General features: G+C 51.1%; 129 protein-coding genes across 129 annotated transcripts; 65 read left to right on the forward strand and 64 right to left on the reverse strand.

Moving 5' to 3' along the window:
• Positions 1–1,473: 1,473 nt before the first annotated feature.
• On the reverse strand, positions 1,474–5,612 carry MIND_00773100 (uncharacterized protein; the record flags this gene model as incomplete). The annotated part of the gene is made up of 19 exons (XM_037364420.1): positions 5,565–5,612; positions 5,370–5,516; positions 5,257–5,318; positions 5,157–5,203; positions 5,060–5,104; positions 4,980–5,009; positions 4,835–4,923; positions 4,586–4,779; positions 4,209–4,531; positions 4,133–4,159; positions 4,021–4,084; positions 3,864–3,973; positions 3,666–3,815; positions 3,177–3,619; positions 3,035–3,125; positions 2,868–2,987; positions 2,354–2,817; positions 2,248–2,306; positions 1,474–2,197 (listed from the first exon to the last, which is right to left on the reverse strand). Exons 1-19 carry the CDS (start codon positions 5,592–5,594, stop codon positions 1,474–1,476), a joined length of 3,219 nt encoding a protein of 1,072 aa, XP_037220064.1. The 5' UTR covers positions 5,595–5,612.
• Positions 5,613–5,939: 327 nt separating this feature from the next.
• On the reverse strand, positions 5,940–8,117 carry MIND_00773200 (Nuclear protein; the record flags this gene model as incomplete). The annotated part of the gene is made up of 5 exons (XM_037364421.1): positions 5,940–6,363; positions 6,412–6,488; positions 6,541–7,119; positions 7,176–7,754; positions 7,806–8,117. The coding sequence occupies 5 exons, from the start codon at positions 8,115–8,117 to the stop codon at positions 5,940–5,942; spliced, it is 1,971 nt and encodes a 656-aa protein (XP_037220065.1).
• Positions 8,118–9,630: 1,513 nt separating this feature from the next.
• On the reverse strand, positions 9,631–10,584 carry MIND_00773300 (uncharacterized protein; the record flags this gene model as incomplete). The annotated part of the gene is made up of 2 exons (XM_037364422.1): positions 9,631–10,335; positions 10,396–10,584. 2 exons carry the CDS (start codon positions 10,582–10,584, stop codon positions 9,631–9,633), a joined length of 894 nt encoding a protein of 297 aa, XP_037220066.1.
• Positions 10,585–11,375: 791 nt separating this feature from the next.
• MIND_00773400 (L-rhamnonate dehydratase) lies at positions 11,376–12,807 on the forward strand (the record flags this gene model as incomplete). The annotated part of the gene is made up of 4 exons (XM_037364423.1): positions 11,376–11,491; positions 11,542–12,238; positions 12,289–12,495; positions 12,544–12,807. The coding sequence occupies 4 exons, from the start codon at positions 11,376–11,378 to the stop codon at positions 12,805–12,807; spliced, it is 1,284 nt and encodes a 427-aa protein (XP_037220067.1).
• Positions 12,808–12,872: 65 nt separating this feature from the next.
• On the reverse strand, positions 12,873–15,542 carry MIND_00773500 (uncharacterized protein; the record flags this gene model as incomplete). Its single annotated transcript, XM_037364424.1, has 11 exons — positions 12,873–13,021; positions 13,070–13,460; positions 13,511–13,713; positions 13,765–14,139; positions 14,195–14,329; positions 14,379–14,468; positions 14,522–14,692; positions 14,740–14,984; positions 15,034–15,194; positions 15,242–15,409; positions 15,453–15,542. 11 exons carry the CDS (start codon positions 15,540–15,542, stop codon positions 12,873–12,875), a joined length of 2,178 nt encoding a protein of 725 aa, XP_037220068.1.
• A 1,277-nt stretch (positions 15,543–16,819) lies between these two features.
• MIND_00773600 (B box-type domain-containing protein) lies at positions 16,820–18,971 on the forward strand (the record flags this gene model as incomplete). The annotated part of the gene is made up of 8 exons (XM_037364425.1): positions 16,820–16,958; positions 17,007–17,176; positions 17,225–17,454; positions 17,505–18,242; positions 18,290–18,461; positions 18,510–18,732; positions 18,783–18,893; positions 18,943–18,971. The coding sequence occupies 8 exons, from the start codon at positions 16,820–16,822 to the stop codon at positions 18,969–18,971; spliced, it is 1,812 nt and encodes a 603-aa protein (XP_037220069.1).
• Positions 18,972–19,062: 91 nt separating this feature from the next.
• On the reverse strand, positions 19,063–20,569 carry MIND_00773700 (Eukaryotic translation initiation factor 3 subunit M; the record flags this gene model as incomplete). The annotated part of the gene is made up of 6 exons (XM_037364426.1): positions 19,063–19,280; positions 19,329–19,478; positions 19,529–19,791; positions 19,836–20,054; positions 20,107–20,245; positions 20,293–20,569. 6 exons carry the CDS (start codon positions 20,567–20,569, stop codon positions 19,063–19,065), a joined length of 1,266 nt encoding a protein of 421 aa, XP_037220070.1.
• Positions 20,570–20,600: 31 nt separating this feature from the next.
• On the forward strand, positions 20,601–21,885 carry MIND_00773800 (uncharacterized protein; the record flags this gene model as incomplete). Its single annotated transcript, XM_037364427.1, has 7 exons — positions 20,601–20,786; positions 20,840–20,951; positions 20,998–21,036; positions 21,086–21,199; positions 21,245–21,400; positions 21,452–21,652; positions 21,701–21,885. 7 exons carry the CDS (start codon positions 20,601–20,603, stop codon positions 21,883–21,885), a joined length of 993 nt encoding a protein of 330 aa, XP_037220071.1.
• Positions 21,886–22,254: 369 nt separating this feature from the next.
• On the forward strand, positions 22,255–24,793 carry MIND_00773900 (Peptidase S53 domain-containing protein; the record flags this gene model as incomplete). The annotated part of the gene is made up of 14 exons (XM_037364428.1): positions 22,255–22,689; positions 22,737–23,031; positions 23,081–23,182; positions 23,238–23,387; positions 23,440–23,586; positions 23,635–23,682; positions 23,730–23,922; positions 23,969–24,052; positions 24,118–24,195; positions 24,250–24,259; positions 24,313–24,542; positions 24,591–24,612; positions 24,668–24,689; positions 24,738–24,793. The coding sequence occupies 14 exons, from the start codon at positions 22,255–22,257 to the stop codon at positions 24,791–24,793; spliced, it is 1,872 nt and encodes a 623-aa protein (XP_037220072.1).
• Positions 24,794–28,931: 4,138 nt separating this feature from the next.
• On the reverse strand, positions 28,932–32,566 carry MIND_00774000 (ATP-dependent DNA helicase; the record flags this gene model as incomplete). Its single annotated transcript, XM_037364429.1, has 9 exons — positions 28,932–29,313; positions 29,364–29,508; positions 29,563–29,746; positions 29,793–29,844; positions 29,889–30,079; positions 30,951–31,651; positions 31,699–31,748; positions 31,801–32,222; positions 32,267–32,566. 9 exons carry the CDS (start codon positions 32,564–32,566, stop codon positions 28,932–28,934), a joined length of 2,427 nt encoding a protein of 808 aa, XP_037220073.1.
• A 33,005-nt stretch (positions 32,567–65,571) lies between these two features.
• Positions 65,572–69,903, reverse strand: MIND_00774100 (ATP-dependent DNA helicase; the record flags this gene model as incomplete). Its single annotated transcript, XM_037364430.1, has 7 exons — positions 65,572–65,577; positions 65,627–66,433; positions 66,488–66,515; positions 66,727–67,480; positions 67,778–68,371; positions 68,421–68,453; positions 68,502–69,903. 7 exons carry the CDS (start codon positions 69,901–69,903, stop codon positions 65,572–65,574), a joined length of 3,624 nt encoding a protein of 1,207 aa, XP_037220074.1.
• A 15,991-nt stretch (positions 69,904–85,894) lies between these two features.
• On the reverse strand, positions 85,895–86,761 carry MIND_00774200 (uncharacterized protein; the record flags this gene model as incomplete). The annotated part of the gene is made up of 5 exons (XM_037364431.1): positions 85,895–86,155; positions 86,201–86,365; positions 86,430–86,519; positions 86,566–86,667; positions 86,726–86,761. 5 exons carry the CDS (start codon positions 86,759–86,761, stop codon positions 85,895–85,897), a joined length of 654 nt encoding a protein of 217 aa, XP_037220075.1.
• Positions 86,762–86,922: 161 nt separating this feature from the next.
• On the forward strand, positions 86,923–89,232 carry MIND_00774300 (uncharacterized protein; the record flags this gene model as incomplete). Its single annotated transcript, XM_037364432.1, has 6 exons — positions 86,923–86,969; positions 87,020–87,356; positions 87,406–88,617; positions 88,666–88,804; positions 88,860–89,169; positions 89,223–89,232. The coding sequence occupies 6 exons, from the start codon at positions 86,923–86,925 to the stop codon at positions 89,230–89,232; spliced, it is 2,055 nt and encodes a 684-aa protein (XP_037220076.1).
• A 468-nt stretch (positions 89,233–89,700) lies between these two features.
• On the forward strand, positions 89,701–91,174 carry MIND_00774400 (Di-copper centre-containing protein; the record flags this gene model as incomplete). Its single annotated transcript, XM_037364433.1, has 9 exons — positions 89,701–89,838; positions 89,887–90,007; positions 90,060–90,191; positions 90,236–90,558; positions 90,612–90,646; positions 90,699–90,769; positions 90,816–90,841; positions 90,893–91,030; positions 91,076–91,174. 9 exons carry the CDS (start codon positions 89,701–89,703, stop codon positions 91,172–91,174), a joined length of 1,083 nt encoding a protein of 360 aa, XP_037220077.1.
• A 93-nt stretch (positions 91,175–91,267) lies between these two features.
• Positions 91,268–93,170, reverse strand: MIND_00774500 (uncharacterized protein; the record flags this gene model as incomplete). The annotated part of the gene is made up of 6 exons (XM_037364434.1): positions 91,268–91,593; positions 91,641–92,033; positions 92,079–92,129; positions 92,186–92,467; positions 92,518–92,871; positions 92,921–93,170. The coding sequence occupies 6 exons, from the start codon at positions 93,168–93,170 to the stop codon at positions 91,268–91,270; spliced, it is 1,656 nt and encodes a 551-aa protein (XP_037220078.1).
• A 207-nt stretch (positions 93,171–93,377) lies between these two features.
• Positions 93,378–93,792, reverse strand: MIND_00774600 (uncharacterized protein; the record flags this gene model as incomplete). The annotated part of the gene is made up of 2 exons (XM_037364435.1): positions 93,467–93,792; positions 93,378–93,411 (listed from the first exon to the last, which is right to left on the reverse strand). The coding sequence occupies exons 1-2, from the start codon at positions 93,784–93,786 to the stop codon at positions 93,378–93,380; spliced, it is 354 nt and encodes a 117-aa protein (XP_037220079.1). The 5' UTR covers positions 93,787–93,792.
• A 1,205-nt stretch (positions 93,793–94,997) lies between these two features.
• On the forward strand, positions 94,998–95,476 carry MIND_00774700 (uncharacterized protein; the record flags this gene model as incomplete). Its single annotated transcript, XM_037364436.1, has 4 exons — positions 94,998–95,112; positions 95,172–95,222; positions 95,271–95,324; positions 95,376–95,476. Exons 1-4 carry the CDS (start codon positions 95,028–95,030, stop codon positions 95,474–95,476), a joined length of 291 nt encoding a protein of 96 aa, XP_037220080.1. The 5' UTR covers positions 94,998–95,027.
• A 157-nt stretch (positions 95,477–95,633) lies between these two features.
• MIND_00774800 (uncharacterized protein) lies at positions 95,634–96,387 on the forward strand (the record flags this gene model as incomplete). Its single annotated transcript, XM_037364437.1, has 5 exons — positions 95,634–95,735; positions 95,789–96,032; positions 96,082–96,133; positions 96,182–96,269; positions 96,319–96,387. The coding sequence occupies 5 exons, from the start codon at positions 95,634–95,636 to the stop codon at positions 96,385–96,387; spliced, it is 555 nt and encodes a 184-aa protein (XP_037220081.1).
• Positions 96,388–96,582: 195 nt separating this feature from the next.
• Positions 96,583–98,044, reverse strand: MIND_00774900 (uncharacterized protein; the record flags this gene model as incomplete). Its single annotated transcript, XM_037364438.1, has 4 exons — positions 97,590–98,044; positions 97,445–97,542; positions 97,066–97,396; positions 96,583–97,018 (listed from the first exon to the last, which is right to left on the reverse strand). Exons 1-4 carry the CDS (start codon positions 98,036–98,038, stop codon positions 96,583–96,585), a joined length of 1,314 nt encoding a protein of 437 aa, XP_037220082.1. The 5' UTR covers positions 98,039–98,044.
• A 46-nt stretch (positions 98,045–98,090) lies between these two features.
• MIND_00775000 (SAICAR synthetase) lies at positions 98,091–99,164 on the forward strand (the record flags this gene model as incomplete). The annotated part of the gene is made up of 4 exons (XM_037364439.1): positions 98,091–98,240; positions 98,288–98,501; positions 98,548–98,703; positions 98,749–99,164. The coding sequence occupies exons 1-4, from the start codon at positions 98,097–98,099 to the stop codon at positions 99,162–99,164; spliced, it is 930 nt and encodes a 309-aa protein (XP_037220083.1). The 5' UTR covers positions 98,091–98,096.
• A 186-nt stretch (positions 99,165–99,350) lies between these two features.
• Positions 99,351–101,058, forward strand: MIND_00775100 (uncharacterized protein; the record flags this gene model as incomplete). Its single annotated transcript, XM_037364440.1, has 7 exons — positions 99,351–99,768; positions 99,815–99,866; positions 99,917–100,004; positions 100,049–100,111; positions 100,390–100,505; positions 100,730–100,798; positions 100,854–101,058. The coding sequence occupies 7 exons, from the start codon at positions 99,351–99,353 to the stop codon at positions 101,056–101,058; spliced, it is 1,011 nt and encodes a 336-aa protein (XP_037220084.1).
• A 188-nt stretch (positions 101,059–101,246) lies between these two features.
• On the reverse strand, positions 101,247–102,859 carry MIND_00775200 (uncharacterized protein; the record flags this gene model as incomplete). The annotated part of the gene is made up of 6 exons (XM_037364441.1): positions 101,247–101,279; positions 101,329–101,896; positions 101,946–102,258; positions 102,308–102,432; positions 102,477–102,604; positions 102,653–102,859. 6 exons carry the CDS (start codon positions 102,857–102,859, stop codon positions 101,247–101,249), a joined length of 1,374 nt encoding a protein of 457 aa, XP_037220085.1.
• A 113-nt stretch (positions 102,860–102,972) lies between these two features.
• Positions 102,973–104,590, forward strand: MIND_00775300 (uncharacterized protein; the record flags this gene model as incomplete). Its single annotated transcript, XM_037364442.1, has 6 exons — positions 102,973–103,209; positions 103,259–103,386; positions 103,434–103,561; positions 103,607–103,922; positions 103,976–104,504; positions 104,561–104,590. The coding sequence occupies 6 exons, from the start codon at positions 102,973–102,975 to the stop codon at positions 104,588–104,590; spliced, it is 1,368 nt and encodes a 455-aa protein (XP_037220086.1).
• Positions 104,591–105,445: 855 nt separating this feature from the next.
• MIND_00775400 (Zn(2)-C6 fungal-type domain-containing protein) lies at positions 105,446–107,084 on the reverse strand (the record flags this gene model as incomplete). Its single annotated transcript, XM_037364443.1, has 6 exons — positions 105,446–105,498; positions 105,544–106,008; positions 106,059–106,209; positions 106,263–106,797; positions 106,844–106,970; positions 107,024–107,084. 6 exons carry the CDS (start codon positions 107,082–107,084, stop codon positions 105,446–105,448), a joined length of 1,392 nt encoding a protein of 463 aa, XP_037220087.1.
• Positions 107,085–107,946: 862 nt separating this feature from the next.
• Positions 107,947–109,539, forward strand: MIND_00775500 (uncharacterized protein; the record flags this gene model as incomplete). Its single annotated transcript, XM_037364444.1, has 11 exons — positions 107,947–108,043; positions 108,095–108,164; positions 108,213–108,278; positions 108,326–108,400; positions 108,445–108,506; positions 108,562–108,609; positions 108,656–108,811; positions 108,862–108,982; positions 109,034–109,083; positions 109,129–109,198; positions 109,251–109,539. 11 exons carry the CDS (start codon positions 107,947–107,949, stop codon positions 109,537–109,539), a joined length of 1,104 nt encoding a protein of 367 aa, XP_037220088.1.
• Positions 109,540–109,692: 153 nt separating this feature from the next.
• Positions 109,693–110,651, reverse strand: MIND_00775600 (MYND-type domain-containing protein; the record flags this gene model as incomplete). Its single annotated transcript, XM_037364445.1, has 4 exons — positions 110,251–110,651; positions 110,136–110,202; positions 109,794–110,091; positions 109,693–109,748 (listed from the first exon to the last, which is right to left on the reverse strand). Exons 1-4 carry the CDS (start codon positions 110,589–110,591, stop codon positions 109,693–109,695), a joined length of 762 nt encoding a protein of 253 aa, XP_037220089.1. The 5' UTR covers positions 110,592–110,651.
• Positions 110,652–110,675: 24 nt separating this feature from the next.
• On the forward strand, positions 110,676–113,254 carry MIND_00775700 (uncharacterized protein; the record flags this gene model as incomplete). The annotated part of the gene is made up of 3 exons (XM_037364446.1): positions 110,676–111,161; positions 111,218–112,333; positions 112,385–113,254. The coding sequence occupies exons 1-3, from the start codon at positions 110,697–110,699 to the stop codon at positions 113,252–113,254; spliced, it is 2,451 nt and encodes an 816-aa protein (XP_037220090.1). The 5' UTR covers positions 110,676–110,696.
• Positions 113,255–114,296: 1,042 nt separating this feature from the next.
• Positions 114,297–115,213, forward strand: MIND_00775800 (uncharacterized protein; the record flags this gene model as incomplete). The annotated part of the gene is made up of 4 exons (XM_037364447.1): positions 114,297–114,519; positions 114,571–114,696; positions 114,746–114,867; positions 114,920–115,213. 4 exons carry the CDS (start codon positions 114,297–114,299, stop codon positions 115,211–115,213), a joined length of 765 nt encoding a protein of 254 aa, XP_037220091.1.
• A 192-nt stretch (positions 115,214–115,405) lies between these two features.
• On the forward strand, positions 115,406–117,330 carry MIND_00775900 (uncharacterized protein; the record flags this gene model as incomplete). The annotated part of the gene is made up of 11 exons (XM_037364448.1): positions 115,406–115,668; positions 115,719–115,760; positions 115,803–115,944; positions 115,994–116,106; positions 116,156–116,312; positions 116,361–116,591; positions 116,637–116,803; positions 116,857–116,915; positions 116,964–117,016; positions 117,066–117,212; positions 117,259–117,330. The coding sequence occupies 11 exons, from the start codon at positions 115,406–115,408 to the stop codon at positions 117,328–117,330; spliced, it is 1,446 nt and encodes a 481-aa protein (XP_037220092.1).
• Positions 117,331–119,829: 2,499 nt separating this feature from the next.
• Positions 119,830–122,409, reverse strand: MIND_00776100 (uncharacterized protein; the record flags this gene model as incomplete). The annotated part of the gene is made up of 16 exons (XM_037364449.1): positions 119,830–119,937; positions 119,982–120,060; positions 120,107–120,177; positions 120,229–120,270; positions 120,314–120,464; positions 120,516–120,555; positions 120,599–120,791; positions 120,846–120,924; positions 120,967–121,294; positions 121,344–121,416; positions 121,463–121,498; positions 121,554–121,636; positions 121,681–121,795; positions 121,846–122,165; positions 122,225–122,258; positions 122,323–122,409. 16 exons carry the CDS (start codon positions 122,407–122,409, stop codon positions 119,830–119,832), a joined length of 1,839 nt encoding a protein of 612 aa, XP_037220093.1.
• Positions 122,410–123,213: 804 nt separating this feature from the next.
• Positions 123,214–123,882, reverse strand: MIND_00776200 (uncharacterized protein; the record flags this gene model as incomplete). The annotated part of the gene is made up of 1 exon (XM_037364450.1): positions 123,214–123,882. The coding sequence occupies exon 1, from the start codon at positions 123,751–123,753 to the stop codon at positions 123,214–123,216; it is 540 nt and encodes a 179-aa protein (XP_037220094.1). The 5' UTR covers positions 123,754–123,882.
• A 255-nt stretch (positions 123,883–124,137) lies between these two features.
• MIND_00776300 (SET domain-containing protein) lies at positions 124,138–126,529 on the forward strand (the record flags this gene model as incomplete). The annotated part of the gene is made up of 4 exons (XM_037364451.1): positions 124,138–124,275; positions 124,322–124,561; positions 124,609–125,644; positions 125,694–126,529. The coding sequence occupies 4 exons, from the start codon at positions 124,138–124,140 to the stop codon at positions 126,527–126,529; spliced, it is 2,250 nt and encodes a 749-aa protein (XP_037220095.1).
• A 1,203-nt stretch (positions 126,530–127,732) lies between these two features.
• Positions 127,733–132,768, forward strand: MIND_00776400 (uncharacterized protein; the record flags this gene model as incomplete). The annotated part of the gene is made up of 18 exons (XM_037364452.1): positions 127,733–128,423; positions 128,471–128,599; positions 128,644–128,703; positions 128,756–128,775; positions 128,824–128,896; positions 128,945–128,966; positions 129,020–129,165; positions 129,216–129,453; positions 129,501–129,752; positions 129,813–130,687; positions 130,736–130,797; positions 130,845–131,141; positions 131,191–131,711; positions 131,757–131,810; positions 131,867–131,952; positions 132,001–132,059; positions 132,107–132,332; positions 132,386–132,768. The coding sequence occupies 18 exons, from the start codon at positions 127,733–127,735 to the stop codon at positions 132,766–132,768; spliced, it is 4,194 nt and encodes a 1,397-aa protein (XP_037220096.1).
• Positions 132,769–132,982: 214 nt separating this feature from the next.
• On the forward strand, positions 132,983–134,061 carry MIND_00776500 (uncharacterized protein; the record flags this gene model as incomplete). Its single annotated transcript, XM_037364453.1, has 2 exons — positions 132,983–133,032; positions 133,089–134,061. The coding sequence occupies exons 1-2, from the start codon at positions 133,019–133,021 to the stop codon at positions 134,059–134,061; spliced, it is 987 nt and encodes a 328-aa protein (XP_037220097.1). The 5' UTR covers positions 132,983–133,018.
• Positions 134,062–134,393: 332 nt separating this feature from the next.
• On the forward strand, positions 134,394–136,597 carry MIND_00776600 (Alpha-galactosidase; the record flags this gene model as incomplete). Its single annotated transcript, XM_037364454.1, has 18 exons — positions 134,394–134,475; positions 134,525–134,539; positions 134,586–134,665; positions 134,712–134,790; positions 134,841–134,898; positions 134,946–135,161; positions 135,210–135,226; positions 135,273–135,311; positions 135,357–135,459; positions 135,505–135,588; positions 135,637–135,691; positions 135,740–135,823; positions 135,873–135,884; positions 135,930–136,043; positions 136,098–136,175; positions 136,221–136,307; positions 136,357–136,531; positions 136,590–136,597. 18 exons carry the CDS (start codon positions 134,394–134,396, stop codon positions 136,595–136,597), a joined length of 1,386 nt encoding a protein of 461 aa, XP_037220098.1.
• A 137-nt stretch (positions 136,598–136,734) lies between these two features.
• On the reverse strand, positions 136,735–138,495 carry MIND_00776700 (uncharacterized protein; the record flags this gene model as incomplete). The annotated part of the gene is made up of 5 exons (XM_037364455.1): positions 138,307–138,495; positions 138,166–138,260; positions 137,934–138,115; positions 137,399–137,885; positions 136,735–137,350 (listed from the first exon to the last, which is right to left on the reverse strand). Exons 1-5 carry the CDS (start codon positions 138,484–138,486, stop codon positions 136,735–136,737), a joined length of 1,560 nt encoding a protein of 519 aa, XP_037220099.1. The 5' UTR covers positions 138,487–138,495.
• Positions 138,496–139,044: 549 nt separating this feature from the next.
• Positions 139,045–141,011, forward strand: MIND_00776800 (F-box domain-containing protein; the record flags this gene model as incomplete). The annotated part of the gene is made up of 4 exons (XM_037364456.1): positions 139,045–139,367; positions 139,413–139,638; positions 139,691–140,431; positions 140,478–141,011. The coding sequence occupies 4 exons, from the start codon at positions 139,045–139,047 to the stop codon at positions 141,009–141,011; spliced, it is 1,824 nt and encodes a 607-aa protein (XP_037220100.1).
• A 348-nt stretch (positions 141,012–141,359) lies between these two features.
• Positions 141,360–143,440, forward strand: MIND_00776900 (SET domain-containing protein; the record flags this gene model as incomplete). The annotated part of the gene is made up of 8 exons (XM_037364457.1): positions 141,360–141,726; positions 141,786–141,901; positions 141,949–142,077; positions 142,117–142,216; positions 142,265–142,398; positions 142,443–142,538; positions 142,591–143,055; positions 143,099–143,440. The coding sequence occupies 8 exons, from the start codon at positions 141,360–141,362 to the stop codon at positions 143,438–143,440; spliced, it is 1,749 nt and encodes a 582-aa protein (XP_037220101.1).
• Positions 143,441–143,735: 295 nt separating this feature from the next.
• MIND_00777000 (uncharacterized protein) lies at positions 143,736–144,726 on the reverse strand (the record flags this gene model as incomplete). The annotated part of the gene is made up of 8 exons (XM_037364458.1): positions 143,736–143,827; positions 143,878–143,929; positions 143,979–144,004; positions 144,049–144,177; positions 144,226–144,235; positions 144,284–144,538; positions 144,594–144,658; positions 144,705–144,726. The coding sequence occupies 8 exons, from the start codon at positions 144,724–144,726 to the stop codon at positions 143,736–143,738; spliced, it is 651 nt and encodes a 216-aa protein (XP_037220102.1).
• Positions 144,727–144,856: 130 nt separating this feature from the next.
• Positions 144,857–146,609, reverse strand: MIND_00777100 (Cyclin-like protein; the record flags this gene model as incomplete). The annotated part of the gene is made up of 5 exons (XM_037364459.1): positions 144,857–145,690; positions 145,737–145,898; positions 145,964–145,972; positions 146,027–146,175; positions 146,546–146,609. 5 exons carry the CDS (start codon positions 146,607–146,609, stop codon positions 144,857–144,859), a joined length of 1,218 nt encoding a protein of 405 aa, XP_037220103.1.
• Positions 146,610–147,724: 1,115 nt separating this feature from the next.
• On the forward strand, positions 147,725–149,609 carry MIND_00777200 (Acetyl-CoA synthetase-like protein; the record flags this gene model as incomplete). Its single annotated transcript, XM_037364460.1, has 5 exons — positions 147,725–147,933; positions 147,985–148,419; positions 148,469–148,809; positions 148,896–149,229; positions 149,276–149,609. 5 exons carry the CDS (start codon positions 147,725–147,727, stop codon positions 149,607–149,609), a joined length of 1,653 nt encoding a protein of 550 aa, XP_037220104.1.
• A 418-nt stretch (positions 149,610–150,027) lies between these two features.
• MIND_00777300 (FA-desaturase domain-containing protein) lies at positions 150,028–151,579 on the forward strand (the record flags this gene model as incomplete). Its single annotated transcript, XM_037364461.1, has 6 exons — positions 150,028–150,101; positions 150,148–150,192; positions 150,241–150,419; positions 150,470–150,489; positions 150,535–150,590; positions 150,640–151,579. The coding sequence occupies 6 exons, from the start codon at positions 150,028–150,030 to the stop codon at positions 151,577–151,579; spliced, it is 1,314 nt and encodes a 437-aa protein (XP_037220105.1).
• Positions 151,580–151,622: 43 nt separating this feature from the next.
• On the reverse strand, positions 151,623–152,794 carry MIND_00777400 (BNR/Asp-box repeat protein; the record flags this gene model as incomplete). The annotated part of the gene is made up of 2 exons (XM_037364462.1): positions 151,623–152,282; positions 152,330–152,794. 2 exons carry the CDS (start codon positions 152,792–152,794, stop codon positions 151,623–151,625), a joined length of 1,125 nt encoding a protein of 374 aa, XP_037220106.1.
• Positions 152,795–153,293: 499 nt separating this feature from the next.
• MIND_00777500 (RRM domain-containing protein) lies at positions 153,294–154,645 on the reverse strand (the record flags this gene model as incomplete). The annotated part of the gene is made up of 5 exons (XM_037364463.1): positions 154,439–154,645; positions 154,129–154,385; positions 153,831–154,082; positions 153,627–153,778; positions 153,294–153,573 (listed from the first exon to the last, which is right to left on the reverse strand). Exons 1-5 carry the CDS (start codon positions 154,476–154,478, stop codon positions 153,294–153,296), a joined length of 981 nt encoding a protein of 326 aa, XP_037220107.1. The 5' UTR covers positions 154,479–154,645.
• Positions 154,646–154,773: 128 nt separating this feature from the next.
• Positions 154,774–156,471, reverse strand: MIND_00777600 (Mitochondrial distribution and morphology protein 34; the record flags this gene model as incomplete). The annotated part of the gene is made up of 2 exons (XM_037364464.1): positions 154,774–156,279; positions 156,325–156,471. The coding sequence occupies 2 exons, from the start codon at positions 156,469–156,471 to the stop codon at positions 154,774–154,776; spliced, it is 1,653 nt and encodes a 550-aa protein (XP_037220108.1).
• A 113-nt stretch (positions 156,472–156,584) lies between these two features.
• On the forward strand, positions 156,585–158,016 carry MIND_00777700 (NAD(P)-binding protein; the record flags this gene model as incomplete). The annotated part of the gene is made up of 9 exons (XM_037364465.1): positions 156,585–156,893; positions 156,941–156,970; positions 157,019–157,048; positions 157,085–157,149; positions 157,193–157,411; positions 157,458–157,542; positions 157,595–157,819; positions 157,871–157,929; positions 157,980–158,016. Exons 1-9 carry the CDS (start codon positions 156,597–156,599, stop codon positions 158,014–158,016), a joined length of 1,047 nt encoding a protein of 348 aa, XP_037220109.1. The 5' UTR covers positions 156,585–156,596.
• A 187-nt stretch (positions 158,017–158,203) lies between these two features.
• On the reverse strand, positions 158,204–159,301 carry MIND_00777800 (Protein ORM1; the record flags this gene model as incomplete). The annotated part of the gene is made up of 7 exons (XM_037364466.1): positions 159,100–159,301; positions 158,936–159,048; positions 158,732–158,886; positions 158,591–158,687; positions 158,410–158,537; positions 158,285–158,353; positions 158,204–158,234 (listed from the first exon to the last, which is right to left on the reverse strand). The coding sequence occupies exons 1-7, from the start codon at positions 159,278–159,280 to the stop codon at positions 158,204–158,206; spliced, it is 774 nt and encodes a 257-aa protein (XP_037220110.1). The 5' UTR covers positions 159,281–159,301.
• Positions 159,302–159,348: 47 nt separating this feature from the next.
• MIND_00777900 (uncharacterized protein) lies at positions 159,349–163,055 on the forward strand (the record flags this gene model as incomplete). The annotated part of the gene is made up of 7 exons (XM_037364467.1): positions 159,349–159,485; positions 159,533–159,692; positions 159,739–160,182; positions 160,232–160,312; positions 160,362–160,955; positions 161,011–162,976; positions 163,024–163,055. The coding sequence occupies 7 exons, from the start codon at positions 159,349–159,351 to the stop codon at positions 163,053–163,055; spliced, it is 3,414 nt and encodes a 1,137-aa protein (XP_037220111.1).
• Positions 163,056–163,449: 394 nt separating this feature from the next.
• MIND_00778000 (Cutinase) lies at positions 163,450–164,372 on the reverse strand (the record flags this gene model as incomplete). The annotated part of the gene is made up of 4 exons (XM_037364468.1): positions 163,450–163,566; positions 163,616–164,026; positions 164,054–164,198; positions 164,248–164,372. The coding sequence occupies 4 exons, from the start codon at positions 164,370–164,372 to the stop codon at positions 163,450–163,452; spliced, it is 798 nt and encodes a 265-aa protein (XP_037220112.1).
• Positions 164,373–164,863: 491 nt separating this feature from the next.
• Positions 164,864–165,929, reverse strand: MIND_00778100 (Carbohydrate esterase family 5 protein; the record flags this gene model as incomplete). Its single annotated transcript, XM_037364469.1, has 8 exons — positions 164,864–164,918; positions 164,965–164,993; positions 165,045–165,062; positions 165,116–165,184; positions 165,239–165,346; positions 165,397–165,426; positions 165,478–165,666; positions 165,711–165,929. The coding sequence occupies 8 exons, from the start codon at positions 165,927–165,929 to the stop codon at positions 164,864–164,866; spliced, it is 717 nt and encodes a 238-aa protein (XP_037220113.1).
• Positions 165,930–166,370: 441 nt separating this feature from the next.
• On the reverse strand, positions 166,371–167,160 carry MIND_00778200 (Carbonic anhydrase; the record flags this gene model as incomplete). The annotated part of the gene is made up of 5 exons (XM_037364470.1): positions 166,371–166,689; positions 166,741–166,806; positions 166,852–166,876; positions 166,939–167,077; positions 167,140–167,160. 5 exons carry the CDS (start codon positions 167,158–167,160, stop codon positions 166,371–166,373), a joined length of 570 nt encoding a protein of 189 aa, XP_037220114.1.
• A 513-nt stretch (positions 167,161–167,673) lies between these two features.
• On the reverse strand, positions 167,674–168,800 carry MIND_00778300 (ZnMc domain-containing protein; the record flags this gene model as incomplete). Its single annotated transcript, XM_037364471.1, has 4 exons — positions 167,674–167,928; positions 167,979–168,089; positions 168,139–168,689; positions 168,743–168,800. The coding sequence occupies 4 exons, from the start codon at positions 168,798–168,800 to the stop codon at positions 167,674–167,676; spliced, it is 975 nt and encodes a 324-aa protein (XP_037220115.1).
• Positions 168,801–169,841: 1,041 nt separating this feature from the next.
• Positions 169,842–172,870, forward strand: MIND_00778400 (uncharacterized protein; the record flags this gene model as incomplete). The annotated part of the gene is made up of 12 exons (XM_037364472.1): positions 169,842–169,953; positions 170,006–170,133; positions 170,182–170,333; positions 170,379–170,517; positions 170,570–170,878; positions 170,932–171,087; positions 171,136–171,292; positions 171,342–171,482; positions 171,530–171,903; positions 171,951–172,082; positions 172,136–172,546; positions 172,601–172,870. The coding sequence occupies 12 exons, from the start codon at positions 169,842–169,844 to the stop codon at positions 172,868–172,870; spliced, it is 2,481 nt and encodes an 826-aa protein (XP_037220116.1).
• Positions 172,871–174,144: 1,274 nt separating this feature from the next.
• MIND_00778500 (t-SNARE coiled-coil-like proteiny domain-containing protein) lies at positions 174,145–176,058 on the forward strand (the record flags this gene model as incomplete). Its single annotated transcript, XM_037364473.1, has 4 exons — positions 174,145–175,346; positions 175,575–175,710; positions 175,763–175,819; positions 175,867–176,058. 4 exons carry the CDS (start codon positions 174,145–174,147, stop codon positions 176,056–176,058), a joined length of 1,587 nt encoding a protein of 528 aa, XP_037220117.1.
• A 24-nt stretch (positions 176,059–176,082) lies between these two features.
• MIND_00778600 (ZnMc domain-containing protein) lies at positions 176,083–177,670 on the forward strand (the record flags this gene model as incomplete). The annotated part of the gene is made up of 9 exons (XM_037364474.1): positions 176,083–176,085; positions 176,134–176,204; positions 176,265–176,329; positions 176,377–176,394; positions 176,457–176,537; positions 176,585–177,005; positions 177,044–177,245; positions 177,293–177,403; positions 177,464–177,670. The coding sequence occupies 9 exons, from the start codon at positions 176,083–176,085 to the stop codon at positions 177,668–177,670; spliced, it is 1,179 nt and encodes a 392-aa protein (XP_037220118.1).
• A 1,342-nt stretch (positions 177,671–179,012) lies between these two features.
• On the forward strand, positions 179,013–180,212 carry MIND_00778700 (RRM domain-containing protein; the record flags this gene model as incomplete). Its single annotated transcript, XM_037364475.1, has 1 exon — positions 179,013–180,212. The coding sequence occupies one exon, from the start codon at positions 179,013–179,015 to the stop codon at positions 180,210–180,212; it is 1,200 nt and encodes a 399-aa protein (XP_037220119.1).
• Positions 180,213–180,335: 123 nt separating this feature from the next.
• On the forward strand, positions 180,336–184,020 carry MIND_00778800 (SMK-1 domain-containing protein; the record flags this gene model as incomplete). Its single annotated transcript, XM_037364476.1, has 10 exons — positions 180,336–180,659; positions 180,709–180,880; positions 180,928–181,238; positions 181,289–181,385; positions 181,435–182,432; positions 182,482–182,611; positions 182,664–182,837; positions 182,887–183,056; positions 183,113–183,276; positions 183,327–184,020. Exons 1-10 carry the CDS (start codon positions 180,393–180,395, stop codon positions 184,018–184,020), a joined length of 3,177 nt encoding a protein of 1,058 aa, XP_037220120.1. The 5' UTR covers positions 180,336–180,392.
• A 409-nt stretch (positions 184,021–184,429) lies between these two features.
• Positions 184,430–185,657, reverse strand: MIND_00778900 (ZnMc domain-containing protein; the record flags this gene model as incomplete). Its single annotated transcript, XM_037364477.1, has 4 exons — positions 184,430–184,636; positions 184,687–184,797; positions 184,848–185,506; positions 185,564–185,657. The coding sequence occupies 4 exons, from the start codon at positions 185,655–185,657 to the stop codon at positions 184,430–184,432; spliced, it is 1,071 nt and encodes a 356-aa protein (XP_037220121.1).
• A 320-nt stretch (positions 185,658–185,977) lies between these two features.
• MIND_00779000 (uncharacterized protein) lies at positions 185,978–188,521 on the forward strand (the record flags this gene model as incomplete). Its single annotated transcript, XM_037364478.1, has 5 exons — positions 185,978–186,312; positions 186,366–186,432; positions 186,490–186,746; positions 187,326–187,340; positions 187,402–188,521. The coding sequence occupies exons 1-5, from the start codon at positions 185,999–186,001 to the stop codon at positions 188,519–188,521; spliced, it is 1,773 nt and encodes a 590-aa protein (XP_037220122.1). The 5' UTR covers positions 185,978–185,998.
• A 53-nt stretch (positions 188,522–188,574) lies between these two features.
• Positions 188,575–190,143, reverse strand: MIND_00779100 (F-box domain-containing protein; the record flags this gene model as incomplete). The annotated part of the gene is made up of 1 exon (XM_037364479.1): positions 188,575–190,143. The coding sequence occupies one exon, from the start codon at positions 190,141–190,143 to the stop codon at positions 188,575–188,577; it is 1,569 nt and encodes a 522-aa protein (XP_037220123.1).
• A 143-nt stretch (positions 190,144–190,286) lies between these two features.
• On the forward strand, positions 190,287–193,041 carry MIND_00779200 (RRM domain-containing protein; the record flags this gene model as incomplete). Its single annotated transcript, XM_037364480.1, has 9 exons — positions 190,287–190,296; positions 190,507–190,669; positions 190,722–190,818; positions 190,875–191,024; positions 191,078–191,138; positions 191,185–191,313; positions 191,818–192,632; positions 192,683–192,793; positions 192,841–193,041. 9 exons carry the CDS (start codon positions 190,287–190,289, stop codon positions 193,039–193,041), a joined length of 1,737 nt encoding a protein of 578 aa, XP_037220124.1.
• A 378-nt stretch (positions 193,042–193,419) lies between these two features.
• MIND_00779300 (F-box domain-containing protein) lies at positions 193,420–195,393 on the forward strand (the record flags this gene model as incomplete). The annotated part of the gene is made up of 3 exons (XM_037364481.1): positions 193,420–193,655; positions 193,704–195,030; positions 195,076–195,393. The coding sequence occupies 3 exons, from the start codon at positions 193,420–193,422 to the stop codon at positions 195,391–195,393; spliced, it is 1,881 nt and encodes a 626-aa protein (XP_037220125.1).
• Positions 195,394–195,828: 435 nt separating this feature from the next.
• Positions 195,829–197,729, reverse strand: MIND_00779400 (Phospholipase/carboxylesterase; the record flags this gene model as incomplete). The annotated part of the gene is made up of 7 exons (XM_037364482.1): positions 195,829–196,011; positions 196,064–196,358; positions 196,411–196,499; positions 196,544–196,735; positions 196,778–196,856; positions 196,904–197,523; positions 197,571–197,729. 7 exons carry the CDS (start codon positions 197,727–197,729, stop codon positions 195,829–195,831), a joined length of 1,617 nt encoding a protein of 538 aa, XP_037220126.1.
• Positions 197,730–198,059: 330 nt separating this feature from the next.
• MIND_00779500 (SAM-dependent MTase TRM10-type domain-containing protein) lies at positions 198,060–199,215 on the forward strand (the record flags this gene model as incomplete). Its single annotated transcript, XM_037364483.1, has 4 exons — positions 198,060–198,695; positions 198,748–199,041; positions 199,087–199,095; positions 199,141–199,215. The coding sequence occupies exons 1-4, from the start codon at positions 198,075–198,077 to the stop codon at positions 199,213–199,215; spliced, it is 999 nt and encodes a 332-aa protein (XP_037220127.1). The 5' UTR covers positions 198,060–198,074.
• Positions 199,216–199,652: 437 nt separating this feature from the next.
• MIND_00779600 (uncharacterized protein) lies at positions 199,653–203,719 on the reverse strand (the record flags this gene model as incomplete). The annotated part of the gene is made up of 11 exons (XM_037364484.1): positions 199,653–200,102; positions 200,150–200,825; positions 200,874–201,503; positions 201,557–201,784; positions 201,842–202,190; positions 202,243–202,264; positions 202,315–202,881; positions 202,933–203,107; positions 203,154–203,171; positions 203,225–203,610; positions 203,666–203,719. The coding sequence occupies 11 exons, from the start codon at positions 203,717–203,719 to the stop codon at positions 199,653–199,655; spliced, it is 3,555 nt and encodes a 1,184-aa protein (XP_037220128.1).
• A 397-nt stretch (positions 203,720–204,116) lies between these two features.
• Positions 204,117–208,529, forward strand: MIND_00779700 (Structural maintenance of chromosomes protein; the record flags this gene model as incomplete). The annotated part of the gene is made up of 15 exons (XM_037364485.1): positions 204,117–204,487; positions 204,534–204,894; positions 204,942–205,347; positions 205,394–205,463; positions 205,512–205,689; positions 205,737–205,825; positions 205,873–206,009; positions 206,058–206,426; positions 206,474–206,712; positions 206,757–207,055; positions 207,108–207,393; positions 207,446–207,562; positions 207,615–208,070; positions 208,120–208,461; positions 208,512–208,529. The coding sequence occupies exons 1-15, from the start codon at positions 204,135–204,137 to the stop codon at positions 208,527–208,529; spliced, it is 3,720 nt and encodes a 1,239-aa protein (XP_037220129.1). The 5' UTR covers positions 204,117–204,134.
• Positions 208,530–209,495: 966 nt separating this feature from the next.
• Positions 209,496–212,192, forward strand: MIND_00779800 (RRM domain-containing protein; the record flags this gene model as incomplete). Its single annotated transcript, XM_037364486.1, has 3 exons — positions 209,496–209,900; positions 209,955–211,559; positions 211,605–212,192. 3 exons carry the CDS (start codon positions 209,496–209,498, stop codon positions 212,190–212,192), a joined length of 2,598 nt encoding a protein of 865 aa, XP_037220130.1.
• Positions 212,193–212,875: 683 nt separating this feature from the next.
• Positions 212,876–216,200, forward strand: MIND_00779900 (DUF917-domain-containing protein; the record flags this gene model as incomplete). The annotated part of the gene is made up of 9 exons (XM_037364487.1): positions 212,876–213,099; positions 213,147–213,511; positions 213,558–213,842; positions 213,889–214,003; positions 214,052–214,613; positions 214,660–215,105; positions 215,150–215,244; positions 215,294–215,457; positions 215,511–216,200. 9 exons carry the CDS (start codon positions 212,876–212,878, stop codon positions 216,198–216,200), a joined length of 2,946 nt encoding a protein of 981 aa, XP_037220131.1.
• Positions 216,201–216,300: 100 nt separating this feature from the next.
• Positions 216,301–216,696, reverse strand: MIND_00780000 (uncharacterized protein; the record flags this gene model as incomplete). Its single annotated transcript, XM_037364488.1, has 1 exon — positions 216,301–216,696. Exon 1 carries the CDS (start codon positions 216,673–216,675, stop codon positions 216,301–216,303), a length of 375 nt encoding a protein of 124 aa, XP_037220132.1. The 5' UTR covers positions 216,676–216,696.
• Positions 216,697–216,748: 52 nt separating this feature from the next.
• Positions 216,749–218,149, forward strand: MIND_00780100 (uncharacterized protein; the record flags this gene model as incomplete). Its single annotated transcript, XM_037364489.1, has 4 exons — positions 216,749–217,038; positions 217,088–217,251; positions 217,298–217,658; positions 217,708–218,149. The coding sequence occupies exons 1-4, from the start codon at positions 216,764–216,766 to the stop codon at positions 218,147–218,149; spliced, it is 1,242 nt and encodes a 413-aa protein (XP_037220133.1). The 5' UTR covers positions 216,749–216,763.
• Positions 218,150–218,623: 474 nt separating this feature from the next.
• Positions 218,624–220,763, reverse strand: MIND_00780200 (F-box domain-containing protein; the record flags this gene model as incomplete). The annotated part of the gene is made up of 3 exons (XM_037364490.1): positions 218,624–218,935; positions 218,983–220,474; positions 220,522–220,763. The coding sequence occupies 3 exons, from the start codon at positions 220,761–220,763 to the stop codon at positions 218,624–218,626; spliced, it is 2,046 nt and encodes a 681-aa protein (XP_037220134.1).
• Positions 220,764–221,073: 310 nt separating this feature from the next.
• On the reverse strand, positions 221,074–225,510 carry MIND_00780300 (uncharacterized protein; the record flags this gene model as incomplete). The annotated part of the gene is made up of 10 exons (XM_037364491.1): positions 221,074–221,391; positions 221,444–221,778; positions 221,823–221,869; positions 221,928–222,791; positions 222,840–223,075; positions 223,131–223,171; positions 223,485–223,734; positions 223,785–225,228; positions 225,276–225,397; positions 225,439–225,510. 10 exons carry the CDS (start codon positions 225,508–225,510, stop codon positions 221,074–221,076), a joined length of 3,729 nt encoding a protein of 1,242 aa, XP_037220135.1.
• Positions 225,511–225,912: 402 nt separating this feature from the next.
• Positions 225,913–227,916, reverse strand: MIND_00780400 (F-box domain-containing protein; the record flags this gene model as incomplete). Its single annotated transcript, XM_037364492.1, has 3 exons — positions 225,913–226,236; positions 226,287–227,613; positions 227,666–227,916. 3 exons carry the CDS (start codon positions 227,914–227,916, stop codon positions 225,913–225,915), a joined length of 1,902 nt encoding a protein of 633 aa, XP_037220136.1.
• A 1,973-nt stretch (positions 227,917–229,889) lies between these two features.
• MIND_00780500 (uncharacterized protein) lies at positions 229,890–230,785 on the reverse strand (the record flags this gene model as incomplete). The annotated part of the gene is made up of 5 exons (XM_037364493.1): positions 229,890–229,945; positions 230,000–230,066; positions 230,116–230,141; positions 230,201–230,525; positions 230,657–230,785. 5 exons carry the CDS (start codon positions 230,783–230,785, stop codon positions 229,890–229,892), a joined length of 603 nt encoding a protein of 200 aa, XP_037220137.1.
• Positions 230,786–231,796: 1,011 nt separating this feature from the next.
• Positions 231,797–232,946, forward strand: MIND_00780600 (uncharacterized protein; the record flags this gene model as incomplete). The annotated part of the gene is made up of 6 exons (XM_037364494.1): positions 231,797–231,966; positions 232,016–232,285; positions 232,331–232,499; positions 232,543–232,622; positions 232,678–232,867; positions 232,917–232,946. The coding sequence occupies 6 exons, from the start codon at positions 231,797–231,799 to the stop codon at positions 232,944–232,946; spliced, it is 909 nt and encodes a 302-aa protein (XP_037220138.1).
• Positions 232,947–233,016: 70 nt separating this feature from the next.
• MIND_00780700 (F-box domain-containing protein) lies at positions 233,017–235,151 on the reverse strand (the record flags this gene model as incomplete). Its single annotated transcript, XM_037364495.1, has 4 exons — positions 233,017–233,331; positions 233,385–233,441; positions 233,503–234,862; positions 234,910–235,151. The coding sequence occupies 4 exons, from the start codon at positions 235,149–235,151 to the stop codon at positions 233,017–233,019; spliced, it is 1,974 nt and encodes a 657-aa protein (XP_037220139.1).
• Positions 235,152–235,413: 262 nt separating this feature from the next.
• MIND_00780800 (uncharacterized protein) lies at positions 235,414–237,342 on the reverse strand (the record flags this gene model as incomplete). Its single annotated transcript, XM_037364496.1, has 3 exons — positions 235,414–235,731; positions 235,778–237,182; positions 237,227–237,342. 3 exons carry the CDS (start codon positions 237,340–237,342, stop codon positions 235,414–235,416), a joined length of 1,839 nt encoding a protein of 612 aa, XP_037220140.1.
• A 479-nt stretch (positions 237,343–237,821) lies between these two features.
• Positions 237,822–239,300, reverse strand: MIND_00780900 (F-box domain-containing protein; the record flags this gene model as incomplete). Its single annotated transcript, XM_037364497.1, has 1 exon — positions 237,822–239,300. The coding sequence occupies exon 1, from the start codon at positions 239,235–239,237 to the stop codon at positions 237,822–237,824; it is 1,416 nt and encodes a 471-aa protein (XP_037220141.1). The 5' UTR covers positions 239,238–239,300.
• Positions 239,301–239,415: 115 nt separating this feature from the next.
• Positions 239,416–241,425, reverse strand: MIND_00781000 (F-box domain-containing protein; the record flags this gene model as incomplete). Its single annotated transcript, XM_037364498.1, has 3 exons — positions 239,416–239,733; positions 239,779–241,132; positions 241,181–241,425. The coding sequence occupies 3 exons, from the start codon at positions 241,423–241,425 to the stop codon at positions 239,416–239,418; spliced, it is 1,917 nt and encodes a 638-aa protein (XP_037220142.1).
• Positions 241,426–244,928: 3,503 nt separating this feature from the next.
• On the forward strand, positions 244,929–246,095 carry MIND_00781100 (uncharacterized protein; the record flags this gene model as incomplete). Its single annotated transcript, XM_037364499.1, has 4 exons — positions 244,929–245,464; positions 245,517–245,685; positions 245,740–245,819; positions 245,867–246,095. 4 exons carry the CDS (start codon positions 244,929–244,931, stop codon positions 246,093–246,095), a joined length of 1,014 nt encoding a protein of 337 aa, XP_037220143.1.
• Positions 246,096–246,542: 447 nt separating this feature from the next.
• Positions 246,543–247,937, reverse strand: MIND_00781200 (F-box domain-containing protein; the record flags this gene model as incomplete). The annotated part of the gene is made up of 1 exon (XM_037364500.1): positions 246,543–247,937. The coding sequence occupies one exon, from the start codon at positions 247,935–247,937 to the stop codon at positions 246,543–246,545; it is 1,395 nt and encodes a 464-aa protein (XP_037220144.1).
• A 3,415-nt stretch (positions 247,938–251,352) lies between these two features.
• MIND_00781300 (uncharacterized protein) lies at positions 251,353–253,460 on the forward strand (the record flags this gene model as incomplete). The annotated part of the gene is made up of 12 exons (XM_037364501.1): positions 251,353–251,460; positions 251,517–251,882; positions 251,929–251,989; positions 252,036–252,048; positions 252,094–252,269; positions 252,320–252,470; positions 252,515–252,548; positions 252,594–252,635; positions 252,684–252,721; positions 252,766–252,956; positions 253,004–253,323; positions 253,374–253,460. The coding sequence occupies 12 exons, from the start codon at positions 251,353–251,355 to the stop codon at positions 253,458–253,460; spliced, it is 1,587 nt and encodes a 528-aa protein (XP_037220145.1).
• Positions 253,461–254,167: 707 nt separating this feature from the next.
• On the reverse strand, positions 254,168–256,331 carry MIND_00781400 (F-box domain-containing protein; the record flags this gene model as incomplete). The annotated part of the gene is made up of 3 exons (XM_037364502.1): positions 254,168–254,491; positions 254,543–255,911; positions 255,958–256,331. 3 exons carry the CDS (start codon positions 256,329–256,331, stop codon positions 254,168–254,170), a joined length of 2,067 nt encoding a protein of 688 aa, XP_037220146.1.
• Positions 256,332–259,996: 3,665 nt separating this feature from the next.
• Positions 259,997–261,108, forward strand: MIND_00781600 (uncharacterized protein; the record flags this gene model as incomplete). The annotated part of the gene is made up of 5 exons (XM_037364503.1): positions 259,997–260,166; positions 260,216–260,485; positions 260,531–260,699; positions 260,757–260,836; positions 260,883–261,108. The coding sequence occupies 5 exons, from the start codon at positions 259,997–259,999 to the stop codon at positions 261,106–261,108; spliced, it is 915 nt and encodes a 304-aa protein (XP_037220147.1).
• Positions 261,109–261,735: 627 nt separating this feature from the next.
• MIND_00781700 (uncharacterized protein) lies at positions 261,736–263,103 on the reverse strand (the record flags this gene model as incomplete). The annotated part of the gene is made up of 2 exons (XM_037364504.1): positions 261,736–262,807; positions 262,862–263,103. 2 exons carry the CDS (start codon positions 263,101–263,103, stop codon positions 261,736–261,738), a joined length of 1,314 nt encoding a protein of 437 aa, XP_037220148.1.
• Positions 263,104–263,450: 347 nt separating this feature from the next.
• Positions 263,451–265,224, forward strand: MIND_00781800 (uncharacterized protein; the record flags this gene model as incomplete). The annotated part of the gene is made up of 7 exons (XM_037364505.1): positions 263,451–263,758; positions 263,807–264,020; positions 264,066–264,645; positions 264,692–264,820; positions 264,871–264,948; positions 264,999–265,100; positions 265,151–265,224. 7 exons carry the CDS (start codon positions 263,451–263,453, stop codon positions 265,222–265,224), a joined length of 1,485 nt encoding a protein of 494 aa, XP_037220149.1.
• A 3,553-nt stretch (positions 265,225–268,777) lies between these two features.
• On the forward strand, positions 268,778–273,347 carry MIND_00781900 (uncharacterized protein; the record flags this gene model as incomplete). The annotated part of the gene is made up of 9 exons (XM_037364506.1): positions 268,778–269,019; positions 269,064–270,468; positions 270,515–270,919; positions 271,026–271,133; positions 271,175–271,296; positions 271,344–272,820; positions 272,874–272,946; positions 273,011–273,048; positions 273,102–273,347. 9 exons carry the CDS (start codon positions 268,778–268,780, stop codon positions 273,345–273,347), a joined length of 4,116 nt encoding a protein of 1,371 aa, XP_037220150.1.
• Positions 273,348–273,548: 201 nt separating this feature from the next.
• MIND_00782000 (uncharacterized protein) lies at positions 273,549–274,978 on the forward strand (the record flags this gene model as incomplete). The annotated part of the gene is made up of 5 exons (XM_037364507.1): positions 273,549–273,833; positions 274,075–274,107; positions 274,158–274,238; positions 274,709–274,859; positions 274,911–274,978. The coding sequence occupies 5 exons, from the start codon at positions 273,549–273,551 to the stop codon at positions 274,976–274,978; spliced, it is 618 nt and encodes a 205-aa protein (XP_037220151.1).
• A 939-nt stretch (positions 274,979–275,917) lies between these two features.
• On the reverse strand, positions 275,918–277,413 carry MIND_00782100 (uncharacterized protein; the record flags this gene model as incomplete). The annotated part of the gene is made up of 5 exons (XM_037364508.1): positions 275,918–275,997; positions 276,039–276,176; positions 276,226–276,769; positions 276,826–277,048; positions 277,094–277,413. 5 exons carry the CDS (start codon positions 277,411–277,413, stop codon positions 275,918–275,920), a joined length of 1,305 nt encoding a protein of 434 aa, XP_037220152.1.
• Positions 277,414–278,349: 936 nt separating this feature from the next.
• MIND_00782200 (uncharacterized protein) lies at positions 278,350–279,505 on the forward strand (the record flags this gene model as incomplete). Its single annotated transcript, XM_037364509.1, has 2 exons — positions 278,350–278,567; positions 278,620–279,505. 2 exons carry the CDS (start codon positions 278,350–278,352, stop codon positions 279,503–279,505), a joined length of 1,104 nt encoding a protein of 367 aa, XP_037220153.1.
• A 1,099-nt stretch (positions 279,506–280,604) lies between these two features.
• Positions 280,605–281,226, forward strand: MIND_00782300 (Cytochrome b5 heme-binding domain-containing protein; the record flags this gene model as incomplete). Its single annotated transcript, XM_037364510.1, has 5 exons — positions 280,605–280,695; positions 280,749–280,777; positions 280,837–280,982; positions 281,027–281,098; positions 281,148–281,226. 5 exons carry the CDS (start codon positions 280,605–280,607, stop codon positions 281,224–281,226), a joined length of 417 nt encoding a protein of 138 aa, XP_037220154.1.
• Positions 281,227–281,877: 651 nt separating this feature from the next.
• MIND_00782400 (Ribonuclease III) lies at positions 281,878–283,191 on the reverse strand (the record flags this gene model as incomplete). The annotated part of the gene is made up of 9 exons (XM_037364511.1): positions 283,049–283,191; positions 282,837–282,997; positions 282,761–282,795; positions 282,677–282,715; positions 282,589–282,632; positions 282,462–282,544; positions 282,405–282,418; positions 281,926–282,362; position 281,878 (listed from the first exon to the last, which is right to left on the reverse strand). Coding segments are annotated over exons 1-9 (831 nt in total). The 5' UTR covers positions 283,066–283,191.
• Positions 283,192–283,464: 273 nt separating this feature from the next.
• Positions 283,465–287,459, reverse strand: MIND_00782500 (uncharacterized protein; the record flags this gene model as incomplete). The annotated part of the gene is made up of 10 exons (XM_037364512.1): positions 283,465–284,500; positions 284,554–285,255; positions 285,305–285,538; positions 285,588–285,945; positions 285,991–286,012; positions 286,059–286,625; positions 286,673–286,847; positions 286,901–286,918; positions 286,974–287,359; positions 287,406–287,459. 10 exons carry the CDS (start codon positions 287,457–287,459, stop codon positions 283,465–283,467), a joined length of 3,552 nt encoding a protein of 1,183 aa, XP_037220156.1.
• Positions 287,460–288,103: 644 nt separating this feature from the next.
• On the reverse strand, positions 288,104–289,259 carry MIND_00782600 (uncharacterized protein; the record flags this gene model as incomplete). Its single annotated transcript, XM_037364513.1, has 3 exons — positions 288,104–288,989; positions 289,042–289,061; positions 289,128–289,259. The coding sequence occupies 3 exons, from the start codon at positions 289,257–289,259 to the stop codon at positions 288,104–288,106; spliced, it is 1,038 nt and encodes a 345-aa protein (XP_037220157.1).
• A 3,808-nt stretch (positions 289,260–293,067) lies between these two features.
• MIND_00782700 (uncharacterized protein) lies at positions 293,068–295,427 on the forward strand (the record flags this gene model as incomplete). Its single annotated transcript, XM_037364514.1, has 6 exons — positions 293,068–293,239; positions 293,269–293,590; positions 293,639–294,654; positions 295,084–295,115; positions 295,166–295,357; positions 295,401–295,427. The coding sequence occupies 6 exons, from the start codon at positions 293,068–293,070 to the stop codon at positions 295,425–295,427; spliced, it is 1,761 nt and encodes a 586-aa protein (XP_037220158.1).
• Positions 295,428–362,039: 66,612 nt separating this feature from the next.
• MIND_00782800 (uncharacterized protein) lies at positions 362,040–364,363 on the forward strand (the record flags this gene model as incomplete). Its single annotated transcript, XM_037364515.1, has 13 exons — positions 362,040–362,111; positions 362,166–362,523; positions 362,572–362,597; positions 362,660–362,753; positions 362,811–362,823; positions 362,877–363,082; positions 363,133–363,361; positions 363,412–363,454; positions 363,513–363,551; positions 363,599–363,636; positions 363,689–363,891; positions 363,949–364,226; positions 364,277–364,363. The coding sequence occupies 13 exons, from the start codon at positions 362,040–362,042 to the stop codon at positions 364,361–364,363; spliced, it is 1,686 nt and encodes a 561-aa protein (XP_037220159.1).
• Positions 364,364–364,477: 114 nt separating this feature from the next.
• On the reverse strand, positions 364,478–367,658 carry MIND_00782900 (uncharacterized protein; the record flags this gene model as incomplete). The annotated part of the gene is made up of 3 exons (XM_037364516.1): positions 365,950–366,245; positions 364,860–365,901; positions 364,478–364,813 (listed from the first exon to the last, which is right to left on the reverse strand). Exons 1-3 carry the CDS (start codon positions 366,228–366,230, stop codon positions 364,478–364,480), a joined length of 1,659 nt encoding a protein of 552 aa, XP_037220160.1. The 5' UTR covers positions 366,231–366,245.
• Positions 367,659–370,342: 2,684 nt separating this feature from the next.
• Positions 370,343–372,076, forward strand: MIND_00783000 (uncharacterized protein; the record flags this gene model as incomplete). The annotated part of the gene is made up of 7 exons (XM_037364517.1): positions 370,343–370,397; positions 370,463–370,471; positions 370,522–370,668; positions 370,725–370,859; positions 370,909–370,981; positions 371,026–371,499; positions 371,548–372,076. 7 exons carry the CDS (start codon positions 370,343–370,345, stop codon positions 372,074–372,076), a joined length of 1,422 nt encoding a protein of 473 aa, XP_037220161.1.
• A 2,279-nt stretch (positions 372,077–374,355) lies between these two features.
• On the reverse strand, positions 374,356–375,676 carry MIND_00783100 (uncharacterized protein; the record flags this gene model as incomplete). Its single annotated transcript, XM_037364518.1, has 7 exons — positions 374,356–374,418; positions 374,477–374,716; positions 374,761–374,820; positions 374,868–375,362; positions 375,415–375,459; positions 375,503–375,517; positions 375,569–375,676. 7 exons carry the CDS (start codon positions 375,674–375,676, stop codon positions 374,356–374,358), a joined length of 1,026 nt encoding a protein of 341 aa, XP_037220162.1.
• Positions 375,677–377,799: 2,123 nt separating this feature from the next.
• On the reverse strand, positions 377,800–379,229 carry MIND_00783200 (uncharacterized protein; the record flags this gene model as incomplete). The annotated part of the gene is made up of 8 exons (XM_037364519.1): positions 377,800–377,880; positions 377,932–378,180; positions 378,231–378,293; positions 378,347–378,436; positions 378,479–378,712; positions 378,764–378,847; positions 378,894–378,905; positions 378,954–379,229. 8 exons carry the CDS (start codon positions 379,227–379,229, stop codon positions 377,800–377,802), a joined length of 1,089 nt encoding a protein of 362 aa, XP_037220163.1.
• A 1,775-nt stretch (positions 379,230–381,004) lies between these two features.
• MIND_00783300 (uncharacterized protein) lies at positions 381,005–383,499 on the reverse strand (the record flags this gene model as incomplete). Its single annotated transcript, XM_037364520.1, has 12 exons — positions 381,005–381,049; positions 381,100–381,399; positions 381,447–381,506; positions 381,556–381,834; positions 381,888–381,932; positions 381,982–381,993; positions 382,049–382,441; positions 382,492–382,563; positions 382,613–382,978; positions 383,027–383,107; positions 383,154–383,165; positions 383,215–383,499. 12 exons carry the CDS (start codon positions 383,497–383,499, stop codon positions 381,005–381,007), a joined length of 1,950 nt encoding a protein of 649 aa, XP_037220164.1.
• A 3,050-nt stretch (positions 383,500–386,549) lies between these two features.
• Positions 386,550–387,886, reverse strand: MIND_00783400 (uncharacterized protein; the record flags this gene model as incomplete). The annotated part of the gene is made up of 8 exons (XM_037364521.1): positions 386,550–386,615; positions 386,666–386,830; positions 386,888–386,947; positions 386,998–387,027; positions 387,077–387,559; positions 387,607–387,657; positions 387,701–387,715; positions 387,773–387,886. The coding sequence occupies 8 exons, from the start codon at positions 387,884–387,886 to the stop codon at positions 386,550–386,552; spliced, it is 984 nt and encodes a 327-aa protein (XP_037220165.1).
• A 4,130-nt stretch (positions 387,887–392,016) lies between these two features.
• Positions 392,017–392,715, reverse strand: MIND_00783500 (uncharacterized protein; the record flags this gene model as incomplete). Its single annotated transcript, XM_037364522.1, has 1 exon — positions 392,017–392,715. The coding sequence occupies one exon, from the start codon at positions 392,713–392,715 to the stop codon at positions 392,017–392,019; it is 699 nt and encodes a 232-aa protein (XP_037220166.1).
• Positions 392,716–394,574: 1,859 nt separating this feature from the next.
• MIND_00783600 (uncharacterized protein) lies at positions 394,575–396,508 on the reverse strand (the record flags this gene model as incomplete). Its single annotated transcript, XM_037364523.1, has 12 exons — positions 394,575–394,612; positions 394,666–394,707; positions 394,759–394,800; positions 394,857–394,883; positions 394,934–394,990; positions 395,040–395,093; positions 395,142–395,183; positions 395,235–395,264; positions 395,310–395,342; positions 395,395–395,445; positions 395,497–395,532; positions 395,578–396,508. The coding sequence occupies 12 exons, from the start codon at positions 396,506–396,508 to the stop codon at positions 394,575–394,577; spliced, it is 1,383 nt and encodes a 460-aa protein (XP_037220167.1).
• Positions 396,509–397,712: 1,204 nt separating this feature from the next.
• Positions 397,713–398,721, forward strand: MIND_00783700 (Histidinol-phosphatase; the record flags this gene model as incomplete). Its single annotated transcript, XM_037364524.1, has 3 exons — positions 397,713–397,871; positions 397,914–398,441; positions 398,491–398,721. 3 exons carry the CDS (start codon positions 397,713–397,715, stop codon positions 398,719–398,721), a joined length of 918 nt encoding a protein of 305 aa, XP_037220168.1.
• Positions 398,722–401,599: 2,878 nt separating this feature from the next.
• MIND_00783800 (uncharacterized protein) lies at positions 401,600–402,496 on the forward strand (the record flags this gene model as incomplete). Its single annotated transcript, XM_037364525.1, has 6 exons — positions 401,600–401,860; positions 401,908–402,027; positions 402,076–402,192; positions 402,239–402,272; positions 402,316–402,375; positions 402,423–402,496. 6 exons carry the CDS (start codon positions 401,600–401,602, stop codon positions 402,494–402,496), a joined length of 666 nt encoding a protein of 221 aa, XP_037220169.1.
• A 307-nt stretch (positions 402,497–402,803) lies between these two features.
• MIND_00783900 (MFS domain-containing protein) lies at positions 402,804–403,940 on the reverse strand (the record flags this gene model as incomplete). The annotated part of the gene is made up of 3 exons (XM_037364526.1): positions 402,804–402,864; positions 402,908–403,117; positions 403,720–403,940. The coding sequence occupies 3 exons, from the start codon at positions 403,938–403,940 to the stop codon at positions 402,804–402,806; spliced, it is 492 nt and encodes a 163-aa protein (XP_037220170.1).
• Positions 403,941–410,346: 6,406 nt separating this feature from the next.
• Positions 410,347–411,073, forward strand: MIND_00784000 (uncharacterized protein; the record flags this gene model as incomplete). The annotated part of the gene is made up of 5 exons (XM_037364527.1): positions 410,347–410,436; positions 410,485–410,601; positions 410,648–410,681; positions 410,725–410,784; positions 410,832–411,073. 5 exons carry the CDS (start codon positions 410,347–410,349, stop codon positions 411,071–411,073), a joined length of 543 nt encoding a protein of 180 aa, XP_037220171.1.
• A 63-nt stretch (positions 411,074–411,136) lies between these two features.
• MIND_00784100 (MFS domain-containing protein) lies at positions 411,137–412,886 on the reverse strand (the record flags this gene model as incomplete). Its single annotated transcript, XM_037364528.1, has 4 exons — positions 411,137–411,275; positions 411,319–411,528; positions 412,136–412,712; positions 412,754–412,886. The coding sequence occupies 4 exons, from the start codon at positions 412,884–412,886 to the stop codon at positions 411,137–411,139; spliced, it is 1,059 nt and encodes a 352-aa protein (XP_037220172.1).
• Positions 412,887–418,428: 5,542 nt separating this feature from the next.
• On the forward strand, positions 418,429–419,493 carry MIND_00784200 (uncharacterized protein; the record flags this gene model as incomplete). The annotated part of the gene is made up of 6 exons (XM_037364529.1): positions 418,429–418,740; positions 418,776–418,856; positions 418,905–419,021; positions 419,068–419,101; positions 419,145–419,204; positions 419,252–419,493. The coding sequence occupies 6 exons, from the start codon at positions 418,429–418,431 to the stop codon at positions 419,491–419,493; spliced, it is 846 nt and encodes a 281-aa protein (XP_037220173.1).
• A 7,348-nt stretch (positions 419,494–426,841) lies between these two features.
• Positions 426,842–427,740, forward strand: MIND_00784300 (uncharacterized protein; the record flags this gene model as incomplete). The annotated part of the gene is made up of 6 exons (XM_037364530.1): positions 426,842–427,153; positions 427,191–427,271; positions 427,320–427,436; positions 427,483–427,516; positions 427,560–427,619; positions 427,667–427,740. The coding sequence occupies 6 exons, from the start codon at positions 426,842–426,844 to the stop codon at positions 427,738–427,740; spliced, it is 678 nt and encodes a 225-aa protein (XP_037220174.1).
• Positions 427,741–444,022: 16,282 nt separating this feature from the next.
• Positions 444,023–444,749, forward strand: MIND_00784400 (uncharacterized protein; the record flags this gene model as incomplete). Its single annotated transcript, XM_037364531.1, has 5 exons — positions 444,023–444,112; positions 444,161–444,277; positions 444,324–444,357; positions 444,401–444,460; positions 444,508–444,749. 5 exons carry the CDS (start codon positions 444,023–444,025, stop codon positions 444,747–444,749), a joined length of 543 nt encoding a protein of 180 aa, XP_037220175.1.
• Positions 444,750–444,889: 140 nt separating this feature from the next.
• Positions 444,890–450,188, reverse strand: MIND_00784500 (SAP domain-containing protein; the record flags this gene model as incomplete). The annotated part of the gene is made up of 31 exons (XM_037364532.1): positions 444,890–444,950; positions 444,994–445,182; positions 445,233–445,248; positions 445,299–445,372; positions 445,417–445,505; positions 445,552–445,595; positions 445,642–445,722; positions 445,775–445,801; positions 445,849–445,862; positions 445,921–446,209; positions 446,260–446,280; positions 446,328–446,447; positions 446,498–446,591; positions 446,642–446,648; positions 446,702–446,793; positions 446,834–446,977; positions 447,024–447,231; positions 447,651–447,691; positions 447,750–447,770; positions 447,833–448,003; positions 448,055–448,489; positions 448,536–448,565; positions 448,614–448,672; positions 448,721–448,775; positions 448,822–448,929; positions 448,976–449,078; positions 449,124–449,317; positions 449,364–449,447; positions 449,650–449,832; positions 449,880–450,077; positions 450,126–450,188. 31 exons carry the CDS (start codon positions 450,186–450,188, stop codon positions 444,890–444,892), a joined length of 3,315 nt encoding a protein of 1,104 aa, XP_037220176.1.
• Positions 450,189–450,290: 102 nt separating this feature from the next.
• On the forward strand, positions 450,291–451,512 carry MIND_00784600 (Serine/threonine-protein phosphatase 2A activator; the record flags this gene model as incomplete). Its single annotated transcript, XM_037364533.1, has 4 exons — positions 450,291–450,497; positions 450,548–450,673; positions 450,720–451,262; positions 451,312–451,512. The coding sequence occupies 4 exons, from the start codon at positions 450,291–450,293 to the stop codon at positions 451,510–451,512; spliced, it is 1,077 nt and encodes a 358-aa protein (XP_037220177.1).
• Positions 451,513–451,653: 141 nt separating this feature from the next.
• On the reverse strand, positions 451,654–453,132 carry MIND_00784700 (GP-PDE domain-containing protein; the record flags this gene model as incomplete). The annotated part of the gene is made up of 9 exons (XM_037364534.1): positions 451,654–451,856; positions 451,901–451,976; positions 452,026–452,101; positions 452,149–452,447; positions 452,499–452,641; positions 452,709–452,756; positions 452,815–452,893; positions 452,942–452,961; positions 453,012–453,132. The coding sequence occupies 9 exons, from the start codon at positions 453,130–453,132 to the stop codon at positions 451,654–451,656; spliced, it is 1,065 nt and encodes a 354-aa protein (XP_037220178.1).
• Positions 453,133–456,153: 3,021 nt separating this feature from the next.
• MIND_00784800 (uncharacterized protein) lies at positions 456,154–458,121 on the forward strand (the record flags this gene model as incomplete). The annotated part of the gene is made up of 11 exons (XM_037364535.1): positions 456,154–456,438; positions 456,488–456,499; positions 456,543–456,629; positions 456,681–456,822; positions 456,887–457,050; positions 457,107–457,178; positions 457,228–457,272; positions 457,324–457,539; positions 457,587–457,595; positions 457,644–457,688; positions 457,732–458,121. The coding sequence occupies 11 exons, from the start codon at positions 456,154–456,156 to the stop codon at positions 458,119–458,121; spliced, it is 1,467 nt and encodes a 488-aa protein (XP_037220179.1).
• A 21,121-nt stretch (positions 458,122–479,242) lies between these two features.
• On the forward strand, positions 479,243–481,228 carry MIND_00784900 (C2H2-type domain-containing protein; the record flags this gene model as incomplete). The annotated part of the gene is made up of 2 exons (XM_037364536.1): positions 479,243–480,527; positions 480,576–481,228. The coding sequence occupies exons 1-2, from the start codon at positions 479,252–479,254 to the stop codon at positions 481,226–481,228; spliced, it is 1,929 nt and encodes a 642-aa protein (XP_037220180.1). The 5' UTR covers positions 479,243–479,251.
• Positions 481,229–481,859: 631 nt separating this feature from the next.
• Positions 481,860–483,299, forward strand: MIND_00785000 (F-box domain-containing protein; the record flags this gene model as incomplete). The annotated part of the gene is made up of 1 exon (XM_037364537.1): positions 481,860–483,299. The coding sequence occupies one exon, from the start codon at positions 481,860–481,862 to the stop codon at positions 483,297–483,299; it is 1,440 nt and encodes a 479-aa protein (XP_037220181.1).
• A 1,195-nt stretch (positions 483,300–484,494) lies between these two features.
• MIND_00785100 (uncharacterized protein) lies at positions 484,495–485,051 on the reverse strand (the record flags this gene model as incomplete). The annotated part of the gene is made up of 5 exons (XM_037364538.1): positions 484,495–484,572; positions 484,625–484,750; positions 484,801–484,863; positions 484,911–484,964; positions 485,019–485,051. 5 exons carry the CDS (start codon positions 485,049–485,051, stop codon positions 484,495–484,497), a joined length of 354 nt encoding a protein of 117 aa, XP_037220182.1.
• A 202-nt stretch (positions 485,052–485,253) lies between these two features.
• MIND_00785200 (CCHC-type domain-containing protein) lies at positions 485,254–486,273 on the forward strand (the record flags this gene model as incomplete). The annotated part of the gene is made up of 1 exon (XM_037364539.1): positions 485,254–486,273. One exon carries the CDS (start codon positions 485,254–485,256, stop codon positions 486,271–486,273), a length of 1,020 nt encoding a protein of 339 aa, XP_037220183.1.
• Positions 486,274–486,534: 261 nt separating this feature from the next.
• Positions 486,535–487,601, reverse strand: MIND_00785300 (uncharacterized protein; the record flags this gene model as incomplete). The annotated part of the gene is made up of 5 exons (XM_037364540.1): positions 486,535–486,795; positions 486,846–487,097; positions 487,150–487,209; positions 487,256–487,267; positions 487,317–487,601. The coding sequence occupies 5 exons, from the start codon at positions 487,599–487,601 to the stop codon at positions 486,535–486,537; spliced, it is 870 nt and encodes a 289-aa protein (XP_037220184.1).
• A 5,785-nt stretch (positions 487,602–493,386) lies between these two features.
• On the forward strand, positions 493,387–495,340 carry MIND_00785400 (uncharacterized protein; the record flags this gene model as incomplete). The annotated part of the gene is made up of 4 exons (XM_037364541.1): positions 493,387–493,458; positions 493,508–493,785; positions 493,837–494,905; positions 494,957–495,340. 4 exons carry the CDS (start codon positions 493,387–493,389, stop codon positions 495,338–495,340), a joined length of 1,803 nt encoding a protein of 600 aa, XP_037220185.1.
• A 162-nt stretch (positions 495,341–495,502) lies between these two features.
• On the reverse strand, positions 495,503–498,652 carry MIND_00785500 (Peptidase S59 domain-containing protein; the record flags this gene model as incomplete). Its single annotated transcript, XM_037364542.1, has 6 exons — positions 495,503–496,992; positions 497,046–497,351; positions 497,399–497,819; positions 497,868–498,028; positions 498,086–498,358; positions 498,403–498,652. The coding sequence occupies 6 exons, from the start codon at positions 498,650–498,652 to the stop codon at positions 495,503–495,505; spliced, it is 2,901 nt and encodes a 966-aa protein (XP_037220186.1).
• Positions 498,653–498,805: 153 nt separating this feature from the next.
• On the forward strand, positions 498,806–502,674 carry MIND_00785600 (DNA-directed RNA polymerase subunit beta; the record flags this gene model as incomplete). Its single annotated transcript, XM_037364543.1, has 6 exons — positions 498,806–499,058; positions 499,111–499,196; positions 499,245–500,181; positions 500,231–501,063; positions 501,111–501,639; positions 501,686–502,674. 6 exons carry the CDS (start codon positions 498,806–498,808, stop codon positions 502,672–502,674), a joined length of 3,627 nt encoding a protein of 1,208 aa, XP_037220187.1.
• A 462-nt stretch (positions 502,675–503,136) lies between these two features.
• Positions 503,137–505,179, reverse strand: MIND_00785700 (uncharacterized protein; the record flags this gene model as incomplete). Its single annotated transcript, XM_037364544.1, has 4 exons — positions 505,099–505,179; positions 504,775–505,052; positions 503,659–504,724; positions 503,137–503,604 (listed from the first exon to the last, which is right to left on the reverse strand). The coding sequence occupies exons 1-4, from the start codon at positions 505,168–505,170 to the stop codon at positions 503,137–503,139; spliced, it is 1,884 nt and encodes a 627-aa protein (XP_037220188.1). The 5' UTR covers positions 505,171–505,179.
• An 818-nt stretch (positions 505,180–505,997) lies between these two features.
• Positions 505,998–507,956, reverse strand: MIND_00785800 (uncharacterized protein; the record flags this gene model as incomplete). The annotated part of the gene is made up of 4 exons (XM_037364545.1): positions 505,998–506,390; positions 506,442–507,507; positions 507,562–507,836; positions 507,885–507,956. 4 exons carry the CDS (start codon positions 507,954–507,956, stop codon positions 505,998–506,000), a joined length of 1,806 nt encoding a protein of 601 aa, XP_037220189.1.
• Positions 507,957–509,297: 1,341 nt separating this feature from the next.
• MIND_00785900 (uncharacterized protein) lies at positions 509,298–509,994 on the reverse strand (the record flags this gene model as incomplete). Its single annotated transcript, XM_037364546.1, has 5 exons — positions 509,298–509,605; positions 509,651–509,693; positions 509,753–509,843; positions 509,907–509,927; positions 509,981–509,994. The coding sequence occupies 5 exons, from the start codon at positions 509,992–509,994 to the stop codon at positions 509,298–509,300; spliced, it is 477 nt and encodes a 158-aa protein (XP_037220190.1).
• A 207-nt stretch (positions 509,995–510,201) lies between these two features.
• MIND_00786000 (uncharacterized protein) lies at positions 510,202–513,990 on the forward strand (the record flags this gene model as incomplete). The annotated part of the gene is made up of 10 exons (XM_037364547.1): positions 510,202–510,386; positions 510,433–510,541; positions 510,589–510,723; positions 510,776–510,841; positions 510,895–512,626; positions 512,680–512,700; positions 512,747–512,886; positions 512,935–513,040; positions 513,088–513,308; positions 513,358–513,990. The coding sequence occupies 10 exons, from the start codon at positions 510,202–510,204 to the stop codon at positions 513,988–513,990; spliced, it is 3,348 nt and encodes a 1,115-aa protein (XP_037220191.1).
• A 257-nt stretch (positions 513,991–514,247) lies between these two features.
• Positions 514,248–517,338, forward strand: MIND_00786100 (uncharacterized protein; the record flags this gene model as incomplete). Its single annotated transcript, XM_037364548.1, has 7 exons — positions 514,248–514,269; positions 514,318–514,634; positions 514,684–514,847; positions 514,901–515,040; positions 515,089–515,465; positions 515,515–515,607; positions 515,677–517,338. 7 exons carry the CDS (start codon positions 514,248–514,250, stop codon positions 517,336–517,338), a joined length of 2,775 nt encoding a protein of 924 aa, XP_037220192.1.
• Between the last annotated feature and the right edge of the window lie 24,718 nt (positions 517,339–542,056).

Consider the following 542,056-nt stretch of genomic DNA (forward strand, 5'->3'; position numbering starts at 1 on the left):
CTTTTGGCGCTGTCGATGCCGACGTTGTGGACGCGGTTGGCTATCGCGACGGAGGTCTACAAAACGACTGCCCAGATATCCGACGCAATCGATGGCGCTTTACACTGGATGGCCCTCGCCAAAGAATGCCCCGTCAGTCTTGAGCTGGACATGCCGGATGCGGTCGATCCTCTGATGTGGTTTATACCGCTCCTGCACCCTCAGGCATCGGGCCTGGTCGATCTGAGGCTGGACATGGGCATACGGGGCTTCGAGGCCCTGCAGGAGGGGAGGCCGGCTTTTTTGCAGCTGAAAAGTTTGGCCCTCATTCTCGAGCCAGTCGAGGAAGTCCTCCCCGCCGACGTGGCTGTCGAGTATTTCCTTGACACCCCACAGCTTACGTCCGTACTGCTCAAGAGGGTCCCTCTCTCGTTTGTGCGGCTCCGATATGAGCAAATAACGGAGCTGGCGCTGGTTTATGTGGCGATAGAGGAAGCAGCCGAGGCACTTCAACTTATGCCCAACCTGATCTCCCTGACGTTTGTCGGGCATACTTATGCCTTCGAGGTCTCCCCCACATCCACCTTCGACGTCATTCACGACAAATTGCGGTTTTTGTCAATCGAAGACGAGTTTGATCACACGGGACAAGCTCCGCTGTTCACGCTGCTTGACCTCATGGCCCTCCCTGTTCTCGAGAGTCTGGAAATCCGCATGTACTCTGGCTTGTGCGATGTCGAGAGCTATCTGCAACCATTCCTCCATCGTTCATCGCCCCCTCTCCGGACCCTCGTGATTCGCCCATGCGGACCCAAGCGATTAGTGGACTCCGTCGATTTTCCCATCTCAATCATAAAGCCACTCCCTCTCACCACGCTCCAAATCGGCAGTCCCCTGCGCAATTATGTCGATGCCCTCTTCAAAAGTTTGGTCACCGATCCCCAGTTTCTCCCCTTGCTCGAGAACATAGCATTCAGCGACTGTGATATGGAGATCTTGCTTCGCATCGTGCAAGTCTCCGTCGAAGGCGTGTGCTGTAGGAATGTGATGCCCAAATGCTCGTTGGTGCGGACTCTTCGAGTTACCTTTAACGAGCCATATGGCTTTGATGTCCAACTTCGCACACACTCCCTGCTGTCGTTGAGCCGACTTCTCCGAGACAAAGGCGCCACTCTGTTTGTTGGGACAAGTGCAGGGAAATCCTTGATCGGTGACTTTAACTAGATGGGGAGAGGGTGATGAAGATGAAGATGAAAATGAAAATGAAATTGAAGATGAAGAGCACATATGTTGATGAAGACGGTGGGACCCGCGGAAAGCGCCCGCAACCTTAGCGCCTTCGGGAGCTAAGAGGACGCTCCTTGTGCCGCCCGTTTCACCTCTGCATCCACCTCCTCGTTGCTCTCCACATCCCGGTGTCCGTAATAGTGCACAGGTAATTGCTACATGATTTTATAACTTAGGTTAGCTGTTATGCAATAATTCTCAGGTCCATCAGTCCATCTCCATCTGCGCCTCTTTCTGAACCTTCTCCCCTTGTCGAGCCTCGTCCGTCAATCGGAGTTGACCCAGAATTTCGTCCAGTTGTATAACGATGTTGGAGCGGATCACGGCTTGCTTGGAGTCGTAGTTCGCCTGCGTTTCCCATATAACCGAGATGTTGAGCTCGACCTTGCGGGCGAGTGAAGTCATGGCGCTTCTCAGTGTCGCCCCCACAGACGACGCGCAATCATCCAGTTGCTCCAGAATAGAGTCAGCGCTGTTGTTGAACACGATATCTTTAGACTGATGGATGAAGTCCTGCAACACTTTCGTCGCCCGCATAACCGAGCCTTTGCCTTTTTCCTGCTTCGCAGCCGCATATGCAGCAAGCATTCGGCCTTTCACAAACGGGGCAATAGAGCGAGATACGGTCTTTTGCTCATCGGTCAGAGTTGCTTTCACGCTTGCGAGAGTCTGGTTTAGGCTGACTCGCGCGGACTGTCGGCAGATCTCGCCCTGTGTCCGCACGTGCTGCTTCAGTCCTGACGGAGCAGACTCCTCGATGTCCAGGATGAGGGCCGAAATACAGTCCGAAATGTCTTTAAAGAAGGGCGCAAACACGTCGGCTTCGAATACCCCTTGCCAGGCTTGTGCGATGTAGCGAGTCAGTGGGTTCACAAGCTCAACATTCAAGTCGCGGTGGAATTCGCCATCGCGCCGAATGGTTGCAGAGTAGCTGGCCCAGGATTTAGGAGGCTCAAATCTGGATAAAGGGAACAGACTTACGAGCGATGGTGCATGGATTGCCTGAAGTTGTTCAACGTCGCACCTGAAGTATCCGCAGCCTACCCAGATTCAATGATAAGTGGCATTGACAGTGGGAAACTCTCACATTTGCGGCCCCCACGCGACATCTCTCTTCTAACCCATTCCTGAAATGATGCTTGAGGGCAGTAACACTTTCTTCGACGATCCTGGAGAATTGCTTAACGAGACGAGGAGTGATTCCAGAGCGAAGTTGGCGTTCATCAAGCACCGTTACAATGGGGTGGTCGATGCCGGGGATTTCGTTGTCGCTAGAGTTGTCATCTTCACTGAACTCCACTTCATCTTCGTCAAACACTTGGGATTTCCATTTTGCCCGGAAGGTATTACGATCAGTAGAAGTGACTCGACTTGAGTCATGAAGAAATGAACGCATGTCCTCAGCGAGGGCTCTCAGTTGGGACGAGCAACTCTGGGCAGCTGTTTCTCGTGGAGAGCGCGTTAACGCAGTCACCCATTTTTGGAGCGAAGGGATTCCCGTGTCTTCAACGTCGGTGAAGCATACTGCTTTGCCGTCTCCTCGCACTTGTCCTTTTGTATCGGGATCAATTGATGACCAGATACCGGGGAAATATATGTACCTGTGAGACGGGTATAGTCTCTTGCAGAGACACAAAAGACAGGAAGATCTACGGTAGCGTAAGCACTTTCCGAGACGCTGGGATCGAAGTTGTCTGGGTCCAGTTCTTCGGCGGCAGCATCTAAATAATCTGTAAAAAATGCCAATAAATAAGCTGAAAACTGATACCCTCGTATTCTCTGCACCCAGTACGGAAGTCGTCCTTGAGGGTGTTTGTCGAGTGTTCTGAGCGCTTCTTCGCGCAGTAGGCATCCTTTGTCTAACCGCAAATTGACGAGAGTTCAAGCGATGTAACAGGAGAGAAACTCACTCGTTGAGCGTCACGATCTTGTTCGGAGAGAGACGAGATTAGGCGAACGGTTTCCATGCGATTCCGCGATACTTCATTCAGGTTTGTTGTCACCAGAGAAATATTGTGTTCTGCTTCTTGTATAGCCGCTTCTAATGACTCTTCTGAGATGTCCTCCATTAATTCATCAGTCTCATCCTCATCTGCCGTGTCCTCCCCTTCCGCATTGCTTGACGGAAGGTCATCGTCAGATGTATACGAATCGGATCCAGACGATTCATCGTCGTCAGACATGTTACGACGACGTTTGGGTGGACCAGGTTTCTCTCCTCCTGTATTTTTCCGCTTCTTGACAAGGGATGGTAGTTTTGTAGTTTCGAACACTTGTCCTGACTGCAGTGCCCTCAAACGAGCTTGATATTCATGAGAGGCTGCACGTGATTTTTCGAGTTGTTGAGACAAATCTAGAATACGTGGGATTCTCATCCGACAAAGTCAGATTTTACAAACCTGCAAGGCGATTATCGGCTATTTTCTGGGCCCTTTCGGCCTGTGTTAACTGCATTTTGATGTCTTTGAGACGGTCTTCAATTCCCCTGAGCTCAGGTTCGTTACGCAGTTGCAGGGCTTTGATCACTTCCGAAGATGCAATGTCGTCGCCTAGAATTTGATCAACAAATTTAACGCAGGGTTCCTCCAAGAACAAACACTTTGTGGCGACAAAGGTGATGGTGTCGGCATTATACCCGCCGTCCATCTTGAGTTGAGTGCGGAAGGCCTCGCCCAATAAATCCCTGGCAACCTTGGAGTCCACGGCGCTGAGGTCATAATGAATAACGGTCCTCTCTGGTCGGGGCACGCCTACCGATGGATCGGGGACAATATCCACACACAATCGGCTTTCTTCAAATATTGACGCGCAATACTACCTAGAGGCAGCAATCAGAGGTTTTCTCGGTCAGAGTACTTGGACTCACTCCGCGCAGCGTTTGCATCCTCGGTCCCTAGAACGATATAACGGATTGTCAAATGACAGAAGGCAAGATCAAGTACCTGGTAAGTCGACCAGTACTGCACCAGTCGCGAGGACAGGTGAGGATGTTCTAACCTTGACCCCACGGATCAGAGGCCAAAGGGCGACGGGGTCGGATTGCTCTTCCACAACATCATTGGGCTTGGGTTCTTGGTCTCCCTTCTCGGGATCTTCACGGGCTGTCGCTCCCTCCATTTCCGTCACTCGATCTTTCTTCCTTTTGTCCTTCCTTTTCTTTTTCGGGGTGTCTTTTCCTCGCCGGTGATCATTCGCGTCGATGTACTTGTTGATTTCATGCCGAAACTTCTTGTAGTTGGGGGTAGAAATTTCCCTACTACTTCCACTATTTGAAGTGTTCAAACGATGCAAAAAAGGTGAGATACTGTCAGCCACATACAGAATTCCTTCTATTTCGATGTTGCTGGAGATAATCTGGTCTGGTGTCATCAGGATGAGTTGACTAGTGTCAATAGTCGGGTACACCGCATGGACCTTGAGCCACGCAACACCAGCATCGCTCTTGAGGTCGGTTGTCGGTTTGAGACTTCCATTGTCTTCAACAAGATCGCTCAAGAGAATCTCTAGCTCCGCCTTGAGAATTAGTATTATCAGTGAAAAAGTACTGGAGAATTCGTCAAATTCTCACCTTCCACTCGTCTCTCGACAGAAAGGATACATCGGCGTCGATAGTGGGTTTGGTATGGTATGCGATCTCGGTGACAACAGAAGTGCAGGCTATGGCGTAAAGTTAGTGGGAGGGAGAAGAATGAACTGGGCGTATAGGTATATACCTTGGATACCACTAGTCGGGACGATGTTGGCTGAGCCCCAGCAGTTGAGAGAGATTGGAAGCAGACTAAACAACACTCACCGTCGAGAATGGCGTTCAAAGTGGACGATTTCCCGACCCCGGTGCCTGCAGCCATCTATAAAGTGAACGTTGGAGTGTAACGACGCATCAGACGCACCCCCGCAGAAAGCAATAATCGTCCTGGTATCGCCGCTGGAACGCATCCTGTTAACGCATATCAACTCAACCAATCCAAAAGCAGAACAAGGACAGCGCACTTGGTCAGGTCCCGTCGCCATATAACTCTCCTGCGCGGTTCAAGCTCAAGAGTTTCAAGTGCCTGTGTCAGCAGTCAACATCGGATTTCCCAAAGCGACGGCAATATTCTTACCTCTTCTAGTGTCTTGTGTGCTGTCCTGGAGCAGTATTCCAACACGCCTTCAGGTGTATAGTCTTCCGGTGCTTCGTTGGACTTGGTACTATGCTCAATGTCAACAGACACCGGTTCCGCCTCCCGTTTGATTGGCCGCGGCTGGGACTGGTGTAGACGATGAGTGATATTTCAACATTACTGGCGCAATTTCACATTCTGCTTCGAAGGGGATTTCGAGGGCATAGAGCATTGATAAGCGGAGGTGTGACGCGTCACACTGTGACGCGACGCGCAAGCTCTATAATTGGCGACTATGACTCTGACCAGTCTGACGACATAGTGGTTCTTCCACCATGCTATATTTACCCTTGATTTGCCCTACTACAAAAGCAAGGATCCAGTGACATAGTTGCATCCAACCAAAAACTTGCTGACCACAACTCAAGTTACATTACGGCTGCTTACAATAGTGCTCCGCTCCATAGTCTACCATCTACCAGTGTTTGTGCATTAGCGACCAGCTGCTGTATGTAGAAATTAGTAAAAATATGGCGAGCATTATAGATATCAAAGCCGTTCGATCGTTTTTCACGCCTCTTCCTCCCCTTCAGCGTCATCTTCTGAGTCCTCCGGGTCGCTGTCGTCTTCCCGCTCAACCATGCCGACCTCGTACTCGCCACACACGTCCCATCTCGATCCTTCCGCTGACGCCGACACGTACTTGACAAATCGCATCACTCGCTCGTCTCGCAGCACAAGCAACAGGCGATTAAACCCAGGTTGGACGGTGAGCAACGTGCTGTCTTCTTCGTCGTCTGCCATCGACACGTCTCCCTCTGACCCCGCTTCACCATCCATCGACGTGTCGCCGTTTTCCTCGCCCGCGTCTTCAGAGTCTGGCACGTGACCATTTCCATTGGCGACCCCGTTTCCATTGGCCTTCGGTTTTTTGATGGTTCCCGACCGATATACGGCGGGATCGTCTTCCCTCATTGTGTGGGGCCATGTAACACTGCCAAAGACGTTAAAATAGCACCGAAAAAATTGAACCGAAACTTGCCTCCCAACCACCCCACTCTGCGGCCTGCCAACCCCTAGGCTTGGGCTCACTAGCATTCTTCCGCGAGCGCTTCTTCGCTGAATGCTCCTCCTCGTTTGATTTTTTGACATCCGGCGTCAAGCCCAATACCACGTCCAACCGCGCCTCTTTCTCTTCACTGGTTGCCAGAGTATAGTCCAAACCAGGCCTGAACCGTCGTGCCTCTACACAGTACCTCGTCGGTACCAGTCTTGAGACTGCGGCGAGCCATGCACGGAATGCGACCGAGCTAAACAGCTCGTCTTGAATTCCGCGAACGATTTCGTCGCAACCCGCTGCCGCTCGAGGCGTTACAGCTTGCGCTGATTCGTGCGGTCGGAGAATACAGTATCGCCATTTGTGTGGCGGGCCTTTGGTGTCCCATGCCCCAGTTGTCCCGCACGAATGAGCGGGCACTTTGCCCGCGCGATCGGGACCAAGACCATCAGCGGCATCCAACTCGCGTAATCTTGGTTCGAGTGCCGAGGCTAGTTCGTTTGAGAGGAATGAGTGGAGCTCGAGCGACGATTCTTCGACGAATCGCGAGGCGAGAGCTTTCATCGTGCGAGGCTGGAGGTATACGGGGTTGAGAAATTCGGATAAGAAAGTGGTATGCTTTTCAGAGAGGGTATCTTCTGGTGGGCCATCCAGCTCGGCTGGATACTGCTTGAACTCGGTGGAAGTCATGGCCTACATAGTGATCGGATTGAGCTCAGTCAGCTTGTATAAGAGAAGCAACAACATACGAGTTGCTCTCTTGAGCTTTTGACTTGGCTTTCCGACTCAGCTGCGACGTAGCCTTCTTCGCCCTCTTGTGCCGCATGAAACCATCCACTGATGCTCAGCCTCGCTCGCCCATCTTCACCCTCACCGCCGACAACAACCTCTTCCACTGAATGGAAACTCAGCCCCGGTTGCACTTCAAAGAAGATAAACTGGTTCCAGCTCGGCGGAATCGTCTTCAACGGGGTACAAGTAGGCTCTCGTTCTCCATCCGGACCCACAACAGTCGGGTAGAGTTCGAGGGCACCTCCCCAGTCCTTTTGCCAGTACTGGAAGTGTGGTAAGGGCATATAGAGAATATAGGAAACCCGTCGGGTGCCGATAACATCGTCGTGATTTAGAAGATGGCATCCACGGGTGTATGAATTGACGGACATGTCCTGTTTTGTGCCGGACAGTGGACCACAGCCAGTGACCGCACGAAGAAAGTCACGAAACTTTTGTGAGTACAGCGCATCGCGGAGGGCGAGGAGATTGGGGAGAAGGGATATTTGGGAGGATGTAAGATAGTTAAGCGAAGCAAGGTCGCCGGTTTGGTTGACCTAGATATCGGTTGAATGACGCAAAGTGGAGATTTGGGGGGAACCACACACTTTATAGATGTCCGTCTCTTTTTCGGTGAAGCTGAGCTCACTCAGACACTCGTCCTTGACCTTTTGTAATAGCTCGTCCTGGAACAGCTTTTCGACGACGGAATATTTGAATGGCTCGTTGGCCACATAGCCAGAATGGAGCTGGGCGATGTTACAGTGATCAAGGAGGCCTGAGGCGAAGAAGGGTGTGGGGTCTGCTGCCGACGTGCCATTCGTGGGTGAAGAGACATGGGAGGACTTGAGCTTCTTTATTAAGGACGAGCTCGTATCGGGGCGCTCCGTTGACGAATCCCTTCGGTGAGTGCGTGCCATTGGGAGGGAGTCTGGCCGTCGGAGGCAGAACAAGACGGCGGAGGGAAAATTTGGAAGATGGATTAGGATATAAAAGGATGGCTGGCCAGCAAGGTCTCGAGCGAAGGAAGCGGGTGCAAAAAGAATTTTATCATAGCCTGGCCCCACGCTCCAGATTAGTCACGATTCGTGACAAACAACTTTACATCTTGCGAGCGAAGTCGTCGCGCACCTGGGGACGTACAGAAGACGGCATCTGAAGCTACTTGAACGATTTATTGCCACTACCCTTTGACTTGCATTATCGAACGATAGGACAAACTTTCTCTCAACATCCTGATGCGGTCGACATGGCCTCGGTCTTGTCTCGAGTGCGAATGGACAAATCGGGGGAGACTTTCGGCCTATAAAAGAACAACGCGGCCGGTGCTTAAACTTTCGACACAAATTCCTTGCTTCAAGCCTAGATTCAGCTTCAATCACGGCCAGCCTTCCTCATGTTGCGCTTCTAGTTGTTGCAAACCTAGAAACGACATATAAACTCGCCTCTCCCTATGGTTTCAGGGACGACAAACCATGATACGCCACCAATAGCAAGTTCAGCTGTGTTCCTATTGGGATGCTCTCATTGGGCACAGTACTCGCGCGTGCAATAAAAATAAATCTTCCACGTTCTGTCCGATCCTGAGCCCTTCCTCTCATAATCAGGTCTAGATCGGTGTGCAGCCAATTGCAATGATGTTCTTCAACTCCGGAACTTCGCGACTGACAACAACTGATATCGTCTATTCAACGCCCACTTGACGCCCACAGTTACTTGGCAACCTTTATCTGATATCGTTCGGCAATTTAGATCAACGAAAATCTTCGAAATGAAGTGTCAATAACTTGTAAAAGTATTCGGAGTGTATTTTCGTGTCCACTGTGACTGTGAAATCTAAACCGCTTTTCAATCCCGGGTGATTGCTTCATGCATGTTTTGTGGAACGTCAGACACCATCCAAGTCTTATTCAAGTGCATGCACACTAAATTTAGAGTCAACTTGATCAAGCCTCAATGAATGTTCGAGCATAGATGGAAAAATAGAAAATATACCAACAAGTCGCCGACCGATTGCCCTGCTGCGGCGCCTGAGCACATAGTTGTTTCGAAGATGTTCATAACATGTCACGGCGGTAGATAGACTCGGCGCCTGGAACATTTACGCTGCTACCAACATACACCGAGCTTTGAAAGTGAACGCCGGTTGGTTAGTAGAGTGTCTAGAGTGCTCTGGGTAAGCATGAACCCCATTCAGATGACAGTATTTGTAGGGTGAAGGCGCCAATCAGCGTAGATTTGTTCGATCGGCGTAAGCCTTCTTGATTTCTAAGAGAGATTGCAAGGTTGTGCGAATCTGTGCAACGAGGCCGAGGGCCAGGTGGACCCGGAGAGGCTGTTGATCGAAGTCGTCCTGGCCGCTCTGGACGTACAGACATCCTCTTCCGTGTCGGTGCTCAAAGAACCTCTTCGTGTCTGAGAAGGGTAGCTAAATCAATACGACTCTTTTCGTGAACCGCGGAGCAATATTCCGCTGTGCTTCGCCACAAAGACGACCCCAAGAAGAACAAAAGTGATCGCTAGGACAGCGACGCATGTCCCCCAAACCGCCGCTGGCTGGCTGGCAATCGCGAGACACAGCGCGCCACATGTGAAGCAGAACAAGCCAGCGATAACAATGGCCGGGACTGCGGCGCTTGCAGCGAGCCCCAGGCTGGTCCTCCCCGCCGAGGCCATCAGAGCATCAGTCGCAACACGATAGTCTGCGAGCGAATAGGCGGCGGATATCTGGACCGAGTCGTCGAAAGTCTTCAGAATTCTCTCTATTATGCGCGCCGAGTCGAGGAGGGGCCCGCCCATAGTCATCCAGAGTTTTGGGTAGTGGATGGGAGCAAGTATGATCTTGTCGAGGAGATGAAAGTGGTGAAGCAAGGCGAGTTGGCGCGGGTTGTCGCGTTGTTCTTCCGGGGAGACGAGTCTTAAGGTGTCGCGCAGGCCATTGAGAGCTAGTTGGCGTTCTTTCAGCAGAGTCTGGGTGTGTTGCAATTGGATGAAGCCAACAAGCGCGCAGCTCCCACCGAGAACATCGAGGAACAAACCAGCAAACGCAAAGACGTTGGTCGTGATCTCAAGCTTCGTCGACGTCTGGGCCAGGGAGAAGCTTATGGACTGCGCCTGGACGCCGGCAAGGAAAATGGCCTAAACCGCGCTGAGGTCACTAAGATGCGACACCGGCTTGAAAAAGTTGTCTGAACGCACAATAACCGCCAAGGCGCTTAGAGGCTCCATTCTCTGTACGAGGCGCGCGGTATGCGCTGGTGCATTATGGGTCCTTGGTTTGCGCGCGACGTCGAAGAGCAGGGAGCCCATCTTATCCAATGATTGGACAACCAGGGAGTTCATTTCATCTTCAAGTTGTGGGGGATTGGCCATGGAATTCAAACGCATGGGACCTATTTCAGTGATTAAACTCAGTGACCAGGAGCCCTCAAAGCCTTAAGAGTGAATGTACGAAGCAGTCGATTGGCGGCTAAGCCACGTTTGGTCACGTGGGTCACGTCACAGTTCGGCTCACTTCACTCTGCGACTAGTCCTACATCTTACAGCAACGCCTCTGGCTATTGCCCCAGATGCCGGATTGCGTTATCTACTCGCGCAAAAACTGGCAGCACATCTCAGAATAGTTTGAAGGTGTTCTCGTCTTGCCACCTCCTTCCGAAGTTCTGGACGCTTCACTGTTTCCTGTCTTCAAGTTGACAGAGGCGCTATCGGATACCGCGTCGCAATACCGTCTTTCTTCCTCATCGGCTTGTCAATATCTATTAAGCCTTTGACAGTCGTTTAGGAGCAACACTCGGGAAACCTCACATCTTGCAACAGAAGTTTGAGGCCCGGGGTTAGAGAAAAAGAAGTCACAGGGTATTTCAACTTCCTTGTGATGCCTTTGCTTACCCTGACCTCAGGTGACTGGCCAGAATCTGCAGCGTCGGACAACCTCTGCGACGATTAGGCTTCAAGTTGGCCTTGAGAGATGTAGAGGATAGACTAGACGGACTGAGAGACCGCTGCAAGGAGTCTTCAAGAGGGGAATATCCTTCCCGTCGCTCCCGGCGACGGCGCCGAACCCAATGTTAACAGTGTCAGTTGCACATGATACCTTGGGAATGTGACGCATCACGCGGTCCGGATGGCCCGCAGCATATAAACCGCATCCTTCTCCGAGAGAAAACGACCCAACCATGAAAACATTCCCAACGATCAAGGCGGTTCGGACGTATGTTACGCAGGGAGTTGGCTCGGGCGGCGACTACCACAATGTAAAACGCGGGCATTGGTTGATTGACAATCCTATCAGGTCAGTCGTTATGTTGCCGCGCTCCTTTTCCCCTCCTGCAATGCGCGCAGTGTCCCGATGTCAAAGTATGAGGAATACCGGGCGTCACGCACTTCGTGGGGGATAAATGTCTTGGGCTCGTTTTGCGTGGAGATCGAAGCGACTGACGGGACAACCGGCTTCGCGACCGGCTTTGGCGGCCCCCCAGCTTGCTGGATTGTTCACCACCACCTCGAGCGATTTCTCATCGGAGCGGACCCACGTGCGCTCAACCGCCTCTCTGACCAGATGTTCCGCTCGACTATGTTCTACGGCCGCAAGGGCCTCCCCGTTGCCACTATCTCCGTCGTGGATCTCGCGTTATGGGACTTGATCGGCAAGATTCGTGGAGAGCCAGTCTATCAGATGATTGGCGGCAACATCAAGGAGGAGCTCGATTTCTACTGCACCGGCCCGAATCCTGTTGCGACCAAGCAGGCAGGCTTCTGGGGAGCCAAGGTCCCCCTACCTTATGGACCAGACGAAGGCGCGGAGGGTTTGCGAAAGAACGTTGCTTTCCTGACGAAGCACCGCGAGAGTGTCGGGCCGGACTTCCCGATTATGGTTGACTGCTGGATGAGTTTGACGGTGCAATACGCCATCGAACTTGCGACCGCGTGTCTCCCGCTCAACATCAACTGGTGGGAAGAAGTACTTCATCCAGACGATATTTCTGGTTACGCCATCATCAAACAGGCTTTGCCCCACATCAAATTCACGACTGGCGAGGCAAGGGCTATTTCATTATCTGGGGGAATTTGTCTTAGTTGTTCCTACAGCACGAATATACGAAATACGGGTTCCGAGAGCTGATTGCCCCACGAACAATCAGCATCCTCCAGCCCGACGTGATGTGGGCTGGCGGTCTGACCGAACTGCTCAAAATTTCTGCACAAGCCGCAGCATACGACATCCAAGTCGTCCCTCACGCCAGCGGTGCCTACAGCTACCATTTCGTCGTAACGCAAGCGAATTGCCCCTTCCAGGTCAGTCGTCCCCTATTCTTCCTCACCTGTTGTCAATCCGCGCCATAGGAATATCTCAACAACTCCCCCGACGGAACGTTCGGCCCAGACAACCGTGGAGCGCTCCCGCCAGTGTTTGGGACGCTCTTCGAGTCAGAGCCAACACCAGTTGGCGGAAAGCTGAAGATTTCGCAGCTTGACTCGGAACAGGGCGGGTTTGGCCTCGTCGTGTCTCAACAAGCACGCCAAAGTATTCTTGTCCCGGGTTTGCAATTGGTTATGCCAGATGTCGCGAAGCCGCTGGCTGCTGCTGGAGAGCAGAAAGAGGAGTAGAAGCAACTAGCAGCTTCTATGCATATATATATTGTCCGAAGAGACGATGGGGAATGGACAGTGGACTACTGTGAATGGAAAGCGGCTATTGTCGCTCGCAAATCTTCCAGTCCTTGGATTATATCGCTGAACGCAAAGTCTAGAGGTCGCAAATACGGCGAGAGGTTGTGTGAATGGCTCCAGGCAGTTTCCGACAGCGCCGCCATTCGATTACCTTCAGAAGACGTCAATAAAAGATCGTGGATAGGAGGATAAAGCACACCCGCTCGTTTCTCCGCAGCATCCGAACTAGCAAACCAGAGGAACAAACAAATTGAGTATTTGTAGGACCTGAATCGATTCGCGAGCTTGTAGTATCCCTTGAAGAGCGAGGTAACCACATTTTCGAGGTTCTTGACTTCTCTCTTCCTCTGGAATCGTCCCCACCACGAGTTGGGTTGATTCGCTGCAGGCATCTGCACACTCGAAAGGGTGTGCGATAGGTCCGGCACGACCTGAACACATCGCGTGCGCAGCCTGACGGCCTCGTTGGTAAGAATCCCACCCAGTGAATCCAGTTTTTTCGGGGCACGACTAGCGTAAACTGCTGAAGACACATCACCAAGGCACGACACGAGGGATGAAGCATTTTCTTCCAACGCAAAACTGGTAGCCTAAAAATGGTTATTCGGTCTGACAATGTCGAGCTAAGTTGGCCTCTCACTTCTGGAGGATCAGGGGGCACGTTCCGTGGCTGGTCGGATGACGGATCGTCCAATGCATCGAGGAGTTGGCTTAAAGCACCAGCATAATCGCCGAGTCCGACTTGGAGTGCCTCTAACCGTTCATCGACTTCGGACAACTTATTGTGAATGATCTGGGCCTCTTCCCTCGTGCTCACACCTTCATCGAAACCTGAGACCCGAGCTGAACGAGCTGTGGTCAGCACATGAATAATCGCTGAAAGCCGGGACGGACCAGCATTAGCAAGAGAATCCATCTCCTGACTGAGAGCATCCTGCACGTCTTCGTACTCAGCCCGCAGTGCCTTGAACTCCGTGTTGACCTTGACAAGACGCGTCATCTCCGCTTTCACGCACTCGCGCAATTCCAGTATGATTTCGTTTATGTCACCAGATTGGAGAAGTGCCTCACAGAAGGCAGCGTATTTATCATCGATAATATTGGCAGCTTGGAGAATGTCGCTCAGTTGTGTGAGGGCGAAACTGGTCGAGAGCCTCGAGATGAGCCGAACCAATTTGAGCCGCGGAGGTGACTGAGCCTGGAAGACGCGGTCCGTGCCCACTAAACTAGATATCTTTTCAAAAGAAGACACTAGGTTATGCACTTCGTCTAAAGTATTATAATATGGCTAAGCTGGATGCATATGATAATTGAAGAGCCGTACCAGAAACGCGTTTAGTAGGCGCAAAACGGATTTTACTTCCTAGCGTGCTCCATTTCTTGAACATTTCAAACATAGCCCGAACACCACGAGCACAGATCACATGAGCATCCTCGTCATCTCGGCATTCAATTGGAACTGAGATATTTAAGCATGAGAACTAGGCTGATGATGCTACTTTCCGCACCATTGTGTTTGAGGAGGAGTTGACTGATCTTGTGTTGGTGATTTGGCAGCTCTTGCTGCAATCGGTGCTCGACGGCACGTGGATTTCCTTCTATAAAAGATGCATTGTTATGTGCAAAAAAAGAGGATAGTCTAACGACAAACTTTCAAAGTCTTCCAAGATTGTTCGTAAGATCCCATTCACAAATGACTGGGTGGGAGACAGCTTGCAGGCGTCCTCCAAGTATCGAATAACTGGCGACCGCGCGAGAAGAGCAAAAAAATTGTCTTTTCGGGGAGTATGCTCGGTGTATGTTATGCTTCGTGCCTGCTTCACTGCATAGAAAATAAGAGTGAGAAGAAGGGTATGAGTTACTGCAGACCAGAGTATTGACCCATGTCGGACACATATATGCCACCCAAACTAGGAGCATCTAGAGTTCTTTGTAGGCTCTCGAGTCGGTTTTCAAGTATCGTTTGCTCATGAGGGATGGTAAGAATGTCCTCCAGGAACCGTGACTCAGATAATTGCGCCGTATTGTCCTTGATTGCATCTCGAAGTACGTCCATTCGCCGAGAAATTTCTGATTCAAGAAAGTAGTTTTGCTTTCGAGATGTGGGTACAACACTTGTTGGTGATGAGACGTAAAGAATCGTCAGTCAAGAAAGCAGCTAACCTGGAGTATCCTCCCAACTGCTTTGTGGACGATTCACCTGAAGACCTCGCCGAGGCTTCGATGAGTAGGGACCCAGCGGTGACTTCCGCGCTGAATGTCAATGATGGGTTCGAGTTGCTTGGCCCAAACGGGCTCAGCAGACTCGGTGCCAAGGTATCAGTCTGTTGGAGATGTCAAGGCAAGCTTCCAGACAATAATTGGTGCTCACGGGAAGGCAGAGATCATGAGGTAATTCCCAGGAGTTATAAATGGATGTGAGAGGTGCGTTTAGACTTGAAGAGAAGCCTGGTGCAACGGAGGGAGATTCCCAGGTTAAGTGAGAAACTTGGATCAAGTCAGACGGTCCGCCTATGTCCCAGTTTGGAATGCTGGAGTCCTAAGAGGATTAGGATGGATAAAGCAGATCATTTGCGACGCACTGGTGCTGCTGAAGTTGACGAGAAAATGTGAATCGGAATCCATGCCCAATCGTCATCGACCGTGACAGAGAGTGATTCGTGAATGTCCATGGTTCGGAATGCTTTTACAGGGAGTGGATGTGCTAAGGAAAGGAATGTGCGATGTGAGAAAGCAGTTAAGAAGAGCTATGTATCCATCTCACCAGCTGCAGGTACACAGCTTTCTTGCGACACAATGGAAATGCTGTTTCCACGTTGTGCTACTGACAATGATTGTGCTTTGGTTCAAGTGGAGCATAAAGTAAGCCTCCATGCTGGCAACAGCAAGGTTAGAGCCACGAAGCCACAAGATTGGCCCTTGACAAAATCGTAGACACGTGATCACCAGTATACAACATGAGTATGCTACATACATACATGAGCTCAGGTCAATTAAGTATACAGTCGGTCTATGAGAGCTAGTGTAAGCCGAGGTTAAATTTGGGTACACCGAAGGAGTACATAGGACATCACAAAGTTGTGGAAAACGCCGTCAAGGTTTCTGGCAGCCATATGAGGATCGCATTCTATGCTTGCTCTGAGGTTGGTAGCTGTCGCTGGTTTGACATCAGCGCATATTAGGCGACGTGGATAGGAAGGTTCAAACGAGCAAGTTGACGAGCCAGGAAGTGGTAAGGAATGACTGCATGTGGCACCTCATCAGTCAACTGGAACTCTTGGTTGAATGCTGGCTGGCTGAAAAAATGATAAGTTTTCAACGATAGCCTTCAACGTGTCGCATCCAGGGGTTCGCTCCCGGAGCAAGGCAAGGGTCAGTACAGTATTTTGTGAACGCGAACGACATCGTTGTTGCATTATGTGCCACCACCGTCAATACGGAAGCGAAGGAACTTTGAAAGTGTCGTAGACATCGAGACGCGTCCTGGCTACGCACAAAGGAGAGACGAGAAGCCTGGTTGAGCCTCAGGCTTCCTTGTGTTCCGATTCTTGACAATACTCCCGAGTTGCGTTTTGCCCTCTTTTCGTGTCCAGGATTTGATTGCGACGCGCCAACCCCGACGCATCGAAGACTTTGGTACACACAACGTGAGAATAGGCGTTTTCGATCGCACTGCTATGGACTTGATTCAACTAGCAGTGAATACTCAAGTTTATGGCAGCCTAGCACAACCCGACAAGTCCTCCATTGACAAGGCCTGATTGATAGGTTTGACCCAAACTTGAGCTATATTTTTGTTGCTTACGAACCTCTCTTACTCGAGTATTCAAACATGGAAGAAAGAAGAGCGAATACTTAGCTGGTGCGCGATCGCAATGACGAAAGTTAGACGGAGTTGACAAAGAACAGATGATGCCACGTGCTTGACGCGTCTCCTTCCAACTCCCTCATGGACGGAGGGCCTGTATTTTCCCTCGAAAACATTTTAAACGAGAACCATGCGCATTTAGAGCATCCGGGCGTCAATGGAGACGAGACAGAGCCATCACCTACACCCGTTAAGGCCGGAATGTGCATAGAGTGTGAAGGTATGCAGTGTTTTCTACGATTCTCCAGTACTGAAGGTACTTGATTAGACCAACCTGCCGAAGTATCCTGCGAGACCTGTGCCGACGTTTTTTGTGAAGTTTGCTATGCATCTCAACATCGAAAGGGCTCGAGACAAAAACATGTCATGAAACCGTTGTCTGTCCAAGAAAAAAAGAAAGTCAACGGCTCAGTGGCAGATACTCAAGAGCCTGAAGCAGTTCGTCTTGTAGTCTCATTCTCTGCCCTACATTACTTATGATTGTAGATGGAGGAGGAGGACGACGGAGATAATGAGTGGGAGCGTGTGGTCCCTATTACTTCCACCGAGGTTTTACTCTCTGCCCAACCTGCTGTCGGGACATCTGTGGGAGAGTGGTTCGTTCAACGAGCGGCCTTCATACCAATTCGGTTGACCCTTTCTGAACGAAAATTTCTTCGACTGTTGGAGGCCGCGTTGTCAGTGTCGGAATATACGGACAAGATCGATACCATTGGGTTCGTTCGTCAGTCTGGCACGAGGAAACTCGTCTCATGGTCGATGTCAGATTTGGGTACAGCAAGGCGAAGAGGATAGTCCATCAAATCCGAGAACTTTGCGCTATCATGTCTGGCCTTCTCTTGTCTGCAGACTACAAGCGCGGTCAAGAGCTTTTCACGGACCGTGACTTCAAAGCCAACGACGAGTTTTATCAAGATCTATTCGAGCTCGGAAGGCGATACAAAATCATGAACCCTCACACGATGCGTTCGACATATGGAAAGCTGATATACCTCTTGATGGACAGCCAAAGTCCAGAGGTCAAGGACATGCTCGGGTTCTCTTGCGTCCGGCCAATAAAAACAGTCCACTCTCTCTTGGAAGAGTGCAACGCGCTGGACCTCTTACGCGACGACCTTATCACCGTGGCCACCAAGGAAATTTATGCAGAGGGGCGAAGTAGGCGAGACGTCCAAAAGGATATCAAGTCCAAGGAGAAGGCAATTGAGACGCTCGCCACACGATATGTTCGTCAAGGCCTGAGCCGCGATGACATTCGACAGTGTTTGTACAGCATTGGCGACAACCACGCTTTCTTACGCACTAACCGTGACCCTTGCGAACGAATGATCGCATATCTAAAGCAATATTTCCACCCAACGGAAGCAAAAGACTCCAAAGTCAGTCTGGCAATTCGGAGTGGGAAGAATGGTGCTCGGTTGTCGCATGACCACAGCAAGCAATATGCCTATGTTATCCAGAGCCTGACGCTATGGCGGGAGATTTTGCATGATTTCTTCCATTTGTAAGTCACGACACGCGCAACTATTAGTCTTCTCACTAGTCAATTAGATGGAGTTTAGCTGAGAACGATCTACTATCGGAGAACGTGCCCTATCGACTAAGGGACACTGGCCAGGGCCTCAATCGAGTCCAGGCGTCGCCCAAGACTTCTCGGTTGATGCACCAAATCCTCAACAAGGCACAGCAAAGTGTCGGTCAGTGGATTGGCTCGAGTGTTATCGTGGGTGCCTTTACTCAACCTTGAGGCTGCGTCTGACTTTTTATGAAGCATATGGGCGACCACAACGTCCCTAATGCTCTTTTGTTCATAGACAAATATACCCAGATTTACCGCATCCTCCTGCCTATATGCAACACGCTGGGTCAAATTGACGATCTCGCCACCAAGCCTGCCATTCGTTCCTATATCGATGACGAATTTGGCGGGCCTGATAACCTTCGACGCGAAATCTTAGGGGACTTCTTCAGACACGGCTTCGATGGCTCTGGGGGTGGGTGCCACTTGCTTTCCTCGTTATTCACCAACTGAGGATCCTTCCAGCGGACAACTTCTTCGACGCGGGAAGCTGCATTGACGGCCGTCTCACCAGCGCGTGGAACTGGTGCTCAGCGCTCGAGAAGAAGCGTTATTTCCATGTTTTCTTGCTCACAGGTGCGGTTGCAAACCAACCTAGTGCAACTCGTGGGCTAATAGATGCTAGGCTTTGTGGGCTTCGATGGCGAGTGGTGACGCTAGAGATTTAGATCCGCACGAAGCATTAGACTGACATTGTCGCATTTTTCATCAAGGATTCTAGTAATTCGCTTTTGTACAACACAAATCAGGCGGTAGGAATGGGTGTTTGTGTTATAACAGGGGCTTGTTTGCGGGCCTGAGCCACAACATCCAACACTCCTGCAATCCCCGTTTTCCAAGCGAGGAGCCGTTTCTCCAGAGCCTCCCATTGGTCGCGCTCGAATGACCGAGACTTGGCACGTGTGATGTGTAGCGTTTGCGAGGTCTGGGAAAGCTTGCCCGAGAGTAGACCAGTGCGGATTACTGTAAACTCCCATTGAGCTTATCTGGCGAGGAAGAGCAGAGAATTACCGTCGATGACCCATCGTTCGACCTCGTTGGACGGAACCTGAATAGCTTCGGCGAGTTTGTTGTAGGGTAGATCTTGGCCTATATTTTGGAAACCAACTGAGGCGAGGGTGAGGAGCCGTATTTTGCGCTCGAGTTGCGGACCATCGAGTTCTTTGGAATAGTTAGTTGACAAATTCGTGAGGGAGGCAACAACAGTATACGGTGTTTTGAGATGGCGTCCGGATTTGTTGACTTCCACTCGTTGAACTGGACCAGTCCATCATTCAGGAATATTTGGAGGAGTGAGAAGACATCGTGACCCTTGAGGGCGACGACAGCGTCAATTTTGAAAAGCGGGTCAAAGTCGAAGACAAAGGGTAGGCGTAAGGCAGTTGCGATCAACTCTACGGCGGCGGATTCTGCTGTAGGAGAGCCAGGAGTGAGCGAGCGGACGTATGCTATCGAATACTCGTATGCTTTTGGTCTAGACGCGAATCGGCAAGGGAGGGCAAGTGGAAGCCAACGCACTTTTGACCCAACTTCTCATACGCGTCAGCCAAGGTTTTGAGGAAGACACTCTTTTGCTCCCCAGGCACATCCCACTCGCGCAGCCACTTTTCTACGTCGGTTCGGGTGAGTTGTAGCGCGTCTAATTCCTCATTGGCGATCGCTAGCTCTAGCAGTGTCGAATACACAGTGAGGCGCAGCGGAGACTTGCGCGGTAGGGCATTGAAGAGGTTAGAGAGCCTGTACAGTTGAGTCAAGAGTAGAGTAGAGTAGTTGGAAGGGTTGCACGCACAAACGGTACTTGAGTAAGCCCTGTTCTGAAGCGGAGAAGATTGCTATGAGAGCAGATACATGCAGTTTTGTTTCTGGCGAGTCGGGCGTATAGAGAGAGAGTAGATGGGCGTTGATTAGATTGAAGAAACCTTCGATCTCTGCAAGGAGGTGGGCAAACAGAATTCCATCATTCAAAAACACACACCTTTTTCTGAACCTTCGCCCAATGATTTGGTCTCGGCCAGAACCATGGAGAATACTTTTCTCCGTCGCTCTTCATCCTCATCGAGTGGCTTTGCGCCTTTGAGCGCGTCTTGGAATGGTCGGATGAAGATCACCCGTTCTTCTTCCTGCTTGTTTCTAACGAGATAGTTCACGAGCTCTTGGATCTGGACAGTATAAGTCAGATCCCACAAGTCATTGATTGAACATGCCTGCTCTTCGAAGGTACCTTCGCCGAATATCGCTATAGAGTCGGCCATAAGATTTTGTGTCACGCATTACGCGTGACACATGTTGCTTTCAACTGTTCGTCGAGCCGCCATCTCTTCATCGACCTCCCACACAATTGGAACATACCAAGTCTTCGACAGAAATGCGAAGCGCTTGCAGAAGGACCGGGCCGCCCTGCGTGAATCGAGTAGAACGGTCGATTACGTCCGCGACGAGGTAGCGGATCGCATGATGGAACGATTCATGGTTAGCCTACTATATTCCAAACGCGTTTCGCTCAGACTCTTCATTCCTGTCAGGACATTAAGCGAACGTTCAACACCGTTTTGGACCTGGGATCTGGCTCAGGCCATTTCACAAAATTGTTAGAGCTCGGCAAGACACAAAAGTCCATAATGGTTGACAACAGCAGTGAGCGAGCCAGCAGTCTTTGTTGTGTGAAAGTAAACTTCTCTAGAGAACTCCTTGTTCCGCGACCCCACGTCGGACTTCGAAGGTATGCCGCAACTGTGTGTCACGAAAAGTCGTTTGCGGACGTGACCCAGTCGAAGTCGAGCGCATCCATGGTGATGAAGAGAGGCTGTTGGAGATAATTAAGCCAAACTCGCAGGAGGCGATTGTTTCTTGTCTCAGCTTACACTGGGTCAATGACCTGCCAGGTTCGTCAATTCTCATTGATATTGACCATACTTAACATATTCTAGGGACTTTAATCCAGATTCGCGAAGCTCTTCAACCGGATGGCCTCTTTCTAGGAGCGATGTTTGGTGGGGACACGTTATTCGAACTCAGAACTTCGCTGCAATTAGCTGAGCAAGAACGAGAGGGGGGAATAGCACCACATGTTTCCCCGATGACCGGTATATGGGTCCCTCTTCTATCCTTTCTTCGTCAACTGATATGTGCCACAGAAACACGAGACATATCCAACCTCATGGGTCGTGCTGGCTTCTCCTTGTTAACTGTGGATGTGGACGAAGTAAAGGTGGCATATCCAAGCATGTGGGACTTGATGGACGATTTGGGTGCCATGGGCGAAGGGAATGCTATTCTGGGGCCACGTCGTGCCCTTCGTCGAGACACTATTGCAGCAGCGTCAGCTATCTATTCTGGTAAGTTCCTTGCCGTGCAACGTTCCGCAACTCAACTCGTACATTCAGCTCTCCATGGCCTCGATGACGGAACTGTCCCAGCAACGTTTCAAATTATTTACATGGCAAGTTCATTACTGGTTTGTCGAATAAACGAAATGAACATCCTTCAGATAGGATGGAAACCCGCCCCCAACCAACCACAACCTCTCCAGCGTGGCACTGGACAAGTTCCACTGGGAGATGTGTTATAACCTCGATGTTTTTTTTAGAAAACAACAATGCCTGTTATACAAGGCAGATCTCTTCTGCGCAAGAAGTACACCAATTACGCCATTCACCATGCCTCGGCAGTCGTCGACGCTTTAACGGAGCTTCCTCAAGTTACTTCGAAAGACAAAGCTGTGAAGCCGGCAGCTGTTGGAATACGAGAGCGGTTAAGCAAATGAGGAAGCTCTGGCATATCGTAAGCGGCTCGGAAAGTCCACCACGCCAGCGCCACCGCGATTAAGCCGCCTTATGAGAAGACTTCTGAGGCTGCCTCGGAAGTATCTCATAGGCTCTATAAAGCTGGACTTGCGGAAAAATGTCCATCTACGATCCTACGCTCCGTCTAGGGGGCCATGCGACGACTATTTTCTCTTCTCCGTTCCATTTTCTCCTTATCCGCTGTGCTTAGCGCTGCTGTGGCTCCAACAAACGATGATATTAATATTCAAGTCAAGGAAATGACTGCTGTACCCCGTGGATGGACGAGAAAAGCACGCGCCGCCGCCGACCTTCCCATTCGCTTGCGGATAGCCCTCGTTCAGCCTGATTTTGCTGGCTTGGAAGACGCTTTATATCAGATCAGCGATCCTGACCACATTCGCTACGGTGACCATTTGTCTAGGCACCAGGTCGAAGAGTACATCACTCCTTCCGCGGCCAGCTTGACTATGGTCGACGATTGGCTCGCCTCATTTGGGGTCAATATCTCCAACGCCGTCCGCTCTTCGGCCAAAGATTGGGTCAGTGTTATAATCCCTGTCAGGCTTGTTGAGCAGATGTTATCGACCGTACGTTTGTCAACCCTTCCGTGGCATTCTCGATAAATGTGTATCAGGAATACTATTCATGGGAACATACCAGTGCCACGACTTTGGTCCGTGCAACAAGCTACAGTCTCCCGACTTACCTTCATGACCACATCGAACTCATTCAACCGACCACCATATTCGCCTTGTCGCACAATCTACCCTCTATTATTGATCGCACCGGCCGCGACATTGTGGCGCCGCCACCGCCTGCATTGCCGAGTTGCAATGGGCCGCTGATTACCCTCAGCTGTATAATGCAGCTCTACGATGCTGCCTGGTATAAGCCCAGAGCGACAAGGAAGAATGGGATTGGTATCACTGGTATGCTATAGTACGCAAATGCTCGAATGGAGAATTGACTGCCTTTCAGGTTTCCTTGAACAGAATGCCAATCGACGGGATTTGGCGGCTTTTTATCGCGACCAACTGCCCGCAGCTGTCAATTCAACCTTCAAGACCGTGCTCGTGAATGGTACCTCCCTGCTGAAAGTCTGTGTTTCAAACTCTTTCTGACGCCTGCATCATAGGTGGTAAGAATAACCAATCGATCTCGGCCGCTGGGGAGGAAGCGAATCTCGATACCCAATTCGGTTTTGGTGTCGCTTATCCGACACCAGGAACGTTTTGGTCAACTGGGGGTCACCCACCCTTCTCCCCAGATACACATACGCCCGTCGGTTAATTGCCAGCCCCTCTATACCACATAATGGAGAGCTAACTGCTGCACAGACACTAATGAACCTTATCTTGATGTGGGCGAACACTGGTTTAACCTTCATTCAAATGATGTTCATCTGCAGTGGCTCGAGCATGTCCTAGGTTCCGATCATATTCCACCGACGATATCAACCTCTTATGCCGACGATGAACAGACGGGTAACACCAACTCTTGTATCTTACCTTCTTTGTCTCATCCTCATCTAGTGCCTTTTACTTATGCCAGCCGCGTTTGTAAAAAATTTGCTGAGCTTGGTGGGGCTGCCAACTTCGTGGGTCGATGAATCTTAAGAACAATCTAGGCTGTCGGGGTTCAACGCTTGTATTTGCTTCAGGCGACTTTGGCGTTGGAGACGGTGTTTCCGACCCAAACAGTCAAACTTGTTGGACGAACAATGGCAAGCCCAAGACCAGGCATGCTCCGTTGAACTGTTCTTTTTTTCTCTGTCTAAACACCCCCAGATTCATGCCGGCTTTCCCCGCATCGTGTCCATTGTGAGTCTCTTGTTGCAAGCTTACCGCCACGCTCACTAGTAAGTAGTGTGACTTCAGTGGGAGGCACTACAGATATCCCAGAAGTGGCGGCCAGCTTTAGTGGGGGAGGCTTCAGCGACTACTTCACAAGGTGGCTCTCCTCTCGATCATGATCGATTCTAGCTTAATCTATATATTAACGGTCCGATCCTCCAGGCCGCGATATCAAGACGAGGCGGTCAAAGGCTATCTCAAGCAGCTTCCTGAACGGACATACGAAGGCCTATTCAATCGGTTCGTTCATTTCGTGCTTCTTCTCGTTCACCAGTACTGAGGATCTACTCGTAGCGCGGGTCGCGTAAGAGGGGGCTCTTCTGTGTCGTCGTCTGGCCTGTTAATGCAGTTTTCCAGGGCATTCCAGATGTCTCTGCGCAGTCACGCAAGTTCAGGATTTACTTCCAAGACGAGCCTATCTCCATTGGGGGTACATCTGCTGCGACGCCAGTCTTTGCGGGCCTGGTTGCATTGCTAAATGACGCACGCCTTGCTGCTGGGCAGCCTTCGCTCGGCTTTCTTAATCCACTCCTGTACAAGCATCGAGGCCATGGCTTCACGGATGTGACCTCTGGTAATAATCCTGGGTGCGTGATTCGGTCTTACTCTTACAATGAGGTTGACAAGATGTGGAGCTGTGGAACTGCGGGGTTCAATGTAAGATATCATATTGTGGACTAATTTTGGTTGTCCGTTGATCGCGGTACTTTAGGCGACTGCAGGCTGGGATCCAGGTAAGTTGGAAATTTTACTTGCGCAACATAAGGCTAATTATCCTTTAGTTACTGGACTGGGGACACCGCAGTTTAGAGAACTATTGGGACTTTTTGTTAGTTAAAGGGATTGGTACTGGAACATAAGTATACGCGGAACAAATTAAGTACGCTCATAGTGTGGCGGTCACTGTAATGCACTACAGCTGTTTATAGAATGCTCGGAATCTCCCGTAGTCCGCTTGCGTGGTTCTCCAAAATGCTCTCGAAGAAACAAAAGCAAGGCGTGTCACTGTCTGTGACGAGGTGACAATCAACTGTGACAGTCACCTTGCTTCACCTTGCTTTGCAAGGTCCCACCCGGTCTAAATTCCCATAATTCCCATCAACGGGGATTTTCCAAATAAATGTCAACAAATGACGTCATCATATTCGCAGTCCTTTCCCTCGTCTCTAATGAAATACTGTATCTACTTTTTTGTCGTCTACAGACTTCCACCAATCCATGTTCATTTCCTCCGAACTGTACCTTGGAACCATCCAACAACATTCGCCCTTCTCTGTCAGCAGCATCACAACATCGGTGCCCACTCGCTCGCGCAACTCACGGTTCACCGCGTTGATGGGTCTACCTCCACTCGCTTCGAATAACCCTTCGTTGCCACACTCCTCCGCATCGGCCACTTCAATCACCACTCGGGTTGTGCGGTAGTCGTAAATCATCACGACTTCTCCGCCTTTCGCATCCATACAAACCCCCCTTCTCACCTCATCCGGTATCGTCGATAAGTCAAACTCAATACTCTTCCGTATCAAATTGCGCGTCCCCGCGTTTAAACCCATCTTTTTCGCGTCTGGCATATCTGAGCCGATTAAAGCAGTCCGAACTTGCAGGACTTACATTCTCGGTTTGTTGCTCTAGCACTGCACTCTTCCTTGTGCTGCTGCCAACCAGATTTCTGACAAGGTTTTCCGCAATAAAACGTTTCCTTGCAATTCCCGCATCGCTTCAGTTGTCCGTCTTCCGTGATGATTCCATACTGCCATTCGTTAATGCCCAATTCTTCGGTGTCTTCTGCGCTTTTCGCTTACCTTGGCACACATCTTGCGCCTGACCTGTTCTTCTGTTAGCTGGAATCTCACAGCCCGCCCCCCTATTTCATCCCAGAACTCCCCCCACTTGCACGTCGACTCCGTCTCCTTGAACGCTCTAAGCTCCGTGATCCCGCGGATTGACGCCATCCGGCCCAACAGTGCCTCGACCACCAACGGATCCCACATGGCCAGCCGAACGCCATTAAACAAAATCGCTTGAATCAATTGGAGCATAGCGTTCCGACCAGATAGTGGTGTACTGTCCAAGAGCATAGCCGCGCTCTCGATTACACCCTGTTGGATGGCTACCGCCCATGCTCGAGGTCCGACTCCGTATGCCATGCGATATACGAGTTTGAGCAATTCGGCCGGCACAAGCCTATTGTGACTTGCTTCCCGTTGATTCATCACCATTGCCAACACCCGGGTCGTTTCCTTAATTGCTCCCTCTCGCCACCAGGCCCGTCTCAGTTTGGTAGAATCCAACGCGTGATCGCAGGAGATCCAGAAATTGGCAGTCGCAACAACGAAAAAGGGCGATACGTCCTTCTTCCATGTGCTGCTTGCGGTCTCCAGTGTCGCCACTGTCATACGCGCTATATCCTTCGCGCTCGGTCCGCAACCTTCAACAACTTCCCCTACATCCATCTTGTTGTCCAGCATCGCTATCAGGTGGTATACGGTGCCGATGGCGACCTCTGACCACCGTTTCCCTCGGTTGTTTGGAAGGCAGCAACGAGACCACCCCGACAGCACCATTGTGAGACAACCTCTCGTGGCGACTACTTCTTTCTTCACTCTATCCACGACGGCGAAGTGGCCCACTGGCATAGCGGCTAGGCACACTATTGTCGCTTCAGTCACGTCTGTGCCCAGCACCACGGGCCCGCTTCTCTGTGACAGCATCTCCATCCAAGGGAATAACTTCGGCCAAAGCGTAGTCAGCCAAGCTTCCTCCGTCTTGATAATGTCCATGTATGCCAGTGCACAAAGAATCCACCAGGTTACTTCAGTGGTTTTGATGTAGTCCTCCGCACTGCGGGCTGCTATCGACAGTCGAGTTTCGTCCACTAAAGCGAGCGTCACTGGGAGCATCCGTGTCCACGACTCGTTACTATAGACCCTTTTGCCGTACAATGTCTGCCCGTCTATGGCAGACGATTCATTGTCCAGTGATCTGATCGCAGCAGCCTATGTGTGTAATTAGCAGTCGACCCGCTTACTTGATTATCTTACCCTCATCGGGTCGGACATGCCACGCAAACATCTTTGGATCGCCGGGTGCGGGTCGAGCTGGACATAAGCTTAGCAAGAACTACGGGCGTCACACCCCTGTTTGGATTCACTGGCTCCCCTATCTACATATTCCACAGCAGCTTTTACAGGGTCTTGCCTCCTCGCCTGCGTTCCCATCTCTGTTCGGTTTCGGCGTTCAGCCGCGCCAGTCGTGCATCCTCGATCCTCAACATTGCAGAAGGGTGAGTAGTAAACAGTGCCGTGTCGAATCCTCGCAGAATGCGGATGCTATCCCGCCCGCGACTGCGCGACAGTGCTACATAGGCGCTGAAGGGCGTCAACTTACCGCTCGGTGGGTTTTGGAGGTCGATGATCACGAATTCTAGTGTCTGTCCCTGCGACTTGTAGTCCGTGAATGCATAACCCGCAGTCATCGCGTATTGTCGCCGTCGGATCTTAATATCGAACGCGTCTGTAACCGCTGATGGTTTTGCCGTGAAAGTTCCCGTCGAGGGCACGATTGGTAGGACGCCTTCCTCCAGGTTCCGAAACTTTCCGAAAGAGCTGCTGTCTGGCTTAAATAGTACCACGGCCGGCGGGTATTTTAGCATAACCCGGCCGTCGGCGTCTTCAACGGATGGCATCGGCTCGCGCATGTCGAGCTTTACGTCGACAATCGTACCGCGGGTGCCGTTAGCGAGATCCGCCTCTGTGGCAATGTTGAACATAACCATTGCGCGCATGCCCACCACTATGTCCACCTGTTCCTCCAGTCGGCCTGTCTGCTTGTTGGACATGCCAGCGATGCACACGCGTTCTCGCATATTGGGGGGTCGATTGGCGACATAGGCATAATCCTCAGCCAACGACCGGTAAACCTTGCGTTTAGTCTCATTCGCGTGCCTCTCCACTGCCGCTTCATTCCACGCGACGCGTGCCCCGTGCCTAGGAGTCACCAATACAGCGCTGCGCCAAGGCTCCGTCTGCCATGAAATTGCGCCATTGCGTGGGTCGTCGACCATCAAGGACCTTACGACTTCTATGTCGCTGGCTGTACAACTCCCTGTCCGGAGACGTCGAAGTATATTCATCCAGACCGGGTCCCGCGTCCGCATCTGTTCAGTCAGGATGACGACCGTGTCGAACCGGCGGAATAGCTCCAGTCCAAATCCTCCGTCGGTATTGTCTTTGTGCGCTTCGCAATATAGTGCATGGCTTGCCGCATTGACCGGCGGGAACTGGTGCGGGTCACCCAGTAATATCACGTTCTTCCCGCCAAAGTCCTTGTCCACTGTAGTGTTCCCCGCTTGAGACTCTGTTTGCCACAGGATGTCCGACAACTTCAACAACGTTTTGGTCGTTAACATTGAGTATTCGTCTATGGTGACATATTTAGAAGGGAGGATATTTCGCCGTCGTTTCGCCATCGTCTTCTCCGTCGTACCTGCATTTTTTTTTTAACAGGCACGCCCGCCCAGTTGTGGATGGTTTGACCGCCTGACAAGCTAGCCGCTACGCCGGTTGTCGCCGTTTTCGCCAGCCATTCCGCTTTCTGGAAACTGTCGAATAGCTGTGACACGGCATTGATGAGGACAGTCTTTCCGGTACCACCTTCACCGCAGATGATCATTAGCAGTTGTTTGGGGTTTGCACCGCCCAATGTGAGAGACAGGTGGTCCGCTATAATGTCATAGGCCCGACGCTGCTCTCGGTTGAGTATCGCGACCACAGCATCCAGCGCCACCTGCTGCTGTGCTTCGTCTGGCACAATACGTTCCACGTCCGCTTCTTCGCCACGACCTCGCAGTACTGCCCCTCGGTCAACGTCTATCGCGAGGGGAAGTTCGACCTGGTTCTGGGTGTTGCGGGTCATCGCCGCTACTTCCCGGCCCCATTGCTCGAACATCTCGGTCTCACTCCTCGTCGCCACCGTTACTCCCTGGCGAGCAGCCGATGGCACCGTCGCCGTTTCTTGGAATATCCCGCGGTCTCGTGCGATGGTAAGTGCGCGTTGCCCATACAACACTTCTCGTATGGCATATCGGTTGGCACACGTGCCGTTTCCACGTCCGCCTCTGTGAAATTTAGGTTGGACATGCCTGCAGAGGCGATGTCCACCGCGCCAGTCCCGTCATGGTTGCCAGATCGACTCCTCAGCGCATCCTCTTGTTCGCGCCGGGCCTTGGCGCTGTCGCCGCACTCGTGATAGTACTGGAGGTTCTCGACAATTCTACGCTGTTCGCGTGTGGCGCCCGACATGAAGTCGGTTAGTGCTTGTTCTATTGAGTCGTGGGTTCCCTGCAAATCGCGCATACTACGCCAAGGCTTTAGCAGCGCAAGTATCTGCGCCCCATAATACGCTACGTTAGCGTCTCTGGCGCTGGGGATCCACTTGCCCATGAGATGTAGGACGTTCTCCGCTTGCTCTCCTCGGAAGACCCTGCAGCCAGTACGGTTAGAGGTAGCCAAATAAGCGACGCGACGATTAGGGACGTCGTCCTCGCCTTGACTGTTCTGATTCTCATTGAGTCCTATGAACCGCCTCCTCATGAAGATGTCTTACCCAAAGTGTCTTCCTCTTCATCTGGCGTTAGATCTGGCCCTCGCAGTTCCTCGCCGTGGTACGTGAGAGTGAAGTAGTCATACATATTCATCTCGTCCAACTCCCTCCCGCGGTCCGTGTAATCCTTGAGTTGGTCTTTGATTTCGAGCTTTCCATCCACGAACTGCACGCGTGCGGGCGGCTCCTGGGGTCACGTGGTTAGATCGGGACTTCCTGCGGATCACACTCACCGCTATAGGTTCGCCTTCCGCTAATTCATGATGCGGCGGGTCGTCCATCTGCCTGATGAGTGTTGGTTAATTGTCTGAGTCATAAGTCCAAATTACCTCGCCACGCTGATACCAGGGTACGACGTGCGGATGGCCCATGTTACTTCGTCCCAATAAACCACCGTAAATTGGTGAGAGATATAGCGATCCCCCCAATTCATCAGGTAGCTCACGACCTCCGGGCCACTAAGTTCGTGACGTCGACTGAGAGTGTTGGCGCAGCGTTGCAACAATAACTTGTTTTCGTCCTTGATTTTGAGTTGCCGCGCCCGACAGTTTCTGATGCAACTCGAGTCCCTTGGCCAGCAACGCCGACACGTTGAATGCTTGAATTTGCTTCTTCGCTATATAAAGGGTGATATAGAACGTGATGTCGCGCGTCTCGCCGCCGTTCGTGATGAGCTTCATGTCCTGATTGCATCGTCCTACTTGCAGCAGTGCAGGATTCCAACCGTTTAAGCGCCCATACGAGCGTTTTGGGCCCCAGTTTCCTCGCTCGTCGACCCAAGACTCAGGCGCCTCGGGCCATGGCGCTCGTCGTTTGCACACCATCACCCCCTTACGCTGCTTCAGACACGTCTTCAATGTGCACTTGCCATGTGTTTGTACCGCGCGCACGATTCTATGCTCGGCTTCGTCGCGTCGGCGAATGTATTCTGGCCGTCTCGGATCCTCGGGTCTCGAATAGGCTATGCCGAACTTGCGCGGCACCTCCATCATTCTGCTATCGTCCTGAGTTAAATGCGCTTTGATGGCAAAGTCGACAAAGTCTTTCACCCTCTTTCGGAACCGTTCCGTCGCGAGCGCTGCCTTCATCTGTTCGGCCGTTGGTGCCCCCGATAGCCAAAATAGCGCGTGAAGGTGTAGAGAACCCCTTGCTTGCGATTCAACAGTGGCGACATAGGCATTTACGACGCCGAGTACACCATCCCGCCGTTCAATGCCCCCTCTGGCCCGAATCTTGATACCAAACAACTCCTCGAGTATGACGTTAACCATAAAATGAAAGAATTCGGCTGATGCGAAGGGGTCCTCAGCGATATTGCGTTCTCGGATGTCTCGGCCAGGGCCGGCGGAGGCGACAAAGTTGTCCAAATCTATATCCTCTCCAGCCAATACCTGCGCGACCGGGTCGCCGATGTCAGATAGATTGAGGGTCGCCCAAATAGTAGGCGGGTTAAATCGGAGAGTTAAACCCCATATTTGTGCGCGGATAGCCACTCGACTCTCGTCCGTTCCGTCCACTTTGGCGCGGACAGATGTTAGTTGTTTGCGCAGCGACTTTATGACTGGGTTCGAGATCGGTTTGTTCTTGGCTTCTTCCTCACTCGCCTTCATGAGGTCCCCAGGAGTCATCAGTTGAAAGGCGAGTTTATGGACTGCGAATGAACTGCGCTTGACTTGCAGACATGCCGCGCGACATATTTGTCGTTTCTGGATAACGCCAAACGCTTGAAACATAAAGTATATGTCCTTCCTGAAGCGACCGTCATCATACTGAAGCGCCCATCGAATATGAGTCTCGTATGGTACTTTGGTCTCGCGATCGACTTCGACACCTCCGCGGCCATAGGGGAAAAGTGTCGGGAATGCTCCCAACAGATGATTGGGGTTTTCGGGTCCGCCGTCGATGGGATTCCCTTCTGCATCTTCGCGGCCATATTCGTTGACGTATCCATGACTTTTGCGGACAAGATAATCAGCGGGCCCAACGTGCCCGGCCACGTTTGCGGTTGCGTGCTGGAACAGCTCGATATCGGGGATCTCGTCTCCAGTTGTATCCAGGACGCTACTGTTCTGAAGCGGTATCACTTCTGGATCTAGGGCGACTTAACTTATCGTGGGTTGCTGGTGATCGAATGCTTACCGTAATCTTCTTCGTCGGTCGATTCCCCGTCCTCGACAATTGCTTGATGTCTCGGTACTGTGTCGCAATTGATATATGTACTGATGCGGTCTGCGAACGCACCTTCGCCCGTCGTTGGGTCCTCTCTCAAAAATCTCCCCCTCGTCCAGCCCCTCGAAGTCGTAGTCGCCCTCGACCTCGTGCTCAGGGGGCACGTAGTTCTGGTGCTCTCGCTGGACGGCATCGATGTTTTCAGAATAGCGAACGTTGGTTCTAATCTCGTCCGGTACGCCGCTTTCGGGTAATTGCTGAAGGGTTTCCGCGCTGATGGTGATATTTGCATACAGTGGGTTGTTTTCCTTCAACCATAGAAGGGCGTCATGTACGCGGAACCGGCTCACTTCTACTTGCTTGGGGAATACGCGGAGGGGCTGGTTCTTTCCTCCGACGAAGGTTATGCCGATAGTAGCCGCAAGTATCTCTGCGGGATGTGGCATTAGATTACCAGCCACCATCTCTGCTATTCTGTCGGTATTCAATTTGTACTAGAGCGCAGTTAGTTCCCACTACGGGACATGTATGTGCTTACAGAGGCCACATTTCCCCGTAGTCCCTGGTTCATGGCGTCAGCGCTGGAACTTTTGCCCATACTGCGCGCATATAGCTTGATGATATAGCACGCGGGAAAATGTAGCGATATGAGGAGCCGCTCGGCCAGGCTGAGGACTGCCAATTGGGTGGGCACTGCGCCGATCCACATATTATTGGCTAACGACAGTTGGGGTCGTTTTCCTTTGCGCAACTTCGCCATAGCACTTTTCGCAGATGGATTGGTCTTTTTCTGCCGGCGCGTGAAGCAGACTGCCCTCGTGGAGAACGTGTGCGGCATGAGGATGTGTAGGACACAGCATGTCTTTGTTGGGAATTTCTCGGATAGTCATGGCGCGCCGTTTCCCGTGCGAAAATGCGTCGAGCGCAGCTAATACACACCACCTTCCGCATTGAGGCGTTGTTGGTCCTGTCAATGACCCTATTACTCGTCAGCGATAGTACAGCTGCAAGGCAAGCGCCTACCGCGCGATACAGTCTTGGACGACTTCAGCTGTCGGTATGCGGAGAAAGTCGGGAGCCACCTCCCCAGGAAGGTCGTTGGTCATTTCCGGTGGTGCCCTATCTGCAGTCCTATCGGTCTGCGGGGTGTGGATTGTTGTGTTCGGCTTCTCCAGTTGCTGACGTTTTCTGGGCCGCTCATTGACGGGGGCCTCCGCCCGGCGCTTAGGAGCTGCTATTTGCCGCGCAGCGGCGATCATAGCCTCTTTGGCATCATCGCTGTGTTTCTCGAGGAACGCGATAAGGGTCGCCCTGTTACGCTGATTCCCTGCCGATATTGGCGCGACGATGTCTCGCACCATTGTAATAATTTGGGCTTTAGTGAGATGAGCGAGGTGGCCCTCCATGGCTAAGAGGAGTGTGGTCACTTCGTAACTCGATCGGATACCTTCACTACGGTTAACCACGATGTCCGCAATTGCCCTTTTTTCTATTCCGACGCCGCCCCCCCGCAATGTGCTGACGCCTGACTGTTCGCTGGATCCGGTGCACTGTCTCGCTGCCTTGAAGAGTTTTGGAACCGATTGGGTGGGCTCGGCGAGATATAACGAGACTTGTTTCAAGCCCTCCGGTACGAACTACAACTCAAATGCCTTCTGCCGCGCATCGGGTTCGTTGGCACCTGACGAGGCTGTATCCTTCGTATTGATGGGTGAATTGGTTAGCTCACCTGTGAGTCCTCTGGGGAGTTGAGAGATCCGGCTAATGTGCTGAAAAGGAGCTCGTTGGGCAGTGGTATACTATTCGACTGCGTAAACCAGACTGGTCGGCTCTGGGTTGGTCTAGGCACGCTTTCGATATCGTGTGGCGTAAACAAGTGGGCGCTCTACTCGACATTGCCCACTCAGTGGTGCAAGAAGATCGTGAGAGCGGTGTGGTTCGTTGCCCTCTTCGTGCCGAGCGATTTCTTACCGTGCTACAGGTCGCTGCCACTGCGGGCAATGGAGCATATTCTGCCCTGGAATATGTTGAGAATATTATGAATATTACAGGCTGTATTCATTCCATCTTCTAGGCTGGAATATGACAGGAATATCCGTGGAATATTCTCAATTTTCTCACCATCTGTCATATATATGACAGCCCGGAAAATGTTGGGCAGATCCATGGAATATTCTCAATATGCCTCATGTTTTCATTGAATATTCCGGCCTGGAATATATCACATGTTCCAGCCTGGAATATCGTAATCAGATTCTGGGACCATCATTGATTGGGATTCTGATTGGGATTCTATAATTAGCTACCATCCTGCATTTAACATTGCCAGGTACACTGAGAGCATGAACCCAATGCCTTGCCATTATATCATCTAACAAATACATATATCTTGTTACTAGTACAGACGCAATGCCAGTTAGATGGCCAAGAGGAGAGCAAGACAACTCCCCGCTAGTCGGGTGAGACAGTGAGGGGAGGGTGGTTGGTTACACACCTGGTACGCCTGTGCATTTCAAACAACCAAGCACCTGGCGTCTGAGCTCCATTGAGGGGAGTCATAACGGATGTCGGTGCTCGCAGGCGCAGCCACTGACCCGTTTCCCTCGAGAATTGGACAGCTTGTAGGACAAATGTGTTAGTGCTGTCTGTGCTAAAGGTTTCAGCGAGAATGAATAGAAAATGAGCCCGGCGCTCACCGATCGGAACACAGACAACGGCGAAGATGGCGGATGCAGCGGCCACAGCCGCCAAGACGTGCCAGAACTGCTAGTTATGTTCAGAGTTCTGCGCCCAATGCTGTCAACCGCCGCAAATGTATCAGCAACTGGAACACGCCTGCAAAGCCCCAGGCCATTGGTCGAAAACCCATTGCCTGGATTTGAACTATGGCACAAGAGAGCGCACACATGCCAGGCTGTAACAGCTAGAATCTCGATGTACTTGAACAAAAAGGCAGCTATAAGGTACGGATGCCACTCAAACCCGTGGCTCCGCCAGCAGGGAGTTTTGCGCAAAGTACTCATAGCTGTCGGCGTTTCCGGACGCTATACAACGGGTCAGCGGCGTGAACAGCGTTGCGACAACAACATATGCTGAGTCTGGAATCTGGATTGTTCCGGGCCAACCACCTAGACTCATCCCTGCCGACTGTGATGCAAATGGTCATGAGCTTGTACAGTTCACCTTTCGACACAAACGCCAGTCGTTGACAGCTGAGGTTTTGGTAAGGTGGATGCAGAATAAATAATGAGTAAATACATGTCGACTCTTCCGCACTTTAGCTGGCGAACATCGGGTAATTCTGGCCATGGTCAACAAGTGAAAGTGCTGGGATTGAGCCAACACTAACCTCGCGCAGCTTGTATCAGAGAGAGAGAGAGGTTTCCCAGTTTCGGGCTTGTTGTGGCCAACGCTTGGTGCTACAGAATATAAATCAGCAAAAGAGCTATGTTAGAGACTGGCAAACACGCACGCATAGTAGCCCCGACATCAATATGACTCCAGATACCAGCCGCAACCGCTTCGACAATGTGATATGGTGCCCAGGCGTCGTTGTGTCCGTCGTGTTAACACTTGCGTAGAGCAGTTTCGACAAGGGTTGTGAGCTTGAGGATGTTGTCCAGTGAAAGTTGTTGAAGGTTTGGCCTAGCCCAGTTATCGTCGACTCTTTTGTGTTGGTGCAGTATTTCCGACGGTCTTATATGTGCCTACTTTGACCGTTTAATAGCTTTATAGAGAATGGAAAAGAACGCACCTTGCGGCCACTATCTTCCCTTTCCCTCGGAATTGATTGACTCGACACGGGCAGTGGTCTTGGAGACGTTGGACATAAGGGAAGTGTCTGACTGCAACAGAGTAAGCAAGCAGGCGTAAACGTGGAGCAGGAAGACTTACCGCGTTCAGAGGACATTGTGGTCGAAAGACAAGTCACGATTCGTGTGACGGCACGCGATGATAATCTTGACTTTCTCCTCGCTTGTCCGCACTCTCAGCAAGGCGACAAGGGCTCCCGCGGCATTGAACACAGTGCCTTGTCCCACGAATATCTACGGCTATGAGTAACATCAGCCCCGCCTCTTGTGTGCTGGCCAACCCGAAGATTTGCACTGTGAGCAGATTTCAGCGGACCCATTTGCTTCCTTATGACCGTGCAGGTCTTCCGGAACGAATGACAACGCCAGTCTTTCCTCCAAGAAACTCAGTCCACACCGACCGACTCCCCGCCCGAGCGTTAATTCAACATGATCACCAACCACCCCACTTGTGCGGATTTGGGGGTCAATACGAATGCTTGAAACCTGAGGTGAGTTGTCGACAAATCTAAGTAGAGCTATATGCTTACATATCCAAAGACCAACGGCAACAACAACGACGACGACCTTTCGCAAAACTCGGCCCGCAAATGAGATAGGGGGACCAGCATGCCCATTTATCTTGGCAACGGCTCCCAACGCAGCTCCAGTTCCCCGAACAGCATCCGGCAAGCACTGACCGGCTTGCCTCATGAAAACCACGGCTCCAACACCAGCGTGTCTTCGTCTTCGTCCTTGCACGAGCAGTCAAACTGCCAAAGGACGGGCAGAAATTGAAGGGAGCGGGAGTCACGACTCACGGTGCAGCTCAAGAAGTCGCTGTTCTTCATCTTTTTGAAGGTGTCAAAGACAGCGGCGGGCCACTGGCAGGCCTGCGAGAAGGCCCCGAACCATGAATGCCAGTGCGGCGGGCAATCGTGGAACCGTCTGTGCGCGCCGAGATTTCATCTTCTGATCGTTGACATCGTAGTCCGCGGGCGGTTTCTGGTGCGCGAACGGAAGTAGACGCCTTAGAGAAGCGGTCTTCAAGTTGGCGATTTGAGGCCGGAAAGCAGCTGCACGCCGAGTCATAGCCAGCTATTGCTGTCCCGCGTACCAGTGCTTGCTAGTCAAGTCGATCTCGCGCGAGTTGGGCAGCGAGGGCGGTCGTCAAACCAGCCATTTGGCGGGTAGTTGGCAAGAACGAAGAGCAGAAGACGCCCGGCGTGGCATTTCCCACGGGCTCTGGCCGGCCGGTCCGAACACAGGACGCCAGCTTTGCACTGGCGGATACCTTTGCCACAACCCAGCAGGTGCATGAAAAAGGCCTTGAGCTGGTGGTTGGCGGAGGTGGTTGGTGGGGAGGTAGGACAACTCGAGCGAGGCGGACTAAAGGCGGATGACTGGAGGGGAGTTTCTGATGACCTGGGCCATTCCGAATTCGCAAGGCCGCCAATGGCCCGCCGGGCCGCGAATCGGCTATGGCCACCCAGAAAGCCTCAAAAAGACTCTGCTACCATCAGCTCTGCAATATGCCGCGTATGTAGCCATTGAAGCACGCGCCTCAGCTTCAAGTCATATGGTCTTCGTGATTTGTCAGAGTCTAACTGGAAGACTCTGACTAAGCGTGACCAAAAACTTGAAGCCGGTTTGACTCGACACTTTTGATTGCCTACACGCCAACCTACAGATCATCCAGTGGCAGGCAAGTGAGCTAACTGAGCTGTTTGCAGTTTATTGACACTGTCTAGTATCAACTCCGTCTTCGCGTCGAGTTTCCGGGTACTGTCGGGAACGATCCACTGCTCGGAATTGCTGGCTCCGGTCCGGTGGGCAGGCAGACTTATATGCAGACTCCTTCCTGTCCGTCGATTGGCAACACACAGGATGGCAAGATCTCGAATGGCGAATTTGTCCCGAAATCTAACCCCAAGCCACACGGCAGGAATAAGCCAACAAGCGAAACTGAAGGCCAGTAAGTTTGTACTTCATCTACAAGTTTGACAACAAGCTTACCTCGTCGTCAACAACTTTACTGAAACAAATCAGTATCCGAGCCTGTTGTTGGCGTTCGTGCTCCCCGTTGCAGCAAGCGTGTGAATACAAGTCTATCTAGATCTTCAGTTTGCGAGGTTGTTGTTCAGATGCTCCCGAAAAAGCCCGGTGTTGTCTCGGTATGAGCCATATCTGTCAAGCTCTTTAGATTACGGAGTCAAATGGCGAACAACTCACTCACTATCTACAATAATGTGATGTGCCCAACGGCGCATGCCTCGCGTTTGCAAACAACGGAGGCTGCCATAGGAAGAGATATGATGTTGCAAGCATGTGACGCTCAAGTCCAGGGCGTTACACACGCCTCCGGTAGCAAAATTCTGCAAAAAAGTGAGATTTAAAGCATAAAAAAGTGCCCCAGAAAGTACTTATGTAAGCGTAGTAATACAAGCAAATTCACCATCCTTTTGGCGCATTTGGGGGCTGTCTGCCACAGGAACTAAGCCAGAATTGCACCAGAATCAAGGCAGAGACTGACCTTCAAGTTGTTGGTTTGGTGGAAGGCTTCCAAGGCCTGTGAGGGAGGGCGGGTTTGTTGGGTGTATGCTCATGCTTGTGTTGTCTTGTTGAAAAAATTGGAGCCAGACTGTGTCAATAAAGTCGTAACACACCTGATGACAGCCAGCGACTATGAGCCCCCATCCCAATCTCTTGCCGTTGCTGTCAATTTTACACCCGCCTTTGAGTCTCGGGAAAGACACGGCCAACGCTGAGCCTGGCAAATGCAGCCTGCCACAGACACCTGGGACACACCAGGACAAGTGTTGTTGGGGAGCGGCAGCACTGGGGAGACAGTGGGGTCAGGAATGCGCAAACTCATGCTTTGAAGCAGTGCCAAATCGACCCCAAAATTGAGTACTGAGGCAATTGCGGTCGTGCTGAGGCATTGCCCGATATAACCAGACTGTCGGTCGTACTGTGGAAAAGCCCTCTACAACCAGCAAGAGCGGTCGTGCTGAGGCCAGTCCATATACAACCAGACTTGTCGGTCATGCTGGGGGAAAGCCCTCTACAACCAGCAAGGGAGCGGTCGTGCTGAGACATTGCCCGATATAACCAGACTGTCGGTCGTGCTGTGGAAAAGCCCTCTACAACCAGCAAGAGCGGTCGTGCTGAGGCCAGTCCATATACAACCAGACTGTCGGTCATGCTGGGGGAAAGCCCTCTACAACCAGCAAGGGGAGCGGTCGTGCTGAGACATTGCCCGATATAACCAGACTGTCGGTCGTGCTGTGGAAAAGCCCTCTACAACCAGCAAGAGCGGTCATGCTGAGGCCAGTCCATATACAACCAGACTGTCGGTCATGCTGGGGGAAAGCCCTCTACAACCAGCAAGGGAGCGGTCGTGCTGAGACATTGCCCGATATAACCAGACTGTCGGTCGTGCTGTGGAAAAGCCCTCTACAACCAGCAAGAGCGGTCATGCTGAGGCCAGTCCATATACAACCAGACTGTCGGTCATGCTTAGGCAAGCCCTCTACAACCAGCAAGAAAGCCACACAGACACTAGAGAGTATCAAATGAGCATTAGCTATGTAGATCATCTCACTCACAGTTTGTGTATTGTTCATGATCACTGCCAGTGAGATCTATATGATTCACACCAAGTCAGGTGTCTGAAGCCATGGTCTGGCAGGTGAAGACAGAGACTTGTGGCACTGATTCCAGAGCCGGAGGCCCTGCCAGACATGCAGGGCAGTGGGTCACGTGACAGGGCAGCAAAACACGTGACAATCAGCAGGAGGATGTGCGGCTGCTGTCGTCATCATCAGAATGCTTCTCCTTTGCCTTGCGTGTGCACCTACCTGGAGGCGGCTGAAAGCATGAGAACATCATAAGATAGGGCGGGTAGTGGGGGTAATACTGGGCAGGGAATGGGGCATGTTACGAGTACTGAAATGCTTATTAGCGACAAGCATTGATAAGAAATGATCAGATACCCATGTAGCCAGAAGGAGGAGTAAAGGCTACCAGGCCAGCAATGGCACCTGAACACAAGCTTACTGCAGACTATTTGAGCTCAAGAGCCACTGACACTGGTGTAAAGGTTGGTGATGATACCCAAGATTAGCCAGGAGCATAAGAACGCACCAAGCAGCACTCCATCCCATCTACTTGCCAAGATAGATGCTAATGGCGAGAGCAGCCAAACCAGAGCCTGGCTTGTTGTCTAGCTTGTCTCAAGGTCGAGGGTCGCTGAGGACTGCAGGTGTAGAAAGTGTGAGAGAAACACGGTGCTGTGACACAAAGACACGTGTCTTTGTGTCACATGTTCCTTGCGTCACACAGCAGACAAATCCAGGACACAAGGCAAATCAAGTGTGTGGACAAAATGCAGGAATCTATTTGAATATGGAGCTCAAGCACCAACTGCAACAGCCAGCTTCAATAAGAAAGAAGATGACTGCTGTGAAAATGGCCTGTCATGCTTAGTCAGAGTCTTCCAGTTAGACTCTGACAAATCAATAATCACATGACTCTAACTTGCAAAGTGCAAGCGGCGAGTTTGACTCTCTAAGCAATGCATTCAACACAGGTCCATAAATATGATGAGTAATCTATTATATTGGAACCTGCTACACAACAGGCTAAAATGTGAACTTTTCCCCAATGATTTCCTCTGTGATCTCCCACAGCTTTGCAGGACAGCCGTGCCCCTCCCAGCGACGTTTGCAGACTGGGAGACCCAAAGTCCGAGTCTTGATAGGAAGCTGAGGGGGAACACTTAAAGATGCTTGTTGTCCACTGGCACAGCATGCATATGATTGTCGAAAAGTGTTTTGGCCAAACGCGAACGCCGAACCTCAGTTTGGTCCGGTTAAGTTCGGGTTCGAAAGCCGGACCGAACCTGGCCATCACTATGGGGGCCAGTATGCAGCATTGGGAACTTCAGACAGTGGCGCAATGTTCTTTAAGTCCTCACCTGCGGACAAGCGGGAGGCGCCGGCAGCGACTTGAGTCGGAGCCAGCGAGGAGGAGGAGGACCTGGAGGAGTTGACGCGAGCGGTGGGGTGGGCGGAAATGGCGGGACGTGTGTGTTGGCGCTCTGATGCAAGCGAATTATGGCATGTGGTCTCCAGGCTCGAAGTTGTTCAGTTTAAAGCAACAAGAACTCTGTGGAAATGTCAGTGTTGCCCGAAAAACAAACACGAGACTGGTACCTAGATGACCGCGCTTGCGAGCGACTACTATCCCGCATCCATCTTGAATAACGGTGCTTGTCAACGCGTTGTTGTCCAGACTGTCCAGGTGTGTCAGTGCAAATAAAGGGAGTTGAATAGAAGAACTGACCGTGCAAGTACTAAGCTGCCGTCCACCAAACACGAATAGCCCAACAGCAAATACTCGAGAAAAGCATCAGTATCATGGTCAAGCGATAAAGGTAGAGTACAAACTTGAACAGTCATCTTACGCTCGCAAACGCAAGCTGTTCCGCGGGTGATGCAGGCCAAACTCTCATTTGAGACGAGCAGTACCCGCCAATAAGGGGTACGAACTGTAGCAGACTACTATTCAAACATGTCAGTGAAAACGGAGTCAACGACAAAGTACTTACCGCGCAACCGGGCCCGGTTAAGACACGCTTCAAGGTACCCGGAAGCAAGAGCACATATAGAGCAGACGCACTGGCAGAGGAATGGGTCAAAGGGCAGCGGTAGAGCGTGCTGATAGTTGATGCTTACTCGGACCGTGGCGGCCTGGACGTTGTTGACGAGTGCAGCTGGACGAGTAACAGCCCACAAACATATGGAGCCACCAGAAAGCAAGCCGCGGTGGTCAGTAGTTCGGCCCGGGTTAGCTTGTTCCTGCTTGTTGCTGGACGACAAGCCAGCCTTATTAGCGACCAGCTCGTGAACTGCGTCAGGGCGGGCGGGCTTGAAACCGTGTTGGCAGCTGGACGGAGAAGGTACAGCCTCAAGCAAGCACGTGCTCGTTGACAGCGGCCTTTTGCCGTCATCTCCCACCCGCCCTGGCTCTAAACAGCCCTCTGTCGCACTCTCAAACTCACAGCGAACTCTGCGCACTGCCGCGAACGGCAAGCACAAGAGCCGCAATCAGCATCTATCTAACTCGGCACCCTTCGGCCTCAGGCTGTTGCAACAAGTTGCAACTCTAGCGCCAACTCTCTCGTCAACACAACGTCAACACTGCCATGAACGCCCGCCAAATGAGCCGCCCTGCCGCCAGCTATGACCCAAGGCACCAAATCAACGGTGTCATCTCCCGCGTCAACGCCGCACGCTCCTGCTTTTGCTCGCCTTTTCCGCCAAAAGCACTGAATAACAAGGTCAGTTACTTCAAATAGCCGTCAACAACGCTTACCTTGACGGATAGAACTCCCTCCTTAACGACGCCTGCCCAACCACGCGCTCCAAATCGCTTGCGAAGGCCAAAAAATGTGCTTGTCCAAACCTCTGTTAGTGCCCTAACGCTATATCTGGCCGAAGAGGAGCTACGGGGGTCAGCGCTTCATAATACAAGTTTAAAACGACCAGAACACGTACTTTCGACCTCTAAGAAGGCATGTGCGCCTCAAACATCGGGGATTAGCTGGGAGATGGGAGAGCAACGGCAGAAGGGGAGCGACGGATATCAAAGCAGGCGGTGGGCTCGGCCCAGCCAGCCCGCTATCCCCAGCGATCACACTCCTCCCAAGCCACACCCAGTGATCAACAGTGAACCCGACCAGTCAATTATACGAGCGATCGGCGGCATGCATTCGGGACGCCATCCGCATTTTGTCAGACAAGTCAGCCTGAGGTTGGTCAAAACTATGCCGTTCCTGACTAACTCGAAGCTGACGTCTGGGACACAGCAAGATGTGCGGGACGAGGTCAAGCTTATTTCGGAGTGTGGCAGTGTTGGCTCTACGCGTTGCAAGACCATTGGACTGCTCATTGCGTCTATGACTTCCCTACCTTTACGCGGAAAGCTGGTCTTCAAGCTTTGAAAAGTTCGTGATGATTCCTTGAATATCATACTACTAAAACATGCTCATAGGCACTGACCAAGGCTACGGGGACAAAAACTCCGACCGGACAACTTTGTCTACCACTGGATGCTGGTAGCGCTACGGAATAGCATGACAGCAGAGCTCCGACCGTTTCAGGTAGCGTCGATTTGCTGGGTTCCGGCTGGCGGCCACTGGCACCTTGCGGGGCACTGCAGTGTAGATATCGCGGCTGTCTTGCTTGCGGCGGGGAGAGTGGGAGAAGGGCCGGGAAGACAGCGTGTCAGCGACACGTGCCAGGTCCGAACCGCACTGCCCGGAAAGCCAGAGGAGCACAGCATGTGCCCAGATCCTGCGGGCAGGAGGAACTTGAAGGAAAGAGGCACTCGTTGATCAGCAGCATGTCAGCTTTCTAGTAATATAGGATTTGGCCTATTTCTTCGCAGGGAGTTTACGACCGGTTAAAGGAACATTCGGGTCTGTAAAAGAGACAAGATAAAATTTATCTCTACACTCTATTTGTTGCTGAATTTGGCTGGAACCAACTAGAACAATACATAGTTATCCATGCTACCAGTATATAATGGTTACACTTTAAAAAAATTTGTATTCTTGGATTTTTCTGGCATTTATGGGTGATTGCCTTTTTTTGGAACACAGCCTGAGCGGCTGGTCTGAATACACCCAGGGACAACCGCTACTCCAGTCGTCTCTGGACCAAACCTCAGACCCAGGTGGCCAGAACTGTGCCCGTTAGTTTGCACACTAACATCAGCCCAGACACAATAATAGGCCCCATCACACAGTGCCACCAACCATCCTCTCGTAAGTCACATTTTGTGGATTTTGTGGCCATGAGAAGTGGTGCTGTTGAGTGGAGGATTGCGATGTCTGTCGTTTCAAAGTTAGAGTCATATGATTACAGATTTGTCAGAGTCTAACTGGAAGACTCTGACTAAGCGTGACCAAGAATGCGAAAAAAACAATCCAAGTCGTCCACTTGAGCTCGCCTACCTCCCCACCAACCTTCTCTGCCAACTGCCTCCGCCAACCACCAACCGGGTCAGTGTCAAGGTCATTGGTGCGTCACTATGGTATGTACTATGTGTTTTCTACGTCTGCCCAAGATATCACCAACCAACATGAAACAATGGTTGCTTGGAGTCAAAAAACCAGCAAACTTCTCTGCAAGGCTATCGTCTGGACTGAATCGCGTACCAAGATCATCGTGGCGCACTTTGGGAAGAAGTTGGCAGCAACCGGGATCAAGATTTTGCCTGGCGAATGGAAGAAAAAGGGCTTGATGCCATTCGCGAGATGTGGGCCGCTGCGGCTTCCGCTCGATCCTGATGCCATACTGACCAATGTTTCCAGTACTGGACTACCGCTCTCCGCATACTTCACGTTTTGAAGCAGCGCCAAAGCCAACATTTTGAGCTCTCCTCGCACTTTGGAGCTCGGAATGGGCAACAACGAGCACCTCCACAACCCTGAGCTGGATAGTAATTTGGCGCGGAGTTCCGTTGTTGTCACTGAAGAAGCCCGCTATCTTCATCTTCACCATCCACCCGTTCCCCGCCGCGTCGGTCGCTGTCACCAGTAATTGCCAGTGTTAGAAGCAATGGGTGGATGAAGCCCACGAGTTGTGGACAACAACGAGCGTTGGAGCTTATCTTTGGTGAGCTCCAACTCAAAATCTTCACACATCCGGCTTACCTCATTAGACCCAGTTTCACGCTTGTCGTGGTCTGTGCTGTTGGTGTAAGCAAGCTGAGGCTTCAACGCTATCCAAGCCGGACCTCTCGCTCGCGGGAATATGCGATGTGTTCTCGAAGATGTTGTAGCCAGCGTCAAGTCGGTGCTGCGGGTGTGTTGTCAGCGGCGGACGTTGTTGGTGGTCGTGTCCTTCCGCAACTCAATCTTCATGGTGTTCGCTCGCCCACAGACTACCAGAAAACTGCAAGGAATATCTGGTTGGGCATGTTCAGTGCAGTCAAAGGATGGATAGGCATGGGCACGGGCAAGCGCGATATTTGTGAGTCCATACTCAAACTCTCTATACTCCCCGGAAGCTGATGGTGGGTTCCGAAAGAAATCTTGCACGACTTTGATGGCTTGGTTAAGTCTGGAGAACTCCTTGTTGTCTTGGGCGCCCGGCCCGGGGAAGGTCTGTTTCCTGTGCTCCTGTTTACAGTTTCCTTCGTTATCTAATTCCATGTGAAGTGGTTGCTAGACATTCCTTCACTACTAGTATCGGCGCCCGGCCAGACACACGGTTTTACGGTCGACCCCGAGTCCGATATCCAGTACCAGAAAATTCCCAAGGAGGTATAATGCAGAAACCGACGTTCACTTCCCTCATTTGACTGTTGGCCAGACGCTCGCTGCCAAGGCTCGTGTCTCGTATCCCTCGGACTCGTATTGGAGGTGTTTCGCATGACACATATGCGCAACACGTTCGTGACCTTGTGATGGGCACATATGGACTCACTCAGACCATGGATACCAAAGTCAGTAATGACTTCGTCCAAGGTGTTAGTGGAGGCGAAAGAAGGCATGTCAGCATCTCTGAAACTACGCTTAGTGGTGATCACTGAATTGACTCTGGCGATAGGATCCCCACTGCAATGTTGGGGCAACAGGATGCGCGGTCTTGATAGTGCTACTACATTAGACTTCATTTGAACACCCCGCCTCTCCAAACAGTTAGTGGGCTCAACGATAATGGTCGCTATATATCAAGCATCACAAAATGCTTACGATGCGAACAAATTTGTTGTCTCGTTTCTTTCCGTTGACAAGGAATTTCGGCATTTCGACGAGGCCATTGTTTTATATGAAGGTCGACAAATCTACGTCGGTCCAACGAATAATGCCCGTCAATTCTGGGAATCAAGAGGCTTCGTTTCGGGCCGTGCACCTCGACAAACGATGGGCGATTTCTTAATCTCACTGACCAATCCCGCTGAGCGTCCCATTGCTCCTGGTTGGAAGAATCATGTCCCTCGTAGTCCAGACGAGTTCGCCAAGGTTTGGAGGGACAGTACCGAATATCAGACACTCTTCAAACATATCAAAGCCTACAACAATGAGTACAATGGTGATTCGCTCCAGAAGTTCAGGCAGTCCCGGAGACAGCAATAGCCACGTTCGATGTGAGTTATCATTGTTAGTTTTACCTCCATTTTATGTTGATGGTTGATATCAGTCGCGCGTCCTCCCCGTATGCCATGTCCGTTTGCTGTTATGGCTTGCGTTAGCCCTTTTATAGTGCAGCTATATCATGTTCGACAGTGAAGTGGCGTCTTTGCTTTCAGTCACGCTCAAAGGAATGCGGGAACAGGGGCTGTTCCGACATGCATCTGTGTCAACAGTGCTGCTTGAGAGGCAGTCGCATCTTCGTGCAGGCGAGGTTAATGGCTTTAGGGATGCCTTGTCGGTGGAGGCACTTGGCGACTTCCTTGCCCTGCTGCCTGTTTCGGCCACGCACACGTCCTATTGGAGGCTGCTTAAGGAATGCAACATCGACCAGTTGTGGTTCCCACCCAAACCTATGGGTTATCGGGCAGTATCAGTTATCTAGGCTATGGCTTATGTAAACTTTGACTGTAAATTGATTAGGTCAATATAGAAGAATGTTTGTACTTGTCCAAGTATGGAGAAATGAATTTAAATAGTAGTATATATAGAATCCTAATCAGAATCCTAATCAATGATAGTCACAGAATCTGGTCATAATATTCCAGGCTGGAACATGTGATATATTCCAGGCCGGAATATGGAATGAAAACATGAGGCATATTGAGAATATTCCACGGATCTGCCCAACATTTTCCGGGCTGTCATATACATGGCAGATGGTGAGAAAATTAAGAATATTCCACGGATATTCCTGTTATATTCCAGCCTAGAAAATGGAATGAATACACCCTGTAATATTCATAATATTCTCAACATATTCTAGGGCGGAATATGCTCCATTGCCCGCAGTGTGCTTCTGCAGACTGGTTGATTGGCAATGAAGTTATGCTGCACTTGAAAGACGATTGTCGGTATATGTGGCATTGTTCGCAGGATGTCTACGGATGGCTTCGGGGCCCTCGCTCGGCCAGGGCCTTCCCGTATGAACCTGGTATGACACTCGTCATAGAGTGTACTCTGCACACGTTTCTGTGGGATTATTACGCGGAACCTGACCGTGTGAGTTGTGTATGGTGACGGCGCGTGGGTAGATCTTACCGATCGTCTCAGGAATTCTTCGTGCGCCCTACTCTGGTTAAACCTGTCCGAGCAAATGTGGCTTCGACCGAGGATCGCTCCGCTTGCGGGCGGGGCGGAATCCACGTTGGGAATCGCGTGCTCTTCGAGGGCCTCGCAGACGCTGTCGGGGTAGATATCGTTATAATTCGTTGGGGCCGTCGTAGTCGTATTGATGATGACGTGGTTCAATCGACGTATTGTATGGCCACGTGGACGCATCCCACTCTTTACTCTGCGATATGCCTCAGACAGAACTACTACCTGTGTACTCGACTGACAACCGTGAGGTCGTCGATCGTCATGTGGATCGGATTGTCACGGCTGCTACAGCGCAGAATATCGATATGCTACCTGCGGCGCCGGCCCCTACACTTTACAAAGCGTTGCTGTTCACGGCGGGCGTCGATGAAATCTGCGAGGTTTGGGTTCCGTTGTTCCTCGACAGCGACACCGCGGAAACTACCTACGACCTTGACATCACCCACTGGATCTCACCTGGTTGTCGCCGAAACTCCTCATCCATCGACTTCGACAGTACCTCCGTGACCATTGCTCAGTGGAAAGGTTCCACCCTGCCTTACGCCGTATACGGTATTCTGCGCCCCTCAACCTTTGCGAAGATGGCCGGTAGACGACTCTATTCATAACTATAACGACACCGTGGCTGCTTTGGTCCCTTCTGTGGACAAGTGGAGGGGAAATATTCTCGTGGCTCGCGCGGCAACCGGCACCAATGGCATTGATGACATGTCAGAGGCCGACGTGCCCTTGGCTATCGAGTTGGTGAAATAGTGCGTGTCTTAACAATCAATTCGATCGTTGCTAATGCAGGCACAGCGCGGTCTCTGGTCCTGTGATCGGGCGCGACCGGACGATGCTGGTGGGTTTTTAAGGAACTGCATGTAGGGACGTAGTCGATAATAATATGCCCATCAACGCCTACGAACTCCTGCGCCTGGTCTACGCCTATTGCCTCTGGAGTGATGTCGCATCGTGGCTCGCGGTGGACCGTCGGTTGGGCTCCATGACGCGGCTATGGCTCAAACAGCGAGTGGAAGAGCATCTCAACCGTTTTTTTGCTTCGACGATCGACGATATTGGTACCTTGGATTCCGGCTATGCGGAATTCAGTCGGCTGGCATCTTTAACGGGTTCCGCACTCTATGGAAGCCTGCCCTTGTGGCTGGTGTCGCAGCCTCAGACACGGGACTCGGCGGTCCGGTTTTCAACCGCTCATGTGCTGGTGCCGGGGGCGTTCTCCGCGGGGTGGATGAAATGGTTGGTCCGCCAACTCGGTTATCGCGAATATGCGTACGACTCTCCTATGGCGCGATTGGAAGGCATCGCCTTGGGCTGTCGAATTTTGAAACGCCGTGTGAGTCAACGGCCGTGCGTACTGATCTCCCTAACGGCTCCACAGGGCAGAACTATCGTGTTGGTAGAGACCCTGTCTGTGTCCGTCTTGCCGGCCGTATTCGCTTCTCCCCTGACCTCGGACATGAATCTATTGGTCCCGGGAAGAATCCTATCTTTCTACCCTAAGTTGACCGCTGACGGGAGCGCGCTGCCCGGTTGGGCGTCTGCAGGCCGCCAAGAATGGTTTGATGACTCTGATTCGGATCGAATTTCCAGCCCCAACATACCGATTGTGGTCCTGAAAACAAATCGCGCTTTCACGCGCCGTTGTGGCGTTGAATGTCCTCGGCTTTGGCGGCATTTAAAAAGGGGTAAGGGAGTTGGGATCACAACGTTCGATCTGGAAGCCCCTGCTCTGTCTATCGGTATGGAGCGTAACATTCGTTGGCGGTTGGGAGGGGTGTGTCTCAATGGCCTTTGCAGATACTTCGGTACGGAGATCTTGACTTATATTACGAGTTACGTAGCAATGTCCCAACCTGCTTGAACGTCCGTCCCATTATGGAGTCCCTCGCGCTCGAGACCGTGAACCTCGTATTGTCTCACCTAGACGTCTTCGACATCATAGCTTACGCCCACGCTCAGCCAGGGTGTCGGGCTCAGTCGGCGTATACCATTGAAAGTCGATTGGCAGGCGCCCTGGACAGATTTGTACCGGCTGAGGTGCACGGTGATCTATGGTCTGCGCTTAACGCTTCTGCTGGCGGCGTCGTGGGTTCGGTGATTCCTTATGTGGCTTTCGCGCGCCCAGGTCGCCAGCCTGTCGATCTTAATCTACTAGCTGCCACCGGTCAAGCCGCAGCCGTCGTAGACGTTTTCGACAAGTTGAAGTATACTTCGAGGACTATTGCTTCTCATATCCCCATGGTACTGCCGCTCGAATGCGCCCGACGCAAGTGCCTTCCCGATTTCGGCGTACCCTGCACCCTCGCAGTGGTATAACAGCACGACCATCTTCTTCGCGCCCAATTGGCGTCGCATTACGTTGACGGTGACAAACGACGGTCATGTCTATCGTACGCTGCTGGGTAGCGAAACTACGGCTAGTATGTCAATCATCTCAAGCACCACGATGGTGTTCGTGTATCCCGAGCTCTGGAAGATGCATCGCGCGGTTTGGAAGGATGGCCGCATCGGCCATGGCAATCCCGACTACGACCGTGTAGCCACCAGGCAGAGTTTGCGCTTGCGGGGACTGCGGGTGCGAGGGCCACTACAGGAGAACGTAACAGTCCCTGGCGTTTCTCTGGTACGGTGTATCGGAGAGGCGCGCCGGTTTCGTCACGGACGCGGTATTGCAACCTTCACCTTCGGTCGGGCTATGACCAGTTTCGATCCAATTGCGAGGGACGCTGGGGACCGTTTCTCTGGCAGCGATTGTGGTCTATCGTGGGTCCTGGCTCTCTGCCTCAATGTCGATTGCCCTACGTTCAATTTCCCTTTGGCTTCATTCCGGCCCGAGGCGAATGACGCAGAGCTGCTCGGGCTTTCAGGATGCGGGCCGACTGGGAGGGACTCAATCCTGCGAATGCGAGCGGCGCAGGTGCGTCGAAGGGCCCCGGTTAGTTCCCTCTTCACCTTATGATCTCCACTTACGTTGTGCCATTGCAGCCCTTCAAGCGCTTATACTCAGCGTTGCTTTTCGCCGTCAACGCAACCGCTCCTCTGGAGGTCCCCGTGCCATTAGATGATCACGTGTTTCACGCGAACGACTTCCGTTCGTTGGACGATCTGCGCACTTCACTGTGGTTCACATATCGAGCGCGAGACTCGCACGACTTCTCTCTCTTTCAGCCGACGAGTTCTGTGTGCGGCGGAGTTGTCTTCGTTAACCCGTTAGTTCATCGGATTCCTTTGCCAGCCCAGAATACGTTCGAGGCTGTCGCCTTCTTTGAAACAGGAGATGGGACAGGGGAACCTAACTTGTTAATTCACGACGAGGAGTGCCCCTGCCAGGCGGACATTCGGGGTGATGTATTGATCCTATTGCGGCCCCTGGGATCGGTGGAGCCGTGCGATGTTTCGCTAGATATGGCTGAAACAGTTCGCTCGGCGGTGCATTTGTAAGTCCTTGTTCTGTGCCTGTGGTTTACACAATTTCCAACCTGATCTAGGTGGTGGTCGGCGAATCCGTTGTTCAAGGGAACAACCGATCATCCAACGACCCGATTGTAGCTCCTTTGTATCGCCCCTTGGTATTTTTGTACTTAAACACACTGGTAATGGCCAACTGCTTCATGGCTCCCCCGACTGTCGATAAGCTTACTCTTAACTCTGAATTCTATCTGGGCCCTCTCGAGGCTAAGGGGCCTCATGGATATAGGCGACGGTTTCTCCGCGTGGATGATGGGAGCGAGCAGATCGCGACCGTGATGGGTATTATTCAGGGTGTGGGCGCAATGGACGATGGTCGATTGGTACGCTTATCTCCGTGAAGATCCGGCTTACAAATACCGTCGCAGCGTATCGCGTTGGGTTGCCCTTCGGTTAGCCGGCCCTTGACTCGGGCTTTGTTTCTCTCCTGTGTGGATGCATTGGGTACGATCACTCATGTGGAGTCTGCGATCGAGAGGGTGGGTCTATGCAGTCCCGGTGGCTGTTATACTGAATCTGCCTAGCCCAGCGATAACACGGTGCACTGGAGTCAGCCACCTGGCGTGGGTTTCGACGGCAGTGTGTTCTTATGGATCAACGACGCCACAGTTCAGTCTATGTGCGATACCGGTGCCGATAACGTGGGCCGCGCCTCCTTCGGAGCTCGAGCGAGAGTTGATCACCACGTCACGCCCTTTGGAGATCCTCAAGGAAGGCGGGTTCTTGTCTTGCGATGTGAAAATGAGTCGCGACGAGATGCCCGCTTGGCAAACTACCGAAGGGCACATCATGTGGGGTTTGGTACGTATCCCGATCGACTTTGTGTGGGTCCTGACATCGTGATAGGAATGGTCTTTGACTGCAACTGCAGTCACACGGCTCTATTGCTACCAGCCGGTGGTTGCTTAGTTATGTGGACATAAGGGAGGTGGAGTATTTAAGTAGCGAGGACAAGTTTGTCGACCGTAGAGTTTGTTATCGTCCTCTACCTTCCATGCCTCTATCTCGTGCCGACTTGGCTGCCGTGGAGTGTTACTTGGGCTCGCCTTCGTGCCCGGATGCTGCCAAGTGGGACAGACGCGTTGGCGTTTGGACGTTAACGGTAAACAAACAAACTCTCACGTTCAGTGTCGTCGGCGTCGTGACTAACGCCTCGTACAATATGACGGGGGTGGGCAGTTATAGAGAGTCCCACGGGAGTCTCGACAAGGCGAAGTTCGGGATGCAAATTGAAGCTGCTAGTGGGTGTATGGTTCCGTCCGCTGGTGCTGATAACTGATATCGTATAGGTGGCACTGAGTTTGCGGCGGATTGGCCCACCTACATGTCGCTGGTCCAAAAGTTGCAGGCATTTCATTCCAAGAACCCTCGTCATTGGGTTACTTCGGACAACGGTGTTACCGCGATGCGCTTCACGCGGTTGGTTTTCGACAGCGAGAAATCTGACGCTGGAGGTGTGTCAGGTTCAACTCGGCGGCTGGGTTAAGATCACTGACACGGAGATAGAGGATCCTGCTGGCTGGTGGGTTCCGGATGAGTTTAGGGAGAGGTTCGATCGTCTGGCTGCCTTACGAGATCTCTCACCTCCGACCATTATGGATGAAGAAGGAGTCGTTCTAAGGGGCGGGGAACGCGATGCGGTCTTGCGCACTTTGCCTGGCTGCGTGGTGGAAGTTCAATTCTCCCTGCGACACTACCCTCTAAAGGACAAGGATGGAAAATCCTTTGGCTCCTTCAGCGGTACGGGATGATTGTACAGAAGCCATTGTGCTAAATCTTCCTTAGCTTCAATCGTCGCAGTGAGGCTGATCCAGCGCCGGAGCCGGGTCGAAGCGACGCCAATCGTGGTGCATTCCTCACCCGCTGGGGTCGCCGGGGGCAGCGGTAGCGCAGCCTCGACGGGATCCGGGGGCCTGGGAACCCGTGCGTCGTCTGCTGCTGCCTCCATCGCGTCGCAAGGGACGGTGGATCCCGCGGCAGGTCGTGGGTCAGGGTCTGGCATCGCACCGCCTGTGTCGTTGTCCCTCGCCGGTCCTGTAGCGCAAAGTGTTGCAGGAGCAGCGAACACCGTGGTCGACGGATCTCCAGGGGTGCAAGAAGAGCCCCGCGGTCATGTGCCTGGTCAGCCCGAAACCCCGTCTTGGGTTACTGCGCGTACCGCTCCCACGCCTGCTCCGGTGGGGACTACTGTCGATCCTCGAATCCTGATGCCTCTCATGATTGATCGACCAAGCTCACCGTTCGTTGGGCGACTGCCGAGCACCCCTTCGCGGGCAGCGTCCAGGACTAGTGCGCGGGCTGTAGGATCGCTGGCAGACGGTTTGGGTGCTCCTTTCGAAATGGAACGCTTCTCGGGAGATGGTGGTCAACGTTGGAGTCCGTATGCGTATGGTACGTCTCGCGTGTGGAGGTTTCGTCGTTGATGACCAGCAAAAATAGAGTCCTCGAATCCGGTCTGGACTCCGACTCCGATTAGTAGGAACCCGCCAAGTCGTTCGTACGACCTGAATGGTTGGGCTCCCGGATCTGGTAAGGTTTTCTGCTGGACTTTGAATTCGATGGTTGACCGCGGGATAGGTAAGTCTGCTAAGGCGAAAGGAAAAATGCGCGCAAGAAGCGAATCGCTGGAGGGGGCATCTGTGGACGGAGACGAAGATCCCGCTCCGAAACGATCGAGGGTAGATTGATGGCGGTCTGAGGGTGACGTTCTTTCCAACGGGTCGGCTCTTTTTGTATACCCTCCGACGACTACACGTTCTTTAACTGAGCTGAATACACATTCTTTACCTTGTCAATGCCAACGCCAAAGCAAAGCAAGGTGGCGGCGCCCGCGCAGCTGGCGACCCCTTGTTAGTCAAGGTCCTCAGAAGTGGAAACGATTTTTGATTCTGTGATTTGCAAATAAGTGTAAACAAGTCTTAGTCATCGCCGGTCGTCGCCGTGTATACATTTCACCGATTTCCCTTGCCTTCCTCTCCACTTCCAAAGAAAACACCGTTAGAGCCCCCTCCGACCCCCCTTCCTCCTTAAAGGAAACCTCCGTGTTTATTAATATTCTTTGACAGGAACACGCAGCAGAGTTAAAGATGTATTGCAGGATGGACAGCTTATAACGCGCTGAAACCTGTTGTTCAGTGGTGAGCTTCTTAAACATCATTCCGACTGGTCCTGACCTTGGTGCTTCTGCGGGAATGGCGCGGATGAAGTGATGGGGATCCACGTTTGAGTGCTGGGGTTTAGGTGTTTCCTTTTGAACCGTATTGAGATTGCCATCTCGCATATTAAAGTTCGTTGGACCGATGGGTAGTTGCGGGATAGCTCGTCGCTCGGGGACGCTGCGTGTTGTGGTGAGCCGTGCTACTTAAAAATTTGAAGGGTAGTGCATGGTGGAAGGTATTTGCCTGTAACTATTTAGTTATGTGCGTGGGGAAATATGGGTGGGAGTACAGTCGCTTGCATATCGAACGATTGCGCTGTTGCCGGGCGCTGTGGCGAGCGTTTGGGTGGTGTGATGGTGGGAGGTATCTTAGAGGTATAAAGCGAGACTATAGACGATATGGGCTATTGGACGTACCATGGGATTTCCTTCGGCTGCCTTTCCAGGTGTTCGCTGTGGGGTCGAAGTGCTGTAGTTCTGTGTCGCGTTTATGCAGGTTTGCGTTGCAAGGTGCATGGGAGATAGTACCTTTGTAGAGTACCATATTTCCGCAGAAGGGGTTCTGGGAAGTGGTAGATTGGCGATGTTGCTGTCCGTAGATAGCTTCTTTGGCTCATTGGCAATAAATGGTAATATGGGTTTAATTGGTGGTGGAACGGGGCTGAGCCTCGGGGAATGAGTGTTACTGCAGTGCTATAATTCAGGTCAGACGCTACATATGTCAACATAAAAGAGTGACTAACTGCATTGAACTTAATGATGTCCTCAAACCCTACGTTGCATTGCTTGCATGACGGGTGTAAAACACTATCGTCCCAGTGCATTTGCAACTGATCTTCAGAGAAAAGCTGCAGTCGGCATCTGGAACAGAAGAACTCGGCGTGAGAGGACGCGCAGTGCTAGTATAGGTAATTATCAATGCAAGAAACGGTGGTCGTGCACAGACCTCCGTATGCGCAGCCTGGTTGGTGAATGCCTTTTCGCAGAAGTCGCACTTGGGATGGAGAGGAGATGCCATGCAATGTTCTTGAGCGTCCTCCGAGTAAATTTTCATCCCGCACTCGCACATGGTCTTGGGATGGTTTGCCGTGTAGTGCTATGGAGAAGAATTGTCAACACGAGGTCATATGCATGGTAATCATTCGCCACCAACCTCATCTACGGCGGTTTTATTGGGGAATCCGCGGCCACATTTGATGCAATTGGGGTGGAATTGTTTCCCTCGGTAGTGGTCGTCTAGTGCCGTCTGAGTCCTGAAAATCGCGCGCGGCTTACATGTCGAACAGGAGAAATGGAAATTGCGGATGTGCTACAGAGAGTGTGTTTTGTTAATGAGCGGTCCCTGATACGTTGGGATATTGCTGTACCATTTCTAGGTCTTCGCGTCTCATAGGCGCCTCGGTGGATGGACAAATGGGACATTTCGTCGACGACGAAAGACTAGTAGACTATCGAAGGTCAGTTGCTCAGTCGCCTCAAAGTATATTGGAAATACCCTGTCTGTCATTGTGCGTCAGTGTGGTGGTTGCTGGTTGACTAGAGATAGCCATATCAGTAAGCGTGACCATTTTAAGGGTTCGGAAAGTTGCTTTTGTACTTTCTTTCGGGCGCCTGTTTCCTTTCGGGGGGAGATAGGTCAGTGGCGGGACGAGAACATCTTGTTCCGCTACTCGGAAGATATGGTGATGTATTGTAGCGTTGTACAGCATAAGTACTCAGCGGGAGGTGGCGGACCGGCGTGGGTATTCTGGAATTCCCTCCGAAACCTTGCGAGGAGTTTGTAGTGCATTGGGCAGGGTTGGCCGAGTTGTAACTCCTTTGGCGTTCGTGGAACGACACAAGTGTGTCGTGTGGAATCGCGTTTGTCGGATGGCACGACCTTCTTCCGTCACGATGGTGACTTCCACCACTTCCTTCGTCTCCGTGTCGGCGACCAATCCGTAGTGACCCAGGAATTGCTCTCCTCCGCTCGTATCCGGTCCAATAACTACGACGCGGCTTAGGCGATATTTTCGTTGTTGTATGGCTAGGTTGAGAGGTTCTGGGTGAATATCGTGGATTGGGTCGAGCCATTCCATCATGACTTTCTGCTTGGAGGCGTTGCTGTCAAGTACAACAATGATATGAAGCCGCAGATCCGTTCTATCAAATGGTCTGTTTGGTTCAATATATCCTTCTTGACCTATGGCTGCTTGTAGCGCTTGAGACACTCTACCTCGCTCCATAGGTTTAATCTTCACGTCCAGTCTCTTGTTCGTGAAATCGACTCGGGTCAGCCAATGAGTTTCGGAGATAGTTGTCTGGCGTTGACCGCGATGACTGGGAGCGGGCACGTTCTTAAATATTGCGAATTGAGATGGAATAGATACCTAGAATGAAATGTTAATTACTGCAGCAGGTCGTTGGCTTTGTACCTGAGCATGCATAGTATCCTAAGCTTGTGTTAAGCGTAGTAAACATTGTCTAGGACTGCTCACCAGTCTGATCTGAAGTCCGCCTCCCGGAAACTGGTTGTGAGCGTTCCTTAGAGGTTTCAAATTAAATGTTCTCAGTACAACTCCTTCTTGTCCCATGTAGTGTCCGTGGATTATACGTACTACGTCCCCGGGAAGAAATAACAAGCATACGCTCCGCATTGCCACATTGGATATTAACGTGTAGTTTGACATTAGAGTGAGGATTGTCGGAAGTTCTGAGCGGAGCACTCGCGTCACATAACCATAGCTGAATCTGTGAGGACCGTCAAGTATGACGACTCGGTAGCCCAGTTCGATAGCGACAGCTCCTGTAATAAAATGTGGTTTTAGCAATTCTCTGGGTACCAGAACTTGGTCATCGGCATCGGTTATCGGTGCCATGAGATCTGTTAGCAGAGTCGGTGACATTGCATCTATAGGTCGGCCGTTCATCGCTATGCGCACCCAGCAACCCACTGTGCAGTCGGTGTTCGTTATGAATCCGCTGCACCGTCCCGACCCCTCGAAATGCAACCCTGTTACCCGCTACGAGCATGGGAATATCTGTACACCATGGAACGTCGGTGAGACAGTGCATGTCTATATTTTCCCAGATGCTCATCTCAGTCGATGATAGTTCGGCTGGGGAGTAAGGTACGTCCTTTTGGAAAGGGACGCAATGAAGAGCGAAGGTGGCAGTAGTAAGGGTGTAATGGGAGGAAGCGCAGAATTGGTGTTGTTCTGTAGGTGTGCTTTTGGCGTGCCATAGTTCTTCGTCGACTTTCAGAACTAAGTCTCCGGCTGGGATGCACGCATGCGAATGGTTGAGTCGTATCCATGGAAATTGTTCTATATTGGTGACTTTTGCATGTAGATTGTCGCCCAAGTAGGTCAGCGAGTCCGTTACATGCATCCTAGAGGAGATGCGCAAGAAGCATGAATGCTTCGGCAGAGTGGCAGGGTGCGTAACCGAATAGCTGGGAGGTAAGGAAGAGTCGAGCAGCGACTAATAGGCGAGGACACCAACGCGTGGATGTTTCACGGTTCAGTTAGCAAGTGTGATTGGTGGTTACAGATGTCACATTTCAAGTTGATATATAATCAATCCACTTCCTCCAGTTCATCTGCGTTGGCTTTATCTAAATCGACGACACGTCCTGTAAGTGTGAATATATACAGTTCACTAGCGCGAGTTTGGGCCAGATTAACTGAGTTTGAAAATTAGTGTGTCTTTGAATGAGAAGTGTACATTCACGCACCGTCGCCGAGGGCGAATGCGGATTTGAACTCTTTTTCGTAGACCAGATTGAAAAAGGTACAGATTGCCGGGTCGTTCAACCAATGTGCCATTGGTTCTGGGAGCACGCGGTCGAGGGGAATGGTGAACATAGTGCATGCGACTTGGGACGATACCACGACTCGTAAGGTGCGGGATCCCTTCTCAAGGGCGCGAAATTGTCAGGAACAGGGCCGGCCCGGGCCCACGTGACGGTCTCCTGCCAGTCTGACAAGTGTGGGAAAGAGGGTTCAACCCCCCATGAGCGGGTGGTTGGCAACCAGGCAGGGCAGGTGGTGCCGCTGCAATAGAGAGCAGGGTAGGGGACGACTCGGGGCGACTCGGGACGCCCCGCTGTCACGTCGTATGACAGCGGCGTCACAGGATACAAGTGGTCGCCTAGAGTGTCCTACCCCTGCTGAAGGGAACAAGTCCATAGTCGAAGAGTGCTGCCCAGGAGAAGCCCTATCAGTGCCCAAGGCATAGGGCAAGACATAGCCTTAGCCAGTCGAACAAGCCGTTCGGGCGGGGCGTGACGTCACGCGGTCACGCCCGACGGTTCAGGGGGTCGCGGGGCGTCGCCCCGCAACAGGGGTTGCGGGCCCGAGACCCCTGGAGCGCTTGAGGAGGCTTGCCAGTCCAAGGGGTGACGCATCTCCTAAACTGGAGGAGTGAGCTGCTGGGGCTTCTGGAGGCCGCGCAACGGCCCGGTGTGACGCGTGACATGCGGGCCCGATCGGGCCCGCACCCTCCCATCGCCCCGTACCAGGGGAACCCAGAGCTTGAGGCCAGAGAGCAGGAAGAAGTGGCTAGGACAAGGATGAACATAAGAGACAAGAGCCTGAGCTGTCCAGCCCAACCAAGGGCTCAGGTCAATGAGGCAAGCTAGCCTGGGTGTTGGAAGTCGTCTAGACGCCCCTTTCCCGGGGTATGGTTGCAGCAACCCCGCTCTAGGGGACCAGGCCGGAGTAGGGTTTAAAGGAAGAGACTTCAATGCTAAACCTAAGGTACAGGAGTAATACTGTAGTCTTTATATACTGTGGGCGCTAGGGGCCGATCGGGCCCGCTGAGGGTCGATCAGAATGGAGCAGGGGATGTCCCTGGTCGTCCCTGGTCGCTCCGCTAGGAGCCCAGGGACCATTCCTCTGGAAAGGAGCCATGCCAAAGTCGACACTAAGGAGTGTTTGGCAATGCAACAGTGAGGAGCTCCCTCCTGATCCCTGTGGTTGTCTGGGCCGATTGGGCCCGCTGTCAAGGGCGTCCGGCGGCGCATCATGATCCCTGATGGCGGGTCATGATGGCTTGATGGCTGACTAAAGCGCGATCCGTTAGGATATTAGTGTTGTTGCTCAGTGCTTTGAGCTTGTGAATATATGAGGGCTTGTCAAGCCCTAGGGCTCTAAGGGTGGTGAGGGCCCGATGGGCCGTATAGGGCCCGTTGGCCCGACCCGAACCCTGACATCACCCCCCCACTAGGCGAAACTCGTCCCGAGTTTTATCGTCCGATTTCCGTATTCGATTCCGATTTGTTGAGAAAAAAAAATTTCGTCATTCGCATGTAGATGCCTTCTCGTCGAAGGGCTTAGTCGATTCCTCTCTCGCGTCCAGGCCCCAGTCGCGTCCTCCCAAAGGATGATCAGACATCCTGACGCTCTCCTGGGTCTCCCCCGTTCCCCGTTCCTGGCCGAAGCGGAGGTGGTCGTACACCCCATCCGGTCCAGGCGCTGCGCCTAACCTCCCAGCACTCCTCCCCATCGCCTGTTTCCCCAGGCGCGCCTTTGCAAGGGATGATCGGACATCCAGACGCTTCTGAGTCTCCCCCATTTCTCCCGTTCCTAGCCGCAGAGGGGACGATTGGACATCCCTTGCGGGCCAGGCGCTACTCCTAACCTCCTAGCACTCCTCCCCTATCGCCTTGTGTCGAGTTGGGCTCGGCGACGGCTCGACGCGTCGTTCTCGGTCACGTGCTTCCCACGTGTGCGTTCCTCCTACTGGGGCGCATGTTCCCTGTCGTCACGTGCTGCGTGTTGCGGGCCCGCAATGGCCCGACACCAGCATCGGAGCGGACAGGCTGGGTCTTATCCATGACATCACCCCCTCCCTTGGAACGACTCATCTCGAGTCGGCGTGGCTTGGTCGCCCCGGTTTCTCGGGGTGTTTGGTTGTTCACATTTTCCGAACACTGGCTTCCAATTACATGCTGAGCATTGGCTGCGCGTTTTTAGACCTTTCGTAGCTTCTCCTGTTTGCGTAGTTTCAGCCCGGTCCGGTCCAGTGCGTCCGCGCATATGCAATGTTCAATCTCGTTGCCAGTCGAAGCCCAGAGGCGATGGGGTCGCTATGACGACACCTAGCCATCCCTCTGTCCAGCCTCCAGTTTTGGGGTGTTATTGTCCCCGGTTTTTTGCTGCCAGTGTGCAGCCACCCCGTTCCAGGGGTCATCGTTGTTTTTTCGTATATGCAGATTTGGCCCGTCAGTTCGTCGGGGCCCGTCAGGCCAATTCGGGCCGATGTGGGCCGAATCGGGCCGATTCAGGTCATCGATCCCATCATCTTAGTCGTATGAGGGTTTGAACATCAATTCGCACGGTTTTGGGTTTGTCTGGTTGAAGGCCAGCACCTTTGAACGAAATTTCCCACGGTTGGGAAATGGGTCACGTTTCGGGCACATGGGACGGGTCTCTTGCTAGTGAAAAGAGCCTGGGTCTGCTTCTTCCCCCAGCGCTCCCAGAGTGGTTTTCCACTCTCCTTGGCTGCTATAGAGGTTGGGACGGACTCAACGTTTCCCGTGCCTCAAGCGCCGTTCACTGGAGTGGACGCCCCATGGCAGACAGAAGTTGCGGCCCAGAAGTCGACATCTGGGGGAGCCGATATTCCTTACCTCGGCGCACCCGTAGCTGTAAGTTTTAGGCTAAAGGCCTATGTACAGCTAAACAGGTGCTTGCCTACACAGTTATTTCCACCTAGGGCTAGCTGTACCTAGTGATTTAGGCTATTGAATCAATAATATCAATGATAGAATAAATGATTATATGATGGACTAAATGATTATATGATACATATAATTTAATAATTATGTAATATGATACTTTTAACTCCTTTTCTTCAGGCCGATGATCCGGTATATAGTTAGGAAGGCCTGTATCAACAACTTTCCTAATTAGGACAAAATGATGTATCATGAGATAGCCATCAAAAGTACTGATGGCAATCAAAAATGGTTCCACAATAAAATCATTATCTAGATAGGTGCATTGCCACAGGTGCTAGGATACCAGATAAAGAATAATAATTTATTTTTGAAAAAGTGTCACACATGTCACACATGTTACAAAGCATCACATTTGGCCCTAACAGAGGCCAGTAAAGGGCTGCCTAGGTAGGGCTAATCCTGTAGGCAATGGGTTCCCTAGCTGTACCTACTGGTTTTAGCCTAAATATTACCACTATGGCTCCTCGGCGCCAGGGTACGAGAATTCGAAAGAAGAGGGTATAGGGAAAGAATTTGCCAAGTAGGGGCGAAAGAAACAAAGGTTTGTGTTCGGACCAACGGGTCATCGGGCCCGTGGATTGACAGGCCAGACTTCGAGTCGGGCCGCGCAAGGTCTCCTAAGAACGCACACCAAGAACAAAACAGACGGATTGTCGGGCCCGCGAGTATGGCGAGCGGGGTAGATTTGAACCGAAAGGGCCCGTTAATTCGGTCCCTTGTCGTTGTCGGTGATCAAAGGTTCGAATCGGGTCGTTTCGTCTTGTCGTTAGGCGCAGAAGGTATAGAAAACTCCTTAACCGGAGTGGACGAGTGGAGCAGGTTTTGACCTGTTCCCAGGAGTTTTAACGCGAAGGGGCGGACTCCTCAACCCATAGGACGAATGGAGCAAGACTTGTTGGCTCCCAGGAGTTTCAAGACAAAAGGGATGACTCCTCAACCCATTGGACGAAGTGCCGACACATAGAGTGGTCGTTCAGCACAGAAAGGATGCTCCAAGAACTTGAGCTTTCCAGAGAGCGCCCCACACTTGAAAGAAGGACAGTAAAGGAGGTTTAGCATTCTGTCAGGAACAGGGCCGGCCCGGGCCCACGTGACGGTCTCCTGCCAGTCTGACAAGTGTGGGAAAGAGGGTTCAACCCCCCATGAGCGGGTGGTTGGCAACCAGGCAGGGCAGGTGGTGCCGCTGCAATAGAGAGCAGGGTAGGGACGACTCGGGGCGACTCGGGACGCCCCGCTGTCACGTCGTATGACAGCGGCGTCACAGGATACAAGTGGTCGCCTAGAGTGTCCTACCCCTGCTGAAGGGAACAAGTCCATAGTCGAAGAGTGCTGCCCAGGAGAAGCCCTATCAGTGCCCAAGGCATAGGGCAAGACATAGCCTTAGCCAGTCGAACAAGCCGTTCGGGCGGGGCGTGACGTCACGCGGTCACGCCCGACGGTTCAGGGGGTCGGGGCGTCGCCCCGCAACAGGGGTTGCGGGCCCGAGACCCCTGGAGCGCTTGAGGAGGCTTGCCAGTCCAAGGGGTGACGCATCTCCTAAACTGGAGGAGTGAGCTGCTGGGGCTTCTGGAGGCCGCGCAACGGCCCGGTGTGACGCGTGACATGCGGGCCCGATCGGGCCCGCACCCTCCCATCGCCCCGTACCAGGGGAACCCAGAGCTTGAGGCCAGAGAGCAGGAAGAAGTGGCTAGGACAAGGATGAACATAAGAGACAAGAGCCTGAGCTGTCCAGCCCAACCAAGGGCTCAGGTCAATGAGGCAAGCTAGCCTGGGTGTTGGAAGTCGTCTAGACGCCCCTTTCCCGGGGTATGGTTGCAGCAACCCCGCTCTAGGGGACCAGGCCGGAGTAGGGTTTAAAGGAAGAGACTTCAATGCTAAACCTAAGGTACAGGAGTAATACTGTAGTCTTTATATACTGTGGGCGCTAGGGGCCGATCGGGCCCGCTGAGGGTCGATCAGAATGGAGCAGGGGATGTCCCTGGTCGTCCCTGGTCGCTCCGCTAGGAGCCCAGGGACCATTCCTCTGGAAAGGAGCCATGCCAAAGTCGACACTAAGGAGTGTTTGGCAATGCAACAGTGAGGAGCTCCCTCCTGATCCCTGTGGTTGTCTGGGCCGATTGGGCCCGCTGTCAAGGGCGTCCGGCGGCGCATCATGATCCCTGATGGCGGGTCATGATGGCTTGATGGCTGACTAAAGCGCGATCCGTTAGGATATTAGTGTTGTTGCTCAGTGCTTTGAGCTTGTGAATATATGAGGGCTTGTCAAGCCCTAGGGCTCTAAGGGTGGTCAGGGCCCGATGGGCCGTATAGGGCCCGTTGGCCCGACCCGAACCCTGACAGAAATTCTGTAAGAAATGTAACTTGCTGTTCTTCTGTTTCGCCGGGCATAACTTGAGCGGTTAAGACTTGCTGCACGGAAGCATCGGAAAAAAATCCCGTCCTTTCCACCTGTCTGGACTCAGTTTTTTTTCCCGGATGATGGAGGGGAGAAATTACCACAAAGACTGCCTGGCGCAATTTTTCCCTTTGAGAAGCGTGAGCCGGATTGGAGGTCAGAGCAGTGGCAAAGCTGATTCGGAGTCAAAAACGAGTTCTTTGTTCTTCGCATATGCCATAACTCACAAATGAGACTCTAGAAAGTTTTGAGAACGGTTGGCGAAGTTGGCAGCAAACAGTGCCCATAAACCAAGGGCCGCACGCCAGTCTTCTACGTATTCCAAGAAAAATTGGAGGATGTTCGCTGTGGCCGGATCTCCTGTCACGGTCGGCTTAGTCTGGAGTTGACGACAGTGTTTCTTGTGGCGAGACCAGTTTTTTGTCTGGCAGTCTTTGTTGCAATAGCGACAAATTCCACATGCAGCACAGCTGTGAGGAGGTTTATCCTTCCCACAGTGGTGGCACCGAATATGATCAGAGGGGATGAAGGTGACTGTGTCCATGTTTCTCGTCGGAGGAGGCGTGCCCTTGCCCGCGCTTGCATTGCTGCCTAAATAGCATAGAATGCTACACGGGACGGCATTGGAAGCAAATCAACGGAATCTGTTTTGCAAGCCATACTCGCCATGGACCTTGGACGAAGGTTACAATCTCCAAATAGATGCCACGCCCTATGGTGAGAAATTTACAGAGTTTCCCCCCCGATGTCCGCACCTTTCCGATCAGCGGACAATCTCTTCATGTTCATGATGTTGTGCCAGGCCCAAACGGCCCGATAGTCACGTTCATGTCACCTAGGCCCAAACGGCCCGATAATCACGTTCATGTCACCTAGGCACCCAAGTTGTCTCAGATGACGATAGGGTGGCGAACCAATGGAGATCATGGGAGAGTTCACCGATTGCGCGGAAACAACGTCGGTGCGGAAATAGTTGAAATCAAATCTTCTCTGTTTCAGAGAGAGTGAGGAATCAACAACTCTGCGGGAACGAGTGCACCTGCCACAATGTGCGGCTACCAAATTATCGTCATTCACACAACGTTGCAACATACACGAGTAGGTACTGAGGCGAATACTATTCGGATAAAGCGCTTCGTTTGAGAAGGTTGCCGAAGATTTTGCCTAATTTGCCTCTTTTTCCCCACCTGTGCTGTGTACACATAGTCTGGTTCGGGCGCACGCGTGGCTCTTTTTACGTCAGAGGGAATTCCTCTCGAGTTTGACGCGTAAGCTTGTCGAGGCGCAGATCTTCCTCCCGCAACGCTTCCGAAGGATGTGTGGTAAATAATTTCGGATCAAATCCTCGGAGTATCCTGATAGAGTCTCGCCCACGGCTCCGAGAAAGAGCGACGTAAGCGTTGAAAGGAGTTAGGCCTCCACGGGGTGGGTTCTGTAGGTCAACTACTACATAAGGTATAGTTTGACCCTGTGACTTGTAGTCCGTGAAGGCATATCCGGGAGTTAGCGCGTATTGTCGACGCCGGATTGTGACCTTATCCGACGGAGAAGTAGAAATCGAGAAAGAGCAAGCTGTAGGGTTGATCGGCAGCACTCCCGGAGGTAGGCCTTCGAAAGGGGGGAAAGTAAAGTGGTCCACTTTAATAAATATAACGGGCGGGGGGGAAATGAAGAATATATCGCCCCTTTGAATCGGTGTGGATGTCTGGCAGTTCACGGGGATCAAGCCGTAGGTCGGTGATTGTGCTGCGCGTTCCGTTGGCGAGATCGGCTTCCGTGGCTATGTTCCACAGGACCATAGCGCGCATTCCGATAGCGATTTCAACCCGATCTTGCAGTTTACCCGTTCTTTTGTCGTTCATACCTGCCACGATCACGCGTTCGTGCATCGTCAACGCCCTTCGTGTCCTGGTCGCAGTGTCCTCTGCGTTTACGATGTATACGCGTTGCCCACTCAAGTTTTCGTGCCGAGTCAAAGATGCTGAGTTCCAGAGAATCCTGCATGAGTGGCGGGGTGTCACGAGTACGGCGTCTTTCCAAGGGGAGGATTGCCAATCTGTCGGTATCTTACAATCTGTTACGAGCAAAGTGCGCAGCATCGCCATATCGCTCTCAGTACAATTGCCGTGGCGTAGGCGCTTGAGGAACATGTTCCATTGTGGGTCTTGCACTCGTTTTTGTTCAGTGAGAGTTACCACAGTCTTGAATTGCCGATAAAACGCTAACCCGAGCTGCGCAAGTAGGCTGACGCCTGTCCTGGTGTCGTACAGAGCGCCTGCGGGGTTACCGACTGGCGGGAATTGATGGGGGTCTCCGAACAGAATGACATTCACATTTCCAAACGGCCTGGAGGGCGGTGCGTCGCCTGTTGCTGACTTTACATGCCCTAGAATGTGTGACAGTTGAGCCAGAGTCGTCTTGGTGAGCATCGAAAATTCGTCGATTACAAGGTACCGCACTGGCCCAATTTTCTGCGTTCGGCGGTCCGAGATCTTCTTGCTGCTTCCTGTAGGGAAGTTTAGTGAGCATGGAAACGGATAGTCAGTTGCTTACCTGTGAGCCAATTTTCTTTCTCTGAAAACCTGACAGGTATACCCGCCCATTGATGTAGCGTTTGTCCTTCGATTAGACTCGCTGATATCCCTGTGGTACCTGTTTTCGCCAGCAGCGCGGGGCATTGCAGGAAGTCGAACGTATGACTGACTGCATTAAGGAGAACCGTCTTCCCCGTTCCACCCTCTCCTTGTACTATCATTAACAACTGGTCTTGATTAACGCCATTGAGAGTATGTCGAAGATGGCGCTCGATAATGTTATGAGCACGGCGTTGCTCGCGATTAAGGATATCGAGTGCGTGTTGCTGGTCGTTGGTCCGTCGTCGGTCATCGTCACCGATAAGACGTTCGACACCACCGTTCGGATCGCTCTGTGTTGGAGTTGAATTGTTATTATCCGAATCGGTGTGGTCCACATGCTCAATTCCACCGTCATCGTTAACTCTCACTCCTCGTGGGCGACTCAAAGGTTGCTTATGAGACCGGGTGATCGACGCCACCTTTGCTTCCCAGTCTTTTAGAACGAGCATCTCCTCTTCAGTTGCGTTGACAGCCAACGGGAGGCGATGAGCAGGGTTAGTTGGACTTAGGTTTGCGAATATACCGGCCCGTTCTGCCACCGCCAAACCGTCCAATCCATACTTTTGGTCCAATTCAGAAATCTGTGTGCGTCGCGCTTCTTCAATGTCTGCCTGGGACAGAGTGTTGAATAGTGAGAAATCCTCGGCAGCCTGAGGCGTGTCTTGGTTATGTTCGATATCTTCAGTTGTCTCTGGGTCTTCTGTGGAATCTTTCGAATGACGGGCTTGAGCCGAACTATCGTGGTAGTACTGTATATTTTCAACGATTTGCCCGTGTTCTGGGGGAGCAGTATGCAAGAATGCGGTCTTGGCGTCAGCGAAGGAGTGGTAGGTGCCCTGGAGATCGTCTAAAGTCCTCCACGGCTTGAGCAGTAGCAAAACCTGTGCCGCATAATTCTCTTGGTTGATGTCGTTAACTTTAGGTAGCCATCTTCCGACCAAATGGAGCGCGGTTTCTTGGTTTGTACCTCGCAATACTCGTAAACCTGCGCGACCCGAGGCATCTGTGTAAGGTACCCGCTGATTCGGGGGTCTCCCGATGCGGTTCGCATCTTCCGTGTCGTCCGCATCTTGCTCGCTTGACGTGCCTTTTGCAGACGACACGTGGTACGTGCGCAGAAAGAATTCATACATGTTCATGTCTTCCAGCTTTTCCCCCCTGTCCGCGTATTGACCCAGCTGATCTTGTAGTGTGAATTCGCCGTTTTCGAGTATAATAGTTCCGGCCTATGTAGAACTCGATAATCAGCATTGTTTTGCCTGCTAGAGCGTGCATCTTACCTGGGACGCGCCCGCGTTATAATCTGCGCTGGAGTATAAAATTCAGCTGGCATCGCAACTCAGTGAGGTTAGTTCTTACCTTGTCTTTAAATAAGGAAATCGCCTGTGCAAGTTGGCTGTGATCGAGTCCCAGTATAACTTGACAAAGGTATGCGACATGTATCTGTCCCCCCACCCCATCAAATAACTCATTACCTCAGGCCCGCTTAACTCGTATTGCCTGCTAAGTGTATTCGCACATTGCTCTAGTAGTCGAAGGTTGAGTGCTTGGATTTCGCCTCCGCTTGATACGGGTATTGTTAGGGCGGTTTGCATTTTGAACTGGAGTAGTGGAATCTTCATCTCGGACAAAGGCCCGGCTCCGGGCGAGTACTGCAGACGCGTTTGCTGCTTGGACTTGTTTCTTGGCAATATATAACGTTATATAGAAGGCTATATCTTTTGTCTCGCAAGCGTTCGTCAGCAATTTGATGTCCATATTGGAACGAGTGACACTGAAAATAGGCGGGTTCCATGGGTTGAGAAAAGGGAACCGTCTTTTAGCTCCCCATCGACCGTCTGCGTCAACCCAGTCATCAGGATACGTGGGCCATGGGTAGCCGCGCTTACACGCGACACGTCCTTTCGTCGACTTGAGGCAATAGTAAATAGAACATTCATGGCTCTGCAGTGCTGCTGCGTTGTGGTCCTCGACCGCTGAGGTTTTTTGCTGGTACCCCTCCTTGCGCGGATCGACGGGTCGCGAGTATGACACCTTGTTGGCCGCTCGTTTTCGCGCCTCCGCGGGCATCATTACGCCTCGTATGTCTGATCGGATATTGTGGCGTATAAAAGTCTTGATCTTCTGCCTGAACGCGTCACTTTTCAGCGCCTCTTGCATCATAGCGGATGTTGGGGCATCGGGAAGCCAAAGAAGCATATGTAAATGCAACGATCCTCGGGCTTGAGCTTCGACAGTACCAATATAGCCGTTTAACTTGCCAAATATCCCCTCTTTACGCGACACAGCTCCATGGACGCCGACTGTTATTCCCAGCATGTCTTGCAGAAGAAGGCGTATGACAATATGGAAGTATTCGGCAGCGGCGAACGGGTCCAATCCGATTGTTTGACTACGCACTGTCGATTTGGGACCTGCTTTGGCCACAAAATCGTCGAGATCAATGTCCTGTCCAGCAAGTACTTGTGCTATTGGATCATTTGTGTCGGACAGATTGATCGTCATCCAGATAGTAGGCGGGTTATACTTGATAGTCATGCCCCAAATCTGAGCGCGGATGGCAACCCTACTTTCATCCGTCCCTTGCACTCGAGCCCGCACTGTAGTTATATGCTTGCGAAGCAGCCTGATCGTTGGATTGGAGATAGCTCGCCCTGTTGACTCTTCCTCGCTTGCACGCAAAAGATCTTTGGGGGTCAATTGCTTAATCGCTGTCTGATTCGCAAGAAATTGGTTATGGTCAATTTGCAGGCTGGCCGAGCGGCAAATCTGCCTCTTGAGTAGAACGCCAAACACTTGGAAGGCGAATAGGGTGTGTTTTCGGAACCTGAAGTCTTCGTACTGGAGCGCCCATTTCACATGTTCTTCATATGTCACTTTGCGCTGGCGGTCAACCTCAAAGCCTCCTAAACCATAAGGAAACAGAATTGGAAACGCTCCCAGCAAGTGGTTGGGGTCAATGGTTCCCCCGTCGTAGCGTTCCCGGTTGTCATCCACCCTTGCGTATTCGTTAACAAACGCATTGCCTTTTCGGACGCCGTAGTCTTGGGCGTAAAGAGCTGGCACCACATTTTCCACTGCATGGGAAAACAACGTCGTCTCAGGGATATTGTTGCCCCCAACATCTAGCACTCCATGTGGTTGGAGGGGGAAAACTTGAGGTTCTGGATATTCTGTCAGAAAATCCTTCGTAATCAATGAGGATGAGCCCACCGTCAGTCGTTGTTCGTTGATTAGAAGTAGACACTGAGACACGTCAAAAAAATGGCAAGAAATCATATAAGTATCGAGTACCGAGCGGAGATGAGAATGGAATAGTGCCAATGGGCTCAACCTCCATGTTATCGACAGAGCTATGCGTACTTTCGTGCGCTATCGAGAGATTATCACTCTCGTCGTCTTCCGTGTCCTTGTCTTGGGTGAAGTCTGGTTGCCCGTCCTCCTCGTTATCGGAGTGGTCGCCTGTTGAGGTGGGTACATATCCAGCATGTTCGCGACCAACGGCGTCGATGTCGTCCGAAACTGTTATGTTTTGAGATATCTCTTCAGGGACGCCATCTTCCGGAAGAGATCGTAAGTTCTCCTCTGAGATAATCACATCAGCATAGATTGCGTTGTGCGTTTTGAGCCACATCACAGCGTCGAATACGCGTTGGCGGCGTACCCGGAAAATCCCGGGCATGATATTCATTGTCTTCGGGTTGACCCCCACAAAAGTCACTCCTATCACGGCGGCTAGGAGGAGGGAGGGTCGAGGCACGTTGTTCCCGGCCACCATGTGTGCTATTTCGTTTGTCGGTAGCCTAAACGTGGATACATTGCCTCTCAGCTTCTCGTTGGCAATTGGAATTGTTTCTTCTGCTCGTTTTGCTGGGTCTTGGCTAGGTTTTACGTTTTTGGGGTAGATCTTGATGATATAAGCTGCCGGAAAATATAGCGAGACCAGTAGCTGTTCGGGAAGAGTTAATATGGAAAGTTCGAATGGGACGTCGCCAAGCCACATATTGTTTGCGAGTGCAAGTTTCGGTAGCGTGCTCTTAGTGAGATTGCCTAGGCATGATTTGCACACGTCGTTAAGACTGTCGGGATTAGCAGTTGAGTGTAGTAACGCGCCGTCGACGAGGAAATGTCCATGATGAGGATGGGTAGGTCGTAAAATGTGAATATTGGGTATATCACCCATGGCCATGGTATGAAATGAACGTGCGAACATACGCCGCGCGCGCACACGATACAAGTCTTTTTGGCCATGGCTGCATTGCCAGTATGATCTATAAAACTGTGCCCTTGTCAGTACCTCTCGGTAAGAGGCCAGGTAAGAGGATTGGCCATACTTTGCTATGCAGTCATTAAGCACGTGCTCGGGCGCAATCGCAAGAAAGGGTCCGTCCACCAGTTCTTGCACAGTTCTGGATGCTGATTGGTGTGCAGGTATTTGATCCTGTCCGTGGCCGTCTCGAAGTCGTGGGCGTTTCTTGGCACGTGCATCGGAGGTGATCGGATCCACCGCCTTTCGCTTGGAACCGATTTTCGCTTGTGCGGCCCGATGTATCCGTTCCTGTACATCGCCATCGCATTTTTCGAGGTATTCCAACAGGGTCTTCCATGTCCTCTTCGCTTTGTACGGCACCTGGCATATGTCGTAGAGTAAACTGAGAGCTTGGGGAAGGGTATGCGTTCGAAGGGCGCTTTCCATCCCGAAGCAGCTAATCGACGATATGTGAGGAATCGATCGTGCGAGGAAAGATCTGACTGGGAATGGGGAGAGGAACTTCGAAAGTATCTGCGATGGATGGCCTCTTATAATAAGTTCTGGTGAGACAAAGCGCACCTCTGATGCCGTCCCACTACGACCATGTCCTATGGCTCTGTGAGCTCATGCACTATGATCACAATTACCTTCGACGTACTTTTACCCATTGGCTTACGCCTGATTGCGCCCTGAAACCTAGACACCTCATCTCTGCTATGCACAACCAAGCAGAACGATTCATCGGCTCCGCTCGCTACGAAGTGGATTTTTTCCCTCCCGGTGCAAATGCTACGCGAGAAAGCTCGTTCAAATCCATCGACAGCGTGACCTCCGCAACCTCCGTGTACACGTGTGTGGTCGCAGGACAAGTTGCAGATTTGACTCGCGGTCCCCCGCCACACAATAACCAGCAAGTTGTTCTCATGAAGCCGTGTTGGTCAGACAAAGGATGGGATATATCGGCTTTCGAAGAGCTGTGGCTGTCGCAGCTACTATCACTCAAAAAAGTTCTGAAAGCAGACCGAGACCGGTTAGGCGAGCGCGCATTGGTAGGTGAGGTTGCACGCACCTGTCCATATTTCTGAATGTTTTGTCTTTATTCCTTAGCAAATGGAGTTCACAAATTGGGTACACAGCTCTCACCTCCTCGTAGACGTCGAAAGATCTGGTGAAGAACCTGAAATTTTTACACCAATAAACGCTTGGTCGTATCGCCATTCTCGCTACAATAGTCAGAGCGATCTGCCCATTGAAGTTGGGGATACGGTGGTAGTTGAATGCCAACTATATCGATTCGACACCGTTCGAGATGGAGGAGAGGCAATACGGTCTGAGCGCGTAGGTTTCTTTGTTTGGCTTCATCGCGTGAAGATGACCTTCGGACAGAGTTACCAAATTCGAGCAAAGAAGATCAAGTTAATTAACGCCGCGACGAAAGAAGCAGCCATTGAGGTAGATATGCACTCGGTTTGTATGTCGAATTCGATTATGACGTTCCGCTAGAACAGGCCGAGGCCAACAACGATACTGCTAGGATAATATGCTTGAACCTGTTCCGTACAAAGACAAATGAAATCCCAAACGTTGACCCTCAATCAACACTCACAATATGAGTTGAATATATGCTCAGTTGCGGGCAGGGAAAATGACTGCACGAGTACTGTCACATCATGTTACGGGTCACGTCACGTTACGGGTCACACGTCATCGTTTCTTCTCCCGCTAAGACCTGAGATTTGCCTGCGTCTTCGATCCGAAATCAGGCGGAATAGCTTAAAAGGCGTCCAGTGGTTTGCTTCCATCCATCGCTTTTGCACGACCATGGCAGAGAACAGGCTTATTCCCCTATACACTCGCAAGGTTATATCCGACATCAACCGCAGGGTGGAACGCATTAACTCGGTAAACCTGTTCTCTGTCCCTAGGAGCACTTGTCCTTACAGGTCCAAGGCCCCAGCTCGGTCCTTTGTGGGCATGATATTCCCTACTGGCGCCGATCACCCTGCCTTGGTTCGAGTGCCCCTCAAGGTCGATGTTACTACACCCAGTTCTACGCGCGACCTCGATCTCCTCGCCTGGCTCCCGCGAGCGACTGGGATGCATAGTACGGTTATGCAGCGCGTAGATTCTATGGTCATCATCCGTAACTGGCCTTTCGACGATCCAGATCCTCTCGAGTACGCCTACACGTTTTTTTGTCTGCCACAAGCGATGGAGAGCGCTCTCGCGGATGTAACGCCTCAGCACGATAACATGGCAATTCGAAGCTTGCTACCGAATCTCGGTCACCCGTGGTATGGAAATATCCTGGTCATGCGCACCCAAACAAACCACAGCAACCAACCCGATTTCGATGGAGTAGGTGATATCTCCCGGGTCGATCTTCTCACAGTGAAGGCGATTCTGAAGTAGTAAGTTTTCCGGTCCGTCCGATCGCACACGGACCTCACAAATTTCGCAGCCTCCTACGCGGACAACTTATCGGGCGTAATATCCTCGCGATGTAGCGTATTTAATCTCGAGAATCGAAGGCTTTGAACCGTACACTGGCATTATGCTGCGAGACTTCGCCACCCTTTGCACTATGTTTTTTTCCACGGCCGCCACCGTCAAAGGGACGTTAGAGGCTTGTAACTGGCCACTGTTCATGAATCTGGCTCAGTGCAATCGCCTAACCATGGAGATGGCACGACAAGTCACCCAGGAAAGGGTGTTTCGCCGTCTGCAACTGTTTTTTAGCGACGGACTAGTCAACGACAAGGCCACGAACCGCCCATTGGTCGACGTCTTCCTGGCGTTACTAGAAGAGACGGCATCTGTACTCGTCGGTGCGGTCCCCTTGGCATTATTTACTTTCTCTGTCAACGAAGATGCCCGGGTCTCTATCAACTGCATCGATATCGTCTGTCCCCAGGTCGCAGTCCGGCGGTGGCGGATCTTCTTCGAAGGTGCTTTAGGTTTCGAATCGTATGTGGTCCAATTGCCTCGTGTTTGCATAACCTGACATGCTTCCAAGGTTTCCTCATACTGGCCGGCGCGCAGACTATGTCCACAATGTAGCTCAAAGCTACACATTCGCCCATCGTGCACATGTACGAGATAGGTCTCGCTGTGCCTTATTAGCTTTGTACTGAAAGTTCCACCTACCAATTCCATTTATCCTTTCATATTAGAATGAACGGCCCGCTGGGCTGCGCATTCTAACATGAAGGGATGATCCCAAATGCCCTATGCTGCAATAAATACTCCAATAATTCTGCAACATCTCTAAGTTCTCAAGTCCCTTAGCGCTAAGTCCCTTCTACGCTGCTAATGCTGTAATAATCCACTGCTATCTAAGTTAGTTTCCCAAATTGGCAAATATGACATCAATAGTGATAATAGTCATACTTTCTCTACTTAAGCAACAACTTGAAAGTATACTATATGAGAATGTCAGATCCTGTTGTCCTGGTCACAATGTCACATAGTATAAGTATAATGTATGTGACAAAATCCTTCAAAATGAAACTTTGTCAGTTGATGATTATGAATAAGTTATGTACCGTAGGGACGTAAACAACCAGATGTGACAGTGGTATGTGATTGCATTATATAATCCTATCCAGACTTGGGTTGTTGAAGTCAGGTCCTCAGTCAGCCTGCTACATTTGTCACATAGTGTGACGTACTTCCAAAAAGGAATTTTTTGCTGTTTGACAGTACAATCATCAGTGAATGTCACAGATCATCACAAAATCAAAGTTGTGTATTTTGACTATATAAACAACTTTCATTAAATGACTTATGTATTGTCCCAGCTGAATAATTGTGCTAGCACCAGCCAATCATTAGCTGATCCATACCTGATCTAGTAATGTCTCTTGAAGTACACAACTTACATAAGTCATTGAAGCACTATCAAGGGTACCTGAATGATAAGATTATTATCCTTGATAATAAAATCTTATTACTATACCTATATCATCTCATGATGATTCATCACATGCATTGATGCTGCAATATCTTTACTAAGTCTACATGAATTCAGATGGTTGTTGTCCTACTAGGTAGCCAATTATCAAGGCATAGGATGTCCTGATGTAATTATAGTTCCATGGGTTGAGATCATAATATTATACAAGTTTTTTTCTAGGTTTCATATTTTAAATTTACCTAGGCACAATGATCCCTTGATATCTTGCTAAGGAATCCACGGATAAGCATGATCCAAGTTGCATTCTGGTCTAATAGATGTCTATCTCAAATCTAGTGGCCCCCATAATTTCAAGTATCATTTCTACCAGTATATATAACATATATCATATTATATCAATCTCCCAGTAACTCACTGAGAAGTGAGAGGTACCCAATGAAATCAGAGTAGGAAGCATACAGAGGGGTCCCCCAATGAGATTAAATTTCTCACACCACATTATATGCATTGAAAATCTTATTATTCCCTATTATACTGATAAATAGTACTACACATCATACTGGCAATACAGCCATGATCTGCTAATTGATTATGGATCAAACTACATCAAGTTCAGTCCATGAGGCATATATAGATACCCACATACTCTGATTGGTCTCTATATATCCTTAGAAGATGAATTAAGGTGAAGATTCCAAGACAGGTTGCGTGCAGAACTGGTTTACATGAATAGTGGGGTCTAGAGGCTGAGTACTAGACATTAAGATGCATGTATGGGGGTGTTTGGATGTGTACTAGGACCCTGAACTATAATTAGTTGTGGTTCTGGTATGTGTTACAGGAGGTAGCTGAAGAGAGGGTAGGTACCCATAGAGCAAAAGAGAGTCTCTTCGCTATTACAACTGGTCAGAAAATAATTTTCAGTATGATCCAAAACTTGGATGTAGGATGGTATAAACCCTCAAATGAACCTGTCTAGCACTTGAATCAACCCCATAGCTATTCTGGATCTCTTACAGTATCATTATCAGTGTTATCTCTCCAAAAAATGATGAGTTCACTATATGATGACCTTTGTGAATGTAGTTGATTTGAGTACATCAACTGGTAAGGGTATCATGCACCTCCCAGGAAATGGTGCCCCCACCATTTTGGCATCTCTCTATCCTGTGTTATATAGCACTTAAGGTCTCTGGGAATTGAATGGCCCTTAAACTTACTGTGGACTTAGAAATGGGTAGAGGTGTGGGGGACTATCACATGGCATCATATAAACTTAGATCAAGAGATTCCATGCATTTAGTCCCAAGATATCAGCAAAATACTGCTTCATTTGGTATTCAGGCATGCTTAGCAGTGAATAGATCAAGGTAATTGCAACATAAAATATAACTGGTGAGGCTCAAGGATAGTAGGAAGCTATACCTTTCAAATGAACTCCATCCCAGCTTTATCCACCAAAGATAGCCAGAGATATATGCCATCTTTCAAGGCTGATGGAGATCAAAGGACACTGATGGGTCAATGCATTGCATTCTCAGTGCCATATTCACTGGGAGTTGAGTGAATAAACGCCAGAGGCTCACATTAGAGTAGCCAAACTCACAACTTAGCCACCTTAGATTTTCCAAGTACTAGATATTCTTTTTTTAATGACTCAATAGTTAATATGGTAATCATATGCAACCATAATGATCAAAATACCTTATCAATCAATGGTAATTTTGAAACCCCTCCTCCTAGTACTTCATTCATGCATTTGGGGGTTTATACCATCCTACATCCAAGTTTTGGATCATACTGAAAATTATTTTCTGACCAGTTGTAATAGCGAAGAGACTCTCTTTTGCTCTATGGGTACCTACCCTCTCTTCAGCTACCTCCTGTAACACATACCAGAACCACAACTAATTATAGTTCAGGGTCCTAGTACACATCCAAACACCCCCATACATGCATCTTAATGTCTAGTACTCAGCCTCTAGACCCCACTATTCATGTAAACCAGTTCTGCACGCAACCTGTCTTGGAATCTTCACCTTAATTCATCTTCTAAGGATATATAGAGACCAATCAGAGTATGTGGGTATCTATATATGCCTCATGGACTGAACTTGATATAGTTTGATCCATAATCAATTAGCAGATCATGGCTGTATTGGCAGTATGATGTGTAGTACTATTTATCAGTATAATAGGGAATAATAAGATTTTCAATGCATATAATGTGGTGTGAGAAATTTAAGCTCATTGGGGGACCCCTCTGTATGCTTCCTACTCTTATTTCATTGGGTACCTCTCACTTCTCAGTGAGTTACTGGGAGATTGATATAATATGATATATGTTATATATACTGGTAGAAATGATACTTGAAATTATGGGGGCCACTAGATTTGAGATAGACATCTATTAGACCAGAATGCAACTTGGATCATGCTTATCCGTGGATTCCTTAGCAAGATATCAAGGGATCATTGTGCCTAGGTAAATTTAAAATATGAAACCTAGAAAAAAACTCGTATAATATTATGATCTCAACCCATGGAACTATAATTACATCAGGACATCCTATGCCTTGATAATTGGCTACCTAGTAGGACAACAATCATCTGAATTCATGTAGACTTAGTAAAGATATTGCAGCATCAATGCATGTGATGAATCATCATGAGATGATAGAGGTAGGTATAGTAATAAGATTTTATTATCAAGGATAATAATCTTATCATTCAGGTACCCTTGATAGTGCTTCAATGACTTATGTAAGTTGTGTACTTCAAGAGACATTACTAGATCAGGTATGGATCAGCTAATGATTGGCTGGTGCTAGCACAATTATTCAGCTGGGACAATACATAAGTCATTTAATGAAAGTTGTTTATATAGTCAAAATACACAACTTTGATTTTGTGATGATCTGTGACATTCACTGATGATTGTACTGTCAAACAGCAAAAAATTCCTTTTTGGAAGTATGTCACACTATGTGACAAATGTAGCAGGCTGACTGAGGACCTGACTTCAACCCAAGTCTGGATAGGATTATATAATGCAATCACATACCACTGTCACATCTGGTTGTTTACGTCCTACGGTACATAACTTATTCATAATCATCAACTGACAAAGTTTCATTTTGAAGGATTTTGTCACATACATTATACTTATACTATGTGACATTGTGACCAGGACAACAGGATCTGACATTCTCATATAGTATACTTTCAAGTTGTTGCTTAAGTAGAGAAAGTATGACTATTATCACTATTTATGTCATATTTGCCAATTTAGGAAACTAACTTAGATAGCAGTGGATTATTGCAGCATTAGCAGCGTAGAAGGGACTTAGCACTAAGGGACTTGAGAACTTAGAGATGTTGCAGAATTATTGGAGTATTTATTGCAGCATAGGGCATTTGGGATCATCCCTTCATGTTAGAATGCGCAGCCCAGCGGGCCGTTCATTCTAATATGAAAGGATAAATGGAATTGGTAGGTGATAGCAGCCTATCAGTTATATATGACCTAGTGATGTGTCAGTGCTAACACATTTATTGAGCTGCCACAGTAGGTTATTTCATGGAAGTTTTTTATATAGTCAAAATACACAACTTTGATTTTGTCACAATATGTGACATTCTCTGATGATTCTGCTGTTCAGCTGCAAAAAAAAATCCTTTTTTAGGAGATATGTCACACCTCTGACATTTTATACCATTATATAACAGCATATATATAGCTGAAACCAGCCTTTGATCACCAATATGTATTGAATAATATAGAGAGTCAAGACCAAATAAATGTCACTATCAACTGACAAGATTTCCTTTTTTGGAGTTTGTCACACTTGTCATACTATGTGACATTGTCTCTAAGGTACCATCTAACCTTCTCATATAGTATACTTTGAAACTTTACCTTATATGTGACTAATCATCACTATTCATGTCATATTTGCCAATTTAGGAAACTAACTTAGATAGCAGTGGATTATTGCAGCATTAGCAGCATAGAAGGGACTTAGCGCTGAGGGACTTGAGAACTTAGAGATGTTGCAGAATTATTGGACTATTTATTGCAGCATAGGGCATTTGGGGTCATCCCTTCATATTAGAATGTGCAGCCCAGCGGGCCGTTCATTCTAATATGAAAGGATAAGTGGAATTGGTAGGTGGAAAGTTCTGCACAGCGCTTCGTGATATGTCTCTATGTTTCCCAGTCCTACAACGTGCTTCCCGTGGTCCCTATCTGCGCGCTTTACTTCCAAAATGAACTTGATATTCGGCCATTACGCCCTCTGTCTCTATCCCCCGGCTAACTTACGAACGCTTGGCACTGCCTGGATGGAGGCACCCGAGTTCGTGGACGTGGTATATAAATTTCATGGCGAACAACGCCGGACCGCTCTACCCGTGGGTTAGACTAGTCCCCGGTTCTTATCGTTTGTGTCGCTCATGTGGCCCTGAATGTCCTCGGCTAACGCGATCCTGGGGAGACTTCAAAGGAGTCAGGGTATTTAATTTCGGAACTAGTAACGACGAGCTCCCCCCGCCTCCTTCGCCAGGCGATCGATATCGATTGGACACTGTCGGGAGTCTGTGACAATAAACATTGTCCGCGTCGAAATATGAGGGTTTAAATTTTGTAGAGTGCGAATCATATCAACATTTTCGCGTGTATTACTAAGATATGATGCCATCATCTCCGCGAGCCTCTGTCGCAACATCACAACTATATGTGTGTTACCGTGACTGTCTACCCATCAAATTCCAGCACTTTCTGTTTCCTACCTCGTTGCTGAACCCGCCGATTGTCGTTATCTAAGTCAACCACCGCGCGTGGCCGTCGGGCGGGGGAATGTTGTGGAGTTTTTGGGCGAAACAGGTCCAACCTAACAAGGAAGGCGATCGTAGCCCGGCGGAGTGCGATGTCATCGCAAGGGGGTCGCTCACAAATCTGAGGCGCAAGTTCTTTTCACACCGCCCTCGTCCCAAAAAGGTGAGATCCCAGCCGCCGCGATGAAGAACCGGTGGGTACAGGCATCCAATCGATCATGCCGCTGTTTTTCGTCGTGGGAGACGTGTGCGATCTATCGGAAATACAAGGTTTTCATTCTTCGTTTATTTAGATGGGGAGTTTCAGCTGGGTTTTGGTTGGTTTACAGCGTCTGGTTACGAGCCTGAAAAGGATAGGTCCCTTCCAGCACCGACAGCAACAGCGTGGAGGAAATCGGCGACGTCGTTCTTATCGATGGCCACACATTCTATGGAGCCAAATCTCTCGCGAGGACAAGAAGCAAGCCCTGACATAGGGCAAGAAGCGCGATCAGCTTTGGATATAGCCAACGCAAACCTGTCCCATTCTGACTCTGTTCCTAGCACTGTAGGCGCGCCGACGCAACTTCCGCCCTTCAGCATGGCGTTGGATACGCCCCCATCGCGTAGGTTGTTTTCACTTTCGCTCCTTCTCGTGTTGACGTCTGTGCAGTCACGTTTGAGGACGAGATGGCATGGCGCAGCGACAATAACAACTCAGGCGCTGACAGCAACGTCGACATCAGCTCTGCACTAATTTCCCAGCAAGAATCTCGAGCGGACACGTACCGTTCATGCTCGCCAAACGACAATGCCTACAAGACATCGCTACCTGTTGCTGAACTTGACTCTATGTTGCAAATGGTGGTGGATCTAGGAGAACTGCCTCGCGCCTTACAGCAAGCTCGAGCCAACGAACAAGAATTCGACCCTTCCTCTCGTCAGCCTCTGTCGTTGTTTGTCTCTTCACGCTAACAATCCTTAGCCGCTGACTTTGACCCAACGACCAACGCTGCGAGTGGAAGCTCGACGACAAGTACCGAGCCTGCCTCTTCCCGACCATGGGGTGCGACTACCACACCCGCTCAGCAAGTCGCAGCGCGCGTAGCAAGACACGGCACGGACAACCGAGGACTTTTTGCAGCGGAGCTATACCAGATGATGTTCGCCTACCTGCATTTCACGGACCTTGTGCACGTTTCTCGCAGTTCCCGGTACTTGCGCTACGTCGTCAACGGACTTCATCGTCTTCGGTTTCGCGGGCTCGCTAGTCACTGTTTCGGAGTGCACACGGACAAAATCCTCCCCGTCATCACAGCACACCATGGGGGCTTCATTGGCGAAACGGCACGTTGGTTGACTGTCTCGTTGTACGATCCTCTTCGATTCTTCCATCTCCAAGCTGTCAACATCGGGGTTGGGCCGGGCGCGATTGCCGTGTTGGAACCTTTGCTGTTTGCAGCGGGTTTCTTCCGTTGGCGGGACTTCAGACCGACAACTCCTTCGGTACTTTCCACGGAAACCTCCTTAATGGTCAACAGCTTCGAGGAGGGTTGTCGATGGGACACCATTATCGTGGAGTATTGCAATCAGAAACCGCCCAAGCTTCATAACCAAGACCCTACTCGTATCTGGCGTGACGAAGATGCACTTGGGAATGTCGACTATTCTGTCGCAGCACCCTACCTGGTCCTTTTCATCCACGAAGGAGGGGGGTCTATCTATGTGCAAGACCTTTGCATCCATGCCAACGACACATACCACACGGTGTTCTGGACCGAGTCGACTATTTTCATTCTCGATGTGCGTGGCTTCATCCGTGACGAAGTCGAAATCAGGGAGGGCGCGCTGTCCTCGAACTCAGCCACCGATTTGCATCGCTACAAAGCCGTGTTGAAGAGCAGAGGGATTGACGTAGTGGTTGGGCCGACGACTTCCGGGAGCGGGGCGATTTATTGTTCGGGGGATCGCTGCCCTATGCAGATAAAAAACTTTCAGGGTCCCGACCCCAACCGAGCCACGATTACCTTCGATGAAAATGCGTTGCTTCGTGACTTCACCGGCCAGCAAGCGCTCATAGGCTTCAAATCGGACTGCTTCGCGTTCTCCACCACTCTGAACCCCTGCGAAGCTATCAACTGCCCAAACGCGCTACTCAAACAAACCTTTGCTGTTATGGACCCGGGCCTGCTATGGCGCGTGAGCGATCTTCCTGAGTTAGAGATCGTTGCACACGCTCGGAATGTAGCTATAATCAACAGATATGTGAGTGTTCGGCAGCCTTGGCACCAGCCTGCTTACTGTTTGCAGGTATATGGCGGACGGTCCCGCGTAGCCATCAAGTATGGTGAACGCAACAAAGGAGCCTTTTTTGTTCGGATACCTGTCCTCAAAAACTATCCCAGCCACGACGTTCCTCTCCAAGGCTTGCAAACTGACCTTTGGATCGATCGCCCACCCCAACAAGGCCAACACCGCGGGGTTACCCTGTTCAGTTCTCCTCTTCGCTTCATCGGGGGAGTGTCGTTTTCTTCCTATATGACGGCCTACGTGAAGCCACCGCCGCGCATGCTCAAGACCAAAGGCGTTGAACTGGCGGTCATGTTCAACTCGATGGACCAAACCCATGCTCGCAACAAAGCGCTGCTCGACCCCAAAGACCACATCCTAGGAGTGAAACATGTCAGATGCATCACAGGGGACGTTTTGGTAGTCGCTACCTTGGATGGTCGAGTAGTCGATCCTCGCGCCGTCTTCAAAGACACCAAGCAAATTACCGCATTGCTAATCGAGTAGGTCCATTTTTTTCCTTCTTCAGGTGTATTGACGGGGGCGCATAGGTGGTGGAAAGCCAACCCGGAGTTGAGCTTCGACCAAAATCATCCTACTAACATCAAAGCCACGTTTTGATTACTGAATAGTGCTTACCACATCTATCTCACATCAATTGCTGTCATTCGTTCTCTTTCCTGTACTTCGATAATGCTAGTCTGAACCTCGCCGTCTATTTGTTCTCTCATGCTTCCGGATACAATCAATCCGTGCCTATCTGCAGTATTAAAGGACGGAGCATCTTGCCTGGCGCCTGTACATTCTTTCATGGCCTTCTATCACTTGCCCCAATTGACACTCAACGAGGACTTTCACTTAAGCCCCGTCGAAGTCATAGGGCACGAAATATTCGCTCGTACTTATGTCTTAATGAGGGACGACTCCCCCGTGAAGATCGTCTTCCCTGCGCGCATGTATGACTTCAATTTCGACCCCGATGGAACACTGGTAAGTGCAGCAACTGTCTGGGGGGCAAAAAACAATGCTCTTTTTACAGCGCCTTATAATGAACGCTCCGTCAGACGAGTCGCCTAACTTGCGGGGTGTATTTCAATCTACGCTTGCATCTCTAGGCTTTATCATGCGATGGGAGGCACCCCCCGATCACGTTCGTCCCTAGGAATATAGCCTTAATGAATGACCATCGACTAACATCTAGTAGTTGCATGAAATCACTCATAAATGGAGCAGCAATACTGCTTCTTCACCATCTGGTAACTTGTTCGGTGTCGTGCGCAGGAAATATTCCTTGGGTAGGTACTCATAGCACCCCTTGACTTAGCGCATTGATGCAGTATTCGCTAGACTAGCGTTAATTGGGAAACCAACACTGAGTTGTACAATCGCCGAGACCAACTCCCAGAAATCCCATGGGGTGCAGCTAATGTGCCTTCCTTGCAACGCGGAGGACTTTTTTGCAGTTGTCGCGGAACTACGCCGCGTCGAGAGCAAGTCTGTTACCTTCTACCACGGAACGGAAATGTGGGCTGTGGTGAGCACGCTACGACGATCCTTCACGTTCTACATCTCACCCCACATTGCAGAAATGGGAAATTGTGGCTAAAAAGATGTGCAGGTTGTACCGCGCGGTACAAGAGAATGAACCTGCAGCATCCTAGTATCTGTCAAGCTTTGCAGTGGACTTCTGACCTTTTCGAGTCCATACCGTTTAAAAATTTCAAAAATATTGATGTACATGATTTCAAAGCGTTCCGGCGTGTGCCCCGAGCCATTTGGATCTCGATGAACGAAGAAGGGGGATAGTCCGCCGTCGGGCCCGCGGATCATATTATATCGGAAAAATCCGGCCACCCGGTTCCATCGCTCCACAACTCCACATCAGCGGTCACACTTTTCGCTTTTCGACTCCACGCTCAGTCGCGGGAAAATCTTCCTGCCCGTTTCCGACGCACAACGATCTCATCTACACTGCCTGTAGCGAGCGGTCGCTACAAGTAGGCCCATGGCCGTTCGCTATAAAAGACAGTGTCGAAGCATACATCTCTCCGTGTCCCAGACTTTCTAGCCATGCTCGGTGAGTTACTCCTTGCTTTCGCTTAAACGCAACTAACGCAGGCAGATCTTGCAACTCTTCGCGAAAGCTTCCTCAAATCCCCTCTCTACCTAGGCTCCAAGAAACTTCACTTCTCCTGGAAGCGCAAAGAAAATGGCCACGTAGCTTGTCTTATCGACGACACTGGCAAACGCGGAAAGGTCGCTGTGCTTACAGCGGTCGGTGTCGTTTCTGAGTCTCAGGCGAACGTGGATGGTGTAGGAGGTTGGCGCCCGGCCTTCAACGACCGCCTGAACAAGGCCAAGTTCACTTTCATGCTTGAGAAACCTGGTGCGTTTTTTTCTATCTTATTTATATATACTACCTCTTACATTCGCTAGAAAACACCATTTTCGACGTGGATTGGGACCGACAAATCGAAACAGTGAACCGCCTCCAGTCTGGCATCTGCGACAACTCCAAGTCCCGCTACTTTATCCATTCGGATGGGTCTGGGAGTGTTCTTCGCTTCTCTAAACCCGTTTTCGAGAAAAAGAAGGACGGCGACATCGGTCAATGTCCATCGGTGTTCTGTTTTCAAACACTGACGTTGCCTAGAAACTGTTTGGCCAATGGAATGGACCGTTCCCGAGGATTGTCAGGACGCCTTCGACGATGTTTGCAAAAAGCATCATATTCGTCCTCTAACAGTCTTCAACGAGGACAACGAAGTGGTTATTGGCGACGACTTGAAGGCTGCAATCGTGGGGAGCGTCGTAGAAGTCGCCTTTACCCTCAAGCATTACACTTTAAAGGACACGAACAATGAAGTATATGATTGCTTCACAGGTGCGGTTTTGCTGCTGATCTACTACCTCGTTAACTGATGCAACGCTTCAGCCACCGTGCTCGCGGTGACTATACTTCAAACAGGAATTCCAGACGACCTATGTGACTACCAAACGGCACGCGATCTTCGCCAAACAACCAAGCTTGAAGAGTCCTCCGGCTATGATCGTGAAGACACCGTGATGACCATGACGGACTCTTTCGTCCAAGTCCCGCCAAGCTCTCAACCAGAGGAGAGTAACGATCGAATGGAAATGGATCAAGCCACTCAAACATCTGGTAAGTTATCAGTGCCCGACTTTTATTCATGGTTCTCATGCCTCTGTATAGGAAATCAAGATAAAGCGACCGACAAAGCGAGCGCCCCGAACGCCCGCTCAGGCTGCAACCACTCAAGCATCGGGTAAGTTACCAGTACCCGGCTCTCACTCACGGTTCTCAAGCTTCTGTATAGGGAATCAAGATAAGGTGATGGACAAAGCGAGCGCCCCGAACGCTACTCAGGCTCGTGATAAGAAATTCCCTCGCGGATCACGGGGTGGTGCACCGAATGCAGGGACGGTCGATGGATTTGAAGTCGTGCAGCCTGTCGCGTAGCCTTACAATTTGAGTCTGTCCCCATCTATAGCGAATATACATCCAGACAAGACAATCCAAATATATTCACAGTACTACTGCGGAGCAAGTAAAGAGTGCTCAGTCATTTCTCCTCGCCGAATCTTTCAAGCGAGTCCATGAAAGGAATAGAATCCTCAGATTCAAACACCATGCTGGCTATCTGCTAAATGGCCACCGTCTTGTGACCCGTACTTTACGGGCGCGTCATTAAAAAGTCCCTGCAGAGATGAAGAGCGAACTTACAAAAAGGCAATGCATCGTCTCGTGGATTTCTTTCTCTGTACCATTGCTACTGTCATGACGCGTACTCCTAATGGCACCAGAATGCAACGGCTCTGGATCGTATAAGCACATTCCCGCCTATGCACAAGTAGCCTTCCACTCACCTCGGTCTTGGCGCTGAAGTACTGACCCTGTAGCAGCGGGAGTCATAGCCAGGCCGGAAGCTGTGACTATGGGACTCAGAATTGCGTAGCAAACAGAACCTTGGAAAATTACGCCGAACAGTACCGATTCCAACGCCCTCCTTTCCCATACCCAGGTTAGTTTGATTTTGGTCGAGATAGGTATGCGTTTCTTGGAATGGCATACGTGATAAGAAAGATGTAGCTTGCGTCTCTTTAGAATCTAATCGAGCAGGACTGAATTACATACATTGATCCATGGCGGCTTCTGCATAAGTTACGGGGGAACGAGCAGATGAATAAGCACGTCGCTGAGATTCGCGGACAGTGGACAGTGCTCGCGCGTATTCGAATACACGGCTGGGTTCGGCCGAAAACGACCGGTTTCGTTTCCTATACCGCGGGAATCGTCGAGCCTTGAAACCAGGATTAACCAGTTTGTGATTATATCTTTCATCGGCGGCGCGTTGGAAGTAGGAGTACCGCTCTGAATCAGATAATCGACCCCATAGTTCTCCAATAGCTTTGGACTTGATAGCTTGCGACTTCTCTTCGTGGTGCGCAGTGGACCTCAGACATTCAGAGCTGACGGATAAAGACTTCTCAATACCTACGCGCTATTCACCTAAAGACAATAGCAGAGACGTACCGAAAAATTATAAAGGGATTTCGAGGTCCTCGTGTGCGTGTCGTACGGGAAAAAGCCGACCGCCTTCCATCTGACTGCCCTGTACCGCCCTCCCTCTGTAAATTATTAACCTCCCTACTATCGCGAGATGTGTAACCGATAAACAAACAAACACACTCACAGCATCGCGGTACCAACAATCGCTGTTGCAACCCCTCGCAGAACAGCGGTGGCATGGCTTCGAGCCATCACAGACAACGTGGGCTCGCCGGCATGGCGTGCAGATTTGAAGCATCGAGGACTGAGGTGCACACTGCATAGCGGTTGGTTAGGCATCGTTCGCTGAGCATGAACGCCCCTTACCCTTTTTTCGATACTGTGCGAGTACTAAGAGAGCCGTGAAAAGCTGTGCGCCAGAAGGGTTCGTCTTTATGTACCCGTATGGATAGGAAAGACCTTTTCCGATCACCCACCTAACAAACAAGTACAAACCGAGCGAAGCGGACGCGCGCACTGGCATGTAAACCAGTTCGAAGTGCGGTTTAATCGAAGCCCCCTTTTAAAAGTGCAGCTGTTGTGTCTGTCCATTATCAACCTTGACCAGGGTACCAGCAAATCGTCAAGGAAGAACAGCAGCGAACCCTGCCGCAAATTCAAGCAGAGGCAAATAGAACTGACGGGTTGTTAACACGCCCTTGCACGGTTGGTATCGCCCAACGCTTTTGTGGCTTGCAACAGCTACAAGCGAAAGAGCCAGAAGAAACGGATGTGGTGTATCAAAGCAAAGACTAGCCGTGTTCCGTCAATAGTAAGTACATCACAAATCTGATCACAAATCTGACAACTATGCATCATTTCAGAGGGCCGCCGGCCTTCCCCGATCAGTCACTTGATCGGATCGCCTCTTCCGACTCTGCCCCAAACGCTGACACGCTATCGTGGTCAGCCTGGCTTTTACCGTTTACTCCCTGTGCTACGAGTCGCCCGTATCCCGCAGTGTTACTACCCCCAGAATCATGCACGGGATCGGCTAATGTGCCCTCTGGCTCGGAACGAGTAAAGTCTCCATGTTCAGACTCATCAGAACTTGCCGCACTGGCCCGACCAATGCGAGCAATCCGGTCACCTCCCAATATCCATGCCTGCTCCAAAATAAGCGATGAAAGCATTACGAAGACATCTCTTGCCGTGTTCCACACCAAGCCGCCTAAGTCTGGCGCATCTTCGCGGCAAATCGTCACATCGCATCGCAAAAGGGCGCCAGGTTCCAAAATCTCGCAGTCTTCGGGGTTGACGGGCACGCTGTCTGTCAAACTCTCTAAAGAAGGACGTGTCTTCCACTCGGCGTGACACTAGGAATGAAACCAAAAGACAAACCAAGTCAACTCTAATCCGTTGAGCCGTAAGTACACTTACAAGTACGGTCGTAACATCCACGTTGACTAAGATCAAGTCTTTTCCGCGACGAGGGTCCATCTGGACGCAGGAAAGGACTTGGAAAGGAGTCTGAATAACGACGTAAGTTTTTGCTAAACTCTAGTAAAACGCTAACATGAATCTTGTCGCGCCATGTTTGCTCCAAATCATTCAGAAAGACGACGGTGCGTTGGAACACATCTGCGAACTTTCCATCTGGCACGGAAAGTATCAGGGACTGCAAACAGGATTACAACGCTGCAAACGACAAAAAAAAAGCACTAGAATTGACGAACATAGTGAGCGGGTCCGGTACGAAAAAGACCCTCCATTTTTCCGTAAAATGCCAGCGAAAAGTTCTTGCGTCCATTGCGGAGCGAGATGACGCGTCTAACTTTCCACACCCGTACGCGCCACGAAAAGGCTGCGATCGAAATCGAGGGCGCGTTCAGAGGAGAGATAGAGGGGTCGCTGATTCAACAAAAACGTAGCCATGTCTGCGTCTTGTTGCCAATGTGTTGGTCGATGCTCGCTTTTAAGGTAAATTCCTTCGCCAAAGATTGCAGTGGCCTTCTTCCTATTCATATCAGTGATCGGACCCTCCTGGCGATCTCTCTCTCGACATTGCCACGCCTTTCCGTGGGAGAAATGTGCCATCCGTTCGTCCGCTGTCGGATGCGGGCCCTATTCAACAAACCCAAGTTGCGCGATAGCATCGCAAGATCCGATGCAAGACCTCCATCGTCCTTGTCCCACGCTTCCATAAGGCTATGTTTCAGATATCATATATTGCCCCCCCTCTCTACCTTTCTCTGCACGGGTACACGCACCTCGCACCTTCCGAACCGCGCGCTCTTTGTAATGTCTGTCCGCTCATCCCTGGCTGACGTGAATGGTTGCCTGCAAGGGTTGCCCAACTATGTCAAAGTAAGGCTTGCGTTCAGCCGTCTTACCATTATTTACTGTGTCCTTCCAGACGAAAGCCGAGAGCCTGCTAGGGTCCGACGGCCAAGCAGCAGACTGTGGTGTCATATTTGCATTCGCTTCGATCAGAGAACGATGGCACACGGTCTGGCCCGTGCTGTTTGCTTTGCTGGACAACGACCGACTCCCTTCTTACTCCATGGACCATTCCTCTTACTCCACCGAGGAACGCATCCGTCTCGAAATATCCTGGGCGATTGTTGTGGAGATGGCTGAATCGAATACCTTGGCCAGTGTGGAAGAAGATATTGGCTCGATCTGGGATAGGTTGTGGCCATGGCTCGCTGTATTTATGCAGCCAACGTCTTTTCTGGGACTCCGGCGACCTATTGATTCTCGAAACATTCACTCCTCAGTCATATGTCTAGCCGTCGTCGCTCGATTCATTCGTCACGCCCAAACACATACTCGAATGTCAGCCGGATCTAATGCCGTGCGTCTCTTTGTTATGACTTGGGTGCGCTGCTGCGACGAACCAGTCCGAGAAAATCGATGGTCTCGACTGGGGTTGCTCGCGATGTATGACTTGCTTCGTCAGTTTATTTCGACTATACCAACCCACATCCATGTCATCGAAGAAGCCTGCGGTTCGTCCACTCGAAAAATCGCGTTTTTTTGCAAACAAAGTTTCGACGCAACGACTCGCGAAACCGACCCCATTATATCAGACTTCGCGATCGTCTCTGTAACCTGTTTCTGGAAAGCAGTCGACTCGGCCCTGCAATCTCGAAATCTGCGGTATCAATTCGTAAAACAAAAGGTCTTAGGTGCCGCCGCGACTGCGCTGTACACCATGGTCGCTCAACGCGATATGTGCGCGAATAGAGAGAAGTCGGTAGGAGATATTCTGCTCTTCATGCTGAAGATAAGCCAGCACCACTGGGAATTCGGAGCGTGGACGGATGCAATCGCTAGCAAAGCAATCGATGGGACTTTACTTGTAATGCAGCGCACAGAATCCCCCACCAACTTGCGCATCACGGATATGGTGTTCTTTGGCGCTATTGGTCGCGCTATATGGCGCCCAGCTTTGCTCCGCTCTATTATGACCCACAGATTTAACACCGCGCTACTACTTCCAACAGAAGCGTTGACAACCCCCGAACACCGTTCCTTGCTGAACGTTTTCGCAGGCAGTCTCGACAGGAGGCTCCAGCACCTTCGAGAGTTTCCATCCAAACCTAACCGCCGCATGTGCTGGACGGTAAGGTGCAGCGAAAAACTCTCACATGGCGCTTACATGTAACTCTAGTGTGGTCGCTTTTCTTCCTCTGGCGAGCTCAAGCGCTGCCTAACTTGCAAAGAGACCTACTATTGTGATACCTTCTGTCAGAGAGACCACTGGCCTGTTCATCGCCTGGATTGCAAGACTCGTAAACTTTCGCAAAAAGGTAAGTACCCGACTTTCTAGACAACACAATTTAACCGAGAATACGTTGTCGATAGCGTGTCACTTGGATCGCGAAACCCGCAGGTTTCTGCGCCACATAATGGATGAAGATTTTTCGACGGCCTTCGAAACACTGAAGGACAACATTGCCAACGCCTTGCACATTGACCCGAACATTAACGTGGTTCTGCTATTCGACTACCGTTCCCCTAATTTCAGCGTGGTATTCCAAACTGGTGAAGAATGTGCGCGGACTGGTATCTTCGAAGACTACGATGGGGAAGATATCACAACTCGCCCCAGGCGTCTCGGAAATCGAATCGGCATCGACGTAGTGAAATTCGCGGGACAGGACAAAGACTATCTGTACGTCGTTCCCAGATATTCGAAAGTTGACATGGACAAGACTTGGTGGGCAGCTCTCGATAAAGATGCAGTAGCACAATGTTTCCATTGAAGAAAAAGATGACTGCTTGTTACTCCAGACCTTTGAAAGTATCTAAATTACATTTGGTCGATCTAAAGGTTGCTTTGTTTGTTAAGTCAACACGCCAATAAAGCAAGGTCCTTGTCAACGGCGGTCACGCCGGAGGCCCCTTGTGACATATCGTGTCTCAAACATCCAACGACCCCCAATCTATGTACCATTCAGTCAATGCTCAAACTCCTTAGAGTGGTCTATATGCTCCCGCGATGTTACGGAAACGAGACATGTTCACTCTCCCAACTACACTAAGGGCAAGTAAATATCATACCGGCACGGCGTCTCCAGAATATCACTCCACCAAGCGTCGTGTCGCATCTCCATGGGTCGCTTCTTCCAACTCATGACTACTCTGTCTGCCACGCCCGTAGGTCGCCGTCAATTTAAATGGGGCCCCCCATTCTTTTCTGGCCATGGCTACCCTCCTTCCCCTCATTTGGCTGCTTATTACAGGTTGCTTGGTACATGCCATATGCATCCAGCCGGCAGTGCGAAAGGAGTGGCGAACGTTAAGCTGGTCAGAGCGAGCGGATTGGATTCGTAGCGTCAAGGTCCGCCGTTGTCTGCGAAACTTTGCCTTTTTACTAACAACACCATAGTGTCTTGCAAACCTGCCTCACGATGACGCGTTGGCCCCCTCCGTCCCTCCTTCGATCTCAAATATCGTTCCAGTCAACACTAGTAGCTCATATTACGACGACTTCGTCTACTTGCACATGGGTCAGTCCACATCTGTCTTGCCTAAAAAAAGTCGCGCTAATTGTCCGTACAGACCTAAACACCAAAATTCACTTTACTGGCTTATTCCTTCCTTGGCACCGCTGGTATGTTGCCGTCTACGAGCGCGCCTTGAAGGAGAAGTGTGGATACAAAGGAACTTCGCCATATTGGGATTGGGTTCAAGGTATAGACCAACTCTCTCACGTCATTCCGTTTATGCATTATTAGACTATCGCGATGTTTTCTCTTCTACCATGTTTACCGATCCTGATCCCGAAAGCGGGCTTGGCGGCTGGGGCGACCCCGCAAACGACGTTAGCGTCCCTGATGGTGGTTTCTCCAACACATCAACCTTTAGATTGGCCTATCCTTCTCCGCATACCCTCCGTCGCAATTTTACGCTGAAGCCCTTCCTCGGAAACCCCTTTCTCAGCGAGTCGCAACAGCAACTCTACGGCAATACTTCGTTTACTCCAGCCGAGCGAGACAAGCTCGTCAATGGCTTTGTCGGCGATTTCAAAGGCTTCCAGACGTACCTCGAAGGTTTCAATGTATGTTCTTATCGTCGAACACTGTCGTTTTTCATATAAAAATGTCGTTTTAGGGTTCGCATGGAGCCATACATCTCATGGTTGGTGGGTCAGTTGAATGCTTACTTTTTGAACAAAACGAAGATAATCGTCGTATTCAGAGATCTCGGAGGAATCTGTCCCGCAAGTGCACCACCTGACTGTGTTGGGGGTCCAACATTCTCTGCCAATGGTCGGTTCGTTTGCTTCACTACAGCGTATCCCACATGCTTTCGCAGAACCCCTCTTCTGGATGCATCATGCTGTACTTTCCCTCCTCGTCCTTGATTAAGTTTGTTTGATGCGATTCCGACAGATGGTGGACAAATTGTGGTACGACTGGCAACACGCAAGCCCCCACAACGGTAACAAATTCTTCGGAGGCTCTGTCGAAGCCTTGAACAATGTCACATCTTACGAACAATACCCGACTGGTGCAGCGCCGTTCCTGAGTGTATGGGCACTTTTAGTTTGTTCTTTATGACTCATCCAACTGCAGGTCAACTCAACAATGCCTGCTGATGGGCTTTTCGAGTCAGCCAAGATAGGAGATGTTTTGTCGACCACGAATGGCCTACTATGCTACGTGTACGAATGAGGAAAAACTTGTTTGATCGGTGATATTTTTCTTGACCAATACTACTAGCAGCGAAAGATAACGAATAGAGCAATCATCCATAAAATAGGACCATTATGCCTGACGGCCTGATGCACCATCTTTGAGGTTGTCGACGATGGACGTCAGCTCACCCTTCTGTCGACGACCACTCTCAACCATCTTCTGCAGTATTTCAGCTTTCGATTGCCAATCCCAGTGTGTCTGGCTATCGACCGTGCTAGCATCGTGTTGTGTTTTATGCACTGCAAGGGCCTCTATGTCGGCGTCGAGCTGAGCGGAAACTCTGTCCAGCTGCTGTCGGAAGCCTTCTACAAGAGCATCGTATTCCTTTTGGAGCCTTGGGGGCAAACCACTGGGCCCGTAGCTAAACCGTGGCAGGGGCGGGTGATGTTCATGCGCTGTCGGAAAGCTATCAACAACGGTTCAGCCAGGATAACCAACACACCAGTGGCTGGTTCACCGCCGCGCTCAGTGCTAGTCTCAGACTCAGCTTCAGAGTCACTGCCATCTGACTCTGATTCGGCGGCCGAAGACGATGTAAATGCTGAAGCCGTGTTGTGGCGTTCTTCGTCTACCAGCATCGGTTCTGGCGGAATGTTCACGCTTGTTGGCGTGGAGCTGAACTCCATCGAATTGTGTGGCGCGTGATCCAAGCTAATAGGGCGGGATGGCCCAGCGACTGGCTGCGTCTGGGAGAGGCCGAGGGGGCTCCGAATATGCGGAGTGTGTGTGTGCCGGCCGCTACCGGTGCCAACGGCTTGGGCAGCACCACTCCCATATGTGTCGCGAAAGTGGAGGTACGCAGCGCGTCCAAATTTGGGTGGGTTGATCGTCCGTTCTAACAAATCGGTTAAACAGGACTCGATTGAATCCATGAACATACCATTGCGGCTGGCGGTCGTTGGCTGGAAACTTCCGGAAGAGAGATGCGAGGCTATTGAAATTGAGATTATCAACTTGAAGTCCACCAACTTGAATGCGGCGACATACCCGTTTCCGGCGTAAATGCGTTAGCAGTTGGATTGTGTGGTGCCAGCGGTGGTGGTGGGTGGGGTGGTGTATGATAGTTCAAGTTGGACTGCAATGGCCCGGGACCGACGACGGGAGCCTGGTTTTGGCGGCTAGGAAAACTTGAATATGGAGATGGCGGAGGGTTTGAGTGCCATTGGCTACCACTGGTAGGAGCGACACCAGTCCAAGCAGCGCCGCCATCCAGCGCAACGTGAGGGCTCGTATAGCCTGGAACTTGAAGATTAGTATTAGCCATAAAGTCTGAGAATTTACTCAGTACTAGTAGGCGATCAAAGGAAGCTATAACTCACCAGTGTTGGTCTGTTTGGAGCCTGGAACATCCGGAGAATCGGCGACTCGGAGGACCTGAGTACTAATAAATTGAGCCTGCGACTGGATCCACCTTAGAGTCCTAGAGTCCGGATCCGGCTCAGGATCAAAATCATGAGAGTCGAGCCCATAACTCGGAATCATAGTCGTATCTGGCTGTTGGACCGGGAGGCTGGCGGGAAACCCTCCCATCGGGCCATGAGCGAAAGCCGGGGGCTGAGGGCCGTAACCCGCTGGTACTGGTGCCTGCCGATGGCTGTAATTGAACGGACTCGGCGAATGTGGATTCGAGCTTCGATTGAGGAGGTTGAGGTATTCAGGGTCGTTGAACAACGCTGACAAAGCACCCATTAGTCCGACGCTTGATCTCTTAAGTTGTCTCACCAGCGTTGGTCCTGAAGCGGGGAGTGTTCTCGGACGCCATTGGCATCGGTTCATCGACGGCCATCAATTGTGGAGGGAGTCGTCCAGCCTGCAGGTTGGGCTGTGGGGCCAATGGGTGAGGGTTCATATACTGAGTGCTGGCCCTGCTGGGAACTTGAACCCCGGGCCCGAAGTTGGGTGGAAGCGTCCGAGGGAGACTTAGAGGTGGAGGTATGAATCCGGCAGTGTTGTAGCCTCCGTTGTTGAACATCGTTTGGCGGAAAGACAATGATATGACGCTGGCAGAGTGGGCAAAAATAAGGTCTCGTGATCCTGGGAACTCAATTGACAGTCGCCGAACGCATCATCACACGGTTGCACTAAAACGTCGAACGTTGAATGTAACTATTATGAAGACAAGGGTAAGGAGCGTGTGAGCCACTGTGAGGGCTAAAAGTGGGTATATACTGTCTGTTGCCTAGAAGGGGTACTGAGCGCTCTGCCAATTGAATCTGGGAAGTCCCGCGGTCAGTTAACCCTGATCCGGCATCATCGGATCGTACGCACCCAGGCGGCGCGGTCTCGCACCCCGCGGATTTGGGTGCTGTGAAATTTGCGCCGTTGGTGCACATGTCGTGCGGGCCGCCAGATAAGAAGAGCTGGAAGCCCGGGCCGCCGATATTGCTCCACAAGACACTGCGGGCCGTGCGGCCGTCGCTGGCCGCGAAGCACGTGCCCGGCTCAGGCTGTGCCTTGGTGATAGTGGTTTCGAACGACGATCCACGGCAGTCCGCTGCCTCGTACCATGCCACGAGAATGGGCCCCTTGGCGGCAATCTGTGCCGCGAGAACGAACATAGTAAGCATGCCGGTCAGTTGGATCTGCATTGCGCTGCAATCACAGTCAGTATCGTGGCGTCAGTGAGGAAAAGGCACTCCCCTTATACTTATTAGAGAACGTGAGTCTGAGAACTTGAAAAGACCAGTCTTCTCTAGGCTATTTATACCCTCCAAATTAAAGTAGCCCTTGTCTGTATCGCCGGCATGCCCGTCGCGCCAAGCTTGTTGTGATCGCTCCCAGTTAGGACTTGAAGGGATTGTTGTGGCGGCAATCAACATGAGCGTTGTTGTTCCAACTTCCGTGCTGCCGAAAGAGTATACGAACCCGCAGGCTGCATCCCTGGCTTCAAGTTCGGCGCTGCAAAGTCCTTGCCTAGCTGCTTTTTATCTCAATCGAGCGAGTCTTGAATGCATGGTTGACCAGCCACTCTAACAACATCAGAAAAGCAAAGTCGATTACATATATGATGTATGCCAAATTTTAAACAGATTCCTAAACAGGTTCAAGTTGTAAGCACCCACAGTCTGGCCGCGATCTCTCTCACTGGTAACTGTCCCGTTCTACTAACCATCTTTACAAATAACGGGAGACAGGGTTTTCCCTCAGGCTGTAGATCCACACTTGCCAGAACCATCGTAAGGATGGCTTTTGGAAAATCCTTCCACAGACGTCCTTCTGGGAAGGGTAGCGCTAAGCGCTTAGTCCGAAGTCAAAAAATACATCATAAACAGGGTGCAGATGAGGCGTCGAATCAGGGTCCATGCAACGTTGCACCCAAGTGGCTGCTGAGATACGTCGACAGTGCTCCTGTCGGCGGGCCGTTGAAAGGTATCAGGCGACGAGCGAGTGCACTTGCAGGGTCCAGAGATCCACTTGATGGGAATGCCCTGCATAAAGTGCAAGGTTAACTAAGTTGAAGGTAGTGAATGTTAGGGTAAGCAGCATTTGATCCGTTATGACCACTTGAACTTGAATATTTCAACATCCCTAGAGTGGGCTTTGGTTGCTAACGGCTGCAGTGGCTTCTAAAATAGTGTAATCCAGTCTTCTCTCATGAACACCGCGTCTTGACCGTTGACAGGCGGCCCGATGAGCAAGAACAGTCAAGCACTGTGGCGCCACCACTTATTCTGAATGCGAAAGATGATCTGAACAGTAAGGTGGTTGGATGCGGCTGCAGTTTCCTCGCCATCCGAAACACCTAGCATATTGGGGTCTATTTTCAGACGAGCAAGGAAGCGCATATAAAAAACGAACGAAAGATGGAGGACGGGCGAATTCGCAAGCCATGCGCCCTCAAGCACCCATCGTTTCTCTAGTCGCCGCTCTCGCTCTTGGTTTCGTCAGCGCCGCACCTGCTGGCATAACAGCTGGTGAGCAGCAGAAATGACATGGTTGGCAACTTGGACCGATCTTGACCGTGCGCGTATAGCTGTTGTCGACGCTGCGCTCGTCAAGAAGCAATGCATTATCTGCCATGCTAGTAAATCAACTTCGGTCATTTTATTCGCCTCCCTCACCATATTTGAAGAGGAGCCCAGCCCCGACGTGGTTCCGAATTTGCCAATCACCAACAGAATGCCCGGTGAGGATGTTTATCTTTGGTCGTTTGCTCATCTACTGAATCAACTTGAAGAGGAACCTAGACCAGACGTGGTTCCAAATTTGCCTATCACCAATAGGATGCTCGCCGAGGTTGAGGGCAGAGACGATGGAATTGTAGGTCTCGCATATTGATAAGCAGGTTGTAACGTAGCGCGTGCATTGAAAATCCGGGTCTTCCCAAGGTCAATAGGCAGCCTTAGCTATTATATTGACGCAGCGGCGGAGGTCAACGACGCGAGGGTAACTGTGTCACGGTGACGACTCAAAACCCAACCTTCTCTGACCCGTCATGCCCAAAGCTGCGAAACCCTCTTCCTCCCTCAAACAGGCCACCCTCTCCTTTACGGCTAGCAAGACCTCCGTGTCTACAAACAAAAAGAAACCTTCAGTGGTGTGCATGTCTGCCAATGGCCATATACCCCTAAGCTAATATAGAAACAACAGTCGTTCTCCGACTCTGAAAACGATGAGACCAACGGCCCGAAGACGCGCGGCGCTCTCAGCGAGAAAGCCGCGTCATTCAAGACTCCGACAAAGAAACGAGTCGCGGTTATACCGTTGGAGGAGTCTGATTCGGATTCGGAGTTAGAGCAGGAGGTCTTCGACGTGGATGAACCTCTTGACCTTGACCCCAAAGACAGCCGATGGACGGACTATCGAAAAGCCAAGCTGGGGAAAGTGAAACTTAGTCCGTCCCAAAGTTTCTCCACATGAGCTGCCATTGACGCAGTTCACAGTTCATACCAAACAGCAAAACGTCTTTGACGATATCCTACGCATGTTTGACCTGTGCATCCTGTTTTCTTCGGCCATGCCTCCCTCTGAATTGCTTTCCAGGTCGTATCAGTATGGTCCTTGCATCGGAATTACGCGACTTGACCGCTGGGAACGCGCTCAGGCAATGGGACTTTCCCCACCAAGAGAGGTGCGTTCTATTTACCAACTTTGACACTGTTCCTCATATTTTTCGTGAGATCTACGACATCCTTGTCTCTAAACAGGCCGATGACTATGCGCAATCCGTCTTTCATGGCAAAGTTTGAGTCTATGACTATCGCCGCCGCCTGCCTCTTTTTTAATCTTGCGATCCCCCTCTTGTACCACGTATCTCCTCACCTTGCTATTAGTCGTTATCCGCCCATGTGGTTAGTTGAATGTATTTGCGAACGAAAAAGCCAAGTTTGGTACGCGAACTTGGCCCAAAATTCAGAGGCTCTTAAAAAGCCTTTGGAAAGCGTTCAGAATACAATCTTCTTTCCTTGAGCAGGTACAATGGCGGTACTCTCGCGTTTCGCCTGAGCTAAAGCTGCCCCAGGTCGTGGTCGACTCTTTGGCCCTTTCTCGCTCGCAGCCTGCTCCTCTCTACTCTTCCACCCTTTCTTGTAAGGCTTCCCACCAGACCGGTCACGCGATTGCTTGTCTTCTTTTTGTTCCACCTCTGTAAAGTCTGTCTCCTCCTTTTTCACGCGTTTCTCCGCGCGGGGACCGAGCCGCTTGGGTTCTTTATATCGCTTGGGAGCTCCATCTGGGTTACGCTCCTTTGGTTGACCCCGCCTTACTGCATCAGCCGAGGCGTACTCGACTTTCAAGTCCCGCCCATTGAGATGGTGATTTCTGGGATTGACCAAAGCGTTGGTGGCCTCTTGTGTCGATATAAAATCAACGAAGGCAAAGCTGAAATGTTTCAACAGGAATCAAGAGCAGCGCATAAGCTCACACACCCTTTACACAGACCGCTGTCCTCAAATGTCCCCATCCGCACTTTCCGTATAGATTCTTTCTGTGTTTCCGAGTTGTCCTCGCCTGCGCCGCCCTCGTCCTCCACCTTCTGAACGACCTTTTTGCGATGCGCTTGGAATAGTTCCCGTATGCTGTCTTCAGTCGTTTCGAATGGTAGGTTCCCTAAGAACAAAGTTGGCGCGGGTGGTTGTTGCTGGGCACGAAGGATGCGTTGAGCACTTTTTGTTAGGCCTGTTACACCTGCAGCAGCAGCAGCAGCATTTGGGTCTCCATGTGTTGGAGTAGTGGTGGGTCTGCCAGCAAAGTCGTCACCTGCATGTGGGCTGTCATGAATGTTGTTGTACTGTAGGTTGGACCCACCATCTTTGATCAATAGCTTTCGACCCAGCAGATTTTGCTCCGACATGGTTATGGCGATAGTTTTTGCGTCTGGAGATGCAAAATCGACATACGCATACCTAAAAAGCGTCAATGATCGCCATTGCCAACGGAAACAAATTATTACCCCTTGTTCTCGGGCTTGACACCACGCACAGTGGACGTTTTATGCGGCATGTTGATTCTCGTGACTTCGCCTGCATCTTTGAAGAACGCACTGAGCGCTTCCGGTGTGGTCTTGAAGTTTAGATTGCCCACCCAAACGGAATTCTGCCGCTTGCCCTTGTCGTCCTTCACAGACACAGCGGAGCCGTCGGGTAGCTTCCTCTTCTTCTTACTGGCCGCTTTGGCCTCCTCCTTCTCTTTTTTCTTCTGCATCCGCTTTTGTTTATGGGAGAGAACAGGTTCGTCTACGGGAATGGGGAGCGTTTCGGTCGCCGGTTGCGGCTCATCGTTATCGGAATCTGAGTCTGAGTCAGCGTCTGACTCATCCTGAGCTGCGCGTTTGCGCTTTTTTGGAGGCTCGGGTGAGGAATTGCGTGAGCTTGAAGCACTGGACGATGAGGAGGAAGACATTGAAAATTTAACCCCGTTTGGGAAATGTCACGCGTTACGCTACTTTTTTCCGGCGATTATGGCGCTGGTTCACTCCGATCTCCCGACACTCACTTTGCTCTCAAAGGGCAAGGTCCGGGACATCTACGCAACCTCCGATCCCAACAGCTTGCTCTTCGTCGCCTCCGATCGGATTTCGGCCTACGATGTGGTACTCAAGAATGTCCGTTGTTGAAACATGAATGCATCGTTGGTTCATTTTCACAGCAGGGCATCCCACAGAAGGGTCAGCTCCTCACTCAGATCTCGCTCTTCTGGTTCGACAAACTAGCGCACATCATTCCCAACCATTTCATCACGGCGGACATACACTCGATGCCTTCCGAAGTGCGAGAATACGAAGAGCAGCTTGAGGGTCGGACCATGCTCGTAAGAAAAGCCCAAGTATTACCCTTGGAGGCTATTGTGCGCGGCTATCTCACGGGTGCATTCTATCTTGCCTGTCCGTTACCCTTGTTAATTGAACTCAGGTTCAGCATGGTCGGAGTACAAGAAATCCGGCACTGTTCACGGAATCCCGCTGCCTGCTGGCCTCGTAGAATCTCAGCGCCTACCAGAGCCTCTTTTCACACCCTCCACCAAGGCGGAACAAGGACAACACGACGAAAATATATCTCCGGCTCAAGGTACGATTGCATCTGATTCGTGAAAGTCAATTCACATTCCCTCAGCTGCTACACTGATTGGAGATGCCCTCTACTCGAAACTATCGGCTGCAGCACTCAGTCTGTATAACGCCGCAGCCGAATACGCACGCTCTCGCGGGATCATCCTTGCTGATACGAAGTTCGAGTTTGGTCTTGTGCCGGTTGGTGCCGAGGAGCAAGAACTTATCCTCGTTGATGAGCTGCTCACCCCCGATTCGTCTCGATACTGGCCATTAGAAGGGTACGAGCCTGGGAAGTCTCAACCATCGTTCGACAAACAATATCTGCGAGACTGGCTAGTCGGCGCTGGTTTTCGTAAGGGTCTTGAAGGAGGTCCTGAAGGCAGTCCTAAAGGCACGGGCTGGCTCATAGATCCTAACGTTGTCGATGGGACACGCCAGAGGTATCAGGATGTCGTGACTATGTTGACCAAGTTATAGAGGAGCATTCGGTGTTTATGGTTATAGGCCTCAGGTATTCATGACCTCAAGTAGATGCAGTACGATATCTTAGATGACCGACTTTCCGTGCCAATGCCTCTTGAAATCCCGGAGTCTTGGACTACGAGTCACACGAAGTGATGTCATCACGAAGTGACATCATTTACTCCTATGACCATTACCACCATGCCTAAAGCTCCCAAAGCCAAATCATCGTCTCAGCCCACTCTCAAGCAGTCTACACTTGCCTTCAGCGCCTTCAAGCAGAATGCTTCTACGAACACGAATAAGAAAACTGCTCCCATCCTTCCCCGCAATCCACCAGAAGATAACGTCGTCGATGAGATCGAGATTGCCAGTTCCGGTTCCGGTTCTGAGGTCGACTCTGACATAGAAATCATCGAATCTGACGGCTCTTTTGCGGACAAGAGCACCGTAGCTCGGGTGCCTGCTCCATCGACCCCAACTAAGAAGCCTAAGCGTGATGAAATCATCGATATCGACGACGACGACGACGACGAGCCGCTTGATATTAGTCCTAAACAGCGGCGCTGGCAGAAACATGCGAAAGAGGTCAAGTCAAAGCGTGGTCATGACATACTCGGTATGTGGTCTGACTATTCGTCCATGTGATACTTATTTCGCTGCAGTTCACGCACAAGCACAGACGATATTTGACGACATACTGCGTGTTTTTGACCTGTCAGCATAGTTTCGGACAGATTGGTCAACCTTTCGCTGATTGAGAATAGCTCGTATGAATATGGACCTTGCGTTGGTATTTCGCGACTCCAGCGATGGGAGCGTGCTCAAGCGATGGGACTCTCGCCGCCAATAGAGGTATATCTAATCCTATCGTAGTGTCTTTCGCCTCACTTAGTTAGGTTCGCGATATTCTGAAGTCAAAACAAGGCCCACGCTATGCTGAGTCGGTTTTGATTGACCAAGTATGATGTCTTGCAGTTGCTGATTACCCGTGTACTTATATGTCATTCACCGCTGTATCATTGCTATTCGTTCCTGTGCTCCAGTAATCCAGTCGTGTAGCTATACGCTGTAGCTATAATGATCAGACTTGGATTTCACGCTTATCTCATCAAGTCGTTGGCTCTGAACGACCATCATCATCCATATGCCTTCAAGTTCTAGTACCGCGCACTTAGCTGCGTCGCAACAACCAATGCTTCTCTACCCTGTCATACGCCCACACATGATATCCATCCAGGCCACGAAAGTAGAAGCGGCTAGGACTCAGAAACTAAGCCAACTCGCTGAGTCGAGCTCATCGAGCTCTGATTCCGACGCGTGGGATTGGGACTCGAGTCCACCCCTCCAGCCTAAGTACGTCTGCTGACCCGCCGGCCTCAAACCCTCGGGGCAGCGGAGCTTCACGGGTCAAGAGTTTGGCGAGTTCACCGCCTGAAGCCCATTCTCCCCAGCATACGCCATCGCCTCCCTTGATCATAGGCACAGGCATTCACAAGTCTTGGCCACAGCTGAATCGCGAGCCAACTTGCCTTTGGGTTCGTCTTCTTCCACGATCTCCCCGCAACTCTGTGTTCAAGATCGCTCACTTGGATCCGGACTGGCGAAGACCAAACTGGTGACGACGAGATTCTACGCCACTTTGACCAGTACGTTGGTCCGCCATAAGTGTTCATCGGCTAAACCGCTTACTTCCCGATTCAGCGCTCCGGAATACGGGCCCACGGTAGGAATGACGCGTCTCGAACGCTGGGAGCGCGCTCACAAGCTTGGTTTGAAACCCCCAAATGCTGTGCGTCCACCTCGACTCTTTCGTCATCAGAATACTGATGTTATTCTTCTTCGACGGTTAGATTTCCAAGCTCATACGGAACAACGCGGAAAGACATGGGCAGAACGTCTTTCATAAGTTGACCATGTGTCCCAAGGCGGACCAAGAACACAAAGACGGCCAAACATCATTCGAAGAATGCTGATTGAAGCTACATACACCACTGGTAGAATAATTGACTGCAAAGTATGTACACTAGAAGAACTATGATATTGACTTTGAAATTTGTTGAAGAGCACTGTATTCTCTAGACTATGTGATTATTCCTAATACTCGCTGGCAAGGTAAGCAAGGATGTCCTATCCAGCGTCGTTAGTGATGACCAGTGAACAGTACAAAGAGTCTCACATAGGCATCCTCATCCCAGGGTTTGATTCCCAGACTGAGCATTTCCTGCAGCAAATCACCATCACTGTCATATCCTCCCTCGCCATACTCGTCGTAGTCGTAATCATCAGAGTCGGACTCCTCGTAGCGCCGCGAGCGACGCTGTTGACCGTGATATCCAACCCCAAAGTACCTGAGCGCTTGCCCCAATACGCCGTTCCGGCCTTTTCTTCCGACGTCCTTGGGATTCATTCCAATGACTTGGGCGACTGCCTCCTCGCATCGACGATAAATTGCGCGACGCAAGTTCTCTGGCTGATTGAGTGTCTGCATTCCAGCCGCGAAGTTCGTGCGGCGTTCAAAGGGCCGCCATTGACCGTTCATGTCTCCACCAAGCATGAGGTCCATGACCTGGTTCGAGCCCGTTGTCTTGAGGACATCGTATATGCTGCGGTAGTAGGCGACATATTCGGCATCGTTCCACCATCCTTGTTTCGGAAGATGGCTTGTTGAGTGAGAGTACCAGCATCGGCCGCCCGCTGAGAAGTGGCAGCGGCCGATGATGTGGAAGATGCAGACGTTGCGACCACTAGGAAATGGTCGGTATAGCGGTTGATGTATAGAATAAATGCACCTACAGCTGGTCGCGAATGCTCCTCGAGTCTACAGAATGTCGCGAATAGCAGTCCTTCCCGTATTTGCACATCCCTTGGTTATAGTTGGTGCAAACTCGACCATCTCCCTTGTGAGTTGACTCCTCCGTGTCGGAGTTGCAGTCAAGGTCGAAGTTGGCGGTGCAGTTGGCAAAGTCGGGATAGACAATGTCCTTGTTCGCCTCGTCCGGATTCTTCTGTAAGTACTCATCGTCGACATCCCATAGCTCGTGCAGCTGTTGGATGGCTGACGCGACTTCTTGAGAATCTGGCTTGTCGCGTTTGCAGGTGACCAAGTCTTCAAGAAATCGTTAAGGTTGGTCTTGTGTGAGTAATAAACAGCATACCAGCCGCTGCATAGTCATACTCCTGGTCCTTAATGAATATGGTGGCACGCAGTAAGCGAGCGTTGAAGGTGTCGTTGGGTTGGACGGCAATAGCATATGATGCCATGTCAATGGCATCATCGTACCTTCCACTGTCAACTGGAGTCTAAACTTTCTGGTGAGAACAAACCTTTCCAGTTTGCTCAACGTAGCCGCCATCTTCAAGGCATATTTTGGTTGTGTTTTAAAGGTCATACACGCAGCCTTGAGAGATTCCAGCGCAGCCTCGTATTGGCCGGCGTCGAAAAAGTGGAGAGCCTTGTAATAGATTCACACAACCTTCACAAAAGAGGATGATTCGCTCACTTGAGTATACTTCATATCCCCCGCAGCCCTTTTCCTGTTAGCCACAGTTTTTCGCGCGGCAGTTCTTGCTGCGAGTGTCGTTTGTTGAGGTTGCACTTGTTTCCCTTTCCCTTTGCCACCGGTAGTTCGCGAAGGACCCGCCTGCTGGTTTGTGCTCGCATTCTTCTTGGCTGGCTTCTTCTTGCGTTGGGGGTTGTTTTTGTTCATTGTGAAGTGGCGTCGTCACACAACGTGACGTCTCGTGAACGTGACTTCCCGTGCGCCATGATCCCCGAACAACTTCGAGTTATCTTTAGGTCGAGAGCCACGTTAGAGCCACCATGAGCCAACCAGGCCCATCGACGAAGCGGAATAAGCGCAAGAAAAAGCAGGCCGCAGCTCCCGCCCAATCTGAACCCACAGCAGGAGGAAGTGCGAAACGTGGTGGGCAAGGGCCAAAGAATTCGAAGAAAGGCAAGGGAAAACAGGTTGAGCCGCAAAGTCTTGCCTCCAGAGCCGCTGCCCGGAAAATTGTCTCTGACAGAAAGCAAGCAAATGCGGAGAAACATTATGATAAGGTGTGCTATTCTCTTATTGTGGTTGAGTTGGATGGATCTCTGTCCTCAGGCCACTGGTCTTTTCAACGATGGAAAATACGAAGCAGCGCTGAAATCGCTCCAAGACGCCTGCGTGACCTTCAAGACACTGCCAAAGTATGTGCTCAAGATGGCGTCAACATTTATGAAGCTCGAACGGTGTGTCCGTCTGCCCGCCTTGTGTTGGTGTCAATGAGTTTGCCTAGCTACGAGCAAGCAATCGATATGGCAACTTTCCATATCGCAATCGACCGGAATCAGAATAATATTTCTGCTCGTTTTCTCCGTGCAACAGCTTTCATCAGGGAACATCAATATGCAGAGGCAGCCGTAGGTATGTCACGATGCTCCAAACATTATGCTGTCTCATGATGTGAAGATTTAATCCTCTGTAAACGGAGCAGGCCAGAGGCCCTCGAAGTTACAGATGCCATCGAACAGCTCCATCAACTTTGGGATGTTGACAAGGACTATTTTGAACGCAATCCAGAATACGCAAACGCGAATGCAGTCCATACGATCATGGCAACGTGCACGGCAAACTACGACCTTGATTGCGAGTCTGACACAGAGGATTCGCGGCACATAGGAAATGGAAAGCCATGCAAAAACTACAACAAAGGGGCGCCATGTACATCTGGTAGCAAGTGTAATTTCCGGCATGCCGTCGATGATCGAAGCGTTCGAGACCAACTGTAGGCCCCGCTTAATAACGGCATGAAATTGTCTGACCATCTGAATGCTGCAGTGGTCGGAATGTCTGCTTAAACTTCCTTCTCCACGAATGTTCCAAACCCAAGTGTCCGTACGCGCACTTCAAGGCGAACTTGCCAATAAATGGGTGGTGGAACAAATCAGAATATGTTGCCTACTACCAGTCGGTTTATCACAACCTCGGAGAATTGATCCCACCATTCCTGGGTCGCGATATGAATGGTCAATTGCTTCCATTCCAACAACGCGAAACCTCCTCAGCTTGGATCGACTCTCATCACAAGACAGAAGGTGCACGGCACAAGCTGCGGCGCCAACTTGAAGCCCAATGTGCATTCGATTCCATTGAGTTGGCATCGACAGGGCCTTTTCCTCTCCGGCCTGTCACGTTCTTTCCTCTCCGTCGAACTCGACGCAAGATGGCTAATATCCAGCTCGAGGACTCCTTCTCAGAGTATGACGACTCGGAGTTTGATATCGATGACTTCAGGGGAAACCGCGATGGAATGACTATTACTGACTATATAAAGCTTGGGTACCGGCCTTGGGATGCTAGCGAAGGGGTGCGTACCATTTGCATTGTTCTTTAAACTTGCATGGATTATGAATCGATTTGTAGGTTGATTGGGACAGTATGCCATATTGTTGACCCGTCCTCAGAGGAATCTGAGAGGTTGGCATGTGCTCTATATGTGGCTTGGTGCATCGAGACTGGAAAAAATGTACATATTATCCGTGATGGCAATGATTCATTTGTACATGTACAATCTTGTAACTTGAACTCAACTTTGTCTCAGATGACAAACAGGTGGAAGTACTAGTAATAAAGATAATTATAACAGCAACGAGTTTGGCGATGGAATTGTAATACTAAGTAGTTGAGCAACACGGAGAAATTGCAACCTAGTTGTATGACAAGAACATTCGAATGCAGCCTGAAGATTAGACGCCGGGCAGCCTGAGGATATTACCCCTAATCAACTTGACTCAGCGAGCCAGATAGGCATACATAGGGGTGGCTACACGTGACAAGTCCCTCTCCTGTAACCATGATGTCAATTCCTCAGCAAAGCTCTGGCGTCCGGCAACAACCTCAGACCGGGGGTAGAAATAGAAAGAAACGCCCCAAGCAGCGGAAGAACGCGGAGAAACAACGCCAACAAGCTCAAGCGAGCGCTCACAAAGCGAGCGTTCGTCGTCGTGGACCAGGTCCGCGAGGAGGCCGTTCATACACAATGCCGCGTTATCGCGACCATGAAGATTTTGATGATCTCGATCCTGGATTATGTGGATTTACTGAGGGAGAAGCTTGGGACCTTGCATGTCAAGGGGTTAAACCATGGGACGACGATGCAGACGTGAGGAGTCAAGTCATAATTCGGGATTTCAATTAATGCCAATAGGATGTCCTTGCGGCACTGTCTGGCGACTACTAAAGTGTGAATACACCTCTGTTAGGCTAGTATACTGTAAGATATGAAATGAAGCAACAGATTAACGACAATCAAGACTGCATCGCACGACCAAGACTTTCTCGCAATGCTTTATGCTGCGAATCTACAACCAATTATCAGTGTGGTTTTGACAGAATGGACAACTCACCCATTAATTTGGACCTTGATGCAAAGAGACCCATGACATCCAGAATGCGTTCCACGGACGCTTTGAGTGGCATTACTCCGCTTTCTGGCCAAGTTGCGTGTCTTCCAGACACTCTCACTGTACTTCGGTGGGCCGCGAGTGAGATCAAGAAAACCTGCCCTGTCGCCGTCAGCAACGTTCCCATGATTGGGTCGACATCGTCAAGTCGAAGCTGCTGGATGGTGGCCAACGCCTGCACGACACCTGTAGCAGCGTCAAGCACACGGCGTCGGGAACTTTCCGCCTCTCGGTCACCAACGAATAAATTGTGGAGCTGGATGGTGGCGACATGAGTCAAGATGTGTGCCACCAAATGGGGGTGGTCCTGTGGTGACTGCGAGAAAAACGTTTGGCGAAATTGTTGGATGACAGTATCAATATTCGTGAATGCGAGGAAGAAGTTATTTAGCTCTTCAGGAGGCATTTCTGGTGAACTATAAGCCGTAAACTTCATCAAGAGTGGTAAATGGACTAACGGGGACGATATCTGATGACAAGACGAGAGGCGCGTTCGTAGAGGATCGCTGCCTTGGCGTATAATGCTTGTGCCGACGTGCCAGACATCGAGCGGCTTGTGAGGAAAGCTGTAATTGTTCCTAGCCCATGTGGACTGGAGGATGTTTCCTGCTAAGAGAACAGGTGATCACGGAAATGGTTAAAAAAGACACACGATGACTAACCGGCCAATGAACATCGACCTGACTCTGCATGTCTTGCGGGAAGTTAGATGGGGAACCATCGGCGCTCGTCCAGCAACAGTCCATTGTGTAGACAGTCCAAAAGGCATTGTTACGGGCAGAGCTTCCCGTTGATATTCGCCTGTGCATGCCAGCACCGAGTACTAAACCAACAGCGGTGCCAAGATGGTATTTTCCTTCCAAAAGACGTGCATTCCGAAAGAAGTATGTCGCAAGGAGAATATGGCACTGAATGGCCTGGAGAATTATACGAGGATGGTCTTGTGGATTGGAAGTGGGGATTAACGCGTAAGGTGAAGGGGATTGGGGCCGAGAAGGAGGCGATAATGCATCAGTGGTTGCCCTCACTGCTCGAGAAAGATATTCTGATTCCAGCTCATGTCCAAAATTTGAGTTTGAAAGATGGATGGACCAAAGTTGAATAGTGCTTGTAAGCGCTGGGGTGAGTGTACTAGAGGAAACCGGAATGTCGAGGAAGAAACCAAATTGAGCCGCGTGAGCATAAAAATTCGACGTGCTATAGAAGAATCATTTGATATCTCAGACAACCGCGAGAGACTTGCAGTTGTTGCATAACATCATGATGAAGAGATCTGTCGCTTGGTACAGATGAGCGTTGATGGTTGGGATAAGGTACTGGGGCGGCTGGGTTTAGCCCGCGAATACGGGCCTCGACACCTGCAATTTGTTCTGGGCTGAAGTTAGCGACACAGATTGGATACGAGGGGAACGCTGGCAATCACCTTCCAGCCTCTGTGTTGTCGACGGGCCGAACTCTACATATTCACAGTCTTGAAAGTTCATTGACCGCGAACAGGGTCCACATTGAGGGTGTACAAGGTCACATCTCTGGGATAATAAGTATACAGAGACCAGCAACAAGAGAATCCCACAATTTTGCGCTTCCTTTCACTCTCTTGAGCTCTCCGATCTTGCGGTGGTGTAGAAAATCGCACTTACTTGCAGTTTACACAGGCTTTGCTCTTATTCCAGTTCGAGCGACCACTGCTTGACGATTCAGCGCCGGCCATTGTATTGAGAAATTCATGGCTTGAGTGTTATAGCTTTATACTGACTGCGCGAGCCTGTTCTGTCAGAGTAATTGACGAGAATGGCCCTCCTCCGAATAGATAAATTGGCAGCATCCGACATCTTCCGCTGCGGTAGGTAGGTAGCCGAGGGGCTTACGACGAGCGGCCATGACGCGTCGAGGACCTTCAAGGGAGGCGCGGTTTAATGACTGCGCAGGTCGGACGGCGAAAATTGCCGCGAGCAAGTCTTACTGCACTGGATTCGGGGCTGCAATTAGCCGTCTCTTTCGGTCCTTTGTCAGTGCTTCAGCGCAAGGGGAACCGACGGAGAGAAGTATAGCTGTGAGGAAACACTGAAAAACGAGTCATTGTTGTAGTACAACCGAGTTGTCCCGAAGTTGACGTAAGCTCGGACGAAAGGACAAGTTGAAAGGAACGCCGACATGCTCCGCAAAACCGCAAACCCGCCAAACACGCGTGAAAATCCAGCTGGAGAACAACCCAATCGAGCTACTTGCCGAACGTGGAAGAGAATCGAACCGATTGTGATCAGCAAGCAAGACTTCCCCACAGGGTGGCGTGCCTTATCTCGAGAAAAATAGCGTGCTCCGGCTGTCTGTTGCTTGCTTCCGCCCATGCGAGGCCCTGCGCTGGCTCTCAATGCCAGCCAGTATTCACCCCAGGACGCAGAGGAGTATGTTCTTCTTACATTGACCCAGAACTATGTTATGTGTAGGCGTTTCAATTGAGGATTACTCGGAAATATGGCTGAAAAATCCTCAGACGCGACGACGACACTGCTGGTTTATGAACTCTTTACCACATTCGACGAGGAGGTGGAACGAGTCTGGTCGTACGTGTTCGCCTGTCGTTTCTCCCCGGAAGTTGACGCGTTGAATAGACTGCGATGGAGATTGCCTAAAGTCCTGTTTATTATCAACCGCTATATTGCGCGAGCCCTTTTAATGTGAGCACATACCTACATACCATCTCTCATCGCTTACTGGCTAGCAGTCTTCAATTCATTGTGGGTGACTATCCTGGAATGTCAGCAGAGTTCTGCGATGTCTATGGTATTTGGCAAGTAATGTACGCTGTGGCTATCATGGAGTTCTCTTTCTGAACTTATGTAGACCGGCTCGTCTGGCAATCCTCGTCGCGCAAGCCCTGATGGTCATTCGTTTGTGGGCGATTTGTCGGTTTCTTTCTTCCACGATCGGGACATAGCAATCTCATGCAGCCTTTCATAGACAACAACAGTAAAGTGATGCTCTTCGTACTTCTCAGCTTGTATACCGGTAAACTCTTCGAAACTATCTTCACCATTTCTTAAAATCAGTCCAGTGGAATTTACTGCTGTCGTCGCGTGCTCCGTTCTTGTTAGCATCAACACCCAAGGAGCCTCCCAGCCGTCCCCCCTTGGTTGCGGATTAGAGGCTCGTTCCCCATTGCTCAAAAATTATGCCAGTGGAACGTGGATTGCGCCAGTTTGCTTCGAATGTTGCTATATCCCTCGTTCCCAGCTTTCCACCATATTGACCGCTCTCCAGTTGTTATTCTAATTCTGACCCTCGTGAAGATTGCTCCACCCCCGGGCCTGTCATCTCTGCCTTTTTTCAGTCGCGTCTTCCAAGGTGCCAGCTTCACCCCACGTCAATCTAGGAATCCGACGTGGGCCTTTTATAGAAATATCACAACCCTATTTGACCTTGGTATATATAGACTTGATCTTCTGGCTCGCGACTCCCTCATATACTTTGCGTTTGTATTCAGTGAGTTACTCTATGTTGCGCCCACCTCGACTTATGTCCGTTTAGCGTTCACCCTCACCAATGCGCTGCTCTACGAGCTCTCTTTCGGATCCTTCTATCGCGCCATTCTTCTAGGGTGGGATTCTACACGACGGCAACTGCCACCCGGCTTATCTGACTCTGTCTAGACCCACTTCGGCCATTTCATGCATTGCCGTCTCCCGCATGATCATCAACATCCGGTCTCTTCCCAACCCGTTGTCTGAAGACACTGCTAGTGACCCTAATAGGCTCGACGTTCCCTCGATGCATATGCTCTCCACCACGGGAGTTTTGTTTGCAGACGGCCGCGTTATCGAAGCAGATAATTCAGAGAGATATTTGCACTCTAAGCGGCAGTCGACGAGTGTGAATCGGATGAGTGGTGATCGTGCGTATCTAGAAAGACGAAGTGGTCAGGAACGAGAAAGTGATTAGCTGATCGACGACGAAGAGTAAGGAGGAGTTGTGTAAGTCACAGATGTACTAGTAAGAGTAAACGAAGGAGTTGTGGACCTTGGGTACTTCATCGAAACGGGTACAAGTTGAGATTCGTCAGTCAAGTTGCCCGTATGGTGTGATACACTTGAATCAATCAACCCCGATAGCCTGTCTCACGTCCTTGACCAGCTTCAAATGACCCGAAGCTAGAATATGTTAGAAAATCGAGACGTTCTTCAATCCGCACAGACTGTTGCCTATCCGGATGCTATCTCGACATGATTGTAGCCAAAGCGCCGCTAGTGTCGAGGATAATATCTTGTCGTTTGCCCAAGATATAATGTTTTCAGAGGGCATAATTCTGGGAATCAACTCCGATAAGTATATGGAGAGACAAAGCGAGGGCTGAACGACGACCATCCGCAGAAGATACGGGTTCGCTTTCTGAGACTGGAACATCTTTTTGGGTTCGGTGAAGCCGGTTTTCAGTTCCATGCGTTCGAATTCGAGCATAATCTCCTCGTCGGCACGCATACCTGCGTCGATTACCTGGAGCTAGCTCAAGAAGGATGTTATAGTGTCGCATAGCAAACCTCAAACGCAGTTTTCACAGGTGCATTGGCTGCAACGTCGGAACGTCGCTCAATGGTCACGAAGAAACTTGCACAGCTTTTGAGCTCACTGTTCGCCATAAAAGGAGCATGATACCTATGCTTTTCCAAGTAATTGAGGTCTTGCTTCAAGATGACAGCTAGGTCGACTGCGCAAGCCGCCCAACCAAAGAGAGCGTCGCTCCAAATCTGGGAGAACTTCCCAAGTGATTGGACATGTTGTGCAAATATAGGGTTGCTAGCTTTGAACGCGGCAAATTCCTCGGAACGTTGTTGTGATTGTTTGCAGTGAACTTTATGTTTTGGCCAGTGAGCCTTTTGACACTCGCGTGAGCAATATTGGACGGTCTTGCAGTTGGCACACTGGCGTAACTCTCCGCGCTTGCTGCAGACCTGACACAGCTTTAGTGGTGCGACGAAAGTATTGCCGTCGTTCATCCTAACGCCGAAACTTGGGAGTAACTTTTTGCTCTTGGCGATGGCAAGAGGAAAGTGAAGGATCACACGTGACTCGACGTCACACTTCAATTCTTAGCTTCTGCGATGAATGGCTTTGGGGGAGGTGTCCGTCGATTTCTCGCGTCTGCGACGGGGAATGGTGCTACCTCGCCCCCTCCGGGCTCTGATCTCCCCCTAAAGCCTGGAGCACCAACATGGCCGCCAGACTCTTCTCCAACAATATCTTCATCCCCACCATCCACTGCAGCTTTGTCGTTTCGGAAGGACAGACAAGATGACCCTGACTCACCAAGGTCACCGGCACCCGTACAGAGAGCGCTAAATGGCATTTCTGCACGGTCGCAGTCAAGCTCACCGTCAAGACAATTGCCGTCGTCACTTTCCCGCGTGGCGAACCAACCCACGAGGCTATCGACATCTAGGACTGCCATACAACCGCCCTCCAATATCAGGGACGAACTACTACTCAGTCTTCTCGCAAGCGAGGCAGTGGTGGATAGTCGCGATTTCGAGATTCTGACTTCAGAGGAAGTCGAAGATCTCAAGAAAGTGCGTGGTATATTGTGCTTTGCTCCTCAAATCTGAGCTTTAATTGCATTTCGTAGGAGCAACAAGACCTTGTCTCCCGACAGACGGCGTTGGCCAAGAAGTTGACCCTTGACACCAAGATGCGAGACGCCGCTAATTCACTTAACCGTGTCAACGCTGGCCGCAAGAATGGATCTAAACAGGCAGAAGAGCAACTAGAGGCGGCTAACAAACGCGTCGAAACGACTGAGCGGGACCTTGCACGGATCAACGATCGTGCAAGCGAGATCACCAAACGCCTTCTCGAGCACCGAGCCGGGGTACTCAGCTACTCTGTGCGATCTATGGAGCGGAAGATGGCGCCAGATAGCAACAACGACTCAGGCTACAATACTCCTTCGGGTACACTTCGCAGTCCAACTGGTTCGTCAGCTAGTGCAAGTCTCTCTCAAAAGCCGCGATTTGATGGTGCACATTTCTTTGCGGGTCATGCGGAAACCGTAGTGCCGTCTACCTCTGCCAAAGCACCCCCGGCAGCAGCTGTGTTGGAGCTTGAGGAAAAGTTAGCGAAAGCAACAGAGGCTTTGGCGGTGTCAAGCGCCAAGCAAGCTGAGCTCGCTCGCGAACTTTCTGTTGCTCGCTCAGAGAAAGAAGCGTCAGACGCCCAGGTGGCTCGGGCTGAAGAAACCATTGCGGCTTTAGAATCGGAGACGATTGACGGAGAGGCCCATGCGCGCGAGAAGACAGCCTGGGAGGAAGAAAGGGCAGAATGGGAGCGAGAAAAGATGACGCTGGAAGAGCAGCGGTTGGAAGATCTTGCTCAATTACAAGAAGAAACCGAGCGACTGCGCGAGGTGGATTCCAATGCCCTCAAACGAGCCCAGGAAGAACTTGAGGACGGCACATCGGCTTTACAGGACCTGGTCGACAGGTACAACATCCCTCTATACTCCCGGGACCCCACCATTCCTGTGTTTGTGTCGACATTGGCATCTCATTTGCAGGCTCTGGCCACCAAGATAGAGATGTTGACGGCGGCCCAAACCGATTGGGAAAACACTCGACGCAAACTCGAGGATGATGTACGGGCTGGATTCGACAAGCGAGAAACTTTGTCTCGGGAGATCGAAGAGGCACGTAGAGAACGTGAGGAAGCAAGGAAGGAGGCGCGAGCAATGGAACTCCGGGTCAAGGTATTTGTTCTTGGATGTGTCGATCATGACCGTCTGACTGTTCATTTTCAGACGGACATTCGTCCAGCGGCTCTTTCTCCCTTGCCGTCTCCGCGTGATTTCTCTGGGGACAACAAACAACTGCTTGCAATCCTACAGCCTGTATGGGCGATTCTTCCATCTCCAGAAGCAAGGGCGGCCAAATTTGGAACACAGAGGTTCCGTGCTGGATCTGGAGCGAATTCACCGAGTAGTCCCAATCCGAGTGGCCCTCCAACTTCGCTTTCGGAGCTCGATGTTCGGTCGTTAAAGACTCTGTATGACCCGCGGACACCATCATCACCCTCTCCAAACAGTACTGCGTCATTCTCGCTCGATGCTTTCGTGCAACGGGTCCAGGCGCTGGTCAACGATGACCGGGCGTTGATTGAACGTCTTGTGCGTTTTGCTCAGGCTCACGACTTGCTGAAGAAGAACGCCGAGCGCGCGCAAAAGCTCGCTACTGAGAGCAGTACGGCTTTGGAGGTGTACCAGAAACAAGTTGCGATTCTGGAGGAGCGGAATATGGATCTGGCAACACGTGTTTCAGCACTCCAAGATGAAGTGGCCGGGCTGACGAACACAATTGAGAGGGTGCGGAAAGAGAAAGTCGATATGGAGACAGCGGCAGCAGAGCAAGCGGCCACATGTGCGCAACTGACAGAGGCAAACAATGCGCTCAGTGCTAAAACGCTTGCGTTGGCGGAAGAAGCGGCTTCAGCGCCAGAGGTGTTGAGGAAACAGCTGGAAGAGACCAAGGCCGCGCTTGCTACTGCCCAGGAGGACATCGAGGCCATGCGCACGGCCGAGCAGGGACAGAGCATGGCGTTGTTGGAGGAGCTTAACTCGCTCCAAGAGCAAAACGCCAAGTTGCGAGACCAAATGAGGGCGATCAAGAAGTAGTTTTTTTTCGTTGTTTCGATCTCTCTTTCTCTCTGTCCTGCATTTCCTCTCGCACTCGTCGCATTTGTTGTGTTGCATCCTATAGCATTCTGTACTGGCCGGCATATTATCGTTATTTCGTCGCATATGGATCTACCCTTGGTATCCAAATCTAATGATTGCAAAGAACTGGGAGGACTGCTGAGTCATACTATCTCACGATCACACCTCTTTTTTCGAACTTTCACGAACGATAAAATAGTGTCCCCAGATTCCACAGCAATGAACTACCTATGATTATATCTGCATTAGCTCTTATCGCTGGCCTTTGGCTCGGGGCTTCAAAAGCAATCAGAAATCATCAAGTTTGTGCAGACTTGTCAACTTACTCAAGCTCGTCATCGTCAATGTCCTTATAATTGGCGAAGAAAACTCCTGTAATCTCTACGTTAGCGGATGTCCGGCAGTAACTTTTGCAGTTACCGGAAGTACGCTCTCCTCTGCGAGCATTGGTCTCAACCTGCGACCCAGCCTCGACAATGTTGGCTAATGTTTTTCCATGCGTAAGTATTTGTGGCTAATCTGAGCAGATTGCTCACGAATGGTCGTTGCAGAAGCCACTACGGAATTTTTGTCTAAACAACAGAAGTCGCAGGAAGTCGAGCAGGTACCTTGGAGTGTTACGAGCACGGCAAGCAAGGCGTAACTGAAACTGGCGCGCATGTTACAACGCAGGTTGGACCGATACTATTCGTGCCTTTCGATGGGCTGCTTTATGGGTCGCTCCAAAATAAATGTAGCGCTGGTACCAGCTTCGCGGCCGATGAACTAGGCCGTTTGTTGCTCTATATCTGGTTGCTTCCATTTGATACTACTCCAGCCCGATGGATGCGCACTGTGCAACAGGTACTGCCACAGAATAGTGAGCAACGATTCGCAACAGGACCTCGGCAGAACCAGATGATTTTAGGGTACAGCTACTGCCGCCATCTCGGTACTTACGAGCACTCCCGAAATCTACAAAAGTGGGACCGCAAACTTGAAATATCAGACCATACGGTCAATGCCCAAGATGGCTCATGCATACGCCAAACTCCCTGAAATTGACTCTTGTGAAGGCATGTTGCCCCAAGGCCGCGGACGTGACTCGAGGCTTCAAACTTTCGGCGCGCGGAACTATCTTTTCTGGGTTGCCTTCATTACCTCTTTCTTGGTCAACATTAGATTTGCGTGGTTGCAGTATTTTTCTACGCCTCTGGCTCTAGACGTACAGTTTGGATTATACTGTGAGCGTGCGATTACTAGTATCAAGTCACTAACGCACCACGAAAATCTAGCACCCGCTCAATCTGCCATCAAGCATGAGCTGGTCAAATTCTCACGTGGAATTAATGAAGATGTTCAAATCTACGAACGACAGCCCTCAAAAGCGGTCGACGACGCATGGGCCGCTCTCTACGCCCGTGAGCCCGCTTATGTTTCTTTTTTGGCTCTTGACTACTAACCACACAGACGCCGAAATCCGCATCCCGAAATCTGAGGCAGCAAAACTGCCCAACGCAACCTGGCCCATCCACAACGATCCAGGCTACTACTTGATTTCTCTAGAGGTCTTTCACCAACTGCATTGTCTGGTTTGTGCTGTGCAATCCACTGAGATGACTTTCAGCGCTCATATTCTCGCAGGACATGATACGGCAGCAACTTCATCCAGGGCATGGCTACCCGCACATTCCCAACACCCACATTCGACACTGCATCGGGGCCATTCGACAGGCGCTGATGTGTCATGGAGACACTACCGCTGTTGTGATGCAATGGTCGGAGGAGGCAGCCGAAGCCATAGAGGTCGACGATATAGTGCATCACTGTCGGGACTATGGAGCTATTCAGGGCTGGGCAAAGATGAATAGGATGCGGTCCCCTCGCCCCAATCTAACCATATACGTGGAGCCCGAGTTGGATATTGCTAGCTTCTAGTACTTGAGTAATAATCAAATCCCATTAACTTCAGCAGTTGCGAGTAGCCAACTTGCTTGCACCACCGATGTTCGGGCAGACTTTACTTCGTTCTACCGTGACTGTGACGTCTCCTGTGACGTCTCGTCATAAGATGCATGGAAGCAGGAAGCAACTTAGCCGCCCAGCGCTCTGGAAGGAACCTCGAGCTCGATGAAGGTGCCTCAAGCGCAGTTTAGCAACAACTCATCAGTCCACCGCCGTCGGTGGTATCACATCCTGACCGTCGTCTCACTCACGCTGGTATTTGGGTTGTTCCAACTACGACTTGCAAGTTCTTCAACCAACACACCTCCAAGTACACCAGAGTTCTATCACAATATCTCTACAAGCCGCCTGTGTGGCTCCGTCTCGCATTCTGGTCATATAGGTCTAGCGGGGGACAGCGAACAGTCTCCTAAACGATCTTTTTTTTGGTGCGAGAACACGTTCGTTCGCCCTACGATGCGCTGAGAGAAGCATTCAGGTACTTTGAAGCGGAGGAGGACCCATGGGATGCACCAATTATGTAAAGAGCTCACCTTTTCATCCAACGCGCTAACAGTCGTAGACTTACTGTCGGTGGGGGACCGGGAACCAGTGGACTGATGAATCCTCTCTTCGGACAGTCAGCATGTCTCGTCACTGAACATGGCCTATCCGAGAATCCAAATCGGTGGACTCAAAAACACAATCTGATCGCGCTTGACCACGTACGCGACACCTCTCAGCTTGAAGTCAGCCACTCATGGCGGTCATAAGCCTATCGGAGCGGGATTTTCATACGGCTCTCGAGTCAACAGCAGTCACGCCGCTGCTCTCGACGCCTACGACTTTTTGCAGAAGTTCTTTGTGCTCTTCCCACACCTTTCCGGGTGAGTAATATACCAAGAGGTTCCTCCAGTCCTACTGACCACAAAACAGCAACAAGTTCTTCGTGTCTGGAGGATCGTATGGAGGTGTATATGTCCCCCATATCGCGATCGTCATTCACGAAGAAAATCAACGCATCTTGGAAAAGAACTCCTACAAGCGGGTTCACATCAATCTGGATGCACTCATTCTCAGTAATCCCTTTACGGTCTGCACTCCTCACTGTTAAATCTCCAATACTGAACAATGACGTCAGAGTCCAAGAGCTCATTTTTCGTGGCTACTGCAATATCGCTGTTCCGACCACCACATATATAACACCACTGATTGTGACCGACTCTACTCCTTGCTACCCAAATGTCTTGACAGCATCGAGCTCGCTTTCCAAGAGCCAACAGTGAAAAACCGTGTTGCCTCCTCAAAGCTATGCTACGACGGCTTGAATGCGGACCTTCACGGAACTGTACAAGAAGATATACGACGGAAGGTTGGCATCTAGCGCTAGTATGATCGACTCCAACTCTTGCCACAGTGCATACCCCAAAACGACGCTCCAGATGCCTGCCATCCCGAGTTCAATTGGATATTCAAGGCACTCAACGATTCCGATACTCGTCAAACACTAGGCGTCCCCTCGCATCTGGAATATGTTCCCATCAATATGCAAGTGAACGCTGAGTTTCATGAGGCCGGAGATCTGTAGGAACAATCACTCACCAGCGGGAGAAGCACTTGCTCATCTCCTTTCCCAGCATACAACAGCATCATCTCTTGTACCCGCCATTGATTGCTGCGGGTATACGTTTACTCCGTCAGTGTTTGGTTGTTCAGACCCACCCAATGTTTATTCATCGTCCAGATTACATTGGCATGCAAGACGCGAACTGCCCTTGGCCGGGAACCGTGTCATTCGTTACGACTTTTGCTGCCTCTTTTTCTATTCAACTGACCCTATTTATAGCTTAACCTTCTCCCAACAACCTTCCGTGACGAATTCAACACAGCCCCTGAACTTCCGTGGCCATCTGAAGAAGCTGGAACCGTCCGCAGCGCGGGTTTGGGTGCCGGAAATGTCACTCTTATCCTTCTTCGCGAGGCTGGACACTTCGTATGTGCTTCCAGTCCGCTACATCATCACATCTAACACACCCCAGACAGTGAAAGATCAACCCGCCCTAGCAAAGACCATTGTTGAACATTGGGTAGCGAACGAGCCGTTTCTCTAGCTGTATCAGATGCAGCCCGCGAATCCAAAATCGAAGCGTCTCAGTCCGTTTTAGTTACGGTCTCATCTTGGTACCGAGGCGCTTAGATTTCTGTTTCCTATTGGAGCATAAAGCGTCGTCTGTGATTCCCATGATCGTTTTTAAACACCGTAGTCTTGTGGAGGACGGTACTGTCGTTCTTGCAGCCATGCCTTCTCTCGCTGCTTTCCTCCCTGTTCGTTCTGTTTACCTCCAGATTACTCTATTGGAACTGTTCATGTATGGTGAGCAAGTCCAGCCAACTCTCCCTCAGAACTTCATGGGACCCCAACAGGAATATATTCGGTCCTGTTTTTTGCTACAATATCTGCGTTTAGTGAGGTTTCCTTGCCCAAGTCTTATTTCCACAGCCCTAACCGATCCTAGTATTCAAGCCAAAACTTGCGGCGAAGCACATTCGGCTTTATCCTGCTGTATTCGCGATGTACATTTTGTCGTCAATTCACGCCGCCCTTCGCTGGCTGCTCATCAAGAGGGCTTTCATCGATCACGGAGACAGCCCGCTCGAAACCATCTCATACCTCTTTGTCGCTCCTTTATGGATTGAAACTCTTTCTGCCGTCGTTTTCACCACCAACACTCTTCTCGCAGATTCCATTCTCGTATGTGGCTCAACATTGAAGTCGCTAAATTCTAATCACAGCGACAGATTTGGAGATGTTGGACGGTATGGGCCCGGGATTGGAGAGTTGTCGTCATCCCTATCCTTTCCACTATCGCTGGTGCCGGTAAGCAAACCCTATGGCGAGAAAATTCTCCGATTGAAGGCATTTCTATAGTACTGGGATACATGAGTGTCGAGGAACAAGCACGCTACACGCTGCATCCCAATCTTGATCGTGGTGCTTTTATCGACTTTGCGACACCTTATTGTGGTCTCTCGTTGGCAACAACCCTTTTATGCACCTTGCTGATCATATTCCGCATCGTTTGGGTGACAAGAATGGCTAAAAACACCCTTCGAGGATATGGGTTGGTCATTGAGATGGTCGTCGAATCCGCCGTGCTCTATTCCGCGACTGTCACGGCTTACCTGATTTTCCTCCTCTCCCACACATTCAACGACGGATACCCACAGGCGATAGTCGCCCAGATGACGGTTTGTCTGAAAATGCTAGAAGTCTACAACTAACCACTTGTCAGGGTATCGCGCCGACTCTCATTGTTGCACGAGTCTCCCTTGGACTATCTCGTCCAGCCGAATCCTGGCATTCGAAAGCCCAGCCTGAAGTCACTACACTCTTGTTTGCATCCCAATCGGCTGCACAACCGAGCAGCACGATACTGCATCTCTCCGGCCCGGGAATTACGGGGGATAAGGGTGAAAGCACGGAAAACTTGGAGTAAGGGTATTGAGCTATGTATTGTCAAGAGGCTCAAGTACACGAATGTCGAGCGGTGAGGTGAATTGCATGTTTGAACGAGGCAGTGCTGCACAACATTGGCAACTTTTCATATAGCCAGTGGCTATATATTATTAGCCACCTTGTTAGCCGCGATCGATTGGTGAGACGAGCACTGGTATCCACGATAGCCTTCATAATTGCGTGTTGAATACTAGCAGAAGTTGTCAAATACTTACATGGTCACATGATATGTTCGTGGTTTGTCCCATCCATTACCTTAGGTCGCTTTCGCCTCTACTTGAAGCTCAATGGAAGCCTTAACTCCCGCTACAAGCCTTGATGGCGGATTTGTTGTTGTATTGAACGGTTTCCCCGGCACTGGAAAGTACACAATCCTGCGACAATTGCAGACGGTCCTCCCACGAGAGAGGACACGGCTCGTCGATAACCACCTCCTGATTGACCCCGTCCACGCGCTTATTCCGGATCGCAGCGATGCGCACCACAGGCTCCGTCGACTTCTCCGGGCCCCCTACTTCCAGGTCATCCGGGAGTTAGCGCTCGGAGGCAACATCATCCTCATGACCGCATGTTTAGCCGAAGACGGGGGTGGCCGGGACACAGCCTGCCTCCGCGAGCATCTCGACATTGTGCGCGACAGTAACATCCCGCTCTTCTGGATCAACGTCCACTGCGAGTTGGCGGTTCTGGAGCAGCGCGTTGTCAGTCAAGAACGGGCGTCCAAGACGAAACTAATGGACTTAGAAATCGCCAGGAAACTCGTCAATGAGAACATCTTGATTGAGCCATCCGAAGGGGATAATATCATTGTCGTGACGAAGCGGTTGGATGCGAGCGGCTCTCTGGAGGAGTCGGTGAACCGCTTGCTAAATATTATTGGCATGTCTGTGGATATAATGATTTGAAGCAACTCCCCTAGCACTCAAGCCACTAGGAGTACTCCCATCAGGATTTGCCGATTATGAACCAAAGTTGCCATTTTAGGTTCTGGAAGGGACATATTATATAATCACACAGGAGAACTAAGACGTATGTATACTACCACTAGTCCCGATATAACCGCATCTGCTACAAGCTAGACTGCGATCCAGTACTACCGTGTCTTCTTCGTCTCACCCTGGGCATCGGCTTTGTCGACGTCTCCTGCGAGAACTTGTCCATATTCGTTGATGCGCTTTGGATCGATGCGATATATCCATCGCTGAGAAAGTTAGTCTGGCGTCAATGGTTAAGGGAAATATATACCTGGTACAAGAAGATTAGGAACACGACGTCGTCCCGGAAACAGGCTAGGCGGTGGAGGAAAGGCATTTTGATGCAGAATCTATGCAAGGTCGGAATCAGCAAGTAGGGTGAGAAAAGCATCATACGCGAAGAAGTCATCCACTACGGTGGAGAGTGTTTTATAGATCATGGCTTTCATGGGCATATGTGCAACACTCTGATTAACGAATGATCAGCCAAAGGGATAAAGGAGAGAGCGTAGCGTTACCTTCAGCTTGTAGTTGATAATCAATTGAGGTACGAGCTGGGCCTGGACGATGTTAGACAGCGAAGATTCAAACAAGTGGACTAACGAAGCCAAACATATAGACGAATGACGTAAGCGTCGAGATGATGAAGCTGTACCAGCCACGATGTGATTCGTAAACTAGAGAGTAGACGGTATAGCCTGCGAGCAGCGGGATTGTCACGTAGGACACATAGCGGAACGCAAGTTTGTCATATCTAACCATTGGTCAGCTATTTGTCATATCGAGTTAAGAATGCAAAACGAACTCTTGTGTTTTCTTCTCATCTTCACTCAACACGTGCTTGTCTACGGCAAATGAATGGATGGACACGGCGCAAGAGAAACTGACCTTTGATATCCAGCTTGTATGGGATCACAGAGCCTGTCGATGGTACCACGCTGATATCGACGGCCTTGGTGATCTTCCAAGCTTCTATCAAAACGCCCATGCCAGAACCAAATAGGATCATCCAGCTCGTGTTCTCATTGTTGTCGATAAGATAAAGGAGAATGACAATTTGGACGAAAACGTTGGTGATGATCTGGTTGACAGGTCAAGATGGCTAAGCATTCGAAATATTCCAACTGGCGCTTACCGTCCGCACGGATACTCCGACCATTTCCTTCTTTTGTCTCCAATGCGAGACATCCGATTTGAACGCGAGCATTTCAAACCTGCGAACATGAGTAAAAGAAGAGAAACAATCCTTAACATACACCATATGCAGCACACTGACCAAACCCGTCAACGCAAGGAACCAAGGATTGGTTTCCAATAGCATCCGTTTGACCTCGTCCAGCTCCGCCGAACCGGCACCACCTTGCTGCTTCGCAGCCTCCGCAAAGCCATGAGTCATGCTAGCGAATATCTGGAACTTGAAGTACGACATAGGCTGAAATACGATTTGCACAGGAAGCGAGGTCGTCGTAGAGTTGATTTCGATATAATGGGCTCGAAGATGCCAGAATTCATTGGGAAAGACGATAGGCTTGTAGAAACCAACACGCCCTGTTTGATCTCGGGATTCAGGAACGAGTTGAATGTCTGAAGTGTTTTTGAGCGAGAGAGAGAAGGGGAGTAATTTGGTGCCTACGCTCGCGCAAGGGCGGTGGAAGGGTCCCATAAGGCAGCGCAACATCATCAGATACGAGGGCTAATGTAACATTCTACGCTTGATGTCAGCAGCGGAGGCAAATTCAAAAAACGGCTCACAGGACTCCAGTGAGGAATTATCACATCTGGTTCTTCCTAGAGAGCATTATGATAAGCAATGACACAGGAATCTAAGAGGCTGATTGTGCACCTCCTCAAGTTCCTCTGTGGTGTTGGAGCTCAAAAGGCTCTTCACTCTCCTTATCTTAGTTCGAGGGAGATATGGCGTAAGAACTGAAGGCCATAAGACACCATAAACAGGGAGAACGCTTGCGCACGTTTGCGGGTATGGTGAATGTCGTTAGCGTTGAATTTTTCGTGGTTCGGATTGGGGTTGGCACCGTTCTTAGAGAGATAGACGTCCGCCCACAAAGATCCATTATGGCGTACACTCTGCGCAATCGTCTGAGATAATCACGACACAAGTCTTGCAATATACGTACCAATGGAAAGTTCACATCCAGGCTAACCACCCTGGCATCATTATAGTCTCCAAACGTAATATTCTCCCATACGAAATTGGGCAGTCCAGAGTAGGCCGACAACCATTTTGAAGAGAACTCGTCTTCCCGCAATGGTGTTGTCGTAAAATAGACGTGCATGGCGAATTCTTGGCCCAGGCCCCAGCCTGCCGCAAGATTCACATTGACCGGAGGTAGAAGACGTGGGTCTATGGCTTCGACCGGCGCGCCATCGCTACCCGTGGTTGCAGGTTGCGCGGGTGTGGAGGTTTTGGGGCCAGCGCTGAATAGATACTTGGACGCTAGAATCCTTGTTATAAGCGCCTTTTTTGAATTGTAGACCACGGGAGAAGGTGCATACCTAGTTGGGATATTGTCCAGAAGATGAAGGCTTGCTAATATAGTAGAAGTAATTGAGAACAGATGATGACCCCAACGTTAGATAGACGCGCTGCTGACCTGTGCGACGCCTAATATTTTTCGGAAAGTAGACTCTTCCTCTCGTTGCTGGCCCTGTGTCGCAGGAGCGGCAGCTTGGGTAGACATGGTGGCGCAAGGGAGAGTGCGGCAAGCGATTGTCCCGAAGGTGTGACGTGACGCGACAGCTGTGTCACGGCGAGTTTGATCAGGGGCCTCAACTTTAATCGAACTTTCAGGAATCCAGAGTGAAAGAGACTTACTAATAAACGGAGGCAGTCTTGTCAGGGACGTGGAGAATGCAATTTCTGGGAGGTGCCCATGATGTCGGCCAAGAAAAGATACTTTGGAGCACGGCATAAAACTATGTTTCAAAGTACTCCGAGTCCCGCCATTTCTTGACTTCATGCGCTGCTCGCGATGAAGTCACAACGTTTATATCCAGTCCCTCGCTTCTCATTATATACCACTCCTTTCCCTTCAAGGTTAGCCGACTATCGAGATACAGGGTCACTTGACGAAGACGTTGAACATTCAGGCCACATGGAACGTTCCAGCGAGATTGAATGACATCCAAGAAGAGGTCACGGTCAAAATAATGGGGCGGGTTGGACCAAGCAAGAGAGTGGAGATGGGGACAGAGGTTGTCTGAGGGAGAGAAGGCTAAAGCTCTGAGGACCCTAGACGTGGGGCATGTCTAGATTTGTTGAAAAAGCTGACTCGTGATCTTCAAAGCCAAATGCTTGAGCGTCGGCGATACCGCAAGAAGAACCTCAGTTATCTCCTGCGTTGGACTATCACACTCGGAAAGGGTAAGGGAGACAAGTGAGCATTTTGAACGTTCGAGAAACGGAACCACACGGCTGACGTTTCCATGCACATGTAAATTATTAAGCGCCGGTGTAAAAAGAATTTTAAAAGTCCATGATCGTATCACTCACGAGCCTCTGAAGCAATTGCTGGATATGTTGCCTTGTGTGTCCGAATCTGAGACCAAGGCAGCTTGTCGCAAGAGAAGGAGTTGGCTCTAGGTAGACCTAAAACAACATGACGTAGTTTTGAAGAGTTGTTCAACGGAATATCCCAGCCCAGTTTATAAAGTCGACCACCTGCATTTCCGTCAAACGTCACTTCCTCGAATAACGGCAACTGGATAGATTGGAAGGACGGAAATGGCGGCCATGCGCTGTTGGTTATGATGTGGAAGCTTCTCCAGCGAGGACTCGAAGCTACAAAAGCTTCAACCATCTTCACAAAGTTCTCGCCCCAGGCCGGTGAGGAAGAATATGGTTTGGCCATCGAGAGAATAACATCGAGTGGTGCATCTGCAGATCGTAGGAGTTGCGTCTCCCAGATAGAGCGTTGTTGCAGATTGGCCTGGTGAGTTGAGAGTACAATATGATAGTTGACCAGAGTGACGGAAACGACACAGCAAGTTGGCGCCAAAGTCTGCTGACCGAAACAATCATCCATGAAGAGTGGTTGACGTTGACTCGCCGCGGAGACCGATACGCGGGTTCCGTAGTGAAATTCAGCAGAGGAGCTCGTTTGGGAGACTCGAGATTGGGCTTTGACTTGAAGCAGCCATGGAAAGGGCTTTGCACAAGTTGTTTGAATCACATCAAGATGTGACAACAATCGCAACGACTAGCTTGATTGCAATGGGTACAGTATTTACATCCAGTTCAGAGCTCAGTGTGTCTTTTTATTTGTTGCGAGATGGTCGGATGACGATCCTCCGTCCCAAAGCGCATACGAAAAATTAACATTTTCTTTCAGAAAAAAAAAACGCATGAATGTGACAATGTGACATTTTGAATTTCTCTTCTCGTCGACGACGTTGTCCCCTCCTGCGCCATGCCCAGTGGCCCCACCTCAGCCTACGCATGTAGCTGTCTGAATGTGAGGATTACCGCGACCCCGACAACGAACAGCCCACCTCCTTGCTCGGTCGATTTTGTTCCAGTTTATGTTGGAGATGAGGGTATATCCATTGTGTGTCCCGTCTCCGGCCTCAACTACCTGCTAATAGGCTATTCAGAGACACCTACAGCTGACCGCGCGGGTTCGGTCGCGTTCCGCAGCCGTGTCGCGCAATCGCCGAACGCGATGCACTTCAGTCACTTGCCTCGTCTGCCAGGTCTTAGCGTATCGAGTGCACCAAGTCATTCCTCTCGATGGTGACAGTCGTGATGGGCCATTACTGCCCACAGAGGACTGGGTTGAACAAGATGTACTCAAATCCTCGACTGGTTGGATTGAGGTCCATCAACAGTGTCTGGTGAGCCATTCTGACTCTATTTGCCTCAAAAACTTACTCCATTTGAGACCGGGGATGATATTTCGCGAATTGAAACGTCATCAGAGTACTCGCCACTCTTTTCTGTTGCCGTCCAGGTTCCACCTGTGTCTCCCTCAGTTCCTCAACAAGAACAACCCACGCGAGCTTACCTCGAACACCTCTCCCCTCTCTTCCTCCCCCCGCCCTTCACCCCCGGAAATTCCGCTTTTGCACATCTTTCGTCCATCGCCGAAGTTCAGTCCGACAGTTGGCGCTCGACAGCAGAGGACGAAATCGCTGCCTTCATCCGTGCCAAAACGGAGGAGCTTCTGCGATCAGAAGCGGTACTGAGGCGTCAGGTTGAGACGATATATACTCGATTTCGAGAAGGCATGCAAAACGTGCAACAAGCTGATTCGATGGCGCTGGCCTCACCCCGTTCTCCTACAAGTGGTTCTGGAATAGGTACTCCATCAAGCCCGACCTCTTCTGGGGCCGCGGACTACGGTTTCACCCCAATGCCAGTGGCGTCTGTTCGCCAGAACCTCCCTACGTCAATGTCCGCCCTTTCCGCATCGTTGGTGGCCAGCGGAATGCATTACCCACGCGCTCAACAGCACCAACAAGAGCCGACGTCACCTGTGTCGACTCTTCTCGACTCGCTAGCCGGATCCTCACCCACTCTTACTGCCAACTCCGTCTCTCAGCCGCAATTACCTGGCCGTGCTTTCGACGGTGAAGCTAATTTGCTTGACATTCCTCGGCGAATGGACGAAAATATGAATACCGCGGCAAGTTACCGGTATTTCCAGATCGAAGAAGAGATGGCACGAAAACGAGCAGCTGAGGAGGCAAGAAATTCAGTTGCGCCAGCAGTACAACAACCTCCTTCGACAGCAGTCGCAGGGCCAAGTAGTGTAAATGGTCGTGGGAACACGGTGGCAGAAAGTTCAACGAATGGTCAAGTACCCAAGACAAATGGGAAGGGCAAGAAGAAGATGGTCACATTTCAATCTCAGCCTGCAGTGGTTACAATTCCAGAAAAGGAAGAGGAGACGCGTAGGATCACGAATGACGGCGACGGTGAGGCGGTCAATTCCTATTTTGGATCGTGTTATTAACGTTGTTCCAGAAATGATGTTTGACCTCGACACAGATAACAAAGAAAGCGAGGTGACGGAGGGAACGGTGATGACGCTTATCGAAGGACCACCGCAACCTCGACCTTCCCAACCTCGTCGAACCTCTGGTAACAACAAGCCTCTCAAGGATTCTGCTGGTCTACCCCAATCGTTTGCAGCGTTACGTCCTGCCTCTCTCCCCCTTCTTTCACATATGAAGCCCCGACGAAGTCCACTTCGACCGCTGAATGATCTCCCTGATGTTTCTCAGCGGCAGAATGAGGGAAGCGACGACGACGACGACAATCTCGATGGTCAAGATTACGACTCGCGAGACCGCGAAATCCTCAGACTCGTCGCTGCAGGCCTGCCGAGTCACCGCCACGCTTGGAAGAAGGGCAGCTCTGAGTGGACGGCGTTTGTTAGCAATCGAAGCGAGCAGCTATCCGACGAAGAAGACTTTGACGCGCCAGCGCCTCCAGCAATGGTTGGCTCAATGCCCATTGCGATACGCACGCTTGGACGACCGCCTGTCCGACTGAGTACAGCTTCCTATCAGAATGAAGCGAGTGTCCGTCGAGAAGAGGTCTCAAATACTGCACCTTCAACTTCACATCGCAACAACATGTATGCTGAGCGTGACATTCACCGAGCAATCGACCCCGGAGCGCTTGATTTTGCCGTGGATAATCAAGTCATTGTCGAGGAAGACGAGACCCAGCCAATCAATGGGGCTGATGAGACCAACCAAAACTCAATCAGTACGGCACGGGATCGCGCGTTGCGTATTCTCCAAGCTCGAAGCGAGTTACCGGATCCAAGCATGTTCTACAGTCTGGCATCATAACCGTCTTTCACTTCCACCGTTAATAACTTCCCCCTTTCCCGTCTTTTGCATGACCATATATCATTGAACACACATCTCCCACTTGTCTTGCAAACTGTGTATCCCTGTTGTCGCCGCGCTTTCACGCTGCTGTTATCTAGCTGTTTCAGCTATACTAAGCCCTCTTCCAAACCTACCTACGTGTACCACCTAATACCGTACTTACAAAGCAACATATTTTGTGCCAGTGTAGAGAGTTGGTTGTCTTCAAATTTGGAGTGAACTAAAGCGCCATCGCACACTGTTTTAGACGGGTTGATGAGGGGCGAACATGGTTAGCGCTGGAACAAAATCATCAGAGACTCTACCTATGGAGACTGTTATCTTGTTAGGGTTGCATTGGCAAACCAGCTGCTTATCCTTCACAGCTACTGCCGGCAGCTCCACCTATCTTCAAGGTTATCATGGTTTTTCACAGGCAATATATAATATATAAGAAATTTGAGGACGCTATCGTGGTTTGATCCTTCATTGCTGCTGAAGCGCTGAAGCCCGAGGGGTATACTATTATTGTTTATTCTCCTTGCATCTTACGGGGGGACAATGTAAGTCTTTCATCTAACTAGTAACGTTGAGTCCTGTTGAGTCCGAATGGTCTGAGCTCCTGTACGAAGCTGTCGTTAGGGGCCGTTAGCAGCGAATATTTCTTTTCTTTTCTGTCTATGCAAAATCTGGAATTTCATGTTTGACTCGAATTAGGCAGTTCACCTTCCTAAAATAGAGGTTGATTTGTCATCGTGTTTTTTCCTCACAACCGCCACTTCGAATGAGTCACAAAGGGTCCACGGGCACTCGTATATCCTTGCGCTCACGCAGGCTCTTGGTCTCACGCTGACGCCGCTCAAGGAGCCGCTGGGAGGACTGACAGATCGCATCTGGCTTATGGGCGGTGTCACTTCGTATTTTGCTTCACCTTCAAGTTCCACGGAACACAGAAAACATGGATACCGTACTGCACCGTGTGGGTGGTAATACAAGTCCATTAATATCCCGCGCTCATCCTTTGCCATAGTCAATTCTCCATCAGCGCCGGCCGATGAGCCCTCCGAGCGCTCACGTCGATAGCTTCCAGAAGTCAACGTTAACTGATGCGATTTCTCGTTGAAGTAAACTTAGTCATCTCGTTTTGGGCTCTTCCAAATCCCTCTAATCCCGCCACCCACCATGCCGATCCCTAAATTGCTCAAAAAGCTGAGCAGAAAGAGTCTGCGTGGTCATAGCAGTGATTCTGAAGCGGATAACGATTTTCCACCTGCACTTCCACCTCCTGAACATGACGGGGACCCACGTATCGCCTTCATTCCGCCATACGCAGACTCCTCTCCCAATAGCGTGCGCTCCATGTCTTCTGGCCGCTCCTCCACTCCCGAATGGAATCATCCATCGCGACAACGCTCTCTAACGATGACAAACGAGTCGTCTGCTCCCAGCCGGAGTAACAGCAGCCTTCTGGGCGCCCACAGTCGGCAGGCATCGCAATCGTCGACAACTCTTGGAAAAGTGTACTCGCCACCGGCTGGTCCTCCTCCTCCGTCCCGCCAGCGAACAATTTCGTTTGGGAGCAGTCGTTCAGTCCCATTTATAGTTCCCGAACCCGATGAGCTGCCTGCTAGTGGTCGCTCACCAAGCCGTGCCAGAGTCCACTCTCCACGACCTTCATACCTGGGAGCTATGTCAATGACCGGGAGCCAACTGAGTGCCTCGCCAACACCGCAAACGCCTCCCGATCCCCCACCAGCGCCGTCTCAACGTCAAGTTCCCGATGATGAGATGTCCAAAGATCTGGCTGCCGCATGGCAGACTGCGAATACTGCGCCGACTCAGTCGAAATTTGACAAGACTCTTCAAGTAGTTGGTAAATACATGACAAACATTTTTTGAGGTTTTCTAATATTTATCTAGAGGGCAATTTCATCAAAGCTCAGGCGCAAGAGAGTCAAACAGAAACCTTCGTAACGGGAGTTGTGGCTGGGTTGACTGCCGCTGGTGCTATGGATGCAATTGAATCTGGCATTCATAGTTTGGTGGAGGGTGCGCGATACATCTCTCGCTTACCCGAAGTCTCATATAGCCAGGATTACCTGCACTATTCAGCGCGTTAGACGAAGTCGCGAAGGTTCATCCATTCATTGGAGGTATGTTAACTTGTAGCTACTAATGCCGGTTTTAACCCCAAATCTTTCTCAGTCGCAGTTCTCGCATTCAAGGTGCGTCTATGCACCTTGGTGTATCCACAGCCACTCACTTTTCTACAGGCTGTGTGGAGTCTTGAGCAAAAGCGACGCGCCAATGACAAACTGATCCTCTCACTACATGTGGAAATGAGAGGTGGTTTTTTTTTGTTATTGCCAACTTCTCTCCGCTGACAATTCGCAGATATGATGGCGGTTTTGACCCAGTGAGTATTTAATTAGTCAATGTGCTTTGCCCCAATATAATATCCATGCCTAGGCTGAAAAATGTCAAAGACGCGGAAGAGATTGCACCGGATGGTTCTTCCATCCGGGGTCGTATGCAGGAGACCGTCAAAATGACAGCCGAAGATATTAAAGGCTGTGCAAATGCTTGTGACACTTACACGAAAAAACGAACACTTGGTAGGTCCTTGTTTAACAAAGATTTGTAGTGGCCATCTCATTATTCCTAGTCAAGGTGCTCAAGTCAGGCATCTGGGCTGGGAAATTGACCGCATTTGTCGGCGCATTCACCAAACGACGCGGAGAGTTTGAATTCGCGCTTAGTATTCATACTGCCCTTGGTGTTGATGCTGCCAATCGGGCAATCAGCGCCGTCGATAAAACAACCCAGGAGATGAATGCGAAGATGGATATGATGATGAAAATGTTTCAACAGTTTATGACACCAGAGCAACGCGAAATGTCGAGGTACAGTCACAAGCTTTCCTTGGAATAATCATGAACATTCGGAATAGGGTAGTAGAACAACGCGGAGGAATACAAGCGTGCCAAGATGACGACAAACTTCTCAAAGAGCTCAACGAGCTGGAGAATAAATCTACTTCTGCGGGAAAAGGTGTCAAGAATGCCAAAGGGACCTCGAGTGCCGGGCCCAAATTCGGACTGGAAGATCTCAAAGACGAGCTGACAACGGATCCTGACGCTGCCATCGAACGGAATATGACTGTTTTTGCTCGTAAATTTGAGGTTCAACAGAGACAGATCGTGTATGTCCAATTCCCCTCATTTCATCATTCCTGGTACTTATTGATCTGACTACTTGTCAGTGACGAATTAACGAAGGTTATTGAACGGGAGGGCGATCGTGTTATATCAGCACTCAGCTCCGGTCCGCACGACCGTTTGCTTGACCCTGATGTCCATCACATCTGGAAAGACGCGGGTTGGCGCAGCAGTGCTAAAGCTCGACACTTCGTCTTAGCGTTGCGCGACCATTATCAAGAGGGCGGACCAGGAGCAGCCGCGACGCAGGACCACCAACCAGACAAGCAAAATGCTGGTGTTGACGACTGGGCGCTGCAATACATTTCAGTTTCGCGACTACAAAGTATCAGTGAAGCCTTGGACGATGATGGCTCGGGCTGGGTCACGATTCTCGAGGCGAATACTTTCACATCTTCTCGGCCACTCGACTGGTCTCTCACCAAGTGGCTTGCGCTTTGGGCTGTTGGATTTCATCAGTCAATGCAACAATATGCGATCAAAGTCAGGGAACTTCTTGCGAAGATGTTTGCCGTTCGTCTGCACGTCTTGCCAGAGAACCGTGTCGCAGTCAACAAATATCTCGAAACCATCTACCATGGCGTCACCACACTGCATTCTGGTGTCAATCCGTGCTACATCAACGAATCGCTACAGGAGAAATTTGCGCCATACTTTGACGGGGAGGAGGCGAGGTTGCGAGGAAACCTAGAAGCTGTCAAGTACGATATTGACGCGCTCAACACGCTCTATCTTGTCACTGGTCAAGGCCGCATCGAACGTTTTTTGATGCCGCTCCTTTACTTGTTATTGTCGAGGGACTTTCAGATTCTACGGGCGTGTCAGAATAAAGCAGTCCATCCAGACGAACTCTGGGACTCTGCGGATACAATAAACTGGCTGGAACTGGCTGCGAGAGATCGGGTGACACTATTAGAAGGTATCATCTTGACCATTGAGCTGCTTCACATATTTAGAACGTTGACAGAGACGTTCAAGCAGCAAAAGGATGATCCCAAGCAGCAGTTCAAGACATTTTCTCATGGGTTGGTAAGTTTCCGTCGGCTTTCCTATCTTCATCGATTCGAACTGCATAGTTCCAACACATTCATGACCCAGATGGATTGTGGGACCCACAATTTGTCCTTGCGCAAGACGAAGCGGAGTACCCATACGATGACAACCTTGAAGACCAAAGTGTAGATCTTTCCAAGATCCTCAATTACCCTCTTGGAGCGCAACAGGTCGATTTCGATGCTTACAAGGCGCCGACGAAGCCTAAGAAAGGGACCACTCGTCCATCTGCTGTGTTGAGGACTCTTCTTGGAACGTGGAATGGCTTCACGTATGTTGGCACTTCAGTTGTTCCAACAACAGGGATGATCTCGATGGATGTATGCTTTGACTTTCGTGACACTTCAAACGCTTATGGATGACTTTCAGCTTACCGCGACCGGTTCGCTCACATTTGGTGCGGCCTCGCGAGCCAACATGTCCGACTTCACCATCGCAGGCGAATGTGGCAATAATCAACAAAACATGGACACCATTGGCTTCAAATTCAAGCAGAGCTTCCCGACACGTTACGCTCCTTTGTACTTCTCCGGCTCGTGGACCAGCGACACCAACTCACTGACAGGGACATGGGGCGAAGAATCAGACCCCCGAACCCATCCCGGAGTTTTCATATTCAAGAGGATGTCGCCAGACTGTTTGACTTTCTTTCCGGCCCCTTCCGAACTTGGAATAGAGCCTTCCAGAGCATTGTGGAAGTTTGCAATCGAAGCAGTTCGGTACGCTGTAAGCCGGCAAGGATGGTCGTGGGCCTTCTTTGAACAGCGCGCTGCCCGACGGAAGCGATTCATTGAACTCTATATTCGTGATACCCAATTTGGAAAACCGTTGGCGGCGGTAGAACAGGAAGAGTTAGGCATGTTAAGGAAGGGTTTTACGGTTGCCGATAGGTCCGATTTCACCTGATTAGTGGCAAATCTGATGTTGCTTTGCAGCCGGTTTTTCCATAGTGTTGCTGAGCGTCAGATAAGACTCACGACAGACCATGAGTATGCCTTGGCTCCATCCCGTTTGTTTTACAAGTCTAATATTCTTTCTGCTGTAGTGTCTCGTGTGATGCTTGTCAGGGTCATATCGGAGGAACGAGGGTAATATGCTTGACATGTCGATTGGAGGGCACATTCGATACCGGTATGCGTCGCTTGACGATGTTCTTGACGCAGCTCATCTGTTGAACAGTTGACTTTTGCGACACTTTAAGCTGCACGTCAGTGAAGGTCGTCCCATCTGGGCTCACGGTATGTTGCTGTCCTGAACAGGGGATGTTTATGAATGTCGAGAACAGAAAGCGCATTTACCAAACCACGACATATTGAAAGTGAAGCGCGTTGTACACATCCGATACTTTGGAAGGACATTCCGAGATGCACAAGCCGCCTTGAAACGATCAAGAGAGTTTTTCGCTGATCCCAGTGACCAAGAACCTAGGAAGCGGCATAAACCCGCACCAAATTGTCGGGTATGCAGAAGGACTGTGTCGCAACCTTGCTGGTTTTGCGTTCAATGTCAAGGTCCGCATTTTCTATTGGATTTGTGATTAGGAATGCCATTCACATCCCCGCAGAGCCTTCTTTCATCTGTAACGCGTGCGAAGCTAGGAAACATATCTCATTTGGGAATCACAACATGGACCTCCACGACCTCGTCCGCAGTCAGCTGCCGTTGCCCGAAGAGCGCGAAGCAGACTTCCAAGAGCGGTTTGAACAGCACGAGCAGTATATCGAGCGAAGGCTGCAGCAGTTGGAAACGACGGTCAACGATCGCTTGACCAAGGTGGACGAACGGCTCATGGAGATGGAGCGTATGTTGACGCTCCTTGTTTCTACACTGGGGAACAACAACAACAACGCCGGTCAAACGATACCTACTTCTCTGACATTTGCTCCATCTCCAGTAGCACAAAAGAAGACAAGCCAGATCGACTTATACCATAGTAGCTATCCTTAAAGATGTTGTACTTCAAGTTCATGGACATGTAAAAACTGACAAGACGTTAACCGGAAGAAAAATATGCGGTTTTTTATTGGGCATAAACACCAGGGTAAGTGTTTGGCAAGTCCTTCTCGTCTTGTAAGCTCTTGGGAGCTGAGACAAGCGTTGACGAAAGTGTAGGTGAGTCACATCAAATGATCGAATCATTTTATCATGAATTTGTTTGTGAGCAACTTTCACCACGTCCTCGAAATTCCAGCCACAGATGGCCCATAACAGGTGCATTGGCTTGAATACGACTTTACACATACTGACCATGTCCTCTGCTGCAAAAGGCTGACTTTCAATGAACTCCTCTCGTATGGGTTCAAGTATGGAGAGCCCTGGGCAGATAACAGACGCGAATTCGAGCGTGAACTGGACAGACACTCTTCTCACTACGATCCCAACGCCCGTGACTCTAGTGGATACAAAAGAACACAACTGTACCTGAATCATTCGACACCCTCTGGCAATGCCGGCGCCTACGGCGAGAGGGCCTCTGGTTATCCATCTTCTCGGGCTACCTTTGGCTCTAGTTATGCTCGTGATCATGAGGCGTCACATCCTGGCGGTTCGAGCGGTCGATACTACAGTGCATCCGATACCACATCCAACTCTGCTTATAGGCATCATGAGCATTGGCCATCGACGCATAATGGATACTACTACTACTACTCTCGTGAGACGCCTACTGACACAACACCGTCTCACAATCGCACACATATGCATACGACCGCTCCAACGTCACTATCTCCTGCTAGTGTTCATCAGCCATCATCTAGTACCCACAGTCGAGCGGCATCCTCCTCGAGCAGCCGCAGTTATACTTCAAGTCATATGAATTCAGCGTTCTCCGGGTATCGCGAGGCAAATCATCATTATGGTTATGCCTCCTCCATTGCAAGCACCGACAGTCATGTGCCTTTCTCAGGCACGTATGATGGTTATGTGTCCAATTTGCAGGCATATTATAGCGCAGACGACTCAGACGACGAACACGATTCTTATAGCAAGTTTGCCGACACTCGAGAAGAGGCCGAGCTGTTTGATGGGGATGTTTATGAAGCCCACAGTGGTTTTGCACACGTTGAATACATTGATGACCCCGCCGATCTGGGACTGAGCGAGCTGTATCTCGGCGACGAGTTTGAAGAGGAGGGACTGGAAGGGTTTGATGATGCTGGGGAATTTGGGGGCGAGTATGAGGACCAAGGGTACGATGATGGTGGGTATGAGGATAACGACGACGACGATGATGACTATTGAATTGTGAATTGACGGAGACCAGACAACAGACTTAGAATCTACTCCAAGTATAGTACGTTGCCCGAAAAGTCTGTAACTACGCCACGGCCATCACCATTAGTCATCAATATCCCTCTTCCAGCAACTTCGACTTGCCACTTGGACGTCCTTGATACCAATGGGCTGCTGGCCGTGCACCGGCCTCATACCCTTCTCCCGAAATCCGACTGCCTTGTTCAGTCTTACGTCGTGGTCGTATGGGTCATGCGCTGTTGGGCTGAATTCTCGACGCGCGTTTCTCGGCCTTGTGGAGCAGTATAAGACGGGAAGCAGCAGCTCGACTGGAGGGGAAGATGTGGTCCTTGCATAGTGTTTTGGCACTGGCCGTGTTGACGAGGGTAAACGCGCTCAACAATGGGGTGGCCAAATTGCCTAGTGTGTTTCTTTTCGCAAAAGATATCAGCACTGACTCTTATGCACACAGTTCTGGGATACAACAGTGCGTCTTTGGACCGCGAGCAGTAATGCTTATAGGCATTTATCAGCTTGGTATGCCTACCAATGCAACATTGACCAAAATTTGGTCCTCAACACCGCAACGCTTATTAAATCCCTTGGGCTTCAAGTGCTTAACCAGTTGCATATTGTGATCACATCTAACTGCACAACAGGACGCTGGTTATGAGTATATCAACATCGACGACTGTTGGGCGGAGAAGAACCGCTCTGCTTCGGGCGATCTTGTTCCGGGTTGGTTTCTGCTGTGTACATATGTGCGCCCAGTCTAAACTCGAGGTCAGACAAGGTTCGCTTCCCGAACATCACCGCAATGACGAGTGAGATTCACGCTCTGGGTCTGTAAGTGGTGCACCGCTGAATATTCATTGTTCTCACAATCCTCCAAGCCGCGCGGGAATCGTAAGTGTATTGTTCTTGATTTTGGATGGCTTAACCTACCTCGCTCTAGTATGGGTAAATGTTCGAGTCATCGACGGTTTCGGTGCTGACAAGCTGGCATCCAGCGACTCTGGATGGTTTACTTGTGCAGGGTACCCTGGCTCGTTCATGAATGAGCTGCGCGACATCACGCAGTTCCAAGAATGGGGTTTCGATCTGCTCAAGTGTGTTTGCCTTTCTCGGTACTTCGCTGTTCTGACAGTCAAACACAGATATGACAATTGCGCCAGTCAGTAGTACATGTCAGAAAACAGACGGACCTCACTCGCTTGCAGTCCCTTTCGACGATATTATCCGGCAAGGCATGATGGGCAGTGAGTAGCCAACTAAGTAGTTTTATTGACACTAAGATTGACCAGAATATCAACGCATGGCAGATGCTATCGCATCGCTCGCGGAGACCAGCGGGAAGAAACCTTTTGTTTTTTCCCTTTGTGAGTGGGGGTGGAGCCAAGTCTGGCTGTACGTGGCTAACACCTTCAAAATGACTGGCTGACACATCCACAGCTGGGGCGCAACGATGGGACATAGCTGGCGTACTGTGAACGACATCGCTCCACAGTGGGACACCCTTGCGGCTAGCATCAACTTGTGCTGTTTCGGCATCCTTTTAGAGACAAGACTCTGATTTTTTTCCAGCAACTCTTTCATCACGCAGGCCACGGACTTTTATGGCCACAACGATCTGGACATTGTGCGGCCACAATGCTGAAACAACGCCTGCTGACAACGTACTCCATAGCTCCAGCTTGGAAACGGCGGGCTTACGTTCGATGAAGCCAAGTCCCATTTCACAGCGTGGGCACTTTTGAAATCGCCTCTTCTCGTGAGTCCGGACTTGGCTTTTGATAATGGACTGATGTCAAGGTGCATAGATTGGAAACAACGTACAGCAACATGAGTTGATTGATCAAGGCTCACGACCCAAATAGCTTTCCACCATCACCCCCGATATTCTTGGGATCCTCACCAACAAGGAAATTCTTGCCATCAACCAGGACCCAGTGGTCGGGAAGAGTATCTCGCCATTTCGCTGGGGAATTAACGTCAGTTACATTTTTGAGCGATTGCTTTTTTGTGGCACTGATGTGTGTCTGGAGCCGGATTGGACGTCAAACAACTCGTTCCCTGCGCAATACTGGAGTGGTCCATCACAGAATGGCACTGTTTTCATGCTCGTAAGCCCACGCTGGACCGATTTCCTCATCTTAACCCGATTTTAGCTCAACACACTCAACGAGCCGGCAGACATGTTCTTCAACTTGACTGAATCGCCTTGGATTCGCGCCGGACGACAGTATTCTGTACGGGTGCGTGCCCCTTTCAGCTGCAAACTTGTGTTTGGATCCTTCTTTGCAGGATCTTTGGTCTCATACCGATAACGGCACGGCGGTGCGCAACTTCACGGCCCACGCTGTCCCCGCCCATGGCGTCATTGCGCTTCTGTTGGAAGACGCCGGCGATGAGCCTGGTGGGATATTCCCTCAATGTGCTGTGTGGGTCGAGTGCATGGACCAGAATGGAACCCGTGTCGGTATGTCTTTCGTCTGGGGCTTACTCTGAATCCGCTTAGCGATAACTTGCATTCACAGGTGGCTGAGCCCAACACTATTTGCTCACATGCGAAAGAAATTTATTTAAATAAAAGCAGAAAGTTTTTTGTTTTGTCTATTCATGTGTGGGCACTTTTGGCAGTCATGTGTGTCATTATAATTATAGGTCTATCGATTATAAGTACTACGAGTCCAAGTGAGCATCCCAAAATAATTGACAGATCTCAGGGATAGGTCCCTTGTCTGTTGTGTCCTCACAATATGCTCTGTGCTTTTCTCGATCGCTGGCTCGACATACTTCACCACAATACAGCGTTGGCACATGCTCATCGACCTTGTTGCATTCTTCACATGACAACCAAGTGTCCGTCTTGTTTGGTTTGAGAGTCAAGCAATTTGCGCATAAGCTCGAGCTAACACAATGCGGAATATGCTCTTGATCCTGGGCGCGGCATGCAGACGAGCAGTAGAAGTATACTCGACAACCCTTACAGGCAAACTCCAAGAGGCCCGGACGATTTCGTGAGCAGGCGTGGCAAAGATAGCAGAAAGCGGGAGGTAAGGGTTGGTCGATGCGGTGTTGTGCAAGATCTCGATATTCGAGCGAGTCGCCTCCAAACTCATGTGCAACATGCAAGATGAAGCGACAATCAACACATGTGTCCTTTAGGAATTCGAGCAAAACCTTGGTGAGGATAAAATGTGCGAGGTGTTGTCCTGCTCTTGCGTCCAGCGACATCCCGTACACCTGCGTTGGACTCGCGGTCTGTCCGTTGGGGGTGTTGATCTCGCTGGCATGACTAACAAAAACATAAACAAGGGATATATGGTGCATCGAGGAAGCTTACACTAAAAGTGGGAAAGGTTCTGCACATTCACCAAGGTGCGAGTTGCTGACGCCTGCTAATTCCCGAGGGGTGCGATAGACGTCAAGGCCCAGATCTTGGTCATTGACGAGTTGAGAAATGTGGTTGAAGCGAATTGAGCGTGCTGAATGCTTCAATGGGTTTCGGCCACCGTTGTTGGGACCGATGAATGATAGCATCACATATGGTGGTTGACTACCAGTCGATGCAGCGGTCTGGTGTTGCGGCTCAGGCCGATACATCACACAAACCGTGTTCGGTAGAACAGTGTCTTGGATAGGGGGTTGCTCTGATTGAATCGCTCTTGTCTTCCATTTGTGTGTGTCTTCATCATCCTTGGCCCGCCCACACAAAACGTAGATCCATCGACAATAGGCAGCAACGAAACGAAACATCGCCAGGAATAATCTGTCCTCCGATATACAAACATCTGGAAGGCGAATGGGATCCGTCTCCGCAATAACGAAGCCTAGCGTGGGTCATTTTTCTTCATAAACCAAGATATGGCATAACCCACCTAATGCGGAGTAGATATCACAAATAAAGAAGGTGTTTTTGAATCGGCCAGCTACCGAGACGTAGGCCAATTCCCCTTCAGGCTCGAAAGCAATTGAGGCTTCAATGTCTTCCTTGTCGTTTTTATTCGCCGTTGCATAGTGAGTAACTTGCAACTTGGTCAAGCGCGGGACTTTCATAGAGCTGTGGAGAGTTTTAGCAGACTATCACTAGTAGGTCTCCAACACACTCACAAGCAAATGCGAACAAAGAGAGCAAGGGCGGTTCTATCGCGCTTGAACTTGCAGAACTCGGGCGAGTCCAATTTTTGGTATATATATTCGACAATCTGGGCGGAGTGAGATGATACACAAAGATTCAAGAGGAAGGTCAACTTGACTAGCGCGCCAGCGAAATGCGTCATGGTCGTGAATAGACCGTTTCGCTGAGCTTCGAGCGATGGGGGTAGTCAAATCCCGGCGGATGAGAGTCGCAATTGGAGGGGTGGATTCAGATGGCGTTGTGTGCCTAGTGAGGCGAGGATCGAGCAGAGCGAGCGGCTGAGCTGCAGACATTTTGGCTACATCATAAACATTCCAATTTGTGACAGGTTGTGACAACACAGTTAAATCATCGGTAATGGCGACAAGGCGCCAGTCCCCGACTCTGACGCCACAGGTTGTCTCAGATGGCAATTGGATGACAAACCACAAAACAAGTAAAATGAATGTCGGAGTCACTGCATCATCTGAATTGAACTTCGGACGCAAATTGGACTTGCAATCATACTTGTGGGAAAGCTCACCGATCGCATGGAAACGAGTTTGGCGGGGCAATTACTTAATCAAGACAAAACCCTCTTCTCTCTTTCAGAGAGAGTCGGGGATGCTCCTCACGCAGTTAAACGACGAACTGCTGCTTCTCATTTGTTTTGAACTTTCAATCCCCAATATATTAAACTTACAACAGGTCTACTGATCTTGACTTTGGAGTCAGCCGCTCACATCTTCTTATAGGTTTGTCAAGAGATGCTGCGAATTACTCAAGATGCAACACTTTGGCGTGCCTTGTTGAAAGAACTGCTCAGCCAATGTAATTCTTCGCCATTGAAGCACAATGACGATCTTAATGCGATGGATACTGCCACCCTTGTGTTGACTATACGTCGGTTAAAGTTCTTAAACAGGTCCGCCTCTGAATCAGGGGCATCGACACCGTCCATCGTATTTCAGCAACGCTTACCACAGTCTATCACCTGGCTACAGCTTTGCATGGGCGGGTTCCTATTTGTGACTTGCTCTGACAATCATTCAAGCAAGATCATTTGTTGGGACTTATTGTCGAGTCCTGGGCCACCTCGGGCGCTTGCAGAAGGATATCTGCCGGGGTGTGTCAAAACTGCCAAAATCGAGGTACAACAGAACAAAATTGTGCTTGCTTTGGGCGTCGAGACCGAGTGGGTGGTTCAGTTAATTTTCTCTCTCGCTGACGCATCATCAAGATTGCCGTCCACACACATTCTTGCTTTGGAGCGCACCTCTGAAGAGTACGCGTTCGTTGACTTGGCGCGAATCCACGGCTCTTCGCATGTCTTGATGCTCGCAGGAAACCTTGTCGGATGTGCTGTTCGCCGTGGCAATAATATCCCCCATCTTGTTGACTGGGTACAGAACAAAGTCATTCATATCCCTCCCCCTCCAGGCGGCCTCGACATCCCAAAACGCAGAGTGCGTTTGCGGTGTTACTTTTTAAAGTAACATGGCTAACCGCTTGGAGTAGTCGGTTCCCCATCTTATGACGAAATGGGGAGAAAGACTCGTTCTAATCAGGACGACGGAGTTAGCCATATATAGGCACCCGCAGAATGGCCGTCTGAGCTTCGAGTCGCTTCAGAGCACGCCAGATATTTGGGAAGTTTGTGTCCGTTCGTGTCCGCCCTCCGCTACGGGAAACGAATCAACACAATTGCACCTTCTCGTCATCTGCCCGACTGGCCTCCAGGAACTTGAACTGAGCATCGAACTAAATGAATCTTCCCCGCCAAACCATATTCATTACCACATGGTCAGGGCAATTAACTGGCGCGGAGTTTCGGGAGACCCATACGATGCACGTTTCCCTTGGTATAAACTCACCATGGGCAGCACAGGTCGAAAAGCCTTGTGGGTGTCTGCCAACGAGTTTCTGAGAACTTCCAGCCAAAACTGCCGAAAAGATCTTGCAGATCAGACGCTCCCGTGTGTTCATGTAGCGACTTTGCCCGTTCCAAGTAGTTCAATACCGAAAGCGGCTTGCCCGCCTCAAACCCACTCGTGGACTCTGGATTGGGAAAACGAACCCGCCATATGGGCTCTTCCCGTCATTGCATTTGATGATGCTCTGGGGGTTGTGGCAATCGGGAATTGTTTTGGCGAACTTGCGGTATATGCCCACGGCGATGGGCGTCTCGAGAGTCTCTCCGCAATTCTCCCCCCTCTGAAGGCGCGACAACAAGCCTCCGAGACCATCCGCATTTCCAAGGTTTGGTTGCCATCCAGCAAAAATACTTGTGCTCACATCACTTCAGTCTCCCCTAACACTCCCTGAAATTCCCGGCCCTCGGTACAACACACCATATGACGAGATGGATGCTGTGATATCTCGAAGTGGGTGGTGCCCTGATGCAGTTGCGCGACCGTTGGGCTTACGAACGACATGGCGCAACTTCAACATGTACTGTCACCGACATGATTTTCGCGGTCTGCCGTGTGACCATGGCTGGCTTCTTGAGCACGGTTACGGCTTTCCGGGCCGCCTTGCTCTCCAAGGAACATATGAAGATCCAGACACCTTTGTTCTGCGCGCTGGTGAACGGTTTATCATGTATAACGAATACCTAGACGTCGCCACGGGCACGTGCAGTGCAGGGAGGACACTGCCGGACAACCTACTTGGCGAGCTTCAAGACTGGACATGTCAAACAGCATCGACACTGCAAGGCGTCTACGATCTGTGTCTGCGTCTCGAAAACCCGATAGGTCATCGATGGCGACAGCTGGTGGAACGAGGAGGTCAGATAGATTGGCAGGAGATGGTAGAAACAACAAGGTTCTACAAGTAATTTGCTCCTTGTTCACAAACTGCCTCGGCGGGCCGTGAAATCCTTCTACGGTGGACGAACGGCTTGTGGAAATGGAGCTCATGTTGACGCTGCTTGTTTTTACGCCGGGGAACAACAACAACAATACCTATTACATCGCTGACGCTTGTTCCGCCTCCAGTAATGCAGAACAAGTCAGATAGACTTGTACCAGAGTAGTTGAACGCTGATTGCGGGTGAAGGAAGGCTTTGTATGTGCAGGCAGATGAAGTTGAAGTCAGGCAATGGGCTAGTAGTTGGCGTTCTGTCCAGAATATTCGTCCGAGTCACGCTGTGACTTATGACGATTTTTCCCAAACCACTTCCAGCATGACCTCCCGACTAACGCCATTGCTCACGGTTGCTGGCATCTCGGTTTGCGGGCTCGTCGCGTACGCCATCTACTTCGACTACAAGCGGCGGACAGATACTACTTTCCGCAAACAATTGCGTATGGCCACCTCGTTTTTCCCACCTCTTCCAAAATTTGCTGACTGGGATGAAGGAAAACAAAAGAAACGCGTCGACAAGTCTCTAGCGCAGTCGCGCGAGGCTCTGGAAGCCGCCAGTCATGTGTCTGACGACGAATTGCGGGAGGCGCTGAAACAAATCGAGGCGGAGACAAAACCCGGGCCAGACCTGAGGGAGAACTACTTTATGACCCAGGTCGCTATGGGAGAGCAGCTTGCAACTAGAGGTGTGTTGACCCCCCCTCCCCAAACATCATGTTTTTTTCCACTGAATGCGGCTTTATAGGCGAAGCATTCCATTTAACCGCCGCATTGTCTTTCTACCGCGCCTTAGCGGTCTATCCCTCCCCGCCAGAACTTCTGGCTATCTACCAAAAGACGGTCCCAGACGAGATTGTCAAGGTATGCCTCCCATGCCTTTGTTGTGCTTCGCTGACTGTTGCTTTTAGCTCATTCTGAGGCTGATAAATTTGGACGTGAGTGCATCATCTGGAGCAGATCTTGGAATCGACGATGTTGGCGATGTGAGCCCTACCAGGGGGCCACCGTCAGAGACATCGTCTCAGGAGTGGGACAAGGTCACCGATCCGGGCTCCAATACGCCTGCTTCCTTGTAGCCACTCCATAGTTTGCCTCCGCTCCGCACGAATCCTCTTTCTAATATCATTTCTTTGCTTTGCGCTTTCGCTCTTGGCCAGTTAACCGACAAAATTGGAGGTACGCATGGGTTCTCACAGGAAGTTTGATAGACGCTGAGTTTGCTAGCATATTATGAGGTCTTCCCCCCGAAATCCGCGAATGTGACTATACAATCGCGGCCTGAAGCACCAGTGACCTTCGGCCCTGAAAAAAGCATTGTTTTGACCAAGGACGTCGCTGCTGGCGACGTCATCTACAAAGTAAGTAATGTACTATCAAACTGATTGATCTCATGTCCATGTAGGAAAACCCAATGCTCACCTGCTTGGACTATGACTTGCAACACGCAGGCACCCATTGTATCCAATGCTTCTGTACCATAACAGCTCCCGAAACGTTGGTCTCATCTGACGGAACCAAGTTGACATTTTGCTCCCAAATCTGCCTACAAGCTGCGAAAACAAGATGGCATACTTTCCTTTTCACGCTTGACCCTCCCCCTGCCTGCTATCGTCGAACTCGGGGGCCTCGCAATGTCGCCAGCAACTCTGGATGCTCGAAGGGAAGCCCAAGCACATCTTTCAGCCTATCTCAAGAAAGACAGTCGTGCTGGGGCCCTCCTTGTCGCACAATTCATCGCCAGACAACTGACCGCTGTGTCCAAAGAAGCCTCGGCAGCCCCTGATTTTGCTGGTGCCGACATTGCAGAATATCGTATTGAGGACCATGTAGAGAGATGGACAACAGGGCCACTCACCCCGCCAGAGCAGGAATATGAACTGCTGGTCTCGATGCTCAAGACGACGTTGCCCGGGCTGGAAGCATTCCTCGCTGAAGACAGCCATAAGTCACTTCTTGGAAAACTTGTGTTCAACGCGTTCGGTGTGTGCTATGGCGAAAAGGGGAGAGACGACCGAGTTCGTGGCTTTTTTCCCTTTTTTTCTGGCTGATGATCAATAGCCTCCATCGACTCTCCGTCCAGAAGAAACCGAGCTAACACGTACGCCGTTTGGGACGGCACACCAAGTTGGCACAGCGGTCTACTCCATCTCTTCTTACCTCCCGCACTCTTGCGCTCCCAACGTCCGCCCTGTTTTCGCCTCTGAAACAAACGAGCTCACCGTCATCGCCAACAAGGACATGAAGAAGGGCGACGAGCTTTCGATGGCGTACGTCATAGTTGACCCGCAACCGGAGGAGAGCATCGTCGACTGTCGGCTGCGGAGACGGAAAGAACTCGCGCGGGGATGGAAATTCGCATGCCAATGCGAGAGGTGCATCGCGGAGGTCATCAGTCCGTAAGACTCGGGTCCCTCAACTACATAGAAAGTATCATAGTTATTTACCGGACCGTTGGTTGTTCGTAATTCGTCGTCCACTCACGCAATTTCCTGCTGCAATATAGCAAAGAAAATGGGTTAAAAATTGAGGAGCCAATGAAGGGTTCAAGAAGTGAGTCACAACAAGTGAAGTGGTTGGTGCATACATAAGAGGAATGAAGTAGTCAGTAGTATCTCTGAGGAAGTGACGAGTTTGTAATGGTCTTGAACCCATTGATTCATACATTTGCTGCTTGCAGTTGCCTATGTAAACTTCTTCAAAAATCAAAGCTTTTGTTGAGATCCTCGTGGAGAAGGTCGCGCATGCCAACAGGGAGAATCGGCTCGCTTTTCTCGTTGGCAATGTAACCTAGGTGGAGCTTCTCAGCAACTCGCGACTGGCAAAAGCAAATGGCGCACGGAAAGGCATCTCGACACTTTCCTTCGCATTAAACCGAATTGTCGGAAAGTCCTGTCCATCGTCAATACTACTGGTTCCTTCCATTCGCCTGTGGACATACGACATAAGGGATCTTGTCCAAAGGGACTATAGTCCGTTAGCGAGGCGCCTGTGTAGCATGGACACCCTACCTTTATCGTGGACAACCTTTTTAGTTACACCCAACGCAGTATCCGTCGTCATTTGAACGGGTCCCAGATGCCTAGTCGGAAAGCCTCGCACGCGCAACTCAGACGTTCTATCCCGCGGCGGGTCGTCACCTATTTGTCCTGAGCATGATGTGTTGCTGGACGAAAAAAAACACCGACCCAAAATGCCCTCGAAGCGCCTCAGTCAAGTATTGGGTCGAAGCACAGAGGAACTGACCCCGAAAAGGAACCACTCGAACTCTCCATCTCCGTCTTCTGGCGCCAACGCTTTCTCCGCCTTCGGGTCTAGCAGACAGACCTTGCTCAGCTCGACCCCTCGTTCTTCCATCAGTTGCATTATCCCTGCTTGATGACAACTAGCGTCTGCGAGGCCCTCTGCCGGAATGGACACTGTGGAAAGGGAGGATCTGGACGCGCTGGAGAGAGAGGTAAAGTGTATCTGAGCAGCGGGACCAGCTAAAGAGCGCATATGCTGGAAAGTGGGTTCGGTAAGAAGAGGTTGTTGCTGATCGCAAACGGCTTCGGACCGCGTACTCTAGCTCGACCCAAGGCGGGATCGCTTTTGGAGAGTCATCGTCGTCTTCCATGTGTTCTGCTACAGTTCAGAGAGCGGAATCAGGGTATACGAGGTATTGTACCAATCACATAGCTAAGCGTCATGCTGGTTAAAAGCAAGAAAGAAAATTACCCGATTTAGGAAGCCCATCTTGCAAGCGATACTATTATTCATGCGACTACAATACAGCCCAATGACGGTCTATAACTTTACACGTAGGATAACGATAAAGAGTCACGACACCGTAGGCCCAGGAAGCCGACTCAAATCTGCTTTGCCTGCGTCAATCCATTCCTGCTTGACAAGCTTCTCCTTGTCCAAGAAGTACAACCGATAAACCAGCTTGATCGTTCCCTCGCTCACGCCAGCCACGAGACTGATGTCCTTCAACGGCTTGCTCGCCCCAAGAAGATTACAAGTGAAATATATGGCTCCACCCGCAATTGAGACAGGACTCCGTCCATCCGCGATTCCCAGTTCTCGAGCTGTGACAATGATATCGGCGCAAATAGACTGGACATTTGCCGGAAGGTCAAGGTGGTTACAATAACGAGCCAGCATCTTTTCTGGACCCGTGGTCACGCCTGGGGTCGACGCTGTTGCTGAGGCGCCCGGCGTAAGGTTGAAGGCTTGCTCAAGTGCTTTGTAGCACTGACCAAGCAGCTTCTTAGAGACGTGCGTGAGGTTGCAAATCTCGCGAAACGTTCGTGGCACGTGAGCTTGTCGGCAGGCAATGAAGATGCAGGCGGCAATGACAGCATCGAGAGGCTTGCCACGGAGGAGTTTTTCTTCGTCCGAGCGTTTGTATAGCTGTTTGGCGATATCGCTGATGGTTTTTGGGAGGGAAAACTGGTCACACCAGTTGGAAATGTCGCGAAATGCAGTGAGAAGATTGCGTTCAGAGCGAGAACTTTGGGCTCGCGATGCTGCACGCTGTAGTTCACGGGCAAGTCCAGAGCCACCGTCGCGAAAGCTAACAATGGTGTCGAGTTGTTCTCGACCTTCAAGTAAAGGGTCGGAAGCTGCACCAACACGAGATGGATCGTCGCCTTCATCGTTGGCAAAAGTCTGACATAGTATGAGTTAGGGAAGGAATGGGGGAGTTGCCACTCACCCGCCACTCGCTCCGCGTATCAACAATCCGGTCACCCAGCACCAAACCACAGTTTCTGCAAACGAGGTCTCCACTACCAAACTCCTCCGCAATTTCTGGATTTGGATCTCGACATTCGGGACAGATGAGCCGGACGCTGAGATCAGGGCCAAAAGTAGGAGCCTGGACTTTTTGAACTTGCGGAGCAGCGAGCGGGAAAGGCTGGCTATATGCCATCGCGTATTCACCCCCAGGAGCTGTAAAAAGCGACGTGCAACGTGCGAAACATCAGTAGAGCATACAAAACCTACCGCTCGTTTACAGAACCGGGTTTGGGCTAAGCACCGTGCACTACGAGCAAACGGTGGTGGTGGTTTGGGGAAAAGTGATATGTGACTAAGCGTTATGCTTTCTGACTCTTTCACAAAATGGCTGCCATTCTCAAGCCCCCAGAGGTCCCCTGGACACAAAACCGACGGCAATCTCGAATGAGGATTCCAGTATAATTCAATCACGCTGAAGTAATCGGTCACTTCAAGGTCTTCTTGAAGACAAGTTCAGAAATCCAACTTGGAGAGGCCGCACTGATGAACAGGCGACGGACTTGCACTTGGACCTTTACTTGCAAGCTTCTACAAACAACTGTTACGGTTATACAGCCACACAAATATTTTCATTCGTGCCGGATTTTCCGAACTGCCCTCACGAGTCAGCGCCGGATCCTCTTTGCTCAGGCTTGACTTGACTGCGCCACCTTGACTGAGTCAGTCGTCTGCTGACGAAACAACGGCATAAGAGCGCAGTCACAGCGTCGTAGATTGGCGCCGAACGGGAGCAATTTTCTATGGCGTCCGTTCTGTCCACTCGGTCTTGCTGTGGGTTGATATGACCCATCGTATGGTGCCAACGAGGCCGAGGCACAATTATAAATAACTGGAAATTGTCTCAAAGGAACAACATCTGAAAGTCGCTAACTTTCAAAGTTCACGACAGTACATACGTCAAGGGACGCTCATGCGCATTGGCACCGCTTTCTCGGACCCCAAACCCGCAACTCAATAGCCATGGCAGTGTGGGCGGGAACGGAGGCATCACTAGAAGAAAGAGGTTCAGCGGACAATGAAACCGAGTGATGTTGACGACCCATTTTTGCGCATGCGGGCGAGCTCGGGCACTTGTTCAATGTAGAGAGGGACTTGAAAGCGACTGTTGTGTCATTTTTGATGCGGCGCAGTTTCATCATGCTATAGACTGTCAAGTAACTGCCTATTAGATAGCACGGCAAAGATCTCGCAAAGATCCTCTTTCATTGAGCTAATTGGATATGTTCTGTCGACTTCATTGAGGATGATTCATTCTGACTGTTATGGTTACGTTACCTCGAGTTTTCTCCAACCTCCACTATCTCCGTCCCACCGCACCGAATGATTCATATCCAACAGCGTTGGCGACGATCCACGGGACCGGGGTCGCCCGGGTTTCAATTTCCGGCAGGCCGCTGTAGCTTTCAAGCTCTTAGCTTTGCTAAAACTTTGCTGTACTTGGCTAATGCCGCTAATGCTGCCCCAGTCGACCTCCCCCTGCCCTCCAGGGCAAGATACGCCATTCCCTATCCGTTTTCAAGGTCTATCATGTCTCCTCCGAACCCGTCGCACTACTGACATCAACAGATTGATCTATAAATTTTCGCCGCCCTCTCATCTTGGTCAAATGCAGCATCGCATTCCGCGTGTGAGTCGATTTTTCCAAGCCCGGCCGAAAACAGACTTGATGGTGACTGACGCCCCCAGTTCCCGAGTGGTACAGGCATTCATCTGCCTAATCTGGTACCTAGTAGAGCTGTTCGTTTCAGCTCGGACATCAAGAGCCTACGAGTCAGTTGCGGCGGCGCTGTGACAATGTCGCCCACCTAACTGCCTCTCGGCGCTTGAAACACCTAATATCTTTTTGGAGAGTGAGTATAAAGGTTCTGTTGCTATACATCGGGTTCTGAATTCTCCCCCACCATAATGTCTAGCACTCCCCTGACCATACTGGAGGAAAGCGTGCGCCGCAACCCAACATCCATCGCTTTCAAGGTTCCCCAACAGAATGCTTTGTCCGACTGGCGAGACATCACCTACCAAGATTTCCTTCACGATGTTGAGCTTTCTGCAATATATTGGACTCGCGTCTTCCGCAGAGATAAAATACCTCAGCGCTCAGTTATCGGGCTCTGGTGAGTCCACTACTCGCTGCTTCTTAGCGTCTCAGTCTAACGATGGAGTAGGATCGGCGGCTACGATTACAAGGACGTTGTGAATCTCTATGGCATCTTCCGTGCGGGATTCGTGCCCCAGTTGTTCAGCCTCCGTTTGCCCAGTGCCGATGTTATTTTGGAGCTGCTAGCAAAGACTAATGCTAAAGCGCTCATTTACGAAGACCTCTTCGAATCGGCACTCCGGACCTGGCCTCTTCCCATCTATCCTGAAGCAAGTCTTGATCATGAGCTTGCGGCTGGACGAAGTCAAGGCCACCTTGATTTGCCTCCGGTTCCTATGGTCGAGGACCACGATATCTATGCCTACTTCCATACTAGTGGTTCCACTTCCGGCAGCCCAAAGCTTGTCCCTTGCAACTATAGGTGGTTGCGCTCAACTTTGCATAAAGCATCCCAAATCTGTGCGCCAAAACGAAATCACAACCTCGATGTCGCCATCTGGGGGTATGTAGCATGTCTATTGTCTTTCCAAGCACTAAGTCGCTTTTCGTAGTGGTTCCATGGCCCATATCTTCCAGAACTTCAGTAAGCTCAACCTCGAACCATTCACGATCATACTGACCCTCTCTTCTCTTCCAGTGTTGATGGGCCACCTCCAGCACAACGCTTGCACAGTTCAACCTGTCTCTATTCCCTTCAGTTCTTCCCAGCTCTGCGAAATGGTCCGTGAATGCGGACTAAACCGCGTGAATGTATTTGCATCATATCTCGCGGCGCATGTCCGAACCGCCCGACACGACTCGGGCGTATTGGATGCCTTACGGAAATTAGACGAGGTCGTTTATACCGGCTTGCCTCTTCCACATGAAGAGGAGGCCTGGGCTCTCGGTCAGGGTATTAAATTGAAGGCAAGTAGCTCCACTTCTGCAAACGAGAATCAGCTAACCCATGATTCTTATAGAACGTGTTTGGGAGTACAGAGGTCGGCGCCATGCTGGTCTCAAATGGCGGCTGCGGTGACGGGGCGGGCTTTCTACGCCAGATGGATGGTGTTGCTTATCAATTCCTTCCTGTGGCGAATGGGGATGAAGCCGCTGGAGCCAAACCCCAGACAACACATGCCTCAACAGGACGGCTGTTGGAGCTGGTTATCCTCCCTCAATCAGACGACTGCCCCGATGTTTCGCTGCGCAGCCCTGATGGAAACTTCCGAACTGGCGACCTGTTCATCGAGGTTCTACCCGGTCAATACGTCTCCCAGGGCCGGGACGACGACTGGATAAAGTCTGAAAGCAGTCTTCGATGCGATACAAGGTTTGTGTTTCATTTTTCCTCGCATCTCTGGCTAAACAGTTTCTAGGGCGATCGAAGACAACGCCCGTCTGAATTGTGCCTCATTAATTGCTGAATGCATTGTGGTCGGGTCGGGCCGTCCCAGCCCGATTCTATTCGTGGAACCCGGAGCAGATGCAGAAAAAATGGACGCCGACAAGCTCTCACGGGAGATCCTTCGACGGATCAGACAGTTCCACGCCCGCCGATATGTGCACGAGCGAATTGCATCGGCACGGATGATCATTGTAGTGCAACGAGGAGCCCTTCCTCGCACAGCAACGAAAGGAAACATCCGGAGAAAAGCGGTCGAGGAGCTCTACAAGGAGAAAATCGACTCGATTTTTGCGACAACTGCATGAACTGCTGAGGTTAACTATTAATGTATATCTAACCACATACTGTAACTAGCAACACACTTTGTGATTTGTAGGAAATCGTATCGTATCGACTCCAAACATTTATTTGGTCATGCAAAAGTCGCTCGCTGCACAACGCGTCGGATCATCGACCGATCGCGACTGTTGATCCGCTGGGCAGTCGAGTGAAACATTCCTTCGGGCTACATTGCATATTGAGCTCGAATATCCTTTACGATCCTCTGTGCTGCCCAGTGTTAGTGGCAGTGGGAAAATTGTGTTTTGAACAGCTTCCTGGCACAAGCCTGGCAGGAAGTCAAGGCCAAGACGCGACCTGCCGTAACCCCATGACGGCAACCCCAAAATTACTTAAAATTTTGAGCCGCGTCGTTCGTTTTCTTCTTTGCCCCCACTTGTCGTCATGTCAGATGAGCCAGAGCAGGTTGGCGTCGTTGTCCCCGATGTTACGATGAAAGACCTGCTTGATGCCATTCCGTTCGTGGGCCAGTCTCCTTCGACGCGTCCTGCTCACACTTTCCAGGGCCCATTGCTTCAAGCGGTCCGCAGTCAAGTCTTCAATGTACCTGTGAGTCGCCTTCCTCCTTGTGTTACCACCTCACAACGCCCTTTCTAGTGTCTGGCATCTCTCAATCATCGCTACCATTTACAAGACCACCACCTACCTCGACACGCTCATTAGCCCAGCAATCTTCAACGCTCCGCACCCATTCGTTTATTCTCTTGTGCGTTTTGCTTTGTGGAGCTTGTACGGATTCTGGGCGGGCCTTTTCGGGACTGGTATCTGGGTAATCGGTGAGTCCGTTTCCGCCCTTGCCCGGGAAAATATTCAATGGCTGCTTCAGGCCACGAGGCTGGGCACCAGGTAAGACTATCTTCAACTCATTAGCTGAATCTCATCTATTTGCAGGCTTACTCGGAGTCAAAGCTGATTAACAATACCATTGGCTGGATTCTCCATTCCGCGTGCGTCATGTTCCTGCAATTGTCCCTCTCAGTACTGAAATACGGCCAGTCTTGGGGTTCCATACCACAGCTGGCGTATCACTCACGCCAAACACCATGCCTCAACAGGTCATATGACACAGGACCAAGTCTGGGTCCCTAAAACTCGTAGTCAACGGGGTCTTCGTCCCTTTGATCCCAAACGTGAAGACAGACTAGGCGCACGTGCTTCTCTTGAAGTTCAGAAAGAGCTGCAAGAAGCGATAGGCGACTCTCCTATTGGCGCTGCCTGGCAAGTCGCCATGTATGTTCTGCTTGGCTGGCCAATGTATATAATCCGCAACAAGTCTGGCCAGCGACGCTATCCAGCATATGTCACCAACCACTTCAACCCCAAGGCAGTCATGTTTTCCCCACACCACTACAGGGACATCATCGTGTCTGATGTTGGCGTCGTATTATGGCTTGCTGGGATCATATACGCGAGCCTGCAGTATTCATTCGCGACTGTCTTCACCGTATATCTCGTTCCCTACCTCTGGATCAACCACTGGCTTGTTCTGATCACCTTCTTACAACACACTGACCCTCTCCTGCCGCACTACCGCGCACCACAATTTAATTTCCAGCGTGGAGCACTCGCTACGCTGGATCGGTCGCTTCTCGGTGACCTCGGCTCGGTTGCTGCTTGGATCGGTGCCCATGCAACCTGTGGTATATCGGAGACCCACGTCACCCACCATATCTGCAGCAAGATCCCACACTACAATGCATGGGAGGCGACTGATGCGCTCCGAGAGAAGGTCTTAAGGCCAGCAGGCGTTCGATGGGAAGGCGCGGCCGGAGGCTGGGCAGAAATGTACCGCGTTTTCCGGGAGTGCCGTTTCGTGGAGGATGAAGGTGATGTCGTGTTCTACAAAAATGCCCGTGGGCTGGCCAAGGCACGGCCTGTGTTCAACGATCTGGGTGCGAGTGACTCGGGGATCGAGATTTTTGACGGCAAGAATTAGAGAAAAACCACAGCATGTTTAAAACAGAGTATTTTTGGAATAATCAGAGCTGCAATATAGATGCAGTTACAGAGTTCATCGTCCCGCCATACGGCCCGCCACCAGTGAGTAAGATTTGGTCATTTCGAGGGAGGACCCGGACTTCGCGAGAATAAGAGGCGCCGGCCTTTGATTCGACGTATGTCCAAGTACTACCTGGGGCAGCCAACTTGGTATTCGTGAAAACACCTTGATGGCTGCTGGCAGAGACAATGATTGTCCCATTCACGCCACCATGAGGTGTCCACGTCACATACGGGGAGGCTATTGGCAGCTCGCCCGTCGTGGCTCGAATGACCGCTCCAGGGGCACTGGCAGGTGAGTTGAACGTCAGCGGAGATTTCGACAGGCGGTAGTAGACTGCAAAATCTGCTTCAGGCGCACCGCCATATTCATACGTCAAGATATACTGTCCATTCGGCAGGGCGGCGATAATGGTCATCCCTGGCCGGTCGCTATATGTTGGTTTTGCGACATCATTGACAACGGGGCCCCAGGTAATCAAGTCTGAGGACGATTGGTGAGCGAGTTTTTGTCCATAGGCAGGATCGCGTTGATCTGAGTAAAAAACCACAATCCGGTGGTCGACGGTCATGATGGACGGCTCCCATACCGGAGTTTCTCCGTTATTCGGGATAGCAGCACCGCCTGACGCAACATGGCTCTGTCTGTTGTTAGCCAATTGCATCCTCATTGAACCTATCGACCTACGACAAACTCCCAGCTTCTTCCCTTATCCATTGACGCGTAGAGATCGATTTGCGTATGACTCCCATTAGCGGGTATCGAATTCCCAGCACATAGTATTGTCCCAGCGGGAAACTTTCCGATTCTCTCGGTCATCCTATACAGAAACGGCTGGGCACGCAGTCCCCAATTATTCTCCGTATCGGTGACATTCGAAAACGGTTCCCAGCTTTGTCCAAGGTCGGTCGAGCGATAGATATGGAAGTAGACTTTCGGAGGTTCAGGAGAATGGTTCTGCCATGTCGCGAGGAGCACGTTGGTGTCTTTGCCATCACTTGGAATGACAACGGTGCGTGCGTAGGACGTTTGAGGGGCGGTGTAGGTAGATGGTGGCGAGAAGATGGTGACGTTGGTGAACGGGGGGACCCAGTTGATTGCAGAGACTCCCAGTATGAAAGCGAGCAAAGAAAACACTACAGTGGAGGGCATGCTTGCGTCGACCGTCCGAAACGTTCTTCTTGACTTATATTGGTGTGGAGTATCCTGGTTCTTGAGTCAGTTGTTCAATGAAAGTTGATGCACTCTTGAGGCCACGAGACTGTGTTATGTTTAGGACTGGGCCAGATGTCTTTGAACCTGGGTGAAGAAACACTGCTCAAATCTGCTCAAATAGATGATGTGATGACAAGGACTTGAAGCCCAACTCAGCCCAAAGTACTCTCGGAGCAATTTCTTTCGTTGCGGTCGTATGGGACCTTGGCCAGGTAAGGGTCCAGTCCCAGCGAATGACGCATGTCCAGCTGACGACGATACACCGGACCGCCGCCATTACTGCGGAAAAGGCGAGGACTCGTTGGAAGGCTATAGACGACTGTCTGACAACCTGTTGATGTTGAAATGTGATCACCGAAATTGCCCAGGGTCACATGATTTTAAGCAATTGTGGTCAAGTACAAGTACTCCAAATACTATTACTAATGTTGTGGTCCTAAAGTACCGGAGTAAGTGTAAAGCGCTGTCCGCCAACGAACATAGTGTTCTGGGGAGCTGCTTTGCCCTTCCCCTTGTCACCGACCGGGAACTTGACCATATGAACAGAGTTCTCGTCGCCCTCCTCAAGCTTCGTCAGCTGTCGCCACTTTTGGTCCTTCTTCTCCTTCCGGCGGTCCAAGCGCGATGCTTCGCGCTGCACAAGATTGGCGAGGCTGCGTGGGTCCCAGACTTGGGTTTTGTTGACGGTTTTACCGTTTGCGGGTCCTTCATTCCCACTGGACAAACGTTTCTCAGCTGTGGAGGATATTGATAATGACCGGAAACATACACGACATGACCAGCTGCGGTTTCAGCCCCCGGAACGAGCTTAGGATTGTGCCGCGGGAGGCCCGCGAAAAGTGTCATTTCCTGTCTATCGCTGATTCCAGCACTTTTGGCAACCAGATTGACGTCGGGCAGACCGGCTGGTTGGTCTGTGACCTACTCATCATAATCAGGACAGCGTCAGGGAAAGCAAGACTGTACTGCGCACCACAAGCCGGAATCCATGGAACCTTTCATCTCCAGTGATAATGGCTCCGTCCTGCAACACTGCACGATTTGCTGAGTTTGCAGATTCTTCCGCATCACCATCAAAGACGACGACGGCGTAGCGATATTTCGGAGTTGCAGCTGTGCCTGCCTTGTCTCCTGCCCCACTGTAGCGAATGGTAACGTCTTTGACCGGGCCAGCGACTTCGGAGAAGAAACGCTTGAGAGCCCGCGCGGTGGCCGCTGGTGGGAGCTGGATGCACTTCAGTTTCGCCAAATCGAGGTGGCAAGCGACAAACATTGCCAACAAAGACCCATCCCGTGGTCATGGGGGTGAATGAAAGTGTCATCGCCTTGGATGTTGCAGATTCTGCGCGACGGAGCTTGCCGCGGGAGCTTGAGGCGGCCAGCTTGGCCGCTTGTTTGCGCTGTCCGTGTGTCTTTGCCGCGACTGCCTTGCTAGATATCTGGCCAATCTTCTTGAATGAGAAGTTCTTGGGAATGCTGGAAGAGCTGGCAATGGAGCTGGTGCTGGCGCTCGGTGCACGAAAAGTTCCTCGTTTGTTTGTCTTGTTGACAGCCATGGGGGTTTGGTGCTTGAATACTTACGGTCTTGTAGTGCTAAGATTCGCACGAGAGTCTGGGTCATTTTATAGTTGAGAGTTGTTATGCGCTTTGACGACACCTATCAAAGGCGCATTGTCCCGATGTTAGTCAAAGCAACCTGAAAGCGGACGTCTAAGCGACTCAAGTTACAAAAGAATCTTCTAGATCCAGGCCGGGCCATGATTCGTTTGCAAGGAATCGGGAGGAAGGGAGAAAGAATGCCACGTGACAATAAACTTGATGCTGCAAATACTGTACATTGAGAAATACAGACTATGGTAAAGATAAATGAGAGTGAGATTGAGTGAGGGTTTCTATTCGTACACCAAGTCTATCGTTCAATCATTCTGCAAATATGAGTGTCGCAGCGGCGAGTGAGGAAGCTCGTCATGGTCCAATGGCCGAAAATAGACATCCATGTCGCCAGCATCAAACTCTGAAGGAGACATCTCACTAGGAAGCGAGTGAGCTTCTGAGTTGGCGTCCCTTGAGGCGTTGTTGGTCCCCTTGCCAATATGAAACGTTCGTTTTCGTTTGCCTTTGCGGGCAGCACTGATCGCTGGAGGACGGGGTTTTGGTGGGCCACTCCGTACCGCAAAATGGGCCAAGGAACGGGTATATGGCGAAAGAGTGTGGTTGGAATGCGAGAGCATTGCCAAAGCGTGAACAGCATGGGCTGTTAAAGATTGAGGTTCATGGTAGGCGCCTGACGCGTCAGATTCAGAAGGAGGTGTTTCGTTGGTGGAATGCGAGAGGGTATGTGATGGCGATGGGGAGGTTGATCGAGAGGAAGGAGGAGATGCTGACGAAGCAAATGCAGCAGAGAATGGATTGCGAGACAATGGTGGACGGTCCGGAGTACGATGTAAAGCTGGAGTGTGGATTTGTGACGGTGCTTGAGATGGGGACTGGGAATGAAGGACGCGTGGTCGTATGATAGTTCCACCGCCGACGGCTGGCATCCGCTCGTAGAGTGACTCTGCTCCGGTAATACTTGAAGGCGGAATTGGCGGACCCCATTCGAGAACATCATAAGATGTTTCGAAGTCGTCAGCCATCGAGGATTCATGTTCTGTCTCTGCGAGGTCTGCGAGCCCTCGTGGTGACGAAAATAGATTTCGAAAACTACGAAAGACGTTCTTGGCCGGGACGCCTTCTGGTCGAAGACCGTAGGTAGGGTCAAAAGAAGGCTCGGTATCGGTGATAATGGGATTTGGGGGAGGAGGGGGCATGCTTTTTGTCGAGCGACTTATAGATCCAGCGCGGTGGACTGCCGGAGGTGACAGAGATGCGGAGGAGTTGAACATCTTGATGTTTTGTCGTGTTAAACTGGGAGGGGTGCTGTTAGGAGGGCGGGGTTCAGAAGTCGTCCGTCGTGGTGGAGTTTCAACTTTGGCCCTAACCCATTGTTGGCTGAGTCGATGAATGATTCCAGGTAGATCTTCGCGGAACATTTGCCGCAACTGGCCCTCGATTTCGCGTTGGATGAATTTCTGGATAACTTCAATCGAATCAAAGGTGCTGTTTATATCAACGCTCTGGAGCGGGTCGGTCTTGAACACCAGCGTAATGCCCTTCTGCTTCGAGACGACAAGAACAACATATGAATTGAGTTTAAAGTTTGAAAGTCGAAGCAGCATGGGCACAACGAGGGCTTGCTTTGCGGCAAGCATTCCGTGAGAGCCCGTCATGAGATGAATGTCGGGTTGTTTGTGGTTGAGTGGGTTGGCCTGGACTTTCGTTTTGAGTACCAAATGGGCATCGCCAGCATAAGTTAGTCGGAAGATACCGCGAAATTGGTCCATCGTCAGGTCGCCAATATCGCGTATCTCCAGTTCTGGAGGCTTGGAATATTGAGCGAGTCTTGGGAAAGTGTGATGGAGGCATACCTGGGTCCCCATCTGCAATTCCACTACCTCGATTTTGTCCGCAATAATGGGAGGTTTGTTACCCTTGTTGAGCGCAGTGTTGAGCATTTGGATGGCATCGTAGTGAAACTGGTCGGAGAAATCTGGCCAGTGGAAGGTAAAAGACATGGCGGTTGCATGTCCGTCGAGAAGAGAAACGAAATGGGGTTGCCGCGATTTGAGGGACAACGAACGAATTCGGCAAATCGTTACACGCGTTACGCCGTGACTAATTTATTTTCTGTCTCGCAACCATGGCTGGCAAAGGACTTTTACTCAAAGCAGATCCCATCGCCGCCGCGTTTCGGGAAGAAGTCAAAACTTCGCTAGCTGTCGCCCCTCGGAAACCACGTTTGGTCGGGATTCTGGCAACATCATCCGCACCAAGTAAATTCTATGCAGACTTCACCAGGAAACAATGTGAAGAGCTTGGCTTCGACTTCGTTCTCAAGAAGACAGGTGCTGGAGACACGGGCGACCTTCCTGAGGGAGATGGTGTGGAAGCGGCCATTATCGAAGCCAACGATGACCCAGATGTGGACGGAATCATGGTTGGTTTGAAGACCAAATCAGCTGTACGACAATTCACTGTGTAAAGGTGTATTACCCTATATTCGGACACCAGCAGGTTTGATAACCAATTCGTTCCTTCCTTCCCAAGAGTAATGCTTCGTAGGACCATTACCTTCAACAGGCAAGCCCATCAGTATGTTCCTTACGACCTTGTTGGAACATCTCATAGGTTGTGTCACCATATAAGGATGTCGAAGGCCTACACTTCAAATTCCACTACAACTTATATCACAAGTACGCATTCTCTGTCAACTTAGCTGTAGCAAACCCTTGGCAGCATCCGCTTCATCGAGCCTCAATCGTTGTTGACAAGCGGTCTTCCGTCTGGATCTTCTGCCAGTGTCAATGGAGAAGACGCTCCTGCTGGAACTGTCAAAAGTATTATTCCCTGCACACCACTCGCCATCGTCAAGTGCCTTGAACATATCGGCGTCTACAACAAGATTCTTCCTTATGGCGATCGTGCATATGGCCGTACAATCACTGTTATCAACCGGTAGGACCTTTTTCTTAGATTCCTTCGGAGGTTTATATGAAAGCAGATCGGAAGTTGTTGGAAGGCCCTTGGCTGCCCTCCTCGCAAATGACGGTGCTCGGGTATTCTCTGTTGACATTGACTCCATCCAGGTTGGCTTCATCTCTGCTTTGCTATTGATCAGACACTCATTCTCCTCTCAAGGAATACACCAAACGTCCCAAGACCTCGACGGCACCGCGCTACAACCCCCGTCATGTAGTTCACCCTTCCAACTTCACCCTTCAAGAATGCCTTTCCATGTCCGACGTCGTCATCTCTGCTGTTCCTTCAGCCGACTACAAAGTCAAGACCGAGTGGCTCAAAGATGGTTGCATATGTGTCAATGTGGCTGCCGATAAGAATTTCGAGGGCGATGTCAGAGAAAAGGTGCGGTTAGGTTATGCTAATTCGTGGTTCTCTTCTGAAGGAGTTCTTCAGGCTTCAATGTATATTCCCGCCGTAGGGAAAGTGACAATATTGATGCTGTTACGAAATTTGTGGGCAATTTCGCATTCGCCAAGTTTCGGCCTTGATTATAATTTTGCAGGTTGCGTTTGCAGCAATACCAGTCACCACATCTATAGCAACATAGAGACTGACTTACCATCATATTGTATTCGCCAATTAGCAGCCCGAAATTTAGCAGAATTCAGAGTGCAAAATAATTTTGGTTAGTGAGCAAACAACTAATATGGCAAATTTGAAAAAAATGAACATTGAGATAAAAGAGAGATAGGAAGGCGCTTTTTCTCGCTCAATCTTGCCACAAATTCAATTCTCTCCAGGTTGATGAACGGGAGTTCTATCTTCAACATCAACAACTTCTTGGCACAATGGTGATTTTCGTAGTACTTTAGGATATCGAATCGTACTATCCGAGACTCCGCAGGAAACCACTGCAGAATATTAGTCTTGGTGGCTCTAAGTGTGTATTGTTAATACAAGAGTTTGCGTGAAGATGCTGCGCGACTGTCTACTTGAAGAAATGGGCTTCTGTGATGTCTTTCAAGGGCGTGTTCATGCCAGAGGAATGTATCGGGGTGACTGGTGTTGCCATTCCTGAGGCCTCTGATTCATGCATAAAGCGAACGCGTTGGCGGTGAAGCTGTCGAGGGACGTGAATTTTTGGTATTGAGTTGGGTATAGACGAATGCTAACCTGCGGCAGCTTGGGAATGAGGACGAAAACGAGCGCTGTAATGTTGATAGCGAATAGCCAAGGATTGTAGCTGGTATAGTGGGTTGATGCGAGAAAGCTGGATCACAATCAGCGACAGAATGTGAAGTGTGGGATACACACAGTGCGACAGGAACAAAGGTAAGCCACTTCTTTGCGGGCGTATATTGCGCACCATCGTCGATTTGTTCCCACAGTGTGAGGTCGTCGTAAGCCCCGCTGTGCAGGTCACTCCCGAAAGGGATGCCGGTGACCCAGTGAAACATCAAGTAGGAAAGCTAGGTCGGCTTTGAGAAGCAGTTCTTTGTTTGACTTTCGACGACGCACGGCAAGATATAAGAGATTTACAAGCGTCCAGCTTATTTGCTGCGTCATGCCCGGGAGGGTGTCAATAATCAGTTTTCCCAGACAAATTAAGACGACGTGAATGAGCCATGCGCCTTTTCTGATACTCAGTAACGAACAAGAGAGCAGATAAAATGGCCCCGGACCTTTTGCATTCACCCAGTTTGCATTGATATTGACATAGGCACTTTGGTCAAGCACCTCCTCCAACGACCCATCGCCAACCTGCTCAACTTTTACGATACTAGCACTCCGTGGACGGGAACGAAAAGGAGCAGAATGTTGCACGTCGATAGGCGGCAGCGTTATAGCGGTGGGTCGGCTCATTTGTTTCCGCAGTTCCTGAGAGGTCGTGTCACAGGTGACCGTCACGTTCAGTCTAAGCTTTAGCCTGGATGCCGCTCCTCCATTGGGCTACACTCGCCCCCAGCGGCGGTAGCGGCATTGCAGCCCTACGTTTCACGGCGCCGCTTCGAATCTCATGTATACGCGTATTTCCGACTGGAGCCACTCCCTTTCCTGACCTTGTCGCGTCAGTCTCATCTCTGCTTTCCGTCCCTTGTTATAACGCATATCTAGTTGCACTGAGCCAGAGGCTTTTTTTCTCAACATATTCTTGAACGCACTACCCACTTCCCTTGAAGCAAAGGAAAAGCAGCGTCCTGCAAATGCTCTTGTCCCGACCTCGATCGCTTACACCGGCGGAGAAGTGGACTTCGAGGTGGATATGGTCCAAGATGTGTGTCTTTTTCTTCAAGCGGTAGTAGAAACTAATATTTCTGTAGTACGCTACACGCTTAATGATAGTCAAAGGGGACTTTACAAGCCTTTCTATTGCTATCTATGGCGACACAGTCGAAACTCCAGCAACATCTCCAGAATACGAACCAGTGTCTCTGCCTGAACTGTCCCCTCCATTGCCACTATCAGCCTCATTAGATCCAGCCACAATGCGAGACCCAACTCTCATCGCCAAACAACTGCTCGATCTCATTCCTAATTCTCCAAAACTAGAGCTCGTCATCCGTCTCATGTTCTGCCTGAAGCCTTCTAATGACGACTGGGACCTCCCAGAGTTTCCATATCTTCATGCAGACCTGGAGTCTGCCAGTGATCCGCTGAACCTTGAAGCCGCAGTAGATTTAACTGTGCGACCACTACCAGAGGACACCTCGTATGAGACTCGTTCTACTTTTGCAATGAAAGTAGCAGATGCAATCGGACGCAAGGTTTATTTCCTGTCTTGCCTGCCCCGAACATTATTTGATTTGGTTCAAGACCATCAACCAAGCATACCTTGTCAGTCAACTGCTAGTTGTCTCTGCTTCCCAGCATCCCGACATGGCTCAGACGCTTTTGGTGCGCTACTTACCTCACATCCATCCCATAACGATCCAATCTTAGTCAGCAACATGTCGATACCCAAGCCGTTTTCGACTCAACCACCATGGACGATAACATGACTCTGATAAACATGTTAGACGCCGTTTCCAACGCGGATATCTCGCGACACTTTCATGCTGACTGGTTCTTTACCGAGCTCGACAAACTTCAAGCCAATCCGACAGCAGAAAAAGGCAACAAAAAACTCGCCCTTCGCCTCGCTGAACGGATAAGACGTTGGTCGGCATTCGAGCATGCAATTGATGACGTGAAGGGGGACTTTGACCACTCATCCCAGCTACTTGTAGAAATCGGGCTGGACGAACAGTCCGTCGGAATATGGCTTGAGACGATGATTTTACACTCAAGTATTGTTGCTAAGCTTGCCGAGGCTCCCATTCCGACGGAACAGCAACTGCTGAGCGCAAAGCCCTTCACAAGAAAACATCATCGCAATGAAATCACGCGTGAAGACTTTATTGCATTCATTCGAGCATATATTGGAGTTGCCAGTGTTTTAGCTGTATGGGCATGGTCAGATAGCTTGGGCAACGATATTTGTCGAACTCAAACACTCGCGATTGTGAAATTATGGCAAGGCGTCAATGGTTATCGGGAGGTAGGTTGTCTCTTGAACAATGTCCTTGGCTCAGTGTTGACGGCAATACGTTCAGATTGTCAACCATCTCCTCCTTCTTCGGCAGCTCACTCGACGATTACAATGGATCATAACTGGCAATGAACCCCCTCGCCATTCTGGAATTCTTGCGGAACAAATCTTCGCAGATTTGACCACGGACCCACAAGCTATACTCTCGACTGACGTCATCAACGCGATAAGCCATCTCGAGGGCACTCCACTAGCATACATCGCAGAGCATGAACGCCAAGTTATGACCAAAATGGCTTTGGTTGCGCAAGACAAACTTCCTGCCGCCATCGAAGAGTTGACGTTTTCGAGCACACGTCCACTTTCTTTGCGGCGATTGCGCGCCATCAGGGTAGCACTGAGTGTTGTTCAACAAGAACTGGATTCAGGGGAGCTAGGGGAGTGGAATATACTAGAAGCACTTTGGCGAGAAAATTCTCATGGACTGGTGGATCGATTGACCCAGATGTTCCTCGAAATCGCCGATGATTTGACGAGGCATTTTGGTTTGTCTCTGCCGCCAACGGCAGATGTACCACTTGTCGTTCAGCTATTCCACACCGGAGACGACTTGCTAAGGTTGATCACGGCGCTTAGTGGGAAACATGTGTTAACAAGGCGAACTCTCCGGCACTTCATCTCTGGCATCGTCTACGTGTTTTTGTCTACACAATTGGCCCAGATCGATCTGCTGCATTTGGAAGGAAGGGAGGCACTTCTTTCCAGCCTCCGTCAGTCTTGTTTGAAGGCCCTCAATTCGTTCGTACAACCCGAAGTTAACGTCGACCCGCCTAGGCTCGCCGCAGAAGTAGTCTTTAGAACACTTTTGGAATATCCAACGGTGACTGTTGGACGTCTTCGCGATCCAACCTTGGTCATATCCCATATTCTCTCTCTTGTCGACCATGTGCTGCCACAGAACTCCGTGTCTGACGATCGTTGGATAATGAATATCATACCCAACACGTTGTTTGAGCTCACTGGTTTCTTCGACCTGCTGGAGCCGGAGAAGAAGGTGTTCGTCATGACGCGGTTGGTCAAATTGGACGATGGTGTTACCGGGGTCGGAGAATGGTTGCTTATACAAGAGCTGAAACAGCTTTCCGGTATAGTTGAGTCATCCCATGAACTCCATGTCGTTGAGCACCATCAGCTATACCTTTCCCTGCATTTCCTGTCTAAGCTCATTGATGCATCATCACAATGGTTAATCACCACCATCTCAAATGTCCCTGAGGTTTCGACTCTCCTCGCAAGCTGTCTCATAGCTCTACTCGACATCCACGTTCTATGTCCTGCTCTCAATGAGATTACTGGCGCTCTTGCCGTTCGGACGGAGTCGTTCAGCACTGAACTCAAGTCCGCTCTTGTACTGACAACATTGCGTGCTTTCCACCACAAGCCGTGGGTGCTCCTCGATGTCCTCAAACAGGAATTGCCGTGGCAGCCGGCCGACCTACAATATGCAGCCCTCCTCAAGTTGGAGATTGGGCAGACCCTCGCTTGCGTTGCGAGCGGAAAAGTCACTCCCAAACTCGCCGGAACGGCGATGTCAATCCTTGAATGGCTGTCGGAGCACACGGCCAGCTTATCGGGAATATCATCGACCGCGCTAGCGCAACTGTACGCCAAACTCGCCGAGGCCCTTCCCGCCAGCTCACGGGCTACACTCAAAACTGTGACAGAGGTGATTCAAGTGGACGATAATGACGCAATGCCCCCCGACGCGGTAAAGCTGCCAGAACGACTTGAGTTACCGTTCCAAGAAATAATCAACCTCCTCCAAAACTCGGCACAACCGGAGGTGGCACCCAGCACCCCGAAAACATCCCACACACCAGACATCCTCGGAGTGTTGACATCACCATCCGGGCTCCTTCGCTCACCAGCTGCCACGGGCCTCACCAAGACCTACCAGAAGAACGACTTCCGTGCTTTGCGCCAGGCCCCTGCCGCGAGGCTGAACACAAGCCGGTTGCCTAGTATGCATGGTGTGTCTGCTAGTTTCCACTTTTCTTCGCTTCTGACAGGTCGACAGTTGATGTAGGTGTCGTCCTTGCCGACTCTTAGAGGTCGCTAACTGTCTTTTTTCTATCTCTACACTGTTATCTTATCGCTATCCTTATTACACGTCACAAAAAAACCTGGCACACAAAAACTACAGGATTTTGAGCTCGCGGCAATCTCGCCCGTGCTAGAAACCTTTCAAAATGCTCAGATGCAAAACACAGTCTTGCCAGTGCTGTTCAATCCCCAGTAAGGTAAAGTTTACTATGACAGCTGATGATTTTTTGTTTGGCGAGGATCGACGGTTTGATACGCGACGGAAAGAGTCACAAAAGATTGACCCATGGCCTATCGGACATTTTATGGGTTGTTTGGGCTATGGGACAGCTTGCAAATTGTTGTGTGTATTATTTGTGGCAGAGTTACATGTAGCAAAAACAGTTGTTGTAAACTTCAGTCAGTGGGTCACACCGTTTACCGATGGCGGCAGGGGAGGTACTGGCGGAACTTCGTCGACTGCATCGTCTTCATTACCCTCGTCATCTTCCTCTTCACGCAATAGTCTAGCGGCCATCTGGGACAAAAAATTTAAATAATTGCGATAGAAATGACAAATAGCTTACCTTCATGGCCTCTGCTTCATTAGAATAGTGTCGTCCACGCGCACGAACGAAAGCGGCGTGTTTAGCAGCGGCTAGGACAAGATCGATGAGAAGGTCTGGAGAACGAATCATGATTGGGCCTACTCTCTTCGTCCATTTCTTCGCCAAATTCAACCTCGTCGCCTGGCTCTCGCCCATCAGCACGGATTCCCCGCCTCGCTTCATCAGGCAGATTAAAGCTAGTGCTGCGGCTAGAATGGTCGCTGCCAGACCGGCCCGAGATAGAGCCAGATCGCCCGTTGCTCGAGAAAGAAGTGCGTCTGGAAGATGGACCGGAGCCGGGAACGTCTGCACCTGTTGGAGAGGTCGACATTGTGGGTGATGCCGGATTGGAGTTGGACCAGTGTCCGTTGAGATCGAGATTGGGAATTTCTGCCGGTTGATTTAGCGAGCAGTAACAAAGCTGAAAGCCGACGCGCCTCCTTCGACAGTATCAGTTTCGGCGTTATACCTCACGTAGGGCGTCTTGGGTTCCGTAATCTTCATGAGACTGTCTTTCTGGATCTCAGTAAGAGCCAAGTTCTCTTCATCCCATTGTAAGCTGCTGCGATACGAGTGAGTCGTTGATAAGGACAAGGCAGACTACTACTCACTGGCCAACGCTGCCTCGCGGTTCAGGAGCGTGCTTGAGAATACCCTTTGGTTTGGAATTGGAGCGAGGAAGGGCTGGAAGATGGGCGGGGTCGATATCGGGGATTATTTCGGTGGGTACAGACATGGGTGGTGGTGGAGCAGAACCAAGATATGAGTGCGAAAGCCAAAGCGCAAGAAGTGATCCTTCCAAATTAGGAAGTACCCCCGCCTCATTCTTTCGTCACTGTCTCTACCTTTTCCTTGGAATACGTATATGGCACACTGTACGCTCGTGAACATTTATCCCTGTCGTTTCACGAGGCAGTGTCGCCCGAGCAAGCTTCAATTATTGATTGATTCACGCCGTGTCCTACGCGTGTGTTAACAATCCAATCCAACCACTTCTCTAGCAAAAACGCTTCACAATAACTCGCTGCGATCCTGAATTTACACAAAAAAAGCATTTCCGTGGACCACCCATCGCGAAACGTTCGACTAGGCTCCAACTTACAAGGAACGTTTTCAAACTCATTGCCAACTTTCAGTTGTTTCCCTTCTCCGACCAAAGCGCTTCCCAACCTGGATCCACCATACATCATACCCGATAACTTCCGTTCATCACGAGTTCGACTATTTTCAAACCCTGCTTGCGATGAACGCCGCCGCAGACCTCGCATCCTGACCATACGTCCTGCTGCCTGTCAACTTCGAAGTCTCCTCAAAGTAGGATGGCTTACAAATGCGGGGGGAGAATCAAGCTGCCGCCCTATTTCTCACTGTCAGCGACACGTTTCTCGTGGCAATACTCAAGCCATACCTGGCAGATGTTGTCGCCCTGTTTCACCCAGAGTTAGCGTGTTTATCATAGGAGCGCGGTTCACAGCTCACCACATGGCAGATAACTTTGGTGTTCGCGGCGTCAATTCCAGCGACGGCCTGGCCGTTATCCGGGTCTCCCTGAGTATATTGGACCGCGTGAGTTACAATATTTCGAGCCCACACATAGCTTACAAAGATAACTGCAGCCTTGACACGTTTAGAGACGTCCTCGGAAAGCAACTTGGCGGAATTATGCACTAGTTGCCCCCCTTGGCTGTATCCGACAGTGACGAGGGCGGCCTACCAACATCTTATTAGATGAAGGACTTCTATAGCGTCAATGTACTCACATCAGGGCATGCGTCCGCCGCCTGGGTCAACTTTGAAGGAGTCGTCTCAGCTCCCAGAATTCAAAACACAAGACACCTTACGTCGTCCGCCATCGTCTTCGAGCCTTGTTTATCACCGCCGACCAAGAATCCTGGGATATTCGCAGGGTAGTCGACGCCCTGGAACGACAGCGTCCTTCCTTTCAATGCTGCTTTGAGCGCCGCTTGCAGAGGCGGGCCAGCGACAATCCCAATCGGAGCCGGCTCCGTTGTCCCTCGGGCAAAAATAACCTGCTCTCCATCAACATGCTTTTCTAGACTTGTAATCTACGCACCATAACATCGGCACAAGCCGCACGAGAGGAAATGACCACTGGGGCCGCAGAAGAAAGCGAAAAGAACAACGACAAGAAGACGGTGGCGAACAACATGATGAACGACTGGCGAATACTGACTTTGTTGTGTCTTGGAATGCTCGTTTTAAGTATGGCGTCCAATCTGGACCCGAGAAGAAATTCTCGATCTTGGCGTTGCCGGGACGGGTACAGTGGCATTTACGGTGCCATGGGGTAACACTCAGATATTTCAAGCCGATCAATTGCTGATGATTGTCTCCTTGAAGGCATCAGTGCAGACTCGAAGGTTTCGATGGTCAAATCTATCCGAATCATTGAAATATATCCACGATGATGCTTGGGCTTCGCAATTCTTTCTTTCTTAGGGAGCTCTGAAGTATTCCTGACGCAGGCAATTTGTGACTTGCGGTTATTCTATCAACGTCGTCGTCATGCAATTTCCCTGTTCTTTTGCTTCCGTTGGAGCTTGTATTCAGTCAATTTCAGTGTCTTGGATTCTCAATGATCAAATATCACAATCCTCTACTGCCGTTCGTCTGCCCGTCATCGCGTTTGTCAATATTTATCATTAGACAATTCAGCCAATATTCAACTGTGGGAAACTAGAAAATGCAGTCTAACCCGCCATCGAAATTTCACCTAGGCAACCTGCGTAATTTTCCCTGTTCCCACATCGTACACCCATCCTGTCACCGGTGTCCCCTCAAGGATCAAGGGCTCGCTCTTCAGATACGCAACATCATCTTTCACCGCTTTCTCCAAGTCCTTGAAATCGAGCCAGTCGATTGCTTCGACACGTGCGGCGATCTCGGCATTACCAGGTGCCGCGTCTTTGATGATGGCTTGCACGTCCGGCGCGGTAAATGTGAGCATGCCGCAGTCGGTATGATGGAAGACGGCGATTTCCCGCGTTCCGAGAAGGCGTTGGGAAAGGATCAAGCTGCGCAACGCCTCTTTGCTGTCGTGATGTCAGTAGATTGGACAATTTTGGGACCTGCGAGCTACTTACGCAACACCGCCGGCATTGCGAATGATGTGAGCGTCGCCCTCCTTGAGGCCTAGATGGGCTTCTGGACTACCCTCGTCAAATTACGAATGAGCAAATAAACCGGAAGTATACTCGAGACGAGCATCCATGCACGTTACTAAACCCAATCATAATTAAAACTCCTCCCAAATCACGATAAGATAAGGACGATTAACTCACCAATGGCCAGCTTCCTCGCGGGCGGCAAGGCCAACGACCCTTTGTCTCCGAAAGAGGCAACATACTGTGCATTCCGCTCGAGAAAAGTTGTGTGTTGTGGTTGGGAAGCCATTTCGTCACCTTTTGTGTCCGTGTCGAGCTATAAGACATGGAGCTAAGATGGCGCACGGATGACGCGATTGCGGCGCGGCACTCACGCACACAGGAGCTTGAGAACTTCATACCGGCATTGGAAATACCGACTCACAAGCATTTTCGGGATGTTAGTCAAACGTTGAACCGTGACTGGAAATGTAAACAAGTGGATTGCTACTAGTGAGAGAGCTTGAAGACACAAATAATCGGTATAGAAAACGATAAAGAATCCTAAAGAAAACTGCCCACCTAAACAACGAGAAGATTGTTTGCTGAACCTCGATCTGTTTACCATTTCCTCGCATTGCATGAACGAAGATGTTGTGCTTGCCCTACGCTTCTCCTTCAATCCCCCTGTTCTTGGGCGAATTTCTCGTCTTCATCCACCGACAAACACCCATTCTTGAGCCTCTTCCTGCTTTCGAAGTCGTTCGTAGCGCCGAGTTGGTAAAATCGTTGTCGCAGTCATTGTTGGACTTCATCTTGGACTGTTCATTACGGGTGTCATCGTTCATTACAACGCCACTCGTGGTACTGTTATGAATGTATTCAATAGCTTTAATATCCACGTCCTAGTGGATCCTATGCCAGTGAACAAGATCAGGATTCAAAATTAATGTTGAGTCTTGGGTCAGGGTCGGGTTTCTCCAAACGAGCCAAACGAGGGCGCAGGTTGATTTCTTTCGCGATTGCTGCACGCAGTTTCAGGATGGTGGGATGATCTATGGTGGGAAACTGTGCGAAAGCCTTCTCCAGAACATCCAACATGAGTTTCCTCGCCTTGTCACTGAAATTCATATGCTGTATGGCGACGGAGAATGTCCTGTTCTCATCCGCGTTGAATGGATACATAATCTACAAAAGGCATCGGTTAGCAAGCGAAGATTTAGTGCGGTAGTGCATACGCTGAGTAAACACTCGTCTGTGAGCGAAGGAAACAGGGTTCTCTCTGTCAGTCGTTTAGGGTCCGCCTTGTACGGCCTGCCGGCATATAACATGATGCTTTTTTCGTCGAACTAGGAACCCAGATTAGTCGCAAGTTGAGAGTGAAGAATTGTTAGGCACCAAAGTCGCAACCACTCGCGGAAAAGACTTGTCCTTGGCATCGACTGTTGGAGATTGTGGAGACTGGTGTTCGTGTTGGAGACCACAAACATGACCCAGCTCATGGTATATCGTCCGCATCGCCGTCTCGAGATCTTTCTTAGGCATTTTCTTCTCCCATTCCGCGTCAGACGGTAGTCCTCCCAGGTAAACGGTAGTATAGCGCGGTCCCGGGAGTGTTGGGTCTTGGTTTTCGAAAACTGCTGTCCGAATCATTGGGCCAGGTTTCCCCGTCCAGCCCCAGCAGCCAGCAGCAGTTGGAACGCCGAAAGCAATGCGAAGGTCGACCTGTTGGCGGATCTCCTCCTTCGAGAAGTCGGCGTTGGTCATGAAATTTGTGTGGTTGGGAATCCTCTCGAATTTAACAGCCGCGTGCTTTTCGAAATAGTCCATGACATCTCGGACAAGCTTCTGTCGATACGGAGTAGGGGGTGCGGTCATTTTTTTTGGACTTGTCACAATCCGACTTCTTCTCGTCCGGTTTCCATTGCATGAAGCCATAAGAGATCTTGCTATAGACAGGCCAGATATCTTGTTCTTTGTTGATAAAACCTTGAGGACGGACCTCTGAGTCCGTCGTAGCCGGGGGTTCTTCTTCTTCCAAGTCTGGCGTGCCACACCATTTCTCCGCAGGACAGAGAACAAAACCTATGGGTAAAATTAGCCATTTGAGAAGCGGGAAAACAACAGCAAGGCATACCTGGTTGGTCAGAAGGTATTGCGGTTGTCATAGTAGCACTTGTATCGCCACCAAATTCCTCGCTGGTAAAAAGGTCCAAGAGTTGTGTGAGAAGGTCTGCAGACATTTCGGTCAGAGTTCGCTGAGAAATTACCAGTGGCTTTACATTCTCTCTTATAGTCTCATCCAGGCACTGTCATCTATCCACGATATTCCTCGACATCCGACCATGATTGCTGGGCGCCAGGGCTCAGTGCCAAAGGTTGGCCATAGAGCCTCCCATGCCGTTGATCGCCCAAGTATCCTGTCGTGCTGAGAAGCCCGCAATGTTCCTGCTATTGTTCTTTTTGGACCAATGCCCCTAAATGTAAAGGGTCAGCATGTTGAGGAACAATCTAAAGACTTGGACTGCAGCCTCACACAAATTCAAGACTGGCACTGGTCGGATTCATGCACGTGAATGTGACCACACGTGTGACACTTCCACAAATTGACTTGAACATGTGATTCATCGTTTCTACACTTGTCCATCATCTCTTCATGCTCTCGCATTTTGTTAATGCTGGGTCCTAGACTTAGCAAAATACACCTTGCTTGTCTATGAACATGACCATATACGTCATCGAATGAAGCCAAACAAGGCCATGTCATGCACGCTGATCCTCACTGTGTATCGCTTGGCTGAACCGGAGCTTCATGACCTCTGCCAGCGACAAACAACCATCTGACTGCATCAGTTACCTCTTCCGACAAGCAATGCGGAGACTTGTGGTGAAAACCCTCTTCTAATACCTGCGAGCGCAAAGACATATCGTCATTTTCCACTTTGGCTCATTCGATGCGCACGTCCGAGTTGCGATCTTCGTGGTTGCATCGCGACGGAGGGCATGCATCAAAGATCCCCCAGCCGGGGAACTTGTGGAGAATCATTCGGGGTTTACCTTCAAAAAGCACGCGCCTTGAGTCTGCTTAGGACCGGTCCGCGATGCGTCGACCTCTCACTGCCGTCCTTCCACTCCTCGTTGCCGCTTCCAATGTCGCTGCCCTTGGGAGTCAATGCTCAAGTCCTCTCGGTGGAGGAAGTGCAGCTTCTTCAGGTCTTTCCCGTTATCTGTTATGAATGAACACGCTCACTAATTTTCTCTTCAGATCCGTTTTGGATGAAGAACATTGCACGTCAAGGAACGTCGCCCTTCAATCCGAGTGGTCCATCCTATCAGGTCTATCGTGATGTCACGGCGGCGCCATACTTTGCCAAAGGCAATGGTGTTGACGATGTTGGAGTCCCTCAATTCGATGACCCTCCTCGCTAACAAACCTTCCAGGACACAGATGCTATTAATCGGGCAATTGCAGATGGTGCTCGTTGTGGAGATTTGAACTGCCAGTCGTCCACCTTGACACCGGCGCTCATCTACTTCCCCAGCGGAAACTACTTGATCACGAAACCCATCGTCCAATATTATTATACTGCTCTGTGGGTTTTGTTAGTTTTCGTGATGACGTTACTCAAGCTGAATAGCGTCGGCGATGCGAAGAACAAGCCACACATCGTTGCCCGTGGGGACTTCACCGGCATCGCTCTCATTGACGCAAACGTTTATACGGGCGGTCCCATACCAGCAGGAGGATGGAATTGTCCCAGTAGTGATCCCCAATGGGTGTGTCTTTTGAGTCCTTCGCGCATCAGCCCAGCTAATATCCAAATTATAGTACTGTCCCGTGAACAACTTCTTCCGCTCCGTCCGAAACCTGGTCCTCGACACTCGTAATATACCGGCAAATCAATTCGGGACAGGCATCCATTGGCAAGTCGGTCAAGCCACTTCACTTATTGGCATCGATTTCTTGTTATCAACCGCTGCTGGGAATTCGCACCAAGGCGTCTTCATAGAGAACGGCTCTGGAGGCTTCATAGCGGACCTCACAATTAGCGGCGGTGCATTCGGCCTTTGGGTTGGGAATCAACAGTTCACCATTCAGAATGTAAAGATTGACGGAGCCGATATCGCCATCTCGCAGGTAAGCCCTGTGGCCATTCAACGCTCCAAACTGCTCATGCATCCCCCCCTCAGCAATGGAATTGGCAGTTCACCTACAAGAATATTGTCATTACCAATGCTCGCATTGGCTTCTCTGTCAACACGAATGGCCAAACGGAAGCAAATCAGTCTACTGGTTCAATGACTATCCTCGACAGTTCGATTAGTGCCAATGTAGCAGCGATTCAGGTTTTCCTCGTCCCCTTGTCTTTAAGTTTCCACTGATCTTTCCCGTAGACCAACACTGATCAATCTTCCAAACTTGCAGGGGCCATCTTCCTCCAGAATGTCAACTTGGATGGCTCAGCGACCGGATTTGTGGACGGTGCTGGGCATACCTTCCTTCCTGGAGGCGGAACTGTGAACCAATTTATTCTCGGCAACGTATATTCGGGTATGCAGTCGTTTGCTCGCCTTGAAAACGAGCCCTCTGATATTGTTAGCAGGGAATTCAACCTCACATTCGTACAACACGCAACCTGTTCCAGGCCCAACTCTCCCGGCTCAATTGCTCGATCCCACGAGCAGCAACAATGGTGTCTTCTTCCGCACGCGACCCCAGTATAACAACTACGCCGTGGACGGTAAGTGTTGCCTTGCAGAATTCAAGTAATCATTAATTGGGGTGCAGAGTTTGCATCGGCCAAGTCGAACGGCGTGAAATGCGATGGCACCACCGACGACACTGAAGCCCTTCAATCCTTCATTGACAAGTTTTGGGGCTGTAAAATCCTATATCTTGACGCCGGGGTGTGCAAGGTATCCAACACCATCACTATCCCAACTGGGTCGATTGTAGTGGGGGAGTTTTGGACCACGATCTTGGCATCTGGCTCGGTTTTCAATGACCCCAATAGCCCGAAGGCCGTTCTTCAAGTTGGGAACCGTGGGGACAATGGTGGCGTGGAGATCTCAGATATTGTCGTCTCGACTGTTGGAGGGTCCGCCGGTGCGATTGCTATTGAGTGGAATACTAATGGCCCTACTGGACAAGTGGGGGCCTGGGTCCGTGTTATTTCTCATCTGCGTCCTCTGTTTCACCAAGTGTTTAGGATGTCCATGTTCGTATTGGCGGTGCTGTCGGAACAAACATGCAAGTCAGTCAATGTCCGACAACAACCACAGCAACTTCTTGTATGGGCGCCTTTTTGGGGCTGCATATCCGTGGTGGCGGTTATTTCGAGGTCAGAAGTTTCATAGAAAACACCGGAATCAGCTAATAATATAAAATGCGTAGAACCTGTGGGTGTGGACTGCTGACCATGACCTGGATGATCCCGGTCAACGCCAAATTAACGCATTCAGTGCTCGCGGTGTTTTCATCGACCATGCTTCCGGTCCCGTTTGGCTTGCCGGCACTGCATCAGAACATGCGGCAAGTCTTTTTTCTGCTTTCACGCTTCCTTCTGACCTTCTGGACAAGGTTTTCTACCAATATAGCATCGTTGGTTCCCAAAACGTATATATGGGAATGATTCAGACCGAGACGCCCTACTACCAGCCAACCCCGGCGCCACCGAATCCGTTCTCAGCGCTGGGCGATTGGGACGATCCTTCTTGGGGCAGTAGTGGCTCTGCCTGGGCCTTGAACATCGCAAACTCATCGCACGTCTACGGATATGGTGCCGGTCTTTACAGCTTCTTCATCGTAAGCTCCGTTCACAAGAGACTGTCCGTTCATCACACTGACTTTTACGGTCAGAACTACTCTCAAGACTGCAAAACGTCCGTTAACTGCCAGAAGTCTCTTGCTCTGGTGGATACCGACAGTGTAGCGGTATACCTTTATGGATTCAGCACCATTGGAGCGACAACTATGCTGACGGTTGGCGCCACAGATGTTGCAAACCATGCAGACAATGTGAACGGGCTCCAAAGCACTCTCAGTCGCTGGTCCTCTTCCGTACAGGCTGGTGCACGGGTAGCCAGTAACGCCAATTCTTCTAGTCCTGCTTCACGTTTGGTTGTGTAACTTAAAGATAAGTTAAAGCAGTTGATAGACTTGTACATGTATTTAAAACTCTACGACTGCCGAATTGAATGTAACAAAGCCACGAAGAAAGTTCAAGTGTATAGACACTCTGTGTGACGCGGTTGACTTCCTTCCTTTCTGTTTCCACTGTCGCATTTCATCGACTAGCCCACGGTTTGACGGAAAGGCGTTCTTCAGACGGCTGACAGTCTTCATGTGAGGTTCTACTGCGGATCTCTGCTCCAATACCCACACTAGAACATCGACTTATTTATCCGACAGAATTAGTACCACTGAACCATATTAGAAAGTTGCTTTTCCAGCTTTAATACCTGCCCATGATATCGATGCGATTGCACATTGATCCAGGACCGATATTTCTAGCGATACTTGGACCTCTCCCTGTGTATTTGATGGATTTGGGTTAGGTATGGGGCTATGACAGGCTTTGGCGCCGTTCGCAATGTTCGCGGCCAATGGAGAAGACTTCAAGTTCGGAACTGCCGACATTGAAAATAGGGCCCGAGTCGTGCGAACAGGCGAACAACTCATGTGCCAAATTCGGGAAACACTTGATGAGGTTTTCCAAACCACACGACCATTCTGCTTTGCAAGAAGTCCATCACGGGCCGCACTGTTTTGTTCTGTTCTATTCAAGGCGCTGAGGCTCTCGGGGAGATTGCTTGCACGACCTTATGGTTCGCGCGAACACAGCCAGTCGATCCGGTTACACTCTTCTCGCGAATCAGCCTCGAAAACGTGGAGCCGAAGCTTCGCGTGTGGCTATAGTCTGGTTCTTCAACCGTTGAAATCAAGGATTAGACAACTGTGAAGAACGAGTATTCTTGCCGTCGCCGACATTGTCTATTGCAATAAGTAGCCATCCGAGTCACAAAGCAACTCGAATTGTTGTGTGAAATATGGGGGAAACTGCTCTTGCTTTGAACTGCTCTTCTGTTTAAGTTGTCAAGCATGAAAATTAAGAGATATATGGTCAAGTAAGTCACCATAATTCAGTAGAGAGCCATTCGAGGTTAGTTGCACTCTTACGGTATGAATTCAATTGCAGCTCTCCCTCCCCTTTCCACACAGTTCATGCACTTGGATTTGTTCCAACTTCCCGGACTTCGGGCGTGACGGCCGGACGGAATTGCCTAACCGGTGAATGGAAAGGACCCACTTAGCACGTCCACTGGCTGTTCTGGGTAATTATCTGGCACTTATGGATTGCCTATATAAGTAGCACCAGAAAACGGACATACGAGTAAGTGCTTATGGCGTCCGCTCCGACAGAGATTTGGCAGTTGATCATAAAATTTGCAGCAACATCGGAAGCCGTTTCTACTGTCGATTACCAGCCATTCGAACCTGGACCGGAGTTGCAAAATACGGAGGAGTCGGCGATTCACGAGCGAGTGCGCCTGCGGACTTGTTTGGCGTTAATGCTGGTCTCTCGACGATGTCGCTCACTGGTAGCAGAGTTTTTGTACCGTGATGTGTGCATCTATAGCCCAGCAGGACTTTCAAGCCTGATCCAAGGTCTAGAACGGTCTGCGAGCGAGGACGGCGAGAAGGCATTGGGACTTCATGTCCGTCGACTCGAATTGCTTGGGCGTCGTTCTATCTCGCAAATCGCCACACCCTCAGGCGACCCAGACCACGATCTGCCATGGCCAACGGCCCCGATACCCCTCGATGACTCTGCCCCATCGCTCGCGAATCTCCTTGCCTTGTGTCCACAAGTCAATATACTTGTTCGACCATGCCTTGTCCTCAACACCCCGAATATTATTTTTTGGGCCCATCTCGTCAGAGACCCTATCGTCCAACCATCGACGCATCTCCGCCGTCTAGAATGGCACGAAACAGAGCTTGACGTTCGGTTCTACGGCAATAACCATGGCGCCCGACTTCGCGAGCTTGTCGGTACTTCCCCCAACCTAGAATATTTATCCCTTTCGTCAGACCGACCAACTGCGTTGGCTGACTTGGCACTCCGGCGAACCCTCCATACCCTCCGTCTTGATTGTTCGCATTTTGATGCCGCTGGCAATCACCAGAATTGTTTGGCGTCTCCTCCGCCCAAGATTGTGTCCTCCCAGTCAGCCGTACGGCAACTGATCTTGCATACTGTCACGGTCTTGCCGAACCCGCTCCTCGATTTCATCCAGACGGCAGGCACGCAAATCCAAACACTCGAGTTGGCATTCTCCCCACAGATGGTATTTCCAGGCAACCGATTGAGACAAATCCTCGTCCGAACGCCCGCTCTCACCGAGCTCGTGTACTTCCTGGGTGCACCTGAAATTAGTGCACTCGCCAACGGAGTCCGAGCGCCGAGTGTCAAGAGGATCCGTCTGAAGGTGGACCCCGATACTTGGAATCCTATCAGGCCAGTTTTGCGCCGGCAGATGGAGGTGCTAGAGGGCGAGTCGTTCCCCGAGCTGAACGAGCTTATTTTACATGATCCAACGAGGTGGTTTCAGAGGAGGGAATTGGGTCGAGAGATGCTTCACCGCATTATACGGCGTGGTTGTGCGATAAGTTACAGTGATGGAGCCCCAGTGGTGGTATAAAGACGTTGCGCAGAAGAGAATTAGTAGAGCAAAATCGCTGGAATTTGACTTGACGGTCCAGGTCCTCGGTAGTTCATCGTGAAGGACGCAATGAAGGAGGCCTGTTGTGACCGACGGTGACGATTCAGATCTTACTCATCACATCTGACTCCGACCTCTCCATTGTCTATGGCGTCTTCGTCCCGCTCCGCAGAGAACACATACGAAGCTCAGAATGATCAACGGCTGGACGAACTACACTCTAAGCTACGCACGCTTCGTGGTGTCAGCCATGTCTCTCCTTACCCAGCCAAGCTCTGACCTTGGACTTGTTCAGGTCACGACGGATATTTACGATGATGTTGAGCGACAGAATGTCATGTTAGACGACACAGTATGTCCTTGTAGTCCAGCTGCTGATCATAGTACTCATGTGGCCAGGGAAATGGATTCAACTCATTCGGTGCTTCCCTAGCGCAGACAACGCGGCGGGCTGGCCAGGCATTCGGAATCAGCGAAGGTGGACTGCGGACGTGGCGCATCGCCCTTGGTGTTGTTGCACTATTCTTTTCGTTCTTGTTGGTCCGCAAGATATTCGCATGGTGGAGTGGGCCGGCAGCTGCTCCGCTTTGATTTGGGTTGTCGGGGTTGGATATCATGGTGCGTCATGTCCAGATTCTGTGGCCCATCGACTGAAACAAACCCGAGTATATTATATTTCCTTCTAACTTGCTCATTCATAATGCTCCACGACGCTTTTTTGTTTTTCTCGTCATTGCGTAAGGTCCCGGCTTCGGAAGCACTCACACAAACCGTAAACCAGGTACATAGGTGTTTAGCACGACAGGAAGCTTGAAGCCTCCTGGAATCAAACGCCACCGGAGCCCTGTTGACGCGACGACCGGTCAGTAATCCCGGATTTTGACGCTTCAAGCCAACGCCGGTCGACAGGAGTTCCTGAGGACACTGGTATAAAAAGGGGGAGAGAATGGAAACCCCATCTTTAATTTCTCCAACGGCAATGACTACAGAAGCAGCCTCTGCGAAGCTTACCCAAGCTCTTGCTAAGCAAGAGTATCCCAACCAGAGTGTAGTTCCTCGTGACGATTCCAGTGAGTTCTATTTTAGTTTATCTTTCTGGTCTTACTGATGGCGGCAGACTATGTTCTCCTTCCCGCCGATACATGGTGTGGTACATTCGAATCTCCTGCCGAGCCCGAAACCGACTTCACGATAAATGCCTACATTCCTGATCGGACCCGTCACCTTTGGCGACTCGACGATGTAATCACCTATGGCTTCATGCCCTACGAGACCAAGTACCACAGAAACATTCCCGACAAGGCCGAGCGCTGCGATCCCACGGATTATCGAAAAGACGCGTTCAAAGCTGCCTTGAAAGTCTATCTGGACAACGTGCCTCTCAACTTCCAGGAGACGCACGAGGATATGAGCAAGCTGGATTTCTCCAAACCAGAAGATCGCAAAAAGGTTAACATTCGCATCGCTTTTGGGTGGCCAGTTCAAGGGGGAGCCTGGGGGTGGACTTCGGGGGGAGAGGCGCTACGATGCGCACAACAGTATTCCTCAATGATCCTGCCGACGCTCCTGGCCCGAGATTCGCATCACTCTTTCTTGGGGGTCTTCCCAGCTCCGCAGAGGACGCGAAAGACTTCAATAAAGAATGGCTTGCTGAGGTGAAGCGGACGATCTATCATGAGATCGGCCATGCCTTTGGACTAGACCACGAGCATGAGTCGCCGCTGTCGCCAACGTCCAACAAGTTGGATCCCGTCACTGCCACCATGGTGGCTACACTGGTCTGTGGCCCTAGACTCGAGTAATATTGTGTTGAACATTCTTTCAGTTTGACGAGAAGAGTATCATGTTGTATTCGGGCATACCATACAAAGCAGACCCGAAAAAGGTCACCAAGGACACCCTTTTCCCGTCTCATACGGATTTCGTACTCCTTATGGTAGGCGTTGACTATTTTGGTGGTGATGTCATGCTAAACCCTGCCGATTTTTTGCCACAGCTGATGTATCCTGACGTTGCTGAACCAAGCGGCGCGTTTGCGCATGCGGCGAAGAGCATGGGCTTTAACCAAGACTCGATAGACGTCATGCTGGGCATGCTGAAAGAGGCATTCGAAGATCCCACCGCGATCAAACACAACATCATTGACAACTTGCGCAAGATTATCGCAGACAATATCAATGAACACGCTCGTTTGGCGGTTTGAACACGGTCTTATGAGACTTCACTACCAGCACCACAATTACTTGGCGTGGTCATCCGTAGTGCATAACCTGTGTATTATCAAAAGTGAACAATGAAGCCTCGTTGAGTATTACTATCCACATCTAAGTTGATGCTCTAGAAGCTCTTCCTGGGGTCACGGTCACATAGAAACCATACTTATGGCCTCGAACCGCCATCTCTCTCAGGTAGTCTACGTAGACTCCGACTCGAATTCCCCTGGTCCCCCACAACAACTAGAAACGGGGTCACCATGCACTAGCATATCAAGCTTGCCTAACGAGATTCTCGCTGAGATTTTCACCCAGTGCCTACCAGTTAAACTTGGACTCCATAAGGGTTACATCAAGGCCGAGGGATATAATCCATCAGCGAATACCTACATCATTCCTGGACAACCAGCCAGCGATGCTCCCGCCCCGTTCCGTTACTTGTATCTTGGGTTTGTCGGGAATGGAGACAGATAGCAATCAAAACACCCAGGCTTTGGTCTAGCGTTTCGTTGTGCATTGTCGACAATTGCGTTCTGAATACCAAGGGCGTAACTCGTACCGAAATAGCCCTGGAGAAGCTTCAAGCATTTTCGCAACGAGCGAAAGCCCGGCTATTACACACCGGAAAAAGCAAAATATCAGCTTGAACAGAAACTGTAATTGATTTTAGACCAATCTGAAGTAGAATTAGGCCAACTTAAATGCAAAGTTTTAATTGAGCAGAAACCTACTCAGAATTTGGACAAAGATGTACAAAAATCAGCTCCAACAAAACCCCTTCTTTCTTCTAACCCGAAATGGCCATGGAAACTACGCCTATCAGTGCTAGTTTCTGTGCTATTGAAAGTGGCAATTTATAGCTCACTGATTCTTGTACAGAAACAAAGGGTTTCTGTCTGTTTCCAGCTCACTGATTCTTGCACAGAAACCCTTTGTTTCTGTGCAAGAATCAGTGAGCTATAAATTGCCACTTTCAATAGCGCAGAAACTAGCACTGATAGGCGTAGTTTCTATGGCCATTTCGGGTTAGAAGAAAGAAGGGGTTTTGTTGGAGCTGATTTTTGTACATCTTTGTCCAAATTCTGAGTAGGTTTCTGCTCAATTAAAACTTTGCATTTAAGTTGGCCTAATTCTACTTCAGATTGGTCTAAAATCAATTACAGTTTCTGTTCAAGCTGATATTTTGCTTTTTCCGGTGTGTTAGCCATCGGGCTAGGCTGCACCCATAGTTCCTCCTCCAAGACGCAAACCGACTTTGTTTCCATCGTCGACGCCCTCAAAGCTCACACTCACAAACTGGCATCGTTAAAGGTCAAACTTAGGACGGAAGACATGCGTGCTTTTAATGCCTTGGCCCGGGGACGGCTCGACTTCTCGAAGCTACGTTCAATCTCCCTTGGTGGTGGCGAGGACTTCAACATGTTTCAGAATCTTCGAGACCTTCGATCGGTTGTCCTTGACTCTATTTGGCTGGATCACATCCAACCGGTGATTCCATGGGCCCAACTTACCCACCTCACAGCAAAGGGTTTTACATTCCGAGGATTCCTCGATATAATGAATATGACTAGTACTGTCAATCTACGGCAAATATCCTTCGACTTGGAACCTCGTGAATCCGACTTGTATCCGTGGCGTCGCTCTCCGGATACGGACGAGGAGTTCATGGACGCTCCCGAAGAGCGCATCACTCGAGAAAACTTAACAGAACTCGCTGTTTATGAAGGACGTGTAAAATATTCACACGCGCTGCAGCATCTGAGAGCACCATTATTGAAAACGCTCACTGTTGGAGTTTCGAGTGGCTGGGGAGGACTAGAGCCTGAACCCGACGATGAACCGCAAGATTTGGAGCATTTCGTCCCCGATCCTGACGTACTCGAGCCATATATGCTGAACGACTTTTTCCGTTCTTCAGGCACAACACACCTCCAAAAGCTTGTCCTTCTCAGTGCCTGGCGCCATTCTTCCTGGCCAGATCACCGTGACGATGATCCTTTCTATGACTTGCGAATCACGGAATTAATCGTCGGGGGCGGCGTGGTCCGTAAATTCGCGGAGCCATTCCTCTTGTTGTTGCCTCAGCCCAGGTTTTTGCCTTGCTTGCGTCGGCTTGAAATCCGTTGTCACGAGAGGGACAATGATGAGTGGCAAAACCCATATTACGTGAATAATGAAGATGATGAGAACAGGGACGAGGTCGATGATGATACTGTCCTTCCTTATGAAGATCATGACGAGCAAGATTCAGAGGACGAATTAGAAGATGACGCAACGGGCGGCTGGCCTCAGGGTGAATGGAATTTTCCTTCAGTGTTGTGGTCAGCGGGCCATGCTATTTTGAGACGCAATGCTGCTAGCGGGCGGTATCGCGACCTCACTAGAATCCAAATCTTCAAGCTACTATCCGATGGGAAGAATCCCAAGATGTATCAGGTTGACGAGGAACGACTGCAACACATCAAGCGGTTACAAGCATCCGGAGTGGTAGTAGTAGCTGGGTCGGAAGATAACAAACACACTGTTATATAACAACAATTGCATTGAGTACGGAGCGCCAATCGATATCCAGCTTTACTTCCCTGAGTCGCGGGTGTGAAAATTGACTTGCCTAATCGGGACTGTGAGCGGTTGTTGTGACTTGTTTGATTTCCAAGGCTTCTCACCAGCCACGCGCCAAGTTCAAGTGATCTCCGACGCGGAGGGACTGGCATGGACAGCCAGCAAATTGCCGGCGAAAAAGACCCTCAGGACACTCTTGCTGCTGGCCACACTGAGTCCGAGGCTCCCGCAGACACCCTTCCCTCTTCTTCACCACCACCACCGGATGAAGAGAACCCGGCGGTTGCTCCAAGCAGCACTGTTTCCAACGACGAGGCTGCAATACACACCAGCGAACTCACGCAAAATGAACCACCGCTCAATGCAGATGACGGGCGCGGCTGGTTACCCCCCGACCAAGATATCAAACGCGTCAAGGTTTGTTTGTTTTCACGGACCGCGTTTCCTTTCGTAACTTTTCAATTAGGTTTATGAACTCGTGGGCCAACGATGGGTTGACCAGGGAACAGCATTTTGCTTTGGGGAGTACCAAGAGGAGACGGAACAGGCACATCTAATTGCTCGGTCGGAGCGCAACTTCGCTGATGTCATTCTTTCCACCCCGATTCGTGCAAGCGACGTTTATCAGCGCCAGCAAGGTGTGTTGCCTATCCAGCCTTCCATCCAATTTCCTATCTTGTTCAAGATACGCTCATTGTGTGGACCGAGCCAAACGGGGCCGACTATGCCTTGAGTTTCCAGGATCCGGAGGGCTGTCTCGAAGTGTGGAACTTTATTTGCGAAGTCCAGCAACATATTACCGGCCTTGAAGCCACTCGAGCTCTATCCTCATCCCCCGATATCGACGCTCCCGTTGTCACAACTCCACAACTTTTACGGAGTGGCCAGCTTCCACCGCCAAAGTTTGAAATACTCATCGACATTGAGCGTGCCGTGAAGGGACTCCCCAGACAGAGTGCGGGAAGAGAGCGCATATGTGAACATATCATGCAAGTGGTGAGTTTCAACTTGCGGTCGTTTGCCACTGGCTAACATCGACATTCCAGGATTACATCGGGACTCTCATTCAGCTCTTCAAAGAGGCAGTGGAACTAGATATTATCGATAACCTGCTTGGAGTGTCTGGCCTGTTGCAAGCCATCCGTGCGTTTACTACGTCATTCTTCCTTGTTAATTGTCTCACGCGACCAAGTCCTGTTGAACGATCACAATCTCTACGAGCACATCATCACCGATGAACTGTTCCCCGACATCCTCAGTATACTCGAGTACGAACCCGAGTTTCCCATGCACAAAGCAAACTACCGCGAGTTTATCGAAAAACAAGCGCATTTCCACCAACCGATACCGTTAAACGATGCCACATTGCAGCGCAAGATCCACCACACCTATCGTCTCCAATTTCTCAAGGATGTCGTTCTGGCTCGGGTTTTGGACGACTCAACTTTCAACGTGCTCAACTCGTGTATCATCTTCAACCAAATTGACATCATCAACCATATCCAGGCTGACCACGGTTTCCTCCGCGACGTTGTGAAACTGTATGTCGACGAGGAGATGCTTGTTGGCGCGAGTGCTCCTCGGAAAACTGCTACGACAACAAATGGCACCAAATCACCGCCTCTTCCACCAAATGAGCTACCTAACTCCAACGGAATCACTCCCTCGGCTCACCAGCCCAGACGTTCATCTGGCGCTTATGCGTTTGCCCCACCAGAAGACTTGACTCCTGAAGAGATTCGGATCCGACGCGAAGTAGTCTATCTCCTCCAAAGTCTGTGTGCATTGGGCAAAAACATTCAACTACCCGCGCGTATGCAATTGTTCCGCACCCTCGTGGACCGCGCTGTTCTTTTTGCCGTTCAATGGGCCTTGGGACTACCAGAAAATGATCCCGAATCCAGGTCTGTTTTGAGTGCTGGCGGCGAAATCCTTACGGCGTTGCTTGATCACGACGCTTATGGTGTCCGCAGTCATGTGCTGAAACAGGTCGGGGCCATCGAAAAGGAGCGGTCAGCGGGAAAGCGTGGGGCGGATAAAGCAGAGACATTGGCGGAGCTTGTATGTGGAATTGTTGCGAAGAGTCAGAATGTCGCAATACAAAGCCAGCTCGGCGATGCACTCAAGGTCTTTTTGGAGGTGCCTCCGCCTGGTGACACGGGTCCGCCACTGCCACCTTCGGAAGCTTCCGTAAGCTTTCTTAATCCTTCAATCAAAAATAGCTCATTTTCATTCACAGCCTGGTGGTATCCGCGCTTCACGCAAGGATGAGCCTGGAAACGAGCGTTTCCTGGAATATTTTTATCGAGACTGCGTCACTATCTTATTCAGACCCTTATTAGAACTTCCGGAGTGGAAGTACGCGACTGGTTGGTTACATTTAGTTGTTGGCGGCCGCCGGAGTCTGATGCATTTCATTAGACCCAATTCTCTCATTAACTCGAGAAGAAACGAATCGCTTCACCTACCTCTGTGACCTGTTGTACAACTTTATCTCGGGACATAACTTCCGTGGATACTTCTATGTCGCGTCGTCACAAATTCTGTCTCGTGTGCCCACGTTGTTTAAGGCGCGAGACAAGCATCTACAGCATGGTACGTCTTAGCTTGTCCCGGCTTCTTGTGCTTCATCGATTGGTTTTAGCTGCGTTTCGGATCTTTCGGCTATTATTGAGGACTAATAACGGCAATATGCACACACTCGTTATGAAGCATGATCTCCTCAAGCCAATACTCGATCTGACTATGCGGGAATCGAGACGCGATAACCTACTGAGTTGCTCATGCCACGAGTACTTTGATTACATGAGACGGGTTAGTGGAGCTTTACTAACTGTTCTGGTCTGGTCTGGTCTGATTATGTCGGATAGGAAAACGTGAAGGACCTGATCAAGTTTTGCATGACTCGCCATGAGGAGGATATTCGAAGACTTGCCGAAACACCACTTGGGAAGGACCGCTACGTCATGTTCATTCGACGTTGGGAAATTAACAATGAACCCCCGCCGCCCGAGTCAGAGTCGAAACCAGAAAAGTATGCCATCTTCGGTTCGATTTGATTCAAACACTAACTCGTTGGAATAGACCTTCGGACAATCCCCGTTGGCAGGCCGGTCAGCGTGTGCTTGATGCTGAAGAAGAAGACTATTTCAATACCGAGGACGAGGATGACTATATTCCGCCCATAAGTCACCAGCAATGGGTTCGCAGTCTTGGTGGCGGTGCTAGTCGAGGGTCGTCTCCGATCCCGAATCTCAAGCGGAAACGGAGGATGGGGTCAATCGGAAATGGTCTTATACCGCTGAACCTCAACGTGACCCAACGATCAACTTCCCCGTCATTAGGGCAGCTGATGGACTATGGCGAGGATGATGACGATGCCATCAAACGGCGCCCCTCTCCGACACCTTCAGAGGATGGCGATGGGCCACTAACACCACCCGCCACGGATGATGATGATGAGGAAGACAACATGTTGGAAGCCCTCGTTCGCACTAAATCAGCGCCTGGGCCGCCGCGCCTCGCCAAACGAAGGCGAACAGATGGGGATGATGACGATGAAATGCTGGAGCGCTTGACGAAAACGTCGAAAAAGCAGGACAGTGGGGCTCTGAACAAGGGGGGAGCACGGACATTGACGACCAAATCAGGAGACGACCCGCCCCCACTCAAAAAGCTCAAACTCAAGTTTGGGATCGGCGTGTCGTCCGTCGTACAGGCTGCTACTGCCGCTGTAACGGACCTGAAGAACGGTGCCAAAGACGGTGATACGGGTTGAAGTACTGTTATTAGGCCTGTCGCTTTCGTTTTTCTTGACCCACAGTTATTATTTTTGTTGTTTTAATTGTACTGCTTTACATTAGAGGCGGTTCGCAAATAGAGTCGTGATACTGAGCATCCAAAGTCACCGAAAGTTGTGCGTAAAGAACTATGTCGCCCAAGGGTCTTTAGATCTTGTTTTGAGCTTCAGCGCTTCAGCCTTGTTGGTTGTACTAAAAATTTACATTTCTGTGCTTGAACCATGCAGGGTGTTTTTTCGTTCCCCTCCTCCCCACAGAACTTGAATGCTCCAGTACTTGGCCCCCATTCAAACAAAGTCAGTTTATTAATTGGTTTAACTAAATGTCAGGAAGGGTGTAGTATCGAAGCCTGGAACCCATTCCCACTTCAAGGCAAGGAGGGTAGTGTCAAACTGCAAGCCGCGGATGGTCGTTGATGTTGTCGGCAATGACCTCGCGCAACCTGTCGATGATCTTGTGTTGTATCCCAGTTGGGTCTTCGAGAGCATGATGCAACATGTCCAACATGATGTCTCGCGAGTCTTTCGTGTAACCCATGCTCTTTGCCGCTTTCGCAAAGTTGCCGTCTTCTTTTGCGCTGTCTGGATACATCAACTGCGTTATTTAGCCTGATATCGGTGCCGGAGCAAGAGAGCCATGCATACCATAAGAAGCACAAGATCAGTGTGAGACGGGGAAAAGGTGTCCTTGGTGACCTTTTTCGGATCTGCTTTGTACTTTATGCCCGAATATAGCATGATGCTCTGCTCGTCGAACTGGACAGATTTCAACAAGATGGCCATGAAATTCGAATGCACATCCTTACCAGTGTGGCGACCATAGTTTCAGTCACTGGCCTCAGCTCCCCGGTCGTCGGCGATAGCGGCGACGCATGCTCGTGTTCTAATCCAAGGACATGACCGATTTCGTGGTAGATTGTTCGTTGCGTCTCCTTGCGCCATTTTTCGGTGATTTTTTTCGCCTCCTCTTCCGAAGAAGGAATGCCTCCCAAAAAGACGGAAGCATATGTTGGCCCGGGTGCTTCTGGTGGCTTGTTCATGAACACTTTTTGGCGGATCCGAGGCCCAATCCCCATCGCCCACCCCCAATAGCCTTGTTGAACTGGGGAGCCAAAAGCGATGCGGAGATCGACTTTCTTGCGATGCTCTGGGTTAGAGAAGTCGAGCTTGCTCATGTCTTCGTTCGTTTCTTGGAAATTGAGAGGGAGATAGTTCAAGTAGAACTTCAGAACGGCTTTTACAGTGTCTTTCCGAAATTCTGTCGGTTCACAGTTCTCCGCAGTATCGTCAATGTTTCGTTTGTACTTGGTTTCGTATGGCATGAAACCATAAGTAATGACGTCGTCAAGTCGCCATAGATGACGAGTCCGGTCAGGAATAAAGGCATCGATGGAGACATCTGGTGCAGGTTGAGGAGATGCCTCGACTGTACCGCACCATGTATCAGCAGGGTGAATGACAAAGTCTACGGTGATCATGAACCTTGAGACGTTGTTTTGCGAGACAGCACAGGAATACTCACTGGGATCATCTGATATTGGAGCGGCATTGTTATCGGAGAACTCCTCCTGCGCGAGGATTTCAGAGAGTTTGACGAATGCTGCTTCTGTGGCCATTGCGGGCAAGTTGTGTTTCGATTTGCTTCGAACACTGGGGGGATCTTTTCAGTGTTTCGTCCTTTTATGGTCTCGTCCTCAGGAACCTATGTCGGCGGCATTGCTGGCCAGCCGCCAGGGCAACCAATCCGCTGGTGGCGGCTGGCGAGGAACTGCAGGCTTCCTGTCGCGCTAAGCACAATGTACCTGACACAAGAGGCGACCGGAAACCGCAACGATGTCTTTGTATATATGTTCCACTGACATTTCATGTGCTGCGTGGTTGGGGGTGAGTAGGGGTGAGTTTAAGGTGCTGTCACATTGTGACAGCATTGTGACAGCACCCCAAGGTCTTCGAAAAAATGCCAACGACAATCGCAATGGGAGACGAGTTTTGTTTCTACTGCGAGAATCCCGGGCCCTTACGCAAGTGTGCTCGATGCGAAATTGCGCGATATTGCTCGCAGGAGTGCCAAAAGAAGGACTGGAAACCAACCCACAAGGCTGTTTGTTTCAACCGCAAGGAGCGTTTGTCAGATCCGACAAACCCGCTGCTCGACCAGTATATGAAGGACTATATCAAGTGGAATAAGACGTGGCAAGACCCTATCCTTGCGTGGGGCTTGCTTGCGGCGAACCTGGCAAACCAACCAGAAGATTATCTGACCAACCACACGTAAGCTTGATCTCTCTGTAAGAGAAAGATGCTGTTTCCGAGATGGTTCAAAGGTACTATGTCATCCTCAAACGGCGCTCACAGACTAAGGGTCATATACCGGCTCCGGCACGCTTTGAGGTGAAGGGTCTTTTTTGTTCTGTTCATCCAAGGACTTGCGTGCTCACTGACTACTAGGTGACGATGGGCGGGATGCGGCACGATTCTGAAATTATCGAGGAGTATCGCGCAATTCCTAATGCAGAGTACAGTCAATCACTCCTACGAGACTTTAAGAAAGCTCCCAGGGCGAATAACTGCATACGGTGTGTCGTGGCATTGCCCGCCTGTGCAGTCTTCGGTAACACAGCAAACCTTGTCGAAAATCTCGCAGCGAATATGGGCATCTCGTCTGCTGCACTGACGGACCCGTGCTCTGGGGAGGCAAGGCTGTTGTGCGTGACCCTTTCGGCAACATGGCAGAAAGATTTCAGTGAACATGTTCGCGAAGGAAATGGCAAGTTAATGCTAGCTTACTTTCCGATGAAAATAATCGCTTTTATTAGCAACGGGACATGTGCAAGTTCTTCAACGTGTCCAAACTTCATTACAGGGCCACGTGGAGCGGCTTCTGGATGTGGATTGATCCACTATACGTAGCTGTAAATGTGCTATGCACTCCAACTTGTCTTCTTTGCGGCCTAAAGAAGATTTTCTATCGCTATCGGAAATTTCCATTTCGGGACTTGAGCGGTAGTGCCGCATAGCCACATTGACCATGTGGGAATATATTTAACCTGCCATCAATTCTGCTGTTTTATCCGTCAATCCTCTTCCTCCGCTCCGACTCCCATGCCCATCGGATCGATGCTGTCCCATTGGAACGTCTACTATAGTCTAGGCAGTCCTCACCTCACTGTCTCAGCACCATAACCTTGCGGCATCTATGGCGTCACTCATGCAAAACACGCGTTCATGGCCTTCCCTCAAAAGCCATTTGTCCGCAGGTCTTCTCACCTCTGAACCTGCGAGAGCATGTCGACACAAAGGTGAGCACTACGCATCCCAGACTTATACGTTTCGGCTTGTTACCTAACTCATCATCCCCAGAGTATCTTCACGACGCCAAAGCAAAGGGAAAAATCGGGCAGATCTGGGAGGTGGCTTTCGAGCGGCAAGCGGGGCCTCTTGGGAACAAAATACAAATGGTCTAGGTCTTTACGGGACAAATCCTCTCGACGATTCGCATATGCAGCGTTCATTCTCATTGGGCCAGGCAGGCACGCCCAATCTTACTTCCACCACCACCCACACTTATCTGCCGCCACGGCCTCAATCACAAGCCTCTGCTGCAACCAGCGTCGATCATGCGCGTTCTAGCGCGCTCGCTTCCATTGCGCGGCCAGGGCATTTTCATCGAGCACCTGTGTCGACCAGAACTCCGTATACAAGCCCGGTCGTTGGAGGCGGTTTGCCATCGCTTTCCGGCCGCGCTGGATCGCACTCGTCATTGGTTTCCTCCGCCTACACCTACAGCCCTCGCAGTCGCCAGGGATACTCCCCTAGTGATCAATTCGGGTCCGGGTATGCTTCGAGCCGGGGAATTCGTAGTCGTGGGCCAGGCTCACTTGGAGGTTATGGTTCGATGTCCATGTCGTCTCTTGGTTCGGGATTCTCGTCTCTGTCCCGCTTCACCAATGGCACCGGCACGGGAAGCAGTCTTGCTGCTGTCGGGTCATACGAGTCAGGTCAAGATGGGTATGGGTACTTCTCGGGTCAGTCACGGGACTCCGCCTCGCCTGGCTGGTCCACCCAACGGCACGGTGATTTGGTTCGCCCATCATCGAGGTATAGCACCATTCCTCGTGATCGGGGACGCAGACCCATCTATGGTGATCGCGAAGACGACATGAACAGCCTCAACTACGCGCTTGCGGGGCTTAATGTCTCCAGCCGCAGTCGTCATCTCCCTGCAATCAGACCTTCGAGAGGAAATGACTTTCATTCTGGGCCAACTTTCGTCGTCGAGCCTTCTGATGCGGGGTCTGATGCAGACTACGAGGAAGACGAGTATTATTCCCGACACAGACACGAGCGAGGCAGCTATGACTCCGGGTCCGGCTTTTCTGACAGTGCATATACCGACGAGTATGAAGCAGATTACGATTATGACGACGACGACGAATTCTCTGGCGGAGGGTATGACGAGTACTCTGATGATCTGGTATAAACTATTTGATTTTCTAGTCACGATTGGTAGAAAAACAACTGACATGTAAATACTTAAAAGAAGCGTTCAAGTTGGCGTTTTGTGCCGATGTAGATATCAACGCCCATTGACTTGAGCGTTCGCATGTCGGCCAATTGAAGGTCCGAAAGAATGTATGAGAGATCAGGGAAGCACCAGTTTGAGGTAAGTTTCAACCGCGTTATGGGAGAAGGATTCGCAGTTGCTGGTTTGTTGGTCTTGAAAGAAGTGTTTCGTCGTAGAATGCCGTTCACAGCGCAAGCGACGCAGCTCGCGAAGTCGGACGACCACGGATGCCGGAAGCGCTCGCTGCATTCTACCTCAAGATGTGTCAATTTGGGGAGGAAGAACGGAGCTGTCCCCAATCTGCCAAATAGGTCCGTCAAAACGACAAATGATGTGGTTGTTATCTTGAGCTCGGTGATGCCCAGACTAGCGAGAGGATCTAGCTCGTGTGACTCCCAAAAGGTATGCAAAGTCAGACTTTGGAGAGACGGGGAGCGTCGTAAGAAAGCAGACACACAATCTGGCGGGAGAATTTCGACTTGTTCTGAATCTGAATCCCAGTTTTTATCAGGGTCAGCGTTTTCACTTGATAGCGAAAAACTGCGCAATGAAGGGAATTCGAAGTATTCTAGGACGTGAGGTTCCTCGTCAGGCGCGTAACACTCGCAGATCGTCAGGTCCTTGAGCCCATTATGAACCAAAGGGTCTGTTGGGACTAATTCTCTTTCCCCAGGAAAAAGGCTGAAGTATGCTGATTCGACATTACAGGCAAGACGCAGGAGTTGTTGACACTGAGATAACGCGTAGCATTGTCCTCGAAAGTGCGTGATTTGGGACCATGGCAGGTCAAGACGAGTGGAGGGCAGCACATCCAACATGATTGCCCGAAGACGTTGTGAGCCAGAAAACATTTTGATGCGGCCGGAGTGCGAAGATGCGGCGCTTCCGAACCCCGCGTCTAAGTCTAAGCGGAGTGTGTGCAGAGTCGGAAAATGGAGGTCGAATTTGGCAGCGAGGTTGTCAAAGGCTTCCAGGCCCTCAATTCCAAAAAACACTTCGAGCACGCTGATTCGCGCTGAGCAGCGTTGAAGAGCCGTTACCAACAACTTAGCATCGGGGGCACAAAATGCCCCACCGTTGCCAGCCAGTTTAACGTTCACAAAACACGAGCCGCTCCTCTGGCCAAGGACGTGGAGTTTTTCGGCTTGCCGAGCAAGCGTGGAGGTTTGTAATTCGCCGTCATCACCCCTCGTCCTTTGGCGCGAGGTAAGATGGATCCTGATGTCCGTCCAAAGGAAAGGTGTTTGTATCGCAATGGTTCTCCATCGGCTACAGACTTGAGCAAAGACTAGTGAGGTCGAGTTTGCTCGCAGGGGGTTCTCTTCACCCTTCATGAGGCAGCCTTTGGGAGGGAGGCATTGAACAAATATTTCGGAGAGAATCTCGGGTGGGAGAGCATCAATGGAAAAAGTTGCGTTTGACTGAAGTTGTTTGGTGAGCAAAGTTGGCCGCTGGCGAAGGATTTCCGTCGCGGCTTTATGATGCCCTATTTCTGTTTCGATCCGGGGAATCTCATTGCGTATGGCTTCTGTGTTCATGTCGGGAAAGAACGGTACCGTTTTGCCAGTGATGGCCGTTGTGGTTGACAGATCAAGGATGTGACCGCTGTCACGTCACCCTGCCAGCTCGTTCTCGACTTCGACCTTCAACCTTTCGCCGCAAACTTTCTCTTCAACACTACATGGACGACGGTATGCGCCTCGCCTTCGCCTTTCCGACTAGATTACACCCCGACTCGTAATATGTATCCGCGTGCGACTCGACTCGATTTTCGATTCGGCTTCGGTGTTTTTTCACGTCGTTCTCCTGTTTTCGCTTTCTGTCCATTCGGCTTCCTGCCCTATATTCCGTCCTCTCCCCCAGCCACGTCATCCCAAACTCAAACTCAGCCTACCTTTCAGCATACGACATCGCGCCCCCTGTGGACTCTGGCGTGGGGATGCCTGCCTCCAATGGCGGCGACCCTGGATGGACCGACGACCGTGACAGAGACCGTGACCGCGAGCGGGATACGGACCGTCGTGGGCGGAGCCGTAGCCGTAGCCCAGCCAGAGATGGAGGCAGGTGAGTTTCAGTTTTTCGCTCCATTGTAACTTATACTGATGCCTTCCCTTAGCGTGGCCGGCAACCCTGGCAACAACCTCCACGTCTCTGGCATTGGTCACCGCATCGACACGCGCGACCTCGAAGCCGCCTTTGCAAAAATTGGCAGAGTGAGCCCCGTTCTTCCAGAAACTCGGCTTATTTCATGGACTTTTTATCTATCTAGGTCACTAAGGCTCAAGTTGTGTATGACCCTCACACTCGCGAGTCGCGTGGCTTCGGCTTCGTCACGATGGAAACACCGGAGGAGGCCGATGCTGCTATTGCAGCACTGAATGGCACTGATCTTGGCGGTAAAAATCTCCATGTCGAAAAAGTGTGTTGCTCGATACATAGTCTCATGCTATTTCTCACCCTCAATTTCAATAGGCTCGTCGTGGTCGTGCACGAACCCCGACTCCAGGTCGTTATTACGGCCCACCCAAGAGAAGTGGGTCATTTCTCTATTCTGAGGTCTTCACTAATGAATCATAAAGGTGACCGTGAGCGGCCCTATGATCCTCGCCCGTATGACTCGCGCTACTCGAGGGACTACGACCGTGGAGGCCGTGGCGGAGGTGAGAGACGATATGCGGATGACTATGACCGCCGTGGTGGGGGAGGCCGTGAGTACCGTGATCGTCGCGAGGACCGTGACTATGACCGCCGTGGTGGTGGCGGTGGTGGCGGTGGTGGCGGTCGAGACGACTATCGTGGCGGGGGGAGGTGGAAGGGACGATTACCGGGACAGTGGGAGATATTAAAACATGGACGACTCTGTTTCCTACAGCTTAAAACTTGCCTCGTAAACTATCGCGACTATATGTCCGTATTATAAATTGCTAAATTCCAAAACCCACGGAAAGAAAGAAGCGTCAAGGAATTTGGTGTACGATTTAGAAACACATCACGTGCCACTGAGTTCAATGTGTCACCGTTTCCCATTTCATCCCTTTGTACCTCAATTAACTGGAATAACCAGCACTAGCCGCCACTCCGGTGCTATAGAACAACAAGTCGGACCCGGGGGCTCACAAATTGCGCCGGAATTACGATGCCAATCGACGTTTGTACCTGATGGCCAGACTATAAAGTGGGGGGATGGGAAGAGTCAGAAAGTTATCGTTCAGGAATGGCAACAAATGACTTGGTCACTCAAGTGGCCGAAATCCTCGACGCCGGCGCTGTTGTCGCAGGCGGGAGCGGCAATTCTGGTCTGTCATATGTTCTTGCGCCAGGAATCCACCTCAATGTAATTATAACTACAGAGGGCGTCCTTGTGCCTGCCGACACGTGGTGCTCGACACCAGAAAGTATTGCCTCCCAAGTTCGTGAAGTAACGGGTGAAGTCCATGCCAATGGGATGATCTACGATGAGGCTTGCCTTTGGCGACTCAAAGAGACGATAACATACGGGTTCATTCCCTGGCAGGCTGGCGGGCGCAACGCGGTTGACTTGTCCACACAAGGGGAAGCCGAGCCGACCGCGTACCGCCAGAAAACGGTCAAAGACGCGTTGGAGTACTACATGAAGCGCGCGAATCTCCAGTTCGAACAGGTACCCGACAGCGTCATGGCCAACCTCGACTTCTCCCGGGCAGACCACCGCCAGCAGGTTGATATCCGGATCGCGTTTGGGCGGAAGACTGCTGCCGAGAACTGGGGTTGGTCGTGCTTCGGGCCACTGCACCGGCAGTATATCTTTCTCCCTGGGCCGAAGTGTCCAAAAGCGGAGGACCCCGGCCCGGCCTATACGACGATTTACTTCGGTGGACTGCCAGCGACGGCTGACGCTGCGGGCAAAACTCCCGCAAGAGACCTCGTTAGGGCCCATTCGACGGTTTTCCATGAGTTGGGACACACCCTTGGCCTGGCTCACGAACACGAGTCGCCGCTCTCCCCAACAGCCGACGCAACAACTGCAGAGGTCATGGTAGCAACATTGGTATGTCCTTCAAATTTAACAAATGAGCTGTGGTCATAACAACTGGCTAGTTCGACGAGAAAAGTATTATGCTGTACTCTGGCAAGAAGTACGTCAAAGATCCTAGCAAAATCACGAAAGAGAACCACTCTCCCTCGCCCACTGACCTCGCACTCATTCGGGTGAGTTGCTTTGTTGCTCTTCACGAAGGAGCTGATTTCTCTGGCAGTTGATGTATCCCGACAGCGCAAAGAAGAACAGTGAGTTCGACAAGGCGATGGACCACATGAAGTTCAAGGACAATGTGAAGAAGGAATTCCTCGAGAATTTGGCCACCGCTCTCTCGGGTCCCAGTGGACATGAAATCATACATGCAAAGATTACGGGCTTGCGCCGCGACATTGCCAAAACGATCTATGACAAACATTAGGCTTTCCAAGCTTCACTGTCCATACTTCAGTTAGCTATTATGTAGCTGTTACAAAGTTGTTTGTACGGTTGAGCGATTTAGTCCACAATTCGATTCGCTTTTCGTCGTATCGAGTCACCCGTGACACTGAACTTCAAGTTTTGTTTTTACATCCAACACCAGTGTCTGTCTCCATGATTCCAACGCAGTGGTTCAACGCGGAAACATTGAAGAGCATTGAACGTTCAACTATCCCATTACGATGCCAACTCTTCTTGGATCGAGAACAATAACAAGGACAAGATCGATACCGCACCCACACAAACTTGGAGAGGACTGTCAGTGTGAGTTTACATCAAAAACTTGAAGAGGTTGTCCTCTCATTGTACTGCTTTCTAGATGCGTGTCGTTGCCCGAGAGACCGAACATAGTCCTGTCCCCACAACTAGCTTCGACAAACTCAGCCATGACGTTCTGCTCATGATATTTGAGCAGTTCCCTTACGATGAATGCCTGAAACTTGCCACCTTATCTCGACGCCTGCGAGCCGTTCTCCTCCCAGTCATATACCGAAGGCTGGGGTGGGCCCCCGGTCTTGTTGACTTTCCGCCGCGAAGGATTTTACCATTTACCCGGTGAGTGACACCCGTTATTTCCTATGGCCGCTCATGGTCTACACTTAGAGTGTTCACACTCGCTGGACATAACATCCGTAGTTTCACTTCGGCCCAACACGCAACCATCGCATCTCAATTCCGAGACGCGTTCCCTATTATGAAATCTCTACATACCTTCATCCTGGGCGGGAATGTCGCAGATGGGTTGTGGTCGGAGTTACTCGATGCCTTCGCCGTCTTGTCCAACCCAATCGACCTAATTGTCCACGCTCCCTGGCAGCCGGACGACGACGAGGAGGAACCAATAAAATTGGAACCAAGAACAACAACGCTGCCTCTACGCCGCTTTTCGTTCACTGTTCCCTTCATTTTCGATGTCTTGGATCGTGAAATGGCGCGTAGGCTGCCAGATGTGCTCAAGCTCGAAATCCAGAACATTCGCGTGATTTTGGCGGCCTCTGTACCAACCATGGCCCAAGTCGAGATTCCTGGAGAGCTCATATCGGCTCTGGATGGCCCGGTTTGGACATCATTGACAGAATTGTATCTCAATGGTCTTTGGCCGACCTTCGATGGTGCTGAAGGAAAATTCCCAGATGTTGGGCCCTCTCTAGAACACACTTCGTCAACACCATTGGGTGTTGTGGCTTGGACAAGTTCTATTGAGTCTTCCGACGCCGCAAAGGATCCTTCCGTTCCAACGGAGGGCCCTCCGCCTTCACCTGCGATATCAAAGGCGGAGAATGAACCAAATCCAGTTCACGTACCCGAACTACCTGACACCTTCACGAGCACATCGAAAGTCATGGAATCGTCCTCAACTCCATCACTTACAACAACAGCAAACCCGCCAGAGAACGCCTCTCACCAACCGCCTTCTACTTCATCGACCAAAGCCTCTCTGATTCTGTCAATACTGGAGAGAATGCCCAACCTCCGCCTTTTGAATATGATGCTTGTATTTCAGAAAGCCGATGGCCCAGAATCTGAGTTACCAATCTGCAGACCTGACAGGTCGCCCTCACTTCCATTTCTTCAGCGTCTTACCCAATTTCAAGCGACCTGCCTCCCGAATGATGACCGAATCATCGACTTTCTGCCACCGAGTCTGGAACTGCTTTCGTTACGGAGGTATCCGCTCTCGCTGGAGGACGGGATGCGTCGGGTCTGGGTCACACCTGAAACACTTCTAAATCTATTAAAGCGGGCTGAATTACCCAATTTAACGACACTACGATTCTGGTATCTGATTGGCTCGAAAGAGGAGCTGGAACACGAGAAACCACTGTTGGACCTTCTCCCCAAACTATTTCCCCTTGTCCAACACCTAGAGTTTAGCCGGAAGTGGGACCATTTCTCTCCAATGCTGGAAGGGTGTCAGTGGGACCCAATGGTATGCGATCGGATGCATCTTGGTTGTATCCTGACCAACTTTCAGCCCATTGTCTGCGACTTCTTTTCTCGTTTTAAACACCTCAAGTCGATTCTATTCGATGCCAGTCTCCCGGAACGCTATGGCTGGCCGCCAGAGTCCTACCCGTCGAGTGATTTCCGTCAAATGGTTGGCCGACTCCATGGTATGGCCGGCGAGATCGTCAATGCCGCGCCATGGGTGAAGAGCATTGGGATGTATCGGGCGTTTGGCAGCGACGAGGACCTATATTGGGAAGTATGGGATGTTGTTTCTGCTCCAGAGGGCAAAGTCGCTCTGGATCGCCCGCCACCACCAATTGTTGATTCGATATTTTATCCGTAGGACATAAGTATGTAGTTACCTTTCCTTTCACCAAGTCATCCGACGATGTGGCTTCTGAATCTGAGGGTACTTCACCCCACGGGCATGACGCACCGTTCAGGTTGAGCCTCACAGCGTGACATCATCAACCTTTTTGTCCAACACTGGCACCTTCAAGTGGTCTGAATTCGGACCTGTTTTGGGAGGTTTGGCGTGTCGTGCCTGGTGTCGATGGAAAGGTTACATTGGATCGTCCTCCTCCGCCAATAAACAACTCTTTTCGCTATCCGTGAACATTTGGTACCGTGGCACTCTGCGCTATGTATTCTCCTTCATCTTGTACAACTGAATTACATATTTTCTCCTTTTTCTTTCCCAAAAAATCAGTCTACACTTGGCAGCACCTTCTTCAACCAAGTCTTAAAGTCTCCAAGTTCTTTGTCGTTTATAGAGTGTTCAACGCCAGGATACGAGTTGAAGGATAGCCCGATCAGCTCTCCTGCAGCGGGGGGAGGTATTCAAGCCAATGGATTCGCGTAAAAAGTCAACTGATTTAACGGCCAAATCGTGTCGAACAAGTGGGTCAGCCGCGCCATGACCCCAGAAGATCGGATATGATTTTGCGTGGTCAGAGACCATCTAAACGAGGTGCTTAGTGAATAGATCGTGCAGAAGACTAGCGCTGACGTACGGATTTGAAGTTTGCGCGCAATGGTAACCATCCACTCAGGACCGCCAGCCCGGCCAGTTTGCGCTCGCCAGTGAGGCCCGTCAGAAGGGTCATTGCGGCTCCTTGGGAGAAGCCTCCAAGGACGATTCGGTTAGCGGGAATGCCGGCGTCGACTTCGGCCGAGATGAGCTGGTTGAGTGAGTAGACCGTCTTGAGCATGCCCTCCCTGTCCTCCTTCGAGTCGAAGCCAAATGAAAGGATGTCGAACCACGAAGGCATGACCATGCCGCCGTTGGCGGTTACAGGCATCGTCGGGCTGCGTTTTCGTGCATCAGTACATAGACTTCTGCAGCACAACACGACATTACGCGTTCGGCAGGACCCATTTGACTTGGGGCAGCTCCTTATTGAGCATCTCTGCTACAGGTTGCCATCCCAAACCCGAGTCTCCGAGTCCCTGAAGCGCAATTGAGCGGGGAATTAGGCTCCGCGGCGACGAACGTGAACGAAGATGACAGTGGCAGTGTGTTTGGAGAGGGCGGGGACAACGAGAGACTTGAGAGGCGCAATTGCAGCCATTTCTTTGCTAGTCCACACAAGGTAGAGATATGCGACGAGGGCAACAGCGGCGGTCGAAAAGAGAGAAGGAAGGAATCTCGGCATCCGGCCCGATTGATCGCAAAATTCTACTTGCTAACATTTCGTGCAAAGCAAACCTCCAAGAACATGCCTAACAAGGGGTAGAATACGGCTTTGCTTTATTTTCCTAGATCCAACCTCTCTTTTATTACGTTCTAAGGCCTCACGCCCGATGCTGCAAGCAATGTCATCCTCTTGGAAAAGACTCGGTTCAATGCTTACCGCTCCAGGGCTTCTTTCTCGAGGAAAAATTCGAAGGGATCGCTCATCTCCTCCATCCGTTTCAAGTCGTGTGTAAAGGTTACTGTTAGTGGGATATCCAATTCACCCTCTCCGAGTCCGATTGGCGCGAACTCGAGCTCTATATGGCCTCCATCAATGAGAGAGTGCTTGTCGGCGCCAACACTCCCGCAAGAAAGGTTGATGTTATTGGTGATTGTTCCAAAAGAGTCAGATTCATAGCCCGAGTCCGTCGAGGACCAAATTGAACGCGCAACTTCAACTTCTCTGTCTGCTTGGCGGTGTCTATCCTCCTTTTCGTACCGCTTCCAACGTTTCCGCTGCGACAGCGCAAGCTCGCACACAATCGGGTCAACGCTCAGCATTATTCTGGTACGGACTGTCGCGCCGATGAAAGGCGAGAGGAAGCACCCTGGCCAAGGAAACTCCCCCAACGTTTCCAGAGGCTCCCGCTCCGGATGTGTTTCGTCAAGGGTTGGGTGGATGGGGACTGACATGGCCGCGTCAATGAATCTCTCGGGAACGTCGTTTGGGCGCTGTGGAAGGACAAAGTGAACAACCTCTTCACGGTAGGGGGCTTCGAGATTTCTGGATTGGTTGGTCTGTGTAGAAGTTAGACGAGTGGGCAAGAGACAGCGAACGACCTTACACCAGGAACAAAGACCAGATAATCATTGAAGGTAAGCGAGGCGGCCATTGCAAGCGCTTCTGGATCATGGAGGCATTCGAGAGATGCCACAGGGTCTATGGTCATCAACGCGAATACACCGTCCTCAGGAACAAATCGAAGAGGGGTAGAGATGGCCATTTGGTGGAAGGGAAAGAACCGTACGCTTCACAAAGAAACAAAGAGTTGTTAAGGATCCTTTGTGCTGTGTAGTCTTTTGAATGTCTTTGAGGGTTTAAAGGCGTAGCTTCATTCTGATCCAAATCACACAGAACGAGGTGACGGTGCAAAAACTTGTCCAGATTCGTTGAATTACTCGCTTTTGCCGATTAAGCACTGGAAAGAGGCGACGGTTTCAATCATATTCGGGGATTGTGTAAGGCTATGAAGACCAGGAGTTATTTGGCTGGAAATCATCACTTCAATCGATTTCGACATGAGAGATTGGGATAAGCTGCGATCCCCTTGTCACAAGCTCATACCACCATGTCTGAGGCTAGAGATGGTGAACCGGACCTTGAGGTTGACGATACCACTGCGCAACCGCCGCCGATGACCAAAAGCGCGATGAAAAAGGCTGCCAGACGCGAGCGAATTGCAGCCCAACGCGGAGAAAAGCGTGCCCGCGAAAAGGAGGTTCGCAAAGCCAAGAAACGCGAGAGGGAAGAGCGTAGGGCGGCAGGGGAGCTTGAGGAGGATGACCTGCCAAAGGCCAAGAGGCGACGAGTCGGTCCACCCTTTGGGGGTCGCGTCGTCATCGATCTAGGATTCGACAATAGCATGACGGAGAAGGAAGTGTTGTCGCTGACTTCGCAGCTTGCCTACTCGTATAGCGCCAACAGGAACTCTGGATACCAGTTCAGGCTATTGTTCACTCACCTGGACGGGAAAACTCTGACAAGATTGGAGAGTGTGGGTGATGCTGCACATTCAAGATGGAAGAACGCGGAATGGTGGACGGAAGACTACGACAAGCTATGGGAGGCCGATCCAAACGTCAAATCTTCCGTCGTCTATCTCACTGCGGACTCGGAGGAGGAGCTGACTGAGCTGAAACCCGAGGAAACGTATATCATTGGCGGAATTTGTGATCACAACCGGCTCAAAGTGCGTTCTGCGTTGCAAGATTGTTTCTTGCGAGGTTCAGTCAGCTTCCTAGAATGCAACTCTAGATAAGGCTCAAAAGGGCGGAGTCAGGACCGCTCGTCTCCCTATTGGTCGATATCTCGCGGAGATGAAGACGCGCAAAGTGCTCACCGTGAACCAAACATTCGAAATACTCGTCAACTGGGTCGACTCGCGCGATTGGGAGACCGCGTTTCATACCGTGATACCCAAACGCAAGTTCGAAGAAAACGGCAAGAAACACAAAAGCAAAAACAACACAGAAGACAATGCAGTTGCGGACCCCACCGAACAAGAGGGGGTCAATGAAGGAGGGGAAGCAAGCAAGGTTGTATTAGCTGTCGAGGAATTGGAGGACCAGCCATGAAAAGAGTGCCCTTGTGTAAGTCAGTTCCTTCGCTCTTGTCTCGACGCTCATTTGCGGTAGCGTCGCGGGAACACGACAGAAAAGGCGAAAACTCAGACGATGAATCGCTCAATGAACAATGTCTTCAAGCGATAAGTACCAGCATCTTACTAGGTCTTCGTGTATCAAGTATCTTTATCATAACTAACTAAGACGGCTTAGCGCTATATGCGCGAATAGCTTAAAATATGATATCTGGATGCGGCTTGACAGCCACATACTGGGGGGAAGCTCGCGCTTGTCAGCGAGGCGACCGCTCCGCGGTCGCTTACCAATCGCTTTGTAAGCGGTGTCGCCTTTTTGTAATTTGCGGCGCTGGGGGGGATTTGACACGTGAATGGGGAAGCAAGCTTCCCCATAAGCAGCGTTATCCTTGTCAATGGGGCAACGCGAATGACTACGCCATGTTCCTGAAAAGGGAATCTTATTCGTTTTTGCGAATAGGCCGTGTTACAGAATGTAGACCGTAAAATATCTGCCAGTAACAGGAGATACAAATTAGATTATACATAAGATTGAGATAGTTGTAACGACTAGTCTCCCTCGACTGGTGTGTGTTGACTGGGAGCATTGGCTTCGGAATGCCCTGGCCAAGGCTGTGATGTACTGGCGACCGGCATTGGACGAGATAATTTGGAGATGGTGACTTGATGATAGGCTCGAACTTCGTGTGCTGAAGGAAGTGGTTGGTGGAGAGGCGGTCCAGAATGGGCATTGTTAGACGCAGCTTGAGGCGCGGCATGGGCAGGTAATGGCGGGTGCATCACAGCCATTGTCCCGTGAACAAATGGCGCGGAAGAAACAGTTGGCACAGATTGTCGAGTTGTGCGTTGGATTGGAAGCAGCGGGGCCAAGGCCTGCTCATATGTGTCTCCCCAGATCGTCCGTAGCATCTCATCGGGGAAAATCGCTAACAATCTACGACCCTCAGCTTGGTGGCGTATCCAGCGAACTGCTTGAAAGAGTTCTGAAGACATGGCGACCTGATCGAAAAGTCAGAAAACATCCACAGTGTGAGAGTATGCATAACCAATATTCCTTGCGGAACTGCCCGCACAATATTGAAAGTAACATGGGATGAAGACAAATCTTGACTGAGCTTCGCGATCACGTGATCTGTATTCATCACGCGTAACCGCGCCTCCGCCAGCCTGGCATTTCGCAGGAAACCAATGACCTGCATACAGTTCTGGCAGCATCCAGAGATTCGATCGATGCTTGCTAGGAATGCGCGTGCTCGATGAAGGTTTGGCGGGGTCGGACCCAGAACATGCTTCATCCATTCCGTAATGATGCCCATAAAAGATGTTGAGAACGGTGCCTGCGTCAAGAGGAAGCCATGTTGAGTCGCCGTGTTTTCCACGTGGGAAATGAGGCGAAGCGCAATAGTGACCAGATAATGTTCGTCAGGCGACGGCGGGTGTAAAATCCGTTCCATGAGAGTGGAGAAGGCTTCTGGACCTCCAAGTGCCCAGCAGCGAGACAAGGCTTCCGCACAAGTGGCATATTCCGCGAAACGACCATCGGCAATGTTCGAAGGATGTGTCAGCCTGCACAGGGACACATTCCGCGCATAGAGTTGAGCCAAGTTTCTCATAGGCCGCTCGAAAGTAGCTTGATTTACGCGACATCGCTTTTGAAGCTCCTCCAAGTATTCCAAACAGGTGTATTCATCCCATGGTTGGGCAGCAAGACCCGCTACGACGCTAATGCACAAATTAGATGCAGTGTTAGATGTGAAGGACATGACACACAAATCAACCAAGTAATCGATGTTCTTCAGATGCTGGACAAAATCAAACAGCGACACCAAGTCTTTGTGTGTAACACCCCCAAGATCCCGAAGAACTTCAAGCTTGATTTTTAGCGCAGATTCGGCCAAGGTCTCCAATTCGAAATGTGCAGCGGGTGTGATTGGGGGTGTGGAAAGGCGAAGCAAGTTTTGCACCGTAGGCACGAGAGGAAACACCACCTCGGGGACAACTCGAGCCTCTGTCTTCGATTGGTTATACTCATCAGCCAACCGAGCTGCTGCTTGATTCATCTTTCGGAGGACAGATAAAACGAGTTCAGAGTTTTCGTAGTCCAAGCACTTCCCGATCAAGGAAACCGCAGGCATCGGGTCGCCTTGAGCGATCTTAACCTGTTTCGGCGCATGGGACACAGTTTGGTCCAGGACCTTCACAGGTTTCACGGCGTATAACGGTCTCCGTGAGATGAGCGTTTTCAACAGAGTTGCGATGATCTGTTTTCGGATGGTGATACTTTGGGGGATTTGATAGCTGTTGCTCAATTCTTCGTCTGCAGCCCAAAACCATTCAAGGTAGTGCTCTAGTGCAGAAATGTTTTCGCGTGCTGTCCGACTTTGTATTTGTGGAACTAACCTGGGTTCGACGATTAGCTTCCGAGGAACAGAGGAATCGGCGCGTTAACATACTGGTCATGAACGAGCTGAGCTCCTCCCTCTGCCCAAAGTTCTTGCGTATAAAGCTGCAGCTCGTCGCTTGACCTATAGAGCTGCAAGTTATTTAGAGAATATTGACGCATCTCGTAAACGAAAGCGTCAATTTGAGCGGCATCCGTATGGTCTTCCTTCAGATCGTACAGATTTATGGCATATTCGAGACGAGTATTGGAAAGGTTGCCCTGAATGAGAGGTCGCAGTCTGTTCGGTTCGTCAGAAGGCTCAACCCTGTACTTGCGTGTGGGTGTGGATACAAACATATTTGCGATAGCATCAAAACCAAATGCCTCGCGGGCTTCTTGAAGGCGTTCAATCGACAACTGATCCAACGACCGATCGCCTCCGCAATGACCGTTGACTGCTTTTTGCCATAATGAGATGTCATCTCGAGCAAGAGCGATTCGTAGTAAGTGTTGAAATAGGTCCCCTTGCTGGTCTTCGTCTGGTATGAAGCGGATGGTTTGACAAAGATATTCGAAATCTTCTAATTCGGTCGGAGATAAAAGCTTTGAGGAGGCAATTCTGAGCCGCTGCTGAGCTTGAGTTGTTCTTCGATCGCCTATACCAGACCATCTCGGCCAGATGACGAGAACGGAGCTGCGATAATCTATAGAAATAGAGATGGTCAGTTCCGATTGCTGACATAAACCAACACACACATCGATCCAGAGAGGCTGCGCACTGTAACTCGTTTCAGCGGAAGTCTGAATGAAGAGTGAGCGAAAACTGACATTACCCATATAGTCCTCATACTCTTGCGTCATCCTCCCTTGTGCTTTCAACTGCTTCACAAGACTCTTGTTTGGAGCCAAGTCTTGATCCATATGAATCCCATCAAGGTCCACGACATTGTGAACAGATATCGTCATTGACTTGACGGACGAGAATTGAAGCTTGGCTGGGCGAGGTTCGGTGTCGCTTTCGCTTTCGCTGTCGTAACCCCATCTCCTCCGCTTTTGAGGATACGGATTGGTGTCTGCAGCCTCCCCGTTCATCGTCAGCTCGAGATTGGCAAGGCCAAGCCCGAAGCCCATTTCCCTCGCCAAACTATTGAGGACAGCGACAATGTGTGCGTCAACGCCTTTTAGGGCACTTGCCGAAAGGTTTGCTTGGGAATATTGATGTTCAAGCAAGTAGGAAATTTGATCAGGCGATGATTTGCTAGTGTTCCAGGAGTGAAAAATCTTGCGGAGCTTGTCGATAGCATCAGTCGTTGAGGAGGATAACGTGGGTCGGATGGAGGTGGTGTGCATTATATTGTATGCGAGGACAAAGCGGTAACCGCTCGTAATCGGTTTCTTTCATGTGCTGAGTTAAAGTGTGATGGCCGAATGGGGAGGATGACATACAACTTCATGCTTGACGTCGGTGTACCAAGCAAGTACAGTCGTTTGGGTGATGCTATCCTTGCTGGAATCGTGAATTACTTCGATCCCGCAGTGGCTTGTGTGAACGTCTCCACCAGTGAATTCGGATGGAAGGACGACGACAACCGACGCAAACATCCCGTCTTCCCTTTCAGTACTATAAAATATCAGAAATGAAGCACCGGAAAAAGTAAGTCGCGTACTCGACATGCGGCAGAAAGCTGCTCAACACGTCAGTCGATTGTGCATAGGCGAAGATGCGAATGACACGCACTGGGAGCCAGTCTCATAGAGAAGTAGCTTGTAGAGCTTGACCCGGGGTCTACTAAATAGAAAATTTACAGCGAGAGCATCACAGACGTCTCGAGCAACACCGGCCATGAATGCTTTCCATGCTGGATTTCGAAAGTTGACCTTGATAGCGTCCATCTCCCATGTATCCCTAAGCTCCTTGTCAACGATAGTTCTTTCACCTTTGCCGAACGGTGCTTGGTCGCAATGTGCGATGACAGTCTTGGCCGCTGATGGACCCAGCGGTAAGCCTACGAGACCAAGCCCATCGAGGCTTAGGAGCGGGTTGGGCGCATTTGGATAGGTTTTGTGGATAGAGAAATGACCTTGGAAGTCGAGGTCCTCTTTCAAGACGCGTCGGATGTCGTGCTTTATCTCGTTGAGTAAAGAGCTGAAAAAAGTGGGTGTTCTGCAGCGGACTGACCTCTATATCAAGTGGCGCAGCCTGGGGAGCTCGAGAAGCAGCCGCCACTGGCATGAGAGAACGATTGCAATCGGAGTGGCGATGGGGACCCAATGCTGCTTGAAGCAATTATGGAAGGATAATGAGGAAGAATGTCACGGGAAATGGGTGCGCGAGGTGTCACTGATGCCTTTGTTGCATATTGGGAGTCTCCAAGGCACGGGCGAAGTGCTTAGTCTTGATTCGACAAGAATGGAAGTTAACTGTGGTTGACGCATACGACTGAGAATGCACTCAAGGCCGATGTAGATGCACTGAGGTTTGGGGCCGGAGGTAAGATGCTATATGCCTTTCTCGGAATCCTTGCCTGGTAGACATTCAGTGGACTGAGGGGCAATTTAAACTAGAGATCAATGAACGTTGACAATGAACGTTGACTCTGAGAGGTGACAGTGTCACAGCTGTGACCAACGCGTTTCGACCAACCGTGATGCCACTCGTGCAGATAGAGGTGTGCGACTTCAAATCTTATCGTGGCCACCAGACCATAGGCCCCTTCAAGAACTTTACCTCCGTCATTGGTCCCAATGGCGCCGGTAAGTCCAACCTTATGGACGCGATCTCTTTCGTTCTCGGCGTCAAGAGCGCCCAGTTGCGGAGTTCCCAGTTGAAGGACCTCGTATACCGCGGCCGACGACTTGGAACGAGTGGGTTAGACGGGGAAGAAGAACCAAGCGGTAATGCAGATGAGGATGATGACCAAGGAGAGGGCACCGCGAAGAAGGCATGGGTCATGGCTTTGTATGTTGACGCGGACAAGAAGGAGTGGAGGTTCAGGAGAACGTGCGCATGCACATCTATTTAATCGAATGCGCTCATCCCTCGTCAGCATTTCTACATTGGGCGCCTCCGAGTACCGACTTAACGACAAGGTCGTGACATACAACGCCTACAATGCCGCACTCATGCAGCAAAACATCCTCGTCAAAGCCAAGAATTTCCTAGTCTTCCAAGGTGACGTAGAAGCTGTCGCATCGCAGTCTCCTCGTGAGCTGTCGCGACTAATAGACCAGATCAGTGGAAGTTTAGAGCTTGCGCCAGAGTATGAGAAAGCGAAAGAGGCCCAGGATCGCGCTACCGAGAATGCGACTTTTAACTTCACAAAGCGACGTGGTATTGCGGGGGAGATCAAGCAATACAAAGAGCAGAAAGGAGAGGCTGACCGTTTCGATGCGATGTGTCAAGAACGCGTGTGTGGGTCTCATCTTTCTGTTTTCTGTTCTTGACGATGATTTAGGACCAACGTGTTCTTCATCGAATTCTATTCAAACTTTACCACATCGAGGAAGCAATTGAGAATAATGCTCGTGAAATCCAGAGGCAGAACAAGGCTCTCAAATCTTTGCGAGAAGAGCAACGCAAGCATGATGAAGCTCTCGAGGCGGCCCGCGCAGAACAAGCTCAAGCCCGTGGAAAAGTCATGCAGATGGAGAAGAAAATCAAGAAGGCCGAGAAATCACTCGATAACAAAAGGCCTGACCTTGTTACTGCCGAAGCTCAAATCAAGCACGCCCAAAGAAAGCTGGCAAATGCTACCAAGATGAAAGGCGAACTCGAGAAGGAAAAGGAAAATCTGCAGGGAAGAGTTGCAAAATTGCAGAAGGAGCTCGCAAGTGTCAAGAAGGCTGCCGATGCTGCTCAAGGTGTGGCTTGTAATGCGAGTCAGGAAAGTGTCTCAACCATTTATAGAAGAGCAACGGAAAGCATCACAACACAACCTAGCTCTAGGGGCTGAGACTCTAGCCGAATATCGTGAGCTGTACGTGTTTTTAACACGACCTTACTGTACCACTCATCTACGAATCAGTAAAGCGGCTGCAAGCGAACTGGCCGTCGACGAACGACAGTCTTTGGAGGCATTGTCTCGCGAGCAGAAGACGGTTTCGCGAACTTTAGCACAGTTGAAGGAAAAACAACAAGGGTTACAGGAGACACAAGAGACAAGGAGTGGTGAAGCGGAAACCCAAGGAACGCGAAAATCTGAGGTAATTGTGTCGCTTCCTATTATTGAGCGCGTACTCATAGCATTCAGTTGGAGGCCAAGGTTTCAACGTTCCAGAACGACCTCGCGGAGGTTCGGCAAGAGTTAGAGAATCAGCAGGCTGAGCGGACTAAAATCACGTGGCTCGTCTTTTTCTCCTTCGAGCCATCCCCTAACAACATCACAGACAACTGGAACGACAAGCGAATGAGCAATTACAAAATATATTCAACCAGTTGACGGAGGCCGGGGCGGATAGGCAACAATCAGAGAAAGAAGTGAAAGCGAAAGAGAATCTGGCCAATCTTCAGCGGCTTTTCACTGGTGCGTGGTTTGTGTTATCTTGATTCTGTACTCAAAAAGCTTGGACAGGCGTTCGCGGGCGTGTCGTAGATCTCTGCAAACCTTCACAACGCAAGTTCGAGACAGCCGTTTCCGTCGTGCTTGGCTGGAATATCGATGCAATCGTTGTCGACACCGAGCGAATCGCAATTGATTGCATAGAATATATGCGGACACAACGCGTGGGCCAGGCCACGTTCATCCCTCTCGATACTATTCAAGCAAAGCCCATTAGCGACAAATTTCGAGGGATGAAAACCGCTCGATTAGTGGTGGATATCATCCAGTATGAGCCTGCCGTCGAGCGCGCGATGCACCATGTTTGCGGCAATGCGCTGGTTTGCGACACTCTGGATGTAGCCCGACACCTTTGCTACGAGAAAGGTCACGAAGTCAAAGGTAATGTTTGTGCGTATTCTCGTTACCGCATACTAATCGCAGCACAGCGGTAACTCTTGAGGGAACCATCATCCATAAGAGTGGTCTCATTACCGGCGGCAAAAGCACGCATAGTGGCAAGAAATGGGACGACAAAGATATTCAGGGGTTGACGAAGAACAAAGACAATTTGCTTTCTCAGTTGCGTGAATTGGGAAAACAGAAACAGAAGCTCAAGGCGGACGATCACCTTACTGCGGAGATGAGCCGACTCGAGTCCGCGCTCACCTTGGCCAGAGATGATCTCGTAAGTAGATCTTTCCTCCATGATCATTTTTGACGAATCTCCAGAATGGCTGTAAACTTCGCTTAACAGGAATGCGCGATGAACTTAAGCATTTGAAGGAGGAGCTGAAGAAGAATGCTCCAGAGCTCAAGAAGGCCCAAGAAAAGTCTGACTCGCTCCAGCAACAAATTGCTCGTTTGACTGTGACGATTGATCGGGCCGAGGCTGGCACATTTGCGGCGTTTTGTCGTAAGATCAACGTGGAGAATATCAGGGAATATGAGGAGCGGCAAATGAAGGTAGCCCAACAAGAGAACGAGGCACGGTTGCGGTTCGACAACCAGATTATGCGACTCACGCACCAGTGTGTTTTAACTCTCAATTGGCCTGTAACCATACTGACAATGATTTGACAGGGTTGACTTCGAGACGGAGGCATTGAAGGGGATTGAAGACCGACTGGGGAATATCGAGAGGACGGTGTCAACAGAGCAAGACAGCATCAAAACGTTGGAACTCAAAAAGGAGGCTGCGGGGCAAGAAATTGAAGAGGCTGAAGAAGGGGTTGCACAGCTCAAGGAGGAGTTGACAGCGTTGCAGGAGACCTTAGACGAGAAAACAAAAAAGGTAGACGAAGTCAAGAAAACGACGGGCAAGGCAGGGAAACAACTTGACCAGGCACTGAAAGAAATTACGACTATGGTATATCTTCACCTCCCGCTCGAGTCAACACACTTTGATCCCTGACGTCTAGAACGACGAGATTGAAAAATCTGCGCTGGACCGGTCAGCGATTTATCGCAAATGTCGACTCGAGGAAATCAAATTACCTTTACTGCAAGGTCATCTAAAGCATGTGCCGATGGAAGAGGTACGGCTTTTTTTTGCTTCTTGTAGCATTCAACTGTTAACCCGAGTGTTAGAATCTGAAAGATGAGGTTGCGATGGAAGTGGACGAAGACGAAGACGGTGCTCAACAACCCCGAAGAGTACAAGACTATGGCATTGAGGTTGACTTTGACGCATTAGATGATGACGACCGCCAAGACGGTTCAGCAGAAGCCCTCCAAGAAATAGATAGTCAGATCGCCAAACTGACTGCGGACATCGAGAAAATGGCGCCAAACATGAAGGCCATTGAACGGCTGGAGGATGTGGAGGCAAAGCTGGCGGAGACTGAGAAGGAGGCGGAGCAGGCGCGGAAGGATTCGCGGACTGCACGAGACGACTTCACGGATATCAAGCGAAGGCGCTGCGAGTTGTTCAACAAAGCCTACAACCATATCTCGGACCGCATAGACCAAGTTTACAAGGATCTGACCAAGGGCAAGGCAGCCCCAATGGGCGGTGTTGCATACCTCAGTCTAGAAGATAGCGAAGTTGGCACATTTTCCTGCTCGCCGGATCGATGGCTGATATCGTTGATAGGAACCCTACCTTGGTGGAATCAAATACCACGCGATGCCGCCCATGAAGCGGTTCCGGGACATGGAACAACTATCCGGTGGAGAGAAGACAGTTGCTGCATTGGCGCTATTGTTTGCGATCCACAGCTACCAGCCAGCGCCATTCTTTGTTCTGGACGAGGTTGATGCTGCGCTTGACAACACGAACGTTGCTAAAATCGCGAACTACATCTCTACTCATGCTGGGCCGACTTTTCAGTTCGTGGTCATCAGTCTCAAGGGGTCGCTATACGAACGAGGAGAGTCGTTGGTGGGAATTTACCGAGATCAAGATGTGAACAGCTCAAGAACGGTTACGCTGGATGTGAGCTTTTTCTTGTGCAAGATCGATTTTAGGACTAATGCGCGACACAGTTGACCCAATACGATTAACTTATTCTCCTAATTTAGCTTTCGCTTTGCTATCGCTGCTATATTTTGTGCTCGATTGAGGTGTTGTACTTGCTAATGTAATTCAAGTGGGACGCTGGGTTCCTTGACACCTAGGCACTTGGGACGCTCCTCCAAAAATAAAATAACCACAGAGTGGCAATGGTGCAACGGATTGATAGTCAGTCAGCTGTCTTGTTGAGTTGTGGCTGAATACACGGAAACCTCATGTTGCCGCGTGTAGATGGAAGTCGTGTTTCCACCCAGTGGTTTTCCCCGTGAAGTCATATCTCCGAGAGACACTGTTGTGAGTTTTGAGGACGGATAGGATAAAGACACATAGAGTTGCAGTTTTGTTTGAAAACAATGGTATACTACCATGAAAAATCTGTTCAAAATGAGCTCAAAAATATGCCAAGAGGTTGCGACACGGTTGCCGATGACCGAAGGATTCGAATTCTTTCTCGGAGTTTGACACAGCACGATTTAGGGAGTCTTGTCAATTTTGATGTCACGCCTCACTGAGTGACGCCCTCTTCTACCTTCACTTGGCCAATGTCGACGCTGGCGACTTCCAAAGAAGGGCGACATTCGTGCCAACGATTCATGTCTGGATGAAGCCAAAGAAGGCTTGTGGCGAGCGCTAGTATTGGAATGGAAAGCTTGGAGAGTCAGCCATGCAGAAGTGAGGCGTTTCAGGAGGGGTTTGGCCGGGTCGGAGAGTGATGAGTGTTGATGGGAATGGGCCTGTGAAGAACTCAAGCAGTACGTCCTTCATCGTCGTCGTTGTGTGCGCCGCATCGGGCAGAAGCGGTGCGGTGATTTCCGTAATGCTCACGTGACTCAAAGGCCCGTGCGTGGGAGCGTTCCGTGGCAGTGCGCGTGACGGTAAACACTTGGACTTGATCCCCTTCCTCCGAGCGGCTTTTCGCACATACGATTTGTCGATCGTGGTCCCCTGTTGCTGGGATGCTCGCCACAGACTCGGCGTTGCTCAACAAGTCTTTGCTTGACCAGCTTGACGCACAAGCTGACGCAGAGCCTCTTACCTCTTCTGACGACTCATCCGCTGAATCTCCTCCTCTCAAAATGGCCACCCCATTCTACCCAAACCGTGCTTCCTTTACCGCTTTCCCCAACACCAACCGAGCACCAACACGCAACTTCTTCCCCCCAGACTCGTTTGGTCTCCAACACTATCCCTACGCTCCACCACCAACATCGGCGCCAACACAACCCGTCATGCACTCTCAGACGCCGTATGGACCTCATGTCCCTTCCTCCATCCCTATAGCTTCTGCTCCGCCCATGATTCCACCCGCTCAAGAAGATATCTCTACGATATTCGTTGTTGGCTTCCCAGAAGATATGCAGGTATGTTGTCAACTCTTTCTATCTTGAACCTTGCTAACGACTCTCTTTTTCTAGGAACGAGAGTTCCAAAACATGTTTACATTCTCTCCTGGCTTCGAGGCTGCCACTCTCAAGATCCCCAACAAGGAGTACACTGCGTATGGACTGCCACCTATGGGTCCACCCCAACCACTTCCCCAACAACGAGCTTTGGGAGCAGGAGGTCAATACAACGGCTACACAGGCTCTAATGACCCATACAACCTTGTCACCGTCAACCAAGGTGGTGTTGTTGTTGACGCTGGTCGTGACGGCATCACTTCCTGGCCAGCACCGCCAGACGATCCAACAGGCAACCATAACATAGCACCGTCAGGACCGTACCCTCCTCGAAAGCAGATCATCGGTTTCGCCAAGTTTCGCACTCGAGAAGAAGCACTCGGAGCTCGTGATGTCCTACAAGGACGGCGCATCGACATCGAGAAGGGAGCCGTTCTCAAAGCTGAGATGGCCAAGAAGAATCTCCATACCAAACGTGGAGTTGGCCCAGTTGCCGCACCTGGCCTGCCTCCCTTGAATGGGAACAATGTAGGACCATCAACAATGCCAATGATGGGAGCCGAGATGTATGATCCCCTTAGTCCTCGAGAGCGGGACTCAGTGGGACTTGCGACAATGGGCATCGCGAACAATGTAAACGGCAATACAAACGGCGTTCGTCTTCAATGGCGACCAGAAGATGAGCTCGACGAGAATGGGAATATGATGCCTACAATGATGATGCGAGGGGCAAGAGAACGTGTCGCTGATGACGAGGCAGAGCGCCTAAGAAGACGGGAAAGAGATCGTCGTGCGGGTGCTTTTGAATCACTCGCGGCTAATCGCGAACGGGAAAGGGAGCATGCCGAACAACAAGCAGCCGTCGCAGGTCCTTGGGGGATTCCTGGCCGTAGGCCCTCTTCTCCAGAATCCGCAACCGGGCATGACTTTGTTGCTGCCTTTGGCAACGAAGCCCCTCGAGCCCTTTCGTCTCCCCCGCCCACTGCGATGCTACAGCCTCCAGGAGAATTTGTGCCGGGGAGATACGTTCCAAATGGTATCCTCAATGGGCACCATTCGTCTTACCTACCGCATCACGACGCTTTCCAACCTCAACATCCATTCCTTGCTCACCGTCAAGAGCGTTCTGACTCCAGCGCAAGCGAGGGGAGCGGTGGAAGTGATGAAGGTCTGGCGAGAATGTCGCTAAGGAACGGCATAAATGGCTACCATGTGACAGCTATCGGACCTCGCGTCAACGGTACGAGCTCTGCTGGTAGTGCGAGTGGGAGCAGCAAAGGTTCTCCTCAACTGGGCGAGAGTGTCGGAACAGGTCCAAACGGTCTCACAGCCCCAGCTCCGACATCAGCCCCTCTTTCGTCTATTCCGACTGCCGCTAGTATCGCGAGTTTGACCCAACTCAACACATCAACCTCGATTCTCAACAATGGTCCCACTAATGTTGCTCGAGCGGTTGATCAGAACCCTCCTATCAACACATTATATGTCGGCAATCTTCCTAGTGGTGGCGCTGGCATTGAATACCTCGAAGCTGCGCTTCGTGAGCTATTCACTAGTTGCCCTGGCTTCCGCCAGATGTCTTTCAGACCCAAAGCCAATGGCCCAATGTGTTTTGTTGAGGTCTGTTTACATATATCTACATATTCATTGCTGACCTTCTCTTAGTTCGAAGACGTTGGTTTTGCGACCAAAACACTGAACGAGCTCTATGGGAATACTCTCAACGGGATGATCAAGGGTGGCGGGATCCGCTTGTCATATAGCAAGAATCCGTTTGGAGTGCGGACACCTACGAGTGCAAGTGCGACAACCAGTATGGCAACACTACAAATCCAGCAGAGCGTAGCTGCCGTCCAACAACAACAGGCAGGGATGGTCCAACAACAACCGCACCACCACCAGCAACATAGTATGGCAGCAGCTGAAGCCGCTTTCCATGGCCATGCTAATGGTCTTCGTCTGACCTCACCTCCTCCTATACCAGTGTCAATCCCTTCGCTCCAACAAGTACAACCGCAACCTCCACCTCAAGGCGAGCACTTGTCGCAAGCACACGCCTCCTTCATTGCTGGTCCGCGTTTCTTCGCACCTCCTGAAAATGGTGTTGCTGGTTCGTGGGGGAGAAGGTGGGAGACTCCCAGATCTGTGGCGGGAGGGGTATCGGCAACAGGCTTGGTATCACCACCCCCGACAGCGACCTTTGCTCCATTTACACCTCCAGAATTGCCACCAGGGCAAGGCGAACATCAGTGAACGAGATTGCATCGCATCTTTAACTTATTCCACTAAATCATAGACATCCGCCCCGCTTCGCTTTCTCCACTGCTCCCTTGGTCACTTCCTATACGCATGCACGCTCACACAACAACCTTCCTTCGCATACGAACACGCTCAAGCCAATCCACAACATCACAACTGACAACTGTACCATCACCTGACTTGCCATTTTTTCGTCCATGATTTTCTTGGTTTCGCTGTGGACCTACCCTCATTACGTGTGTTTGTTTCCCCTCTCTGTTTTCGGTCCCTCTTCCACTGTGTTGTTTTACCATACAAACCCTGTTTTTATATCATGATTAACTCGTATACCAAGCACAATCTCATCTCATCCTTTCTGTGTCTTTTTATCTTATCTATCTATGATGATCCAAACCTACCTACTTACAAGTAGTACGACTCGCAAGTAACCTACTCATTTTATGCGTATCATAGTTCTCATCCTTTTTGAGGTGAAAATTGCCAAATTAGGCGAGCGGTAGTACAGTATCACGTGACTCTCGACCAACCGAAGCACATCGCCACCACGATGTGCAATACAATCTTTTCACGCTAGTCTAGTCTTGAAGACGTAGCCTTCTGGATAAGTACTTAAGTATCCCAGTGCCTGAGAAGGGCCTCAAGCTTATCCCCTGATCATATGATCCCATCACTTCTCCATGTCATTTCTTCGAATCGGCGTCGACGTGGGAGGCACTAATACCGACGGTGTCCTGCTCGACCCACTCGCAACCTCAAATCTGAACCGGGGCATTCTCGCATGGAGCAAGTCCCCCACAACTTCCAACCCCAGCCACGGAATCGAGCAAGTTATCAAAGCCTTACTCGAGACAGCACAGATCGACGTGCAAAATGTGGCCAGCGTCACGATTGGCACCACCCAGTGTGTAATCTAGCCGTCATTTGTCCGCTCTACGAACAGATCGAAAGCTTCACCAACGCCGTTGTCGAAAAAGACCGCAACCGCCTAGCTCCGGTAGCGGTCATTCGCCTTTGCGGCCCGTATTCCCGCGACGTTTACCCGGGCATCGACTGGCCTCAAGACTTGCGCGACATCATCTGCCAACACTGCAGCTATGTCAGCGGCGGTCTTGAGGTTGACGGCGACCTCATTGCTGATATCGACGAATCCCAAATTGCTGCCGAATGCGAGATCATCAAGAGTAAAGGCATCAAGTCGGTTGTCGTCAACGGGATATTTTCACCATCTGACGTTGTCGAAAAACAAGAAGAACGCGTCGCTGAATGGGTTCGCAAATACTATCCTCTTGCCGATGTAGTCATTTCAAAAGAAGGTATGCTTGGGTTGGATGGTTTAGTTGTCTTATGTAATCACTTCAGTTGCGAATCTCGGGTTTGTCGAGCGTGAAAATGCAGCAATACTCAACGCCTCCATTCTTCCCTTCGCCAGATCGACAATCCGCTCGTTCGAACACGCAATCATTCGTCTACGCCTCGACTGCCCGCTCTTTCTAACCCAGAATGACGGAACCGTACTTTCCGCCTCTCTTGCAGCACGCTTGCCCATCCGCACATTCTCCAGTGGTCCGACTAATTCAATGTGTGGCGCAGCATTCTTGGTCAAGAACGAAACCCACTCGGAAAGCATGCTCGTCGTTGATATTGGTGAGTTGTGGGTTAGTACTGAAGGCTCGGCTGATATCTTTGCGAGGCGGAACCACGACCGACGTTGGGATGCTTCTGGCGAATGGACTCCCTCGCCAGGCAGCCGCCGTCACAGAAATTGCCGGTATCCGACTCAACTTTTCGTGTCCAGATGTGAAGAGGTGACCTTCCGCGAAGAGACAAATTTCTCGTTTGCTGACATCATGTAGCATTGGCCTTGGGGGAGGCTCTATCGTGCGCAGATCACCAGTCACAGGAAACCTCACGATTGGTCCCGACTCCGTTGGCCACCACATCCAAACTCGGGCGCTGGTCTTTGGCGGAGACGTGCCCACGGCGACTGACTACGCAGTTTTAGCAGAGGGGTTGTCCAATATAGGGAACCCAGAACACATCCCCCTTGCGGTCAGAGACGATATTCCGGGTTATGCATCCGTGGTCCAACAGATGATTGAGCGTGCTATCGACAGCAGCAAAACATCCGACATGGACATCCCAGTTCTTCTCGTTGGCGGTGGAGCAATTATCGCGCCAAACACGCTGAAAGGCGCGAGCAGGGTGGTGAAGCCGGAGTATTCCGGTGTGGCAAATGCCATCGGCGCAGCCATCGCACGAGTGTCAGGGACAATCGACACTGTAGCCAGTACTACAGAGAAGACAACCAAAGAGGTGTTAGAAGAGATTTCGAAACAGGCTGTTGATAAGGCCGTCGAGAATGGCGCAATTCGGGACTCCATAACGATAGCAGAAATGGAGGTGATTCCTCTGCAGGTGTGTAGCTGTGAAACTGTCGCGGCTTTTGCTGATTCTCCTGCAGTATGTCGCTAATAAAGCTCGGGTTATCGTCAAAGTCATTGGGGACTTCGATTTCTCGGCTCCAATTATCAGAGATAGTGCCAGCAATGATAGTTTTCAGCCCGAAGACGACGTCAGAGAGAAGGCACCACTTTCCCGGTCCGAGTCGGTCGCAGTTTCAACACCTGCCCCAGTCGACATTCTTTCGTATCGACCTCAAATAAACAGCCAGCGCGAATGGATTGTGTCCCAAATCGACCTTGAATGGATTTCGACTGGCTGCTACATCCTTGGCACGGGAGGCGGCGGGACCCCGTACCCGCACTTTATCCGACTCCGGGAGATGATGCGCAAGGGGGCAGTCGTACGGGTTATTTCGCCAAAAGACGTGAGGGACTCCGCGGTGGTTGCTGGAGGTGGGGGAATGGGGTCGCCAACCGTGAGCATCGAGAAGTTGCCAGCGAATGAGTGGGTGATGGGCACGTTTGCGAGTTTTCATTGACTGTTTTTAGGCAAATGGAGGCGCAGAGATTGGTATACGATCATCTCGGGTACGAGCCAGAAGCTGTCGTTGCCCTTGAAATCGGTGGGGGGAATGGATTGCAAGGTATTCATTCATATGTGCTAGCCTGCTTTGTGTCTCATATGGATATTAGGAATGATACTTGGGGCCTCGACAAACATGAACATACCAACAATTGACGGCGACCTAATGGGCCGGGCATATCCAACCTCATGGCAAATCACGCCGGTAGTTTTGGCTGGCGACAGGGCGCATTTCATGCCGACTGCGATCTCAGATGGCAACGGTAACAGAATGGTTGGTTTATGTTGCTTTCTGCTTGAGATGACTCCAAACTCATTTTTTGGTAGATGATTCTCTCGGCCAACAGCGAGAAACACGTCGAACGCTTCTTTCGCGCTGCACTGTCCGAGATGGGCAGCCATGTAGGATTTGCAGAGGGCCCGTGCTCGGGGAAGGACATCAAGGAATGGGTGATCGAGAACGCGATTTCGCTTGCGTGGCGAATCGGACGCGCCGTTGCGTTGTGTCGGGCAAAGAACCAGATTGACGCAGTTGCAGAGGTCATCGTGGAAGAAGTGGGCGGGAAAAACTCCGCGAAAGTGCTTTTCAAAGGCAAGATTGTGTCGGTGGAACGCAAGACCATCAAGGGACACGTCTATGGGGAAGTGATTATCAGCGCAGCAGACGTAAGCGGGTCTGGCGAGGGAGCGCAGTTCAGCGGCACATTGAAAATCCCATTCAAAAACGAGAACCTCGCTGCTATCGCTGTGGATGGTGATGGATCTGAAACGGTCGCTGCGAGTGTGCCTGACTTGATTTGTGTATGCGACGCGGGTAATGGCGAAGCGATTGGGACTCCGGAATATCGATATGGGTTGATGGTTGCCGTCGTTGGAATTCAAGCCTCAGAAAGGTGGACCTCGACTGAGAGAGGCATCGAGATCGGGGGTCCCAAAGCCTTTGGGCTGGACATCGACTACAAGCCTTTGGGCGTTTTCCAGAAGCCACGCAGCGTAATAGACGAGTATGTCTTATAGCAGAATACACAAGTTAAACAAGATCCTGTGAAAATTATGAACTGGTAAAATAGCAGAGCAGCAGACAACATACCAGTGAATAAAATCCAATACTAAACCCTTAATTACCAAACCTAAGGAGCCCAATAGTCCAAAGAAATATTAGGATTGCGATGGCGCATCCAAAAGCACTCCAAAATCTCTCCTGAGCCCGTCTGTCGGCTTGTGCAAGCGAGTAGGCCGACCGTGGGTCATAGTACGCGTAGCTTCCATCAGGACCTGCTCCAATAAGTGGTGTTGGACCAGAAGACGCGGTGTTGGTGTGGGGATGGGCATGGGGGAACGAGGATGGTGAGGGTGGTCGAAAAGCGCTGGGAAGTTCTCCTTCGGAAGGAACTGTCGACCTGCCAACATATGGTGGTGGTGGTGAGGGATTCCGAGTAGGTGTATCTACTGTCGTAGCCGCGGCCTTGGGGTCAGGCTCGACCACGATCATCTTGGAGAAATTGCAAAGCAAAGTCGTGGGTGATTACCTAATGCAATGAATCATCAACTCCTAACTCCAAGTGTTCAGCCAATCTTCCATGTCATCCCTTCCAGGATGGCCTTTCGATAAGGATGTTCAAGAGTTAGACACGCCATGGACAGTAACGAGTCCTACTCGCAGAGCTGTCCGCCGACTGCCACCCTTTGCTGACATTCCGAACGTTCCGTCCCATGTTTGGACCCTCCCAGGTGCATGGCTTCACCCGAATGAAGCGGCCGCGGACATCCTTTGGCGAGACGAATATCGCGATGTGCTGCGTGGAATCTTAATCTGCATAGAACGAAGATTAGCTCACCTAAAGCGTCTAGAAGCGTACGCTTTTCATTCTGCCGTGTAATATTCTCGCTGAGGGCTGTTCCAGTGAGGAAGATTACCTTTTTCCGGAGGCAGACTATCTCGAAGTCAATGTCCAGCCGACGCCGACGAATGAACCCGACACATTTCAGAACTACTTTGACGACCCCAGCACACATAATCTTGCCCTGCGCTCGTCAATCCTGGTACTCACGGGATGCCCTGGGAACGGTAATACTCTCAGGTCTTGAACATAACTACTAACTGAAACCATCAGGGAAATCGTTCTTTCTTGCCGCAATCTTCCTCCTGAGGATAGCGGCAGGGCTTCCCACTGTTTTTGTCCGCTCACACACACACTTGCTCATTTTTCGGGACGGCCATCTGGGCGAGATGAAGCCCGTCGATTACCCCTTAGATAATCATCTGTCCCTAAATCTGCCCGAAAACGCATGGATATTGGTCGATACTTCGGACGAACTTCCCAATCTGCCTCCGGTTCTCAAAATCAGCAAGCATTTCATCGTGCAAGCTGCTTCTCTATGCGATGAGCGCTTCAAGTACACACGCACAACAGGGGCTGGTTGTCTAATTCAGTGCGTGCTCAAGCCCTTTACCATTCAAGACATCTTGGCCGCGTAAGCTGCCAGCATCTAACTTGAAAAATATCACACTCATATATCACAGCCGCTCTCTGAACCGTGACTGCCATGCGACGGAAGCCGCGCTCGTTGAATTCTTCGAAAAATACGGAGGATCCGCACGCCATGCTTATGCTGAGGCTGCCGCCCCCGACAGATTCGCGTCTGAAGTTTTAAGGGCCGCTAACGCCCTTGACGAATCTCGCATTTATGACACGTTACATTGGAACGTATATGGGTTCAACATCGCAACCGGCTACTCCGGGATCTCGCTTTCTGCGTTCCCTACTTCGGATCAGAACCGTTCACTCTACAAAATTTGCCCACCAACGCCGCATATAGCGGCAATGTTGTTGGACCGGATGCTTGTCTCGAGGGCAGACGCGAAAATCAAGATAGTCAAGCAAACGGCTGGTGTTCTTACCGCCGGTTGCCAAGCTATTGCGAGCGGTATTTTCGACGACTCTCTCCCACTCGGTTCTCTGTAGAGGCGGTCTCTGGGAGCTGTCATCTTTGGAGCTCTCCGAAAGCGCGCATTCCGATGCACAAATGTCGAACCAAGCATGTCTTCCTTTCAGTTATCGGTCACCTTCCATGGCATAGCCGTTCCTCTGAGTCTCTTCTTTCCGAATTGTCCCTCCATTCTCAGCAATAGGTTCGTTGCTTCAACTATGCAGCACGGACCTGTTGATCAAACGGTTTCAACAGCCTCTACTTGGTCGAATGTCACCAATCATAACTGCAGTACACAACTCGAGCATGGTTGAACACGGCGCCAACAAAATTGGTTCTCCCAGATCAGACACCACACCTGTGACCTGGGAGGGTTTCCTCCCACCTGTCGCCACATTCAAGTTTGCTCAGATGTTGGTTTTGCGTGTGGTCTCAGTGGTCTGTATACGTAGTAGCTACGACATTACAAAAACGGTTGAACAAGAAACAAAGCACCAGTCTGCAACCACTTAGTCGTAATATTTGTATATCTGCTCTGGAAGATCTTCAAGCTTGATGTTTCCGTCGACACCGGGGACAACCTTCCAGACCTGCCAATACAAGTCCAGGTTGATACCGTATTCACAATGAAGTGCGATTTCTTGAAGCCACAGCGCAGCGCCGACGATCTCTTCGGCCATATCACGCAGGCGGCCTAAGTACTGGCGGTATTCTGGGGTGGCGTGGGTGAACGGCCGCTTTCCAAATCGCTCTGGAGGATCGGGATCAAACGAAAACACTTGCAGGTCGTGCAAATGCGAGATCAGGCCTTTTGCGACAGGCTGACGATATGTTCAGTGATGCGGAAAACAAGAGTAGAAATACACACGACGGGGTCCCATCGTCCTTCGAGCTCCGGCACCAGGTTTTTCCATCGCCGACAGACTTCGAGATTCTGCAAGGACGGATTTTTTTTGGGCAGCAGGTCCAGCAACGCTTCCTCGTCCCGGAGGTCGTTAAACGAGACGATGGCATACCATATTTTAAGAGTGGTAAGGTGCGGAAACGCCGCCTGCCCGAGCATTGCTGACAAAGTTGACGGAGTTTGTCTGCTTCGAACTGTTCTCCGAGGCAACTCAGACGGATACCGGGTGAGTGAAAGATACTCTAATGATGGAAGGAATTCCAATACACGATCCTCCTGAGATAACGAGGCGACATCAAATCGAGTGAGATGGCGGAGAAAGGTGGCCGGAGCCCTCGGTGGGGCATCTGGCGCACATATGACCCCGCCGATAGGTTTAGGGTCGTCTTTTTGATGGAGTAGGCACATGTCGAGGATGCGCAGATTGGGCATCGCTTCCAAAATTGACATGACTGATGACGAGTTCGCAGACGAATATGGGGTCGGTCTTGTAAAGGAGTCGCTCTCGCTCGGTGATGGAGGAGATCCCAAGGCTAGGAGTGCTATAGACGGTTGTGGTCGAGACAAAGACGTCGGGGAACTTGTATTAACTGTAGATTCCGGGGCCGTATCCAGAGGAATAAGGCTATCTTTTCTGGATGTGGAAGCGACGGTGTCCACTGCTGTCGCGACCGAAGAATCATGCACCTCCGTAAAGCTCATCTCCTTCGATGTTGGAATAGACGCTCCGACCTCGCTGGTGATAGTAGACTCATCGACGGTAGTTGGAGGAAGCAATGGCGATACTGGAGGCGCAACTTCGCCAGATGAACCCGAAGATGGTTCAGCCAAAACAGCTGCTTCTGATTTGGCCTCAGAAACAAGGGCATCTTCCTCGACAGGCTCCGCTAACCGCGTGGACGTGATTTGAAGATATCCGTCTTCAGCTGCCGGAATGGCAGTCGAAGGGAGGAAGACAGGCCAGAGACCATGAAGAACGAGCTCAGTCAGAGCGCTGTAAGTCGCGCCATGCATTGCGGGTAAAAGTTCGCCTGGAAGGTTTATGAAGGACAGAGTGTTGGCAGCCGCAGCGAGTATTGTGTGGACGTTGTACAGTTCAAGCGCCAAACTCCAAGCTGGCCGCCGAGCGACCTGTTGACCATCTGGCTCGTAGACAAATGGGAAAGCGAAGGTAAAGATCCCTAGAGGTATCGGCGTTCTTCGTGGTTCCAACAAAAGATACTCTTCATCCGACAACGTTGTGTTCCAATGAGACCGAAGCGCCAAATGACATGGACTAGACAAAACCGAGAATGCGTCCAGTAGCTCAGGCCAAAGGCCACCTCTGACGTTGCTCTCTAAAATCACTGTGTTGAGGAGCTTCATGTCGACGAAGCCTGTCCGAATTTGCGCTGCGAAATCTTGGTGCATTGCGGGCGTGAATTGACGGATGCTGTAGCCTGAAAAGGTGAATATCCTAGAAACCGTAATTGAGCGTCGCTACTAGCAAGACGCAACACGTACCGTACAAAGGGCCAAAGTTTTTTCGGGGGGAATTCACGGACGGCCGGTGCCCATCGCACGGCACGAAATATTCGGGGGAGAAGAGCTGTCCGAAGGCGTCGACAGAGAGCTGAGACCAGCAGGCTATCCTTATGATGGAGAAGCTCGGAAATCGAGAGAAATATGTCGTCGTTGAGATCCACCAGGTTTCTGGCTTGAAGAGCGTGAGGCTCTTCCACTTCTCTGCACACGATACGGGCCATTCAAGGCTGATGTCGAATACAATAACAGTGGTTGACGGCTGGTGTCAAGTTGGTGTGGGCGTGGTTTTGATCCAATTGTTTTGCTTTTATGATAGAGACAATCGTATGTCGAAGGCCATTGCTGACCCATGAACAACTTGGAGACCATAGGAGACCATGAGCGCTCGGATTATGATGTTGTCACACTGTGACTCCACACCGTAAATAGACAAAACGTTGCATCTCCAATAGCTCTCACTCACGGCCCCAAGTTCAAATAATGTCCCTGAAAGTCAGAGCACGGTTGTGATGGTAAGAAACGATAGATATACTACGGGTAAAATATCGAATTAATGATTGGTGGTGGTGGCCGATCCAAGGCGACTTTGCCCTCTGGAGCGGGAACAACACCCCATATTTCCCAATACAGCCTCTCGTCGTTGCCATATGCCCGATACATCCCAATTCTCTTGACCCATGGCGCAGCATTGACGATCTCGCCCGCCATGCCATGGAGTCGGCCCACCATTTCACGAAACTCACTTGACGGATATGACTGTGGCGGCCAGCCATCGCGTTCTGGCAGATCAGGATCAAATAGAATCGACTGGAGATGTTTGAAGCGAGGGAAGAAGTCGCAGACAATGGGCTGAAAACTAGTCAAAACGACTGGGAAACGAAAACGCATCCGCATTGCATACCATTGGGTCCCATTGACACCCTTCCAGCAGAGCCGCACGGTGGTTCCACCTCCGGCAAAACTCTAGGTCTTGGACGAGGGGAAATAGTTGTGGGAGAAGGTCCAACAGTGTTTTCTCATATTCCAGCTCCTCTTTCGTTCTAATCAGGTACCAGAATCGTAGTGTAGTTAGGGCGGAAAATTCAGCCCGTTTCAGTAGACTGTGAATCGTCAGCGGTGTGGGCAGGACCCGGCGCATCCCGTCCTCCAGCCAGAACGGGTATCTCCGCAACGAAAGTACTTCGAGGGTCGATGGTAGAAAATCAATGATCCGGTCATCATTCGGGAGGCAGGTCGCTTGAAATTGGGTAAGACGTTGAAGAAATGGATGTGAGGGCGACCTTTCAGGTTTGCAGATTGGTGACTCAGATTCTGGGCCATCGGCTTTCTGAAATACAAGCATCATATTCAAAAGGCGGAGGTTGGGCATTCTCTCCAGCATTGACAGAATCGGAGAGGCTTTGGTCGATGAGGGGAAAGGCTGTTGGTTGGAAGCGTTCTCAAGCGGGTTTGTTGTTGTTGTAGGTGATGGAGTCGAGGAAGATTCCACGATTTTTAACGGTGGGAGGGCTTCGGAAGATATGCTCGTGGTGTCTTCGGTTACCTCAGCTGGATTTGGTTCATTCTCTGCCTTTGATTTCACAAGTGGAGGCAGCGAACCCTCCTTCAAGTCTAGAGGATCCTGGGCTGTGTCAGAGGGCTTGACGGGGCTGATTAAAGCTACAACGTCCGAAGGTGTTGACAAAGTGTGTTCGAGAGATGCATCAACGGGTCCGACATCCGGGGAATTTCCTCCAACAGCATCGAAGGTCGGCCAAAGACCAGTGAGATATAATTCTGTCAATGATGTCCAGATTGGGCCATCCAAAGCCGATATAAGCTCTCCGGGAATCTCTACCAGGGCCATGGTTGGTACCGAGGCCGCCAAAATCACGCGAATGTTCTCTGTTTCGAATTCGATGGTATCAGACAGCCTACGACCTATTTCGCGGTCCGACACGTCATACATGAAGGGGACAGTGAAGGAGAAGCGGCGTAGAGGCAGTGTTGTTGTTCTGGGTTCCAATTTTATTGGTTCCTCCTCCTCGTCGTCCGGCTGCCAGTGAGCGTGGACTACAAGGTCGATTGGGTTGGACAACACAGCAAACGCATCGAGCAACTCTGACCACAAGCCATCCGGGACATTCCCAGCTAGAATGAAGGTACGGAGAGCTTTCATAGTGACGAATGCCTCTCTGAATTGAGATGCGATGGTCGCATGCTGTGTGGGTGTGAAACGACGAACGTTGTGTCCAGTGAGTGTGAACACTCTAAGCATTGACCATTAGCAAGCATCAAGAACGACGAATGCCACTTACTGGGTAAATGGCAAAATTCTTTGCGGTGGAAAGCCAACGATACCTGGAGCCCATCGCAGCCTCCGATATATAACTGGAAGGAGAACGGCGCGAAGGCGTCGAGATAATGTAGCAAGTTGCAGGCATTCGTCGTAAGACATCTGCTCAAATATCATGAGCAGAACATCGTGGTTGAGTTTATCGAAGCCAATTTGGGAGATGGGATCCTGCTCAGTCTCTCGGACAACGGCACGCATCTAAAAAAACACTACACTGAGTGGACAACCTCTTCATGTTTTCGAAGTAACTCACGCTGACAGTACTCTCCAAGTTGGTGTGGGTGCGGTATTGATCTTGTCCTTGTTACTTATTGTTCTGGATCCAACAAGAGTCCGTATCGTGATGGGCAAGTTGGATGTCCAATGCTTTTGCATCGGACCACAGTGTTAGAATCATGGAAGTACACATTCAAGCCGGTGTCGAGGAGATGTTGCAGTGTCACGTCGTGACATCGCTGCAAAGGGTGCGAATAGCGATTAGTCAGAGTTAGTTGGCTACAAGCAACAAATAGTATGTGTAAGGAGAAAAAAGTCCAGGTTGTTCAGTCAAAATAATTGTATAGTATCTCGAGGGGAGGCTCTTCTAGCTTCACTCTCCCGTCGACACCACGCAAGACATTCCAGAATTTCCAGTACAAGTCCGGATTGGTGCCCCGCTCAGTGTACATCGCAATTTGCCGGAGCCACGGCGCCGCGCTGGCAATATCTTCTGCCATATCACGCAGACGGCCCAAATACCCCCGAATCTCTTCGTCGATGAATGTGTATGGTCCTTCACCATGACGCTCTGGGGGTGTAGAGTCGAAATAAAATATTTGAAGGTCCTTGAGACGCGAAATCAGTCTTTTCGCCACAGGCTGACAACAACTTGAGGAAGAAAAAGCAATCAGTGATATAAAAAACATACAGCTGGATCCCATCGTCCTTGGAGCTCAGTAACCCTGCTTTGCCATCGTCGACAGACTTCGAGCGTCTGCAACATCGGAAATGCATCAGGAAGCAAGTCTAACAAGCCTTTCTCGTCCTCGATGTGGCTTAATGACTCAATGTGGTACCATATCTTGAGAGTCGTGAGACAGGGAAATACTGCACGTTTAAGCAGTGATAAGACAGTCGCAGGAGTGTGTATGGCTCGAGACGTTCCCAGAGACAAGGTATAAGGATACCGTGGAAGCGAGAGAAGCTCTAATGACGCTGGAAGAAATTCGAATGTGCGGTCATTCTGGGACAGTGAAGTGACATCGAATTGAGTGAGATGTCGAAGAAAAGTGGCTGGAGACTTCGGTGCGATATCTGACGCGCAGATGACCCCACCCACAGGTTGAGGGTCCATTTTCTGATGGAATAAGCGCATTTTCAGCAAACGAAGATTTGGCATCGCTTCTAAAATCGACAAGAGATCGGAGGAAGATAGAGGCGATAAGGTGAAGGAGTCATCGCGGACGAGAGATGATTCCAGAGGTTGTGGTGTTGTCGGAAGTAGTGGGGTTGGAATATCTTCATCGACTGTGGGGTTAGATGCTGTTGCAACGGACAGCTCGTTCCCTTTATCAGACGCGGAGGTCAAATCATCTGGCAATGACTCAGAAAACACCTCCGTCTCTGCGACGTTATTGTCCCTCGATGCTAGAACGGACGCTTCGTCCTTCGGAATAATTTCATCGACAATTGTGGGGGATACCAATGTTGACACAGGTGGTGCAACTTCGGCCAGCGTAGCTGATTCTGACCCGTCCTTAGAGGTATGTGTCTCGACTGGCTCCGGTGACTGCCCTAGCATGAGTTGAGGGGATGATTGTCGAGGAGGAGTACTCGAGGCTTCAACTACTCGGTCCGCGATCCTCTCGACAGGCCACAAGCCATCGAGATACAGCTCAGTAAGAGCGCTCCAGGTGAAGCCGTACATTGTGGGAAAGATTTCGCCGGGGAGGTAGACGTAAGATAGTGTTTCAGCAGCTGCAGCGAGTATGGTGCGGATGTTGTACATTTCATGCTTTAGACCCAAAGATAGTCGCCTACCCACCCCTCCACCCGCGTGCGCACTGGCATAGACAAGGGGGAAGATGAAGCGGAAGCTGGCGAGAGGAAGGGATGTTCTTCTTGGTTGCAACACGAGATACTCTTCGTCTTCTCGGGCTGGGTCCCAATGAGACCCAAGCTCTAGATCGCAAGGAGTCGACAAAACCGAAAACGCGTCCAATAGCTCCGGCCATAAGCCACCTATCACGTCGTCGATAATAACGGTAGTTAGACGTTTCATTCCAGCAAAAGCCTCGCGTATTTGTGCCGCAATGTCTTTGTGCAATGTCGGTGTAAATCGAGGGACACTGTAGCCTAAAATTGTGAAGGTTCTACGAGCGTCAAATGAGATTGACAAAGAGGAGACCACATCACTCACCGTACGAATGGCCAAAGCTTTTGTGGGGGGAATTCAAGGATAGCAACTGGCCATTCCACAGCGTGAAATATTGGGGGAGAAGAACTGCTCGAAGGCGTTGGCATAAAGCTGAAACTATTAATCTATCGTCATAATCAAGGAACTCTAAAATCATCAGAAGCACATCGTCGTTGAGGTCCACCAGGTTTCGAGGAGTGAATGGCTCCTCCACCTCGATGCGCACAATGCGGGCCATTCGTTGATGTCGAACAACAATAGATGACAGCTGGTGTCAAGTTGTTGTGGGTGTTGCCCATTGGTTGCCTCTGTGGGGGGAAATTTGTCTCCCACAGGCAGACTGTGCGGAGAAGACGGCTGATAGAGGTGGTGGTTTGCGGAGCGCCATTCACTGGGAAGAGTAGGCCCACGGGGTGTCACGTGCTCCTCACCTTCGCTCATAACTGTGGACGTCGCCGAAGTCACTGTCGACAACGCATTATTCTCTAGCCAAAGAAAGTCTTTGTGGGATGTTCACAATAACGAGTCGGGTGCTCGATCGCTACAGTAAAAACTTCTTGGGATTTAAATGGAGAACGAACTGCTTTCATACTGGTTTACATTATCCGCAGATACTCTACACCTATGCTTCCGTAGTTAGTTATATGGGATCAGGGTAATGTGGAGAATCAGTTATTAGTGGCGGAGGACGATCAAGCCCAGCCGTGCCCTCTGAAACAACGACATCCCAATACTCCCAGAACATATCAGGGTCCACACCGTAGGCGCGGTACATGCCAATATTCTGAATCCAAGGGGCCTCCCGTACGACGGCCAGCGCAATCCCATAGAGGCTGACCATCGCTTCGCGAAACTCTCGCGTCGACCGCTGCACAGGCGGCTTGTTATGTTGCTCCGGGGGAGCAGCATCCAGCATGACAAATTTAAGATGCTTGAGCTCTGATGCGAGTTTTTGAAAACGAGGCTGTCGAATGATGTGTGAATGAAGGTTGTTTGAACTGAACAATGGCTTACCGACGGATCCCAAAGCCCTTTGAGCGAGTCAGCGTCGTGATCCCACCGTCTACAGAGTTCCAAATCTCGCAGAAGCGGGAACATTGTGGGAATAGAATCTAACAACGTCTTTTCTGAATCCAGTTCCTCCGGCGATTGTACGAAATACCACAAGTGGAGTGTGTCAAGCCCGGGGAATGAAGCGGACTGTAGCATTGCAAGAATACCTGAGGGAGTAGGCATTGCTCGGAGGGTGCCGCGCTCCATAGTTCTTGGATATTTTTGCAAGGATAAGACTTCCAAAGTGCTTGGAAGGAGGGCAACCGTTCGATCATCATTAGAAAGGGAAGTTGCGGTGAACTCGAGGAGATGGGGAAGTAATGGGTCGGATGAGGAAGAGGCTTCTTGGTCACAGATTATTGCTCCAACAGGCCGCTCGTCGTTAGTATGATGCAGGAGCTTCATAATAAGGACGCGTAAGTTAGGTATACTCCTCAACACAGACAAGATGGGAAGACGTTGTCGAGTCGGAGTCGTTGAAGTATCTAGCGATATTTCTTGGGGGAGGGACTTCGCACCCGGTGTTGGTGATGAAGTACCTGCGTCGCTGGGGCTCGCTGTTTCAGTAACACTCTTCAATGGAGCGGAAAGTCCCACATCAGAGTCGGAGAATGTAGTGACCGGTGCTTCTGGAGGTCGGGTTGGTGTCGAGTGCTCTTGGGCTTTCGCATTATCATCAGAGCTCGATATTGTCGGTTCTAGGATGGGAACGGCCGCTGGTAAAGGCGTAGACGGGACAGGCATGCTCGATAATTCTGTCTCAACTGATAGCAGAGTGAAATCTTGGAATAGTGGCCAGAATCCATACAGATGCAGGTAGGTTAATGAATCCCATCGTGTTCCGAGGAGGGCCGAAATGAATTCACCCGGTATGTCGACTGCCAACAAAGTTTCGGAGCCAGCCGTCAAGACAGCGCGCAAATTGGCCAACTCGTAGTCGAATAGGCGTGGTGTGCGGCGAAGCATAATCAAGCCGTCATCGTCGGGAAGGAGTGGAAAGGGATAAGAAATTCCGGACAAACGCAACGGTGGCGTTGTTGGCTCCAGTGCAATGGGGTCTTCTTGAGTGCCTGGAGCCCAGCTTGAGTCAATCATCAGGTCGCATGGTTTAGACAGAGTCGAAAACGACGCTACTAATTCCGGCCACATCCCCCCCGTCATATGGTGCGTGAATATGAATGTATGAAGAAGCTTCATGGATGGAAAGGCGTTGAGAAGCCGATCAGCAATGTCTTGCCGTATTTCGGGCGTATATTCTTCCATACCAGCCCCAGAGAGGGTGAAGACCCTGGCATAGCTTCATGGTAAGTTGTGCGAGTGGAGTGTGGGATAGAACGCACTGAACGATCGGCCATAACTTTCTGGGAGGAAAGTCCTGGATACCCGAGGCCCACTGGATTCCCCGAAAGATACGAGGGAGTAGTACATCCCGTAGACGTCGAGACAGTCCTGCAACTTTTAACCGCTCCTTATGGTTCAAAAGCTCGAATATAAGCGATAGAACATCATCGTTGAGGTCCACAAAACTCCGGATTTCGGGGCTGACATGATCCTCTATTGGCATCCGTTCTCTCAGTACTGCTCGGGTCATGCGGTTGATGATTGGCGAAACGCTCGCGGAGGGCGAAACTCACAATGGAGGCGCAGCGAATGTAGTTGATAATGACGTCCTTTGACTCGCACGGTCACGCATGTCAATGGGTTCATCGCTTTCAGTTTCCGAATTTCGAGATCACATTAGCGCTGAGCTCATAAGCTCACAGCGAAGGGGGGAAGTCCCAGAGAGACAGCACAACGCATACCTGTGAACACGTGCGCAGACGTGCGCCTTGAGCATTGGGTCATGGCCACTTGTTGCTACTTGTTGCGTAAGTATGCATACTCAGGTAGAATGAGAGGGGATAAGGCCTCGATAAAGCACACTCAGGATATAATCATGAACTTGAGTTGGAATCTGATGTTTTTTAAAATGATGTATGTTATTTGAAAAACCAAGGCATTGTAAGGTGGTATCAATTTTTCCAAGCACATGTACAATTATTATATTGAAAGGATTAGAGACAAATATCAATATCTGGCCTAGTGTCTATTTATTGTCCAATTATCAGTCTGTGCATGATCTAGTTGGAAGTTCGGGATGCAATTCGCATGCGACCTGTGTTTTCAATGTTGCGAAGATATTGCAGCTCTACAACTAGGTGTCTCAAAAAGGACTGTCAATAAATATCAGTTATACATCTTTGACATTAAGTGTATTTACTCACATTTCCCAGAATGCATACATGTGATGGTGCTGATTGGGATTCTGGACCACCTGTGGTACTGACACGGGTAGGAACCACTCCACGCTTGAAGGAGCAGTACACAGTTGAAGGATATGGCCCTGCCTCTTTTGTTAAGAAAACATCAAGTCCTCCAAGGTGGATGTTCTGATTATCAATTTTCATCCAAACAGGAGTGCTCTTCAGACGTTGAAGATGTGTCTCACTCACAGAGCAGTATGCTTGCCCACTACTGCTCCGGACAGCACCCATAAGCTGGAGAAGTCCATCATAGAGGTTATTTGGAAAATAACTATATATGGTTCCTGGCACAAAAGTTAAGTCATTCAAGATGAGATAGTTGTAAGGTATAGCACTCAACCTGTATCAATGATAAAAGGAGTTGGGTTGCTGCTCTCCTCCTCCTCAAAGTCTTTGTTTCAGTCATAATACTTGAAATGTTGAAAGTCCAATGGAAAAAGAAGGTTGGACTGGTATCAACCCAGTCAGACCATCTTGAATGTGGTATAATTGATGTGACTGATTCATCACTTGCTAATGGATTGATGATGAGCCAACTATCCCTAACAACTTGTTATAAATTTGAAAAGAAAAAAAAAAATAGTGACATACAATTCACTAGCCCCAAGAGCAATTATGAAGCTGGGTGGCTAATTTATTAACAATTAGTATAAAACTCTTAAATAAAATAAAATAAAATAAAATAAACATACCATATCTGATTGTGCATCTTGACAAAGCTTGTATGCCAATAGCTATATAATAATTAGCTGATCATAAATAAATGCAGTAGAAAGTCCTACATCACTATTCTGTGCAACACCAAAGGAAATAGCTCTGGAGGAAGATTTGAAATCAGATTTGAAATATTGAACTGTTGGAATTTGCATTACTTTTGTGCCATTCCTAAAATACCATCCATTTGAACAGGTGTTCTTTCCTCTGTTGCTGCAGTACAAACTGCAAATTTGAAGTCACTAGTTGAAAATGTGTTGTTATACTGATTCTTGACAAGACGTGCTGGACCCTGATGAAGTTGGAGCCCTATCAAGTATTAGACAAGCATGTTTTTGGTTAAATTGACATGCACATGTAATAAACCCATCAGCAAATCCTATTCTCTGTGAATTCAGTGACAGTAGTCGGGCCCCACCCCTATAGTATTGTGCCTTTTTTCCACGAACAAGCATAGCATTTGTAAGAGTTTCTGTGGACTCAAAATCATTGTGCTTGGTTTCTATGATTCTTGTCTCAGATGAATAAAGCCATCTTGAGAGGTAAGTTAGTCCAGGGAATACAGATAGAACAAATCACAATGAACATACGTTACTGGGCATCCTAAAACAAGCATGTTAACAGTGGTACTGAAAGAAAATCAACACATTCAATGACCTGTGTCTAGCAGCAATTTGAAGCAGTTCTGTTTAATGACCGGTGATTTTTCATCCGTTGAAAGGTCCTAACAAGAGTAAGATATCAGATTAAACAGTGAAATTGGATATATGAACCATAAGAACATAATGGAGGCCTTGAACTAAATTCAAAGTAATAAGAAGTCTGAAATATGTTCAAATCATCAGTCAAGTTACACACCATCATCACTGCGCTTCGAAAGAGCCGCCAGGTCAGTGTCTATATCCGAGTGAGCCTGCGTGTTGACTTCTGCTCCTGCACGGGAAAATCCGACTAAGGCGACTCTTGGTAGTTCCGTCAACGTTTGAGTGACCGCAGGATCGATGCATGATCTCCGAGTAATTTGTCGTCGTGCACCGGCATAAGGCTGGAATCGTGAATGTGGTGTTCGTGTATGGCCCTCCTGTGTGGTTTTACCGTTCCGATTGAAAAACTTTGCTTCGGCAGACGGGTTTTCATGAAGCCGTTTGAGTGGCTTCGGGGGGGTGAATGCTCCACGTCTAAGCTGTGGGCTATAGAAAATTCCCCATCCATCGCCGTTTCCCGAATCAGGGCAAATAACCCCACGTCACTCGACATCAATTTTGACCTACTCGTTCATTAAGGAAGGGTGAAAAGGCGAAAGAAACAACTTACGCGCTCCTCATGGCGCATATTTGCATCCCAGAGGAATGGCGTCAGGCGGATGAAGCAAAGCTTCGAGTCCGAAGCTGAGCCGTCCAAGTTGTTGGTGTTGAGTGCAGTGGTGGAGGAAGGCATCATCATGCAGTGAAAGTCAAGTGCGGTTCAGAGTTCAAAGTAGCGGTATTTATATGAACCTCTGTCAAGAGAGGGAACAAGCAACATCTTTTGGCAATGGCTGCTCAAGAACGCATAGCAACAACACACTTACACATCTCATTGTGCAGTTGTTCGCCGCAAGCAGGTATTTCCAGCAAAAAGAAGGATGTAACGGTGTTCCTTGTTCAGAGGTAAATGAACTAACAAAGACCGCCACATATAGCCGCAAGAACAAGGGATTGACTAGGCGTGGCACCCGTTGCACGGCGATTCGAGCCTGACGCCGCCAGAGAGCACAAGTAGACGCCGCTGACAGACAGCGACCATGCACCCATATCTTGATCATGTTCATACGCCGTGCGTCAATAATAGGAAGGCCCGAAGTCTTGTCCTCATTCGGGCTGGTCACTCAGGCTGGCGGTGCAAACAGACTCAGAGGCAGACTTTCGAGAGCGGGATTCGGAAGATATAGGCATACGATGTAGACGTCACATCGTACACCGCCAGCGCGGCTTGAGCAAAGAACAAACACTTGAGAATTGGGCCAGAACTTGAGTGCGGATATTGCAGAGTGCAGAGTGTGACAGGAGAGTGACAGTCACACCTAGCTGTCACACTGGTCTGCTCTCGGCGGCGACGTTAATTTTAGCTGCTCCTTGTTCCCTCCTCCACTCTGAGCACAAGGGTTGGTCAGACTTACTTCTCTCATGCCTTTCCTGCCAACGATCTTCTGTCAGTCGACTCCATGATCGCGCCTCTCAATTCGGGATCCATTGTTCAGCCCAGTTGGTTTCTAACCGCCGCGGCGACGGCTTGTGGGTTCAACCAGATCGATGACTGGTCCTACTATTATGTATGTTGTCCCTCAAGCTCTACCTGTCACGAAAACAATACCGCAGTTTCCATGCCCATGAATCGTTCCGTCTCGCCGCAACAATAAGAGCCATCTCCTACTTAAGGACGTGATTCGCGAGAAACAGCGAGTACTAAACGAGAATGACTTCGCTCTCCACCGCTCTCGACACCCGCGTGCAGCCCCGGCAAGCATCGATATCCCAAGCTGGATTGAGCAATCGACAACATCTCCCTGACTTTGCCCGTGCCATCCAATCCGTCCAACCAGTAATTCCCGTCGCCAAGACTAGCAAGGCCGCTGCTCCTGATAGGTATCCCCAAACTCTTTTTCCGTTGAAACCTTTGTTAATCGACACCAAGTGCTCCAGCAACTGGCTTCAAATCTATTGTGAAGCACCTGTTTTCCCCCATCGACTATGCCTCTTTCTACGCGCAAGAAATCGATGAGATCTTCGAGGACCCACGGATGGTGATCAAGCCCGGCAGATTTGCGTTGGATGTGTGCGGCTATGCAGTCAATGCCGCGTCTGCGCATGAATACGAGGACTTGCAACAAGAGTGGAAGAGCCTACTGGAAGACAAGGTGTCGACATGGAACCTCTATGCAGGCATTGAGGCGGCATTTGCTGTGTAAGCTGGGTTTGCCAAGGGTTGTCCATACTGACCTTCTTCAAGGTTTATCTATGTCTCGATACAAATCACCGACAATACAGATTCCGTCTCGTACTGTGTCGCATATCTCGCTCTGATCTCAGTTGGCGTTGGTGTCGCTGTTAGTCGGCTCCTTGTCAGCTGGCTCAACAATGATCAGTGCAAGACCTACCATTATGCGTTACATATCAAGGTAATTTCCCATAGTATCGCCTTACTAAGCTTGACTGTCCCAGACGCGCAGGATCGGCAACCAATCCAGACTCTACCCCTCTCACGAGGTACTATTCTCGATTGCATTCTGGACGCTGCTCTGGTAAAGCAATTTAAGCATCAATTATATGCGTCAACCGATTCTAATCGTTACCCAGGTGTACTCTATGTGCAGCCGCAGCATTCCTGTACTCGTTTCTCCAAGCTACCAATGGTGTGGTCCGCGTAGCGCACTCCGCGGCATTTGCCATAGCTGCACGAGCCATGATGGGGTGCATCTTGCTTGCTGGTGCGAGCTGCCTTTGGCTTATCCAGCGTGAATTCCGTGCTTGTCAAGCAGACACACGAGTGTGCAAACGTTTACTTCGGACTCCTAGTCCTTGACAAATGGTTCCAGATTCCCTTCCCTCCGTATACTCGTATATAATTTGTGGGCTGACAGTACTGTACATAGTAATGGTTAATAAAAGGTGTCAGCATCAAACAATGGCCATGATTCAGTCAAAGTAGTTGTAGAGTATGTCTGGGGGAGGATCTTCTAGCGTGATTTTCCCGTCAACATCACGGACGACATTCCAGATTCTCCAGTAGTACTCCGGGTTGCTGCCCCGCTCAGTGTTCATCGCAATTTGTTGGAGCCACGGTGCCGAGCTGACGATGTCTTCTGCCATATCCTGCAGGCGGATCAGATATTCGCCGATTTCTTTGTCGATGAACGTATATGGCCTTTTCCCCTGACGTTCCGGAGGGGAAGAGTCGAAATAAAATGCTCGAAGGTCCTTGAGACGCGAAACCAGTCTTTTCGCGACAGGCTGACAACAATCTGAGAAAAACAAGGCGACGAGTGACGAGAAAAAAAACGTACAGCTGGGTCCCACCGTCCTTTGAGTTCAGTGGCCAGACTTTTGCCATTGGCGACAAACTTCCAGCGTTTGCAACATCGGAAATGCGTCGGGAACCAGGTTCACCAGGTCCCTCTCTACCTCGATATCACTCAATGAGTCGATCATATACCATATCTTGAGAGTCGTCAGACACGGAAATGCTGCACGTTTGAGCAGCGTCAACACACTTGAAGGAGTCTGGGCTCGGAATGTTCCCCAAGGCAACATGTATGGATGGCGCGAAAACGAGAGGAAATCCAATGAGGCTGGCAGAAATTCCAGTGTGCGGTCGTTTGGAGACAGTGAGGTGACTTGGAATTGCGTGAGATGGCGAAGGAAAGTGGTCGGGGACTTCGGCAAGACATCTGAAGCACATATTACTCCGCCCATAGGTTTAGGGTCCTCCATTTGGTGGACCAGGTGCATTTTTACAATGCGGAGATGCGGCATCGCTTCAAAGATTGACAAGAGTGGCGAGTGTTCAGAAGAAGATAGAGTCGATGTGGCGGAGGAATCGGGGTGGACCCCGAGTGACTCCACGGGTCGTGGTGTTGTCGAAAGCGATGAGGAGGATGGACTTGGAGGGCTTTCATTGATTGTAGTTTTAGATGCGGTTGTAACAGAAAGCCCATTCCCTTCGCCAGACACGGGGATCAGATCGTCTGGTAATGCCGCCGTCGATGATTCAGAAACCACCTCCCCTTCTGTGGTCTTGCTGCCCTTTGATGGTAGAATAAACGCCTCAACCTTCGGAATATTTTCGTCGACGGTTGTTGGAGAAACCAATGTTGACACAGGTAGTGTGATTTCGGCCAGAGCAGCTGCTTCCGACTCGTCCTCATGAACGGAGGGATGTTCATCAGCTGGCTCCGCTGGCTGCCTTGGCCTGGGTTGAGAAAATGGTTCTCGAGGAGGAATACTTGGGGCTTTCACTATCGGACCCGATGTCTTCTCAACAGGCCACAAGCCCTCGAGAAATAGCTCGGTAAGAGCGCTCCAGGTCGAGCCATGCATGGCGGGAAAAATTTCGCCTGGGAGGTAGACGAAAGATAGTGTTTCGGCGGCTGTGGCGAGTATGGTACGGATGTTGTGTATTTCATGATCCAAACCTGGAGGTCGTCGCCGAGCCGCCTGTTCAGCATCTTGCACAGTGGCATAGACAAATGGGAACGGAAATCTGAAGCTGGCCAGAGGGATGGATCTTCTTCTTGGTCTCAACACAGTATATGCTTCGTCTTCCTGCCTCGGCTCCCAGTGAGACCCCAGTTCTAGATAGCATGCAGAGGGCAACATCGAAAACGCGTCCAATAGCTCGGGCCACAAACCACCTTTGATGTCGTCGATAATTACTGTCGTTAGACGTTTCATTCCAGCAAAGGCTGCGCGAATTTGAGCCACAATATCTTGGCGAATTGGTGGTGTAAATTCAGGAATCTCGTAGCCGGAAACTGAGAAGATTCTACAAGTGTCAACCGGGATTGATTGAGAGAAGAATGCACCACTTACTGTACGAATGACCAAAGTTCACGCGGGGGGAAGTCGGAAGCGACAGATGCCCATCCCACAGCGCGAAATATTCGGGGGAGAAGGGCTACTCGGAGACGCTGGCACAGAGTCGAGACTTTCAGTCTATCCTCATGATTCAGATACTCGAAAATGATCAGAAGCACATCGTCGTTGAGGTCGACCAAGTTTCTAGCCAGCGGGGTGCTAGACTCCTCTACCTCTTTGCGCACAATGCGGGCCATTCCTTGATGTCGAATAACAATAGGTGACAGCTGGTGTCAATTTGGTGTGGGCGTGGGCATAGTGTTGATCCATTTTTTGCTCGTTGTCGTCGAGAGGAATAGGATTGTCACGCCGATTGTCACGGCGTGACAATCCTTGTCAACAAACTCGGCCCAGCATCGTGCTCGAGGCTGAAAAATAGTATTGACAGATAGTACATTCCAAGTTGATGAGTGAAGCCGTACATATATTTTGTTCAAAATGGAGAACGAATTGGCACATCTAAGGATAAAATATCGAGTCGTTGATTGGTGGCGGCGGACGATCCAACCCCACCTTTCCGTCCGGACCAGGCACAACATTCCACCACTCCCAGTACAACTCCGGGTCCAAGCCATATTCGCGAAATATGCCAATTTCCCAGATCCACGGCGCCGCATTCACAATCTCCTCTGCCATCGCATGTAAACGGCCTACAAACTCGCGGAACTCACTCGTCGGATGCAGCGCGGGTGGCCATCCGACGCGCTCGGGGGGATGTGGGTCGAAATTAAACAGCCGCAGATTTTTGAACTGCGACACCAGTCTTTTTGCGATGGGCTAAAACTAGGTCAAACATCAGCTTGAACTCGCATAACAAACATACGACGGGGTCCCAACGCCCTTCAAGCGAAATTGCCATAGCATCCCATCGTCTGCAGAGCTCAAGCTGTTCCAGCAAGGGGAATGCTGTCGGGAGGAACTCCAGCAAGGCTTTCTCGTGGGCGAGTTCATCCGGCGACAAGATGGCATACCAGATTTTAAGACTCAGAAGACTGGGAAAATCGACCTTCTTGAGCATGGCCAGCAGACTAGATGGCGTTTGCGGTGTCCGATGGGCGTTCGGAGAAAGCATATATGGGGTTCGAGTGAGTGAAAGACTCTTCAGGGAGGCGGGAAGGAATTCAACAGTGCGATCTTGCATTGACACCGAAGTGAGTTGGGCCGTATTGAGATGGCGAAGAAATGTAGAAGGGGAGCTTGGCGGGGCATCTGGTGAGCATATCACCATTCCTGGAGGCTCAGGATCGTCAGCTTGATGCACCATACTCATGTCCAGAATACGTAGATTTGGCATAGCTTCTAGCATCACTAGAACCGGAGAGCGAATTGATGTGGCTGTGGCGAGGGTTGTAGGCGATTCAGTTTCCACCTCGCCTGCCGGTGGAGGTGGCAAATGCACGAATTCGTCAGGTTGCCGAGCCGAATTCGTGTCCAGAATAGGTAATGAAGGAGATGCGGCATCGTTCTCGGCGACAGAGGAAATATCGGTTGTAAGACGCTCTGCTACTAGTGTGGGGGAAGCGGAGCGAGATTTCGCAGAAGGTATACTATCGGTTTCGGTCGGTAGAGGAAGCCGCGACGCATCAACTGACACAGAAGTTGAGATTTCTGCTAGGCTTTCCGTGGCCGAGGAAACATCAGCAGAAATGTGTTTTGGTATCGATGTGGGGGAGGTGGAGCGAGATTTCGACTCTGTTCGCGGTATAAGCAGAGGAGGATTGTTGCCAAAGACCGGCCATAGCCCATAGAGATACAACTCTGTGAGAGCATTCCAAGTTGTGTATTGCATCGCAGGAAAAAGTTCTCCAGGGATCCAGACAGATTCGAGTGTGGTGTGAGCTGCAACAAGTATGGTGCGGACGTTGTTGAGCTCAGGTACCCAAGTCGCGGGCGTTCTTCGGGCAACATTCCCTTCTTTATCGGAGACGAATGCAAAGGGGAAAGTAAACTCGTTGAACGGGAGCGCGGCTTTCCTTGGCTCCAGCATGAGTGACGCGTAATCCGCGTAAGGGGGGTCCCAATGAGATCGGAGGCAAAGATGACATGGAGTAGACAAAACGGAAAATGCGTCCAGCAGCTCGGACCACAGACCACTAATGACATTGCTTTCAACAATGAATGTCTTGAGCTGCTTCATCCCAACGAGCCCCTCGCGAATTTGCGCTGCGATATCTTCGTACATGGTGGACGTGAAGTCGAGGATTTTGTTTCCGGAGAGCAAGAAGGTTCTGCCAACATTAGACGAGTCTTGGAAAGAAAAGATGAGACGCACTGAGCATATGGCCAAAGTTTCCGTGAGGGGAAGTCGTGGACGGCGGGGGCACATCTGATTGCTCTGAATATGTGCGGCAAAAGAGCCTCCCGACAGCGGGAGGATGCATAGGACATGTCCAGTCGCGAATTGTAGTCCAACAAGTCGAAAATCAAGAACAGGACATCGTCGTTAAGGTCGACCAAGCTTCGGACCCTCGAATGAGTTGAAGACCCCGTTTCTCTGTGCACGATACGAGCTATTTGAGCTTTGATAGCTCTAGTTGCGCGAAAATGGAATGTGTTGGATGACGGCTGCTGTCAAGTTGTTGTGGGTGTGGTCGTTGATCTTATTCGAACTTCTTAGTTTGGTAACAATGAGATTGAGGGAGCGTACAGATAGCGTAGGCTCGAGTCTGTGATTTGGACTCGCACAAACTTGAACATCGTCGCACAGAGAAAGAATGTCACATCGTGACACGTAAACAATTTCTCAAGTTGCCTATAGCAGCCTATAGCTAGAAAGTCACCCCTTCAACAACAATGCGCCTCAAATCACGCGCGTAGCTGAAACAATGCCAGAATACTTGCAAACCATGTACGCTATATAACATCAATCACATATACTTGACATATACCTTGGTCCCGCTCTCCTCCTGTAGTCCCACCAGGTTAACCAGTGCAGAACTCATCTTTGTCATGCTCGTGTCGCCATAATCCATCGGTACAACCAGCCTGAGTGATTTGAGAGGTGGCCTAACGAGTTTCTCCCGGGCCAGAAGAGCGTGGCCAACCTGATCGGCTATGAAGTCCATTTCACGGACCGAACTGGGTGAGTGGAGAATCAAGCTCAGCAATCGGGGCAAGAACTTGTTGGAGGCGAGTTCCTGGCAAATGCCCGCAGTTAAATGACGGGAAGGACGGTGGATTTCAAGCTCCTCGAGGTGTGGCAGGAGATGGAACGGCTTGATTGAGGCAAGGTGCTGTGATTTGCATGGGTGGAATGCAAGCCGTCGTAACGGGGCCGAAGAGCGCTCCAAGAACGCTACCAAGAGGTCGGCATCAATGCGATCTGCCCCGGTAAGATCAAGAGAGTCTAGAGCCGGCAGCGTCATAAACCCAAGGATGTTTTTTGAGAGCGTCGGTGAATGTACGGCAATCCATTCGTGTTCGATAAGGGACAACTGTTTGATTGAGGAGTATGTATTTATCGAGAGGAGCAGGTCTTGCTCGAGCTCGCGGTCTCCAGATTGAAGTTGGCAATGGACAAGACTGGGTAGTGCCGAGAGAACTGGTAGGCATTGGTGCGCGTATATGCACTCGTGGCTCAAGTGTGTCAACTGCGCCCAAGGCAGGTCGAAAACTTCAGGGTGGACTTTTGTGAACGATATCTTGCGGAGTAGTGGTGCGTTAGCAAATACCTCGATGGGGTCATCGTAACCCCTCAACTCGAGTTCGTCATAAGGGCCTGGTGATACAAGTTCGAGTTCAACAAGGTTCCCCCAGTCCATTGGATACTGTTTGAAGAGGACCGCTTCCGGCGTGTGTGCGAGGCGCCAAACAAGATGTCTTATATTCGGCGAATGCTTTTGGATTATTTCCAACAGCCGCCGCCTCATCATGTGGGACTCCCCCGTGGCCGACTCGGAGTAGGTCCATGGCCACCAGAGTCCAGCCATACCGACAGTCAAGAGACGGCGGCGTGCGCGGGTTAACCAGGCATCTACAACGAGGGGGATGTTACCGAGCCTTCCATCTACCGATTTTGAGGCTATGTAATCCAGATCAAAATAAAGCGTCGACCAAAGAGCAGGTGTCGAGAGTGCGAGGTGTTGCCATGCCTTGCAAATCCCAAGAAGAAGTAGTGGATATTGCTTTGGGTCAACTAAATTGACCATAGGGTCATTTGGGATGCAGTGGGCGAATATCGCGGCCATTATTTCGTTCGGGAGTGGTATTTGGTTGTTGGCTGTTGCCCCGATAGAAGGAGCTAAGTCCTGAAACGCCTGGGCTGTGGGTTGAAAAAGCTTCATGCGTTTCTCGTCAATCCTTCGCTTGACTTTGCGCAGGTGACGAGAGAGAGTGGGAGAAACAAACGCGAGACGTCATGGTCATGAGATCATATACGAAGAAGCTAGCTTTAGATTATTCGAATTTGAAGCAGATAGATGTAGCGAACTTCGTTCAACTTACAACGACTTAAGTTATAAGCTATGGATAAAATATCGAATTGACAATTGGTGGTGGCGGCCGATCCAGAGCGACTCTGCCGTCTGGAGCAGGAACAACACCCCATATTTCCCAGTATAGGTCCTCGTTACTACCAAATTCCCGATACATCCCAATGCTCTTGACCCAGGGTGCGGCATTGACAATCTCCCCCGCCATGCCATGGAGTCGACCGACCATTTCACGGAAATCACTTGACGGGTACGACTCTGGCGGCCAGCCATCGCGTTCCGGTAGGTCGGGATCGAATAAAATCGACTCAAGATGCTTGAAGCGAGGAAAGAAGTCGCAGACGATAGGCTGAAAACTGGTCAAAACAAAACAAAACGCATCCGCATTGCGCACCATCGGGTTCCACTGACACCCTTCTAGCAGAGGTGCACCATGGTCCCACCTTCGGCTGAACTCTAGGTCCTGGACAAGGGGAAATAGTTTGGGGAGAAGGTCCAATAGCGTTTCCTCGTGCTCTAACTCCTCTTTTGTGCTGATTAGGTACCAGAATTTTAGCGTCGTTAAAGCCGAGAATTCAGCCCGTTTCAGTAGATTGAAAATCGTCAGCGGCGTAGCCAATATCCGCAGCATCCCATCCTCCAACCAGAACGGGTATCTCCGCAAAGAAAGTGTTTCTAAGTTCGGGGGAAGAAAGTCAATGATTCGGTCGTCATTCGGGAGACAGGTCGCTTGAAATTTGGTAAGATGCTGAAGAAATGGAGGTGAGGGCAACCTGTCAGCTATGCAGATTGGCGGTCGGGAATCTGGGCCATCATCCTGGTGGAACACAAGCATCATATTCAGAATGCGAAGGTTGGGCAGCCTCTCTAGTATCGACAAAAGCGGAGAAGTCTTGGCCGATGAAGGAGAAGGTGACTGGTGGGCGTTTTCTGGCGGATTGGTTGTTGCGGGTGATGGAATTAAGGGGGATTCTACGACTGTTGACGATGGGAGGGCTTCGGACGACGTGCTCGTGGCGGTGTCAGGCGTCGAAGAGACTCCAAGTACCTGAACTGGATTTGGTTCATTCTCCGCCTTTGATATCGCAGGTGAAGGCGGAGGGCCCTCTGTTGGTACGGAAGGATCCTTCGCGGTGTCGGGAGACTCGACGGAACTTGTCAAAGCCACAACACCCGATTGTGTTGACGAAGTGTGCTCTAGAGAGGGCCCAGCAACTGGGGAATTTCCTTCTACAGCATCGGAGAACGGCCAAAGACCGTTAAGATATAATTCTGTCAACGATGTCCAAACTGGGCCATCCAGAGCCGATATGAGCTCTCCAGGAATCTCGACTTTGGCCATCGTTGATAAGGACGCGGCCAGAATCGTGCGGACGTTCTCCGTCTCGGATTCAAGTATATCAGGCAGCCTACGGGCTATTTCGTTGTCCAACACATCGAAAATGAAGGGGACAGTGAAGGAAAAGCGGCGTAGAGGCAGCGTTGTTGTTGTTCTTGGTTCCAATTTTATTGGTTCCGCCTCTTCGTCGTCCGGCTGCCAGTGAGCGTGAACTACAAGGTCGATTGGGTTGGACAACGCGGCAAAGGCATCGAGTAACTCCGACCACAACCCATCTGCGACATTTCCGCCCAGGATGAAGGTATGCAGAGATTTCATGATAGGGAATGCCTCTCGGAATTGAGATGCGATGGTTGCATGTTGGGCTGGGGTGAAACGACGGATATTATGTCCAGCCAGTGTGAACACTCTAATTGGTCACCATTAGCAAGCGTTGGGAATGTCGACTGTCACGTACTGGGTAAATGGCAGAATTCTTTGCGGTGGAAAGTCAACGAGACCTGGAGCCCACCCCAACCTCCGATATATGACGGGAAGAAGAACGGCTCGAAGCCGTCGAGACAATGTAGCCAACTTCACGCGTTCAGCGTAGGGCAACCGCTCAAATATCATGAGCAGCACATCGTGGTTCAGGCTTTCGAGTGTTTTGACGTCAGAAGTCGTCGCTTGCTCCATAGCCTGTCTGAGCACAATGCGGGTCATGTCGACTCGAATTCAGTTGTAGAGGAAACTGAAGTTCTCACAAGAATAGCGACCTCCGCCTCTTATTATCACAGCTCTAGCGGATGGCTGCAACGCCCGTGCACGTAGAAGGAGAGATGTGTCAACACAAATGTCGTTGACAAGAGTCCGGCGCGTTCGTGATTCGATCAGATGGATCAACAACAAATATGATGTGATTGCAATATCGAGTAGCACACATGGTATCTATTCCCTCAGGGCCATGCGCATCCGACCGATGTTTGAAATATTGCTAAGATACTGGAATTCCACGACAAATTTGCGAAGGAATAGCTACATGTAAGTGAGAAATCAAACTCGGTGTACAAAGAGATGTCCACCCACATTTCCGAAAATGGAGATTTCCAGTGGCTCAGACGTCGATGAGGCATGCGTGGAGAGGCACCCTACTTTGAAAGCACAGTATTTTGTGTCTTCTGTTGGACCCTGGCCTTCCATCAAGAACGTGTCCAAACCACCGACTGGGATGGAGCACTTTTCAAAATTGATGGTTAGGGGAGTCCTTTTTAGCTTTGCGACATGATCCGGCTTGCTACTGCAGTAGACCAGACCACTTGGAGTAACACTCGCATCCATTTCTTTGACCAGCGCGTCGAATAACTGTGTTGGAAGGTAGGTGAGTACGGAGGCTAACATGCACTTCAGTTGCGACGTGAGCAATAAATTATTCGACTGACCAGTATCCAGCATAAACGGAACACAATGTGGTCTGTCGTTGTACACGACGAGATGGGTTTCAGAAGGTGTAGTAAAACCAAAAACATTGAATATCCAGCCATATCGCATGGTTTTGATTGTATACGTCCACACAGACCAATCAAGATGAGGCACCATGTGTTTTATGGAGGTATCACTGGCGAGGCTATCGATGATAAGCCAGCTGGAGCTAAAACACGTTATTGTAGTCCTTGTTGTCGGATGATAGCTGGGACCTACTCTTCATCATCGCCAAGTGCTATCTTGAAGCTCGGGGGCTGGAAGAGTTCTGTCACAATAAATATATAAAGTAAATCGACTCACGCCAGATAGGCCCTCTTCTTGACTGAACTTGAATGCAAAGAGCTTGCAGAAAATTAGATGTGTAGAAAGTTGAGAAACAATTGACTCGCATCGCTTGTTTGAACGTCTCCGAAGCTCATTGCTCTGGAATAATCAGTATAATCAGGTCGTTGCAGAAGTTTACGTACTTTTGAGCCATCCCCAGGATGCCGTCCATCTGCTCTGGGGATTTTTCAATGGTAGCAGCCACGCATAGCGCGAATCGAAGATCGTCGATTTGAAAGGCATCTCTCGCGCCTTCTTTAATGATGCGGGCAAAGCCCTGATAGAGTTTGAACCCTACAAAGATTAGGACGAAATCCTAAGCAACCAAGAAAGGATTACACGCAGTGAACTTGTCGGCAAATCTGAGTTCCTCGACACTGCTTGATATCTCAGTGATATCACCAGTATAGAAGCGTGCGCCCTTCGGCCGAGGCAACGGCTGGTCAACAACGTAACTAGGGTCATCTGGTCGTAGCGATTTCTGTTTATTCCTGGTTAAATTCAGGATTTTGGTCTGTCGGGTGTAGACCCAGCTGATAGAATGTGTTTAATAAACAAAATTCAGAATCTGGATACACAACCGTACGTCACTGGGCAGGCTAATCGAAATTAAGCCTGAATCTTTGGCGGTATTGTGTCAACACGAACCTGTGTCTAGAAGTAACCTCAAGCATCGCTCTTCGATGATTTGTCCAGACTGGGATGGTGAAGCATCCTGAATTATCATTAGTTAGCGTCATTCTAGAACAAGTACAAATACATACCATTAGAACATAATGCAGTCCTTGCGCTATCGAATGTCAGTTCAAAGGTGTAGCTCCGGCGATCGTCATCACCATCATCTTTCCTTTTCTTCAAAGTAGCAAGATCGTCATTGATTTGGGAAGGACTCCGAGTTTTTGATTCTATCGCAGCGCGAATCATGATATCGCGGGGAGTGTGCAAGTCGGCCATGTTCAATGGAGCCACAGGAATGGTCGGATATGGATACTCGTACCACATACATCCGGTTGAGGGCCGATGCGATGCAGGTCGTTTTGAGGTATAAAATTCTACATCCAACATAGATGAAGTACCTCGCACTGAGCGCGCCCCATGACGTTGCTTTCGGAGGACAGTGGCCTGCGGTACCACAGCCACTGTCGGCGGAGGGAAAAATGTGGCTCGGCCAAGTTGAGGGTCATAAAAGATTCCCCAGCAACTCGGTGAATTCACACTGGTATTGGGTCGGACGATTTCGCGACGCTCGACATCAATCTTGACCTATCATCTTTGCGGTTAGAGGGGTACAGGTTCCAACGAATAACCGACGCGTTCTTCCTGGCGCATATTCGGATCCCACGGAAAAGGGTATAGACGGAAGAAGTGGAGGCTGCATTCCGTATGAGTGGACATGGTGGAGGCTTGTCGGGGCTGTTGAATTTGTTGTTGCTGTAAATGTGGAAGGCGTATTTGAGTGAAGAAGTATACGGAGCCTAGAGGGTTTAAATAACTGTGTTGGCGTTGTATGTCTGACGAAAGCCTACCAAGAACACTGTCGAAACCAGCTTATTGTTCCGTCTTTGTTCATTTTGTGAGCGGTAGGTTCCCCAGACGATAGTGTCAAGACATGCTACCTCTAATAATAGCTTCAAGCAAGCAGAGAAACAACAGCAGAGAGGATAACACATCGTAAACCACACTGGCCAACGACACAATTGGAATCTATTGGAATACATAGACTCCAAGTTGGAAACAAGGAGTAAGCCTCGGCATTCAGTACGGTGCCATATTGATGGACTCACATTATCTCAGACTCATACACATCCGACCAGAATGAGCACAATGAGAATACAACATCAAGCGAAGCAAAGTGAGAGTTGGAAGACGATTTAGAGATCTCCGCTGTCACGGTGTCAAACGTGACAGCGACACAGTCTGACACAGTCAAGACGGCGAATGCCTTGCTCGGCATAAGGAGCAACAACACCTCCCTGGCGGCGCAGAAGTATCTGTGCAATATAAATATGTTCAAGATGCAGGCTCATTAATGATGCCCGTGCTACGGATTGTGGCACACGTCTTGAAGCTGCTCCCAGCCGTAACAAGACCGCCGTGTGGTACCCAGGCCAGTCAGTATGCCTGTCAGGTTCGCCTTCTTCCAACAATAACCATCAGCTCAACGAAATGGTGTGTGGGCCTCTAACTATAACTCGGATTCAAATGCTAAGAGCCCGTCGTGACCTCGTTGTTCTTCGTCGTTAACCTGTGTTTCTTTGCTCATCCTCTCAATTCTTAGCGTCAACTACAAGGTCTCAAAGATTGTCAAGGTAACATTGCACCAAAGAGGAAAGCCAGCGGCGCCACAGCAAAAATACTTGCCTTAAGACGTGAACTTTCATCAAGTAAGTAATTTCAAAAACTTCAACGCCTTCATTGACATGCAAAGCTCTGCTATCGCTACCGCCCTCAATACTCGTGCTCAACCCAATGAGGATGTGCTGCCAGCGACCCATTTGTTGCACCGCAAGACTGTCCGCAACTGGGATGGCACAGAAGTCATCCGCGCAGTCGAGTCTGTCCGCACGATCCTCCCCGTTACTCGGCAAGGGCCGCAAACTGCCTCAAGGTCACTCCAGCCAAAATCAATTGCATACCCGTATAATTTGTTGACGACTCCACTTAGTGCTCGAGCTCGAGTGATTGAGCAGACTCGACATGGCTTCACCGCGCTCTCAACCGCATTCTTGTCTTTCTTTCGCCGTGCTACTACATATAGGAAGAAGCTAGACACGCTCTTTGGAGACTTTCGCATGCAGCCGCAGAACGGGCAGCTGATGCTAGACCTTTGCACTTTTGCGATCAACCCAGCTCATTCGAATGAATTCGAAGACTTACAAGGGGACTGGAAGACTCTGATGGAAGACAGCGTCTCGGCATGGAAGTTATACACAACTATTGAGTCTATATTCGCCGTGTAAGTTTCTTTTTGTGAGTGTCTCTGAATCCCCAGTCTAATCTTCTTAAAGGTTTATATACACTGTACTGCAAAACATCGGCAGTACTGACGCCGTCTCGTACAGTGTCGCATACCTAGCCATCGGTTCAGTCGGCGTTGGGTTCGCTGTTAATCGACTCCTAGTCAGTTGGCTCGACAATGATGAGTGCAAGACCTACCATTATGCTCTGCACGTCAAGGTAATCTGGAGCATATAAGTAAAAGCATCACATGACTGAACTCTACTGCCTCAGGCTCGTAGGATTGACAACCAAACCAGATTCTATCCTTCACATGAGGCACTATTCTCACTTGGGTTTCGAACACTTGTCTGGTATGGTAGCTAAACTTGTCTGCTCATCGACGCTCATTGATGTCCAGGAGTACTCTTTCGGCAGCGGCGATATTTCTTTACTCGATGCTTCAAGCCACGAATGGCGGTGATCTCCTATCGCAATCCGCAACATTCGTCATAGTAGCACGAGTCATTGTAGCATGCATCCTACTCATTGGCGCTAGCTGCCTTTGGTCCATCCAGCATGAATTTGGCGCCTGTCAGGCAGACATGCGAGGATGCAAGTGTCTGCGTCGGAATCATGGTTCTCCGTAGATCCCATACTTGTAGCAGCTTCCCTCCTTGCCATCTCACTAGGTCTCACTGCACTGAACTTGTTAGGAAGATTCGACAGTCGACAATTACAGAAAAACGGAATCCTTAACTCGTGGCGAAGGCCAATGAGCCTAGTTTTGGTCCTGTCCCCAGTTTGTACGTTTGTACCACATCCTAACTACGAGTCCGAATCTGGGTGTTTCCAAGACACTTCATGATCATTGGTGATATCAGTTGCAAGTCGAATCATCAGCGCGTTTTATGTTGCCGGGGTCAAAGTTTTGAATCGAGCGACGAATTGTTTGCAATGGCTAGGCAGAATTTTGGGGACATACATCATTACATACATACATGCTATACATACATGCTATACATACTTCCAAAAACGCGTCCGCTGATACAATACAACATTCCACATGATGTCCTTGTCCAAGTCAGAAAAAGAAGTTATATTGCGGAGAGCTCATCCGTTCCGAGATATACATTCATCCCATGCTCCTTGAGCCCCGCCAAAGTAACCAATGCAGAGCTCATCTTGGCTAGGTTTGTCTCACCGAAATCGACCGGCACAATCAGCCTGAGTAAGTCGAGTGGTGGTAAGTTGACCAGCTTCCCGCGTGCCAGAAGAGCGTGGCCCACCTGGTCAGCTATGAAGTCCATTTCGTCGACCGAGCTATGGGAGTGGATAATCAGCCTCCGCAATCGGGGTAAGACCGTGTTAAAGGCGAGTTCCTGGCAAAAGCCCACAATCAAATGACGGGAAGGACGGTGGATTTCGAGCTCCTCGAGGCTTGGTAGGAGATGGAATGGCTTGATTGAGTTGAGTTGCAGTGTTTCAATCGGATGAAATGCAAGCCGTCGTAACGGGGGCGAAGAGCGCTTCAAGAACGCTACCAGGAGGTCGGCATCTATGCGATCTGCCCCGGCCAGATCGAGAGACTCCAGAGCCGGCAGTGTCATAAACCCAAGGATGTTTTTTGAGAGCGTCGGGGAATGTACGGCAATCCATTGGTTTTCGGTAAGGGACAAGTGTTTGATCGAGGGGTATGTCTTTATCGAGAGGAGCAGGTCTTGCTCTAGCTCGCGGTCTACAGAGTAAAGATGGCACTGGATGAGCTTGGGTAGTGCAGAGAGTATCGGGAGACATTGGTGCGCGTATACACACTCCTGACGCAAGTGGGTTAACTGCGCCAAGGGAAGATCGAAGGCTTCAGCTTGGACCCTTGTAATCGAAATCTTGCGGAGTAGTGGTGCGTTGGCAAATATTTCGACAGGTGCGTCATCACTCTCCACCTCGCCATAAAGGTCTGGCGGCACCAGTTCAAGCTCAATGAGTCGTGCCCAGTTCATTGGGTATGGGATGAAAAAGTCTGCTTCTGACGCATGCGCAAGCCGCCAAATAAGACGCGTAATATTCGGCGAATGCTTGTGGATTGTTTTCGACAGCGGTCGTAGAATTGTCCGTAGACCTCCCAAGGCCGAGCCAGCTGACCAGAGTCCGGCGATACCGACTATCAAGGGGCGGCGGCGTGCGCGGGCCAGCCAAGTATCGACAACAAGTGAGATGTCGTTGATCCTTTCCTCTACCGAGTCTATGCATTCCAGGTCAAAGGAAAGTGTTGACCAAAGGACAGGTGTCGAGAGTGCGAGGTTTCGCCATGTTCTGCAAATTCTGAGAAGCAGGAGAGGGCATTCTGATGGATCAAGTAGGTTGATTTTCGCATCGCCTGGTACGCAGTGAGCGAATATCTCAGCCATTATCTCATTCGGGAGTGGTGTTGTGGGCAAGGGAATGAATTGGTTGTTGGGAGCTGCTTGCAACGCCTGTTGAACGAGCGCCATACGCTTCTCTTGGATCGCCAGGTCGATATTTTACTTTGAAAGACTCTGGCCTGACGAGGGATTGAGAAGAAAAATAAACGCGTGACGTCACACGCCACGAGGATACCGTGTGATCGTCCTTCTCCCTCCTTCTCCTTCCTACGTCCGTCACGAACCAACCCGGCACCCTTTGATATCCAATCATTCTGGAGTAGTCTATGTCCCTTCAACAAGGGACTTCTTCAAGGCACGATTGGCATGCCTCCGAATGTCCGTCATAGTAGTCTTTCTTGCATGACACGCTTACATCTCAATATCCAGATCAAGTGTGCTGACTCTGACGCAAGCGTTCGGTAGAGACCATAACGGGCAGCGCCGCTGTTCTTATTCATCTTTGTGGCCCCACGGGCCGTTAATCTTTCTGGTGTTATATGTAGGCGATTTTTAGTTTTTTTCTGCCCTAGCTCATCCACCATTTCCCAGATCTCCTTCTGTCTGAGCATTCGCAGCGAGTCAATTACTCGACCAAGGGCCTGCCAAGTTGGGGAGCGTCTGCAGGTAACTAGACTTTCCCATTGTCGCATCACGTCCGAGTTCTAATCCTTAACAGAAACAGTCCATGGTCCTAAAACACTCGATTTATCGACAGAGAAAACCCGCACATTGCTCTTGCATTCTCGTCATCCCGACGAGCGAAGATGCCGAATCTCCGCGTTCTGCGATGAGGGCTTATTCATCACGTCGACGACTACTCATTTCTTCTCCATCCATTGCAATTCGAAGCCACTTCGCTGTTTGACGATGTGCGAATTCGACCATTGGCATTTCTTTTGGGTAGTGTTCGGAAGCATCTGGCACCAGGGCCAAAACCATTGGGGCTTTTGTCAATCTTGCGAACCGCCTTCTTCTATAACTTGACGGGGTATATGCCGACGCAGTTGACGCGGAACAAATCTCTCACAAAGATGTTTTCGCACTATTGATATTCAGAGCCCCGCTGTAAGGTTTGTAGAATTCTCTAGTGAGCCTCATTCGACCGAATTTTCTTACCTTTAATGTTTCGACAGCCTCTCAACTCGCGAATACATCAAATTTGTTGTCTCGGAGTCGGAGGAGACGGTTAAGCTTGATGGGCCTCCGCCACTTGAGCACACTCTAGCTTAGTCTGCTAGTTAACATGGGCATATTTATGCAGATACAGCTGAGCAACGACCGATGCACATCTTATTATACAAGAGACTTCGGTGTCACTTTTCGTGACATCAGGAGTGATGAGCCAATGAGATCGCGTCATTCAAAAGTCAATTCGCCTCTCCTCTCCTCTCTTCTGCCAGATCCTCAGTGCCGCCCATGGCTCATAACTACCGGACTACTTGACTTCCAGACATCGACTTATTCGATTTCCCGCCTCCTAAGGCCCCAGACAACATGACTTTCTGCCAACCCTGACAACGACAAAACTACCTACCGCGTAGCCACATCCCATTCAATTTCAACCATGCACGAGCTTTGTATTTCTCTACATTCTTCAATACAACCACACTTGCCCCCTCTGCAACCTGCCTGTCTCTGGGTAGATGATACCTGAGTCTCAGTTTGCGACACTGGCCAACACAATCTTGAACTCACACTGTTGAGTCACAGGGCGTACTGCAAGTACAGAATCTCAGTGTGAGTGATATTCTGGCCTGCAAACACACTCTAATCCTCTATTTTGAACAGGTTGCTGACTCCTGACTCCTCTCTCCCTTCCCTGCAACCCTCGCTGTATTCAGCAGCACCGAAACGATGCCAATTCGCCTCCCTACATGTCTCCATGTCGAATCTTGGTCAATCGCACAGCACTAGGAGATCATACCAACCTTGGAGGAGATGCACAACCAGAACGAGCTGTCCAGCGCGAGCAGAGTCACGAAGTAGCGTTTGCTCAGCAGGATACTCCCAGCCAACAGCTTCGAACGACTCCAAATGTGACTTCTGTGGAGAACAGAGCTTCTTCTTCAACTCCAGCCCCTTGAAGACGTTGGGTCAATGTATGTCCGTGTTTTTTTTTGATTCTTTTACATATGTACGTGTTTGTAGCTCATTCTACCTCCCCCCTCCCCCTCCACCACCACCACCACCACCACCACCATTGCTAATGCTGCCTGCAAATGCACATCGATTAACGGTTTGTGTTTGTATTTTTCCAGCGGCTCGAGCTAATGTTTTGGTTTAGCTGCTTCTTCCGTCCCCTCCAGCAACGCAAATCTAAGGCGCGTCAAACGCTCAATAGGCCGGCGACAATGATGGGAACGACAGTGCTGAAAATGAGAGGAACAGCAAACTGTTCGACAGGAGAAATTGGTGCGGAATCCTGCCATTTCAGCCGCAGGAACCTGGAAGACCAGGTCTGCCGGTTTCTTTAACTTTTTTTCCCTAATATTTTCTCACTCTTCTTTGGTCCCCCGCCCTATCCGCCCTCTCAAGCATGCCAATGAAGAACGACATCAGCTTTCGACGCCACCAGACACACAGCCAGGTATGTTTTTATCTTCATTTCTGACCGTTCTAACTTTACATCATTAAGAATCATGTTAACTATCTTCGATACTGCAGTCACCTCTAAGGCCTCACGTACTACGACCAGACCCACTTTCACAACCACGGCAAGCCACAAATGTCCGCCGCCAGCATGTTGGCAACACTGATCTTCCACCGGCTCGCCAGCCTTACACGAAACCTCGCGCTCGACACAATCTTGGGCATATGAATGTCACGACGCAAAATTAAATACATTTTCAAGTATCTGCTTAAAAATAGTCAGTAGTATATGTATTCTACCTACCTTAATTTGAATCCCCTGCCATCATCGCTTGAGCCCCGTAGCGTAGCACGGGTCCCTGCTAGTACTATATCAAGCCATCACCGCTATCGGTCACACCGTGACACAACTCATCCCTTGACTGAAAGCTTTCGCAATGCGCATTCCACTTGCGTCCTGCTCGATCCTTATAAGTCTAAACGACTGTCGAAGCAAACAAACAGCCATCGACACCCAATCGAGAACAATAAGCACATATTAATCCATCACACACACCCACAAGCTCTGCGTAAGATGGTGCGTGGTTTCTTGTTGCATTAAGGCGCCTTTGAGCGTTGTAGATGACCGGAGCTGCTTCCAGGCGTTGTAACAGCGTAACCGCCTCAACCATGGATGCTCTCCTTTGAAGCTTTTGTTGTTGGCAGTTGGACGTGTGCAGCCAGTGCGCCCACAAGAACGTCGGAACAAGATTGAAGACTCTTATTGTTTTCGTTGCTATAGAATCTGACAGCTCAACAAAGGCATATCTTATTGTGCTCTCTGAGCAGACTACTTAAAGGCGACGCTCGCTCCAAGAACCTCTGACATCCCACAACTCCCAGTCTTTGTAACCCAACCTCGAGCACGAGTACCATGGAACCCGACCGTCGTGAAGCTCCCAAGGCGACCGAGTCATCCGGACTCCATCTTATTCCCATCTACCCGTTTAGCTGGGATATATTTATGCGCATGGCAGAGCATGTGGGTGCACTCAGTGATTACTTATGCTCTTATTATCGGGGCTCACAATGGCATAGGCGGCAATTGATGTCGAGCGGCGGGGAATAACGAGACCCCTTGAAAGCAAAGCATGGGGCATCTTCTACAATCCAGAACTCCGGCGGGCTGCATTCTACCCTCCAACCTCGAATGCATATATGCGGGTTTATGGCTGCCAAAAGCCATCGGACGGAGAGGGTACCACAGGAGTCGCGCGCCGGCCACAGGAGCATCGTACTGAGCAGCGGCCTCGTCTTCCTCTGCAAGACGTACGAGAACAACACCCACACGCCGTCCCCAGAATGTTTACAGTCACAACTATCGTCCATTCGGATCTCGATGATGATCTCTCCCGTCTAAGACGGCGCAGTGACGATGGTGCGGGACTTCATTATGCATCTGCCGTATGTTTTCTTTTGTGCTTGCTACGCTTTACTTGACGATTAGCAGCACTCTTCGGATAGTGGACCTGTGGCTGCAAACCAACGCCTCAAGCTGCTGGTTGATATAGGTACGTTGTGCAAGCTGGACTCCGGCGAATCTAACCAGCAATGCAGCTTGTCCTGTCACGTGAGCGTGATACCAATTCGATGAAGATACACTAACCGCTCGAAGCTGGATGTATGCCCCGGAGGCAAAAACACTGGTCATACCGACAGAAAGCAGCGACACCGCAGGGCTGTTGGACAAGCCCGTCCCTCGCCGACAGAGAGCAACATACTACACGGGATCCGCCACAAAAGTTTCGGAAACTGTGCAAGAAGTACGGGACCGAGACAAGTTTGGTGTTCGTGAGTACACTGCTATTATCTCAGACGACAAAGAACAAATGCTCGGCCAGGGTTGCAGCTTCATCGAGGTTCGATGTGCTTGATGAAGGAAGACGATTCCGACGTTTTTCAAATTGACAACTTCAAATTTGCCCTCTGCAATGCTGCGACACAGGAAAAGTCGTTGGAAGCGATGGATGGGATATTAGGGCTGTCGTCCAGGTAAGTACAAGACATATATTGTCGTCGTATGCTCACCCTCTCAGGCCAATGCGATTTGATGGTACCGAGAGCAGCGATGTATGATTCTGCGCGCTCACCGCCGATATGACTGACAATTCAAAGCTCTTTGTACAGAAATATAGCGAGAACAAGGGCGGCAGACAGGTAAGTTCTGTTCGAAGGAAATAATCAGCGGTCGATTCTCTTCCTTAGATACCGAGCTTCAAAATCTCGCTGGGAGATGATGAAAGGTAACCTTTCCCGCCGAGATTAATGCGTTCTTAAGTCCTATCAGTGACAGCTGGCTTATCATCGATAGTAATGCCAGCGACCAGAGTATCCAGCATATTGTCCCGCATTTCGAGTGGTCGGACTGGATACCCGCCATTGACAATAGCGCTTACAACTGGGCCTTCAATGTCGTCGGCCTCACAATCGACTCCGTACTGCACGAAATACCACCTACCGCGTTTATCATTGATACCGGTAAGCCAACCGCCGCTCGTGTTACATATGTGATTCCGAGTCTTCAGCCACCGTCTTCACCTATCTTCCTGATACTCTCTATTTCGCGCTTATCGGAGCGGCCCGCGCGGAGGTCCACGAAACCGGCCAGGTCTGCTGTAAAGACTCCCCGCTCCTCTCGTCGACTCTGAAGAGTAAATCGCTGCACCTTAACCTGGAAGGCGGCGGCCTAGTTGATCTAGGTGGGCTGGACAGGTTCTTGATGCGCAGGACCTTCGAACGCGGAACCAGAGACTTGTCCTTCAGGTCGGGTAACATCCTCAGGCCGGCTTCAACGGAACCAGCCCTCGTTCCTCCGGAGCCGCGACAGTTCTTCGTCTTGGGGAATGCACGTTATTCAATACCTAGCTGAACTACCTGGCTAATCTGCTCGTGCAGCTCCTCCTTCAGCATCTCGTAGTCGACTTCCAATATCCTGATGCGGCGGCTAGCAGCGGCAGAATTCGCATGGCGGTGAAGAAGTAGACATGTAATCGAACTTCCAAGTTGTGTTGTATGTGTAATAAGAATACATATGCGATATTCATGATGAGATCAACGTTGACCGCCACTGTTCGATCCTTTGTTGCAGTGTCGAGCCATGCAAATCGTCTGGATAACATATAGGTAAAAATAAGAAGCAGAGAACCTTCAATGTCCGCCACCGTCACCTGGTCCACTACATCAAGATAATGCACAGTTGGCCTGTTGGCATGCATATGCTTGAAGTAAACTTGCGCCTCACCGAACTCTGTCGAGTCGGATACCTTCCGGCGGATGGACTCGAGCAAGTAGAGCATCTCATAGGAGAAGTCAGCGATCCTGCGTCTGAACCGGGCCTTCCTGTAAGCTTGCACGAACGCGTTGAGAGGGTCCAGAAAAGGGATCATCCATTTGTCATTGCTTCTGGGGGTTGGCATTGAAGATGAGCTCCTCGTGGGTCGTGGTCGTCTTGACAGTGCTGACATCACAATCAGTTAACCATAGGCCTCTTCTCCCTCATGACGTCGCGGGCCAGTTCGGTGGGTGGGATTGGAAAAGCTGCAGTATCTAGCTAAAAAAAGCACCGCGACAGTGACGAGTCGGGTAACTTTGCTCGATCGCTACAGTAAAAACTTCTTGGGATTCACGAACTGCTTTCATACTGGTTTACATTATCCGCAGCTATTTTACACCTATGCTTCTGTAGTTAGTTATATGGGATCAGGGTAATGTGGAGAATCAGTTATTAGTGGCGGAGGGCGATCAAGCCCAGCCGTTCCCTCTGAAACAACGACATCCCAATACTCCCAGAACATATCAGGGTCCACACCGTAGGCGCGGTACATGCCGATATTCTGAATCCAAGGCGCTGCTCGCACCACGGCTAGCGCGATCCCGTAGAGGTTGACCATAACTTCCCGAAACTCTCGCGTCGACCGCTGCACAGGCGGTCTGTGGTATCGTTCTGGCGGTGCAGCATCCAGCATGACAAATTTCAGATGCTTTAGCTCTGATGCGAGTTTTTGGAAACGAGGCTGCCGATTTTCTTGTGAGCGAACTTTTTATTGACCCGAGCAGCGGCTTACCGACGGGTCCCAAAGCCCTTTAAGCGACTCGGCGCTATGATCCCATCGCCTACAGAGTTCCAAATCTTGCAGAAGTGGGAACATTGTAGGAATAGAATCGAGCAACGTCTTTTCTGCATCCAGTTCTTCCGAGGATTCTATGAGATACCACAAGTGGAGTGTATCGAGCCCTGGAAATGATGCAGACCGCAGCATTTCAAGAAGACCTGAGGGTGTAGGCATCGCTCGGAGGGTGCCACGCTCCATAGTTCGTGGATACTTTTGTAATGATAAGACTTCTAAAGTGCTCGGAAGGAGAGCAACCGTTCGATCATCGTTAGAAAGGGAAGTCGCTGTAAACTCGAGGAGATGGGGAAGCAATGGATCATATGAGGAAGATGCTTCTTGGTCGCAGATTATTGCTCCAACAGGTTGCTCGTCGTTGACCTGATGCAGAAGTTTCATGATGAGGACGCGTAAGTTTGGCATACTCTTCAGCACAGACAAGATGGGAAGACGTCGTCGAGGTGCAATGGGGGAAGTATCAGGTGATAGATCTTCAAAGGATGACTTCGCAGCCATCGCTGGCAATGAAGTACCTGCGTCACTGTGGCTGGCTATTTCAGTAACACTCTCCAAGGGAGCGGAAAGCCCCACATCAGAGTCGGAAAGTGTAGTAACCACTGTGTCTGTCGGTTGAGTAGGTGAAGTTTCGCCAATGCTGGAGCTCGAGTTCTCTTGAACTTTCACAGTTGCTGATATAGAAACAGCAAGATCATCGGAGCCGGGTGCGGGCGGTTCCAGTATGGAAACAGCCTCTGGTAATTGCGTAGACGTGGCAGGCTTGCTGGATAGCTCGGTTTCGATTGCCAAGGTAGTAGAATCTTGGAACAATGGCCAGAATCCATATAGGTGTAGGTAAGTTAACGAGTTCCATCGTGTTGCGAACATAGCTGAAAGAAATTCGCCCGGTATGTCGACTCCCAACAGTGTTTCGGAGCCAGCCGTCAAGACAGCGCGTAGATTGGGTAACTCGTAGTCGAATAGGCGTGGCGTACGGCGACGCATGGTCCAGCCGTCATCGTCAGGAAGGAGTGGAAAAGGATAAGAAAGCCCAGACAAACGCAACGACGGCGTTGCTGGTGCCAATGTAATGGGGTCTTCGGCAGTGCCTGGCGCCCAACTTGAATCGATTATCAGGTCGCATGGTTTAGGTAGAGTCGAAAACGACTCTACTAGTTCCGGCCACATCCCCCCCGTCTTGTGATTCGTGAAAATGAACGTATGAAGAAGGTTCATAGAGGGGAATGCGTCGAAAAGCCGATCAGCAATGCTTTGACGAATTTCGCGCGTCAGCTCTTCGATACCAGCCCCAGAGAGCATAAAGACCCTGATATAACGTTATGGTAATGGTGAGAGTATTGAATAAGACGCACTGAACGACCGGCCATAACTTTCTGAGAGGAAAGTCCTGGACACCTGGGGCCCACCGAATTCCTCGAAAAATACGAGGAAGTAGTACATTTCGTAGATGTCGAGACAATCCTGCGATTTTCAACCTTTCTGTATGGTTTAAAAGTTCGAATATCAGCGATAGAACATCATCGTTGAGGTCGGCGAAGCTCTGGATTTTAGGGCTGACATGATCCTCTATTGGCATCCGTTCCCTTAGTACTGCTCGGGTCATGCGGTTGATGATTGGCGAAACGCTCGCGAGGGCGAAACTCACAATGGAGTCGGCGCAGACGAAGGCTAGTTGATAATGACGTCCTCCGTGTCGCACGGTCACGCATACGAGTTCGGTGATCATCGATCATCGCTTTCCCAAATTTTGAGATCACATCATCGCCACGCCTCACAGCAGAGAGAGAAGAAGCCCCCAGACGGACGGCGCAACACACGCTGGCGAACACGTGCGCGTCGAACATCGAGCATCGGGACTTCAAGTTGTTGCATGCTTAGGATATAAACTTGACTCGGTGTGTGCGACTCAGATGGGTTATAAATTATAATTATTCCGAGTCACGACGGTCGGGAAACTGTAGACAAGACCTTGTAAGTTGGTATTAATTTTGTACAGGCACATAAATTACATTGAAAGGATTGGAGACAAATATCCGGGCATGACTATTCTTATTGTCCAATTATCATGTCTGTGATCTAGTTGGAGGTTCGGAATGCAATTCGCATACGACCTGTGTTTTCAATGTTGCGGAGATATTGCAGCTCTACAACCAGATGTCGTAAAAAGAACTATCAATAAATATCAGTTATGCAACTTCAACCTTGAGTGGATTGGTCTACTAACATTTCCAAGAATGCACACATGCAATGGCACTGACTCTGAGTCAGGCTCTAAGCTACTTGTGGTGTTGACACGGGTAGGAACTACCCCACGCTTGAAGGAGCAGTACACAGTTAATGGATTTGGTCCTGTCTCTTTTGTCAGGAAAACATCAAGTCCTCCAAGATGGATCTTCTGGTTTCCAATTTTCATCCAAACTGGAGTCTTCTTCAAATATTCCAGATGGGTTTCACTCACAGAGCAGTATGCCTGCCCACTGGTGCTCCGAACTGCACCCATAAGCTGGAGGAGTCCATTATAAATTGTATCAGGGAAATAACTGTATGTGGATCCTGGTATAAAATTTAGGTCAAATACAATAAAATAAATAATCTTATAACACTTACCTGTATCAATGATAAAGGGAGTTGGTTTGCTTTCCTCCTCCAAAACCTCAGTTGCAGCTATAAAGCTTGAAATGCTGAAGGTCCAATGGAAGAAAAAGGTTGATCTGGTTTCAACCCAATCAGACCATCTTGAATGTGGTATGATATGTGTAAATGATTCATCACTTGCTGATGGATTCATTATAAGCCAACTGTCCCTAACAACTTGTGATAAATCTAAAAAAGAGGATCAGGTGACATACAATTCAGTATCTCCTAGAGCAATCACAAAGCTAGGTGGCTGATTTAACTGAAGTTAGTCCAAAATTCTTGTAATAAATACAAGAAAATATACCATAGTAGATTGTTCCTCTTGACAAAGCTTGTATGCAAACAGCTATAATAAATTAGTTAACAACAAATAAAGGTAGCAAAGAATAGAAAACCTACATCACTAGGGTGTGAAAGACCAAAGGAAATAGCTCTGTGAGAGGTTTTGGATTAGAATATATATAATATATAGCTATATATTATTACTTTTGTGCCATTCCTAAAATCCCATCCATTTGAACAGGTGATCTTTCTTCTGTTGCTGCAGTACAAACTGCAAAGTTGAATTTACTGGTTGCAAATGCATTCTGATGCTGGTTCTTGATAAGCCGTGCTGGACCTTGATGAAGTTGCAGCACTGTCAAGTATCAAACAAACATTCTTGTAACCAGAATTAAAATGATATTCACATGTAACAAAGCCATCAGCAAATGTTATTCGTTGTGAATTCATTGAGAGTTGTTTGGCCCCACCCATGTAATATTGTGCCTTTTTACCACGGACAAGGATAGCAGTTGTAAGAGTGTCAGAGGATGTAGTATCCTCATCATTGATCTCTAGGATTCTTGTCTCAGATGAATAAACCCATCTTGGCAGTGAGTTAGTCTAGAGAATGGCAGTGGAAGAAATTGAAATAAACATACGTTACAGGACATGCTAAAGACAACCAGGTTAACAATTATACCAATCAAATCAGCACATTCAATTACCTGTGTCCAAGAGCAACTTAAAGCAATTCTGTTCAATGACTGGTGATCCTGCTGTCGAAAGGTCCTGAGAAGAGTAAGATATAAAATTAGGTGAATTGGATAGATACACAAACCATAAGAACGTAATGAAGGCCTTGCGCTATATCCAAAATAAGAAATCCAGAACATGTATAAGTCATTAACCAATGTTACATACCATCATCACTGCGTTTTGAAAGAGCCGCCAAGTCGGTGTCTATATCTGAATGGGCTTGTGTGTTTACCTCTACTCCTGCGCGGGCGAACCCGACCAAGGCTCTCGGCGGCCCCGAAAAAGTATGAGTAATCACAGGATCGAGTGTTGATCTCCGAGTACTAGTACTTTGCCGTCGTGCGTAAGGCTGGAATCGTGAATGCGATGCTCGTTTATGGCTTTCCTGCGTAGTGATGCTCCGGGCTAGTGGCTTCGGATCGGCAGAGGTGTTTTCGCGAAGCTGTTTGAGTGACTTCGGGGGTGTGAATGCCGCACGTTTAAGCTGGGGGTCATAGAAAATGCCCCAGCAATCTCCTTTCCCCGAGGCACTGGCAGGACAGATAACACCACGCCGCTCGACATCGATTTTAACCTAGTCGTTCATCAAGGAAGGGTGAAAAGGTGAAAAGAAATAGCTTACGCGCTCCTCATGGCGCATATTTGCATCCCAGAGGAATGGCGTCAGGCGGATGAAGCAAAGCTTCGAGTCCGAAGCTGAGCCATTCAAGTCGTTGGTGTTGAGTGCAGTGGTGGAAGTCATCATCATGCAGTGAAAGTCAAGTGCGGTTCAGAGTTCAAAGTAGTGGTATTTATATGAACCTCTGTCAAGAGAGGGAACAAGCAACATCTTTTGGCAATGGCTGCTCAAGAACGCATAGCAACAACACACTTACACATCTCATTGTGCAGTTGTTCGCCGCAAGCAGGTATTTCCAGCAAAAAGAAGGATGTAACGGTGTTCCTTGTTCAGAGGTAAATGAACTAACAAAGACCGCCACATATAGCCGCAAGAACAAGGGATTGACTAGGCGTGGCACCCGTTGCACGGCGATTCGAGCCTGACGCCGCCAGAGAGCACAAGTAGACGCCGCTGACAGACAGCGACCATGCACCCATATCTTGATCATGTTCATACGCCGTGCGTCAATAATAGGAAGGCCCGAAGTCTTGTCCTCATTCGGGCTGGTCACTCGGGCTGGCGGTGCAAACAGACTCAGAGGCAGACTTTCGAGAGCGGGATTCAGAAGATATAGGTATACGACGTAGACGTCACATCGTACACCGCCAGCGCGGCTTGAGCAAAGAACAAACACTTGAGAATTGGGCCAGAACTTGAGTGCGGAGAGAGTGACAGTCACACCTAGCTGTCACACTGGTCTGCTCTGGGCGGCGACGTTAATTTTAGCTGCTCCTTGTTCCCTCCTCCACTCTGAGCACAAGGGTTGGTCAGACTTACTTCTCTCATGCCTTTCCTGCTAACGATCTTCTGTCAGTCGACTCCATGATCGCGCCTCTCAATTCGGGAGACATTGTTCAGCCCAGTTGGTTTCTAACCGCCGCGGCGACGGCTTGTGGGTTCAACCAAATCGATGACTGGTCCTACTATTATGTATGTTGTCCCTCAAGCTCTACCTGTCACGAAAACAATACCGCAGTTTCCATGCCCATGAATCGTTCCGTCTCGTCGCAACAATAAGAGCCATCTCCTACTTAAGGACGTGACTCCCGAGAAACAGCGAGTACTAAACGAGAATGACTTCGCTCTCCACCGCTCTTGACACCCGCGTGCAGCCCCGGCAAGCATCGATATCCCAAGCTGGATTGAGCAATCGACAGCATCTCCCCGACTTTGCCCGTGCGATCCAATCCGTCCAACCAGTAATTCCCGTCGCCAAGACTAGCAAGGCCGCTGCTCCTGATAGGTATTCCCAAACTCTTTTTCCGTTGAAACCTTTGTTAATCGACACCAAGTGCTCCAGCAACTGGCTTCAAATCTATTGTGAAGCACCTGTTTTCCTCCATCGACTACGCCTCTTTCTACGCGCAAGAAATCGATGAGATCTTCGAGGACCCACGGATGGTGATCAAGCCCGGCAGATTTGCGCTGGATGTGTGCGGCTATGCGGTCAATGCCGCGTCTGCGCATGAATACGAGGACTTGCAACAAGAGTGGAAGAGCCTACTGGAAGACAAGGTCTCGACATGGAACCTCTATGCAGGCATTGAGGCGGCATTTGCTGTGTAAGCTGGGTTTGCCAAAGGTTGTCCATACTGACCTTCCTCAAGGTTTATCTATGTCTCGATACAAATCACCGACAATACGGATTCCGTCTCGTACTGTGTCGCATATCTCGCTCTGATCTCAGTTGGCGTTGGTGTCGCTGTTAGTCGGCTCCTTGTCAGCTGGCTCAACAATGATCAGTGCAAGACCTACCATTACGCATTGCATATCAAGGTAATTTCCCATTAGAAACTGATAGTATCGCCTTATTAATCAGCTTCACTGTCCCAGACGCGCAGGATCGGCAACCAATCCAGACTCTACCCCTCTCACGAGGTACTATTCTCGATCGCATTCTGGACGCTGCTCTGGTAAGGCATCAAATATATGCGTCCACCGATTCTAATCGATGCCCAGGTGTACTCTGTGTGCAGCCACAGCATTCCTGTACTCGTTTCTCCAGACTACCAATGGTGTGGTCCGCGTGGCGCACTCCGCGGCATTTGCCATAGCCGCACGGGCCATGATGGGGTGCATCTTGCTTGCTGGGGCTAGCTGCCTTTGGCTCATCCAACGCGAATTCCGTGCCTGTCAAGCAGACACAAGAGTGTGTAAACGTTTACGTCAGACTCCGAGCCCTTGACAAATGGTTCCGATTTTCTCTTCCTCTCTATACTGGTATATAATTCGTGGGCTAACAGTACTGTACATAGTAATAGGTAATTAGAATGGTATCAGCATCAAACAATGGCCACAGAGAGTTGATAGTGTTCGAGGTACAAGTTATTCAGTCAAAATAGTTGTAGAGTATGTCTGGGGAGGATCTTCTAGCTTGATTTTCCCGTCGACATCACGGACGACATTCCAGATTCTCCAGTAGTACTCCGGGTTGCTGCCCCGCTCAGTGTTCATCGCAATTTGGTGGAGCCACGGTGCCGAGCTGACGATGTCTTCTGCCATATCCTGCAGGCTCGTCGACAGATTTCGAGTGACTGCAACATTGGAAATGCATCAGGAAGAAAGTCCAACAGACCCCTCTCGACCTCGAGGTCGCTTAAGGACTCGATGATATACCATATCCTAAGAGCCGTGAGACACGGAAATGCTGCGCGTTTGAGCATCGTCAACACGGTCGCAGGAGTTTGGTTGGCCCGGAACGTTCCCGGCGACAGGACATATGGATAGCGCGCAAATGAGAGGAGCTCCAATGACGCCGGAAGAAATTCTAACGTGCGGTCATTCTGGGACAGCGAAGCAACATCAAATTGAGTCAGATGGCGAAGAAAAGTAGATGGAGACGTCGGTGTGATATCTGACGCGCAGATGACCCCGCCCACAGGTTGAGGTCCGCTGTGTGATGAAATAGGTACATTTTCAGCAAACGAAGATTCGGCATTGCTTCTAAAATCGACAAGAGATCAGAGGAAGATAGAGGCGATAAGGCGGAGGAGTCATCGTGGACCACAAGTGATTCGAGAGGTTGTGGCGTGGTTGGAATATCTCCATCGACTGTGGGTTTAGATGCCGTGTTCCCTTCATCAGACGCGGAGGTCAAATCATCTAGAAATGCCTCTGTCAATGACTCAGAAAACGCCTCAGTCTCTACGGCGTTATTATCCCTCGATGCTGGAACGGACGCTTCGGCCTTTTCGTCGACCACTGTCGGAGATACTGATGTTGACACAGATGGTGCAACTTCGGCCAGCGTAGCTGTTTCTGACCCGTCCTTAGAGGTATGTGCCTCGACTGGCTCCGGTGACTGCCCTAGGATGAGCCGAGGGAATGGTTCTCGAGGAGGAGCACTCGAGACCTGAACTACTCGGTCCGCAATCCTTTCGACAGGCCACAAGCCATCGAGATACAGCTCGGTAAGAGCGCTCCAGGTGAAGCCGTACATTGTGGGGAAGATTTCGCCGGGGAGGTAGATGTAAGATAGTGTTTCAGCAGCTGCGGCGAGTATGGTGCGGATGTTGTACATTTCATGCTCTAAGCCCAAAGGCAGTCGCCTAGCCGCCCCTCCACCCTCTTGCTCACTGGCGTAGACAAGGGGGAAGATGAAGCTGAAGCTGGCGAAAGGTAGAGAAGCTCTTTTTGGTTCCAACACAATATAATCTTCGTCTTCTCGAGCTGGGTCCCAGTGAGACCCAAGCTGCAGATGGCAGGGAGTAGACAGAACCGAAAACGCGTCCAATAGCTCAGGCCATAAGCCACCTTCAACGTCAACGATAATGACCGTAGTCAGCCGTTTCATGTCGACGAAGGCTTCAAGAATTTGTGCCGTGATATTTTGCCGCATTGTTGGTGTGAATGGAGCAATATGGTGGCCCGAGAATACGAAGGTTCTAAATATGAGCGTCAAATGGCGCCGACGAAGACTCTTCAAAGTCAGCACGCACTGTACAAATGGCCAAAGTCTCCGTGGGGGGAATTCGGGAGCGATAGCCGCCCAGCCTATGATGTCAAATATTTGGGGAAGAAGGACTGCTCGTAGACGTCGGCACAGAGCTGAGACTACGAGTCTATCTGTATGATCAAGGAGCCCAAAAATCAAGAGTAGTACGTCGTCATTGAGGTCCACCAAGTTTCGAGCTCGAGCGGTGCGCTCCTCCTCCACGCCTTTACACACAACGCGGGCCATCTGAATCCGGATGTCGAATGCAATAGATGACAGCTGGTGTCAGGTGGTTGTGTGGGTGCGGTACGAGTGCGACATTGATCCCATCCTTGCGCCTTTGCGGGCAGAGAGAATCGCACGGAGAGCGTCATTACTGGCCCAACTTGAGAATGACGGTGCATGTTGCTGAGCCATGATACCCACGTGACGTTCTGTCGTTTGCTTCTGAATCATTCTGCTCGCGACTCTGTGCCACTGCCAAATGATCTAATCCAAAGCCCAAAGACCTCCAAAAACTATAACTCGGCCAATTTACTAGCTCGATCAGCCCAAGTTGGCGTTTTCAAAAGTTGAGGAAACGGCTTGACGGAATGGCCTTCCAACCTCAGGCTTCCGACCCTCCGCGGCCCTTGATTCCACCCCGAACCGTCCCAATCCCCCAAAGAATTGACGTCTATCACCCAGACTATCCTACTCGCACTAAGATTCTCGCCCTGTCTGTTTTTCCGAACAGCCAAGGAGTGTCTGGTATTCCGCTCCTCATTCTCCTGGACTGTTGTTATATCATCGCTCAAAATCGAAACGGCAAGCTTCGCGCACTGAGTTCCGATGTAGACATTGCAATTGCCGACGTCTGGATACCTTCCGGCAAATACACTTACCATGTTTCTGGAGAATTGTAGGTGTTAACAGTCAGGCATGTTGCCTTATTTGACCATCTAACTAGCCGCTATCCCATCTGTACAAACTTCTTGGTATGGAAAATACCAGAGCACCTCCCCGCCCGATGGCTTGTCATGGGATCAAGGACCCCCACGGGATCATGTCGACTATCCTCGCTCAGCACACGCGTGAAAGTCCTCGACACTGCCTGTGTGCTGACAGGCGAGATTTCACGGCTCCAAGCATGTCATCTGGTCCCCCGTGCGGAACTTGCCTGGGTGGGTCAAATCCCCCACTTGATTCTAGCTATTTATTCACGTTAGTGGAGGCACAATGGGATGAACGAAGCCCTTGATAACGACTATGGCGTTGATTCGGAGCAAAACGTGATGACACTGCGCGCCGATCTCAACGCGTCGGGGATGGATGAGGGTCATTTCGTGTTTGCACCTCATCAAGGTGTTGGTGTCGTGCTATGTTTGACTGATATCATTCGAGACTTGGCGGAAGACCATCATCTCCGATGCTTCACCATCGCTGACCGATTGAAGCCCCACTGCTTCTTTGCGCGATTTGCATGGGGCCTTTTCAAGTCCCAGGCCTCTGTCTTCGCAAGTCTCCCGCCTGACACCAAGCGTGTCCTTATTCACCCGGACCTCACCAAAATAATCGACGATCTGAAAAACCAAAAAAGAATGAAAAACCTCGAAAAGCAGACCGATTTACCTGCAGGTACAGCACTGGACATTGATGCAATGAGCAGCCCGGCATCCGGAGACATGGCAGAAGGCTCTGCTGATATTGACATCGAATCGCCGAAACTCGACTTGTTCGAGCGGGTGTCACTGGTGGACAAGGACCCGGTTCCGGAAAATGAAGCGCAATGGCAATCAAGGGCGCCAGGTGAGTTACACACCTGATAATCACAATAATCCAGTTCATTTCGCAGTTCTTCGAGACTTGGCCTCACGTCAAGACCGCTTGAAAACAATGTATCTACCACAAGTGTCTGAGCTCCTAAGTGCGAATATACGGATCGCAACCGTAGGCGAAGAGGACAATGAGCAAGTGTTGTCAGGTTGGTTGCATGCTCCCGCACCCTTTGCCATCCTGCTCATCTCATGGCAGACGACGACGAGTGTGAAAGTGTCAAACTAGGCTTAAATAAGCACGATGAAGTGACAGACGACTCTGAAGCACCCCCAAGTTCGTTGCATACCTGATGATTGCCCTCAGGCACTCAGTTTATTCCACAGATCTGGCACAAGATTCCCAGCATCGAGACGGCCTCAAAACAATTCATCTTCTCAGTGATAGCTTCAATACGCGGATGACGGGTGAAGAGGAAGAGTGCTCAGGTTCGTCGCATGCTCTCATGCCCTTTGCTTTGCAACTTATACTGTGACAGACAGCGAGGTCGAACACCGCCAGGAGATGGTGTCCCAATGGCTCAATGAAGTCGCAGTATATGAGGCAGCATAGATAAAACAGCATGTGTTGTTCAGCACTATGTATTACGACAGAATGAGCCGTATCAGGGTGTTCATATCGTCATGACCTTGCATTTGAGTAGTAAATTAGCTGTAGATCATGATGACAAACACACTTTCTTACCCCGAGCCCTCTCAGTGTCCACGCCAGTGCTTTCAAGTGTCCCACTGAGGACAAGTGCCAGTGTTTACATTCCATTCCTACTCGACATTTCGACTACTTTCTACTCCACGCCTACCCTCTTCTCCACTTCCTCTTCATCTCACATATTCCCCACAGCTGGACGACCTACGACCGATACTCTGACGAACTCGGGGTCCCCGCTTGGACCCATTGGCACTTCTTCTTAAGTCGTTATAAGTTAAACGAAGTTCGCTACATCTATCTGCTTCAAATTCGAATAATCTCTAGCTTCTTCGTATATGATCTCGTGACCATGACGTCTCGCATTTGTTTCTCCCACTCTGTCTCGTCACCTGCGCAAAGTCAAGCCCTGCGATCCAAGAGAAACGCATGAAGCTTTTTCAACCCACAGCCCAGGCATTTCAGAACTTAGCTCCTTCTATCGGGGCAACAGCCAACAACCAAATACCACTCCCGAACGAAATAATGGCCGCGATATTCGCCCACTGCATCCCAAATGACCCTACGGTCAATTTAATTGACCCAAAGCAATATCCACTACTTCTTCTTGGGATTTGCAAGGCATGGCAACACCTCGCACTCTCGACACCTGCTCTTTGGTCGACGCTTTATTTTGATCTGGATTACATAGCCTCAAAATCGGTAGATGGAAGGCTCGGTAACATCCCCCTCGTTGTAGATGCCTGGTTAACCCGCGCACGCCGCCGTCTCTTGACTGTCGGTATGGCTGGACTCTGGTGGCCATGGACCTACTCCGAGTCGGCCACAGGGGAGTCCCCACATGATGAGGCGGCGGCTGCTGGAAATAATCCAAAAGCATTCGCCGAATATAATACATCTTGTTTGGCGGCTCGCACACACGCCAGAAGCCGTCCTCTTCAAACAGTATCCAATGGACTGGGGGAACCTTGTTGAACTCGAACTTCTATCACCAGCCCCTGATGAAGAACTTCGAGTTGAGGGGTTATGATGACCCCATCGAGGTATTTGCTAACGCACCACTACTCCGCAAGATATCGTTCACAAAAGTCCACCCCGAAGTTTTCAACCTGCCTTGGGCGCAGTTGACGCACTTGAGCCACGAGTGCGTTATACGCGCACCAATGTCTACCAGTTCTCTCGGCACTACCCAGTCTTGTCCATTGCCAACTTCAATCTGGAGACCGCGAGCTCGAGCAAGACCTGCTCCTCTCGATAAATACATACTCCTCAATCAAACAGTTGTCCCTTATCGAACACGAATGGATTGCCGTACATTCACCGACGCTCTCAAAAAACATCCTTGGGTTTATGACGCTGCCGGCTCTAGACTCTCTTGATCTTACCGGGGCAGATCGCATTGATGCCGACCTCTTGGTAGCGTTCTTGGAGCTCTTCGGCCCCGTTACGACGGCTTGCATTCCACCCATGCAAATCACAGCACCTTGCCTCAATCAAGCCGTTCCATCTCCTGCCACACCTCGAGGAGCTTGAAATCCACCGTCCTTCCCGTCATTTAACTGCGGGCATTTGCCAGGAACTCGCCTCCAACAAGTTCTTGCCCCGATTGCTGAGCTTGATTCTCCACTCACCCAGTTCGGTCCGTGAAATGGACTTCATCGCCCGATCAGGTTGGCCACACTCTTCTGGCCCGGGAGAAACTCGTTAGGCCACCTCTCAAATCACTCAGGCTGGTTGTACCGATGGATTATGGCGACACGAGCATGACAGAGATGAGTTCTGCACTGGTTAACCTGGTGGGACTACAGGGAGGAGAGCGGGACCAAGGTACACCACCAAAGTGTCTGCAGATGTGAGCTAGCTGGACATTCCAGCTAGTTTCTAGATAATTCCCCATCTGGATCCAGATGGCTTCCACATGATTTCCAGCAGATATGCACAGCTGGAAATTTCAGCTGGAATCCAGGTGGCATATTTTATATATATCTCAGCACTTTTGTTTGTCCCCCTAACCGATGTTGTGGAAGGCTACATATAAAAAAATTTAGATGACTTTAGGGCCGGCCTAGGTGAAGACTTGAGGAGGATGTTGATTAATCTCTTACGTCGGAGATCAATACTTAGTCCCGGTGAAACGTGCAACAGAGAACCGGAAGAGCGGATCAAATGATCTCACTCCCATGTCAGCGAAATTTTCCATGTCACACCACTTCCCTCTTCTCCTCTTCCCTTCACTTCCGTCCTCGCTACCATGGCTGCAACTGCACCTGCGACAACTGGGAACACAAGGTACGCTTGTGTATATTTCCCTCTCTCACTTCCTCTACTTACTCTGATCCAGGTCAGTGCCAAGCACTGCCAGCGCGACGACTTTGGCCTGATCCTTGGGCAGGATTGGCTTCGGCGTGCATTGGCCACCTCTTGCTCAGTGCCCGGTTCAGCGCGGTGTGTCTCCTTCTCCCCATATGAATATTGGCTGACTCTCATACAGGACGCGGTGTGTACCCTCCGCCTCTTTGGGGCTGCGCAAGGTTGCCATCCGGGCGCTCGACGTGGGAGCGTGCGGAGGATGTTCCCACGCCCGAGGAGCTCCTCCGCGTGCGTGGCCTGCAGAATTAACCGCACCACCCGCTTCTGCTGTTGCACCCGCACGCGCCCGCCCTCGACCGGCATCCAGTTCCCACGCCAACCCCCAGCAACACCGCCGTCGTAGATGTGAAGGGCGCGAACGTGGCAGACGCCAGCGGGCCGCACGCGCACTCAACGATCGCAGCGCGGCTACATCGGCAGGTTGGGACAATGATGTAGTATCTATTCCCTGTAGATAGTAAACCTGTATTTAAATACTCGCTGCAATAAAAGCAATTATTCTGCATTCATCCTCCCTGCCCTATTGCATTTAAACTATGTATATTATGCCAGGTTAGCTACAAGGCAGCGACCTGGGTCTCCTGCTGGTTTCCAGACACTCTGGATCCAGCATGGACCCATTTGCGTCCAAACATGGATGACAGGTGGAGTTGATCCTGGATCCGGCTGGGTATCACAGGTGTCTGCCGCGGATTTCCCACCTCTGTCACATGTGGAAAATCATTGGCGGTGTATATGTCAAGTATATGTGATTGATGTTATATAGCGTACATGGTTTGCAAGTATTCTGGCATTGTTTCAGCTACGCGCGTGATTTGAGGCGCATTGTTGTTGAAGACTTTCTAGCTATAGGCAACTTGAGAAATTGTTTACGTGTCACGATGTGACATTCTTTCTCTGTGCGACGATGTTCAAGTTTGTGCGAGTCCAAATCACAGACTCGAGCCTACGCTATCTGTACGCTCCCTCAATCTCATTGTTACCAAACTAAGAAGTTTGAATAAGATCAACGACCACACCCACAACAACTTGACAGCAGCCGTCATCCAACACATTCCATTTTCGCGCAATTAGAGCTATCAAAGCTCAAATGGCTCGTATCGTGCACAGAGAAACGGGGTCTTCAACTCATTCGAGGGTCCGAAGCTTGGTCGACCTTAACGACGATGTCCTGTTCTTGATTTTCGACTTGTTGGACTACAATTCGCGACTGGACATGTCCTATGCATCCTCCCGCTGTCGGGAGGCTCTTTTGCCGCACATATTCAGAGCAATCAGATGGGCCCCCGCCGCCCACGACTTCCCCTCACGGAAACTTTGGCCATATGCTCAGTGCGTCTCATCTTTTCTTTCCAAGACTCGTTTAATGTTGGCAGAACCTTCTTGCTCTCCGGATACAAAATCTTCGACTTCACGTCCACCATGTACGAAGATATCGCAGCGCAAATTCGCGAGGGGCTCGTTGGGATGAAGCAGCTCAAGACATTCATTGTAGAAAGCAATGTCATTAGTGGTCTGTGGTCCGAGCTGCTGGACGCATTTTCCGTTTTGTCTACTCCATGTCACCTTTGCCTCCGATCTCATTGGGACCCCCCTTACGCGGATTACGCGTCACTCATGCTGGAGCCAAGGAAAGCCGCGCTCCCGTTCAACGAGTTTACTTTCCCCTTTGCATTCGTCTCCGATAAAGAAGGGAATGTTGCCCGAAGAACGCCCGCGGCTTGGGTACCTGAGCTCAACAACGTCCGCACCATACTTGTAGCAGCTCACACCACACTCGAATCTGTCTGGATCCCTGGAGAACTTTTTCCTGCGATGCAATACACAACTTGGAATGCTCTCACAGAGTTGTATCTCTATGGGCTATGGCCGGTCTTTGGCAACAATCCTCCTCTGCTTGTACCGCGAACAGAGTCGAAATCTCGCTCCACCTCCCCCACATCGATACCAAAACACATTTCCGCTGATGTTTCCTCGGCCACGGAAAGCCTAGCAGAAATCTCAACTTCTGTGTCAGTTGATGCGTCGCGGCTTCCTCTACCGACCGAAACCGATAGTATACCTTCTGCGAAATCTCGCTCCGCTTCCCCCACACTAGTAGCAGAGCGTCTTACAACCGATATTTCCTCTGTCGCCGAGAACGATGCCGCATCTCCTTCATTACCTATTCTGGACACGAATTCGGCTCGGCAACCTGACGAATTCGTGCATTTGCCACCTCCACCGGCAGGCGAGGTGGAAACTGAATCGCCTACAACCCTCGCCATAGCCACATCAATTCGCTCTCCGGTTCTAGTGATGCTAGAAGCTATGCCAAATCTACGTATTCTGGACATGAGTATGGTGCATCAAGCTGACGATCCTGAGCCTCCAGGAATGGTGATATGTTCACCAGATGCCCCGCCAAGCTCCCCTTCTACATTTCTTCGCCATCTCAATACGGCCCAACTCACTTCGGTGTCAATGCAAGATCGCACTGTTGAATTCCTTCCCGCCTCCCTTAAGAGTCTTTCACTCACTCGAACCCCATATATGCTTTCTCCGAACGCCCATCGGACACCGCAAACGCCATCTAGTCTGCTGGCCATGCTCAAGAAGGTCGATTTTCCCAGTCTTCTGAGTCTTAAAATCTGGTATGCCATCTTGTCGCCGGATGAACTCGCCCACGAGAAAGCCTTGCTGGAGTTCCTCCCGACAGCATTCCCCTTGCTGGAACAGCTTGAGCTCTGCAGACGATGGGATGCTATGGCAATTTCGCTTGAAGGGCGTTGGGACCCCGTCGTATGTTTGTTATGCGAGTTCAAGCTGATGTTTGACCTAGTTTTAGCCCATCGCAAAAAGACTGGTGTCGCAGTTCAAAAATCTGCGGCTGTTTAATTTCGACCCACATCCCCCCGAGCGCGTCGGATGGCCACCCGCGCTGCATCCGACGAGTGAGTTCCGCGAGTTTGTAGGCCGTTTACATGCGATGGCAGAGGAGATTGTGAATGCGGCGCCGTGGATCTGGGAAATTGGCATATTTCGCGAATATGGCTTGGACCCGGAGTTGTACTGGGAGTGGTGGAATGTTGTGCCTGGTTCCGCCGCCACCAATCAACGACTCGATATTTTATCCTTAGATGTGCCAATTCGTTCTCATTTTGAACAAAATATATGTACGGCTTCACTCATCAACTTGGAATGTACTATCTGTCAATACTATTTTTTAGCCTCGAGCACGATGCTGGGCCGAGTTTGTTGACAAGGATTGTCACGCCGTGACAATCCTATTCCTCTCGACGACAACGAGCAAAAAATGGATCAACACTACGCCCACGCCCACACCAAATTGACACCAGCTGTCACCTATTGTTATTCGACATCAAGGAATGGCCCGCATTGTGCGCAAAGAGGTAGAGGAGTCTAGCACCCCGCTGGCTAGAAACTTGGTCGACCTCAACGACGATGTGCTTCTGATCATTTTCGAGTATCTGAATCATGAGGATAGACTGAAAGTCTCGACTCTGTGCCAGCGTCTCCGAGTAGCCCTTCTCCCCCGAATATTTCGCGCTGTGGGATGGGCATCTGTCGCTTCCGACTTCCCCCGCGTGAACTTTGGTCATTCGTACAGTAAGTGGTGCATTCTTCTCTCAATCAATCCCGGTTGACACTTGTAGAATCTTCTCAGTTTCCGGCTACGAGATTCCTGAATTTACACCACCAATTCGCCAAGATATTGTGGCTCAAATTCGCGCAGCCTTTGCTGGAATGAAACGTCTAACGACAGTAATTATCGACGACATCAAAGGTGGTTTGTGGCCAGAGCTATTGGACGCGTTTTCGATGTTGCCCTCTGCATGCTATCTAGAACTGGGGTCTCACTGGGAGCCGAGGCAGGAAGACGAAGCATATACTGTGTTGAGACCAAGAAGAAGATCCATCCCTCTGGCCAGCTTCAGATTTCCGTTCCCATTTGTCTATGCCACTGTGCAAGATGCTGAACAGGCGGCTCGGCGACGACCTCCAGGTTTGGATCATGAAATACACAACATCCGTACCATACTCGCCACAGCCGCCGAAACACTATCTTTCGTCTACCTCCCAGGCGAAATTTTTCCCGCCATGCATGGCTCGACCTGGAGCGCTCTTACCGAGCTATTTCTCGAGGGCTTGTGGCCTGTTGAAAAGACATCGGGTCCGATAGTGAAAGCCCCGAGTATTCCTCCTCGAGAACTATTTTCTCAACCCAGGCCAAGGCAGCCAGCGGAGCCAGCTGATGAACATCCCTCCCTTCATGAGGACGAGTCGGAAGCAGCTGCTCTGGCCGAAATCACACTACCTGTGTCAACATTGGTTTCTCCAACAACCGTCGACGAAAATATTCCGAAGGTTGAGGCGTTTATTCTACCATCAAATGGCAGCAAGACCACAGAAGGGGAGGTGGTTTCTGAATCATCGACGGCGGCATTACCAGACGATCTGATCCCCGTGTCTGGCGAAGGGAATGGGCTTTCTGTTACAACCGCATCTAAAACTACAATCAATGAAAGCCCTCCAAGTCCATCCTCCTCATCGCTTTCGACAACACCACGACCCGTGGAGTCACTCGTGGTCCACCCCGATTCCTCCGCCACATCGACTCTATCTTCTTCTGAACACTCGCCACTCTTGTCAATCTTTGAAGCGATGCCGCATCTCCGCATTGTAAAAATGCACCTGGTCCACCAAATGGAGGACCCTAAACCTATGGGCGGAGTAATATGTGCTTCAGATGTCTTGCCGAAGTCCCCGACCACTTTCCTTCGCCATCTCACGCAATTCCAAGTCACCTCACTGTCTCCAAACGACCGCACACTGGAATTTCTGCCAGCCTCATTGGATTTCCTCTCGTTTTCGCGCCATCCATACATGTTGCCTTGGGGAACATTCCGAGCCCAGACTCCTTCAAGTGTGTTGACGCTGCTCAAACGTGCAGCATTTCCGTGTCTGACGACTCTCAAGATATGGTATATGATCGACTCATTGAGTGATATCGAGGACGAGAGGGACCTGGTGGACTTGGTTCCCGACACATTTCCAATGTTGCAAACGCTGGAAGTTTGTCGCCAATGGCAAAGCCTGGCCACTGAACTCAAAGGACGGTGGGACCCAGCTGTACGTTTTTTTTCTCGTCACCCATCGCCTTGTTTTTCTCAGATTGTTATCAGCCTGTCGCGAAAAGACTAGTTTCGCGTCTCAAGGACCTTCGAGCATTTTATTTCGACTCTTCCCCTCCGGAACGTCAAGGGAAAAGGCCATATACGTTCATCGACAAAGAAATCGGCGAATATCTGATCCTGGCAAGACTTGACGACTGAACTACAAGGACGGTGGGACCCAGCTGTATGTATTTCTATGACCGATTTTCTTCTTTCAAATTCTTAATTCCTTGTCAGCCCGTCGCGAAAAGACTGGTTTCACGTCTCAAGGACCTCCAAATATTTTATTTCGACTCTGCCCCTCCCGAGCGATATGGAAGAGCACCATATATATTCGTCGACAAGGAGATTCGCGAGTATTTGGGTCGACTGCGAGATATGGCGGAGGACATCGCCAGCGCGGCGCCGTGGCTCCAACAAATTGCGATGTACACTGGGAAAGTGAAGCTCGAAGAGCGTCGACGACATATCAAACTAGTTTGAATGAATCATTTGTATAGAGTAGCATACATCGGAATGGTTAACAGGGAGATAAAGGGTTACGGCGGGGGTCCATATTAGCCAGACTTCAGAATACATATGCAAAGTCTCAGGATGCGTTGTAACACTTCGTCACGGACACTGCTCTTGCTAAGTGCTTTCGCCCCCCCAAACGAAGTTGTGAAACCGGCCATTTCTCCAAGTATGGACTCTACGAGTAATACGCAAGGCAAGAGGAAGGACATCAGCTCCATACCACTTCAAGTTCCCACCGCTGCTCCTTTCGGTTTCGGACATAGTGGCTCTGATGCAGACCCCAACGAGGTTGTGAATTCTCCTCCATACAAACGTCAAAAACTCGACCAAGAACCTGCCTACGAAGCTCCCGCCGTGACAGAACACGTATCGCCGTCGGTGAGCTTACAAGCGGGAGATTCCGTCTCGCAATTCGCAGAGCCAGACTTGACTGCGGCAGACGAAGTAGCGAGTGTGAGCGAGATGGATTCGGTACCCTCGGTCACTGTCGTCTCCACCACTGGCAATCTCGCTGCATGTCGGACAAAACTTTCCGGGCCGGGGCTCTGCAATCTTTGCCTGTCTGATGCTCATCATCAAGTCGCCCATCCCTCGGGCCAAATGGCCCATTGCCTTCCTGCTGCTGCGACGACGGCTAACGAGATAAGAGAGGACGCTGTGAGGGAGCGGCTCGTCGATCCTACTACCGAATTAGCGACTCAAGATGCCTCCCGAAACTGCATCTGGCGTAGGTTTTACTAAGCTGGTACCAATCCACCGTTGCTCACAATGACACAGTCTGTGAATCCTGTCAAGGCAGTCTCGACCATGGCGACATTGTGTTCATTCCCGCAGAGCCCGTTCTTTTCGCCTTGCACAGTGAGTGGGACCCTAAGGTTGAGACAGCGGAGTCTTTTCTGCGCACGTTTTACAAGCGAAATCCTCTTCTCTTCCGCTATTTCCAACTCATCCATACTGGCGAAAGACCCATCTCTCTCAGGATTCGCTCCGGCCAGTTTCAGGAGGTAGACTTCAAGGTCGATGCTTTCCCCAGACGTCAATGGAGCGTGCACTGTCCCTATTTCAAACATGTCCACTCGTCAGCTTTTCCAATCCCACCCGCCGAACTCGCTCGCGACGTCATGAGGGAGAAGAAGCCTATGGTCATCGATTACGATCTCACCACCGTCAAGACGACCACGACCCACGAGGAGCTCATCTTCATGGGCCCCACTGCCAACCTCCAGAAGCATGCGTGGATGATTCCTTTCCTGGACCCTCTCAACGCGTTCGTCCAAGCTTACAGGAAGGCCCGGTTCAGACGCAGGATCGCTGACTTCTCCTATGAGATGCTCTACTTGCTCGAGTCCATCCGCCGGAAGGTATCCGACTCGACAGAGTTTGGCGAGGCGCAAGTTTACTTCAAGTATATGCATGCCAACAGGCCGACTGTGGATTATCTTGATGTGGTGGACCAGGTGGCGGTGGCGGACATTGATGGTTAGCGTGGTTCTCTGCTTGTGCATGTTTTTTTACCTATAGGTTATCCAGACGATTTGCATGGCTCAACACTGCAACAAAGGATCGAACAGTGGCGGTCAAAGTTGATCTCATGTTGAGCATAATGATGGTGATGTGCGGGCATGACCGCTAATATGTCACCTGCGGGTGAGTAGATCAAATAGCCAGCACATGTACTTTCATTCAGCTCAATCTACGACTTTTCTTGGATTACCCCAGCGATAACTTGCCACTTCTCCCAGTGGAACCGAATATCACGGCCAATTGCGCGGTACAACCAAATTTCTCGCAGCAGTGGACAAGCCTCCACAAGCCCATCGGCAAGGGTGCGCAGTCGCTTCACGTGGGCGTGGAAGGCAGGCCCAGCGTTCGCAAACGGAGTGTATCCATACCTATCCTTCATTGATGGATCAAAACGGAAATGCCGCAGGGATGTCAGTTGCGACAATGCTTTTGGGAAGAGGACCTGAACGGAATGAGGTATATCACAATGAGAATAGATGAGACGCACAAGAGGATCCCAGTATTGAGTCAGATCAGTGTTGTCGTGATCCCACATTCGCTGAATCGAAAGATGTTTCAAGTGAGGGAATTTGACAGGCAGTAGTGCGAGTAGACTTCGTTCTGCGTTGACATGTGCCAAGGACCAAACATAGTATCGAATTTCGAGCACTTCCAGATCCGGAAAGTCGACAGTCAAGAACATGTCGTACAGATCTGAGCAGGCCGTGGTTGGCTGCAAAAAAGTGTTATCGAAATTAAGGGGATAGCGGGGAAGTGCGAGGGTCTGCAAGGTGCGCGGCAGGAAGGCAAATATACGCTCCGAAGATGTATGGGAAGCAAACTGGAAAACACGCAAATGACACAGGAAGATGTCTGGGTGACGAGGAGGGGCATGGTGTGGTCCAATGATCTGCATGAGACTGTCGGATTCTTCCCTCGGGGCAGCCATGTTAAATAAGATTGTCCGAAGATTAGGAAGTGCTTCGAGCAAGCACAACAGAGCCTAATAGTAAAGAGTGGACCCTCTGGTCAATTCATGCGAATGCTCCACGGTCAAGCCATTGTGAGACCGCCTCATTGCGATCAATTTGATCCCCGTCATCTAGATGTAAAACTGCTTGATTATCGTCGTAGAAACGAGAGTATATAACTTACCCGAGAGCGTCTCGTCACCAACTCGAGCAATCCGTGTATTGAAATAGGATAATTGATCCAGCGACGGAAGATAAGCCACTTTGAGACGATTCAGGTTGGAGAAGCCTGGATAGAGTTCCTGGGCAAGCTCGTTTGGTGCTGTCAAAACACTGAGTAACTGTGAGTGATGAAGGGAACGGCAACTCACTTGAAGCCTGCAATTGGAGCTCCCTTTCGATCTCTTCGTCCTGGTCAAGCTCTTCATCTGTTGGCCGCGCCGAAAGATCAAATTTCAGATTGTCGATCTGCATCTGGTCCTGTCCTCTCTCAGCTCTATCTCCTCCCTCCTTAGCTCTATCCCCAGCTCCTGCAGATTTCTTGCGTGCCCCTCCAGCTTGGGACATGTTCGATCTGTTTCGAAGCTCTTCAGGTATTGGGACCTTCTGTGCGTGCTGCAATGCCTCCAAATTTTTCTCTTGAGACTTGAAAAGGCCCCATGCACACCGAGCAAAAAAGCAATGGGGTTTGAGGCGGTCGCTCAAACGGAGGGGAGATAGATTTAGATCCCTAGCCACGTCCCGACACTCATTGGTGAGGCATACACATACCCCATAGCCGCGGTACGGAGCAAAGATGAAGTGACCGGCATCCATTCCGGAACCGTTGAGGTCACCACGGAGGGAGATGCAGTTTTGCGGTGAGTCAATGCCTTCTATGTTGCCGAGTTTCGCGTTCATTGTGTTGTAGTTCCACTGTCGTGACTCGTGAAGTGAATGACAATCTTGTGTTGCAAAGGCATACTACGCACCCATTTTCTCTCGCTCCGGGGAACGAGGTGACAAGTTTCAAGACCAAAGGTCTTCCCTGTCAGTAGGCAGGCCTTGTCCAACGCTTTCACCAAGGTGCTGAGATTTGACTGATTGCTGGCAGGGGGTGGTTCGGATGATGAGCCCATCATGGACCACCCCCACCCTTCAGGGAGTTCCACGGGGATTGCCCACGACGAGAATGTAGTGCAGATCGGGTAGGGACTAAACAGGTGTTTAATGGGGCGAGAAAGTGATGAATGGACACACGTCTCTGATTCGGCTAGGTCATACGTGTAGTCCCCATAACAAAGCCAGACGTCGCCCGAACCCATGTCAGAACCAGAATCCTTCTCACGGAGGAGACCTTTCTTGTTGTTGGCAATTATGAAACAGAACACAAGGACGATTCGTAGGGGTAGGCCGTGGGTGTCATTGTCCGAGTCGTCCGGATGCGGGTATGTGGCGACATGTAGGATTTCCGTGGGTTTATCGTAGGCCGGATGGAAAATCCGAATCGGCTTTGAGCTCGGGCCGATGACTGGCTCCCTAAAGCTCAGCGAGGCAGTGGACAGGGCGGTTGTGGGCATGGTCCTGTCACAGCCCCTTTGTCTTTACACTCCTCCAAGCGGCCAGTATGCTTAGCCTGAGCGTAGTCTTTCCCAAAATTCTCTAGGCTTTCGACAATACCTTCACGTTCACGGCTCCAAATAGACGCTGGTTGGTTCAACCAGCGATATCTGTTCACCTCCAGCGCACCGTTCCCGACTTTGCGACACATTCGTTACCCCAGACCTGACCTTCCGGGAAGATATCACGCGGCAGCCGCCCAGCGTTGTGCAAAGCGAGGCGAACCACTTGCGTTGGCTTTACATGGGTGTCACTCTGCACTGCAGGGAATCATGCTGCCTGGGAAGTTGTTCACACGAGCGTTCGATCTCAACTTCTCCCGGACCGCTCTTCGGGAACTCGTTGTGGGCTCTGGCCGAAGGAGTTAGATGCCCAACAAAAGAGATGTTCAATAACAAGTATCGGTGTCACTGCCAAACCTTCGCTTACTGCGATTGAATATCTCCTCTCATTCTGACGACCCTCTAAACCATGCAACAGTATTAGTGAATCCCTCATCTATGCCTCGAAACCCTGAGAAGTTTAAATTCGCATTCTGGAGCTTGCTTCCCCAACAAAAACGAGAATTTTCTTGCTTTTCTACCGCTCATTGTTGAATCTATAATGTTTTCCGTTTACCCTCAACGCTATGTTCACAATCAGGCAAATGATCCACCAGGTGTTCTCGTCTCGTTCATGTCGAATCGATCCGTAGCTGTCACATGGTATTTACGCTCTCTCGTCCTCCTTGTATCTCACCATTTGTATCACCTCCATGTCTGGGTGTTCTCGCTCCGAGGAGACAATGAACCAACCAAAAACGAAACAAGGACAAGAATGATCCACACGCACCCACAAACAGCTCAAGCCAGTTAAAAACAACGCTGCGACGAGGATACAGAAAAAAGCGTAAAGCCATGTCACCGTCTCCCGAGCCCGTCCGCTTCGAAGACCTTGACGACGACATCCTCATTTACATCACCAACTTTGCTCTCCACCCAGACTTGGAGCAAGTCAAGCTCTTCGACCTCTCGCGTCGCATGCGGAATGTGTTTCAGCCGATCCGTTTTCGCCATATTTGGTGGGCGCCATGCGACACTGAATTTCCTCCGGAGGAATTGTTTCCTTATATCCAGTGCGTTTAGTCTCCTCTGCCAAGAGTGCTGCTGATACGAAAACAACTTTAGTGAGCTCACGATTGTACCGGACCAGATGTCTTCAGTATCTAAGTTCAATCACATCGAAATCGCTGCTGAACTACGGCAAAAACTCCCACTGCTACCCCATCTCAACACGTTCTATCTCGGCATGCGAATCGAAGGTGGTCTTTGGACGGAACTGGTGGAATGTCTTGCTGCAGCTCCAAACCTGACCAGTTTTGGTATATTTTCGCCGTGGTCGGCAAATGAGACGATGGATGAACCTTGGCAATTGGCGGATGAATTGTCTCCACCCCCTCTCCAAATGATACTATACCCTTTCCCCATCGAAACCAAACATGGGTGGTCCATTCGTCGGCGCCATCCGCTTCTTCTTGATTTTGCAGCCGCGAACCTGCGCCGCCTGTTGTCGGCATGCCATACCACTCTGGACAATGTCGAACTACTGGGAGAGTTGTTTCTTGGTTCATTTGACACCAAGATCGAGTGGACTTCACTCCGCGAGCTGTTCGTTATCGGATTTTGGCCAGAGTGGGATCTAGAAGAAAGACCTGAGCCGAGTGAGATGCTTTCGGTTTTAGAGTTGTTGCCTAATCTGCGGACTCTGGTCTTGCTCATGTCCGTTGGCTGCGACGAACCTGAAGGCCGCACCGTTCTCATACCACGGGATGCTCCTGCTCCTCAACAAGCAAGCACATTTTTGGCCCATCTCAATCGTTTCGACATGGCCTCACTGACCCCAATCGATCGCATCCTCAACTTGCTTCCGGCAGGGCTGGAGTCGTTAACTTTGACTCGATATCCAGCCGAACTGGCGGAAATCGACATGCGCCAACCCATCTTGCCCTGCCTGGAGCTCCTTGCAATGTTAGCCGAACTGGAGTTCCCCGGTCTGAAGACCCTACATGTCTAGTATCGAATCAACTCGATGGAAGACTACGCGGCGGAGGAGATTTTACTCCACTCTGTCGCGCAGAAACACCCTCTGCTTGAACGAATAATCATAAACCGACTTTGGAATCACGAAGATGAAGAGCTTGGGAGATTATGGGATCCAATCGTAAGTAAATGTCAATGACCATCTCTTTCTTAACACTTATCCCATTCTGCTGTAGCCTCGATTCCGCGCATTCTTGTCGAATTTCCACCATCTCAAGGTCTTTGACTTCAACCTTGATGACCCGGAGCGATGGCTGGAATTTCGGTTTGTTGAACGACGAGATCCTGGCTTCTGGGACCACGTCGACCGTCTAGAGAAATTCGCGCTGGACATCATTAGCCTGTGCCCTTCGCCGAAGCTGCAAGAGGTAGCGATGTTCCACGACCTTGTCGAAGAGCCGTGGGAAAGATGGGCGGTACTCCGATTCAGGGACGGTACACTCCAACTCGGCTCGATTCTCATGTAGAATTTGGCAGACTGCTGTAGATAAGCCCTTCTTAGATATGCGTAGTATTGGGTGCTGTAGTTGGGCCTTGAAACAGTGACACTTGCCAGTGCATGTTTGAATCGACTTGATTTGTGACCAGAAATTTTTTGACTGTCACATCCCTCTTTGCCTTTCCCTTCCACCTTTCCCGCAATAAACACGATTCAACCATTACATTCACGTTGCTTTCTTCCTTTTTCAACCCCCACTCGCTTTTGCCTAGGAACACGGCTTCCAGTGCCATCGTTACCTCTACTTGTGATGTGGAAGAGTACTTTTTCGTATTGGCCCGGTCCACACTTGCCTGTCCAAATAGTTCTGTGGTCATTCGAGTACTAAGCTGGGCCTACATATACCTACTTATACGTATACCACACCTGTTTGTATCCAAGCATCTTTACTACCACTTGAAGAAATTCACGTTCCTTGCTCATACAATTTTTTGTCGTGCGATGCGATGGGTATATATCCCCGTGGGAACGCATCATCAGCAAAACAAATTCGGCCAAAGTGTAGACCGTTGTCTCTGACCTCCATCTTCCACCCCAACCACCACCACCTCTTGCCTACCTCTCTTCGTGCACCATGTCTGCCGCGCCGATCAAAATCATCAAGCTCGAAGAGCTCCGTGCCCACAACAGCAAGGAATCCCTCTACCTGCTCATTCACGGCAAAGGTACGCTTGGCATCCAATCATACGTTGCCAGTTTGTCGCTAATGCGTCTGCAGTCTATGACTGCACGAAATTCCTCGACGAGGTTAGGCCTATCCAGCTCTCGTTGCCAAGCGTCAATGCTCATTCATTGCTCGACTTTAGCATCCTGGTGGTGACGAGGTCATGACTGCCGAGTCTGGGCAAGACGCGACTGAAGCATTTGAGGACGTCGGCCACTCTGACGAGGCCCGCGACCTCCTCCCTGGCATGCTTATCGGTGAACTGGAAGAAAACAGCGTACGCCAGCAGTCCCCTTCTGCCAACTCACAACACTGACCTTTCGCGTCTTCAGGAAATCAAAATCAAGTCCGCTGCCGCCGCCGCCTCAAGCTGCTCGGGTTTCCTCAGTTGAGCAGGGTTCGACGTACGTCTACAGGCCACTTCCTTTCCACATAAGTCTCACTTGCTTCTAGGCTCATGTACTGGGCGCCTCTGGCCCTCCTTGCTGGCTGGTTTGGCTACCGCTTTTACACCACCGGCACCCCATACTGAGCACCTGGAGGATTCAGTGCTGGCTTTTTTGCGCATTCTACACCTATCCGTATCATTCATTTGCTGTATGTGCCGGGAATATAGACCTTTATTGGGAGCCTATCTAGAACTCTCACTCTCGAACGACTGTGTGAGGGTCTGCCGCCGCCTCGTCAGTGCTCGTTGGTCAACGGCTCTTGCCTTTCGACACGGATCATCCGAGACGGTTGTCAGTTGACCGGTCTCTGACCGAAGAAACCGGAAAGACCAGTACACAAGCAAGTACGGTCATCGCTGCGGCTCAAGAAAGCAAAGACTTGTTCCAGTCAAGAGCTATTTAGAACTCAATTCCGCAACGCAATTCTTCTGCACATACACTGGCAACAACAACAGTTAATTGAATCTCGGGATTGACCCAAGTCGATAACCATCGGGTTCAAGACTCAAAATTCACAGTAGTCGACATCCAGAACGCTTCAGGGGTAAGGATTGACCGAAGTCAGCCAATAACGATCCAAGTCAAGAGCTGAAATTCACAGTAGTCGACATCCAGAACGCGTATAGAGACACCAACAACGCTCCACCCACAACCACTGCACATTACCGTCGAGTTTATCGACGATAATGTGCAGAGACTGCGCCGAGCAACGAAAGGAAGGAAAAAAACAAGAATCTAGATATGGTCAGCCAAGTAAGCATCGCAGGGTAAAAAATGCATACCACACGGTGACCCCGAGCTTGCAGAGGCCCTGTTTAGCGGCCTCGGTCTTGGCCGCCTTCTTGCTGTTGGCGATGCCCTGTGCAAAGAGCTCCCCGTCAATGCGCACGTGCGCGGACCAGATGGGCGTGGCCTTGTTACCGAGCGCAACGCGGTAGGCATCGAGCACGGCGGGGGCCGGGCCGGGGTCCGCCGACATGGCCTCGATGGCGGCGGTGCCTTGGTTGTGGTACCATTCAACGTTGCGCGAGGCTAACAGCTGGTTGAACAGCGCGAGATGGCCGCCGCTGGTGTCGGATCCGCTTTCGGGAACAGACAGTTGGCCGTATTGGGCCCGGAGAGTGTTGTAGTAAAGCTCCGCATAAGGCTTGAATAGTCTGTGAAGCCAGGACTGGACCGCGTCCATCCCTTGGTCGTTGTAAAGGCCGCCGACATAGGCCTGGTGATTCGGTATTGGACTGAGATATAAAGGACTTCATACCTCGAAAATATCCGCTGAGACTGCTCAGTATGCTTCAGGAGGAAAAGGAAGACTGACCTTGCACACCAGTTGTGTGCTTGAGGGACAACGCTTGCGTTCGGTCCGCGAGAAGATGTCCCGGTAGGCCGTACTTTACCGAGCTACCAAGTTGCTCAGCCAAGAATATATGTATGATTCAACGCACATCGTAGCCAGATTGGCATTTTCGACGATCATCGAACGGAGTTTCTGGACATCAGTGAACCAAAAAGGGTAGACTGGAGACAATTCACCGTTGCGGGCCCAACGTGCAGACGTGGGTACAATTCGGTCTGTTTGGGAGGTTCAACAGCGCGTCGTGGCCTGGATTAACGCACCAAGAGGGTGGTTACTGCCAGCTCGAGCACCGCATCTCCCAAAAACTCCAGTCTGGAGACAAAATCAGCTACCTACAACAACGACGATTGGCTTGCTTTTCGTAGTCCGGGCTGGGATCATTGGCCTTGTCCTCGAATCCAGGCGCTGGACGGGCGTAGTAGCTGCGATGGGTGAAAACCTGTTTGTGGATGGACTCTTGGCGGATTTGAGGGAGAACTGGGAGCTCAAAGTCGGCTCTGCGGTATCGCTTTCAGAGGAAGTCTGCCACAGTTGTGAGTAGGGCGTACTGGAGGGGTGCAGCCATTCTTCGTTGGGCTCGTGGTGGCGTCAAGAAGAGGGTAGTCAATTGAGTCACTGCAGCTGGATTGTGATGGCGATCGAAACATCTCAGCGAAGACAACGGCGACCTAAGTTTAGCATTGAAAACGAGGCACAAGTGGTTTGTGTTAAGCTTTGAAATTGCTCTACTTGAAAATCGTTCAGTGTAGTTCGAAAGCAAGAAGAGCCCGTGGCCATTTAAATTGACGGTCCCGTGATCGGACATCAGCCTCTCTCTTTAAGAAAGCCTTCAACCTCCTTTAACTTGAACCCGGTACAGAATCAGGAAAATCAATTGTAAGCAAGCACTTTTCGTAGAGTAGATAGGTACACTATAAGCTTTTACAAAAAATCAGTAAAGTAGCAGTCGTAAGTATAGTACAAATTAATCCGAAATTTCAATTACGTCCGTTGACTTCTTGGTCACCTTTTGTTTCTTGGAGGCAGCACCCACCCCTTCCATACTTTTCCTTTTCGCAGGGATTGCAGGGACGGCCGTCCCAGCTAATTGGGTATTATTTGGCATCCGAGGTTGGGATGGTCCAGCCTGTGCTGGAGCACCCTGAGTGATAACCGCGTTGCGTTGGTCCTTTGTCAAGAGTTCGTGCAACGCTGCAGGGTAGGAATCGCCCCAAATGCTCTTCAGCACAGCGTCAGAGCCAATCGACGCGAGCAAGCCCCTTCCCTGCGTCAACAGGCCGCCCCACTTGGCCGCTCTCGCCAGTTCAGACGCTTTGTTGACCGACAATCCCTGTGGACTGCTGCGAATAACCTCTAGTTTGACATCGTTGCCAAACCTCCCGCCAAATTCCCGAGTAACATGCTTCACATTAGGTGCCCCAACCCGTGAAATATGCGTCGATTGCTGATCGGACGACTGCAAAAAGCGCAGAACTTGAGTGCAGTACGTGCATTTGCAAGTTACCCGCTTGATCTTGTCTGAAAACTCTTTGACGCGATTGAGATTCGGCTTCTGACCAAGAACTTTGTCCATCCACGCTGCGACGATTAATCGAAACGCTAGCGAGAACGGCGAGGTAGCAAGGGATACGTTGTTCGAGTTTGCAAGAATCTTGAGCTCGGGAATTAATGGCACCAAACACTGGGTAACATAGGCTTCTGTGGTCGTGGCGGGTCGCATGATACGATTTATAACCAGGGAAACGGCGGCAAGGCCGCCCATTCGCGAGGATAGGTGCAGAGCGGTGATGGAGACGGCGACGTTGATGTTGGCGCCTCCACCATAGTAATTGTGCGTTGGAACTGCCGGCAAAGCTACTTTTTGAGCATATACCATGATCATTTCGAGGACAGGGGGCCCAAAAGTTGCCTCCTTCGATTGTCGTCTAGTCTGAAATTCCTCCATGCACGCAATCCAACTTGCCTCATTCCAAGGCAGCGATTTCAAAGTAGAGATGATGCTGTGGGTATAGGGATTAGTCCAATCAAAGATAACATGCCAAAGACGATCTACCTCGTCAAAAGAGCATCCGAATTGCTTAGGGCCTTGGTAACATCGAGGAGTTTTGCAAGCTCTTCGCGTTTGACAACTCCACCAGCTTTGGCGGCATTGAGTTTGATGTCGACTGCAGTTTGCGCCATTTGCATCAGTTGAGTATCGAGATTGATTTCAGGCGCGCGGTTCTGGAATAAATCCTTCACGGCAGGAACGAGAGTAAAAACAATTCCAGGAACAATGGCCACACTAGCCTGTGCATCTTGCCATTCTTTCTGGAGAGGGTCGACCGGACGCACGCCGACCAACGCAGTATTGGCTGGCCCGGGGTTCGGTTTGGCGGAGTCAGCGGCCCGTTTAGTCGCGCCGGCATTGATGCTCTCGACCAGAGAGACAGCTAGTTGGGGATTCCCATAATCAAGACATTTGGTGATCAAGGCGAGAGCCGGCGCTGAATCGCCTTGCACAACTGTGCTTTTAGAGCCATAATATCCGTAGCCGTAGCCCGGGTTTGGCGCTTCAATAATCTTGGTGGCGAACAGGGTCTTCATCGGCAAAAGAATTCCCAGCAAGCTTGTCATCACGGTGTTGCGCGAGGCTACTTCGTCGTCGGCAACAGTCGTCGTTGTCAGGTCCCATTCCCCATGTAACCAGTCAATGAATTTTTCGAAGACACCGACGTTGAAGCTCGTGGTAAGCTTTGAAAGTTGTGGAAGCAACCTTGAGAAGCATTGATTTGGCATCGCTGTGAACAGATCGATCAACTCACCTGTCAAGCAGCATCGACGCTCCTCCTTCCGCCAACATCTCTTTCGAGAACGATTGCAATTCCGCCAGTGAGGAATACGGCCGCATGTTGTCGAGTACCTCTTTCAACATTTCACGGATAAAGCTCCCGATCGCCAATCCGTCGTTATCTCGCTCATCCTCTTGCAGAGCTTTCAAGTTTTGAACGAACTGGAGTCGTTCGTTCGACTTATGTCCGAGGATAACTGGGCGAAGACTGGGTGAATCAGCTATCATACGGCAAGCCCAACATGCAAATAACCCACCTATAAGACATGACACTGAACCCAAAAGTTGCTCGCGCATCGTGCATATCGTCTTCGGTAACCGCATCCAGCGACATATCGGGGGCGCAACACTGAGCGACAGCTTCAGTCCAGAGCACTGCGTCATGCCATAAAATAGCCGCTGCAAACAATCGTTCCACAGCTGTCGACTGGTCTTCGTCCGCCAAATCTTTGACGACACTGCAGACGTACTTGAAGTCAACGAGCTCCTCTGGGGTTGGGCTATCGCTGTTCAATGTCTCGAGACGTTCCAATGCACCGACAGCCCGACGGTCACCACCCCCACCACCAACATGGGACCATCGTGGCCAAATCACTAGCACTGAACTGCGATAAACTGAAGAGTAGTGAGTTCAATCTTCATGGTGAGAAGGAAACATACATCGCTCTAGCGAGCCTGCGCCCTGCAGTTTTTAAGTATTTGAGACTGTGTTAGACTCAAAAACGCACATTGCCCATATAACCCTCATAGTCCTGCTCGTAATCTCCCCTGCGTTCCAGTTCTCGCTGAAGACTGCCGTCAATTTCCAGGTCTTCATCATAGTTAATCGCATTGCCGTCGGGGTCCACGAAGTTTTCGAAGGTCGTTGTGGTTTCTTCAATCTCCATGAAACCGACGTCGTTGTCATCAATCTCTTCATCTGAATAGCCTCCATAGCGCCCATAACGTCCATAACGCCCATAGCCACCATCGTCGTCTGCCGAACCACTCTGTCTAAGTTCGAGATTGGCTAGCCCAAGGCCGAACCCTATCTCCTTGGCCAACGTATCCAAAATTGCCATAATATGCGCATCGGAACTCTTGAGCGCACTAGCTGACAAATTTACTTGCGAGTAATGATGTCCGAGAAGGTAAAATATCTTCTCTGGCGCATTTTTATTCTCGTTCCATGAATTGAATATTGCACGCAGTTTGGTCATGGCGCCGTCTGCAGATGACAGTGCAGGTCGAATTGCCGTCGTCGTATGGACCAAGTTGTAGGTGAGAGCGAAGCGATAACCACTTGTGATTGGTTTCTGCAGGCACGTCAAAAGGAAATATACTCAATGTCCGGAACACTTACGATTTCGTGGGTGACGTCGGTGTACCAAGCCAGGACTGTCGTTGTGGTCATACTATTGTTGCTGGAGTTGAGGAGATTTTTTGTGCCCGAGTGGCTCGTATGTGCGTCACCACCTGTGAATAAAGATGGCAGGACCACCACAATTGAAGCAAACATCCCATTCGCTTTCTCCGTGCTATGTCATTCGTCAATCGTCCGCCCGAAAAAAGTGGGGAAGGAGGAACGCACTCGACATGGGGTAAGAAGCTATAGAAAAACGCGTTGAGTTTGGACTAACACGATGTTGAATGACAACACCCACTGTGAGCCGGTCTCATATACCAACAACTTGTACAACTCCGCACGCGGTTTGCTTGCAGCAAAGTTCACCCCCAAGGTTTGGCAGACCTCGCGGACGACCCGGTCCATGAATGGGCCCCAAGCAGCATTGGAGAATTTGATCTTTGTCGCGTCCATCTCCCAGGTATCACGGACTTCTGTGTCGACAATCGTGCGCTCGCCCTTGCCAAACGGCGCTTGGCGACATTTCCCGATGACAGATCGTGCCATTGCGGGAGAAAGCGGTAGTCCAACAAGTCCAATGTCCTCGAGGTCAAGACATGGATTTGGGGCATCGGGGAAGGGCTTGCCAAACGCGAATTCGCCTTTGAAGTCGAGGTCGCTTGACAAGACTCCTTTGAGCTCCAACTGTATCACGGTCAGTGACGCGTAAAAACACGCGTATAACGCGTACCTCAATATTTTGAGCCGGCTTCGGTGCGGCTGGGGCCCCACCGCTGGCCGCCATCTGGATGGTCGTTGCTGGCTGGAGGGAGAGTCACGCAGGTCACAAATCAAGTCGATGAAAACATGCAAGTGTTTCAAATTTCAAGGCCCAACTACAGCACCCAATACTACGCATATCTAAGAAGGGCTTATCTACAGCAGTCTGCCAAATTCTACATGAGAATCGAGCCGAGTTGGAGTGTACCGTCCCTGAATCGGAGTACCGCCCATCTTTCCCACGGCTCTTCGACAAGGTCGTGGAACATCGCTACCTCTTGCAGCTTCGGCGAAGGGCACAGGCTAATGATGTCCAGCGCGAATTTCTCTAGACGGTCGACGTGGTCCCAGAAGCCAGGATCTCGTCGTTCAACAAACCGAAATTCCAGCCATCGCTCCGGGTCATCAAGGTTGAAGTCAAAGACCTTGAGATGGTGAAAATTCGACAAGAATGCGCGGAATCGAGGCTAGAGTATATTAGGATGAGTCTTGAGAAAGATATGGTCATTGGCCTTTACTTAAAATTGGATCCCATAATCTTCCGAGCTCTTCATCTTCGTGATTCCAAAGTCGGTTTATGATTATTCGTTCAAGCAGAGGGTGTTTCTGCGCGACAGAGTGGAGTAAAATCTCCTCCGCCGCGTAGTCTTCCATCGAGTTGATTCGATACTAGACATGTAGGGTCTTCAGACCGGGGAACTCCAGTTCGGCTAACATTGCAAGGAGCTCCACGCAGGGCAAGATGGGTTGGCGCATGTCGATTTCCGCCAGTTCGGCTGGATATCGAGTCAAAGTTAACGACTCCAGCCCTGCCGGAAGCAAGTTGAGGATGCGATCGATTGGGGTCAGTGAGGCCATGTCGAAACGATTGAGATGGGCCAAAAATGTGCTTGCTTGTTGAGGAGCAGGAGCATCCCGTGGCATGAGAACGGTGCGGCCTTCAGGTTCGTCGCAGCCAACGGACATGAGCAAGACCAGAGTCCGCAGATTAGGCAACAACTCTAAAACCGAAAGCATCTCACTCGGCTCAGGTCTTTCTTCTAGATCCCACTCTGGCCAAAATCCGATAACGAACAGCTCGCGGAGTGAAGTCCACTCGATCTTGGTGTCAAATGAACCAAGAAACAACTCTCCCAGTAGTTCGACATTGTCCAGAGTGGTATGGCATGCCGACAACAGGCGGCGCAGGTTCGCGGCTGCAAAATCAAGAAGAAGCGGATGGCGCCGACGAATGGACCACCCATGTTTGGTTTCGATGGGGAAAGGGTATAGTATCATTTGGAGAGGGGGTGGAGACAATTCATCCGCCAATTGCCAAGGTTCATCCATCGTCTCATTTGCCGACCACGGCGAAAATATACCAAAACTGGTCAGGTTTGGAGCTGCAGCAAGACATTCCACCAGTTCCGTCCAAAGACCACCTTCGATTCGCATGCCGAGATAGAACGTGTTGAGATGGGGTAGCAGTGGGAGTTTTTGCCGTAGTTCAGCAGCGATTTCGATGTGATTGAACTTAGATACTGAAGACATCTGGTCCGGTACAATCGTGAGCTCACTAAAGTTGTTTTCGTATCAGCAGCACTCTTGGCAGAGGAGACTAAACGCACTGGATATAAGGAAACAATTCCTCCGGAGGAAATTCAGTGTCTCATGGCGCCCACCAAATATGGCGAAAACGGATCGGCTGAAACACATTCCGCATGCGACGCGAGAGGTCGAAGAGCTTGACTTGCTCCAAGTCTGGGTGGAGAGCAAAGTTGGTGATGTAAATGAGGATGTCGTCGTCAAGGTCTTCGAAGCGGACGGGCTCGGGAGACGGTGACATGGCTTTACGCTTTTTTCTGTATCCTCGTCGCAGCGTTGTTTTTAACTGGCTTGAGCTGTTTGTGGGTGCGTGTGGATCATTCTTGTCCTTGTTTCGTTTTTGGTTGGTTCATTGTCTCCTCGGAGCGAGAACACCCAGACATGGAGGTGATACAAATGGTGAGATACAAGGAGGACGAGAGAGCGTAAATACCATGTGACAGCTACGGATCGATTCGACATGAACGAGACGAGAACACCTGGTGGATCATTTGCCTGATTGTGAACATAGCGTTGAGGGTAAACGGAAAACATTATAGATTCAACAATGAGCGGTAGAAAAGCAAGAAAATTCTCGTTTTTGTTGGGGAAGCAAGCTCCAGAATGCGAATTTAAACTTCTCAGGGTTTCGAGGCATAGATGAGGGATTCACTAATACTGTTGCATGGTTTAGAGGGTCGTCAGAATGAGAGGAGATATTCAATCGCAGTAAGCGAAGGTTTGGCAGTGACACCGATACTTGTTATTGAACATCTCTTTTGTTGGGCATCTAACTCCTTCGGCCAGAGCCCACAACGAGTTCCCGAAGAGCGGTCCGGGAGAAGTTGAGATCGAACGCTCGTGTGAACAACTTCCCAGGCAGCATGATTCCCTGCAGTGCAGAATGACACCCATGTAAAGCCAACGCAAGTGGTTCGCCTCGCTTTGTACAACGCTGGGTGGCTGCCGCGTGATAACTGCCCGGAAGGTTAGGTCTGGGGTAACGAATGCGTCGCAAAGTAGGGAACGGTGCGCTGGAGGTGAACAGATATCGCTGGTTGAACCAACCAGCGTCTATTTGGAGCCGTGAACGTGAAGGTATTGTCGAAAGCCTGGAGAATTTTGGGAAAGACGACGCTCAGGCTAAGCATATTGGCCACTTGGAGGAGTTAAAGACAAAGGGGCTGTGACACACACCATGCCCACAACCGCCCTTTCCAGTGCCTCGCTGAGCTTTAGGGAGCCAGTCATCGGCCCGAGCTCAAAGCCGATTCGGATTTTCCATCCGGCCTACGATAAACCCACGGAAATATTACATGTCGCCACATACCCGCATCCGGACGACGACAATGACACCCACGGCCTACCCCTACGAATCGTCCTTGTGTTTTGCTTTATAATCGCCAACAACAAGAAAGGTCTCCTCCGTGAGAAGGATTCTGGTTCTGACATGGGTTCGGGCGACGTCTGGCTTTGTTATGGCGACTACACATACCATCTAGCCGATGCAGAGACGTGTGTCCATTCATAACTTTCTCGCCCCATTAAACACCTGTTTAGTCCCTACCCGATATGCACTACCTTCTCGTCGTGGGCAATCCCCGTGGAACTCCCTGAAGGGTGGTCCATGATGGGCTCATCATCCGAACCACCCCCTGCCAGCAATCAGTCAAATCTCAGCACCTTGGTGAAAGCGTTGGACAAGGCCTGCCTACTGACAGGGAAGACCTTTGGTCTTGAAACTTGTCACCTCGTTCCCCGGAGCGAGAGAAAATGGGTGCGTAGTATGCCTTTGCAACACAAGATTGTCATTCACTTCACGAGTCACGACAGTGGAACTACAACACAATGAACGCGAAACTCGGCAACATAGAAGGCATTGACTCACCGCAAAACTGCATCTCCCTCCGTGGTGACCTCAACAGTTCCGGAATGGATGCCGGTCACTTCATCTTTGCTCCGTACCGCGGCTATGGGGTATGTGTATGCCTCACCAATGAGTGTCGGGACGTGGCTAGGGATCTAAATCTATCTCCCCTCCGTTTGAGCGACCGCCTCAAACCCCATTGCTTTTTTGCTCGGTGTGCATGGGGCCTTTTCAAGTCTCAAGAGAAAAATTTGGAGGCATTGCAGCACGCACAGAAGGTCCCAATACCTGAAGAGCTTCGAAACAGATCGAACATGTCCCAAGCTGGAGGGGCACGCAAGAAATCTGCAGGAGCTGGGGATAGAGCTAAGGAAGGGAGGAGATAGAGCTGAGAGAGGACAGGACCAGATGCAGATCGACAATCTGGGACTTGATCTTTCGGCGCGGCCAACAGATGAAGAGCTTGACCAGGACGAAGAGATCGAAAGGGAGCTCCAATTGCAGGCTTCAAGTGAGTTGCCGTTCCCTTCATCACTCACATTTACTCAGTGTTTTGACAGCACCAAACGAGCTTGCCCAGGAACTCTATCCAGGCTTCTCCAACCTGAATCGTCTCAAAGTGGCTTATCTTCCGTCGCTGGATCTGTCAGAAATCGGCGCTTATTAACCATGCCGCACGCTCCCGATCGAGTGCCACAGACGAATAGCTTGACCACTACCCAAGGGTACAAAGGGAACGAAGGAAGATAAAAGCGTGCCCTACAGGCACGCGGACACTGCTTCTTATACGCCACTCCGGCCTTGCCCTAACCCGAGCTCCGGCCGGCCGCAATCACATGCGGGACCGCGCATCACCGCGCGTCCGGCACTCCCGATACCGTTAACACACCCCCTCGCGCGTGAGGCGCGAACCCACTCCACCCTGTGAGTCCAAGACCACCGACCAATCTAGCCGGTCCACATCCACCGCACGTCGAGACCAGACCACCGCGCACCTGCGCAGCTAAGACTCTCCGCACGTCCAACAACCTGCGCCGCCACCAGTGCCACCTGTCCCGGCAAGCCAATCCGCCCACCATGACGCACACCCCTGAATCGGTGTACCAGCCCGTCCCATCCCAGAGCCTAACCAACCCAGGTGTAAACCCAATCCTCCAGGCCGTATTGCGCAAGACCAGCGCCGTGACCAAGATCGAGTTGAAGACCAGCAGCATGCCGCCACTGAAAAGTCGCCGTCCCGCCAAGTTGATGTTTCCGGAGCAACCCAACCATCCAACCTGACCCGACGCCAATCGCACCCCCTCCGCGAGTAGTCCCATCCGCCACCAGCGTGTCGAGTACGCCTGAAACCCGCGGATATCCGAAACTGGCGATAGCCGCCCCCTCGCTGAGTGCGCCCCGCGTATCCGACCCACACCCGCAGCTGTCTGAGTATCCGGCGCCACGCACCACCCATCGAGTACTGCCGCGCTTAGTCGTAACGCAGTTGTGAGCCTGAGCGCCCACGTCGCCCGGCTGAGCCTCCGAGCCAATCCGTAAGTTGTCGGATGAGTGTGTCGCACCAAAGAAGAGCCGCGCCCGACACCACTGCTGCAAGAGACCGAGTCCAGGATAATTCTGTCGTCCAGATAGGTCGCCCAAGCTAAGCAGTCGAAGCAGAGGTACAGGGATGCCAGCCCGGACGCTTTTATGTCAGAAATCGGCGCTTATTAACCACGCCCGCACGCTCCCGATCGAGTGCCACAGACGAATAGCTTGACCACTACCCGAGGGTACAAAGGGAACGAAGGAAGATAAAAGCGTGCCCTACAGGCACGCAGACACTGCTTCTTATACGCCACTCCGGCCTTGCCCTAACCCGAGCTCCGGCCAGCCGCAATCACATGCGGGACCGTGCATCACCGCGCGTCCGGCACTCCCGATACCGTTAACAGGATCAATTATCCTATTTCAATACACGGATTGCTCGAGTTGGTGACGAGACGCTCTCGGGTAAGTTATATACTCTCGTTTCTACAACGATAATCAAGCAGTTTTACATCTATGGTGCAGGGGGGCTAGACGCCGCCTGTTTTGGACAGCTGACTAAACAGCACAGCCACCGCTCATAATCTCAGACCACCGATTTTTATTTACGTAGGCCTGCGGGCAGAGAGTGGACGGACGTCAATTAAATTTTCACTCAATTACTACTTCATGGTCTATGGGCTATACTCGATTGCGAAAGCGATATGTAGACGCAGCTTCGCGTGCACGCAAAGGTCGTATGCGACAACAGCACGAAGATGTCCCAGAGCAGACCGAGGTACTGGATCTGACACTGTCAGATGAAGACGACGAGCCGCACGACAAGGACACAACAACTTGGCAAGGCGGTGTGCGCATCATCTGAATGAGTGGTCAGACACGGAGTGGGAGTGGGAAGATGATAAGAAAGATGAGGAAGAAAGCGGGGAAGAAGACGAGGTCGAGGTCATCAGCGATGGTACAGAGACTTTGGAATGTCTGAAGCATCAAATGCAAGTGGAAATGAATGCGATTAAGCAGCTCACCTGGAAGGACTTGGGTCTCATGCAGACGCGGAGCAAGCAGGAGTGGCGGGACTTGACGAAGAAAACTTTGGGCGGTGTTATTCGGACAAAGGGTGAGCCAGCAGACAGCACCCAACGGCGGCATCGGCAACTCGAGCGCGAGGCTGACATAACAGCAACAAGCAGCAGAAAAAGGTCGATATATTTCCTGGTCTATTGGAAAACAATCTGAAAGTTATGCAGTAATTCAGCCAACTCATTTCGCAATTTCTTTGGAAAGAAATATACCCCAGCAGCCGAGCCTCCCGCTCCTGCGCCTTCCCAAGTACCTGCCTTATCTCTCCCTCCTCTGCCAATAAATCTCTCGTCGCTGGGTCTTCCGCCGAATGCACTGAAGGCATTGCAAGCACAATATAGGCGCTTTTCGACCACAACCGCCACTGGGTCTGGCTCATCTGTACCGTCTTCCACGACAGCGCCATCCCCAACGAGTTCTGTTGAGCTTCTCGACTCTCCTCCCGTGCAAACTCCCGGCGTGCTGGACGATGATGCTGACATCTTTATGGGAGGATACGTGTCTGATTTCGATGAAGAAGAATCAGAGAGAGAGGCGAGTGACGACGACGACGACACACCTTCTGAGATTCCACGAGTCTCAAGCACTGCTCCACCCCGAAAACGTCAGAAACTTGCTATCCCTGCCCGAGAAATGCGACGCAGAGCAAAAAAGGCCAAAGTCGAGCGTTTTCAAGAGGGCTTGACACGGATTAGCAAGCTGATTGTGTCGAAGAGGACAGAGTTTGCAGGGGGGCTGCATGGTCTGCAGTCAACGCGAGCCCGTGCCATCGAGAGCTGCTTGCGAATGGTGTTGGATAGTGGTCGCACATTGACAGATGCGTCAATGCGGTCAGCGGAGAGTCACGGATTTGCTGCCGATTGGGGAGGCCGACTTCTCCGTATCTGGATTCGCATATGGTTGGATCAAGGCTCGCTACCGTTGTCAGCTCGAGGGTGTCATGCGAAGACACTGAGCATTCTCGATGACCCAATATACCGCGACGAAATTCTCTCGTATCTCCGTTCTCACAAATGGGCCACAAACCCCGAGAAGTTCTCTGCCTTCATCCAGTCCAACCTCATCACAACTGAGTCCCAGAAGTATCTGCGTGAACTCATGGAGGATGAGATTCCAAAAGCCTTTCGGAAGTATGTCATCAACACACTTTTTCCACGAATAGGCGTCAAGGTTGGGCATGGCTGTACGATTTCGTTGAGAACGGCACGCGAATGGCTGGCCAAGTTTGGTTGGAAATATCAGGAGCACAAGAAGGCACTGTATTATGATGGACACGAGCGTCCAGACGTTGTTGCCTATCGCCAAGATGTCTTCATTCCCAAGATGCTTGAATTCAAGAAAAGACTTGTCGAGTATGTTGTTGGGGATGTCGAGCGACAGGTTGAGAAGCAAGAGGTGGGACCAGATGGCAGGATGCTGGTCTTGGTACCGCATGATGAAGTAACTGCACAAGCAAACGATGGTCAGAAGATGAGCTGGGGACCAGAGGGAGAACAACCATTACGAAAGAAAGGGAAGGGAAGGGGATTGCATTATAGTGGGGTCATTTGTTCCACGTTTGGACATCTGAAAGAGGCGGGAGAGATAATGGAATATGGCAAAAATTATGAAGGGTACTGGAATGGCGAGCGGTTTGTCAAGCAGGTGTGTATTCAATTCAGCTACAACATTGGACTAACGCCGAAACACTATAGCTCAAGGAAAAAATCATTCCTGCCTTCGAGAAAGCACATGGCCCACGATATCAAGCTCTATTTCTCATCGACAACTCCCAAGGGCACTCGGCTTATAGCGAGGATGCTCTTCTCCCTCAGCGGATGAACCTCAATCCAGGTGGAAAGCAAGCACGAATGCGGAATGGGTGGTACACAGTGAACGGCCGCAAAGTGATTCAGCCGATGAACTATCCAAACACACATCCAAATTCAGCACTGCGTGGGGTCCAAAAGGGAATGAAGGCGGTTTTGGAAGAGCGAGGCAAATGGCGTCATGGGCTTCTGCGTGAATGCAGGTCGCTTTGCGAGACAGAGCGTGTTGATTGCTGCTGTCGGCGGATCTTGGAGCTCGAACCTGACTTCAAAGCCCAGCGATCTCTTGTTCAAGAAACAATTGAAGACGCTGGCCACCTCTGCATCTTTTTGCCCAAATACCACTGCGAGCTCAACCCGATTGAGTTCTTCTGGGGTGCCACCAAACGGTTCCTTCGTGAACGATGTGATTATACATTTGATGGTCTCAAGTCCACCTTTCCCGAGGCTTTGGAGTCTGTTTTGGTTTCGACAATCCGTAAATGGGAGCATCGAATGTGGAGGTGGATTGCAGCGTACAATGGTGGACTGGACTGCAAGAGGGCACAGGCACAGGTTAGAGAGTTCAGTTCTCGCAAGTACAAGTCCCATAGACGAGTACCAGAGTCTCTGGAGAGGAGCTTAGACACATAGCTATTGTTTATTAGCCCATACGACACGCGTAAATGGTAGCTGATGTAATGCACGTGATATTCACGTGATAGCGCTCATATTGAAAGTACTAATTTTTTATTCTTTGGGTTTTAAGAAAATCTGTCTAGTGGGATTGTAGTACTATCCAATCTAAGTGTTTTCACTAGAGGAATAAGAAATTGATGATCACGTCATCGAGCTCATCGACTTGTCCAAAACAGGCGGCGTCTAGCCCCCCTGCACCATAGATGACGGGGATCAAATTGATCGCAATGAGGCGGTCTCACAATGGCTTGACCGTCACTGCAGGAGTTCGGGAATAAACGGCCCCCGTTTCGATCGATTATATGGCTAAAATCAATGTACCAAAAAAAGATTTTTTTATATATCTCTATTTGTGCCAAAAAAGGTTCACTTATATGATCCAGGGCCCTGATATATGTTATATAAGGGCATATTCACCATATCAGTGCATTTTTTTTGGCACAAATAGAGGTGCAAAAAAATTATTTTTTTTGATACATTGATATTAGGTGTATAATCGATCGAAACGGGCGCCGTTTATTCCTGAACTCCTGCAGTGCGTGGAGCATTCACATGAATTGACTCGGACCAGAGGGTCCACTCTTTACTATTAGGCACTGCTTATTAATGCTGAGCTTGCTCGCAGACATATGTAAAGTATTAAATTGTACCGGACATGACATTGAACGTGTTTTATTGCAAGAGATGATTGGATACTGGTTTGCTTAGGGCCGCTCAGCCAATTAAAGCGCCAGAAAAACGCTAAGCGACCATTTTCTAAGAGTTCATCGTTTGCAGTCGAAAAAAATTGAATTTTGTTAGCAACTTTTAGCGCTGGGAATTAATTCTGAGCTAGAAATTGCTAGTCCTAAGTTATGTACTTAATTGTCGGATTAATTCTGACTAGGCTTTTAGTTTCGACAAGGATGGACTACACTACATGGATCTACATAAAGATTGAGCCAAGCTGGAGTGATCCACCTAGTTTAAACCTCAGGACCGCCCATCGCTCCCAGGGATCACCTCTCAGATCATGAAACATTGCCACTTCTCGTATCTGGGGAGACGGGCACATTCCAATAACATCCAGAGCAAACTTCTCCAATCGAGCTCTGCACTTTCGGAATTGCTGCCCGCGCCGCTCGCTGAACTGGAGTTCTTGATACCTTTCTGGGTCGTCCAAATTGAAATCGAAGATCTTGAGATGATGCAAGTTTGAGAGAAATGTGCGGAATCGAGGCTACAGCAGAGAACCTCAGCTTAGCGAAACAAAAAAGGGTACTTGGACTGACAATTGGATCCCATAATGGTTCAAGCGTCTCGTCTTCATGATTATAAAGCCGATTCACAACAATACGTTCAAGCAGAGGGTGTTTTTGCGCAATTGACTGAAGCAATGTCTGTTCCGCTTCCAGGTCTTCCATCGAGTCTATTCGATATCGGATATTAAGAGTCCTTAGGCCAGGAAAGTCAACTGGAGAGCATATCTTGCAACTCGGGGCAAGAGACAACGGGCTGTTGGACATAGCGTGTCGCCAAGTCGAATGGGTAGCGAGTCAATGTTAACGAATCAAGCGTTGCTGGCAGATACTCCAAAATTCGATCTTGTATTGTTAACGAGGCCATGTCGAATCTAGTGAGATGGTGCAGAAATGTGCTTGGCTGGCGAGGAGATTGTCCGTTCCGTGATACAACCACACTCCGCCCTTCTGGCTCGTCCCAAATGACTGACATCAAAAGCATTAAGGTTCTGAGATTTGGCAATGATTCCAGCAGCGACAATATGTCTGTTGGTTCCGGCTGCTCTATATGAGACTGAGGCCAAAGACCCCCCACAATAAGCTCTTGAAGGGAAGTCCAATTAAGCTTGTGGTCGAAAGACAAGGTCAACAGCTCTCCTGGTAGTTCCACCTCCTTGAGCGTCGCATGGCATGAAGACAGAAGGTTGCTAAGGTTGTCCACTTCGAATTCGACGAGATCAAGCTCCCGGCGGCAGATGTCGTAGCCATTTGTGCTTTCTGTCGGGAAGGGATAGCCAATGATCTCAAGGGGAGGAGTTGCCATATTTGCTGCCAGCCGCCAAGGTTCGTCCATCGTATCTTGGACGACCCACATTGACCCAATCCTCAGTTTGACAAGCTTCGGCGCTGCGGCGAGAGACTCCACCAGCTCTGTCCATAAACCGCCTTCAAAGTAATTGCTGAGGGAGAACATCTTGAGGTGGGGCAGGAGGGGCAATTTTTCTCGTAGTTGGGCCACGGTATTTGTGTGATCGAAAATTGGGGCTTTATCTACATCTCGGTCGGCCACAATTGTGAGAGAACTGAAGTTCTTGAGATATCTGCGCACCCATACGAGAAGTGAAGGCGCACCGAATGAATGGGAACAATTGTTCTGGCGGAAAATCAGTTAGGCATGGAGCCTACCGAATACTGCGAAATAGAATGGGCTTGAAAACATTCCGTAGTCGACGGGATAGGTTGAAGAGTTTGAGTTGGGTCAAACTGGTGTCCAGCACAAAATTCGTAATGTGGATGAGGATGTCTTCGTCAAGGTCTTCGAAGCAGACGGGCTCGGGTGAGGGCGACATGGTTTCGCACTTTCTTGTATTCTTGTTGCAGCATTGTTTTTAACTGGTTTGAGCCGTTTGTGGATATGTGTGGATCATTCTTGCCCTTGTTGCGTTTCGAGGCTGTTCCTTGTCTCCTCGGAACGAGATTCAGGCATTGAGGTGATGCAAATGGGTGCAAGTGAAAGAGTAGAGATATCATGTGACGACAGAGATAGATTGACTCGACACGAAAGGAAAATGCACAAGTAAACATTCGATTTCTCAATCAGTGGGAGCGTGCCATGTAGCGCTATCCTATCCCGTCCTCAAACAATTTGTAGGTGTCGCACAGGGAAGAAATCATCGGCACCGGGTTTCCTCGCCGTTGTATCGAAGGTTTCCCATTATTATTTCCAACCACGTACGCGACCAAGTGCAAACCATATCCAGACGAAATTCCCGATAGATCGCAGAGAATGGGAACTTGAACTGCCGAAAACGCTCCTCCACGCTGGCGTTGAATCGGAAACTCTACATGAGAATCGAGTCGAGTTGAAGTGAACCATCCCGAAATCGGAGTACGGCCCATCTTTGCCATGGATCTTCGACAAGATCGTGGAACATCGCTACCTCTTGCAGATTCGGCGAAGGGCAAAGACTAATGACATCCAGGGCAAATTTCTCGAGACAATCTACGTGGTCCCAGAAGCCTGGATCTTGTCGTTCAACAAACCGAAATTCCAGATATCGCTCCGGGTCATCAAGGTTGAAGTCAAAGACCTTGAGATGGTGAAAATTCGACAAGAATGCGCGAAACCGAGGCTATATTGGGATAAGTCTTGAGGAGGAGATGGTCTTTGACCTTATGATTGGATCCCACAAGCTTTCAAGCTCTTCATGTTCATGATCCCAGAGCCGATTTACAACAATGCGCTCAAGCAGAGGATGCTTCTTTGCAAGCGACTGCAGCAATGTTTCTTCTGCTGTGTAACTTTCCATAGAGTTGATTCGATACCAGATGTGGAGAGTTTTCAGGCCAGGGAATTCCAGGTCGGCAAGCATGAGTTGAAGCTCATTACAGGATGGAAGGGTTGTCGCACATCGCGTTCTGCCAAATCGGATGGAAAGCGAGTCAGAATTAACGATTCAAGACCCGCTGGGAGAAACTCCAGCAGACGTTCTTCTGTCATCAACGATGCCATTTGGAGGAAGTCCAAGTGGCGCAAAAATGCACTGGACGGAGAACGACCGCCACGGCCGTATGATGACCGTACGCCCTGCTGGTTCGTTGTAAGCGACCGATAGAAGAATGACCAAGGTCCGCAAATTTGGAAGCAATTCCAAGATTGAGAGCATCTAAGTTGGCTCCGATTGATCAAGGTCTGGCTTCGGCCAAAACCCCAGAACAAATAGCTTGCGGAGGGCTGTCCAGTTGACTTTTGGATCAAATGACCAAATGAAGAGTTCACCTGGAAGCTCGACATTCTCCAAAGTTGTGTGACAAGCCGATAGCAGACGACGGAAGTTTGTCGTTTCGAATTCAATGAGCTGCGGGGGACGCCGACACATATCCTGACCCCTTCTATAGTGGGTGGGAATAGGGTATATTATACGTGTGAGAGGTGGAGCTGTGAATGTCGGAGAGAGTTCCCAAGGTCGCTTCATTGTCCCATTGTCATATGTCGCCCAGGATGAGTGGATGCGCAGATTGGCAAGCTTGGGCGCCACACCTAGGACCTCTACCAATTCTGTCCATAGACCCCCTTCGACGAGCCGACCCAGAAAAAAATGTGAAGATGTGGGAGAAGGGGCAGCTTGTCTCGAAGCTGAGCAACGATATCTGCATGATCAAAAGGATTTGGGGTTGACGACCCCTTATCCGGTGCAAGGGTAAGCGTACTGAGCTTAGATATCAGCATTAATGGTCTTCCGCGGTCGCGACGCACTAGATATATGGGAAAAGTTGTTCTGGTGGAAAGTCCATATGACAGGGAGCCCAACGAATGTGGCGAAACCGGATAGGCTTGAACACGGTGCGAAGCCGACGAGACAGGTTAAAAAGATCCACTAAGCACTTGTTGCAGGTCACAAGTTGAAGAGGTGGCAGATTCGTCAGATCTTAATATGATGAACGACACGTGCTTCGACCCCCCCCCCCCAAATCGAGTAATTAATGACAGGTTCCATCATCGACAGTTAAATTCAGTCTCCCTCCCTCAGCTCTGTACTGTGCCATCCATTCTGTGTATTGACACACTATGTTATATCCGTGCCGACTCCGGCATCCGTCTCCGATATCCGTCTCCGGTATTTGGTTTTTACGCAATGAAGATTTACTGAGCGTTTCCAATTACTCCGACTTATGATCTATGCAATCATCTATGCCTTGTTCCTCATATGCAACTCCTCTTCTACTTTACTTGACTTTGTTCTAATCTTGTTACTTACTTTGTTATACCTTATTCCGTTTCCGTTACTTCTCGTACTATAAATACTTTGATGTATTATCACGTACTTCAGTTTGTAAATTAATGTTGCTGGTCTCTATCTCCCAGCGTCGTCTCGACTCCGCTCTTCCCTTCTTGTCTTGTCTTGGTCAACTGGAAGCCCCGGTCACCCAAACATCCTTCTGTGGTGTTCCGCCCCAAGTGCTCTACGACTTGATTCCGTTTCCGACTTCGACTCCGTCTCCGTCTCCGTCTCCGTCCCTCTGGTCGACACGGCACTTAACAGTATTTACAAACTCACTTCCTTTTGACCATGTCAAACGTCGACGCCTCTCTTCTGACAACATAGACCCCGCCAATACTGGTCAACGGCGTTCATCACGCTTCTACGAACAAATGGTTCCTCTCACTTCGCCTATGGCGAACTTCACCTACAACGCTGGCGCTCCTGTCACTTCAGTTCCTGTTCCCGTTCCTCGGACACCTACTGGCACGACCAACCCTTTCCGGCCTGGTTTTGTCATGTCTCCACAGGATCCTGATCCAAGTACTATCCCTATGCCAACGACTCCGCATCCAAACACGGGTCGTTTTTCTAACGTCAGTTCCCCTCCCGTCTCTCCTACTTTGCGTTACCGACCCCTCACTCCCACACGCCTTCATGACATCGAAGAAGAAAGCGAGCCAGTCCCAATGTATCGGCACGCTTTTAGCAGGCCCATGAGCCCTGCTCAAGGTCGCTCCGGAAACGGAAACGATTCCGGTCAAGGTCAACCAAACCGCAACCCCTCTCCGACTTTTAGTGGCAAGCCGAGTCCATTCTTGACTTCGCCCTCTGGCTCCCCTCCTGGCTCTCCCAGAGGCGGACCTCCTGGTGGTGGTGGACCTGGCGGACCTAGTGGTGGTGGACCTGGTGGTCCTGGTGGCGGCCCTGGTGGATCTGGAAATCCATTCTGGGGTCCCCCTAGAGGTGGTGGTGGCGGAGGAGGCGGAGGAGGTGGAGGTGGAGGTGGTGGGCCACCTGGTGGAGGTGGTGGTGCTGGAGTCCCTCGAGCTGGCTCTCCGGGCCGTGATCTTCAACGCGCTATGATTGGCGCTCTCCAAAATTTCCAACATTTCCTCACCAACTTTCCTCAGCGCAACAATGCTGCGCCCGTTCCAATCGGAGTCTTCTCCGGGCACCTGGACACGTTCGACGGTTCCGATCCCCTTGGCTTCGTCCCTTTCCTCACCCAGTGCTATATGCACTTTGCCGAGCGTGAGCAAGATTTCTCTACTGATGACGAGAAAATAATCTATATCACCTCGTATCTGCGCGGAAACGCATTGGCGTATTTTACGCCTAACCTGTATGCCATGACACTGGGGGCACGAGCTGCGGCGTGCCGGAACACGCGGACCGGCGGCGTGCCTGGCCACGTGCCTGGCTCGTACCTACCGCGTTCCTACGGCGGATCCACCGAGTGGCAGCAATATGACAAGAGAATGACATCATGCCTCATGGTCGGAGTATGCGCACACTGTTGGTCATGTGCTTGCACTGTGTTAATAATGAGTAATATACTCATATTGGTAAGTGTTTGGCGTGGTTATTTGTGCCAGTGTTGAGTGAGAATCATACATTACTTCCACGTCACCTGCTTCATATTCATGTCAAGCATGTGTTTGCATGTCGTAAGTACGTACAAGCCTGCTCTGCTCGTTCACCTCTGTCCTTCCTCTGAGTCTATAATTGTGTTCTGGGTTAACAAGCTTGGCCTCTCCATGTGTACACATTTGAACATTGACAAGGTGAGTACCTGGATTGAAATTTGACGGTCACGGTTTTGAAATATACTTACCAAGTAGTAAATTACTAGTAATGCATTGCAAGGCAAGGGGCAGTTGGTTCAACCGTCACATTTCGAAACTTAAACACAGTACAAAGTACTACAAACTCAGGCTAATTGTACTGACATCAGTGACATGACTATGGGCTCCGATGCGCTCCGCACGGCTTGAGAAGGAATGAGCTTCGGACTGTGCAAATTGGCACCCCTGAACGGTGACCTGCGAGGACCAGCTAGTAGTGTAAATCGCCTGGGCAAGCATATGCATGCATTGGACACTGGCGGCAAGGAATGGTTCCCACGAGGACGTTGCGCCGGCGTGGGCAAGGCGCGGGTGCACCCCGCTATAACGTTATTGCTATTCGCAAAACGATCACTCTTGTGTCAACTCTCCAAGCATTCGGGTCCAGATCCGGTTCAAGTCGCTATCGCAATTCCACAGTCTCTGCAACTATGACCGCTTCCGAGTCTGCTGATCAGCAGAACGCCCTCCTCTCCCTCACAACAACAAGACGGCCGACTAGAAAGCCCGGCGTTCAAGTTGCACACATGGCCGGAGCCCCGGGCAAGCCCCAGCCCTCTTCCGCTGAACGCTCCAATGGCAAATACCACACATGATGGCGCAGAGGCTGAGCGGGCCGGCAGTTCTCTTCTGCACTGTTTCGCCGGAAGCTCGCGCTCGGTGACAGCTCAGCAGTGCCGCTCCCAAGCCAGCCCAGTCCCGAACTTGACACAGGCCCGTCATGATACCCGTCCCTCTCCAGACCTCGACACCCACCGCCAATGCTCGTCGTCCGCCCCATTCTCTGCCGCAGGTTTCGCGACGGTCATACCGCTGGCTGCCGCATAGCTTAAGGGAAAGCGTCAAAAGATGGGACATTTGTGGCGATCCACCGGTTGGATGCTCGCCAGCAACGCATTGAAGAGGCTCCCGAAATCCTCGGCCACGTCTGACCACGTCGGGGACGGACCGGACGGTGTACTCGGCTTAAGCTGCGGCTTGCCTAGAGTCGAGAGTCGAGGGCGGCAGGCCCAGTTCTTGCGCGTTCCGCCTGAAATGTTCAGGGATGTTGGGGGGAACGTGTTCCTCTGTCTCCTGACAATCCTAGGCAGAACGGGACGGCGGTTGGCTCTCTGCGCGGCCCGGCCACTGTTTTCAACGGCCACCGGCGTTCTAGGCCGTCTGCCGCGCGTTGATAAGCCGCATTCTGGAACACACATAGGAAACCACTATTTTTGTTCGTTTCATGGTTACAGCGCACGTCTAGGAACTGGCATGAGTCCCGAATGGCCAGTTAGGGAGATATCTGCGAAGAGGCGTTTCGATTCGACCGTTGTTGATAGCAACTGGCCGTTCAGAACGACTCTTACAACAACCAAAAACAACAGCAGAGCCCAACCAACATAGAGGATCCATCCAATCCTATATATATACCAAAAGGGGAGTGTAAACTAAAAGGCATATTCGGTCTGGCACGCGCTGGGACTCGAACTCAGAACGCCTCCGACGAAGGTTCAACCAGGCTTCGAACGGATCAGTCCCTGACAGCATTGGAACGCGGTTTCGGAACTTACGCAAGGATAAGGACATGTGGAGGTGCGGTTAAACGGGAGGCATGACTCAGTGGAAACGAGGGCTTGGCTGCAGATCGCGGCGACCTTAACCCGCAACCGTCCAACCGAACAACTCGACAACAGATTGCGATTATCTCGTTAAGAGATTTGCCTAACGGTGTCTGGCGGTTAACCTCAAGTCATGGATATCGATGGAAAGCTAGGAAGTGGAGCAACACGACGATAACAACAACGGTTAGCGGACCGTTCACAAAAACGCATAGACGGTCGCAATAAAGGAGGATTTACAAAGGTCATTGACACCAAACACACGCTACCGGTCATCTAGACCTGGATTTTCGACTCTGGGCCTTATGGCGAAACGATACCTTACAAATTATGCACATGGACCATCATTCTGTTGTGGCGATTTACCTGATCTTATCATTTTCTGTTTTAGTATTTATATCTCTGTCCTGTATTTGAGCGATTCACGGATTGCCCCGTTACTAGGTGCATCTGGGGATCTAGCTTGTCAATATCATCCTGCTAGCTCTTTCATTCAAGTAAAAAGGCGTTGTGATCAAAGAGTTGAGGGTCCGGTTGCCGTATAAGAGAGTTTCGGTTGGCGTACACTTGGTTTTCGGTTGGCGGTCGAGAGTTTAAGGCAGTTAGTTCCTGACTTGAGACGACTCCTTGGGTTTAAGGCAGTTAGTTCCTGATCCAAACGAGTATAAACGGTTCTGGGCATCGTATTGGCGCTTTCCTATTGCTGGATTTCGTCGATAGTACGCTTAAGGACAACCACAAAACAAATCTTTAACAAGATTTCATTCGATCTACCCTACAACCTTGCACACCCGTGTACAGGCTCTGTTCCCAGGGTTCTGCACTCGTATTAGGAGACGGTTATTGGTGGTTGTTGGACGTTTGGAACGGTGTTATACGGTTATCGCTCAGACAGAACGACTATTTGTTGTTTTGTTGTTGAGTTTTAGTTGTGTAGTGTCGGTCTCATCTCCGGTCTCCCCACCCGTCATCCACCCTCATCATCTGGAGCCCACACCGAGGGGTGATCGAGTGTTATATTGCAAAGAACTCTGTTTAGTGCAAAAACAGCTGTGACAAGAAAGAAGACAAGCAAGCGCCCACACGCTTGGATCAAAGTACAAAATTCCACCAAAAGGGAAACAGAAAGATCTCACTGATTCCCAACCAAACGACTTCCCTGGATTGTTAAGAGGCGTTGGAGAACTGCGACCAACACCACTCTTCGTTCCCAAATTAACGAAGAAACCAACACCGAGAACCACGCTCAACTCACAAGGAGCTCGGAACAGAGAAGCACCACAAAAATCGACGAAACCTCAAGCATCTTCGTCGCGGAAACCGATTCAAGCATCGAGCAAAAAGCGCTTACCAACAAAACCAGCTACAAAGCGCAAAACAACCGAAAGGAACACTACAGTCGAAGAAGAACAGCAATCGTCGACACCATCTTCGCCTTTAACGGACCTATCTGAAGGTGAACACAACACAAATCGGATTAACGAACAACCGATTGAACAAAAACAACAACATGGGGGATAACGGAAACGTAAATAATGGAGGTCTGGGAGGAGCGGCTGTTTTAAAGTACCGGAAACCTGGGATTCGGGTCGTCCGAGTTTCGATGGGAAGACTCCTGGCAAGTTGGAGAAATTCCTAGACGAATGCGATCGCATTATCGACCAGGCAAGTATTACTGAAGCGGCGGAAAAGAAGGAGACGGTGTTGCGGTATTTGGATACTCGATATGTGAAGGAAGCGTGGAAGAACTTGACGCCATATGGAGGAGGAACGTTCGAAGAGTGGAAAACGGCGATAAAGTCGATGTATCCAGAGTTGGATGAGGTGAACGAAGGGTCGAGGAGGCGTTTGAGAGAGATTTTTGCGGAAGCCAAGGGGGCGAGTCGAGAGGATTTGGGGTTGGTTACTCGTTTTTGTGCGTTCTTCGTACCAGAAGCAGAGAAACTACTCCTGCCTCCCTCGTTGGTCACGAACAAAGAGTTGGTGTCCTTGATCTTGAATACGTTGCGTAGCGATTTCGGCGTCAGCAGTCGAAGCGGCGCTGAACCAGCCAAATATCGCGAATATTCTAGGGCCAAACGCAAATGCAAATCAGAACGCAGCAAACACTCGTAGAGGGGATCGTTGGAGCTACAAGGAGGTTCTCAAGGTGGTGGCATGGCTTTGCGAACAACTGGTCGGGCAGAGAAGCGGATGCGGTATCGGGGATGATGCTAAACCATCGATCTCGATGTCGAATCTCAGTGGAGGACCGTTAACCTCGGATACGAGGGTCAAGTCGGAGTTTAGAGACCAAATGGAGAGTTTTGCGCTGGAAATAAATGCGTTAAAGGACGTCATGGCCGTGCGGGATAAGCAGTTGATTGAGACTATGAAGCAGATGCATGTAGCAACTGAATCTAGATCGAAGGAAACAGCGACTCACCAGCACCAAGGGCAGCCTCAACGAGAATATCGCCAGGGTGGAGAGCGAAACTATGGTGGAATGCAAGGAAATGAACAGTGTCATTTCTGCGAAGAGACTGGGCATATGGTGCGGGATTGTCCGAAAAAGAGGGCGTTATTGGACCAAGGAAAGATCGTTATGGAGAATGGGGGTTTGCGATTACCTGGTGGATATTATATCCCCAAGTATCCTGAGAACGTGTCACGTTATCAACGAGTGTTGGATTGGTATAGCAAGGGAGGAGGAGCTGGAACGACTGGGAACGCGCAAGTGAACTATCAATCGTCGTTCTTCAACGAGTATACTCCGAACGAGCAATACAATCTCTTGTATGACACAAGCGAAGACGAAATCCGTTCGTTACGGGCCCAGATGGCGGCTATGGCGAAGCAAGTGCAAGCCAATAGCATGTCGACTGGTGGCCAACAGCAGCGTTTTTCAAGTCCTCAAGCACCAGTGCAGACCTATCCACAGATCCTTCAACGGGAACCCATGGTGCAAAACGGAAGTGGTGGAAGAACGCAGCAGCGAATGGGGAGAGTGGAGTTGGGAACGAAGCTTATCCTTCCTTCATTCAAGCGCCCGTTCAACCGGGCTTGCCGGCAGGGGATTCGAACTTTCAACAGTTCTTGACGATGTATAACATGGTCCAGGCAATGCAGAATTCGCCGGGGTCGGGTTCGCAATCGGGAGGACAGTCGATGGAGTCGCAGTACGCGAACACACGTTCGCAGAAAGACAACTCGGCTGGCGGAAACCAAAATTTTTAGATAGTTCGAGGATGGAGACCGGAAGCAAACGAAAGAAGGCTTCCGAGGCAACGAAGTCTCTTGAGAACCGATCTAAAGTTGCGAAGGAAACGTCAAAACGGAGGCAGGACCGAAGAGAACTGGAGGAGGAGTCGAATTCGGATAGTGGAGAAGAAACAGAACCCGAAGTGTTGGAAAAAGAGGATGTGCCGAAGAAGAGACGAAAGGCGCGTTTCAGAGGAGAAGACTCGGAAGATGAGAAATTGGAATACGCAGCGAGGATGGCTCCTCATTCGGAATCTCCAGGGCGAGAAACGGGAAACGCAAGAACGGCGAGGAACGGGCGTATAAATTGGCTACCAAGTTCGATGACCCAAATATTATTAAGCGTATTGTTGAGAAAACGGAGAGTACAGTCGCTACACGATATTACCGTGGGCGATTTGATCTCGCTTTCGCCAGAATATGCCAAAGCTATGAGGAAGTCAACGAATCGAACGAGGCAACCGATAAAGCCAGTGTTACTTAACGGAAAACTTGACGAAGGATCGGAATATCCATTCATGGAGGACGAGGGTGTCGAAGCTCGACTCCAAAATGATGCTGTGGATATAGATGAACTACCAATGGTTGATTCGTTCTATATCTCGACTGAGGAAGATCGTCAATACGGGATAAAGGAAGGGTGTTATGTTAGCACCGACCCTTATCTGCAGTATGTCGCCGTTATCCCCAGGAGAACCGCCTAAACAAGTGTTTTCGGGAAAGGACTCTGCGTCGTTACGAGTTGTATGGCCGTTAATCGCAGCAAGGGAACATGTGGAATGCGTTATAGACAGTGGCTCTCAGATAGTCTCGATGGCGTTATCGGTAGCTGAGCGGTTGGGAATCCCTTGGGATCCAGATCTGCAAATCTACATGCAGAGCGCGAACGGGCAACTGAAGAAGTCGGCTGGATTAGCGCGGAACGTTTGTTTCTTGTTTGGGGACATACCCGTGTATCTGCAAGTCCACGTTATCGACCAAGTAGCGTATGAGGTGTTGTTGGGACGACCGTTCGACATCGTTACCGAGTCAAAATTGGAAAACTTTGGAAATGGGAATCAAATGCTCACCATTCGCGACCCTAACAAGGAGCGACGATGTGTCATTCCAACCCAAGCGGGAACGTTTTCATCGACAACCAATTCGAAGAGGATTGAGAATGCGCAGAAAGAATCGCCAGGGCAAAAGGAGAACCGAGACCATCGAGTTAAAGTCGAAGCGGAGTCGGATTTTCAGAGCTCGTCCAGGAACTAGTGGAGGACTGGGGAGGCGAGGAACTGTGTATTAGGGTAGGAGTGGACGAGTCTGGAGAGTTGAGAGTGGAAGGGTATATGGAACCTGAGGATGGGCGTTGTTTCTCGGATGATGAATTACGAATGGCGTACTTAACAGCAAGTATGGACTCCAAAGCGTGCGGAAGGACCAGAAAGCAAAGGAGCTGTTGCAGGATTTCGTTAGAGAAAGGTCTTCAGATTCAAAAACGGAGAAATATGTGGTGGAAACCCGAGTTGTAGCAGAGGAAAATAGGGAAGACGAAGGTCAAGACGAAGAGCGTAGAGCGGAAATAGAAGCATCTTATCTGGGACATGTCCACAGACACGATCCGTTGATACCGTGTCTTAGATGTGCGGATATGGCTTTCGATAAGGAGAAGAACGGGACTGCAGTGGACCGGGAGTCGAAATCTTTGAGACGTTCGCAGGCAAGAAGTATAAGCCAGTAGCCTTAAAAACGAGACCGGTTTATGGCGAATTGCCAGAGCGTTATCGTATCAAACGTGAGATAATCGGTGATCCACTCGCAGAACTACCCTCGTTATCAGCTAAGCCAGTGGACTTCGTTCCAACCGAACGATACACGCAGGAGAGGATGGAATTCATTGACAAGGTTCATAATACTGGATTCTTGTGGGACGAGGAGTTGAAAGTTATTCATAATTTTATGATGCTTCAATGGCCTGCGTTCGCCTGGAACGATGAAGAACGGGGACCTTGCGACATGATTTCTTTCCGCCTGTTGAGATTCCGACCGTGGAGCATAAGGTGTGGATTGAGAAGAGCATTCCGATTCCAAGGGGACAACTGGAAGAGTTCTGTAAAGTTATCAAGAAGAAATTGGACGCGGGAGTGTACGAACCATCGAACGCATCCTATCGCTCCAAGTTCTTCGGAGTCCTCAAGAAAGATGGGAAGAGTATTCGCTTGGTGCACGCTTTGGAACCATTGAACGCGGTAACGATCGCACATTCGGGTATACCCCCAGCAACGGAGGAACTTGCAGACCATTTTTCGGGAAGAGCCTGTGGAGGAGTGTTGGATCTCTATTCTGGATACGATCATAGGGACTTAGCGGAAACCTCAAGGGATTATACTACGTTCCAATCGCCCTTCGGGAGCGTTGCGACTGGTAAAACTGCCTCAGGGATGGGACGAACTTCGGTTCCGATCTTTCATGACGACGTGAATTACGTCCTGAGGGAAGAAGTACCGCACGTTTCGATGCCATACATCGACGACGTACCTATTCGTGGACCTGCAACCCGATATGAAGATGAGAAGGGAGTGGCGGAAACGATTCCAGAGAACAAGGGGATCAGGAGATTCTTCTGGGAACACATGCAGAACGTAAACCGAGTCGTTCAGCGATTGAAGTACTCTGGTTTAACGGTTTCTGGGATGAAGGCGGTGTTGTGTGCGGACGAGTTCGTAGTTGTTGGGCATACCTGTTCGTATGAAGGCAGAAGGCCATCGACGGATCGAGTAGGGGTCATTACCAGATGGCCTCCTCTCAAGAATATGTCGGAGATTCGACAGTTCCTAGGAGTCCTCACCTATATCAAGCATTTCATTCAAGACTTTCACATAATGAGCAAACCGCTCACGGATCTGCTGAAGAAAGGAGTGGAATTCGAATGGGGAGAATTGCAAGAGGCATCCATGGCGATTATAAAGAAGGCTGTCGCAGAATGTCCTGCGATCCGTCCTTTGAACTATTCAGAGGATTGGACGACAGTCATTCAGATCGACAGTTCCTACAAAGGAATCGGCATTGTAATCTATCAATATCAAGAAGGGAACTCGAAGAAACGATACTATTGCGGTTTTTCGTCCATTCCGTTGGATGAGCGACAGGCAAGGTTTTTCGCAGGCGAAGAGAGAGTTGTTTGGAATCAAGAGGGGGCTTGAGCATATGCAATATTGGATACTGGGATGTCGAAATTTGGTGCTGGAAACGGATGCGTCGTACATAAAGGGAATGCTAGATAACCCTGGCATGGGCCCGAATGCTACGATTAACCGTTGGATAGAACAGATCTTGATGTTTCATTTCGAATTGAAGCATGTTGTGGGCAAGACCTTCACGCCAGACGGACTGTCTCGACGAGACAAGGTTCCAGGAGACGAGGAATACGACTATGTTGACGACGGACCGGAGATAAACAAGCCTGGGGTTCATGAAGACTGGGATTACTCGATCCCTCGGCCAAGGGAGTTCGATGATTTCAAGTCTGAAATCGATACTCGGGGTGGATATTATTTCGGAGCGCTGGATCTTGACGATGATGACGAGATGGAAAGCGAAACGTGGAGAAAACATGGCCAGCTGTGTCTCGACACTTACATGGAGTCTATCGACGAAGCGGAGGTCATTCGAAACGCTTATCAACGAGAAGGAACGGAGTTGCCTCAGTATATTTCGAGTTTTGTTCGGGAACCTGAGAAGTTGCTGCCTAATTCGGCTTTCAAATGGGGACGCACGCAAGCGCGAACCATACCCTGAAGAGCATCGAAACGTAGAAGCGATCCGGGCTGATGAAAAACTGGAGTTGGTGGAGAAATGGTTGAGGGATCCAAAGAAGAGACCGAGTGGTTTTTACGGATAGAGCGTTCGACGCGTTAATGCAGTACGCCGGAAGTTCTTTCTGAGTGAAAAGGGTCGACTCTTCAGGAGGGATAACAATGGAATGCACAAAGTAGTGGTTAAGAAGGAACATCGGATGTATGCAATGCGTTCAGCACATGACAGTCTGGGACATCGGGGCGCTTATGCTACGAAATCCTTGATAGAAGTCAGGCTGTGGTGGCCCCAAATGGATCGGGGACGTGTCGTGGTACGTTAAAACGTGCCACATGTGTCAGGTTCGGCAGAGTACACTGTTGCGCATACCTCCTATTCCGGCGAAAACACCAAGTTTATTCCAGAAAATCCACACGGACGTTATGGTGATGGGGCGCTTCGAACGGACACAAGCTCGTTATCGCAGCAAGGGATTCGTTGAGCAGATGGCTGGAAGCGAAGGGACTTAGGTCTGATACAGCAGCCGCGATTGGCATGTTTTTGTTGGAAAACGTTATCTGTCGTTGGGGATGTCCTGCGGAAATCGTTACAGATAACGCTCCTCAGTTCATCGCAGCGTTGGATTGGTTGGAAAACAAGTATGGAATCAAAGGCGTTCGGATATCGCCCTATAACTCTAAAGCAAACGGACCAGTAGAGAGTGGACACCGGGATGTGAGGCAGTCTATAGTGAAAGCCTGTGCAGGGAACCCTAACAAGTGGTTTTACTTCTTACCGCAAGTTGTTTGGTCAGATAGGATAACGATCCGACGGGGATTAGGCTGTTCTCCGTATTTTGCGGCGACAGGCTGTCATCCGATCTTACCGTTTGACATTGTGGAAGCGACTTGGCTAGTGGAATACCCGGGGCAGATCATTAGTACCGCGGAATTGATCGGTTATCGAGCACGCGCCTTGGTGAAACATAGGAACCACATAAAGGAGATGCGGGAACGAGTAACTAAGGAGAAGTTGGAAGCTGTTAGGAGATACGAGCGGATACACGCGGCAACGATAAAGGATTACGATTTCAAGCCGAGGGACATAGTCCTCGTTCGGAACACCAGGATTGAGAAGAGTCTCGATAAGAAAGCGAAACTGAGGTACCTAGGCCCAATGGTCGTCGTTAGACGAACAACTGGTGGATCGTACCTCGTTTGCGAACTGAACGGAGCAATGGTTCCGGGAAAAGTGGGCGCTTTCAGGGTTATTCCTTATGAAGCAAGGAAACGTGTTTCGTTCTCGAAAGACATTGAGAAACTCATTGATATGTCAAAAGAAGAACTGGATTCGTTGGCCTTGAGTCGAGAGGATGACGAAGGGACAGACTTGCAGTTTGGGAATCTGGATCTGGATGACGAAGAAACGTCCGAAAACGAGGGATCGTCCGACGAGGACTGAAGAGTTCTTAGGAAACGAACCGAGTTTAGTAAAGAGGAATCGCGGCATCAAGATACAAACGCCTTGAGGCGCGAGTACACAATACAATCCGAGTAACGACAGTAACGGCTAGGGAAAGTGGCCTTGTAAACGAGCGTGGGGGTATATAGTATTGTGGGAGAAGGGGAAAACGCTGGAAAGTGTTTACTTGCGGTTGTGGGACGGACCATTGGGAGTTGCGAGTCGAGCGTTTCCTCGAATAACGGCCAGATACTGCGATGGATCACTGGGGAGCCTTCAGCACTAGACACGATGACGAGACGGAAGGGTTACGGACGGAAGTTTGCTTTCAACCTTCATTCCGCGGTCCTTTGCAAGGTCGAAGAGTGTTTGGTACCCGAGCAGCAACAACCTCGTAGGTGTGTCGGGAGTACGCCATTCGTTGCACGGCGAGAAGGACTTGTTGTTGAGCGAGTTCGAGACAAGCGAAAATTTGCTTGTTCGTAACGCGGACTTCACCACCTTGTGCGAGTGGTCGAGGAGCTCTTGAACGGTCTTGAACTCAAGATCGGCGGGTGCGGAATCATCAACAGTGTAGGGATTAGTCAGAATCTGGAAACGGGTTAACGATTTAACGGAAGTCGATTTTGAAATGAACGCACGATGCCAGCGCGACAGCAGACGGGAATCTTGAGTAGAGATGGTCAGATCGAGTTTTGAGCTAACGAGGAACGCTGACCACGGGAACGTCTTTGGAATCCTTCTTCTTGGAAAACGAAGGATACGCTGCGGATTTGGCACGAGTTTCATCTATCAACTCGGGGGAAGTCGCTTTAGTGCGCTTCTTTTTGGAAGGACTCTTATCAGTGTCGCCCGAGTGACCTGTGAACGAGGCGAGACAGGAAGATTAACGATGGGAACGGGGTCCTCTGAATCGTAAAACAAACGACGGACCTCTTCTTCTTCGTCTTCTGGATCGGTCGAACGCTGGCGCTGCAGTCGATAAACGCGCGGGGATTGTGTGGATCGAGAGCTTACCTTGTTGGATTGCGCTGCGCTGGTCGAACGAGTGTTCTGAAACGAGCTTGAGTTGCGAAGGAAACTATCAATAGTAACAAGAGGAACCGGGGTGGACTTGGAGGAGGTGGCCTGTCATTGATAAGATAAGCGTTTCAAACGGGAATTGTTCTTGCCTTTTTGGTCTCAGGGGCCTTTTTCTTCGCTTCTTCGGCGGCCTTGCGTTGTGCTGCGTGCGCCACGAGCGGATGCATCGATATGATTGAAGTGGGCAATACAAGCGTTCGTGTCGCGAAGATGCTGGTCCTGTTTGGCAGCCCAGGTTGATTCGTTGCGGATGTTGTTCTGGATAGCGTGGAGCTTTTGAAGGCAGTGAGGAATGTCCTTGTAAATGAGCGGGCTGGCCGCGAGGCGTTCGCGAACAGCTTCGTCTTTGAGTTGGGGCAACTGTAAACGGTCTCAGATGGTTGTGAAACGGTCGATGGCCGCAGGCACGGACCAGATAACGGTACAGCTGGTGGATCTTGCGAACGTTTTCATCGTTGGTCGAATACGCAGGTCCTGGATGGTTGTGATGAACTCGTGAACGTCGGTTTCGAGCTCTTCTGAGACTCCCTCAGAGGGTTCTCGAGGCGCGTGTTCGGAGTCAGCCATGGATTCGTCACTGGAGGACGACTGGAAGCTCGTTAACGCAAGTATTCGAGTCGCTAGATCGATGGACCGTACTTTTGGGGAAAGATATGGAGCGAATGTTCTGGGGTGGAGAGCGGAGAGGAACTGGAATGGGTTGTCTAACCACGGCATCCTAAATAGGTGGGCTACATTGCTGGGACAGCAAGATGTTAAAAATGGGGAGATGGGCACAACGTGGTCCGGATGGAGCGCAGCGTGGCCGTTTGACGAGGAAAGCATGGTTGTGGGTCGCAATTGAATTAATCGCACCAACGGCGATGCTCTTAAAACGACTAACATCATGTTTTCACCCTCAAAACGCCTTACTACCGGTGAAGGGACCAACTATGGTGTGAAATAACGTGGAGAACGATATATCCGGAGCTCGACCGTATGCTCTATCGCTGAAAGGAGTTCGATCGTAATATCTGGAAACCAAGATCTTCAAAAAGTACCTTATCAACGAGATTTTGTTGGGCCAGAACAAAGGAAATCAAGGCACAACGCATCCTTGGCATTTCCAAACGCTACTGTAACGACAGGAATGCTTGTTTTCGACGGTAACGACAGACTACGAGTTGGACTAGGGGATCTTCGTGGAGGATGATCAAGGGAGACGTTCGGTAGGGCAGGAACCGAAGGAGTGTGAGCTACCTGGAGCGCAGGAAACGCAGGGGGCATCGGTGGCACCCATAGGAATCTTACGGATAACAGTCTGGTGAATGACAGGGGATACCGCCTCGAGGTCAGGAAGACTGGTGAGCGACGAACTGCTGGAAGACGCGATATCGGCGATGTTCATGATCGTTGTGTGTCCGTACTCTGTGAGGAAGTCGTTATCTTATACGAAACCATGAAGGGAAGCCTGGAAAACGGAATGAGAACCGAAAGAAAACAGAGACATCGGGAGGAATAACCTGAGAATGAGCAGAATCGAGCCGAGCGAGCAACTCGCAGGCAGCGTAATACTCCGTTTTCAGAGATTGGATCTTCTTGCGGATCTGGTCACGACGGATCTCAGCTTTGTCTTCGAGGAGAATGCGAGAATAGTGGGCGAGTTTGGAGAGTCGCTGGGTGCTGGGGCTCCCTTCGAGACAGGACTCAAGGCCTTGGAGAGAATCGTTATCGAGAGTGCCGAAAATGCTTTGGATGCCGCATTCGAGCGTTTTCTGGACCTTGACGCATAGAGTCCAGGAAGGTTTCGAGATGCTCACTGGAACGAAGCTCATCCCAGTTGCGGAGTAGAGCGACGGTTTTAGCAATCTTCTCCTCGTCGTTTTTGGTATCGTCGTGATCTGAAAAACGGTCAACCGAAACAAGAAAACAGGAGTTAGAACGAACCAAGGAACGCCAAATGCGATTCACGGTTGAAGGAGTAGAGAACGGAGAAGCCTTCAAGGGTGGAATAGTCGCAGGAATCATTGCGCGACAGACCGCAAGGGAGACATGGAATTCCTGCCATGATGTGAACGCAATCACGGTTGAGAACTTTGCAAGAACTGCAAGGATCGAGAATCTGTGTTCTATATCAGGGAAACGCTCGAAAAACGGAGTAAAACGATAGGACGTACATCGAGGCTTGCACACATTTTGAAGATAGCAGGATAGGGTTCTTTCGAGAAGAGACCAGTATAGAGGATTGGAACCATAGGCTCGTTGACATAATTGGGGATGCCGTTGTCAGTCATGTCGAACGACTAGGGAACGCTGGATAATAGAGGATGGAATGACTTATATTCGTTTTTGGGAGTTACAAATTCGTTGTGGAAACATCAGAACAGAGTGTGTGGGCGACCGATCACGAATATTGTCAAGATGATGGAATGTCGAATGAAGGGCTGATGGAGTAAGGTGGAACAGGGAATCCTCATCACAGATTGATGAGATGTCATTAACGGAACAAAGAACGAAGAGTCGGACAAACGAACGATAACGTCTGCGTTTTCTGGACTTTTCTCGATTGTTTAGATCTGTTATTTTCAGACTTAATCACGCGAGAAAGGAAAGGCAAATGATTACTATTGATTATTTTGTCGACGCAGTAGTACAAGCAAAATACTACTACGCCGACCCACGCATTGTTCGATATACAAAATTTTAAGGTCCGTAGACCGTGGACACCCAGCGCAAGCCACCGGAACGAGTTGAAGAGCGTTGCGTACTCCAGAACCAGAGTGGAACCTCACTTGGAGGGACCAGCACCGTTGGAGTCGACGTCGGGAACGAAAGAACGGTGACCAGTACCCAGATCGTTGGGAGGGACCGTTTCCTTTTCATCCTCGTCCTTCTTCTTCTTGATGTTCTCGTCGGCATCGTCATCCGTCGCCCATTCGGAGTCTGGAGGTTGTGAAAACGAAGTAAAAGGAAGGAACAAGGAAACGAACCGTTGTTGCTAGCGAACCTAGCAGAGGCCGAAGTCAAGAGATGGTTGAGGATCGAGGTGGCAGATGGGTCGAGAGGGTCGAGCCGGAAGCGCTGCTCGAGAGCCCTGGTTCCGCTGACTTCGACAACACGTTGAAGGTGTTTCTGGAAACTGCGCAAGGAACGACGAGCTCCGCGCATGGCAAGACGGTGAGCTTCGCCAGTACTGTTGGCTAGCTCCATCGTGTACTTCATCCGTAGAATGGCCGTTTGGGTGTCGCGGGCGGGACGACTCGACGAGCGGGAGAAGGTGATCGATGACCCTGTACACCTCCGTTGATGAACGCTCGTGATCGCACAAGCTACCCTTGGTTGGATCGTCGTGGCAGCCGTTGCAAGGGATTCCGTAGCCCGGCAGGGACGCATTCGCTGGTAAAGCATACAGAGAAAGCACGGCCATTCGGGCATCGGTGCTTCCTCTGCAATGACTTGCTTCACGTAGCGGATCGGAATGGGAGCGTTGGGCTCGTAGTAGGACTCGAAACGGGAGTTTTGGTCTTCGACTTCGGGAGTTTGGGTTGGAACTCGTCAGCGAGGGCCGTGAGGTTCGGGGAGAACGTTTTGGAAACGTCGGTGAGGACGATCTGAACGCGGTTGTTTGGGGCCAAAATAACGACGTCGCGCATGTTGCCAGTCGTGCCCTGCATCAACTTGATTAAGCTGCGATTGAGGCGATGTGTGTGCAGGGGACCCCAGCGTTGAACGCAACCTTGTCGTTGGGAGCGCGATAGTGGAAATAACCGCGGCGTCAGGAATGAGCTCGGGATCCATTCCACCCAAGGCGGCAACAGTCAGGACGGACTGTTCGTCGTCGTCGTCATCCTCGTCGTCGTTGGTCTCGGCCTTAATCTTGGGTTTCTTGGGGGCAGGTTTGCCTGGAAGAAAACGATTAGGAAAAAGGGTGAAAGAGAGGTGAAAACAAGGAGCATACCTTTGCCCTTGCGATCCTTCCGGTCCTCTTCGGACTCGGGCTCTTCTGCCTCCAACTCGTCGTTTTTCGTCGGAATCATCAGAGGGAGGGCCGCGTTTGCCTTGAGAGCTGCGCAAACGACCTTTCTCCTTCTTTGGGGTTATGGAGGTGGAACCAAAATCGATTTCACTGAGTTCACCGTCGTCAGATGGAGCCTGGTGAATGTCTGACAACGAGGGTTTTTCGAGGAGTCTAGAGGTAGAACCGTGCAAAGAAGGGTTGTGGTGGGAGACTTGTTTCTGGTTCTTGAAAATGCTCGTTTGGGAAACCCCGAACGATTTTCAAGAAAGAAGGGGCCAAATCCTAACGAAACAAAGAAAACAGCGTTAGTGAGTGGAAGGAAAAGCAGAAGGGGGTGTACGAACCTTGATAGCTGCGTGCTCGAGTGTCATGTTCGGCCAGTCATAGTGAAGACGAGTGGGAGGAAACGAATCCCGGACTTGGATGGCTAATTCGACGAGCAAAACGATGTCTTTCGTGGCGTAGGTGGGCTCGCTTTTGGACAAGCAGGCGGTGCGAGAGAAAATATAGCGCTGGGGAACGGATAAGTGGAATGGTCAATGAAGGAGAGAGACCAGCGCACGAAGTGGAAGAGGGTTTTGTCGAAGGCATTGGCCATATCTTCGGCCGGAATTACGTTTGCACGGAAAAGGGGTCGTCACTAGTAGCGTGGCGAAGATAACGCAGAAAAAGAGCCTTGGGGTCGGCGAAAGCCGCCCACAAGGGGTTGTTGGAGTCCGGATATACCAAGTCAGGGCCGGAGGAGGAAGGGCCAGGGGTCGAAGCCTCAGTCTTCTTGGGAGCGGTGGTGAGTTTACGAGGGGGAGGGCGACGAGCAGCCATGGAGGAAAGAGGAGAGGAAGAAAGAAAATTAAAGGAGCAGAAAAACCACGGGCCGTCTTATATGGTCGACGCGCAGTTGAAGAAAAAGAACGCTGAGGAAGAAAACGTGACTGTAATGAAGCTTCTGAAGCTTAATTTTGAATGCCGAACCGGACTTGGGGAAAATTAGCTCAAGGACACTGCCGCGGAAAAACACGAGCTCTATTCAGTCGTGTCGACGTTGTTTTGAAAAGACGATTGGAAAATGATGGTTCCCCGGACACGCAGGGTCGAGCCACTGTGAGACTAAACGGAAGCAATTCATTGTTCGGCGAGGATCAAGGATCTGCGGAAACGCCTTTGCTTGGCAGGCATGAGGTTGTGACGTGAGAAGCGAAATTTGGTTCCGTGGACGAGAACGAAAGAGTTCCCGTTCGAACAACAGAACAGAGGAGAGCGATGGGCTAGAAGGAACCAGCGATGTAGCCGAACGCGAGTATTGCCAAAGCGACTGGGGACAGTCGGGATTTAAAAATGGGGGAGATGATAAGCCGCATTCTGGAACACACATAGGAAACCACTATTTTTGTTCGTTTCATGGTTACAGCGCACGTCTAGGAACTGGCATGAGTCCCGAATGGCCAGTTAGGAGAATATCTGCGAAGAGGCGTTTGATTCGACCGTTGTTGATAGCAACTGGCCGTTCAGAACGACTCTTACAACAACCAAAAACAACAGCAGAGCCCAACCAACATAGAGGATCCATCCAATCCTATATATATACCAAAAGGGGAGTGTAAACTAAAAGGCATATTCGGTCTGGCACGCGCTGGGACTCGAACTCAGAACGCTCCGACGAAGGTTCAACCAGGCTTCGAACGGATCAGTCCCTGACAGCATTGGAACGCGGTTTCGGAACTTACGCAAGGATAAGGACATGTGGAGGTGCGGTTAAACGGGAGGCATGACTCAGTGGAAACGAGGGCTTGGCTGCAGATCGCGGCGACCTTAACCCGCAACCGTCCAACCGAACAACTCGACAACAGATTGCGATTATCTCGTTAAGAGATTTGCCTAACGGTGTCTGGCGGTTAACCTCAAGTCATGGATATCGATGGAAAGCTAGGAAGTGGAGCAACACGACGATAACAACAACGGTTAGCGGACCGTTCACAAAAAACGCATAGACGGTCGCAATAAAGGAGGATTTACAAAGGTCATTGACACCAAACACGCTACCGGTCATCTAGACCTGGATTTTCGACTCTGGGCCTTATGGCGAAACGATACCTTACAAATTATGCACATGGACCATCATTCTGTTGTGGCGATTTACCTGATCTTATCATTTTCTGTTTTAGTATTTATATCTCTGTCCTGTATTTGAGCGATTCACGGATTGCCCCCGTTACTAGGTGCATCTGGGGATCTAGCTTGTCAATATCATCCTGCTAGCTCTTTCATTCAAGTAAAAAGGCGTTGTGATCAAAGAGTTGAGGGTTCCGGTTGCCGTATAAGAGAGTTTCGGTTGGCGTACACTTGGTTTTCGGTTGGCGGTCGAGAGTTTAAGGCAGTTAGTTCCTGACTTGAGACGACTCCTTGGGTTTAAGGCAGTTAGTTCCTGATCCAAACGAGTATAAACGGTTCTGGGCATCGTATTGGTGCTTTCCTATTGCTGGATTTCGTCGATAGTACGCTTAAGGACAACCACAAAACAAATCTTTAACAAGATTTCATTCGATCTACCCTACAACCTTGCACACCCGTGTACAGGCTCTGTTCCCAGGGTTCTGCACTCGTATTAGGAGACGGTTATTGGTGGTTGTTGGACGTTTGGAACGGTGTTATACGGTTATCGCTCAGACAGAACGACTATTTGTTGTTTTGTTGTTGAGTTTTAGTTGTGTAGTGTCGGTCTCATCTCCGGTCTCCCCACCCGTCATCCACCCTCATCAGCGTTCTCCGCGAAGGCAAGCATGCTGGTAGAGATTGTATGCGCCGCCGATTCCAGAGAGTTTTGAGGGAGACAGCGCGATCGTTGGCGCGCAACGCCCATTCTTCTTTTGGTCAGTCTTGCTATTGACTGCATTTAAATGCTTAGCGCATGTGTTTTAGGTAGTATGATGCACATACTTACCTACGTCACTCCTCCAAGCCTAAAGCGGCCACATCACATGCCGCGCGCTGCACCAGGTCCTGCCGCCCAGTCCTTGCTCGGGCTGGAAATGCACAGTTGGCTAGGCCACGGCCCATCGTCAGGCTGGCGGCGGAACGGAAGCGGAGGAAATCCAACGGTAGAGACGCGGCGAAGACAGCACTCGGCAGGGGCAGGAGAGAACATGGGAGAGCATCATCCCAGGCAATACCCAGTCTCGAGAAAAGTCACAGAGTCTCTGGCCAAGGGTTCGGTGAGCAAATATCAGCGGGAACAACCAGCCGTTTGAATATGAGCGCTAGCCGCGGCGCCGGCTGTTGCGGCTGTCCTGTGCGTCGCCCAGGCCGTCTTACAAGTTACCGACAGTCAGATCTGCGGTCACCTTGGTCGCAGCTGGACAAGGCACCCCGAGAATTCGGCCGAGGTGCCGCCGGAGTAGCGGCAGCTTGTGGACTATGGTAGAGGAACCAGAGAACAAGGCTGTCGGCCCAGATTGGCGTTGCTAATGGTGGTGCGAAGAAGAGATGCAGTGTGGTGATCTCTATCAATCACCTGCTGATGTTGTTAGGCACACGATCAGTCAACGTGCCCTAAACGTGGCCTTTCTTTCATGATATGTAATATTTTGGAGCAACGCCAGTGGTCAGACGTGAGCCCGCGGTAGGTCAGCGGTGACTTCAGGGTTAGCCACGGGGCCGGAACGCGTGTTCCGGAACGCCGTAGGCTGTGCCCCCAGTGTGAATCAGGGCCAGGCTATTGCGATTCCGGCTTGGGACGGCAATTTTCCTTTGTTCATCAAGGAACTCCAGGACAACTTTGGTCCTCAGGACCCGGTTGGCGACGCGGAGGACAAAATCCGGAATGTGACGATGAAGTCCGGTGATAAGATCACCACTTACATTATCCAATTCGACACCCTCGCTCTCATCACCAATTGGGGTGATTCCGCTCTCCGACACACCTTCTATTCCGGTCTTCCTAAACGTATCAAGGACGACATGATGCACTACGTCTATGCTAATACGCTGGACGGAGTCAAGCAAACTGCCCGTCTCATCGACGGCAAGTATTGGAAGCGTGAAGCGGAGAAGCAGAGGGAGCGGGAGTTAAGAGATTCTCATGGTGGTGGATCTGGTTCTGGTTCGGGCTCTGGCCATTCCGGTGGCCATTCCGGTGGCTCGAATTCTGGGTCTGGGGGTTCTAAAAAGGACTCCTCTTCGAAAAAATCGTCTGGCTCTTCTGGCTCCTCTGGCAACAACTCCGGAAACGAAAACGTCTCCGGTGGTAATTCAATTCTGGCAACAAGGGCTCCAACAGCTCTCAGCAACAGGCTTCCTCGTCGTCTTCCAACAATAACGACAAGACGAAGACAGCCAAAGCGCACGCTTCCCTTCTTGGTCCTGATGGGAAGTTGAAGCCAGAAATACGCGAGTTCAGAATCAAGAACAAGCTTTGCCTCTTCTGTGGCAAGTCTGGGCATATGGCCAACGAGTGTCGAAAGAAGAAGGCTATGTTGGACGCACGCGCCACTACCATCACTCCGGTGGCTGCGTCTCCGGCGGTCGCCACTCCGGTCGACAACACTGAGTCAAAAAAATAGTCAGCGACTCGGTCCCTCTTGCAGCCGAACCGAGCCGCGTTGACTCCAGGTTGCTACCGGAGGTACGTCTCAACGCGTCCGCTCTTTCTTCTCACGCCCTTTTTCTCGATCTTCACGTTTCCGCTCTCGTCCCGTCTCCGGGGGTCCCGGACTCGATCCTGTCAGGAATAGAGTCTGGTTCAACCCCAACTCTTTCCGTCGTACAACGCATAGCGGCGGGATTCAACTCCCGCTTGAGGACTCTTATCGACTCTGGATCATCTCATTGTTTTATATCTGCCTCTATCTGTAAAATGAAGAATCTTTTGCCCTATGCTGTTTCGCCTGTCAAGCTACGGTACCTCGACGGCTCCTCATCAACCATCAACCAACAAATCCGCCTTCTCATCCGCTTTCCGTCTGGCGAAGTCCACCTTGTGGAATTCTATGTTACCCATCTGGACTCTCCTTGCGAAATGGTTCTTGGATATAGTTGGCTCAACCGCTTTAATCCGTTGATTAACTGGTCTGAAGCCACCGTCTCTTTCCGTTCCAACACGTCTAGGGAGTCTTTGTCGACAAAACTGGCTACTATCACGCCTGCTCCTGTTGCGATCAGCTCCTCTACGAGCGAGGACACTCCGGAATCGGAATCAATTCCGCCCTCTCTGGTTGCTCCTATATCGCCCCCTTCGCCAACAAATCTTGGTCCTGTATTGGACGATCCGTCTCCGGTTGACACTCCGTCTCCGGCCATAACTCTCACGCGCAAGACTCCTCTTGTCGCGCCCCAAATCTCTCTTGTTTCTGCTGCGGCTTATCGCTGTATTATTGCGGATAAAGATACGTATCAATACACTCTTCGTGCAGTTCCTTCTGACGAAGCCTTTGCTCGAGCAGCTCAAGCCGAGCCTGAGGTTAATCGTCTCCCACCCGAGTACCAAGACTATGCCGATGTGTTCTCGGAAACGGAAGCCTTCAACCTTCCGCCCCATCGCGAGTTTGATCTCAAGATCGAGACCGTTGATGGTGAAGAACCACCCATCGGACACGTCTATTCTCTGTCCCAGAACGAGCTGGAAGCTCTCCGCAAGTTCATCGACGAGAATCTCCGCTCCGGGTTCATTTACCCTTCGCGCTCTAGTCATGGCGCGCCTATTCTCTTCGCTAAGAAGAAAGATGGCAGCCTTCGCCTTTGTGTTGACTATCGCGGACTCAATCGTATCACGAAGAAGGACCGCTACCCGCTTCCGCTGATCTCGGACTTGCTTGACGCACCGGGAAAGGCACGTATCTATACAAAACTCGATCTGCGCCATGCCTATCATCTTCTCCGCATCGCACCCGGAGACGAACCAAAAACGGCATTCCGCACTCGCTACGGCTCTTATGAGTTCAGGGTTGTACCTGAAGGTCTTACCAATGCTCCTGCTGCGTTTCAAAGATTTCTCAATAGTCTTTTCGCCGACTTACTGGATGTTACAGTTATCGTCTATCTTGACGACATCCTAGTCTATTCAGACGACAAGTCGAAGCATGTCGAGCATGTTTGGGAAGTCCTACGGCGTCTCCCGGCCGGACTCTACTGTAAGTTGCCAAAGTGCGAATTTGGCGTCACGACTACCGAGTATCTGGGCTACATTCTCTCCCCTGACGGCTTTCGCATGTCTCCGGAGAAGGTCTCCGCGATCACGGACTGGCCTACGCCTAGAAAGGTTAAGGATATTCAATCCTTCCTCGGTTTCTGTAACTTCTATCGACGTTTTATCTTCAACTACTCCGACATCACGATTCCGCTCACTCGTCTCACTCGTGCCAACGTCCGCTGGAACTGGTCCACTGAGTGTCAAGAGGCTTTCAATTACCTCAAGAAGGCCTTTGTCGAGGCTCCGATCCTTCATCACTGGGTCCCAGACCGCCAAATCACCCTAGAAACGGACGCCTCCGACTATGCTATCGCCGCTATCCTTTCCGTCTCCGGCGATGATGGTGAAATCCATCCTGTGGCCTTCCGGAGTCGCTCTCTGGGGCCATCAGAGCTCAACTATGACACACACGATAAGGAATTACTCGCTATCTTCGATGCGTTTACTCACTGGCGTCAATATCTTGAAGGCGCCCCGATTCCGGTCGATGTGGTCACCGATCATAAGAACCTTGAGTATTTCTCTACTACCAAGGTTCTAACTTCGGCGCCAGGTCCGCTGGTCCGAGTATCTTTGTCGTTTCAACATGACAATCCGATTCCGCCCAGGTAAACTTGGGGGTAAGCCTGATGCGTTAACTAGACGATGGGACGTCTACCCAAAAGAGGGGGATAAGTCCTATGGAAAATTGAATCCGCAAAATTTTCGCCCTATTTTCACGTCTGAACAACTCAACGCCTCTCTCCGCGCTACCTTCCTTGAAGAACCTGTGCTTCGTGCCTCCGTCATTCTGGATGTCAAGAAGCTTCACGACGACATCCGCGCTCATATCAATGACGATCCCGCTGCCGTCTCCGGCCTTTCCGCCGCGAAATCTGGCAACTCATCGCGCTGGAAACTCGATGACACTGGTCTTTTACGCTATGACGATCGAATCTGGGTACCACTCGTCTCCGGTACGTCTCCGGAGTTGCGACTTACTGTACTCCGACACCATCACGACCATATCCTCTCCGGTCACTTTGGCCAAAATCGTACTCTCGCTCTTGTCCGACGCGAACACACTTGGCCAGAACTCAGAACCTTCGTCAAGGACTACTGTGCATCTTGTATCACGTGCAAGCGCAACAAGAAGCCAAGGCATCGACCTTATGGTCTGCTGAAGCCTCTCCCCGTGTCAGGGTTCGGGTCGGGCCAACGGGCCCTATACGGCCCATCGGACCCTCACCACCCTTAGAGCCCTAGGGCTTGACAAGCCCTCATAATTCACAAGCTCAAAGCAATGAGCAACAACACTAATATCCCAGAGAAGGGACATAATCACGGATCGCGCTTTAGTCAGCCATCAAGCCATCATGACCCGCCATCAGGGATCATGATGCGCCGCCGGACGCCCTTGACAGCGGGCCCAATCGGCCCTAGACAACCACAGGGTCCAGGAGGGAGCTCCTTACTGTTGCATTGTCAAACACTCCTTAGTGTCGACATTGGCATGGCTCCTTTCCAGAGGAATGGTCCCTGGGCTCCTAGCGGAGCGACCAGGGACGACCAGAGACATCCCCTGCTCCCTTCTGATCGACCCTCAGCGGGCCCGATCGGCCCCTAGCGCCCACAGTATATAAAGACTAGAGTATTACTCCTGTACCTTAGGTTTAGCATTGAAGTCTCTTCCTTTGAACCCTACTCCGGCCTGGTCCCCTAGAGCGGGGTTGCTGCAACCATACCCCGGGAAAGGGGCGTCTAGACGACTTCCAACACCCAGGCTAGCTTGCCTCATTGACCTGAGCCCTTGGTTGGGCTGGACAGCTCAGGCTCTTGTCTCTTATGTTCACCCTTGTCCTAGCCACTTCTTCCTGCTCTCTGGCCTCAAGCTCTGGGTTCCCCTGGTACGGGGGCGATGGGAGGGTGCGGGCCCGATCGGGCCCGCATGTCACGCGTCACACCGCGCCGTCACGCGGTGTCTAGGAGCCACAGCTACTCGTTGCTCCAGGAAAGGAGATATGTCGCCCCTTGGACTGGCAACCCTTCTCAAGCGCTCCAGGGGTCTCGGGCCCGCAGCCCCTGTTGCGGGGCGACTCCCCTCGACCCCCCGAACCATCGGGCGTGACCGCGTTACGTCACGCCCCGCCCGAACGGCTTGTTCAACTGGCCCAGCCTATGCCTTGCCCTATGTCTTGGGCACCGACTCTACTAGGCAGCACTCTTTGGCTATGGACTCGTTCCTGTCCGCAGGGGTAGGACACTCTAGACGACTACTCGTATCCTGTGACACCGCTGTCACACAATGTGACAGCGGGGCGTCTCGAGTTGCCCCGAGTTGTCCCTACCCTGCTCTCTATTGCAGCAGTGGCACCATCTACGCTGCCTGGTTGCCGACCACCAGCTATGGGGGTTGAACCATCTTTCCCACACTTGTCAGACTGGCAGGAGACCGTCACGTGGGCCCGGGCCGGCCCTGTTCCTGACAGAATGCTAAACCTCCTTTACTGTCCTTCTTTCAAGTGTGGGGCGCTCTCTGGAAAGCTCAAGTTCTTGGAGCATCCTTTCTGTGCTGAACGACCACTCTATGTGTCGGCACTTTGTCCAATGGGTTGAGGAGTTATCCCTTTCGTCTTGAAACTCCTGGGAGCCAACAACTTTTGCTCCATTCGTCTTATGGGTTGAGGAGTCCGCCCCTTCGCGTTAAAACTCCTGGGAACAGGTCAAAACCTGCTCCACTTGTTCACTCCGGTTAAGGAGTTCTTCAATACCTTCTGCGCCTAACAACGACGAAACGACCCGATTCGAACCTTCGATCACCGACAACGACAAGGGACCGAATTAACGGGCCCTTTCGGTTCAAATCTACCCCGCTCGCCATACTCGCGGGCCCGACAATCCGTCTGTTTTGTTCTTGGTGTGCGTTCTTAGGAGACCTTGCGCGGCCCGACTCGAAGTCTGGCCTGTCAATCTACGGGCCCGATAACCCGTTGGTCCGAACACAAACCTTTGTTTCTTTCGCCCCTACTCGGCAAATTCTTTCCCTATACCCTCTTCTTTCGAATTCTCGTACCCTGGCGCCGAGGTAAGGAATATCGGCTCCCCCAGATGTCGACTTCTGGGCCGCAACTTCTGTCTGCCATGGGGCGTCCACTCCGGTGAACGGCGCTTGAGGCACGGGAAACGTTGAGTCCGTCCCCACCTCTATAGCAGCCAAGGAGAGTGGAAAACCACTCTGGGAGCGCTGGGGGAAGAAGCAGACCCAGGCTCTTTTCACTAGCAAGAGACCCGTCCCGTGCGCCCGAACGTCACCCCTTTCCCAACCGTGGGAAATTTCGTTCAAAGGTGCTGGCCTTCAACCAGACAAACCCAAAACCATGCGAATTGATGTTCAAACCCTCATACGACTAAGATGATGGGATCGATGACCTGAATCGGCCCGATTCGGCCCACATCGGCCCGAATCAGCCTGACGGGCCCCGACGAACTGACGGGCCAAATCTGCATATACGAAAAAACAACGATGACCCCTGGAACGGGGTGTAGCTGCACAATGGCGGCGAAAACCGGGGGCAATAACACCCCAAAACTGGAGGCTGGACAGAGGGATGGCTAGGCGTCGTCATAATGACCCCATCGCCTCTGGGCTTCGACTGGCAACGAGACTGAACATGGCAAACGCGCGGACGCACTGGACCGGACCGGGCTGACATCACGCAAACGGGAGAAGCTACGAATGGTCTAAAAACGCGCAGCCGGTGCTCAGCATGCAACTAGAAGCCAGTGTTCGGAAAATGTGAACAACAAAACACCCCGAGAAACCGGGGCGACCGAGCCACGCCGACTCGAGATGAGTCGTTCCAAGGGAGGGGGCGATGTCACGGATAAGACCCGGCCCGTCCGCTCCGGCGCTGGTGTCGGGCCATCGCGGGCCCGTAGCACGCAGCACGTGACGACAGGGAACATGCGCCCCAGTAGGAGGAACGCACACGTGGGAAGCACGTGACCGAGAACGACGCGTCGAGCCGTCGCCGAGCCCAACTCGACACAAGGCGTAGGGGAGGAGTGCTAGGAGGTTAGGAGTAGCGCCTGGCCCGCAAGGGATGTCCGATCGTCCCCTCTGCGGCTAGGAACGGGAGAAATGGGGGAGACTCAGAAGCGTCTGGATGTCCGATCATCCCTCGCAAAGGCGCGCCTGGGGCAACAGGCGATGGGGAGGAGTGCTGGGAGGTTAGGCGCAGCGCCTGGACCGGATGGGGTGTACGACCACCTCCGCTTCGGCCAGGAACGGGGAACGGGGGAGACCCAGGAGAGCGTCAGGATGTCTGATCATCCTTTGGGAGGACGCGACTGGGGCCTGGACGCGAGAGAGGAATCGACTAAGCCCTTCGACGAGAAGGCATCTACATGCGAATGACGAAATTTTTTTCTCAACAATTCGGAATTGAATACGGAAATCGGACGATAAAACTCGGGACGAGTTTCGCCTAGTGGGGGGGTGATGTCAGGGTTCGGGTCGGGCCAACGGGCCCTATACGGCCCATCGGACCCTCACCACCCTTAGAGCCCTAGGGCTTGACAAGCCCTCATAATTCACAAGCTCAAAGCAATGAGCAACAACACTAATATCCCAGAGAAGGGACATAATCACGGATCGCGCTTTAGTCAGCCATCAAGCCATCATGACCCGCCATCAGGGATCATGATGCGCCGCCGGACGCCCTTGACAGCGGGCCCAATCGGCCCTAGACAACCACAGGGTCCAGGAGGGAGCTCCTTACTGTTGCATTGTCAAACACTCCTTAGTGTCGACATTGGCATGGCTCCTTTCCAGAGGAATGGTCCCTGGGCTCCTAGCGGAGCGACCAGGGACGACCAGAGACATCCCCTGCTCCCTTCTGATCGACCCTCAGCGGGCCCGATCGGCCCCTAGCGCCCACAGTATATAAAGACTAGAGTATTACTCCTGTACCTTAGGTTTAGCATTGAAGTCTCTTCCTTTGAACCCTACTCCGGCCTGGTCCCCTAGAGGGGGGTTGCTGCAACCATACCCCTGGGAAAGGGGCGTCTAGACGACTTCCAACACCCAGGCTAGCTTGCCTCATTGACCTGAGCCCTTGGTTGGGCTGGACAGCTCAGGCTCTTGTCTCTTATGTTCACCCTTGTCCTAGCCACTTCTTCCTGCTCTCTGGCCTCAAGCTCTGGGTTCCCCTGGTACGGGGCGATGGGAGGGTGCGGGCCCGATCGGGCCCGCATGTCACGCGTCACACCGCGCCGTCACGCGGTGTCTAGGAGCCACAGCTACTCGTTGCTCCAGGAAAGGAGATATGTCGCCCCTTGGACTGGCAACCCTTCTCAAGCGCTCCAGGGGTCTCGGGCCCGCAGCCCCTGTTGCGGGGCGACTCCCCTCGACCCCCCGAACCATCGGGCGTGACCGCGTTACGTCACGCCCCGCCCGAACGGCTTGTTCAACTGGCCCAGCCTATGCCTTGCCCTATGTCTTGGGCACCGACTCTACTAGGCAGCACTCTTTGGCTATGGACTCGTTCCTGTCCGCAGGGGTAGGACACTCTAGACGACTACTCGTATCCTGTGACACCGCTGTCACACAATGTGACAGCGGGGCGTCTCGAGTTGCCCCGAGTTGTCCCTACCCTGCTCTCTATTGCAGCAGTGGCACCATCTACGCTGCCTGGTTGCCGACCACCAGCTATGGGGGTTGAACCATCTTTCCCACACTTGTCAGACTGGCAGGAGACCGTCACGTGGGCCCGGGCCGGCCCTGTTCCTGACACCCCGTTCCTCTCCGTCCTTGGGATTCTATCTCTATGGACTTCATTGAGCAGCTCCCCACATCCGGTGAATTCGATACTATTCTAGTCATCGTTGATCGTGCCTCAAAACAGGTCATTTTGATTCCGTGCGACACTCACATTTCGTCTCCGGAGCTCGCTCGACTTTTCCTCATTCACGTCTTCTCGAAACACGGAGTCCCATCCCACGTCACTTCTGACCGCGGAAAGGAATTCGTGTCCTCTTTCTTCCGTTCCCTTGGAGAACTACTCAACATGGAACTCCATTACACTTCGGGCTATCATCCTTCAGCTGATGGGCAAACGGAGCGCATGAACCAAACTGTTGAGCAATATATTCGCATCTATTGTTCTTACCAACAGGATGATTGGCACGAGTTACTGCCGATCGCAGAGTTCGCACTCAATAATGCTCCTAACGCTTCTACTGGCATTTCACCCTTCTTCGCGAACAAAGGCTACGATCCCTCTATTACGATTCATCCAGAGCGTGATGTGGCTAATGTTTATGCTAAGGACTACGTCGTCGATCTCCAAGAGCTGCATGAGTTCCTCAAGGAACAGATCAATGTACGCTCAGGAGCAATACAAAGAGACTGCGGACCGGAAACGCATTCCGGATCCGTCTCCGTCTATTGGTGATGAAGTCTTTATCTCGACCAAGTACATCAAGACCAAGCGTCCGACTCCGAAGTTCTCGGAAACGCATTTTGGTCCCTTCGAGATCATCGGAAAGCCCAGTGCTGCGTCCTATCAAGTCCATCTCCCGAAATCCCTTTCTCAAGTTCATCCCGTCTTTCACGTTTCCCAAATCGAAATCCACACACCCAACAAATTCCCTGGTCGAAGAGCCACCACCTGCGGCAATTGAAGTCGATGGAGAAGAACATTTCGAAATCAAACAAATCGTTGACTCTAAGATTGATCGCCGTTTCAAGGGTCCGGCTCGACTCCGCTACCTGGTCGAATGGCTTGGTTATGAGAACACTGATGAACAATTCACTTGGGTTGGTGCACCTGACTTGGAAGCTGAAGAGTATATCGAATCCTTCCATCGTCAATACCCCAACAAGCCTAAGTTGGATTAACGTTACTCGAATCACTCTCACTCCGTTCCGGATTATCGAGATAAGGAAATTTACTATTCTATCTTACATAACGACTCTAATCTTCGTCGTTTTTCGTTTCCGTCTCCGAGGTGTCTCCGTCTCCGCTACTCGGCTCTTCTCTTCCCTTTGTCAACCTTCGCCGGGGGCTCCTCGTCCACATCCATCGCGTCATCCTCTTCGACCTCTTCTTGCTCCTCCTGCTCTTCCTCGTACGGCTCGCCCTCAGCATCCTCCGACTCCGACTGATCCGCATCCCGACATTTCTGACCCTCTCGTTGGATGAAGACATCCCAGTGCTTCAGGGTCTTGTCGATTCCCTGTAGACGCTCGTCCAGTTGCTCGGGTGTAGTCGACGAGTTGATCGCGCCGACGTTGAAGCGCAACTCGCGACCAAGGTTCTGCAGCCCCATGATCACGCGGTTGAGTTGCCGGTGATCAGTTCGCTGACGCATCAGCAGATTGGCCATCATGGCGGCAATCCCCGCGTTGCTGAGCGTTGGACCTGGCGTCTCCGCTGGCGTCTCCGTTGGCGACTCCGGCAGGAGCCTTCCTCTCAACCACCCTGGGCACCACAATCCGTGGCCCCGCAACCTTCTTCTTCTTCCCCTTCTCCTTGACCATCCCAGCCTCCTTCTTGTCTTTGCGGAATCGCAGCGGGGGGTTTCCGTCCTCGCAGCGGACCTTGAGCTTGCGGCAATTGTCGCAAGACAACCTCCCGTGCCAAGTCGTATTGGGCTTAGGTTCGCTCCAAACGCACTCCTTGCCCAGCTTGACACACTTGGCGCATTTCTCTGCCAAAACGGGTTAGGTTTATATTCTAAAGTCAAATTTCGCACTTACTTTCGTCCCCGACGTCTTCTGCACCTGACCTATCGGTCTGGGCCTTGTCGGCGTTCTCGGCGGCTTCGGGTTTATCCGCCACCTTCTCGGCGACATCAGCCGAATCGGGCTCCACGGGCGAATCGATACGCCTCGTGACTCGGCGACCGACTCGGGCATTCGCCTCGGCTTCCTCGGCACGCGTCAGCGGCGCGAGTCCGCGCTCACGGCGTGCGTTGACTCGCTCTCTGGCCTTTTCGGCTTGGGCTTGGCGCCGTCGTTTCTTGTCTTCGGCTTTCTCGGCCTCTCTTTTCTTGTCCTCGGCCTCGGCTCTCTGGCGTTGGTTCAGAGCCGCCTGCTGGTCGATTTCGCGACACCGCTGTTGTTCTGCTGCCATCGCTAGCAGCGCGTCGTGATCTGCTGGTGTCCACACCATCGGAGCCACCGCGGACCCGTGCTCCGACTCCTCCTCGTTGATCGGCTCGTTGTCGACCGGGTCGTCAGGATCATACGACTCCGACCGACCACCCGGTGACGGTGCTCGCGGAGCCGTTTCCGCCAGTCGCGCGCGCAACTCTTGCGCCCTGCGCTCCAACTCCTCCAACTCCCTCCGCATGTCTACGCGTCGGTTATTACCCGACGGTAACGCGTCAGCCAAGGGGTTCCTATCCGTTCCCCCAACCCAGCCTTCAACCCTTTCCGTCTCCGACAGATCGTCTACCCGCTCCACCTCAGACTCGAACAGGTTCTTGGGGTTCTTCTTGGAGTGGCGTTTTTTGGCGACATGGTGGGTGTGGGTAAAGATGAAAAGATTGATGTCAATTGGTGACGTGCTTCTTGTCACCCCTTTCCTTTTTCGTCCTCCTTACTATTATCACGTTCTCACCGGCTTCCTCGGTGATCTCGGCCTTTCCGGCCTTTGACTCAAAAAATTTTCACAAGTCCAACTCTGACTCCGACTCTCTCTGATTCCGACTCCTACCTCTACGACCATTGCTCCTGTTTCTTGTGGGCAAGAAACGCAAGAGGGGGATACTGTTATATCCGTGCTGACTCCGGCATCCGTCTCCGATATCCGTCTCTGGTATTTGGTTTTTACGCAATGAAGATTTACTGAGCGTTTCCAATTACTCTGACTTATGATCTATGCAATCATCTATGCCTTGTTCCTCATATGCAACTCCTCTTCTACTTTACTTGACTTTGTTCTAATCTTGTTACTTACTTTGTTATACCTTATTCCGTTTCCGTTACTTCTCGTACTATAAATACTTTGATGTATTATCACGTACTTCAGTTTGTAAATTAACGTTGCTGGTCTCTATCTCCCAGCGTCGTCTCGACTCCGCTCTTCCCTTCTTGTCTTGTCTTGGTCAACTGGAAGCCCCGGTCACCCAAACATCCTTCTGTGGTGTTCCGCCCCAAGTGCTCTACGACTTCGATTCCGTTTCCGACTTCGACTCCGTCTCCGTCTCCGTCTCCGTCCCTCTGGTCGACACGGCACTTAACACACTAACTCTTTAACAAGTAGCATATACCTTTTTTCTGCCACTCAAATCCTGCTCTCTCGTTCACTCAAGGTAATTGATCAGGGTCACAAACTTGTCACGCTGTTGCATCATTGATTTCGGACGCATGCCCGACCAGCCCTGGCTGCATCGATCACCGTCGGTCGCTGTTGCGATCACTTTTACGTGTGATTGCGCGTATGAGAAACTGACGAATCTGCCACCTCTTGGCAGGTCGGCATGTAGCGCGAAGTTTGTGATATGAATGAGGATGTCATCGTTGAGGTCTTCAAACCGGACTGGGCGATATGGCGGCATACGCAGTCTGCCCCCTCCGCGTCAAGCGCTTTCTTCCCTTCGGTGCCATTGTTTAACTGGTTTGGAGCGTTTGTGGGTGCGAGTGGTTCATCTACGCCCTTGTCCTGTTTCGAGTTTCTTGTTTGTCTTCCTCAGGTTGTAGATGATCATCAGGTCTGAGGTCACGACGCAAGTACAGAAATCAATCAACAGAAACACAAGTGAACATTCTAAACACTTTGGAGGTGTCGCGTAGGAGGAGAAAACATCGGCACCGAATGCTGGCGCCGTTGAAGAGATGTTTTCCCGTCTTTTCCAGTGACTTTTAAATTATCCCAATATGACCAATAGTAAACCACATCCTCACGAAATTCCCGGTACATGGCGATCTCCTCGAGCCACGGACAGTCGATGGCGATTCCTTGCGCCAGCACCTCGAGGTTATCGATGTGCTCGCGAAAATCGGCGCGCAGAGGATTGGTGAATGGGAACTGCCGAAAACGCTCTTCCATGCTGGCGTTGAATCGAAATCCTTGCAACCGTTTGAGGCGAGACAGCAGGTTACGGAACTTTGGCTAAAACAGATGATAAGGATAATAAGTGGGGTATAGAGGTTGGGAAGAACTCGCCACAGGGTTCCAGTATTCGTTCAACTCGGGTAGGGAATGGTCCCAACGTTGCTGAATGGTGAGCGAATATAGATTGGGGTGTTTCTCCGGAATTGCTCGCAGAAGCGCATCCTCAGCAACCAAGTCCTCCACTGAGTCAACTTTATACATGATGTCGAGGACCTCTAGTGCCGGGAAATGCCCACGATTGTAGATTTCAAGTAGACGCGAACACGGTTGAATTCGTTGTTGCACGTTGCGTAAATAGCGTAGTGGGTACATAGCGATTGTGACGCATTCGAGGGTGGGGGGCAGGAAAGTCAGGATGTTTTCGTCGTCGTCCGGAGTAACAAGCTCTAAAACGCGGAGTTTCGAGAGAAATGTGTCTGGGTTCCGAGGTCGGGAAGTCGCATTTATGATTGTGGCATGAGAAGGGTCATCGAGATGAGGGGGTATATTCAATCGCAGTAAGCGGAGATTGGGCATCACTTCCAGAACTTGCAATATCTCTGTTCGTTCCGCCTCCAACTCCTTCGGCCAGAACCCCGTGACAACTAGTTCTCGAAGAGATTCCCACGAGAAACTGAGGTCGAATACTCGTGTGAGCAGCTCCCCAGGCAGTACAATCCCTTCCAGTGTAGAGTGGCACCCACGTAGAAGCCAGCACAAGTTATTCGACTCGTTTTGAAGAACACTGGGAGGTTGCCGTGCAATGTCCGCTCGCTGAGAGGTGAATGCATGCGAGTAGCGAACAAATCACAAGGTCGGGAATATTGTGCTTGAGGTGAATAGATAGCGCTGGTCAAGCCATCCAGCATCAATTTCAAGTCGAGAAAGTGATGGCGTCTTCGAGATGGCTTGAAGAAGCTCAGGCGAGACTCCGCTGAGCATATTTTTGCCAAATATGAAGGTTCGTATGGACGGTACGTGTGGAAGGTGTTCTTGGAGTTGTGTCAAGATGGTGTCGTACTTGGCTTGGTTCAATGTGGGTCGTCCATATTCATTCTGTTTCTCCAAATAGCCATTTAAACGGAGCGAGCTGAGCGACAGTCAGGGAATGGAATTATCTTCAGCTGAAAACTCAAACACACCGGATGTGTGGCCAGATTTGTTTGGGTGGAAAGACGTGACGAGATGGCCGCCATTCAACATTGTGAAAGACAACTGGCACAAGGACACGTCGAAATCTACGCGATACTTGGGATGCAGCCAGACGATCATCTTGCCAAAGGTGCGAGGAAATCGATAGAAGCACGTCGTCACTGAGGTCTTCCAAACACATTTTGCGGCTTTGCCTGCGCTGGCGAAGAATGTTGAGTGCCATCCAGGCTACCAGGCTTGCTGGTACGAGCAATGCCCATATTTCGTAGTGGTAGACAAGACAAGAGCTCACTATGACAGTGTGGGTGCATTCGTGGATAGAAATTCAAGGGCAGAACAAGGTGCCTCTGATAGTGTCGATGGGTTGCATGACGTTATCTGAGCAAACGGCGTCAAATGAGTTTGTGTGAGAGTGCGGTCGCAGTTCTTCGCAAAGTAGAGAGTGAGCCCCGACAACGGGTCAAGAATCAAGTTAGCAAACAGGGACGAGTGGTCATGTGATGGGCTCATTCAAGTTACTCAGTGGTTTCGAAGACTCCTCAGTACAAAAGTAGTTGGCGGAGCTCTAAAAGCGAGCAGGAAGACGAGCAAAGACTATAAAGTGATCTACAGAATAGGCAATGCCGCCTATCCTCTTGGCAGAGATTCATAAATGGGTTCCAAGTCAAACGAGCCATTGTTGCGCCAGACCACCTCCCATCTTTCCCAATAGTGTCGAAACTCCCTCCCCAGTCTACGGTACATTGACATCTCCTTTTAGAGACCGTGATTGACACGCAGCAATAATTTCCTGGGCGATCTGCTTGAGGCGCTCGATATGCGGTTCGAAGCCCCGATTTCTACGTTCGGTGAAAGGCGGAACCCCATGATGGTCGGGGTGATCGACATTGAGATAAAAACGTCGAAGATGGGGTAGTTTGGAAACCAACTCGTGGAATAGAGGCTAAGGTTTGGAAATGAGAAGAGCATAGCGTCCGACCGTGAAACTGACCACCGGATTCCATGGATCTTGCAGGACAGGAGAGTAATGATCCCAGAGGCAATGAATTTCCGCGCGCTCTAGAAATGGAAACTTCATTGGGAGGGAAGCCAAAAAGAGCTTCTCTGCAATTACGTCCTCGTGCTCGTTTACACGATACCAGATGGTAAGGCTGGTCAGATGAGGAAATGAGACACGATCAAAGAGGACTTTCAGCTCAGCGCAAACTAGAGTTGGCTGCCTGATATCCATCCCACTATCCTCAAGAGGGTACCGAGTAAGGAAGAGGTTTTGGAGTTTGGTCAGAAGAAATTCGAGGAGGCGCTCATTATTTGCCAATGATGCGAGCTCGAAATGGGTGAGGTTAGGCAGAAATTCACTCGGTCGGCGAGGGGAAGGACTTTGAGGTGAAATGACGAGAGTCGGCTCTTCAGAATTGTGTTTCGATGCTGACATCTGCAGAGACAGCATTCGAAGGTTGGGAAGCGCCTCGAGGATACGTGTTAATAGAGCTGGAGGAGACATTTCAGGATCTGGTGGCTCGAGGACCATCGAGGGCGACATGTGGCAAGATTTAGTGTCGGATTCATCATCAGAATCATTATCGAATACTAGCAGTTCCGGCCAAAATCCAAGTAAATGGAGTGAGACAAGCCGATTCCAGTTGAGCGAATGGTCGAAGGCTTCGAAGATATGTTCGCTCGGCATTACTATACTTTCGAGTGTTGATTGGCAGGCAGTGAACAAACGGCGGAGGTTATGCGCTTCAAATTCAAGAAGATATGGGTTGCGGCGGGAGATTTGCTTCTCCATGATAGGTCGGTACATGGGGAAGGGGTAGTTGAAGTGCCGGATATGGACGGGGGACATGTTGTCGGCGAGGGTGAAGGGGAGCCCCACATTCTTTCCGGCCGCCCACGGTGAATCAAGAATGAGACGCAGAGGCAGTGGCGCCACGGAAAGGGACTCGACAAGCTCTGTCCAAATACCTTCTTCGATTTCTGAGCCCAGAATGAAAGTGGTGAGCGAGGGCATTGTCAACGTCGGGCTCGGGCCGTATCGGGGCGTCGGGGGAACTGACTTCGAAGGGGTCTGGGAGCACGAGAGATGGGTATTCGCCCGGAGAATAGACGATATTAGCCTAGCGACTACATCTTGTAAGTACGGTTTTTATATGCTACGATATTAGGGATGGATTGGATGGGCGCCAGGTCCCAGGGCAGATCGGATGGGCGCTGCGTAGGGCCGCAGGGGTGAAGGGAAGGGGTTGAAGGAATGGGGGATTGTCGAAGGGGCGGCGGTATGTGGGCCCATGCGGGCCCGGACGGCCCGACCCGAACCGTGACAGGCATTTGCAGGATCATGCGTCGAATGTGAGCAGCAATCTCCTGATGCTTGAATTCCTGTGGCTGCCGGTAAGTGCCAAGGGAGCTCAAGGTCAGAACCCTGCGCATTGGTGAGTTTCTGCAAGTAGTGTTAGCGAGGCTCACGCACTTGATATACGGGGAAAGCTCTTTCGATGGAAACTCCTCAAGCACTGGGGCCCAATGAACATGGCGGAAGATGATAGGCATGAATACAGATCGCAGTCTCCGAGAGACAAATGAAAGTTCACGCCTTTCCAGATGTGGGTGGAAGGCAAAAGTGGTAATGTAAACCAACACATCGTCGTCGATATCTTCAAATCGAGCTGGTTGTCTGCTGCACTCGTTACCACCGATGAGTTGCATTTGCATAGTAAGGGTTGTTGGAAGAGTCGATGGAACGAAAACAAGGCCTTTGTACTTGCACATTGACGTGTGGGCGAGCCTTGATCATTTCATGATCTTCAGCGCGGTGCAGCCAATGCGGAGACTTGTAAAAAGCTGAGTGGCCAACGATATGCAATGACAATGACAGTGCATGCTGGTCGTCGCATTTAGAAGAATTTGTGTGACCAAGATGTGACGGGGTTCCTCCCACCTCCAGTTCAAAAACAGGCTTATAATTTCTGGGCTTTCTCGTAAACTGCGAAATATCCTACTTTGTACCCAATGGTTTATTGGACCTCTTCGTCGCGGCTCCCAGAGGCATTATGGTCATATACAATTCGCTTTCTCAGGTAATCTGACGGTGCTTCTGTCGCACCATCCGCGCGGGAGTAAAGTCAGATCGTCGAGTAAGGTATGGCTTCCCATCTACTCCCAGCGGAACGTCCCAGTATGACTAATATATCGCTGCTTGGTAGCCCAGCTCGCAGTACATAGCAATGTCATAGAGCTGGGGACAGTCCGCGATGATTCCTTGGGCCAATATTTTGAGACGGTTGATGTGGTCGCGATAGTCGTCCTTGAAAACACTAAGAAATGGAAGTTGTCCGAACCGTTCAGGCACGCTCGCGTTGAATTGAAATTGACACAGCTGCTTGAGATGGGCCAGTAGTTTTCGGAACTTTGGCTGGTGAGAAACATTAAGCAGTGGTTCCGCGATCAAATGCACCGACTTACCACAGGCTCCCAATATTCCTCCAACTCAGGCACACGATGATCCCATATCCGCTGGATTGCGAGGAAGTAGAGGTTGGGGTGTTTCTCAGGTAGCGAGGACAGAAATGCATCCTCAGCAAAAACGTCGTCCATAGACGATACCACGTAGGCAATATCCAGATATTCGAGGGCCGGAAAATGACCGCTAATACACGTAGAAAATGAGCAATCAAGGAGATCACCAGGACCTTCAACTCAACTAATCAAATCCTAATTTTGTGCGGTTTGTGTTCGGGGTTCGAGCCGCAGGAAACGGCTAACGGATTCAGATGTTCTTATTGATATCAGTTGAATTTGGAATGTTGTTTTAACTGTGTTTGACTGTTTTCACTTTAGATGAACAGAAGAGCAGTGTTGTAGAGTTTTGAGATTTGAGAGGAGCAGTATGGCTCAACTCTCCCTTAACCTTAACCTTAACCTTGACCTTAACCTTGACTTGACCTTAACCTTGAACCTTAACCTTGTCCTTAACCTTAACTTGACTTGACTTGACTTGACTTGACTTAACCTAACTTGACTTAACCTAACCTGACGTTGATATTGGTTTGAAATCCCCCTCTAAACCTAACTGATGTGACGCTGGTAGCTGTCACAATCAGCAGGTCCGCCAGGGGGGTCTTTCTTATTAATCCAGGGATTTACAGGCCTCCTTATATACTACTCTCAAATTAATTACATAATCCGTGACGATGTGACCTGATCCGCTGATCCGGTTCTAGAATGTTCTAGTTCAGGCTTCTGGAAGGTTCTAATATAGGTCCTGGGTGAGACTTGCCAAATATAGACATGTTACCCTTGGTTCGGTTCAGAGTCTAGACCGGTCCCTAGCCTAGAGCAGGCCTAGGCCTTGTGGCCGGGTGCAGATAGATTTGATTCAAAGGTTTACAACATTTATTCTGAGATTCTTCATATGTTGCATGGCTATTGTGCATGATGAAAATGAATTTATGGGGTCCATATGCTAGTATTTATATAGTGGTCATATTGACGGCTCATTATCTCCCCTTTTCATAAATCTTGACCATCCTCGGTCAGTTCAAGCAACAATATCTGACTACATTTTTCATCACTTCCAGCTACATTTTTCACTGGGTTTCTTTTTATGCCATGCAAAATATGAAGATCAAGTCCCAGTTTCAACTAGGTGGAGCTTCACCATTTGTGTCCTTGTTTTCTGTTTGAATCTACTCCTACCACTGCACTGTAATACCTCTGTGATGTTCTATCACTTGGTCTGGTTATCTCTGCAGGTACCATATATGTATATTATCATTCCCTAATTTTTCTAGCTTTTTCTCTGATTTTCCCAGCAATTTTCTGTCAATTTCTCTGTCACTTAACCAATTTTTAATAGTTTCCCCAGTCATCTTGTTGATATTCGGTAATCATAAAATGTCTTTGTTAACACCTGATGTCTTCTTGTATGTCAAACCTCTCGAATGACTATGACTTCCTCAGTTTTAATGTTTTATTATAGCTGAGATACCCTCTGCAAGCGTTGGAGTACTATCTAATCTCGCTCGGCGATCTCGGCGATGGAAGCTCGTTATCTTAGTTAGATCTCGGGACGGATCGTCGGTCGTCGGTCCGATCCGGCTTCGGTCCGGTCGGACTTCCGTGCTGCCGATCATGAGGCGGTGCTTCGTGCTTCTTCCTTCTTGACCACCACCACGCCGTCTTCAACGACCTCTGGCCCTGCTCTACGAGCCTCGTGTGCTCGTCGGGGCGCTTCTGGCGACGCCTCGCGCCTCGCTCCGCGTCTTCTTGCTGCCTGGTGGCAGCGCTTCTCGCTGGCCCACTTCACTCGGCACTCGGGTGACGCGTCATCGCTCCGAAGCGCGCGCGACTACTCGCGTTCTCTCGGCGCTGATGGATTGATTCCAACATCCTTCGGTGTTCGCTGGAGGGTGGAATAATTTGGAGAGGAGGAAGCGCAGCTCTTTGTGGGTCGGGGAAGGTACAGGTGAGTCGTGTGTGCCCTGCTTGGCGGCCTCATCTCGCTCGCCGGCGAGTCTCGCTGTTTGGTAGACGTTTGGGCCAGGAATCCTGGTGAGTCACTTAACTGTGTTCTCTCTGTCTGACGAGCCTCATGTTGCTCGTTCGTTTGCTGCCCGATTGTCTAGCGCCTTCCCAGCAACGGCCGGTCTGTCCCGGCGCTTCTTGCGGCTGGGCAACCTTATTGTGACAACGCGCCATTACTCGGCGCCCGCGTTTTCTCGCGCTCTCCACCATCCTGGCGGCGTAATTCGATACTTGAAGATATAGGAAGTCTCACGTCCTCTGGTGGTGGATGCAGACTGTCTGGGCAGCCAAAGCGAGAATGTGAGCTGGTGGTATTGTAGAGACCGGTGAGTCTTGCCATCTTCCCTTATTTCTCTGCGCTTCTCATCTGCTTATCGCATAGCGAGGATTTCGAACTCCATTCCGGGCGGTTCTCATGTGAGATGTCGCGGGCCAGATTGCCAGATGCCCGTCGTTGTATGACGACTTGGGATTTTGTCCGGCGGGTTGAACCACCGTGACTTGTGCCATATGCGGCTGTTCATCTCCGAGCGAGCGTAGGGCCGTAGGCGCAGGCTTTCTGGTGATTTCCGCTGTTCCGGGCAGCTCTTCTTTGATTGACCCGCCACTCGCGATTCGTCTGGGTTCTCGGCTGGTTCGCTGGGGGCTTGTGGGGTTGAGGAGGCGGGGATGAGGGCGGGATGGCGGAATCCTAGCTTCCTGACCGCGATCGGGCGACTATACTGGCGATATTATCAACTTCTTGTACCCACCGCCGAACTGAGCTACTCGCTGCCAGTTCAGGTATATTTCCCTGGGCAAACCGCTTGCGAGCGCGTCGAAGTATCGTAACTATGCCATGTACATCAACAATGATTTGCAATATATTGGTGCTACAGTCCATCGCAGCCGTTTGGTGTCGAGCTGGACTGACTTCGAGTCCGGGCGGCCGCTCCGGATCCCGACCTCGCTTTCTCACGATTACTTCTCGAAGGTTCCGTCCCTTGTTTAAGGGGTTCTCTCTGACTCATGTGGCGAATCGCGTGCCCCTTAGTCAGCACCTTCGCTTGTCCTATATAAGAGCAACCTTTGCTCTACCTCTGGCGTTGATCCCATCAATTGATTGGGACCATATTCATGTATATACCTTTTGCTTTTGATATATATTTATTCAGACACAGACAACTTCTGTGCTGTCGCATTGTCTACTGTGTTTTACCAGGACTTTTTGATCCGATTGACTCTGCAGTCACAACTAGTCTGAACTAGATAACCATACTTATTTGATCAGAGCAGATGAGTTGAGTAATCTTTGTTATTTAAGTGAACTGTGATGCAGTCACTTCATATTGCCCAGAGTTCTGAAATCTAGTGTGTCCTTGGTGTGTCTAACAATGCTAACATGTTAAACTAATGTGATGCTTAGGGCAAACATCCCTTTTACTCCAACTTTTCTGTATAGTGATGCATATTTTAAAAAGAAAAGCATAGTAATTGCATAGGGTCAAGAAGAAACTGAAAAAAAATGGGAAACATACTCAAATAATCTCAGGAATCAAATAAATGAAATACTAAGAAAATCAGGATAAGCATATTTCAGTGAGCAGTCCAGTAATGATAGACTCTCCAAGCCAGCGGTTCATTTCCAGATGGTAAACGCTGCCCATCACCAAGCTGGAGCTTTCCTCTGTGATCCAAACTGATCCAAGAATCATGGATGTGTTGAATCTTCTGAGGGCATTCTCTAGTAAAGTGACCTATGTGCTCACAATAATAGCATCTTTGTGTAAACCTTTGGGCTTGAAGTCTTTTCACATTTGCTTTGGGTTGAACCAAAGCTGGAACTGGGGTAGGTTGAATACCTAATTGACTACATTCAGCTAGAAGATGAAATGCTTTAATCTTCAAGTCATCTTTAACTCTATCTGAATCAATTGGGATGGTTTCAGATGATTCAGGTGCTTGGCTTTCTGAATCATTTGAAACTGGTACTGATGCAACTTCAGCAAAAGCAGTCTCTTGAGTGACTTCAGCTTCTGCTGCAGATGTGGAGATGTTGTTCTCTCCAGGGTTAACTTGTGTATCAATAGATCTGTTACACATGTTTGATAGCCCACTAATATTTGACTAGGCTATGGATAGGACTTCTGAGTATATACTCAGAAGCAAGTGAAAACAACAAGTTTGACAACAATTTTAACTGATTCAAAAGTAATTATCTGAATGAACCCCTCGCGGTGGGCTCCAGATAATACACGTAGAAAATGAGCAATCAAGGAGATCACCAGGACCTTCAACTCAACTAATCAAATCCTAATTTTGTGCGGTTTGTGTTCGGGGTTCGAGCCGCAGGAAACGGCTAACGGATTCAGATGTTCTTATTGATATCAGTTGAATTTGGAATGTTGTTTTAACTGTGTTTGACTGTTTTCACTTTAGATGAACAGAAGAGCAGTGTTGTAGAGTTTTGAGATTTGAGAGGAGCAGTATGGCTCAACTCTCCCTTAACCTTAACCTTAACCTTGACCTTAACCTTGACTTGACCTTAACCTTGAACCTTAACCTTGTCCTTAACCTTAACTTGACTTGACTTGACTTGACTTGACTTAACCTAACTTGACTTAACCTAACCTGACGTTGATATTGGTTTGAAATCCCCCCTCTAAACCTAACTGATGTGACGCTGGTAGCTGTCACAATCAGCAGGTCCGCCAGGGGGGTCTTTCTTATTAATCTAGGGATTTACAGGCCTCCTTATATACTACTCTCAAATTAATTACATAATCCGTGACGATGTGACCTGATCCGCTGATCCGGTTCTAGAATGTTCTAGTTCAGGCTTCTGGAAGGTTCTAATATAGGTCCTGGGTGAGACTTGCCAAATATAGACATGTTACCCTTGGTTCGGTTCAGAGTCTAGACCGGTCCCTAGCCTAGAGCAGGCCTAGGCCTTGTGGCCGGGTGCAGATAGATTTGATTCAAAGGTTTACAACATTTATTCTGAGATTCTTCATATGTTGCATGGCTATTGTGCATGAAAATGAATTTATGGGGTCCATATGCTAGTATTTATATAGTGGTCATATTGACGGCTCATTACCGCGATTCAAAACCTCCATCACACGGGAACAAAATTGAATGTGTTGTCGGACATTGGTGGGTTGGCTCGATGGGGTACACAGAGAAAGCGAGGGACTCCAAGGACTCGGGAAGAAAACCGAGTACCATTTCTCCGGGGGTGGGTGCGGCAAGTTCAAAGACCCGCAGATGTCGTAGAAATGTTGCAGGATTCTGGGGCGGACGAAGTAATGGACCAACAATCTGAGTGCAGTCCAGATCAAGAGGGTCATTGATGTGGGGCGGACATAGTAAGTTGCAAGAGGTGGAGGTTAGGCAACGCCTCAAGAAGTTGGAGTAATTGTGAGCGGCCGTCGAATGAGATATCCTTCATTTTATCAGGCCAGAGTCCCACTACCACCAGTTCCCGTAGGCGTTCCCATGATGTAGAGATGCCTATAGTATGCATGATAAGTTCTCCAGGTATGATAACGCCTTTAAGGGTGTAATGACATCCAAATAAAATCGCCCTAAGATTTTTGGATTCCCTTTCTGCCACATCATCTGTTTGTCGAGCAACACGACGGTTGCTCACAGAGGTGAGCGCATGTGGATAGCTGACATATTGGAGGCTACTATGACAATCTTCGGCGGAGATGGCGAATGACTGCGCGCCGAGCCAGTCCGCATAGAGAGAGTAAGCCGAGAAAGGGTTGAAATTTGACCCAAGATACCCATCATCTCTGAAGAAAGACCACCCAGCATTAGCGCACTGATAGTGAACGACTCCAGAGAGGGAAGATGTGGTAGCTTTTCTCGGAGTTGGGCAACTATTGCATCGTGAGCGGCGGGAGGGTGCTTCTACTCCCGTATGTGGTGGGAGGATAATGCAAGTTTCCATGTAGATTGAATGTGCTGGATGCGTTCAACGCGGTTGCAATAGATGAAATGAGAGGGGACCAACCGAATATGGGGCCAGAGCTGTGCGGGCGGAAAAGCTTGTGGTGGTGGGTTGCCACATGGCGTATTTGAAGACCGATGGAGCCAGAACAGTGCGTAGTCGACGAGACAGACATGATAATGCACGCCGCTTCATTGGTGAGAGGTGTGAGGCAACAAGCAACAGCACATCGTCATTCAAATCCTCAAAATGAGTTCGTTGCAGCTGCAATCTGCTGCCTGGCTTTCGGTTGTGGAAGAAGTTGTAGATGATCCAAAGCAGAAGACTTGAAGGCACAGCCCATGACCACATTTGAGGTCGGGCGTTGACATTGAGGTTGTGGGCGGATGGAAAGAAAGAAAGAACAAGGGCGGGCTGGCATGTGGGTGTGCTTGCTGATGTCTAAGTAGCATCAGAGTACAAGCTTTGGCACTGGCAGAGGCCGAAGACCGGTCATATTCAGCAAGTAGATAAACAACACTGGGGTAGAGTGGATGGCTTGAGGCCTCTTGAGGCTCCAGACAACAGACATCACATCCCACGTGCATATCGTCACATACTCTGAAAAACTGCTCACCAATGCTCGCAGCAGTACGTTGTTATGATTCAAGGTAGGGCCGACGAGCGGCGTAGCACAAACTGATTGAAAGTAAATAAAAAGTGTTCTTTCTTTCATCATTGTAGTAGCAATTGAGTCCAAGATAGCAAATGTGGGTGTTTCCAGATTCTACATTATCCTCACAAGAGCTTAAGCTTGATTTTTAACTCAGAGTAATATTTCTTCAAAGTATTGAATCACACCAGGGCTTCTGCTAAAGATTGTTCCCAAAGCAGAACATAATTCTAATGTTTAACAGCTCTAATTGATCATCAAGAAAAGAACACTTAATCTGGTCAAGGAGAAATCAAGTTCTGAAAAAAAGAAAGAAAGTGTATTCGCTGCTTTGGTCCCTACAAGGAAACATGTGGTTTCTGTACCTACGTACATGCCCCCCCCCCAACCATATACACTACAGATAAGTGCAGATGGCAATTGTTGCAAATACTGATGTGCATGACACCAGCATCTCCTGGAGCAACCTATACCCAGGACTGAGGAAATTTCTTGAAGTTATTTGGACTCCAGCAGAGTCCGGCCCAGGAGGATTTGAAACACCATAGTCTATTTAAAACATCAGAGAGGATCTGATACATTACACCCTCTGCTTGCCTTGCGCACCGTCAAGGGTTGCATGAGCAGCATCTAGTTTATAGCTGTCTTCTGTATCAGGACATAAAATCCAGAATATTCGTTAATAATAGATATGTCACGGTTCGGGTAGGGCCGTCCAGGCCCGCAAGGGGCCCGCATACCGCCGTCCTCTTCGACAATCCCCCATTCTTCCAACCCCTTCCCTTCACCCCTGCGGCCCTACGCAGCGCCCATTTGATCCGCCCTGGGACCTGGCGCCCATCCGATCCATCCCTAATATCGTAGCGTATAAAAACCGTACTTACAGGATGTAGTCGCTAGGCTAATATCGTCTATTCTCCGGGCGAATACCCATCCCTCGTGCTCCCCAGACCCCTTTGAAGTCGGACCCCCCGACGCCCCGATACGGCCCGAGCCCGACGTTGACAGAATATTAGCCTCCCCCACGAACGCAAGAAGCGCGACAAATGTCTACCGAGCACGACAGTATGATGGGCACCCCCGCAAACCAGGGGGACGAACGTGCCCGATTCATGGCCCTGGGCCATAACGAACAACAGGAGTTCCTGTTCGCCCATCTGTTCCGAACGAGTCAGGAGATGGAGCAACTCAAGGCGGAAAACACCGCCCTGACGAATCGACAAGTGGTCCTCGAGGCCGAGCTGTCCCAAGTAAACGGGGAATACGCAGCTGTACAGCAGGGAGTCATGCCTACGATCTGCTCCGCCAAGCCAGAGAGGACTTGGCTCATCGGCCCCACGGGGGAAATACATGAGTAACCGTCTCTCCCCCTAAGGAGTTCACGGGCGACGCCAGCGAAGTAGACGCCTTCCTGGCCAATTGTTGGTTGGCCTTGAAGCCAACCCGAATGTTTACAACGACGAGGTGCGAAAGATTTCGTACGCACTCTCCTATATCAAAGGCGGGAACACGGTCACGTGGAAAGAAAACGTCTCCCAAGCCATGAAGCTCCGTACTGCCGCAGCCTATACTACGTACGAAGGCTTTGAGAAAGCCTTCATCGCGGCCTTCCGCGGAGAAGCTCACGCCGAAATCGCGCAGCAGAAGATGGAAACCTTCGTCCAGACCAAAGACATGGACGCGACTAGCTACTTCACGGTCCTCGACTCTCTCAACAAAGTTGCGCACTACGACGACGATAACCTTATTCGTGTCGCCAAGAACTGTATGCTCCGGGGCGTTATGAACGCGGTCTACCGAAAGGACATGCTCCCCGATACCTACGAGGCCTGGAAGGCAGAGGCCATCAAGCAAGATGGCGCACTCCGCCGCTACCGCATTTTCGACGAAAGCCACAAGGTTAACCACCCTCGGGCCAAAACGCCCCCGACGGCGCCCGCCCCCGCCAAGAGCGGGCTCAGCAACCGCAACCCGTTCAACGGTTGGGCCCGGAAACGCAGCGATCAGCGCCACTGGACCAACCGTGGCCACACCCCGAGGAAACGGGGCAACCACGGTCGCCGGACCCTCGACAGGGCCCGCGCCTATGGAGATCGACCGGGCCCAGGCCCCCGCTACAGCCCGCAGCACTCGCTGCTACAACTGCGGCCAAGAAGGACACATCAGTCGGATGTGCCCGAACCGGGCCGCATCGGCAAACCAGATCCGCGCTATCTTCTCAGAGTTTGTCAAAGATAACGTGGATAAAGCGGATTTTGGCGATCGTCGCGAGTGAAGCCTACGCCCTCGCCGACGTATACCACAAGTGTCTCTAGTTACAACCCGCATACTCGATATTCCGTGTTGCCAATCCAGAGATACGTGGGACCAGACGTAGAAACCAACCCCGAACAACAAACCCCGCAACCCACCGTTTCCACTCACAGAAAAAACCCGCATAAAACCATACGAGACACCCCGAGGCCCGCTTGGAAGAGTTGGCCCGCGGCCAGCGCCGAGAGGCTTGTCGCGCAAATTCGAGATCAGCCCGAGAAGGCTCGTTCGAAACTACAACAGTGGATACACCCGGCCCGACGAGCCGAGAACGGGCCCGAACTGGAAGAGTTCATACGAACGGGGTACGCCCCCGACGTAGCCGAAGCTTTGCGACAACTACAAGATGCTCCCCCCTTTTAGAAAAGTGAAGGCACCACGGCTACGCGGGTAGCCGTCACCCTTCAAGGGGTCAACGACCTCCGCGGGTACTCGGTTGACGCCCTCCTCAATAGTGGAGCCACCTCCGAGTTCATGCACAAGCGGTTCGCGGAGGACTCGCAACTGGAACTCGAAGCCCTACCGCACCCAGTCCCAGTGTACAACGCCGACGGGACGATCAACGCCGACGGGGCAATCACCCACGTTACCCGCTTACGAGTCACCATTCAGGATCACTCCGAACTTCTGACGTTCGCCATCACGGACACCGGGAACAGTGACGTGATCATCGGGCATCACTGGCTCAAGAAGCACAATCCCGTGATCGACTGGCGTGAAGGGGCGATTGCCTTCACCCGATGCCCGCCCGAGTGCAAGCGGGCCCGATTGCTGGAACAATGGGACGAAGAGGACAACGAACCCCTGGGCAAAGGGGATCGCCTCTTCGTCACGCGGATATACGACGAAGGTTTGAACGCGCCCGCCCACATCCGGGCCATGCAGAGCGTGGCCACCAAACTGGCCGCCGCCGCCTACGCTGCCGAGAAGCCCCGAACCACCGAGGAGAGCGTACCCGCGCACTATCTCGAGGAATTCAAGGAGGTCTTCGGAAAACAAGACTTCGACAAACTCCCGGAACGGAGGAAGTGGGACCATGCCATTGAACTACACCCAGACGCCGAACCCGTCAAAGGGCGCTGCATTCCCCTATCAGGAGAGGAACAGAAAGAGCTTGACGCATTCATCAAGGAACACTTGGCAACCGGGCGGATTCGGCCCTCGAAATCCCCATACGCATCCCCGTTCTTCTTCGTCAAGAAGAAGAAGGACGGGAAATTACGGCCTGTACAGGACTACCGGAAGCTGAATGAGATTACTATCAAAAACCGATACCCGATACCACTCATATCGGACATCATGCATAAGTTACGTAACGCCCGGTGGTTCACCAAGCTCGACGTACGTTGGGGGTACAACAACATCCGCATAAAAGAAGGCGACGAAGAGAAGGCCGCGTTCGTTACCAATCGGGGCCTATTCGAGCCACTCGTGATGTTTTTCGGCCTCACCAATTCCCCGGCCACGTTCCAATCCATGATAAACGAATTGTTTTCCAACCTGATCTCCCAGGGTCGCGTGATTGTGTACCTGGACGACATCCTCATATACTCTAGCGACCTCTCTGAACATCGCGCAACGGTGAAAGAGGTCCTAAAGATCCTGAAGGACAACCAACTGTACCTGAAACCGGACAAGTGCGACTTCGAGCGGAACGAAGTCGAATACCTCGGTGTGATCGTCGGGAACGGGCAACTTCGCATGGACCCGATCAAGGTCGCTGGCGTGCGCGAATGGCCCCGACCTCGTAATTTGCGAGAGGTTCAAAGCTTCCTGGGGTTCCTCAACTTCTACCGACGATTCATCAAGGACTTCGGCGCGTACGCCAAGCCACTGACTCGACTGACCCGAAAGGACAGCCCATGGAAATGGGGACCGGAAGAGGAGGAGGCCTTTCAGACCTTGATAGACCGGGTCACTGACGAACCCGTTCTACACTTCCCTACGGATCACGGGGCATGGCGGGTCGAAGCGGACTCTTCCGACTTCGCCACCGGGGCCGTTCTCTCGCAAGAGCAAGAGGGGAAGTGGGTACCGATTGCATTCCTCTCCCGGGCCATGAACGACACCGAGCGCAACTACGACATTCACGACAAAGAAATGCTCGCTATCATGCGGGCCCTCACCGAGTGGCGACATTATCTCCAGAACGGGGGAGATAAGCCGTTCGAAATCTGCACCGACCACAAGAACCTGGAGTACTTCATGACTGCTAAAAAACTGAACCGGCGGCAGGCACGATGGTCACTCGAACTGAGCGAGTATCACTTCTCCTTGCTGCATAAGCCGGGGAAAACGAACGGGCGGGCCAATGCGTTATCCCGACGAAACGGGTACGACAACGGGAAAGAGGATAACCAGGATATCGTCCTACTACCGGCGGGGCTATTCAAGGAACACGCGATCCGGCGCTATGCTCACACTGGAGCATACGGAGGGCAACGGGCTGATGGACTCGATCCGACGGGCCGAATCGACCACGGAGGAGAAGGTCCTCAAACTCTGGGAAGAAGGAGAACCGGAAGGCTGGGAACAGCATGACGGCTTCAAGACTCGGAACGGACTCGTATACGTACCCCCAGCTATGGGGCTGAGGCATCGGGTGCTACGCCAACACCATGACATCCCTATCGTGGGACACCCAGGGTGGCATCAAACCCTCAAACTGACGACCCGCAACTACTGGTGGCCGTCTATTCAGACCGATTGCCAGGCATACGTACGGGCCTGCCCATTGTGCCAACGAACGAAGACATTCCCGAGACGCCCCGCAGGGACCCTGGTCCCGAATAGCGTGCCGACTCAGGTATGGCAGCGCATATCAATCGATCTGATTGTGCAACTACCCGAGTCTTCCGGATACAATGCAATTCTCGTGATCGTCGACAGACTGGGTAAAGGGATACGTGTACTCCCGTGCATGGGAAACATCTCCGGGGAAGGAGTCGCTCGGCTATATCGTGATCACGTCTGGAAGGATTACGGATTTCCAGAGGAAGTAACTAGCGACCGGGGCCAGCAATTCATCGGGCATTTCATGAGCGACTTGAGCAAATTGCTGGGAATCAAGGTTCGATCCTCATCGGCGTACCACCCGCAGACGGACGGGCAAACGGAGCCTGCAAATATGGAGGTCGAGCAATACCTTCGAACATTCTGCAACTTCCAGCAGAGTGACTGGTCTGACTGGGAGCTGTAGTGGTAGTATATAGGCTAAAATCAGTAGGTGCACATAGGAAATGAGTTGCCTGGAACAGTAGGAAGGGGCAAATAATAATAAATATTTGATGCCATCAGTCAAGCCATCAGTGGTATCAAGCAAAGCATCAGTAGATATGTGCATGGATCAATGGAGGGGGAGGAGCCATCAGTGGTATCAAGCAAAGCATCAGTAGATATGTGCATGGATCAATTAAGGGGGAGGAGCCATCAGTGGTATCAAGCAAAGCATCAGTAGATATACGCTGAAGAAGTGCGAAGTAGTCCAAGCGAGGACTACCTTGAGGGCCTAGGTCGTATCGAGATCGCGCTACGGGTGGAGTAGATGTGTGGGGAGTATATGATAGATTGTACTTAGCTTGTTGAGTGAAACTGTAATGCTCAGGCTCGAAGGTTGCGCTTGCTCTCGCGCCGTTAGTGGCTCAGAGATGAGGGAAAGAGGTAAGATGAGATCCTTCTCCTATCCGAATACAGTGAAACCGTAACTACCGATCGGAAGGGGTAGAGAAATGAAATATGAATATATAGAGTGGCCATGGTACTAAGATCCTTGCATGGAAACTTCCGGACATGGCAATCGGGCTGGGGACAAGTCGAATAGAGCGGCGGCGGCGGTGCTGCCCTCAGCGTTAACTACAGGGTGACCAATCCTGAGTTGTGCTTGCTCCAGTCCCTCCGAATCGCCACGCCAGTCGTGTCTTCTGCTTCGGATATGTTGAGATAAGGGATTGGGGAAGAGTGGAATGAAAAATGGAAAATATAGGAATAGAGAAGATGATGGGGAAAATGGTGGCTGTTAACGCCCGTGTAGCGCGTCTCGTGAAATGTGCGTGACCGTGAATGCGACGTGGCAGCCGGATGGCACTTCCACAACGCATAGATCAATGGAGGGGCAGGAGCCATCAGTGTGTCCAAAAATATGTATGATATCATAGAGCATATATTATCTGGAAGATCTACAGGATTGACAGCCATGACACGGAGGATCGACACAGACGGTCAGCGCAGATCAGCAGCATCACGATAATACTCGCAGGATCAACAATAATACTCTCAAGATCAATGGTATCAGCCACTGGGTTGCCGCACCAAGCCGGCCTGTGGCCTGGCTGACTGTGAGGGGCTGAAATAGCCTGGATTGCTAGGTACACCTAGGCTAGGTACACTTACTATCCTAGACAATGCATTTCCTAGGTGCACCTAAAGCAGGAGGCTATTTCTTACAGCTACGGGTGTGACTGGCTTTCCCTAGCGGAATTTGCGTTCAACGATAAAGTTAACTCCTCAACGGGATTCTTGCCCTTCTTCCTCACGTTGGGATTTCACCCGAGGAAGGGGTCCGAAGCCCTGCAAGAGGTCCCGACCGAAGCCGCTACAGTTTTTGCCGAACGGATGAAGGAAGCTCGGGCCGACGTGGCCGAAGCCATGAAAGAAGCCTAGGAAACGATGAAGAAGTACTACGATCGAAAGCGCTCTCCGGACCCGAATTACGCCGAAGGGGACAAAGTTTATCTCCAGGGGACGAATTTGACCAGCGATCGGCCCTCAAAAAAACTGGATGACAAAAGATTCGGGCCGTTCGAAGTCAAGTGCAAAGTTGGTAAAACATCCTACGAGCTGGTCCTACCCCCAACTTGGCGCGTGAGCCCTGTATTCCACACGGCGCTATTGCGACCCTGGAACGCCCCAGTAGCGGATCACCAACGGGCCGCCCCGCCACCCCCGGCAGAGATGCGGGACGGCGAGCCTCACTACGAAGTCGAGGCCATTTCCCTCGTACGCAAGCAAGGTCGACATCGCCTGAGGTACCTAATTCAGTGGAAAGGTTACCCTCGAGAAGAGTGGACGTGGGAACTACGGGACAAACTGGAAGGCGCAGAAGAGGCACTCGAGGATTTCTATATTCTTAACCCGTTCGCACCCCGCGAAGAACTCGTAAACGGCCGATGGAAGATCCGAAAGCAAGACCAGGGGACACGGACCCATAGGGCGTCGAGGCGCTGCCCACAACGGAGGGGGTGATGTCACGGTTCGGGTCGGGCCGTCCGGGCCCGAACGGGCCCGCATACCGCCGTCCTCTTCGACAATCCCCCATTCTTCCAACCCCTTCCCTTCACCCCTGCGGCCCTACGCAGCGCCCATCCGATCCGCCCTGGGACCTGGCGCCCATCCGATCCATCCCTAATATCGTAGCGTATAAAAACCGTACTTACAGGATGTAGTCGCTAGGCTAATATTGTCTATTCTCCGGGCGAATACCCATCCCTCGTGCTCCCCAGACCCCTTTGAAGTCAGACCCCCCGATGCCCCGATACGGCCTGAGCCCGATGTTGACAAGATGCATCTCACTTAAGCCTCAATATTTTTCAAAAGAAATATTATTACCTGAATTTTTCTCTTAATATATATATATAATAGCCATTTTTTCACTTATCTCTGATATATTAGGTCCATTTTTGCTACTGAACCTTGCAGATTTGGTCTTATATTTTGTGGCACATTCCTGTATTTATTTGCTACAGATTATGGTTATAAAATGGTCTGTTGATATTAGCTTTGACTTATATCCTATCTGAGAACTTGAAATGTGGGCAGATATATTTCGCCGCCCTCCGCCGCCCACCAGCCGCCCACCGCCGCGTCACTTAGCCCCCATCGCCGCCCACCTCTGTCACGCTGCCGCGGCAGTCACACCAGTAGGTGGGCAGCAGGTGGGCGGCGAAGTACAGGATGACGTCAGATCCTGTACTTCGCCGCCCACCATCGTCGATCAACGCTACTGTCGTTGGCGCCAAGTGCCATTCCTTGCAGTTATGCAGCGCTAGACGATAGAATCGGATAGATCTGTGTGCCAGACACTCACGCTAACAGCTGGCGTCGTCTCCATTGCCTTCAGGGCCGCGGCAGCCATGTTAGCGTGCCGCCCAGAGCGCCGCCCAGGGTGGGCGGCGAAGTGCTTGATTTTAAGGTTTTGGATTTTTTGTTGGATTGCATACTCTTGGGTGTTCTGTACACTGTAGTGAAGACCCCAACACATAATTTGTAGTCATTGTGCTGCTATTTCTATTCTAAGTAATGACAATATTTTTTGGGGATTGTTTACTCTTGGTATGTAGCCCAGGAATTGATATGACTGGTGTACAATATTGTTATCTAGGACTCTCACTGAAGCAATATGCTCAGTAAGGCTGAAGAATTCAACTATTTAATGTGTTAGCTGCCCTCCAACACAAAGTCTTCACCACCTCTCTCCGTCACCACAGGACATCCAAACTGCGCTAAATATGGATGTCTGTGAGCGGGTAAAGCACCCAATGACGCCATAGTGTAATACTGCACTTTTTCATGGCCCCTGGCTTCCTGCGGCGCCGCTGTACTGAGCCGCGCAAGGGTGGGCGGTGATTTTTTTCAGAAACATAATCTGGGATTTTGAGAGGGATAAATAGCCTTTTATATATCCTGCACAACAGCGAAGACGTTACTCTAGCAGTCGTAGTCTTCGTTTCACAGTGGCTATGTTAGGTCATCGACACCACCAATTTGGCGAGGGGAGCAACTGCCAGTGCTTAATGCCGCACACCACTCACCAAGCCCCGCACCAAGCCGTTCATCATCCATATGCCCAGTTCCATTCTGCCAAAAGCGTGACGATTAATCGAGGCTGTCTGGACCACTGGTCAGCGCCCGGCGTCTTTTGTCGCAGCCGGCCCAAGCGCAGGAGTTGTGGGCCAACGAGACCGGGTTAACAATGATTGAAGTGCTGTGGAAGTGGCTACAGTTCATAGTGGAAACTGGGTGGTCTAGCCCAGAAACACTGAGGAACACACAGAAACACAACAGAATCCTGCTATATTCTGGAACAACAATGGAGGACAGAGGTGAGTGACTAAAGAGGCAGTGCTAATGTGACGGAGGAATGTAGGTAAGGCTCCCAGGCTTACACCCTCCCCCACTTAGAACAAGACCCAATCCATGAGGAGAGACAGTACCAAAAAGGGAGAAGAACCAACAAGTTGCAAGACCGAGAAGTCCGCCCTGAGCAGACGACAGGATATAGGGCCGATACAGGGAACCCCCCTGTAAGAACCGTACACCGAGCAGCATAGTCCAGAACGCCCCAATGGGAACATGCGAGTAGACCCGAATGAAGAAGGCGATTAAAGTGGGAATAAGATAAGGAAATAAGGCCGAAATCTTGCTAGTCATCACGAGTTGCGAGGTCGTCATCGGAGTCGGAGTCGTCATCGTCATCGGAGTCGAAAACATTGTCGATAGGGAAACGAGGCCTGATACCAGCCACACGACGAGAAGTTCCCGGATAGATGCCTGGCGTTACCAAACAGCGCTCCCATTCACTATCGGAGTCAACATCCGAACCACTCCGTATCACAGCAGCTGCAACAGGGACACGGGCAACATAAGCAGGAATACCAAGCGCCGAGTTCCCCTTGCATTCACGTTTGCGATGCGGAACCCAATCCTTGTCGGTAGGCGTCAAGCGGCAGTTGAAGCACCCGCCTGCAGCGCTGATACGATCATGGTCGGCTTGGGTGAGCGGTGGGACGGATGACGAGAGAGCAGCAGGAGCAGGAGCAGAGGGAGCGGCGGAACGGGAAGGAACAGAAAAAGAAGGAGCTGCACGGAGTCGAATCGAGCCATTGAGGATGGCCGCGTCCCAGAGACCAGTCATGAGGCTGACAAGCGCGTTGTAGCGAATGGAATGGAGGTTGAAGCCAGGCGAAATCTTGGTATTCGTGCAAAGGACAGGGTGCGAGAAGGCGAGGACGTGATATTTAATAACGGTATCGGAAAGCTTCCACTCGGGGCCAGCTGCATTCAGAACCCGGTTGGCACGCTCGAAACGTTCGATAAAACCCTTGAATGTGTCGTCTCCCTGTTTGACACTATAGACCTCGAGCATTGCGTCCATCCGCCAGGTCGGGGCCACAAACTTATCGCGCAAAGCATTCGTAAAGTCATCCCAAGACTTCAGGTGCTGCAAGTCCTCGCGGTTGGTATCCCACCATTCCGCGAGCGATTCCTCCTCCAACTGTTTGCCCGCCAGCGTGATAAGCGTGGCAGCCGTGAGCTTGAGGTCGGGGTTCCAAACAGTCCAGGTTGCATGCTCATCCTGACAGCGACCAACCCAACTGCGAACAGACAGAGGTGTCGGCTTTTCGGTGAACGCAGGGAAGGTGAGTTTCGTCATGCGAGGCGCGCGGGTGGATGGCTTAGACAGAACGGGGACGGCAAGGGCGGAGGGAGCGAAGAGATGGGGAGGGGCCTGGCGGTGGGAAACAGCTTCAGGAAGCTGCGAGGGCAGCGGAGAGGCGGCAGGCGAATGAGAACGCGCGCGAGATCGCGAGCGAGAGGGTGAGCGAGACAGTGACAGCGAACGAGATAGCCTGGGCGAGCGCGGCGAGCAGGACGCGTCGGCAGAGCGAGAACGGGCCGGAGATGGCGAGCGAAAAGGGGCAAGCTCGTCAGGTGGCGAGATATCCGCCGCTGGCACTTCAGCCACGTCGCTAAGTGGCCCGGAGCGGTGACGCTGTCGTTGTCCAGTGGGACGCGACGATGAGGCGGGCGTCGACCCAGCGGTCGATCTTCGCGGGTTGGGGGCCAGCGGGGGCAAGCGGGGCGTGACCGGGGCTCGGCGAGAGCAACGTTGAGGCGAGGGAGGCGAGAGGAAGAGCGGGAAGGCCGCTACGTGGCAAGAGGAGGGTGGGAACGTGTGTGACAGGACGTGGGAATATGCCGCGAGGCTTCGCGCGCAATCTCCCGCGACGACGTCGCTTATATCGCCAAGCCCACGAACGGCCGAAGAAGCTCGGCGAGGCCGTCGGGAGGCCGGGAAAGCCGCCCGGGTGCGTCGGGGGAGGTGCGGGGGGGCCGGAGAGGCGCCGAATGGACCAGGAAGGCTCGTAGGGACGTAGTTTTTCGATTTTAAGCCAAGAAAACAGGTAGTGGGTTGTGAAAAAAGTGGAAACTGGGTGGTCTAGCCCAGAAACACTGAGGAACACACAGAAACACAACAGAATCCTGCTATATTCTGGAACAACAATGGAGGACAGAGGTGAGTGACTAAAGAGGCAGTGCTAAAGTTTATCTTTCTACTTAAGGTCCTGAGTGGCTAAGCCGGGAAAATCTTAAGATAAGCTAAGCTAATAGTTGAGAGGTGAGTGACTAAAGAGGCAGTGCTAATGTGACGGAGGAATGTAGGTAAGGCTCCCAGGCTTACACATAGCCCAACCAGCAGCGAGGGCGAGCGCGCCGAAGACAGTGCGGCGCGGCATTCATGTGAGCTGGACAGCACGTCGCGCGATGACGAGGGCGTAGGTCAATGCAAGGGAGCCGCAGCCTCCGGTTTTTGCGGTGTTACCATCGACCTCACGTCGCCATCTGCCCAGGGCTGCTGTCACCCTCGCGACGGGCCTGTTGCCGTACTTTGGCAGCCTTCCCGGTAGCCGTTTGCATAGATAACCCGCCGCACACTGCCGCTCACCCTCAAAAAGCCGCTCCCCGAGCCGCTCTGGGTGAGCGTTTCGAGAAGCAGCAAGGTTAGCGGCTGCAACAAAGTTATCATAAGGAGAAGAGGAATAGGATATGTAAGTACCTGCACCAGTCTTCACTCTAGTCTCGAAATGGTCGTCGAAGGGTTACCGCGCATCAAACCTCAAACCGCGGTTGCTGGTGCTGTAGCAGTCGCCTTTGCCGAGCCGCTTACTGGACCGCGCGCCATTCGCCCGAGCCGCTCACCAGACCGCGCACTGGCACCATCATAGCGAGAGCTACTCGCTCAGCTTGCTGAGTATAGTGCCCTACCAGCCAGTTGCTAGAGAGAGGAGTGTGTCGCCAAAGTAGCTCCAACCGTCCCGCCGTTCGGGTGAGGATTTGGCTGCAATTGAGGGAGAATGCTGCTGCTAGATATTGCCAAGTGCAAGGCGCCAATTCGAGCGGGGCGTGGTCGTCGGTGTCGCCATAGTCAATGTGCATGCTCTCGTAGAGCCGCTCACCGAGCCGCCTACCAAGGAGCGGTGGGTGGCCGTGTGCTTGGGGCACCAAGGTTGGGGTTGTCGGCAGAAGCAAAATTTGTGAAGTAGTGATGGTGGTGGAGTGAAGGGAAGATACAGTGATGAGAATGACTCATCATCGATGCATCATCTGTCAGCGTCGACGCCGCCGGCGAACGTTGATGGCGACGACGACGACGGCGAGGGCAACGCAACATGCGTTCAAGACCCGGAGAAGTGGCCAGCGAGGAAGGCAAGGGCCTTGTGATGACGAGGAGTGAGTCGCTGGAAGAGAGCGGCGCCGCAGCGGCCGCTTACTGGGGGTGGCGGCAGTGCTGCATCGCCGCCCTCCAGGTTTGGCTGGGAGCCGCCCTCTGTCACATGAGAGCCGCGCTCACTTGTGCGAGAGCCGCCCACCGCCGCGGCAACACTGCCACCAGCCGCCCACCGCGAAAAGAGGGCGGCGAAAATGAGGCAAAAAGCCGCCCACCGCCGCGTCTGAGCCGCCCACCCAAAAAGTCCAAGGGCGATGCTTGACGACAAAGCCACCGTTCGAGCCGCTCAGTGGCACGTTGGAAAGGGCTCGTCGGGGGCTATCGAACGCCCCAAGAATGTCGCTATTATGTTAAGGACTTACAAAGATATTGTCTACAGAATTTTCGTGGAGCCGCCCACCAGCCGCTTCCGAGCCGCCCACCCCAGAAGCGGCGAAATATTTTTGCCCTTGAAATGTGATCCCTGTAAGGGGAGCATGTGATGTGACAGCCGTGACTGATCACGTGACTGGTCCGTGCGCAGATAGCCCTGTACTTAAGTAGTTGGCCGTGGGGTTGTTCCCCTGGCTTTGGTATCAACTAGGCACCTGGACCCTCATCCCCTGACAATCCCATTACTTGCAAATCAAGTCTACTTTCTTTAAGTTTTATTTTCTATCTGTTCAAGTTATTAAACATGTAAATTGTTATTGTCCCTGGTGTGAACTGTATGAGTTGTGCCAAGTACTAGGATTATTTACATTTGTTACCAATAAAATAATATGTCTTGAACATGCATATATGACTTTTGGTTTACCATACTCTGGGAATACTGTCCAAAATATTTCCTAGGCAAGCTGTTTTCTTTTGTAAGTATTTTGGGATTTTAAAGCAAGAGTCTCTTTGACGTGACAGCGTGACAGCGGCATGAGTGATGCGGTGGTCGTCACAAATCAGGGCACTTTCGGTTTGGTCACTCCCGGTCGGTATAAGCAAAACTGATAAATCAGTTTGTGAAAAACTGATAAATCAGTTTGTGAAAAACTGATAAATCAGTTTGTGAACTACCTACTACTGGTCCAGGCAAGCTTCATGAAGCACAGAACAAAAAAGACGCTTTAGTACAGTGTCTATACAGAAACGACTGGAAGGATTCAACACTTTAATTAAACAATTTGATGATGCTTTCTCGGTGCGCTTGACCTCAGAATTGAATGCTTTCGCCGATGAAGACGCGCCGTCCCATCATCCTCTATGACCATGTCCCAATATGACCAGTACAACAGGACATTACTACCCAGCTCGCGGTACATGGCAATGTCTTCGAGCCACGGACACTCGCAGGTAATGGCGCGGGCCAACACTTCAAGGCGGTCGATATGTTGACGGTAGTCTTTGAGAAGGGCTGTGAAAGGGAAACGTCCAAAGCGTTCAGGGATGCTTGCATTAAATTTGAATTGACGCAGCCGCTTTAGGCGAGACAAGAGTGTTCTGAATTTGGGCTGGCCAAAAATTAGCATGAAAGCACTAGTGAGTCGTGACCAGAACGACGCCACGACTAGCTCCCAATGGTCCTCCAGTTCTGGCGAGCGGTGGTTCCAAAGGCGCTGGATAGACAGGAAATATAGATTCGGATGCTTGGAGGGAAGTGAAGACACGAAGGCATCCTCTGCCTCCACATCAGCCATCGAAGACACAAAATAAATGACGTCGAGAGTTTCGAGTGATGGAAAGTGACCACGATTCAGAATGTCGACAAGGCGAGAACATGAGGGGAACACATTAATATCACTCCGGAGTTTAGCGGGATTTTTACTCCCAAAAGTTGATTCAAAAAGTACTACTTTTTGCACAAAAATCTATATCACAGGAAACAAATGGTTTCCGCAAAGGGAACCAGTTTGTATAAAGTTTTCCCTTTGTGGAAACTATTTGTTTTCTGTAAAAATATTTTTTGTATGAAAACTAGTCCTTTTTGAATCAACTTTTGGGAGTCAAAAACACGGTAAACTCCAGAGTGATATTCCTAGCATCGAGCATGCGCTCTATCGGATAACGCGGGAAAGCGAGACACTCTAATGAAGACGGGAGAAACGCTAAAATTTGTTCATCTTCGGTAGGCGGACGACAGTTTGAAGATGCGGAGATTCCTGAGGAATGATGCTGGATGATGAGGAGGGGCATGCGTTAAGCCGATTATATTTGTGACACCTTCAGGCTCATCTATTCGAGCTAGAAGGCCAAGGCGTATCAGATAGAGATTAGGAAGGGCTTCGAGAACCTGAAGCATTTGTGAACGAGTGTCTTGAATAGTAGTGTCAACGTCCTCTGGCCAAAGTCCGACCGCAACGAGTTCTCGCAACGCATTCCATTGCAGGGAGGTGTCGATTGCACGAAAGAGTAGTTCTCCAGGGAGTATAATCCCCTCCAAAGTAGTGTGACATCCGGAGAGAAGATGCCGCATATTGCTGGCCTCAGTCTCTAGCTCGCTGGGCAATCGCCGTATAACCCCAAGGGAACGCGAATGAGTGAGATATGTGGTCGAGTATTGGATGAATCTGAGGGTTGCATGGCAGTCTCCCGGATTGACGATGCAATGGACTGTCATTTAGCCAGTCAGCGTCGAGGGTAAGGCGCTGTAGGCTCGGAATTTGGGACAAGATCCTCATAATCTCTGATGAGAGACCACCAAGCATGGATGAGCCAAGGGTAAACGTACTCAGCGAAGTGAGTTGAGGAAACACATCGTTGAGCTGTGCCACAATGGCCTCATGCGTCGTGTGGTTGACCAAAGTAGTATATTGCCTCTTGAGGTTCCCATGAAGTTTGAAAGCCCTAGATTGGTTCAGTGTGAGAGGGACAACGAAAATACGCAGAACAGACCGGACATGGGGCCATAAGTTCTTGGACGGGAGAGATTGGTTCGGAGGTTGCCATTGAACACTCCAAAATATGTCTGGGACTAGGGTTGTCCGAATGCGACGTGATAAGCTTGAAGCGATGATGCGCTCGACTGGATGAAGCTTGGAGAAGATAGCTCTCAAGACATCGTCATTGAGATCTTCGAGGTGTATCCGCCGTGCTTTTGGACGGTTCTGGCGTACTCGAACAACGTTGAATGTCATCCATGTTGCAAGACCCAAAGGTATCAGCCATGACCACATTTAGTCGGTGGTGGCAACTCGGAAAAGAACAAGAAATCAACTTGTCATTTGTGTGGTTCTGGAAAACCATCACTGTCTTACCTAAGCCCTCATAACCTGGTCACCTACAATCATTCCGCACAAGCCATGAGCACAAAAGGGACCTTCTTTCCAATGATTACCCCCCATCATGCTGACAGGCGAGATTCCATGGAATTTGAGCTCTTGTGCCATGACAATACGTGGGGACTGTGGGTCCACCGTCCCTCCATTGATATACTGTGAGAAACGAACCGCTCGAAGAGGCATCTTATTGGCTTCTACTGTCTTTCTTGTATTGCTAACTTCATTGCATGAACAACACCTTGAGGGCGGTATCTGTTGTCTTCTTCAAGTTCTTAGTTGACTCGTTATCTCTCGATTAGGGAAGCATCGCACATCTCGCTCTGGGGTTCAACTTTGAAACAGTGCTTATCAATTCGGACAATAAGATCTATTGTCTCTTATTCTTCTCGATAATTCTCGTGGACAACCTCCTAGTCAACGTATGCATTTCAATTGTCTAGATCCTATATAAGAACTCGGATGACTTCAAACCGCTCAAAATCATCGCCGCTCGTACTCTGATGTCCGAACCTCTCCTCTTTGAAATCAAGGCCTTTCCTCGCAGCAGCAATAGCAAATGGCATCTTAGATCGGTGAGCTGTTGTGTTGATAATACTAACCATGAAGCTTTAACTAATGGGTGCCAGTTAATTGCGGCTGTAGAAAAGCACAAGGTGGTCAAACCTGACGAACACGCATGGGGAATCTTTTATGACCCCTTTATTGGCACTGCTTGCTTCCATGCCCCCACCCAACCAGGAGATGGACCACGCTCGCTATCTGCCAACTCCCAGGACAGGTCCGAGTCTCAGATAGAAGCGACCCATTCTTCAGGATCTGACTCTGTCCCATGCCGATCTGAGTTTCAGTCACGATGGGCTCTTGCTGCTCAATCGCCTTTGGTCATTCGGACTGCGTCCATAACCGCTCTCAGAGATGGCGAAACCAATGAACCAGAACATATTCAAGGACAAATGATACCCCTTGAACAACGTAAACTGCCAGGTTTGTTGTGTGCGCTTGAGACAACAATGATGAGCTAATTCACCGTAGCCGATGGTCTACACTATGTTCGAATGGTAATTACTAATATTTCCCATCGTGCCTTGTTCCCAATTGTCCAATCAACACTGCATCCCAGGCTTCGCATCAGGAGAACCCAAAGGAAATGGCGCACACTGGTATCACACCCATCCGTAGCCGAACAAAATGGCCAAAACTTCTTGTAGATACGGGTAAGGTGAATTGTCACTGGCACTACCCAATCAACTAACAAAGGCCACACAACCTAGGTTGCTCAGTGACGTGAGTCCCGATCTAATTTGGCTTATATATGCATCATTTTAACTATCACTTAGCTGGATGTATCATCCTGATGCTGTGTTGCTCACAGTCCAAGTCAATGACTCTGAATCTAATCTTCGTACAAGCACCAAATTCGTCAAGTCAAACCATGTCACCAAACTAGAACGCCATGACCGAGCCATCTCTTTCAGCGGTCATGCTGAGGCTACCCAGCCCGGGAAAGTGTACCGTTTGTCGTTTCCGGACTCATTCCATGCTAGTGTGTCCAAAATGGCTTACTTTGCCCCATTGTTCACTTTTTTTCTGCAGATTTGCAACTCTTCCGCGGGCCTCTCAGTCTATTACAAAAGTTTGACTGGGAAAGGGAATCATTCGATTTTCACTGTCTAGAGGACATGGTTTTCGGTCTAGCTACGGCTGCAACATTGGAAACAACCAAGAACTGGAAACCTCCGACTAGCCTGCAACATGCTACCCAAGGCCATCGACGCTTCCGCCACCATGATCAAATGGACGGCATTCTTGGGCTCGCACTTGCGTCAGTGACTCTGGTTACTTTTGAATGCGGCATGCTTATTGTATCTCCAGCTACGATACCTCTCCATTTGAGCTTGCTGCCGCGCCACCTGACGTAAGTGTCCACGTTGAACACATATTCCATTTCCGAGTATCACCACAACCATCTATAGCTATTTGTTCCTAAGTTTTGCCAGTCGATTGGCTTCGAGGTAAGCTCGGCATACAAATTCAAAGACCAATATGACAATAATGTTAGGTGTCTCGATTTACAATCGCTCTAGGAATCGGCGAGCAGTACGTCAGCTAGCTCAAACTCCACTCAACCTTGTCACATTTTACTACTAAGGACTAGTTGGATGATACTGGGGCCAAATAACAACGACCCCAAGCAGAGACGGGAACATGATCGGATTGCTCATGATACTTGGAGCCCATGGATGGAATGCAACTCACAGTTGAAACACTGGACAGTCAAGCTGTTCGGTGTCACCGTTGGGAATCAACCCACGGTAGTCTTTCCATCTGGATTGGACATGGCTATCGACACAGGTAAGATATACTAATATTCACGTCCTCTGTCTAAACGATGGCTCATTTCATTGTCAGGATCACAACTCTCCGTCTTTCCTCCCAGTGTCTGTAAGGGACTGTTCAAAGCGATGGGAGAAATGGGTTTCACGGCTTATGGGCTTGGGGAGGTCGCACTAAATAATCCAGCCCTCGCGAAGACTAAAGTTACATTCATTTTGGCGGAGGGATACCAGATCACTCTTCCTTCCCTTGAACCTTTGATTGACGTTGATTCCAGTCAAAATCAGGGCAGCGCAATCTGTACCTTTCATGCCGGCGCGATTGAGAACGAAAAATATGGTTTGTTTGGGAACGTATGTCGATCGTCCAGTGAAACCGAGAGGCTGACAAAAAGTCATTTTAGAGTCTTCTCCGCGGCCTGGTTATCGAATTTGAGCATTCTCGAAGGTCGTTTATGGGTGGAAGAATCAGAGTCGCTCTGCGAGCCTAGCCCCAAAATAGAAGAGGAAACCAATTTGAATACGTATCCAATGTAGTTGTGCTTCACTGGTATACCAGGACTTTTATATTTTCTTGCAGGACGAGACAGAACTCGAAAACTTGATTAAACAACTTGATAATGCTTTCTAGGAGCACTTGACCTCGGAATGGGATGCTGTCGCCGTTGCAAACGCGGCGTCCCATCATCGTCTACGACCATGTCCCAATATGACCAGTACAGCAGGACATTACTACCCAGCTCGCGGTACATAGCAATGTCTTCGAGCCACGGACACTCGGAGGTAATGGCGCAGGCTAAAACTTCGAGGCGGTCAATATGTTCATGGTAGTCTTCGAGAAGGCCACTGAAAGGGAAACGTCCGAAGCGTTCAGGGACGCTTGCATTGAATTTAAACTGACGCAGTCGCTTCAGACGAGATAATAACGTTCTGAATTTAGGCTGGCGCAAAATTAGTATGAAAGCGTCAGTCGTTAGAACGACGCACGACTGGTTCCCAGTGATCCTCCAGTTCTGGCAAGTGATGGTTCCAAAGGCGCTGAATAGACAGGAAGTATAGATTAGGATGCTTGGAGGGAAGTGAAGACACGAAGGCACCCTCTGCCTCCACATCAGCCATCGAAGACACGACATAAATGAGGTCGAGAGTTTCGAGTGATGGAAAGTGGCCACGATTCAGAATGTCGACAAGGCGAGAGCATGGGGGGAATACAGTCCTAGTGTCGAGCATGCGCTCTATCGGGTAACGCGGGAAAGCGAGACACTCTAACGAAGAAGGGAGAAATGCCAAAATTTGTTCATCTTCGGTAGGCGACGAAAGTTTGAAGATGCGGAGATTCCTGAGGAATGATGCTGGATGATGAGGAGGGGCATGCGTTAAGCCGATTATATTCGTGCGGTCTTGAGGGTCATTTATTTGGGCTAAGATGCCAAGGCGTATCAGATAGAGATTAGGAAGAGCTTCGAGAACCTGAAGCATTTGCGAACGACCGTCTTGGAAAGTAGTGTCGACGTCCTCTGGCCAAAGTCCGATCACGACGAGTTCTCGCAACGCAGTCCATTGTAAGGAGATATCGACTGCACGAATGAGCAATTCTCCGGGAAGTACGATTCCCTCCAAAGTACTATGACATCCAGCGAGAAGATGACGCATGTTGCTAGCCTCAATCTGCAGCTTTCTTGGTGATCGCCGTATAACCCCATGATCACTCGATCGAGTGAGATACGTGGTCGTATATTGAATGAATTTGAGAGTTGTCGCACAGTCGCCAGGATTGAGGATGAATGGACTGTCATTTAGCCAGCTGGCATCGAGAGTAAGGCGCTGTAAGGTCGGTAGACGGGTCAGGATTTTCATAATCTCTGAGGAAAGGCCACCAAGCATGAATGAGCCAAGGATAAACGTGCTCAGCAAAGTGAGTTGGGGAAGCGCATTGTTGAGCTGTGCCACAATGGCCTCATGCGTTGTGTGGTTGACCAAAGTAGTGTATTGTCTCTTATCGTGGAGGTTTCCGGAAAGTTTGAAGGTTCTATATTGGTTCAGCATGAAGGGGAGGATCAAAATACCTAGAACAGACCGCACATAGGGCAACAAGTTCTTGGATGGGAGAGATTGGTTCGGAGGTTGCCATTGAACACTCCAAAATATGTCTGGGACTAGGGTTGTTCGAATGCGACGTGATACGCTTGAAGCGATGATGCGGTCGATGGGATGAAGCTTGGAGAAGATAGCTCTCAAGACATCGTCATTGAGATCTTCGAGGTGTATCCGCTGTGTTTTTGGACGCCTCTGGCGGCCTCGAACGACATTGGAAGCCATCCAAGCCGCTAGGCCTATGGGTATAAGCCATGACCACATCCAGTCGGTGGTGGCAGTCGAAAAGAACAAGAAAACTGCATTGACACAGTGTGGGTCTGTGTGAGCCGGTCGGGATCACTATCATGGCATCACCGTGACCGCTCAACAACAAAATGGTGATAAGATTCAAAACACATCTGCATATCGTCGTCTTTTACTACTCGTTGTGCATAATTTCTCAGTCTCTCAGTCGTCGGCCGTCCCGTTTAGGCCAAGGATCTCAAGCCTCGGCGGTGTGGCGTGGCAACTATCGCAAAACAGTGCCGCAGTTCGGAAACTGCCCACCACACAGCAAGCGCATCCATAACCAGAACGCAGGCAAATAATACCCCGATGGCATAGATCCAATTCTTTGGGAGAAATACGTCGGTGTCTGAAGAGGTTGTAGCTGGAGCAATAGCATGCAAAAACGCGTTGTAGAGTGTAAATGCTGCAATCGGGATGCTCCTGCGAGTCCGTCAGCACCTAGAGTGAAGCAAAACCTTCAAGTTGGGAGCTACGCACCACAGAGAGGCGGCACTAGGCAGCGAGAGAAGTACCACCAAAGAGGGATGGAAGGACGAACGCTCTCTATCGTGGATCTTCTATACCATGATGGGTATTATGCCAGTGCAATCAACGAAGGAAGACTCACCAGAAAATGGACCGCATAATGCGCCGTATGGCAGAGGGCGTGCTTGAGTTCTCCAGGTATAACGGTAGTCAGAACAGCGCTCGCGTACACCGCAAATATGGTGATCCAAGACATTGCATGTGTTGTGGAATCGTTCTTATTGGCGGTTTGGATAATTGAACAAAAGAGAGTTCTGTGGCCTTCGTTGAATAAAAGCGATATACGTCGTAAAGAGTGCTTACAGTCCCATGAAAGCCTGGATGGCATGTATTGAGTTCCAGGTATTAGACCGTTCTTGAACGAATATCTTCCATAGCGCTTCGGATTCGTGGACCTCGGGAGGGAGCGTGGAGTCCGGCTCGGAAAGTTTGCGCTGACATAATTTGATTCGATCCTCGTCACGTAGCGTTCGAAGCTCTTTGAGTACTGGGGCGAGCTTTTGCGTGCAAGTGTACGATCTACGCAGTAGGACGACGTTGAAGAAGATAAGCTGAATGACGTGGAGTAGCCAGCCCAGAATGAGTCGAATGCTCTTTCTTCCAATGCTGTCATCTTGGATATCGACCCCGGGCCCTTCGCTTCCTTCGCTCATGTCGATGATTTGAATTCTGCATAGCACTGGTGTTTAGTCTAACAATCCGGCCACGGAGAATAAACAGAACAGACCCTGTAGCTTCGGCGTCCTCCAGGTCGATGCAGGTGGAAGACCGCATAACGAGTCCCAAGTCGGCCAGTGAACGACCTCTGCGAGACAAATTCGCGGCAGTGGGTACTGCGACATTGCTAGTGAAGCCAAAGTTTTCTTTGAGAGACATTGTCGGTGTTTGAGAACGGTATGTGATGGATAGAGGCTCAGGGGACTTTTATAGCAGGAGGAAGCTGGTCAAACTTGTCAGATAGCAACATCGATAACAAAAAGGCCACTAGCTTGTAGGTGCAGACACTGAGACAGAAATCAAGTATGCTGTCATTGCCATTGTGCAAAGTTGGCAACATTTGTTGTCGTTTTGCTCGTCCACACAACGCGAATCATAGCAGTAAGGTTGATGCTTTACTTGGTCGCGAAGGGAATATGGCGACCATGAGATGTATATGTACGCTCGCGAGAAAGGCTGCCAGTGGACACTACCGCGCAGTGATTGGACTACATCAGCACAGTCTTGGGTCGCTCGCCAGCCGATACTTGGCTGTTGCGCTCCATGCAAGCACTTTCCCATAAATTAGCACCGCCGGGGGTAAGCTGAACCTCCGACAGCGTGTTGGACTCATATTCAAAATCTTCTCCTTTGTGGGTCCCAGTTTGATCCCGGATGTATAGATGGGAACCCGACCGACTTCTCTTCGGACTTTCCGTTATTGTCCTCCAGAACGTCGTCAGAAGACATTGAGATTGTCCAGACAAAAAAGACAGACAATAACAGTCGACATCGCTATCGGCGGATACAAGATATAGCAGCAAGGTCGATAGTAATCGTTCAAAGAGTAGACTCCCAATTATAGACGCCCATTGAGTGTTATTGTTGAGTTGAATCAAGTTGGAGTGACCCGTCCTTGGATCGAAGGACCGCCCATCTTTCCCACGGGTCCCCAGCAAGGTCGTGAAACTCGCGATCGGATGCCAACGCCCACCAGCATCGCCACCTGTTGCAATTTGGGCGAAGGGCATACATCACAAATTTCTTCAGGCGGTCTGCGTGATCCCTGGAATCAGTGCTTCCCGATCGGTGAACCGGCGCTCCAGAAATCGCTCTGCGTCATCAAGATTGAAATCGAAAACTTTGAGATTGTGAAAGTGCGGAATCGAGGCTACGCCTGCATAAGCTTGGGACAGAGGTGATGGCAGTTGAATTTCACTGACAATTGGGTCCCAGAAGCTTTTAGACTCGTCGTCGTTCCATAGGCGATTTATGATGATACGTTCAAGCAGAGGGTGCTTCTCTGCAAGCGACTGCAGCAAGTCCTCTTCTGCTGTGTAGTCATTCGAGGAGGTACAAGATCGAGAGTTAAATCCAGTTGGTCGACGGGGAAAGTTGCTTGGATAAAGCGGGGGGGAAAATCTAAAGACCCCATAATTTAACCATAGTTGTCGGAGTCCTCGTAGGCACCTGCTAGGAGCAGTCGAATAAGGCAGAGATTGGGTAAAGCCGCCAGTAAACTGACAAATGTTCTTGCAGTGTTTTCGACGTCACCAGTTTCAGGCCAAAAGCCCTCAACGAGTTCGGGGGCAAACCATGTTTTCGATATATTGCAAAAGGAACTCTCCAGGAAAGGAAACGCATCCAAGGTGACATGGCTCGTTGAAAATATGTTGCGAAAACTTGTGGTCTCCAGATCAAACAATTTGGGCGTTCGGCGGCCAAGACCGACTTGTTGCGCGACGTGAGGGAAGGAATTCGGAGATAGGAGACCGCCTCAGTTGCCATATCACGGTCTTCACTTGGACTCGCTCGGAAAACCACGGGATTCGATGATTAGATTGGATATGGTTGGTATGGGGGCTAAAACGTCGAATACTTCGGACCATAGGCCATCTTGGAGAGTTTCCGCCACGAAGCAGGAGTGGCAATTGGTGTCATTTTAGAGCGAGTTGTGCAACGACTTGAGCCTGATCAGGTTGTTCGCATCGTCTGCTCATGACCATGACTCGGACCACATCTCCGGCAAGTTTAAAGACTCTGAAGCGAGTTAGAGGTCAAAAGTGCTGAATAAACATTCCAGCGCACCTTATGTATCGCTATATGGTCTCCACTGGGAAGTCCTTTCACAACGGAGCCCATCGTACTTAACACGACGGGTTCAAGTGCTCTCCGTAGACGGCTTGATAGTCCTGATATAATACGGGTGTCTTGCAGGTCCAAATGAGAAAATGCCGCAAGCGTTGTCGTCCAAATCTTCTAATTGAAGGGGATGCAACCAACCGAACTGGCAGTACCGATGGGACCACATTCGAGGCCAGAACAAGGGTGTTTTCTGACACTGTGGGTCCGTGATGATATGCATGGTCGAGTGAAGATATAGAGATATCCTTCTTCCGACTATGGAGGCTCTGAACAAGCGCTCCAGTTGCGTGGGTCCATGTATGTCGTTGCAGTCGGGGAAGAGTTTCTGGTTGGTGACAGTTCGTGACCAACCTTTGATTTTCAACCAACTGCTCCTCCAAACCTCACTCAAGACGTTCTTCTTTCTCTGCGGGATCACCATGAGATGAAACTTGTAAGTAAAGTACAAAGCCATGTTCGCGACTTGCAGCTGCGTTGATCACCGGTATTGATGGCGCAGAATATACCGATTTCCGTTCAGAGAAGAGCAACCTGAGGCCTCTTAATGCGTGCAAGGCGGTCAGCTCAACGCTTGAAGCTCACGGCGACACGGCCAGGCACATCACGCATCACATGAACTGAATGAACCCTTTCCACATACCCATCATCACCCAAACTTTGCCGATGCTAGCACTAATTACCCTTGGGCTCGTTTTTCCTTGCTTCTGCCCTCCACCGTAATGTCTGCCTCTTGGAATTTCACGGTGGACGACACGAGTCCACTCCTTACCTACAGTGAGTTGCTTTCACCGCTCAAACGCGAGTTGTGTCGAGTCTGGTTCTTGCTCATCCATCTCCAGCTCCTTATGGTAACAGCACTCCAATTAAGCTACTCTCACTTTGACATTACGATATCTAGCCGATGGCTCAGGTTCAGGCCTCGCAAATGGGTGGATTCCGTGGTACACAGAAAACGGCTTTTTGTCCGCACCGGGAGAGGGCGGCGCTGGGGACTCGTACCACCTCACATCGCTCAGTGGAGCTTCTGTGAACCTGAAATTTTTCGGTGAGTACACTGCAACGAAAATCCTCGAAAATCGGGCTTTGACTGATCAAGGCTAGGTACCGCTGTCTATCTTTATGGCACGAGTAACAGCTCATACGACGCTGTGATCGACGATAAACGCTCGACGAATGCCCCAACGGGCTCCAACCTGTTGTTCTCTGCCACGGGATTGACCCAAGGCGCGCATTCAGGTGTGTTTCCTACACCATTTTGCTCCTCCGACTGAAAGTTTTTTCCTAGTCACGCTAACTGCTCGGCCGACTAGTTCCCAACAATTTGCGTTCGACCGTGCAGTTATCTCGGCGCAATATGAGTGCGTCTTTTGCAGCGCAGTCTTCGCGTACTTATATTCTGCAGCAATCCCCCAGCGGAGTTGTTCTACGATAACTCTGATTCTTCCGCCTTGAAATATTCCGGTAACTGGTCAACACAAAGTGCGGCTGGGATCCCCAACGCCACGGTCTCGCATCCATGGCAGCAGACAACGGACAAAGTTGCGAGTGTCTCCATGGTGGTGAGCAACGCGGTCGGCGTGTCGATATATGGGATGGCGAACTGGGGCGGCTGGGTTTACACTGTCAACGTCGATGGGAAGGAGTCGAGCTACAACGGGTCGACGTTTTGGAAGGTGCCAGATGCCCTGCTATTCTACCAGGGCGGATTGGACCCGAAGAAGAACCACACGGTTACGCTTAGTAACTCGGGGGCCGATGTCAAGTTGAACGTGAACTCGTTCCGTGTTTATACCACCAACTCGAGGGTCGCTTCGTCGTCTTCTGCTGGCCATTCGAGTGTTTCTTCTCTACGGCCTTCCCCGAGTATTGATTCAAGGTTTGGTTTCGAGTTATGTCATACATAGTCGGTCTAATTCTTTGCTAGCACTAATGTCGGGTCCGCCTCCAAGCATTCTTCAGTCAATGCTGGTGTCATCGTTGGACCGATAATAGCTGTGCTGGTGCTTGTCGTTCTAGGATGGTTACTGTGGAGGCGTTCAAAGTCAAAACACAAACAGGAAGGGGAGGGGTCAATTGACGCGTTCGAGAAGGAACCTCATCGCCCGATGTTACCCCCCACAAGCTATTCCGATGGCGGCAGTCTGGCTTACAACTCCCCCGCGACAAATAACCCAGTCCAAAGCTTTACGGAGTATGCTACCAGCTCTAATGGAACAACTGCATTCTCCGCGACGTCTAATTCGCAAACACGGATTACTTCGGGAACCGAAAAGAATGCTTTGGCCGGGGCATCACCTGTGGCCCCGCCGGTGCCGACAACGACCACACGTTCGCCTGTGTCTGGGCTTGACTCGCGGGATGTGGACCGCCTTGTCGAGCTCATTGCTCAGCGTATTGATCCAGCAGGACATAGGGAAGACGGGTTGGCGCCACCAGAATATCGGGGCATGTAAATTATGGTTTTTTGTCTTGCTGTAGCTTGAAATTCAGTGAGGAAGGAGCTATAGCCTTCAGCTTTTAACCACTTGCAAGTAGTTGTAGTGTAGTTGTATCGTGCCCGCCAATTGCTGGAGCGGCGGCAGTGGAGCCAAATCCAAGACATATGCTTGGTTCGATACTCAAGTGATGGCAAACTGAGACGGTCACACCTTACTTTTCCTTCCTTCCTTTCCACTCCCGTGTCTTCGTGAGCCGCATGAACACTGCGGTCCAAACTTCGTCTCCTCAGCCATCAAGAATACGACGGTCTAGAATTTCTTGGGCAACCAGCATCCCTTCCTCATCGTTTGACATGTAGTATGCCGCAGCGTCTTCTATTGCGACTTTCGAGGTGCTTTTTGGACCACAATTGAATCTCACAAAGTGGCCCAGGCACAGCCCGGAACGCTCCGTCTGATTCAAGCCTCCGCCACACTTTTGGCAAGCATCACCCTTACGCTCTCACTAATATCTAATACTTTACTCCATCCCATCGAGACGACAAATGACCACTGCATTTGCGCAGTATCACACTGCTCATGCGATCCAAGCTTTATGTCGAGACAGGAAGGATTAACTGGCGGTACGTATGGGTTCTCAGGGAAAGTTGCTGACCCCATGTCGTTGGAGCGGTAACTTGGTGTCGAAGTATCAGCTCAGTCATAAACGATCTCCTCATCCACATCTTGCTTTTGCTGTTCTCTCATGTCTCTTTCTCTCTTCTCAGACAACGATTGGACCCTTCCTATTAGCATCACTCTTGCAGAGCGACTCGTCTTTGATGACGGCACATGTGCGTGCTCGAGCCAGTAGGAAGCGGTGCCATCTCGTGCGTCTCCGCCAACCTGCTTTACCTTCAAACCTCGGTCCGATTTCACACTTTTTGATCACTGCTTCTCCGAGACATCGCCTACTTGGAAATACGGGAAGGATTAACCGGCGACGCGCTGACAAGTATGGGTCCTCTGGGTGCCTCCGTTGGTGTTGGGAGGATTCCTCTGCTTGTAGGGCACGTTGCTTTCCCCAGGTTGGGACGCCAAACCGGCTCTGTCAAGATGATGGTCGATCGGAGTTACGGTAACAACAGTGTTCAAAAAAGAGTATTTTCGCCTCCGCTATCAATACCAAGTACAGACAGTAAACATAATACACGCTTTCAATGTTTGTTTATTTGTTTGGCTTGCACGACAAACTAAAAGAACTGAAACGATAGTTGGTCCCATTCACTTTGCAACACCGTTTTGCTCTTCAAATCTTCTTGTTCAGCATCCTGGCCAATCGGGACTGCAGCGCAAATCGGAAGCAACTTGCTCGATGACATTGCATGTTGGTGAGGCAGTTGATCGATTCATCCTTAACTTCTTCCCACTATCGCAAGGGACTCCATAAAAAATACACCGCACAGTATCCCAGACCAGAATCGCAGTCGGCACCGCATATCGGATGAGTGAGTGTGAAACCGTCACACATCGCAACTCTTTCCTTCTCCACCAATGTTCCTCGAGAAATTGAACATCGTCTAGTGCTGCGGTACTGGCCTCCCTGCTGTCCTGTCCCGATTCAGCATCCCTTTCTTGTCGACACGCTGTCCTGTTTCCGACATGGCCTATGTTTCGACCACAGATTTCTGCATTCTCCGCTCTCTGTTATCACGGTACGTCTACGCTCAGAAGACAGTGTCCCGCTGCTAACAAATACCAGTGCCACTTGTCTCAACCTTCCTAATCCTTCCTCGACGGTATTGACTTGTTGTTTCATTCACTGGGTGCCAACGTGACTGTCATTGATCCAATGATCCCATTTTCTTGCGCTCGTTCCACGACGAACGGACCTTCCTACTTGCATCACTCTTGCAGAGCGACTCGTCTCCGATGGCACCTAAGCGTGCTTGAGCCAGTAGGAAATAGTACCGTTTCGTGCGTATTCACCAATCCCTCCCGATTCGTCTTCAAGCCTGGCTTGATTTCACACTTGTTCTCCACTGCTTCTCCAAGCTGGCACCACTTTGGAATACGGGAAGGAATAACGGGCCTGCGCTTTACGATTATGGATCCTCAGGTTGCTCCGGAAACGGCGTGGTGGCCGGAGGATTCCTCTGCTTGTAGGGCACAGTACATACCCCCGCCAAACCGTCGCTTCCAAGGCTGGCGATCGATTGGCAGTAACTGCGGTGTTGAACAAGGGTGTTTTCGCTTGCCGTGTTCATATCTCAATAACTGTATTACCATGCGAGATGTACACTTGATTACTTGGCCTAAGAGAGACAATGATTGACGGTTTTGATTATTTTTTTGCTCTTGATAAGCCTGTGCCCATCCTGTTGGATAATGTCAGTCTTTCGTTGACAACACAGACTGTCAGTAAGAGTTGCCCACCTTGTTATCACCGTCAACAGGTGCATTCGTCAAATCCTCAAGCACCGTCTCAGGAGCATCCACCACCTCCCCACCATTTGAATCGACACCGCTAGCCTGCGAATCAGAGATAGACGAGACACCAGAGCCTTCCCCGTCGGATGCAAGTGCCAGATCTTCTCCTTCGATGGCGGACTCGCGGCGAACTTGTGCTTGGAAATCAGAGTATATCTTGCTGACGTCCTCTTGACCAGGTGTGGGCTATTGTTCAGTCAAACAAGCAAAAAGATAGGTTGAATGCGTACAGGGAAAGACGCGGTCAAAGCATCGCGGAATTGGTCGCCCGATTGCGGAGTCGTTGGCTCCTGTTGTGCATAAAAAGATGCTTTATCACGCGACCACACAATGGTACCTTGGATGTCAGTGGCTTGTTATCCTGTTTTGACAGCAATGAGATGAAGGCATTGGTGGGGAATAGAATATGCCATACCCCGGGCTCATCGTGCGAAGTTGCAGGATCCTGTTGAACAGACGGATAACCAGAGAGCACCTCCGAGTCGTTTGCATTGAGTTTTAGGAAGCTTGCTGGGGGACGGGGGACTTGAAGAACATCGAGATGGTGATGCCATAGTTCAACGACCTGAGCGGGCGATCTTTTGACACCGTCAGAACACAGAACCAAAGGCCGACTTGAAACAAAAGCGTCTTCTTCGCAAGTTGGAGAGGTGCTGACGGTATGCGCGACGTTAGAAGTAAACAAATTGCTGTTGAAATCACGGAGTGGCGGGTTGGCGACAGTTGCTATATCCTCAGCAGCACGCAGTAAGTCGTCGCCTTCCAGCGCAGTAAGATTGGCATCGGTAGTGTGGAGAGGGTTAGGGACAAGTATAGGCTCGGCGAGAGTAGACTGCGAGGCATGATTATCAGTAGCCAACACAGCGAGTTATTGTGCGACATACCGCATTGGCTCTATGAATGCTGCTGGTTTCTCCACGAGGATGAGCCTCCCAGTAATGAGTCGATGAGCACGAAACAGCTTGGGCATACCAAAGAAACATCCGACTAGAAGACTAAGGGTGAGCTAGGCCTACGACCAAATACTAGTATACGCACCCGTGCGTTCTTCCAGCCGGGGGGTGGTGGAGGCCGAACAAGGGGGGTAAGTTTGGGGAGATATGGGTTGCGCGCGGGCTTCAGGGTCTTGGAAAGGTGCTGTTCCATGGCAAGAGATTGAAGAGAAGGTGGATGTGACACGACACCTCCTCCGCTTATATAGGCCGAAATCCTCTTGTAACGCAAAAACGCGAGTTCACTAAGCTGGCGCAGTTCTTTTCTTCGCATCGCCCACAGAAACACTCCTCCCACCTTCCATCTCAGTTTATTCATAGTTGCCAAGTATTCGAGCCGACAAAGGGTTGTCAATGAAAAAGAGTCAAAATACGAGCGCGATTATCGACGAGATCAGAAAAAAGCCAAGATGTGAGCTGGGTTGGTCCGATATTCTGCCCGCTCAGGACACATGGAGGGTATGCTGAAGGTCTTTCACCAGGCACTGGCAATTAGCCAGAAACGCAAATTCGTGCCAGGAGACAATTTCTTACACACCTAATTCAAGTTGCAGAGGTACTAGCTGCGTCCGGTAGATCCACAACACCGTAAACCAACTGATTTCTTTCTTCCTGGCTCAGAGAGCGAACGACAAGTTTTCCGAAAAGACAAGGCGCCAATTGTTTGATTGGCGATGCCACGACTCATCTGTTCAAACATCATGATCCAGAAATGTTGTGCTCAGACGTTATAGATCTTCAAGTCGCGATTCGCATACTCGAGGTTACTCTACTGGTTCCAGCCGGAATCACTCTATCGGCAGCATTGTTTTTATGGTGTAGTAGCTTTGCAGTCTAAGGGACCATTCGTCCAGTCATTGACTATTTATTTTATTCCAGGCAGGTTTCATCGTTGACTGCAAGGCTTTGCAACGAACAACCCTGCCTAAGATGCAGACAGACAAGACCGTGAATCATGACGCCGACTTGTTATCGCTGGCCGAATTGTTGGAGAGCTCTGAGTTGTGTGCTGTTGTTTTGGTTGACTCTGGTTTTACTCGCAGCTTTCTCATCAAGTGCCGGTGAAAACACTGTCGCTTGAACTTGTTTGCTTACGGCTTTCCTTCCTTCCAGGTCTTGTCAAGCTGAAGATCATTTAACAGAGCCAACTCCGAGTCCGAGTCGGTCTGAACCCGCCTGAACGTAACCCAAGTCACCAGGAGCAGATTTAAAGCGTTCATTTGAGGTTAGTACCAGCTAGTCTGGCAGAAACTTGACATCCCTCACCTCAGGAGTCGGTCGGATCGCTTTGCATCGACAGATCCTACCATGGCACAACAATGTTCCCGCGACGCACTATCGCAAGCCTGAGAGTACTCGGAACTGCGGCGCAAATCAAAGGTTGCTAATCAGAGACGATCTGTCGGATACTGGCGACCGCGAATGAGACAGTCACAAATTGCAACTCTTTCCTCTCCACCACGCACTTGAGACCGTTCGTTTGGGACATTAAGCAACGAGGCTCCACACTCCGCCGTTCAGTATCCCAGTCGACCTTTGGGAGACGAAGTTTTACTAATCATCAAGTTTATAATAGTGCCACTCGTCTCGAAATGCACATCGAATACCTCGTTGCTCGACTCATCGTATACATGAGCACTAGGTTGTTGGTCGGTTCTGCTCCGCGACAAACACATCATGTGCCCTGGACCACCGTTACTTCGCCCAAAAATCTAATTCGACAGGAGATCGTGGCTGGAACTGGTAATATATTCACTTGCTGTTTCTCTCTCTCCTCTTTCCTTGCTGGTTGGTCGACTGTACTGGCCTGACGACGAGCGGGCCGTCCTATCAGCATCACTCTGAATCTTGCAGAGCGACTCGTCTTACATAGACGGCGCATGTGCGTGCTCGAGCCAGTAGGATGTGGTGCCGTTCCTCCGTCTTCGCCAACCCTGCTTTACGTTTAACCTCGGTCCAATTTCATGCCTTTTCTCCACCGCTTCTCCAAGACATCGTCTACTCGATATACGGGAAGGAGTAACGGGCGATGCGCTGACAAGTATGGGTCTTCGGGGTGCCCCGGGCAACAGCGTGAGAGACTGGTTGACCCCTCTACTCGTCTTGCACATTGCTTACCCCATGTTGGGACGCCAACCCGGCTCTGTCAAGATCGATGGTCGATTGGCAGTAACAGTAGTGCCGAATAGGAATGTTTTTGTCTCCGCCGCAACTGATGTTTCATTCGTGTGCTCCACTATCAATACAACTTTCTTTTTGACTTCTGATGCGTGGCGTTTACGGGAATTCGAAAAGCGATCCAGCGTCCTTCTTTCTTTGATTCAACACCCTGTATGTGGTTGCTTGTCGGTTGACGTCCTATCGAGAGATTAGTGAACGATTTAACACTAGGTAGCATGTACCACCCACCTTGAGTTCTTCGACATCGATGATGTTGGTCATATTCATTGCAAAGGCGTTATGACGGCCTAGAGCGTCCTTAAAAGCTTCGAGGTCTGGTTGGTTAGTTATATCCGTGGCAAAGTCTTCAGACTGGTTCGCAGCCAGAGTGTTGTTCCGAGTCGAGGCTGATTTACCAAACACGTTGGTGTTGCGACCTTCGGCGTTGGTCGACTCCTCTACTTGAGCTGATGGTTTCGAAAAGACGGGAATGATGTCCTGTTTTTATGAATTAGGATCCTACCAAGCGCCAACAACATTCAACTCACTGGGTCGAACGAGCCGCTGTTGACGCCAAGTAGCTCACTTGCCGCTGTTGGGGCCGATGATTTCTGTCGAGGGCCGGTCAATGAGAAGACTGAATTTGAGGTTGAGAAGACCAAACCGTCAGTGCAGTCAAAAATGTCTTTCGGAAGACAGTATCGTCAGCTAGCCTGGCTCCACCCCCTGGGACCAGGTGCTCATCATTGATAGCCTAGTCGTTCATGTAAAGGACGAGATATTTCGCATAAGACACCACATCAGGGGCCTCTTCAGGCAAGAGCACAAGTTCTGCGGTATTCTCGATGGTGGACGAGTTGTGCGGAAAGTCAAAGGGCAGAGGGAAACCTGCTGCTTCATAAAAGGCAGGGGAATTGAAGAGTTTTTCGAGAGCATCATCAACTGCGGGATCCTCCAATGCTAATTCCAAATCGGTATAAGCCAAAGCATCAACCATCGTCAGATCCGGGTGCTGGTTAGCTGGCAATAGCTGCAATTCAAGATTGTTAGAATTTGTCGCTAATTGTGAACGGTGACATACGTTGTTTTCGACAAAATCATCCCCGAGCTGAGCTTCCCCGACGCTTTCCTTCACCTGGTATTCCTCGCCGTCCTCGTAATCATCCTAGTAACGATAAACAAGGGGAAGAGGAAAACGAGCTTAGGCATACATCAGGTGAATGCTGCATTCAGGTGAGCGACTTTGGTGTATGATTGCAACGGGCACATACTGGGTCTAACAGGCGAGCTCGTTGTGAAGGAAAGGGAATAGGTGCTGGCGTTGGCAGGGTAAGGCCGGAATAAGAGGCAGCGTCGTCCAGTTCTGGAGTCACGAACTCTGCTCGTCTCCTCGCTTCGTCTACTGTGTTGATCTCTTTGAAGGCGGAATAGGTAGGCGTAATAGCAACATCGGTCCTCTTGCTGGGAGATGGGGAGATATATGCACCAGCAGGAGGGCTGGGCCGCGGCAGAGGCATGAGCATAGGGAGCAGTGGGTCGTTCTGCATTTGGGAGAAGGAGAAGATCGACGATGTGACGCGACGCGTTTTGGCCCCCAATCGCGAGTAAAAACCATGAGTCCTAGCAGATCCAATGAAGCAGGCGCGTCAACCTTTTGCTCCTTTGTCGCCGTCCTGATGAATGCGCTCACAATAAGCTTGGTCAGACATAAAACATTAGTTTTCAGTCTGAGGACTCCTTCGTTTTTTCTCTTTTCGCGGCGGCGCAGCCCAAAGTCGCCGCTCAAATAAAACCGCTTCCCACTGTTTGTCTCGGGCTGGTGCTTAGGCTTGTCCTCGATAACGAAAACAAGCTTTTTGACAAGATGGTAGCGGGAGTGTCAAGAAGTTTTGGCTTGACCAAGAGATGGACGTGTTTATTCTCTTTTGCTGCTCAAGCGGACAAAACTGGCAAGATTGTCCTAATTCAAGGTATGAGCTGTAACTGGAAAGTATCAATGCGTGTCTGACGAGAATGGTGGCTTTTCACGTACCAGATTTCCCTGCCCACCCAACTAGATCGCATGCCAACCCGCTCCTCCTATTACTCCGGAAGCTCTCTTCGTCGTTTTGAACATGAGAGAAAGAAAGAAAGGTGAAAGTGCCTCGGCGCTAATCACAATTTGATTCGCGAGTGACCAGATAGTTACTTGGCAACGACCTCGTTCGACAGGGCCGACTCGATCTAACCAATTGCCTCATGTACTATGGGTAGCCTAACTCACGAGGCACGGTCGCCTGACGGAAACTTCACATCTCCCACTTCAGAATGCAATCGGACCCCAAAACTCTCCACTTCAGGGCTCTGTCCGGCTCTAATGACTCAAAAATATTTCCCCAACGCACAATTCACGAACAAGCAATATCGCAAGAGAGTACTTCGATACACTGGCACAAATGAATTGCTGATCAGAGGCGATGTATCGGATATTGTGAATAAGACAGTCACAAATTGCGACTCTTTCCTCTCCATGCACTCGAGGGGTCGTTCGGCTGGGCAAACATCTGCATCTCAACCAACAAGCTTGCGACGGTGTCTAGTAGCGACTTATCACTCTTCGTCTACGCTCGGGAGACCAAGTTCTAGCGACAACAAAGTTCAGTGCCACTTGTCTTAAGATGCCCGGCGAATGCTCGTTACTTAGCTGACCATAGGTTGTTCGTCAATTCTGCTCTGAATCCAACGTATAATCCACAGCGGAGGGCTGTCGTATCTCAACACGCACTTCCCCGCATCGACTTCGACAGAAGGCCATGGCTAGGACTGGTGAATGTATTGACTCGCTGTCACCTTCTCTCCTCCTTTCCCGCTGGTCTATTCCGACGACGAATGGGCCTTCCTATTCGCATTGCTCTTGCAGAGTGACTCGTCTTCGACGGCACATGTGCCTGCTTGAGCCAGTAGGAAACGGTATCAATTTGTCCGTCTTCGCCAACCCCTGCTTTACCTCCAATGCCGGTCCGATTTCACGCCCCTTCTTCACCACATCTCCAAGCTGCACAACCCTTGAAATCTGGGAAGGAACGACGGACGATGCGCATGCGATCAGGAGCTCTCAGGGGCTCCGGTAAAACGTGGGAAACTGGAGAACCTTTTTGGTCGCAGTTGCACATCGTATACCCCATGTTGGGACGCCAAACCGGCTCTTTTGAGGTGTTGTTTGAATGGTAGTAACCGTGTTCCTGTACGAAGGCGTGTTTTCGTGACCATATGTTGTTACAATGATTTAAACATAATGTCTATGATACCTGACTACCTTTAAGCCACCCACTGGTACATACAATTACAACACGACTTGACGAGTTACTTTACGTTTCCCAGCATCGTTCTGGAACCAATCAATAGAGGCACCAATCAATAACACATATATTGACTCACCTGAACTTGCCCATTGAGACCAAAGTCTCGAGACCAAAGACTTGCATCCCCGAGCTGGAACACTTTCTTTGACACCCCATTGTTTTCGACTCCGTCACCACTGATGTGCGACACATTCGACTCCTCGTTAGGCTCGTTAGCAACCGTGTTGCTGATATCAAATGCAAAGTCTGCATGCCGGTTCGCAGACAGAGTGTCGTCTGTTCCTTGGGGACCAACCAATTCTTCAATCGAATTGACAATGGCAGTGCCGGTCTGCGTCTCGTCTTGGGCCGATAACTTTGGAAGGACGGAATCGGCCTTTCTGCGGGTTAGAACTTTATCAAGGTTGAAATCATCCAGCATACTGGAAGCGAGCCATGTGTCTTGCTATTGACAGCCTGCCCGTCTATGGTGTTCGACGAGTTCTGTACATGGTGAGTCAGAAGACCCGATTTGAGGTCGACCATAACAAACCATGAGCGCAGCCGTCACCATCTGGTTTTCGTCTGAGATGGACTGATTGTTCAGATACTCGATGATACTCTCGGAGTAATCAACATGAGGGGCCTCTTCAGGCAAAGACACGAGATCTGGGGCAATATTGTCGATGGTGGATGCGTCAAGTGGAAGATTCAGTGCGTTATGCAACTGAAGATTGTCGATCACGGCATTCAAACCGTCGGTCACTTCTGGGTCATTCAACAGCGAAGCCAAGTTAACGGTGAGGATGGGGTTATCTGCTGCTGGCAACGACTACGATGTCAAGCTGTCAAATTTTGAAACTAGACTTATAAACGGTGACTTACAAAGGCAGGTTCAAATTCGGCGTCTTCAGGTTTACCATCCTCATCCTAGCAGTGATGAACAAGTAAACGAAGAACGATGTGAGTGTGGGCATACGAGAGGTGATCTCTGCATTAGTGTTATTAGTTGTTGAGGTACTATATCATGGAGACGGGGTACATACACAGTTCACAAGACGATTTGGACTTGGAGGGAACCGGGTAGGTGCTGGAATGGGCTGGTCGGAGAACTTGAGATAATTCTGGGAACACAGAGTATAATCTTGAGGTGAAAGGGTTTCGATCTTGTCTGGGTGAGAGAGGCTGGTAGACTGTGAGTGTGCCTCCCCGTGGTTGGACACTTGATGCAGCGGCCTGTCGTTCTCGGGTCCGTCGACACTAGCCTCAGGAGTGGCTGGTTCGTTGGTTATATCCATCACCAAGTCTTGATACTGGTTCGCAGCCAGCGTGTCGCTCGCAGTCGAGGCTGAGTCGCCAAACACGTTGGTGTTGCTACATTTAACGTTGGTCGGCTCCTCTATTTCAGCTGATGGTACCGAAAAGACGGGAATGATGTCCTGTTTTTGTGGGTTAGGATCCTATCGCGCGCCAACAACATTCAACTCACTGAATCGAACGAACCCCGATTGTTGCTGTTGACGCTAAGCATCTCACTTGTCATTGTTGGGGCCGACGATTCCTGTCGAGGGCCGATTCAATAAGACCATGTGAGCTTGAGAAGACCAAACCATCAGTGCAGTTAAAAATGTCTGTTGGAAGACGGTATTGTCGGCCAGCCTGGCTCCACCCCCTGGGACCAGGTGCTCATCATTGATAGCCTGGTCGTTCATGTAAAGGACGAGATCTTTCGCATAAGACAACACGTCAGGGGCCTCTTCAGGCAAGAGCACAAGTTCTGCAGGATCCTCGATGGTGGACGAGTTGTGCGGAAAATGAGATGGCAGAGGGAAACCTGCTGCTTCGTAAAAGGCAGGGGTATTGAAGAGTTTGTCGAGAGCATCATTGACTGCGGGATCCTCCAATGCTGGTTCCAAATTGGTATAAGCCAAAGCATCGACCATCGTCAGATCCGGATGCAGGTTAGCTGGCAATAGCTGCAATTCAAGATTGTCAGAATTCGTCGCTAATTGTAAACGACATACTGTGTTGTTTTCGACGAAATCATCCTCGAGCTTGGCTTCCATTTTCTCTACCTGGTCCTCCTCGCTATCCTCGTGATCGTCCTAGTAACGATAAACGAAGGGAAGACAATGACGAGCTTGGGCATACCATCGGCGAGTCCTGTGTTCTGGTGAGCTACTTTGGTTTTATGATTGTAACGGGCACATACTGGGTCTAACAGGCGAGATTGTTGTGAGGGAAAGCGAACAGGTGTTGGCGTTGGCGGGGTAAGGCCTGAAGGAGAGGCAGCGTCGTCCAGCTCTGGAGTCACGAGCTCCGCTCGTCTCCTCGCTTCGTCCGCTGAATTAATTTGTTTGAATGCAGAATAGCTCGGCCGTGCATATATCATAGCAACGTTGGTTCGCCGACTGGGAGATGGGGAGCGATATGCCCCGGTAGGAAGGTTGGGCCGGATAAGAGGAATCAATTTCGGGAGAGAGGGATCGGGTTGCATAGTGGAGAGCGAAATAAGAGAGTCTATGTGACGCGACGCGTCCTAGCCATAAAGATGGACCCGCCAAGTTCTAGATCAGCAATATCTAATCAAGCAGGCGCGTTTTTTATCTTCTTCTCGTCGTTGTCGCCAATAGAATACCTCCAGACAAGCTCAGTAGCGACACGACCCCAGTTTTCCTTGCTTCGTTTCCTTCTCACTGCTCACAGAAAGTCTCCGCTCTTCGTCTTGGGTTGACATGCTGGGGGTCGACTTGATGAAAACGCAGCTGAGTCTTGCAACGGTTATAGCCGGGTTGCGGGCAAGTTTCGAAGACATCGGGCATAATCAGGACAAGAACGAATCGCTTTCTTCTTGCTACTCGAGCAATACACGACTGCAAGATTCTTGAAGCTTCAAAGCATCAATGTGTGTTTGACGAGGGTAGTTCTTTTTTTCGCATACCTGAATGCTCCTCCACCGGCTGCCTGCCCAGCCACCTCGCATTCCAGCCCAATCCTCCCTTCGGAAGCGCTCTTTCTCGGGTTGACCATGACGGAACGAAAGAAAGGTGCAATTGGCTCGGCGCTAATCACAATTTGATTCGTGAGTGACTAAATTACTTGGCAACCCGGTCTTGACCGCACCGTGAGCAAACGACTCATCGTTCTCACTCTCAATCGACCGCATCTGGCATAAACGCCAATACCCATATCACTAGGTGCGTGCTATTGTCTCAAGTTGAAGACTCTTTTTCACTCACCTTTCATTCAGTCCGGCCAAGCCAAGTGGAAGACGGCCTCGTTAAACAGAGCCAACTTGGTCTAAGCCACTGATGCCCCCCATGTGGTGTAAGCAGGTGAAAGATATGGTGGCACTGTTCAACAAAGAAATCTCGGTCTGAATACGACACAATCATCTCTATGTTGACTCGTCTCAAGCAACAGAGCAATTTCATGCTCGATTTCTAGTCAGCGTCCTTGTTAATGGAAGCAAAAGTCTTCTATCTGCGCAACTTGTCCCGAACCGATTCCCTCGTCGTCGTCTCCACTCTGCGCGTTCCCCCCACTATCTCAGGCGACCCCGTAGCAATATTGTTCATCCATCCCCCTTCGATTGGGAGCAAGATTTGTACGCGCACCAACAACTCGGTCTCAAGAATTTACGACTCCTGTTTGGCTTGACGTTGCGCCCACTCGTCAAACTTCTTGCTTCAATGTAGAGCCTCCGACTACAGTAGAGGAGAATTAAAAGCAAAGTTATCGGGGTTATTTGACGTCTTTTGAAAGGTATACCTCGCTTTTCGATAGGTCAATTGACCGAGCACCAATAGTTACGGTTGAAACCTGTTGAAACTCGGGCAAGTTGAAAGCTAATATTTCGTGTTCAAATCCAGTTGGCAGCGTGGAAGATGAGCCTGGGGATGGACGAGATTATAATCGTCCCGAGCTTCCTCCCACCACCGCAAGCAATGAACGATCCTAATATGCTACCAAATCCGTAGGCAGTTATCGTTGGTGTCATTCGCCATCGAATATCGGATGAGTGAGTGTGAGACAGTCACACGTCGCAACTCTTGCCTTCTCCTCCCTCGAGAAATCGATCTAACGCCATAGGACAGGTCCCTGCCATTCGTCATGAACAATTGTGTCAGACTCAACATCTTCTTCCCTTCACCAAGTTATGTTTGTTTGCGGCATCAGTTACCTTTCGACCATGAGCATTCCATGGCGTGTCTACGCTTAGGAGACAGTTTCACTGTTGACGAAGACCACCATTTGCTATTCCTGACACATTCCTCTATCGACTTGTCAATCTGGCACTCCTCTTTCTTCCACTAGTCTGACGACGAATGGGCCCCCTTACTTGCATTGCTCCCGCAGAGCGATTCGTCTTCTTGACGGCACATACGCGTGCTCGAGCCAGTAGGGAATGGTGCCATCTCGTGCGTCTTCACCGACCGCCCGCTTCTCCATCAAGTCAGGATAGTTTATGCATCCTTTTTCAACTGCTTCTGCGAGCTATCAGCGCCTCGAAATACGGGAAGGAGTAACAGGCGATGCGCTTACAAATACGGGTCTTCGGGGTGTTTGGCTGCTTAGTATCACGAGGACTCCCCTGCTTGTGGAGCACATCGCGTACCCCAGGCTGGGGCGCCAACTCGTCACTTTCAGGGTTGCTGGTCGAAAACGTAGTAAACATAATGTTGAATAAGAGCGTTTTCCCTTCCTCCACAACTTGTTGACAATAGTAGAGATTCTCGACCTTGGACTAATATTAATACATTCGCGCTGTTCAACAAAGAAAACATCTAATCGCAGGCACGACGCGGCACAAATGCGTCGACTTGTAGAGCAATTTCATAATTACTCGATTTCTGGTTGAATCGAAGCAAAAGTTTATCTGTGCAACTTTCTCCCAGCCGATTTCCTCGTCGTGCCCTTTCTCACCGACAGTGCCATTCGCCATTGATGATCGAATGAAAAATCGGAGGCGGAATATCGGATGAGTAAGACAGTCACATCGCAACTCTTTCCTTCTCCACTATCCACCACCAGGCTCGAGAAATCGAGCATCGTCTAAGGCTATCCGCTAGCTACTTGCCCGTGGACTTGTTCATCGACTCATTCAGTCTTCTTCATGCCACGACTGGGTCTCCTTACTCGCATTACTCCTGCAGAGCGATTCGTCTCTGACGGCACATGTGCGTGCTCGAGCCAGTAAGACAGGGCACCAGGTCGTCCGCATACACCAACCCTCATCTTCCACCCTCAAGTCGGGTCCGATTTCGCTCTCTTTTGTCAACTGCTTCTCCGAGCTATCACCATCTAGAAATGCGGGAAGGAGCAACGGGCGATGCGCTTGCAAGTATTGTCAGCGGGGCGTTGGGTTCTCAGTTTCACGATGACGTCTATACTTGTGTGGCACATTGCATACCCGGGCTGGGACGCCAAACCGCCTCTTTCGGGATCGGGGGCCGAGCGGAGTAACTGCATTCTCAAAACGAGAGCGCTTTCATCCATTATAATACATTTTGTCTCTTGAATAATCTCAGTCTATCAAAGCTGCCCTCACAAGCCACTAATAGTGCCCAACTGTACTCCAACTTTGTCCTTGGGTGATTGGCGGATATTCTGCTAAGGAATCATTAGAACCAGTGCGCATAGCACTCAAGAGCCACACACACCTTGGCGTTGACTTGAACATTGGTGATATCGTCAAGCACTAGCTCTTCTCCAGCGCATTCCTTCTCGGGAACCAACTCTGCCTCCTCTACTTTGATTCTTGAGCGCCGAACCTCTTCCTTGAGTGCCTCGTAAATCTCGGCAACATCTTCTTCGCCGGGAGAAGGCTAGTATTGGTCAAGTAAACACGCAGTCATCAACATATATGGAGTTTGAACGCGTACCGGGAAATAGCTTGTCAGGATTGCGAGCAACGGATCGCCGGCGTGCTCCGTCATCGGGTTCTGTTTTGCGCAATAAACAACAAACAATATCATGAGATAGCAGGACGCACCTGGCCCTCGGAATCGGGTGAGTTGCCGTCCTATTTGACAGCGATGAAATGGCGGTATATTTCGAGCTGGACAACATACCAGATCATATCCACAATATATGTTGTCGTGGAGGGCTTCATAGTACAGCGTTTCCGCGTTGGTGGAGTGGTCAGAGAACTTGAGATGATTCTGAGAACACAGAGTATCGTTTTGAGGGGAAACGAGTTCAATCTTGTCTGGCTGAGAAAGGCTGGGTGGGGGGCGGGAAACAAGCAGCTCGTCCGAAGTGTCGGCGAGCCAGAGATTGATTACATCGGCGAGTGGTCTTTGGACATTGTCGGAGCAGGTAAAGTAGAGTTGCCAAAAGAAGATATCATCCGCTTGTAGGGGTAGAGTGTTGAAGGTGTTCGCCGAAGTGAAAGATCGTGGGTTGAGGCAAATGATTTTTGGGGTCTCACTAGTTGCAATTCTCTGCGCAGCTCGGAATAAATCATGCCCTTCCAGAGAAGCGAGATCGGCGTTGTGGACAGGGTGGGGTCGAGGAGCAGGCATGATCAATGGGTTGGCGGGAAGCGACAGTAGCTGAGAGAGTTGTCAGCAGTCATGCAGCGGGTTGTTGCGCGACATACGGCGTTGGGCGAGTTAGAGATGTTGTTGTCTTTTCTTTGGCGGACGGGAGCCTATCAACCGTGAGCGAGGAACAAGAAATAGCTTTAGGCATACGAGAGGGATACCCGACTATAATATCAAGTGCGAGTTGGTCATTTTCGGTACTCATATGAAGGGGCCACATACACGGGCCAGCTCGTTATCCCAGCTCGGGGGTGGAGGAGGTCGCTTTAATGGAGTCAATGTTGGTAGGTATGGATGATGTCTTGGTTTTTTCTTGCTGCTGAGGTGGTGGTTCATCGTCAAAAGTCGTCGATGTGACGCGCTTTCACCCCAAATCCAATCCTCCACCGGTGATGGAAAAACGCGATCCAGTTGAGCTGGCGCGTTCCTTTTTCTTCACCATCGCCAATGGGACTTTCCCTCCAAGTTGCTTGATGATAAGCAAGAAACCAGATTCTCCAAGACTCCTCCATTTTCTCTTCGCATCACCTAATAGAACGTCTTGTCCGCCCTGCATCCAATTCCATTCTTTATCGCACATATCAGCCGAATTGACGAAGTTTCGCGGCACAGTCTTGAAGAAGAGCGCGTTTGTCGCCGGGATCAGACACAGCCAAGATGTTGTGAGTGGCTCGCCTCCCTTCTCCTCGCTTTTTGGATGGATGATTTGATGATATATATATTTTGTAGGTAATGGGAGGATGACTCAGCTCTGAGCCCGCTATGCTCCTGGAGAGGGAGGGCCTCGGTAGCCCACTGTCTAGCTAGCAAAAACTAAAACAAGCATGCAAAATAAGGCAAAGGGATGGGTGGGTGGGGACAGAAAAGGAAGGGAAGAGAGGCAGTGAGGAGGGAGGTAGGGAGACAGCAACGACGACGACGAGCGCGAAAAAGAGAGTGATGGTGATGTGACAGTGTGATGGTGCTCACTGCCCAATCCCGACGGTCTCGCCAGACCACCCAGGATTGGGACACGCTCGCTTTTTGGATGGATGATTTGATGATATATATATTTTGTAGGTAATGGGAGGATGACTCAGCTCTGAGCCCGCTATGCTCCTGGAGAGGGAGGGCCTCGGTAGCCCACCAAGGAGAGATCTGAGCGTGCGACCAGCCAGAGGAGGGGGAGCAAGCAGCGCAGATGCCAGAGGCACTCCATCAGACACGCCAACCCCCTTCGCGGCGGGCCAACTCTGGGGAACGGGTCGGTGGAGGAGGAGTGGGCATAGCAAGTGTCGACGAGGAAGAGGCAGCTGTCGCAGACAGGCCCCGCGGCGGCTGCTTACGGACAGCCACCCTTGGACGGTCACCCCCTTGCGTTGCGCTGGGGGGGGGGATCGGCTGGGACATGACCACTATGTGGGGACAGACTCGGTGGAGGGAGGCGAATAGTGAGACGAGGAAGACGGGGGTCCGGGGCCGGAGGGCGGTTCGGTAGACGTCGGGAGAGGGATGGAGGAGTTGAGACCGGGCGAGGCAGTAGGGGGGCGGCTTGTGCAGGCGGGAAGACAATGTGCGAAGAACCGACAAAGGCTCATCCACGTACAACTTCCACGCATCCGATTTCCACCGGCCAAGAAGCTTGATTTGCTCAGGCGAGTAGCCAGCCTCCGCGGCAGCAAATGCAGCACCACGGCGGAAGCTATGACCAGAGAACTCACTGGGATCATAGCCCGCCTTGGCCAGATAGTCGTCGCGGCAGCGCAGTGCAAAGGAGCGGGTAAGAGGCGAGCCAGCCGAAGTGACAAAGAGCGGCGCAAATGGGGAAGTTGCAGGGTGGATATCGCGATATGCACGGAAACGTGCGACAGGGCAGGTCTCTGCCCCTGGCGCAGCACCGACCAGCACACATGCCCCACGGCGGCCCACGTCCGTCTTACTCGCCTGAATATTACAGAGCAAGGAGTGGTCTGTAACGGCCGTGACACAAGCTTCCGAAAGGTTGAGCGAAGGGTCGAAGACAGCCCCATCAGCAACCGTAAACTTCGCCGCACCGCATGAACGCAGCCCATGCCAACGTAAAGGCTGACGCCAGCATCCTACCATCATGATCGGTTGGGAGCTGCGCCAAGACTGCCGCCAGGATATCCCGAGTGATTGGGCGGCGTGGGCGACGAGGCTTTGTCCCATAGCAGTGCTCAGCCCCCGCAATGATCCTCTTGAGAATCGGGCTATAAAGCGCGTCCATCGACCAGCCATGCTCAGCGTGAATAGTGCGAAGGCTGGTAAGGTACTTGCTGAGGGTGGCGGGCTGGACGAACTCTGCTCGGGTTGCGAGAAAGAGCTGTACTGCGGAGGGTTCGGCAGGGGAGGACAGACCCGTCTGGGCGAGTGAATCCACGTTCATGGGCGAACTTGCAGAACATTGCAACATGACCATCGTACTTGGCACGAGTTGACTCCCGTAAGCTGAACCAGACGAGGCGGGCGACGGTTGGGTGGAGATGCGCATGGGCCGCGAGCCAGTCCGATGAGGGAGCACCCAGGCCGGGCGGAGGGACGCGAGCCTGGACCACTGAAAACGGGACAAAGCATCAGCGACAGAATTCTCAGCAGTAGGAATCCAAACAGAGTGAAAGGTGAAGCCCTCCGCCGATGCCAATAATGCGAACGTCCGAAAAAGAGCCTGTGTCGGCGGGTGGTCAATGGAGCCTGAGTTCAGACACGTCGCAATAGCTTCATTGTCAACATGAAGAACGACCTCATAGCCCCGCCAGTGGGACCCCCATAGCTGTGCCGCCCGTAAGACTGCCCACATCTCCTTCCAGTGTATTGGCATGGCCATCCTGCGCTTTGGGCAGCGTTCCGCAAAATAGACATCATCCCAGAAGCCCCCAAGGCCCAGCTTGCCGCTTGCATCTGTCCACACCGAGATGGCCGGGCGGAGGAGGACGAATAGCAAAGGAGCCATTGAAGATGGGAAGGTACTGCTGCCACCAACGCAAATCCTTCCGGGCCTCGGCGGGGATTCGGCGCTGTAGAGAATGGGGAAGGGCCACAAGAGTCCGCATGAAGTCCCGAACACGACGCGTGAAGAAGCGAGCAGCAGGTATAACAGCCTGAGCAAAGACAAAGTGGCCACAAAGTTGCTCCAACTCATGATAGGAGGAAGAGCCCCGGCTTAGACAGCGCTCGACCATACCAGCCAGGCGGGTGACCTTATCAGCAGGGAGCCGTGCCTCCATCGCCACAGTGTCAAGTTCTACTCCGAGGAACTCCAGGCAGTGGCAGGGACCCTCCTCTTTACGCACAGAAAGCGAGAACCCAAGCTCCCGGGAAGTTGCGCGGAAGCTGTCACGTGCGTGAGTAGCATAAGCCAACCCATCCGACGCGAGCGTGACGTTCAGCCAATCGTCCAGATAGTGCTGGATATCGGAAAGAGACGCATGGCGGTGTTGAAGGATCCAATGATGGGCTTCCGCGAAATAATTGTAGATCCGAGGGGCTGTGCGAAGGCCAAAGGGGAGGAAAATGTCAAGGAGGGTACGGCCGCCGCCAAGTAAAGCCCATAAACCTCCAGTCCGCTGGGTGAATGGGAATATGCCGAAAAGCTGCCTCCAGGTCAGCCTTGTAGAGAAAGGCACCAGGCCCCGCCCGGCGGATGCGATCGATGGCCATGGCAATAGAGTCGAAAACAAGAGTGCCGAACTCGACTGGGATAGCATCATTAACTGAGTGAAGACGAGGCCAAGACAGATGATGAATCCTGCGGCGCTTAGTCGTGTACTTTTTTAGGGACGGAGCCCAGAGGGGAGAGGAAGGCGGAGGAGGCGAGTGGGGTCCCAGTCACGTCGATAATGCGGCCCAGGTCGACCTCCGTCTTGACGTCAGAGTCTACTGCGTCAGGAAACTCGAGGGCCGGGGGAGTGGGGGAGGGGGAACAAGTTTTCGACGAAGGAGATGAGTATGAACCACGCCAATATGGACACCATAGCGACTGCGGCTACCACTGATTGAGCGAAGTGACGATCAGGATACTCGGCCAAGGCGGTCTCCCAGGCTGGAGCATTCAAGCGGACAAGGGGCATAGGGAGGGAGTGAGGAGATGTTAGAGGAAATAGAATATGTGTATTAGGTCGAGCTGGTAGTGACGACAGGATAGGCGGAGCATTAACGATCTTTGAAATTATAGAAAAAGCATGGTCAGCATCGGTTCCCAGAACATAAGAGGGGAGTGAAAAGACTTTCCTCCTCGCAGAGCAAGGGGAGGGTCTAACCTCTCCCCCTCGCTGGCCCGGATGTTGAGGTGCGACACGCAGGGGGCTAGTCCGCGGTGCATGAAACCGGGCTACATTCGGGGAACTCGAAGGACGGGCAATGGGCCGACGAAGGAGGACATCCTGAAGAGATGCCCGGATTGGGGTGGTAGAGCAAACAGACAGTCCCGGCCCAGACTGCAGCGCTACAATACCACCCCCAAGACGCCCTCAGGCAGTGTCACCCCCTACTCCCGCTGCAGGCTGAGGCACTGTACAGAGGGGCTGAGGGTGCAAGCCACCACATTTCCCGCAGACATGACGGCGGAGACACCCAACCGATTCGCCATTGCAACCCGAATTGTTGTACCGGAAGCAAATCTCCGCTGCAGCGCCTGCTGGCCGGGCACGAGCTGGCGCTGCTGCTGTCGGGGAGGAAGAGGCAGAAGGGGTTGCGATGGGAACGGGAATGGCAAGAAGGCTGGGGGCCAGCAGGTGGGAAGTGTGAAGGTGGGGGTCGCTCTCCGCCCAGAGGACAGGGTTGAAGAAGGGGTCTGCCATTCGTTTCTGCACGAAGGCGACATGGTAGTCGAGAACGGAAGCCCACGAGTAGGCCTTCGCGATGGTGATAACGTTGCAGAGGTAGATGTTGAGGCCTTGAGTCACCGGAAGCTCCAGGTGCTCATTCTGGAGAATGGCCGTGAATACCGCCCAGCATTCCGCAAAGACGAGAACGTCTGGCACCTCCCGGAGCAGAGCGGAGGCGCCAGTTGGCAGCGGCGGGGGTGAAACCTCGAGTAGACCATTGACCCCCAACACAAGGGAGAGGGCAGGGGGTGGAGGGGCCAGAGTAAGTGCGGAGAAGACGGCCAAGATGGGCCGGAGGGAACTTGAAGTCGCGGATTTGTGCAATGGCATCGGCGGAGACATGCGTATAGAGAGCACCAGAAAGAAGTGAAGGATACCCACCTTGTGACCCAGGAGGCATAGCCAACGGGTTTGCCGGTCGGCCCATGACCCGGTCTAGCGGCGAGACAGCTGGCTGATTGGCTGTAATCCTTGCAATAGCCGCCAACAAGTCCTGGTGGTTCTGGTTGATCTTGGCCTCCAAGTCGGTGGTAGATGGTGCCCCAGTCATGATAAAAATGACAGAAAAGGAAGGGAAGAGAGGCAGTGAGGAGGGAGGTAGGGAGACAGCAACGACGACGACGAGCGCGAAAAAGAGAGTGATGGTGATGTGACAGTGTGATGGTGCTCACTGCCCAATCCCGACGGTCTCGCCAGACCACCCATCTCGCCTGGGACTCATGGAGAAACGTCTTTCACCAGGCATAAGCTTCAAAACATGAATTCGTGGCGGGGTGGAGAATTTATTCACATACCTGATCAAAGGCACCCGCTGCTACTCGCCAACGCGCGACATCACCAACCGACTCCTTCTTCGACGGTCCTCCCTCCCTTGTAATGGCTTGAGAGAAGGAAGAGACACTGGCAAATGCTTGGCGCCAATCACGTTTGATTCGCGACGAGCCTTCGTATTAGTAAGTTTCTTCAGCCTCTAACGAGTCTAGCCATCCGTCAATGCAGCACAATGTTTACTTGAACTCTTGGAGCCCATGGATAATGAACCTCCGCGAATCGAGTGCTCGGGGTCAAGATCACGATGTTGGCCACCTTCCCTCAGTGAATCTGGAATCGCGACAGTGTTTTGTGGTGTCGCTTCTCAGGAACCCCACTGATCCAGTTGCATGCTGTTCTTTTGGTCGACTCTCGTTCATTGTTGACTTCTTTCCGGGCAGTATTCGCCAATTGCAAGCCCTTTCAGCGTACTCATTCGATGGAACAACCCCAATCGACCAGCATTCCATGGGCCCAGCTAAAGAAAAATCGCAGGTTGCAACTTGAACAAGTCTGCATCTGGTCGGGCTATATGCGGAGGCCAAGGTGAGCAGAGTCGCGCTTCAAGTTGCGACTTGAAGTGGGTTATGCACGGTTGATGTCAAGAAGGGACGACATAAGAACAACCATCTCTTCTTCTTATGCTTACTCTTTCGTTGTGCTGGGAAGGGCTGATTCCGAAGCAACACGCTCAAATCTCAAATATAGACAGTTCAACTCGCGACCGACGACGGAATCAACAAATCGAGCGTGTTCATATTGCGACCTTTGTCACCTTTTTAGTTCAGGTGCTGAGCGGCAACCTGTTTACTGCCATATCATCACTAAATATGCGTGCGGCTCCCTTGCTTTGCACTCGCTTTGTGGCTGCGTTTCTTTCCGTGGCGTGGTTGCTTCAAGTTGGTGAAGATGCAAAGGTTGTGGAAGGCTGATTATCCGGGCGACTGAATGTCAGTGTGGTCCATGCTCATTGGCCCGGTCGTTCATCCCAACTCCAGCCAGTCTCAGACCCCGGTAGAATGAGCGGAAGGCAGTCATTCTCTTCCCATATCCGCATGCATCGAAGTCCAGTGCGCTTCCATCTCTGATTTTGGAACCCGCGATTCACAAGAGGGACAGAATTAGAGACTTCGTTTTTGCCTTGATCCTTGGGGATACTGTTTGCTTCGTTCATTTGTTCTCAATGCAATTGGCTGACCACCATCCGTGGCCCCTTTTTATTCTTAGTCCGTCGGAGTGTGAGAAAGATTCGAAACGGCTATTCGGGAGCGTGTAAAGCGATCAGTGGGCGACGAGGAATGGATATGCAAATAGATTGGGACATCAATGGACACAGCGAGTGGCGATAGCGATGAGAGGACATGGTAATGATTGAATCGTTCGGCTCAGCATCACGGTTCGCCACTGGACCGCAAGGATTTACTCATTTCTAAAGGACCACACGAGTGAGTGAATGGAACAACGAGACAAAAATCAACTTACCATCTTTCAGTTCTCCATTCTCAGCCTCCATCTTCTCAGCATCTGCCGGGTTGCGTAGTTAGCAAGATGCGGGCATCGAGAGGAAGCCCATACATGACCTGAGGCGTTGAATTTCCTTACGTGCCTCATTCAATACTATATGCAATTTGTTCATCAGCTTACGGTCAGCGCGTAGTGAGAGGATATCTGACCGTCTTCGAGTTGCCTCAACTCCCGAACTATTGGCAGGTAAGAGACCGAGAAATCAAGGTGAGCAAAGATGACTTGCCCGCATCCTGAGTTTGTCGCTCTGCTTCTTCAACATGGCGTTGGGCGTCCCGCACCGCTACCGACCACTGGATTAGATTAAGATAAGAGTAAGAATCGAGCGGTACCTTCCCGCTGTTTCTCAAGCTCGTCGTTTGATCTCCTCTCTGTGGTTGCGAGCGCTAATCATCCAGATGACAAGGTATCAGAGCAACGGGAGAAACGCAAACCATCAAGTAGTTCTTGCTCTTTCTTCTGGTAGATGAATGACACTAGATTGGTCATTCTGAGGGTGATATCACGATGGCTGGATGCGAACGCACGACTGATGATGTCCTTTTCTTTCTTTTTGACTGCATGTAATGAGTACGACCAGTTGAGATGAGAAGTCGACGCACATTTCGAAAGTTCGCGATTCTTCTGGCGGAGCTCTGTTGTGCCTCCATCAGAAATAGAGATGATCGTTGGAGGGAGAATACGCACCTCGCTTGAAATGAGCCTCAGCATATTGTGCTCGCTGCATCTCTGTCCAAGCTGGTTGGAGATCAACGAAGAGTGAAAGAATGATGCATGGATGGTCCTGACCAAAATCTTCACGGACACCTTCAATGGTAGCATGTCCTAAGGCGTTCAGTCGCAGACCTGACAAAGTTAGATGAACATTACCGTTTGCTGGAGGCTGTGACGGCGAAGAAGTTGGTTCATGACGCCGAGAATTGATCAACGGCGTCTCACACCGCTGGTCGGGCTCGGAGATAGCGTGTTGGGGGCGGTGATCAGAGAAGCTAGTGGGAGGCGGCGAAGCCGGCCTCGGCTTTTCGTAGGGCATTGGTCGGAAAGACAAAGGCGGACTTTTTGCACGCGATGCAAGCCGTGGGGAAACTACCACAGCGAGGGGAGGTAGCTGGGTGGGTGGATTTGTGATCGTGTTCCGGCGTTTGGAAGGGTAATGATGAGGCGACGATGGGCGTGGCGCCCGGTGGGGTAGTGTGGATTGATAGTCAGCTGAAGATGAAAGGGAGCGAGGTCGGCTTGCAAACGGCGCGGTAGTATACGGTCCTTGATCATGGCTTGACTCGAGAATGGGAGGCAGCGTCCTTCGATCCTCCATGTCTATCATTTTGACCAGAATTTCCGATACGAGAGCTGCCACATCAGGGCTGCGCTGACTCGGCGCGGTTGCTGCGATGTTTTTCTGGACCATCATAACCCGACTGGCACAAATCTCGGCTCTTGACGTCCAAGAGATGCCAGTAGGATCGGCCCAAAGATAGAGGTCGGATGTCTGAGGGTTGTCTGCCCAAGGGTGGCATACAAGAAACTTGTAGAGAGGAACTTGGTCTAGGAGCACAGAAGTCCATCTTCTCCAAGGTCCAGGGTCGTTTTCGTTTCTGTCTCTCCAGTAAAGAGCATGTGCTGTATGTGTCAGGTCGACATAGACATCTCCAGGATGACCAATGCTCGAAGAGGGGGGACCGATGCCACGAAACTCGACAAAAGGAATTGTACACGATTTCTTGGAGTTGTCGAGAGAGTACGGATGTCCAGAGGAAAGAGCTTCAGGGCTTGCCGCAAATGTTCTGTGGAAAGAGAGCATTGGTTGGTCAAAGGCAGAGCCAAGGCTCAGTGTGGGGCCGTGCAGCGCGTCGTGCGAAGGAGAAGCGATGCTCTGATAATCGTAACATCACCGCTGGCTTGCACGAAAAGGAATCGGGATGGATTGCATTCTTCGAAAGGTGTGAAAGATTCCCACGGACCCTCGTTGGCTGCTCTAATAATATCTGAATAACATTCTCAAGTTGGACGGAGATTACAGATGGGAACCGGGTGGGACTGTTGGGTCAACGTCACGGTCGACTCAACGACCGTGAATCAGTCAAGAGTCAAGACCGCCGCTGATCGAACCATGGCACTGGCAGCCGGCTACACCAATTTGGTGGTATTGACAAGAGAGAGAAGAAGAAGAAGTTGCTGTTGGCGAAAGTCGAAGAAGCCTGACATCGTCATCCACTGGTTGTCACACGTGACACTTCTTCTTCCTCTTGCATTCACCACTCAGAAATCGTCATGATCCTCGGGCTGGAGGCTTGCTCATCGTCTTACTGCTGCTTGTTTGAGACCCCGATCAAAAATATACCAACCTACATCTGTAGAAGATTGATTCCTTGACCGGAGAACCTTCAATCGCAGTCGTCATGAAAAAGGCGCGGCAACAAAATTATGCCTCAAGGTGCTTTTAGCAAACTCGTGCTGCAGTTGGAAGGTGTCACTTTCCACTCTCCTTAATCTCACTGTTTTGTTTTTCCACCCTAGTCAAGCCAGACGACCAATGGGCATTCCTATCAGCCTCGCCCTTGCAGAGTAACTCGGCGCCGTTTCCTGGTGGCTCGATATGCCGTCAGAGCCATCTCATACATCTCATCCGCTTTTTCCAACTGCTTCTGCGAGCTATTAGCGCCGTGCAATATGGTACAGGATAACCAGCGATGCGCTTTCGCAAGTACGTTTAGTTTCGTAGTTGGCCGATTTCTCTATTCGTCGTATACCACTTGCGAGGTTGGTAGTCAAATCGTCGTAACAGCGTCGTTGAGAGGAGCGTTCGCTTCTTCAGTCAACTTCAAGTAGACGAGCAATACATTTCATTTCCTTTGCTCTGATCTTTTCAGTCAATGATGAGACCAAGATTCCCTTCATTATTTGGGCCATGACTATTCAGTACTCAGTTCTCGTCCGCTTGCTTTGGGACGTTATTTTCGTTGCTGCAGTGAATCGTCTTCGTTTTCGATCTTCCCATTGGTAAGATGCCTCACAGCCACCACTCGCATTCTGGCCAGTTCTGCAAACACGCAGTTGGGACACTCGAAGAAGTCGTAAATGAAGCTATCCGACAACATTTTACGGTCTATGGACTGACTGAGCACGTCCCACGCTACCGACAGCAGGATCTCTACCCAGAAGAGGTGAGCTAACCTGGCATTCGCCGATGTTTTTCTGATGTACAGGCCGGATTAACGCCCAACGACCTCTCCACCCAATTTAATGCCTTCCTGGACGAGGCCCACCGACTCAAGCCTCTCTTTGGCTCGCAAATTCGCCTGCTCGTTGGACTAGAAACGGAACACATCTCTCCCGTTGATCTGGACGCCATCGCCCATCTGCTCCAGCAACATTCTGGCCGCATAGACTACATCGTTGGCTCGGTCCACCATGTCCTCGAGACCCCCATCGATTTCGATGAAGCTACCTATCACGAAGCGGAGCTCAAGGCCGGCTCGGTCAGTGCCCTGCTGGTCGCTTATTTCGAAGCCCAGTACGAAATCCTGGACCGGTTCCGGCCCGAGGTTATTGGCCACTTCGATCTCTGTCGCCTCTACACCCCAAGCTTGCGGTTCAGCGACTTTCCTGAGGCATTCGAGCTGGCAAAGCGGAATATCTTGTTTGCCATCGAATATGGCGCCCTTTTCGAAGTAAACGCGGCAGCGCTGCGGAAAGGATGGGAGACGCCGTATCCAGGCCCAGATATTCTCGAGGTACCATTTTTTCCCGTCTCGATAAGTGCGGCTTCTCACTTCCTTCTAGTTCATTGTCGCACATGGCGGCCGACTTGCGCTTTCTGACGACAGCCATGGGCCACACGCAGTCGGTCTCAATTATGGACGGCTGCCGGACTATCTCCATCGTGCTGGAGTGCAAGACCTGTGGACCTTGGCGCCGAGCGACGCTCCAAACCCAGGAGGACGGATGGTCATCCCTGTAAAACTGGATGGCGACTGGAAAAAGCATGCTTTTTGGACTCAGTTGGGGCTTTGAGCAACAAAGTCTTTATCAAGAGTTTTTTCTGTCAACGAAGCCATCGGTCTCATGTATGCCCTACTAGCTGACTCTCTAAATCGTGAAGGAGCACGCGAATTGCGGGATACTGGCGCTAAGTAACGAAGGGGGGCGGGTGATAACTGGAAGTTTATGGTGGTATACTATGTACTGCATGGCTTTTGGATCAGGTAAATGGTAGTGGAGGCCGTGTTGAAGTACACAAGTGTGAATGTTGATCAACGTGATTGCATCAGTGATATTCTGACCGCCGAGAGTAGTGATCTCAAGCTCTTTGCTTTCAAAAGGAACCACGACGGGCTACGAACACGTCGTGAAGAGGCTTGGAAGAGGCTCTTTGTACTCTACAAGTGCTTCCAAGGGCATACTGGCGAAGTTCTATTTGCTGCAGTGCGTTATCATATCTCGTCGAGATGGGCCTCCTCTCACACTCAGACCAGCGATTATCATGTCGGCCAAGCGAGCGCGCAGATGTCGCACATGCGGCAAGCCAATGCTCGGGCACAGACAACAGAACTGTGTACCCCAAGGAGTGCCAGCTGAAGGCGCTGACGAAGAGCAACCAGAGACTGAAGCTGCTCAATCGCTTGCCACCCCGCCCGTATCACCCCCAGCCGGGAATTACTTTGACTTTTCAAGTAAAGGAGCTGGGCCGTCACGCAACAGCACCGAGCTGGCTGCGATGGGGTTGAAAGCTCACTGGCAAAACCCAGCCTGCGATTGGACGACACCAATAACCAAGCCGGTCCTCGCCCGACACAACTCAAACGACTCTTCCCCGAGTCTCGTACCCACCGTCTTGGCTGGCTCTGACGGCCACACAATTCATGGGCCGGGGAGCAATGTGGGGGCTCCAGCGGGGAGGGCAGCTGAACGTCAAAGTTACGGACGTGGTTACGCTCCTTCAGAGATTCAAAGCGACGCATATGCCGACGAAGACGACATCGCCTCTCTCCGGCTCCGACTACAGCGTACCAAAACTCCCATGGCTCAAATGCTCGACCACGCCCATGCTCTCCAATTATGCGACCCGGTCTTAAGCATCATGCGAGTGCGCGCAATGGACCTCCCCCGAATGCAGGCGACCGCTGGCCAGGCTGGTCTCTGTACTAGTATTGTCCGCTCACCGTGGCACTCCCCCAAGCTCTTCAAAGAGGAAGAGGTCGAATTATCAGTCAACTGGCAGCAACATGCTGACGTCTGGCTGGTCGTAGGGTCCGAACCAGGGCTTGTGCAACGAACCGCCGACATGCAGCAGCAATTTGAGCGGTTTCCGGGCATGCTCAGAGACGATATCGTTGTCGTGCAGGCAACCTACAAGCATATATTTATTGCGAGCACAGTTAGTGCACTGGTCATTCTTGGAGGACTTACTCTACTGCTTTAAGGTATTTAACCGTTTCGCTATCCCGCTGCTATCGTGTCTCCACCATGTAGGATTATGTAGTGCTATATGTCTTTGTTTATGGCGAATATTAAGTTTCCTTTTTCGGTCGCCGGCGTTGATTGCCTAATTTGGGAGTACTGTTATTTTTTAAGCCAAACCAAATGCATTCACGTCTCCAAGTCTTTATCTTTGTCTGTCATTCTCTTCCTCGTCCTCGTCCTCGTCCTCATCCTCGTCCTCATCACTACCATCATCAGACAGCTCCAGGTCCTCTAGATATAATGTCATTGCCAAACTCTCCTTTGCCCCTTCCAATAAATCATGCGCCATACTCAAATTATTTGCACGAGCTTTGAGCATTGGCAAGCACGATGAGAATAACTGCATGATTTGCGCACGTGCCGAGTACTCTTCATCGTTGTCACTGGGTCGCGTCAACGCGACAATGGATGCGCGAAGACGGGTGCATTCAGACTGAAGACTCTCTGCCGTGTAAGTTGAGCGCGACTTCAGACAAAGGAGGGATGATGAACGTGCCTATTCGATCGAGCATCGCATTGTATGGTCGCATCGGCGCCAATTCGTCCCCTGGCGCGACAGAGGGAGAAGTAGCAAGTGCCAAAGCCTCGACTTCTACGGTCGCGGAAGCTTCACCATGAGCGAGGAATGACTGCATAATGGACGGCGCGGAGTCTGCGACCTGCAATAAGTTGAAGTTAGAGATCAATATATGAATCGATGGGGGGAAAGCTGTTGTACATCGTCACCAGAACCGCCAAAACGAGTGCGCTTATTCGTCGACTCTTCTGGGGCGGTAGAGTCTCGCGCTACATCCTTCAAGTTCTGCAATAATTGAGTCTTGAAAAGACAAATGCATTGAAGCCAACCTCGGGTTGGCTCTCCGCGGTAGGCTCGAAGCACGCTTCCAAGGTCGAGTTCATCTGAAGCCATGGATATGCGGTATTCTTCACTTGTTGAATTTGAGTCGGGAGAGGCTGTGGTTCGATCCGTGGCTAAAAGCAGGTCAATAGACAGTAATAAGGGGGAGAAATTGAAGTCATGGAGTGCCTTGCTCAACAATCTGAATCCATTAGATGGAACAGGCTCCAATATTTCGTTGTCGTCAGACTCATTCGAGGTTGAACTCGAGCCAGCTTCACTTGAGTCCGAATCGCTTGATGCTGCTGATCTTGGAGAATCAGGGACGACAACGTTGCCACGATGGCACTCAAGTACCCTCTGTTATATGCCGATCCGAATGAGTCGCTTTAGCTTCACCGCTGCGCAGATCGAGCGACATTCTGGTCAATCGTAGGTGGGTCACGATGATGTCACGTAAATGATGCCGACCATTTTCGTCACGAACGGCTATGGCAGACGCGTCTTGCAGCCGAACCCCGACTTCCCGGCTGCTTTTATTGTGGATGCAAGACGTACCTTTCAGTCTTGCTTGGCCTCCACTTTCGTGACATGATCTCCTCAACTGTCTCTCGAAGTTCGATGCGGATTGTTGCTCTCCCTCTAACGCGAATCAACACGTCGGCGACGATAAAACTGCCCCGTCCAACCTTCTATCGATTCAATATAACGCCCCCACCGCCTAAGCCTTTGCTGCCGCGAACAGGGTGGTTGGCGGACTATCTACCGCAAGAGGGAATTGGTAAATGGGTGTCGAACAAAGCCAACCAGACGTGGATTAGCTGGGGCGCAGCGCCAGAAGGGAGCATTAAGGTGCGCGTCTCAGTTATCTGCTTCCCTCCACACAAACTTGCAACCAGCAACGTGCATTCCAAATTGGCGAACGACTTATGAGCCAGCTTGATTTCGAGGAGACAAATTTGAAGAGCCTCGATCTTTCCATCGCCCCGCCACTCCATGCTCAAGAGAAAGCCCATGATGTGCGCCTCTTTATTCAGAGCCAGCGCTCCCTTCTGACAATCGAGTAGATTCCGCTTTTCTATCCACCAACTATGCTATCCGGTCCACAATCACTAGAAAATCTGAAGACACTGGTGGAGCAACGAATACCGATACATAGTCGCGGCATATACCTGTGGATCTTTGTAGGTTTTCTTCCATGGGGGTCGACTTTTCTCAACTCCTCTCCAGTTTGGTGTCCTCTCCGCCCCGCTGAAGCTTATTCGTATGCATTCACTCAAGACATTCTGCGCACTAAAATCGTCTAGCTATAATACCTAATTTTCCGTTTTACTTCTGCGCCTGGCGAACATGGTCTCATGTCAAAGGTATTTCATCCCCAGTTTCTTATAACTCGTGACTCACTGCTCCTCAGCCCGTCGTGCTGCCCGATATATCAAGTCTCTCATAGACAGCAAACGTGTCGTTCGGAGGCACTGCATGATCTGACTGCTGTCTATGTCGGAGCAGCTACCGAGGCGATAACTGAACGAGAAACATTACAGCGGGCAGTACGGTCCCTGGGAATGTCGGCGGATGAAGAAAAGGCGCTGTTCCAGGCACAAGAGCAAGTTGTCAAACGACGAGCAAATGCAAAGAAGACTAAGATAATGTAACGTGGCTCGTATTAATGCAGTTTGACCCTCTGTCCCGTCCCAATATGTGGGACAACATTGAGGTTAGCCTAGCAGCATGTGTGGGCACTCGCCCTCTATCACCGGTACACTCGTTGACCTGTCAGCATTTCGATGTGTGATCATCGAGAAAACGCGCTCTTCTGACGGATTTCAGCCCCATGGTAGTAAAGGTAGATCGGGCTATGTTTGTCAGTCTCAAAAAGCAACCGGGATAATGACCAACAATGGGATTCCCAAGACAATACCCAGACCACCGAGTAACGAGTTGCCGCCGCCCGTCCCGAGGGCGTTGAACATTTGCTGGCCGAATAGTGGAAAGGCGAAGCCTAAAAGGGAGCGGAAAACAGATGCAGCGGAGAGAGCACTTGCGGCGTAGGTGAACGTGTCGACGAGGTAGAGTTGTATTAGGTGCCGCACAATGTTGTCATCATGCCTTTTTCACATGTCATACCATACCCCCCCTTGCACGCCTCGCTCCAACGCTAAGTCGCGCTCGCTCGCCAAGTCGCGCGAGCGAGAGCACCCTCTAATATACATTTTTTTTCAGCGCACGGACCCATAAACAATGTCATGTGAGTACATTTGTCGTCGAGTCCGGGAGATTTTTGGGGTTTTAGAGGTGTGTTTGCGTGGATTTCACAGAGTTACGGGGTTCTTAGGCAGAACGAGCAGGAGTAGCAAGTAAATCACGTGTATTAGCTATTTCTACGCGTCCAGACACGCTAATTACACCAAGACACGCGTCGCGACGCGTCAAATCCAGCCCAAAGCACAAGTCCATTAACTCCTTGGCCCCTGCATCCCAGCGACAGAGCGCTATCACCGGTCCGTTGCACTACACCCGTTCATTGGCCTCCGGCGGTTGGAACCCTCGAAATTTTGGCCTTGCTCCGCGCGTAAAGGGCGTCATTTTGTCGTCCGGGGTACGCGTTGGTGAAGGCGTAGTGAGCCCGTTGTATGCACCATGGCCGTTGGGGGGACAACGACTAGAGGGAAAGCACGTCAGTTAAGGTTTGAAGATAGTTTCATGCATACCAAATGAAAATGGCGGCCCGAAGCATCTTCGCACGGCGGCAGGGCGCCTGATCCGAGTCCTGCGTGTTGGTAATCGATACGGCAGAGACGGGCCGCCAGTTGAAATGTCTTGTGGGATTCAGTCTGGCAAGTAGAATGCGGAGAGGCAGAAGTTGATGGGGTATGGCGACGTCCAAGCGAGCGCAGTAGTCGATGGCGGGGATGACAGACGACGGAGACATGGCTAGGTGGAGCGTCTTGCCCGATTTGGCCGCGAAAAGACAAAGCGGAGCGGTGGAGGTTGGCGGGTGAGAGTCGGTGATGGCGAGGAGGACAACGCCTCATTGTCGGAGCTGCAACGACCAGCTTGGGGGAAGGCAGCACCCTGCTGCCAAAGTCGGCAAAGTCGCACGGGTTGATGGTCATGGCGGTAACTGGAAGGGGATCACGATGGGGGTGAAGGACGTGGGGCAAGGACGTGGGGCAAGGCAGGATTGAGCACGTGGTACGCGCTTGGGGAAGAGACGTTGATCCCAGTCCTGTTTGGTGGCCAACTCGGGTCCAAACACGCGCCAAAAGACATACCCAACGCTAAAGGCTAGGAAGGCGAGCGCCCGGCCAGGCCGGCCCAAGTAACCTTTACTCGGGCGCGACGCGATCGAGACGGAGTTGCCGCGAGTTGCAGTGCAAGCACGGGGTCGGGACGGCCAGCTCCGATTCGGTAGGCAATGAGTCGGAGGTCGGGTATGGCGATGCCTCCAAGCCGACACCCATGGCGAGGACGGCTAGGTCATGATGGGATGCCCTGCCCGATTTGGCCGCGAAGGTAGAAGGCGGAGCGGCGAAGGCTAACCAATGGGAGTCGGTGATCGCCACGAGCGCAAGGTCGGAGCTGCAACAACCAGCTTGGGGGAAAGGCAGCACCCTGCTGCCAACGTCCACTTTGAAGGCCTTCCCGTTTGTTGGCCTCCCGGCAAAAACCTGTGAAAATTTGGGTCAATAGAGCACAAAAAGAAGGGCAAAATGACACACCAAAAAATCACGGAATTGATCGGATCAAAGCCGATTTGATGCGCAATCAGAGCGGGAAACGCGTCTTGCCTTGGCAGGCGGACGGGCGGGCGTGTCCGTCAGGCGGTGGTAGGGAGCCGCGCAAGGCGTGAGCGACAGCGCACTGCCAAGGGTCGGGAGCAGTCCTCGTAACTAGCGGCACAGCGGCAAGGGCAGGCAAGGAGGCGCAGTGACAAAGCACATGCTGATTCCCGCCGATTCCAGTTGGACAGAAGGCCAGCAAGGCAGCGCACTGCTGCCGACGTCCACTTTGAGCCCTCCGTGTACGTGGGCCTCCGGCGGTAAAAACCTGCAAAAATTGGCATTAATAGACCGCAAAACCAAGGGCAAAATGACGCACCAAAAATATTGGAATTGATCGGATCAATGCCGATGTTGACGCTGGAAACAGCGGCGCGGGCAGGCGGCGGCTAGTTAACATTTGGTCATAAATACGGCACCAACGCGATCGTCGAAGTTGATATTCAGCAGGGGTGTGATACGGCCGCGGGCGGCTGGGCATTGCACTCGGTGAGGGAGCAGGGCAGGGTATTGCTGCAGACGGCCAGGCGGAAGTCGAGCATCCCCGCAGGAATCTGGAGAAAACAGTTAATGAAGTGAGAAAAGCGGGGCAAAAGGGCCCACCCAAAATATTGGAACGGATGTTGCGGGAGTCGAGTAAAGGAGTCGACGCACGCGAATCAGGGCGGGAATGCGATGTTGTTGCGCGAGAACAGCCGTCGCCGCTGCCGCATGGGTAACAACAGCTCGAAGGCCATAAGCCCAGTCCTTCGTCTAACTTCAATGAAGCGGAGGCGGCTCAGGACTGAGAGCCATGTTCGACAGAAACTACTAGTACAGAAGAGTTAGCAGAGTCAAAAAAGAAAAGACAGAATCACGCACCAAAAGCATCAGGTTTGACTCCGAGTTGGAGGAGCGACAGCTTGAAGGCCGGCCGGGAGCGCGAATCAGTCATTCGAGTTGGTCCCTAAAGCGCAACGGCACAGGCAACACAGTGCCTTGGCCAGCGTGACGGTTGTTGGTCGCCACGAGCATGCTCGTATTTAGGTAAGCATTGCGCTGAAAACGGAGTTAGCTGTCATTACTTGAGAGAACTCAACGACTCACTTGAGCCATGAGCGTTAATTGCCGCAGAGACGGTATGTGCCGCCAGTGGCGCTCAAGGCCGCGTTGAAGGCGGCCATCGGGGTTGACGACGCCGTGCCGCCAAAGAGGACTTGGAATCAAAGACGTTGGCCTTGTTTGCGCAGGTTGGTCGACGAGGGTTGTATTTGCGCAAGCATTGCGCTGGGAACGACATTAGTTAAGAGCACGACTGGAAAGTCGATAGAGCGCACGTACTATGAGGCAAACAACGTTGAAGGCTTTGGGGAGTCGAGGAAAGAGGGATTGGCCACTGTGCTACGCTGGTCAGCGACGACGCGAATGGCATAGACGGTGGACGTACGAGGGGCAGAGACAGAGCGCAATTCTGGGCATGGTGGTGGTCTTAAGTCGACCATAAACAAGTGTGCGTGACTTCGTTTACGCGAAAAATTCTGGCATGTCATAACACAATCCATCAAGTCAGGGTTGCCCCTCACGACGCGACTTACCTCCGGTATTCGGTTAAGCATGATCTAGCCCGTCGTCGTCGGGCGGCAGCGCTGCAGGCGGCGCTTCGAAACGCGTCAAAGCAGGGGAAACAGAGCAAAACGGTAGCAAGCACGGTATTTGAAGGTGCATATTGGTAGGTGGTTCTGCCCAGCACTGAAGCCTATATCCACCGCAGACAGATCGTGGGCGCCGCGAGAGAGATGTCGGGGGTGATCGTTGACGACAGGAATGTCACCGTGACGACACGTGTGCGTGACAATCATGCCGACCACGGCTCGGGGATGAGTTTCACTGGAGATGAGGGAGGCTGCAGGCGATGGGCTGCAGGCGATGGGCCGGCTTCCGCGGATAACGGGTCGTTCAGGCTTGACTCTCAAGCCCGAGGCGCCCAGACCGTGACGTGAATAAAATAAAATGTATCCGAATGCCAGTGGTTTACTTTTGCCTAGCGGCGCCGTCGGGAATCGGCAATGAGCGGCAGTGAGGATAGACGGGTATCCAAGTGGCTAAGGACAAGGCCGTAAGTAATTAATGGTGATGGAATGGAAGCGACGGCTGCCGAGGGTGACGTGATGTAACCCTGCCCGGATAGACCCTTTGCATTATCCTTGCTCAGTTGGCTCAGCTGCTTGCCCTTATTGCTGCAGTCGCCTTCGACTGCTTTTGCTGAAATGCCGTCCCATATATTTTTTTTCCCCAATTTTTTATTGAATTTCACTGATAACTTTCAAGCGTGACCAAAAGTGACGATAGCCATTTTTCTGGCGCTGTTGGCCCTTTTGCGCTCAGATCTGGCTTGAAGTCGTGACTCAGCAACGTCCTCCCGATAAGGCAAGCCCCAGGAGATGCCCAGTTTGCCCGTGCGCCGGTAATAATCGGCTGCGATCAAGCGTGGGAACAAATGTTGGCATTTGCTTCACCTTATCCGCCTGCTCATCGCGTGATTTGGGTCCCCGGAATGCACTCGATTCAAGACGGGAACGTTTTTCGTGATTCACACACTACTTTGCATCGCATGCTTCGATAGCTACCAAATTTGACAGGCGGTATGCAACTACGGGCCGCCCTTCCCCTGTGCTGGGATCAGGCACACAGAGCAAAAGCCACTGCACAGTTCAGCGGAAACGCGCAATTCACGTTTCTAAGCGGTTTAACCCTGAGATGCGCCACCACCCGCTTAGCAACCGCCTCAACGCTGAGTGACAGATCGAAGCCGGACGTGGGAAGCGTTCCAGACTTTATCGTCATTGCCCAAGGACTCGCTTTCCACCCATCTTACTTTTTGCACTTTGGTGCATTCTACACCAAGTATGACCATGGGTAGCAATATAGGTGGTGGATCACTGTGGACTATACTCTAGTTCAACATCCCAGGCGCTACGTCGTCCATCTCGCTTCGCCTCGCTTGACAAACTCAACACTTCCGGAAATACCCTCAACTACCATGCCGACACGATTCGCTCCGCGTTCCCATCGGTTATTGCAAGTGTATAAAAGCTCGCCTGGCTCGATGCCAATCATTTCCCTCTTCTTCCCTCCGCCCATCTTCGAGCCAAAGTTGACTACTCACGTGTTGTTGACTTTGCGCTTGTCTTTTGTCGATCCTAGTAATCGACATCTATTCTCTTTGCTTACTCGACAGGATCGTGCTACCTGTACCCTCCTTCGCTACTGCCCCCTCGCATCTGTCATTTACAGCAACACTTACCTTGCACTTGTGGTGAGTTATCCATTGTTGTTCTCCTTGGCTAACATGTGTGGTCGTCTTCAAGCTTAGTTCTGAGTTCTCGCAAACCTGTTGTCTGACCACGTTACCAGATGTGTCGAGCAAGCAACAAGGCGCAATCGTTGAGCCCATGTAGTCTTGATGCTGGCCAACAGTTTTGTGTTGGTGGGAAGTCGAATGGGTCGGTGAGTGCTTCGGGACTTGTGCTTGCGATCCTTGCGCTGACCGCTTTCCTCAGCGACTTGCGGTTGGTGCGGAGCAAGACGAGGGCGAGCACCTTGCAGTTGTTTGAGTCTGTGATGATATAGTGAGTCCTTCCTATCATCGCCACTTGTATCACTGTTTAAATTCTATCAGTTTGTCGTTATTCAAGTCGTTTAGTTGCCCACCTTGAATCTACAGCTTCAGGACCACGTTCACTGTTCACGCTTTGTTGATTTGGCCTTGCGAGCGGGGAGCTGAAGTCATGGCAATCCCTTGCGCAGATTTGGAGCTCGCGTTTGCAGGTACGTGGTCTTGAACCCCGTTCCTCGATTCTGACAAGGCGCAGTATCAAGTCCCACTCGCGACACCGCCAATTGCCTTGCTTTTCTGGTTTGCGGGAGAGGCCGCTGTTTAACTGACATTGTTATCCAGTGATTTTGACACGCGTTGCAAAGTGGCTTTGGCGACTTGAGTTGTTTCGGCAAACAGGGAGCTGCCGCGGACTTGTGGTGAGTTATCCATTGTTGTCCTCCGTCTTGGCTGACATATCATGTAGGCGTTGTCGTCTTCAAGCTGATCGAACAGGTGAGTACTTTGAAGTTGTCAACATTCTCGCAAACCTGTTGTCGGACCGTGTCAGATGTGTCGAATGAGCGAGCGCGCGATAGTTGTGCCTGTTCAGTCCTCGTCGTCTTGATGCTAACATTTGCGAAGCAGTTTTGCGTTGGAAGTCGAATGGGTCGGTTCTCCGTCATTGGTGAGTGTTTCGGGACTTGTGCTTGCGACCTTGCGCTGACCGCTTTCTTCAGCGACTTGCTCGTCCCGCTCAAGTCGGCAGTTGACAGTGAGTCCTTCGCGTTGTTGCGCTGTTCAAGTTCTATGAGTTTGTTGTTATTCACGCCGTTTAGTTGCCCACCTTGAATCCACAGTTTCAAAACCACGATTCGACATTGGCGTTCAGCGGCGCTCTCTGGTTTGCTGTCCGCATTTGCGAGGCGGGGAGAGTTGTGCCCAGTACGACTGCCTGCTGCTTGGGCGTTTTTCTTGCAAAGGCTGACCTAGTTATGCAGCAGTTGCGATTTTGACGACCGGTGAGACGGGTTGTTTCGGCATCTAGCGGCAGACAGAGGTTGGACTTTGTGCAGCGAGCGAGTCGAATTTGGCGCCGACGGGCGGGAGGTGGGATTTGTTGTTGGCAGGGCAGTCTTCATAGACGTTAGTTAGTGAGCATTCGTTCGAGGCTGTTGTACTTACCGCTGCCAGATGTGCCCAAAGAAAGTCCGGGCTGAGGTTTGCGGAGGGGATAACCCAAAAAGGGTAAATGAAAGAAGCGCGCATGCGGCGTGGCGGCGGCGGCGTGCGGAGACACTGCTGCGTCAACGCGGCAATGGATGCGCGAAGACGGACTGAAAACTCTCTGCCGTGTGATTTCGGGAGATGAATCAGGGACGACAACGTTGCCACGATGGCACTCAAGTACCCTCTGTTATATGCCGATCCGAATGAGTCGCTTTAGCTTCACCGCTGCGCAGATCGAGCGACATTCTGGTCAATCGTAGGTGGGTCACGATGATGTCACGTAAATGATGCCGACCATTTTCGTCACGAACGGCTATGGCAGACGCGTCTTGCAGCCGAACCCCGACTTCCCGGCTGCTTTTATTGTGGATGCAAGACGTACCTTTCGGTCTTGCTTGGCCTCCACTTTCGTGACATGATCTCCTCAACTGTCTCTCGGTTCGATGCGGATTGTTGCTCTCCCTCTAACGCGAATCAACACGTCGGCGACGATAAAACTGCCCCGTCCAACCTTCTATCGATTCAATATAACGCCCCCCACCGCCTAAGCCTTTGCTGCCGCGAACAGGGTGGTTGGCGGACTATCTACCGCAAGAGGGAATTGGTAAATGGGTGTCGAACAAAGCCAACCAGACGTGGATTAGCTGGGGCGCAGCGCCAGAAGGGAGCATTAAGGTGCGCGTCTCAGTTATCTGCTTCCCTCCACACAAACTTGCAACCAGCAACGTGCATTCCAAATTGGCGAACGACTTATGAGCCAGCTTGATTTCGAGGAGACAAATTTGAAGAGCCTCGATCTTTCCATCGCCCCGCCACTCCATGCTCAAGAGAAAGCCCATGATGTGCGCCTCTTTATTCAGAGCCAGCGCTCCCTTCTGACAATCGAGTAGATTCCGCTTTTCTATCCACCAACTATGCTATCCGGTCCACAATCACTAGAAAATCTGAAGACACTGGTGGAGCAACGAATACCGATACATAGTCGCGGCATATACCTGTGGATCTTTGTAGGTTTTCTTCCATGGGGGTCGACTTTTCTCAACTCCTCTCCAGTTTGGTGTCCTCTCCCCCCCGCTGAAGCTTATTCGTATGCATTCACTCAAGACATTCTGCGCACTAAAATCGTCTAGCTATAATACCTAATTTTCCGTTTTACTTCTGCGCCTGGCGAACATGGTCTCATGTCAAAGGTATTTCATCCCCAGTTTCTTATAACTCGTGACTCACTGCTCCTCAGCCCGTCGTGCTGCCCGATATATCAAGTCTCTCATAGACAGCAAACGTGTCGTTCCGGAGGCACTGCATGATCTGACTGCTGTCTATGTCGGAGCAGCTACCGAGGCGATAACTGAACGAGAAACATTACAGCGGGCAGTACGGTCCCTGGGAATGTCGGCGGATGAAGAAAAGGCGCTGTTCCAGGCACAAGAGCAAGTTGTCAAACGACGAGCAAATGCAAAGAAGACTAAGATAATGTAACGTGGCTCGTATTAATGCAGTTTGACCCTCTGTCCCGTCCCAATATGTGGGACAACATTGAGGTTAGCCTAGCAGCATGTGTGGGCACTCGCCCTCTATCACCGGTACACTCGTTGACCTGTCAGCATTTCGATGTGTGATCATCGAGGAAAACGCGCTCTTCTGACGGATTTCAGCCCCATGGTAGTAAAGGTAGATCGGGCTATGTTTGTCAGTCTCAACAAGCAACCAGGATAATGACAAACAATGGGATTCCCAAGACAATACCCAGACCACCGAGTAACGAGTTGCCGCCGCCCGTCCCGAGGGCGTTGAACATTTGCTGGCCGAATAGTGGAAAGGCGAAGCCTAAAAGGGAGCGGAAAACAGATGCAGCGGAGAGAGCACTTGCGGCGTAGGTGAACGTGTCGACGAGGTAGAGTTGTATTAGGTGCCGCACAATGTTGTCATCATGCCTTTTTCACATGTCATACCATACCCCCCCTTGCACGCCTCGCTCCAACGCTAAGTCGCGCTCGCTCGCCAAGTCGCGCGAGCGAGAGCACCCTCTAATATACATTTTTTTTTCAGCGCACGGACCCATAAACAATGTCATGTGAGTACATTTGTGCGTCGAGTACCGGGAGATTTTTGGGGTTTTAGAGGTGTGTTTGCGTGGATTTCACAGAGTTACGGGGTTCTTAGGCAGAACGAGCAGGAGTAGCAAGTAAATCACGTGTATTAGCTATTTCTACGCGTCCAGAACACGCTAATTACACCAAGACACGTCGCGACGCGCGCCAAATCCAGCCCAAAGCACAAGTCCATTAACTCCTTGGCCCCTGCATCCCAGCGACAGAGCGCTATCACCGGTCCGTTGCACTACACCCGTTCATTGGCCTCCGGCGGTTGGAACCCTCGAAATTTTGGCCTTGCTCCGCGCGTAAAGGGCGTCATTTTGTCGTCCGGGGTACGCGTTGGTGAAGGCGTAATTGAGCCCGTTGTATGCACCATGGCCGTTGGGGGGACAACGACTAGAGGGAAAGCACGTCAGTTAAGGTTTGAAGATAGTTTCATGCATACCAAATGAAAATGGCGGCCCGAAGCATCTTCGCACGGCGGCAGGGCGCCTGATCCGAGTCCTGCGTGTTGGTAATCGATACGGCAGAGACGGGCCGCCAGTTGAAATGTCTTGTGGGATTCAGTCTGGCAAGTAGAATGCGGAGAGGCAGAAGTTGATGGGGTATGGCGACGTCCAAGCGGCGCAGTAGTCGATGGCGGGGATGACAGACGACGGAGACATGGCTAGGTGGAGCGTCTTGCCCGATTTGGCCGCGAAAAGACAAAGCGGAGCGGTGGAGGTTGGCGGGTGAGAGTCGGTGATGGCGAGGAGGACAACGCCTCATTGTCGGAGCTGCAACGACCAGCTTGGGGGAAGGCAGCACCCTGCTGCCAAAGTCGGCAAAGTCGCACGGGTTGATGGTCATGGCGGTAACTGGAAGGGGATCACGATGGGGGTGAAGGACGTGGGGCAAGGACGTGGGGCAAGGCAGGATTGAGCACGTGGTACGCGCTTGGGGGAAGAGACGTTGATCCCAGTCCTGTTTGGTGGCCAACTCGGGTCCAAACACGCGCCAAAAGACATACCCAACGCTAAAGGCTAGGAAGGCGAGCGCGCCCGGCCAGGCCGGCCCAAGTAACCTTTACTCGGCGCGACGATCGAGACGGAGTTTGCGCGAGTTGCAGTGCAAGCACCGGGTCGGGACGGCCAGCTCCGGTCGGTAGGCAATGAGTCGGAGGTCGGGTATGGCGATGCCTCCAAGCCGACACCCATGGCGAGGACGGCTAGGTCATGATGGGATGCCCTGCCCGATTTGGCCGCGAAGGTAGAAGGCGGAGCGGCGAAGGCTAACCAATGGGAGTCGGTGATCGCCACGAGCGCAAGGTCGGAGCTGCAACAACCAGCTGGGGGAAAGGCAGCACCCTGCTGCCAACGTCCACTTTGAAGGCCTTCCCGTTTGTTGGCCTCCGCGGCAAAAACCTGTGAAAATTTGGGTCAATAGAGCACAAAAAGAAGGGCAAAATGACACACCAAAAAATCACGGAATTGATCGGATCAAAGCCGATTTGATGCGCAATCAGAGCGGGAAACGCGTCTTGCCTTGGCAGGCGGACGGGCGGGCGTGTCCGTCAGGCGGTGGTAAGGAGCCCGCGCAAGGCGTGAGCGACAGCGCACTGCCAAGGGTCGGGAGCAGTCCTCGTAACTAGCGGCACAGCGGCAAGGGCAGGCAAGGAGGCGCAGTGACAAAGCACATGCTGATTCCCGCCGATTCCAGTTGGACAGAAGGCCAGCAAGGCAGCGCACTGCTGCCGACGTCCACTTTGAAGCCCTCCGTGTACGTGGGCCTCCGGCGGTAAAAACCTGCAAAAATTGGCATTAATAGACCGCAAAACCAAGGGCAAAATGACGCACCAAAAATATTGGAATTGATCGGATCAATGCCGATGTTGACGCTGGAGAACGGATGGCGCGGGCAGGCGGCTAGTTAACATTTGGTCATAAATACGGCACCAACGCGATCGTCGAAGTTGATATTCAGCAGGGTGTGTGATACGGCGCGGGCGGCTGGGCATTGCACTCGGTGAGGGAGCAGGGCAGGGTATTGCTGCAGACGGCCAGGCGGAAGTCGAGCATCCCCGCAGGAATCTGGAGAAAACAGTTAATGAAGTGAGAAAAGCGGGGCAAAAGGGCCCACCCAAAATATTGGAACGGATGTTGCGGGAGTCGAGTAAAGGAGTCGACGCACGCGAATCAGGGCGGGAATGCGATGTTGAGCGCGAGAACAGCCGTCGCCGCTGCCGCATGGGTAACAACAGCTCGAAGGCCATAAGCCCAGTCCTTCGTCTAACTTCAATGAAGCGGAGGCGGCTCAGGACTGAGAGCCATGTTCGACAGAAACTACTAGTACAGAAGAGTTAGCAGAGTCAAAAAGAAAAAAGACAGAATCACGCACCAAAAGCATCAGGTTTGACTCCGAGTTGGAGGAGCGACAGCTTGAAGGCCGGCCGGGAGCGCGAATCAGTCATTCGAGTTGGTCCCTAAAGCGCAACGGCACAGGCAACACAGTGCCTTGGCCAGCGTGACGGTTGTTGGTCGCCACGAGCATGCTCGTATTTAGGTAAGCATTGCGCTGAAAACGGAGTTAGCTGTCATTACTTGAGAGAACTCAACGACTCACTTGAGCCATGAGCGTTAATTGCCGCAGAGACGGTATGTGCCGCCAGTGGCGCTCAAGGCCGCGTTGAAGGCGGCCATCGGGGTTGACGACGCCGTGCCGCCAAAGAGGACTTGGAATCAAAGACGTTGGCCTTGTTTGCGCAGGTTGGTCGACGAGGGTTGTATTTGCGCAAGCATTGCGCTGGGAACGACATTAGTTAAGAGCACGACTCGGAAAGTCGATAGAGCGCACGTACTATGAGGCAAACAACGTTGAAGGCTTTGGGGAGTCGAGGAAAGAGGGATTGGCCACTGTGCTACGCTGGTCAGCGACGACGCGAATGGCATAGACGGTGGACGTTACGAGGGGCAGAGACAGAGCGCAATTCTGGGCATGGTGGTGGTCTTAAGTCGACCATAAACAAGTGTGCGTGACTTCGTTTACGCGAAAAATTCTGGCATGTCATAACACAATCCATCAAGTCAGGGTTGCCCCTCACGACGCGACTTACCTCCGGTATTCGGTTAAGCATGATCTAGCCCGTCGTCGTCGGCGGCAGCTGCAGGCGGCGCTTCGAAACGCGTCAAAGCAGGGGAAACAGAGCAAAACGGTAGCAAGCACGGTATTTGAAGGTGCATATTGGTAGGTGGTTCTGCCCAGCACTGAAGCCTATATCCACCGCAGACAGATCGTGGGCGCCGCGAGAGAGATGTCGGGGGTGATCGTTGACGACAGGAATGTCACCGTGACGACACACGTGTGCGTGACAATCATGCCGACCACGGCTCGGGGATGAGTTTCACTGGAGATGAGGGAGGCTGCAGGCGATGGGCTGCAGGCGATGGGCCGGCTTCCGCGGATAACGGGTCGTTCAGGCTTGACTCTCAAGCCCGAGGCGCCCAGACCGTGACGTGAATAAAATAAAATGTATCCGAATGCCAGTGGTTTACTTTGCCTAGCGGCGCCGTCGGGGAATCGGCAATGAGCGGCAGTGAGGATAGACGGGTATCCAAGTGGCTAAGGACAAGGCCGTAAGTAATTAATGGTGATGGAATGGAAGCGACGGCTGCCGAGGGTGACGTGATGTAACCCTGCCCGGATAGACCCTTTGCATTATCCTTGCTCAGTTGGCTCAGCTGCTTGCCCTTATTGCTGCAGTCGCCTTCGACTGCTTTTGCTGAAATGCCGTCCCATATATTTTTTTTCCCCAATTTTTTATTGAATTTCACTGATAACTTTCAAGCGTGACCAAAAGTGACGATAGCCATTTTTCTGGCGCTGTTGGCCCTTTTGCGCTCAGATCTGGCTTGAAGTCGTGACTCAGCAACGTCCTCCCGATAAGGCAAGCCCCAGGAGATGCCCAGTTTGCCCGTGCGCCGGTAATAATCGGCTGCGATCAAGCGTGGGAACAAATGTTGGCATTTGCTTCACCTTATCCGCCTGCTCATCGCGTGATTTGGGTCCCCGGAATGCACTCGATTCAAGACGGGAACGTTTTTCGTGATTCACACACTACTTTGCATCGCATGCTTCGATAGCTACCAAATTTGACAGGCGGTATGCAACTACGGGCCGCCCTTCCCCTGTGCTGGGATCAGGCACACAGAGCAAAAGCCACTGCACAGTTCAGCGGAAACGCGCAATTCACGTTTCTAAGCGGTTTAACCCTGAGATGCGCCACCACCCGCTTAGCAACCGCCTCAACGCTGAGTGACAGATCGAAGCCGGACGTGGGAAGCGTTCCAGACTTTATCGTCATTGCCCAAGGACTCGCTTTCCACCCATCTTACTTTTTGCACTTTGGTGCATTCTACACCAAGTATGACCATGGGTAGCAATATAGGTGGTGGATCACTGTGGACTATACTCTAGTTCAACATCCCAGGCGCTACGTCGTCCATCTCGCTTCGCCTCGCTTGACAAACTCAACACTTCCGGAAATACCCTCAACTACCATGCCGACACGATTTCGCTCCGCGTTCCCATCGGTTATTGCAAGTGTATAAAAAGCTCGCCTGGCTCGATGCCAATCATTTCCCTCTTCTTCCCTCCGCCCATCTTCGAGCCAAAGTTGACTACTCACGTGTTGTTGACTTTGCGCTTGTCTTTTGTCGATCCTAGTAATCGACATCTATTCTCTTTGCTTACTCGACAGGATCGTGCTACCTGTACCCTCCTTCGCTACTGCCCCCTCGCATCTGTCATTTACAGCAACACTTACCTTGCACTTGTGGTGAGTTATCCATTGTTGTTCTCCTTGGCTAACATGTGTGGTCGTCTTCAAGCTTAGTTCTGAGTTCTCGCAAACCTGTTGTCTGACCACGTTACCAGATGTGTCGAGCAAGCAACAAGGCGCAATCGTTGAGCCCATGTAGTCTTGATGCTGGCCAACAGTTTTGTGTTGGTGGGAAGTCGAATGGGTCGGTGAGTGCTTCGGGACTTGTGCTTGCGATCCTTGCGCTGACCGCTTTCCTCAGCGACTTGCGGTTGGTGCGGAGCAAGACGAGGGCGAGCACCTTGCAGTTGTTTGAGTCTGTGATGATATAGTGAGTCCTTCCTATCATCGCCACTTGTATCACTGTTTAAATTCTATCAGTTTGTCGTTATTCAAGTCGTTTAGTTGCCCACCTTGAATCTACAGCTTCAGGACCACGTTCACTGTTCACGCTTTGTTGATTTGGCTTGCGAGCGGGGAGCTGAAGTCATGGCAATCCCTTGCGCAGATTTGGAGCTCGCGTTTGCAGGTACGTGGTCTTGAACCCCGTTCCTCGATTCTGACAAGGCGCAGTATCAAGTCCCACTCGCGACACCGCCAATTGCCTTGCTTTTCTGGTTTGCGGGAGAGGCCGCTGTTTAACTGACATTGTTATCCAGTGATTTTGACACGCGTTGCAAAGTGGCTTTGGCGACTTGAGTTGTTTCGGCAAACAGGGAGCTGCCGCGGACTTGTGGTGAGTTATCCATTGTTGTCCTCCGTCTTGGCTGACATATCATGTAGGCGTTGTCGTCTTCAAGCTGATCGAACAGGTGAGTACTTTGAAGTTGTCAACATTCTCGCAAACCTGTTGTCGGACCGTGTCAGATGTGTCGAATGAGCGAGCGCGATAGTTGTGCCTGTTCAGTCCTCGTCGTCTTGATGCTAACATTTGCGAAGCAGTTTTGCGTTGGAAGTCGAATGGGTCGGTTCTCCGTCATTGGTGAGTGTTTCGGGACTTGTGCTTGCGACCTTGCGCTGACCGCTTTCTTCAGCGACTTGCTCGTCCCGCTCAAGTCGGCAGTTGACAGTGAGTCCTTCGCGTTGTTGCGCTGTTCAAGTTCTATGAGTTTGTTGTTATTCACGTCGTTTAGTTGCCCACCTTGAATCCACAGTTTCAAAACCACGATTCGACATTGGCGTTCAGCGGCGCTCTCTGGTTTGCTGTCCGCATTTTGGGGGGGGAGAGTTGTGCCCAGTACGACTGCCTGCTGCTTGGGCGTTTTTCTTGCAAAGCTGACCTAGTTATGCAGCGGTTGCGATTTTGACGACCGGTGAGACGGGTTGTTCCGGCATCTAGCGGCAGACAGAGGTTGGACTTTGTGCAGCGAGCGAGTCGAATTTGGCGCCCGACGGGCGGGAGGTGGGATTTGTTGTTGGCAGGGCAGTCTTCATAGACGTTAGTTAGTGAGCATTCGTTCGAGGCTGTTGTACTTACCCGCTGCCAGATGTGCCCAAAGAAAGTCCGGGCTGAGGTTTGCGGAGGGGATAACCCAAAAAGGGTAAATGAAAGAAGCGCGCGCATGCGGCGCGGCGGCGGCGGCGGCGTGCGGAGACACTGCTGCGTCAACGCGGCAATGGATGCGCGAAGACGGACTGAAAACTCTCTGCCGTGTGATTTCGGGAGATGAATCAGGGACGACAACGTTGCCACGATGGCACTCAAGTACCCTCTGTTATATGCCGATCCGAATGAGTCGCTTTAGCTTCACCGCTGCGCAGATCGAGCGACATTCTGGTCAATCGTAGGTGGGTCACGATGATGTCACGTAAATGATGCCGACCATTTTCGTCACGAACGGCTATGGCAGACGCGTCTTGCAGCCGAACCCCGACTTCCCGGCTGCTTTTATTGTGGATGCAAGACGTACCTTTCGGTCTTGCTTGGCCTCCACTTTCGTGACATGATCTCCTCAACTGTCTCTCGAAGTTCGATGCGGATTGTTGCTCTCCCTCTAACGCGAATCAACACGTCGGCGACGATAAAACTGCCCCGTCCAACCTTCTATCGATTCAATATAACGCCCCCACCGCCTAAGCCTTTGCTGCCGCGAACAGGGTGGTTGGCGGACTATCTACCGCAAGAGGGAATTGGTAAATGGGTGTCGAACAAAGCCAACCAGACGTGGATTAGCTGGGGCGCAGCGCCAGAAGGGAGCATTAAGGTGCGCGTCTCAGTTATCTGCTTCCCTCCACACAAACTTGCAACCAGCAACGTGCATTCCAAATTGGCGAACGACTTATGAGCCAGCTTGATTTCGAGGAGACAAATTTGAAGAGCCTCGATCTTTCCATCGCCCCGCCACTCCATGCTCAAGAGAAAGCCCATGATGTGCGCCTCTTTATTCAGAGCCAGCGCTCCCTTCTGACAATCGAGTAGATTCCGCTTTTCTATCCACCAACTATGCTATCCGGTCCACAATCACTAGAAAATCTGAAGACACTGGTGGAGCAACGAATACCGATACATAGTCGCGGCATATACCTGTGGATCTTTGTAGGTTTTCTTCCATGGGGGTCGACTTTTCTCAACTCCTCTCCAGTTTGGTGTCCTCTCCGCCCCGCTGAAGCTTATTCGTATGCATTCACTCAAGACATTCTGCGCACTAAAATCGTCTAGCTATAATACCTAATTTTCCGTTTTACTTCTGCGCCTGGCGAACATGGTCTCATGTCAAAGGTATTTCATCCCCAGTTTCTTATAACTCGTGACTCACTGCTCCTCAGCCCGTCGTGCTGCCCGATATATCAAGTCTCTCATAGACAGCAAACGTGTCGTTCCGGAGGCACTGCATGATCTGACTGCTGTCTATGTCGGAGCAGCTACCGAGGCGATAACTGAACGAGAAACATTACAGCGGGCAGTACGGTCCCTGGGAATGTCGGCGGATGAAGAAAAGGCGCTGTTCCAGGCACAAGAGCAAGTTGTCAAACGACGAGCAAATGCAAAGAAGACTAAGATAATGTAACGTGGCTCGTATTAATGCAGTTTGACCCTCTGTCCCGTCCCAATATGTGGGACAACATTGAGGTTAGCCTAGCAGCATGTGTGGGCACTCGCCCTCTATCACCGGTACACTCGTTGACCTGTCAGCATTTCGATGTGTGATCATCGAGAAAACGCGCTCTTCTGACGGATTTCAGCCCCATGGTAGTAAAGGTAGATCGGGCTATGTTTGTCAGTCTCAACAAGCAACCAGGATAATGACAAACAATGGGATTCCCAAGACAATACCCAGACCACCGAGTAACGAGTTGCCGCCGCCCGTCCCGAGGGCGTTGAACATTTGCTGGCCGAATAGTGGAAAGGCGAAGCCTAAAAGGGGGCGGAAAACAGATGCAGCGGAGAGAGCACTTGCGGCGTAGGTGAACGTGTCGACGAGGTAGAGTTGTATTAGGTGCCGCACAATGTTGTCATCATGCCTTTTTCACATGTCATACCATACCCCCCCTTGCACGCCTCGCTCCAACGCTAAGTCGCTCGCTCGCCAAGTCGCGAGCGAGAGCACCCTCTAATATACATTTTTTTTCAGCGCACGGACCCATAAACAATGTCATGTGAGTACATTTGTGCGTCGAGTACCGGGAGATTTTTGGGGTTTTAGAGGTGTGTTTGCGTGGATTTCACAGAGTTACGGGGTTCTTAGGCAGAACGAGCAGGAGTAGCAAGTAAATCACGTGTATTAGCTATTTCTACGCGTCCAGACACGCTAATTACACCAAGACACGCGTCGCGACGTCAAATCCAGCCCAAAGCACAAGTCCATTAACTCCTTGGCCCCTGCATCCCAGCGACAGAGCGCTATCACCGGTCCGTTGCACTACACCCGTTCATTGGCCTCCGGCGGTTGGAACCCTCGAAATTTTGGCCTTGCTCCGCGCGTAAAGGGCGTCATTTTGTCGTCCGGGGTACGCGTTGGTGAAGGCGTAATTGAGCCCGTTGTATGCACCATGGCCGTTGGGGGGACAACGACTAGAGGGAAAGCACGTCAGTTAAGGTTTGAAGATAGTTTCATGCATACCAAATGAAAATGGCGGCCCGAAGCATCTTCGCACGGGCGGCAGGGCGCCTGATCCGAGTCCTGCGTGTTGGTAATCGATACGGCAGAGACGGGCCGCCAGTTGAAATGTCTTGTGGGATTCAGTCTGGCAAGTAGAATGCGGAGAGGCAGAAGTTGATGGGGTATGGCGACGTCCAAGCGAGCGCAGTAGTCGATGGCGGGGATGACAGACGACGGAGACATGGCTAGGTGGAGCGTCTTGCCCGATTTGGCCGCGAAAAGACAAAGCGGAGCGGTGGAGGTTGGCGGGTGAGAGTCGGTGATGGCGAGGAGGACAACGCCTCATTGTCGGAGCTGCAACGACCAGCTTGGGGGAAGGCAGCACCCTGCTGCCAAAGTCGGCAAAGTCGCACGGGTTGATGGTCATGGCGGTAACTGGAAGGGGATCACGATGGGGGTGAAGGACGTGGGGCAAGGACGTGGGGCAAGGCAGGATTGAGCACGTGGTACGCGCTTGGGGAAGAGACGTTGATCCCAGTCCTGTTTGGTGGCCAACTCGGGTCCAAACACGCGCCAAAAGACATACCCAACGCTAAAGGCTAGGAAGGCGAGCGCGCCCGGCCAGGCCGGCCCAAGTAACCTTTACTCGGGCGCGACGCATCGAGACGGAGTTGCGCGCGAGTTGCAGTGCAAGCACCGGGTCGGGACGGCCAGCTCCGATTCGGTAGGCAATGAGTCGGAGGTCGGGTATGGCGATGCCTCCAAGCCGACACCCATGGCGAGGACGGCTAGGTCATGATGGGATGCCCTGCCCGATTTGGCCGCGAAGGTAGAAGGCGGAGCGGCGAAGGCTAACCAATGGGAGTCGGTGATCGCCACGAGCGCAAGGTCGGAGCTGCAACAACCAGCTTGGGGGAAAGGCAGCACCCTGCTGCCAACGTCCACTTTGAAGGCCTTCCCGTTTGTTGGCCTCCCTGGCAAAAACCTGTGAAAATTTGGGTCAATAGAGCACAAAAAGAAGGGCAAAATGACACACCAAAAAATCACGGAATTGATCGGATCAAAGCCGATTTGATGCGCAATCAGAGCGGGAAACGCGTCTTGCCTTGGCAGGCGGACGGGCGGGCGTGTCCGTCAGGCGGGGTGGTAAGGAGCCGCGCAAGGCGTGAGCGACAGCGCACTGCCAAGGGTCGGGAGCAGTCCTCGTAACTAGCGGCACAGCGGCAAGGGCAGGCAAGGAGGCGCAGTGACAAAGCACATGCTGATTCCCGCCGATTCCAGTTGGACAGAAGGCCAGCAAGGCAGCGCACTGCTGCCGACGTCCACTTTGAAGCCCTCCGTGTACGTGGGCCTCCGGCGGTAAAAACCTGCAAAAATTGGCATTAATAGACCGCAAAACCAAGGGCAAAATGACGCACCAAAAATATTGGAATTGATCGGATCAATGCCGATGTTGACGCGGGAACGAGCGCGGCGCGGGCAGGCGGCTAGTTAACATTTGGTCATAAATACGGCACCAACGCGATCGTCGAAGTTGATATTCAGCAGGGTGTGATACGGCGCGGCGGGCGGCTGGGCATTGCACTCGGTGAGGGAGCAGGGCAGGGTATTGCTGCAGACGGCCAGGCGGAAGTCGAGCATCCCCGCAGGAATCTGGAGAAAACAGTTAATGAAGTGAGAAAAGCGGGGCAAAAGGGCCCACCCAAAATATTGGAACGGATGTTGCGGGAGTCGAGTAAAGGAGTCGACGCACGCGAATCAGGGCGGGAATGCGATGTTGAGGCGAGAACAGCCGTCGCCGCTGCCGCATGGGTAACAACAGCTCGAAGGCCATAAGCCCAGTCCTTCGTCTAACTTCAATGAAGCGGAGGCGGCTCAGGACTGAGAGCCATGTTCGACAGAAACTACTAGTACAGAAGAGTTAGCAGAGTCAAAAAAGAAAAGACAGAATCACGCACCAAAAGCATCAGGTTTGACTCCGAGTTGGAGGAGCGACAGCTTGAAGGCCGGCCGGGAGCGCGAATCAGTCATTCGAGTTGGTCCCTAAAGCGCAACGGCACAGGCAACACAGTGCCTTGGCCAGCGTGACGGTTGTTGGTCGCCACGAGCATGCTCGTATTTAGGTAAGCATTGCGCTGAAAACGGAGTTAGCTGTCATTACTTGAGAGAACTCAACGACTCACTTGAGCCATGAGCGTTAATTGCCGCAGAGACGGTATGTGCCGCCAGTGGCGCTCAAGGCCGCGTTGAAGGCGGCCATCGGGGTTGACGACGCCGTGCCGCCAAAGAGGACTTGGAATCAAAGACGTTGGCCTTGTTTGCGCAGGTTGGTCGACGAGGGTTGTATTTGCGCAAGCATTGCGCTGGGAACGACATTAGTTAAGAGCACGACTCGGAAAGTCGATAGAGCGCACGTACTATGAGGCAAACAACGTTGAAGGCTTTGGGGAGTCGAGGAAAGAGGGATTGGCCACTGTGCTACGCTGGTCAGCGACGACGCGAATGGCATAGACGGTGGACGTTACGAGGGGCAGAGACAGAGCGCAATTCTGGGCATGGTGGTGGTCTTAAGTCGACCATAAACAAGTGTGCGTGACTTCGTTTACGCGAAAAATTCTGGCATGTCATAACACAATCCATCAAGTCAGGGTTGCCCCTCACGACGCGACTTACCTCCGGTATTCGGTTAAGCATGATCTAGCCCGTCGTCGTCGGGCGGCAGCTGCAGGCGGCGCTTCGAAACGCGTCAAAGCAGGGGAAACAGAGCAAAACGGTAGCAAGCACGGTATTTGAAGGTGCATATTGGTAGGTGGTTCTGCCCAGCACTGAAGCCTATATCCACCGCAGACAGATCGTGGGCGCCGCGAGAGAGATGTCGGGGGTGATCGTTGACGACAGGAATGTCACCGTGACGACACACGTGTGCGTGACAATCATGCCGACCACGGCTCGGGGATGAGTTTCACTGGAGATGAGGGAGGCTGCAGGCGATGGGCTGCAGGCGATGGGCCGGCTTCCGCGGATAACGGGTCGTTCAGGCTTGACTCTCAAGCCCGAGGCGCCAGACCGTGACGTGAATAAAATAAAATGTATCCGAATGCCAGTGGTTTACTTTGCCTAGCGGCGCCGTCGGGGAATCGGCAATGAGCGGCAGTGAGGATAGACGGGTATCCAAGTGGCTAAGGACAAGGCCGTAAGTAATTAATGGTGATGGAATGGAAGCGACGGCTGCCGAGGGTGACGTGATGTAACCCTGCCCGGATAGACCCTTTGCATTATCCTTGCTCAGTTGGCTCAGCTGCTTGCCCTTATTGCTGCAGTCGCCTTCGACTGCTTTTGCTGAAATGCCGTCCCATATATTTTTTTCCCCAAATTTTTTATTGAATTTCACTGATAACTTTCAAGCGTGACCAAAAGTGACGATAGCCATTTTTCTGGCGCTGTTGGCCCTTTTGCGCTCAGATCTGGCTTGAAGTCGTGACTCAGCAACGTCCTCCCGATAAGGCAAGCCCCCAGGAGATGCCCAGTTTGCCCGTGCGCCGGTAATAATCGGCTGCGATCAAGCGTGGGAACAAATGTTGGCATTTGCTTCACCTTATCCGCCTGCTCATCGCGTGATTTGGGTCCCCGGAATGCACTCGATTCAAGACGGGAACGTTTTTCGTGATTCACACACTACTTTGCATCGCATGCTTCGATAGCTACCAAATTTGACAGGCGGTATGCAACTACGGGCCGCCCTTCCCCTGTGCTGGGATCAGGCACACAGAGCAAAAGCCACTGCACAGTTCAGCGGAAACGCGCAATTCACGTTTCTAAGCGGTTTAACCCTGAGATGCGCCACCACCCGCTTAGCAACCGCCTCAACGCTGAGTGACAGATCGAAGCCGGACGTGGGAAGCGTTCCAGACTTTATCGTCATTGCCCAAGGACTCGCTTTCCACCCATCTTACTTTTTGCACTTTGGTGCATTCTACACCAAGTATGACCATGGGTAGCAATATAGGTGGTGGATCACTGTGGACTATACTCTAGTTCAACATCCCAGGCGCTACGTCGTCCATCTCGCTCGCCTCGCTTGACAAACTCAACACTTCCGGAAATACCCTCAACTACCATGCCGACACGATTCGCTCCGCGTTCCCATCGGTTATTGCAAGTGTATAAAAAGCTCGCCTGGCTCGATGCCAATCATTTCCCTCTTCTTCCCTCCGCCCATCTTCGAGCCAAAGTTGACTACTCACGTGTTGTTGACTTTGCGCTTGTCTTTTGTCGATCCTAGTAATCGACATCTATTCTCTTTTGCTTACTCGACAGGATCGTGCTACCTGTACCCTCCTTCGCTACTGCCCCCTCGCATCTGTCATTTACAGCAACACTTACCTTGCACTTGTGGTGAGTTATCCATTGTTGTTCTCCTTGGCTAACATGTGTGGTCGTCTTCAAGCTTAGTTCTGAGTTCTCGCAAACCTGTTGTCTGACCACGTTACCAGATGTGTCGAGCAAGCAACAAGGCGCAATCGTTGAGCCCATGTAGTCTTGATGCTGGCCAACAGTTTTGTGTTGGTGGGAAGTCGAATGGGTCGGTGAGTGCTTCGGGACTTGTGCTTGCGATCCTTGCGCTGACCGCTTTCCTCAGCGACTTGCGGTTGGTGCGGAGCAAGACGAGGGCGAGCACCTTGCAGTTGTTTGAGTCTGTGATGATATAGTGAGTCCTTCCTATCATCGCCACTTGTATCACTGTTTAAATTCTATCAGTTTGTCGTTATTCAAGTCGTTTAGTTGCCCACCTTGAATCTACAGCTTCAGGACCACGTTCACTGTTCACGCTTTGTTGATTTGGCTTGCGAGCGGGGAGCTGAAGTCATGGCAATCCCTTGCGCAGATTTGGAGCTCGCGTTTGCAGGTACGTGGTCTTGAACCCCGTTCCTCGATTCTGACAAGGCGCAGTATCAAGTCCCACTCGCGACACCGCCAATTGCCTTGCTTTTCTGGTTTGCGGGAGAGGCCGCTGTTTAACTGACATTGTTATCCAGTGATTTTGACACGCGTTGCAAAGTGGCTTTGGCGACTTGAGTTGTTTCGGCAAACAGGGAGCTGCCGCGGACTTGTGGTGAGTTATCCATTGTTGTCCTCCGTCTTGGCTGACATATCATGTAGGCGTTGTCGTCTTCAAGCTGATCGAACAGGTGAGTACTTTGAAGTTGTCAACATTCTCGCAAACCTGTTGTCGGACCGTGTCAGATGTGTCGAATGAGCGAGCGCGCGATAGTTGTGCCTGTTCAGTCCTCGTCGTCTTGATGCTAACATTTGCGAAGCAGTTTTGCGTTGGAAGTCGAATGGGTCGGTTCTCCGTCATTGGTGAGTGTTTCGGGACTTGTGCTTGCGACCTTGCGCTGACCGCTTTCTTCAGCGACTTGCTCGTCCCGCTCAAGTCGGCAGTTGACAGTGAGTCCTTCGGCGTTGTTGCGCTGTTCAAGTTCTATGAGTTTGTTGTTATTCACGTCGTTTAGTTGCCCACCTTGAATCCACAGTTTCAAAACCACGATTCGACATTGGCGTTCAGCGGCGCTCTCTGGTTTGCTGTCCGCATTTGCGGGGGGAGAGTTGTGCCCAGTACGACTGCCTGCTGCTTGGGCGTTTTTCTTGCAAAGCTGACCTAGTTATGCAGCGGTTGCGATTTTGACGACCGGTGAGACGGGTTGTTTCGGCATCTAGCGGCAGACAGAGGTTGGACTTTGTGCAGCGAGCGAGTCGAATTTGGCGCCCGACGGGCGGGAGGTGGGATTTGTTGTTGGCAGGGCAGTCTTCATAGACGTTAGTTAGTGAGCATTCGTTCGAGGCTGTTGTACTTACCCGCTGCCAGATGTGCCCAAAGAAAGTCCGGGCTGAGGTTTGCGGAGGGGATAACCCAAAAAGGGTAAATGAAAGAAGCGCGCGCGGTGCGGCGGCGGCGGCGTGCGGAGACACTGCTGCGTCAACGCGGCAATGGATGCGCCGAAGACGGACTGAAAACTCTCTGCCGTGTGATTTCGGGAGATGAATCAGGGACGACAACGTTGCCACGATGGCACTCAAGTACCCTCTGTTATATGCCGATCCGAATGAGTCGCTTTAGCTTCACCGCTGCGCAGATCGAGCGACATTCTGGTCAATCGTAGGTGGGTCACGATGATGTCACGTAAATGATGCCGACCATTTTCGTCACGAACGGCTATGGCAGACGCGTCTTGCAGCCGAACCCCGACTTCCCGGCTGCTTTTATTGTGGATGCAAGACGTACCTTTCGGTCTTGCTTGGCCTCCACTTTCGTGACATGATCTCCTCAACTGTCTCTCGAAGTTCGATGCGGATTGTTGCTCTCCCTCTAACGCGAATCAACACGTCGGCGACGATAAAACTGCCCCGTCCAACCTTCTATCGATTCAATATAACGCCCCCACCGCCTAAGCCTTTGCTGCCGCGAACAGGGTGGTTGGCGGACTATCTACCGCAAGAGGGAATTGGTAAATGGGTGTCGAACAAAGCCAACCAGACGTGGATTAGCTGGGGCGCAGCGCCAGAAGGGAGCATTAAGGTGCGCGTCTCAGTTATCTGCTTCCCTCCACACAAACTTGCAACCAGCAACGTGCATTCCAAATTGGCGAAGACGACTTATGAGCCAGCTTGATTTCGAGGAGACAAATTTGAAGAGCCTCGATCTTTCCATCGCCCCGCCACTCCATGCTCAAGAGAAAGCCCATGATGTGCGCCTCTTTATTCAGAGCCAGCGCTCCCTTCTGACAATCGAGTAGATTCCGCTTTTCTATCCACCAACTATGCTATCCGGTCCACAATCACTAGAAAATCTGAAGACACTGGTGGAGCAACGAATACCGATACATAGTCGCGGCATATACCTGTGGATCTTTGTAGGTTTTCTTCCATGGGGGTCGACTTTTCTCAACTCCTCTCCAGTTTGGTGTCCTCTCCGCCCCGCTGAAGCTTATTCGTATGCATTCACTCAAGACATTCTGCGCACTAAAATCGTCTAGCTATAATACCTAATTTTCCGTTTTACTTCTGCGCCTGGCGAACATGGTCTCATGTCAAAGGTATTTCATCCCCAGTTTCTTATAACTCGTGACTCACTGCTCCTCAGCCCGTCGTGCTGCCCGATATATCAAGTCTCTCATAGACAGCAAACGTGTCGTCCGGAGGCACTGCATGATCTGACTGCTGTCTATGTCGGAGCAGCTACCGAGGCGATAACTGAACGAGAAACATTACAGCGGGCAGTACGGTCCCTGGGAATGTCGGCGGATGAAGAAAAGGCGCTGTTCCAGGCACAAGAGCAAGTTGTCAAACGACGAGCAAATGCAAAGAAGACTAAGATAATGTAACGTGGCTCGTATTAATGCAGTTTGACCCTCTGTCCCGTCCCAATATGTGGGACAACATTGAGGTTAGCCTAGCAGCATGTGTGGGCACTCGCCCTCTATCACCGGTACACTCGTTGACCTGTCAGCATTTCGATGTGTGATCATCGAGAAAACGCTCTTCTGACGGATTTCAGCCCCATGGTAGTAAAGGTAGATCGGGCTATGTTTGTCAGTCTCAACAAGCAACCAGGATAATGACAAACAATGGGATTCCCAAGACAATACCCAGACCACCGAGTAACGAGTTGCCGCCGCCCGTCCCGAGGGCGTTGAACATTTGCTGGCCGAATAGTGGAAAGGCGAAGCCTAAAAGGGAGCGGAAAACAGATGCAGCGGAGAGAGCACTTGCGGGCGTAGGTGAACGTGTCGACGAGGTAGAGTTGTATTAGGTGCCGCACAATGTTGTCATCATGCCTTTTTCACATGTCATACCATACCCCCCCTTGCACGCCTCGCTCCAACGCTAAGTCGCGCTCGCTCGCCAAGTCGCGCGAGCGAGAGCACCCTCTAATATACATTTTTTTTCAGCGCACGGACCCATAAACAATGTCATGTGAGTACATTTGTGCGTCGAGTACCGGGAGATTTTTGGGGTTTTAGAGGTGTGTTTGCGTGGATTTCACAGAGTTACGGGGTTCTTAGGCAGAACGAGCAGGAGTAGCAAGTAAATCACGTGTATTAGCTATTTCTACGCGTCCAGACACGCTAATTACACCAAGACACGCGTCGCGACGCGTCAAATCCAGCCCAAAGCACAAGTCCATTAACTCCTTGGCCCCTGCATCCCAGCGACAGAGCGCTATCACCGGTCCGTTGCACTACACCCGTTCATTGGCCTCCGGCGGTTGGAACCCTCGAAATTTTGGCCTTGCTCGCGTAAAGGGCGTCATTTTGTCGTCCGGGGTACGCGTTGGTGAAGGCGTAATTGAGCCCGTTGTATGCACCATGGCCGTTGGGGGGACAACGACTAGAGGGAAAGCACGTCAGTTAAGGTTTGAAGATAGTTTCATGCATACCAAATGAAAATGGCGGCCCGAAGCATCTTCGCACGGCGGCAGGGCGCCTGATCCGAGTCCTGCGTGTTGGTAATCGATACGGCAGAGACGGGCCGCCAGTTGAAATGTCTTGTGGGATTCAGTCTGGCAAGTAGAATGCGGAGAGGCAGAAGTTGATGGGGTATGGCGACGTCCAAGCGAGCGCAGTAGTCGATGGCGGGGATGACAGACGACGGAGACATGGCTAGGTGGAGCGTCTTGCCCGATTTGGCCGCGAAAAGACAAAGCGGAGCGGTGGAGGTTGGCGGGTGAGAGTCGGTGATGGCGAGGAGGACAACGCCTCATTGTCGGAGCTGCAACGACCAGCTTGGGGGAAGGCAGCACCCTGCTGCCAAAGTCGGCAAAGTCGCACGGGTTGATGGTCATGGCGGTAACTGGAAGGGGATCACGATGGGGGTGAAGGACGTGGGGCAAGGACGTGGGGCAAGGCAGGATTGAGCACGTGGTACGCGCTTGGGGGAAGAGACGTTGATCCCAGTCCTGTTTGGTGGCCAACTCGGGTCCAAACACGCGCCAAAAGACATACCCAACGCTAAAGGCTAGGAAGGCGAGCGCGCCCGGCCAGGCCGGCCCAAGTAACCTTTACTCGGCGCGACGCATCGAGACGGAGTTGCGCGCGAGTTGCAGTGCAAGCACCGGGGTCGGGACGGCCAGCTCCGATTCGGTAGGCAATGAGTCGGAGGTCGGGTATGGCGATGCCTCCAAGCCGACACCCATGGCGAGGACGGCTAGGTCATGATGGGATGCCCTGCCCGATTTGGCCGCGAAGGTAGAAGGCGGAGCGGCGAAGGCTAACCAATGGGAGTCGGTGATCGCCACGAGCGCAAGGTCGGAGCTGCAACAACCAGCTTGGGGGAAAGGCAGCACCCTGCTGCCAACGTCCACTTTGAAGGCCTTCCCGTTTGTTGGCCTCCGGCGGCAAAAACCTGTGAAAATTTGGGTCAATAGAGCACAAAAAGAAGGGCAAAATGACACACCAAAAAATCACGGAATTGATCGGATCAAAGCCGATTTGATGCGCAATCAGAGCGGGAAACGCGTCTTGCCTTGGCAGGCGGACGGGCGGGCGTGTCCGTCAGGCGGTGGTAAGGAGCCGCGCAAGGCGTGAGCGACAGCGCACTGCCAAGGGTCGGGAGCAGTCCTCGTAACTAGCGGCACAGCGGCAAGGGCAGGCAAGGAGGCGCAGTGACAAAGCACATGCTGATTCCCGCCGATTCCAGTTGGACAGAAGGCCAGCAAGGCAGCGCACTGCTGCCGACGTCCACTTTGAAGCCCTCCGTGTACGTGGGCCTCCGGTAAAAAAACCTGCAAAAATTGGCATTAATAGACCGCAAAACCAAGGGCAAAATGACGCACCAAAAATATTGGAATTGATCGGATCAATGCCGATGTTGACGCGGGAACGAGCGCGGCGCGGGCAGGCGGCTAGTTAACATTTGGTCATAAATACGGCACCAACGCGATCGTCGAAGTTGATATTCAGCAGGGTGTGATACGGCGCGCGGGCGGCTGGGCATTGCACTCGGTGAGGGAGCAGGGCAGGGTATTGCTGCAGACGGCCAGGCGGAAGTCGAGCATCCCCGCAGGAATCTGGAGAAAACAGTTAATGAAGTGAGAAAAGCGGGGCAAAAGGGCCCACCCAAAATATTGGAACGGATGTTGCGGGGAGTCGAGTAAAGGAGTCGACGCACGCGAATCAGGGCGGGAATGCGATGTTGAGCGAGAACAGCCGTCGCCCGCTGCCGCATGGGTAACAACAGCTCGAAGGCCATAAGCCCAGTCCTTCGTCTAACTTCAATGAAGCGGAGGCGGCTCAGGACTGAGAGCCATGTTCGACAGAAACTACTAGTACAGAAGAGTTAGCAGAGTCAAAAAAGAAAAGACAGAATCACGCACCAAAAGCATCAGGTTTGACTCCGAGTTGGAGGAGCGACAGCTTGAAGGCCGGCCGGGAGCGCGAATCAGTCATTCGAGTTGGTCCCTAAAGCGCAACGGCACAGGCAACACAGTGCCTTGGCCAGCGTGACGGTTGTTGGTCGCCACGAGCATGCTCGTATTTAGGTAAGCATTGCGCTGAAAACGGAGTTAGCTGTCATTACTTGAGAGAACTCAACGACTCACTTGAGCCATGAGCGTTAATTGCCGCAGAGACGGTATGTGCCGCCAGTGGCGCTCAAGGCCGCGTTGAAGGCGGCCATCGGGGTTGACGACGCCGTGCCGCCAAAGAGGACTTGGAATCAAAGACGTTGGCCTTGTTTGCGCAGGTTGGTCGACGAGGGTTGTATTTGCGCAAGCATTGCGCTGGGAACGACATTAGTTAAGAGCACGACTCGGAAAGTCGATAGAGCGCACACGTACTATGAGGCAAACAACGTTGAAGGCTTTGGGGAGTCGAGGAAAGAGGGATTGGCCACTGTGCTACGCTGGTCAGCGACGACGCGAATGGCATAGACGGTGGACGTACGAGGGGCAGAGACAGAGCGCAATTCTGGGCATGGTGGTGGTCTTAAGTCGACCATAAACAAGTGTGCGTGACTTCGTTTACGCGAAAAATTCTGGCATGTCATAACACAATCCATCAAGTCAGGGTTGCCCCTCACGACGCGACTTACCTCCGGTATTCGGTTAAGCATGATCTAGCCCGTCGTCGTCGGGCGGCAGCTGCAGGCGGCGCTCAAACGCGCCAAAGCAGGGGAAACAGAGCAAAACGGTAGCAAGCACGGTATTTGAAGGTGCATATTGGTAGGTGGTTCTGCCCAGCACTGAAGCCTATATCCACCGCAGACAGATCGTGGGCGCCGCGAGAGAGATGTCGGGGGTGATCGTTGACGACAGGAATGTCACCGTGACGACACACGTGTGCGTGACAATCATGCCGACCACGGCTCGGGGATGAGTTTCACTGGAGATGAGGGAGGCTGCAGGCGATGGGCTGCAGGCGATGGGCCGGCTTCCGCGGATAACGGGTCGTTCAGGCTTGACTCTCAAGCCCGAGGCGCCCAGACCGTGACGTGAATAAAATAAAATGTATCCGAATGCCAGTGGTTTACTTTGCCTAGCGGCGCCGGTCGGGAATCGGCAATGAGCGGCAGTGAGGATAGACGGGTATCCAAGTGGCTAAGGACAAGGCCGTAAGTAATTAATGGTGATGGAATGGAAGCGACGGCTGCCGAGGGTGACGTGATGTAACCCTGCCCGGATAGACCCTTTGCATTATCCTTGCTCAGTTGGCTCAGCTGCTTGCCCTTATTGCTGCAGTCGCCTTCGACTGCTTTTGCTGAAATGCCGTCCCATATATTTTTTTCCCCAATTTTTTATTGAATTTCACTGATAACTTTCAAGCGTGACCAAAAGTGACGATAGCCATTTTTCTGGCGCTGTTGGCCCTTTTGCGCTCAGATCTGGCTTGAAGTCGTGACTCAGCAACGTCCTCCCGATAAGGCAAGCCCCAGGAGATGCCCAGTTTGCCCGTGCGCCGGTAATAATCGGCTGCGATCAAGCGTGGGAACAAATGTTGGCATTTGCTTCACCTTATCCGCCTGCTCATCGCGTGATTTGGGTCCCCGGAATGCACTCGATTCAAGACGGGAACGTTTTTCGTGATTCACACACTACTTTGCATCGCATGCTTCGATAGCTACCAAATTTGACAGGCGGTATGCAACTCACGGGCCGCCCTTCCCCTGTGCTGGGATCAGGCACACAGAGCAAAAGCCACTGCACAGTTCAGCGGAAACGCGCAATTCACGTTTCTAAGCGGTTTAACCCTGAGATGCGCCACCACCCGCTTAGCAACCGCCTCAACGCTGAGTGACAGATCGAAGCCGGACGTGGGAAGCGTTCCAGACTTTATCGTCATTGCCCAAGGACTCGCTTTCCACCCATCTTACTTTTTGCACTTTGGTGCATTCTACACCAAGTATGACCATGGGTAGCAATATAGGTGGTGGATCACTGTGGACTATACTCTAGTTCAACATCCCAGGCGCTACGTCGTCCATCTCGCTCGCCTCGCTTGACAAACTCAACACTTCCGGAAATACCCTCAACTACCATGCCGACACGATTCGCTCCCGCGTTCCCATCGGTTATTGCAAGTGTATAAAAAGCTCGCCTGGCTCGATGCCAATCATTTCCCTCTTCTTCCCTCCGCCCATCTTCGAGCCAAAGTTGACTACTCACGTGTTGTTGACTTTGCGCTTGTCTTTTGTCGATCCTAGTAATCGACATCTATTCTCTTTTGCTTACTCGACAGGATCGTGCTACCTGTACCCTCCTTCGCTACTGCCCCCTCGCATCTGTCATTTACAGCAACACTTACCTTGCACTTGTGGTGAGTTATCCATTGTTGTTCTCCTTGGCTAACATGTGTGGTCGTCTTCAAGCTTAGTTCTGAGTTCTCGCAAACCTGTTGTCTGACCACGTTACCAGATGTGTCGAGCAAGCAACAAGGCGCAATCGTTGAGCCCATGTAGTCTTGATGCTGGCCAACAGTTTTGTGTTGGTGGGAAGTCGAATGGGTCGGGTGAGTGCTTCGGGACTTGTGCTTGCGATCCTTGCGCTGACCGCTTTCCTCAGCGACTTGCGGTTGGTGCGGAGCAAGACGAGGGCGAGCACCTTGCAGTTGTTTGAGTCTGTGATGATATAGTGAGTCCTTCCTATCATCGCCACTTGTATCACTGTTTAAATTCTATCAGTTTGTCGTTATTCAAGTCGTTTAGTTGCCCACCTTGAATCTACAGCTTCAGGACCACGTTCACTGTTCACGCTTTGTTGATTTGGCTTGCGAGCGGGGAGCTGAAGTCATGGCAATCCCTTGCGCAGATTTGGAGCTCGCGTTTGCAGGTACGTGGTCTTGAACCCCGTTCCTCGATTCTGACAAGGCGCAGTATCAAGTCCCACTCGCGACACCGCCAATTGCCTTGCTTTTCTGGTTTCGGGGAGAGGCCGCTGTTTAACTGACATTGTTATCCAGTGATTTTGACACGCGTTGCAAAGTGGCTTTGGCGACTTGAGTTGTTTCGGCAAACAGGGAGCTGCCGCGGACTTGTGGTGAGTTATCCATTGTTGTCCTCCGTCTTGGCTGACATATCATGTAGGCGTTGTCGTCTTCAAGCTGATCGAACAGGTGAGTACTTTGAAGTTGTCAACATTCTCGCAAACCTGTTGTCGGACCGTGTCAGATGTGTCGAATGAGCGAGCGCGCGATAGTTGTGCCTGTTCAGTCCTCGTCGTCTTGATGCTAACATTTGCGAAGCAGTTTTGCGTTGGAAGTCGAATGGGTCGGTTCTCCGTCATTGGTGAGTGTTTCGGGACTTGTGCTTGCGACCTTGCGCTGACCGCTTTCTTCAGCGACTTGCTCGTCCCGCTCAAGTCGGCAGTTGACAGTGAGTCCTTCGCGTTGTTGCGCTGTTCAAGTTCTATGAGTTTGTTGTTATTCACGTCGTTTAGTTGCCCACCTTGAATCCACAGTTTCAAAACCACGATTCGACATTGGCGTTCAGCGGCGCTCTCTGGTTTGCTGTCCGCATTTGCGAGGCGGGGGAGAGTTGTGCCCAGTACGACTGCCTGCTGCTTGGGCGTTTTTCTTGCAAAGCTGACCTAGTTATGCAGCAGTTGCGATTTTGACGACCGGTGAGACGGGTTGTTTCGGCATCTAGCGGCAGACAGAGGTTGGACTTTGTGCAGCGAGCGAAGTCGAATTTGGCGCCCGACGGGCGGGAGGTGGGATTTGTTGTTGGCAGGGCAGTCTTCATAGACGTTAGTTAGTGAGCATTCGTTCGAGGCTGTTGTACTTACCGCGCTGCCAGATGTGCCCAAAGAAAGTCCGGGCTGAGGTTTGCGGAGGGGATAACCCAAAAAGGGTAAATGAAAGAAGCGCGCGCATGCGGCGTGCGGCGGCGGCGTGCGGAGACACTGCTGCGTCAACGCGGCAATGGATGCGCGAAGACGGACTGAAAACTCTCTGCCGTGTGATTTCGGGAGATGAATCAGGGACGACAACGTTGCCACGATGGCACTCAAGTACCCTCTGTTATATGCCGATCCGAATGAGTCGCTTTAGCTTCACCGCTGCGCAGATCGAGCGACATTCTGGTCAATCGTAGGTGGGTCACGATGATGTCACGTAAATGATGCCGACCATTTTCGTCACGAACGGCTATGGCAGACGCGCGTCTTGCAGCCGAACCCCGACTTCCCGGCTGCTTTTATTGTGGATGCAAGACGTACCTTTCGGTCTTGCTTGGCCTCCACTTTCGTGACATGATCTCCTCAACTGTCTCTCGGTTCGATGCGGATTGTTGCTCTCCCTCTAACGCGAATCAACACGTCGGGCGACGATAAAACTGCCCCGTCCAACCTTCTATCGATTCAATATAACGCCCCCACCGCCTAAGCCTTTGCTGCCGCGAACAGGGTGGTTGGCGGACTATCTACCGCAAGAGGGAATTGGTAAATGGGTGTCGAACAAAGCCAACCAGACGTGGATTAGCTGGGGCGCAGCGCCAGAAGGGAGCATTAAGGTGCGCGTCTCAGTTATCTGCTTCCCTCCACACAAACTTGCAACCAGCAACGTGCATTCCAAATTGGCGAACGACTTATGAGCCAGCTTGATTTCGAGGAGACAAATTTGAAGAGCCTCGATCTTTCCATCGCCCCCGCCACTCCATGCTCAAGAGAAAGCCCATGATGTGCGCCTCTTTATTCAGAGCCAGCGCTCCCTTCTGACAATCGAGTAGATTCCGCTTTTCTATCCACCAACTATGCTATCCGGTCCACAATCACTAGAAAATCTGAAGACACTGGTGGAGCAACGAATACCGATACATAGTCGGCATATACCTGTGGATCTTTGTAGGTTTTCTTCCATGGGGGTCGACTTTTCTCAACTCCTCTCCAGTTTGGTGTCCTCTCCGCCCCGCTGAAGCTTATTCGTATGCATTCACTCAAGACATTCTGCGCACTAAAATCGTCTAGCTATAATACCTAATTTTCCGTTTTACTTCTGCGCCTGGCGAACATGGTCTCATGTCAAAGGTATTTCATCCCCAGTTTCTTATAACTCGTGACTCACTGCTCCTCAGCCCGTCGTGCTGCCCGATATATCAAGTCTCTCATAGACAGCAAACGTGTCGTTCGGAGGCACTGCATGATCTGACTGCTGTCTATGTCGGAGCAGCTACCAGGCGATAACTGAACGAGAAACATTACAGCGGGCAGTACGGTCCCTGGGAATGTCGGCGGATGAAGAAAAGGCGCTGTTCCAGGCACAAGAGCAAGTTGTCAAACGACGAGCAAATGCAAAGAAGACTAAGATAATGTAACGTGGCTCGTATTAATGCAGTTTGACCCTCTGTCCCGTCCCAATATGTGGGACAACATTGAGGTTAGCCTAGCAGCATGTGTGGGCACTCGCCCTCTATCACCGGTACACTCGTTGACCTGTCAGCATTTCGATGTGTGATCATCGAGAAAACGCTCTTCTGACGGATTTCAGCCCCATGGTAGTAAAGGTAGATCGGGCTATGTTTGTCAGTCTCAACAAGCAACCAGGATAATGACAAACAATGGGATTCCCAAGACAATACCCAGACCACCGAGTAACGAGTTGCCGCCGCCCGTCCCGAGGGCGTTGAACATTTGCTGGCCGAATAGTGGAAAGGCGAAGCCTAAAAGGGAGCGGAAAACAGATGCAGCGGAGAGAGCACTTGCGGCGTAGGTGAACGTGTCGACGAGGTAGAGTTGTATTAGGTGCCGCACAATGTTGTCATCATGCCTTTTTCACATGTCATACCATACCCCCCCTTGCACGCCTCGCTCCAACGCTAAGTCGCGCTCGCTCGCCAAGTCGCGCGAGCGAGAGCACCCTCTAATATACATTTTTTTTCAGCGCACGGACCCATAAACAATGTCATGTGAGTACATTTGTGCGTCGAGTACCGGGAGATTTTTGGGGTTTTAGAGGTGTGTTTGCGTGGATTTCACAGAGTTACGGGGTTCTTAGGCAGAACGAGCAGGAGTAGCAAGTAAATCACGTGTATTAGCTATTTCTACGCGTCCAGACACGCTAATTACACCAAGACACGGCGTCGACGCTGCGTCAAATCCAGCCCAAAGCACAAGTCCATTAACTCCTTGGCCCCTGCATCCCAGCGACAGAGCGCTATCACCGGTCCGTTGCACTACACCCGTTCATTGGCCTCCGGCGGTTGGAACCCTCGAAATTTTGGCCTTGCTCCAGGCGTAAAGGGCGTCATTTTGTCGTCCGGGTACGCGTTGGTGAAGGCGTAATTGAGCCCGTGTATGCACCATGGCCGTTGGGGGGACAACGACTAGAGGGAAAGCACGTCAGTTAAGGTTTGAAGATAGTTTCATGCATACCAAATGAAAATGGCGGCCCGAAGCATCTTCGCACGGCGGCAGGGCGCCTGATCCGAGTCCTGCGTGTTGGTAATCGATACGGCAGAGACGGGCCGCCAGTTGAAATGTCTTGTGGGATTCAGTCTGGCAAGTAGAATGCGGAGAGGCAGAAGTTGATGGGGTATGGCGACGTCCAAGCGAGCGCAGTAGTCGATGGCGGGGATGACAGACGACGGAGACATGGCTAGGTGGAGCGTCTTGCCCGATTTGGCCGCGAAAAGACAAAGCGGAGCGGTGGAGGTTGGCGGGTGAGAGTCGGTGATGGCGAGGAGGACAACGCCTCATTGTCGGAGCTGCAACGACCAGCTTGGGGGAAGGCAGCACCCTGCTGCCAAAGTCGGCAAAGTCGCACGGGTTGATGGTCATGGCGGTAACTGGAAGGGGATCACGATGGGGGTGAAGGACGTGGGGCAAGGACGTGGGGCAAGGCAGGATTGAGCACGTGGTACGCGCTTGGGGGAAGAGACGTTGATCCCAGTCCTGTTTGGTGGCCAACTCGGGTCCAAACACGCGCCAAAAGACATACCCAACGCTAAAGGCTAGGAAGGCGGCGCGCCGGCCAGGCCGGCCCAAGTAACCTTTACTCGGCGCGACGCATTGAGACGGAGTTGCTGCGCGAGTTGCAGTGCAAGCACCGGGTCGGGACGGCCAGCTCCGATTCGGTAGGCAATGAGTCGGAGGTCGGGTATGGCGATGCCTCCAAGCCGACACCCATGGCGAGGACGGCTAGGTCATGATGGGATGCCCTGCCCGATTTGGCCGCGAAGGTAGAAGGCGGAGCGGCGAAGGCTAACCAATGGGAGTCGGTGATCGCCACGAGCGCAAGGTCGGAGCTGCAACAACCAGCTTGGGGGAAAGGCAGCACCCTGCTGCCAACGTCCACTTTGAAGGCCTTCCCGTTTGTTGGCCCGCGGCAAAAACCTGTGAAAATTTGGGTCAATAGAGCACAAAAAGAAGGGCAAAATGACACACCAAAAAATCACGGAATTGATCGGATCAAAGCCGATTTGATGCGCAATCAGAGCGGGAAACGCGTCTTGCCTTGGCAGGCGGACGGGCGGGCGTGTCCGTCAGGCGGTGGTAAGGAGCCGCGCAAGGCGTGGCGACAGCGCACTGCCAAGGGTCGGGAGCAGTCCTCGTAACTAGCGGCACAGCGGCAAGGGCAGGCAAGGAGGCGCAGTGACAAAGCACATGCTGATTCCCGCCGATTCCAGTTGGACAGAAGGCCAGCAAGGCAGCGCACTGCTGCCGACGTCCACTTTGAAGCCCTCCGTGTACGTGGGCCTCCGGCGGTAAAAACCTGCAAAAATTGGCATTAATAGACCGCAAAACCAAGGGCAAAATGACGCACCAAAAATATTGGAATTGATCGGATCAATGCCGATGTTGACGCGGGAACGAGCGCGGCGCGGGCAGGCGGCTAGTTAACATTTGGTCATAAATACGGCACCAACGCGATCGTCGAAGTTGATATTCAGCAGGGTGTGATACGGCGGCGCGGGCGGCTGGGCATTGCACTCGGTGAGGGAGCAGGGCAGGGTATTGCTGCAGACGGCCAGGCGGAAGTCGAGCATCCCCGCAGGAATCTGGAGAAAACAGTTAATGAAGTGAGAAAAGCGGGGCAAAAAGGGCCCACCCAAAATATTGGAACGGATGTTGCGGGAGTCGAGTAAAGGAGTCGACGCACGCGAATCAGGGCGGGAATGCGATGTTGAGCGCGAGAACAGCCGTCGCCGCTGCCGCATGGGTAACAACAGCTCGAAGGCCATAAGCCCAGTCCTTCGTCTAACTTCAATGAAGCGGAGGCGGCTCAGGACTGAGAGCCATGTTCGACAGAAACTACTAGTACAGAAGAGTTAGCAGAGTCAAAAAAGAAAAGACAGAATCACGCACCAAAAGCATCAGGTTTGACTCCGAGTTGGAGGAGCGACAGCTTGAAGGCCGGCCGGGAGCGCGAATCAGTCATTCGAGTTGGTCCCTAAAGCGCAACGGCACAGGCAACACAGTGCCTTGGCCAGCGTGACGGTTGTTGGTCGCCACGAGCATGCTCGTATTTAGGTAAGCATTGCGCTGAAAACGGAGTTAGCTGTCATTACTTGAGAGAACTCAACGACTCACTTGAGCCATGAGCGTTAATTGCCGCAGAGAGACGGTATGTGCCGCCAGTGGCGCTCAAGGCCGCGTTGAAGGCGGCCATCGGGGTTGACGACGCCGTGCCGCCAAAGAGGACTTGGAATCAAAGACGTTGGCCTTGTTTGCGCAGGTTGGTCGACGAGGGTTGTATTTGCGCAAGCATTGCGCTGGGAACGACATTAGTTAAGAGCACGACTCGGAAAGTCGATAGAGCGCACGTACTATGAGGCAAACAATGTTGAAGGCTTTGGGGAGTCGAGGAAAGAGGGATTGGCCACTGTGCTACGCTGGTCAGCGACGACGCGAATGGCATAGACGGTGGACGTACGAGGGGCAGAGACAGAGCGCAATTCTGGGCATGGTGGTGGTCTTAAGTCGACCATAAACAAGTGTGCGTGACTTCGTTTACGCGAAAAATTCTGGCATGTCATAACACAATCCATCAAGTCAGGGTTGCCCCTCACGACGCCGACTTACCTCCGGTATTCGGTTAAGCATGATCTAGCCCGTCGTCGTCGGGCGGCAGCTGCAGGCGGCGCTTCAAACAGCGTCAAAGCAGGGGAAACAGAGCAAAAACGGTAGCAAGCACGGTATTTGAAGGTGCATATTGGTAGGTGGTTCTGCCCAGCACTGAAGCCTATATCCACCGCAGACAGATCGTGGGCGCCCGAGAGAGATGTCGGGGGTGATCGTTGACGACAGGAATGTCACCGTGACGACACACGTGTGCGTGACAATCATGCCGACCACGGCTCGGGGATGAGTTTCACTGGAGATGAGGGAGGCTGCAGGCGATGGGCTGCAGGCGATGGGCCGGCTTCCGCGGATAACGGGTCGTTCAGGCTTGACTCTCAAGCCCGAGGCGCCCAGACCGTGACGTGAATAAAATAAAATGTATCCGAATGCCAGTGGTTTACTTTGCCTAGCGGCGCCGTCCGGGGAATCGGCAATGAGCGGCAGTGAGGATAGACGGGTATCCAAGTGGCTAAGGACAAGGCCGTAAGTAATTAATGGTGATGGAATGGAAGCGACGGCTGCCGAGGGTGACGTGATGTAACCCTGCCCGGATAGACCCTTTGCATTATCCTTGCTCAGTTGGCTCAGCTGCTTGCCCTTATTGCTGCAGTCGCCTTCGACTGCTTTTGCTGAAATGCCGTCCCATATATTTTTTTCCCCAATTTTTTATTGAATTTCACTGATAACTTTCAAGCGTGACCAAAAGTGACGATAGCCATTTTTCTGGCGCTGTTGGCCCTTTTGCGCTCAGATCTGGCTTGAAGTCGTGACTCAGCAACGTCCTCCCGATAAGGCAAGCCCCAGGAGATGCCCAGTTTGCCCGTGCGCCGGTAATAATCGGCTGCGATCAAGCGTGGGAACAAATGTTGGCATTTGCTTCACCTTATCCGCCTGCTCATCGCGTGATTTGGGTCCCCGGAATGCACTCGATTCAAGACGGGAACGTTTTTCGTGATTCACACACTACTTTGCATCGCATGCTTCGATAGCTACCAAATTTGACAGGCGGTATGCAACTACGGGCCGCCCTTCCCCTGTGCTGGGATCAGGCACACAGAGCAAAAGCCACTGCACAGTTCAGCGGAAACGCGCAATTCACGTTTCTAAGCGGTTTAACCCTGAGATGCGCCACCACCCGCTTAGCAACCGCCTCAACGCTGAGTGACAGATCGAAGCCGGACGTGGGAAGCGTTCCAGACTTTATCGTCATTGCCCAAGGACTCGCTTTCCACCCATCTTACTTTTTGCACTTTGGTGCATTCTACACCAAGTATGACCATGGGTAGCAATATAGGTGGTGGATCACTGTGGACTATACTCTAGTTCAACATCCCAGGCGCTACGTCGTCCATCTCGCTTCGCCTCGCTTGACAAACTCAACACTTCCGGAAATACCCTCAACTACCATGCCGACACGATTCGCTCCGCGTTCCCATCGGTTATTGCAAGTGTATAAAAAGCTCGCCTGGCTCGATGCCAATCATTTCCCTCTTCTTCCCTCCGCCCATCTTCGAGCCAAAGTTGACTACTCACGTGTTGTTGACTTTGCGCTTGTCTTTTTGTCGATCCTAGTAATCGACATCTATTCTCTTTTGCTTACTCGACAGGATCGTGCTACCTGTACCCTCCTTCGCTACTGCCCCCTCGCATCTGTCATTTACAGCAACACTTACCTTGCACTTGTGGTGAGTTATCCATTGTTGTTCTCCTTGGCTAACATGTGTGGTCGTCTTCAAGCTTAGTTCTGAGTTCTCGCAAACCTGTTGTCTGACCACGTTACCAGATGTGTCGAGCAAGCAACAAGGCGCAATCGTTGAGCCCATGTAGTCTTGATGCTGGCCAACAGTTTTGTGTTGGTGGGAAGTCGAATGGGTCGGTGAGTGCTTCGGGACTTGTGCTTGCGATCCTTGCGCTGACCGCTTTCCTCAGCGACTTGCGGTTGGTGCGGAGCAAGACGAGGGCGAGCACCTTGCAGTTGTTTGAGTCTGTGATGATATAGTGAGTCCTTCCTATCATCGCCACTTGTATCACTGTTTAAATTCTATCAGTTTGTCGTTATTCAAGTCGTTTAGTTGCCCACCTTGAATCTACAGCTTCAGGACCACGTTCACTGTTCACGCTTTGTTGATTTGGCTTGCGAGCGGGGAGCTGAAGTCATGGCAATCCCTTGCGCAGATTTGGAGCTCGCGTTTGCAGGTACGTGGTCTTGAACCCCGTTCCTCGATTCTGACAAGGCGCAGTATCAAGTCCCACTCGCGACACCGCCAATTGCCTTGCTTTTCTGGTTTGCGGGAGAGGCCGCTGTTTAACTGACATTGTTATCCAGTGATTTTGACACGCGCGTTGCAAAGTGGCTTTGGCGACTTGAGTTGTTTCGGCAAACAGGGAGCTGCCGCGGACTTGTGGTGAGTTATCCATTGTTGTCCTCCGTCTTGGCTGACATATCATGTAGGCGTTGTCGTCTTCAAGCTGATCGAACAGGTGAGTACTTTGAAGTTGTCAACATTCTCGCAAACCTGTTGTCGGACCGTGTCAGATGTGTCGAATGAGCGAGCGCGATAGTTGTGCCTGTTCAGTCCTCGTCGTCTTGATGCTAACATTTGCGAAGCAGTTTTGCGTTGGAAGTCGAATGGGTCGGTTCTCCGTCATTGGTGAGTGTTTCGGGACTTGTGCTTGCGACCTTGCGCTGACCGCTTTCTTCAGCGACTTGCTCGTCCCGCTCAAGTCGGCAGTTGACAGTGAGTCCTTCGCGTTGTTGCGCTGTTCAAGTTCTATGAGTTTGTTGTTATTCACGTCGTTTAGTTGCCCACCTTGAATCCACAGTTTCAAAACCACGATTCGACATTGGCGTTCAGCGGCGCTCTCTGGTTTGCTGTCCGCATTTGCGAGCGGGGGGAGAGTTGTGCCCAGTACGACTGCCTGCTGCTTGGGCGTTTTTCTTGCAAAGCTGACCTAGTTATGCAGCGGTTGCGATTTTGACGACCGGTGAGACGGGTTGTTTCGGCATCTAGCGGCAGACAGAGGTTGGACTTTGTGCAGCGAGCGAGTCGAATTTGGCGCCGACGGGCGGGAGGTGGGATTTGTTGTTGGCAGGGCAGTCTTCATAGACGTTAGTTAGTGAGCATTCGTTCGAGGCTGTTGTACTTACCGCGCTGCCAGATGTGCCCAAAGAAAGTCCGGGCTGAGGTTTGCGGAGGGGATAACCCAAAAAGGGTAAATGAAAGAAGCGCGCGCATGCGGCGTTGCGGCGGCGGCGTGCGGAGACACTGCTGCGTCAACGCGGCAATGGATGCGCGAAGACGGACTGAAAACTCTCTGCCGTGTGATTTCGGGAGATGAATCAGGGACGACAACGTTGCCACGATGGCACTCAAGTACCCTCTGTTATATGCCGATCCGAATGAGTCGCTTTAGCTTCACCGCTGCGCAGATCGAGCGACATTCTGGTCAATCGTAGGTGGGTCACGATGATGTCACGTAAATGATGCCGACCATTTTCGTCACGAACGGCTATGGCAGACGCGTCTTGCAGCCGAACCCCGACTTCCCGGCTGCTTTTATTGTGGATGCAAGACGTACCTTTCGGTCTTGCTTGGCCTCCACTTTCGTGACATGATCTCCTCAACTGTCTCTCGAAGTTCGATGCGGATTGTTGCTCTCCCTCTAACGCGAATCAACACGTCGGCGACGATAAAACTGCCCCGTCCAACCTTCTATCGATTCAATATAACGCCCCCCACCGCCTAAGCCTTTGCTGCCGCGAACAGGGTGGTTGGCGGACTATCTACCGCAAGAGGGAATTGGTAAATGGGTGTCGAACAAAGCCAACCAGACGTGGATTAGCTGGGGCGCAGCGCCAGAAGGGAGCATTAAGGTGCGCGTCTCAGTTATCTGCTTCCCTCCACACAAACTTGCAACCAGCAACGTGCATTCCAAATTGGCGAACGACTTATGAGCCAGCTTGATTTCGAGGAGACAAATTTGAAGAGCCTCGATCTTTCCATCGCCCCGCCACTCCATGCTCAAGAGAAAGCCCATGATGTGCGCCTCTTTATTCAGAGCCAGCGCTCCCTTCTGACAATCGAGTAGATTCCGCTTTTCTATCCACCAACTATGCTATCCGGTCCACAATCACTAGAAAATCTGAAGACACTGGTGGAGCAACGAATACCGATACATAGTCGCGGCATATACCTGTGGATCTTTGTAGGTTTTCTTCCATGGGGGTCGACTTTTCTCAACTCCTCTCCAGTTTGGTGTCCTCTCCGCCCCGCTGAAGCTTATTCGTATGCATTCACTCAAGACATTCTGCGCACTAAAATCGTCTAGCTATAATACCTAATTTTCCGTTTTACTTCTGCGCCTGGCGAACATGGTCTCATGTCAAAGGTATTTCATCCCCAGTTTCTTATAACTCGTGACTCACTGCTCCTCAGCCCGTCGTGCTGCCCGATATATCAAGTCTCTCATAGACAGCAAACGTGTCGTTCCGGAGGCACTGCATGATCTGACTGCTGTCTATGTCGGAGCAGCTACCGAGGCGATAACTGAACGAGAAACATTACAGCGGGCAGTACGGTCCCTGGGAATGTCGGCGGATGAAGAAAAGGCGCTGTTCCAGGCACAAGAGCAAGTTGTCAAACGACGAGCAAATGCAAAGAAGACTAAGATAATGTAACGTGGCTCGTATTAATGCAGTTTGACCCTCTGTCCCGTCCCAATATGTGGGACAACATTGAGGTTAGCCTAGCAGCATGTGTGGGCACTCGCCCTCTATCACCGGTACACTCGTTGACCTGTCAGCATTTCGATGTGTGATCATCGAGAAAACGCGCTCTTCTGACGGATTTCAGCCCCATGGTAGTAAAGGTAGATCGGGCTATGTTTGTCAGTCTCAACAAGCAACCAGGATAATGACAAACAATGGGATTCCCAAGACAATACCCAGACCACCGAGTAACGAGTTGCCGCCGCCCGTCCCGAGGGCGTTGAACATTTGCTGGCCGAATAGTGGAAAGGCGAAGCCTAAAAGGGAGCGGAAAACAGATGCAGCGGAGAGAGCACTTGCGGCGTAGGTGAACGTGTCGACGAGGTAGAGCTGAATTGGCAGGCTGGAAGGATTTGTTTGATCAGTGATAATGCGGGGGTGGGGGAGGCGCACAATGTCGTCATCATGCCTTCGAGTTCAGTCAGAATGCATATTGGGAGCAGCAGATGAGGCGCGTACCGAAGCCGAAGATGCCTGATCCAATGATGGGCATAATCCAGTGAATTCGAGCTTCCGCTGACCAGCCATACCAGCTACGACACGATGAGCAGAGGTGACGAAGAGTGAAAGCATTTACAAAAGGCCCACGGGCACAAACAAGGAACCGAGAATGAGTGCTGGAATTCGCATCTCTGGTTCGCCTTTGCCGCCATTCCGTTGCGACAACTGCGAGGAATCTAAGCAAAGGTACGAAAATTCAGATCTCACGGACCGAAAGGTAGATGTCGTTTCCCCATCTGGCACTGAAGATAGTTGCTGCAATGGTGGTCAATGACTCGACAATATGTATTGGTAGACTGACCCAGCATGAAACCGACACCAAGACCGATGTAAGTCAATCCACCAATTCCAGTGCCAAATCCATAAACTTCCGAGAACAGCGCTGCAGGTCATGGGAGTTGGCCAGGGCAACCAGAAAGCATCAAATGACCCACTGCTGAATGTCGCAAACATCAAATAATCTGGCGTTTTCTTTCAGTCGAGCCCGCAACGCCGCGAGGAGACTTACAGATGCCGTACATGCTGAACGAAAGATTTCGATTAGGCTGGTTGGGGGAATGAGAAGCGGAGCTGCACTTACAAGGCCATATAAAGACTGAGAAGGAAGCAAACGACACTCCTGCAGAGAAGTATCGCAGGTCGACTAAGATTGATCCACAAATAGTGGAGTTTGCTTGTGTGCTCCGTGAGGAGAACAGGATGCGCTGCTGCAGCCTTTTCTGGATCCGGGGCGTTTTTCGCACGCCGTAAACGGATGACGGGAGCGTATGTTTCTCGTAGGAATGGGATCCCAAATGCGCTTGCGATACCTCCCAGGCCTGCCACAATGATGAAGACGTACTTGATTCCGATTTTTTGGGTGACAAATCCTAGGAAAACAACGTCAGACATGACAAGGACGAGAGCGGGATAAGCAGACCGCCTGCAATCGGTCCAACAACTCCAAACACAGTTAGGATCGCTGTGACTTGAGGATATGACGCATACCTGGACCAATAAGAGGACCGAGACTGTAGATAGCCATTGCAGCTGCGCGGTCTCGCTCTGAGAAAAGGTCGCTAATAACACCCCCGCCACAAGCAATGGGGGCACTGCCAGAGAAACCGACTGGAACTCGGTTTGAGTGTGCAGTGTGTCGCCGCGAATTCAACACAGACCTAAGAATCGAAATGCAAGTAATGCCCCCGTCGTCGGCGCGAAGGCGCAGCCAAGGTTGAAACCAATGGTGATTAGATTGCAAATATTCATGACCTGAAACTCGTGAGGACCGAGGCGAGGTAAATGGAGACAAAACAAAATACCCATCGCCTGCAGGCAAACACGTTCGGAGTTTGCTTGAAAGATTAAGCCTTGAAACTCACCGGCCATACATTTCCTGAAAGTCCGCCATCAGCACTGGTGTTGCAAGGAGGAGGGCTGTACCGATATCGGAGCGAGGAACAAAGGCTAGAGTCTTTAGCACGACAGAGCCTGTCAACGTCGTTTGCACACACCCCAATGGCAAAGGATATTAAGAAAATCGACAGAGTCATCGCTATTATGGTTTCGTTGGTGATATTATACTTGAGGGCGATGTCAGGGAGGCCAGGGGCCATGATGCTTGACGAGAGCGGACTGATAAACGTGTAGAAAGACACCTGGACGCGTCGTGAGTTGCAGAACAATGCGATTCAAAATGCGCACCACTCCCGCCGAGGTCCACTTCTTGCCTAGCGACCAGTTTCGCGGATTTATTGGGTCATCTTGCCAATTGTCCTCCGCGTTTTCGAGTAACTCTTCTTTCTTGTCTTCAGGAATAGCCGATGGACCCCGCCCTGGATGGTCTTCAGTGTCGGCAACGGTGTGCGGCAGCTGAGTGAGAGCGAGCTGCTTGTGGAGGCCATGGCGGTCACTTGGAAGAAGCAGGCGAACGGCCCGGTTTATGTCTTCTTTTTTCCCGGGCTAGGGTCATCTATAAAGTGCATTAGACAACAGCGATCTGGTCAGGTCCGCCTCGGAGCGGACTGTAACCGATGGTGACCGGGTCACCAACGGAATCAGTCGAAGATTGATTGCAACAATTATGTGTCTATTTATATTCGCAGCCCTTGCAAAAACGTGATTTGCCGCAGTCCGCCGGCAGTACTGCCGCAGTGGGCCGAGGGATGCACATGTCATTCCACATGACACGAGCGACAAAACGGCCAACACTCAACACATCGCTGCAAATGCTGCTGAATTAATGGAGGGTACAATAAGTACAGGGTAAGTACAAACAACTAAGAAAACTATTCTGTCAAAAACTCTTCAATACGTTCAACCAAATCCGACTTTTTGCCAGACACAGGCTGGCCTTTGCTCTTGAGGAAGGTCTGAAAGTTGTTAGCCCCTTCTGTGGTCTGACGAGGTTACACAAGACAAAGAACACACCTTGAGTTGGTCGTTGGTAAGCTGCAATGAGACGCATGATTAATATCTGCTTGTGGGGCTATAACTGCAAGGAGAAGGCTTACTTTGGCAAGCGTCCCGTCCGCGACCCGTGTCCTAATCTCGGTCTCCGAAAGGTCGACTTCTGCTTTGCGCTTGGTGCCCCTCTTCTTCTCTTCCACGACGGGGCCGCTTTCTAATGCAGCTTCGTCGTTCGCGACAGAAGACTTCCATGCCTCCCAGAGTTTGCCAGCTCGCTGCGAACGATTGTGAGAAAAAGACACACATTGACTGAAGTCCCGACGAACCTTATGCATCATATCGACTTTGGGTAAAGTTAAATCTTCGAATTCATCAACGTCGAACTCTTCGCCAAAGGCAGTCGCTTGGAGTTGAGCATTATGGAATGCGAGCGCTGGATTTGGATAAGAGTCTGGTGGATAGGCGCCATTTTTGACAGAAAGTTTGTTTATCCAGGCAAGCGCGGCGTCTTTGACGTCTTCTGAGGCACGGCAAGCTTGCTCAATTGGCGCGCTGCGAATATCGTCCGCAAATGGAAGCGGAATCAGGTGGAAACCAGGCGGGTCCGCCCATCCGTCTTCCATGTTCTCTGCCTGGGGTAATAGTGCACAGAAAGTGGGAGATGCATTTCTCCGCACTAAGGCGAGGACCAGGCCCATCTTCTTTTTCTTAATCATAGATTGAAGCAAAGCGGAAAATGTGCGTTTGCTTCCCGCATAGGTCTAGCGGAGATGTAAGCACCAGAACAGGGCCACTGTGAAAACGAACCAATTCATCGGGATAGATGAATAGTGAGTGCTGTTTTGATCTTCAGTGGTGGAATTCCGAGGAAGGAGACGGGCGAACCTTGACATTGTCCTCAAATTTAAGTTCCGAGAGGTCTTTAAACCCAAGGAGCTTGATGCCTCAAATCCACTCAGCAACAAGGAAGATTGAGGAGGGATAAAACATACTGGGTTCCAGACCCAAAGTTCTGAAGGACCGGATTTCTTCGGCGTTGTAAAACGGCTGCAAATCATTAAACTTAAGCAAGCCACAGGCCGGGCCCACATACGCGTTGTCCTGGCTTGGCAGGTCTCTCGTTTCCATCAGCGTCGTCCCCCCCGGACGTTACACCCATTCCATAAACCATGCGGGTCTTTTCGACTTCGGATTGTTGTTCCTTTAGAGCTTTAAAGCCAGCCAAGTTCATCAAAATGTCCACAAACCTCGTCAACGTAGGACGTCCTGACAGTAGCGACCTCCATTCTGTCGCCAAGATCCATGAAATATTTGTAGGAGCCCTTTTTCTGCTCCGTTACAAGGCCATACCTGTTGATGTTAACCAGACACCCGGATTCCGGTGGTTCTACATACCCTTTGACGCCGATAGTGAACCCGTTTGCAAGCTGGAAAGGCACACTAAAGCCAGCTCGCTTTGCGACTTCATGGAATCGCATCTGAGCCAGTAGGTCTTCGATCCGAGAGATGGATATCGACTCTCGAAGAACTGAAGGGTCCTCAGTGTCAATGTCGTCCTCATCGACAAGACTATTTGGCAGGAGAACAGACTAGAACGGTTGAGCGAGAGAGTGACTATGAGATTGGTCCACATACCGAGTAGAACCTGGATACGTCAAACGGCTTTTCCTTCGTGCTGATGAAAAACGGTTCGACAGCAACTCCGGATTGCGTCAGGTCCTCCAGGCAAACGTCAGCGAAACGAGGTCACCAATGAATGTACAGACAGACAATGAGCGTTGTTCTGGCCGAATTGATGAGCTGCTTGCTGGTATGTGGGTCGTCTTCGTCAGTGATTAAGAAAACTCGTTTGGTTGCCGTTTTGGGAGCGCCATCTCGCAAAAACCCAATTGCAGCTCGTAAAAACGTCTCCCATAGGCACCTTTTTCCCATCGAGCAACGGGGGAAAGTTTCGTTTTAATTCTTCAGGATCCTCTCGAAATGCATCCAGAAGATGTATGAGGTCCTGAATCTTCGGCGCACTGAGAGGGGCAATAGGTTGGTACACAAAACAATTCTTCTTGATGTCGGAGCCAGTGCTGCGACTGGACTCGCCTTGACGAGACTTGATAGGTTTAGCCGTAGGAAAATGAGACGTTTGGTTTGGCTCACTGTGTTGAAAAGGAGGATGCCCACAGAGTCGTTGGGACCAGTGATGACCTTTTTCTTCTGTATTTGCATGGCTGCTTCAAGGGCGATATAGGCGTGACAAGTTTGAGCATTCTCATATATGGGGTCTTCGCGAAGTTCGAGCATGGATTCAGAGCAGTCAATACAGAACAGAATAACATCCTTCTTGCTGTCGAAATACTGCAAGGGCCATAAGTCGAACGAAAGCATTTATATGTGTTTTCATACCGAGTAGTCCTGTAGCTCCTCCTCTTCCTCCTCGTCAAGCTTGTTCCAGTCATCGTAGGCCATGATGTGGCGTTTGTGGGTGGAGGAGACAAGGTGCGAACGCCATCAGTAACGGTCACTCGTTTTGTGACATACGTCAGCTTGACTCCAACCACCTCGATCTCAATGACTGGGCAGATAGCCGATCTGCGGCAAATACCACTTGCTGATATACCTGCGCTCGATACTCCGACACTCAAAATTCAAACTGACGATGACGTCGATACCTGGCGACGCTCGAGGTCCTACCAGGATTATGCAATCTTCTTGCGTCGCTTGAATGAAGCTGTCGTTGGTCATGACATTCCTGAAACCGGTTCGGGCCAAAGCAAGGTCAGAAATCGGTCATGAAGGTCTCAAGCCATCTCTGATCAACTGTACAGGCCATTGAACAAATCATTGACATACTGAATCTTCTCGATAGCTGGATTGACGAAATTCCCGCACAAGCCTCACCGCAGCGATTCGGGAATCTTGCCTTTCGGACATGGGGCAGACGATTAGAACAAGTAGGCTCAGTCTCACGACATTTCTTGTCCAAAGGCTGATTGGTAGGAATGCGATGCTGTTCTCAAGAGTCTCCTTCCACCAGAATACGGTCCAATTATCCCTCACATCAAGCCATATCTCCTCACATCTTTCGGCTCATTTGGTAGGATGGACTACGGAACAGGGCACGAAACATCGTTTGCTCTGTTCCTCCTCTGCCTCGCCTTGACCCGCTTCATCCAACCGTCCCCACACGAAGAACGTGCCATCGTCCTCGTCGTCTTTCCCCGCTACCTGAGCCTTTGCTGGCGTCTTCAAGATGTCTATAATCTCGAGCCCGCTGGTAGCCACGGAGTTTGGGGTCTGGACGACTCGTCATTCCTGGGCTACATATTTGGCAGTGGCCAGCTCCGTGACCAGACTCGGATACCCGTCTCCGCAGTCTTACGCCCTCCCTTGCCACCGACAAATCTATATTTTCTCTCGATAATGCGCATCCATCAAGTCAAACATGGCCCATTCCACGAACACTCGTCGCAACTGCACTCAATAGCTACGGGAGTCCCAAATTGGGGCAAGGTCAACACAGGGCTATTTAAAATGTACGAGGTTCGTCGTCTACTCCCTGTTACAAAACTTGGTTCACAGTGGATGGCAGGCGGAGGTTCTTGGGAAGCGGGTCGTTGTCCAGCATATTCCTCTGGGCGGACTATTGGAATGGGGGACGACTTCTTCAACGGCAAATTTTACGCCACCTTCTCGATATATTGCAACTTCGAATCCATTACCACCGCCAGCTACACGTATTCGAGGAACGATGGGTCCACCCGACCGAGTCCCTCCCCCAAGAGCGACATAATCCAAGTACTACTAGTCAAGAAAAAAAAAATTATGCGTTAGTCGTGAAAGTCGTGAGACAGTCCACAAATTCTTCTGCTTCTTTTGTTGTTGTTGGTATCCCTTCTATTTCCCAAAATAACCCAGATAACAGTCTAAATCTTCATGCCTTGATGCCCAACCACCACGCAATCGTTGAGGCAATGGTAACTTGGAACGGGCTCAACTTGACGTCGAATGGTCCAGCGACGCGTTCGAGGGAGTCTCGATTCAGAGTGGCCCGAATGTATAAGAACGGCAGGTAAAAGTGGAGCGAGGTCCAAAGGAAGAACCGACTATATTGTGCAGTGATCTTGTCGTAATCGGCTTGGAAAAGGTAAGAGGGTGCTTGAAAGTGAAAGGGCACGGACCATGCAACGCGCTTCGCAAGTCGAGCCATGTTCTTGTGGAATCCGTGAGGATAACATCAACCTCCCAGCGGACAGCCTAGTAAAGGGCAATGAGAAACCCGAATATACTTAATGCGCAAACTAGCCTCCATCATGTGGTCGGGTTCATTGACGGTCCAAACCATGACCTTCTTACCTCCGGCCTTGCACTCTTGGCGGAAGCTAGTGGGTATTGGCGCGCTAACGACTTTCGAGAAAAATGAACACACCGTTGGCCATCGGCAGAAGTTAGAGCTGCAAAAGACATGCTGAAAACTTCGCAATCGTCCCAGAAGAACTTGCGTGCGACAGAGGGACTGTCTCCAATATGGGAACGACGGCAATATGGGAGTTGCTCCTTTGCTGGACCAAGGAATGACGGGTGCCACAATCCAAGAAGAATTCTGGGTGCAAGACGCGTTTCCCATTCGGGGTAGGATGAAATGATCTTGTGCATTAAAGAGAATAGACGCGTAGGGTCATTTTGCACCTTCACATCGACATTGAAGCTAACGTGTTGGTTTTCAGGCTACCACAAGGTCAACCCTGGACGGAAAATCATCCAACAAAGATATCTTACCTCCATGAGAAGGGCCACCGTTTGCTCGAATGTGGGGATCGGCTGATGCGGTGCCTTAGCTGTCCGGACCTTGTTCATCCCGTCTTCGCCAAACCATTGTCGCTCTCTAATCAGTCCAGAAGAGTTGGTGGTTCGTCGAAGATCTTGAGTGGGTTTGTTAGATGGTTATTACAATGCTACCCGTCGGGGCTTGCAAAAAAGGCCGCGTACCCGGGTCGTGGAACATAACAACCACATCATCCAAAGAGACATGGACGTCTGGGAGGGTGTCACGAAAAGGGACGGGGGCCAGCGCGGAGTAGAGGGGAAGGAATACCGCTCTCAATCCCCTCCGCGCCGTCACGAATTGCTGCTTCAAAGCTAGAGAGTGTATTTTCAGGGAAACGGGCAGAGGCCTGAACCAGAGTTAGGTGTAGTCTGGCGTTGAATAGAATAAGGCATACTCCTCGATGTCCCCAGCAGTCTAGTATTACTGTGAGTGGGAAGTACGCAGCAGCAAAGTGTCCGAAATACCTGGTAGGCTCCGAGAGTTCGCGGTTGTGGTCATCAACATTCTGGGTGAGGGAGAGGTGTAGACGCGAGTTGACAGAGAGCTAGTCAGCTTTTTAAAGGCCCCACGAAACCGTAAGAGCATACGGCAGGCAGGAAGCCCAGAAGCAGCGGGTCGGAAGGTGAAGGGAAGAAACAGAATGTTTGCTTGTGACTTATAAGCGATGTCGGTGGTCAGCCGGCCACATTCAGCTTGCCACGGACCTTACACTGAAATGTCGCCTCCTGTATTTGACTGGGTTTTTGAATGGTTTATGCTCCGACGACGCGTCGGTCAAGCATGAGTAAATTGTTGTGCAGTGGCAAAAATCGCTCGGCCGAAAACTGTTCGATGTCCGATGGATGGGCACAAATGAGGAGCAGAGTCCAAGTGGATTATACGATGTTCTTCGAAGCCTCAAAGCATCCCTTAACAGGTTATCAGATAACCGCCTGCTTTTCAGTCTAATGTCAAAGCTTGGGATACTGACTTCACAGCCAGCGGCTTGCAACAACAATAAAGCAATGGCTCAAGACTTGCGGGATGGAACACAACTTACTCGATGCAGCCTATTCACGCGTGTAGTATGTACAAACCGTATATGGATTCCAATGTGTAGCTACAGTATAGTAGGTGAAAACATTCTCGTTTTGAGACTGCTGTTACTACGCTCGGCCACCAATCCCGAAAGAGGCGGTTTGGCGTCCCAACTTAGGGTATGCAATGTGCCCCACAAGCAGAAAGGTCAGCGTGCAACTAAGCCGACAGTGCCCGACAACCCATACTTGCAAGCGCATCGCCCGTTGCTCCTTCCCGCATTTCTAGATGGTGATAGCTCGGAGAAGCAGTTGACAAAAGAGAGCGAAATCGGACCCGACTTGAGGGTGGAAGACGAGAAGGTTTGGTGAATACGGACGAAATGGTGCCTTGTCCTACTGGCTCGAGCAAGGACCCGGGAAGCTCCACCCAAGGGTGATTCAAAAATTTGGGTTTTTGAGGCCCAAAAATCGCGATTTCCTTGTCCAAAATATGGGTTTTTGAGACAGAAATTCTGAAAACCTTCTTCAAAATATGGGTTTTTCAGGCCCTGGGGAGTTTTGCAGGAAGGTTTTAGACTGACACATCTCACCGAGTACCAGATGCCTTTTGAGAGGGAAATCACCCCAAAGAGTGTTAGTTCAAAGGTAAAAGCGGCGCAAGACACTGTTTGACACCTGCAAGAACTACCATTTTTAGCAAGTGTCACACAGTGACATGTCACGATCCCTCTTCAAAAATGGGTTTTTGGGGCCCAAGAAAATGGGTTTTTGAGGCCAAAATCCGGAAATTTTTTGAATCGCCCTTTGGTGGAGCTTCCCGGGTCCTCTCGAGCACGCACATGTGCCGTCAAAGACGAATCGCTCCGCAAGAGCAATGCGAGTGAGGAGGCCCATTCGGCGTCAGGCTAGTATGGAAGAAAGTGGATTAACAAGTCGATACGAGAATGTCAGGAAAATCAAATGGTCCTGTGGGTTTCGTCGTTTCGTCAGTAAGCGTAGACACCATGGAATATACTCAGGAGATCATCGAAAGGTAAGTGATGCCGCAAACGAACATATGTTGGTGAGGGGAAGAGGGGAGACCTGTACTGTAGCCTCAGACTTCTGGAGGGGGAGCTTGATGGAGAAGGAAAGAGGTGCGATGTGTGACTGTCTCACACTCACTCATCCGATATTCTATGGCGAATGACACCAACGATAACGCTAACCACCATCGTCATTGAGTGACTTGCGGGGGTAGGAGGAAGTTCAGGACGATTAAACTCTCGAATCCATACTCGACTAGGTCCATCCCAGGGCTCATCTTCCACACTACCAACTGGATATGAACACGAAACATTCAACTTGTTGTCGGGCCCCAAGTTTGAACCGTAACTATTGGTGCTCGGTCAATCGACCTATCGAAAAGCGAGGCATACCGTCAAATATCCGCGATAATTTTGCTTGTAATTCTCCTCTACTGTAGTCAGAGCTCCACATTGAGGCAAGAAATTTGACGAGCGGGCCCAACGTGAAGCTAAACAGGAGTCGTAAATTCTTGAGACCGAGTTGTTAGTGCGCGTAAAAATCTAGATCCCAATCGAGAGGGGATGGATATTGTCAAGGTGTCGCCTGAGGAAGTGGGGGGAACGCGCAGAGTGGAGACGGCAACGAGGGAATCGGTTCGGGGCAAGTTGCACAGATACAAGACGTTTACTTCCATTGACGAGGATGCTGACTAGAAATCGAGCATGAAATTGCTTTGTTGCTCGAGACAATTGACATAGAGATGTTGTGTCGCGTTGTGCCTGCGATTAGGTGTTCAGACAGAGTTTTCCCTGTTGAACTATATCTTTCAGCTGCTTACGCCATATGGGGCATTGGTGGCGCAGACCGAGCTGGCTCTGTTTAACGAGGCCGTCTTCCACTGGCACTTTGCTTGACTGGACTGAATAATGAAAGGTGAGTCAACAGAGTCTTGAGCCAACAGCACGCACCGAGTGATATGGGTATGATGCCAGATGCGGTCGATTGAGAGTGAGAAACTGACTCGGGCCAATGCGATGAGTCGTTTGCTCACCGTGCGGTAGCAAGTCAAGACCGGGTTGCCAAGTAATTTGGTCACTCACGAATCAAATTGTGATTAGCGCCGAGCCAATTGCACCTTTCTTTCGTTCCGCATGGTCAACCCGAGAAAGAGCGCTTCCGAAGGGAGTATTGGGCTGGAATGCGAGGTTGCTGGGCAGGCAGCCGGTGGAGGAGCATTCAGGCATGTGAAACAAGACTCACCCTCGTCAAACACACATTGATGCTTTGAAGCTTCAAGAATCTTGCAGTCGTGTATCGCTCGGGTAGCAAGAAGAAAGTAGTTTGTTTTTGTCCTGACTATGCCTGACATTTTCGAAACCGCCACAACCGTTGCAAGACTTAGCTGCGTTTTCATCAAGTCAATAAGCATGTCAACCCGCGAGACGAAGAGCAAAGACGTTCTGTGAGCGGCGAGAAGGAAACGAAGCAAGGAAAACTGGGGTCGTATTGCTACTGAGCTTGTCTGTGTTTGGGCTAGGACGCGTCGCGTCACATCGACTCTCTTATTTCTCTCTCCACTATGCAGAACGACCCACTGCTCCCTAAGCTCATACCTCTCCCGCGGCCCAACCTTCCTACCGGGGCATATCGCTCCCCATCTCCCAGTCGGCGAACCAACGTTGCTATGATATATGCACGGCCGAGCTATTCTGCGTTCAAAGAAATTAATGCAGCGGACGAAGCGAGGAGACGAGCGGAGTTCGTGACCCCCGAACTCGACGACGCTGCTACGCACTCAGGCCTTACCCCGCCAACGCCAACACCCACTAGCTTTCCTTCAAAACAAGCCCGCCTGTTAGACCCAGTATGTGCCCGTTGCAAACATAACACCAAAGTAGCTCACCTTAATGCAGCATTCACCTGACGTATGCCTAAACTCGTTCTTTTCCCCTTGTTTATCGTTACTAGGATGATTCCGGGGACGGCGAGGAATACCAGATGAAGGAAAGCAAGGTCGGGGAAGCCCAGCTCGGGGATGATTTCGTCGAAAACAACGTATGTCGCCGTTCACAATTAGCGACAAATTCTGACAATCTTGAATTGCAGCTATTGTCAGCTAACCAGCACCCGGATCTGACGATGGTCGATGCTTTGGCTTATATCAATTTTGAATCAGCATTGGAGGATCCCGCAGTCAATGATGCTCTCGAAAAACTCTTCAATTCCCCTGCCTTTTACGAAGCAGCAGGTTTCCCTCTGCCGTCTGACTTTCCGCACAACTCATGAGTCATCCACCAGCGAGGATCCTGCAGAACTTGTGCTTTTGCCTGAAGAGACCCCTGATTTGGTGCCTTATGCGAAAGATCTCGTCCTTTACATGAACGACCAGGCTATAAATGATGAGCACCTGGTCCCAGGGGGTGGAGCCAGGCTGGCCGACGATACCGTCTTCCGAAAGACATTTTTGACTGCACTGGTGGTTTAGTCTTCTTTAGCTCAAATTAGTCTTCTCATTGAATCGGCCCTTGGCAGGAATCATCGGCCCCAACAGCGGCAAGTGAGTTGCTTGGCGTCAACAGCAACAATCGTGGCTCGTTCGATTCGGTGAGTTGAATGTTGTTGGCGCGCGATAGGATCCTAACCCACAAAATAGGACATCATTCCCGTCTTTTCAAAACCATCAGCCGTCGAAAACAACGTATGTCACCGTTCACAATTAGCGGCAAATTCTGACAATCTTGCACTGCAGTTATCGCCAGCTAACCAGTACCCAGATCCGACGATGGTCGACGCTTTGGCTTATACCAACTTGGAATCGGCGTCGGAGAATCTCGCAGTCAACGATGCTCTCGATAAACTCTTCAATACCCCTGCCTTTTACAACGCACGCTCGGATTCCGCTCTCACCCCACCTACCCCAAAACCTACTCGCTTGCCTCCCCGACCAGCTCGCCAGTTAGAATTTGTGTGTCTCTTCTGATTATCTACAGAACTTACTCACTCTTCATCCAGGAGACAGCAGTATGACCATGCTTCCTGGATGTCATACTTACTTATTATCGTTGGTAGAGCAACCTCAGCGAAGACGAAGAAGATGAGTTCAACGACCACCTGGTATGTCACTGTCTACAACCAGCTAGGCATTCTGACGACTTAGCTTTCCAGTCATCGCCCTCCTCCCCGTATATTCCGCATCTTCCTAACCAAACTATGCCAATGGGGTCAGCAGGTCGCCATCGCTTTCGTTGAGATTCCCGGCGCGTTATTGGATGATCAAACAAAGGAAATCCTCGATAACCTATTCGACAATCCCATGTTCCGCGCAGTGTTGAGTCGCGCAGCAGAAACCATCAACTCCCCCAGCGTTAATGACCCCTCTGTTAATCTCAGCGACGAGATCCTTACTCTGCTCAACACACAAGCGTTCACTGACCCAAATTTAATCAGTCAAGATGGAGGCCCGTCGACCGCTGTGACAAGGGCTCATCTGGCCGCGCTGCACGTACCTTCTCCTCCCAACATGCTACTTACTCAACAATGGCCATAGAGATGATGAGCAAGCGATGCCGCCAATTAGCGCCACCATTGTGGACCAATTAGAAGCGCAGGCTGTCGATAACGGCTCATTCGATTCGGTATGTCGAATGATTTTGAACTCATTGAGTCATATAGGGCTTACCCGGGCTATCATTAACTGCACAAATAGTCGTCCACCATCAACTATAATAAGCAAGAGATTTATCGTGACCCACCTGATGGAACCGACCTCGATGCCACGATCCAAGCGCCACCCGCAAACTGGCATACCACATTTGCCATGGATCTCACCAATGTTGTTGATGGGGAGCCAAAGGCATCTGGCGCTATTGATCCACTTCCACATGGAGTCGAAAACATTGTGGCGTCAAAGCAAACACCTGAGCTTGAAGATAGAAGTGTTGGAGAGATCAAGGTGGGCAGTCAATCTTGTCGTTGTTTGTGTGTATTGATTGGTTTCAGCGAGAGACAAGCAAACGCGCCAAGAAGCTCACGAAGAATGGTTGTAATTGTGTTAGCCAGTTTCAAGATAGTCTTATGAGTGCATTGTGGCCATAGTGTAGAGCATAGTTTGCATTGTTGTACTATTTGTAGCTAAAGCAAATGTCACGAAAACATGCCTTCGTGCAAAACTGCAGTTACTCTATTCAAACAACACCTCGAAAGAGCCGGTTTGGCGTCCCGACACAGGATATACGATGTGCAACTGCGACCAAAAAGGTTCTCCAGTCTCCCACGCAATTACCGGAGCACCCTGAGAGCTCCTGGTCGCATGCGCATCGTTCGTTGTTCCTTCCCGGATTTCAAGGATAGTTCAGCGTGGAGAAGCGGTAGGGACAATGTATGAAATCAAATGGGGAATGACAGGAAAGCAGGGGTTGGCGAAGATGGACGAAATGGTGCCGTTTCCTACTGGCTCAAGCAGGCACATGTGCCGTCAAAGACGAGTCACTCTGCAAGAGCAATGCGAATAGGAAGGCCCATCCGTCGTCGGAATAGACCGGCGAAAAAGGAGAAAATCAAACAACGAGGCGATACATTACCAGTGCCCTGGCCTCCCGTCTAAGTCGATGCGGAAAGAAAGGTGTTTAGATACAGCGGCGCTCCGCTGTGGAGTTGCAGAGCGGAATTCACTGACAACTCAGTGTTCGTGGTCAGGCAAGTAACGAGGCATTATTTGCCAGACATCTTGAAACAACTGGCACTAAACGTGATAAGTCGATACTAAACACTATCGGAAGCTTGTGCAGATGACTTCCCAGCCAAACGAAATGTCGAACCTCTCGAGCGCATGGTGGAGAGGAAAGAGATGCAGTTTGTGACTGTCTCATTATGGCAGTCCAATTGCACATTTAATTTTTACCGCGCGCTCTTGATGTTGCGCGCTCTTTTTGGGCCGGATTTAGTGATTTTCCCGGTAAATCACGGATACCAAAAGATGGCGCGGGAAAAGTGTCCGCGCGCGCTCTTTTTGGAAATGCGCGCACTCTTTTGCTACTGTTTCTTTTCTACAACTTGTAGATTCCAACTCTCCCTAGTGAAGTTTTCTGACTAGTAGTAACTCTGGTGTACATGGCTTCCTTCTGACATCACATGAATTGACTCCCTTCAGTAGGGCTTGGTTTATATAGGGGTGTTTGTAAACCGGTTTATAAACACCCCTGTTTTATATGTTTATAAACAGCCTGGCTGGAAACACCCTGTTTTATGGTTTTATATTAATAAGCACCCAAAAAGGAAAGAAGCTGGTAAACTAGACTTACTTCACACTAATATTGCTTTTATATACTACTAGTAGGCTTGACCATATCTTATAGGTCTATTATAACATCTAGTCTCTTATCAAGTAGAATCTTTACCTACTTTGGCTGACATTAGCTATGATTAGTACTAGTAGCTATGATTAGTACTAGTACTGAGGGCTGGGTTGTGACTATAAGTACTAACTATGCACATTTCTTATTAAGTATTGCTGTCATTATGATTTTTAGGTCATATAGAGGATTCCTGATAAGGGGTTTATCTTAAATCTTCTAATACCTTCAAGTAAATTGCATCTGGTATATATAACTTAAACATATTATACTAACTTACAAGTGAGACTTGATGGGCTCTAGCTCTCTCTCAAACCCCCTACAGCCTATGAAACTTTCAGACATCAAGTCAAAAGGCCAAAATTTATATCAGAAATTTCCAAAAAAAAAAAAAAAATGGTCGCTCTGGTCATATCAGCTCAGTTGGTTTATAAAACCTAAAAACCGGTTTATAAACAGGGTTTCAGAGGCCATTTTTATCCAACTGTTTGATAACCTTCAAAATCTTTAAAAACCAAGCCCTACCCTTCAGAGTCAGAGGCTGGCCTGACCCCATGCTGACAAGATTACTGAGCCATATATGCATGCATATACAAGCTTGAATATCTAGTTAGCATTACTGCTGGTGAATGTCAGACAATGAGTATACTGAAGTCTTGTTTGCAGCCATTATGCAGATGCCCTTATACTAGTATATAGTGAGTAATACTCAGTTCTGAATCAATTATGTCAGGCTGAAAGCTGCTGGTATTCTGGCTAGTATTATTGGACAATGACCATACAGTGTCCAATGTCCATGGTCAGCTTCAGGCTGAGCTGAGGGGGCAGTGAGAGTATGAGTATATATACTAATACATAGATTTGCACAAACTTGAAGGTAGTAGCGCGATTTGGGCAAAAGAGTGTGCGCATTTCAAAAAAGAGCGGCGGACACTTTTTCCCGCGCCATCTTTTGGTATCCGTGATTTACCGGGAAAATCACTAAATCCGGCCCAAAAGAGCGCGCAACATCAAGAGCGCGCGGTAAAAATTAAATGTGCAATTGGACTGCCATAGTCTCATTCACAGTATCCGATACATCGCCTCTGATCAGCAATCCATTTGTGCCAGTGGATCGAAGTACTCTCTTGCGATATTGCTTATTCGTGAATTGTGCGTTGGGGGAAATATTTTTCAGTCATTAGAGCGGGCGCTGAAGTGGAGAGTTTTGGGGTCTGATTGGATTCTGTGGTGGGAGATGTGAAGTTTTCAAGTCCGTCAGGCAGGCATTTGGTTCAGACCGAGTCTGCTTTGTCGAAGGAGGTCTTCTTCCGCTTGACGAGACCTGGAACTTGCTGGAAGGAAGAGCCAAAACCAAGTTGCCAAGTGACTCTCCAGTCACCACGATTCCACGAATCAAATTGTGATGAGCGCTGAGTTTCTTTCCTTCTCTCATGGTTGACACGAGAAAGGCATTTTGCGAGAAAGAGAGCTTCCAGAGGAGTTGGCATGCGATGTCGTTTGGTGGGAAGTCGGTGGATGCTGGTACGTGAAACACTATTCAGACATGCGTTGATATTCTGCAACGCATACCGTATCATCGATTCGAGAACACCCTCGTCTGTCTTGCACCTGTCGCTTCAAGAGGAAGATAGAATCAACTTTTTCATACCTCAATGATGCCTGTTCTTGTCGACACTTGGCTCGCAACTGTGGCACCAAAAAATCATTTTCAGTATTGAGGTCGATCTGGCAGAGAGCGCTTGGGACAAGAGTGGAAGGGCCTTCCTCTCAGTCTGAGAGTGGTGAGGTGAAACAGAACATCATGCCCGTCTTCTCGAAATCATCAGTTGAAGTAGAGGAGCCGACCAACGCGAAGGCAGCAACACCAACGTATTTGGCTACTTAGCCTCGACTCCGAACGACACACTGGCTGCGAACCAGTATCAAGACTTTGCGATGGATATAACCAACAAACCAGCCACTACTTCTGAGGGAGAGCTGAAGGTGTCGCAAACTAGTGTCGACGGACTGGAGAACAACAGGCCGCTGCATCAAGTGTCCAACCACGGGGAAGCATACTCACAGTCTACCAGTCTCTCTCTCACCCAGACAAGATCGAATCCCTTTCCCCTCAAGATTATACTCTGTGTTCCGAGAATTATCTCAAGTTCTCCGACCAATCCGCCAGCACAGAAAAGCTATACTATCAAGCCCTCCACGACGAGCTATAAGGATTGTGGATATGATCTGCTAAGTTGTGCAGCTCGCAACGTACCGTCATTTTATCGCTGTGCTGCCAGTGTCAAAATAGGACAGTAACTCATCCGAAGGCCAGGTGCGTGGTACTATCTTATTACAATGGTTGTCGTTCATTGCGCAAAACAGAACCCGATCCGTTGCTCGCAATTCTGACAAACCATTTCCCGATTCAAACTACATGTTGATGACTGCGTGTTTACTTGACCAATGCTGGCCTTCTCCCGGCAAAGATGTTGCTGACATTTACAAGGAACTCAAGGAAGAGGTTCGGCGCTCAAGAATCAAAGTAGAGGAGGCAGAGTTGGTTCCCGAGAAGGAATGCGCTGGAGAAGAGCTAGTGCTTGACGATATCACCAATGTTCAAGTCAACGCCAAGGTGTGTGTGGCTCTTGAGTGCTATGCGCACTGGTTCTAATGATTCCTTAGCAGAATATCCGCCAATCACCCAAGGACAAAGTTGGAGTACAGTTGGGCACTATTAGTGGCTTGTGAGGGCAGCTTTGATAGACTGAGATTATTCAAGAGACAAAATGTATTATAATGGGTGAAAGCGCTCTCGTTTTGAGAATGCAGTTACTCCGCTCGGCCCCCGATCCCGAAAGAGGCGGTTTGGCGTCCCAGCCCGGGTATGCAATGTGCCACACAAGTATAGACGTCATCGTGAAACTGAGAACCCAACGCCCCGCTGACAATACTTGCAAGCGCATCGCCCGTTGCTCCTTCCCGCATTTCTAGATGGTGATAGCTCGGAGAAGCAGTTGACAAAAGAGAGCGAAATCGGACCCGACTTGAGGGTGGAAGATGAGGGGTTGGTGAATGCGGACGATCTGGTGCCCTGCCCTACTGGCTCGAGCACGCACATGTGCCGTCAGAGACGAATCGCTCTGCAGGAGTAATGCGAGTAAGGAGGCCCAGTCGCGGCATGAGGAAGACGGAATGAGTAGATGAACAAGTCCACGGGCAAGTAGCTAGCGGATAGCCTTAGACGATGCTCGATTTCTCGAGCCTGGTGGTGGATAGTGGAGAAGGAAAGAGTTGCGATGTGACTGTCTTACTTACTCATCCGATATTCCGCCTCCGATTTTTCATTCGATCATCAATGGCGAATGGCCCCACTGTCGGTGAGAAAGGACACGACGAGGAAATCAGCTGGGAGAAAGTTGCACAGATAGACTTTTGTTTCGATTGATGAGGATGCCGACCAGAAATCGAGTAAGTATGAAATTGCTCTACAAGTCGACGCATTTGTGCCGCGTCGTGCCTGCGATTAGATGTTCAGACCGAGTTTTCTTCGTTGAACAGCGCCACGATATCTTTCACCTGCTTGAAAGGTAAGTAAATGTGAGGTAAACAGGTGAACGGCACACAAGTGGTAGGTTGGGTTACTTGGGTATTCAGGACTACATCATATGGGGAATTGGTAGTCTAGACCAAATCGAGGCTGTCCAACGAGGCCGTCTCCCGCTTTGCTTGACGAGACTGAATAATGAAAGTTGAGGTCGTGAATAAACAAGAGTCGGGCAAGACAACAGCACGCAACTGGTCGGGTTATGCCGAATGGGGTTGATTCAGAGTGAGAATCTGACTCAGGCCAATAGCGATGAGTCGTTTGCTTAGAGTTCACCGTCCTGGCTGTGGTAGCAGTTGCCAAGTAATTTGGTCACTCACGAATCAAATTGTGATTAGCGCCGAGCCAATCGCACCTTTCTTTCGTTCCGTCATGGTCAACCCGAGAAAGAGCGCTTCCGAAGGGAGGATTGGGCTGGAATGCGAGGTCGCTGGGCACGCAGCCGGTGGATGAGCATTCAGGTATGTAAAACAAAAATCACCCTCGTCAAACACGCATTGATGCTTTGAAGCTTCAAGAATCTTGCAGTCGTGTATCACTCGAGTAGCAAAAAGAGAGCAGTTTATTCTTGTCCTGACTATGCCTGACATTTTCTAAACCGCCACAACCGTTGCAAGACTCAGCTGCGTTTTCATCCCCAGCATGTCAACCCAAGACGAAGAGCAGAGACGTTCTGTGAGCAGCGAGATGGAAACGAAGCACCCAAGGAGAAACTGGGGTCGTATCGCTATTAATCTTGTCTGAAGGTATTCTATTGGCGACAAAGACGAGAAGAAGATGAAAAAAACGCTCCTACTTGATTAGATAGAACTTGGCAGGTCCATCTTTATGGCTAGGGACGCGTCGCGTCACATCGACTCTCTTATTTCGCTCTCCACTATGCAGAACGACCCACTGCTCCCTAAACTCATACCTCTTCCGCGGCCCAACCTTCCTGCCGGGGCATATCGCTCCCCATCTCCCAGTCGGCGAACCAGTGTTGCTATGATATATGCACGGCCGAGCTATTCCGCCTTCAAAGAAATGAATGCAGCAGACGAAGCGAGGAGACGAGCGGAGTTCGTGACCCCCGAACTCGACGACGCTGCTACGCACTCAGGCCTTACCCCGCCAACGCCAACACTCACTCGCTTTCCTTCAAAACAAGCTCGCGTTATGGATCCAGTATGTGCCCGTTGTGATCATAAAACCAAAGTAGCTCACTTGAATGCAGGACTCGCCGATGGTATGCCCAAGCTCGTCACTGTCTTCCCTTCGTTTATCGTTAATAGGACGATTACGAGGATGGCGAGGACGACCAGGTTGACGAAGACCAAGCGGAAAGCACCCCGGTATGTCGGCGTCTGCAAGTCACCACGAATATTTGTCAACATTATTTTATAGTCCCCCGCCCATGCCGCCACCGACCTTGAACCCGTGCAAAGAACGATGACCGAAGAGAAGGCTATACAGGTACCCGACCCGGACATGGATGCACCCATTACACCTCCAAGCGACCAACACATTACCCCCAACAACTCGCCCAGTAAGAATGTAGGCAGCCTCAGCGGCGATGCCATATTCCGAGACGTGATGGGTCTGCCTCCAGCAGTTGGTATGACTGCAGCAGATGCTGCAAAGGTCGCCGAGTCCAAGGTTGTTGTCCTAGATGGGACGATTTTTTTTCTCGCTGACTTTGTCGACAGAAGTGGTCGATACCACTGGCCGCGGAAGGTGATGCCAACGGGTCGGGCCTCAAAGCGCCTCTCGATGTAGCCGTTGAGGAGATCGATGGTCCCCAGTCGGAAGGATACACAGAGATAGTCGAGAGAAACCGTTCTGGCGACTTCATTTTGGTATGTTACATGGCTTTCAATATCTTCATTCTGACCAGCAACAACAGGACTTGCCGAGCAATGCGGCAGAGGATGCCATCTCCTTCCCACAAATCACAGTGAAACTGGAGGTACGCCCTCACTTCGTCGTCGTCACCACTACTCGCTCAGTTGACTCCAATAGTCGACCAGTGCGGAGGGTAGCAACCAAATGGCTTCTCATAGCTCGATCGAAGGAGGGCCATCAAACAACTGGCGGAATGAGTTTGCAGGCAACCTTACCAATGCCCCCGTCGCTATTGAACAGGTGGGGAGTACATTCAAGCTAATTTCAACAGCCCTCTTACTCCCTCTCAGAACATTCGTCAAGGAAGTTGGAAGCGCAAATATGAATTAGTGGAAGATGACAAAAAGGACAGAAAGCTTATGAATTTATCACAACGATAGATTGTTTTCTTGCAACTACAGGCCAATAAATGTATTCTATTGGATGTAACCTGACTTTTCGGAGGCAAAAGCGCTCCTTTTCTACACTGCTGTTACTACCAATCCACCATCGATCTCGACAGAGGCGGGTTGGCGTCCCACACGGGGTAAGCGATGTGCGAAACAAGTAGAGGGGTCGACCAGTTTCCCACGCTGTTTCCCGGAGCACCCCGAAGACCCATACTTGTCAGCGCATCGCCCGTTAGTCCTTCCTGTATATCAAGTAGGCGACGTCTTGGAGAAGCAGTGAAGGAAAAGGTGCGAAATTGGACCGATTTTGAGGATGAAGCAGGGTTGGCGAAGACGCATGAAATGGCACCGTTTCCCACTGGCTCAAGCACGCACATGAGCCGTCAATGACGAGTCGCTCTGCAAGAGTGATGCTGATAGGAGGGGTCCATTCATCGTCCGAGAAGATTGGAAAAGAGCAAGAAGAAAGGAAATGTGAAAGCATGATAGGACTCTTGTTGATGTGAAAACAGAGAGGTTGTTCATGGCGGAGATGAAAACACACCTATTCACCACAACTGTTACTACCATCTACCACCGATCTCGACAGAGGCGGGTTGGCGTCCCACATGGGTGAAGCGATGATGTGCGAAACAAGTTGAGGTCAACCACGCTGTTGCCCGGAGCAACCCAGAAGACTCATACTTGTTAGCGCATCGCCCGTTTAGTCCTTCTCGCATATCAAGTAGGCGATGTCTAGGAGAAGTGGTGGAGAAGAGGCGTGAAATCGGACCGGTATTGAAGGTAAAGGATCGGTTGGCGAAGACGCATGAAATGGCACCATTTCCCACTGGCTCAAGCACGCACATGAGCCGTCAACGACGAGCCGCTCTGCAAGAGTGATGCTGATAAGAAGGTCCAATCGTCGTCTGGAAAGAATGAAAGGGAGAGAAAACAGTGCGAGCACAGTGGATACAAGAGTGAGATCGGACCATGCTTTTCGTCTGCGAGAGTGAATACCCACTGGCATGCGTAGTAAAGAAAACAATGAATGAACAGGCGGAAAAGCCCAACGCACCTCCGATCAAGATATTTGGGAGGCTGATGCAAGTAGCGCCACCAAGACTTGAATACGACAGAGCATCTAGGACGAGCATGACATTTAGTGTTCAATTGTTGTTTGCCGACCAGAGATTGCCTTATTCGTTGCATGTCGATGAGTAGGTCAGACTCCATGCCGAACAATCAAAAGGGATGCTGCCCAAGAAATCCGAGATTAGCATATGAAGAGTTGAATGTGAGGCCTGTGCCGCATTATTCACTTTACCTGGTGTTCAAGGGAGGGAGCTCACAAAGACATGAACGTGGAGAAGGAAAGAGTGGCAATGTATGACCGTCACGGTTTGATCAGACATATTTCCGCCCTGCCGATCCAAGTGATGTTTTAGATGTGTCTCCAAACAAGCAAATACGACTCCTAGTACTAACCTGAATATTGATAGTTGCTTGCTACATAGCAGAGTCCCAGACCATCACCAAAGGCTGATATCAAGAGCGCGAGCACTCAGCAAACAATTAGCACAGGGCAATCAATGGTCATGAACCGTGAGACCCCAACCAAAACTTCGCCAACTGCAACCATGTATCGCAAATCTCCGCGTTTATCTACTAGAGCCCCATCATGCTATATAATTCATCGGGACCTCCAATGTTGGTTTCTGGCCTCGAATCCTTAGTGGTATTGTCTACCGTCTCGATATTGGACTACGAGCGCGCTGCGTCTAAATGCTTCGATCAAAGTGGGCGAAACCGACCAACGAAGTCACGGTGGCGGCAACGGCGAATGAGGCATGAGGGCTCGTAAACATTTCAAAGTTTTGAATCTTGACAGCGTTTCTGTGTTATTCAGGGAAAGCCGTCTGTCCTTCTTGTATAGCTGTCTTTTGACAAGGGTTCTGGAGGACAATTCCCCACGAGCAGCCAGGACAGTTTCCCACCGATGCGTTTGGAAGCAAACCGGGACTCAGAATGTCTTTACCGATACTCGTTTAGACTGCTTAATTCCACGTCTCCCTCCTGATGTTTCACAGCCCATCGCTCCCAATAGAGATCCACGTCGACGCCAAATGCACGATACATAGCAATAAGACGCAGAGTACCACACGGCCTGGCAAGCTTCGTGGCCAACCTTTTGAGGTTTTCAGCATGTGCAAAGAATGCAGGGCTGGTCCCCCTAAACGGGCTGCAATGGTAACGCTCGGGCAAACTGGCGTTGAATTGGAACGTCTCAAGTTTGTTGAGCCGCGAGAGTAGGTCGCGGAATTGGTTCTGGCAATGAAGTCAACGCAAAACTGGCAATCAGATTTATAACATACAGTAGGATCCCAGTAGGGTTTGAGCGCAACAACGTCATGGTCCCACATACGCTGGATTTCCAAATGCTTCAGTTGCGGAAACATGATGGGGTAGGCCATTGATCAGTGTTTCCTCTGCTCTGGCGTCATCGAGAGAAGTAATTTGATAGAAGATGGCCAGGGTTTGTAGATGTGGAAAGTTGGTTGCTGATAAGATGTTCCAGAGGGCACTGGGGATTAAAATGGGACGTCGGATTTTGTGGTGGCTGAGGGGGAGGGTAAGGAGCAAGTGCTAGGCCCTCCAGAGTGGGAGGAAGGTACGAAAGAACACGTTCGTCACTGGATAATGAGCCCAGTTCAAATCCAGTCAATCGTCGTAAGAAGTGGAGGGGTTTGAAGGGAGGTAGAGTGAGCGAACCAATTATCTTGTCATCGACATCTTCATCCGCAACTGTGGAGGCCATAAGCAATTGAGCAAGGCGAAGGTTTGGCAACGCTTCCAGTAGCACGACAAGTGGTGATGGGGTAGACTGTGCTGTCGGTAGTTCGCTTTCCGGCCAAAGTCCTTCTATGCACAGTGTTTCCAGAGCGAACCACGTGTTCGACAGATCGAATGCTGGCAGGAGAAGTTCTGCAGGAAAGATGATGCATTCCAGGGTACGATGGCTGCTGGAGAAAATATTGCGGAAACTCGTTGCCTCAACCTCAAACAAAGACGGTGAAGCGTCGGCCAAGGCCTGTTGACTTTAAGACGGTAGGGAACGAGTAATTCACGAGGCGGAGGGAGGAGGTTGTTCTGGTTGGCACAATCGTCTTGGCAATTCTTGCTGGAAACCAAGGGGATTCAAGGATCAAGTTGGCCATGGTTGGCACATCAGCAATGACATCGAAAAGCTCAGACCAAATTCCTCCTTCGATCGTCTTGGCCAAAACGAATGTGTGCAGAAGGGGAAAGTGAGGCAAGCATAGACGAAGTTGGGAAGTGACCGCGACTGGGTCAATTGAGTCGTAGCGGCGAGCAGCATACACGTCTCCAGCGAGTACAAGCGTTCTAGAGGGCGTCACGATACTATAAACTCAACAAGCGCTGACTTACCTCACATAAGGCCACAAACTCCGGTCTGGGAAGTCGGTCCGCAATGGAGCCCATCGAATAGTCTTAAACCCGACAGAAGACAGCCCTCTCCGCAGACGCTTCGAAAGACCCGACACCATCAGCTTATCCTGAAAGTCCAGAAACGACAATGCCATCAAAAGCGCGTCGTTGTCCAAATCTTCGAGCCGTAGTTGACGCAGCCTTCCAAACCTCTGGTAGCGATGGAACAGCGTAGAAAGAGAGGCCCCAAACAAGTTGAACAGCATCCATGACCCCAGGGCAGAGGGAATGAGCCAGGGCCACATAGCTGGGGCTGTTTGGTGGGTGTGTGCGGTTGATTGCCATCGCACGTGACGAGCTTTAGTGACGGATTGACACCCACGCACACACACCACCAAACAATAAACAAAGATATATGCAGGCATGTTGGCTAGAAGTGGCGTCTACTACTATTTACTGGTACAATGAACTGGGAGGTTCAAGTCGGAAACGGCCCCCCCGCTTGGTGCATTACAAGCCACAAAAACCAGCGATCCTCGGGAGCAAGATCGACAACGTAGGGTTCTCGATACATCGCTATCTGGCGCAAGGAAGGGCATAACGCAACAATTTCACGCGCCAAACAGCACAGACGCTCTTTGTGCTTCGCCAAGTATTCTCTCCTGGCTGTGGCCGTGAAGACTCTGAGGCTATTCACATATCGGTCAGGGTGGTCCACGTCGATTAAACAGCTCTCGAGGTGTTGGAGCTTGGATAGCAGTTTGCGAAGGCGAGACTGAGCCTTTCTGAGCTTTCACTGCGTGGAAGGGCAAGGCAACACGTACCACCGGACTCCAACGACTGCCTTCGAGAAGAGCAGAGTTGTGGCTCCATCGTCGATGAACTTCGATTCTTTTGAGCCGCGAGAATTTGTCAGCGAGAAGATTCAGTAGCTCTGAGTCGTCATCCAACGCAGTTGGGGAGTGAATTCGATACCAGATTGTAAGAGACTCCAGGCAAGGAGCCTGCAACGACTGAAGCAGTTCAATAAGTTCGCCACAAGTTGGGATGGATCGAGTTAGCGCCAGCGTTTCCAATCCCTCAGGGAGGAATCGGAAGATAGACTCGTCAGGTGATACAGAACCAAGCTCGAAATGGCGGAGACGAGAGAGAAATGTGTCCGGATTTTGTGGTGACTGGAATTTGGATACGATACAAGTTGATATCGAGAGCTCCGTAGTGAGATCGATCTTCAGGGCGCGGAGGCGCGGAAACGACTCGAGGACTTGCAACATTGTCGCCGTGACTCCTTCCATAGCTGGCCAAAATCTTTCCAAGCGCAGTTCTTCAAGCATTTCCCATTCAACACCGCGTTTAAATGCTCGGAATACAAGTTCTCCGGGAATCGTCAGACTCTGGAGCGTTGAATGCAATGTCGAGAAGAAAATGTCGAGGTTCTGGGCTTCGATTGCGAAATCATCTGGGTGGGATCGTTGCAGTCCGCCGTATTTGTCGTCTGAAGGAGCTGCTAATCCATAGCTCAAATGCTTGAGGGCCGGCATTTTGAGAGATGGGTCGAGAAGGACTGGATCTCCCCTTGTGGGCTGAACGAAGAAAGTTGTCAAGTATGGCGCACTGGCTAACGCCTCGATCAATTCAGTCCATGGGCGTTTGGCGCAAAGGATAAATGCGTTGAGAGCAGAGAAGTGCGGCAATATACTCGCAAGATGCGAAGCAATATTGTTCTCTACTTGTTCGCCGCAATCCAAGGTCAACCGACTATATGTCAGTCAATACACGTGTAAATAGCTAGCAAAAGGGACTGGACTCACCGGATGAACGGAAACAGCTCTTTTGGTATGAGCCTTCCTTCGTGAGGCCGCCAGGTCACACAACGAAATAATTCGTGCTTCACCACAGCGCGCAGTCGACGAGAAACATTGGAAATTTTTCGACGAAGGTGGTCATCGCAGAGCATGGTGAATGTCTCGAAAAGGACCTCGTTGGGCAGGTCGAGGATACTTGGCATGGTAGAAGTCGAGGATGAGTTGTTTATTGACAGTAGATCTTGGGAGCGTGTTTGTGTGGCTGGAAGCCTGCGATTGTTCTTGAAAAGGCATGAATACGGCGTTGTGGGTGCGTATGAGTAGTTGTTGTCTGAAAACGAACACGTCACGGTGGTGTGACTATGTAGCATCACCACCCTACTTGACCAGTTCGATATCTCCACGCCAATGCAGCCACATACGCCCGCGCTGCGCAAAGAACTCTCGCAACTGCAAGTGGAGTACCAGGAAATTCTTGCCGAGATCGCTGCAATCAACAAAAAGAAAGAACACCTCTTCGCGATGGCCAACTCGTTTGACGCTCTTCCAGTCGAGATCATCTCTGAGATATTTGTACAAAGCCTTCCTGAAGTTGAACCCACGATGAGTGCCAGTGCAAAGCTTCAACGGAAGGCGAATGCAGTGGGTCGACTCTTCGCTCAAGTCTGCCGTCGTTGGCGAACGATTGCCATTCAAACGCCTTCCCTTTGGACGGATATCAAAATACAGCTCAACAATCTTGAAAACTTCGACGCTCGCGTCCCAGACCGAGATGCTCAATCTTCTCGGGCAAAGGTCCGGAGCTTGTCCCTTGATTGTCCAGTTGCTCGGTCGTAGTCGTGTTGCATTCGGCCTCCTTCCGGGACCCCATATGGATGCCTTCATGGCCGCGTTCAAGCGATATGAGGGTAACATAAGCTCCCTCTACCTATTCTTCAGCCACGAAGACTTGGACATGCTCAATAACCTTGCGAACACCCTCGACCTCCAGTTTTCTGCTCTGCGTACTCTATACATTGACGTGGGTGCCCAGTCTTACCCTGGACGCATAAATATGTTCTCGTCCGCTCAAAATGTTCGAGAAATCATAATGAACGGACTGCCTTGTTCCACCCTCGACATTTCTTGGTCTCAAATCACCCATTTTCGTGGACAAAACTACTCGCTACATGATTTCAAACAGCTTATTTGTCTGGCCTGCAGTCTTGAATCGGTGCACATCATTCTTTTGGTCCGCGACTGTAAGGGCAACCCCGGAGGCCTGAGATCAAGGTCCTAGCAGGGGAGGATCCAAAGAGTGAATAGAAGTAAGCAAATACAAGTGAGGCTGACCTAGCAGGGGAGGATCCAAAGAGAAGAAACTCTAAGGGTCCGCCTGCTAGGTAGCGGAACTATATACTGCGCTCTTGACGCGCCAAGGTTGATCGTTGCTCCGTGCAGTATGCCTGCGCCATGTCGCAGGCCAGGTCCCAGGGGGATCGCCAGGCGGGGGCGGCGATGCGCCTGATGGAGGCGGTGATGCGATCACCGGAGTCGGAGCCGGAGTCGGACCGGAATCGGAATCGTCTCCGAGGGGCCGAAAGGGAGGTTCCCCTGACATCACCCCCCCCTTTGAATGCGGCGTCCCGACGCATAGACCGGAATGGAATCGAGTCGAAGGTTGCAGAGGCGATGTGCCGTGGTTTGCCAGGGTACTTACGATAGAACTCCGCGATTTTCTCCGGGGCGAAGACGCGGTCGAAGCGGACCCACTGGTCGTGCGACGCGTCGTAGCCTTTCCATCTGACGGTAATTCAGCCGTTTATACCTCACCCTTGCGTCCAGGATTTCCTCTACTTCCCACTCCGGGACTCCGTCCTCGAGGTCCGGAGGGGCTGGTCGTAGCCGGGGCGTCCGTCGAAGGGGGTCGTCTTGGGCGAGCTCGAGCTTGACGACGGGGAAGACCGGGTGGAGCTTCGAGTAGCGCGGAGGGAGGTCGAGCTTGTAGGCACCTTTGCTGATCTCCGCGACTATCTTGAATGGTCCGAGGCGGCGGTGGGAGAACTTCTCCGAGGGGCGAGTCGTCCTGATGTCAGAGGCATCCAGCCAAACACGGTCGCCAACCTTAAACTCCGGAGACGGAGTGCGTCTCCGGTCGTAGTAGCGCTTGTACTCCTCTTTGGCCTTAGTGAGCGGCCTTGGCTTCGGCAACACCAGTGGCAATCCAGTCGCGGAACTCGTTCACGGACTCCATAGCGGAACGGACTCCGGGTTGAAGCCCATGCGGGAGTCGTCCCGTGTCCGTCATGAAGGGGACTTGTTGCGTGGAGGAGTGAACGTGGTTGTTGTAGGCGAACTCCGCGGCCGGAATCAGCTCATCCCAGTCGTCCTGCTGATAGTTGGTAAAGATCCGCAGGTACTGCTCCAGCTCCTGGTTGACGCGCTCTGTTTGACCGTCTGTCTGCGGGTGGTACGCGGTGGACGTGGCAGGCTTGATGCCGATTAGACGCCAGAGTTCTCGGGTGAAGTCCGCGATGAACTGCGAGCCGCGGTCGGAGACGTACTTCTCCGGAGTCCCGTGATGGCGCCAGACATTCCGGTAGTAGAGGCGAGCCGCCCCTACTGCGTCGACCGTGGTGTGACACTCCGAGAAGTGGGCACGCTTCCCAAGGGTGTCGACGACGACCATGATCGTCGTACCCATGGGCCTCCGGAAGCTTCGACGATGAAGTCGACGGAGACGGTATGCCAACGCTCTGGGGGCGTTTCCGTCGGGTGCAGCTCTCCGTGGGGCAGTCTCCGGAGTGCTTTGGTGCGACAGCACAAGTCACAGGTCGCGACGCACCGGCCAATATGGCGAGACATCTGAGGCCACCAGTAGTCCCGGGAGACCAACTCCAAGGTCTTGAAGCGACCCGCGTGTCCGGCAACTCGAGTGTCGTGGCAGAGCTCGATGATGCGTCTCCGGAGGTCCTTATCCTTAGGTACGACAATCTTCCCACGAAAGTGAAGAAGACCACCGGAGACAGCCCACTCGTCGGAGCGCGAGGAGCGGGGGCCTCGAGCTTGACCTTGGACCTTTAGGAGTTGCCGGGCCGCTAGTGCGACGGGCTCCTCCAGGTCAGGCTCACCGGAGAGGGCATCGCGGATGTCGCGAAGGAGTTCAGAACCAGGGCCGGAAACGGAAACGCCGCCGAGAGCGCGGACATGGAAGAGTTCGGGCCGCAGAAGGACGACGCCGGAGTTGTCGGAATCGATTCCGTGGTCTGGTCTCCGAGAGAGGGCATCAGGTCGGCCCATGTCGCGGCCGGGCTTGTGGTGCAGCGTGAAGTCGAACCGGGAGAGGTAGAGGGACCAGCGGGCCTGTCTCCGGTTGAGGTGCTGCGTCTTCCTGAAGTACTCCAGATTCTTATGGTCAGTCCAAATCTCGACGGGATGCGCGGCGCCCTCGAGGAAGTGTCTATACTCCTCGAGTGCGCGGATGATCGCGAGCATCTCCTTGTCGTGGATTTCGTAGTTGCGCTGGACATCATTTAAGCTTTTGGAATAGAATGCTACAGGGTGCCACTTCCCGTCCGGGGCGGATTGTGAAAGAACCGCCCCCGTCGCATAATCAGAGCTGTCCGCCTCAAGTCGGAAAGGCCGTGCGTCGTCCGGAATCGCCAGGACCGGTTCCGAGGTGACTGCGTCCTTGATCGCTTGGAACGCGGAGGCCTCCGCGTCGCCCCAAGTCCACTGCTGGTCCTTCTTGGTGAGCACGAAGAGAGGGGCGCGAGGGTCGAGAAGTCCCGAATGAACCTGCGGTAGAAATTAGCGAACCCAAGGAACTGCTGAATGTCCTTCTTGTTTTCCGGAGTCGGCCAAGCGGAGACGCCTGCGACTTTGACGGGGTCCATTTCGACGTGGTTGTGGGAGACGATGACTCCGAGGTACTCGATTGACGATTTTTCAAAGTCGCACTTCTCCGCTCGGAGGTACAACTTGTGCTCTCGGAGTCGCCGCAAGACCTCCTGAACGATCTGCCGGTGTTTCCGGAGGTCGGAATGGGCGATCAGGATGTCGTCAAGGTAGATCATGACGTCTCCGGAGAGGATGAGGTCCTGGAAAATGTCATTCATCATCGTTTGGAACGTCGCGGGAGAGTTTGTCAGGCCGAAATACATCACCAAGGGCTCGAACAGGCCTCGGTTAGTCCGGAAAGCCGCTTTCCACTCGTCACCTTCCTTGATCCGGACGTTGTTGAAGCCCCAACGAACGTCGAGTTTGGTGAAGTAACGAGCGCCTTTGAGCCGGTTGATGAGGTCGTTGATCAGCGGAAGGGGGTACCGGTTTTTGACAGTCATCGCATTGAGAGCACGGTAGTCCTGGACGAAGCGGAGTCCGCCGTCCTTCTTCTTGACGAAGAAGACCGGAGACGCCATCGGAGACTTGGAGGGCGAATCCGGCCGGTCGAAAGCCCTTCCTCGATGAAGCGTCGAGCTCGCGTTGCTCGAGGGGCGAGATGGGGTACACCTTGCAGTTGGTGGGCTTAGCGTCGGGGGACGAGTTCAATGGCGTGGTCCCAGGCTCTCCGCTCCGGTAGCGTGTCGAAGGACTCCTTGTTGAAGACGTCCTGAAACTCCTTAGCCCAGTCCGGGATCTCGGAGGGCGCAGGGGCGGAGTTCCTGGCGAAGGCTTCGGCCAGGCGCTGTGAGACAGTACTGCCAGCGCGTATCTCCTCCGAGGGGCGGAACGAGGTGTAGAAGATGTGGTCACCATCTTCAAGCTGACCATCGTCTTCATCATCGTCGGAGTCCGGCATCAGATCAGGCAGGGCGGAGTCGTCACCGGAGATGGAATCGTCTCCGTCGTCAGGCCCAGAGAGGTCCATGGTGCAGACCCGGGGAACGGGCCGGAGCGGAGTCGCTTCTGGAGCAGCCGGAGTCGCCGTAGCTCAGTCCGTTCAACGCGTTCTTCCTCGCGGCAAGTGGAGCAACCGTGGGGGCACCGTGTCATCTTGACCTCCTTGGTTTCCCAATTGATTTCCGGGTTATGCTTCCGCAGCCAGGAGTACCCCAGAATAAGGTCTTGTTTACCAAGATGAGTGACGGCGAGTTGAACACGCTCGGAATGGCCTTTGTAGCATAAGACCAAGTCCGCGATCTGGTTGATGGAGCCGGCGTCGTTCGGAGTGCCATCAACGTTAAAGACCGGAATCGGTTGCGCCAGGGTGCGGACCGGAATGCCATTCCGAGCGACATAGTTCGTGTCGATAAAGTCGGAGGTGGCACCACAGTCAACCAGGCCAGAGAGCGAGAGCTTAAGCGCTGGTAGTGGACTCTAGCTCCAACGGGAGGTGGAGGGAGTTCACTCCAGGGGAAGCAGCGACAGTGTACTGCTTGGGCAGTTTCTTTTCCCAGGCAGTGAGGCGGCGAAGGACGATGACCGGAGTCGCGGGCGAAGTCGGAGACGGAGTCGAAAGGGGGGGGGGAGGGTATGTCTTTCGTTTCAGGCTCGTTGTAGGGCAAAGGAATTGATTCGTCATATAAACAAGCGAAACGATTTACGGACGTGAACGAGGGCACACCAGTCACTCGTCGCGGGGGACAAAATCCTCTCCGGCCATCGACTCGCGACTGTTTCCGGCAGCGCAGCTGTGTCCGAGTAGCGGGCGATCAACTCCGCTAACATCTCGTCACCGAGTTGTTGGATCACCTCGTCGAGGATGTCCATTGAGCGGACGTCCGGGGGAGGGGCAATCCCGGGCGAGATGGTTTGGGTCGCCGCACCTGAAGCAGGCGCGACGAGGGGCACCCCGAGCCCTAGTGCGATCCAACTCCATGGGGACGGGAGCTGGAGGCGCCGGAGCGGGGGCGCGGGCCACGGGTGGCACGACCGGAGCCACCGGGCGGAAAGGGGCCGGAGCCGGGATGCGGTTGACCGGAAACGGAGTCCGAATCAAACTGCCAGGCGTCTTGGGGGCGGCTGACTTGATCAGCTTGGCCGGACCAGGGCCTCGTATTGACGGAAGGCCCGGGTGCGCCAGCTAAGGTAGTCCCGGAGGTCCGGGGGTCGTTCGAGGACGTGATTCCGTTGTTGATCAGGGGGTCAAGTCCGTGGCAGAACTTGGTCACCTTGACCAACGCGTCTTCGAATCCGGCGAGGTCCATCAGGTCCTCGAAGTCGTCGGTGTACTGGTAGACATCCTTTGTGCCCATGTGATAGGCGGAAGTCTCCAGTTTGGAGAGAGCATGATCTTGCTCATTCTCCTCGACGAACCGGAGTCGGAACTCGGAAACGAACGAGCCCCAGGACGGAAACGGAAACGGGGGCTTTGCTTCCGTGGCGCTCCGCCCATTGCTGAGCGGGTCCTTCTGCCATAAACGACATGGCATAGCGGATGGCCTTTTCCTCGCTCGCCTCTCCGTTGACCACGAAGGCCTCAGGGGCAAGGCGGGCGTAGGTGCGGACCGCATAGAGAAACGCGCGGCCGCGTTTCCGATCGCCGTTGAAGGTGAACGGAGGGTTTGGTCGCAAGACCAATTTTGAGGCGAGGTTGATGTCGCCAAAGAGGGCCTTGGAATCGCCCTGAACCGGAGTCGGAGTCGGAATCGACGTCTCCGGGGTGGTGTTGTTTGGGGTCCGCCAGCAGTATTAGCGGCGGCAGCGGCAGCGGAAGCCTGGGTGGTGAGAAGAGTAAGGGCCTCAGTTAGGCGGTCGATTTTCGCCTCGAGTGCATCCAGCCGAGTGTCAGCGTCAGGAGTAGCTCCAGAAGGCATGACAGGTGCGGGGATGACAGGAGTGACAGAGGAGGAGGGGACAAGTGGTAGGGGGGTGACGAGGGCGGAACGGACTCGTATTCCGAGCCTGAGTCAGCGCCGAACCTAGCAATCTTGTCCGGTTGATCCCGTAGGGAGTTTCTTCTGCTGTAAGGGCAACCCCGGAGGCCTGAGATCAAGGTCCTAGCAGGGGAGGATCCAAAGAGTGAATAGAAGTAAGCAAATACAAGTGAGGCTGACCTAGCAGGGGAGGATCCAAAGAGAAGAAACTCTAAGGGTCCGCCTGCTAGGTAGCGGAACTATATACTGCGCTCTTGACGCGCCAAGGTTGATCGTTGCTCCGTGCAGTATGCCTGCGCCATGTCGCAGGCCAGGTCCCAGGGGGATCGCCAGGCGGGGGGCGGCGATGCGCCTGACGGAGGCGGTGATGCGATCACCGGAGTCGGAGCCGGAGTCGGACCGGAATCGGAATCGTCTCCGAGGGGCCGAAAGGTAGGTTCCCCTGACAGCGACAGGGAACTTGAACCCGCTCCGTCCAAACCAATTGTCCATCCTCGGCTCAGTGACTTGGCCATTTTCGAGTGCTCCACAGAAGTTCATGTCCTCGAATATTTCGCATTTCCCGCGCTGCGCAGCCTCGCCCTAGAAACACAGCATTATGTCGACAGGGGCCCTAGAAGTCTCCACCCGCAAATTGTCGTTGCGTTCTTCAAACGCTCTCCATCTATCCAAAGTCTAACACTGCATTCCTTCTGGCGAGAGTCTTCCCTTCGAGACCCTTTCGAGCCCATTGCGTGCTTTGCGGATAACCGAATTGAAGATACATGCTGCCGCCCTGCCCAGCTCGCTTGCATCAGGCTTAATGGAAAAATTAGCGACAACTTTAACCTTCCTTCCCTACTTGACGCGACTGGAGATCTCTTACACCGAGTATGTCACAAGCTACTGGCTGTCAAATTTCAGGAGTTTTGTCGCCCATGCCGGACGCAGCATCCTGATGAGGACCTCGTCCGAAGCGTCCCCCCGACCAGCCCCGATGACACAGCTCAAGCTCTCGTCACCTGTGCCTGGTCCCAGCGCTTGGAATTATCTGTCCGACATAACTGATCTCACAAAGCTCAGAGGAATGGGTATTGATGTGCATGTTATCATGGCGGGGAAACGCGTCTTTTAGACAATTTTTAACACAGGTGCAGTTGCCTCCACCTCGAAGCTAGACTTTGGGCTCACAAAAAATTATTAGCTCGATTGAAGTGTGGCCACAACCGAAAAAAGACTACGAGTATCACCTTTGCTGCGACAAGTACTAGTAAATATTAACAGAATGCAAAAGCTTACCTTCCGCTGAGCTAACCGTTCGATATTTGTCTTCGCGCAACCAAAGAATTGGCACTGAGTGCAAAAACTATGACGCACGTGTGACTAAAGCTGTCACGTAACTTCCTAATCCGTCGGGACGTGTGTCACACGCTTTCTGTGGTTTGTGGTGGACGACGATGGCGGCGCTGGCGAACTCTCGCCAGGGTCGCACGCATCGAAAACGAGTCTCCGCTCTACGGCTCTCTTCCGACACGACCAACACTCTCCCCGAATATTGGAGAGATTTAGTCCCCCCGCCAGAATATGAGCCCGACGATGTAGAGGCCGATGCAGAGAACGATACCGACTCGGAGCCAGCCCCATCTCATTATATACCCCCTGCCCCCCCAATATCCCCTCGACGGAGGCTTCAGCATCGCCGCCGACCATCAAGCCCACAGGACGCTTTTATTGACTCTCTTCTGGAACGGAGTGTGCATGCCCTAGAGCTTTCAAATGCGCTTCTGCAATCGTCAATAACCCCGACGACGTCTACATTGCGCGAATCTTCACCTACAGCCAGCGCGGCAGCAGCCCCCATTCCCATGCCACCATCCCGCAATGAGGCCTGGGCAGACGATCTTGCCAAGATTGCTCACGATGTTGACGAGCTTCTAGTCAGCTCTTCCCTCCCTCCCGCTTCATCGCCAATAGCTCACCGCCGTCCTCGAAGAAGACCGTCTCTTGACACAGACACATCATCCAGACGGACTTCTTACCTCTCTGCCTCGACTTCCACCTCCGACAATGGCTTGCAAATGGCACTACCCAGTCGTGCGCGGTTTATTGCACCAGCCCCTCGCGCTCTTACCCAGTACATTGATGCGGATACAACAATATCGGATGATTCTATAGCTTTACCGTCAACCCTCGGCCTTCGCGCTGCCCCAAGCGACTGGCGGATTACTGGTCTTCCTTCAGAATCCAAACCGGTTGTTTCAACATCTACAAGGTCGCCGGAACCATCGACGCCAGCATATCAGATGCTGAGCTCTTTTGTCCATCCGCCGCACTCAACTTCGCCCAAGCTTGCGGTTTCTCGCAGCTCTTCACGTGGAAGAGCGGTCACTCGTGGCTCTCGTTCATCTTCAAGAGCTGGTTCTCACACGCCGCATCGGACCGAAGTACCCGAGGTCGAGTCATCAACATCTCCACTGCTTTCAACCCCCGGAACCGTTAGTTCTTGGTTCAGCTCCGTACATAATGGACCCAAACCTGATTCCATGCCTGCTTCCCCACCAACATCCAGTTCATTTACAACTCACTCAAACCTCAGCGCCAGCATCATTGCGCAATTACCACCTGAGAATTTAGGGCATTCGCCGCAATCTTCGGATGATGGCGGTGATATGGGTGCGGATGGATGTCGAGCGAAGGAGGCCAGGAGCGCATTGAGGCGGATTTTAGAAGAGGGTGAGAAAATCGAAGACAACTCTTCTCTTTTATCTCACATCTTACCAGCTCCCCCGCCTCCACGTCCACCTGCGAAGAAATTTCAGCCTAGATCACCGCCACCGGTTCCACATGCGGCATCATCCACGGCTACTGCATCTGTGTCGCGACTTTTCAGCAAAGGTGGCCGACATAGTGTGAGCACGCCGCCAGAGCGTGTTGTCAGCATTATGAAGCGGTCAAGTGCTCCTAGCACCCCTATTGTTGCAGAGAACGATAAAGGCGAGGGCACGAGTAAAGGCCTGGGGAGCGTGTTTTGGATGGGACACGCGAGTAAACCGTCGAGTGGGACGTCGACACCCCGGAGCGCGAAGCGAATCAGTTTTGCGGAGTTGCCGGAGAGTTATACTGGGTCTAAACCGGGTGGCTCGTCGATATCGAAAAGCAAGTCACGGAAGACGCGGAACAAGTCAAAAACTCGGGCCGGCCGGAAGGGCAAGGGCCGGGCGGATGACGAGGGCAGCGAGGAGGGGGAGAAGGAAGAGGGGTGGCTGTCGTGGTTGGTGGGCGGGTCGGCGTTGGGACTGGGGCTTGGTTTGGGACCGGGATATGTCGATGACCGGGAAAGGACGATTGGAGGGACGGGTGTGAGTGCGAGAGCAATGTGGGGCGGGGCGTCAGGTGGGTTGAGTCGGAGCGCGAGCGACGAATGGGCGGTTTAGGCCGTCAGCGGTAATTTATGCTTCACATATTATTTTTTTCCTTCTTCTTGAACCCTCCTCGTTCTCTGATGACATCTGCATACGACATCTAATGACCTGTATCGAGCATTTATCTGCAGCAGTACATATTGCACCTACACACGCTCCTTTTTTGGCTTCCTCTTGTTGGATAATTAGATACCAGGGTTATGTAAAAGGCCTGAAGTTGAGGGTATGATTTGGCGAAGACGGTTATTTTACTTGCTGTTCTCACGGGCATCCTCGAACAGTCCCAGTACTAGTTGAATCATTCTACATACTCAAGTTTCGGCTTCGGTGCACGTGACCCTGTGGCTAGTCACGCTTTGTCACACTATTTCTTGCGTTGTTATATGTCCATCCGTGTCCATCTACTATTAAACCCACTACCCTTGAGGCTATGTACTCAGGATGATAAAATGGGAAACTTGTCGACCTATAACTCTAAATCCTGTGGCCAACGCTTGCGCTAGCAACACGCGAGGTTGTCTCCGAGTCGTTGTGCAACGCGAATCAACTGAAGCATCTTCTCTGATTTCACGTTGATCTTAGGCTCTCTCGCCTATATGTGAGGATCATTCAGGCTTCCTCAGAACCCTCTCAATCCAAAGCGATGGACGATGTGCTACCGACTGAAATCGTTGGCGAGATATTCCGCCTCTGCATACCAATTCCTACGGAAGGGTGGGATTCGGAATATCAACGCAGACGGGCCAGAACTATTCAGGCGCCGCTACTTCTGACCCAGATTTCTCAAGGCTGGCGACGGCTTGCGCTCTCAATACCTGTCCTCTGGGCCACGTTTGTTGTTGACCTTAGAGTCCGGCGTCACCACCTTCCTGAGTTTGCAGAAATGTGGCTCACGCGCGCTGCGGAGTACCCCCTTGATATCACCATCCAAGGCGAATTGGTTGTACTCAAGCAGCCCCAATTCGATGCAGTTATGACGACCCTCAAGGCACACACGTCTCATATTCGGTCACTTCAGCTTAGCCTTGGGCTTCGCGACTTCGTCACGCTAGAAAATCTGGTCCGGAGTTGGGAATTCCCCGGACTGGAAGAACTAGGCGTTACCATTGAAAATATTGAAGAGGAGGAGAGTGATGATGAATGGGATAACCTCTCCTGGCCCGTCGGCTCGGCTTTCCAATCTGCAAGCAGTTTATGGAATCTTACCATTGAACGTCTTCCTCTGTCGACCTTCCATGTTGCAACTGTTCAGAAGTTAACGCGGCTTCACGTCTGTCAGGACGACTTCGAGACTGCATTGAGCGCCGTTTCAGGACTGCCAAATCTGCTAGCTTTCAAGCTGACCGAACACGAGACATCTAGGATCGTCTTCCAACCTGAACAGCCGCTTGTACATTCCTCCATTCGACGCCTTGACCTCGCCTACAGCTACAAGTCTGGCGCGTCAGTGTCTTTTCTCCGGACCGTGACACTGCCTTCTCTCCGCGACCTCCGCCTCGAGCGCACTGACCACCTTGGCGCCCCGTTAGACGAGTTTCTCGCTCGTTCATCGTGGCCGCCCCTCACGACATTCCATCTCACTTTCGTCAAGCCTGGAAACGGGCTGCCTCCCTTGTTCGCTGCCTTGAAAACACCCTCCTTTGCATCACTGGAGGAGCTGGTCGTAGCGTTGCCTGACCAAGACCACCTGGAAATCTTCTGCGAGCAATTAGGCGCGAACAACGAGTTCCTTCCCAAACTTCAACGTTTTGTCCGCTGCAAGCCACTCGACTTGTCTGGAACAGCGGCACCGCCCTCTGACGCGCTGTCGTTGATTGGGCGAGCGGTGACGAGCCGACTGGGACGAGAGCCGGCGTGGCCGTTGAGGGCTGTGAGAATCGAATGGGACGAAATCGAGTGGGAAGAGGATGAGTTGGTTGGGCTGGGATTGGCAGAGCCATCTCCTACTGACTCGGGGGAGCCGTCTATACTAGAGCTATATGAGCTCGACTCCTCCGTCCTCGAGCCGTTCCAATTGTGGAAGACCAAGGGAATGGAGGTATACTTGGGTCCAAATTATCCTACATCAGCGTCCATTGTCTGAATTTTGCTGCTACTTCTGTACTACGATTGATGTAAACATCCGAGACTCCGAGTATAGTCGTACGAGCCGACTCGTTCCTCAGGCTGGCAATAATGTGCAGACGGTCGAGGCTCAACAATTGTTCGCTAGAGATCCTGCGTGAAGACCGCCTTGTGAATAACGACCGCTTTACTACTGAGCTAGGAGTCGTATTTGCTTATACACATCTAAAACATCGCTTGGATCGGCAGGGCGGAAACATGTCTGATCAAACCGTGAGTCGTGACGGTCATACATTGCCACTCTTTCCTTCTCCACGTTCATGTCTTCGTGAGCTCTAAATCATCATACAGGCCTCAGATTTAACTCTTCAGCAGTCCGAGTGAAGGATATAATGTTTTCGGACTTCTTGGGCAGCATCCCTTCCTGAAGTTGTTCTGAATCGGTATGTAGTCTGTCTGGACTTACTCATCGACATGCAGCGAATAACTCGACCTCTGCGCGGCAAACAACAGCTAAACACCAAAGGTCCTGCTCATTCTGGAAGCTCTGTCGTATTCAAGTCTCGGTGGCGCTACTTGCTTGCATCAGCCTCCCAACCATCTTTATCGGAGGTGCATTGGGCTTTTCCACCTGTTCATTCATTCATTTCTTTTCTTCTCGACTACGCATGGGCATTCACCCTCGCAGACGAAAAGCTTGGTCCGATTTCATTCTTGTATCCACTGCGCTCGCACTGTTTTCTCTCCCTTTCATTCTTTCCAGACGACGATTGGACCTTCTTATCAGCATCACTCTTGCAGAGCGGCTCGTCGTTGACGGCTCATGTGCGTGCTTGAGCCAGTGGGAAATGGTGCCATTTCATGCGTCTTCGCCAACCCTGCTTTATCCTCAAAATCGGTCCGATTTCACACCTTTTCTTCACTGCTTCTCCGAAACATCGTCTACTTGATATATGGGAAGGAGCAACGGGCGATGCGCTGACAAGTCTGGGTCTTCGGGATGCTCCTGGAAACAGCGTGGGAAATTGGTCGACCCCTCTACTCGTCTTGCACATTGCTTACCCTATGTTGGGACGCCAACCCAGCTCTGTTGAGATCGATGGTAGTATCGTAGTAACAGCAGTGTTGAATCGGTGTGCTTTCGTCTCTGCCACAACGGATGATCCGTTTGTAGAGTACATTATCAATCCAACTTTGTTATTTTACATGGGCTTTCAACGAAATCCAAACAGTGTTCCAGTGTCTTTGTTGCTCTGACCGAAGATATGACCCTTCACATCTCGATAGGTAGTCTAGTAAGGTATAAGTGGGTGATTGAGATCGTCCCAATATGTGTTCCCTCACCTGTTCGATAGTAACGACTGGGGTGTTGGTAAGGTCGTCAGCAAATTCATTCCGCCAGTTGTTCGATGACCCTCCTTCGATCAAGCTGTGAGAAGTTGTTTGGTTGCTACCCTCTGCAATGGTCGACTATTGGAGTCAACTGAGCGAGTAGTGGTGACGACGAAGTGAGGGCGTACCTCCAGTTTCACTGTGATTTGTGGGAAGGAGATGGCATCCTCTGCCGCATTGCTCGGCAAGTCCTGTTGTTGCTGGTCAGAATGAAGATATTGAAAACCATGTAACATACCAAAATGAAGTCGCCAGAACGGTTTCTCTCGACTATCTCTGTGTATCCTTCCGACTGTTGATATCTATAGCCAGAGCATCATCCATGTTACATAGTCTACACAATCACTAGTTGTTCTTGCTTCTTCCCTTGACGGCCCATCGGCCTTGAGCTTCCGCTCCTCTCGTTCATCCCGCGCCCTCCCTTTCATCTTCGCGCCGACGCCCTGTCTCGCTGCGCTCAACAGGTTATGGGCCCCGGCCTTTTCTGTCGGCTATGACCCGCAGCCGTGCCACGTCACCTTTTTTCACCCTCGACCAACATCACCATCGACTCGCGAGACTCATTGCAGGTCTTCACCACCATGGTCCTCCCATACTACCTCGTCGCATCCATCGAGAACATCAAAGACCTTCAGCCTGACAACTTCGCCACCCACGCCACCATTTTCGAGGAGTTCACGCGTGCTGCGGGAGCCACCTGGGTTACAGACGAAGCTGGGACCCAAGGTGCCCTAGGCGCCGCTGACCAGCGTCTTGACCATGAAATCAGCTTCTTGCTGCTGACGAAGACCCACCCCGACTACCGCCACCACATCTCGGAGCTGAGCGGCACTCGCGAACGTTGGCATGCCCTTCGACAAGCATTCATCTCCCTCACCTTCTCCGACCGCCTTGTCGCCTTCGACCAGCTCATCAACATTGTGCATGACACCAGTCAGCCCGTCAGCCAATACTCGGCAGCCATCGATAAACTGTGCAAACGCTTGGAGGGCATGGGCATGGTCATCTCCGACGATGTCAAAACTGCCATTCTTCTCGTACGCCTCGACGCATTGATGCTCCCAACAAAGAAGGAGCTTGCGAAGCTTGCCACCCCCCCCACCTTTGCCAGCGCTGCCGCTCGACTCAGATCCGATGCTCACGATGCCATAAAGCTCGAGGAGCCCGACTTCATGGCTGCCATCAAGAGCGAGAGAAGCGAGCCTGTCATTCCCGGGGCCTTTGCGGTCCAAGTCCCCTCCCCGCCTTCTGCCCAAGCTCCAGTTGAGGCACATGCCAACGGCTACAACTGGTGCTCGCCACGTTCTGACAAGGACTGCTTCCGCTGCGGTCGTGAAGGCCATCGAGCACAGTTCTGTCTCTCTGACATGCCGCAAGCTGTCCGTGACTGGGTTCTACGATCCATTGCGCAGTACCGCCCCAAACTCTACGGGCCGAGATCTGAACGAGCTGCCGCTGCCACTGGCGTCAACGTTGATACCGATGAGGACGAGGATGAGATCCTCAGAGACGTCCTGGAGAATGCGATGCAAGAGTACTACCGCCGCATGGACAGTACCCAGGCCGTGGTTCGGTCTTCAGCTGCACGTGTTGTTATTTGAGAGGGCCTTGGCAGCGACAAGATACGATCGATGTTTCTCGACCCCTTCCCCTTTCACCATATTCATCACAGGCCACGTTACTGCTTCATGGGTGTGTTGGATCCGGTGGGAGCCTTTTATTTCGCCCGGATTTGTTGTTGGACCCTTTCGGTACTTGCCCAAGCCATGATAGTGCTTCATGGGTGTGCTAGTTTCGGTGGGAGCTGATGCTATATCCCCATTGTTTTGGAGGTAGCTCTGGCTAGGTGGGAGTGTTGATATCTATAGCCAGAGCATCATCCATGTTACATAGTCTACACAATCACTAGTTGTTCTTGCTTCTTCCCTTGACGGCCCATCGGCCTTGAGCTTCCGCTCCTCTCGTTCATCCCGCGCCCTCCCTTTCATCTTCGCGCCGACGCCCTGTCTCGCTGCGCTCAACACCGACTGGGGACCATCGATCTCCTCAACGGCTACATCGAGAGGCGCTTTGAGGCCCGACCCGTTGGCATCACCTTCCGCGGCCAGTGGTATCGACCACTTCTGTCGACAAAGTCAGCGAGAAAAAAAATCGTCCCATCTAGGACAACAACCTTGGACTCGGCGACCTTTGCAGCATCTGCTGCAGTCATACCAACTGCTGGAGGCAGACCCATCACGTCTCGGAATATGGCATCGCCGCTGAGGCTGCCTACATTCTTACTGGGCGAGTTGTTGGGGGTAATGTGTTGGTCGCTTGGAGGTGTAATGGGTGCATCCATGTCCGGGTCGGGTACCTGTATAGCCTTCTCTTCGGTCATCGTTCTTTGCACGGGTTCAAGGTCGGTGGCGGCATGGGCGGGGGACTATAAAATAATGTTGACAAATATTCGTGGTGACTTGCAGACGCCGACATACCGGGGTGCTTTCCGCTTGGTCTTCGTCAACCTGGTCGTCCTCGCCATCCTCGTAATCGTCCTATTAACGATAAACGAAGGGAAGACAGTGACGAGCTTGGGCATACCATCGGCGAGTCCTGCATTCAAGTGAGCTACTTTGGTTTTATGATCACAACGGGCACATACTGGATCCATAACGCGAGCTTGTTTTGAAGGAAAGCGAGTGGGTGTTGGCGTTGGCGGGGTAAGGCCTGAGTGCGTAGCAGCGTCGTCGAGTTCGGGGGTCACGAACTCCGCTCGTCTCCTCGCTTCGTCTGCTGCATTCATTTCTTTGAAGGCGGAATAGCTCGGCCGTGCATATATCATAGCAACACTGGTTCGCCGACTGGGAGATGGGGAGCGATATGCCCCGGCAGGAAGGTTGGGCCGCGGAAGAGGTATGAGTTTAGGGAGCAGTGGGTCGTTCTGCATAGTGGAGAGCGAAATAAGAGAGTCGATGTGACGCGACGCGTCCTAGCCATGAAGATAGACCCGCCAAGTTCTGCATCAGCAATATCTAATCAAGCAGGCGCGTTTTTTTCATCTGTCGTTGTCGCCAATAGGATACCTCCAGACAAGCTCAGTAACGATACGACCCCAGTTTCTCCTTGGGTGCTTCGTTTCCATCTCGCCGCTCACAGAAAGTCTCCGCTCTTCGTCTTGGGTTGACATGCTAGGGTCGAACGCAGCTGAGTTTTGAAACGATTGTGGGCAGGTTGCAGGCAAGTTTCGAAGACATCGGGCATAATCAGGACAAGAACGAACCGCTTTCTTCTTGCTACTCGAGCGATACACGACTGCAAGATTCTTGAAGCTTCAAAGCATCAATGCGTGTTTGACGAGGGTGATTCTTGTTTCACATACCTGAGTGCTCATCCACCGGCTGCGTGCCCAGCGACCTCGCATTCCAGCCCAATCCTCCCTTCGGAAGCGCTCTTTCTCGGGTTGACCATGACGGAACGAAAGAAAGGTGCGATTGGCTCGGCGCTAAATCACAATGTGATTCGTGAGTGACCAAATGTACTTGGCAACTGCTCTCACAGCCAGGACGGTGAACTCTAAGCAAACGACTCATCGCTATTGGCCTGAGTCAGATTCTCACTCTGAATCGACCCTATTCGGCATAACCCGACCAGTTGTCTTGCCCGACTCTTGTTTATTCACCTCAACTTTCATTATTCAGTCTCGTCAAGCAAAGCGACGGCCTCGTTGGACAGCACCGACTTGGTCTAGACTACCAATTCCCCATATGATGTAGTCCTGAATACCCAACCTACCACTTGTGCCGTTCACCTGTTTACCTCACATTTACTTGCCTTCCAAACAGGTGAAAGATATTCTGGCGCTGTTCAACAAAGAAGACTCGGTCTGAACACCTAATCGCAGGCACAACGCGGCACAATCTAAATATGTCGACTTGTCTCAAGCAACAGAGCAATTTCATGCTCGATTTCTAGTCAGCATCCGCAATGGAAGCCAATCCATGCAACTTGCCCCGAACCGGTTCCCTCGTCGTCGTCTCCACTCTGCGTGTTCCTCCTAACTTCCTCAGGCGACACCGTGACAATATTTTTCACCCATCCCCCCTCGATTGGGAGGAAGACTTGTACGCGCACCAACAATTCGGTCTCAAGAATTTACGACTCCTGTTTGGCTTAACGTTGCCCCACTCGTCAATTTTCTTGCCTCAATGTACATACAGGAGTTGAAAGCACAATTATTTGACATTTTCTGAAAGATATGCATCGCCTTTCAAGAGGTTAATTGACTAAGCCTGGAGTCTGCAGACAGCCGAGGCTCGACAATTGGCAGCCAGATTCGCTGAAGATCCTGAGTAAAGACCGCCAGCCTTGTGAATAACGACGCTTTACTGCTGAGTGGTGACTCAGATTTGAAGTCGGGTCAAGACTCAAGGAACGCCTATGTAAAAACTATCTAGTTTACATATCATCAAGCACGTGATCGTGTCTTCTTTGCCCGCTCCATCATGGACACACAAATGATGCCGAGCTCATCGTGCGAGAGCTTTCTTCCCTGGAGGATCCATCCCGATGCCTCCCAATCCGCTCCCCGAATGCGAGGACGATAGCACAAGCAAGCTTGACATCGTCAACCTCAACCCAGACGTTTTGTTGTTGATTTTTGGATATCTTAGCTTCCCTCAACAACTACGGGTATCTTCAGTGTGCCGTTTCTTTCGTCGCATCTTGCTTCCAAGACTGTTCGAGAGCGTACTCTGGGCGCCTGGCTACTTCAATGGGACATTTGCTCCAGACACTATACTTCCCTACATTCAGTTGCGTTGCATTACTATCCGTCTGACAATATTCTGATCATATCTCCCAGGCGAGTGGTGTTGACGGGGGAAGACATGCCTCCTTTTATCGATGAGGCCAATGCCCTGCGAGTGACTGACGCCCCATTGTTGAAGAGAGCGCTTCCAAGTATGAAACTCCTCCGTCTTTTCATTATCAAGAGCGACATGACTGGTAGCGTCTGGCCCGAACTTTTTGACGCATTCCATGCAGCCATGGTTCCTTTCGAACTGGTACTCCAAGCTTCTTGGATTGCAGATGAGCAGTTCAAACTTCCTGCATCGATGTCTCCCATTCTCCTACGGGCTTTTGCCTATCTCACTCCTTACGTTCAAGACCCTGCTATCCGGCACGAATGCGCGATGCGCCGGAAACCAGGTCATTATGAATTGGAACAAGAGAATCTACATCGGATGCTATCAGCATGCCGTCAGACTCTGACCTCCACGTACCTCCCCAGCGAACTTCTGTTCCAGGGCATGGATTTATCATCACCGTGGCTTGCGCTTCGGAAGCTGGAAATCGAAGGGTTTTGGCCAGAGGAGCATCTACATGAACCGGCCCTTGAGCCTGTTGTGGCGGCTGATTCAGATGGTGAAGAACCGACAAATGCTGTGCCCCGTAACCGCGCACGCAGGCAACTACTTCAACTTTTAGAAGCAATGCCCGCGCTTCGCACACTCAGTTTGTTGCTTGCGGTTCACCCCCATGAACGGAACCCACTTCCTATCATCACAGATGCTTCATCGTCACATCCTGAATCCCCTCAGACATTCTTGCGGTCGCTGCAACAGCTCACATTTGGTGCTATCTCGGCAGATGAGATGTTTTTCCATTTCTTACCATTGTCGGTCACAAAACTGGACATATCACTCTACCCTGCTTCCTCACGACTCAATGTCGGTCGCCTTGAACTTTCCCTCAACGAGATCGGTGCATTACTCGAGCGTGCGGACTTCCCGCAACTTGAAGCTTTTGGCATATGGTACAGAATCCGGACTGTCGACGATCTAGATGCGGAAGCTAAGATGATGTCATCGCTGTCGCGTCTCTTCCCTTTGATCAAAGAGCTGACTGTTCGGCGGCGTTGGGCCCATCGAGAACCAGCATTGAAAGAGTTATGGGACCCTGCGGTACATTTCTTTGCTTCACCGTTTAATCCAGTCTGATGGTATTATCAGTCTCGAATTCGTAGCTGCATAGCGGGTCTGAAGCACCTGCGGTCTCTCAAATTCGATCCAGATATGCCCCAGCGGTTTGGAAAACTCCCATTTCCCTACCAAACCGACGGATACTGGTGGCATGTCAATCGACTCTACGACATGGCCAAGATCATTGTTGAGGCTGCTCCCTGGCTGGATGTAATCTTGATGTACTGCGACCTTGGACGAAAGCCCGAGTTACATTGGAAGGCATGGAAATTGGTCGATGGTGAAGATGGTGTTCGGCGCCCCGGCCCGCCTCCCAAGAAACCAGTTGAACCAGAAATTAGATAGACCTTATTAATATTGTAAGACTGCTGTACTTGAATCTTGTCCTGGGTTTCTTCAACTTGAACTCATACAATGGCCGACATTTGGTGCTCGTATCAGCAGCCATCGGGCCGGGACTTGGAGGGGAAGGACATCATGGCGGAGCCGTTCCGCTTTGGGGGTTCTACTGTTAGTGTTGGTGGGCGCCGGCTGGCTGTATCGGTTGTATGTCGACAGTCATAGGCATAAATGCATGAGTCTTTGGGGCCATAACTTGAATGGCATGTTTTCCGAGGGTGTCTTTGTGAATGCGCCTGATTAGGCCTGATTCAGAATCTGGTGAGTGCCGATATGCCGGCTTGTGTCCTCTCTTCTTTGCCCTCTCCATCATGGACACACAAATGTCATCGTGCGAGAGCTTTCTTACTGTGGAGAATCGACCTTGATGCCTCCCAATCCGCTCCCCGAATGCGAGGACGACAGCACAAGCAAGCTTCTCATCGTCAACCTCAGTCAAGACGTTTTGTTGCTGATTTTCGAATATCTTAGCTTTCCACAGCAGCTCCGAGTATCGTCGGTCTGCCGCTTATTTCGTCGTATTTCACTTCCAAGGTTGTTCGAGAATGTGCTTTGGGGGCCTGGTTACTTCAATGGGGCATTCGCTCCGGACACAATACTTCCATACATTCAGTTGCGTTGCATCGTTTTCTATGCCACATTTGCTTGAACACGGTCACTTCGTAGGCGAGTCATACTCACGGGAGAAGACATGCCTTCACCTATCGCCGAGGCCAATGCCTTACGAGCGGCTGACGCGCGATTGTTGAAGAAAGCGCTTCCACAAATGAAACTCCTCCGATTATTTATTGTAAAGAGCGACATGACTGGTAGCGTCTGGCCCGAACTTTTTGACGCATTCCACGCAGCCATGGTTCCTTTCGAACTGGTCCTTCAAGCTTCTTGGATTGCAGATGAGCAGTTCAAACTCCCTTCATCATCAACTCCAGTCCTCCTGCGCGGCTTCGCGTATCTCACTCCTTACGTGCAAGATCCTGCTATCCGACAGGAATGCGCGATGCGCCGGAAACAAGGTCATTATGACCTGGAGCAAGAGAACCTACATCGAATGCTATCAGCATGCCGTCAAACCTTGACCTCCGCGTACCTCCCCAGCGACCTTTTGTTCCAGGCTATGGATTTATCTTCACCATGGCTTGCGCTTCAAAATCTTGAAATCGAAGGCTTTTGGCCAGAGGAACACCTTCATGAACCGTCCTCTGAGACTGCTGCGGTTGGTGTTGAAGCACCAACCGATGCCTCATTACCTGTACCTCATCCGCGTGCTCGCAGGCAATTACTACAACTTCTGGAAACAATGCCTGGGCTCCGGATGCTCACTCTGTGGCTTGCCGCTCATCCCCATGAACGAAAATCACTTCCTATCATCACAGAGGACCCTTCATCTCATCCTGTGTCTCCTCAAAGCTTTTTGCGGTCACTGGAAGAGCTCACTTTTGGCGCCATCTCAGCAGATGAGATGTTTTTCCAATTTTTACCCTCGTCGCTCACGAAATTGGAGATATCACTCTACCCTAATTTCTCGCGACTCAATGTAGGTCGCCTCGAACTTTCTCTCGGCGAGGTTGGCGCATTACTTGAGCGAGCGGACTTCCCACAACTCGAAGATTTTGGCATATGGTACAGGATTCAGACTCTGAATGATCTTGCTGCGGAAGCCAAGGTGCTGTCGTCACTCTCGCGTCTCTTCCCCTTGATCAAAGAGCTAACCGTTCGGCGGCGTTGGGCGCACCGAGAGCCGACATTGAAAGAGTTATGGGACCCGGCGGTACATTTCCTGTCTTCTCTTCGATGTGGTCTGATTGTATTGTCAGTCTCGAATTCGTAGCTGCATAGCGGGTCTGAAGCACCTGCGGTCTCTCAAATTCGATCCAGATATGCCCCAGCGGTTTGGAAAACTCCCATTTCCCTACCAAACCGACGGATACTGGTGGCATGTCAATCGACTCTACGACATGGCCAAGATTATTGTTGAGGCTGCTCCATGGCTGGATATAATTTCCATGTACTGTGACCTTGGAGGAATACCGGAGCTGTATTGGAAGGGATGGAAAGTGGTCGATGAAGATGGTGTTCCGCGCCCTGACCCACCTCCCAAGAAACCAGTTGAACCTGAAATTAGATAGAGCATAAGTATTGTAAGACTGCTGTACTTGAACATTGTCCTGAGTGTCTTCAACTTTGAAGTTGTCGAATTTTATTCGTGTTATCAGACTGGCGCAATGGTCGACATTTATTCTCCATATCAGTCCAAAGGTATGATCATGTCACGATGTGACAACCTTGCATTTGTATTCTCATGTGCGCCTACACAACACCTATAACCTTGTCTTCCTTCCACGATCTCCCTCGATGGAGGCCATTCGGAAAGTCTTCCTCAGTTCACGTCTTACCCGCTGGATATTTGGGCTCGCACGATTCAAGGTGCGTCTCCTCCATACTTTAGATGCCTAATTTTCATCGCTGTGCTTAGTTTCGACTTTTCTCGTGGCTGTGGACTCCTCGGCATGGACAGGATGCTAATAATCAAATAAAATCCCTTCGAGCGCCTCCCAGCATTGGCCTACATGGCCTGAACACCGACGTTTTCTCGGATATTTTTGCGCTACTGAATGGCCAGGATCGACGGGCATTATCCGCTGCTTCACCCCAGCTGCGCTCCTTGTTCATGCCGCTCCTGTTCCGTCGCGTATGCTGGCAGCCCTTGTCTCCGCGTGGGTTTCCGCCTTCAACCCTGTGGTCATACATACGGTGGGTTCATTCTAATTTCGAGAGAAACGACCCTCATTGTCGCTTCATCAGTACTTTTACTGTGCAAGGATGTAGCGGATTATCCGGGTTCCAACAAACGACGCCTACCGCAGACTACACGAAGGAACTCCAAGCCCAAATCACTTCACAGCTCAATGAGGCTCTTCCTTCGATGACTAATCTGGATGAGGTCCGTCTCTATGATATCCCATTCGGCCCATGGACAGAATTCATTGAATCGGTGCTATTGGCTCCAAGTGTCAAGCGACTGTTCCTGGCATCAGACCCTTGCGAAAACCCAAGTGAGGTGTCGCTCTCAACTGTCTCTCGACTTTCGCACGTCTCGTACAACATCCATCAACCTCTACACCACCCTTCCGATAGTGATTGGATTCGATCCTATAGCGCGTTTTCCAATAACGCAGACATCCGATGCCCGGCGGATCTTGTCGCAAGCGAAGGACGCCTGGCGCGTGCATGGCTCAATCCACAAACTCTCCAAAGCTTATCCATACCTGGCGAATTTGTGCTCGAAGCCCTAGATCTAAATCTTCGATGGGAGACTTTGAGTGAACTTCACCTTGAAGGTGTCTTTCCTTTGAGCCCAAAGGGGACCCCGGCAATGCTCGATGTCCTACTGGCCATGCCACATCTACGAGTTGGGCGCCTCAGGCTCGAACAATCCAAGGGGGACATAGGATGTCGTGAATATGTAACGCGGGATGCATTAGCAACATTCACCCACAACAAACCTCTACTTCCTAATTTGGTGCACTTTGAAGCGCCAATTTCTGTCAACGATCACATTCTCAGTGTTCTTCCTCCACCGCTAGAAACACTACTTCTCATCGCATATCCACTCAATAACTCAGAGTTCTTCAAACGACTCATCATTCCTGCTTCTGCTTTACTTCGCTTGCTCTCTGCCGCAGAATTTCCGACTCTTCGTTCATTGGAGCTATCTTATTCGACTAAGGCTGACGGAGAACTTTTCGCCGAAGAGGAACTACTCCAGGCCATTCCTACAATGTTTCCTGCGTTACGACACCTTATGGTTCGACGAGATGCCCAGCGGGACGGTCCGGACGGCGTCCATTTTGCAACAGGGTGGGACCCAACTGTGAGTTATTCTTTCGAATTCATCGCTAGTAGCTCTAATTCATTGTTTCAGAGTCATTTTGAAGCTCTCGTTTCAAAGCTTGCACATCTCGAAACGTTTTCATTCGACGCTGATATTCCTGGTACCCAGGAAGCAGACATCCTGCCTGCTCGCCATGGTTTTGTTAACTTTGCTCCCGCTAGCGAATACACGGTCCAGCTGGTCACTAGTATAGCAGAACACCGAGCGCGTCCTTCCAAGCTTCGCAAGATTTCGTCATACAAGTGCACCGGTGGGCAGATAATGGTCTTCCCCTGGGGACCATGGTCCATTTGGGACATTATCCACGTGGGATTTCACCCGAATGGAGACCCCGAATACGAAGTCCGTAAACGCGAAACACTGCCTCTATCGGAATTCGATCCAACGACGTTCACAACCTGGCAAATGGAGTAACGGAACTCTGAATCATCCGACAAGTACTTATGACCCCTTCTTATATCACAACTTGAAAAACAACAGACGTATTTACTTGTACGAGTGGATATACATGCAGACAGGTATGTACGTAGACTACGAGCAGACACGGAAAAAGAGAACAATATTATGTAATCACCACTAAAAGTGATCCACCGAAAACACCCACTCGCCCTTTTCTAGATCAAAACTCTCAAACGTCGTCTCCTTCATGTTTTTGAGCCGCCTCAGGTGCTTGATCGCTGCTGGGTGGCTCGCATCCTTGATTGGCTCCCGCGTAGCCTTGTCGACAGCCCAACACCTCACCAGCGTCAATCGAGCACGGACATTCAGCCCTTGCCCCGCTGGCGGCTTCTCGATCTCGTCACTGTCCGGATAGACCGAACACTCCTTGTCTTCGAACCTGATCACGCCCCCCAACAGTACATTCAGTTTCGGTAGTCCGGTCAGGTCCACAGGGTCGAGGAAACGAATCTCGCCGTACCCTACACGGCCAACCACCAGATCGGGGAAAGCGGACAGCTTGGTGTAGCCTGCCTGTCGCAGTGTGTTCAGGTCAGGTCGTAGCCAATATGTCCCCTCTTCGCCGTTCTCGTCTCCCTCGCCATGGTCATCGTTGGCTTGCGCAGCAAATCGATTTCCTGTCGCCGGAGCCGGCCGGGCTGCTGGAGATGGTGATTCCGCGACACGTGTGGTAGCGGCAGCGGCAGCCTGGGCCTCTTTTTCTCGCGCCGCGATGCTTAAGGCGGGGCTGAACGTGATCTTGCCTTTGCCAGCGCTTCCAGGCGATGAAGTCTTGCCAAATAGCTCCCCCGGCTCGACCTTCTTATCCAGAATTAGTTTCTTGACACTATTCTTCGTTCCGCTTCCAAGGGTCGGCGTCGAACTCCGAAGAAGGGCGTCGGGAGAGTCAACTCGGAGTACGCCAGGTCGACTCTGGCCAAGAGCGGAGGCAGCGAGGTTGCCTTGATGGAACGGATTCCCCGGCGCGGATGTCACGGTCATGGTACTCGATGAACCGAATCCGCGAAGTTTTGAAGAAGCGGGGCTGTAGCTCAGACCTACACGGGGGACTGGTGCTCGCATGGGGACATCGACGAAGAACGGGACCTTCTTCTTGGTCGACTGCTCCAGAGATACTGCATGTGGGCCCGGTGGAAGCATCGAGAACAGGTCGGTTGCGATCGGTTGAGCAATCGAAGTCGTCAACATTTGCTGGGGTTGTTGGGAGTTGTTGAGGTTCATGCTACCACCGAACAAATTGCTCGTGCCTGCATTATTGGTGGTGCTGTTTCCAAATGCCCCCCCACCACCAAACAGGCCGGATCCAGTCATGGAGTTCGATTGTCCCAAGGCTGAAGCTGCGGGTTTCGGTGCCCCAAACAGGCTATTGCCACCAAACGCTGAAGGTTGCTGCTGCTGAGTTGTGTTGCCGAAGAGTCCCGTGGTTGGCGCATTATTTGTTGTGTTCGTTCCACCAAACAAACCTGTAGTAGGTTTATTCCCGAATAGCGAGTTGGTCTGTTGCTGTTGATTGTTGTTGCCAAAAAGACCCGACCCGGTATTTGCCCCACCACCACCAAAAAGGCTATTGGTTGTTCCCGCAGGATTGGCCGTATTCCCACCAAACACTGGGAAAGAATGTTAGACGACGACGGCGGCGTAGAGTTGGAAATATACGAACAAGAATTGCCAGCAGTTTGTTGTTGCTGATTGTTGGTCCCGAATCCACCAAAAGCAGAAGGTTGTTGGGCTGGCTGCTGCTGCTGTCCCCCACCAAAGAGCGAGTTACCACCGAATGCATTTTGCGTCGGTTGAGCGGCGGGTTGACCAAACAGACCAGTTTTCGGCGCGTTGTTATTGTTGTTGTTGCCGAATGCCCCTCCACCACCACCAAAGACGGAGTTGGTTTGTCCATTGTTTGCGTTATTTGTATTCCCGAACAAACCCGTAGTCGGTTGCGTTGTTGCGGTAGCATTCCCAAACGCATCTATTACAAGTTAGTTGACACAGAATAACAATGATAAAAACACTCACTATTACCAAACGCGCCAAAGGCAGGCTTAGGGGCAGCAGCAGCGGCATTGTTGTTACCGAACACACCAGTCGTGCCACCACCAAAAACGCTGCTTTGCTGGGGTTGCTGCTGCTGCTGCTGAGGTTGGCCAAATGCGCCAAACGCAGACGTTTGTTGTTGTTGTTGTTGCGGCTGTCCAAATGCATTGTTGGTGGTTCCACCCCCGAAGACAGAGTTTGTCTGCTGGCCTCCAAATGCTCCGAATCCGGTTGCGGGTTGAGCAGCTGGTTGACCGAAAACAGAGGTCTGTGGTTGTTGGGCTGGCTGACCAAAAACATTGTTTGTCGGCTGTTGGGCACCAAACGCGCTGGGTTGTCCAAATGCGGTAGCACTTGCACCCGCTGTTTTCCGTCCTTGGGCATAGTCTTGATATCTCAATTCCTGAAACGAAGATCAGAGAGATTCAGATTGGCGGAGGTGGTCACATACCTCGAATGAAGTGCCGCGGTATGTTGGCATGCAAGTTATCGATTGGTAAAGACTGGTCGAGTTTGTTGCAGTATCCTTCTCGCTGAATGGTTGGAATGGTGGGTTTGAGGTGCCTGTTGTCACAGGTGGGACGTTCTCCATAGGACCATTGGAGGTATTTGCTAGAAAGTCGTGCACGATAAGCATACAGAATATAAGGAACGTTTTTGACCACGCACATGTTGTAGCTCCAAAAGCCGTTGTTGTTGCAGGCTTTCCAAAAATGGAGTTTGTCTGACCAAACGCGGACCCCGTGTTGTTTGCAGTTTGTCCAAATACTCCAGTCGTCGTCGTTGCGGCATTACCCCCAAATGCCCCACCTCCACCAAATGCACTCGTGCCACCACCTCCAAACGCGCCAAACCCTGTCGCTGGCTTCGCACCTCCGAATACCGGATTAACGGCGTTGGTCTGGCCATTGTTGTTGTTGTTGTTGTTGGCACCAAACGCACCTGCATGGATCAGGATTAGAGACCAACCAAAAAAAGACGCGTACCAAAAGCACCTGTTGTACCTCCAGTCGCGCCACCACCAAATATCGAGTTTGTAGGTTGCTGTTGTTGCTGCTGTGGCTGGCCAAACGCGCTAGACCCGCCGCCAAAAGCTGGTTGCTGGTTGACTGGGTTGTTTGTGGCGGTTGTTGAAGACGTACCAGTCTGGCCGAACGCTGAAGGCTGCCCAAACACCGAGGATTGTTGTTGCTGTGGTTGGGATTGTTGATTATTGCCCCACGTAGAGCCAAACATTGCGGAAGGAGGAGAGTTGCAAGCGCTTGACTCCCTCTGTAGTCACACTAAGTACTTGATGTGGCGGTGCCAAAGTCACGACTCAGACCCACATCAGTGTGACACATCCTATTCCGGCAACTCCGAAGTCGCGATTTTTTTTTGCGGCAGACCATGCCTGCGCCGCGAAGGCCACCTACGTTCAATACGCTTGCTCGCGAAGAGGCATTCAGGAATCCGCCGAAGAATGGCGCGACATACTCCATCCTCAACGAGTTTGTCGCCCCACACATCGAATCTTTCAACAATCTCTTCGACGACGGCGACCGACGCGGGTTGATATCCCTTGGAGTAGAGAGCATTGGAAAGCGTGTAGTGTTCGATGGGAGTGGGAAGGAGAGTGGTTCTTGGGGCAACCGAATGCAATGTGAGTGGAATCAAGCTTTCTAACCGACAACAGCTCATACGGGTTTCGACAGTTTGGATTGAGGACGTTGCAATTGGACGACCGATGGTACCGGAGAAAGACAAACACTCCATCAATCGCAAAGTATTTCCTGCTGAGGCACGTCAGAAACTATCAATTCCAACAGTTTACTGAAGAGGATGACAGGCAAGAGAGCGATTAACTTCATATCGGGGCAAAATGACCATAAAACTCTGTTGGAATGACCCCCAAGGTCAAAGACATGAAATGCACAAGGAATGTGGTCTCGTCCCAATAATGGTTCGCTCTGTGCGATGTAACATCGCCGGAATGTCTTCTGCAGACCTCGTCAAAAAGCATGAAGAGCCGGAAGAGTTCGGTGGCTACTTTATCATCAATGGAAACGAGCGTCTCATCCGGTACCTCATTCTACCCCGCCGAAATCATGTCATTTCCCTCCTTCGACCCACATTTGCTGCTCGTGGACCTTCATACACACAGTACGCCGTTCAAATCCGTTGCGTTCGCCCAGACGAAACCGCAGTCACAAACACACTGCACTACCTCTCTAATGGGAGTGCAATGCTTCGTTTTAGCTGGCGGAAGCAGGAATATGTTATTCCCATCATGCTCGTCCTCAAAGCTCTTGTTGGAGCATCAGACAAGGAAATATTCGAGGGCGTCATGATGCAGGACTACGGCAACACCTTTTTAAGCGATCGCGTTGAGCTGCTTTTACGCAGTTTCAAGATGTTCACATTGAGCACTGGCGACCAATGTCTCGAATACCTTGGCGATAAATTCCGCGTCGTTCTAAACACCCCGGAGGATTGGACCAACTCTGCAGTAGGAGCGCATCTAATCAATAAACTCATTCTCGTCCACCTGGAAAACCCGCGCGATAAATACCGCATGCTAATTTTTATGCTCCGCAAGCTATACGCCTTAGTGTCCAACTCATGCTGCGCCGACAATCCCGATTCTCCTCAACACCAAGAAGTTCTTCTTCCTGGCCACCTTTACGCAATGATAATCAAGGAAAGGTTAGAAGAAATCCTCAATGCTATCCGAACGAGCATCAGCCTTGATGTGCGGAACGATGTCGTGGTCGACTTCAATGACAGTATGACCAACGTTCTCTCTTCTTGCAGCTATCTTAACGTGCACTGTAGAGAAATATCTTCAGAAGATTCTGAGTAAGATCAGCTTCGACATTGGCGCCAAACTCGCCAACTTCCTTGCCACCGGCAACCTCGTTTCACCCACAGGTCTCGACCTACAGCAAGCATCAGGCTTTACCATTGTTGCTGAAAAGCTCAACTGGTTACGGTACATCAGTCACTTTCGATGTATTCACCGTGGTGCTTTCTTCGCCGAACTTAAAACGACCACTGTCCGTAAACTTCTTCCCGAAGCCTGGGGTTTCCTCTGCCCTGTTCACACACCCGATGGTTCTCCTTGCGGTCTCCTTAATCATCTCTCCCGAACTTGCCGAATTGTTACCGCCACCCTTGCTGTCGGGCATATCCCCGCCGTCCTCTCCGCTCATGGTATGACCCAGGCATTCTCCGCTGCGTCTGTTGATGGTCGGAAGAACATTTGTGTTCAACTCGACGGTTGTGTTATCGGCTGGGCACGGCCTGCCGTTGCCAAACAACTCGCAACTAATTTACGAATATGGAAGACGGAGGGTCTGAACGATATACCTCTGGATCTTGAAGTTGGATTGGTTCTCGAGTCAAGGGGCGGACAATACCCTGGCCTGTTCTTGTTCTCTTCGCGGTCGCGGATGATGAGGCCTGTGAAGTATCTTGCAAACGGCCGAGACGATCAGGTTGGACCGTTTGAGCAGGTTTATATGGACATCGCTTGCACTCCGGAGGAGATCGAGGTTGGCACCTCCTCCCATGTCGAGCATAACCCGACCAACTTTTTGTCGATTCTGGCAAATCTGACACCGTTTTCGGACTTCAACCAGAGTCCCCGTAACATCTACCAGTGTCAGGTATGGTTGTTTTCCCACCTTTTGCGTCTTAATAATACGATCTGTAGATGGGTAAACAAACTATGGGGACACCATCGACCGCTCTGCAACATCGGACAGACAATAAACTCTACCGTCTCCAAACAGGACAGACACCAGTCGTTCGACCTGCCCTCCACAACACCTATGCTATGGACGCCTACCCCAATGGAACCAACGCCATTGTGGCCGTCATCTCCTATACGGGCTACGACATGGAGGACGCGATGATTCTCAACAAGTCTGCTCACGAAAGAGGTTTTGGCTACGGGACTGTATACAAGTCCCAAGTAGTTGACCTACGCGACCTGCCAGGATCTACAAAGACTGGCCCTGCACAGCTGCATTTCGGTTTGGGCAAAGAAATCACTAGAAGACCGGAGGACGACCCTCATCATTGTCTGCAGACACTTGATGTAGACGGACTGCCCTTTGTTGGTGCACATCTCTCCACTGGCGACCCAATAGCGGGTTACATTGACGACACGACCGGACGAACGCGGTTTGCCAAGTACAAAGGTGACGAGATGGCGATTGTGGATCAAGTACGGATGCTAGGTACCGTTAAACTCAACAGTCGTTCAATGTTCAATCAACTGCTTAGGTTCGGACGCCGGAGATTCCGAGCTGCAGAAAATCCAGGTCACGTTACGAATAACGCGGTCACCTGTCATCGGTGACAAATTCTCATCACGACATGGACAAAAAGGTGTCTGCTCGCAGAAATGGCCCGCGATCGACATGCCTTTCAGCGAGAGCGGGATGCAGCCTGATGTCATCATTAACCCTCACGCGTTCCCCAGTCGAATGACGATTGGAATGTTGGTCGAGAGTATGGCCGGTAAAGCAGGGGCAATGCATGGTCTGGCACAGGACGCGACGCCGTTCAAATTCACCGAGGAGGACACTGCAATCGACTATTTCGGCGAGCAGCTTCTTGCTGCCGGGTACAACTACTACGGCAACGAACCGATGTATTCTGGCATCACCGGCCAGGAATTTGCGGCTGACATCTACATCGGTGTTGTTTATTACCAACGCCTACGACACATGGTGCTTGATAAATTTCAGGTTCGAACAACTGGCCCTGTTGACCCTGTTACTCGTCAACCTGTCAAGGGCCGCAAACGCGCTGGAGGTATCCGATTCGGGGAAATGGAGCGTGATGCACTGCTTGCTCACGGGACTTCCTTCCTCCTCCAAGATCGCCTTATGAACTGTTCAGACTACTCGACTGCCTGGGTGTGTCGGACATGCGGCAGCCTGATTTCTCTTGGCTATGAAGACGTCAGTCTCGGCTCAGTCGCCACCTCTGGTTCAATCCGCCCCACTGGCCCGGGTGGGGAATACTGTCGCGTGTGTCGCGCAGCTGCGGAGCAAGATGACGAGCGTCAAAGGGCCGCATTGGCGAACGGAGACGCTGCCACTCCACCGCCAAAAGCTGATTTACACGTTGCCATTACTTCGCAACACGTCCTTGGACGCGCATCAAAAGGCGGCGACCTCGATGTCGTTGCTGTACCCTACGTGTTCCGATACCTTTGCGCGGAACTCGCCTCAATGGGAATCGCTGTCTCTCTTGCTGTCTCTTAGCTATCGATGAATATTAATTTCTTTCTGCTACACGTGCAATGGGTTCACTTGAGCACCATAAAACATTCGAAGAACACCAACTTTTGTTACTGCGAGTCTCGGTCATAACAAGGGCTTTGAACGCAGGAGTTGACACCCGCAAAAGACAGCTTTCGTTATCATGATTCATCAAGTCGTGCAGTAGACATTCGGGGGTACAAACTACAGGGTTTCTACACCATACTAATAGGACCCCGTGTTCTTCTATATGTAAACTCTGTTTTCGTGTTACTATTAGTACCACGCACTCTGAATCGCAACAACTCGAGTGTTGGAAAACTTTGCTTCTTGGATGATGAGTCGCGGCGTTGTAGACTCGAATAAGATTCACAATTCGTCGGATAGAGTGTTCCGTGAAACGCCTGTGCAGCTGTTTGTAACGGCAGGATGATATTGGCATAATAGTATTGGCAAACAAACAAATTATTCAAGCCCATTCAAATGGAATTGAAATTGAGTAGAGCGTTGCATTATGTGGTCCGGCAAGGGACCTGCTCGCACCAAGGTTCTGTCAACAACGGGAAGTAACGTGGGCATCAAATGTGGAGGCATATATGGAACAAGCTTTGGGGCTTTGCGGTAACGGACTTGGTATTCAAGTTCTCCGCCGACCCTCACTTGCACAATGTCCCAGATCAACCATGGTCCCCATGGGTAGTTCGTTGTATCTCGGATACCCGAGTACATATGAATCGAAATCTTGCGAAGCGTAGAAGGACGAGCTCTCTGTTCCGCAAGACTAGCAACTAGTCTATCGACGTAAGCCTGTGAAGCGTGGTAGTAGCCTCGGCGTGCAGATAGAGCATCAGCGTCCCGGGTGCCAGGAATATCAGCGTCGAATGAGAAGGTTTCGAGATGGAAAAGTTGAGAAAGAAGATTTCCAAAGGGACGCTGCATTAATCAATTACTAAGGCTTATCGAAAAGAGTCAAAATAGATAGCTCACGGTTGGGTCCCACCCCTCCGCCAAACGGGCTTCGTTAGGCCCGTCCCGCTTAGAATCTCGTCGAATCATGAGGTGTTGCAAGCGTGGAAACTTTCGGGGAATGATTTGGAGTAATTGCTCTTCTGCGGATAGTTCTCCATCTGCTTTGGTCGAATAGGAAATCTCCAATGAAGTAAGAGTAGGAAATTCCGCTCGAGAGAGTATACGGATCAAGGCGGAAGCAGGAATGACGAGTCGTTGAAAATAGAAAAAATCAAAGAGGGGGTATGCAGTGAGGAGCAATTTTTCCAACGTTGAAGGAAGGACACTAAGAATGTGTTCATCGGCAGAAATAGGCGCTTCGAAGTGCACGAGGTCGGGCAAGAGACGATGGCTGGTATATTTCGACAACGCATCTTGCGTCACATATTCACGACAGCCGATATCGTTGCTGGAGTTTTCGAGCTTAAGATGGGCAACTCGTAAACGTGGCATGGCATGTAAAACGTCAAGTATCCCTTCAGCTCCTTTTGAACCAAGAGGGAAGACGCCTTCTAGGTGGAGCTCCCTCATCGCGTTCCAGCGAACGGTTAAATCCAAGGCCTCGAGCACGAATTGGCCGGGCATGGATAAACTTTCGAGAGTTTTAGGATTGAGCCATGCCCGTGCCAGGCGTCCTTCGCTTGCGACAAGGTCCGCAGGGTATTGGCAGGTTTGGTCATGGTAGATGCCACCAGAAAAGCCGGCGATATTACTAGAAGGTGTGTATTTGAGCGGCCGGTGCATGTTATACGAGACGTGTGAAAGTCGAGAGACCGTTGAGAGGGCAACAGGACTTGGGCCTGAGTAGGGATGCGACGCCAGAACTAGTCTTTTGACGCTTGGAGTCGATATGATTACTTCGATAAGCTGTGGCCACGGCCCAAATGGGACTTCATAGAGCTGGACCTCATCCAAGTTAGTCATAGAGGTCAAGGCCTTGAGCTGCGAGGCTATTCGAACTTGGACTTGATGTGTGTAGTGTGATTCATACCCGTTGTCGAATAAACGAGTCCGAATGAATCTGTCGCCCAGCACAGCGAAAGTACTATCGACGAATATCAACATATGTTGGCAAGATTGGTTGGAGCTTTCTACCGTATGTATGGCCATAATGAAGACGGTGGAAGCTCATGCTTGAGCAACGGCGCCCACTCTATGCGACGAAATAGAGCGGGCATGAACAGGGACCGTAACTGGCGAGAAGCGGAGGACAGCATTTGTTGATCCCGCCCATTGAGCAGCGAAAAAAGTTCCATGAAAATATCCGTATTCAGGCCATGTAGACTGTAGTTGGGAGGTGGGTGGGGAGAAGCGACTTTATTCGTAGTATCCTGGCCGTTGATGGGGGCCCACAACCACGAGAAAATCCGAAACTACCATTGTAAGGGAACCGGTGAGCGTCTGTGAACGGAGACTAACCTTGAATCGTCTGAGCCCTAGAATCCAACGTCCAATGCGAGAGTTCACAAGAATTCTCCACAAAGCTTCCATGGAGCGAGATCGTAGAAGGAGAACAAGATTATACTCGTGTTGTGGGTGCACATGATGGAGGGTGTAGGGCCGCGCACGGTCACCTGACTCGTGAGTCTTGACTAAGTTGACTCGTCAGATGGTTGATTCCGACACGTTCGACACTACTGCTACACAATTCCTGAATGAGGTCGAATCTCACTACACTGCGGAAGTCCAAGCACGAATCGCGCCTCACAGCTCAAGACTCTGGCCTCCATGAGTCATGACCAACTTGGATGAGGTCCAGCTCTATCCCATTTGGACCGTGGCCGCAGCTTGTTCAAGTAGTTTTATCGACTCTAAGCGTCAAAAGGCTAGTTCTGGCATTACAACCCTGCAAGGTTCCAAGTGCTGTTCCCTCACAACTGTCGACTCTCACATGTCTCGTACAACATGCAGTGTCATGCACCAGCCCTGCAACTACCCTCCTCTAAATCACGCCATAAGCTCGTTCGAACTTCGCGTACCAGGAGTGAACGAGGCTGGCGCAGGCATGGCTGAACTCATAGACTCTCGAGAATCTAGGCTGTTCCCTACGTTTTCCGATACCTTTGCGCGAATCTCGCCTCAATGGGAATCGATGAATATAATTTTCTTTCTGCTACACGTGCAATAGGTTCTCAAGCCGATTTAAGCACAATAAAACATTTGAAGAACATCCCCAACCCTTGTTACTACCAGTCTTTCGGTCATAGCAGCGGCTTTGAACGCATGAGTTGACATCTACAAAAGACATCCATTGTTATCATGATTCATCAAGCCGTGAAGTGGACATACGAGTTCCTTCGGGGTACAAAGCAGGATTTTTACACCATATTGATAGGGCGCCAGGGTATACCGAGTGATCTTGAATCAAATTGAGGAGGAGGGGGCTCGCGTCTACGGACTTCGTATTCGGGGTTTCCATCCGGGTCAAACCCCACTTGTAAAATATCCCAAATCAACCACGGTCCCCAGGGGTATGCAGATACCACACCACCAGTGCACTTATACGATGAAATCTTGTGAAGCTTGGAAGGACGCGCTCGGTGTTCTGCTATACTAGTGACCAGCTGGACCGTGTATTCGCTAGCGGGAGCGAAGTTAACAAAACCATGGCGAGCAGGCAGGATGTCTGCTTCCTGGGTACCAGGAATATCAGCGTCGAATGAAAACGTTTCGAGATGTGCAAGCTTTGAAACGAGAGTTTCAAAATGACTCTGAAAGAATGAATTAGAACTACTAGCAATGAATTCGCAAGAATAACTCACAGTTGGGTCCCACCCTAATGCAAAATGGACACCGTCCGGACCGTCCCGCTGGGCATCTCGTCGAACCATAAGGTGTTGTAAAGCAGGAAAGATTCGAGGAATGGCCTGGAGTAGTTCCTCCTCGGCCAAAAGTTCTCCGTCGGCTTTGGTCGAATAAGATAGCTCCAGTGAACGAAGGGTCGGAAATTCTGCGGCAGAGAGCAAGCGGAGTAAAGCAGAAGCAGGGATGCCAAGCGGTTTGAATTGAGTCGTCGCATTGAGGGGATATGCGATGAGAAGTAATGTTTCCAATGTGGGAGGAAGGACACTAAGAATGTGATCATTGGCAGAGATCGGGGCTTCGAAATGCACCAGATCAGGAAGCAGACTCTTGTTGTGGGCGAATCTTGTCAATGCATCTTGCGTGACATATTCACGACATTCGGTATCCTGACTGCATTGTTCGAGCTTGAGACGGGCAACTCGTAAACGTGGCATGGCACATAAAACATCGAGCATTGCCGATGTCCCTTTGGGGCTGAGGGGGAAAACACCTTCGAGATGGAGCTCCTTCATCAACTCCCAGCGAACAGTGAGATCCAACGCTTCGAGCACGAATTCCCCAGGCATCGACAAGCTTTCGAGAGTTTTGGGATTTAGCCATGCGCGCGCCAGCCGTCCTTCGCTTGCGGCAAGATCCGCAGGGTATCGAAAGTCTGCTTCATGGTAGAAACCGTAAGAGCGCATGTAAGCAGGACCAGGATTGCGTCGTAAAGGTCGGTGCATGTTGTACGAGACGTGCGAAAGTCGAGAGACAGTCGATAGCGACACCTCACTTGGGTTTTCGCAAGGGTCTGATGCCAGGAACAGTCGCTTGACACTTGAAGTCAAAAGCACCGATTCAATGAATTCTGTCCATGGGCCGAATGGGATATTATAGAGGCGGACCTCATCCAGACTCGCCATCGAAGGAAGAGCCTCATTGAGCTGTGAAGTGATTTGGGCTTGGAGTTCCTTCGTGTAGTCCACGGCAGGCGTCGGTTGTTGGAACCCGGAGAATCCGCTGCGTCCTTGCACAGTAAAGATACTGTCAATGAAGCGACGATGAGTGTCATTTCTCTCGAAATTAGAATGAACCCACCGTATGTATGACCACAGGGTTGGAGGCGGAAACCCGCGCGCAGACAAGGGCTGCCAGCATATGCGACGGAATAAAAGTGGCATGAACAAGGAGCGCAGCTGGGGTGAAGCAGTGGCTAATGCGCGTCGATCCTGGCCATTCAGTAGCGCAAAAATATCCGAGAAAACGTCAGTGTTCAGGCCATGCAAGCCATTACTGGGAGGCCGAGGGGACTTGATTTGATTATTAGCATCCTGTCCATGTCGAGGAGTCCACAGCCATGAGAAAAGTCGAAACTAAGCACAGCGATGAGAATTAGGCATCGATGATCATAGAAGACTCACCTTGAAGCGTGCGAGCCCCAGGATCCAGCGTGTAAAACGTGAATTGACAAGGGCTTTCCGAATGGCCTCCATTGAGGGAGATTGTGGAAGGAAGACAGAGTTATAGGTGTTGTGTGGGCGCACATGAGAATACAAATACAAGGGTGTCACATCCCGCTCTGATCCCAAACCCGGCACACACCACCACCGAGCGGCCAGACGGAACCGGCGTCCCGGCCACCGCGTCTTAGTAGTTAGTGTACTTGTTGCGGTATATAAGTGCAGAAACAAAAAAAAAAAAAAAAAAAACATTGGTCATCGTGACATGATTGTAGAAATTCGACCACTTCAAGAATAAGCTCTATCTAATATCAGGTTCAACTGGTCTCTTGGGAGGCGTCGCGAACTTGACCTTCTACATCTGCTGCTCTGCTGCGGTCGTGGGCACCACAATCGTTGAGAGTTGAATGAGATTATAAAGCGGCTCCGCCCAGTGATATGCTCAATAAAAATTTATGGAGACATCTAGGGAGTTCAAAAGCAATCATATCATGGTATGGGGACTGCCTTGTCCGATCTAAACTCTGTTTTCCTGTTAATACTATGAGTACTACGCACTCGCAACAACTTGAGTTCTCAAAAACTGTGCTTCTTAGATGAGCCGCAGCGTTGTAGACGTCTAATGAGATTCACAATTATAGCAATATTTGCAAAACATGCATATGATGTACTGGAGGTCTACTATGCTACTCCAATTTACAGGTTACCACCAAGGATTCCTCGACTTCCTTGACTCAACGGGCTAACACTGATTCTGATTCCATTCGCAGACTAGGTTCTACAGCGCTTGGGAGACTGGGCGTGAGCTCGACTTGGAAACTGTTTGGAATCCCAGGACAAAGATATTCGTATTACTGCACTGGCTATGTACTATGTATATCGGGCCAATCCCCGGAAACCGGCGTTCCTCAGTGGGACCGTGCCGCGTAATGCTATCCTATCATATCCGTCGGATAGACAATTCGTCGGATAGTGTTCTGTGAACCGCCTGTGCAGCTGTTTGTCGACGGCAGGATGATATCCAGTGGCATAATAGTATTGGCAAACAAACAAATTATTCACGCCCATTCAAATGGAATGGGAATTAAGTAGAGCGTTGTATTATGTGCTCCGGCAACGGAACTTCTCGCAGCAAGGCCCTGTCAAAACCGGGAGGTAACGTAGACATAGAAGATGGAGGCATATACGGAACGGGTTTTGGGGTTTTGCGGTAACGGATTTGGTATTCAAGTTCTCCGCCGACCCTCACTTGCACAATGTCCCAGATCAACCATGGTCCCCATGGGAAATTCGATGGCCCTGCACTAGTGCACATATAAATCGAGATCCTGCGAAGCGTAGAAGGACGAGCTCTGTGTTCCGCAAGACTAGGAACTAGTCTATCGACGTAAGCCTGTGAAGCTTGGTAGTGGCCTCGGCGTGCAAAGGGAGCATCAGAGTCGCGGGTGCCAGGAATATCAGCATCGAACGCTCCAGTGAACGAAGACCTGGGAATTCGACACGAGACAGTACGTGGAGTAAAGCAGAAGCAGGAATGATCAGTCGTTTGAAGAACCTCGAGTCATTGAGTGGATAGGCGATAAGAAGTAGCCTTTCCAATGTTGCAGGGAGGACACTGAGGATGTGTTCAGCGGCAGAGATAGGCGCTTCAAAGTGCACTAGTTTGGGCAACCGATGTCGCGCTGGCACAGAGAGGCATCGCCTATTTCGGTGATTCGTATGATTACATTGAAGAGCTGGTCGCCAGCCTTGCAGAGCACAGGGCGCGTCCTTCCGTGCTTCGTAAGATTTCGGCCTATACATACACGGGTGGACAGGTGCTGGCTTACCCTTGGGGTCCATGGTTGATCTGGGATCTTGTCCAAGTGAGGTCCAATGGAGGCTTCGAATACCAAGTCCGCAAACGCGAACCCCCCAGACCTAGTCTGTACATGCCCATTCCTTCCACTTCACTATCGATGGTATCCGCCAGTGGGCCCGAACCAATGACGCAGCGCTTGGGTACTAGTATTGTCAATTATTAACGGTGTCGTATGATCATTCTGGGGTGTACTAACAGTGTTGTGTACATTTTCACCTACTATTAGCCACATATATATGTACAGCTGTAAGTGGCTGTCAAGGCCCACCACTGATTCTTATTGAAGAATGTGGTGTGAAGCGCCTGTTTAGCTGTTTGTTGTGTCAACTCGGCCTAAAGGACGGAGAACGAAAATCGCAGTGATTGACAGGTGATCACGAGTACTAAATCAAGCGGTTTGCTCTCAACCACCGGCCAATGTCGCGTGGCGAGGCTTACCTGCCTGTTTCCTTTCCCAATATCATCACACCAGAGGAACATGCCGCCAACATCGAACAAATTTCCTTTTACAAAAGGAAACTCGCAGAGATGGAGGCAAAGAACGACCAAGGTCTCAAAAATCACCAACGGCAGTTTTACCAACAACAAGCGCAAGAAGCTGCGTGCGTGTCCCACTCACCTTTCTTTCACGTTATTGAGATCTTTTAGTTTCCGTTTGAAGCAGCTAGACGAAGGCATTGTGCCGCCTCCGCCCACTATCCATTACGAGCCAATGCCGACCGCGACGATCGAAGAAATTCATAGTCCAGATCGCTTTGTACGAATATTGCAAGATGCTTACTTCTTTGTCTGACTTGTTTTCAGCCCCCTGCGCAACAGAACGGAAACTCAGCTCAATGGTCATATACAAACAATCCGGCTTTCCCATCTCAACAACAGTATCCCTCAACCCCACACACTCCCGCCCCGAACCAACGAATAGTGCCTCCAGTCCCTCCTGTTAGAAATATGCCCTTGAATCCCACAGACAATGACTAAACGTTTCCGGCAGCAGCTCACTAATCCACTACCACCGAATTATCCACAACACCAAGTCACGGTATCTCACGGGCCCTCGGTGCGTATATATTCGGTAGCTCACCCTCACTCGACTAAAAAGTGCTGGAATAGAATGGGAATCAACTCAGCTACGGCATCTCCCCATTTGCATCCAGCTCTGGACAACAGCGACGAGCAGAGCTGGGGGTCCCTTCAATGACGAATGCGCAACAGAATTCACCAATACATGCTGTATCAAATGGGAGGCCAACGCCCACGGGAAACGGCGTTATGAGGGGACCAACTCCGTCAAACGGAGTGGCCTCGCATTTGATCCCTACTTCCTCTAATCTCCCCACTCCCAATGATGCGCCTCTGTTACATAGATCCGACGGCATTGCGAATGGGCAAACGGTACGGAATGGTGGTCAAGGTGGCCCGCCTCCAGCGGCCCATGCTGGAGCGACGACAACTGTTGTGAAGGCCCCCGCACATTTAACACCAGCGAGTGCATTGAACACTGCACTGCTTCAATCGCAAGCTTCTTCTAGATCACAAACGCCAACGAATGCTATTGCGAGCGGGTCGAACCCGAAATTGGTGACCAAGGCTGCAGGACAAGCACCCGGGAGTTCCAAGTCGAGCACGACACAGAAGACAACTGCGCCTTCATCATCCCAATTCACTGTTCAGAAGTTCAAGTTCGACAAAGTACCACAACCCTCATCGTCGACCGTCCCTCCTGCTGCATCCAGTGCCAGCATATCAACACCCGTCCCCTCCACGTCTCAGCACCTCCCAAATCTTTCACAGCGATGGACAAGGCTGCAAACACTTCTGAACCACTGGCAAAAAGCCGTAGCAAGTGAGGCTGTCCTCGACATTCCCATGACTAAGCTTCGTGTCATCAAAAGGGAGGGGGGTTTCCTATATTTTTTCAGAACGGCTGGAATCGTCGGGCAAGGGGTCGGAGAATGGATTTCTCCCTCAGAGGTTCCTCAACTAGTTTCGTTGCAAGGCGAAGTCCAGATCTATGTGAGTCGTCGGACGGGTTCACATGTTGTCCTCGCAAAAACATTGGACCCGACGATACGAAGTGAATATGTTGTTTTGACTAGTCAAGCATCGAAAAATGCTCCAGAAGCTCGATATCCAACCGACCCTCCCCAAGGAACACCCCGAAGACAACCTTCTAAACCACCACTCCCCCCCGCGTCATTGCCGCGAACGCCAAAAGAAGTCCCCACCACTTTCCTTGCCCATGACCTTCTTCGTGCGCTGGGAAAGACAGAATTATACAAGGCCGATGATGAGTATGTGCGCTTTGCGAAACGGAGAGCAATTATGAGCGCAGGGCAAGGAGCCCCTGTCCCCGGCCCAGCTCAGGGACAGCCAATCGTATCGCTCCCAATGGCTGCGCCAATTCCGAAGCACGTAATCCCAGGTACTGCGGTTTTCAACCCTGCTGCGCCTACTCCTCGACCGTTATCGACGCAAAACCCCTATCGGCCTGGGCAGGCCCCTGGGTCAAGTTCGCACATACCAAACCTACCTAATCGTGTCCCGTTGTTCCTTCCTGACGATGGAGGCTCAATTTCGAAGTCTTCTTCACCACTGATTCCTGTTTTACCCTCGCCACCACCATCGGGACGACAAAATAAGGCGTATGTCTTGATACCGCCAGCTCCAGAATGGGTTACGAAGTTCAAGGCAAAGCAGTCTGCCGCCAGAAAGAAAGGGGAGGGCGACGATACTGAGTCGGAACGTGAGCTGGAGCGAGTTAGGAAGGCAAAGGGGAAAGAAAAGGCCGTACCTAAGCACCCGTTACTTGATCTGTCGACGCTGAAACAGAATCGCTCGCGAGGTACGCAGGGCTCGTCTTTGAGCAAGAAAAAGTCGGGCTCATCGCGTATTTAGGCTGGTATGACCATGTACAAAGTTCGCTATCTTGATTTTGCTTTGATTGGTTTTTTGACTGTGTTAGATGACGATGAGGCTGCAGCGATGTCAAGGGCTTTAGACTGTTTGGGGGAGATCCCTTGTCGATGGTACGCCTGCGAGTCAGTGTTGAATTCACTTGGGCATCTCGTTGCGCATGTCCTGAATGAACATCTCGAGAAACTCGTTGGTTATTACTTTTGGATCATCAATGCTTGCTAATCTTCTTTGTAGACTTGTGCTTGGCACAATTGTGCCGGCAAGACTTTTGCGAGTTCAGTCGATTTAGCCATCCATCTCGAAAGTCACGTTCTTCGGTCAATACCATGCGCTTATCAGGGTCAGTGGCTACGCGTTTTTTCTTCTTTTTACCACTTCCTTTGGCAGACTGCAACGAGATTTTCCGGCGACCTGCTCAGTTGACAGAACATCAGCGAACGCATGTTAGGGAGGGCAGGCCACTTCGGCCGGGTACACGTCCACTACGTGTCTTCTCCTCTGAGCCGGGAGTGCTGCCAAATCAGGTCCCTACGTGGACGTTCTTCTTGCCGTTGTCAGGGTTTGCGACGAGCATTTCGGCTGAGCGACATGCGCAAGTGGGTCCATGGGTAAGCTTGCTTTGGTCTTGTATCAATCGGAGTATGAATACGGCTATAGGTACTACGGAGCATCTGTGCGCCAACTTCGCGTCTGCGTATCAAGCAGTACAGTGCCACGCAGCGGATGGGAACCGTTCTGTTGCCCAACTATGAGTACATGCACTCTTCGGAGACAGACTATTCGGCCAGGACATCGCAGGCTACCAGGTTGCGAGACAAAGAGTTTGCGCCATTGCCATCGAAAGAAATGTCGGTGTTGATTGAGGAGGGCAAGTTTGTGCTGTGGCCAACAGCGGACCAGCTGGCGGCCAAACGAGAGCTGGAAGAAGAGGAACTTTTGAGGCAACGGCAAGAAGAGGAGGATGATGAAGATCCCAAACCGAGTGAGGATGAAGAGGCTGTTGATCAAGAACAATCGCTATTAGCCCCGCCTGAAGCTGGGCCGAGTGGGTTGTTGCAAGATGAGGTGGCAGCAGAGGCCGAGTCTGAGGAGAATGCTTCTGATGCCACCGTTTTGGAGGAGTCTATTGGCACTGAAACGAAGATGGCTGCCTGGGGACCGATGGAAGAAGCAGAAGAGGAGACACCTCGAATTGAGGCAATAGAAGAGGATGATCAGTCAGATTCTACAGAAGGTCATGGTGTAGACGAGGAGGACCAGGTTTTGGATATGCTTCAGGATGACGAGTAGACCTAGTATCTTTGAGTAATTAGTCGTTGCAGTTTGATTTGGCTTCTATTCGTTCTCCTGGCTCCATAACGTACTTACGTGCCTTGTATAACGAAACATTTAGCTTGACGACATCTTCTGTTTGAATTCTGCCGCCTTCGTTGCTCTCGTCGTCGTCTTGGGACTGGCAATGGTATGGATATTTGAGCTTCTTTTTTGATCCATCTGGCGCGTGCAGTGCTGAACGTGACACCCGTTTCTCGTCTTTCTTTCTGTCCATGACCGCCCCGGAGGTTACGGGTAATGTTTCTTGCTCCACTCGTACTGCGCCACATTAATCCCGACAAGGCCCACAATATATCTCCTCACACTCTGCCGACGTCATACTCAGCGACATCCGGCCCATTAAGCTGAAAGTGGATGGTCTCCGCTCCATCAATGTCCTTCTTGACGAATTCCTCTTCAACATTCTCAATACTGCCCGGTCGCTTTCGACGGACAAGCTGCGCGCGAGCCTGTTAAGCATTCTCCCGACCAGCTTGGGCAAGGAAGCATTACTCGAAGCGGAGGTCGAGCTACGAGCATATTGGGAAAGAACTCCCCGGCCAGGCCCGGGTGAAAGAGAGGACGATGGCACAACGTTTAATCTACAGTGGGCTTTCGAGGTGCGCGCCTGTTGTCTCGTCTCCGCCATGACTGACATTTATTCGGTAGCTACTCCGGCTCAAGTGCGAGGCATATTGCACATTAAACGAGTCTGATGAAGACTCCACTGCTGTCTCAAAACTCCAGGAACGGATGTCGCAGCTAGGCGGGACTACTCCTCCAGCATCCACACTCATTGCCCCGGCTTCCCTATATCTGACGGCTATTCTTGAGTGAGTCTATTAGCCTGTGCTGCTAATGCGAAACACGGCTGATTAAATTTTAGATCCGTATGCGAACACATCTTGTCCAATGTTGGGAGGGTGGCCGCCCGCGATAGCAGTCGTACGAGTGCTACAGTGCAAGATGTGTTCGTTGCTCTATGCGAGGACCACTCGATCTACGAGCTCTTCAAGTCGATGCGAGGTTTGTGGTTCCATCTTTCTCAGCACAAGCCCATCTGACGTTTCCTAGTTTATCAACAGATAGAACAACTAACGCAAACACCGAAGCCACGTCGCAGCAAGTCCTTCTCACGGAACGAGCGGTCATCGCTGTCGCGCAACTCGCCGTCAAATCAGGAGTTGGTGTCGTCAACAACTTCTGGCAGGGAGTCCTCGACCGGCCATCGCTCCCGAAACTCCACTGATATCACCCCTACCACCACCATGTCCCCCTCAGTTTCCTCCAACTCGCGCTCGTCCTTTGACAAGGCACGCAAGAAGTTCACTCGAAGCTCAAATTCCAACGAAGATGGGACGACCAACGGGCATAAGCGATCAGACTCGGTGTTGAGCGAAGACACGAAACAGACGTTGGCAGCGTACAATTCTAACTCTGATAGCCCTGAAGTGCGTCTGGTTTTTGATGCTTATTGGCAGCTCTCTAACTGTCGAGCAGGACTCTGCACTGGAGAAAGAGTTTGACAATCTCATGCGGTCTGGGTCGACAATGAAAGTTTCGCTTACACCGGATCGGCTAAAGACGATGGAGGTGCGTGTTGTCGGGCATCTGACAGGAGAATCTCGATCTGATGGGCTTCCTTTTTTATTTCTATAACAGGTATACAAGCAAGAAAAAGGGAAAGGTGCTCGGCGCCCTGCCCCTGTGGATACCAGCGCCTCGGTCGGCCCATCAACAGTCAGCACGACTGCAACCCCTCGGGCGAATGGCAGGAGGCCGTCGATCCGACCTAATGCGATTGAAGAGGATGAAGAGGAGGCTTCACAGCCGAAATCAACTCCCACGCGCAAGAATAATAATCCCTCTTCTTCTGCTCCCACTTCCATCACCTCTCCGCCTCGCAAGTCGTCCAAAGCGACTCTTGCTGAGCCAATGCCTGCGCCAACCCCTCAACGTCGACAGCCTGGAGGTGGAGGGCCTCGAGGGTTTGACACGGACTCAGGCTTCCCAGCCAAAACACGTCGAATTCAGAAAAACCGCGAGTCCCTAGACTTGGACGACGTCATGGCTGGCTCTGACGATGAACTCGACGATACTTCTGCTCCACCACTCCCACAAACACCAGCCAAGAGTATGTCGGCAACGCCATCATCAACCCCTGGCAGGATGCGAAGCCCATCTGCCGTCTCCAAATCAACCAGAGAGTTGATGGACTTCCTCAATGAGGGGCCTCCCGACGAGCCCCCCCGCACCCACAAACTATCTGCTGCTGGGCGAGACATGGTCGAGTTCTTGAATCAAGGGCCACCCGATTTTAGCAACGGCATTACGTCAAGCAACGGGATCAGCAGTGTAGAGAACGGGAAGAAGGGGTCGGGCAGGCTGCAACGAATGATGAGCAAACTGTCGATGAGTACCTCGGAGCGGGGTAGAAGTCAGCCGTCAGAGGATTTCGGGAGGAAGGCAATGTCGCCAACGACACCGATACGCACCACGGGACCAGGCCTGGCGCATCAGACTTCCTACGGAAATCTCGCCAATCGACCCATTCCCCCTCGGCCTCCACCAGTCCAGCCAATTTCGCCACCCGCGAGCGAAGGGGAGGATGAGTTCAATTCCGTTCGGGCGAGAAAACAATCCGCACCAACAACACCCAGGAGGGAGAATGGGACTACTCCAATTAAGACGAACGGATACACCTCTGGCGGGGAGGACTTCAGGACACGGAAGCCTTCTGTAGCCGGTCAGAGCCAGTCTCTCCGTGTTGTCCAGCCGAATCAAGCCCCGCCTCCCAAAGCTTCGCCCACTTCCCCTGCTCCTCGCCAGCCACTCCCTGCCCCACCTGTCGCCCCTATCCCTATTGTTGCAGAAGACCATGCGCACGATATGCGACGCATGTTGGCTGCTGCTACCAATGCGGACGAGTGCCGGTTGATTGTCGAGATGTTCCTCTCCAAATCCGGTGTCAAGAGTCCTGCGACCTCTCCAACCGACGCCTACCCGTCACCTTCTGCCTCTGACTCGCTACACCAGCAACAACTAAATTCGCTGGCGCCGAGCCCGGACGGGTTGATGGAGCTGGCGTTGGTCGAACTGTTTTTGGGTGGAGAACGGCTTGAGGGAAGCATTACCAAGCCGATTGTCTCTGCTTCGTCGCAACAGATTGCTCCTCGAAAACCCCTTCGCTCGAAAAAACGGCCCGACGGGCCCGCCTCGAGCTCGCCGCTGCCCGCCACCCCCACCACCCCCGTTTACACATCGCCCTCTGCTGCGCCATATACCCCCGCCGGCCATGGCGTGGTCGCTGAGGTCGGCGCTTAATGCGTGGTCCTAACTTAATCCTGTTTATATGCGAGATCTCGTCCATCTACTTACGTCGTACATACTCACCCGTTCTTTTTTTTTATTCTGAGCTGGAACAGGATATGTCTTATTGTAATTAGTTGAGTACATCCATTCGTTCGATTATGCTTTATGGAATACTACCTAGTATCAGCCTTGGACTTGGACGATTGTGAGGTCTTCTTTTGGATTCCTTTGTGGGCCTGCAACACCAGCTTCGACTTGCATTCTGTGCCAAAAGAAGAGTATTTTTATTGTGAGGACCATATGCGTACTCTGTCACGGTTGACAACTCTTGATTCCCGTTCCTGTTGACTTCGACCCACACATACACAACTTGCATTCCGCTCTTTTATCGGTGGCTTGGGCTGGGTTCCACATGCAAACTCGTCTTAGAAAGCGTTCGTCTATTTCACGCCATCCCAGCGAAAATAAAAACGAATGCAACAAGCAACTTGAAGAACACTGGCAACCGGTACCGTTATCAGAAGGGACCCACACTTCTACTGGCTTCTGTTGACAAGCCTTGGGTGATCGCTGTTATTCTCTTATTCTGCTTTCTCTCGCCGTCGCTAGGCCTCGTTGTTCTGTGTCCGAGAAAGGAAACCGGCTCTTGTCTTCGTTTCTGTGGGCGCCAGGTAATTGTTCTCTCAACAACGGTCGGTTCCGTTTAAAAGCGAGCTGGTGTGCATGCGAGTTCCCAGAAAATTTACTTGTCCCCTCTTATCCTATCCGAGCTCACAACCAACCAAACGATGTCCGACGAAATCAAGATGGTGCCCCTGCAGCGCATGCCGTACAACACTGCGCTCCACGAATTCCAGCGGGTGAGAGCACGCTTGTAAACCATTCGAGAGGTTGCTCACGACTTGTGGTCAATAGACCGCCGCCGATGTTGCGAAGAACCGCATCCATAGGCCAACCGTGGACACCGCTGGCATATATTATGATCCTGAGAGCAAGCGGCTCCGGGTGTACAAGTCTTCGAAAGAGACGCCAGCCCCAGCACCTCCACCCCAGCAGGAAATGCCCGTTCTCCCAGCGACAAATGCACAATCACTGGCGAGCTGGATGGGCAACAACTTCAACTTGAACACCGTGGCCGTCTTTGCCGCGAGTGGCGGGATTGGTAGAATCGGCGAAACATTCGAGCTGGATGACCGGATTCTCGGACTTTTCCCCTTGCAAAATGGTATGGGCCCTATTAAGCTACGAGCCACTCATTCCAACAACTTGAATGTTAGATCAACTGCACACGGTTACAGTGGTGTGTGCACGAGCCGCATATTGTCTCTCAACTCTCACCGGCCGCGTTATTTAGGGAATTGATGCAGCAGACCCTCTTGTTGGAGCGGATCTTCTCAAACTTCTCTTTGACACAGGTGAGCTTCCGCTATATCTGAACCATAGAGAAGATTAATTGACTCGTTCAGCTTCAAATTTTGTGTCAGCTATTTTGATTGCAATTATATCCGAATTCAAATTTACACTTTCTAGCTGGGCATTTACCCATAACACAGTTCAGCTGGAAACTCAAACTGCTTTCCAACGTCCTCATGGCTCCTGCTTTTATGCTTCAAATGCTACTTCCTTGTTTATAACTCTTCCAATATACAAGTACTTCAATCAACTTGGAATTGGTACATATCCTCTTGTTCTTCACACCCCCAGACATGCTTAGACCATATAGTACCTCAACTGCATCAAGGCCCAATGTTTGTTGTTGGAAATCCTAAATCAACATCAGAGAATAGATATCAGGTTCATCGTGTTGATGATATGATATTTGGGACAGCAACTCAAGCATCTGCTTCTTTCCTCAAATGGAACTTTGATGGAATATTTGGAATGGGATTGATGTAAGTGTTCTATAATTTTAATACTGGTTATACTAATATACTTCGAGGCCACCTACTAATTTCTCTTATCTCTGTAATCAGGTATACTTTCAAACTCCAACTTAGATAATAGCTTATTCTGATTCTTACTAGATTTTTGTTCAACAGCTGTCAACTCAAAGAAAGATTCCAGTAAGGATATTTTATTTATTTATTTAACTATTTAAAATGAAATATCTTTAGGCTGCAAGATTCACAGTTGCCCTAGGATCCAATGGGTATGTATACCAGTTTATAACTTATCTTCTATCAATTTATGGTATTGGCAGGTCTAATAGCTATCTTATTCTTGGACCCAACAATTATTTGCCAGATGAATCAAGTCAAGGTGATGCTATAAAACATAATGGCTGGAGCAATTGGATGCCTACAGTGGCTGGATTTGTCTCCTGGGCAATTCCGTTCAATGGAATCACCATAGCAAATCAAGAAGTCCCCTGTAGGGACTACAGGAATAGGCCCTATAGCTACCCCCTTGTCATTGACACAGGTTGGCTTACAACAGAATATATGCTCTAAGATCTGATATTTGAATCCAGGTTCTAACTGCTCATTTCTACCTATGGAAATTATTGATGCATTGTCAACAACTTTAAATGCCATATTTAATACAGAGGCCAAGAAATTTTACTGCAGAAGAAGCCACCCAGCCCTTCAATCTGAAGTTATCCAGTGTCACTTTGGGAATAACATCCTTCCTCTTCCACTTTATCACTTTGTGGACCTTCATCGAGCTGGCCCAAGTAATGACACTGTCTGGTGCAACTTTTTAGGTGGCTATTTCAAAGCTCCTATAGGTGATGGACCATGCTACATTTTGGGAAATGTGAGCAATGAATAGCTACTTTTATATCAGAGTAACTTGCTGACCTTTTTTTAGGGTGTTTTGCAAATGCTACTAGTTGAATTTGAGTATATTTCTCATCCATCCCAATCTGGAAGGGTGCGATTTGCTCAACGCCAGTAATAATTATATCTTGTTGTATCATATACCCAGATTTATGGATTTCTTATCATATACATATTAATATCTAAGACTAGAATCTCTAATTAAATAATGTGCTTGCTAACTTAGACTATCCTATGGTAGAAATGTAGTGACTACATAATACTAATATAACTATAGGTCTGTGTGTCGAATTGGATAATGTAAGTGGTGATCTTATCACCGGACTTCATCCTCACATTCCGAATTTTGTCCTCCGCGTCGCCAACCGGGTCCTGAGGACCAAAGTTGTCCTAGAGTTCCTTGATGAACAAAGGAAAGTTTCCGTCCCAAGGCGGAATCGCAATAGCCTGGCCCTGATTCATGGCATACAGGTTAGGCGTAAAGTACGCCAAAGCGTTTCCACGCAGATATGAGGTGATGTAGATGATCTTCTCATCATCAGTCGAGAAGTCCTGTTCACGCTCGGCGAAGTGCATATAGCACTGGGTGAGGAAAGGGATGAGTTTTGCGGGCTCAGTATCATCGAACGTGTCCAGTGCCTGGAGTAGACTCCGATTGGAAACGGGGCGCAGCATTGTTGCGCTGAGGAAAGTTGGTGAGGAAATGTTGGAAATTTTGGAGTGCGCCAATCATAGCGTGTTGAAGATCACGGCCCGGAGAGCCAGCTCGAGGGACTCTGGCACCACCACCTCTATCAGGTGGTCCACCACCTCCACCTCCACCTCCACCGCCTCCTCCGCCACCACCACCCCCTGGAGGGCCCCAGAATGGATTTCCAGATCCACCAGGGCCACCACCAGGACCACTAGGTCCGGTCCGCCGCCACCAGGAGGTCCACCTCTGGGTGAGCCAGGAGGGGAGCCAGAAGGCGAAGTCAAGAATGGACTCGGCTTGCCGCTAATAGTCGGAGTAGAGTTGCGGCGTTGTTGACCTTGACCGGAATCGTTTCCGTTTCCGGAGTGACCTTGAGCAGGACTCATGGGCCTGCTGAAAGCGTGCCGATATATCGGAACGGGCTTGCTTTCTTCTTCAATGTCGTGAAGGCGTGTAGGTGTGAGGGGTCGGTAACAAAATGTAGGAGAGACGGGAGGGGAACTGACATTAGAGAAACGACCCGTGTTAGGATGTGGAGTCGTTGGCAAAGGAATAGAACTTGGATCAGGATCCTGCGGAGTCGTAACAAAACCAGGCCGGAAAGGGTTGGTCGTGCTAGTGGGAGTCCGAGGAACAGAAACAGGAACCGAAATGACAGGAGGCGCCAGTGTTGTAGGTGAAATTCGCCATAGGCGAAGTGAGAGGAACCATTTGATCGTAGAAGCGGGATGTACACCGTGGAACAGTATTGGCGGGGTTAATGTTGTCAGAAGAGAGGTGTACATTTGACCTGGTCAAAAGGAAGTGAGTTTGTAAATACTGTTAAGTGCCGTGTCGACCAAAGAGACGGAGTCGAAGACGGAGTCAGAAACGGAATCGAAGTCAGAGAGCACTTGGGGGCGGAACACCACAGAGGGATGTATGGGTGACCGGGGCTTCCAGTTGACCAAGACAAGACAAGAAGAGAAGAGCGGAGTCGAGACGACGCTGGGAGATAGAGGCCAGCAATGTTAATTTACAAACTGAAGTACGTGATAATACATCAAGGTATTTATAGTGTGAGAAGTGACGGAAACGGAATAAGGTATAACAAAGTAAGGAACAAGATTAGAACAAGGTCAAGTAAAGTAGAAGAGGAGTTGCATACGAGGAACAAGGCATAGATGATTGCATAGATCATAAGTCGGGGTAATTGGAAACACTCAGTAAATCTTCATTGCGTAAAAACCAAAGACTGGAATCGATAACGGAATCGGATGCCGGATTCGGCACGGATATAACACTATCATTACTCCGGTCACTAGTATATAGTAGTGCACCTGGGCAGGGGGCTCCTTGGCTTATTCTCTAAGGATTCCCCCTCTGCTCAGGTGAGTCTGTAGCGTCCCTTCCTTCTGTTGTAGTAGTTCACTAAGGATTCCCCCTCTGCTCAGGTGTAAGGGCAACCCTGGAGACTCCGATGAAAGCCTAGCAGGGGAGGATCCAAAGCGTGAATAAAAGCTACGGGAAATACACGGAGGGACCAACCTAGCAGGGGAGGATCCAAAGAGAAGAAACTCTAAGGGTCCGCCTGCTAGGGCGCCAACTATATACTGGTCGTCCGTAACTGCCGACGTAGAGCGCAGAAGGCCTGAGCGGCGTCGCAGGCTCTGTCCCAAGGTGATCGTTGGGAGGGTCTTGACGGATCGGTGATTGTGCAGGCGAAGGAGGCTGTGGACGATGGTCGGGGTGGGTCGGAGCGTCCGAAGGGGCGCTGGTTGGATGCGCCTCGGATGCGTTCGGACAGTCCGAAGGAGGCCGAAGCAGGGGTTCCCCTGACATCACCCCCCCCCTTTGAATGCGGCGTCCCGACGCATAGTTCGGAAGGGCAGCGAGTCGAAGGTCGCTGAGGCGATGTGCCGTGGTTTACCTGGGTATCTCTGATAGAAGTCCGCAATTTTGTCCAGTGCGAAGACACGGTCGAACCGAACCCACGAGTCGTGCGAGGCGTCGTAGCCTTTCCACCTGACGAAGTAGTTAAGACGCTTATACCTTATCCTGGCATCCAAGATTTCTTCGACTTCCCATTCGGGGATTCCGTCCTCTAGTTCGGGGGGCGGTTCGTCGTAACCAGGTCGCCCATCGAAGGGGTCGTCTTTAGCAGGTTCGAGCTTAACAACAGGGAAGACCGGGTGGAGCTTGGAGTAGCGCCGGGGGGAGGTCTAGCTTGTAGGCGCCCTTGCTAACCACTGCAAGTACCTTGAATGGTCCAAGGTGCTTATGCGAGAACTTCTCGGAGGGCCGAGTCGTTCTAATGTCAGAGGCGTCCAGCCAAACCTTGTCGCCAACTTGGATCTTCGGAGCGTCCGAACGTCTCCGATCGTAGTACTGTTTATACTCGTCCTTGGCTTTAACGAGCGCGGCCTTTGCCTCGGAGACGCCGTTCGCTATCCGATCGCGAAACTCATTCACCGACTCCAACTCTGAGCAGGTACCCGGTTCGAAACCCATTCGGGGGAGCCGACCAGTGTCCGTCATGAAAGGTACCTGTTGAGTGGAGGAGTGAACGTGGTTGTTATAGGCGAACTCAGCGGCAGGGATAAGCTCATCCCAGTCGTCTTGTTGGTAGTTGGTGAAGATCCGGTGATGAGTGCGGAGTGGGGACAGCAAATGAGCTCTCTAACTAACCAAACCAACAAAAACAACCAAAACTCCACTTTTCGTAGAGAGAAAGATGTATAATGTCGAGTAGGAAAAGTCACAAAACCCAAAAATCGTCAACTCCTTGTGCGAGTACAGGCCCCTGTGAACAGAGCCTTGGCACAGATGTGTAAGGTTGTAGGGTAGATACGAGTTTCTTGCGAAAAACGTTGATTTGTCGTGCCCCAAAGCGTACTATCGACGAAACTCAGCAATAGAGAAGCGCCAATACGATGCCCGGAGAGTTTATACTCGTTGGATCAGGACTAACTGCCTTAAACCCTCTGAGTTGTCTCGAGTCAGGAACTAACTGCCTTAAACTCTTGACCAGCAACCGAAACCCAATAAACAGCAACCGGAACTCTTGTATTCAGCAACCGAAACCCTCAACCAATAATCCTTCCGACGCGATGATACTATTTCGAAAGAGCTAGCAAGATAGATTGACGAGCTAGATCCCCAGATGCACCTAGTAGAGCGGGGCAATCCGTGAACCTGCCAAATACAAAACAGAGATATAAATACCAAACAGAAATTGATAGAATCAGGGAAAATCTCGAGTAAGAAAAGTAGTCCATGTGCATAATTGTATAGGTATCGTTTCGCCATACAGCCCAGAGTCGAAAATCCAGGTCCAGATGACTGGTATCCGTGTATTGGAGTCAATGACCTGTGTAAATCTTCCGTGTTCGCGACCATCTAGTTTTGCTTGTGACGAATCCCTCGATCTTGAGTAGGATAAGTGGATAGCTCTGCTTCCCAGCTTTCGATTGACACCCATAACTCGTATCTTGTGCATATGGCCTCAGCGGTGGTTGTCCCAACTCTCCTGGCGCATTTCCAATGTTCAGATGATCTGTTCCTCGACAGTGTTTTAGAGTCGCCGTTGATCACAGGTCCAGGCCCCAGTCAATTGAGTAGGTTTTCGCCGTTTAACCGTCCCTTGGCACTCTCGATCCTCCAGCATGATCCGAAACCACGTTCCAATGATGTCAGTCGTCGATACCAACAGAGATAGGGGGTGTCCCTTATCTAGGAGAAGTCGATCTCGAGTCTCCACCGAGCGCCAAACCGAATATGCCTTTTAGAATACACTCCCTTTGGGTATTTTGCGTAGAATTGGATAGATTCTAGCGTAGAACGGGCTCTGCGAACTTTTCCTAGTCAAGATTTTGGAATCACTGAGAGCGATTTGATAGATTTTGACTGGAGTTTGACTGGTTCTTGTGCAGGTAATTCCCTAGTTGACCATTCGGGACTCATGTCAACTCTGAGACGTGCGCTGAGCAACAAAATCGACAAAAATAGTCGTTTCCTGGTCTGTTCCAGACTGCGGCTTATCACCGGATGTACTGCTCAAGCTCCTGGTTAACGCGTTCGGTCTGTCCGTCGGTCTGCAGGTGGTAAGCCGTGGACATGGCAGGCTTGATGCCGATTAAGCGCCAGAGTTCGCGCGTGAAGTCAGCGACGAACTGTGAACCGCGATCCGAGATGTACTTCTCGGGGGTTCCGTGGTGCCTCCAGACGTTCCGATAGTACAACTGGGCGGCTCCGACCGCGTCTACCGTCGTATGGCACTCAGTGAAGTGAGCGCGTTTGCCAAGAGCGTCAACGACTACCATGACCGCGTTGTACCCGTGAGCCTCGGGGAGCTCGACGATGAAGTCCACCGTGACAGTGTGCCAGCGTTCGGGGGGGACTTCGGTCGGGTGCAGCTCTCCGTGCGGGAGCCTTCGGAGGGCCTTCGTGCGGCAGCACAAGTCGCAGGTCGCAACATAGCGTCCGATGTGGCAGGACATCTGTGGCCACCAGTAGTTGCGCGAAACCAGCTCTAGGGTCTTGAACCGCCCGGCATGTCCGGCGACTCGCGTATCGTAGCAGAGCTCGATGATGCGCCTCCTTAGGTCCTTGTCTTTGGGGACTACAACCTTACCGCGTGTCAACGTCGGGCTCGGGGCCGTATCGGGGCGTCGGGGGGACCGACTTCGAAGGGGTCGGGGAGCACGAGAGATGGGTATTCGCCCGGAGAATAGACGATATTAGCCTAGCGACTACATCTTGTAAGTACGGTTTTTATATGCTACGATATTAGGGATGGATCGGATGGGCGCCAGGTCCCAGGGCGGATCGGATGGGCGCTGCGTAGGGCCGCAGGGGTGAAGGGAAGGGGTTGAAAGAATGGGGGATTGTCGAAGGGGGCGGTGGTATGCGGGCCTGTTAAGTGCCGTGCAAGAACCGAAAGGAAGTAACGGAAAGTCCGAAGCAGAACCGAGTGGCTATCACAACACTATATCGGAGTGAGCGACTACACGTCTTGCAGGCCGAAAGCAAGTCTGAACAAATACGTGAACTCCTGCGGATACGTTCGGAGAAGCCGAAGGCGATAAGGCTTAGAACGCGGGGAGGAGTCGGACGAGAGCGGAGAGCGAGGCAAGAAACGTTAATAACAAAACTGAAGTACAGGAGCGTAGAGTATGAGTATTTATACTAAGTGGTAAGCATAAGGCATATGACCTCGCAGGGAGATCCGATGTGGTCCGCAGGATCTCCCTGCGGGTTAAGTACAAAGGCATAGTAAGTAAGGGGAACGAGAAGACATCCACGAGGCAAAGGAAACAAGGCGAACGCCTAACGGATATAAGTAAACAAACCAAAGTCCAAATGGGTAAAGATCCGAGTTGATGGGCGGAGAGTCCGAACAGGTCCAATAGAGTCTGCGTGCAGATTAACTGTTTGAAGGGAAACGCTCAGATACCTTCATCGCGTAAAAACCCTGTTGCGCTCCAAGGATAACCCTCGGAGCGTCCTAAGATGCACGGGATATAACAGTACTCCCCCGTTAAGACTCTCGCCCCGAGAGTCATAGAACCATCTAGAACAAAACGTGACCAGCCGGTGATTGCCGAAAATTTCACCATATAAGGCGGCGGAGAAACCGACCATTGCCATCAATTTTCCCCATGTCGTCCGCAGCACCAAAACCGCCAGCCGCCCAACAAGAACAACAAGGGGCCGAGCAAAAAGGCCGCCCCAAAGAAGAAGTCCCGCAAGGGCAAGGAGCCGGCGAGGGAGGAGACGCCCAGTGATTCGGACGGGCCGAACGAGGCCGAGCTGCCTCCAATCGGTGCGTAGCGGATCATCCGAAGTGGGCCGTACTAACCCAAGTCGACAGAATGCAAACGCTGCAGTCGTCGCCCAACCGCGGACCGAGAGGCGGAACCCTGCGTCCCTGGGCCAGGACCCTCGTGCACCCGCTGCCGTCGCCAAAAGCAGAAGTGCGACTTGCGCGATGCACAGGAGGCTCGTCGGAGACTCCTCGAGCAGAGGTTCGCCTCGGGCGGGGGCTCTCGCTCGGAGCTCGTGCGCTTGCGCCGTAGGGTGGAGGAGTTGGAAACTGGGTTGGGGGCATTTGGTGATGGGATGAAGGGGATGACAACTGAGTTGAACGCGACGCAGGCGGCGCTTGACAGTGCGCAAGAGATGATAGTGCGTAAACGGACCTTATCGGAGGATCCGAATACTAACCCACTTCTAGAGAGACACCAACGAAGACGTCGACAACTTGTTGTCGTACGCACATGGCAACCAAAACGCCATATTGGCTTTGGCACGCGAGCACCCCGATACTAACGCCGCCAACGCTGCCTTCGAGTTCGTCGACTTCGATGTACGGTATCGAACCGAAGTAGCGGGAAGGGAGCGGGAGCTTTCGGAGGAGCCGGAGCATCAGTCGCAGGAGGCGTACGAGGCGCGGCGAGCCCGAGCGCGGTCTCGGCTATACCGAAACCAAGCCCAGATGCGCGAGCGGCTCAACATTACCGATCGCGAGTACGACGAAAAATGGCGGGAAAAGCTGAATGCCGCCAGAGACAAGATGAACGAGAGGCGCCGCAAAGAACGTCAGGCGGCTGATGCGAGGGATGCAAAGCTTTCGGAGAAGCCCGGCGGCGTCCGAACCCGAGGCCGAACAGCCTCCCAAGAAGAAATCGAAGAAGTCGAAGAAGAAGTCGGAGAAGGGCGGAGAGGCCGACAAGGGTGAGGGTTCGTCGAAGGGGCCAGGAAAAGGCCAGTAAATAGAATAGCCCAAATGTAAATAAAACCCAGAAGCAAGCAAGTGCCGAATTGACCAGAGTGAGTAAGAGTAAGAAGTCGGATAGAGACGGAAAATCCGAAGGGCGTTAGTAGTCAGGCCCAGGTTTCTGAGGGTACTTCTTGTGGAAACTCTCGATAAGGTCAGGAGCATCCGCGATGTCGTCAGCGCCAACCCAGGAGTATTGCTCGTCAGTATTTTCAAAACCAAGCCATTCGACATAGTAGCGGAGTTTAACTCAGCATCTCCGATCGATCTTAGAATCGACAATCTCTTTAACTTCCCATTGTTCTTCACCGTCTACCTCGACCGCGGCCGGGGGCTCCGGTTCGCGATCAGGGAAGAGGTTAGGAATGCAAGTTTCGAGCTGAGATACGTGAAAAACTGGGTGAATAGCTCGCATATTTTTTGGAAGACGTAGCGTATATGAAGCAGAACTGGGTTTCGCAATGATTTCGTAGGGACCAAGGAATTGTTCAGAGAACTTCGGAGTTGGTCGGGTCGTCCGAATATACTTCGCCAGGACATAGACTGAGTCGCCAACTGCCAAGTCAGGTTGGGGAATCCGCTTTCGGTCAGCAGTCTCCTTATACCTTTTCTGAGCAGAAGTAATTTGTTCGCGTAAGAACTCATGAAGCGATTGAAGTTCGACAGTGTAGTCTCTAGCGGGAATGTTCGGAACGTCCAAGTCAGCATTGACCGTAAGAGTTGGATTATAACCCTTGTTAGCGAAGAAAGGTGAGATGCCAGTAGACGCGTTAGGAGCGTTGTTATAAGCAAACTCAGCTAAGGGTAAGAGTTGGTCCCAATCGTCTTGCTAGTACGAAGTGTACATGCGAATGTACTGCTCGAGGGTTTGGTTAGCACGTTCGGTTTGTCCGTCAGCCTCCGGGTGGTAGCCAGACGTATAGTGCATCTCCATGTTCAAGAGCATAGCAAGAGATCGAAAGAATGCTGAGACGAATTCTCTACCTCGGTCCGAAGTGACGTGTTCGGGGATACCGTGTTTCGAAAAGACATGGATAAGGAAAAGCCGTGCCAGCTCCGGGGAGTCGATGTGTTTATCGCAGGGAATGAAGATCGCTTGCTTAGATGCGCCACCTCAGGCTACCCCTACCTGGTACCTGTTAGGCTTTATCGGACCCGCGGAACCCTGGGCCTAAGAGGTACCAAATCCATGGTATCACCCATGGGCATGGTACTATCCACAAATTGTGGATGGTACCATGGGTGTCACACAACTCATGACCATGGTACTATCTATGCAGCCTTGGGTGCATCCATGGCTGTGTGGATGGTACCATGGTGCTTTGCCTGATTTGGGTGGCGGGGTGAATGGCTTGTAGCTCGCTCAAAAATGGGTCAAAAAATAAGCGCTTTGGTGCAGCCGGTAGGTCTCCTCCTGGGCTCTTTGATCCAATCACCTAGTGACGGGAAAGTCGCTGGTTCAACTGGAGCATGGCTTTTGCATTTTTTTGACCAAATACCCTTGCCATGCTCTTGCCTTGGCTTTTGGGTTGTCTGCTTAGCACTAGAAAAATGAGATAGTTTTGCTCTTCAAGACAGGCCAAGTCTCATGAGATTTGCTGGGCAGACTATGGAGTTTTGAATATTTTTTCATTTTTCTAGCTTTTAATTAGTTGGCAGTTCAGGCATGATAGATGGGCAGTAGGCAGCCTAAAGTACATGGAAAGTGATGTACAGTATGTGTAGAGTATGGACTACATGCCCCCCCACCCAGTTGGCCATGCTCCCACCCCTTGGACTTTGCAGTGTCTTGGGCGCTGGGGAGCCGATCGGCCATCACTGATGGCATCAAGCCGACCGGCATGTTCGATTTGGATGCATCCATGGTGCCAGGCAGACAGGGCCATGGATGCATCCATGGCTGGGCTTGATACCATGCATGGATGCATCCATGGGTGGTATTGTCCCAAGCATGGATGCATCCATGGGTGGTATCAATACCACTGTGGTTGCATCCATCTGGTCGCGTGGATCGCACCACGGTCACGGGGGTGGACGCAACCACGGTCACGCGTGGATGCTCCCACGCCGCGTTGGGAGCATCCATGCATGGGGCGCGTGGTAGCACCCACGGGTCCGCATGGACGCATCCATGGCGCGTGTGGATGCTACCACGCGCCCCATCCCGACGCGCATGGATGCTACCACGCGCCTGTGGGAGCATCCATGCCCGCCTTCCCGCCCTTGTGGTACCATCCTTCCCGCCCTGTGGGTGCATCCACTGGCCCCGCCCTCCCGCCATGGTACCATCCATGTCCGCCCTCCCGCCTGCATGGATGCATCCACGCCCGCCCTCCCGCCTGCATGGATGCATCCATGATCCGCTCCGCGGTCACATGCATCGCGGCGCGTCGCGTGCGTGGTCTGGCTTGGCCTATCGTACAGGCCTGCATGCACGCGGCCATCAACGCATCGCGACGCGGCGCGGGCGTGTCTAGCTTTGGTCATCACACATATTCTTCTCAGCACATTGAACTTAAGTCGTTGGCCTCGGCAGACGCGGTCACGTGACCTATCAAACACACGCTAAAAAAAAAAAATCAAGGCGCGTCTGGCTTAGTGAATCCCTGTTGACCGCTACAAGAATACATCGTCCAGATCATCCATATCATCTTCACCATCATTCTCCTCCTCCTGGACCCGATTATCTGCCACTTCTAATGTGCTCAAGATTGGGATCAACATTGGATCGTCATCCTCGCCCTCTTCTCCTTCGCTCCACACGTCCGATAAGTTATCCTCCTCGGTGTCCCTCCATGCCGGGAAGCTCCGTAGAACCCGGGCTTCCGAAATTGATTGCTGAGGTGCTGACAGCCGCGTGGCACCCGGAGGTGGCGATAAACTGATGAGCGCGTCTCCCCAGACGACGTGGAGGTTCAAAACCTTCTCGCGTCGGCGTTCGAGTTGGTATTTGAGGGGTGGATCATCGCAGCTGGCGAGGGCCGTTTCGACAGCGCGCCATTCGACCTCCAGATGGGCCAACAGATGGCCATGCTCCCGCCGTAGGCGATGAAGCTCTTCCACGCAACGCTGCTTTTGCAGCATCGCCGGATCGAGCACGGAGCTCCGCATCAAGCAGCGCGAGGTACATCACCCTCGGCATCATCAAGTCCCACATCGAGCCAGATGATGTCGTCAATATCCAGCTCGAATATTCTTTCCCGTTGAGTTTAACGGGGGCAATGGCGTTGGGTGGCGCCTTCTTCTCTCGAATCAGTTTGCTGATGATTTTCTGAGCCTCGTTGTATTGTTTGATGAGTTTCTTGATAGTTGGCTCTCGTTTTTTGATGGCTGAAGACGCGTGTTCATTCTTCTTTTGTTCTGGACAAAGGTAAGCGCTGTCTGGGCCACTGAAACCAAGGACATACCACTGGTGGAGCGGCGCACAGACCGCTCGATTGGATCAAACTCCATCTTGCGCTGCGTTAATTTGCGGACCAACTGGTCCTTCGTGGTTCGGGCTTGGTAGCGAGCCGAGTAATAATCACGATGCTTCATGATCTTGAGGGCTTTTGCGTTCGTTGTACCCAGTTGGCGATTGAGCCTGTCGCGAAGGAGGACCTCTTTCTGCTTTGTAGCAGTTAGAGTCTCAATTTTGTCCGTAAGCGCCAGTTTCTCCTCGGCAGATAAGTTCCGCTGAGCCAGCTGCTGCGTGACTGTTTCCAGCCGTTTCTCCAGCTGGAGGATCACGCGGTCGGCAGCAAAGACTGAGTCGATCGCTGTTCTGATAGCGGTCTTGGAGCGCCCTATGATGGAGAGTCAGTGTTATCCTATTTATAATTAATGGGAGGAACGAACTTGTAACGGGCCGAGTTTGATAGGCGACTTGAAGGTCCCATTCTTTTTGGAGTTCATCCTCTGAGAGGTTGCTCGCAGAAAGAACCGCTGTTGCTTCTTGTAACTGGCGCTGGTATAAGAACGACCGACGCCGAAGCCAGTCCGCGATGCCGTTGATCACCTCTTCAGCGTCCCGTCCGGCCTGCATGTCAATGACGAAGTGCCGTTGATGATACTGGAACCAAATCAATATGCGGCGTGGAAATCGAGACATAAATACTTACACCACACACACGGAGATACGCAACCAGGCGGCTGAGCTTGAACCAGACTCGCTCGCTGCCTTCGCCATTAGAGCCACCAAACCCTATGCACTTCTGGGGATGATAGATCAATTGGCACGCCCAGATATGGGCAAACGCGTGGAACACGGACACGGCCCAGACGAGCCGATGTTTGTAACGGGAGAGGAAGTTGAACTTGATGCATGATCGCTTCAGCGCGCAAGCGATATCATACAGCGCGCCGACTATGATGTTGGGCGGGAGATGCTGGAACAACATCTCCAGGAGCGTCAATGGATAATGCTGCCGCTCGCCAGGGGTCTCGATATCCACCACGAAGAGTAAGTTATCGTGGCGGCATACGAGGCCCATCAACCCGGTCTGCGCAAAGAACTTGGTGCTGCCCTTGACGCGGGACTCATCCGCGGCCTTAAAGGAAGCACCACAGGCATCGAGGGCCGAGCTAGGGACCTTCATATCCCCTTCGTATCCGTCCTCCGGTTCCTCCACATGGGTTTTCTTTCGCTGCGGTCTTTGGGGACCATCGCGGCCCAGTCGCAAGCGTACTTAGATTGGATTATGTACTCTGACTATAATACTATGTCTTTCTTGCCCATTTGTTGGTCCATCACGCCACCTGAAGCCCCCAACCTTATGAACAGACGCAGACGCGCTTCTAGCTATTTTGTCTCGAGGTCACGTGGCCGTGTCTGATGAGGCAACCTGAAAGAAGTCCATTGAAAGACGCCACAGATGGACTTAGAACAGAAAGGCCAAGCCACGGAGGACAGAGTCGGGATGAGGAAAGGTGGATGCACTTTTATTTAGCCACATGTCCACACGCGACAGACGCGCCTTTAATTTTTTTAGCGTGTGTTTGATAGGTCACGTGACCGCGTCTGCCGAGGCCAACGACTTAAGTTCAATGTGCTGAGAAGAATATGTGTGATGACCAAAGCTAGACACGCTTGCGCCGCGCCGCGATGCGTTGATGGCTGCAGTCTGTAAGATGGGCCAAGCCAGACCACGCACGCGACGCGCGACGCGATGCATGTGACCGCGGAGCGGATCATGGATGCATCCATGGAGGCGGGAGGGCGGGCGTGGATGCATCCATGCTGGCGGGAGGGCGGGCATGGATGGTACCATGGCGGGAGGGCGGGCCAGTGGATGCTACCACAGGGCGGGCATGGATGCTCCCACAAGGGCGGGGAAGGCGGGCATGGATGCTCCCACAAGGGCGGGAAGGCGGGCATGGATGCTCCCACAGGCGCGTGGTAGCATCCATGCGCGTCGGGATGGGGCGCGTGGTAGCATCCACACGCGCCATGGATGCGTCCATACCGACCCGTGGGTGCTACCACGCGCCCCATGCATGGATGCTCCCAACGCGGCGTGGGAGCATCCACGCGTGACCGTGGTTGCGTCCACCCCGTGACCGTGGTGCGATCCACGCGACCAGATGGATGCAACCACAGTGGTATTGATACCACCCATGGATGCATCCATGCTTGGGACAATACCACCCATGGATGCATCCATGCATGGTATCAAGCCCAGCCATGGATGCATCCATGGCCCTGTCTGCCTGGCACCATGGATGCATCCAAATCGAACATGCCGGTCGGCTTGATGCCATCGGTGATGGCCGATCGGCTCCCCAGCGCCCAAGACACTGCAAAGTCCAAGGGGTGGGAGCATGGCCAACTGGGTGGGGGGGCATGTAGTCCATACTCTACACATACTGTACATCACTTTCCATGTACTTTAGGCTGCCTACTGCCCATCTATCATGCCTGAACTGCCAACTAATTAAAAGCTAGAAAAATGAAAAAATATTCAAAACTCCATAGTCTGCCCAGCAAATCTCATGAGACTTGGCCTGTCTTGAAGAGCAAAACTATCTCATTTTTCTAGTGCTAAGCAGACAACCCAAAAGCCAAGGCAAGAGCATGGCAAGGGTATTTGGTCAAAAAAATGCAAAAGCCATGCTCCAGTTGAACCAGCGACTTTCCCGTCACTAGGTGATTGGATCAAAGAGCCCAGGAGGAGACCTACCGGCTGCACCAAAGCGCTTATTTTTTGACCCATTTTTGAGCGAGCTACAAGCCATTCACCCCGCCACCCAAATCAGGCAAAGCACCATGGTACCATCCACACAGCCATGGATGCACCCAAGGCTGCATAGATAGTACCATGGTCATGGGTTGTGTGACACCCATGGTACCATCCACAATTTGTGGATAGTACCATGCCCATGGGTGATACCATGGATTTGGTACCTCTTAGGCCCAGGGTTCCGCGGGTCCGATAAAGCCTAACAGGTACCAGGTAGGGGTAGCCTGAGGTGGATGCGCGGTCAACAATAACCAGGATAGTATCGTACTTGCCAGATTTGGGTAAGCCTTCAATGAAATCCATGGAAATAGAATGCCAAGGGCGAAGAGGGACAGGTAACGGCTTGAGTAAACCGTATGGCTTGTGTCGAGGCTTCTTGTTGCGCTTGCAAAGAACGCAAGACTGAACATAGACTCGGACGAAGGTTCGGAGCTCCGGCCAAGTATAGTCGCGCCGAACTAGTTCCAAAGTACGATTCTGACCGAAATGACCAGCCAGAATATGATCATGACGATATTGAAGTACACGTACTCGGAGTTCTTCGGACGTCCCGTTGGTTAAGGGAACGTAAATGCGACCATCAAGGCGTAAAAGCCCAGATTCGTCAAGAGTCCAGCGGTTGGAAGAGCCAGATTCAGCAGCGGTAATGCCGATGACAGCAGCCGGATCGTCACGGAGGTGCTCTCGAATGTCTTTGTGGAGTTTTTCGAGGTCCATGACAACAGTTGCGCGAAGACAAACGTCCTCGAGCAGGGTAGCCCGTAATGATGCCGATAGTTGGTCAGAAGAAAAGATAGGACGCAAATTTTGGGGGTTAACTTGCCGGTACGTTTTTTCCCCCTCTTTAGGGTAGACGTCCCATCGTCTAGTTAAAGCATCGGGCTTTCCGCCCAGGCGGCCCGGACGGAAGCGGATTGTCAAGTTGAAATGACAAAGGTATTCGGACCAGCGAACTTGACGACGCGTGAGTATCTTCGTAGAAGAGAAATACTCAAGATTCTTGTGGTCAGTGACCACGTCGATAGGAGTCTCCGAGCCTTCAAGGTAGTGGCACCACACTGAAAAAGCATCGAAAATAGCGAGGAGCTCCTTATCGTGAATGTCGTAGTTCAATTCGGAGGGTCCGAGGGTGCGACTTCGGAAAGCCACAGGGTGAATGTCGCCGTCAATCGAAAGAATAGACGCGATAGCATAGTCGGAGGCATCGGTCTCAACCGTGATTTGCCGACTGGGAACCCAATGGTGAAGAATGGGTGCATGAGAAAAAGCAGCCTTTAAATGATCAAAGGCCTTTTGACAATCAGAAGACCAAACCCATTTGACGTTAGTACGCGTTAGACGGGTAAGAGGGACAGTAATGTCCGAGTAGCCGTCTATGAACCTCCGATAGAAGTTACAAAAGCCAAGAAAAGACTGAACGTCTTTGACTTTACGCGGGGTAGGCCAGTCGACGACGGCGGCGACCTTTTCGGGAGCCATACGGAAACCGTCGGGGGAGAGGATGTACCCCAAGTACTCTGTCGTAGTGACGCTAAATTCGCATTTGGGAAGCTTGCAGTAAAGGTTGGCAGCGCGGAGTCGCTTTAGGACTTCCCGAACGTGGGCCGTATGTTGTTTCAGATCGTCTGAATAAATCAGAATGTCATCCAAATAAACAATAACGCACACGTCCAGCAAATCTGCGAACAGACTGTTGACGAAGCGTTGCCAGGCTGCAGGGGCGTTGGTCAAGCCTTCAGGTACAACTCGCCACTCGTAAGAGCCGTAGCGAGAGCGAAAGGCCGTTTTCCATTCATCGCCCTCAGCGATGCGAAGGTAGGTGGTAAGCATGCCGCAAGTCGAGTTTGGTATAGATTCGGGCCCGTCCCGGAGCGTCCAAAAGGTCAGCGACAAGAGGTAGGGGATAACGGTCCTTTTTCGTGATCTTGTTCAAACCACGATAATCAACGCATAGGCGAAGCGAACCGTCCTTCTTTTTCGCGAAAAGTATGGGAGCTCCGTGAGTCGATTTAGAAGGGTAAATGAAGCCAGACTTAAGGTTTTTGTCCAGGAAATCCCGAAGGGCCGCGAGCTCCTTTTCAGAGAGCGAGTAGATATGGCCAATTGGAGGGACCTCACCTTGTTCGGTTTCGATGTGCAAATCGTACTCCCGATGAGGTGGTAAGTTGAAGGCTTCTGACTCAGAGAAAACGTCAGCAAACTCCCGGTATTCATTCGGAAGAGCCGAGAGGTCTTCATCAACAGACCCGGCTCGCGCCCGTGCTTCCTCCGAGGGTTGCATTCGGAGGACGTACTGAACTGTACCTTTCTGAGCGAGAACAGCAGAGAAAGCACTAGCGGAGACCAGAGAGACAAGCGGTGTGGAGATGGGGGTTTCTGATGTCGAGGGAAGGGAATAAGGAATAGGATCCGAAGAAGGTGTTAAAGTTGGGTCGTGAGCCCGAGGAAGGTTGGCAGGGTGCGAGCTAGGGACAGTTCGGGGCAGATGCGGAACTTCCGAAGCAGAAGGAGCCAGAGGCTCGTGTGTCGACACAGAATCTTCAATAACTGTAGTCCGGAAAGAGATACTAGCCATCGACCAGTCAATCAACGGATTGAAGCGGTGAAGCCAGTTGTATCCGAGTACCAAATCACTGGGAGAATCAAGACGGGTGACAAAGAAGTCCAGGAGGTGCACTTCGCCAGAAGGAAACCGAATAGGCAATCGGACTTGCCGATCGATTAGAGAGAAAGAGCCGTCGAGGTATCGGAGTCGAATCGGAGCGATCGAATACGAGGAAATATGACGCGTTTCACAAGTAGACGAAGATATAAAACAATGAGAAGAGCCCGAGTCGACAAGAGTACGCAACAGGATGTTGAAACCCGAAGCTACCTTCGCTAAGTCCGATACTACCGTGGTTGAATACGGCTGGGAGAGTCCAGAGAGAGAGGAGAAACTAGAGAGACGAGTAGATCAAGGAAAAGGGCATTAGGGGAAAGAGCGGACGCGTTGAGGACTACCTCGGAAATCGCACCTGAGTCAACGCAGCTCTGGGCGTGCGAGGAGGTATCGCCAGAGCTGCTAACTATTTTTTTGACTCGTTAGCGTTGGAGGTGTTTTGCGGATTTACCGGAGGTCTCCGCGGTCGACGCTTTCCCAGAAGCCGTCTTGTTGGCCGGAATATGGGGACATTTGTCCCGCATATGGCCGTCTTCGCCGCAGTACAGGCACAACTTGTTCTTTTTGCGCCTATCCTTTTCGGCTTGACTTAGCTTCCCGTCTTTGTCGAGCACATTGGCGTAGGGTTTGGAGGTATTCGGAGAACCCGAACCCTTTCCGTTGTTGTTACCCCTGTTGCCGTTGTTGTTGTTGCCCGAGTTGTTAGATGACGAGGAAGAACCAGAATTTCCCGAAGAGGACCGATGATTGTCCTTCTTCTTCCTACCACCCTTCTGGTTAGAATTCGAACTCTGAGCAGAGCTCGAAGAGTCGGAGCATCCGGCATTACCAGACGTCATGCCTTCGCGTTTCTTCTCGGCTACGCGTTGCCAGTAACGGTGATCAGCTTTCTTAGCTGCCGCGCTGACGCCGAGGAGAGTAGTGTCGTATTCCATATTAAGGAGTGCATCCTTAACCCGTGGAGCCAAACCTTCGTAAAACTGAGAACGAAGGGCGACTAGACCCCAGCCAGCAAGCGAAGCAAGACGGTGAAACTCGACCAAGTATTTCGAGATGTGGTCGCCGGAGGACATACGGAGATGCCGAAGGGCAGTCTCGGCGTCACCGACGGGGTCCACAGGGCCGAAGTGGTCTTGCAGCTCTTGAACAAAAGCTGGAAAGTTGTTATGCCAGGCTGGCAAGAAGTTGGGGTCGGCGTCGTAGATGGCCGGCTCGAACCAAGCAAGTGCTGATCCCTTCAAGTACGAGAGGACGTAGATGATGCGAGATTCATCATCGGGGAAGGCGTCAGGGCGTTCAGCAAAATGCAGGTAAACAATAGCCAAGAAGGGTCTTAGCTTTGAAGATTCAGAGCCATCAAACGGGTCGGGGTTCCGAAGGTTGGATCGGGATTGCCGCTGAGTAGTTGGACGTTGCTGGCCATTGCGAATGCCAGTCAAAACGTCAATCAGGGCGGCCATACCGTTACGGAACCACTGGCGATCTTTGCTCAGATTTGAAGACGCAGAAGACTCAGGTCTTCGACCTCCACCACCTCCACCAGGACCGCCGGGGCCTCCGGGGCCACCCGGGCCACCAGGTCCACCAGGTCCGCCAGGGCCACCTCCCGGGAGGGGAGAGCCTTGGTTCGGAGGGGTATCGGGTCCTCCGCCTCCTCCTGGCCCTTCATTTCCACCCTCGGGTTCCCCACCTTCATCCCCACCATCGCCGCCATCACCTCCCGGATTCCCCCCACCAACACCTTCGTTAGTCTCCACAATTTCGTGAAGACGGGGCGAAGTTTGAGCGTCGGCGTATTTACGGAGGGGCCGAGGGAGGAGCGATTCATCCAAGAAAATAGCATCGGATGAGTGACGACGAGGTTGAGGCATGAAGTATGGTGGAGCGGTATTGACAGAAATGTCTTGGTACCGGGGAACCGCGAATTGAGGGGGAACAATGAATTGTGTGTTTGGACTAGGAGAGGAAGAGACGTACTGAGTAGGAGAGCGCAAAATAGGTACTTGACTGAACAAGCGGGATTGACGACGGTCGGCCATAACACGGACTTATAGGCCTTGCTCCGTATGCGAGTGTCGATCCCGAGAAGGCATTTGAACCAAAGGAGAAACCAAAGGGGGGTTGTGAGGCGCAGCGTACAGAACCGCGCGTTGGGGAGAGGGAGTCGTTGGGGAAAAGTGTCCAGACATGGCAAGGCGAGTAGTTGAGTTTCGTTATACTGTTAAGTGCTGTGCAAGAACCGAAAGGAAGTAACGGAAAGTCCGAAGCAGAACCGAGTGGCTATCACAACACTATATCGGAGTGAGCGACTACACGTCTTGCAGGCCGAAAGCAAGTCTGAACAAATACGTGAACTCCTGCGGATACGTTCGGAGAAGCCGAAGGCGATAAGGCTTAGAACGCGGGGAGGAGTCGGACGAGAGCGGAGAGCGAGGCAAGAAACGTTAATAACGAAACTGAAGTATAGGAGCGTAGAGTATGAGTATTTATACTAAGTGGTAAGCATAAGGCATATGACCTCGCAGGGAGATCCGATGTGGTCCGCAGGATCTCCCTGCGGGTTAAGTACAAAGGCATAGTAAGTAAGGGGAACGAGAAGACATCCACGAGGCAAAGGAAACAAGGCGAACGCCTAACGGATATAAGTAAACAAACCAAAGTCCAAATGGGTAAAGATCCGAGTTGATGGGCGGAGAGTCCGAACAGGTCCGATAGAGTCTGCGTGCAGATTAACTGTTTGAAGGGAAACGCTCAGATACCTTCATCGCGTAAAAACCCTGTTGCGCTCCAAGGATAACCCTCGGAGCGTCCGAAGATGCACGGGATATAACAGGGCCCATGCGGGCCCGTTCGGGCCCGTGCGGGCCTTATGGCCCGGACAGCCCGACCCGAACCGTGACATCACCCCCTCCGTTGTGGGCGGCGCCTCGACACCCTATGGGTCCGTGTCCCCTGGTCTTGCTTTCGGATCTTCCATCGGCCGTTTATGAGTTCTTCGCGGGGTGCGAACGGGTTAAGAATATAGAAATCCTCGAGTGCCTCTTCTGCGCCTTCCAGTTTGTCCCGCAGTTCCCACGTCCACTCTTCTCGAGGGTAACCTTTCCACTGAATTAGGTACCTCAGGCGATGTCGACCTTGCTTGCGTACGAGGGAAATGGCCTCGACTTCGTAGTGAGGCTCGCTGTCCCGCATCTCTGCCGGGGGTGGCGGGGCGGCCCGTTGGTGATCCGCTACTGGGGCGTTCCACGGTCGCAATAGCGCCGTGTGGAATACGGGGCTCACGCGCCAAGTTGGGGGTAGGACCAGCTCGTAGGATGTTTTACCAACTTTGCGTTTGACTTCGAACGGCCCGAATCTTTTGTCGTCCAGTTTTTTTGAGGGTCTATCGCTGGTCAAATTCGTCCCCTGAAGGTAAACTTTGTCCCCTTCGGCGTAATTCGGGTCCGGAGAGCGCTTCCGGTCATAGTACTTCTTCATCGTCTCCTGTGCTTCTTTCATGGCTTCGGTCGCGTCGGCCCGAGCTTCCTTCATCCGTTCGGCAAAAACTGTAGCGGCTTCGGTCGGGACCTCTTGCGGGGCTTCAGACCCCTTCCTCGGGTGAAATCCCAACGTGAGGAAGAAGGGCGAGAATCCCGTTGAGGAGTTAACTTTATCGTTGAACACAAATTCCGCTAGGGAAAGCCAGTCAGACCAGTCACTCTGCTGGAAGTTGCAGAATGTTCGAAGGTATTGCTCGACCTCCATATTCGCATGCTCCGTTTGCCCGTCCGTCTGCGGGTGGTACGCCGATGAGGATCGAACCTTGATTCCCAGCAATTTGCTCAAGTTGCTCATGAAATGCCCGATGAATTGCTGGCCCCGGTCGCTAGTTACTTCCTCCGGAAATCCGTAATCCTTCCAGACGTGATCATGATATAGCCGAGCGACTCCTTCCCCGGAGATGTTCCCCGTGCACGGGAGTACACGTATCCCTTTACCCAATCTGTTGACGATCACGAGGATTGCGTTGTATCCGGAAGACTCGGGTAGTTGCACGATCAGATCGATTGATATGCGCTGCCATACCCGAGTCGGCACGCTATTCGGGACCAAGGTACCTGCGGGGCGTCTCGGGAATATCTTCGTTCGTTGGCACAACGGGCAGGCCCGTACGTACGCCTGGCAATCGGTCTGAATAGACGGCCACTAGTAGTTGCGGGTCGTCAGTTCGAGGGTTCGATGCCACCCTGGGTGTCCTACGATAGGGATGTCATGGTGTTGGCGTAGCACCCGATGCCTCAGTCCCATGGCTGGGGGTACGTATACGAGTCCGTTCCTAGTCTTGAAGCCGTCATGCTGTTCCCAGCCTTCCGGTTCTCCTTCTTCCCAGAGTTTGAGGACCTTTTCCTCTGTGGCCGATTCGGCCCGTCGGATCGAGTCCATCAGCCCGTCGCCCTCCATATGCTCCAGTGTGAGCATAGCGCGAATCGCGTGTTCCTTGAATAGCCCCGCCCGGTAGTAGGACGATATCCTGGTTATCCTCTTTCCCGTTGTCATACCCGTTTCGTTGGGATAACGCGTCGGCCCACCCGTTCGTTTTCCCCGGCTTATGCAGCAAGGAGAAGTGATACTCGCTCAGTTCGAGTGACCATCGTGCCTGCCGCCGGTTCAGTTTTTTTAGCAGTCATGAAGTACTCCAGGTTCTTGTGGTCGGTCCAGATTTCGAACGGCTTATCTCCCCCATTCTGGAGATAGTGTCGCCACTTGGTGAGGGCCCGCATGATAGCGAGCATTTCTTTGTCGTGAATGTCGTAGTTGCGCTCGGTGTCGTTCATGGCCTGGGAGAGGAATGCGATCGGTACCCACTTCCCTTCTTGCTCTTGCGAGAGAACGGCCCCGGTGGTGAAGTCGGAAGAGTCCGCTTCGACCCGCCATGCCCCGTGATCCGTAGGGAAGTGTAGAACGGGTTCATCAGTGACCCGGTCTATCAAGGTCTGAAAGGCCTCCTCCTCTTCCGGTCCCCATTTCCATGGGCTGTCCTTTCGGGTCAGTCGAGTCAGTGGCTTGGCGTACGCGCCGAAGTCCTTGATGAATCGTCGATAGAAGTTGAGGAACCCCAGGAAGCTTTGAACCTCTCGCAGATTACGAGGTCGGGGCCATTCGCGCACGCCAGCGACCTTGATCGGGTCCATGCGAAGTTGCCCGTTCCCGACGATCACACCGAGGTATTCGACTTCGTTCCGCCTCGAAGTCGCACTTGTCCGGTTTCAGGTACAGTTGGTTGTCCTTCAGGATCTGTAGGACCTCTTTGACCGTTGCGCGATGTTCGGAGAGGTCGCTAGAGTATATGAGGATGTCGTCCAGGTACACGATCACGCGACCCTGGGAGATCAGGTTGGAAAACAATTCGTTCATCATGGATTGGAACGTGGCCGGGGAATTGGTGAGGCCGAAAAACATCACGAGTGGCTCGAATAGGCCCCGATTGGTAACAGACGCGGCCTTCTCTTCGTCGCCTTCTTTTATGCGGATGTTGTTGTACCCCCAACGTACGTCGAGCTTGGTGAACCACCGGGCGTTACGTAACTTATGCATGATGTCTGATATGAGTGGTATCGGGTATCGGTTTTTGATAGTAAT

The sequence above is a fragment of the Mycena indigotica genome (genome assembly GCF_014461135.1).
Source record: "Mycena indigotica strain 171206Taipei chromosome Unknown Mind.scaff0006, whole genome shotgun sequence".
In the NCBI taxonomy this organism is placed as follows: Eukaryota; Fungi; Basidiomycota; class Agaricomycetes; order Agaricales; family Mycenaceae; genus Mycena; species Mycena indigotica.